The sequence below is a fragment of the Canis aureus genome, chromosome 16 (assembly GCF_053574225.1).
Source record: "Canis aureus isolate CA01 chromosome 16, VMU_Caureus_v.1.0, whole genome shotgun sequence".
Taxonomy (NCBI): Eukaryota; Metazoa; Chordata; class Mammalia; order Carnivora; family Canidae; genus Canis; species Canis aureus.
In genome coordinates this window covers 51,185,060-51,761,775 of record NC_135626.1, presented here as the reverse complement: position 1 = coordinate 51,761,775, position 576,716 = coordinate 51,185,060, and the positions used below count along the sequence as shown (strand labels likewise).

The 576,716-nt window shown below is 44.1% G+C and overlaps 10 protein-coding genes and 2 pseudogenes across 35 annotated transcripts; 5 read left to right on the top strand and 7 right to left on the bottom strand.

Moving 5' to 3' along the window:
- The first annotated feature begins 17,943 nt into the window (after window positions 1–17,943).
- LOC144286242 (uncharacterized) lies at window positions 17,944–174,349 on the top strand. Its single transcript, XM_077852448.1, has 10 exons — window positions 17,944–18,064; window positions 21,602–22,143; window positions 23,654–23,764; window positions 41,258–41,473; window positions 118,574–119,297; window positions 127,973–128,086; window positions 133,405–133,491; window positions 154,010–154,127; window positions 156,205–156,309; window positions 163,841–174,349. Exons 1-4 carry the CDS (start codon window positions 17,944–17,946, stop codon window positions 41,309–41,311), a joined length of 828 nt encoding a protein of 275 aa, XP_077708574.1. The 3' UTR covers window positions 41,312–41,473; window positions 118,574–119,297; window positions 127,973–128,086; window positions 133,405–133,491; window positions 154,010–154,127; window positions 156,205–156,309; window positions 163,841–174,349.
- Window positions 63,656–65,566, top strand: LOC144286904 (zinc finger C3HC-type protein 1 pseudogene; annotated as a pseudogene).
- Window positions 82,112–171,901, bottom strand: LOC144286911 (uncharacterized). 16 transcript variants are annotated; one of them, XM_077854043.1, is made up of 14 exons: window positions 165,765–171,898; window positions 162,925–162,996; window positions 159,464–159,535; window positions 154,786–154,857; window positions 154,008–154,088; window positions 146,971–147,042; window positions 146,309–146,383; window positions 138,523–138,641; window positions 134,545–136,340; window positions 134,041–134,145; window positions 130,904–130,953; window positions 129,382–129,436; window positions 129,161–129,300; window positions 128,909–129,058 (listed from the first exon to the last, which is right to left on the bottom strand). In XM_077854043.1, exons 1-14 carry the CDS (start codon window positions 171,320–171,322, stop codon window positions 128,950–128,952), a joined length of 8,376 nt encoding a protein of 2,791 aa, XP_077710169.1. In that variant the 5' UTR covers window positions 171,323–171,898; the 3' UTR covers window positions 128,909–128,949. The 16 variants fall into 16 exon arrangements, with proteins under 16 accessions (XP_077710179.1, XP_077710175.1, XP_077710184.1 ...); XM_077854045.1 differs by lacking the exon at window positions 134,041–134,145 and having other exon boundaries at window positions 165,765–171,899; XM_077854044.1 differs by lacking the exon at window positions 154,786–154,857.
- Window positions 115,965–121,487, bottom strand: LOC144286912 (uncharacterized). Its single transcript, XM_077854060.1, has 2 exons — window positions 117,990–121,487; window positions 115,965–117,392 (listed from the first exon to the last, which is right to left on the bottom strand). The coding sequence occupies exon 2, from the start codon at window positions 116,994–116,996 to the stop codon at window positions 116,166–116,168; it is 831 nt and encodes a 276-aa protein (XP_077710186.1). The 5' UTR covers window positions 116,997–117,392; window positions 117,990–121,487; the 3' UTR covers window positions 115,965–116,165.
- Window positions 173,266–176,761, bottom strand: LOC144286913 (GTP:AMP phosphotransferase AK3, mitochondrial pseudogene; annotated as a pseudogene).
- Window positions 176,762–183,491: 6,730 nt separating this feature from the next.
- LOC144286915 (lysozyme-like protein 6) lies at window positions 183,492–191,723 on the bottom strand. The gene is made up of 5 exons (XM_077854061.1): window positions 191,564–191,723; window positions 187,631–187,857; window positions 186,493–186,651; window positions 185,519–185,597; window positions 183,492–183,842 (listed from the first exon to the last, which is right to left on the bottom strand). Exons 2-5 carry the CDS (start codon window positions 187,767–187,769, stop codon window positions 183,773–183,775), a joined length of 447 nt encoding a protein of 148 aa, XP_077710187.1. The 5' UTR covers window positions 187,770–187,857; window positions 191,564–191,723; the 3' UTR covers window positions 183,492–183,772.
- Window positions 191,724–209,666: 17,943 nt separating this feature from the next.
- Window positions 209,667–210,703, top strand: RPRML (reprimo like). Its single transcript, XM_077854041.1, has one exon. It carries the CDS (start codon window positions 209,920–209,922, stop codon window positions 210,283–210,285), a length of 366 nt encoding a protein of 121 aa, XP_077710167.1. The 5' UTR covers window positions 209,667–209,919; the 3' UTR covers window positions 210,286–210,703.
- A 26,621-nt stretch (window positions 210,704–237,324) lies between these two features.
- On the bottom strand, window positions 237,325–257,800 carry GOSR2 (golgi SNAP receptor complex member 2). Of its 7 annotated transcripts, none has more exons than XM_077854035.1 (6): window positions 257,348–257,772; window positions 250,517–250,581; window positions 248,915–249,020; window positions 247,962–248,094; window positions 245,090–245,230; window positions 237,325–241,890 (listed from the first exon to the last, which is right to left on the bottom strand). In XM_077854035.1, exons 1-6 carry the CDS (start codon window positions 257,374–257,376, stop codon window positions 241,729–241,731), a joined length of 636 nt encoding a protein of 211 aa, XP_077710161.1. In that variant the 5' UTR covers window positions 257,377–257,772; the 3' UTR covers window positions 237,325–241,728. The 7 variants fall into 7 exon arrangements, with proteins under 7 accessions (XP_077710161.1, XP_077710160.1, XP_077710163.1 ...); XM_077854034.1 differs by having other exon boundaries at window positions 248,915–249,023; window positions 257,348–257,503; XM_077854037.1 differs by lacking the exon at window positions 257,348–257,772 and adding an exon at window positions 256,948–257,150 and having other exon boundaries at window positions 248,915–249,023.
- A 28,912-nt stretch (window positions 257,801–286,712) lies between these two features.
- Window positions 286,713–293,882, bottom strand: WNT9B (Wnt family member 9B). The gene is made up of 3 exons (XM_077854032.1): window positions 293,438–293,882; window positions 291,752–292,017; window positions 286,713–290,944 (listed from the first exon to the last, which is right to left on the bottom strand). Exons 1-3 carry the CDS (start codon window positions 293,799–293,801, stop codon window positions 290,471–290,473), a joined length of 1,104 nt encoding a protein of 367 aa, XP_077710158.1. The 5' UTR covers window positions 293,802–293,882; the 3' UTR covers window positions 286,713–290,470.
- A 41,033-nt stretch (window positions 293,883–334,915) lies between these two features.
- Window positions 334,916–386,173, top strand: WNT3 (Wnt family member 3). 3 transcript variants are annotated; one of them, XR_013354853.1, is made up of 6 exons: window positions 334,916–335,149; window positions 372,596–372,837; window positions 376,133–376,398; window positions 377,064–377,551; window positions 382,230–385,260; window positions 385,892–386,173. XR_013354853.1 is itself a non-coding variant. In XM_077854031.1 (5 exons), exons 1-4 carry the CDS (start codon window positions 335,070–335,072, stop codon window positions 377,541–377,543), a joined length of 1,068 nt encoding a protein of 355 aa, XP_077710157.1. In that variant the 5' UTR covers window positions 334,916–335,069; the 3' UTR covers window positions 377,544–377,551; window positions 385,892–386,173. The 3 variants fall into 3 exon arrangements, 1 of the variants encoding a protein (XP_077710157.1); XR_013354852.1 differs by having other exon boundaries at window positions 334,917–335,149; window positions 381,318–385,260; XM_077854031.1 differs by lacking the exon at window positions 382,230–385,260.
- A 364-nt stretch (window positions 386,174–386,537) lies between these two features.
- On the bottom strand, window positions 386,538–531,217 carry NSF (N-ethylmaleimide sensitive factor, vesicle fusing ATPase). The gene is made up of 21 exons (XM_077854029.1): window positions 531,098–531,217; window positions 510,675–510,760; window positions 508,323–508,422; window positions 505,162–505,201; window positions 496,315–496,481; window positions 493,292–493,399; window positions 492,768–492,843; window positions 490,291–490,446; window positions 459,899–460,098; window positions 446,381–446,546; window positions 445,513–445,587; window positions 444,960–445,147; window positions 435,695–435,790; window positions 433,029–433,185; window positions 430,927–431,060; window positions 418,135–418,201; window positions 415,992–416,071; window positions 393,416–393,550; window positions 391,918–392,031; window positions 388,561–388,616; window positions 386,538–388,111 (listed from the first exon to the last, which is right to left on the bottom strand). The coding sequence occupies exons 1-21, from the start codon at window positions 531,107–531,109 to the stop codon at window positions 388,066–388,068; spliced, it is 2,259 nt and encodes a 752-aa protein (XP_077710155.1). The 5' UTR covers window positions 531,110–531,217; the 3' UTR covers window positions 386,538–388,065.
- A 9,450-nt stretch (window positions 531,218–540,667) lies between these two features.
- Window positions 540,668–561,415, top strand: LOC144286897 (ADP-ribosylation factor 2). 3 transcript variants are annotated; one of them, XM_077854027.1, is made up of 6 exons: window positions 540,762–540,822; window positions 541,658–541,784; window positions 543,703–543,869; window positions 550,539–550,649; window positions 557,008–557,132; window positions 559,569–561,415. In XM_077854027.1, the coding sequence occupies exons 3-6, from the start codon at window positions 543,722–543,724 to the stop codon at window positions 559,728–559,730; spliced, it is 546 nt and encodes a 181-aa protein (XP_077710153.1). In that variant the 5' UTR covers window positions 540,762–540,822; window positions 541,658–541,784; window positions 543,703–543,721; the 3' UTR covers window positions 559,731–561,415. The 3 variants fall into 3 exon arrangements, with proteins under 3 accessions (XP_077710152.1, XP_077710153.1, XP_077710154.1); XM_077854026.1 differs by lacking the exon at window positions 541,658–541,784 and having other exon boundaries at window positions 540,668–540,822; XM_077854028.1 differs by lacking the exons at window positions 540,762–540,822; window positions 541,658–541,784 and adding an exon at window positions 541,903–542,030.
- The last annotated feature ends 15,301 nt before the right edge of the window (window positions 561,416–576,716 follow it).

Here is a 576,716-nt window from a genome sequence, read left to right as displayed (position 1 = left end):
GGGTCAAAACGTAGGAGGATCTCAACAGCAAGGGCTGGAGGTTTGCAGAACCAGGAGGGCTTTTGAGCTGGAGATTGACCTAACCTGCCCCCTGGCAGCAGGATGAGGGGAGGGATGATCGTTGAGCAAAGAGCTGTCCACTGGACTGTGGAACTAGGCACAGAGCGTCAGCAGCGGTGGAGAAAGGAGGCCATGGAGCAGGCGACCTTGGCGATGGGTGGTATCGACAACGTGGGGACTGAAGGGTTGTGGGGGAGACAGGGATGCATCCAAGACGATGTCAAAAATATAAGCCCAACCCTAATCTAATGGGTTTATTTCCCAAGTTATTGAATTTGCATTTATTGGGTGTCTCCCGTGTGCTCAGATCTGGGTGTAACAAGGAAGCCGAGATAGAGAACACAGGAGGGGTTACAATGAGTTTCTGGAACTGCCTGCATGTTGTACGTGGGAAGGTGTCTACTTGGCCAGTGGAGATGGGAATTCAGAGTTAGGAAGAGAGGCCCTAGGTAGCACTTTATTTATTTAAACATTTGCTGGGTTCCTTCTCTGTATCAGATAATGGCAGGAATAAATGCACGTGTGGAGTGTCATTACTTTTGGAGCCTAGCAAATGACCCATGGCAGCAGCTAAGCGCATGGACAGAGAAATTTTGAAGGGAGTAGAGCAGAGGGTGCAGTGGGGCCCAGGTATACTGGGGAGACTGGTGGCACGCATCTCCGCCCAGGAAAGATGTTGTCTGGGGCAGGCCCATGGTGGGAGCACAGGGAGATGATTGAGAGGACAGGTGAGGGTGGGATCCTGGAGGACCTGCTGGCCATAGAGGTGGATGGAGGCTGGGGACACAGGAGAAAGCCAAGAGCGTGCAGGGTGGCCGAGGAAGAACAGGGCTTCCTAGTCGGGATGAGGACCGGTAATAATAACACATACTTGCAATCCTTGGTGGTGTGTGAACTCTGGGCCACCTGCGCTTCCAAATGCATTACGTGCATTTAGTTCATGAAACCACTCAGGGCCCCGTTTCTACCCCATTTTACAGATTGAGGCCTAAAGAGCAAGTAGAAGTAGCCAACGCCCGAGATGACCGTTGCTTGTATTTTGGGTGCTCATAGCCCTGAGAGTCACTTTCGGATCTGAGCAGGGGCCCTCAGTGCTCCCCGAAAAAGAGCTAACCCCAGCTGATGCCTCTTCTTGAACTCAGCTGCACCTCGCCCGTTCCCACCTGGCCTGCCCTGACCTTGCCACACAAAAGCTAACGTGCCAGCGGAGGCCTGGGGGGGGTGGTGGGGAGTGCTCTGTTAAAAATGTCCCGTCTGTTTGGCCAGAGGACTCTGGCTGTTCAAACAAGCCCTCTCAGCCCTGGTGTTTCTCTCCACGGGGAAAGGGGACTTAGTGTCACCGCGTCGGGCCTGGGCGGGACGAGGCAGGGAGGTAGGACCCGCAGGTGTGGTTGCTGGCCCGGGGTTTGGTATGTTTCCCTGCACAGTTCACGGCTAATGACAGGGCACCGGCAGGTAGGAACATGATTGAGCCCTTCGGCTTGCACATGTGTGGTTGGGCAAAAGACAATCGCAGATGTTCCTGGAATTCCCAAACCGGATACAAAATTGCTAGCAGGATGCAGAGAAAGAGGAAGGAGCCAAGCGTTTTACATAATGAGCCGCCTGCCTCCCGCCCCGCTGGCCTGTTGGAGCGCCCGGGCGGGTCGGGCCTCCTTTCTCCCGGAGTCCCGGGGATTAGCGAACCCGCGCGCGTGTCTACAGGGCCGAGCTCTGCTCCAGCAGCCCGCTGGTCTCTGGCTTTGGGTCGGTTTCTATGCAGGATCCGCGGCTTCCCACCGGGTGTGGTGGGATCGCAGGCAGCCAGGGAGGGAGTGTGCTCTTGCACCCAGATGTGCCTCTGTGCCTGGGGTTGGAGAAGTCGGGCAATGGCCCTGAGAGGACCCGAGAGCCGCCACCCAGCTCTCTTCCCTGCTCCCACCCCCTTTGGAAGGGAACTCTGGGTGGCAGCAGGGGGGAGGCTCAGCGCGGAGGCTGTGCTGCAGCCAGTTTAGAAGGTGGAGGCTGGCACGAACAGGGAATGCTTGGGAGCCCGGAGTGTGTGCAAGGCGGAGGCCTCTTGTGGGGAATTGCGTGTGGGCAAAGCCTACTTCTGGGGATCCCGGGGTAGGAGCGCAGGAGCCAGTGAGCCAGTGCAGCCCGCGGAGCTGAACGTGATGAGCTGAGATCGGCTCCTGTCCTTGCAGTTTGCCCTTCACTGTACTCCTTTCTATGGCCCAGCGGACAAGGGGGCACTAAGTTCGTAAAATGCACCACCCATATCCCTCGCCTTGGTGCTGGCTGATTCTCAGAGTCCCTTCCAGCTCTGTTTCCCTTGGGAGAATGTTTGAGAGGGAACTGGTGCAGGAAGGAGATGGTTGTCTCCCCCCACCAGTGGTGGCTTTGATGGGAGGCTTTTCTGAACTAGCCCTACAAAGCCCCAGGCAGCTGGCATCTCACCACGTCCTCCTTAATATATTCTGTCGTTTAAGGACACCGAACGAGCACCTCCTCATCTCTGTCTGGAGTCAGATTTCATAGGTGAACATCCTTGCTACATGAACTTGGCCTGCTCCTTGTCTTCTTGTAAGACTTAGGTTCCCAATCCACCCAACCCTACCTACTTGGGGTGCTAATACCAGCCAGAATAAAAAGCACCTTTCTTTGTTGGGTCCTTCTGTTTAATCAGCACTTAATAAATGTTCACAGTTACTATCATTATTATTATATTTGTTTTCCAAAGAAAGAATTCACGGAGGGTTTCCTCTTGCATGGGCCCAGACCAACCTGCCACCTGTTTATGTGCACGTCATGAGCTAAGACTCAAACACGTAAAAATGACACAAATATAAATCTCAGTGTGGAGAGCATATAGCCCACAATGGGAAATATTTACTGTCTGTCCCTTTGCAGAAAATTTGCCAACCCTTGTTCTAGATTCCTGATTATTTAAACAGGGCGGGTAGGTGTAGGCACTCAGAGCAACAATTAGAGGGCTGCATGCACTTTGGAGGAAAGCCCACTAATAATCAGAAAAGTTGATAAATGCTTTGCTACGTTATACTTAAGGGAAGAGGAAACGGGGTTGGTGTTTTGGAAATCCTACAGTGATGTTTAGGACATAGTTTCAGAAATAACCTCTGAGTTGCAGGATCGTGGGCTGCCAGTGTTTGCAGAGCCATGTGTTCTAAAGTCCCCTTAAAGGTAGAAAATCCCAGGTTGTTGAGTGGGACGGTTCCAGTGGGGGAGGGATGGGACAGAGAGCACCACCCTTTCTTACAAGTGGGGTCCACTTGTGAAAACAGAACGTGGCTTGGGGGAGCTCGTTTTATTCTACGTGTCGTGCATATCTGTGTGTTTATCGTCTGCTTCCTCCTACCTTGTTCCTGAGAGGATTTATGGCAGCTGGGACCCTCCAATGTACAAAATGACAAATCCCAGAAGAGGCAAAGCTTAGAGTCTGTGGTTGAAAAGAGTAAGCTGAGTAGAGTGTCATTGGTGATTTTAAAAAGGTGACCTTGCAGCTGAGCTTCGAATTTTTCAACTGAGGGAGCGTTGTTTTCATGCCTTTCTCTCTGTGTCCACCGTGACCCCTATCCCCACTCCTCACAGGACCAGTTATGTGTGCTTGGGTCTTGTCGGCCGAGAAAAAGAGGCAGAACTGAAATAAAACAGAAGCACTTATTTGGGTTCTTAGAATTGCAGTTTAGAGGGTACAGATTCAGGAGGGAACCCAACCCTTGAGGAGGACACAAGGGGCCAAGGGTCTTTATGGGCACATTGGGAGAAGCATCAGGAAACTCACACAAGTTGTTTCTAAACATTATGATTAAAATATACAATTACATCTTACATTTCATTGGTTTTCTGAGTGCATTATGAGAGTCCTTAGAAGAATATATTTTGCAGTTTTTATCAAGAAACCAGGTGCAAAAGCATCTGGGTGGCTCAGTGGTTCAGCATCTGCCTTTGACTCAGGTCATGGTCCCAGGTTTCTGAAATAGAGTCCCTCATAGGGCTCCCTGCGGAGAGCCTGCTTCTCCCTCTGCCTGTGTCTCTGCCTCTCTCTCTGTGTCTCTCATGAATGGATAAATAAAATCTTTTTTAAAAAAAGAAGAATGCAGGTACAGCAGCCCTCTGTTCAGTCTTACTCCTTGCCCCAATTTAATAGCTAAGCGTGGTGACTGTTAAAAAAAAAAAAAAAAAAAAAAAAAGCCAAGATCAAGTTGTAATTCCCAAATACCAAATAGTCTGTGGTGTGGAGGAGAAGTTGCACACAGGTTCCCTGGGGGATCCCAGTCTGATAGAGGAGAGAAGGCAGGGATGGAGCAGAGGCTGCCCCAGGCGGATGGATGCCCCCCCACCCCCGCCCGGCACCATGGTTGGGCAGGAGCAGCCCCTGGCAGCCGTGACCCCGGCCACGGGGATGGGCTCCAGGGGAAGCTGAGTAATGGAAGCTGCAGATCCATGAGCGGGTGAGCGGGCTGAGAGCTCAGCTTATGAATCACCCCAGCGGTGGCTCTCTGCTCGCCTATTCCCAAGGGAGCCAGTGTCTGGGAGACGTGATGTCGTCACTGGGAGGGCAGTTTCAGCCACGTGTGGCCTCAGAGAACTTGTTCCCATGAGTAACACCCAGATCCTCAGCCTGAAGACTCCCAGGCCAAAGAGATGGGGCTCTGCACTGCCTTGTGTATGTGTGTGTGCGTGTGTGTGCGTGTTTTAAAGGACAAGTCTTGTCCGTTCTGGGACCTCGTTATTAGCTTTCAACTCTGTGGCCGTCGAGGGTGGTGAGAACCCTCATCTGCGCAATCACGGGGGAGGTGGCTCTGATGGATAGCCCGCCCGCCTGTAGCCATCCCAGCATTTTTCTCCTAGACTTTCCCTCCCCCAAACCATGCTCGAGACCCATGATTTGCACGAAACATTCCCTGTTCGACCATGATGTCTCCTCATTTGGCATGCACACTCCACTCGTGTGGTTAGAGGGATTGGCCACCTTTAATTGATTTCAGAAAGGCAAGGCCAGCCCTGTGCAGGCTGCTTATTTTCTCCCAGCCTGAGAGCTCCGCAATTTTTTCCATAGGAATTGGCTCATCAGGCCTCCTTACTGCGCTGATGGTTGATAGAGAAGGAATAGAGCTCACAGCAGCCTCACACCACTGTACTTTGTCTTGCGAACCTGATACGCACCCGGAGCAAACCAAACTATGCGATGCCATATATATAGCCTGTCCCTTTGCACTGTGACCCATCCTTGCTTATATATAAAACCATTCTTTTATATTTTTTAAAGATTTTATTTATTTATTTGAGAGACAGACAGAGGTAGAGAGAGAGAGCACAGGCAGGGAGGAGAGGGAGAAGCAGACTGCCCGCTGAGTGGGGATCCCGATGGGGGACCCGATCCCAGGACCCCAGGATCATGACCCGAGCCAAAGGCAGGTGCTTAACCACCTGAGCCACCCAGGTGCTCCCATTCTTTTATATTTTTGCAGAACCTTCATTCTCCTCACCTACGATGCTCTACTGAAAAGCCCTTGGCTTATTCCTGCCTTCTTGGGTAGCAAAAACATAAAAACCTTTAAAATAGAGGGTCTCATAGATAACAGAGCCATGAAGAGGACAAGTCTAGTGTATGCCTTCTTAACAAATAAATGAAAAACCAGAGGGCGTTGAGATGGGGTTCCGATGACGGTCGCTGGCGTGGCGTGTGAATCGGGGATGTGATTTGCCCGGGGAAGCCCACCGGTCCCCATACTGCATGCCGTGTAGCTGGTCTGCAGCACACCCTAGCATAGGATTCTTACTGGAAACAAAACAAAATTCCCTTAAAAATAATAAGCAGCAGTTTCCAGTCCATATTTATGGGCTCATTATTTCACGACTCTGTGTGCTGGCCCCTGCGGGTACCTATGGGGGTGCATCCTAGCACAGACAGTGACAGGTTCTAGTGAATTCCTAACTTCCTGGTGTTCTTGGTGAGTGGGTGTCGCTTGAGTGGCTTCCCAGTTCTTCAGAAGCAGAGAGGACGTTTGTGGATGCAAAGCTAATACCCAGGAACCGGGTTGGGGTTTGTTCGCCCCACCCACTGCCGGTAGGGGTGCAGATAGAATGGCCACGCCATGGGCACAGCAAATATAGACGCGACCGGCGCTGTGTGCACCTGCGGCCCACGGGCCGTGGCTCTCCTTGCATCCTGGAGCGTTGTTATCTGAATCATATTTGAAAACCACTTTCCCTTTCCTCTAATCATAGACTTTGCTTTCTCTTTCCTTCCTGCACATGACACCGTGTGTCAGGCAAACCTGGCGACGAGGTGATTTGCAGAGCCTCTGGGGATGCCGGACGGGACAGCGCTTCCTTCGTGGAGGGCTGCCTGTCGGCCCCCGCTCAGCTGTTCCCTAGTTCATTCTGTCTTGTGACAGGTACGAAACACCGGTCAGTTTTGTCATTTCCTGAGGCTGGTTGCTTCCTGACACTCGGTGCGATTAGAGTTGAACAGGTGGGTTTCTTCCCCCCTCCTGTCGCTGTCATTGTCACCTGGACATTACCATGGCGATAATCCTCCTTAAAACAAAAATAAGGGACCGAACCGGTTGGACAGAAAGTATGACCGCAGACTCTTCCCCTGAGACCCAGCAGGGAGGGACCTGGAGGCTGCCCGAGGCTCCCCCAGGTCACGTCCAGGGGACAGGGAGGTAGGAAAACGAGGGGGCCCGGTGCCCGGGGAAGCGCCATGGGCTGAAGTTCCATCAGACTACACTGCAGGCGAAAGCTTCATCTGGGTTCGTCCGTGGATTAGGTGGGATAGTTTTCCTCCTGCCACCGCAGGCCTGTCTGGTCTCCCTCTGCCCTTGGGAGAAACAGAACAGTAGATCCATAATCTGTCAGTGGAGATTAGCTGGGCCATGAGTCACAAGGCGGGGAGGGAGGCCGGGGATTATAATCTGCTCTGCAGAGTCTTCCAGGCTGTGCGATGGTGGAGGTTTTGGCTTCCTGAGAAGCCTCGAGGTTTTAGGAAGGCAGGTTTCACTATGTCAGCACCGAGAAACCGGTTTGGGGTTTAGGAAGTGAGGACCCACGGTAGGTGGGTGAAGAGAGGTGGATTTTATTCTCGGCTGAAACAAATGTATTTGCTCTGTCTCCGGAAGAGCCGTGAGGCTGGCTTCTGGTGGCTGCAAGGATGAGCCATCCCAAATTGCTTTCTTTGCCCTGCTCGCTCTTAGAGCCCTCTGTGGAATGTTCTGAAGGGTTTGGCAGGTTCTAAGAGAAAATGCTGTTGGCTTACGGGATCTTCTCAGCGGTGGCACAGAGCAGTGACCTGGGATTGCTACCAACCAGCATTTCACTGTCTGGTTTCTCTGGAAATTCTTGAAAGAGCGGAAAAAAAAAAAAAAAACAGAGATCTGTGCAAGGTGGTTTAGCATGCAGCCTCCCTCGGGGCAGGGAGGTGGTCTGGTAACCTGGCTGACCTCTGAGTCGTCCCCGATCCTAAAGTATGAGACACATGCAGTGTTGGGTGACCTGGGCTGACGGATGGGGCAGCTGCTCTTTCATTCATCCAACAGATAGTCACTGAGCGCCTACTATGTGCCAGGCGCCAGGCACAAAAAAAAAAAAAAAAAAGAAAAGAAAAGAAAAAAATCTTGGCATCATTGGAGGGAAAACAGGATTACTAACAGATCAGCCAATGGACCCAGAAGTGATAAATGTTATGAAAAAAAGTAAGAGAGGGATAAAGGGATAGAGCGATGGTGGGTATTGGCGAGTGTGGCCAGGAAAGCCTTAGGAGATAACCTTTGAACAGAGACCAGGCAGGTATCTGGGGGGCGGAGAATGTTATAGGCCAGTGGTCAGCAGATGATGGCCCTCAGGCCAAAACTCACAGCCACTTGTTTTTGTAAATAGGGTTTTATTGGGACTCAGCCACTCTCATGTGTTTATGTATTATCTGTGGCTGCTTCCTCCGCTGCAGCAGGGTTAAGTAGTTGTGGCAGAGATGGCCTGGCGGGCGTCTGGCCTTTGACAGTTTGCCAACTCCTGATCTAGGCAGGGGCAAAGTGCAAGGTGCAGGCACCACTCTGTGTGTCTACTCTTAGGTGATGGGCGCCTAAGCTGTCCCCAACTCTTCGGCACAAGACCCAGCTCTTCAATAAGCCTCCTTCCCATGTCACTGGGTTTACCTGCATGAGATTCCAGGGATGGAGATGCTTTTCTTTCTTTCTTTTTTTTTCTATTAGGATGAACAAGGGAACATAAAACTGTGGACAGGAGATTTTAATCATGTTATAAAACCTGCCTCATCCTGCCATACGTCCTGCCACCAGGGCTGTTGATTCTCTTGGGGGCAAATGTGGCTTCTTTGGGCTTTATCTGGGGAGATAATAAACCGCTGGTTCATTCGGAGGGATTTGTGGACATTATCAAAAGGGACCGTGTGCGTGCAAACACTTGGGAGAGCCAGGAAGGGCTAATGCATGTTGGGGGTGGGAGACAGTGATCTTCTTAACCTCAGACCTATGACTTATCCATGGTACAGGCTTTAAAAATCTCTTTATTTCTCACCTTCCCTCCACATCTCCCTCCCAATCCGGACCGAAAGCTTCCTGAGAGTGGGATCCATTCTTTCTATCCCCAGGGCCTTGCAAAGCACTGGCACTTAGTGGGGGCACAAGAGGTGCTTTTTGAATGAAGATATGACATTTCCTCTTACCCTCTTCTAAGCAAAGTAGAAATGCAGCGCTTAAAAAAAAATCATTTAAATCATTTACATTCTAAAGCTGAAGAGAAACGAGTTCAGGTACCATTTTTTTTTTCTTTTCTTCTTGGAGAGGATGTATCGTGCTTAAGAGACCACGGAGAGCTTTCTGGATGCAGCTGATGGCGTCAAGCTGAGCAGCTTCATGGCGCGGTTGCAGAAAACACGGACAAAGGCCCAGAATTACGTGTTCTTACCTAGTGGCCTTTGCCGACGCCCGTCCTCCTGCCAGCAATGCTTGGCCTCGGTCCTCTCTGCAGGTCTGTGCTTTGCTTACCATTCCAGACCCAGTTCTTCCTCGGTCCCCAGAGACTCTCCTCTTGACTTCACTGCATTTAGTGACCGTGCCGTTCCTTTGGCAACAGATCCCACATCGCCCTGTGGCACCCCAGTAAGTGGATGCTGCGATGCAAGCGTCTCAGGGATCAGACCAGGCCTGTGTGTCCAGCTGGTCCTTGGAGCGCTGGCTCCTGGCTCTCAGGCTGCATGAATATTGATTTATGGATCGATAGGCTAGCCCATTGACAGTATGACCATTGCAAGTTGCCACATTAATATCTGTCACTGGCCTCCATTGATTTGGTTCTCTGAATCACCAAGTAGATAATGTGGATGCGTGGCCTTCGGGTTCCTCCCCTGAACAACGGGAAGAAGAAAAGCTGCTTCTCCAGGCTGGCCTCGGGAATGCACAGAGCATAGTCCCCAAGGGGCTCCTTCCAGTAGGCTGCAGGTGAAGCCCGGCGAGACCAGGCTCACGTGCTGGGAGAGCCTGCTGTCCACGTTTCCCTCGGGTCCTTTCCGCCGATGGTTCACAGAAGCTCCTTTTGTGAGCTGTGACTTTGTTTTCGGTGCCTGGTGCTGACAACCTCTGAGACAGAGAAGTATTTCGGGAGAGCTGAGACCAGATTTTCGCCATTAGATTGTTTTTTTTTTTTTTTTTTTCCTGCTCTCTGTGCAACTGACAGCCTTAACTTTGCATGAACCAGGAAGTTTGGCCATTTAACTTCTTGTGATCTCGGGAGAAGGAGGTGAGGAATGCAAATGCCACAGAGGAGAGAGAGACATGGAAGGAAAACGTCCCGGGGAAAGCCAGGAGATGGCCACGCCAGGGAACCCAGTGGGTGCCGGGGCCATGGGTGGTGAGGCCAGCAGCTTTCCTCGTGCCTGTTGGGTGGCCGCCTGGGCAGGGTTTTTAATTATTTTATTTATATAAGCTTCACTGCTGCTGATCTTTTTCAACATTGAAAGCAGCCCATTTATTTATAAGCCCTTTGCCTCATATCGTGAGTATGAGGGCGGTGATGTTTTCTTTCGCCCTGCGTATCGCCGTGCACGGTGCGGTGCTGGGGAGAGTGAACAGTGCAGGACGCCTTGCACCTAGGCCTGTGTCATTACTCACTGAATCTGTCCTGGGACACCTCGCAGAGCCTTTCGTCCCAGGTTGCAGCTTCTCCATTGAAAGAAAGCACGAGGGGATCTCCTAAGGCCCTTCTGGGGCCTCCGAGCCTCCTGGATGGGCTCCACCCATGTTTCCCAATGACTGCCCCGATCCTGTCCTTTCTCTGGCTTCTAGGCGGTTAGGCCAGTCACGACAGGCAGGTGTCCACTGAGTTCTGGAGATCTGATAACCGGGACATGACCCCTCGGAAAGTCCTGGAATGAAGATGGTTTCTAAACATTCCTGTTTGTGACTTCCAGAAGCGGTTGAAACTCCTGCCCATCAGTCAGCTGCTTCTCTGTGACAGGGTTTCCTACACTGTGGCAACGTTAGCTCAGTCTTTGACTAATTAAATCTGTTGGGTTTGTTTTATTCTTTTATTTTTTTCAGTGAATCGAACTAAAAACTGTGATTCTCAATGGGGTGGAGTGGGCGGCGGGGGCACATTGGATAATGTCTGGGGATAGTTTTGGTCGCCCGCTCTGGGGCAGAGCGATGCTACTGGCGTCTAGTGGGTAGACGAGGCCGGGAGTGCTGGTAAGCGTCCTGTGATGTGCACAGCAGCCCCCACGGCAAAGAATTATCCAGCCCGACGTTGCCAGTGGCCGAGGTTGACAAACTCTGGGTTAAAGAAACACTATTTTAAGATGAAATGTAGTGAACCCACGATGACTTCCTGTACGGAGTAAATATAAAAATAACGAGCACCGTGAAATCAAAACCCGGTGTATAAATTCCAGGGGGGTGGCCTTGTCCACCACGCGTCTGGCCTTGAGGTTATCTTTCTCTTTAGGATGAAGGGACGTGAGCACGTGGAGAGATGTCACAGACCTGGCTGCCTGGAACTGACCCTGTCTCCTTAAGTGCCAGCAGCAGGATTCAAAGAGAAAGTAAAGGGAGTTGCTTCCTTCCTCTGCAGTCGGGTGCTGGGTTGTGCTGTCTGCCCGACACCCCCCATGGTGTTCCCCATCCCAGACTTTGGGAACTGCTGCCTCGGTGCCCCAGACCTGAGTATAAGCTGCCCAGAGTACTTGCCCACAAGGATCTGCTCCCTGCATTTCTGGCTCCATGGGTACTAGGAGCTGATCATTAGACCTAGATTCCCATTCTTTTTTCCACAGGGAGTTATAATAATAATAGCCCCCTTTAGGCACGGGCTTTTTCATCTTCAAAGCGCTTTATAAACATGAGCTAATCTCCCTGTTCCCCAGTGAGGTCAGGAGCCCCACGTTTTTACTGGATGCTGCCACCAGGGCAGGAGAGATGAAGTGAGTCACCGGCTGTCCGGGCTGGGAGTTAGGCGAGGTTAGAGCTGGGATTCAAGTTCACGGTTGCTGGCCTCCTGGACATGTCCTTCAGCGAGCCACACCTCTCTCTTGGACAGGACCCGTCCTCATGTAGGAGCCAAACCTCAAATTCAGGCGGGTCTGGAGAGAGAGAGAGAGAGAGAGAGAGAGAGAGATTTCTTTTCCCGACTCTCAGTAAGCTGCTCTTACAGGGGCAGCTAAATGTTTTTCTTTAATAATAATAATAATAATAATAATAATAATAATAATAATAAAATAACTCCCCTATGGCAGGTAAACCCCCTCCAAAACCAGGGAGTTACTTTAAGAAAATATTTTCCTTGCGGACCCTGTCTCCCAGGATGGTGGTAGGGGTGGAGCCGAAGCAATGCTTCTTTTCAAAGCCTGTGTTTGAAGACGGCTGTGGTCGGCGGGGCCCGAGCCGTAAGGACCGAGGGTGTCTGGCCGCGGGCCGTGACCGCTCCGACAGGGACCACCATGGTGCACGCAGCCTCTGGGTGCCTGTGGGCGCTGGGGTATTTCCTTTGCGCTCATCCCAGACACTCCTGGACCTGGCCAGGAGGGGAGCCAAGGTGAGGTGTCAGGGAGAGGCAGTAAGGCCAGCTTGAGAGGCAGGCTACAGGGCAAGGGCAACCATTTCATATTATTTCCTAAGGGCTAGAAAAAAAAAAAAAAGTAAAAATCTAGAGTATTCAGGAGGTATTTAAGGGCACCTGGGTGGCTCAGTGGTTGAGCATCCATCCGCTTTTGACTCAGGGCATGATCCTGGGGTCCTGGGATCGAGTCCCACATCGGGCTCCCTGCATGGGGCATGCTTCTCCCTCTGCCTGTGTCTCTGCCTCTCTCTCTGTCTTTCATGAAGAAATAAGTAAAATCTTAAAAAAAAAAAAAAAAAAAAAAAGTATTTAATCCTGCCCATGGATCACCAGGGATTTCCGGGTCTCCTGGGGAGATGATCCACTCGGAGGTGCCAGGGTCCCCTGCACAGGGCAAAATAAATCCAGAAAATGTATATGGAGTCAGAGCTGGAGGGTGGGATCGACCTTGTTTATGTTGGACATGCCACCAGCTTCGGGCTGAGTGTACTTTTTGTGGCACAGACGCTCTCGTGTGGCTGGCATCAGGCTTCCGACATGATGGGCTGCGTCACATCGTGTGGGCGGAAGAGTGGATACCCCCCCAGCCCTCGGCTCACAGTTGTGTGTTCGTCTTAAAACCTTTACTTTTTGTCATGGTCAGCTCCAGCTGCTATGACAAAACCTCCATAGACTGGCGGCTTAAACGACACTCATTTCTCAGGGTTCCAGAGGCTGGGCAGTCCAAGATCAGGGCACCGGCGTCGTCAGGTTCTTGGTGAAGGCTCTCTTCATGGCTTATAGGTGGCTGCTTCATTCTCCCATCATGAGGGGGGTTCGGGGTGAAGAAAGCAAGCTCTTTCACGTCTCCTCTCATAAGGGCTCCAATGCCATCATGGGGCCTGCACCCCGTCCTCAAATCCCATGACACTGGGGCTTCGGGTTTCAGCATACGAATATTGGGGGGGGTACAATATTCAATCTGTAGCACCTTGTTCTGTGATTTTGGGGCCTCGAAGCACTGAGTAGAGGTGGGGATAAGGATGCAGAGCAGGGAGCTACTCACTAAGACCCCAGAGCAGCAGCAGACTCTCAACCAGGTTTCTCCTACATCCTTTGATGAAGTGGATCGCTCATGACTTGTAGGATGCGAAGGAGGACCGTGCATGAGAGCAGGGCTGCGGTGACCCTGGGAGCCCGAGAGTGAGCCAGGAAAGGAGTCTCCTAGCCTCAGAGTCCCCAGAGCTGGGCTGTTACTGGGAACCTGGGCTTTGGCTGTGCCTGGTCCACCTGCTGCGATCGGCTTGTCTGTCCCGTAAAGGTCAGATCCGCTGTGGGACAGTCAGCAGCAGCCTGCTTGACATCTCACTCTTTGTTGCTAAAAGGATACAGTTCCCCCAGAAAACAGAAGTATGGCCCCACGAGGCACGATGTCCTCCTAGCATTTCAGTCATTTCTTCATGCTTCCTGTTGCCATGGTTTCTAACTAAACGGGGTAAATGATACACAGGTAGAATGGGAGGAAGACAAGGGAGGGGACTCCCAATGGGATTTAAAAAAAAATACCCCTATCAGGCAGGGCCCATCGCCTGGTCTCCTCATGTCCTCTCCACTATACACAGGCTCTTCCTGCCTCTCTCTCCCCTCCCCACTTCTCTGCTCCTTTCCCCTTGTCCTGCTTAACCCCTTCCTCCCCCAGATTGCAAATACGGACGAGAGAGCTCAGAAGCACTGCTTCTCAGGTGTGTCCAGGCCACCTCCTCACCTTGACCCTTTCCAGCCCATTCATTCTGCCTCCCACCAGCTCCGCCAACATGTCCCCTTTCTGAGCTGAAAGGTGTTCTTGGACATAGCCACTTACTTCTTCCCTCTCCTTTTTCTTTTTTTCTAATATTTTATTTATTCATGAGAGACACAGAGAGGCAGAGACATAGGCAGAGGGAGGAGCAGGCTCCCTGCGGGGAGCCCTATGCGGGACTCCATCCTGGGACCCTGGGATCATGCCCTGAGCCAAAGGCAGACAGACGCTCAACCCCTGAGCCACCCAGGTGCCCCTTTTCTCCCCCGCGGTATGCAGAGAGGTAAAGATGTCTGGGAGGCCCATATGCGATTGCAACACCTCACCCATCCCTTCCTCTTGGAAATCCCACTCCGGCTTTTCCCACTCTTTGGGTGATCCCCTCCAAACCACTTCAGACCCAGTGGCCTTTTTCTCAGTTCTTCCTGTGTGCGCTCTGGCCTGTTCCACGCTGACCACCCACAGGTTCCCCCCATCCCTCCTCTGCTCTCAGGGGTTGAGCGTCAGCCCCAGGTTTCTATTCTAGAGTCCAATCCGCTGCCAGGGTTGTGGTCACACCCCTCAAAAAAAAAAAAAAAAAAAAAAAAAAAAAAAACCACCAGCTCTGAAACTTGCATCTGTAGCCTGGATTTTTCTTCAAATGTCCACTCTGTGTATCTCTTTTTATACCTACCTCCTCAAGTGCGTTACTTTTGATGTCCGAGGTGTCCTTGCCCCCAGGCTGGCCTCTGCCTTGGGTTTCTTTCTCGTTGGGGTAAAATAATTTGTCTGGACCTCCACATTAAGTTTTATTATCTTTTTTGCCTTTTGGCTGGCATTCCGCTGGTCACTACCGTTTTAATATATACCTGCGACGTTGGCTCTGTAAAAACAAGGGTTTATTATGGCTTGTTCCTCTCTGCACTTCCTGGGAGTGCGTTCCACGCTGCCGTCTTTAACAAATGTGTTATAATTAAGCGCAGGGTTATTGTTCCCCAAACTTGTACAGCCCTTTTGATCCACCCTTCCTCTTTCCCCCTGACCCCCCCCACCACCACCCTGCCCCATCCTCCGAGGACCCGCCCTGGATGGGAGCTTGACACCTTATCCCCAGAGCTCCTCACCCTCTCTACTGTGAAGACCCGCATTACTATTAGGTATTTTCAGACTCTTGTTGGCCAAGTAATGAGTCAATATCTTATCTACTAAGTATTCGAAAAACACAGCCTGTTTGTGTGAGGCCTGATGTTGTCAATCTTTTAACAATGCGTCCTGTGCCTTCATCTTGTGGGATGCTGACCTTAATTTTATGGCCATGAGGTGACCACCAACCTCTTTGACTTTGACAGTGGCCCCCACCTGGTTTTCCTGGTGCCCGTCTCTCCAGTCTGTCCTGCTCACCAGTAGGTTATGCACCTTTTTGCATATGCCACCCCCTGCCCCCACCCTACTCTTGATCCTGAAGGTGAGCTCCTTAAGCTGCCATTTGGTCTTCCATTGGCTCACAGTCTTTCCAGCATTAGAGCCCATTTTGGGAAATATTCCTTCCCACCCCAGGCAGACACTTAGGTTCCAGTCGCTAGATCTTGGCGCCTCCTGTTAACCTTTTTCTGGAAAGCCCCACCTTTTGAACTCCGAGAGCTACCTGTCTGTAAGAACCACATTAAACCTTCCCGACTTTGCCAGTTGGTGTTCACTCCTCTGCTCTGCGTGGCTTGTCCCACAGATTTGAGCTTAAAGTATGCTTGCATGCTGTCTTGTTTTTATACGCATACCCATGCACGTGCTTAACATAATTCTAAACTTTGTGGAAAAAATTCAAACATTCTAAAAATAGGATGAGGCACTCCTACGCCCTTTACCCAGACTCACCTGTTTTTAACATTTTACCCTATTTGCTTTATCATTTGCTCTATCTCTCTCTGTATTTTTTTTCCCCCTAAAGCACCTGATGGTAAGTTATATACATCCTGGGCCTTTACTTCTAAATACACGGATGTGCGTTTCCTAAGGAGAGGGATATCCTCGTACATAGCCATGTTTTAGAGACCACCTTCAAAAATGTATACTGTTGTGGTACTTTTGTGTACTCTCCACCCATGTCCTGGTTTTATCAATTGTTCTGATCATAGATAACCATTTCCCTCTGGTGCAGAATGCAGTCTAGAGTCAGTTACTGCATGGAGGTGTCATGTGTCCTCAGCTCCCTTTATTCTGGAACATTCCCACAGCCGTTGTTTTTTATGAGATGGGCATTTTTGAAGAGTACAGCCCCCCCTTCCCCATTTCGTTAATGGAAAATTCATTTTGTACATGAAGTTTCCTTGTGGTTAGACTGAGGTTGTATGTTGTGGGACTACTGGATAGGTAGTATGGTGTCTTTCATAGCGTGACACGTCTAGAGGTACCCAATGTCCATCTGTCTGGGACAGGTGATGTTAATTTTGACCGCCCATGTAAGGTGTCGTCCTGATTTTGCCAGTGTATATCATTACTGTGTTTTTATTCTTCCTTGTAACTAATAAACAGTCTGTTGGGGAGATACTTTAAAGCCCTGCAGAGATCCTCATCTACATTTCCTCCTAAAATTAGCATCCAGTGATGATTCTTGCTTCATCCAGTCTTTACCATGATGGTTGCAAATAATTTTCCACCTCCAATGCTCCCTCAACATTTATCATTTGGTTCTTGGCATTGTACTATTAGCAAGAGTCCACCCCGCTTCCCTACTTATTTATATAATAAACAAATGAGTCTGTTCACTCTCGGCATGGACTCATGAATACCTAGCTCTGCAGTGGGTTTTTTTTTTTCATTTTGTTTTAAAGATTTTATTTATTTATTCATGAGAGACACACACAGAGAGAGGCAGAGACACAGGCAGAGGGAGAAGCAGGCTCCATGCAGGGAGCCTGATGTGGGACTCGATCCTGGGACTCCAGGATCATGCCCTGGGCCGAAGGCAGGCGCCAAACCGCCGAGCCAGCGAGGAATCCCCCTCTTGAGTGGTTTATAATTCTCTACTTCACTTAATTATTTGGTGCTCAAAATGTCCCAGATTTGGCCAGTGGGAGCTCCTTCCCATTGGTTCCTGGGTCCTTATACGAACACATTTATTGTATTGTAGCCCCCTGAAGAGATTGTGCCCCCTTGAAACACATTAATACTGTGATCCACCCATGGCAAATGTCAGGGAGAGAGAGAGACAGGGGTGACTTGTGTCTGTTGGATGCTTTCTTGGGTCCTTTCATGCTGCAGTTAAGTAGCATCTATAATGCACAAAGACACACCTGCTCAAAGCACTTCATGGTTAGAGACCTTGAAGTATCATAGCACTGAAAGTTCTACTGGCTTGCACCAAGAAATCCAAGAGGGCCAGTCATTGATCTTCTCTTATCTTTGATCCCCTTTATACTACACTATGTTATTTCTACGTAGGTAGGAGGGCTGAGTGGATCAAAATCCATCCTTGACAGTGCCATGAAAGAGATCAAGAGAAGTGTCTAGTGGAGATGCTTTTTGACCAGGGATTATAAATTCAAATGCCTACAGGGACCACAGAGGTAACCCAAGTGAGTGAAAAAGGCCGGTGCTTTGGCCTAGTATAGATTACAGTATGCTGGCGGGCACACACCCAGCTGCTTCTCAGGTGGCTACTGTTCCCGTGTAGGAATACACGTATGGGGCTGCGGATCTTCTCATTTTTCGAAACTATCCAGAAATCTGGATTCTTAGGTACAACCTAAAGATCTCCCATCTTTATATCTCAACACGTAGTTCCAAAAGAATGTCAGAGCACACTTCAGGGCTGTACACTGAGCCAACTAGCTTGCTGCATGCATTGTGCCCCCCTCCCACCCCCGACATCGAAGTACAGAGGCAGAGAATTCATGGTTGACCTTTCGTGAATCTTCCTGAGGATGTAATTCAATGATTCTGTGATTTCTTATCCAAGGACTAGATTTTTCAGGTTCGTCTTCAAGAACAAAACAAGATATAAACTCCAGATAGGTACAACCCAAACCACGCAAGTGCCACGCGTGGAGCTAATGACCTCCCCCAGAGCAACCATTCTCGCTGGCTTACTGGATCCAGTTTTCATGCAGATGTTGGTCCGTTACTCGATGTTTGGAGATGAATTATTAGCCTCTTCCCTGGAACTGAACAAAGGTGGATTGTAGTGACCGCTGCCCCCTCGTTAGTCCACATGCCCAGCCTGTCACCTCGCCAAGCCATTTCCAGGGGGAACATCTTCAGTATGTGCAGTTGGTCACGACTTCACAAATATTTCCACTGAATTGTTACCAAGAAAACCTTTGCCTTATGAATTTTTGTTTTATTACTTTGCTAAAACAAATACACTCCAAAAAGACATGCGGTATTCCACTTCAGCCAAATGCTCTGCCTAGCACTCTGTCTCCCCCCCTCCCTTTTTTCTCCTCTAACGAAAAAGCAGAAGAAATGCCAACTTAGAACACATTGCGTTTTTCAGAGGTGCGTGTTACTTTCTCTCTGCTTCTCACTAGGGATGGGTGAGCTGACCTTCTGATTTAAAGGCTCCCTAGCCCCACTACTATTCTTGACTCGCAAACTCAAATAAAACCTATTGGTTCATGGTTGGAATAGACAGACCTATCCGCTTACGCTTGACCCCTTTGCCTCTTTTCTGAACACCTCCGTGTGTCTTCTTTCTGGATAAATGATACCAGCAAAGTAGATCGCATGATAGGGATTTTTAGAATTCTTGCCAATCTGAAGCCTTTCCCCCACCCACCAGGTTTGCGTCCTACTTGGAGTTGGAGAACACAGCTGTGACCACCCGCCCCCCCCCCCCCGCCCCGCCGGCCCCGGGCCAGCGGTGCAGGGGCCGGATTGTGAGTGACTCTGGATAAGGGGCCAAATCCCTGCATTCCAGTCCTTGCCCTCACATTTCCCGATGACCTTGGCATCCCCCTCCTGCCCAGAATAGCATCCCTACCTTTAGGAAAGCTACCTATCTCCTGGTGTCTCGTTGAAAAGGGCACACGAGTCTCTCCAGGCCCCGGTTCTGCAGACTCAGCCTCGCAGGGCACAAACCTGAAATGCAGTTGTTCATGCCCTGTGTTTACTTTTATTTCCAGCCACATCTGGAGGCCAAAATTCATAAACGTATCGCCAAGCCTGACAACAGTTTACTGAGTTCGTACGCTAAGAGCAGGGGGGAATAAAAGATCTCCTGACTTGTCGGGTAGGAGATGGATGGAGAAATCGATGGGCAGACCATAAACCTCAACCGTGTTTATTAGCATCTGCGGGCTGCCTGCAGACGGGGCAGGCGTGAGCGGGCCGTGTTTGTCTTAGGGGTTTAGCCCGCAGAGCTCCACGGGGCACTCCTCGTCTCCATACAGCCAGGCGTCTCTAACCCACCAGAGACCGAGGGAGGGAAACAAGGGCTGTCCAGAGGTGGGGGACCACAGATCCGATAGGGGGGGAGGCAGGCACCGGGCAGCGGGCCCTGTTTACAGTTGGGGCAGTACAGTGGGTGGGCCAATTCTTGTGACGTACTTGAGGCTTTAAAAAATGATCATAAATCTGATGTCTGTCAAACAGGGCTGGCATTTTCGTTTCCTTTCACAACTGGGTTTTGTGTGACCAAAAAAAAAAAAAAAATTTTTTCTTTTTAAAGAAGACATCCACTCAGCTCCCGTGAAGAGTGTCCCTCCATCCCACCGTTAGGGTGGAAACCCCACTTCCCCCACACTCCCTCGCCAGGAGCACATTGGATTTTCTGGTGGGAGGCTCACAGGGGAGAAGGGTGTCACCGTTACTTTTTTAAAAAATTTTATTTATTTATTCATGAGAGACACACAGAGAGAGGCAGAGACACAGGCAGAGGGAGAAGCAGGCTCCATGCAGGGAGTCTGATGAGGGGCTCGACCCCAGGACACTGGGATCACCTGAGCCAAAGGCAGACGCTCAACCCCTGAGCCACCCAGGGGCCCTGTTGCCATTACTTTTTGCATTATATCACCTAGAAAAGCCATGGGATGATCTTTCAGTGTCTCAGATCAGAAATGTTTCTCTCTCTGACATATGTCACTTTGATGATAGAAATCAGTATTGTTCTATCCTTAGAAATGTAGCTTTAACCTGGTTAATACTGAAAGTCACAAAAATAACAATGAAAATAAATAATGGCAACTCTCCTTTAATGAATGCATAAGATGTGCTAGACATATAGCCCATACGTTATTTCTTGTCCCATAACCATGGTATGCTTACTTATCAAAGAATATGCTGAAACTTAGCTTAAGGTACTTAACTAAGGTAATAATTATTTAGTAACAGTGTTAAGATCTGGACCCAGGAACACCCGAACTCATCCTGTCCCCATCACCTTTGCTGGGCTGTTAACCATGTTGAGGACAGCATGACTCCTGACCTCCATAAGGTAAAATCAGTCTTTCAGCTCAGTGTATTTCATTACACTGTGTTCTGTTATATTTGTCCTTCAGTGAATGTGTGGCTGCAGTGTTAGATCGAATGCTTGCAAAGATGATACAGCTTTACATCATCTTAGAAAATCTGTCTTTAAACTGATACTTAAAAATCATATCCCCAGGAAACCTTTCCTTGACATTAACCTCACCTATATTTAGGCATCTTTATCTTGTTAGAGTTGACATCCAGCCCCATAGCTTGAAATACTGTCGATTACCCGTAGCCTTCACTTTCCTCTAATGTCCCAGGGCCATATCTCTAACTGCTGCCCACTGGACTGCCCCTCCTAAGCATTTCTGTAGCATCTTAAATGCAACATTCCTGGGACTCGGGGATCACAACCTGAGCCCAAGGCAGATGCTCAACCCCTGAGCCACCCAGGCATCCCTCAGCCACATTCTTATACCAGCTTGTGCAGAGCACCCGCTCTTCCTGAAATGAACCCTAGTGCAGCTAGCACAAGAGTGAGAGGATTCAGTCCTGCTGCAGGGGGATTTATAGACAGACCATCTGGAACTGTGGAGAAAGTGGAGATGTCTCTGAGAGAACTCTCGGTTCGAGTCCAGACTCCGTTGTTTGCTCTGTGACATTAAGCAAGTTGTCTAACTGTTCCCAGCTTTGCTTTTGTCTCTAACGTGAGGTTAATACTGCTTGTGCTCTCTCTGTCCGGTGGAAGCAAACTCTAATATCCTTTGCTTCAGATGGAAGCAAACTCTAATATCCTTTGCTTCAGATGAAGCAAACTCTAATATCCTTTGCTTCAGATGAAGAATCTGAGGAGCTGCCATGCTCTTGATCAGACTTCAGTTTCTGCAGCCTCGCAGGTCACACGCTTCCTTGAAGGTCACACGGGCGGTTCATGGCAGGCTGGGACTGCAACCTAGCTCGGTTTGTCTGACTCCAGGCTTGTCATCGCGGGAGGCGTTTAGGGGGCTTGAGGTCCCCCACCTTGTGCATCAAGGACCAGCCTAGATCTAACGGAGTTGACAGCGAGGCGGGAATCCCAGCCTTCCCTGCGAAGGGAGGGCGCAAGGGGGCACCGCTGTTGAGGGCGAGCGGCAACCATGCCGACAGCTGTTGTGCATTAGCTGGGATGGGGTGGAGGGAACTACAGTTCCCAGGAAGCAGTGCGGCTCCCTGGCTGCCCCGCTCAGGCCACGCCCAGACCACGCCCCCACCCGCCTCGGCCACGCCCCGGCCACGCCCCCGGGCGGGCTGGTATATAAGGGCCGAATGGCCCGGCGGCGGGCAGAGCGCGGAGGCGGCGCGGGCGCGCGCGGGGCTGCCGGGGCCGGAGGAGGCTGCTGCTCGCCCGCTCGCCCGCTCGCCCGCTCGCCCGCCCGCCGCTCCGCGCTTCTCCCTCCGCCTCCCCGGCCCCGCGCACCTACGAGCTCCGGGCCGCGGGCCGAGCTGCCCCGGGCGCTGTCCGGGCCTGCAGAGGGGATGCCGGCGGGGACCTCGGGCTCGCGCCGGCGTTGCGCAGCAAAGAAAGGCGAGGCGCGGCGTCGGGGCTGCGCGCCCTGGAGCTCCGGGACGCGGCACTTGGGAACCCCCGCGGCGAGCTCCCGCCATCTCCGCGCGGCCGGAGCGCGCAGCCCGGGGCTGGCCTCGGGTGGAAAGTGCGGGGAATGGGGCGAGGGGCTCCGGACCCCCCACCGTGGATTACTTGGTGTGCATCAGCCGGGCTCAGACGACCCCCACCCCCGCGACCTCGTCTGCGTCCTGGGCTTGCTTCCTTCCACCTGGCAGTCGGGGCGCATACCTGGCAGGTAAGTGTTCCCTGCGTTTCGAGGGAGGGGGTTTGGTGCGCTCCTCTCTCCCCGCCTCCCCCCCCCCCCCCCGCGCCGCTTTCTGGAGCTCTTGGGGTTTGCACGGAAATTTCTGCTCTCGCACTGACATCTCCGCAGAGACATCCCCTCGGCCCCCCTCCGGGCGGCCCCCCGCGGGACAGACCCTCCGCCGGGGTGGGGGTGGGGGTGGGGGGCCCGTCGCCCTAACCTCCGCCCTCGTGGCCGCCCCGGGGCCCGTTACCCCGGGAGGGAGCGCTGCCGCCACTGTTGAGTCGGGCGGTTCTGAAAGTGAGCGGCCTCGGGATCCACACCGAGAACTTTGATTACACCTCGTGGTCCTGTGTTAGCTTCTCTCCGGGGCGAACAGGGGGCCCCGAGTGCCTTCGCGTGCAGGAGCTCGGGCGCCCTCGCCGCGTGGTGCCGTGACTGTGCCCGCGCGTGTACTACCCGCGCCCCCCGCGCCCCGCGCGCCGCGCCCCGCCGGGGGTCACCTGACCGCGCCGAGGGCCGCCCCCTCCCGAGCGGGGGAGCCCCGGAGCGAGCGGCCGGCGCCCGCGGCGGGCGGGGTGCGCGGGGCGATGGGCAGGCCCCCGGCGGGGCGGGCGGCGCGGAGGCTGCAGGTGGGGGCTGCGGCGGGCGGGCCGAGCGCCGCGCGCCTCGTCTGCGAGAGGAGGGAAAACAAAAGCGTCCGCGGCGGTTCGGTGGCTGCGCGCGGCTCGACGAGGCAGAGCCCGGGGCGCGTGCGGGGGGCGCGGAGGCCGGGCCGCGGCTGCTCTGCTCGCGCCCGGGGCCGCCGACGGGAGGACGGGGCGCGCCGGCACAGGTGGTCCGCGGCGAGCCGGAGCGAGGAGCATGGCCAGGTGCGGCGGGACGAGCGGGCCCCGGGCCTCGCGGGCGCCCGGCTCCAGGTGAGCGAGCCCCAACTTGCCGCGCCCCCCGCGGGGCCGCCCGCCAGGCTGGGGCTTTTGTTCGGCGCCGCGGGTCGGGTCGGGCCGGGGCCGGGGCCGGGGCCGGGGTCCGGGCGGGGGGCTGCGCGGGGGGCTGCGGCTCGGCCCCGGGGCTGCGGGGCTCGGCCGGGCGCCCGGGACCTGCTGAGCCGGCGCTCCCCGGCCTGCCACGGCGCCCCGAGACCTCGGGCTGCGCCCGCCTTATCTCCATTTTCCACCTAATTGAGACCAAATATGCTAAGTTTGAAATGGCCCCGACCCCCGGGGCGCCCGCCCCAGGCTGCCCGCGGCGCGGCCTCTGCCCCCCGAGCCGGAGCCCGCCCGCCCGCCCGGGGAGGACGCGGGGTCGTCGCCGGCGGATGCCGAGGCCGCTCCGACGATCGGGCGGAGGCGCGCGCAAGACGGGCGCGCGATGCCTCGTCTCGCTGTGCGGGGACCCTGTCTTTTGTTCCAGCCTCTGTATTTTCCTGTGTGTGTGGGGGGGGTTTTTGTTTTGTTTTTTTTTTTTACAAAGAAAGCGTCGCCTGTGCTTTCTGTGACAGGGGACTTGTCTGCCAGTTTGCCATTGTGCACTCAGGAATCTGCTCCATTCTGAAGTGAACTGCCCAGAGGTATTAGTCAAGAAGCTGGAGGAGGCTGGGGAGTGGGGAGAGGTGGGTTTTTCTTTCTCTTCTTCTTTCTTCCTTTTTTTTTTTTTTTTTTTTTAATTATTAGCTCAGAAGTGTCTGATTCACATGATTTTAAGAGGAAATGGGGGAGAGGCATTTAGTTTTGAATTGGATGCAGGTCTGTGCTGTGCTTTTGAAATATATCGAACAGCCGTAAGTCCAAGATCATCCTTCTGACGTGTACCTGATGTACTGGTGCCCTTATTGCCAGTCAAGTGGAGCATTAAATGCTTTATCAGCTGAGTGGAAGATAGGATTGATTCTCTTATAAAAACTGAGGTGCCAGAAGACAGGTGCCTGAACAAAAGGTCATCTACTTTCTGTTCTGAGGAATGTCAAGAATGAGCCTCTAGAGAAAGCATTAGCAGGATTCCCATCAGAAAATGATTTTCATTCAGTTCATGGTAACATGCATAAATGGGCCTTTATTAAAGGATATAGTGTCCAAATTGGTATCATTGTGTGTAGATTTATTATACCTGGTTTCATAGGCCATAAGAAATTTATAGGAAGGTTTACATTTGGTAAAATTCTAGGTAGTCTTTCTCATTTTACTTGTCACTTCCATAACAAGATATCAGCACCTTGCAGCCAAAATCAGCAGGAACATACATATCGTTGAACCAATGTGGGTTCATTGACTCATCACAATGAGGGAAAGCTCACACCTACAGGGAACTGTGTGACATCTCAGTAGGAAGCCTTAGAATTTGGTCTTCCAAGAGATGTTTTTTAAGAGGGTTCAAGGAAGTGAGAGTTCTTTATAGATTAAATACTCTGAAGGGCAGGGATGATTTTCTGACAGGGTTTCTAAGTAATTCTTACCTAGAAGGTGAAAAGATGAAGCAAGGCTAAAGCTGCAATAGGAAAGATACAGCAGAGAGTGGTCTGTTTTTTCTCTTGATATCATCAGTCATAGAGAGACCTTCTCTGAAGTTGGTGTGCTAAGAAATTGTTGATGTTTGGCAGAAGAATACCAAGGTATAGCTGTCAGTTCCAGGCCAGCACTTACCAACAAGACCTAATTGATAGCTCTAGGTTAGCTTTCATCTGTCATCTTTTCTCTCTCACACACAGTCCAGGAACTTTTGTTTACCAGGAGACCCTGTTAAACTGGTCCTTTATAAAGGGAAGCCCACTTTTGTAGTACAAGATGCTAATAAAATATTTTTTAAATTATCAGCAATTATTTACAGAAAACAAGAGGGGAAACCTTTTTCTTGAATTAGTTGATGCTTTAAAAAAAAGTCCATGGATCATAAAGGGGCACATAAATTTTGAAAACCATCATACTCTTTTTGGCAATCTCATCTTACAACTTGGATTAAAAATAAATTATTTCTACCTAACCCAACATAGTCATTCAAATTTTATTTGATAATTAGATAATATCTAAATCAGAGAAGAAAGTAATAGTCCCATTTTCATTACTGATAAAACCGTATCTCCAACACCATATTCAATTCTATTTAACACTACATTTTAAGAATAAAATAATGACAGCAATTTTGAAATATCTAAAGCTGCATCATGCAGAAGAACCTGTAGACTTACTCTATTCTGTTCCAAAAGCCAAAATCAGTATCATTAGCTTTATGTAATAGGGAACAAAGATTTCTGTTCAGCAGTAGGAATAAATGTCTCATAATTAAGAACTACCCAGAAATGGAATGGGTTACGTAATTATATAGTGAAATGTCCAACATTGAAAATGTTAAAAACAGAGGCTGAATGAACACAGAAAAAGCAGACATAACTGGAACATCTGGAATGAGAGTTTGAACTACATGGTTGGTCAAGACCCTCTCTGACTCTGACGGCAAAAGCAATGAGTAAGAGAATGGAGTTAGAAAGTTAGTAAGTTACCATGATCTAGGGCAAGTTAAAGGCCATCATATTTGTCAGGGTTCCAGAGAACCCAATACTGGAGATGAGAGAAAAGATAACCTAAAAGGTTGAGGCAGTCTTGGTTCCCTAGTTTCTAAAATCAAGCCATTGATATGTGTCCTCTACTGAGCATGCAATTAAATTAGTATGACCACTGGGCAGAAACTCTGCTCTTCACCTTTTAATACTTTAGGTGTAGGCAATAAAAATAGCATTTATCAGTTACTTAGTCATGACCATTGCACCATGTGGAATGTTATGCAAATAAAATGTGCAACAACTCATATAATATCCTCATGAGTCTATGGGAAGGGTACTATTATTATCTCTGTATGTTTTATAAATGTTATAGCATGCTCAGGGTTGCGCAGCTACTATGTGACAGAGCCCAGATTTTAACCTTTGTTTGTCTAAGTTGTGGTCTTCATTCTAGGTTATACTGCTTCTAAGTAGAAGGAAAAATGAGGCTCTAATAAAAAGACCATTCTTTTCTATAAAGAGAAAGGATGTAGGGGGCCACAGTTGTTGGCAATATTTGTTGTTGTTGTTGTTGTTGTTGTTGGCAATATCTTAATCATCAAAATCAAATGTTTAATTTTCCATGCTTAGAGAAACGCCAAGATCAGATTAAATGTAATAGAGATACTTTAGCATTAATAGAAAAAAGATGATTATGCCTGTAGACTTAAATATCTTTAAGGTTTTCTTTAATGAGGAGCATTATGTTTTGATGTTACCTGGTGAACTGTGTGGGAGTGGATCTTCTGTATTCAATTATTTTAAAACCCAAGGATCTCAACACAAATATTGTATTATAAGTAGTAGTTGTAGTAGTAGCCATAGTAGTAAAAGAAATGGAAATAGTAATAGTAGAAATAGTAACAGAAATGAGTAGCAAACATCCCTGAAGTACGTATGAGCCAAAAAACTTATTAATGTCCATTTCATTAAATACTCAGAGTAGTTTTATCAAGTTGGTCATAAACCAACAAATGTTGAAATATGGGCTCAGAGAATTTAGGGAACTTGCCCAGCTGACGTATCTAGCTGGCTTGAGAGCCTCTCATGAAAACCTTGGGCACCCAAATATATAAACTTTTTATTTGCATAACTTGAAAAGGTCAATTAAAGGTATATTGGGGAAAATGTGCAATACAGCATTAAATTTTTTTGTTTATTTTTAGAATAGAAGCCCCAGATCCTAGGGAGCAGCTGAACTTCAAGCTAAATGATTTATCAGCCTCATAAAGTTAATGTGTTTTAGATTTTTCCTTTGGGAATAGTGACTATAAACATTCATATAAATAAAATAATAATCCAAATTTTAATATTTCCCAGTTAATCAGTTTCATGTTGACCAAATTTAATGAAATGTATTAAATAGCAACATGTTCCACACAAAGCCATTTTAAAAATTGGTCTGAGTATTTAATTTGGTGGCTGCTAACAAGTTTAGTGGAGTGGACAAAATACCCTTACCATGTATTCAGCCATCAATGTCATTAAATAGTGGTTTAGCAATTTACTGCTGGGTAATGATCCAGGGCATCACGATAGCTCTTCAGATCTCTCAGGTAAACACAGTCTGTTTAAATTAGTGTTGCATGAGAATAGGACTATTTAGCATGACTTAATTTAACGTAAGATAATGAAGACACATAATTTCAAGTTCCATTACTCAACTGATAAAACCTAGATTGGAGTCAAAACGGATGTCTGGTTGGGCCCCTGCTCTCTAGAAGCTTAAAGTCTACTGGGGTTGCCAACATAGTAGGTAAGCAGGCAGTCTTTTTTTTTTAATATTTTATTTATTTATTCATGAGAGACACAGAGAGACAGGTAAAGACACAGGCAGAGGAAGAAGCAGGCTACATGCAGGCAGCCTGATGTGGGACTCGATCCCGGGACTCCAGGACCATGCCCTGAGCCAAAGGCAGGTGCTAAACCACTGAGCCACCCAGGGATCCCCCAAGCAGCCAGTCTTATAAGTGACAACGTAAGTAATATAAACAGCCCAGGATACTAGGTTCTGAAACTAACATACAGAAACAGTATTCAGGTCTTTATTTTTGTCAACATATGTTCATTGAGTACACTTTGTGTTCAGTGAGCAGTTGTACAATGTGCCCTCTAGACACACTGTACTCCTCAGATTTTTATTGTGCCTCTGAATAGCCTGAAGGCCTTGTTAAAATGCAGATTCTGATTCAATGTGTCTGGAGTGGGCACGAAAGTTTGCTATTCTAATAAACGAGGTGATGCTGATGGTGCTGATCTGCAGATCACACTTCGAAAGGCAAGAGTATTAAATTGTCTTAATAAAATCTTTTTTATCATTTCTCATTAAAACCTGCCACATTTTATACATACACGAGGATATTTAGAGAGACTTTATTAGATATAAATATATCTCTACATCTATCAAGCACAAAACTACCAAGTGACAAACATTCTTGCTACTTGCCCAAAAACTTTTGGCTGTTCCCATTTAAAAACACCATTTGAAAAGGCTAGAAGGCAGTGGAATATCTCCTTGCAGTCAGTGTCCTGACTCTTGTCTAAAACTATCCACCTTAGGGCATGAGGTAATCATGAGTTCCTGACATAGAAACCTGTCTTTTAGAAATTACACTGAAACCACCGACTCATTTTGTAGCACTTGCTGAACACCTCTCTATCGATAATAACTTTTAGTCACTACCAGTTTAGGCCAAATTGGAGCCAATGACCTTTAGGTGAAAGTTTCATATTCTATTTCCAGTCCCTGGAGCCATCAAAGACTCCTGTCGGAAGAGTTGTAATTCATGAATTTCAGCATGCTGCCTCTAGCCCAAAGCACAGCAATTGTTTCTTGAAACTAACAGTCACACATAGGCTGTCTGTTGCTCGTGACATAAATCTAAGAGACTGATGGAAAAATTTGGTTTAAGTTGCCTTTTTTTCCCCTAAGCAATGCTTTAATTGATTAATACAAAACTCAAAACTTACATGAGCAGTTATCTACCTCAGTTAGTGACAATGGATTCCTAGTATATCTAAATAAAGATTTATCAACACTTGTTTCTTAAAACTGAACTTTCAAACATGAAGTAGGCTTTCTTTTCTGAGCATAAAAATGTTGTCAGGGAAGAAGACTGGAGACCTGTGTGTGAATCACTGAAGAAGAAGACCTTTCTGTGTTCTCATCTCGTTTCCACTGTAATAGGGACATGGCGTAATGAGGAAAAACTGATAGGCTGGGCCTGTGGTACTGTTTTCATTTAGTATTCATTCCTATGAGGTAATCATCTAAATTAGTGAGGATTTGCCCTTTTATGTGGAGGAGAGAGCCTGATCCAAATGGCCTCATAAAAAAGGAAATTGCTGAATGAAGTCATTACTCTAATTAGCGTTAATGCTCCCAATGTTAACAGTATACCTTTTTTAAAAATGACGTTCAATACCTTCCAACCTACTGCAGTGAGTAGTGGTCGTGGCCTGAGTGCCAGATTTAATTGTCCTTTCAATATCAATTTAGACAGATCTACTAATAGGGTCGTGTTATTAGATAAATGCCTTTGGTAATAGGAAAAAATGTCATTACGGAGCTGGATTGAATAACTGTTCACTGTGATGAGCAGTAAACTATCAAAGCTTACTCATTTATGAGGCCTACCTACCTATTCATTCGGAGTTCTTTCTCTTATCTACGTTCATATAAACAATATCATTGTTTAGCTGATGGAAAATGTTGAATGAAGCTTTCTATCCTCTTCCTAGAATATTTGGTTCTGTATTTAGGTCAAATCTCACTCCATTGACCTCCAAATTACTGCTCAGATTCTCTAGTGTTGAACGTTTTATTAAATTCTACAATTAGGCTTATCAGTTTAGGTTTGTAAAATGATTTTATTTTTGCTATTAGTATTTCAGTTTTAATAAAACCTGATGTGTATTTGTCATTCTGTCTCTCTCTCTCTCTCTCTCTCTCTCTCACACACACACACACACACACACACGCATTCTTCTTCCAGTCTTCCCATCTCTCTTATTCCCCTTCAAATCTATTGCCACATAATAGCAAAAATGAATAGCCATTTAAAACATTTAATAGAATCATGATTCCGCTTTGTGAAACTCTTCCCAAATCCCTTGACTTAGCTGACAAGGCCTTGTAGGATTTGCTTCCTGCTTGTGCTTCTCGTTGAATCCTGCACCTCTCCTCCTCGCCCTTTATGTTTCAGTGATGCTGACTCAATGATAACTCATCACTCCCTACATATGTCAAACCCTTCTGTCCTAGTGATCTTTTTTTTTTTAATTTTATTTGTTTATTTGAGATTGAATGAGTGAGAGAGAGCCAACGAGAGGGAGAAGCCGGCTCTCTACTGAGCAGGGAGCCTGACACAGGGCTCGATCCAGGGAGCCCTCGGCTCATGACCTGAGCTGAAGGCAAATGCTCAACTGACTGAGCCACCCAGGCTCCCCTGTCCTAGTGATCTTTTATTCTTTGGGCCATAACTCTGTTCTCCTGGCTTTTCATACAATGAGTAATTTTCTTTCTTCTGGTCTCAATTTAAACAGTACTTCCTCAGATAGACCTTTGTTACCCTGCTTAAAGTAGGTTTCTCTGTGACTATTTCTTACAGTCCTCTGTCATGTCCTTTACTTATCTCTTCATTTGGTTAATTTTAATATCTTTTCTCCTCTGGACTCTTAAGTTCCCAAAGACAAGTACTTTATTCATATTGCTTATTTACTGGGCACATATTAAATGCTCGATTAATGAGTCTTTTAGTCTATACCTGGAAGATTGTGTCAGTATTTGATTATTACATAGACCATCTGGTGGCAGGCCACATCCTGGGAGCCAAATCCACTCTAATGCCTATTTTTGTACAGCCCACAAAATAATAAGAATGGCTTTTATATTTTAAATAGCATTAAAAAAATCAAAAGCAGCACAGTATTTTGTGTTACCTGAAAATCATAAAATTCAAATTTTAGTCTCTAAAATACTGTTTTTTTTGGAGCCCAGACATGCCCTTCATTTATGGGCTGTGACTGCTTGCATACTACAAGAGCAAAATTGAGTAATTGTGAAGAGACCATATGTCCTGGTAACCCTAAAATATTTACTCTCTGGCTCTCTACAGGAAAGAGTTTGCTGACCGCTCATATAGACAGATTTTTTTTTTTTTTGTAAAGAATTAGAATTTTTTTGTAAAGATCTTATTTTTTTACGTAATCTTTACACCCAACATGGGGCTCAAACTCACAACCCTGAGATCAAGAGTTGCATGCTCAGGATGCCTGGGTGGCTCAGTGGTTGAGCGTCTGCCTTTGGCTCAGAGCGCGATCCCAGAGTCCCTGGATTGAGTCCCACATCAGACTCCACATCAAGGGAGCCTGCTTGTCCCTCTGCCTAGGTCTCTGCCTCTCTCTCTGTGTCTCTCATGAATAAATAAAATTTTTTTTAAAAGAGTTGCATGCTCTACTGACTGAGCAATCCAAGCACCCCAGAATTTCAACACCAAAAACACTTACATTGTCCTGAAGCAAAAAAAGATTATTTGGAAGAAAGAATGGTAAGAGATTCTAAAATAGGCTACTTGAATCCTTCTTATTCTAGCTTGACTTTCAAAATAAACCCCATTTGATTGGTCTACCTGACCTTGAGACAAAAGCAGTGGATTTTGAGGAAAAAAACAGTGGGTTTTCAGACTTCAGTGTGCATCAGAATGAGCTGGAGTGACCCAGGCAGCAGAGATTCTGATTAGATGGTGGAGGACTAGGGCCTGAGAATTTGCATGTCCTGCAAGATCCTACAACAAGAAAGAGCAAGAAGGATTGCATCTTTCTTTACAGAATGTGGGTGTTTTGTCAGTGTGAGAATTCATTTACTCAGTATTGACTAGATGTCAGTATTATTCTAGATGCTGTGAAAACAAAGCTAAATGATAAATAGCTTCTTTTAAGAAGCCAAAATTCAGTGCTATCCAGACATTAAATAAATAATTACCATAAAGATAACAGCTATAACAAGAGGTAGAAACAAATTCTGATGGGGGCACCAATCAGTTCCTGAATATCTATAAAAACTTTTAAGAAGGAAAATTAAGGCTTAGAGGATTCTGTAATGTTTTAAGAAAGAAGTCTATATGTCACTTTGGTTATGCCAATTCACAGCATCTCTTAAATCCTGAGTATTGGGTGCAAATTTAGAAGTTCTGTCCAATATTTCTTTCAAGGAGAAAGAAAGGGAGGTCATCACGGAAAGGCTTACAGTCCTTCAAGCAAGTGGCTAATATTAGTTCCTACCCAAACTTTATTCCATTTGTTTTCCTCCTCTGAAAACTAACCAAATCTTATTGTTGTCCCCATGTTCATCACCTCCCAGTAGCCAATTACAATCAGTGAACCCCTGCAATAAATCCCTCATTGACTTGAAGACTTTCCCTCTTGCCCGTTCTAGTCCATTCTACATGCTGCAGCCTAGCAATCCATTTAAGAAACAAATTCAAATGTCTTTTAAAACCTTCAATGGCTTCCCTTTACTTTTTGAAAATTAACCCAAGACTTTAACAAAGCTTTTTGATCTCTAACTTCAGGGCTCACTCTGTTTTTGGCACCAACCATACTGTTCTCTTTTAGTTCTCCTAAAAACTATTCTTCCTCCAGAGTCAAGGCTTTGGAGATTTATTTCTTCAGCCTGGAATGCTCTTCTGCCTGTACCGCTTGAGATTTTATTGAGTGGAGACATTTACTGAGACATCACTTGAGTGATGCTACTCACCTTTCTCATCTTAGCATAGACATCAGTGCCCTGGCAAAGCTGTCCTCTCACTGACTCCACCCCCTTCCCTGCTGTCAGAAGGAAAGAAGGACTTACCCACACTAGTAATCAGTCTAGAAACGGAGGCCATACTGTTGTGGTACCAATGTGGGAGAAGGTCAGTCATCATGTTAAACCTGCCATCAACTCTATCTTGAATGCATTTAAATCATCAAAAAACAAACTTTAGATCTCATACCACATAGCCTTTGAGTTTGTGGAATATTAAAGTATTTTACAATGTAGATTATGTCTTGAGTTAAATTAGGAAAGCAGGAACTTATCTGGATGACTAGGTAGCAGAAATTTTGAAATTAATTTTTATAAGCAACTTGGTTTGTTTTGGGAGAAAATACACACACACATTAGTCAGCTTGCATATAGTTGAGCCATTTGATTTTCAGAGATGTCCTTGGGACAAGTTTTGGGAATAATAGAGAAATTTTATTTCTTATTGTTAGAAAAGCCACATACATTTCTTTAAAGATCTGTGCTGATTCAGAAATATTTTTGGCTCAGATTGGGGAAGGGGACTGGGTGTTCAATCATAATTCATTTTTTCCCCCTAACTATCCTAATTTGAGCTCTTCTCAGAGTTCTTAAAAATACCACTACTAGATCTTTATAGCTCTTGACAGCTTGTAATTTTGTATTTGTTTGATTATTTTGATTACTATGTCTCTCCAGTATAAGGTATGTTTCAGAGGGGACTTGCTTGTTTTGTTCACCATTGTGCCTTGCGGTAATACATGCCTGACACATAGTGGGTGGCCTCTAAATATTTGCTGAATGAATGATGAACAGTTGGATGTCCTTCTGTCCATTACTCAGCTCTCATTGGCTTGGTTAGCTGATGAAAATCTCACCCTGCAGTGAACCCTTTTCCTGACTGAGCCTCTTGTTCGTCATGTGTCTCTTACTGTCCTGGACCTTTGGATTGATTCTCACCCTCCTCTTCACCCACTCTTATTAGTTATGGATGTCATTATCTGCCATCAGTAATTGACTACTTATTAAGTCTTGCTTTTTTCAGAACTAGGCTAGGAATTGCAGCATTATGCGATCTAAACATTATCATTTTGACATGTAATTAACATAAAAATGATTACGGGGATGCTTTATTTTTTTGCATACTAAGTCTTCAAAATTTAGCATGGATTTTATACTACAGCACATCTCAAAGCAAAACTGGCCACATTTCAACTCCCATCAATGGCTAGATGTAGCAAAAGCCTGCGATATTAGGCAGTGTAACTTCTATGTTATCAGCTATTATGTGATGACGGATGGCCATATATGCATGGCTTTGGCCAGAATGTCATCTCAGGGATTGTTTTAGAACTCTACAGCTTCATGGGAAGATACATCACATGTATCTAGTCCTTGTTGCTCCTTGTTCTAGTCCTCTTCCTCTTCTTCATTTTCTACCTATTCTTCTCTTTATTTTCCTCTTCCTTTTTCTCCTTTTTCTTCATTTCTTTCTACTTCTTTTCTGAACTTTTCTTGACTCATATCCTTCCCTCTTTTTTTTTTCTTTTATTAATGCAACAATTATTCGACAATAAACTTGTATTTCTGCAGGGTGCCTGGGTGGCTCAGTCAGTTAAGCATCTGCCTTCGGCTCAGGTCATGATCCTGGGGTCCTGGGATTGAGCCTCTCATGTCAGGCTCCCTGCTCACTAGAGAGCCTGCTTCTCCCTCTTCCTCTATCTCTCCCCTTGCTCTTGCTCTCTGTCTCTCTCTCAAATAAATGAAAATCTTTAAAAAAGAAAATAAACTTGTATTTCTGGTACTTTCATAATTTACTACAAATAAGGAAGATCCTGTGACAGGCAAAATTATAATGTAAAAATTCGAGGAGTAGGGGAGGTCCACCCCAATAAAACATACATCTTTAAAGAATTGGGGGGGAGACCAAAGTTAAATATTAAAGCTGCTTACAAAATAACTTCAAAAACCAGCTGACAGAAGCATTCTTAAGTGTGACGCTGAGTCTTGTTTTCTTTGGGAATTTTAGGACGTGCATTTTAGGAATTGCACTTTAGGACATGCAATTTTAGAAGAGGAGAATATTGTCTAGATTGCATTTACCAACTTTGTTTTGTATTTACAGAATTTCTAAAACACTAACTCTGTGCCCATATGACTGATTCTTGCCTTGGCTGACAAGAGTTTTGATACTAATTTTAACTCATTGATATCCCTTGTGTAATATATGAAACATCTTAAAATTTGAATCTTTTCATGATCTGTGTTTCTATAATAAAAATCTGAATCGTTGATGTGGATGAAAATGTTTATTTACAATTTGGCAAATTTTCCAACGTAATTAATTAATTATGAGTAGATCTCGAACTCTGAATGTTTTCTTTCTGTCTGATGCCAGAGTCAAATATTGTAGGTGTCATTAAGGAGGCTAAGTATCAAACTACTTGCTCCATTTATAAAACTATATAACACAAATGATGAGATTCCCAACCTCTTAAATTTTGCCATACACTGTTTCCAGCACAAGGACAGATTCTCAAGCTCTAGGGATCCCAGTGATGGGCTGTGTTGTATGCATGCCTTAGAGTCCCTGTAAGCAATCATCTCTCTTCTACTAAACCATTATCTGAAATTGATTCTGGTTACCAAAAAGGGACTAAAAGCACTGAGAATATTGGGGAGAAATGAGGGTCAAGACTTTAATCTGTGAGGTATGTTGAAGACAAGAATATTATCTTTCTAAAATCCAGCTCCACTTGGGTGCAAAATGGAATGAACTATGACCATTTGATGTAAAATCTACACGTTATTATATACCCAAAGGACTGAAACAACAGAGTCAGCATCTGAGTATACTACTTAAAAAGCCAAATGCACTTAAATAACAAATCACATGTTCCCATCATGAAAATTGATCTTATTTAAAGGGAGAACATGTCGGAAATAAGTAAAAGCATTTCAAGATATTCCACTTTGGAGTATTGCATTTCCTCGTACCTAATATTAGTTTTCAGTGTCATTCCTACTTTTTATCATAGTATCAGAACTTACAGGCATAAAGAATACGGTATGCCTCAGAAAATACTATTTTGGTGTCTATTCTCCTTCAATAAAAACCAGCAGTACAGAAAAGAAAAGAGTTTATAATTCATTGAAATAGTCTATTCTTTTTCACCCTTGAATCTGCCATTAAAATCAATGTGGAAAAAACAAACACACACCTGGGAAAGGTCAGAAAATGGATCCAAACATTATTTTGAAAACTTAGATTAAGACTATTTGAAACGGTTATTTAGTCTGATAAGAAGAGAAATAATTCCTGTGGTAGTCTTCAAGTATACCATGCGAAAAGTCATTTAGAAAGCTATTTTCAAAAAAAAAAAAGAAAGAAAGAAAGAAAGAAAGCTATTTTCATCTCTTATGAATGACTTAGGAATGGATCTGCATAAAAGTGGGTAATGGATTAGATTTTCCAGGGACACACTAGGCAAGCTTAGTTCATAACAATGTAATTATGTTGCCTCTCTTCCTTTACAAGAAATTAGTACACTGTCCATTATAAATGGGCATGTATGAATTTTTTATTATAAAACCAATTATTGACTTTAATAGAGTATTATTTTTTCATATTTCTAGAAAGCTTTTCCATGTTTATGGTATCAGAAATAGGTGCATCCACCCTGTTTCACTCTTTAGAACTATAAGTTTATGGGAAAAAAAATCATTCTTTTAAGTGCTCAAAAAGCTGAGGAATAAATCAAGTTCCTCAAATAATTGTCTTTTTTCCCTCAAGCATTGATTAGAAAGAAGAATATGTAATGTATAGATAATCCTAATTATAATAGAAATAAGTGAGCAATTCTATGTATCATTTGATTTTGCCATCATATTCAATAACTAAAATCTTATATTAAATTTACATGAAACTTCTAATGAATACATCATTTTTTACAAATGCAGATGTATTCAGAGAAAAATAGACTAGAAAAGCCTATATCCCACTTCATTTCCGAAAAAAACACACATATGCTTGGACACATGCACACATGTACATTTTTGGAAGGGGGGTGGGGAAAAAAGTCACCAAAAATGTCCCAACTTTATTTTTTGGTAGCAATTATTACCTTTCCCTTTAGAAAGTAATGATTTGTGTTTAATAGTTGTGGCTTTTTTAAAAAGATTTTTATTCTTAAGTAATCTCTAGGGCAGCCTGGTGGCTCAGCGGTTCAGTGCTGCCTTCAGCCCAGGGCCTAATCCTGGAGACCCGGGATCGAGTCCTATGTCGGGCTCCCTGCATGGAGCCTGCTTCTCCCTCTGCCTGTGTCTCTGCCTCTCTCTCTCTCTCTGTCTCATAAATAATGAAATAAAATATATAAAAAAGTAATCTCTACACCCAATGTAGGGTGGAACTTACCACCCCAAGATCAAGAGTCGCATTCTCTAGCAAATGAACCAGCCAGCTCTCCCCCTCCACACCACCCCTCCCCCCCCCCCCCCCCCCCCGCCCCCTCCATTGGTTGTGGCTTTGAATGAAGTTCTCTCCTGTCAGTTCTGGGCAGATTGCAAATTCTATCCCCGCCCCCCTTTTTTTCCCTCTTGGGAGGCAACATAATATTTTGAAGAGATGAGGTTCTTAAGTCATACAGGTTTTTCCACTTGCTTCATTTGTAATATTGGCAAACAGTTTAATTTTTAGAGCCTCCATTTTCTTTTAACTACAGAGACAGAATTATTTCATACATTTTTTGATGAATAAATGTCCAAGGTAGCCATCATATATTGAGACGTGTTCTGAACCAATCGCATTACATGTCCCTTTGTTACCATTAATCCTTATAACAGCACTGAGGGTAAAAGTTATTCTAGCCCCCATTTGATCCAGGAGTGCTTAGGTAAAATGTTTATTACAGTGCCCAGCTCAGTAAATTGTGGTGGTGGTGATGGTAGTAATAATACTAGTCATTGCAGTTGCTGCTTTGTCCCTGATCATCTTACAGCCCCATGTTCCCAGTTTAACCGAAGAAATTTAAGGATATAATGAGGTAGCCAGTTTAGGGGACACGGGATTCAAAGACAGGTTTATTTCAGCATGATCTGTGCCATTAAATGTTATGCCATTTTGTTAGGATATTTTGAGATTTTAGATTTGCTAAATGTTGGCACTGTGCATAAAGGCATCTCATTCTTAATGGGACACTATTTTCAAATTATATTTGAAAGTGTTTTGGTGTTCATTTTCTTTTGAAAACATGCTGATATGTTACCTAAAAGGCACATTTTACCCTTAGCATATGGGTTTCTGTACACTTACATCAGGGAATCACTTCAATGACTTAGCTAACTGACTACCTGGCTAATTCTTCAACTTAGTTTAGGTATTTCTGGTTGCCTGGTTTTATGCATTGCATTTGGTATAATAGCATGTTCTTAGTAAATTATATTCCTCAAGTGTAGTAACTATATGGGTTATTTCTGTGCTTCTTCTAAATTTTTCTTATTATTGCTAATGAAGATAATCTTAACATTTTAACTAATGATTCATACAGTTTTACATCTAGAATTTAATCTGAAGTCTTATTTTCATAAATCAAATAGTAGAAATAGAATATTATTATATAATTTATAATCACATTATTTAGCAATATAAATTCCACAGGATCTGTTACTTCATACTTATTTTTAGCCTGAACTATGAATTTATTTATTTTTTTTAATTTTTATTTATTTATGATAGTCACAGAGAGAGAGAGAGAGAGAGAGAGAGAGAGGGGCAGAGATATAGGCAGAGGGAGAAGCAGGCTCCATACACTGGGAGCCTGATGTGGGATTCGATCCCGGGTCTCCAGGATCGCGCCCTGGGCCAAAGGCAGGCGCCGAACCGCTACGCCACCTAGGGATCCCTGAATTTATTTCTAATTAATAAAAGGTTATGTTTCTACTTCAGGGAGATTTAAACTATAAAAGACAAGTTGGGGGAAAAAAACACTGACATGTGATCCATTTTTCTCAATACTATATACTTAAAGGAATTAAGATTCTCAGAATACTACTAACAAGTATATTATTTATTGGGACATGTTGGTTATTGACTAGTTTTACTTTATGTTTATTAGATAAGCAGTTAAGTATTGAGATTTCATAGAAAGCATAGCAGTACACTGAGAATAGTGCAAGCCCTTAGGGATGCTGAAATATAATAATAATTCATAGACTTCTAAGAAGTAACTAGCAGTTTTTGTTTGCTCAGAATTCAGCAAGTACATTTAAAAAGTCTGATTCATTCGAAATGCTCTAAATTAAATTAGAAAGTAACATTTAGCAAAATGTGTATCATCCACTTTGCAGACTACTGTATAAAAGTTTTACATGTATAAGAACCACTTTACATGATGATATTTTTCTCTTGCATTTCTCTTACAACTGTGAATAGCCATGAAAATGAGCAATAGCATTAGTGTTACAGCTAGCCTTCAGAATATTCACTTAGTGCCAACATGAGGTTTACACTGCCATTAAAACCATTTCAATTTCACAGTTTTATAAAGCACTTCCTCTTACATTCTTCATCTTCATAGTAACCCAAGGAGGAGGACAAGTGTAGTAGGTAGATATTGGTCATTTCTGTGGGCCCAGCGCCCCAAGACCATCCCCTCTTGGGGGAAAGCCCTGTGATGAGGATGGAAGGTACGGCTCTGCCTCCCTCTCCTGAAACCAAAGGAGAGCAGCCATTCTCCAGCTCTAATTCGGCGGCTCACAGGCTCTCCCATGACTGAGACTCAGCCAATGAGACAAACCTGCCCGAGTGTTTTCTTGGAAATGAATGAATCAGCGCTCCTGAGGAGAGATTGGGCCTCACTCCAGCCAAAGGAAAGGCAGGTGAAGCCTTTGCCCATGGCAGTGGAATCAGCTGGGCTTTCAGAGTCCAGGCCAAACAGATGCAACTTGCATGTTTTGATCAGACTCCTTTGTTTCTGCCCATTTCCCCCAAGATTGTTCAGCCTCTTCCCTTAACTAACCATCTCATATTTCTCTCTCATGTTTAACTTAACTATAGTAGATTTTGGAGGGCACCTGGGTGGCTCAGTGGTTGAGTGTCTGCCTTTGGCTCAGGTCATGATCCCAGGGCCTTGGGATCGAGTTCTGCATTGGGGTGCCCATGAGGAGCCTGCTTCTCCCTCTGTCTATGTCTCTGCCTGTCTTTCCCCGTCTCTCATAAATAAATAAATAAATAAATAAATAAATAAATAAATAAATAAATCCTTTAAAAAACCAAAACTATAGTAGGTTTTGGTTATTGCCACCCAGAACATAGGTATAACAAGTCCTGCTATTCCCAATATATAGATGAAGAAATTTACCCTCAGTGAGGTTAAGTAACTCCCTGAGTTGTAATCATGTAGAAAAGCCAAGTCCAGAACCCATGACTTCCAGATCATAGGTTGTTTCTTTCACAACACACTGTTTTCCCAGCAGCCTTCAGTGGCCTCAACAGATAGTGAGACGTGCTTCCTCCTCCACTGCTTCTTGATTGCAGTACTTAGTCCCATTTCCTGTTACAATGCTTATCTGCTTGATGTCAGCAGTGCCTGTCTTCTACACCACGCTGCTAAGCATCTGGAAGACAAGGATTGTTTTACAGTCATCATTTTCCCTCAAACATATATTGGAGTGCCTGGATGCAGAGTCAGTACTAAATAAAGATTGTAATGAATGAGTAGCAAATGAGTGCATAAATTATTCAATTAAATGAAAACACCAATGTGGGCTTGAAGCTGATGCTAAAAGTATAACACTGATTTTACAAAACACCACGATGTTCTTTACCAATCAAAATCTTAAACTATAAATAATTTCCTTAAATATATAAAGATGCTCACTTGGTAAGCATTGATTCCGTGGCTACTATGTGTCAGGCTGTTATTACAGAGAGAAATAAGAATTCATCTCCCCTGTTAAGAGGTCTCACAGACTGATGGGAGGAACAGATATTCCATAGCTCAGATCATGAGAGCTATGATTAGGGCAGTAGGCCCACAGTCAGCAGCCATGAGAACCACTGAACTGGCCTGGTGATACCCCTCTGGGCAGGTCACTGTGGACATCAAGGAAAACAGTCAAAGCCTTTTGAAAGCTACAGAAAAAGCACAATATACTTTGCCTTTCCAGACTGTTGTGAGATATGCTTTAAAAAAAAAAAACTACGAATTGCCTCTGGGAGGCTCAGTCAGTTAAGCATCTGACTCTTGGTTTCAGCTCAGGTCACGATCTTCAGTTCCTGAGATCAAGACTTGCCCATCTGGCTCCATGATCAGTACAGCCTCTGTTTCTCTGCCTCTCCCTCTGCCCTTCCCCCTGCCCATACTCTCTCTCTCTCTTTTTCAAATAATAAATAAATCTTTAAAAAAAAAAAAGTTATCTGCACCCTCAATCAGACATAATTATTTTTAAAAAGGTTATAATCAGGCATATCAAATTTTAAAAATATTTTTGAAATAGCTTTGAACAATATGAGACTAATACATAAGACTATATTTTGGTTTGGCAAAAGGTGAAAATGAAGATAAATCTGTATCTTTATTTAAGCATTAAAGCCCAATATAGTAAAAGCAACAAATAAAGATGCATATAAAAATGTGAAAGGAGACAAAGCCATATATCTGTATGCATGTAAAATACACGTATGTGCAAGAAACAGGATATACATTTATCAATATAATTTCTATTTTTTACAGACTGTACACACAGTAAGAGAAATCTCTAACTCCCTGAAGTTTTGGTATCATTTGCAGACAATTACTACGGCACGCCAAAGCCTCCAGCAGAACCAGCACCATTATTATTAAATGTAACAGACCAGATACTTCCAGGAGCCACTCCAAGTGCTGAAGGAAAACGGAAGAGGAATAAATCAGTGAGCAACATGGAGAAAGCCAGTATAGAGCCTCCCGAGGAAGAAGAGGAAGAGAGGCCTGTGGTCAATGGAAATGGAGTAGTAGTAACACCAGGTTAGTCATTTAACATATGTACATATTTATATGTATGATTGATTATAGTTAACCTCAGAGAGAGAGGATTCTAATATCAAATGGAAAGGACATAATTCTTGTATCCCTTTTATTAGTTTTAATTTCGACATATAAACCAATTAGTTTATGTTCCTCGGTTTTTTGTTTCATATACACAGTATTAATAGAAATCTAATGAACTATTTCTACATTTTAGAAAATATTACAAGTCATGAATATGATTGTATAAAGTTCTGGGATCTTTGCTAATTAAAATTAGGTAAAATCTATCCTTAGAAATCTTACTATACTCACTGTTCTGGAAAAAGAGGTTGTTTCATGTGATTTAGTTAACAACTTCAATGAACACTGTACTCAAAATGACTAGAGCTACACCATGTCTGTATATTTTTCTCTCCACCCTTACTATCTAATCTGGCAATGTGGAGAAAGCATCTTTAGACATTGACTTCGTAAAGGCACCTACCCTTGAACAAGGAAAAGGCTTGTTATCTTTTTTATTTATGATCTATCATATCACATATATAAAGAAGAGCAGGCAGATATAAAGTGTGTTTGCACAAGGGTATGGCTTTGCTATTTTCTTGTGCTTATTACTAACTGAGTGCCAAATTTTATTATAATTATAAAATTAGTTTTTTTTCCTTACATTACTTATGATTAAATGTTAAAGCAAAACTATGGCATTCTTTTTTTATATACTTTTTTAAAAGATTTTATTTATTTATTCATGAGACACACAGAAAGAGAGAGAGAGAGAGAGAGAGAGAGAGAGAGGCAGAGATAGAAACAGGCTCCATGCAAGGAGCCCGACGTGGGACTTGATCCCGGGTCTCCAAGATCACGCCCCGGGCTGAAGGCAGCGCTAAACTGCTGAGCCACCCAGGCTGCCCTAACTATGGCATTCTTATAGCCTCTAAGCTTGGAGTAAATTTCCAAAGTTTTATTAGTTATTTATTTTTTAATAACAGCATACTAGTAGGCATTGAAAATCTAAGAACTGAAAAGCTCTTGAAAAAAATGTTAACACATGAACTTCGCATACATATTATTATTTTTTTAAGATTTTATTTATTTATTCGTAGAGACAGAGAGAGAGAGAGAGAGAGAGAGAGAGGCGGAGAAGCAGGCCCCATTCAGGGAGCCCGATGTGGGACTCGACCCTGGGTCTCCAGGATCACACCCCAGGCTGCAGGTGGAGCTAAACTGCTGCACCACGGGGGCTGCCCCACATAATTCATAATTATGAATAAGGAAGGTTAAGAAATAAGCTTATGAAATGTTGATAAAAATAATAGAGCATGAAAATTAAAATACTACGTCACTATAGAAACTGTACAATGATAATTAAAAATAGAGACATCAAAATAGTTGTAGGAAATATATTATTATTATTTAATATATTATTATTAATCACAAAAATGTTTTTCCTCAAACATAGGGAGACCAAAATCTAATCTATTCCAATCAGTGTGTAAAACCTTAAAAAGTGATTTCATCTTGATTTCTCAGAGGAGGACAGCCTCCTCCATAAATGCAATGGTGAAAAACTTATGCTCTGTTCCTACCAATCACCAATTTCTGTATATAAATGCTAAAGATCACTATTGTACATAATGTAACTTGCTTACTAAAGACCCTGTGCCGGAAAAAAATGTGATGCGGTTCAGAAGGTGAAGAACTAAGTAAATGTATATGAGAGGAAAGCAATTTATAGGTCTATAGGTAATTTTCAAGCAATTAGATACCTTTTCTGTTCTGATTCTGAAATATCTTTGTCAAAATATTTATTTTTCATTATGTAATGGATTTTGAATTAAGTTGGTAGTACATAGTTTTCTTAGCTATCTTTGATATGAGAAGCAAAATGATTCAGCCAAGTGGAAGCAGTAATCACAAAAAAACAAAGTTGGAGATCAAAAAGCAGTTACAGAGTTTGTTACTGATTAATACCTTACAGCTAAAAACATAAAATATTTGCCCTTGGTTGGGCCTGAATCGTTGGTTTCTATTGCATTTCTACTCTGTATAAGGCAAATCAAATGAAGTATTCTTGACATACATTTATTTGTAAATTAGAAATTTATTTAATTGGGCGTCATAGTAAATGTAGAAAGCACCATTCCTTTCAATTCATATATTAGACATAAGGAATTGGGTTTGGTTTGTTTGTGAGTTTGGGCTAGGCAGGAGGGGTCCCAAGGTACATGGATTGGTTTGCACTCTTCTTAAGCAGCCCTAACAGTATGTCTGTCCCTGGACCTCTCAGCCTGAGGACGGTAGAGAACAACTACCCAGGCCAACTCTGGGATGTCTGGATAGTCAATAGATGCCACAAATGCCAACAGATGCTTGCAGTGGCTCTGTAAGCCTGGCTGGACTTCTCTGTCCCTTATGGGAGATGAGACATATGTAAATTAGGCGGCTCTTTGCCCAGTGTTCAAAGATGGAGAAAACAGCCCCAAACCAGAAATTGGTCCTTCATCCTTTATTAGAATATCCAATAGAAACTTTAGGGTTCACATTGCCTCCTTCCCATACATATTCACTCAGATCTTCATCTTTTGAACTTTGTCACGTTTTTTTCTAGCATAGGGTCTTTATCCTGCCTTTTTTCTTCCCATACATGTTTACCAGATGTAAGACACTTTAAACAATATTGAGAAAATTCTTGCTTAAATTTTAGTTACCGCCCTGTATCAACTAAGAGCCTATAATACTAATTAACATCAGATGTCAATTCAGAGCATAAATAGTACAATCGATGAGGTGCATTTAGAAAGTGAGAAAAGCTTACTGAGGTACTTTTATTCCATTACATAAAAATGCTGATAATACCGATAATAAACAATGTAAAAATTAACCTCTTGTGGATGCTAACCATGTTCTAGAAACTCTTTAACTTCATTATGTGTACTAGTTCAGTTATTTCTCCTAACAGATTTTACGGGTTAGGTACTATTTCATAGAATAGGACACTGAGGCACACTACTGTTAAGTAATTTGCCCAGAAACTGGGATTTATTTATAGGAAATATCGATCCAGAAGCATGTTCTTAGCTGCTATGCTATCTGAGTGTAATAGCACCAATAGAAGCATAAATACATTTCTCAGCAACATGTACGTACATGATCATTATTTTACTTGTACCTCTTTAAAAGTGGCATTATTAGTTTCTACCTACTACAAGTTTCTTATTTCTTTCATTTCTGGAAATCATGTACAACTCCACTTATGTGGCTCTGTGGTTATTAAAAAAATCGTATTTTTAAAAAATATTCTGCATGCATTTAAGCATCAAGCCTACCAATCTTGGGCAGCCCTGGTGGCATAGAGGTTTAATGAAGCCCGGGGTGTGATCTTGGAGATCCAGGATTGAGTCCCATGTCAGGCTTCCTGTATGGAGTCTGCTTCTTCCTCTGCCTGTGTCTCTGTCTCTATGAATAAATAAAATCTTAAAAAAAAAAAAAAAGCCTACCAATCTTTAACTCCTTATGTTTTACTGAAATGAATTATTCTCACTAGGTAAATAAAGGTTTTAGAAGAGTCCTCAATTTACTTCTACTACTCGTTTTCTTCATCGCTTCTCCTTTAGACTTAAACTTAGAACTATACATTCCTTTTAGTTTCAGGCCATATTTATGTAAAGTTTGTGTACATGAAGCTCTACTGACCTGTAACATTGTCCACGAATAGTCAAGTATTTTAAGTGAATAATTAATGTTAGGCTCCCTTTTTTGGTTGGAATTACATCAAACAGATGGAGTTAGCCCATATCACCTAGAAAAGCCATGGGATGATCTTTCAGTGTCTCAGATCAGAAATGTTTCTCTCTCTGACATATGTCACTTTGATGATAGAAATCAGTATTGTTCTATCCTTAGAAATGTAGCTTTAACCTGGTTAATACTGAAAGTCACAAAAATAACAATGAAAATAAATAATGGCAACTCTCCTTTAATGAATGCATAAGATGTGCTAGACGTTATTAGCCCATACGTTATTTCTTGTCCCATAACCATGGTATGCTTACTTATCAAAGAATATGCTGAAACTTAGCTTAAGGTACTTAACTAAGGTAATAATTATTTAGTAACAGTGTTAAGATCTGGACCCAGGAACACCCGAACTCATCCTGTCCCCATCACCTTTGCTGGGCTGTTAACCATGTTGAGGACAGCATGACTCCTGACCTCCATAAGGTAAAATCAGTCTTTCAGCTCAGTGTATTTCATTACATTGTATTCTGTTATATTTGTCCTTCAGTGAATGTGTGGCTGCAGTGTTAGATCGAATGCTTGCAAAGATGATACAGCTTTACATCATCTTAGAAAATCTGTCTTTAAACTGATACTTAAAAATCATATCCCCAGGAAACCTTTCCTTGACATTAACCTCACCTATATTTAGGCATCTTTATCTTGTTAGAGTTGACATCCAGCCCCATAGCTTGAAATACTGTCGATTACCCGTAGCCTTCACTTTCCTCTAATGTCCCAGGGCCATATCTCTAACTGCTGCCCACTGGACTGCCCCTCCTAAGCATTTCTGTAGCATCTTAAATGCAACATTCCTGGGACTCGGGGATCACAACCTGAGCCCAAGGCAGATGCTCAACCCCTGAGCCACCCAGGCATCCCTCAGCCACATTCTTATACCAGCTTGTGCAGAGCACCCGCTCTTCCTGAAATGAACCCTAGTGCAGCTAGCACAAGAGTGAGAGGATTCAGTCCTGCTACAGGGGGATTTATAGACAGACCATCTGGAACTGTGGAGAAAGTGGAGATGTCTCTGAGAGAACTCTCGGTTCGAGTCCAGACTCCGTTGTTTGCTCTGTGACATTAAGCAAGTTGTCTAACTGTTCCCAGCTTTGCTTTTGTCTCTAACGTGAGGTTAATACTGCTTGTGCTCTCTCTGTCCGGTGGAAGCAAACTCTAATATCCTTTGCTTCAGATGGAAGCAAACTCTAATATCCTTTGCTTCAGATGAAGCAAACTCTAATATCCTTTGCTTCAGATGAAGAATCTGAGGAGCTGCCATGCTCTTGATCAGACTTCAGTTTCTGCAGCCTCGCAGGTCACACGCTTCCTTGAAGGTCACACGGGCGGCTCATGGCAGGCTGGGACTGCAACCTAGCTCGGTTTGTCGGACTCCAGGCTTGTCATCGCGGGAGGCGTTTAGGGGGCTTGAGGTCCCCCACCTTGTGCATCAAGGACCAGCCTAGATCTAACGGAGTTGACAGCGAGGCGGGAATCCCAGCCTTCCCTGCGAAGGGAGGGCGCAAGGGGGCACCGCTGTTGAGGGCGAGCGGCAACCATGCCGACAGCTGTTGTGCACTAGCTGGGATGGGGTGGAGGGAACTACAGTTCCCAGGAAGCAGTGCGGCTCCCTGGCTGCCCCGCTCAGGCCACGCCCAGACCACGCCCCCACCCGCCTCGGCCACGCCCCGGCCACGCCCCCGGGCCGGCTGGTATATAAGGGCCGAATGGCCCGGCGGCGGGCAGAGCGCGGAGGCGGCGCGGGCGCGCGCGGGGCTGCCGGGGCCGGAGGAGGCTGCTGCTCGCCCGCTCGCCCGCCCGCCGCTCCGCGCTTCTCCCTCCGCCTCCCCGGCCCCGCGCACCTACGAGCTCGGGGCCGCGGGCCGAGCTGCCCCGGGCGCTGTCCGGGCCTGCAGAGGGGATGCCGGCGGGGACCTCGGGCTCGCGCCGGCGTTGCGCAGCAAAGAAAGGCGAGGCGCGGCGTCGGGGCTGCGCGCCCTGGAGCTCCGGGACGCGGCACTTGGGAACCCCCGCGGCGAGCTCCCGCCATCTCCGCGCGGCCGGAGCGCGCAGCCCGGGGCTGGCCTCGGGTGGAAAGTGCGGGGAATGGGGCGAGGGGCTCCGGACCCCCTAACGTGGATTACTTGGTGTGCATCAGCCGGGCTCAGACGACCCCCACCCCCGCGACCTCGTCTGCGTCCTGGGCTTGCTTCCTTCCACCTGGCAGTCGGGGCGCATACCTGGCAGGTAAGTGTTCCCTGCGTTTCGAGGGAGGGGGTTTGGTGCGCTCCTCTTTCCCCGCCTCCCCCCCCCCCCCCCCGCGCCGCTTTCTGGAGCTCTTGGGGTTTGCACGGAAATTTCTGCTCTCGCACTGACATCTCCGCAGAGACATCCCCTCGGCCCCCCTCCGGGCGGCCCCCCGCGGGACAGACCCTCCGCCGGGGTGGGGGTGGGGGTGGGGGGCCCGTCGCCCTAACCTCCGCCCTCGTGGCCGCCCCGGGGCCCGTTACCCCGGGAGGGAGCGCTGCCGCCACTGTTGAGTCGGGCGGTTCTGAAAGTGAGCGGCCTCGGGATCCACACCGAGAACTTTGATTACACCTCGTGGTCCTGTGTTAGCTTCTCTCCGGGGCGAACAGGGGGCCCCGAGTGCCTTCGCGTGCAGGAGCTCGGGCGCCCTCGCCGCGTGGTGCCGTGACTGTGCCCGCGCGTGTACTACCCGCGCCCCCCGCGCCCCGCGCGCCGCGCCCCGCCGGGGGTCACCTGACCGCGCCGAGGGCCGCCCCCTCCCGAGCGGGGGAGCCCCGGAGCGAGCGGCCGGCGCCCGCGGCGGGCGGGGTGCGCGGGGCGATGGGCAGGCCCCCGGCGGGGCGGGCGGCGCGGAGGCTGCAGGTGGGGGCTGCGGCGGGCGGGCCGAGCGCCGCGCGCCTCGTCTGCGAGAGGAGGGAAAACAAAAGCGTCCGCGGCGGTTCGGTGGCTGCGCGCGGCTCGACGAGGCAGAGCCCGGGGCGCGTGCGGGGGGCGCGGAGGCCGGGCCGCGGCTGCTCTGCTCGCGCCCGGGGCCGCCGACGGGAGGACGGGGCGCGCCGGCACAGGTGGTCCGCGGCGAGCCGGAGCGAGGAGCATGGCCAGGTGCGGCGGGACGAGCGGGCCCCGGGCCTCGCGGGCGCCCGGCTCCAGGTGAGCGAGCCCCAACTTGCCGCGCCCCCCGCGGGGCCGCCCGCCAGGCTGGGGCTTTTGTTCGGCGCCGCGGGTCGGGTCGGGCCGGGGCCGGGGCCGGGGCCGGGGTCCGGGCGGGGGGCTGCGCGGGGGGCTGCGGCTCGGCCCCGGGGCTGCGGGGCTCGGCCGGGCGCCCGGGACCTGCTGAGCCGGCGCTCCCCGGCCTGCCACGGCGCCCCGAGACCTCGGGCTGCGCCCGCCTTATCTCCATTTTCCACCTAATTGAGACCAAATATGCTAAGTTTGAAATGGCCCCGACCCCCGGGGCGCCCGCCCCAGGCTGCCCGCGGCGCGGCCTCTGCCCCCCGAGCCGGAGCCCGCCCGCCCGCCCGGGGAGGACGCGGGGTCGTCGCCGGCGGATGCCGAGGCCGCTCCGACGATCGGGCGGAGGCGCGCGCAAGACGGGCGCGCGATGCCTCGTCTCGCTGTGCGGGGACCCTGTCTTTTGTTCCAGCCTCTGTATTTTCCTGTGTGTGGGGGGGGGTTTTTTGTTTTTTTTTTTTTTTTTTTTACAAAGAAAGCGTCGCCTGTGCTTTCTGTGACAGGGGACTTGTCTGCCAGTTTGCCATTGTGCACTCAGGAATCTGCTCCATTCTGAAGTGAACTGCCCAGAGGTATTAGTCAAGAAGCTGGAGGAGGCTGGGGAGTGGGGAGAGGTGGGTTTTTCTTTCTCTTCTTCTTTCTTCCTTTTTTTTTTTTTTTTTTAACTATTAGCTCAGAAGTGTCTGATTCACATGATTTTAAGAGGAAATGGGGGAGAGGCATTTAGTTTTGAATTGGATGCAGGTCTGTGCTGTGCACTTGGCAGAGACTACATCAGGGAGATGCTCAAGGCGGAGGGCGTCAGATCTGTGCTGGGCTCTCTAAGAACAGGTTCCGTGAGGGTGACTGGCCGGGTCCCTCTGGGCCACATTAAGATGCGCTCCGGCGGTGCACTAGCAGCTGTGAGCTGACGTTTGCTTGTGAACCTAGTGAAAAATGGCTCCCTGTCTCTCCTCCCAGTGCTGAGGAGATGGTCCCTTCGGGTTGCCGAGCCCTCCTCCAACCCGAGGTGCTCCCGCGGTGCTCTCCCCGGAGGGGACGGGTAGGCTGCCGGTGGCGTTCAGCTCCCCTGCCTTTTTGGATCTGCGGTTGACTGGGGTGTGGGTGGGGACCGGTTTACTTCAAGTACAAACTACCCAGCAAGGCCAGCCGAAGAGAAGAGATGTTCCTGGCCATCGCGTTTCCATTTTCAAAAGCGCAGATTACATTTCTTTGGACACGATATAAAGCACTTTGGGTTGTTGTCCAGTGGGCTAGTAAACGATTTCTCCGGGGACAGACGCACGCATGTGTGACACTTTGCGTCTGGACTCTCCGCATGGAAAGTGACAGGTGAAAAACATAGGGATGCTTGCCCATCATCCATCTCTGAAAAGATAAAGCTGCCCTCTTCTATCTTACCCTCCCCCCACCCCCTATTTTTGAATTGTGACTCGTTGTACTGGGACAAGGATCGTGTCCCAGAGTTAGAAGGCAGGGAGGTAATGCACTACTGTCCTGTAGGACTCATGTGCTTACTAAGGAATTCCTGTGCTGAGCAGGGAGTGGAGGTGCTACAGCAGCTACACTGCTCCTTTATTTAGGCTTGGGTTTGTGAAAACTCCAACCAGCAGAGGCAGGATGCGCTTTAGCAGAGAGAGCTGAGTGTTTGAGACCCTGGTTAAGAGAATGTGTTGTTTGGGGCGGCGGGTGTGTGTGTGGGGGGGGGGGGGGCGTGGGGGTGAGATTGGCTGTTCTCTATTATACAACATTCTAAGATGATTGTATGAGTGTGGAGTGAGTTCAGGAGGGAGGGGGTGGGCTCTTCATATTTTAGGGAAGAAGTACAGCACTATCCATCCACGAGAGAGGACAACACGAGAATGCAAAATAATACAATAGTGTGCGCTCGGTGCAGAAACAATAACTCTTTAAATTGTATGATAGTTCCCTAACTATAGGAATTTGAAAAAATTTCCAGGCTTCCTGAAAAATGGCATGAAGTCACCTCTATGTTATAACAAGTAAGACTACTCGTACAATGATTTTAACTGCATTATGGAAACAGCTCCAGAAGTGCTTTAGATATTACACCACTTGTACCATTGAAGGTTATCTCTTAAAGGTTTGCATCTTGGACACTTTTACATAGGACAGGAGTTATAACACAGGTTTTCTTGTTGGGGTCTGTTTGGAATTATTTTGATGAAACTAAGAGTTTACAGAGGCAATGGGATTTGCCTCTTTAGTAGGACAACAGAAGTGAAACTTTTAACACCGCATGCAGATCTGATTACTGCTTTTATACGTGTAGACAATTAACTATGGTACGTAGTGTGCTTTAGGGAAAATGATGCAATTGTAATTGAACAATGAATGAAACAATAGATAATACAATGAAAACATGGATCCCAACATTCATGAGAAGACTAGCAGGGTCTCTCTTAAATATTGTTAATGACTACAGGTGAGGACATTTTACCCAGAGAAATTTCAGATGTCTAGAATGGGAGGACCATGTTTATAAAACTAAGGGCATAGCTCACCAGCTGTTTTAGAAGCTGGATGGCACTGATATTTAAACCAGATAATATGTGACACACAAAAGAATAGCATACAAAAAGAATCATGCACCGCAGGAACTTTCCACCAATGGAATTTTGTTTTAAAAGCGGCAAAATAGCTTTAATATAGAAGCAGTTCACAGAGCAGTAGCCATCAAGGGAGAACCAAGAAAATCTAGGACTAATATGAAATTTTTGTAATGAGGTGCATGTGATGCCTGAGTGACCCTCAGGATAGCAGTAAGTTCTTAATGAGAGCTGAAAAAGAAAAATCCACATGTTGAAATAAACTTCAGTATGCCTAAATTCGAATAACTTCAAGTTTGGAAAATAGGAAATTTCCTAGGAGTAAAATTAGTTGTTCATATGGTACCTGTGGCATAGAAAGGAAAAGTTGCGGTAAAACAATTAAGTCTCAGAAAAAAGATATTTTACTCTCACTGAATTATTCTTCAATTGTTTTTGAACACAAAACTTCTAACTTTCTGAAAATATCTTAAGTAGTAATGGCCTCCATTCTGACTCAATTTTCTCATTTTCTCTGTTACTTTTAGAACTCTATTACCCCGAATTCCATTTTCAATTTTTAAAAGTCTTATTAGATGGCAACATGCCACTGAATAAGTACAGACACGGTACGAGCCTCTGAGTTCAAAATGCTTTAATTTTCTGTTCAATTTCAGGTACATTTCTCTTCCAACTCTGTTATATCTTCAACTTTTACTCTAGCTCATACTAGCATGTGGCAGTCTCACTTCTAAGACCTGAATTACATACTCTGAAAAGAGCAGATGTTTCATGAAATTGGAAAAATAAATAAGTAAAAGTGTATTGCTATCTGACTGCTATTTGACTGTATTTGACTATTTTCTGTAGGGTATTAGGTAATACCCTAAAGAGAAAAGTCAGAACATTATTATGATGTGAACTATCAGTCCAAATGATTCACAGATAGCAGAGGTTAAAGCAGATACTGTGTATCTCAAGCATATTAAGGCCTCTAAAATATACTAAATATACTGTATGGAGGTTAGTTCTTTTCCTGGTGCTCATCACAAAGACAACTTTCTGTCAAATAATATCTTTGTCAAATTGTATATTTCCCAGGAACAGTGCATTTTTTCTGTTTCCTCTCATAGATCCCCTGCTGGGTCTCCCAAATTACACAAAGAATATATCTAATCCAATGAAAGTGATAATGATAAAAGAAAAAAACGTCCTAATCAAGGTGTTTGATATTTTAATATTTACTTTGAAACAGCATTGTCAGAATAGCTTTTTTCTCCTTTAAATCTGTAAAGCAAATCAAACTTTAGAGTCTTTAAGGAATCTAACAATGACGTGTATTATGAAATAGGAGGCTCATTTCCAGGCAATCAGCCAATGGAGGAGCAGAAGCAAGCTTAATTGATGACTCTAATTGAAGCATTGCAGGTCAGGAAGTTCCCATATTAATAGGACCCCAGCTGAAATTCCAGAGCCAGCTGTTCAGCTTGCTCACCTTTCTCTTCTCCCTGGGAGCAGGGCCAGGAGAATAATCCATTAAATAAAAAGCAATCACTTTGCTCTAAGATCATCTCTGACATTGACCAATCCTACAAGCAGTTCAGATATTTTTAACATCCTCTCAGCCTGAAATTTCTATGACTTTTCTCTACCTACCACAGATTTCAGGTGACTCTGGATGGAAGACACTCATAGTATCAGGTGTCTTGCCAAGCAGCACCCTCAAAGGCACAAACCCCTTACCCAGTGAGAAAAGCAGAAGAGGTTGGGGGCCTTCTCTCCCGCAACTAACAGCCTATTTGCAGGTCAGCAAGCATTTTCTATAAAGGGTAGGTAGCCTATATTTTAGGCTTTGCAGGTTATCCAGTCTCTTTGTAACTACTCATTATGCAAAAGCAGACAAATCAATATATAATTAAAGGACATGGATGTATTTTGATGGAGCTTTGTTTATGAACAGAGAATTTGAGTTTTGTATACTTTCAGGATTTGAATTTCAAAATACTGTTCTTTTGATTATTTTTTTTTTTTTTTGGCAACCATTTAAAAGTATATAAATTGGTCTTCATTTCTGGACCATACAGAAAATAGAGGCAGGCTGGATTTGGTCCACAGGACAAATCCTGGCCCCGTGTGTTCATGTGGGGCCTTCCTCTTGGCAGATCTTAAATGCCAATATTTTAAAAATGTTTTTTCTTCCTAGTATTGCAAGACTGCCAAAAACCTGTGGTGCATTTCAGGGGTTTTAGCTTAGCTGTTTGCCTCTAGACCTTGCAGCTTCTGAATTGACAGATGTCATCATGGGATAATGGGTTGTCTGTTTAAGATCTCTCAAGTCTATATTTTGTCATTGGCATCAAACATGATATATAGAGAAACAGTCTTGTGGACCTATAAATATTATTGATTTTTGTGTTTAGAGGCATAGCATTCTGCTGGTTATTAAAGAATCGGTGGTATGCAGATCTATACATATGGCTCTCAAGACTCCTCAGCTTTCGGCTGGCTTCCCTAACCTCTAGCAGTGGTCTTCTACCTAGGCAGTCTGGGTTCTTACCACAGCCCAGAATCAACAAAATCAGCTGCAAATTCTTCCCTCACTTCTTCAGGGTTTTCTCCTCTTTGGAATCCTAGGCCTGTTGTTTCAGCAGTGCTGATGCCTTTAAATTGTTTATTTTTTACATTTTGTGTAGATTTTTTTTGTGTTCTCATGGTTTATAAGCTTCTCACTCCATCCTACCTGGAAGCAAAAGTTTTATGCAGTATTTTTTAAATTGAACATTTTAGAGCTTATTGGATTGCATAACTATAAATTCTTTATTATTATCGTAATTAAAATTTTGATCTCTCAAAATGGAATTCCATGATGTTGTATATATGTGCATACTGTCATCAATGTGCATATGTATTGTGTGTGCGTGTGTGGATATGGATCTGTAAATGTTGACATTTTTAGTTCTGTTAACACTGGTACATAAAGTTAATTCCTTGGTCAACTACAAAAGAAGAAGCTGAGTGAAAGAGTGATGGAAGGGAGGTTATCAACTGATTTAAATTATTCTTGGGCTAGAGAAAAAAACTAGCAAATATTTTCTTACTGTTATCAAGGGGGACATGGGAACATAGATGGCTCCATACAAATACATATTAAACAACCATCTGTTGACACCAAAGCAACCATTTTATCTTGAAGCATAATGTACTAAACGTGAACGCATACTTCCTTCTCTCACAATACAGTCGAAAGTACTAAAGTCACTACATTCTGTGCATTTGTCATCGCTCTGCATTTTTAGAGTTTTAGCACCAGTCTACATAGCAGAAAAAAAAAATCTCCACCTACTACTGGATTCTAATATTAGTATTTGGGGGAGTGCCATTTAGCAAGCCAATATAGTCTTTTACAAAACGCCACAGAAATAGTGGTTAACTATTAAACAGTTTGGAGGCAAGATCAGTGAACTGCATATAAAAAACATCAACATATGTGTCTCTGGCCCCCACAATCAGTACCATGGGGTTTCTCCTGAGACATTGCTGATCACATATATCTCAGTGGTGACACATCCCCCAAGATTCACTGAGCTATAGGGTTAACATCAAACATGATTCAAGCCTTGGGGTGCCTGGGTGGCTCGGTCATTTGAGTGTGCAACTCTTGGTTTCAGCTCAGGTCATGATCTCATGAGTCATGAGATGAAGCCCCATGTCCCCATGTCAGGTTCTGCACTCAGTGGGGGAAGTCTGCTTGAGATTCCCGCCCTCTGCCCCTCCCCCCCCACTCTCTTTCTCATAAATAAATAAGTCTTTTTGAAGACACCTCATAGGATCATTCTTTTCTTAAAGTTGAAATGTAATTAAATTATCACATTCAGAAGAAGAAATTGTGTGAAATTTGGAGTCAAGGAAACTTCTAATCCGAACACAAATCTGTGGGCTCTTGGGAAAGGTACTTCTTCACTTCTGAGAACCTAAGGTTTCTTACCTGTAAAAATGGGAAGGATATCTGTTTCCTGTAGATTCAGCTTCACAAATAAAAGGGACAGTGCTTGTGACACTACAGGCTCTCAATAACTGTTCCTTTCTTTTCCTTTTCTGTGTGTTCTGAGCCAACAAATGAGCCTCATAGAAGACAAGAGGAAGAATTCAGAATAGTTGGCCTACCTAAAGAGCTTTGAATTATTCTAGAGTATCCTGGAGAGATGGAAATGAACAAAACCCTTGCAGGCTAAAATTATCTGCCTAGCTAATTCCAGCCTAATATTGATAGATTAAAGATTGTCCCCCTCTATTCTGTTACGATGGCTCTAAATTCTCAGAAAATTGTAATCACAGCTGTACATACTAGGTGGCTTCATTTCCATATTCAATGTGTATGAATTATAAGGCAGTTTTCTCATATTGCTGTAAAAACAATCACATAATCTTAACCTCTTTACCTATGTGAGAACTCCATTTCCATTGACATTTAGTTAAAACTAAAGTTTTGAGTTATTTATCTTTAAAAAAAATGGTGTCCAAAATGCACATAATTGAAGATAGCATAAGCTATGTTTGGAATATATATTAAGTGGATTTTTTTTTCAAGAGGAGGTTGCCTTTTTTTATATATATCAATATAGTGTACTGAGTTTTCCTTTTATTTTGCATTTATTTTTAAATTTTTTTCTTTGAATTCAATTTCCCAACATATAGTATAACACCCAGTGTTCATCCCCTCAAGTGCCCTCCTTAGTGCCTGTCACCCAGTCATCCCATCCTTCGTTTGTTTCCCAGTGTTAGGAGTCTCTCATGGATTGTCTTCCTCTCTAATTCCCCCTCCTCGATTTCCCTCCTTTCCCTTATAGTCCCTTTCACTATTTCTTATATTCCACGTATGAGTGAGACCATGAGAAGGGTGCCTATTCTAAAATAATAGAAAACACTAATCAATTTTAGGTCATTTCTTTTTTCTTTCTTTTCCAAATTTTTAAGTTCCAATTAGCTAACATACAGTGTAATATTAGTTTCAGGTGTAGAATTTAGTGATTCATCACTTATATTCAGCCCCCAGTGCTCATCACAAGTACCCTTCTTAATGCCTATTTAGCCCATCCCCCTGCCCCCCTCCCCTCGAGCAGCCCTCAGTTCTCCATAGTTAGTCTGTTTTCTGGTGTTTCTCTCTCTTCCCACCCCCCATGTTCATCTGTTTTATTTCTTAAATTACACATATGAGTGAAATCACACAGTATTTGTCTTTCTCTGACTTATTTCACTTAGCATAATACTCTCTAGCTCCATCTATGTCATCACAAATGGTAAGATTTCATTCTTTTTTTATGGCTGAGGAATATTCAATTGTATATGTGTGTACCACATCCTCTTTATCCATTCATCAATCTATGGATTGATGTCGGATTGTTTCCATAATTAGCAATTGTGGATAATGCTGCTATAAATATCAGGATACATGCATCCCTTTGATTTAGTACTTTTGTATTCTTTGGGTGAATACCTAGTAGTGCAATTGCTGGATCACAGGGTAGTTCTACTTTTAACTTTTTGAGGAACCTTCATACTCTTTTCCAGAGTGGCTGCACCAGTCTGCATTCCCACCAACAGTATAAGAGGGTTCCCCTTTCTCTGCATCCTCATCAACATCTGTTGTATCCTGTGTTGTTAATTTTAGCCATTCTGACAGGTGTGAGGTGATGTCTCATTGTAGTTTTGATTTGTGTTTCCCTGATGATGAATGATGTTGAGCATCTTTTCATGTGTCTGTTAGCCATCTGTACGTAGTTGTAGGTCATTTCTTAAGTGAATTTCTTAACTGTCACACAGATTAGGAAACACATAATTTTATTTTTGTAGTTCACATTCTGTTCCTAGAATGCATAGTTTATTTCTTTTTCAAATAGGGGCTTTGGCCTGTTGTCTCATTAAATTTGTATTGATAATTAATGACCCTAATTTCTCAACAATAAATATGAGCAAATTAATTTCACCTTTGAATATTTGTTTTCCTGATCTAATAAACCTAAGATTATGTTTGTAAAGTACCTTGATAGCTTTCCCCTAGGAATAATTCAGTAAAACAGGCTCTGGGGCACCTGGGAGGCTTATTGGTTAAATATCTGCTTTTGGCTCTGGTCATGATCTAGGAGTCCTGGGATTGAGCCCATGTTGGTCTTCCTGATCAGTGGGGCATCTGCTTCTCCCTCTCCCTCTGCCCCTCTCTCCTCACTCATCCACTTGCTCTCTCTCTCAAATGAATGAGTAAAAGATTAGAAAAAAACAGACTCTAAAGATACCCCTCAAGTACTGAAACTTTAGAATTGAAAAATCATTGATATTTTGAACTCCTATCTTTAAATATTATGAACTAATTTGAATGTTACTTTGTTTTTATAATGATATTTAGGATGTTTTATTAAAAATTTGAGGAAATTTAAAATATCATCTTAATAGAAACTGTTCTTATTTTGCTAACTGGTACTTATTCATATTAGTCATGATTTTTTTATAGCAGCATTTTGAGGTATGCTTCATCCAATAATATAGTACCTTTTCCAGTGTTTTCAGCTTAGGGGTACTACAAAATACCAACACTTTAGGAATATAAATCTTTTGTGGAGGAAATAATAAAATAAAATCAAAATAAATCATATAGGATAGATTTTTCCACTGCTTTGCATAGATACCAATTCTTCTGTTTATGGCTGACGTCTGTAATAATTGGCCCCCATCTACTCTGAGTGATTAGTGTCCAGACCATAAAAGTTGTTAAATATTTTAAATATCATTTTTGCACTAATCATTTATGTATTTCTCTTTTCTACCTCCAATCTTTATCATGGCTATAAAATAGTACCTGTGTAAGGATTATAAAATTGCATCCTTTTATTCTTGATTGCTCAAGTTTCTTTTATATTTAGGAATGAGTTATGTCTTGTCTTTACTGCTTAATGCATGCAGGTTTGAAAATAATATTGACAGCATCAAATCTGCTTGTTTTGTGCAATAGCAAAATAATTTCAAGATATTTCAAATATGGCTTTTCAAAGTTTTTTATTTTGAAATATTTATAAATTCACAGGAAATTCTAGGGAGGGCCCAAACACCCCTAACAAAGATCCCCAATGTTAACACCTTACATGAATATAATACCGGATCAAAATCAGGAAACTGACACTGGTACAATCCACAGATTGATTTCACTAGCTATCCAAATACTGGTGTATGTATGTGTATGTGTGTATTTTCATGCAGTTATATCACATATGTAGTTACATGTGACCATGACCACGGTCAAGATTCATAACTCTTCCATCCCATAAGACTCTCTTATGCTACCACTTTATATCCATATCCATCCCCTCTCACTGCACAACCCCTAACCCTTAACAACCACTAATCTGTTCTCCATGTCAATTTCTTTGGTATTTCAAAAATGTTCTAAAAATGGAATCATGCAGTGAATAAACTTTTGAGATGGACTTTTTTTCACTCAACTTAATTTCGTTGAAACCCATTCAAGTATGTGTATCAATAGTTTGCTACTTTTTATGTACCACTGTTTGTTTAAGCATTTACCTGTTGAAGGACATCTAGGTTGATTCCAGCTTCTAGTTAATATGAAAAAAGCTGCCACAAACATTTGTATATAGGATTTTTCATGAACATAGATCTTTTACCTGGGATAAAAGCTCAAGACAGTAATTGCTAGGTTTTTTGGAAAATACATTTTTAGCTTTAGAATAAACAGCTGTACTATTTTCCAGAATGGCTATATTCTTTTACTTCCCACCAGCAATGAACCAATTTTCTCTACATCCTTTCCAGCATTTGGTGTTATGACTTTTTAAATTTTAGTTATTCTGAGAGGTGTGTAATATTACATTATGGTTTTAATTTGTATTTCCCTAATGGCTAATGATATTGAACATCTGTTTTGAAAAATATTATTTATTTATATGAGAGAGAGAGATTGTGAGAGAGAGCACAGTGTGGGGGGGAGGGAGAGGGAGTCTCTCCACTGAGCAGGGGGCTCCTTTCCAGGACCTTGGGATCATGACCTGAGCCAAAGGCAGGCAGACGCTTAGCCAACTGAGCCACCCAGGTGGTTCTTGAACATCTTTTCATGTAATTATTTCTCATCTGTGTATCCTGCTTGGTAACATGTCTGATGATGCCTTTTGCCCAAATCTTAATTAGATTATTTTTTTAAATTTGGTTTTGAGAATTATTTACATATTCTATATATAATAAATCCCTTTATCAGATATGTTGTTTATAAACATTGCCTCCCAAACTATGATTTTTATTTTATCCTCTTAACGGGGTCTTTTGCAGAGAAAATATTTTTAATTTTGATGAAGTCAAATTTATCAATTTTTAGCAATTTATCAAATTTATCAATTTTTCCTTTTCTGAAACATGCTTTCAGTATCAAATATAAAAACTCTCTAACCAGCCCTAGACGCCAAAGAGTTTCTCATTTTTCCCCTAAATTGTGTACTTCAATATTTGACCTGTAAGTCTGTGACCTACTTTGAAATAATTTTCGTATAAGGTGTAAGATCTAGGTTGAGATTTTTAAATTATTATTATTACTATTATTATTATTGCTGTAGCCTATGGATGTCCACTTGCTTTAGCACTGTTAGGTGAAAAGGCTATCCTTCCTCCAGTAAACTGTGTGTACAACTTTGCCATAAATCATTTGGGTTCCATTGATCTATGGGTCTTTCTCTGCACCAGAACCATCCTGTCTAGATTACTGTAGCCATATTCTAATCCCTAATATTGGGTACACTGATATTCCCTAACTTAGTTTTTTAAATGTATAAATAGATAGAAGGTTTAATTAATCAGGAAGATTTAAAAAATTCTAAATGCATATGCATCTGATAACATACCTTCAAGTTTTATATAAAGGAAAAAATTACAAATCTGAAAAGAGGATTTGAAAAATTTATGGAGTATATTACCTCATGTACCTCTCCTTTCTCAATATTTTAAACAAAAAGAAAGATTTGAATAACAGAAATAGTAATCTTGATTTAAAAGCCACATATAGACACTGCACTTAGATGGAAAGTACGTTCTCAAGCACACAGAGTACTTTACAAACAATGAGTACATGGTAGTCTGTGGAGCCAAGTCTCAAGAAATTTCAAAGTTGACAGTCCTGTGTTACAGAAAACCTTAATTATGTATCAATAGAAAGATAACTAAAATACTGCCCATGCTTTGAAATATAAAAACGATTTTAACATGTGTTTTTTCCAAATTTATTGAGATATAATTGATATATTGTATAGTTAACGATATACAACATTATCATTTGATACACATATATATTGTGAAATGAATGACACAATAATAAGTTTATTGTGTTAATACATCCAACAACTCATATAATTACTTTATGTGGGGGGTTGGGATGAGAACATTTAAGATTTACTCTCTTAGCAACCTTCAAGTATAATACATAGTACTATGAACTGTAATCAGCATGCTGTACATTATATCTCCAGAGCTAATTCATCTCATAACTGGAAGTTTGTATCTTTTGACCAACATCCCCCCATTTCCTCCATTTCTTAGCCTTCCATTCTGCTCTGTTTCTATGAGTTTGCAGGAGAGGGAGTTCTAGATTTCATATATGATATCCTACAGTATTTCTCTCTATCTAACTTATGCATAATACCCCAATCCATCCATATTGTAACAAATGACAGAATTTCTTCCTATAGCTGAAAAATATGCCATTGTAGACGTACATTACATTTTCTTTATCCATTCATCCATTGATGGACACATAGATTGTTTTCATTTGCTGGCTATTTTGAATAAAGCTGAAAGGAACATAGGAGTGCAGATACCTCTTCCAGTAGTGATTCAGTTTACTTCAGATACATAGCCAAAAGTAGAATTTCTGGATCATATGGTAGTTCTATTTTTAATTTTTTGAGAAGCCTCCATATGTTTTCCATAGTGGCTCTACCAATTTATATCCCTAGCAACAGTGCCCAAAGGTTCCATTTCTTTCTACATCATTGCCATCTTTATATTTTTGATAATAAATATTCTAACAGGTATGAGATGATATATCCTTGTGCTTCAGACATATTTCCTTATGATTAGTGATATAGAGCACATTTTCATATACCTGTTAGCCATTTGTGTGTCATCTTTGGAAAAAAGTCTATTCAGATCCTTTGCCCATTTTTTAACTGATTTTTTTTTCTTTTTTTACTCTTAAGTTGTATGAGTTCCTTATACATTTTGGATTTTAACTCCTTTTAGATAAATGATTTGAAATATTTTCTACCATTCTATAGATTGTCTTTAAACTTTTTTTTATTGTTTCTTTTGCTATTTAGAAGCTTTTCAGTTTGGTGTAGTCCCACTTGTTTATATTCTATTTTATTGCTTGTGTTTTGGCGTCAAATCCAAAAAACTAATTGCTGAGATCAATGTGAAGAAGCTTTTTCCTATGTTTTCTTCTGGTAATTTTTGGTTTCAGATCCTATATTTAAGTCTTTAATCCATTTCAAGTGATATAGGGGTCCTATTTCATTTTTCTGCATATGAATATACAGTTATCTCAATATCACTTATTGAAGAAACTATATGTCTCCCATTAAGTACTCTTCGCTCTCTTATTAAATGTTAGTTGACTATAAGTGCATGGGTTTATTTCTGGATTCTTGATTGTATCCCACCTGACTATGTGTCTCTTTTTATGCCAGTACCACACCATTTTGATTATTTTAGCTTTATGATCTAGTTTGAAATCAGTAAACATGATGCCTTGATTTTTGTTTGTTTGTTCTTTCTCTCTGGATTGCTTTTGCTATTCAGGGTCAGTATGATTTCATATGAGTTTTAGGATTTTTTTTATTCTGTGAAAAATGCCATTGGAATTTTGATAGCAATTTCATTGAGTCTATAGACAGCTTATAGATAGCTTTGGGCAGCATGGACATTTTAGCAATATTAGTTCTTCCAATACATAAATTCAGGATATGTTCCCATTTATATATGTCTTCTTCAGTTTTTTTTCATCAAAATCTTGTATTTTTAGTATATAGAACTTTGATCTCCTTAGAATTTCTTTATTTTTTATTCTATTGCAAATGGGATTATTTTCTTTATTTCTTTATCAGATAATTCATTCATTTCTGTATCCTAAAACTTTATATAATTGTTGATTACTTCTGACAACTTTTTGGTATAGTTTTTAGGGTTTTCTATACGTAAGATTATACTTATTTGCAAACAGAGATAATTTTACTTCTTTTCTGATTTGAATACCTTTCATTAATTTTCTTTGCTAATTTGCTACTTTCTTTGGCTAGGACTTCTATTACTATGTTAAAGGAACTGATGGGAATGGGCTCCCTTGTCTTATTCCTTATCTTAAAGGAAAGATTTCAACCTTTCATTATTGACTAGCTGTGAGCTTAACTTATTATTTATTATTATGCTTTTATTATATTGAGATACATTTCTTCTCTGCTCAAATTGTTGAGACTTTCTATCATGAATGAATGTTGAAATTTTTAAATTGGCTTTTGTGTTTCTATTGAGATGATCATACAATTTTATCTTTCATTTCATTAAAATAGTATGTCATATTACTGGTTTACGTATGTTGTACCATCTTTTGCATCCCAGTGGTAAATTCCACTTGGTCAGAGTATAGGATTCTTTAATGAACTATTGAGTTCACTTTGCTAATATTTGGTTGAGAAGTTTTACATCTATATTTTTAAAATATTTTATTTATTTATTCATGAGAGACACCAAGAGACAGAGACATAGGTGGCGGGAGAAGTGAGCTCCCTGCAGGGAGCCTGATGTGGGACTCAATCTCAGGACCCCGAGATCACAACCTGAGCCAAAGGCAAAGGCTCAACCAATGAGCCACCCAGGGACGCCTTACATCTGTATTTATCAGGGCTGTTATTAATTTCCTTTTCTTGTAATTTTTTTTTTTTTGTCTGCTTTGGTATTAGGAGAATCCTGGCATCACAAAATGACTTTGGGAGTATTCCCTCCTCTTCAGTTTTTTGGAAGGGTTGCAGAGGGATTGGCATTGCTTTTTCATTTTATGTTTGGTAGAATTCACCAATGAAGCCATCTGGTCCTGGGCTTTTCTTTGTTGAAAAGTCATTTTTATGATTATAGTATTTTAATGAAAATTATAGTCTTTTTTATAATTATTTGTTGAATTACTTCCAGGACATCCAGAGGGGAGGGACAGAGAAAAGTGAGTCCATACCATCTTCTCTGGGACCAGATGTCTAAATGCTACTTTTGATATTAAATGATAACAATAAAGTTTACTTTATCATACACTCTTTCTTTTCCATCTACCAACACCCTGTGAGGGTAGGCAGATTTTTTAACCCCTACTTTTTTAGTTAATAATGCATTAACTGAAATAAAGCATTCCCAAGATTTTAAGGGCCTTGTCCAATAAACATAAATTTAAAAATAAGGCTAAATCCAAACCACCCAAGTTTAAGGTAGATCTCAATGTTATATCCATCATACAACATCACAGTATGTTTTAGCTGGAGACACTAAGCTCTTAAAAATATGTTAAACTGGTTTAAAATATTTTTACTTGGGACCAAGATGGCGGCGCCCAGTGAGGGGCAAGCGTTTGCCTCGGGGGTTGAAAAGACTTGGGGTGCGGTTGTTCGCTCCCCAGAAGGGACCCCTCAAAAGGTCCGGCAGCTGATAGATGAGGGGATTGCCCCGGAAGAGGGAGGCGCCGAAGCGAAGGACACATCTGCCACATTCCAGTCAGTTAATGGGTCACCCCAAGCAGAACAGCCGCCATTGGAATCTACAAGTAAAGAAGCCTTCTTTAGCAGAGTGGAAACATTTTCTTCTCTGAAATGGGCAGGTAAGCCCGCCGAGCTGTCTCCACTTGTCTGTGCAAAATATGGCTGGGTCACAGTTGAATGTGATATGCTCAAGTGCTCCAGTTGTCAGGCTTTTCTCTGTGCCAGTTTGCAACCAGCTTTTGATTTTGACCGATATAAGGACCGATGTGCCGAGCTGAAGAAGGCCTTGTGCACTGCCCATGGAAAGTTCTGTTTCTGGCCAGACAGCCCCTCCCCAGATCGATTTGGGATGTTGCCATTGGGTGAGCCTGCTGTTCTTGTTAGCGAATTCCTAGATCGTTTTCAAAGCCTTTGTCACTTGGACCTCCAGCTTCCTTCCCTGAGGCCAGAGGACTTGAAAACTATGTGTTTGACAGAAGACAAGATCAGTCTTCTTCTGCACTTGCTTGAAGATGAACTTGATTGCCGAACTGAAGAGAGAAAAACTACAAGCAAATTAGGCTCAGACATCCAAGTCCATGTCACTGCATGTGTTCTCTCTGTATGTGGCTGGGCCTGTAGTTCTTCTTTGGAACCCATGCAGCTCTCCCTAATAACGTGTTCACAGTGTATGAGGAAGGTGGGGCTCTGGGGCTTCCAGCAGATTGAGTCATCCATGACCGACCTGGATGCATCCTTTGGCCTGACCAGCTCCCCCATCCCAGGCCCTGAGGGACGGCCAGAGCGCTTCCCTCTTGTGCCTGAGTCTCCTCGGAGGATGATGACTCGGAGCCAGGATGCCACATGTTCTCCTGGCTCAGAGCAGGCTGAAAGGAGCCCAGGTCCCATTGTCTCCCGAACTCGGAGCTGGGACTCTTCCAGTCCTGTTGACCGTCCTGAGCCAGAGGCCGCTAGCCCCACCACCAGAAGCCGTCCTGTGACCCGAAGTATGGGAACAGGAGACAGTAGTGGCCTGGAAGTGCCGTCTAGTCCTCTCCGGAGAGCCAAACGAGCTCGCCTCTGCTCTTCTAGCAGCTCAGACACATCTTCCCGAAGCTGCTTTGACCCCACCTCTCAGCATAGAGACTGGTGCCCTTGGGTAAATGTGACACTTGGCAAGGAAACCAGGGAGCATGGTGGAACGGAGACAGATGCCAGTATCTCTACAGAGCCAGGCTGGAAGGCTGTGCTGAACATCCTCTTGGCCCACAAGCAGTCCAACCAGCCAGCTGAAACAGACTCCATGAGTCTCTCTGAGAAATCCAGGAAAGTATTCCGAATATTCCGGCAGTGGGAATCTTTATGCTCATCCTGAAGACATTCTAGCCCTTCCCAGAGAGAAGCAGAATGAATGACTTTGGGAAATGAAGTCTGAATTTCTTTGTGGTCAGCTGATGCCAAGTTTTTTCCATTCTGGTATAACCATCAGAAGCCATCATCCTTGCAAAAGGCAGTGAGTGTCACTCTCTGCATCTGACTGAAGGGAAGCCTGTTTCCATGCGGGGGTGTGGACAGGTGAGGTACAACACATGTGGTCCTATTAAAAGAGTGTGGGGTCACTTCAACCAGACAGAAGACCAAGGCCCTGAGCACGTTTAGTGTCTTTCCGTACTGGGCAGTGTCTCAAGGGCTCTTGTATACTGGGAATATGACAATATGTATTAATAAAATATTTGTGAATATTCTTAAAAAAAAAATAAAAATAAAATATTTTTACTTTATAATTTTGTATTTAAAAACATAAAAGGGAACTTTTTCATATATTCTTAACATTCTCTCTGGTCTATCATTTATAAATAGACCAATCTGTATAATTTTATGATTGAATAATTTACTTGTCATTTGATTTATGTTCTTAAATTAACAGAGTGAATTTAGCTCTTTGAAAGACATTTTTAAGTAACTATTGATTTATATTTTATGTTTCTAAATTTAAAAGAAAAAGAAGAAGCTTTTGTGGGTTTTATGCCTTCACAATTTCTAAAAATGTTCACTACAGTCCACATAATGTTGGAACAATTTCTTTAAGAGTTAAATGCGGGTCTCTGTCAATCATACTATGAGACACAGTCTTATGTGTCCCTCAGTGGTTAGATCTGTTCATCAGTGCAGAAAGCAAAACAGAAAGGTGAAGCTCTGATCTGAATATTATAGACAAGTTCTTTCAGAAGTAGGAAAAACAGATCCAGGCCATCAACCCAAAGCACTGAACATTAACTATGACTTGTAGTTGATAGGGTGGGCAGGGTGGAGGTGGGAGGGATTGGGATAGGAGGCTTAATTTAGGTTGCTGAGGTGACATGATCTGATGTCCCTCTTGGTACATTTAATTTTAAGGTTTCCTAAATACATGACAAAACAGTACTTTCCAAGGAAAAGTGGGTATTTGAAAAGTTTGTTTGTTTGTTTTACTAATTTGGGTGAAATTTGAGCACATATGACATAATCCAATGTATGATTGTGGCCTAAGCATGAAGCATCTCAAAGTGCCTGGTATAATACATGTTCAGTGAGATCACTCACAGCTATAGTTAAGGGCCTATCCATTTTACTATTAAAATCTCGTGTCGGGTAGCCCCAGTGGCTTAGCGGTTTAGTGCTGCCTTCAGCCCAGGGCATGATCCTGGAGACCCAGGATCGAGTCCCACGTCAGGCGCCCTGCATGGAGCCTGCTTCTTCCTCTGCCTGTCTCTCTCTTTGTGTGTCTCTAATAAATAAATACAATCTTAAAAAATAAATAAATAAAAAATAAAAACTCATGTCTTCAAGAAATTACATATCCAAGAGATCAAGATTTTATGTGCTCTTTGTAGAAACAACTTGAATTTAAAAAGTTGCCTTAGACAAAAAGGGGCAAACACAATTTGGATGCTTTGATGCCAAAACTGCATAAAGAACCCAAATATATTTAGAACCATTATTTCCGAGGCACCACTTCAAATCAGTAATACAAAATCAGTAGGAAATTTTATTGACTATATTTGTTCTTGAACTTCTTACCAGTAAGTAATAAATCATGGAAATTATATTATCACTTTTTTGACCATAAAATTAAGCTTGACAATTTCATATTGATTCCCCAATACTTGCTTTGATTTTTTTAGAGTCTTATTTCTCTTCTTCCACATTATCTTTTCAATTTATTCTAACTTATATTTTTTCTCTTCGCCTCATACTTGTTTGCTTAACCCAAATCTTTTCTTTGAGGTTGTTTGATGCACTCCTCCAATGTTTTGAGGTTACCAAAAAATTTACCTTTTCCCTTTGATTCTGGTACTCAATTATCATATATCAAAAGTCATGTTATTACTTTTAATGTGGATTACCTAGTTGCAAACAAAGCAGGCTGACCTATTTGTCCATATGACAAATATTTGTTGGATATCCACTCTGCTTGTAGAATTGAACTATGCCTCATGAAAAATGTAAATAAATGCAACCTGTTCCTCAAAAAGCAATACAATTGACAAGATACTATAGTCAGCATTCCAAATAATGAGGAAAGTTTAATGATGGTGTGAGGAATCACCATCACCCAAGAGGAAAATAAAGGACAACCAACCATGAACAGGAGTGTTCAAAGAAGGCTTTTTTGAAAGACATGGCATTTGAACAGAATTTTATTTTTATTTTTATTTTTTCCAAGATTTTATTTTTAAGTAATCGTTACCCCCAACATTGGAATCTAACTGATCTCCACCCTGAGATAAAAAGAGTCACCTGCTGTACTAACTGAGCCAGCCGGGTGTCCCAAGAATCTTAAAGATGATTTGGATTCACAGTAATTCTTAAAGGTTCAGCTTCTGCTGAATTGTTTCATTAGGTCACCTTCTCTTTCCGGTCCACTCCTTCTCCTTGGGTGTTACTCCCTTTCTCATCATGCTGATGACTCAATTTTTCCTTTCAATCCTGATTAATTCTGCCTGCTATTATTAATATGCACAGGTGCTATGTCCATTTCTGTTTACTCCGTTAGATTTTGTTTCTATTATGTTATTATTGCTTAAGTAATTTTCAGTACCTCAATCCTCCACTCCTATGCCAACCAGCTTTGCATTTGCTATACTATCTTTCCTTTCAAGTTCTTCTTTTAAAAGGCACAAAACTTGTCCTTTCCATCGCTACACTGTTACTCTTACGTGCGTTCTTTCGATCTTTAGTCCATATTTTCATGTATGAAATCCCTTATGCCAGAAGATATTTCTTATATTTTTTGAAATGTATTCTCTTAAAATTACCTCATTCCAAATGGATATCTTCTTTCACTATTCACAATAATGTACTTTCCAGCTATTCTTTCATTCCTTGCTTTTTATATTCAACATAAATTCAGGGTTTGTGTCTTTATATTCAAGATTCTGCATGATTTCTGTCTCACTCCATTTGGTTTCTTTTCTTTGGAATGCTACCAGCTGTTTTTACTGTTTTTTTCTATTCCATTCTGATTACTAATTTTTTTAAATTCATTTAAGCATTTTTGGATCTCCTTAAGACGACAGTTCAGAAAGGTCCACGTACCAACTTGGTATATTGATAGCACATGGATTTGACCTCCCAAATACTAAGGGAGCACCTAATAAAATTATGACACAGGAAAAGGATAAATGAATATATAGTTTGAAATATTATGAGCATTTTGGGCTTCAGTACATTTTATTTTACAACAACAACAAGAAATTCAACTTCCAAAAGTTTGAGTTTTAAAAAGAATATTAAGGTTTTTTCCTTTGAATTGAGCTTCCTATGTCTGTGTGAACACGTTTAAAGTTTAATAAATTTTACATACACGGTATTTTACGAAAAAAAAATCTGTTACATGAAAAAACATTTGGTTTTTCACCTTTAAATGGAGAAATTACCATAAGCTTCTATGGATGGAAGATTTTATGTCTTCATTATTATCTGTATGGGTTGACATTTCCTTGTTTTATTGGTCTACTTGCTATTCCGATTCCGCCAAGATTATTTTGTATAAAATTCTGGCCTCATGAAAATGAAAGCTTGTGCTCAAAACTTATACATCTCACTCTAAATTTTGAATGTGTGTTGCCTCTTTGTCTAGTAATTGGGGCTTGGCAATCCTCAATAACTGTTTATATTTAATTTAATTAGAATCCTAGTGCCTGAAGTTATGTCATATTAGCTCTTTTTCCAGCATAATTTTAAAATTACCTATTGAGTCTGCAACTCAGTTTTCTTGAGAGTGTAACTGAATTATAATCCCATCTCCTAAATAGATGTATTATCATACAATTTTTTATCATCTTCACACAACTCATAACTAACAACTCAACAGATGCCTGATGCCCTAAAGCCAATAGGTGCCTTTACAAAATTTGTCAGGAGAAAACCCAATTTGCAGGTAAATAAATAAGAAACATGTGATAGTTAAATCTTTTCCTCACCTAGGATAGCATTCCTCTTGGTTTATTCTCACATTGATACCAGTGTATGTGATAGTATGTAAGGAAACCTTTCAAAACTGCAAAGCACTAAAGGCTGCAAGTTGATGTTACTATTGTGGTGCTAGGTGCTCTCTAAATTAATATATGCTGGAGATTGTTCCCCGGTGATGAGAAGGCTCAGATGGTAGTGAAAAACCAACGCACTGAGTCTGAGCAGGTTGTAGCTCTTTGATGACTACTTTGCCTTTTACACATATCTGATAAAAGAGCTCATTTAAGATCTCTTCTCACTCATTTCTTCCCTCTCTTCTCTCCTCCTGCTTCTGGACTCTTTCATTTAATGGCTTCTGAATTACAACTTTCTACTTGTGAGTTCATTTGGAGTAAAGAAAGTTGACGAAGTACTGTGTTTAGATCCCCAAAGGGAAACCACTACATTCATGTATGATTGCATAAGAAATAAATATAGTGTGTGTGTGTCCATGTGCCTGTGTCTGCATGTGTTGTACATCATTGGACACAGCAAAAATTATGGCATAATAAATACATCTGCTTAATTAGAGAGGACTTCTTTTACAAAATAGACTTTTGTGTGAAGTTTTTAGAAAGGCTAAAGAAGTACAGCATGACACAGAGGAAAAACAAAAACGTGTTATACATGCGGATTGACTTGAAGATGCGGTTGTGTGGGAGAGAACAATTAGGTTTTCCTGACTAAAGCTGGGATTGGAAGCAAATAAAGTCATATGTAAGTATAAAAGTAGATGAGCATAGTGAGGTAAAAGGCAGAAATGTTATAAAGTGATCTTATACTTCAGCTGCTTTGGTGTATTTATTGTTTACAAAACATATTTATTTTGTAAAGCATTTATGCAGATGTCAGATTTTATCCTAATCAGCATTCCATGAACTATTGAAAATTAATATTCACATTAAGACACCAAGGCCTAAAGAGGACAATGATTTGCCTAAACCAGTTGCTGATTAACTTGCAATTAGATTCTTCCCTCGTGATTCTTCAGTTAGTGACCTTTCCCCATATTATATTGTCACTCCTCATGGGGTGAAGCTCAGGGATAAACAACTATCAAGAGTCCCTGGGATTTAGAATGCTAACTCCTTCTCCTAGAAGATGTCCAGCATTAGTACCATCGTTGCTGTCATAAACAGAAACCGAGATCTAGAACAACAGCATATGTTTAGGATGCTGCTGCTTAGCATTATTGTGCAACTTGGGAATTCATGCTTAGAAGAATGCTTGAGTACTCTCCCAACATTCCATTGGGTTTATGACATCCCATATAAATGGAACGGTGTTGCAGCTAACATTTACTAGTATTATTTGGAGCACATGGTTCCTGCCATCCTTAGAAATGCAGTATTTCCTCAAAGAGTGCTAAAAGCTGTCTTAAACTTTTTAAATCCATAGCTTGCTTCAAGGGCAATATGCAATCCTTCAAAGAAAAGTTTTCTTTTTATTAAAAAAGGTGTTTATTGACTCCTTTACTGCCACAAGGCAGATAGATTTAGAAAATATTATTGGTTGCTCCTTGGTTCCATCATCATTATTGTCTATATTAGTTTTGTCTCAAAATTTGTTGCCTTTTCTTCAAAGATTGTTTTAGGACTGTGTATTGTGTATGTATATAAAATCATAGACATATCTAGCAAATAAATAACTGCTAATTTTTTTAACTAAACGTATAGTAGTCAATTTAAGATATTAATGTAGATTGGGGAACTACACTTTGCCATGAATGCAAATTTATTATTGCAGCAAAATTGGTGATGAAACATTTGAAAGGGTGAAGAAATGATCATTTTTGAACCGAGTTATTGTAATAATTTAATACTATCCCGATAACTCTGAGCCATGGGACTACAGAAAGGGAACATAGGGGTGCCTAGGTGGTTCAGTCAGTTAAGAGGCTGCTCTCAGCTCAGGTCATGATCCCAGGGTTCTAGGATCAAGCCCCACGTGGGGTTCTCTGCTCCACAGGGAGCCAGCTTCTCCCTCCCCCTATTCTGTTCCCCTTGTTCTCTCTGGCACTCACACACACACTCTCTCTCTTTCTGCCAAATAAATAAATAAAATCTTTTTTTAAAAAAGGGGACCATCGGATAGTCAGTAAGAACATGGACTCTCTCTGAAGCTATACTGCTTCAGTTCAGATCCTGGTTCTGCCCCTTACTGGCTGTGTAAACCTGGGCAAGTTACTGAATCTTTGTACCTCAGTGTCCACATTTCTACAGAGGAAAAATTGATCTTTCTCATCATAGTGAAAATTGAATAGATTAGAATATTTAAAGTGCTTAGAAATATGCCTGGCATAGTATAAACACTGTGTAAGTCTTTTTTTTTTAATTTTCTAAAAAACAAACATTTATTGAATGTCTCTCGTGTCAGGTGCTGATATACTGATAAAAATATAAATGTCTCATAAAAATACCAAGTGGTTTTTAAAGTAAATTAAAAATTATCCCAAAGTAGGACAATCGGGGGCTAAGAATTAGCACATTAAACTCGGTTTATAAAAGAGCAACAGATGTCATCATCCTAAATGTGGTCTTCTTACTGAAATAAAATTGATAGGGCAGCCCCGGTGGCAAAGCAGTTTAGTGCCGCCTGCAGCCCAGGGCGTGATCCTGGAGGCCCTGGATCGAATTCCATGTCGGGCTCTCTGTATGATGCCTGCTTCTCTCTCTGCCTCTCTCTCTGTCTCTATGAATAAATAAATAAAATCTTAAAAAAAAAAAAAGAAAGAAAGAAAATTGATAAACGTAATTCACTTCTTATGTAATATAACCAGTACTCCAGCTCATTTTGGGCATGAAATGGTTAAAAAACAAAATAAATTTTCCATTCTTAGATGAGTACAGGCTGTGTATTGCCTTGTGAAACAGTTTGGTTCAGCCACTAAAATTCACTATTACAGAACACAGAGAACCCTAATAATTTGTTAGTACACAAAGGATTATTTAACAAGTGTTAGGGCCCTGACAAAGAAACACTTGGTTGTTTAATTTTACTGAGAATTATTTCACTTTTTCTTTTCTTCTGGTAATAAAGGCTTACCTCAAAAACATATTAACTTATATCTTATGCCTGTTTTGTGTGTTCTAAGCTTGACAGTAAAGCTGACTTTATTGTAAAGCATCTTATCTCAAGGAAGTGACAACTTTGTGTCTTAATCATACACGCTCCTACTTAACAGACCCATTGTGTTCAGCCAATGGACTGGGATTTTCTTTCTATTTAGAAGTTTATTCTTTTTTTTAAAGATTGTATTTATTTATTTGACACAGAGCACAAACAAGGGGAGCAGCAGAGGGAGAAGGAGAAGAGAAGCAGGCTCCCTGCTGAGCAGGGAGCCCAAAGCAGGGGCTCGATCTGAGCAGAAGGCAAACACTTAACCAACTGAGCCACCCAGGAGCCCCTAGAAGTTTATTCTTGTAAACAGGAACAAATTATTATTTCTCTGTGTCTCTCTATCTTCTGTGGAAGCAGTAATTTTAGTGGCTGACTCAAATTGCTCCATAGTTCTGTGCATACTTCATAATATCCTGAAAGAGAAAATTTATATTGTTTTTTGAATCTTCACATGCCCAAAGTGATCTAGAGCTCTGATTATGTTGCATGGCAAGTGAATGATGAAAAGAATGGGTGAATTATGTTGACCAAATTTATTCCATTAAGAAAAAAAAAACAGAGCCTTTTAAATATCTTTCTGTAGTCAGTCATTCATAATTCCTACTTCTAAATAAAGAATAAATAACACATTAATGCCTATTAATATGTTCCAAGCAATTTGTCATTATTAATTCTCAATTTCCTGTTAATTTTAACTTTTTTTTTTCAGTTAACTGGTGCTTGATTAAACATAGTTTCTATTTTTTAATAAGTGTTCTAGATGTAGATGACAAATTCTACAGTGGTTGAGTACAAAAGATAGAAAATATATAATCTTCTTTAAAGAGAGTAATAATCTCTTTTAAGTTCAGTTCCCTTTGGATCAAAAATGATTTTTCCACCTACATTATGTCAGCACAGAGCTAGAGGCTTGGGCTAGAGAGATGAAGAAAAATAGTCCTCAAGGTGGTTTTACATCCTGATAATGAGACAAACATATGTTTGGAGACTTTCAATGCAAAATGGTAGAGGCTGATTTCTACAAGAGCTTAGGGAACACAGAGGAGGAAGATGGAGTGCATCAAAGGCATTTTGTATTTTCTGCATTAATTTTACTGGTTGTTCCTTGGTTTAAAAGCACCATGGTAGGTGATAGGTAGAAGAAATTGCATCTGAAAATCACTTAGAGAGAGGTTACAGGAAGGATGGGAGGGGAAGTGAAATCAGGAATATTTTAGAGTGATCCATTATCATTAAGCAAATTGGAACACTGGGAATCCTATCCCAGGGGTAAAGGCAATATAAAGCTGTTCTTCCCAGATAGGAGCCAAACAGTCTCTAGACTAGCACTATTATTGGAAATAGAAACTCTCTGAAAAAAATAATTGGGAGAAACAGCCAACTGTGTTTTAAAGTGGTGTCTTTATATCAGGGAGGTATGAGAGCCTTTGCATGTGGCACGATCAGATTTTCTTTACTTGGGCTCATTCCAAAGAGAGGAAAGAAATGCCATGCCATTAGGATGGTCTTAGGAGAACTTTTCAGTTGGCAAGTATGTGTACATTTATGTAGCAAGAATTCCTCCAGTCTTCTTCACTAAAGAAACACAATGTAATTGGAGGGGACTTCCCATAGCACAAGGCCAGGGACCCTGCATCATTTCTAGCATGGAAGGTTTAGGAAGGTGTTTGCACAGAATAAGTAATAAAAATAGTGTTGTGAAATGCTTTGTTTCCCATTTGGTCTATGTCTCCGGTGGTTCTGATTCTAGACTGGTTCACAAATATTGATTAGTAACTTTAGTCTATGCAGGTCTTAATTTACTTTTAGAAATTAATTTAGTTATCAAAATTAATGGATGATGTGCCTAGTTTTCAGAGAGTATACATATTTGTGAAAGATATCAAATCCATATATATTATGAACTGTATCTAGACTTCTGCCCAGAGAATATGCAGCTCCCCAGAGAATTGTGAACTAGTGCTAATTTACTTACTGCTCTATTGTTTCTTTAACCTTGACTTATTCAAAACAGCGAGTTTGTTAGGCAACAAGTAATAGTAATGATGGCATCCCTACCCTAAATCATCCCTACCCTAAATCTGAACATGGTACCTGAAATTCTTCTCCTGTAGCCTTTGACCATTATCCCACCCACCTGTGAGTGATTTTGCTATTATTGACCTCCTGACTTGGCTTCACTGTGTCACCTCCGCCTGACTCCTACCTCAATCAGATTTATTAGCTGTAAGCAGCAGCACTCTCTCCATCAAATCTGTCACAGAGAGGAATAGCCAAGGTGTCAGAGGCATCCTTTGCTTTAACCTCCCAGTTATGGTCTGGCAATCAGTTAGCTGTGTATCCTATGGACCTTTTTTTTTTTTTTTTTTTTTTTTTTTCTGTGAGAAACTAAAGCTTAATAATATTAAATAACTCAACTCAGAGAAAGTTACTATTGGAGACCTACTTGAAACGTATTTTAATTTTAACATCAGTGTGATACAGCTGAAATGATTTTTCAGTGGTTTGAAACACATATTGTATTTTCACATAATTTTGTAAAATGCAGATACCCATAGAAAAGCAAAATGAGAATAGCCAGCAGACCTCATATACGTGTTGTACATACATATGTATAATTTATACTTTGATGTACACATGGATAATAATGAGTACCTTTAATTTATCAGTCCCTATCACCACCTAATCTCCTACATTCAACCCATTTCATACATTTCTATTGACTGCATGAATCATTAGCCACTGAGTTTGTGTCCTCTGCAAAAGGGAAGTGATGAAAACAAGATCTAGTATTTTGTCTACTATATATCAGGTTCTGTAGTAGGATGCTTTCATATATTATCTTATTTAAATCTCATAAAACAATGAGAAAGGATCATAATCACCATCTTACAAAAAAGATAATGAGTCTGTGACAATTGAATAAACTAGCCCAAAGTTCACTAAGTACAAGCTCTGGGAGTCAAACTAAGATCTTTTTTTTTGTTTTGTTTTATATTTTTAGTTGAATTGTTTGAATAGGTAATATAGTACATGGCGCAAAGTGTGTAAAGCAATGAAGTTTTCCCCCTACTTGTGTGCCGTCGCTACCAGTGTCCTTACCCAGAAATAAAAAAATTTGTTGATGTCTTATATATTCTTCTAGAGATAGGTTTCTTTCATAAACAAGCAAAATAAAAATGTTTATATAGAGCTTTTTTGGTTTTTATTTTGTTTTAAAAAGAAACAATGTGGAATGCCTGGGTGGCTCAGCAGTTGAGCGTCTGCCTTCGGCTCAGGGCGTGATCCTGGAGTCCCAGGATCGAGTCCCACGTCAGGCTCACTGCATGGAGCCTGCTTCTCCCTCTGCCTGCGTCTCTGCCTCTCTCTCTCTCTCTCTCTCTCTCTCTCTGTGTGTGTGTGTCTCTCATGAATAAATAAATAAAATCTTTAAAAAAAACAACGTGTTTTTAATATGTAGGTATATCAAATCATGACACTATACACCTTAAATATGTACAGTTTTTGTCAGTTATACCTCAATAAAACTGGAAAAAGCGTTTTATATGCAAATAAAAAATGAAACAGCATTTTAAATTAAAGTGTTCATTGTAAGATTATAGCATATTTATCAACTCATTTAGGGTATGCCTAAATTCTGTTGTCAAAAATTTTACTACCTTAAATAATCTAGCATATAAGTCATTTCATACATAGGTGAGGATGCAGTTTTATTTTTTAAATGCTAATCCAGTTGTCTCAGTACTATCTACTGAGCAATCCTTCCCTTCCTTTCTAACATGAGATACTGCACGTAATCTAATATTCAACTGCATTTTGCATTTGCAAATCCAATTCTTTGTGACTTTGCTTTATGTAGTGGCCTCCCTCCCAATAACAATAACCTATAAACATATTGTTGGGACTTTCTTGATATCTATTAATTTCAGGTCTAACAACATTTCTCAGGCCCCACCAATTTAACTCCCAGTACTACCAATAATATTTTGTTTTAATTAAACTCTCTTTTGCTTGGCAAGATGTCTGAAGCATATCAATTAGCCAATTAGTTCTGATCACTGAAGTGTCTCTTTGGCTCTGTTTCCACCAAGACACAGCCTTGCTCACAAAGGACCATCTCTTAGGATTAGAGCCCGAGGCATAGCCGTGTGTCCTAAGGGGCCAGTTCCTTAGGGGTTATTGTGAGGATTAAGTGAGTTAATGTAAAATTCAAGAATGTCAACCAGATTGGAGAAAGCATTTCAAACATGTAACAGAAAAGCAGATATCACAGTGCTAACAGGTGCAGACCCTGGAGCCAGGAGACTGGGTTTGTACCTATCTCGTCACTGTCACCTATCCATCGTGTACCTTTGGCAGATTCCTTAACTTCCTTGTGTCTCCATATCCTTATCTGTAAGATGGGAATAATAATAGCGCCTACCCCCAGGGATGCCACTTGCTTATGCTGTCGCTTTGTGTGAATTTGGAAAAAGACAGTTGCCTATTAACTTTGCAACCTAAAGGCGTCTTTGTGTGAAGAAATCGGAACTCCTTCATTCCCATGCCAAGGCAAGGACAAGATGCGCTGAATGAGGGTGGAATTGTAGCCCCTACGCCCACTCTCTGCCACGTGCCTTTATGCAATCCAGTAGTACAACCCCACACCATGATCAGTCTACACTGTGGGATCACTGTGTATAATAGAGGAGTTACTACTTGTAAAACACTTAGAACCATCCTTAGCACATAGTCCGCCCTCAGTAAGTATAGCTGTTCTCTTACCTAGTGCTTCTCACAGTTTATTTCTGAGCCTGGCTTTGCCAGTACTACTGATGACAGCACCATTTTAAAACCCAAAGACAGGGGATCCCTGGGTGGCTCAGCGGTTTAGCGCTGCCTTCAGCCCAGGTTGTCCCAGGATCGAGTCCCACATCAGGCTCCCTACATGGAACCTGCTTCTCCCTCTGCCTGTGTCTCTGCCCCTCTCTCTGTCTGTGTCTCTCATGAATAAATAAATGAAATCTTAAAAAAATAAATAAAAAAATAAAACCCAAAGACAAGTAGAGAGCTTTTTTTAAATACCTCTCTTTTGGTAATCACCACTTATTTTATTTTTAAAAAAAGCTTTTATTTATTTGAGAGAGAGCATGCGTGAGCGGAGCAGGGTGGGGGAGAGAGGCAGAGAGAGAGGGAGAAGCAGACTCCCTGCCGAACAGAGAGCCCCACGGGGGGATCGATCCTAGGACCCTGGGATCATGACCTGAGCCAAAAGCAGACATTTAACCAACTGAACCACCCAGGTATCCCAGTCACTATTTTAATTATTTGCAAGGCTATTTATATCACATATAATCCAAATAACTTAATTAAATTCTCTAGGTGTGTGTGCCAATGCACACGTGCACACACACACACACACACACACACACACACTTTTTTGTTGGGGAGGGGGGCAAATTTGAATTGGCCTAATCACTGATCTTAAAACATCTGCTGAATTCCCAGTTTGTCTTCACACCTGGGCCTGGGTAAAGCACTTCCAATGCAAAGTTGAATGGGACACAGAATCAGATCTCTTTCAAGAGAAATAAAATCGGTGGTTACAGTTCAGTGCAATGCATGTTAGGCTCAGAGTGGAAAGGGAGCACAGAGTGGGGGCTGATTAGGAAGCACGTCAGGAAAAGATTTCTGTAAGATGTGATCCTGGGTTTGTTCAAAAAAGTTAGGAAAAAAAACAAACAAAGGGAAGTTCAGGCCAGTAAAGGCATAGAGATGATAACCAATTCCATTTCACTGGGCCAGAGGCTTTGGTAGTTTTGAGGGGAGTTTTTTCTTCTTTTATTTGAGAATAGTAGACACACCATGCTACATTTGTTTCAGGTGTACAACATCATGATTCAAATCCTCTATCCATGCTATGCTTACACAAGTGTAGCTGCCATCTGTCACCACACGTGCCCTTACAGTATCACTGACTGATTCCTAGCTGTGCTTTATTCTCCTCACTTCTTCATTCCACAACTGGAAGCCTCTGTCTCCCTTTTACCCATTTTGTTCATCCCCCACTGCCTCCCCTCTGGCAACCTCAGTTTGTTTTCTGTGCTTATAGGTCTGATTCTGCTTTTTTGTTTGTTTATTTGAGTATAGAGGAAGATTATTTGAGAAAGGAAGTTAAAGGAGAGTGATCGAAGCCACATTTGACTGAGTATTGAAGGAAGCCAGAGTAAATACTTAGAAGTTGATCCTAGAAGTAAGAGAGGGTCATTTAAATAATTTTTGCTGAGAATTTATCTATCTAAAACTGCATTTGGGGGTATAATTTTATGGCTGAGTTGCACAGGCTCAGTTGGAGCAGAGAAACGATGGCAATGGGCCACTCAAGATATCAGGAACCTGAAGTGAGAGATATTATGAAGGAGGAAGTGGTGTGGTTTGAAGATTTGACTGGATGGTAATGGGGCTGGCTGACATTTTATCTGTGCAAGTTAAGCAGAGAAATCATAACCAAGGGATGACATACATTTTTCTTTCTTTTTATGCTGTACGTTTAGGGCCTTTCTTATAAGGAGTTCTTTAATTCTCTTTCAGAAAGCAAACTATATTTCCCAGGCTCTGGTGGTCTAGAAGTAAACTCAGATTTTCTAGATTTAGGCAAAATAACGTAAAGGAAATTTTCCCTATGATAACCTGCATCTTTTCATAATTATCTCCTTATCTATGCCATATGGGATACCTATAGATGTTAGAAACATCAACTTCTCCAGAGAACAGCTTAAGGATTTCTCACAATGAAATGCGTCTGCTAACGGATTGATAAACCATATTGTGCAAGGTGAACCTCATGCCCTATGGTTCAGGAACATGGCACAAGTCCCCCATCTATACATATAGTCTATAATGTGCCTATCGCTATCTTGTAAAACAAGTATCTACAAATTAAGATTTATGTACTAGTAAACCTGTTCCAGTTTATGATGACTTTCAATGACCTACCTACAGACACCTGTTCTTGTCAGTACAAATTGGGTTGGTTCACTTGTGCCATATGTGTATGCATTTGAAGCCTAGACTCACTGAATTTCATTGGATTAACACCGAAGATGCTGAAAACATGTTTTGTTACTTGATAAATCTCTTGTATTTTTCCCCAGGTTAACTATAATCTTTTTGATATATTTTATTAGTATTACTTTTGCAATTAGTATTCTAAAATAATAATATGAGGAAAACTGACTATAAAAGCAAAGTTAAAATATGCACTATGCAAGTATTATAGAATTTATAGAATTATTTCTAAGGGTTGATAGTAATGGGATTAAAAACTCAGAATAAGATGCATGTACTTGCCTCTAGCTCATCATCAAGTACTTCTTAAACTTGTGAAGGATAGCATGGGCATTTGAAAAATTCAAGTGCCACCCAGAATGACTGACTATACCTGATTGAGAAAGGTATTTCTTTGATGTATCACTTTTAGAGAAACCAAATTCTTATCATTTCATTTGTGAAAAATATATTTGATGCAGGATGGAAAAATAAGCTATGCCTTCTATGTGGACCATTAACATATGCAGAATAATTTTTTTCTACAATCTGGTCTGCAGACTAATATTGACTATTATGTCATTTTCTCTATTCTCTGGAAAATGAATTAAATTTTAAGAACATGTTTGACTTTTGTTTGTTCTTGAACCTGGAGAATCCCAACCCTCAAGTTGTGAGGCCAGGATAAGCAGCTCAGGAAGGACACTGAGTAATGGCTGAAGGCAAAGGAAGAACAAAAGCCAGAGAGGCAGAGGGCTTCCAAAATTAAGAATTCATCAGTAATGATAAGTGCTGCAGTGAAGTCAGGTAAGAAACTGTTCTCTGGATTTTTCAACAAAGGTGTTATCAGTAAATTTGGCAGGAGTGAATTCTTGGAGTGTCAGGAGTTGGAAGTTAAAGTATGTTGAAATGTGAGAAGGAGGATTATCACTATGTGTTAGTAGGTCATGGCCAAGCAAAGCATTTCTGCCGTAAGGGATAATGGTAGTGATGAGGGTGATGATGACAAGGATGACAATATCTAGCATTTCTGGAGCACTTCCATTACACCAGACACTATAGTAAGCACTTTCCATGTGTTATCTCTTACAACCTTCAATATTCCCATTTTACATAAAAATGAGACATTAATAGGTTAACTCATTCTAGTTTCATCTGTTTCCCCCACTTGCTGACTGCCTTTCTTCCTTCCTGTATTCTTTCCTTTCTTCCTTTTTATCTTCTTTCCTTCCTATTATCTCTAGCAAACATTTGTTTAACTCTTTTTAGTTTCTAGGTATTTTGCTATATGCAAGACCTACAGCAGTGACTAAGACCCTCTTAGCATGCAGAGTAGACATAAGAAGTAATGGCTTCTATTCTTTGCTTCCTGAGCAAAAGCCCTTTCTTGTTTACCTTCAATTTTTCTAACCCTTCATTTTCTCCATATCAAACCACCTCCATTTGCTAGGGGGAGTTTTGCAGAAGCTATTCTTGTTTCTTTGCTCTCCTTGTTACACGCCAGGATTTTGCATAGTAGCATCTACTCCCTCATGTTTAATTTTCTATGATGGTCATACAGTTAATCTGCAAAGCCACTGTGTTTAATGTACAGGGCCTTGGGGGGGTCTCTGATTAGAACACATCCAGGGTGCCTGGCTCAGTCAGTTAAGCTTCTGACTTCAGCTCAGGTCATGATCTTGGGATCCTGGGATTGAGCCCTACATTGGGCTCTTGCTTGTCCCTCTCCCTGTGCCCCTCCTCCCACTCATGCTCAACTCTCTCTCAAAAAAATAAATAAATAAATGAAATCTTAAACACACTCACACACATCCAGATGGAAGTGGTGAAGACAACACTACTATTTCCCTCTGGACTGGTTTTTCTAACATCCCAGCCCAGAAACTTCAAAAACTTCTTTAAACATTACTACCCTTAATTTGTGAAATCTGTCCTTAAGTCTCCTTACTTTTTTCTATGTATTTCTCCCATATTTGTCTTTTCTATCACAAGCAACCCTCACTAGACATCATCATGTTGCAAACGCCTCGTTGCTGTCCACCCTGCTTTCCGCGTGCAGCCTTCCCGTCCATCCTCATGGTGGCTGCCAGCCACCCTGCTCCGTACTTGTCTTGGGACACAGCCCCTCCCTCCCAAAGTAGACCACAGGGGAAGGGCCTCTGGGGAATTTCATGAAGACTAATCTCTCTTTCTTCAAAGGCCCAAGGGGAGCCCCAGATAACTGTTTTAGAAGCTGTTATTTAATTTAGCCATATTTCTCTGAATATTCTACACCCTATTGACTGCATTCCTGACTTTAAATAGAAACCTTAGAAAGTTCTATCCAAGCACCATTTTTTGTGTGTGGAATTATGGTAGAGCATGCCTGTGTTACCTTTGGAACTCGGCCATCAGCGCACTAAAGACCGCGTTTTCAGGAACTACACAGACAGGAGACTTTGTGACTTTGAATACAGCCTTCATGCAGCAGCTTTGCAGTTTTATGCAAATAATCAAGGAAGACTTCAAATTTGCCTGTTTTGGAAAATATTCCTCCATCACTTAATAAGCAAACTGGTAAATATTTTTAATTACATTTTGGTAAAATATTTCTCCTAAAATTATGTCCATTGATTTCCTCCCACTCAATCAGGTACTAAATCAGAGGCATTTTCTTCAGATTTAATAGAATATACAGTGATTTTAATATATCTATTACAGTTCTCTAGATATGGCAATAAAATTTCAATATTAAAATGCCTTAAGGGGGATCCCTGGGTGGCGCAGCGGTTTGGCGCCTGCCTTTGGCCCAGGGCGCGATCCTGGAGACCCGGGATCGAGTCCCACGTCGGGCTCCCGGTGCATGGAGCCTGCTTCTCCCTCTGCCTGTGTCTCTGCCTCTCTCTCTCTCTCTCTCTCTCTCTCTCTGTGTGACTATCATAAATAAAAATTTAAAAAAAAATGCCTTAAGGGGTTTTTTATCATTATTTCTGATATTATATTTTAAAGTCCTATTCCCAGGGTTCCTTAGATGAAGAGAACTTGAAGTTTATCTCAAAATAATGATATATTTTCCATTGTCTCTGTATTTAATGCCTTGATCCTGCTATTTGATTTCAACACTCTATTCATCTTTGGCACTTTCATTCTTGGTTTCTGTAACTTAGCTTTTTACATGCTGGTGTTTGTCAGATAAGAATAGTCTTCTTCCTAGATTTATAGCAAAGAATGAGCAGAGGGTTACAGAGAGAAATTTGTGAGTGAGAAAAGATGATGAATCCATGTAAATCATGTTGACAAAGACCAACAGAATATGGTTCATTCGAGTAAGTTTTTTCTTCAAAAATTGAGTTTTAAACAAAACTATACCATGAATACTCCACCCACACTGTGCTATAAAGTCACATATTTGATTTAAACCAAATGTGTTCACACAAGCACGTCTCTCAGGCAAAATAATTAGACTACTCTGTGAACTTGTGCCAGAGGGATTTCTTTTTTTAAAGAAATAGATCATAGGTGCTTGGGAATCAGATTCAAAACTCACTTTACATTATAATCATTTAATTTTACATTATAATCATTTAAATATTTGTTCTTTTTCATATTATTTTGTTTCAGTGAGATTTTGAAAAGCTTTAAATAAAATTAGGAAAATTCTTTGTTTTAGACTGTACCAACGACATACAATTAATGTACTCTGAACTGGTTAATTCAGAAATTAAAGATACACAAAATATAAAAATGTGAAAGACAGAAACAAAAAAAAAACTGAATAAATCTAATTCTTCTAACCAAGAGGAATAGATGACCCAACATAGAAAAAGTGTCTTAGGATCTAATTATTTTTGTATTTAATGTTTCCTCACTCATGCTGATATTCACCCAAATGTAAACCAAGAGGGAAACGAATCCATTCTTAGGATGATATTTATTTATAAAGCCATTTGAAGAGTTAAAAATATTTCTTTAATTACCCATCACAACAAATGCGCCAAACTCCTAGCAAACAGTAAATGCTGAAATATGTGTTGAATGTAAGAAAGATAAGTAGATAAATGGATAGACATTTAACATGAAAGATGGTGGACAGAAAGATGGGTTAAAAGATGGTAGAAGAGACAGAAAAATTGAATGGGGGCTGGCAAGAAGAAAAGTGGACAGAAAAGTTGTTAGAATGAAGAGAGTCAAAGAAAGCAAGAAAGACAAAGGGGGTAAAGGGTAGGTTGCCACACACGCGCACGCGTGTGTGTGTGTGTGTGTGTGTGCTCTTGCATGCTCCTACACTATGTCATGTGTTGGCAATTTATTTATTTATTTTTTAAAGATTTTATTCACTTATTCATGAGAGACACAGAGAGAGGCAGAGAGAGAGAGGCAGAGACAGGAGAAGCAGGCTCCATGGAAGGTGCCCCATATGGCACTCAGTCCTGGGACTCCGGGATCAGGCCCTGAGCCAAAGGCAGCTGCTCAACCACTGAGCCACCCAAGCGTCCCAATGTGTTGGAATTTAAATTACGATATTTGGAACACCAGTATATATAATTAATGACATAAAAATCTCTTTAAATTAGAATTTTCAAAATAACTAGCCATCAGTTCGAAACAACAGACTTCATGAACCAGTACCTTGTTTTCATCTGGATATAATAAATATGCATTTAGTGGAGAATTCTTTTATTTTATTAAAATATTTATTCCACCTCTTTTTATAATAGTAAAAGACAATAAAAGACCAAATATCTTAGAACTGGATATGCTGTAAGTTTGGTATATCCGGGCAGCCCCGGTGGCTCAATGGTTTAGCACCACCTTTGGCCCAGGGTGTGATCCTGGAGACTTGGGATCAAGTCCCACGTTGGGCTCCTTACATAGAGCCTGCTTCTCCCTCTTCCTGTGTCTCTGCCTCTCTCTCTGTGTGTCTCTCATAAATAAATAAAATCTTAAAAAAAAAAAGTTTGGTATATTCACACAATGGGATAATACGCAGCCTTAAAATGAAGTTGTATATAGATCTGGAATGATACACCAAAATATTAACAACAATATTTCTTGGTAATGGTGACTTTCCAAGAAATTTTAATTTCCTTTCTATTTATGTTTTCTGAAATATTTTTGCTGAACGTGTTATTTATGTAATGAAATAATTTTAAGTTGATTTATACATATTCAAGGTAGAGAGGTAAATCAGAGGAGGATTTTGCAAAGAAATGTTAAAGGGCCAGTGAATGTGTCCCTGCTGTTTTTTCAATCACAAAAAGACATCTGGCATAGAAGCACTGACACAACCAATTCAACAGACACTTTTGTTTTATCCTCCTTTGGATGAATTCCTCCTCCCCAGAACGAGGGGAGTGAAGACGTTTTATGCTTTGAGTTTGGGTTATGGGTCTTACATAGGCCTTTCCTACTCAGACTTGCTGGTTGTCAGGTCTTCCATTCAGCCTTTTGTCCTCTCTGCAGAGCAACTGCTGGGTGAATCCAGACCTCACACTGTTCATACTTCAGTGCTTCAAGCTGGTGCTATTTCCAGGGAGAATTTATGGAAACATGCATTTGGTCCTATGTCTGGGGTTTGCCGTAACCAATTATGCTAGGACTTGCTTGAAACAGCCAAAGTGCCTGGAATCTATAGTCATTTTCTTGGTTGCAGTGAGGTGTCATCTTGCCAATTGCTGGGTCTGAAGGAGAAGGGGGGAAGCTGAAGGGCAGGCTCAGATTCTTTGTATTGTGTGCCAGTAAGCCTCTCTGGACTACCAAAGCTCCAACAACTGTAGGATTTGCTCTGGGAGTTTCTGAATACTTTGAAAGAATGAGTGTAATTACATGATGACATATCAAAGTGAATGGCAGCTGTGTATAGGGATTGGCTGTCAAGTGGATATTTTAAGTCCTCTGAAAACAGCATTTAGGCAAAATTAGGTGCCCTGGGGAGCAACCTAGTGGATGACCATTGGTGAATAGTAATTCAGTGTTTGCAAAATCCAGAGAAGTCATTATTTCTGCATTCACCAAGATAGCTGTGGCTATTCTAAACACTGATTTGACTTAAATGTATGTCTATGTTTATCCTGTCAGCTTAAAGAAATGTAAAACATTCACCTTTTCAGAATCTAAAGGTCACTCCCTAATGCCATAGGGAATTTGAAAGCATTGAATTGTCTTAAATTTTTTGCTTATTCTTTGAAGGATTAGCTTTAAGATAATTGTATACAGCGTGGCTGAAAAACATTTGTGTAAGAGAAAATATATATGTGAAAATAAAGTGTTCAATTAAGTTTTATGGGATTCATTGCACACTTAATTAAAGTAATCTTTATCTCTACTGCTCACAGTGCTCACTTAACAGGAAAATAGAGGAATATTAAATTAGTGGAATATGTCTCATATCAGTATATTTTACAAAATGTTTAAGTCTGAAGTAATTGAAAATACCTTTGCTCTTAAGAGGTTTTAAATATCCGGCCTCTGCATTTATAATTAATTTAAAGACTTCATTTTTAGAACCCTCGTAGATGTGACTAAAAAGGGAAATGAGCCATAACTGTTAATACTACCCATTGCTCAGGACTCTCTGCTCACCAGAGTTTATGCAAAATGCAACTAGGTAACCACTAGAAGACAAGGTTTCTGCATCTAATTGGTTTTTCCCACTCTGCAGGTTATAATGCAACTCCTAATGAAATGGTTTATATTACTCAAGTTCAAAAATTGCCTTGCAAAAAAAAAAATTGCCTTGCCATATCACTAGGATTTTAATTATCAATCTGGTACATATATTTAAAGCCTTACATATTGGTATAAGTGGAAAAGCAGTTTCTTTTTTTACTTATAAAAATACTCTTTTTTATAATTTCATTATGTAAAAAATACATAATTAGCATGCTCTTTTCTCAAACTGGAGATCTCCAATCAATAATTTCAAGTTTAAGAGAGTATTATAACTTTAATTGCTCTTATGTTTGAAATTTACAATTTTTTTCCTCTGAGTACAGAAAACCAGAAAAAAGATTGAATCATTGACCAGAAGTTTCTTTTCTACTTCTCAGAAAAACAAACAGAAAAACACAACACTGACAAATAAACAGATTGTTGCCCAAGAGAGATATAATACATATATATATGTGAATATATACTCTGAACAGATTTACCTTCTACCTTTATTATTATTTAGTTGTTACTCATATGAGATGGAAAATGGAAAAGGAGATATATATACATATATACACACACACACACCTGCACTATATATGCATCTATACACACAAACACATATATGGAAGGCACATATACTTTGGAATAAAAAGGGCATTCATAAAAAAGTGCTTCCCACTCATTTTGACATTAATAGCAATTAGTAACTTTACTTTCTGATAGCCCTTCATGCCTGTTTTGTTGAAAATATTAGTACATCAGGGCATCTGGGTGGCTCAGTTGGTTAAGTGTCTGCCTTTGGCTCAGGTCATGATCTTGGGGTCCTGGAATGAAGCCCCACATTGGGTTTTGTGTTCAGCATGGAGTCTGCTTATCTGTCTCCCTCTCCTTCTGTGCTCTCCCTCTCTTCCTCTCAAATAAATAAATCTTTAAAAAAAATAAAATATTAATACATTAGTGATTTTAAGAAGAACATAAGATGTTCGATTCAATTTTGTTCTTTTTTTTAAATTTTTTATTTAAATTCAATTTGTCAGCACACAGTATAACACCCAGTGCTCATCCCATCAAGTGCCTTCCTCAGTGCCTGTCACCCAGTCACCCCATCCCCCTCCCCACCTCCCTTTCCACTACCCTTTGTTTCCCAGAGTTAGGAGTCTCTCATGGTTTGTCTCCCTCTCTAATTTTTCCCCACTCAGTTTCCTGCCTTTCCCTTGTAGTTCTTTTCACTATTTGTTGTATTCCACATATAACTGAAACCATATAATGATTGTCCTTCTCCAACTGACTTACTTCACTCAGCGTAATACCCTCCAGTTCCATCCACGTCAAAACAAATGGTAAGTATTCATCCTTTCTGATGGCTGAGTAATATCCCATTGTGTGTGTATATATATATATATATATATGTATATATACCACAGCTTCTTTATCCATCTCTTTCAATGGACACTGAGGCTCCTCCCACAGTTTGGCTATTGTGGCCATTGCTGCTATAAACATTGGGGTGCAGGTGTCCCGGCGTTTCACTGCATCTGTATCTTTGGGGTAAATCCCCAGCAGTGCAATCGCTGGGTCGTAGGGCAGGTCTATTTTTAACTCTTTGAGGAACCTCCACAGTTTTCCAGAGTCACTACACCAGTTCACATTCCCACCAGCAGTGCAGAGGGTTCCCCTTTCTCCACATCCTCTCCAACATTTGTGGTTTCCTGTCTTGTTAATTTTCCCCATTCTCACTGGTGTGAGGTGGTATCTCATTGTGGTTTTGATTTGTATTTCCCTGATGGCAAGTGATGTGGAGCATTTTCTCATGTGCTTGTGGGCCATGTCTATGTCTTCTTTAGAGAAATGTCTGCTAGTGTCTTCTGCCCATTTCATCACTGGGTTGTTTGTTTCTTGGGTGTTGAGTTTAATAAGTTCTTTATAGATCTTGGATACCAGCCCTTTATCTGATGTCATTTGCGAATATCTTCTTCTATTCTGTCGGTTGTCCTTTAGTTTTGTTGGTCGTTTCCTTTGCTGTGCAGAAAGAAGCCTTTTATCTTGAGGAAGTCCCAATAGTTTATTTTTGCTTTTGTTTCCCTTGTCTTGCAAGAAGTTGCTGTGGCCAAGTAAAAAAAGTTGTTGCCTGTATTCTCCTTTAGTATTTTGGTGGATTTTTGATTTAGATCTGTCATCCATTCTGAGTTTATCCTTGTGTCTGGTGTAAGAGAATGGTCTAGTTTCATTCTTCTGCACGTGGCTGTCCAATTTTCACAAAACCATTTGTTGAAGAGATTGTCTTTTTTCCAATGGACAGTCTTTCCTGCTTTGTTGAATATTAGTTGACCATAGAGTTGAGGGCCTATTTCTGGGTTCTCTATTCTGTTCCATTGATCTATGTGTCTGTTTTTGTGCCAGTACCACATTGTCTTGATGAACACAGCTTTGTAGTACAACTTGAAATCTGGCATTGTGATGCCCCCGGCTCTGGTTTTCTTTTTCAACATTCCTCTGGCTATTTGAGGTCTTGTCTGGTTCCATACAGATCTTAAGATTATTTGTTCCAACTCTGTGAAGAAAGTCCATGGTATTTTGATAGAGATTGCACTGAATGTGTAAATTGCCCTGTGTAGCATTGACATTTTCACAATATTTATTCTTCCAATCCATGAGCATGGAATAGTTTTCTATCTCTTTATGTCTTCCTCGATTTCTTTCATAAGTGTTCTGTAGTTTTTGGAGTATACTTCCTTAACCTCTTTGATTAGGTTTATTCCTAGGTATCTTATGGTTTGGGGTACATCAATTTTGTTCTTTTAAAACTGTATGTAAACTATAAATTTAACATTGCTGAATATGAAAGTATTTGAAATTATTTGGCTATACTATTCACGGCTTTGGGGATTAATAGATATACTTGTGCAAATCATTATTTTTCAAAGTATGATGTATTGAAAAGAATATTTAGGCTTTAGAGATACAGAAGAGGATTTGAATACCAGCTCTTAATACATTGTTGTGAACCACATTTTTAGTTTACTTTAAGAAAGCGATTATTTTTTCCCTTAGGGTTGTTGGGGGGATTAAATGAGATGGAATATAAAACATCGAGCATAATATCTGATACCTCTGCAGAGTCTGTACAGTGTTGGTCTTTTTTTTCTCTCTCTCCCATTTTTATTATTATTCTTATTAAAAGAACATGTACTATCATGTTTTAAAGGTATCTCATAGTCCAGAAGGCTGCTAAATATTTTCAACGCATATATATCACATAATCCTCGCAACCCAAAAAGTATACATTATGATTGTAATTTTGCAGATAATGAAAGAGACTTAAGAGGTGAAATATCTTGCTCAAAGTTCAATCAGCTACTAAATAGCAGAATCTGTATTTTAACCTAGGAGAATCTGACTTTTAAAAAAAAATTTATTTGTTTTCTTTTTTCATGAGAGACACAGAGAGGCAGAGACACAGGCAGAGGGAGGGGCAGGCTCCTTGCAGGGAAGCCTATGTGGGACTCGATCCCAGGACCCCAGGATCATGACCTGAGCCAAAGGCAGATGCTCAACCACTGAGCCACCCAGGTGTCCCTGACTTTTTAATCTGATTCTGGAAACTAGAAAGTTTGATTCCTAAGGCATTCTCTGCGCACCATGCAAGTGAGTAAGTTTAGAGGATCTAAGACAGTTTGGGAGGGAAGATTGTGTTAGATACCGTGAGAGCCAACCAATTGCCAGTTGCTTTTAGGAACTGACTAATTGTTTAAACCTATAGAGGGGTAGGGCTACTAGGTTGAAAGGAATTCACTACATCTGAATTCCGCAGATACAGTAAAATGAGACGAAAGAGATGATGCCCACTGCTGTTCATAGGGAGTTCTGGGAGCTTCTCAGAAAGACAATAAGCTTATAATTCTAGAAATGTAATCTCCAAGAAAACTTTTGCATTAACTTGTAGATTATTTCTAAATTTGTATCTCTTGCAAATGTGTTCATGCTCATATTGGTTGATATCTGCTGTAGGACATGGTAAACCATCTCCCTTTTTCAGAGCACTGCAAAAAGGTCATTCAGAAAGCAAATAGCCCATCTTAATGTTTTAAGCATTTGTCTGCATCATCCCCTCTGCCAGACGCCCTGTCCATTTCTTTGTATCTGTGAACTTCTCATCTTTAAAATCCAGTCTGAATATATCATCTTTCTGGAAGATTTCTTTGGCTTGTTTACATCTCTAACCCCATCATATGCTCTGAGACCTCTATAGTTTGTATACCTTTCTTTTGTATTCCTTTCCACAAGTCTTTTTTGTGCTAGCATATAATAGATGTTCAGTAAATGTTTGCTGAATGTTGATTATACAGTGAAATCCCTGAAAATAGCAATACCAGGCATTGTGCTTGGCTCAGACTATATGCTTAGGAATTGCGTGTAAATAAACAAATGAATGCTGATTGTGATAGGCCCTGGAAAATACCACTCTCTCCAGTTTATTGTAGATTGAAGGCTTTGTAAACAGAATTAGAGTTGCCATTTTAAAAGGTTATTTAAGGGGGATAGGGAATAGAATGGCAGTGACCAGAGGGCAAATGGGGAGATGCTGGTGAGGGGTACAAGTTTCAGTTATCCAAGATAAAGAAGTTCTGGAGCTCACATGTACTAGTTAAGAATATTGCATTGTATAGTTGAAATTTGCTAAGAGGATAGATTTTAAGTGTTAACATCATAAAAAAAAAAGATGAAAGAAAAAAATGATAACTATGTGGGGTGAGGAATATGTTAATTAGCTTCATTCTAGTGGATATTTATGTATATTTTGTATATACAAAATCATCAAATTATAAACCTTAAATATATATAATTTTTAATTGTCAGTTGTGCCCCAATAAAACTGAAAAACAATCTTTGAAAGAGATGAAAAGTGCAATATGTCCCAGGATTAATAAAGCAGCACAAACTTGTAAAAAGCTCCAAGTTGGGTATAAGCTGAGCTGACAACAAATGTCATATCATCAGAAACAATAACAAAGTATCTCTTTATATTATGTATAGGAGGAGACCCAGCACCACTCTGGTAAGGGGTTAAATGGAAAGCAAAAATCTGTGATCCTTGGATTACTGCATCTTTCACTTTAAGAATTGTCTTCCAAGGGGAAATATAGGAAAAAGTATATCATGTAGAAGGAATTGAAACTCAAGTTGTCCAAGTGAGCTTGTCAGTCTCAGGTTTGCAAAGATGGCCTGATAACTTTACTAATATATCCAGTGGGTCTCTTTAAAGGAGTTCAAACTTCCAGACCCATATGCTAGAAGTAATTAAAATAGAGGAAAACATGAGTATATTGCTATTTCCTAAGAGAACAAAATGGGCAGGTTTTATAGATGGCAAGTCTGTAGACTTACTATCAAATTTTAAAGGGATAAAAAAAAAACAAGAAGAAAATTTTAAATAGATTATTTTTAAACACTTAGCAAAGAATATGGGGATGCTTAAGAGTCAGAATGACGTCACTAAAAATAAGGAATATCAAACTAACAATTATTTTTTGGTGGGACCACTAGATTATGGTAAGAGAATATTAATAATATGACTTTTATTAAGTTAACAGCTATATGCCAGACACTGTGCTCAGCATAATACCTTTTGATTTTCATTAAGGCAGTGACATAATCGTGTAGGATACCTTTGTGTGAGATAGAGAAACAGGGATTAAATTATAGGCAGATTTAAAACTAGTTGAAAAAATTGATCTAAAGAAACTTTATAGTCTGGAGTGAAATGTTCTTTTGCTATTCCCATTGTCATGTTGCATCAGTGTTAGAAGTAAGGTACACAGAGCAGGGAATCATAACTAATGGGAAAAATGAAAGAATATTTCCTAGCTATTCAGCGTGAAACTAGTAAGAAATCAGTACTTATACAGATCGGTATAAAAAAGCTCTGAAGAGTTTAAAAAAGTTATCTGTTTAATTAATAGACTTTGATTTGGGGAAGAGTTTCAAGTTTGTGGAAAAATTATCAGAATGTGCAGAGAGTTCTATGTACCCACCTCACTGCCCCCGCCAATCCACCCAATTTCTGCTTTTAATAACATCTTGCATTAGTGTGGTACATTTGTTACAATTGATGAACTGATATTGTTACATTATTATTAACAAAATCCCTGGTTTACATTAGGGCTGACTCTTTATGTTGTATAGTTCTGTGGGTTTTGATAAATGCATAATGTCATGTATCCACCATTACAGTATCATACAGATTTATTTCACTGCTCTAAAAAACACCTTGCTCCCTTCTCCCTAGCAACCACTGATCTCTTCACTGTCTCTATAGTTTTGCCTTTTCTAGAATGTCATTATAGCTGGGAGTCATACACTATGTAGCCTTTCCAGGCTGGCTTCTTTCATTTATTGGTATGCATTTACAGTTTCTTTATGTCTTTTTGTGGCTTGATAATTTATTTCTTTTTATTTTTGAATAATGTTCAATTCTAGTTTTTGGCAATTACAAATGCAGCTGCTATAAACACTCGTGTGCAGGTTTTTGTGTAGACATAAGTTTTCAACTCATTTGGATAAATACTTAGGAGAATGATTGCTGGATTGAATAATAGCACTATGTTTAGCTTTGTATGTCACTGTTTTCCGAAGTGTCTGTACAATTTTGCAGCTCTACCAGCCATGAATGAGTTGCTGCTACTCCACATCCTTACCAGCAGTAGATGTTGTCATTATTCTGATTTTGACCATTGTAATAGGTGTATAGTAGCACTGAGGTCAGGTTTTTTAAATTAGTTTCACTTGTGGAGAAAGGAGGTGACTTGCTTAAGAAATTATTCAAATAGAATATATATATGTATGTATGTATATACATATATATATATGTATGCAGATTCTGTGGATCCTAAAGTGAATATGTAGGGAGAGCTTTATTCACATGCTAAGAACAAATGAAAACAAATACCTTGAGATATGTTAATTGTGCCAGTTGCCTGTTGATGTGAAATAATAGTCACATTATGCCCCATTGGTCAGGGCACATATGGGATGTGGTGAACAGGTCACTTGGAGGTACATGGTACATTAACAGCTTGGACATGTTCATCCAGGATGCAGTATGTTGCCAGTCAAAAATTGGTGAAAAAGAAGAGTAGAAGAAGCAAAAAAGGATTGCATTTTTGTGAATTTCCAGATTAAAAAAAAAAAAAAAAAGCCTCCCTATTCTCAAATACAAAATGGGGATAATTTTACTAGTCCCCAAAGATTTTTTTTTTGGCAGATAATGTAGGACAGTGTCTATAAGGGGCTTAGCATATTGCCTGACACATGATAAGTGTTAATCGCTGCATTGGATACCCAATGCAGATCCAGAGGTCAGGAGAGAGATCTTGGCTGGGAAGCATGTGAGCGACGCTTGAAGAGAAGTAGTATTTGGGTCAGTTGACTAGCTCACCAGGGACACATACAGAGCAAAAGAGAAGAGGACCAAGACAGTGTCTGAAAAGAACAGGAGGAAGAGTAACAAGCCAAGGGCATTATTGCAAGAAAGAAATGAACAGATACAGAGCTTTTGTGGTTCTTGGCTTCAGGTATATATCTGAAGCCAAGAGCCCAGGCAAACAGTGATTTCTTTGTACAGATTGGCTTCAAAAGCTTTTTCTCCTTTTATTGCTGAAGAAAGAGTCCTCCATTAAAAATAATCGATCATTAGTAATATTGTAAGGCATTAGTGCAGTCTTTCAGCTTCTCCATCTGTGTATTTGCATTGCTCCTGGCACTCCAGTACCTGAGAGCTTATCTGCTGGGCTTGTAAGAACAGGTTTACATGTGTTCATTATGCAAAGAAGATCTCGCAAATTTAGGTCTAGATGTGGCAGGTCAGGAGAACTGTGACATTGTAAGGTTACCCATTCAAACCTAAAGTAACACCTTAGAGAATATCAAGAACAGAGGAAAGAGGTTATAAGCCAGCTTACAGTAAGCATGACATTTTTATTTTATAAGAACAAATAATAATTTTCAAAATTATTTATTTAGTTTTCATATTAAAAACAAATGATTTTTTGAAAGAAACCCAGATATTGATATGCAGTGGATTGAAATGACCTTATTTTCAAAAATTTAAAAATATGCTAATAAACAGCAAACTTTTTGTTTGAATGTTCACATTGGTTTTATATTATTTGAGGGTAAATCTTCAGTAATTTTAGTATTGATTAATAAATCACTTTCAAATTACTAGGCACTTTATACTGTTTTTCTGGTACCTAGTACTCTGACACATGTGTTTAACTAAATTTTTCTCCATGTTTCTTAAAGGGATGGTTGCTTTCCTTGTTCTGCATACAGCTTAAGTCTTCAATGAAAGATTAGATCTCCCTTATCAAAATTAATCAGACACTACTGATTTGGTAGTTCCCCCCCCCCAAAAAAATGCATTTTTGTAGTTTGACACTGTGGGTTTCATAGTTTCTACTTATTTTAAGGAATATTCAAAATTAGTACACAGGTACTGTACTGCTTTAATCCCAGAGATAAACAAAAAAATTTATAAGCATAATTTTAATACTACTAATGATATCTATATTCATACTGTGTTCTACAGTGTTCAAAACTCTAAAATGTGTGCGACTCTTACTATACAAGTCAGGGCTATTATCCTCAAAATCAGAGAGACAGTGCCACTTCCTGGTTTCAGATGTGGGCATTGGAATCATAGAACTGGATTTACATTATGATTCTTCAACTTAGTTTGTGAGCAACGGGCTTGTGTTGTGTTGAGCATTATCCGTCTAAGTCTCAGTTGCTTCTCATAGAGCTGCTGTTAAGGAGTAAAAAAGACCCTGTGCATTATTCTGCAATCAGCACAGTGCTTGGCACAGACTGATACTAAACAATATTGGTTTTCATGATCGTCCTCAACAACATCAACAGGTTACACAGATACTGTTACATCAGTAACCCTAAATATTAGACCAGATCTAGAACCTTAGAAATGAAGCAAAACTCTTAAGATCCTGTGATAGATGTAACTCTGCATTAATTATGCAAAATATATTTTAAATATTTTTTGAAGTAATCTCTGTGTTCAAAATGGTGCTCAAACTCATGATCCCGAGATCAAGAGTTGCATGTTCTACCACCTAAGCTAGGCAGGCACTCCCAAAATATTTTTAAACTCCCAGATTTTCCAACCACATATCCTAAGGATATATTCATTGGTCTAATAACAGTGCTCTCCAGCAAAAGGCCAAATAATGTGGGGAAATTCTGCAACACATCCCCCTCTTGATGTTTCACAATGTGCATTCGTGTATCAGAAGCCCTGATTCAGGAAAGAAACTTTACCATCAGCATCACCAAAAGTACTCCACTCACACAGCACATATTCTATGCCAGATTGTTCTGAACTTTTTCCACAGAAATTCATGTAATCCTCACAACAAGCCTATAAGGCCAGATACGATTTTCATCCCCATTTTACTGAAGATTAGAATCCATAGAGTCAGGATAGGAGCTGCTATCCTAACACTCCACATATTACCTCTGTCATCCTCACATGACTCTTTGGGATTAAGAAGTTCCATGTCCAAGGTCCACGTTTGGAAACTGCTAACTCCTTTGGAAATTGACACTGCATTCCTTTAATACACTTTAATACACTTGTTTGAGTCAGCTCTAAAACGATTCTCTTTTTATTTTTCCTTTGCATTCTAAACATTAAAAGGAACCCTTCATTCTGATGCAATATTAGAAATGTATGTTCTTTAGGCCAGTAAACTCCTTAGATTTCTGAAGACTATGACCAGTGCATGTAGATTCTTGTATAAATGACCTTGGTGTCAACACTTTGCTACTACTACTCACCACCGAAATAATTACTCTCTGTCTTTTGCTTACTTGTCATACTCTGTCACTATGTGAAAATCCTATTACTATTAATCAAAGTACAACAATCAGAGCATGAAGCTCCTGGCCCCTACTCATCTCACTGTTGCCTATGCCAGACCAGGTGGTGAATGGATGAATGAATGAATGAATGAATGAATGAATGAATGAGTGGATGGATGGATGAATGACCACTCAGGGCAGAAAACACAGTAGATGACCTTAGTTCTAGTCCCAGCTGCATCACTAATCACTTTGCCACCTCATGGAAATTACTCCCCTTTCAACTCTACTTGCCATCTGTGCCAGCAAAAGTGATCAAAAGTGCAAGAAAAAAAAAGGAAGCAGAGAAAATGAGAAATGTTCCTGTCACCTTTAAGTTAATAAAGACCTGTTTTAATCACACAGATACAATCTCTCTAAGAACTTTTCTTTTTAGAGTCATAGAGGCCTCAGCATCCTGTCTGAAAAACACTTTCATCACAATAAAGCATGTGCTTTTTGCATGCTGTATCCAACTTAGTCATCTCATTAATGAAAGGAAAATTAGAGAACATTTATTTGAGTTGGTTAAATTATCTCTAAATGGGGCAACTTCAAGATATGATTAACATTCCATCTTTGAAATTTCTAACTAGACATTCCTTTCCCCCTTATTCTGCCCTGAGGGTACGTAAAGGTTATAAATAAAATAGTATTTCCTAAAATGTTTTGCATTTTAATGAATTCCCAAAATTGAATTACCAAAATGACTTTAGTATTGTTTAAATCATACGAATATTATGCATCTGTATTTTGTATTATTCATGAAAATGCAGTCCTCCTACTAGTACAATCTGGTAACACTGGAGAAGCAAATGATAAGATAGTGTGATATTATGAAGAAAGTCATGAAAAAGTTGAAATTAGGGAATAATGTCACATTCTTACAAAAGAAAAATCTCTGCTAACTTCTATAAAGAATACATTTCCGAATGAATTAGATATGTTCATAATTATTCAAGAAAGGTATGAAATTAATTTTGTGGCAACTACTATAAACATAATTCTCTGATTCAGTATTAGTATGAAAGATAGATTTTAAGTGTGAAGCAAATGTGGTTTTAGATTAAATAAAATCACAAGTGAAAAAGTTACTTTTAATTCTCTTCTGATTATCTGGTTATGCCAGATTTCAAGTTTGAAAATTTTAGCTTGGTGATAATATGCCTATATCATCTTTTAAATACATACAAATGGCTGTTTTTAGCAAATGGATCCCTTCATTTAAATGTACTGTTAGGAATATAAATTACTTAGGCGAAAAAGCTCCCTGAAAGATTTCTGAAGGATGTATATTTGGATACGAAGAGCACGAAGGTCACAAAAAATAGATACTTATTAAATCAATATTTAACACTTGGAACTTTCCCAAGGCACAAGCGAAAAGTAACTAATACAGTGAGGTGCCACTCAGAACTTTCTGAAGACAGTGGGATCTTTTCAAAATTGAATGAAATTGATTGATCTCCATTCTATTTATATTTATTGTTGTTTTCTGTTCACATCGGGGTGTGCTGTTTTTCTTTATATGCAGTGCTGCAATGTTTCTAGTTTATATTTTATAAGCTTCATTGTGCATCAATTCAAGGAAAATCTTAAGTAAGTACAAGCACTGATGGCACACAGAGCCAAAAATCCTGGCAGTGGTGTATTAATGATCACAGTTTGGGAACTGTTCTTTCAAGTTCAAACATGCAGTCTCTTTCCTAACTCCCTGCATATGTCTCCATAGTTTCTTGTCAGCATCACCATTAGCCATGAAGCAGCTTGCCAATGATAGTGCAAAGGTAGTGGGAAGAAGTGCCAGGGTAGAGAATGAAATCACAGAATTGTGAAAAGGGTTAAAAGAGAATTTGTGTCTAATATCTTCCGTTCTCACAGAGTCAAAGGACAGTTTTAAGATTGTATCAGTTTAACCTATAACAGCTGACCCTTGAACAACACAGGATTACAGATGCTGACCCACGCCCTACCCCACACAGTCAAAAATCCATGTATAACTTTAACTCCCCAGAAACTTAACTACTAAGAGTATGCTGTGACCAGAAGCCTCGCCAATAACATAAATAGTCAATTAGCATATTTGTTGTAAATTATTATATGCTGTAGTCTCACAATAAAGTAAGCTAGAGAAAAGAAAATGTTATCAAGAAAATCATAAGGAAGAGAAAATATATTTATAGTATCATCCTATATTTATCAGAAAAGATCCATGTATAGTTCAAACTCGTGTTGTTCAAGGGTCCACTATATATTTGCCTACTGAACCACTCACACTGTTAAATGACATGGTAAAAGATTTTATTATACAAGAAACTGTGTGCTATTTCTTAAAGCACTGACTCTTTGATAAAGGTTGTCTTTAGTTATCTTGTCCTAACTTCTCATATGTTTAATCTTAGCATTTATGTGGTTAGCAATTTGTTAATAAGCAAAGGGAAGTGTGCACATTTGTATTTTATTATGCACAGATAAACGTATACAAAATTATATACAAAAAAAAAAAAACAAAATTATATACATACACATACACACATTTAAATTATTGTTTAAAATATGCAGCATGGGGCTAACATAGCATAGTATCTCATTTCAAGGACCAGATTTATGCTAAGACAGAGAAGTTTTTGAAATGTCACGTTGTTTTGGAAAGCTACATCAGACTCTCTCATGACCTATTTGAATGTGGGCCTGCATGATAAGAGTGTTAGCCATGGAATTTAGACTGTTTTATTAAGTTTAGACTTGTTACATCCTTTTTTTTATTATTTTTTTATTTTTTTAGAGAGTGACAGTAGAGGCAGAGAGAGAGAGAGAGAGACAGAGAATCTAAGTAGGTTCCTCCCCTAGTGCAGAGCCCTGAGGTAGGGCTCAGTCTCACAACCCTGAGATCATGACCTGAGCCAAAATCAAGAGTCAGATGCTCAACTGATTGAGCCACTCAGGCGCCCCAAGAGTTGGTACATTTTTCCTCAGAATGGCTCATTTTCCAGATGCCTATTAGTAAATCAGATTTTTTTAACTGCATTCCTTCTCTAACATGTATCAGTGTTATTAACACCAAATACCGTCCTATGTTTAAGTATGTAGATAATGGCTCTCTCTTTCCAGAATCCTTCTGATGACAAATCTGTTGTAACTGATGAACTGTCATCCACACAGGAAAATCAAAATGACAAAATTCTTCTGAGAGCCTGCCAACCATGCTTCCTGTAAAAGGGTCACAGTTAATTGGTTTGACCTGAAGTTAGGTAGAATAGTCACAACTTAGATAGGTTTTGTAACTCTTCTGCTGATAAGTTTATAGTTGCAGCCTGGTTGTTTCATACTTATGAGCATAATTGGGACACCTAAAATAAGATGAAATTGCTGAAGCTATATTTCAAGTGTGAACTCTGGGAAAACTAAAAACTGAGCATTTCTAGTTCATGTGTGAGTATATAATGAGCCTTGCTAAAGTGACATTTCATAAAGAGTGCTGCTTTGGTTGCCCACTTTAAGCATCAGAACTTTACTGCAGGACCCATCTGGCACAGGTCTTAATTGGTAACAAAATCTGGAAGCCTTCTTTCCTTGGTACTTTATGAAAACAACAAAAAGATGAACTGATGAGGTATCTATTTTGCTTTGAGATAACTCATAATTATTTACATCAATAAATTGCTGGTGTGTGGGTCCTGTTCCTTTTCTTGAGAAACTAGTAAAACTCTTAGCTCAGACTCCTGTGTTCAGTTCAGATTCTCATTTTTATATGTTCATCTAGGATTTGTTGATTCCTTTTGAGAATCCCACATCATATTTATCCCAAATGAAATTAGTCAATTCCCTCATAGAAAATTTTAAACATTTAAAAAATTCAGTGTCAAAAGCATCTGCTTAAGTATGCTTGAGTAAAAATATTTTTACTCCACTCTTCTCCCCAAAAGTCCCTTAAAAATCACCATAAATCAGGGTGCCTGGCTGGCTCAATTGGTAGAGCATGCGACTCTTGATCTTGGGATCATGAGTTCAAGCCCCATGTTGGGTATAGAGATTATACGTAAATAAACTTTAAAAAAAATCACCATACACACACACACACGCACACACACACACACACACAAAGAAAAAAGTATCATTATCTGAAATAGATATAGAAATTTTCAATTTTGAAAATTGAGAAAAACATGATTTTTTATTTTTTTGATTTAATTCTTATAGGAAAATAAAATTCTTCTTTTTTATTAAAGATTTATTTATTTATTCATGAGAGACACAGAGAGAGAGACAGAGACATAGGCAGAGGGAGAAGCAGGCTCTCTACAGGGAACCTAATACAGTACTCCATCCCAGGACCTGGGATCACGACCTGAGCCAAAGACAGACACTCAACCACTGAACCACCTACGCATGATATTTTTCAACCCACTACTGAATGTGAGGGCGATCTGTCTGCAACATCTGTTACCCTATTAATCACCAGGGTTGATTAGGCTGATGTGGCTGGCTAGGCAGGTGTCCTGTTCCTCCCTCACTGCTCCATATGCGTCTCTCCAAAGTTCTATCTCCTGGATAGAAGAGAACCATTCTTTGGGCTAAGTGTATACAAGTGGGCTCCCCTGCTAGAACCACCAAACAAGCTCTCAAGGTCCATTTGTAGGAGAAGGCAAAGTAGTCAAGCTTCTAAGACTTCAGACACATCCAAATGAGGTGCTATATGTAGCAGTGTTTCTTTCTTAAAAAAAAAAAAAAAAAAAACCTACTACTAACTCAAACTTTTATTCCATACTTATTACATATGATAGCTGGAATGTTTAGTTTTAAATGCATCTCTCTATTTTTGCTTATCTTTACTTCAGTTCTGATTCTTATACTGTCCTTTAAAAATGGGTAGAGATTATTTGCATTCTGAACTTTGCTTTTAGTTGGGACAAAAACATGATTAAAAAAAATCTTTAAAAATACATATTAGAGTTCAAAGAAAAATCAAAAGACCAAGAAAAAAGAAAAAAAGATCATAAACATGATTTTTAAAAATCAAGAAAACAGAGAAGAAATATTTAGAAAGACTATACAGATGATACATATGAGAGAAACAGATAAACCTCACATTTACATAACCTATTTCTAAAGAGGAAAATGCATTAATGAATAAAATAGTAGAAAACTTTTCCGAAATTATCAAGTTTGAGTTTATAAGTGGATCTGGATCTCAGAAAATATGGGATCTTTAGAAAAACTGATGTAAAATAATTAATGTCAAGATAAACCCTGGTAAATTACTGTAATTTTCAAAAATATACAATCATATATACATCTAAGTTTTTTTAAAACATCAAATTATGTATGAAGAATAGATTCAAGGTGGACCTTATACTTTTTGATAGCAACACCCAGTATCAGAACTTAGATTAGATAATGTCTACTAAATTTTGAGGAAAAGTGAGTTCAATCCAAGAATTTCACGGTCGGTCTAAAGTATTTTGCAAGTATGTGTGAAAAATCTAAGCCAACCAATAGACATTTTCTAGCAAGGAGGTATGTTCCTTCTTTAAAAATCTTACTGGATTTCACAATTCAACCAAGCAAAAGATGAATCCAAACCAAAGGAAGAACTCAGAGTGGAAAACCCATGATTTCATCAATGATAAATGTTGCCTTTATGTGAATTATAGTGAATAAACAGCATATAAACATAATTCTTGATAATTTAAAAATCAAAATTCTGAGTAGAGGAGGGCGGGTGGTCTGATGTGTGATTTCAAGAGGTTCACCAGGGCTTAAACAGTGAATGAATGTGAATAAGGTAGAAACTAGAGACATAAGCAAAGTCAGGACATTCTGGTCTTGAAGCCACAGTAGGACTCCAAATTGGGTTTCTGTATTTTCTGAGAAAACAGAGGCAAGGTCCTGGGCTGAGAATGATGAGGGAAATGATGAGGTCAGAGGTAGGAGAAAAAAGAGGCTTGGAGTACTTGTATGAAGAATAATCAAGAAAGCTTACTAAAGAAAATGAAGAGATGTAGGGCTCATCCAGGTCCTTTCTGGGCTGGTGCTTCTGCATATTGGCGGCCAGTGGCTTCCACCCTCCCCCTCTGGGCACTGAGAATGGCTTCACCTAGAAGAGTAAGCCTTGGCTCTCCTAGGCCCCCCCACACCCCCTGATTGGGGCGCAGCAGCCCACATCTATGACTGACTGGCCTGCCCCAGAGCTTCCATGGAACCTGCAAAAGCCACTTTCCACTTAGAATTAAAACTTTGCTTTTTTCCCCTCCTGCCCCATCCTGCTTTTCTTACGCTCATTTTCCTGTGAGCACTCTCTCAATAAATCCCTGTGCAAGAATTCCTGTCATGGGTGCTTCAAAGAAACCCAATCCATGGCAGAGTTTTCAGGGCAGTTTTGAGAACCAAGTTAATGTTAGATACCAAAAGTTTATAGTGCTCTTGATCTGTACAACCGTGATTTCTCACTGGTGTTAGGGATAGGTCACCAGGGGTAGATCTAAAGACTAGACATTTAGGTTGATCTGTGGTTGTGAATTTTGCCACCTGAGTGAGGTGGAAGGAGCATGGGGTAAAAGCATATTTATGAAAGAGGAGTTTAAGTTATGGGCTTTGAAAGCTAGGCTGGAAAGGAAAGAATGTGCATCCAGGATGGCAATGAAAGCAGGAGGGAAGGTGAAGGAGAGAATGACTGTGGTATCAATAATTTATTAAAGTATATATCTATATACAAATATACATACACTATGTAGTATGCTTTATATACACACTGATGTGTGTGTGTGTGTGTGAACTGAGGGAGAGCCAGGAGAATAGAATAGTAGAAAGATAAAAGTTAAAATTCTAAGAGATAGACACTTTATATAAAGTAAGCTGCTTAAGGAATATTTATGGAACAATTCTCAATTTCTTATTTGGCAGGTTTCATTTGGGATATCAGTAGTCCCTAATACAATATTGCTAATAGATTTATTTTATGAATCTGAATCATTAGGCCAATAAAACATTTATCCTTAAGGAGAAATACACTTAAGTAAGAAGTGTTACTTCCTCTTTATCTGCTGAGCCAGAGCACCAGGAAAAGATTGCTGGATACGAGTTTGGATATCTTTCTTCTTTAGAGCAGGAATTCTCAAAATTGTCCAATGGCCCTTCGGTGAATGTGAGGGGGTTCTATCCTGATGGACCAAAGAGGCATCCAGAATTGGAACTCTTTCTTTTTCCTTTAGTTTTCACTTGTGATTTAAGGCTCTGTGTAGAGAGCCAACTAAATGAATTCTTATAATTACTAAGTTCCTAAGCTAACATTCGCACATTCTTCCAGTTTACTGATGATTTTAATTGAGCGTTCTGACTGCAGCTCAACCCTGGAACAGAAAGGTGTAATTTGAAGTTCCCTAGGAAAACAAAAACTGGGATAGTAAGTAAGCCGCGTTTTTTAAATCCCACTTAAATGGCCTTAGTCGAAAACACTCAGAGGCTCCATTCAAAGTAGACCTCAAGTAAATAGCATTCCATTTTATCTCAAAATAAAAAGAAAATCTCCCTGAAGAATCTTTTCCTCCCACCACTACTCCTTCTACGTGCATCACCTCCTAAACAAAGGAAGAGAGGAACAGCATGTCACACTCCCCACCTGGTCAAACTGAAGGGCAGGACTCTAACTTGGAGATATCCTTGATGTCTCTATTCCAAAGGTGATTCAAATTCACTCAAATAAATTTCTGACAGTATAGCCCCCGTATGCAGATTACTTAAAGACATAGATAGAAGTATCTATGTAATATCTAAAATACTGGGTATTTTAGAAATTCCTATATGGTTATTATGACCGATGAATCAAGATCAGAAGATATCAGGTGATTTTCACCTAGAAAAGAGGAATAAGGACTGAAATGGCTTTAAAAATACAGAATTAGTTATAACAGAAGAATAATCAAAGAATAATAGTGGAATGAGTCTGCTAGATTTCATGCATTCAGCAAATATATATGGGGGGCTTCTTATATTCCAGCACTATTCCAGAGACTAGGGATACAAGAATGAACAACAACAACAAAAAATCAGACTGTGTTCTTAAAGGTGAGAAGAAAGACCAGGTGTGGCAATGTGGAAGCAGGATCTTGGGCTTCAAGTACTGCTTACTACTACTGTTCCAGGCTCGGGATAGAGCCCCACACCTCCAGGACAACCTCCAACCTTTTATTGTCAAATGTAAATCATACCACTACCTTCTGATCTTCATTCATCTGTCATAATAAGCCCACAGAGATTTCTGAAATATTCTCAAAAATGTTCTTGCCAAACACATTTTACAGAGCTCAAGTGACTAATGTATAAAATATATTTTCATTAACATAACTCTGCTTCGTACTTTTCTGAAGCTGAGGAAAGGAAGAATTTATCATGAAGAAGGGAGATACAGGACCACACAAGCACTGCGCAGTAACTGCAAATAGGATGCAAACAGTGTATTGTCCTTAAATGTCAAGTTAAGTGACAGCTAGGCCATATAGTATCCATTTGCCTGGTTTAAAATGTGCTTTCAAGTAAAAGAAGCAAAACAAATTGTATTTCAACTAACTCACTTTTCCCTGGATGAAAAATAACCCTGCCCTTTTTAATCTCCTATTGTAGACAAGAACAAATAGGTTTGCATCAATAACTTCTGTGTGTTTATTGTGTATATTCAAAAACAGTGAGTACCAAATCAAACAGTTTAATGCTCAATTATGTTAAATAGCCCCCATCTGGATTTTTTTTCTAAAATAAATTTAAGTAAATATTGATAAACAACACAAAGCATATCAATAATTTGTTGTCTGAGCTTGTTATTTAGGGGATTAAAATCACAGCTGAGAGAGCAAATAAATATTACAAGTTACACTGCATCATATTTGCTAAACTTCCTAAATTATTAGCAAATCCACTGGGTAAATGCAGCGGCAAAGCACAATCTGTTTCCCGTGCAAATCTGAAATCCACTTACGAAGCATAACAGGGTGTAGATGGGATTTCAAATATATAATTACAGGAGAGTTATTGATTCACCATTTTCATTTCCAAACAGGTCATTCTAAGGATCACCTTGTAGGTTACCCAAAATGAAATAAGAGAAGAGTATATCAGGGTTTGGTCTTTTTTTAATTCATTATTTCCATGTGTACAGATTTGGAGGTCAATCTAACCAGTCTGTACCAAGATGATTAGTGTGAGCCACATAGAACCTATCCTCGAATGAAGTGCAAATAGGAAGTATATGAAGCAAGTTCAGGAAACTGTCCACCTAGAGAAGTAAAGGTGCTTGTAGCAGTATGAGAGCTGGGGGCTTTGGGGGAGAAGCCGTTTCTATGGGGAAGGGGAACTGGCGATCTGCTTCCTTGAATTGAATTGGGGCTTGAATTGGTTAGGAACTTAAGAAGAACCAGAGGAGAAGCAAAGACTTAGAAAGAAGAGTTTGTGTAACCAAGGATCGCAGGTACATTTGTCTTCCATGGAAGGGGAGGATCCCTTTCCTTTAGCTGAGGATCTTGAGCAGAGGTACTCAGAGGGGCCCCTAAAATTGCAGTGGGGTGGAGGATAGAGGGATTTGCTTAAGGAAATGGGAGGTCAGAGGTTTGCTGCTGAAAAGATGAGAGGAGAGGAGAGAAAGGGAAAGGTTGCAAAAGAAGACTAAAGCTAAGGGGAGGGGCTTTCTGTGATGGGCCAGTCTAATATGCAGTGTTAATTATTTCATTCTTTTGGTTGTCTGTCTTCCCATCTCTTGGGATTCTGTATTTCATTTCTTGTAACAAATGTCTTATGTGGGTGGGGTTTTTTTTTTTTTCCATTGTGGTATTTTTGTTTTGGTTTAGTTTTGCTTTGCTATTAAGTTTTTTTGTTTGTTTGTTTGTTTGTTTGTTTGTTTGGTTTTATTTGGTTTGGTTTTGCTTTGCTACTAGGTTTTTTTTATTTTTTTGGTTTTGGTTTTGTTTTGTTTTGTTTTGTTATGTTTGGATGGGGTTGTTTGTTTGTTTCCTTGAAATTAAGGAAGAGGGCTGACTTCCATGACTGATTAACTCATATAAAAAAGAACACACACACACACAAAAAAGAGAGAACACAATAGCAGGAAGGTTAAGTAGAGCTATAAACTAATCACAGATCCTCCCTAGTGACAAACCACTCAGGTCACAAAAAACTCTAATTGTGCATAAATCCAAAGTGATTCCACACTAACAATTGCTATTACCATCTGTTAATGGCCAGCAGAGCTGTGTCTATGGCAATTGAAACTTTTTAATACTTGAAGTGATTCTGTTAATGTAACCTCCTTCTTTATTCCCACTACACCACAAATTCCTATAAATCTTAGGGAAAGAGACGCCTGGGTACCTTAGTGGTTGAGCATCTGCCTTTAGCTCAGGGTGTGATCTCGGGGTTCTGGGATCGAGTCCCACATTGGGCTCCCCACGGGGAGCTTGTTTCTCCCTCTACCTATGTCTCTGCCTCTCTCCGTGTCCGTATTTTATTTTTAAGTAAAATCTTTAAAATAATAAGTCTTAGGGAAAGCATTAGATTCCACATTTTGTGTTGTTGATGGCTCAGTTCCCTTTAAATCTCCTTCTTCAAGTGTGTAGAGAGTGCAACTAGTGTCAAGGTTATACACATAAATTAGTTTGGCTGGAGCAAAGCGTATGTTACACAGAGAAGGAGAGAGCTTACCAAAAAGGTTGGGACCCAATTGTGCAGAATCTTGAATGAATGTTTAAGTCAGGAACGATGTTTCATTCAACTATGAAGCTCCCTTGTAATTCAAAAGGCAAAAGCCATTGGGGGATAGTGGGGAGAGGATGAGGGGGCAAATGAATAAGAATTGATATATCCAACCTAAATATCTCCCTTGGGGCCCATATCTGTCTATCTGTTTATCTATCTATCCATCTCTGCCTACTAGACATTTCCACTTGGATTTCTTACAATTTGACTGTTGAATTCATCATTTTCACTTATATGTAATTCTCCTACATGTCTCCTATTTTGTTTGGTGATACCATCTTCCTAGCCAGGAATCTGGGAGTCAACTCTGTCTCTATTCCCTTAAGCCATACAGCAAACTGGTCACTGTGGTGTGTTCATATGGCCTTTGTGATATCACCTCAGTTCATTCTTTCTTTTCCAATCCACCACCTCGCATTTGGTTCTGACCCTCATAGTTTCTTCCCTGGATTACTAGAGTAAAACATGCTAGATGAGTCAGACTGCCTGAGTTTAAACCCCGCACCGCACCTCACACCTCTCCGTCTGCTTCAGTTTCCTCATTCATAAAGTGGGGAAATGAAAGCACCTATCGTGAATGAATGAATGAATTATAGAAGGAACAAAAAATAAATTATGTATGTCTTAATTTTATCTGGTTATGAATACGGGGAGTCAAAGTGCAGGGCAGTGCTAATAGGAATATAATGGGAACAATACCTATATATTCTAGATAAACAGGTTAAATTAATGTAGTAATAATATGTATTTAATTCAACATATCCAAAATGTTATCTCTTTAGCTTATGGCACTAGCCATAGATCAAGTGCTCAATAGCTGGACACAACTAGTGGTTCGCATTACAGGGTAGAGCAGTTCTAGAGATTATTACATTGGACAACAGTAATGTCAAACTAGCAAGAAGAAACCTTAAGAAGTTGCCATGGAAGGCCGCCCATAAAATTATGATTACACAATTAGGCACTTTAAGTACCATATGCACTGACTTTATCTTTCTAGATGAACTATAAGCTTCTTGATGGCAGGGAAAGTCCCTGCTTCCACAGTCGTCAGGATTGAGGGCTCTGCTCAACAGAGCATTCTTGAAACAAGGACTGACTCAGGCAACGCTCAAGCTTTAGCTCCTAAAATGACCAGGACACACCTAAGGAATGAAAAATTCAAGAACATTGTTTTTTTTTTACCCAGTGCTAATGGTCAAATTGCGTCCAGTTGCATGTAGGAGTTAGGAATGGCAGGCTCAGAAATCATTTTGACATAAATCGAGGAACCAGGAATGTATAATTTCTGCCTGAAGCTATTCTCCGGGTTCACCAAGAACGGAGGGTTCAAGGTGGTTATGTTATAAATCTTAAATTCCTCAATGCACTTTTCAGTTAATTCATCTTCAAAGGAAGATGTTTTCATCACTGAGTCGTGAACAGGAAGAGATTAATTTTAAAGGCAAACAAAAGAGAAGAGCCTCAACAGTCCGCTAATGATGCCATTTTCTCATTTCCTGCTTTTGATGTGTTGTGTCCCCGTGAATGATGGGGTAAACTCCAGCTCTAGAAATTCATGTTTCATGGAGAAAATCCATTTCTGTGCCTTGCAAAGCAGAACTACAGGTGCAGCAAGCGAGTAAACAGTACCAGCTGCTCCTTGGCTCTGGTTTCTTAAAGAGAAATTAAAGACCAACCCCAGGTTTGGAGGTAGTACAAAATCCCGGAGAGGACAGTTGAGGATCTTTCTGACTCTGGCCCCAATTCCAGCACCTTCTCCATAGAACAGCGTACCCACAGAGGGCATGCAGCACACCGAGGCTGGACGTCAGAGCTAATTTCTGTCCATATTCTGGTGAGGTTATTTAGTGATAATGTCCCAGCAGGCATTGGTACTTAACCAGGAAACTCATTCTGGGTTCACATATTAAACCTTTATTGTCTGATTTGGGATATGATGTACAGTGTGTTAAAGTATGAACTCGTAAAAAAAAAAAAAAAGTATGAACTCGTCATTTAAAAAAGTGAATTCATATTATAGATTCTAAAACAAAGGAGCCATATTCCTACATTATTTGTGTGTGTGACTAGTTTATTCTTTTAGAAAAGGACCCGTGTATGGTCTATCAGAATGAAGAAATATTAAGTTTTAGATACCAGAGTAACAAGCTTCTTTTTACAAAATGTGGATTTGCTTTTTCACGATGAGTTTATGCTTTTAGAAAAGGATCCCAAGGCATAATCTCACAGAATAAAAAGAAAGAAAGATATGTATATGTCAGATGGTCTCGAACAGTGTCACGTGGCCATCTGTGTGGATTATTCTCACCGATTGATTACCTTGTAGTATCTATTGTATGTCTAGTGCCACCAAGAATCAAGGAAACCAAGTGCCATTGCAAGTGACATAAACAGCAGCCAATAACAAAACTGTTGGTTTTTATATTGCTCCTGAATCATTTCTGACATTTTATTACTTCATTTTGACGTTCTGAAGCTTTTCATGAATTATGAAAAGGAATTTTCATGAGATGGAATTTTCATTAGGTTAGTTATGGTGGAAGCTGAAATGGCCATCTCTAAAATTTTTATTCGCAGACATTCTTCTACCAATTATCAAATTATAAACCTTCACAACTGCTCCTTTTTTAATGTCATAGAAAATGCTGTGGCCCATGATGGGTCACTTGGGAATGGAAAGCAAATGCTAAGAGAACACTCAGTGGGCCTGCCATGCCATTATCTGCTTAAAATGCAGTATGCTCTAGTGACCACTCGTACTAGAGTTTATCCCGATGCATTACCCCAGCTCAGGCCCCTTGTGCTGGTATTGTCACATCACATGCCCATCACCCCCACCTGCTGTCAGGATATGGGTGCGGAGGCTTCATGAAAAGGTGAAGGAGATATCAGGGCACATTTCCTGCCTGTGAGTGGAAGCCAACCTTTATTTTCAAGCTGTGTGTTTTCAGGTAAACAGCCTCTGCCCTGCTTTGTACTGTCGTTTTCTCTTTAGCCTTTGTGATGCCTGGGGAAAAGAAACCGTAGTGAAATACAAGTTCCTTTTGCATGATTTCTTCCCCAAATTCAAGAATGCTTTTATAGGCCAGTTTGTGGGAAATGGAAAGGGCGCGACCCTACATTTTGAAAGGAGTGTGTTGTGCATTCCAAGGAGCACCTGCTCACCTGAAATCGGCCTCGCCTCTGATGGAGGCATTGTGGCAACAGACAGCCAAGAAGCTACTGACAGGCAACCATGACGCTTCCTGGCTTGCTCCACACACTGTGAGCATCTGAATGTTCTCATGGACTCAGAGCAGTAACATTCCTCTCACCACCAGGAGCAGGTTACATTGTTTTCCAGTATTGTAGGAAGTTTTTCTGTGTTCTCCGAGCTCCTGCTCAATCAGACACCTTTGCTGAGTAATCCTGTTGTCTCACTCTGATTCTGCTGTGCCTGTGGTGGAGATCGGCCCTGGAGAGAGCTTCTGGGATCTTCTTTGTATGCCCCTGCCACAGCAATATCATAGCAGACTACAGACAGCTGTTTCCATCCCCTGGCTATGAGCCAGTCCAAATGTGTAGGTCCCATGCATGTCTCAAGTACTTGGTTTGGGGTGTCAAAGGGCATCTGGGTAGCCTCTGAGGACCGGCCAGCTGAGGGCCGTGGCGGGGAGTTGGGAGGTGTGGTGCCTCAGGGGAACCTGGAGGGCTTCTATAGCAGTGTTGCATGTAGACAGGGTCTGTGCGCAGAGAAGTATGAGGTACAGTCCAAACTGTGCTGCCAGACGGGCTCAACAGAAAAATTAAATGGTGAAAGCTAACGATGACAACATATAAAGTGAGATGAGCAGGAAACTTTTTCGGGTTTTGTTGTTTGTTCTGCAGTTTTTGTGTGTTCGGCTGTACTCATGAAAGCTTGGTTTGGGCTGAGGGAGTCTTAAACTCTTCAAATTTCATAAACCTCTCAGACCAACTTGCCTAGTGATGATTCCAGGTGGAATTGAGAGTTGAAGACCAAGGTCTGTTGCAAGGACTTTTTCCTCATTAAAATGTCCCCTCTTCAGGTTCTCTGTGACTGATTTGGCAGCCTCATCCAGGAACGATCCAAGTGGCTTTCACCTCATTGGTTTTCACTTCATTGCTCTTGGCTTTCTCGGGAATTGTTTAATTGGGTTACTATTGTCTCACTGGCAGAGACCTACAAGGGGGACTCTTTTCTAAAGCAGGGTCTTCCTCTCCAACTCTGAGTGGCCCTAGTAAGGAAATGCAGCCCCTTGACCAGTCCAACCCTTTGTATAAACATACACATGATTCTGGGCCAGTTCCTTTACCTGTATAATTTTTAAAAATAGGAAACCTCTTGGATTAAAAAGACTGATGAGCTTGCCCCAGGATCTCTTCCTGAAAAAATTATCGGGAGACCTACTTACATGAAGGACTTGTTCAAAATGGCATTTCTCTGCTTCCCGTGTCACCTGGCCCTCTGCTTTGAGAATGTGCAAAACTCCTGCGGGAAGTATTATTTACATTCATTCATAGGACTTATCAACTTGGATGTGGTTCCAGACAAGAGAGAAGTAAATGCTATCTTAATAGCAAGAGATCCAGGAAAAAGTCCCCTTTCCAATAGGAACTTTGTATATTTTGCCTTTAGCAAGGAGCTCTTTGTTTTCTGAGCTCCGGATGTTCAATCTGCTGATTGAAGCAAATGCAGCTGAGTCTCCAATGGTGTGTGCAAGTGCTGGATGCTTTATGGCTGAAACAGAAATGTTTCTTGGGGTTCTCTGACCTCGGGCACAGCTTTAAAACAAGGTGGTGTTTGCAGCTTCAGTGCCTGCAGGCATGTGGATTCCTGGAGCTTCTGCTTGTGGTTCTCAGCTTGTGAACCCACTTGTGTGTGTTTTGTTTTCTTGGCTTGTAGGGTTTTAAAAGTAGCACAGAATGTACCAGGATAGACTCAGCTGGAGGTGACTAAAAGGAAATCTTGAGGAAACTGGCAGAGAGCTATCCGCTGGTGGGAGATGGGGGCACAACTGAATTGCCTTTCGTCTTCAGTGTAGGAAAGCAGTGTCCTTCCAAGAAGTTAAAAGTGACGTTAACAACTTGAATTTCAGACCAATAGCTCTACTAATAATAACTCAAGGTATGGGGGAATAACTTTCCTTCAACTGTATCTCTGAAAGGAAGAACATAATATGAGCATGCATTTATTAGGCATGTATTATAAGCCAGAAACTGTGCTGCGCTTTCCTACCACAGTATCTCATTTGAATTCTCGCAACAGTGCCTAGGTGCCAGAGGCTTTGATTACCCCATTTTTAAGATCAAGAAACAAGCATAGAGAGGTTAAATAAATTATCCAAAATAACACAAAAAGCAAAGTGGCAGAGCTTGAATGAAAACTCAAGACAGATCCCAAAATTCAAGCTCCAAAGCTTTTGATGCACTTAGTGATTGAGTTTAGGTCTTAGGCAAGTCCAAGTTGGGGGATAGGTGGCACAGGAGCACTAGGGAATTGGTTATTCCAGGTCTTGCTACCAGTTGCTGCCTACAAACAGAATTTCTGACCACAATACTCATGAAGAGATAAGAATATTAACAACATATTTGGGGCACCTGGGCGGTTCAGTGAGTTAAGCATCTGCCTTTGGCTTGGGTCATGATCTTAGCATCCTGGGATAGAGCCTGGTATCAGGCTCCTTGCTCAATAGGGAGTCTGCTTCTCCCTTTCCTTGTCCTTTTGCCCTCCCTCCCACCCCTGTGCTTGTGCTAGAGCACTAACTCTCTCAAATAAATAAATAAATAAATAAATAAATAAATAAATAAATAAATAATCTTAAAAAATAGAATATTAACATATTTAATCAAAGGTATGCACTTTTCAATCTAAAATACTCAATGCAGGTTAGCTTGGAGAGAATAACATTTTTATACACACACAGACACACAAACACATACATACAAACACTGCAAAAACCTACTGTGACTTCTATTGGGACCTCCTTAGAGTCTGTCATTTATGTCAATATAATTAAATCTTCAAATCATGGGGGAATGGTGTTATGGTGTTATTATGGTGGGCACTGACTGTGTAAAGCTAAGCTTCTTTAAGTTACAGAATAGCAAAAAACAAGTAATCCACAATAGGACAATGTCTCATTCTGGTCTGACAAAGTGGTTTCTCTTGGAAAATAGTGGGGACAAAAAAAAATCTAATTCCAACATGGACCATAATAGTTTAGATGTATTGTTCTACAGAAAAGCAATACTAATTAGATAAATTAACACAATGATTTCATGTGAGTCTCTCTATATTTTCATTTGTGTTTCTGGAATGGGGATGGCTCCATTTGATATTTTTGTTGTTGGGCATGGGGAATTAGCTTTTTTTTCTCATGGCTCTTTTATAGTCCTGGGGAGGAAGACATTTCATTTCCCTAACCTTACTAGTATAAAATCATACTTTAGGGTGTACTCTTCTGACTTCAGAGCCTGAAGTGCTGTCCCAGAAAGCAATCGGTTCTCCTCTCTGTCTCTCATTCTCTTTCTCTCTTTCTCTCCTTCCTTTTCTCCCTCTTTTTCAAAACTAGTTTGGACCAAATGCACATGACAATTAGAGTCTCCATAGTATCTGGATGTTCAACCAAATGCCTTTCATGGCTCTTGCTATAACCCCTGAGCCCATTGTGCTCTGCCTTTATTTATCTCATCCCTCTCTTATACATTTCCTTATTCTGATATGGATAATTCCTGCCACCAGGCTCATTTTCACCTCACCTATCCAACCCACTGTAATTCATCTTCTGACCAATGAATCACACACGTTAGAGTCCCCATTCCATCAATCACCATGGACCTGCATTTTCAAGCTCTCAGAGAAAGAGTTCTCCACCTTTCTGGAACCAAAGTAAGCCAAAGCCTGGCAGGATGGCTTCCCGGTTAGGCTCATCTTCTTTCAGGCCCGGGAAGCACTCTGGCAAATGTCCTAGTCCTCATACCTGCTTCAGTATTTCTTCAGGTCATTATATCTGTAATTATCCCTCTCTCCCATCCTCCATAAACCATTGTTCCTTTCTTCAAGGCAGCTCTACTCACATCTCACTTGAGATCTTGCTCTTTGTTCACTAACTTCTTTAGCTTCCTGCTGAAGAGGTACCCACACAATGAATTGCATCTGGGCCCCTTCTTCTCTATCTTGGAAGGACTGGATTCCCTTCGACAAACCAGACACTTTTGTGTTCCATCCTATTTCTTTCTGGGTTCAAGAAGACCTCAGGGACCTGGTTCCATTACTAAAGTGTCCTATTCCCGATATCTCCTCTTCTGTGGTCCTTTTGTTTCTATTAGCTCGAATAAACAATGGAACAAACCAAACCAAACCAACAACAATAAAACACATGAGGGAAAAACTTCTTTAACTTTTCAGTCTCCAATTATTTGAACCAGAAATCAAGGATTTTCACTGTTTCCTCTGCCTGTGTATGCACGCCATCAGTTCATTTCCCATTTCTATGAACCAGTACTTCTCAACGTTTAAAGCACTCCTGGGGATTCGGATTTGGCAGGTCTGAGGTGTGGCCACAGTGTCTGCATTTTTAAGAAGCTCCTGCTACTCTGCTGCTCCCTAGATCACTCATGGTATGGAAGACTAAAGATGCTTCCAACACACTTGGTAAGATTTCAGGAACAAATTTTGAAAGAATACACACAATTATTTTCCATAATTTTTATCCAATTGCTTGGAGAGAACATTCTAATCTTAACACTGGTAATGCAATCACCATCATTTCACTGATCTAGGTGCTATATTAGGTTTATTTACCTACATTACATCATTGGTCTTTATAATACTCAAAGTAAAGATGAGGAAATTGGAGTTTAGTGATGCTTGGGTGGCTCAGTGGTTGAGAATCTGCCTTTGACTCAGGGTGTGATCCCGGGGTCCTGGGTTCAAGTTCCACATCAGGGTCCTCACAGGGAGCCTACTTCTCCCTCTGCTTATATAGCTGCCTCTGTGTGTGTGTGTGTCTCTCATGAATAAATAAATAGATTAATTAATTTTTAAAAAAGGAAACCGGAATTTAAAGAGGTTGAATGACTTGCTTGTGTGCCAAACTGACAAGAAAGAAAGAAATGATTCAAATCACCATTGTTAGAATAGTTAGCGTCCATGCCTCTTAAAATGAATTTATACTCCATTTTCCCTTTTATTTATTTCCTTATATCTTATCCTATTTTTAAAAAAGATTTATTTATTTACTTTAGGAGTAAATAGGGTCAGAGGGAGGGAGAGAGAAAGAAGCCCAAGCAGACTCTGAGAGTCTGAGTGTAGAGCCCAAACCTACAACCTTGAGATTGTGACCAGAGCCAAAAGCTTAACCAACTGAGCCACCCAGATGCCCCCTTTCTTATCCTATTTTGTCCCTCTTCACTAATGACTGGGTGTTAGAAAGTAATTTTTGTCTTTAGAGAAAAGTATTACCTATTTCTCTACAGAATAGAAACACAAGGGATAGAACATTTAACTTGGCAATCCACTTATAAAGAACAGTAAAATGTGGTTCTGAAATCAGACTGATTATGTTTAAAACAAGGCTTTGCCTCCTCATTTGTGACCAAATTATGTAACTTCTCTGTACCTCAATTTTCTTGAAAAGACAGGGAAAGAATAAAATTTTTCTCATAGGTTGTGAGAAAGATGAAATGAAATGAAGCCTCTTATAAAATAAGCTAGCACCTGGCAAATGACTAATGCATGTCAGGAGTTACTCTTCCTATTACCATTACAGTTATTATTTACTATTCTTATTATTGTGGATTTTAAAAAAAAATCTATTCCTGAGATGATGATGGTGATTACCCTACTGAGACTGAAGGAGGTAATTCAGCCAAATGATCTATCATTTTGGTCTGCTAGTTCTGTCCACAGACTGAGTCTGCAGAACTCCCCTGGTGCTTGAAATTCTGCAGACCAATTGCTCCTCCATCTCTTAATCCTCTCCAAGAAGATAGAGCAGTTAATGAATTAGCTTGATCTATCTCCTTAAGCTTTACTGTCATCAGCAAATTACCCTAAAGAATATTATAAATGAACTTTACAAATTAGAAACCATGACCTTAAATTACTTCCTTCCTCCCTCTATTCCCTCTTTTCAAAAACTTGCAAATCTACTACCCATCAACTTAGTTCTGTCGGACAAAATTTAATCAGGCATTTCTTATACAGAATTGTATGCAAAAACTCTTTAATAGGATTTGTAGTTTTGTTTGCTGGGATTACCCAATGACTTCAACTGTAACAATTATTTAAAGAAAAAAATAAACCTTGATCAGAGAATTATTATAGGATTAGAGTCACTGATATCTTGAATCTCTGTGATTCTTGTTGATTTCATTTCGTAAATTGCCTGAATTGATATAATTGATGGACTAATCTTTATTATGAGGCAGAGATGAGCTCCACTGCTGGCTTGGAGAAAGTTCAGTTTCCTCAGGAAGATCTCCAGTCTGCGTTGGGACTCCCTGCTGGACTGGAGAAGGTTCAACATTTTCAGCAGGGGCTGGAAGTTGTTCTGGAAACTCTTGCTGGATTGCAGAAGGTTTCAAGTGTTCCTGGGACACAGCAGACTGAGCTGAGGCCTCTTGTTGGGGTAGAGAAGTTTCAACTTCATTAGTGGACTCTGGAGTTATAAGTGCCAGATCCACAGGTTTAACAGTGACTCTGGGGGAGAGTAAAAGCTCAGCTTGACTCTGACCTAGAGGAGAAACTGTTACCACATGATGCTCTGGAGAGTGAGCTGGACCCTCCTGCTGGGTTGGGGATGGTTCAACCTCACCAGAAGGTTCTGGATGCTGAGCTGTGGCTTCTTGCTGAGTGGCAGAAGGGTTAACTTCCTCATAGGTGTTTAGATGCTGACTTGGGGCTTTCTGATGGGTTGCAGAAGGTTTAACCTCCCCTAGGGGATTTGGATGTTGAACTGTGGCCTCTGACTGGGCCGGAACGGGTTCAATGCCCTCAAGGGACTCTGGATACGGAGCTGGGGTCTCTGTTTGGTTTGGAGAAGGCTCACCCTCCTCTGGGGTCTGAGGGTGCTGAGTTGGGGACTCCTCCTGGATTAGAGGAGGTTTGATCCTCTTGGAGGCCTGTGGGTGCTGAGCTGGGGCTTCCTGTTGGATTGGAGAAGGTGCAACCTCCTCGGAGGTCTGTGGATGCTGACCCTGGCTTTCCTCCTGAGTTAAAGATTCACTCTTCTCAGGCATCTGTGGAAATTGAGTGGAAGCCTCTTCCTGAGCTGGAGATGGTTCTCCCTCCTCGGAGGCCTGTGGATACTGGGTTGGGGCCTCCTGCTGGGTTGAAGAAGGTTTAGCTTTCTCAGGAGTCTGTGCATGATGACCCTGGCTCTCCTCCTGTATTGAGGAAGGTTCACCCTCCTCAGGGATTTGTGGAAGCTCAGCAGGGGCCTCCTGCTGGGGTGGAGAAGGTTCCTTCTCTTCCTGAGTCCCTGGAAGTTGAGCCAGGGCCTCCTTCTGGGTTGAAGGTGATTCACCCTCCTCAGGGGCCTGTGAATCCTGAGCCAGGGTGTCCTGCTGGGTTGTGGAAGGTTTAACCTCTCCAGCGGTCTGAACAGGGGTCTCCTGCTGTGTTGGAGGTTTCTCCTGTGTGGGAGATTGGGATAGGGCAGAGATCAGAGCTATCAAGAAGGGGGTGAGCTCAACAGGGCATCCGCTTGGATGGCAGGCATTGAATAAGGGTGGGTGGAGGTGGGTGTTAGGGCTGAGCAGACCTTCCGGGACTGGGATAAGAAAGCTGGGTCAGAAAAGGGGAAAGCCATAGCGGTGGGGCTCAGGGGAGGTTGGCGTGGAGCACCGGGATTGCCACAGGGGTTGAGGGGTGAGGATGTGATGCCTCAGAGGGCGGAGGAGGGATGTGTCTGCGCTCGGGGTTGGAACTGGACTCCCAGGGGGTCAAGAGTGTGGCTGCATTTACGCGACGCCAGGGGCGAGGGGGTGGGGGTACGTGCTGGGCTCGGGTCCCCGTCGGGAGAAGATGGAGGGGGCGGTCAGCAGGGGCTGTGCCGGCTGAAGGCTCGGCTCCGAGGGGGTAGGGCGCGGGCTTACAACGGGGAAGGCAAAGGGTTCTGAAGCAGGACAGCGCAAAGGCGACCAGGGGTCGGGACCACGGAACGCGCCCGCCGCCCGTTCGCATCTCGACCCCGCCCCCCTCCCCCCTCCTCCCCCTGACCCCGGACTCACCAGAGCGAGCGGGGAGGGGGCGGGGTCGCTCCTGGCCGCTGCAGCCTCTCAGCCTCCGACCCGACGCTCCGGCCTCTCCGCCACCGACGCCCGGAAACTGCGCTCGAGGCGCCTGACGCCAACCCGGCGGTTGGGCGCTCGGCCCCGCCCCCGGCCCGCGGAGCCAATGGCGGGGCGGGAGGAGCCGCGGGGCGGGGCCAACGTTCCCGAAGCCGAGTTCCCCAACGGCCAGCGGGTGAGCGGTCTGGGAGGCTTGGACTCCACTAAGGGGAGAGGGAGATCCGCCTGCAGAGGTGAGGCCACTAAGCGAGGTCACCGACCTAAGAGGAGCTTGGCCCAAGGCCCGCCTCTAGCAGTGTCTGCGTCAGACTAGATCCCGGCTTCTGGGTCCGTGATCTCGCCTGGCCGCAGCGCCATGCGTGTAACGTTGGCCTCCTGAGGGGTAGGTTCCCACTGGTAAAATCAGACCAGTGACGTCTACGCTATTTTTGCCTCCCTGAGGGCATGGGCGCTGGTGGTGCTTGCAGCCCGGGGGCTCTGAGGGAAAAAAGTATACGTGTTTTGACCCTATCTTGTACCAACAGGGCGTCTTTAGCTCACCGCTCCCTCCTCCTCGGGACTTTCTCAGGTACCTGCCCATCAGCCCCTGAGGCACAAACCTGGAGGATCTGGTTCTTCTCATCTAGCCAGGTACTTGTGTGTCTGCTTTCCTCGGTAGAGTTGACATTTCTTTTGCAGGTGGACTCAGAACAAAAGGTCCAAAGTGTGTGAGAGGGGGGATGTCTGCTTTGGTCACTTCTCACCTGCAGGCTTTGGTCCAGCGGGGAGCGTAGGCCTGAGTGTGGGGACAGTGCCCAGAGGCAGAGGTACTACTAACTGCATGTCCAGGGGGACTTTGGGAGTATTTATAGGGCTGGCCTGGGAACAGGGCACCTCTTGGAAGCAAGCTCCACTGACCTGGGCCAGGGGTTCTGTGACCGTTTCTGGGAAGGTTCGGGTTCAGTGCCCGTTGCCGTTTATAAAAAAAAATGGCTGGTGGAGATGTGGCACCTGAGTGTGTGGGGGCTGCTTCTCTGGTAATAATCTCTCCGGGAGTGAGAACCACTTCTCGGTTTCAGACTAGATGAGGCTGAGTGCATTCAGTATGGGTAATAGTTGAGGACGGGGAGCCTCGGTGTCCATCGGAAGATGAATGGAAAGAAGAGGTGGTTCATGTATACAACGGAATATTCCTCAGCCATTAGAAACGACAAATACCCACCATTTGCTTCGACGTGGATGGAACTGGAGGGTATTATGCTGAGTGAAGTAAGTCAATCAGAGAAGGAAAGGGAGGTGGGCGGGGGGTGGGGGTGACTGGGTGACGGGCACTGAGGGGGGCACTTGATGGGAGGAGCACTGGGTGTTATTCTGTATGTTGGCAAATTGAACTCCAATAAAAAAATTTAAAAAAAATAAAATAAAATAAAAAAATAGTTGACGTGTGGGTAGCCCGGTTGGCTCAGCGGTTTAGCGCCGCCTTCAGCCCAGGGCCAGATCCTGGAGACCCGTGAATGAGTCCCCATCAGGCTCCCTGCATGGAGCTTGTTTCTCCCTCTGCCCGTGTCTCTCATGAATAAATAAATAAAATATTTTAAAAAATAGTTGAGGAGGAAGTTAGGAATAAAGAGATAGAGGCAAAGTATTTTCTGGGTGTTGAACAAGGTGGAAAGTAAGGGATTTACTAGGGAAATCCCATTTCCTAGGCAAAAGGATAGTGTTTCTGGTAATAATTAGCACATCAATACCATCAGTGTCTTGACTCAAGCATGCCCTCCCCCAAATGGAGCAAGCAAGCAATATTCCTCAGTTCTTCCAGTTTTAGTATGTGTGCTGCCGAAGTGAGCACTATTCCTCAGTTCTTCCAATGAATTTTTGCACAGCCACTGTCTGCAAAAGCTGTGGGAACCCCACATAGTAATCTTTTGTCTGGTTTTTCAGGAGCCCAGCCCTTGTCTCTTGGTCTTCTCTTACTTCTCAGGCCTCTCAGCCCCGCTGCTTGTCTTCCTCTCTTCATCTTGCTCTGGTGCACATTTTTACCATTCATGGGCCATGAGTCCACGAGGTAGTTTCCAGCCAGAAAAAAAAATTCACACTGCTCTATCATTTGAACAGTAATAAAGTCACATGCAAAGAGAAGAGAGCTTGAAGGTTATCCTGGAAGAGGCAGCTTTTATCTGAGTCTTGCAGGTGGATAGAGGAAGGGGCATTGCAGGTGAAGAGACTGGCAGAGAAGTGGCTGGTGGGTAGGAGTGCAGGCTGAGCTCAGGGGAGGTCCCCAAGAGTGGAGAGGAAGTTGGACTTAAGAACAGAGTAAGGGGATGGGGCTAGGATGGGAGGGGAGATAAAGACAGATTGGATGAGGGGGGAAAGGAAGGATGCAGACACAGCTGGAGGCCTGTGCAGGAAGGGCTCAAACACTAGCAAACTCAGCTCACAGGCCACTGGTCTGTCAGCTTAGATTTCAAGAACTCCACAGACTTATTTAAAAAGCCAGGTAGGAGAACTGCAGGTATCTGAATTCCCTGCAGACAGGTCCAAGGTGTAGATTCCTGAACCCCATCCCTTCCCTGGAGAGTCACTCTGGGATGGGGTCCAAGAATTTAGGCCTAACCACCTCTGCTGTCCTCTGCCCTCAGCACCAGCGGATCCAAAGCATAAGAAAACATAAGAACCTTTGTCTTATTTTAGGAGCTGAGGGGTAAGGGATTATTAACATTTGGGCAAAAGAGAAGCTTCTATTGTTTGCTAGATAGGAATTGTGATTGGTCCTTGTCAACCACTGGGAAGGTAGGTTGCCATTGTTATCTTCAATAGCACAGATAAGAAAACAGGCTTCAGAGAGAGGCTAAGTAACTTGGGGTCCCAGGGCCTCAGAACTAATAAATAAATGGTAGAGGGAGGACTCTCACCCAACTCTAATTCTAATTAGAGAGTTAACATAGTTCAGTGGCAGAGCAAGTGGGCTTGGTAGGCGGTAATGCTTAGGTTTGAACACCAGCTCTACCCCATACTGTTTACAGGACCTTCCCTACACTAGTGTGGGCGTTCAGGACAACCAAGCAATGTGAAGCTATGGTTTTCACGGGCCCCTTGAGATATAGCCCTGAAGATTGGCAATTAGAAAACAGAAGTAAAGGCACAACACACTATGGCCTCCTAGCCTCAGGCAGAGGGGCCAGAGGGTGTGACTTCAGGTAAGTTCCCAAAACTATCTGAGCCTCAGTTCCTCATCTGTAAATTGGGGAAAATATCAGTTGACCTGAGGATTAAGATAATATCCTTAGGAGAGTTTCTGGCCTGCTGGAAGCACTTGAAGATGACTAGCTATAGGGCACCTGGGTGGCTCAGTTGGTTAAGCCTCTGCCTTGGGCTCATGTCATGATCCCAGGGTTCTGGGGTCCAGCCCACAACAGGCTCCCTACTGAGTGGGGAGTCTGTTGCCCCTCCCCTGTGCCCCCACCCTCGCTCATGCCCTCACTTGCTCTCTCAAATGGATAAATATTTTTTTTTAATGATTTTGTTTGTTCATGAGAGACACACACACACACACACACACACACACAGATGCAGAGAGACACAGGTAGAGGGAGAAGCAGTCTCCATGCAGGGAGCCTGATTTGGGACTCGATCCCGGGACTCCAGGATCACGCCCTGGGCTGAAGGCGGCGCTAAATCGCTGAGCCAACTGGGCAGTCCTGGATGAATAAAATCTTAAATAAAAAAAGAAAGACTAGCTATATTATTATTATAGTTTGGGCTAATTCTCACCTTCCCAATCCAGTCAGATCTGTTTTTAACTGCTTTCTGAACACTGGAGTGGGAGCTTTTTTTTTTCTTCCATTTTTTGAGAGCCTTTCTTATTTGAACCCCAGATATATCCTTACTTGGCAGCTGACTAAAGTCATCAAACAAGGACTAATGCAACCATTTCTCTCAAAAGTGGAATAGCTAATGTTCCCCCTGGATTCTGTTGTAGGAAGTTGGTTCTTCCCACTCTTTTAAAATATGGCAATTAGAATTAGGTGCCCTATAGCTAGTCATCTTCACTGCCCTAAAATATATTTTCCACCCACATGCCCATGTCTGGAATTCAGCGGTGATGGTGGCATTCTTTAGGATTTATCCTGGCTCTCTTTTTAATTATTAATTTGTCAATTATACCTCAATAAAGCTGGACAAAAATAATGAATTTTTAAAATTCCCCAATAGTTATTATTATTATATATAGTTTACAGTTCAAATAGTATGACATCAAATGGTGAGGAAACATAATGACCCACAGCAGTTTCTTCCCCTTGACCATCCCCACCTTCCCTCCTGAGCCAGCTCTCTGGGCATGCTTACTTCTAGCTGAATCTTCTGGTGCTTATCTCCCCACCTATCTTGGTAATTCTAGCTTTGGATTTATCCATTTTAGACACTGTCTGTGGACTTCCTATTATCACAGGCAAGGAGTTAGTTCTTTAACACCCCTGTCCGTTCTTGGGGTTTAGTTATGCCACTCTTTCCTGATAATTGATAGTGTTTACAGAATTGTGATTATGTAACTATTGTTCGCCTCCAAGATACAGCTCCAAGCAACCCAAAAAGATGACTTTTGAGGATGGGCTTTCTCTACTTTGGTGTAGAGTTAGAATGATGAATGACCATGTTTGCAGTCTTGGAGTCTGCGTCCTTCAGAGCCTGAAGCCAAAGGAAAGCACAGTTGAGGGATAGATGGGGAGAAGATGACTTGTTTGAACCCTAGATGCAGGCAGCTTTAAGTACTTAGGCTTCCTGGTTATATAAGCTAATTCACTGTATGACATTTTTGGTTCAAACATATTTTAGTTGGATTTCTTTCACTTGGAGCGTACAGAGCAGTGACTGATACATATGGTCTTCATAAATTTGGGTAAGTTATACAAAACGTATATGTATGTATATATTTACGTATGTATATGTGTATATGTATATGTATATGTATGTGTATGTGTATGTGTATATGTATATGTATATGTATATGTATATGTATATGTATCCTGACCAGCACAGCTCACGACACTAGGTTCCCTCTCCCTCTGCTTTTATCAGCCAGAGCCTGAGGTAGCTTGACATTGAATAGTACCATTTAGGGACTGGAGGAAGCAACTTACCATGAGTCACTGCCCTAAAATATATTTTCCACCCACATGCCCATGTCTGGAATTCAGTGGTGATGGTGGCATTCTTTAGGATTTATCCTGGCTCTCTTCAAGTGGTTCTCCTTTGCAGTGAGAAGTCTGCAGGGAAAGGCAGCATTAAGGTAGAGCATCTTGGGCCAGGTCTGCTTTTGCCCTGAGATCTAGCAAAACAGATGATGAGGGGGCCAGGGACCTTGTGGAGCCATGGGAGCTCTGATGGTCAATTTCACTGTTCTTCAAATTGTCCCAAGTCCACGCAGATCCCCCACTAGAGTCGTGCCTTTTGACAGCCTCCCTCTGAAGATATTTCAGGCAATCAGAATCTTTCCAGTTTCAAAAGACCTATAGAGAAAGAAATTTCACTACCCTGTTGTTTAAGATCCATTCATTCATTTATTTATTTATGTATTTTGAGAGAGAATGTCAGGGGAGGGGTAGAGGGACAGAGAAAATCCTCAAGGAAACTCCCCACTCAGTGCAGAGCTCCACACAGGCTGATCCCAGGCCCTGAGATCATGACCTAAGGTAAGATCGCTCAACCAACTGAGCCACCCAGGCTCCCCTCACTACCCTGTTTTGATGTTTAACTTGTAGAAGCCCTTACTTCTGGAGGTCCCTGTAGGAGGCAGTGGATACAGTTTTTGGTGTAGACAGGATCTAGGTACAAATTCCTGCTCCTAATGGCACAGTCCCTATGCAGGCTATGGGGCAAACTCATAGTACTATGTGTTGACCTTTAGGAGGTCAGTCTGTATTTCATAAGGAAATCATATGTGGAGAATGAAGAAATGGTCTAAAATTCATCCAGTAAGATCCCTGAGGCATCACGTGGGCAGGGTCCGCTACTAGGCATTGGGGAGAGGAAGATGGGATTCTTGCCTCGTCAGGGTTCCTGACCTAACAGATAACTGCGGTGGGGCCTTCACATTGATGGGTGCTATCTTTCACTCTGTTGCATTTACAGGGACACCTAGAAGAGCGGGGCCTTGGTGTGTAGTCTCTAAACCAGGACTCAGTCACATCCTGGGTAGACAGGATTATTGGCCCTCCCTGCACCCACACTCTTGCTGTGTCTCTCTGTGGGCAGAGTGTACTTTCCTGTCCCCTGGCTCGGGGATTGGCCATGTGACTTACTTGGACCCATGGACTAGGCAGAAATGAAAGTATGACAGTTCTGTGTCTAGGCTTGGAGAGGCCCAATGAAGTTTCTGGTTGGCCTCATATGCTTCCCTCGGGTTGCCGCTGCCTCTTCAGCCTGGGCCCCAGAGCCCACCCAGGTGGAAAAGAGCTAGCTAGCCCTGCTGATCTGCAGACTAGCACGGAGAAGCAGTGCTGACCCAGCCAGCAGAGCATTCAAGTACAGCTGGACCAGCCATCCTGTGAGAACCGGTATTCCAGTTCACTGAGTTTGGGGATGGTTTATTAGTTAGCATTGTTGTGGCGAAAGATAACCAATACACGTTATTGGTTATAACGTTATTGGTTAACCTTTATTAGGCTATAGGTTCAGCCACTGTAGTAGAGACCCAACACAGCAGTGGGTTAAATAAAAAAGAAGCTTACTGATCTCTCATATAATGATCTGGTTAAGTACTGTAATCCAGGGCTAGTTTGGTGGTTCATGTGTCAGGGAGCCAGGCTCCTCCTATTTTACTGCTCCACCATTGTAGGGTGTAGCCCTCTCTACATGAAGCCTTTGTATTGTTCACCGGCTGAAGTCTTCATTTCCCTTGGCCCTGTAAGCTGAAACACTCCACAGTGTGGCGCCAGACCCCTCTCCAGTGCTACACTGGAACACATTAAGGCTCACCTTGAAGCACCATTCCTGCTTCTGCTTCAGACCTCAGGACCTTTCCTCTTCTTGAATGGGTGTGCCTCCTCCCACACCCCCAGGGGGTGCCCCACCACTGTCGCCCAGGTCTCAACAACATCTCACCCTGACTAGGACCTCAGGGGCCAGAGCTGGTCATGCCTGGCGCTTCCCAGGACTGAGAGGCCCTGATTTCCATAGTGGCAGCAGCCAGCCAGTGTGACTCTTTGAGACGCCAAGGGTGAGAATCTCAGTCGTGCCTTTTGGTCATCTTCAGTCTGTCTTGCCCGCCTCTCACACCCTCAAATCCCTGCTGACCTCTGGTCCTGAAGAAGCCAGGGAACCTCTGCTCCACCTCCTGGTTCTCTTTGCACTAACTACGCCAGTAGTTTGGTGAGCATAAACAGTCTTGTTAGAATGGTCCCTCTGTTTTGAAGATCAGCTCAGGAGGGGTGGGCATCTGAATGGTAACAGATTCTTTCTCTAAACTCTAGCCAGGCTCCTCTGAGCCCTCTTCTTGATTCAACCTTATTTGGCTTGTGAAGACTTGAACAAACACTAACGTAGTTTTCAGCAGCTCATGACCACTGCCCTAGTAAGACCCCAGTCTCCCTTAAAGTGCCTGCCCGTGAAACTCAAGGCTGTCTAAAGAATTTGTTGCTTATTCCAGCCACCACCTGAAGATAAGGCCCCTGTTTCCCAGTTTCTGTGAGAGAGTAGGAGTCTAGCTTTGGTAAGTGCCAGTTAGCAAATCCAGATGGTTTCATATGGGCTAACCCCCTTCCTGCCTTTTGTAATCTTTGGCTTCTGACTATGGAGCCCCTACTCATTCCCTTCCCTAGTCCCTCAATCTCCCTGTGCAATACTCAGTCACCTCTGTACTTATCCCAGTTGAGTTCTGTTCATGATGAACTCTTTTCCCTGTGCCACTGCAATATTCTATTACTTTGGAAATCTGTCTGGACCACTTTAAGTATGCCTGGTTTGGTTTGTTTTTGACAGGGGAGATGTTCAGGATCAGCTTTTAAAATCAATTTGCTTATTTTTCAGGATCAGCCTTTTATTATTTTTTTTTAAATTTTTATTTATTTATGATAGTCATACACACACACAGAGAGAGAGAGGCAGAGACACAGGCAGAGGGAGAAGCAGGCTCCATGCACCGGGAGCCCGACGTGGGATTCTATCCCAGGTCTCCAGGATCGCGCCCTGGGCCAAAGTCAGGCGCTAAACCGCTGCACCACCCAGGGATCCGAAGATCAGTCTTTTAAATAAGCATCCCAAGGATGTTTGAGTTTAGAGGTCCAAAGGCCATATTTTTTTTTAAAAAGATTTTATTTATTTATTCATGTGTGAGAGAGAGAGAGAGGCAGAGCACAGGCAGAGGGAGAAGCAGGCTTCATGCAGGAAGCCCGATGTGGGACTCGATCCCAGGACTCCAGGATCACGCCCTGGGCCGAAGGCAGGCGCTCAACCACTGAGCCACCCAGGGATCCCCACAAAACCACATTTTTAGAAACTCTATTTCCCTATGGACACCGTTTCCTCTGGCAGCCCTTTTGAATGGGGGCTATGTTTTCTCAGATACCTCACTGCCATTAGTCCATCCAGCTTTCATTCCAGTGAGAACATTCTGGAGGCCAAACTAAGAATCAACTCCAAGTGCTTCTCCAGTCACCTCTGGGGATGACTGCATGTGATTGGTATCCAATATCTGGTACCTTAAGCTGCTGCCCAGCTAAAATGACACCTTTTGTGTTTCTGACTTAGCTAGCTCTCCACCATGTTACTACTCCATGTAGACAACACCTTCCTTTTAGAAAGACTTTAACACCCACCCATTTGTTAGATAGTATTGGTTGGCTCTAGCTACCCACTTCTATCCCTTTCTTTGCAGGTGCTAGAAGCCCACAAACCACATTTCACAGATTCCCTTGACAGCAGAGTTCTGCCATAAAATCTAGGGGGTGAAAAGGAGGTGGAAACCATTCTTTCCTCCTCTGCAGTAGCAGATGCGCAGGCTACATGTTGGGACTCCATGTTGCCAGTCACAGGCTTGGGACCATGGAGTGCTGCAGTGACTTCAGCAGTGGGTTCCCAAAATGTACTGACTTTTGAGTGGCAGCAGCAGCTTTGAATGTATGGAAAGCAGCTGTGGTAAAGTAACCTGAAAAAAAAAATAAAAATAAATAAAAAATAAAGTAACCTGACATTCACCACTGCTAGCCCCACAGTGGTGAGCATCCATTCCTTGTAAGACATTATGACTGGAGCTGATACCAAGGGATGGATGCTTAACCATCTGAGCCACCCTGGCATCCCAGAAGTGGAGGGAGTTGTGCTTCTTCCACAGATTGTGCTTCATTATCCCTGTGCTTCATTATCTGTGTTGGTTGAGGAAGGCAGTAGTAGGTTTGGTGGTGGGCGGCATTGGGAGAGAGCATGGTAGCACACATCTGACCCTCAATGGAGTCAGGAGAGGCTAGTAGGGTGGTCCATGAGAATGGGTAAGTGGCACCACCAATATATTTTCTGAAATAAAGGAGTGAGGAGGGCAGTCTTGGGTAATTACCACCCTCACACATTTTTCTTTACCCTAGCCCTCCAGCCCCTCCCTGCTAGCTATCCAAGGGTTGGGATTATTATTTTTTTTTAAAGAAAAGGAACAAAATACCCCAATGTGAATTATCTATAGCTTGTAACAATGAAGAACCCCCTATGCCAAGACAGGGCATATATTTTGTGTATGAGTTTGAGTGCTTGGGAAGAAAAAGAGGCCTTAGCCCTACTGTGGAGCTAGGCTCAGTGATCCAAATATTCTGGTAATGCTAAAAATCTTACAAGAGGGGCCAGAAACAGATGATCTTCTATGGGCAGGTCAAGCATGTTGTGAATAACTTGTATTTGGTGAACCAGGGGGGAGAGCGCCAGAATAAACTGCCAATTGATTTAATAGATATGTTTTCCAGTTTTCAGACACTGGTTTTATTGGGGAAACGAGGGGAAGATACTCCTATTCATCCTTCCTTGCGGGCACTGCCTCTTGTGGAAGTACAGTCTCCCACGAGGGATTCTAGATTCAGGTCTGTTCCTCTCACCAATGTCCCCTGTTACCTGTATATACGTGTTTATTTCCATTTTAATTCCTTACCACATGGCTAGAATTGGTTATTAATTTATACATTTTTAATATGAGAAAAATAAGTATTTTACAAGCAATGCTGAGAAGCCATTATCAGAAAATAAACTTTATGGTGGGAATGTGAACTAGTGCAGCCACTCTGGAAAACTGTGTGGAGGATCCTCAAAGAGTTAAAAATAGATCTGCCCTACGACCCAGCAATTGCACTGCTGGGGATTTACCCCAAAGATACAGATGCAATGAAACGCCAAGACACCTGCACCCCGATGTTTCTAGCAGCAATGTCCACAATAGCCAAAGTGTGGAAGGAGCCTTGGTGTCCATCGAAAGATGAATGGATAAAGAAGATGTGGTCTATGTATACAGTGGAATATTACTCAGCCATTAGAAACGACAAATACCCACCATTTGCTTCGACGTGGATGGAACTGGAGGGTATTATGCTGAGTGAAATAAGTCAATCGGAGAAGGACAAACATTATATGGTCTCATTCATTTGGGGAATACAAAAAATAATGAAAGGGAATAAACGGGAAAGGAGAAAAAAATGAGTAGGAAATATCAGAACATAAAAGTTAGGAGACAGAACATAAAAGACTCCTAACTCTAGGAAACGAACTAGGGGTGGTAGAAGGGGAGCTGGGCGGGGTGTAGGGGTGACTGGGTCACAGGCACTGACGGGGGCACTTTATGGGATGAGCACTGGGTGTTATTCTATATGTTGGCAAATTGAACACCAATAAAAAATAAATTTTTTAATAAAAATAAAAATAAACTTTATAGACAGCCTGAGGCAGGACAAAGTCACTTGAGGACGATGACGGTGCGGAGTTCACTGTCGCTCTCCTCACCCAGGTCTTCAGCAGCTGAATCTGCAGCCCGAGGCTTCTCTACTGGGGCACCACCTTTCTCTCTGCAAAAAAGAAGAATGCCTTTAACTCTGTAAAGGAACAATTAAACTTTTCATAATTAACTCATTTTAGAAAAGAAGTATAAATTGTCCCCAATCAGGTACCCTGGTTCCTTGTTGAAAATCTCATCCTCATCAGAAGAATCCCTGTCGTGTAGCTTCTGTGCCATGTTTTTCTTCCGTGTGGCATTGAGAGGTCTGTACATGTCCCGAAGCCAAAGTGGCCGCCTTCTCCAGAAAAAGCCCTAGAAAACAGAAAGGACATTGTTAATTCTGCATTTCCCCTGCTCTCTCCAGCCATGGGACTTTATCTTCCTCAGATTTACCTGATTCTCCCGTTGGATTGAACATCTCTTATGCAGCAGAGAATTAAAGAAGAGCCTTGGAGGAAACACATATGCAGACAATTAGTGATTCACGCCATTTCCCATGCCTCTCACAATGTGTATCTCTGGTCCTATTAGGACATCTCAGTCCATAATCACAGGAAGCAAAATCACTACAGACCTCGGATCCTGAAAATAATCCCACGTATGCTACACTTCCAGAATTTTCCCATGTCTGTCCATAATGGCCCCACAATTTCTCTGGGGAGGCCTTTGTATGTGGCTTGGCATTGAGTATAAGCAAGATTTTCATCCTGCTCACCTGGGCCTATGGCCAAGTGCCCTCGTGCAGTGAACAGACTGTGCAACTATAACACAGAAGCACCTTACTCTCTCCAGAACCAGTTTACTTTGGTCCCCTTTGGACTTTGTCTCATAGGCATCATTTGCTGGGGAGGAGGAGAGAGAGGTGTTTCTATTTTCCTAGCTGCTTTATCCTACAAGTTGATTCACACCAAATAAATGCACGAGTCCAACCAACAAAGTTACCTAACTCACTGACTTTCTCATTGCAGGCAGTGGCTAATGAGTGAGTGAGGAAGGTCACAGCCAGCACTAAAACACAAAATATTATTTTTGAATATAAACAATATAGAAAGAATCAGAATGTATAGTAAGTTTGTCTTAGAAACTGCTTATGTTGGCTCGCCCAGGTGGCTCAGCAGTTTAGTAATGCCTTTGGCTCAGGGCGTGTGTGGTCCTGGTCTGGGGATGGACTCCACATTAGGCTCCATGAGAGGAGCCTGCTTATCCCTCTATCTCTCTGCTTCTCTCTCTGCGTCTCTCATGAATAAATTAAAAAATATTTTTAAAAACCTGCTTAGGTCTTGACAGTATGTATGTACGGAGTTGTGACATAAAATGTAGCTCACAGCCCAAGAACAGTATAATCAGAGGAGAAGTGCCCCTCTGGAAAGGAACCATCTTCTGACACTCAGTAGCAGTATGCCCATGGGGCAATTTACCTTCCCTTTCTTCTCCATTTCCTTATTATAAAAGGAAGAGACAAACTATTACCTAAGGCCTCTCCCAGTTAACAGTCTATGGAGTCTGGACAAAGGGAATGGAGAGTGGTGGATCAAAAACTAGGAGGAGGAGGGAAGTTTTCCTGCCACTTTACAGGAAGGAGTCCTATTTTTCTGCCTTCCATCAGCCTTGAAGACTAGGCCTCTTAGCCCAAGACTCTGTAGCCAGGCCTGATGGTCAGTACCAGCAGGGACAGGTGCACCCAACCCCTCTCCACCCTTTTTCTTTAAAGGAGTAGTGACAGTAGATGCTCTGTGTCAGTTCCATTCTAACTCAGATTTGTCTGGGAAGCTAATTTTGCTGGATCCAGGCAAAGCATTAGACCAAATCAATATTCTTTCTGCCTTTGGTAGTTTCCTGGGTGTAAAACAAGGGGAGTGAAATAGGAGTTCTAAAATCTAGTTCTGAAATTCTGCTTTAATAATTGCCAATTTACCTTGAGCCTCCTTCTTCATCTTCCACTGGTGCTGCTCTATGAGAATAAATCTGTTTTGGAAGAAAACATATCACAGGTACCCATCTCAATAACCATGCCTCCAAATCTGTATTCATTCCTTTGTATTTTAAGTCTTATTCAGCCTTTTTGGAGAGCAGGAATTCTATTTTTTAGTAGTCCTTTGACTCTTCCATAGTCCCAACTTGGGAACTTGTGTGCAGCTGGCAATACATTTTATTGACTGTTTTAGATGACATCCAACAGGTAATTCCTAATAAAAATTCTTAGAAGTAAGAAAAGAAAAGTATCTACCAGAAACCTAAATAGCAACATTGTTTTAAAGTCAAGGACAAGAGTTCAATGCCTATTATTCCTGTTACTATTCATCACGTTGAAGAGGTCCTAATCAATGCAATAGGAAAACACTTCTTTTAAAGATTCCAGGCATCTCAATGCAATAGGAAAAATTAAGTATTGGAAAGTAAGAAACAAAACATATTGGCATATGAAATTATGGACAACCTAAAAGGCCCAAGAGAGTCAACTTAAATTTTACTGTAGTGGGATGCCTGGGTATCTCAGCAGTTGAGCGCCTGCCTCTGGCTAAGTGCATGATCCCAGGGTCCTGGGATCAAGTCCCACATCAGGGTCCCTGAATGGACCCTGCTTCTCCCTCTGCCTGTGTCTCTGCTTCTCTCTCTGTGTCTCTCATGAATAAATAAAATCTTTAAAAATATAGAAAAATAAATTTTACTGGAAGTGCTCTGAGAATTCAGTAAGATGGCTAAATACAAAATCAAGAGCTCAACATGCAAAATGCAATAGCTTTTTTATGTTCCACAAATAACTAATTAACAAATGGAAGAATGGTCCATTTATAATATCAATAAAAGGAAGGATACCTCGGTGGCTCTATGGTTTAGTGCCTGCCTTCCGCCTAGGGTGTGATCCTGGAGTCCCGGGATCGACTCCCACATCAGGCTCCCTGCATGGAGTCTGCTTCTCCCTCTGCCTGTGTCCCTGCCTCTCTCTGTGCGTGTCTCATGAATAAATAAATAAAATCTTAAAAAAAGATTAAAAAATATCAATAAAAGACATAAAGTACCTAGGAATAAACTTACAGCAAAGAATGGGGAAGACCTTTGAGATGAAAACATTAAAACTCTTCTGAAGGACTTTAAGAAATGAATACATGATGATACCATGTTCCTAGAATATTGCAAAGATGTCAATTCTCCTCAAACTCAATGCAATCCTATTCAAATCCCAAGATAGTTTTTCTTTTTTTTAAATAAAAACTGGCCAGCTGACATTTGGTAAAGGGATATGCAAGTCTAGCTATGAAATGTATGAAAAAGGAGATCAAAGAGCATGAGCGTAACTCTACCAGACATCAAAATAGGTTATTATAAAGCAATTGGAATTAAGTATATAGTGTGATATGGGAAAGGAAACTGGACTGATAAGAATCCAGATAAGAAAAGTATTTTAGAGACGCCTGGGTGGCTGAGTGGTAGAGCATCTGCCTTTGACTCATAGGGTGAACCCGGGTCTGGGGATCAAGTCTCACATTGGGCTCCCTGAGACGAGCCTGCTTTTCTCTCTGCCTATGTCTCTGTCTCTGTGTGTGTGTGTCTCATGAATAAATAAAATCTTACAAAAAAACAGTATTTTAGATCTGTTAAGAAAGAATGAACCATTCAATAAAAGATTTTAAAGTAACTGGGTATTTCTTTAGGGGGAAAATGTTAGATCCCCTACCTCAACCATACCTAAAAACAAAACAGATCTATACAGGTTGAAAAATATAAATTATAACAAATATAAGTATAGACGAAGACAGTATAAAGGCAACAAAGGCCTCGCTAACAAGACCCACATCCCATAGGCCACAAGGAAAGAACTCGCATATATGGTGACAGACTCAAAACATCTCCCATTTCTTGTAGTCTCGCCCCCTTCACCCTTGGATTGTTGGTCATCTTCTGGTGACTGATAAAACTCTTTTCATATTAAATATATTAATCCTTTCAGTGGCTTCCACTGAATTTCAGTGTTTCAAATGCTGGCCAGTGTTTTCATCTTTAAGGAGACAGAACAGTGGAATAAGAGCACAGGATTTGCAGTTAAGTAAAACTGGGTTCTGCTTTGGGTTTTGCCACTGGAGCCTTAAGCTGATCCCCTTTTATGTATGAAAGAGGGATGGTAATATTGTCCTCCCAGGGTTGTGGGCATGAAATTGGATATGGAAAATTCTTCTTCCTATGCTTGGCATAAACCAGTGCCAAGTCATTATGGAACTGAAGAAAAGGTAAACAGGCAACCTCCAGCACAGGTGACTATAAACATGACATGCTTTGGAGTAGCCTGATGCAGGATTTTAGCTACAGTATTTTAACCAAAACTATTCACATAATTCAGTGTGTGGAAAAAGCTGCTGAGTAAATCTAATTAATCAACAAGATGATATTTTTATCTTTAAGCCATGTCCTTTTTTCCAGGATGACTGATATAGCTCCATGAGGGTGGATACTATCTCTCATCATTTCAACCAAGGAAAGAAATCAGTGGTAGTCTGAAAGTGGCTGGTGAGTACATCTAACCACAGAATTTTGAGTTGAGGAAATGTTACTATCATGTTAACTTGGCCTTCTTAAACCTAACGTCCCAAAACAGTCTAATGGCTTGTTGCCTTGTTTATAATCCATAAATCACCTGGCAATGGAAAGTTCCTTTAAAAATCCCCAGAATAGGGCAGCCCCAGTGGCGTAGCGGTTTAGCACTGCCTGTAGCCCATTGTGTGATCCTGGGGACCCAGGATCAAGTCCCACATCAGGCTCCTTGCATGGAGCCTGCTTCTCCCTCTGCCTGTGTCTCAGCCTCTCTGTGTCTCTCGTGAATAAATAAAATCTTAAAAAAAAAAAAGAATTGCTTCTCTTTAAAAAAATAAAATAAAATAAAAATCCCCAGAATATACTTGGCAATAAAAGAATGAAGTACATGTCAGTCTGTCAGACAGAAGAGAAATACCAAGTATCAGTAAGTGAGAAAGTGGCTTTGATTTTAAGTTTGTAAATTCTGAATCTATTATAAAGACAAAAGATTTTCTGGAAATCTGAATTAATGGTTGTTCTTACCTCAATGAGACAGAAAACTATAATCAAAATCATTACTACTACAGTCACAGATATTGCCAAGATGAGTTTGTTGTTATAGCCATAACCTGGAACTTCTTTTGTTGGCTAAAAAAACAAAAAACAAAAAACAAAGAACAATTTTTTAGAAATCAAAGAAAAGGATGAAAGCTAACTATTCTTAAGCTACTCTAAAACCTCATTCTTTCAGTGGAGTGGCGTATAGGTTCTTAAGAAATATACCAAATCTAATGTGTTATATAATTTTATCATTAGCCCTTTCTTCAATAATATATTTATCTTGTATGTTAAGTCCTCTTCTCATCTACCTGGGAAGAGTGGCACCATTCTCTAAATGAGCAAAGTGGCAGATCACTGTCTCAGCCAACATTAATGGCTAAGACAAGACCCAGACTGGGAGGCCCTGGTCCTTGTGCATGGGTGCTTTAATTGCATGTCCTAAACTGACTAAAAGTTCAGACCCCATCTTTCAGGAGTTATCCTCACCTCACTTGACTTCTGCTCTTTCTGTTCACTCTGGGCTTCTGTGCTCTCATTGATATAGTTCTCAGTCTTCCATTGGTCTGTATCCCACTCTGCCTTGGACACCTTTACTTCCTGCTGCTCGCTGAGAAGCTTCATCAGGAGGCCTGTTCTGGAGATAAGCTTGGCACAGGCCAGTTGCACATTGGTCTCAGAGCAGTCCATTTTCAAAGTCCGGATAACATGAGAAATGAGCCTTCTCACGTCATTATTCGGGATGAGGGACCGTAGCTGCTGGTTTAGCTGAATTTCAAATAGATCACCTGCGGATGAGAGCTTTGCAACACTGAAGCCTGTGGGCTTTGGGGGCAAGTCAGTGACCAAGTTGTGGTATTCCCATTGTGTTTCATTGGTTTGTTTAACAGTCGGCACAAAGTTGTCTCTGGTGGTAGTAGAATATGTATTGGAAAGATTCCTACGGTTTGTGAATTCAGGGGGAGTTTGTTCTGATACAGTAGTGCTTCCTGGAGAAATAATTTCTTCAGAAGCATTCTGTGCAGTAGTGTTTTCTACAGTAGTGTTTTCTTTAGAAGGTTCTGAAAGAGTAAATAATTCTGGAAAAGGATTTTCCTGAATTCGTTTTTCTGAAGATGAAATAGCCTCCTGTGAAGGGGAATCGATGAGGCTCCTGACGGCAGGCAATGGAGGCCTCTGTGCAGGCATCAATCTATTCGAGAGTGAGTTTTTCTTTCTGAACTTTTTACTTTTTTTGGTCTTGGGTGTTCTTTGGACTATACGTGAGCGAATTTTATGGAAAATATACTTTTTTCCAGAATGCGAGACTGGTCTGGAAGCCTCCATTTCCCTAACTCTAGCATTCGCATCTTCTAAAACAACAATGGGGTAGGTTGAGTCTTCTGATTTGGTTTTCACCTTAGGTAGGGATTTTGGAGCAGTGGAGGCAGAAGGCTTGCCCATTATGTTTTGCTTCGGGAAAGAAGAGGCTGCTGCCTTGTGCTCCTTTATGAATGAAGACTCTGTGTGGACGGAGTTTCCCACTAATTTCCTGGGCCTCTGGGCCATGTGAAGCTCCTCCAGCTCCCTTGGGGATGGTCCACTGAGCCTTCTTTCTTTGGCCATGTTCTTCACAAATGACTGGGCACTCTGTTTCCCTTGGGTGCTCTGAACGTCCACTTCCTTGTAGTGCCTTTTCTGTGGGTCCTTGGGGCCCTTGAGAACACTGTTTTTTCTAAACCACCTCTTCCGTAAATTCTTAGACTTGGGAAGGGTCTTTTCCTGTCCTTGGGCAGTTTCCAATTTCTTAAATTTGGGACCTAAAATCCCGGGAGGTATAAGCATGGCAGTTTTTTCTTTCTTTTTTACCTCATCAATTTTTTCTTGAATTTCTGCATCTAACAAATTTTCCAGGAAAGAGAGTTTCCTCAGTTTATTTTTGTAAGTTGAATTGTTGGGTCCAGGTTCAAGAGAAGGGCTCTTTGTGTTGTTTTTCAAGTAACCCACAGGCTTGTCTCCATCTTGAACATTTGAAAACAGAGTTTTAATGAATGGTAGTAATGTTGATTCTACATCTTCTACATTTCCCTCTGAGAAATAAGGTAATATGTAATTCAGCGCACTGATAACATCACTTTCATCATTAAAGTCTAACTGCTCATTCATAAAGGCTGACAGACCGATGCCATTTTTGTCTGAGGATGCCTTCTCTGGCTCAATTGTCAGCTCAGTACTGGTACTCTTCTTCCGGGCTTTTAATACCTTCATGAATGATCCTTCTACATTCATTATAGATGCTTTTTCATCTGTCAGAAAAAGAAGAGACTAGTTTTGATAATGAAAGGCTGATAGCACAGTTTTTGTCAGTCCGCAGTCATACATCCCAGTCATAAAAATTAAGAACCAGCAAATATCTGAGTACCATTATCAAGGACACAAACTCAAACTTGAACCTATATTGGCAACAACAAAAGGAGAAAAGGGTATTTTTTTAAATGGCTATTTCTTCAGAACCTTTCACAACGTGAATGACTACATTTAGGATTATTCCATAATCCTTGGTCTCCAAGGGCCAATTATCTAGTACTTAAGAAAAGCCAAGTCTGGAAGACACTCAGCTAAACTGTCTGCAAATCTACTGTGACTCCTGGTATTCATATACCCTGTCCTGTACTGCTTCAGATGCAGTGGGAGCAGGGGGTTTCCTCCTTCTATCTCTTCAGTGTGCTTGTTTTCTTGCTACTACCACAGATGCCCATGAAAACACCCACTGCTAGTAGGGCCTCATCTGGACATGCCCTCTCCATCTACCCATCAATTACTATGCTTGGTCCCTGCTCCCATATATTGCAGCTCACACAAAACATAAGCTCTAGACAGAAAAAAAGCACTAAGTCCACCCTGGCTCTTTGCTTAAATTGGGCAGGGAACGAGTGTAGGCTAAGAGATTTTCCAGGTATGAGAGATATGCCAATGTGGAATGTTCGATAAATCAATGGAATAATACTTGAGGTTTTAAAATGCAGAAGGGATAAAGAAATTTTTTGTCAGAATGTGAAGAAATATACTTCACTTTCATTTCTAATATTTCTAGCTTTAGTTATTAGGGTACCATCCAGAGCTTCCCACTACATGAAAGTCAGCATATGGCTTGTGTACATGCACAGTATCATCCAACCGAGTTTCATTTCCAGAAGAATTAGAAGTATTTTCAGCGGTGTTGATGAGAGTCAGAGGAGGAGGTAATAAAGGTCACAAGAAAGGAGGAGCAACGGGCTTGTAGAGAGCCCTAAACGGGACACTTGAGTGCTAGGCAACAGTACTTAACACCTCTGATCTAATTTTTCCTCACCTGTAAAAGGAGGCTAAACATGCCTATTCTGCCCACCTCTAAGAGATAAGGGAGTAATTAGTAAAAAATTGTTTTGAAAAATAAGCAACATTGTATTTACAGAGGTAGCAAAGTGTTATTTATGATGTACCCTAGATCATTGATAGGGAACCATATTCAAGCTATCTGGGTGCAGAAGCACATTTTGGAAGTCATGAAGTTAGTGCCAATAAAACATAGTATACAGAAAAATACTTAAAAGTATCTGAGTGTTTTTGGATAGAAAAGCTGAGGATTCAGAAAAAGTTCAGAGTTGGACAGTCCAAGAATAGAAGAGTGCTCTGTATCCATAAGAAGGCAGCAGCTTCTGGTTAGGGAACAGGAACTCTCAGGCTCTGAATAAACTTTATCTATAAATCAGCATCACTTTTACTCTTGATAACTTGTAAAAACAAACAATAAACAAAAATATATCTCCACCTGTCATATAAGACAAGGGGGACCTGAGTTCTGATACATATGAAATTAGTTTACAAATTATGATGCATATGTTTTCATTTGGGAGTAATTAATTTAATAATGTAACTGAGAATCTGACTTATAACAAAGGAATAGTTCTTATAAATTTAGGGATTTTAAGGGTGCCTGTGTGGCTCAGTGGGTTAAGCATATAACTCTTGGTTTCAGCTCAGGTCATGATTTCAAGGTCATGGGATTGAGCCCTGCAATGGGCTCCACACTCAGTGGGGAATCTGTTTGAGATTCTCTCCCTCTGCCCCTCCTTCGACTCACATCTCTCTCTCTCTCAAATAAATCTTTGAAAAAAAAAAGAAATTTAGGGGTTTGAACTGTAAGTGAATAAAAATAATGCAGTGACATCATTAGTTAAAAATTGATCATTGTTGATTAAAAATAAAAATTAAAACATAAATAAAATTTAAAATATATCATGAGGTGATTCCTGGTTGGCTCAGCGGTTTAGCACCTGCCTTCAGCCTAGGGCGTGATCCTGGAGTCCTGGGATCAAGTCCCACATCAGGCTCCCTATATGGATCCTGCTTCTCCCTCTGCCTCTCTCTCTCTCTCTCTCTCTCTCTCATAAATAAAATCTTTAAATACAAATATTATATATATATGACGAGGCAATTCAAACTCACCACAACGTGTGGCATTTGTCAAACATTCACCGTCACAATGCAGCTTGACTGTCTTGCAAACAACCTCAATATTATTTTTGAGTTGGCAGAGACAACAGGACATACGGCTAGGTAATATCCTATAAATGGAAACACAGAGCATTATATTAGTGGTAAAGGGGTTACTTGAGTAGAAGATTCAGGCCAAGGTCTTCACAGGGCTCTGCATAAAGGAATTCTTGTGGCATATGATGGTTGGGTAGGGTTGAGTAGGGACCAGTTGGCCAATTGTTGCTCATGAATATTATAAATAAAGAGAAGGACAGAGGTGCTCAACCAATAGGTAAGGATGGTAGGGGGTATGATATACCTAGAATAAGACAGAGATAAGAACTGGGTGACATTGATCAGTAGTTCAGTTCAGAAGTATCTCCTTCTGACCCAAAAGTCTCACTTTGGGTTAAGAGCATACAGGAAGAGGGTAGACTTCTAAGAAGAGTCTGAGTAAGTCTAAAATATGGCCCACATCAAGGATAGAAAGCAATCAATCAAAACTAACCCAAAATCTACACAGGTGTTACAACTAGCAGACAAGGATGTTTAAAAAGTTACTATAACTGGGGTGCCTGGGTGCCACTGTTGGTTAAGCATCTGACTTTTGGTTTCAACTCAGGTCATGATCTCAGGCTCATAAGATCAAGCCCCTCACTGGGCTCCTAGATCACTGTAAGTCTGCTTGAGATTCCTCTGCCCCACCCACGTGTGCTCTCTTCTTTCTCTTAAATAAATTATAAAATCTTTATAAAAAAGTTATAACAATATTTCTTATGTTAAAGAAAACCAGACTGATGAGGCACCAGGGTGGCTCAATCAGTTAAATGTCTGCCTTCGGCTCAGGTCATGATCCCCGGGTCCCAAGATCGAGCTCCACATCAGTTTTGCTCCTCAGCAGAGAGCCTACTTCTCCCTCTCCTCTGCTCCCCCTGCTTGTGCTCTCACTCTCTGTCAAATAAATAAAATCTTAAAAAAAAAAAATCCCAGACTAAGAAACCCATGTCTCTACTTAGTGAGTTATACAACAACTTCAAGTGGCCTAATATATGCATACATAGAGTCTACAAGGGAGAAGAAATATAATTTGAAAAATAATAGCCCCGAAATTGTCCAAACAGGTAACCCTAATAAACCCACAAATCCAAGAAGGTCAATGAACTCTAAACACAAGAAATATGGACAAAACTATGCCAAAGCACATCATAATCAAACTTCTCAAGCCATCAATAAAGAGAAAATGTTAAAAATAAGCCAAAGGAAAAACCTCCACACAACATATAGGGAAATAGAGATAACAATGGTAACATATTTCTTGTTGGAATTAATGGAACTCAGTAGAGCAACATCTTTAAAGCAGTGAAGCGGAGAGGGGACCAACAACTATCAAACTAGAATTCTATATCCAGATCTTTCAAAAATAAAAGCAAAACAAAAGACTGAGACCTACAAAAGCTGAAAGAAGTCATCATTAGTAGATTTACACTGTAGAAAAGCTAAAGAAAGTATTTTCAAGCAGAAGGAAAATGATTGCGATAGAAATGTGGATCCACACAAAAGGAAGAAGAACATTAGAACTGGTAACTCCAAAGGTAAATACATAAGGTTTTTCTTACTATTTAAATATCTGAATACAATATGATTTCACTTATATGTAGAATCTTAAACAAATGAAAACTGACAACAAAAAGAAGAGAGAAACAGATTCATGAATATGGAGAACAAACTGGTGGTTATTAAAGTAGAGGGCGGGGATATGGTCAAAATGAGTGAAAAGACGTAAGAAGTACAAACTTCTAGTTATAAAGTAAGTCTCCAGATGAAAAGTACAATGTAGGGAATATAGTTAATAATACCGTAATACACTTATTGTGGTATTAATTCTTCAATCACTATGTTGTACATCTGAAACTAATTTAATATACATCAACTATACTTCCTAAAGGAGTTAACTTATTGTTTAAACAAAAAAATAATATAGTGTGCTGTTTAGAAGTAAAGCAAAATGTATGAAGACATTAGCACAAAGGCCAGTAAGGGAGAAATGAAGTACACTATATATTGTAAGGTTCTTATGCCAATCATGAAATCATATATTATTTGAAGATAGACTGTGAAAAGTTAAAGATGAACACTACAAGCCATTAAACTACTGCTAAACTAACAAAACCTGAGTTGTAATTAACTAGCCAACAAATAAAATTTAATTTAATTTAATTTAATTTAATTTAATTTAATTTAATTTAAAAGTGTACTCAGTCATCCAAAAGTAGGAAGAAAAAGAAAAAAAATAGCAAAACAAAGAACAGATGGGACACATAGAGAGTTTAGTAGCTTTAAATGTAGTCATGTTAATAATTACATTAGGTGTAATGGTATAATCACCCTAATTAAAATATAAAAAAGCAAAAGCCAACTGTATGCTGTCTATAAGAATCATCTGCAATAGAAATATACAAGTAGGTTAAAAGTATAGAAAAAATTGTGCTATGCTAACAGTAATCAAAAGAAACCTTGGGTGGCTACATTACTGTAAGACAAAGTGCATTTCAAAGTAAAAAAATATTACCAAGGATAAAGGAGGTTATTCCATCATTATAGGAATATCAACTAATAAAAAAGACATAACCTAAAAATTTATGCATCTGATAACAGAACTTCAAAATATATGAAGGAGAATGGCAAAGAGAGACAAATAAATACACAATTATAGTTGGAAATTTCAATATTGCTTTCTAAATAATTGACAGAAAAATATATAGAAAATCAGTAAAGATATAGCAGACTTGAATAACACTATCTACATACTTGACCTAACTGACATTATAGAATGCTCCACCCAAAATCAGAGTACTCATTTTTTTCAAGTAGATACATAATAGTTACCAAAATAGATCATAGGCTCATCTAATACCAGAATTCATGGGTATAACACAAGCCTCAATAAGTTTAAAAGGATTTAAGTCATTCAACATATGTTCTGTGACTACAATGGAATTAAATTAGAAATGAACAGATTTGAAAAATCTCCAAATTATTTAGAAACTAAACAACATACTTCTAAGTAACCCTGCCAGTCAAAGAAATCAAAAGAGAAATTAAGAGCTATTTCGTACTAAAACTGAAACCATGTCAACATATGGGATGTTGCTAATGCGGTGTTCAGCTTCCCCAGTATCCACTTTTAAGAAATTAAAAAAAGAAAAGAAAATTAATCATTGAATAAGGAGAAGAAATAGCATAATAGAGATCAAGGCACAAATAAAGAAAACGGAAAACAAAAATAGAGAGGCCAGTGAAATGAAAAGACAGTTTTTATTTATTTATTTTTAAAAATTGTAATTATTTATTCATGAGAGATACAGAGAGAGGGGCAGAGACATAGGCAGAGGGAGAAGCAGGCTCCCTGTGGGGAGCTTGAAAAGGGACTCGATTCTAGGACTCCAGGATCACGACCTGAGCCAAAAACAGATGCTCAACCACTGAGCCACACAGGTGCCCCAAAAGACAGTTTTTGGAGAAGATAAATAAAACTGATAAACCTCTAGGCAGACTGATTAAGACAAGACAAGAGAAGACATAAATTATCAGTATCAGAAATGAGAGGGGTCAGGGATCCCTGGGTGGCTCAGCAGTTTAGCGCCTGCCATCGGCCCAAAGCCTGATCCTGGAGTCCCGGGATCAAGTCCCACATCAGGCTCCCAGCATGGAGACTGCTTCTCCCTCTGCCTGTGTCTCTGCCTCTGTCTCCCCCCTCTCTCTCTCTGTGTCTCTCATGAATAAATAAAATCTTAAAAAAAAAACGGGGTGACATGTCCCTTGTTTCTTTTCTTTTTTTTTTTTTAAGATTTTATTTTTATTTATTCATGAGAGACACAGAGAGAGGCAGAGGCAGAGGCAGAGGGAGAAGCAGGCTCCCTGCAGGGAGCCTCATGTGGGATTCAATCCCAGAATCCCGAGGTCATGAGCTGAGCCAAAGGGAGATGCTCAACCACTGAGCCACCCAGGCATCCCTACAGATATTAAAAGGATAAGAAGGGAATATTATAAAATAATTTGTCAATCAATTCAAGGTGAAATGAACAGATCATAAAAGATGTAAACTACTCAAAAATAAATATGTAACTTAAATATCACTATTAAAGAAATAGAGTGTATAATTTGCAACTTTCTCACAAAGAAAGCTTCAAATACACAGGGCTTCATGAGTGATTCTACCAAACATTTAAGGAAGAAATAATGCCAATTCTACACAAACTCTACCAGAAAGTTGAAGAGAAAAGAATATTTCCCCACTCATTTTTAAGGCCAGCTTTTCCCTTATCATAAGTAGGCAAAGACAGTACAAGAAAAGAAAACAATAGACCGGGATCCCTGGGTGGCGCAGCGGTTTGGCGCCTGCCTTTAGCCCAAGGCCCGGTGCATGGAGCCTGCTTCTCCCTCTGCCTGTGTCTCTGCCTCTCTCTCTCTCTCTCTCTCTCTCTCTCTCTGGGTGACTATCATAAATAAATAAATAAATAAATAAATAAATAAATAAATAAATAAATAAATAAACAATAGACCAATATCTCTCATGAACACAGATGCAAAATTCTAAACAATGTTTCACCATATCAAACAATATATGAAGTTTCTGTATAGTAAAGGAAACAACCAAAAAAAAATAATAAAGACTACCTATCAAATAGGAGAAGATATTTGCAAGTGACATATTCAATATAGGTTTAGTATCCAAAATATATAAAGAATGTCTACAGATCAACACCAAAAACCCCCAAATAATCCACTTAAAAACTGGAAGACACAGACATTTCTCCAAAGAAGATGCACAGGGGTGCCTGGGTGGCTCAGTTGGTTAAATGTCTGCCTTCAGCTTAGGTCATGATCTCAGGGTCTTGGGATCGAGCCCTGAGTAAGGCTAGGTACTCAGAGGGGAATCTGCTTGGGATTCTCTCTCTCTCCCTCTTCCTCTGCCCCTCCTCCTGCTCATGTTCTTTCTCTCTCTCTCAAATAAATAAATAAAATCTTAAAAAAAAAGAAGACATGCATATGGCCAACAGACACATGAAAAAATGCTCAGTATCATCAGGGAAGTGCAAATAAAAACCACAATGAGATATCACTTCACACCTGTCAGAATGGCTAAAATAAAAAACACAAGAAACAACAAATTTTAGTGAGGATATGGAGACATAATAACTTATGCTCTGCTGGCGGGAATGCAAACTGGTACAGCCACTGAGGAAAATGGTATGGAGGCTCCTCAAAAAATTAAAAATAAAACTACGGTATGATCCAGTAATTGCACTTCTGGGTATTTAACCAAAAATTACAAAAACACTAATTCAAAGGGATACATGCACGTCTATGTAGCATTATTTACCATAGCCAAGTTATGGAAAGCAGCCTACCAGTCCATTGATAGGTGGATGGATAAAAAATAGGTGGTATATATAAACAATGGGATATTATTCAGCCATAAAAAAGAACGAAATCCTGCCACCTGCAACAACATTAGAGTACAATGCTAAGCAAAGTAAGTCAGTCAGTGAAAGACAAATACCAGGTGATTTCACTTATATGTGGAATTTAAGAAACAAACAAAAAAAATGAGCAAAGGGGAGAGAGAGAGTCAAGAAACAGACATTTATTATAGGGAACAAACTATAGTTGTCCCCAGAGGGGACAAGGGGTGGAATGATGGGTGAAATGGGTGAGTTCATCAAAATTTAAAAATTAAAAATTCTGGTCTTCAGAGATAGAACAGAATGAAGACAAGCCACAGCCTGGGAGAAATTTGCTAAACACCTGAGAGAAAAGACTTTTTCCAGAATATATAATATACTCTTAAAACTCAATAGTATGTATCCAACTGAATGATGGATTTGGAGGCACCAGGGTGGCTCAGTTGGCTGCGTGTCTGACTCTTGATTTTGGCTCAGGTTATGGTCTCAGGGTTGTGGGATTGAGCCCCAAATCAGGCTCCAAGCTTGGTGAGGAATCTTGAGATTCTCTCTCTCCCTCTCTGACTGCCTATACCCCCCACCCCCCACCACATTTGGTCTCTCTCTCTCTCTGTCTGAGATAAATAAATCTTTAAGAAAAAAATAAAAGGAAAAGAGATTTCAATAGACACATCATTTAAAAAGATATTGGTACATGAATAGACAACATCATGAGCTATTAGAGAAATGCAAATTAAAGATACAAAGTCTAGGGATCCCTGGGTGGCGCAGCGGTTTAGCGCCTGCCTTTGGCCCAGGGCGCGATCCTGGAGACCCGGGATCGAATCCCACGTCGGGCTCCCGGTGCATGGAGCCTGCTTCTCCCTCTGCCTATGTCTCTGCCTCTCTCTCTCTCTCTCTCTGTGACTATCATAAATAAAATTAAAAAAAAAAAGATACAAAGTTTGAAAAAATTTTTTAACTGAAATATAAAGATGTCATACACTGCCGCTTGGAATGCAAAATGGTACATCCACTTTATTTTTTTTAAAGCTTTTATTCATTTATTATGAGAGACACTGAGGGAGGGAGAGAGAGGCAGAGAAACAGGTAGAGGGAGAAGCTGGCTCCATGCAGGGAACCCGACATGGGACTAGATCCTGGGTCTCCAGGATCACGCCCTGGTCGGAAGGTGGCGCTAAACTGCTGAGCCACGGGGGCTGCCCTACATTCACTTTAGAAAAGAGGTAAGCAGGTTTTTTGTTTTTGTTTTTGTTTTTTTTTTTGAGAGAGAGACAGCAAGCACATGTGTATGAGTGGGGTGGGGAGGAGGGGCAGAGAGAAAGGGAGAGAAAGAATCTTAAGCATGCTCCACGTTCAGCATGGAGCCCCACTGGGGGCTTGATCTCACAACCCTGAGATTATGACCTAAGCCAAAATCAACAATCAACAGTTGGACACTTAACTGACTAACCCCCCAGGCACCCCTAGGAAGCATTTTCTTAAAAAGTTAAATATACACTTAGCACATGATGTAGTAATCCTACCATTAAGTATTTCACCTCCCCCAGAATGAAAGCATATGCTCACACAAAGGCCTGCACGTGACTGCTTTTAGCAGCTTTATTCATCATAGCCAAAAGGAAAATCAGAACAACTCAAATATCCATTAAGTGATGAATGCATAAACAAACTGATATATCCACACAACTGTAACACTACTCAGTAATAAAAAGGAGTGAATTACGGGTTGATGCAATCACATGGATGAATCTCAAAAGGATTATGCTGAGTCAAAGGAGCCAATCACACAAGACTGCATACTGTATGATTTCATTCATAAGACACGGTAGAGGGGCGCCTGGGTGGCTCAGCAGTTGAGCGTCTGCCTTTGACTCAGGGAGTGATCCCGGAGTCCCGTGATCAAGTCCCAGCTCAGAATCCTTGTATGGAGCCTGTTTCTCCCTCTGACCTCTCACTCTCTCTCTCTTTGTCTCTCATGAATAAATAAATAAAATCTTAAAAAAAAAAAAAAAAGACATGGTGGAAAAAATACTATAGGGACAAAAATGAGGTTGATGGCTGTCAGGGGCTGATAGTGGCAACAGGGGATTAACTACAAACAGAAATGTTCTGTATCTCAAACGTGGTGGTGGTTACACAACTATATATTTACCAAAGCTCATTAAAAACTGCATACTTAAAAAGAGTACATATTAACTGAAAATTATGCCTCAATAAAGCTGACTTATAAATAAAACAAACCTAAATACACAACGAAGTGATAATAAACATAAGAAAAATCAACTTACAGTTTTTCCAATTCAAGGGTCATCATGAGAATGCTCTCAATTGTTGAAAGTGACACCTGTGTTGTTCCCATGTCTCTGAAAGAGAACGCCCAAACATGCATGATACCAAAGACTAAAATTTCACACCAAGTACAAAAAGGTACTTAATAGTATGTGATTATTTAAATTCTGGCTTCTCTGTCAAGCTAGCTCAAGAGTTTACTTGCTATGGAAGATAATTTCAGAGCATTCTTATTGAAGAAATTAAAATTTATGTGCATCACGAACATAATCACCTTGGTGCTAAACAGTACAATCTCCTTTTACCCTTTTTCTACTCATTCTCAGTTGCATCCACCTTTCTTGATTAGTCTTTTGTTTTAAATAAGGTATACCTTATTCCAGTTTGCTTTTTGAGATAAATGATATTTCTACATATGTGGTAAATATTTCGCTATACACCTGCATGTTCCATATCTCTATGTGTTCTTCAATACTGCTCTCTTCTACTACAGGCTGTCTTGTCCATATACATTCTTTCTTTGCCAATAATTCTTATTGCAATAACCCAGCTAAAATTTAAATTATGACTTTTTATTCAAAATGCAAAAGATTTAATCTTTGACAAAAGTAAAAAAGAGCAGAAATCATCTCATGAGCCATGAGATTGTTGTAATACTTACAAATATTTTAATGCTGGCAATTTAAAAAGATATGAATCTTCAACAGTTGTCAGAGGGTTATGACTGAGAATTCTGAAAAATGCAATGGAATTAAAATTATCTGCATTTTAAGTAACTAGATGAAAATTTATGTTCTTTTTTTTGGTATGGAACTTGAAGTTTAAAAGCAATCATTTTCTGCCTTTGCCTATAAAATCACCCTTAGAATCTGTAAAACATTCTTCCTTTGGGCACTACCCAGGTCTCTGAATGATAAAGCAGGAAGAGAAAGAGAAAAAAAATTTTTTAAGTGGATGGCAAAGAAAAAATATGCCAAAGAACATTTCAGGTTGAAAACCTCAGAAGTGACTATACCAGTAGGAAGTAATTTCTGTAGGAAATACTATTTCTAGTGTCCTCCATAATTCAAAGTGCTTTTCTTTTATCTCTAGAAAGTTTAAAAATCCTACAGTTTAAACCACCCAGTTAAAGACAAAATGGTAACCAATTCTTCAGTTTTGGAGCCAAACAAGAAGGGCTAAATCTATGAGCAGCCGGTGAAAGCTATATTCCCACCACATAGCCTGTGTGTATTCTTGCATTACAGCCTTTGTCATGGCATGTATCACCTGTTTCCTTATCAATCTCCTGGATTCTCGGCTCCTGGAGGGCAGGGACCATACTTTATTGTCATGTTGTCCCTGTGCCTGACATAGTATAGTGCTTGTTATTGACTATTTAATGTTTGTTGAATAAAGGACATCTTGTCATCTTTTTGACACAAGCTTTTATTCCAAAATGCTGAACAGACCTTCTTCCCAACTCTTTAAAATGAAAAAAGGTAAAAGAAATAGGAAGAAAAGAAAAGACAATCTGCCTTGAGGTTGACTCTACTCAAGAATCATTAACTATACTTTTACCAAGTATTAGATAGATAATCTTCATAACCAATACTATTATTGGGCTGTAAGGCATCTGTGATCAGCATTTCACATTTAATCCTTATAATAACCTTATGTGATAGATACTATCATCACCTCATTTTACAAATGAGGAAACTGAGGTACAGAGAGGTTACATAATTTGTCCGAGTTTGTCAAGCCAGTCAGAAGCAGAGCTGGAATTTGAACTGAGTTCTGACTCCAAAGCCTGTGTGTAACTCACATGAAGAAAAGGGGGTTTATAAAACAGCTGTTACCATAAACTTTGAGAGCGCTAAATATAGAAACTGTATTCATGTTGAACTTCATCTCTCCACCTGGGAGAGCTCCTCTGAGAATTACATTTTCTATTTTTATTCCTTTTCTCTAATCGACTCCCATGATGAAGTATTTAATTAGCTGATGGTCATTGAGACTTTAGGTATTTTAAACCATGTTATAGGCGAATCAGTGAAAACGGGAAAGTGAGGACATTTGAAACTTCATCCCTCCATAAAAGCAACGACAATGACAAACACTGGCAAACATAGAATCAATGTTTTAATCATTTTGGAAAATTTAACCAATGGGTCTACAGCAACCCAGAGAGCATTTATTAAGGGAAAATGTATTAATTTCTATAAGAACAGTGAGATCTGTTGTTTTAACTAGTTCTAGACCTCTGCTCTGTATCCTGATGGTAGCCTTGAAAAATAGCCCACATCCCAGGGGAGCAAAATGGAGCTGGAGTTCCTTAAAGCCTCCTTCCCAAAGAACTGTCATTGTTTTACCTGTCTAGTGAGTTTCCTGGAAGACCTCAATTGAGAACCTTGTCCTTGACCTCACTGAGAACTGCACAATGCTAGAAGCCTCTTCTTCTCAAGGGGCATTTTAAAAATATCATTATTTATTTATTTATTCATGAGAAAGACACACAGACAGAGAGAGAGAGGCAGAGACACAGGCAAAGGGAGACAGAGAGAGGCAGAGACATAGGCAGAGGGAGAAGTGGGCTCCCTATGGGGAGCTGGATGTGAGACTGGATCCCAGAACTCCAGGATCATGCCTAGAGAGGAAGGCAGACACCCAACCGCTTAGTCACCTAGATATCCCCAGGAGCATTTTTAAAAACACTTACAGGTAAATGTTTTAAACTGGCAGCTGTGTAAGGCAATGGATAACAGTTGGGACAAAAAAAACAAAAAAAACAAAAAACAACAACAACAACAACAAAAACCCTAATCTAAAAGTTTAAAAGAAAAAGCTGAGAAATGAGATATCCACAGAGAGTTTGAAATGCTCCAACATATTCCTGAGAAACTAGAAGACCACAAGACATATTCCTAGGAATGTAGAAAAAAACCTTAGCACTAACAAATGGGTTCAGCAAGGTTGCAGGAAACAAGATCAATATATAAAAGTTAGATGTATTTCTATGTATTAGCAATGAGTAATCCAAAATGATATTAAGAAAAAATTTCCATGTATAACAATATTAAAAAGAATAAAATACTTAGGAAAAAATGTAACCAAAAAGTGTAAGATCCATACACTGAAAGCTACAAAACATTGTTGAAATTAAAGAAGATTGAAATAAATGGAAAAAATGCCATGGTCATGGACCAGAAGAAAATATTGTTAAAATGGCACTATGCCCCAAATTGAACTATGGCTTCAGCACAACCCTTATCAAGATCACAGCTGACTTGTTTCCAGGCTAATTCTAAAATTCTTATATCAATTCAAGGGACCCAGAATAGCCAAGAAAAATCTAGATAAAGAACAAAAAAGTGGGAAGATTCACATGCTCTGCTTTCAAAACCCAATTCAAAGCTACAGTAATCGTAGTGTGGCACTGGCATAAAGATAGACATATATAATCAGAGAAGGACAAACATTATATGGTGTCATTCATTTGGGGAATATAAATAATAGTGAAAGGGAATAGAAGGGAAGGGAGAAGAAATGGGTAGGAAATATCAGAAAGGGAGACAGAACATGAAGACTCCTAACTCTGGGAAACAAACTAGGGGTGGTGGAAGGGGAGGAGGGCGGGGGGTGGGGGTGAATGGGTGATGGGCACTGAGTGGAGCACTTGACGGGATGAGCACTGGGTGTTATTCTGTATGTTGGCAAATTGAACACCAATAAAAAGTAAATTTATTATTTAAAAAAATAAAAATAAAAATGCTAACACTGGAAAACAATGTAAATCTCTGATGTTCTGTAAATTAAAAGTGAATAAACTGAGGCTGAAGATTTTAAAAAAAAGGATAGACATATAAACCAATGGAACAGAACTGACAGTCCAGGAATAAATCCTCACATTTATAGTTGGCTGATTTTCAACAAGAGTGCCAAAGCAATTCAAAGTGGGAAGACTAGTCTTTTCGAATGGAGCTGGGACAACTATATATTCATATACAAAATAAGGATTCCTACACTTCATTCTATATATAAAAATTAACTCAAAATGGATTAACCTAAATGGAAGTGCTCAAGCTATAAAAACTCTTAGAAATCTTTATGACCTTGGATTAGGCAAGAGTTTCTTAGACATGCCACCAAAAGCACAAATAATAAAAGGAAAAATAGACAAATTGGACTTTATAAAAAATTAAACAGATTTTTGTGCTTCAAAGGACATTATCAAGAAAGTAAAAGACCACTCACAGAATGGGAGAAAATATTTGCAAATCATATGTCTGATAAAAGTCTAGTATCCAGAATATCCAGAACACATAAAGAACTCTTACAACTCAATAAAAAGACTAATAATTGAACTTTTAAATGGGCAAAGGATTCAGAGAGACATTTCTCCAAAGAAAATACACAAATGGCCAATAAGCACATGAAAAGATGTTCAATGTCTTAAGTCATTAGGGAAATACAAATCAAAGCTATAATAAGATACTACTTTATACTCACTAAGATGGCTATAATCAGATGGAGAATGATAAGCGGTAGCAAGATTATGGGGAAAGTGGAATCTTCATACATTGGTGAGAACATAAAATGGCATAGTTACGTGTGGAACACAGTTTGGCAGTTCCTCAAAAGGGTTAGACATAGAGTTACTACGTGACTCAGCAATTCCACTCCTAGGTATGTACCCAAGAGAATTAAAAACATATGTCCACACAAAACCACGTATGTGAATACTCATAGCAGCATTATTAATAATAGTCAGAAGTGGAAACAACTGAAAAGTCCAATAACTGAGGAACAGATGAACAAAAGGTGATGTGTCTATGTAAGGGAATATTATACAGCCTTCAAAAAGAATGAAGTGCTGGTATATATGCTACAACATGGAAAAACTTTGAAGCTAACAGTTATGTGAAAGAAGCTAGACACTCATTTGTATGAAATGTCCAGAAGAGGCAAATCTAGGATACAGAAGGGGAATTAGTTGTTGCCTGGGAGGAGGGAAGAAGGGGGTGGTCACAGCTGATGGGTACGGTATTTATTTTGGAGGGTGATGAAACTGTCCTGGAATTAGGGTGGCTGTGGTCTATCGAAGTATACCACTGGACTGTATACTTTACAATGTTGCATAGTCTATTATGTGGATTATATCTCAATTAAAAATAAAGAACTGGGGATCCCTGGGTGGAGCAGCGGTTTAGTGCCTGCCTTTGGCCCAGGGCGTGATCATGGAGATCCGGGATCGAATCCCACATCGGGCTCCCGGTGCATGGAGCCTGCTTCTCCCTTCTCCTTATTAAAGCCAAAGAAAACAAAAACCTCCAAAGGTGGTACCTCATTAATAAGCTCTTGGCATGTCTTTGAGGTGGATTTCAGATTCAAAATAGACTTTACCACACTGCTAACTTGTTCAGTCAGTATTTATCAATAACTTAGAGGCTTCATTCAAGAAGCTTACTGAGTTATAATTACCTGAAACCCAGGGTCAATCAAGGTCTTGTGGGGCCTGAACCTCATCTACTTTGGGAAATCCTGTCTAATAAAAACATGCAACATTATGAATATAAAAATTGCTAGGACTCCTCTCAAGACCTTTGAAGGGGCCTATGGAAGTGAGGAGCCCTGAAGTTAAAGCTTTGGTCAGTTCAAAATAAATCCACCTCAGCTAGGGCCTATACATTTTACAGACTTCTTTAATGCCAGAGAAAATATTGTTTCAACTTATAAACACCTTGGTAACATGTCACACAGGTAACATGACTAATTCAAAGGGTGGCATCTTCCCTTGGCAACTTGCCTTTGGAAAGAAATGCAATGAAGTTTATATTTCACTATGGCAGAGATTTCCTAAAGCAGACTAGCTTTGTCTATTAGAAAAATTTGACCTCAAACAAAAAAGGAGCCTAACCCCCAGTACACACTTACTGTATCGTGATAATCTTTCAGAAGGAACTGTGAATTAGTTTTCGAAGCTGTATTCAAGTCCCATGACATGAGTATTAATTTATTATCAATACTGGCTAGCTCTGGTTCTTTAATTACCTTTTTCTGTTATTTAAGATGCACACAGAAACTCAACACAAACAAGCTGTTGCTTCATCCATTAAGAGTCTTTTCTATCCCACAACCTGTTTGTTCCCTACTTTGTCAACCCCCTACCTTGTTACCCTGCTGCATGGATGCCCGCACGGCTCCCGTGTGTTTTCCTGTCAACATCTTTCTCCTTCCAGTATGAAAGTTTCTTGGGGACAGTCCCTGTCTTATTCTTTGTACCCCCAGTACTTAGTACAGTGTTGACATGTATTGGACATGGCACTCAGTGAATGTTTTTCAATGAATTCATTGATTTTTATCAACTGATTCCCCCATATTCTTTCTTGTGTTGCCCATATAACTATAATGAAAGTCAGATTCTTTCCTTTCCTTTCTTTCTTTCTTTCTTTCTTTCTTTTCTTTTTTTCTTTCTTTCTTTCTTTCTTTCTTTCTTTCTTTCTTTCTTTCTTTTCTTTCTTTTTTGGAAATTCAGATTCTTCTAAGAGACTCTTGGTGTGATAACATGCTTAGAAATAAAGATGGTGAGTTTAAGACAGTATATTGATGCACCAAAACCTCCTGGTGCAGAAACCCAATGAGCCTTTTCTCCGGGGTGTTCGCAAGCAAAAAACTGACCCTCTGTAGTCTTTTTCCAAGTTAGGCATCAGCAAATTAATGGGAGGAGAGAGGAGCCTTCAACAGATAGGCATCTGCAGGAACTGTCCCTCTAGCTCCAGACACACCCTCAACACCTTCATCTATCCTAAAATAAACTGTGTGAAATAATATTTCTGAACTACAAGACAGGTAAGATAATCTTTTCCAAAGTCACGTTTAGAGGAAGATCTTCACCTTGAGTCTAAAATCCCCCTCAGGCCATTGAACATCCCCCACTATGATTTGTTTATATCACCAGGAAATCACAGAATTTTCCAGCCGAAAGGGAATAACACACTTCTTATTGAAGAAGAGTCAGGAAATAGCCACATGGAATTATGCTACAGCAATGTATTTCATGAACATTTTTCACACAACTTAACACAAACAATATCTTTTACCATACCTCAAAGGTTCTTATGGCCCCCAGATGATTTACTCAGAGGTATACATTTTTTGAAAAATAATGTTCTGGGTAACTGGTGAGAGAAGTGCCCTGTGGCAGGTTCTCAGCAGTTCTTTCTGCTTTACCATTTAAAAGAAGCTGATGGCTGAGGAAGCACCCACACTTTTGCTCCCTGGAGAATTCCCCTACACTTAGTTCTTTGAAGCTTTATTTTGCATGCATTGAAGCAGTTAGGAACTTTGCCCATTAGCAGGAATCAAAGTTAAATTCAGAGGTGGAATTTGAAGGACCATGCCCCTATTGGAGAAGCATCATTGTCATGGATTCCCAGGATAGTGTTGACTTGGGTGTTATTTGCTTGGGGCCTTTTATTGCCCATACCAAAGCTGAGTACAGGGAAAGCTGAGAGTGCCATTTATGAGATAGACAAGCCTCTTGGCCTCTTTGTACCTTAGTTTCCTCATTTGAAAAAAAAAAAAAAAGAATGGATTTTAAGACATACTTTTCAGAGTTCATACTGGGCTTAACATCCACTGAACCAATAAATGTATGATGTTTTTACATATTGTTTGTCTGTTTATTTTTTACATGTGTTTATTTTCTATTTCACTTACAGCTTATGTAAAAACTGCATTCCATGCCAGGCCTGAAATGTTCCAAAGCTCACTTCTGTCAGTACATTGCAACTAACATTTCTACAAAAAAAGACACAAGCAAAAGAAGAAGGAAAAAAGGTATTCTTTCAGAACATTTATCCTTTGGCAGTGATTCCAATTTATATAGGATGAAACATAATCTCAATACCCTCTCCATATCCTGAAACTATCTCGCTATGGAAGATATGCCTTTTAAAATTTTTTTAGAAATTTAAATTTAAAAAATTTGCATGAAAGATTTATATTTTCATGTTTCTACATGTGTTGCATTAGATACAAATCTGTAAATGCTCAATAAATACTTGTGTTAGGTAATCTTTATTTCTCTAGAAAAATATTTCACATCAGCACTATTGACATTTATGGTTGGATCCTCTTTTTTAAGAGGGGCTGTCCTGTGCATTATAGGGTGTTTAGCGCCATCTCTGGCCTCTGCCCACTAGATGCCAGTAGCATATCTACAGTCTGACAACCAAAAATGTCTCCAGACACTTCAAATGTCACCTGGGTGCAAAATCACCCTAGTTGAGAACCACTTCTCTAGAATGATTCAGTCTGATCTGTATAATAATTCTTACACTAATCTTTGCTACAGACAAAAAAGATTCGCTACATAATTTTAGTAGCTTTCTACTAATAAAATTACAATCATATTTCAAAATGATTGTAGCAAAGAGGTTTACAATTAAGTTTAACAAAAATCCCAAATATAATGAAATTTGTATTTGTAACTTACATAAACTTCAAAAAAGGTAGTGGTTCAAATGTCCGTCTTTCAATAGATTGTATCTTATTGCAGGATAAATCTCTAGGAAAAGTAAAAGGAAAATATTGCCTCAATTAGCTATTAGATACCTAACTAGTAGGCTGATAGTATTGAATAAGCAGCTTTTGCCTAAACTCTGAACTTAAGGACTTGTTATTTGAACCTTCCAGAGCCCCTAACTCTCCTCATCTCTCTTAAAAGAGTCTCACTTTCATAAATGAAAGAAGTAACTACAGCTCTTGATAGATTCTGGAAGTAATCTTTCCTGAGAGCAGAAGAATTAATTAGAGGACATTTGAGGCCTCATCAATTTCTAGATTATGAGCTCAAAGTTTTGACCTCCACATAGAATTTCTTTCTTTATTTTGTAAAAGATTTTATTTATTTATTCATATAGACACACAGAGAGAATGAAAGGCAGAGACACAGGCAGAGGGAGAAGCAGGCTCCATACAGGGAGCCTGACATGGGACTGGATCCAAGGTCTCCAGGATCACACCCTGGGCAGAAGGTGGCGCTTAACCGGTGAGCCACTCGGGCTGCCCCTATAATTTCTTTTTAAAAAATATTTATTTATTAGAGAGTGTGTGTGCATGCACATGCACAAGTGGGAGGAGCAGAGGAAGAGGGAGAGAGAATCCCAAGCAGACTCCTCACTGAGTGCAGAGCCCAACAGGGGGCTCCATTTCAGGATCCAGAGATTGTGACCTGAGCCAAAACCAAGAGTCCGATGCTCAGCCAACTGCACCAACCGGGCACCCCTATAATTATAATTTCTAATATTAAAAGGGATATTCTCATTTTGGAACACCTTTTTGGTTTAGTTCTATTTTTCTAGGCCAATTCAATACCAGAAAAAATAAAAGATATCCTTTCATTTAAATTGAAAGGAAGTTACCCCTCTAATCAATACATAAATTTGAACTAACTCAGAATCATATCATCATGTTAATAGAAATTCATTTTTGGTTGTACATTTGCCTTAATATTCCATGAATTTATTAACTGCTTCAGTTGCAAGTGGTGAGACAACAAAAAACACCACATAGTACTGGATTTTTATTTGAAAACACCCATTCTTGATAATAGTTGACCCTCAGACTTCCATTGATTCCAGCTTAGTCCCTTATTTTCCACCTACTCTTCAGACTGGCATTGCCATCTCTAGTCTCTCCCTTTCTAATCCATCCTGCACACAGTCACCAGAGTAATTCTCCACAAGTGGTTCTCGAATGCCAGCATCACTTGGGCACTTACTCAAGATGCAAATTCTCAGCCTTACTCTATAGACTGAAGGAATCAGTAACTGTGGAGGTGGAGCTTATTTTCTGACAAGCCCTCCAAGTGACTCTGTTGCAGATTATTTATTTATTTATTTTTCTATTGCAGTTTAAAGCTTGTCCTGGAGCACTGCTGTGATAATCCAGTAGCGTGGCATGTTAATCCACGGCCTTCAAAATCCTAGAAGACTAGCTCTAATCTCCTACTCTACAGGTACTCAAGATATTTTTCCTGTATTTTGCCTTTCTCCCAGTCTCCTTTGTAAGCTTATTCGCCCTACAATGTCTTTCTGATGATACCCAATAGCTCTTCAAGGTCCTGTTGAAACAGCATTGCTCTAATAGCTTCCCTGATCCAATGTGAAGTCTTTTCTTCCTCATCTGTATTCCAAAACCAATTTATACCTCTCATTGCCCATATCCATTTCTTCTTCTTCTTTTGAAAAAAACATTTAAAGTAGGCTTCACACCCAACCAGGGGCTTGAAATCATGACCCTGAGATCAAGAGCCACATGCTCTACCAACTCAGCCAGCCAGGCATTCCAATTTATTTTTAATATAGTTATTTTTGCATCCTTTTTCCTCTGAGCATAAAATGCTTGAAAGTATGGACTAGTTGTGTTCATCTGCATTGTCTACCATGTTTAAAACTGACACATGTTTCTTTCGTGTTGAGTTTAATAAGTTCTTTATAGATCCTGGAAAACTAGCCCTTTATCTGATACGTCATTTGCACCAAAGAAACAAACAATCCAATCATGAAATGGGCAAAAGACATGAACAGAAATCTCACAGAGGAAGACATAGACATGGCCAACACGCACATGAGAAAATGCCCTGCATCACTTGCCATCAGGGAAATACAAATCAAAACCACAATGAGATACCACCTCACACCAGGGAGGATGGGGAAAAGTAACAAGGCAGGAATCCACAAATGTTGGAGAGGATGCAGAGAAAAGGGAACTCTCTTACACTGTTGGTGGGAATGTGAAATGGTGTAGCCACTCTGGAAAACTGTGTGGAGGTTCCTCAAATAGTTAAAAATAAACCTGCCCTACAACCCAGCAATTGCACTGTTGGGGATTTACCCCAATGATACAGATGCAATGAAAGGCCGGGACACCTGCACCCCGATGTTTCTAGCAGCAATGTCCACAATAGCCAAACTGTGGAAGGAGCCTCGGTGTCCATCGAAAGATGAATGGATAAAGACGATGTGGTTTATGTATACAATGGAATATTACTCAGCCATTAGAAATGACAAATACCCACCATTTGCTTCAACGTGGATGGAACTGGAGGGTATTATGCTGAGTGAAATAAGCCAATCGGAGAAAGACAAACATTATATGTTCTCATTCATTTGGGGAATATAAATAATAGTGAAAGGGAAGAGAAGGGAAGGGAGAAGAAATGGGTAGGAAATATCAGAAAGGGAGACAGAACATAAAGACTCCTAACTATGGGAAACGAATTAGGGGTGGTGCAAGGGGAGGAGGGCGGGGGTTGGGGGTCAATGGGTGACAGGCACTGAGGGGGGCACTTGATGGGATGAGCACTGGGTGTTATTCTGTATGTTGGCAAATCGATCACCAATAAGAAATAAATTTATTATTAAAAAAATAAAATTGACACATGGACATAAAACAAACTCAAATATTTAAAAAATAAATATAAAGAGCTGGGTAGTGAATAGCAGAAACAAAATGACTGTGTAAAAAGAAATGTAGTTTTATGACTTTATGGCTCCCTCTTCTGCACCTCTTCAGCACTTTGTCATCCACTTAGTGCTTAGTGCATTATGGTTTGAGCTTCTGTCTATTTTCCTTGTGAGATCATGAGTTCCTATAGGGGTAGGAAGCCTGTCTTAATCATCTGAGTGCCTATGATACTGGGCATAGTGCCTGTCATATTAGCTTTTGATTGACCTTTTTTTTTTTTTTTTAAATGAATGAGAACACTTCAGCTAACATAAAATAATTGGCTTACAAAGTATTTCATAGTAGTAGTAATGAAGTGCCTAATCCTTTGAGCAGTTTATCTCATTTGATTTTCTACAAACGGTGTTTGTAAAGTTTAGAGTCCAGATCACAGAAGTAGCCAAGAAAACCAATACAAGAGTGGCTGTCCCCTAAGACTTGGAAGGTTTGATAACTTAAAGGACTATTCTTAGTGTTTAATCATGCTCTTGCTCTTTTTTACCCACTATCCTTAAACCTTCTACATTTGCAAGAAGACTCTATTTGCTCAAGAGCATCATTAATAGGGATTAATGACTTACACAGCTCTGGATGCCACAGACAAAGATAAAAATTGAACCTTTATAGCAAAGAACATGGTATCTCTGTATGTATACCTAGAAATACTAAAGAAGCATTTCCTCCTTGACAATGAGGCTGGAGAGATTTTATTTTATAATTAGTTAAATTAGGGGCATTTCTGATATGTTTGCTTAATGTAAACATTTCTAACCATAATACTTAACCATCATTTTATTTTACTTTAAAGATTTTATTTCCTTAAGTAATCTCTATACCCAATGTGGGTTTCACACCCACAACCTCAAGATCCGAAGTCACTTGCTCTATCAACTGAGCCAGCCAGGTACCCCTTAACCATCATTTTAAACATCTATTTTTAATACTGGTGCTAGAATTCCCACTGAAATCCTTAATCTGCTCTCTTGGTAACTTAATAGGTACTTGATAATACTGCTTACATAATTAACCTGCTTAAATATTTAATATTTAAATGTTTAATTTAGATTAAATATTAAAAACATTCTGGGTTAATGGCATTCAAAATAATGTAAGTGTTCTATATTTTCTTGTCCTGTAGGTGACAATTTGAGGTTAATTTTAATTCCTCTCATTTTACTAAACCAACTTTTTCAAACCTTTTCTGTAAAGGCCAGATAGTAAACATTTTGGGCTTTGCAGGCCATATATGGTCTCTGTCATATATTCTTCTCTTTCTCTTCTTTTCTCTTTTACAGCCCTTTAAGAACGTAAAAATCATTCTTAACTCAGGCTGTATAAAGACAGACCTGAGCATGATTTGATCCATGAGCCATAAATTAAGTATAAATGTAAGCACACGGTATATGAACACTTACAAGACAGGTTCATATGTGCATCCATAATTGCTCAGACCTAATTACCCCTTTTGCTCTATAACTGAAGGGTCTTTTTCTATCTTTATCTTGTCTATAGAATTAAAAAACTGAAAATGCATATGAGATATTTAATGCTAGAGATGGAAATTTATTGTTAGAAGAAATTATAGTGATTATCTAATTTGAACCCCATATTTATTTTACAGATAATATAACTAAAAACTCATAATAAGTGATTAATTAACTTACAAATACTGTAGGGATAGCAGGCCTTCAAATGAGTCCTTATGTAATTCAGTCAAATAATTTTCACTGAGAATTCTGAAAAATGAAAAGGTTATTTCTGCATCAAAATGCAAAACAACTACAACTATTCACTACACAGGACTAACTCCCATTTGGGAGGGAAACCTGTGTAATGGTGCCACCTAAATATACTAATTCTTCTTTAATTTAGGAGTACTGAGCTCTGCGCTGTTTCCACTCAAATCCTTTTTTTTTTCTTTATTCCTCTCTCTCTCTCTCTCTCTCTCTCTCTCACACACACACACACACACACACACACACACACACACAGCCATCCACTATTTGAACCAAAATGCATATTAATGTCTACTCTCTGGATCACAAAGTCTCTGCTAGAACCCTGGTTTAGATGACAACAATACTGGCAGAACTGACACTTCCTCCTCTCTTTTTCTAAATTCTATGTTGGAAGCCCCATACAGCACTATAGGTAAAGTCATTTGTTTTTTCCCCAACCAAAAAAAAAAATTTTTTTTGAGAACTAAAAAAATGCACATCAAGTGTACATAACATAAATATTCAGTTTAATAATTATAAAGCAAATACCCATGAAACACCACTTGTATCAAGAAAAACCCCTGCCAGCATCCCAGAAGGCTTCAGTGTGCCCCTTCCAATCACAACCCTCTCTCTGATTCCCCAGAAGTAACCATTATCCTGACTTTAATAATTTCTTTGCCTTTTTTAATTTTTTAAAAAGATTAATTGCTGGGAGAGGGGCAGAGGGAGAGAAAGAATCTCCAGCAGACTCCTGGCTGAGTGTGGAGCCCTATCCCATGACCCTGAGATCATGACCTGAGCCCAGTCAAGAGTTGGACACTTAACTGACTGAACCACCCAGGGACCTCAAATTTCCTTGCTTTTTTAAATGTAGTTTTACCTATCATATGTCAGCCATAAACAACATAATTTAGTTTTGTCGCTTCTTGAACTTTATATAAATGGAATCACAGGTATTATTTTCTATGTTGCTTCTTTCACTCAATATTATCTTATAAATTCATTATATTGTTGCATGTAGCTGAGGTTGGTTCATTTCAATACCTAGTATTTATTGCATGTCTAGCTACATGTGGCTACTGAATACTTGGGAGTGGCTAGTGTGACTGAGGAGCTGAAGTTTTTATTTAATTAATTTTTTTTACTTTAAAATACAAATGAAAAAACTGATACTCAACAGTTATTAGAAAATGTTTAAATATGTTTGCAACAATGTAGGTATGTGATATTACTTTTTCAACTGTAATTTTTATGAAATCTAAATACAGAACAAGTATTCTTGATAAAAGACTAGCAATCAAATTGAGATTTCAAAGAGTTACTATGGAAAAAAGAACATAAAAAGAACACAAACTCTCAATAATTTTTATACTGATTACATGATAGAAATGATATTGGATATTTTGAAGACAGTATAAAACATAGACTATCTTACTAATAATGGGTATAATAATTATATGTCGAAATAATATTTTGGCTATAAGAGCTAAACAAAATATATTAACATTTATGTCATCTCTCTCTTTTTACTTTTAATTTTTAAGTGGCTATCAGAAAATTTGAGATTACTTATGTGGCTTTATGGTTCAAACAAATAGTGTTCCATTTTATGACTATTCCACACTTTATTCATTCTACTGTTGGCAGATATCATCCAATAGATATATAGAAAAACAGGTTAAAATCCTGCCCCAGGAGAGCAGTGATCCATAGTTAGGAACCTCTGCTTACAAGGTATAACCTTCAAGCTGAACCAGACATCTGCAGGACTTACCACATTCGTGTTCTAGTATATAAATTCCCAAACACATGCTTTTTAAAAATTAATTTTTTAATTTCAATTCATTTTTTAAAAATATGTAATATATTCACATGGCCCAAAATTCCAAAGGTATATAGTACACAACGCAAAGTTTTTCTACTACCCTTGTCCACAGCCCACCCATCCCCCTCCATTCCCTAAAGAAAATTAACGTTATTTATTTCTGCGACAATTATTTTCAGTTTTCTTATAAGTTTGGGAAATAAAATATCCCAGTCAGACACTATCATGGAGAAATATAAACTACACATAGTATTTAAGAAATTCACAAAATAAAAAACAAATGCCTAGTTCTAGCATTTCTCCCTTACCAATAAGATATCAGACTAAGGGGCGAAATCTACTTTAGAGGGATCATAATCCCTATTTTTAGATTGCTATGATTACTGTCTTTTATTGTTAATTCAGGAGTCATTTATGACTTCTCTGCTCAAGTTGCACTAATGATATGACACCAAACTCTCATAAAAACACCAGTTGATTGCTTTGATTGTAATATTTTTTTTTTCTAAAAACACTTGTGTCTACATTGACTTTTTTCTACAGATCAATTTTTATAAAAGATAACAGAAAATTGGCAAAGGACAGAAAATTCACTCAAGAAATACAAATGTTCAGTAAACATAGGTATTTAAATTTACAAGTAATCAGAAAACTTCAAATTCACATGGGACCCCTTTTATTCACGCATCAGACCAGCCAAGAAATGGAGAATATCCAGTAGTGGGTGGTATGAGGATGTGAATGCTGTCATGGTCTATGGGTTGGAGTATAAGTTGGCACAACTTTTTTGAGGGCCATTAAAATTTTACATCTACATAGTCTTTATTCAAACAATTCCATTTCTAGATATCTATTCTACAGAAATACCTGCCCACATACACAAAGATGCATGGTTGAGGCAGTTCACTACAGCAGCGCATGTGACAAGAAAATGGGACACAGTCTAAACATTCATCAATATGAGAATTACTATATACATTCATACTTTGGAATATATTACACAGGCATATACATGAATGGGGTAACCCCCTATCTATACACTAAAAGAAAAGAAATCTAAGACATAAGATAAAAGAATCAAAAGATTCATTTATAAGCATAAGCATAAGCAAAAGAATCAAGTTGTAGGAAGTTATCATTTATATAAAAACAAAAACAAAAACAAGGTAAGAAAATCCCACAACAAACCTATTTTGTTGTCTATAAATATGTATGTAGACAAATGCATGGAAAAAGATCTGGAAGGATATATACTAAATCCAGATAGTGGCTATCTCAGTGGTAGGGGATCAGAACACAAAGAAGATGTTCACTTTATCTATTCTTTCATTTTTATATATTGAGGATATAATCATGTATTCCTATATAATGGAAAATAAGTTTAGATTGACTCTAAATTTTAAAGAGAGCCTGTCAAATTCAATTTTCAAGATAAACATAGAATTGCCATCAATAGAGGTTGATTTGGGATATGGAGGGGGAAATACCTTTCCTCCAAGATACTGACTTCAAAATTTTTGACTAAGAAGGATCTCAGGATGCAGTGTTTTGTATTCGTATTCGGAGAAAATATACTCACAATTTCTCAGTCCAACGGTATGGCTTCCATGTATTCTCCTCAATGTAAGAAATAGCGTTTCCTTGGAAATTTCTGTGAAGAAACACAGTTCAGATCCTTGACTAGTTAGGAAAAGAATGAACAGAATAAGTAAAGAATCATAGGCAACCTTGGGGGAATATGCAAATGCAGAAAATACCAGCTTCTTAATATCCATAGCTATCAGCATCCCAGTTTGCACAATTAATAAAGAAATGTGGGGCCATTGGTGTAAACAAGCCATCTCCTTAGAACCGGAACTTCCTATTTGTCTAATTTCTTGGATAGATAATGCCAGTTAATTACTTTATGAATATGGTATTTTTCTCCAAATCACCTCTATGTGTCTAAAATGGTTCTTTCTGTAAATCAATGAGAAAATAATTGAACCGAAAAATGGCAAAAAAAAAGTATCAAACAAAGGTAAAGAAAACAAAGGTAAAGAAATCCTATGCCAGGAAACAAAGGTAAAGAAATCCTATGCCAGGAACACCAAAGCTTTGGCCCAGTGACTTCTTTTGAAATCTGTCCAGCTGTTAGGAGAAGTTAGAAATGAGAGGAACTAATATGGAGAGATTTCTTAGACATGTTACATAGGGAAAAGCAACAAATTACTGAGCAAGGAACAAAAAGTATTACCTGATTAGGGGAAAATTGCAAAGGAAAGTGATGGGAAGGACAGACACCAAAATGGTAACAGGAGTTATCTTATGGGTGGTAGGGGGGGTTGGGTGGGATTTTCACATTTTATCCTATATGCTTGTGACATTAAAAAAAAATGAGAATGTATCCATGAATTGCAAGTATTTCAAAAAAGCTATGAAATGCCTGAGTTCAGTTTTAATCACTAATTCTGTATATGACTGAATCTTACCTTTAACTTATCTTCTTCCCTCAGCAACAACTTACCTATTCATTTGTTAAGGTGTTATTTATTCATGAGAGACCAGAGAGAGAGAGAGAGAGAGAGAGAGGAAGCGGCAGAGACACAGGCAGAGGGAGAAGCAGGCTCCACGCAGGGAGCCCGACGCAGGACTCGATCTCTGGACTCCAGGATCACGCCCCGGGACGAAGGCAGGCACCAAACCGCTGAGCCACCCAGGAATCCCCCCCCTATTCCGTTTATATACACATTTTTTTCAGGGGAGTCAGAAATAAGGCAAAACAGATAGCCATCTGCCCATCATCTGCCTAGTGGCCATTTCCAGTCAACCAAAATGCCTTCTGGTTGCTTTATGTTCCCTGATAAAAGATGCCTAAACCTGAATTTATCTCCCTCCAACTGGCTGTCCTTCCCAACTGCTGTATTTCCACCTGCTCATCCGGGACAGAAATTTCTGAGAGTTATAGTTGATTTTTCTCTTTTCTGGATGCACCCTGCCCACTACTCCCCTCAGCAGTTACGCAGTCTTGTTGCTTCTTCCTCTGTGATGCTTTCAGGATTTTCTTTCTACTCCTATCACAGCCATTCTGTTCTGGCCCCTTGTCACTTTACTCCCAGCTTTTGCTAGACCATTCTTTCTGGTTTCCCTGGATCAAGCTTTCCTCTTTAGATCTCTCTACATAGGGAATAGAAAACAATCCTCTTGTTTTAGTGATACATATGTCTTTCTGGAAAACTTTCAATGGCTCTCTATATCTCAGCATAACTTTCAAACCCTTCTAGCTGATAGTCAAGGGTATTCATAACCGTATCTTTCACTGCTTCCTAAGCTAATGCTTTTTTTTTCCAGATTTTATTTATTTATTCATGACAGACACACAGAGAGAAAGGCAGAGACACAGGCAGAGGGAGAAGCAGGCTCCATGGAGGGAGCCGATGTGGGACTTAATCCCGAGTCTCCAGGATCACGCCTTGGGCTGAACGCAGCGTTAAATAAATCGCTGAGCCACTGGGGCTGCCCTCCTAAGCTAATTCTTTTTTTTTTCTAAGCTAATTCTTAATTCCTGATCATTCTCGCAGCTGTGCCTTTGCTTAGACTATACTCCCTATTCTTGCTGTATTTAACAAATCATAGCCACTCTAAATCTCAGCTGAAGTTTTAGCTTATCCATGCAGCTTTCTCTGACCCCTACACTCCATTGATTACAGATTCTGGTGACTTACAGAACCTATAGTCTGTACTTAATTATAGGTCACCTGTCTTTCTATGCCTATTTCCTTTCTTCCCACCTATTATTTCATATTCTAAAGACAATGCCATACTTGCATGGCTGCCACAGTACTGAGTCCTGGGCGGGGCATAAAATGGGTGCTGTATATAGAAAACCAAGGGACAAAGATGAGTTCTAAACATAGCTGAGGAATCAAATAATAGCTAACACTCACATATATGTGAGGCACTGAAAACGTGTTTTATATGTATTAACTCACCAAATCTCACAATAATCCCACAAGGTAGTAACTATTACCCCATTTTATAGATAAGGAAATTGAATCAAAAGCTAATAAGTGACAGAACTCAATTCAAACCCAGGCAGTCTAATTCCGGAATCTCTACTCTTAACCACTTTTTTGTATATCACCAAGGAGATGGAAAGAGGGACATGTTGCTATAAAGATGGGAGAGTAGAGGTTAAGCGATTAAATCATGGGGCTAAAAAAACTGGATAAAGAATAAGGACAATTACAAGTAAACGAGTGCAGACGTGGGAACCACAGCAAACAGGAAAATGAAGATAAGGACAGTTGTCAAAGAAAAGGTAAAAAGAGAGAGTCAGTCAACATGGTTGGGGAGATGACGAAGGCCCAGGAAGACCTCAAAGAAAGGCTGCTGTGTCAAGCAGGAGGCAGGGAACAAATGAGAAAAGGCAATTCTTACAAGATGGTGAAGGTGTTGTTGTCCGTGTTGGGCTCTGGCACAGGCACTCTGCGGAGCCTCTGCTTTGGGCTGAAACCAGTACACGATAGCGTCTCATCTTTGCAGGTACAGAGCTCACATATGTTGACATTTGTGGTAACACTCTGTTCTGGCTGCTCAGTGAAAGTTGTATATGCCTTTTCTGGGAAGTATTTTGCAAAATGCACCACTGAGGGCTGAGTCGTTGGGGGGAGAACCGACTCAGATGACTCTGGTTGGTGACTTACAGTAATTTCCAAGTCCATAGGTGGAACAGTGACTTTAGTCAGGTTTGGCTGTTGACTCTGAACACGCTCTCGATGTGCAAGTGTCACCTCAAGGTCCGCTGGAGAAGGAGCTGTAGTCTTCTTCGTGGTTGCAGAATGTTTAGCCTCTGTAATAGGTTCTGGAGTAATGGTAAGCCCCAAGCCCCCATTATGAAATGTGATGCTGGGTGATTCTGGATGCTGGACTTCACCCTTACTTGGAGTTGGACTCATCACTTCCTGATGAAATGGATATTGAACTTTAACCTCCTTAGGTGGCTCTGGAGGCTGAGTTGGGGTCTCTTGCCTGGCTGGAGAAGGTTCAACTTCCATATTGGATCCTGCAGTTACAGTAATTTCCAGGTCCATAGGTGGAACAGTGACTTCAGTCAGGTTTGGATGTTGCCTCTGAATCTGCTCGAGATGCGCAAGCGTCATCTCAAGGTCCTTTGGAGGGGGAGTTGTAGTCTTGGTGGTTGTAGAACCTTCAACCTGGGTAGTAGGTTCTGAAGTCATGGTAAGTCCCATGTCCACAGGATGAACTGTGACACTGGGTAAAGTTGGATACGGAGCTTGATCCTGACCTAGGGTTGGAACTGTCCCCTCCTGATGGAATGGATATTGAACTACAACCTCCTTAGGTGGCTCTGGAGGCTGAGTTGGGGTCTCTTGCATGGTTGGAGAAGGTTTGGTCTCTGTAGTAGGTTCTGGAGTTATGGTAAGCCCCAAGTCCAAAGGTTTAACTTTGACTTTATTTAAGGTTGAATGCTGAACCTGAACCTGCTCTGATGGTGGAAATGTCACCTCAAGGTCCTTTGGAGGAGCTGTAGTCTGATGCAGAGTTGTAGACTGTTCAACCTCTGTAGTGGGTTTTGGACTTATGGTAAGCTCTAGGGCCAAAGGTTGTGTTGTCACATTTGGTGACCACAGGTGCTGAGCTTGATCCTGAGCTGACGTTGGAACTGCTGCCTCTTGATATATGGAAGGTTGAGCTACAAGTTCCTTAGGCAGCTCTAGAGGCATGGTTGGAGAAGGTTCAATCTCTGTAGTGGATGCTGGAGTTATGGTAAGTTCCAGGTCCAAAGGTTGAACTGTGACCTTAGTCAAGTTTGGACGGCGAGACAGAACCTGCTCGAGATGTGCAAATGTCACCTCCACGTCTTTTGGAGGAGCTATAGTCTTTTTCAGGGCTGTAGAATGTTCAACTTCTGTAGTGGGTTCTGGACTTACAGTAAGCTCCAGGTCCAAAGGTTGAACTGTTACACTGGGTGATGATGGATGCTGAATTTGATCCCAACCTGGTGTTGGAATGGTCTCCTCCTGATATACTGGAGATTGAGCTACAGTAACCTCCTTAGGTGGCTCTGGAAGCTGGATTGGAGTCTCCTGCATAGGTTGAGGAAGTTCAATCTCCTTAGTGAATTCTGAAGTTATGGTAAGCCCCAGGTCCAAAGGCTGAACTGTGACTTCAGTCAAGATTGGATGCTGAGCTTGAACCTGCTCTTGATGTGCAAATGTCACTTCCATGTCCTTTGGAGGAACAGTAGTTTTACTCACGGTTGTAGAATGTTCAACTTTTGTGGTGGGTTCTGGAGTTAGGGTAAGCTCCAAGTCCAAAGGCTGAACCGTTACATTGGGTAACAATAGATGCCGAGCTTGATCCTGACCTGGAGTTGGAACTGTCACCTCCCGATACATGGGAGGCTGCATTACAGACTCGTCAGGTGGCTCTAAAGGAGGACCTGGAGTCTCTTGCATGGTTGAAGTTTCAACCTCTGTAATGGGTTCTGGTGTTATGGTAAGCTCCAGATCTAAAGGTTGAACTGTGACTTCAGACAAATTTGGACTCTGAGCCTCAACATGTTCTGGATGTGGAAGTGTCACCTCTGGATCCTCTGGAGGAGCTAGAGTCTGCTGCAGGGTTGTAGAAGGCTCTGGAGGTACAGTAAACTCCAAGTCAACAGGTTTAGCAGTGACACTGGGCAAGCTTGAACGCTGAGCTTGATCTTGTCCTTGAGGTGGAACTGTCATCTCGTTATGGACTGGAAGTTGTGGTTCAACCTCCTTAGATGGCTCTGGAGGCTGAGCTGGAGAAGGTTCTGACTCTTGATGGGGCTCTGGAGACTGAGTTGAAGCCTGCTGCAGAATTGGAAATGACTCTAGCTTCTCAGGGAGCTCTGAAGGCTGAGTCTGTGCCACCTGTTGGGCTGGAGAAAGTTCTACCTCCTTAAGGGGCTCTAGAGGTAGAGATGGAGCTTCTTGCAGGACTGGAGAGGATTCCACCTTCTCAGGAAACTGTAGAAGCTGAGAAGGGGTCTTTTGAGAGACTGGAAGAGGTTCCACTTTGTCAGCAAGTTCTAAAGACTGGGCTGGGGATTCCTGTTGTGTGGCAGAAGGCTCTACCTCCTGTCGGGGCTCAGGAGATATAGCTGGGACCTGCTGGGGAACAGGAGGCTGAGCTGGAACCTCTGGTTGGGTTGGAGGCTTGACGTCTTCAGTGGGCCCTGGAGAATGAGCTGAGACTGTGTACTCATTTGAAGATGGTTCAATCTCCTTATGGGGCTCTGATGGCTCAGCTGGGGCCTCCTGTTGGGCTGAAGTAGGTTCCATCTCCTTAGGAGGGTCTGGAGTCTTTACTATGAGTTCTTGTTGGCCTGGAGGAAATTCATCTTCAAGGGTCTCTGGAGACTGGAAAAGAAGCTCGGACTGGGCTGGAGAAAATTCAACCTGCTCAGGGGGAACTGGAGCTTGAGCAGAGGCCTCCTGCTGCCCTGGAGCATGTTCAAACTTAGTGGGCACTGGAGTTATGAAAACCTCCAGATCTACAGGTTTTGCTGTGATATTGGGCAACATTGGATGCTGAGCTTCACCAGGACCTAGACGTGAGGATGTCACCTCATGATGTACTGGAGGCTGAGCTACAATATCTGTAGAGGACTCTGGAGGCTGAGCCTGGTGCTCAGGCTGGACTGGAGAAGGTTCTACACCTACGACAGGCATCTGAGGCAGAGATGAGCTCCACTGCTGGCTTGGAGAAAGTTCAGTTTCTTCAGGAAGATCTCCAGTCTGTGTTGGTACTCCCTGCTGATCTGGATAAGGTTCAACATTTTCAGCAGGGGCTGGATGTTGTTCTGGAAACCCACTCTTCACAAGAATTTGTGGAAATTGAGTGGGAGCCTCTTCCTGAGCTGGAGATGGTTCTCCCTCCTCAGAGGCCTGTGGATACTGGGTTGGGGCCTCCTGCTGGGTTGAAGAAGGTTTAGCTTTCTCAGGAGTCTGTGCATGATGATCCTGGCTCTCCTCCTGTATTGAGGAAGGTTCACCCTCCTCAGGGATTTGTGGAAGCTCAGCAGGGGCCTCCTGCTGGGGTGGAGAAGGTTCCTTCTCTTCCTGAGTCCCTGGAAGTTGAGCCAGGGCCTCCTCCTGGGTTGAAGGTGATTCACCCTCCTCAGGAGCCTGTGAATCCTGAGCCAGGGTGTCCTGCTGGGTTGTGGAAGGTTTAACCTCTCCAGGGGTCTGAACAGGGGTCTCCTGCTGTGTTGGAGGTTTCTCCTGTGTGGGAGATTCTGGGGACTCAGTTGGAGTCTCCTGTTGAAATGACAAATGTTCATTCTCCTCAGGGGACTGTGGAGGCAGAGTTGGGGCTTCATGCTGGGTTGCAAAAGGTTCCACATTAAGGGGCACAGAGGGCTGAGTGACAGACTCACGTTGAACTGGCAAAGGTCCCACCTCTGTAGTGGGTTCTGGTGTTACAGTAACCTGCACGCCTGCAGGTTTAACAGTGATATTGGGCAGGTTTAACTGTTGAACCTGATGGTGACCTGGAGGTGCAACTTTCACCTCATGATGCTCTAGAGGTTGAGCTGGGTGCTCCTGCTGGGTTGGAATAGGTTCCACCTCCCCCAAAGACAGCTCTGGTGGCTGAGCTGGTTGTTCTTGCAGGATTGCAGGCTCAGCCTTCTTGGGGTGCTGTGGAGGCTGAGTCACAGTTACAGTAAGTGCCAAATCTACAGGTTTAACAGTGACATTGTGTAATTTTGGCCGCTGAGCTTCATTCTGACTCAGAGATGGCACATTTACCTCCTGAGGTGGTACCTTCTCCTCTGGTGGCTGAGCTGGGGCCTCCTGAGGGGTCCAAGGTTCTACTTCCTCAGGTGCCTCTGTAGGTTGAGCTGAGGCTTCCTGTTGGACTTCAGGGGTACTTGAAGGTTCAGCTGGGGCCTCCTGTGGGCTTACAGAATTTCCAGCTTCCTTAAGGATCTCTGGAGGCTGAGATAGAGCGTCCTGAAGAAGTGGAGGTGTTTCTGTCTCTTCAGGGGACTCTGGATGCTTGGCCTGGGCCTCCACTCCAGGCACAAAAGGTTCAGGTTCCTCTACAGTGGACTGGAGAGGTCCTGCAGGGGTCTCCTGCAGGAGTGAAGAAATTTCAAGCTCCTCAGGGAGCTCTGGGGGTTGATCTGGTCCCCCTGGGAAATCCATTGGTCGGTTTTCCTCAGGGTATATGATATCCATACCAGAATCTGAATAATCGTCCTGCAGTTGTTCTAGGAGCTCTTTATTTGCAAATTGGTTTGGAGTTCCAATAACAACTTTGGCAAGCCTTCGATGCTGAACTAGATCTTTGTCCAGGTTTGGGGATGAAACAAAAAACTTTCTTTGGTTTAAACCCTGACTGTCCAGAGGTGGAGCAAGTATTTCCAATGACTGGTGATCTTCTGGCTCATCTCCAGTTTTCATCTTACTTTTGAGTGGAGGAGGTAGAACTATGGCCTGATTCTCATCACCCAACGCTGGAACCACTTGTAAGAGCCTTTCGTGCAGGGTTGGCTTGTCATTCAGATACTGATCTGTCTCTGGGGGCAGCTCACCATTTGAATCCGTGTCCAGGAATGGAACCAAAGTCTCAGTCAACTGCTTAGGCGGGGCCGATATCTGGGCTGGAGCAGAGGACCTCAAGTTATTAAAGCCCCCCCCCGCCTCTGCGGGGTGGGTAAGTGCCTGGAGCGATTCATGCAGGAGTTCAGAAGAGTGCGAAGACCAGGGTTCCGGGGGTTCCGGGGGTTCCGGGGATCTCCGAGGGCCGGAGGTCCGACGGGCCCACGCGGGAAGCGGAGCTGCCTGGCCCAACAACCACGACGGTTGCCAGGTAAAAATAAAAAAAAGGGAGAGGCAAAGCCTGGACATGATACTCTGCGGAGCAGAGACCCAAGCCAGTGGGGCGCTCGGTCTCGCCAGAGAAACCGAAATGTTCAGGGAGCCCGGTGACGCCCCCATTGTTAGCAACTGCGCGCCCCTCCCCCGCCTGCGTCCCACCCTTTATTTACCACCTTTGTGAGCTTGGCACAGCTGGGGTGCGGCTGGGCTCCGAAGCCCCTGGTTCAAGCCTCTTCCCCAGAATCCCCAGGCCAAGCCTCCCTTCCCCTGCAAAGGCCACCACTACCTCCCGCCGAGCTACAGGGAAGGATTTGGGCTGCTGGAGTCTGCAAGGACCCAGACTCCAGCCGCTCTGAGGTGTAGGGTCGGGGTGTGGAGCAGTTTCCCCAGGAAGCAGAAGACCTGGCGTCCCGGGAGATTCAAAATGCTAGTCCACTTCTGGCGGATCGAACTTGTCCTCTTCAAAGCTTAAATCCGAGACACATTCCTCCTCCCCCTGGCTGTACTGCTTCTAAGAAAAGAGGCTGACCTGAAGAATAAGCACAGGGACAGTGGGGAGGGGAGCACACTTCACGGTTACTCTGAATGTTGCCATTTCCTCTAAGTTCTCCCATCCGAGTACTAACCAGGCCCGACCCTGCTTAGCTTCCGAGATCAGACGAGATCGGGCGCGTTCAGGGTGGTATGGCCGTAGACTCCTCTAAGTTCTCAATACGCATGTCTGAGTTTTAATTCACTACTGTGTTAGGAGGAGGCTACCTACCACTGAATCAGCGATGGCTCCAAACTCCTGTGGGAGGGGCTTGGGGGCATGGGGGGAGGGGAGAGGTGAGCAATTCATTCTGGGAGTGAGAGTCTGAAACCAAGGGACTAGCCCTCCGTTTACATTAGGATGGAAAACTTCCGCGTCCCACCTACACTCAACACACCTGTCAATCTAGAACAAGTAACCTTGAGGTCTACCCTGTGTGCACGCATGGAGAAGGCACTTAAAATGTTGAGGTCAGCATGTTAAACTTTCTGGAAATACTGTAACTAGCGCCCCGTTTACTTCCTTCACTGTCCTTTCTATAATCTCTTTCATTTTAGTCCGTGTTTATGGGCTGGCACAAGCTCTGGAGAACGTAGGTTTTTGTTTTGCTTTGCTTTCAAGGATTTATTTATTCAGAGAGACAGAGGCAGAGACACAGGCTGAGGAAGAAGCAGGCTCCATGCAGGGAGCCCGACGCGGAACTCGATCCGGGTCTCCAGGATCACACCCTGGGCTGCAGGCCGCACTAACCCGCTGCGCCGCCAGGGCTGTTGGAGAGAACGGATTTTATCCTATTCCCAGTGTCTAGCACATACTATGGTTTTTAAATGGAACTAATTCCATAACTGGTCTTATTTAGGAATGGATCTGTTGTTAGAGTCAGGTTTCTGAAATCTATAGCATCAATACTGAATCTCTTTCTCTCACATTTCACAGGAAGCTAGACTTCTTAAAGTGTAAACTTGGATAAGTCTGAAATTTCCTTGACTGGCTTGATTTAAATTGAATTAGAAGAATTTTTGCACAGACAAAACTTCAAATGCTTTTTCAGAAAGTAACCATCTTTTCATTCTCTACTCTCTTCCCTTCAAAACAAATGTTGCAACTTCGGAGTTAGTTAAATAATCAGAATTCTAGCCCCAAATTAAGTTCTTAATGACATGAAACACATTCTTTGCTCCTATTATTTATTTTTTTTTAACATTCAATATATAGAACATTGGCATTTTATTTTAGAAATTACTTTGTCAACTTAATCCCTAATTCAGGGTTAGGGTTACAGAAAAGTTCTTCAACAAAATATTTCATACAAGATGTCTATGCGATACTGATATCTGGGTAATATACCTTATTTGAAAGACAATTAAAAAAATATTTTATTTATTCATGAGAGCCACACAGAGCCCTGAGGGGAGCCTGATGTGGGACTCCATCTCAGGACCCTGGGATCAGGCCCCAAACCCAAGGCAGATGCTCAACCACTGAGTCACTCAGGTGTCCCAATGCACATAAAGGTTTTCAAATGCTGTAGCATCATCTCACTTAAGGCCATAGTTACTCTGTTCCCAAGTCCCTGAGATTCTGTTTGAGGGGAGCGCTAAAAGGCTGTGTCCTCTTCTATGTCCACAACTATAGGAGCACTCTGATGCAATTGGCTCTCCAAATTTCAAATAAGGGGTCAGAGCCAAGGGCCAAGACTTCAAGAAAAGCCCCAGAAATTCCCTGCACTCAAAAGCAGTTTCAGAGTTTCACATTTCCCAAAAGATGACAGAGCTAACTATAGTCTTCCAAATCCTGTCAGTTGCTTTAAATTATGGTTATAGTATAGTATAGTATAGCTGTGGAACCCTTGAGCTTTAATAACCAGGTGCTTGAATTAAATCATGTAGCTCCTCTTGGGTTCTGGCATCTGTAATCTCTTCACACTGTCTGTATTCCACAGCTATTTTACCACTTTCTGTAATAAAGTTAACGAGGATCAATTCAGAGTTTTTCTTGTTCTAAAATGTGCTGTACTGGGTGTTATGCTATATGTTGGCAAACTGAACTCCAATAAAAAAAATAAAAATGAGATTGCTGTATACAATAATAGAACCCATCATTAGATATTCTTTTGAAATTTAAAAGCAGAAAATAAAGCATTTTCCTAGAAGTTTTCTCATCTCACACTTCTGTTTTTATCATAACTATTTTTTTAAAGACTTTATTTGAGAGAGAGAGAGAAAGGGAAGGAGAGAGAGAGTGTGAGCACATAAGCAGGGGGAGGGGTAGAGGGAGAGATAAAAGCAGACTCCCCACTGAACAAGGGAGTCTGACTGTGGGGCTTGATCCCAGGACCCTGGGATCATGACCTGAACTAAAGGCAGACACTTAACTCACTGAGCCACCAAGGCACTCCTCTATCTCAGTGTTTTTTTTTAATTTTTATTTATTTATGATAGTCACACAGAGAGAGAGAGAGAGAGAGAGACAGAGACACAGGCAGAGGGAGAAGCAGGCTCCATGCGCCGGGAGCCCGACGTGGGATTCGATCCCAGGTCTCCAGGATCGCGCCCCGGGCCAAAGGCAGGCGCCAAACCGCTGCGCCACCCAGGGATCCCTCTATCTCAGTTTTTTTTTTTTTTTTTTTGTTCTAGAATTTAATTTTATTGTAGTACATTAAGAGTCATGTATGCCAGGAAAGCCAGTAATATTCATAAGCTTAGTAGTTCACCACAGTTTTAGAAAGCACATAATACATTCAAATAAGGCATTACAGAAAGTTTTGTAAAGAATTAAATGTGTCCTGCAATCCTTTTTAAAAAAAGCCTTGGTCCATTCTGAAAGATCAACATTGAATTTTTAAAAATCAAAAGAAAAGTTTTTTCCCACAAAAATACACGAAGAACCACTTGCTGGCATTTATATTTTGAGTGCCTGGGATAACAGGCCGGTGTTCAAAGGCAGTTCATAACAGGTTGTACCAGGACTCGTTGCATCTGATTTAGCACCAAGTAAGAGTAAATATCCCACTGAAGATGTAGCTGATTTTTTCATCCACCTCTCATCGCCCCACTCTTCCTGCCAGGCCACAGGACATAAGCACGCATCCTTGTTGCCCTACGAAGAAATCAAATTCTCTTCGCTTTTAAAGGGCTACTTACTCAGGCTACACACACAGGTGGAGTTCTTGCCCTGCTGACGGTGGCAGGGAAAGCCAGCAGCTGCCCGCTGCTTTCACTAGGAATAAAGTCCTTCAACAAACTCAGTTACCTTCCTGGTCCTTTTTAACCTCTCATGTAAATCCTTTTAATTGCTACTAATTTGATTAGTTTACTAATTGATTGTTTACTAATTATGATTGTTAAGCATGTCAGGGAAATTCTCCCCAGGCATAGCTGATCTATTTCTACTTCCTGAGGACCCAGTATGCTTGCTTTTATGTAGGGCCATGGGTTTGCTTTTCTTCTTGTATTTTGTCACTCATCACAGCAGATTTTACATAGTGATCAAAAAGAGAAACTGGCAAGTAGATCCTAAAGCACATACTTATACTTCTAACCTGAGCAATAATCTGAAAACACAAGACTAATTACATTTTCTGTTGATAATTCAACCTCACTGCTTTTGTAAGAACTTCCAATGTCAATTTCTAATAAATCATTTTTTTCAATACACATGTTCTCAAAACCTGTCACAGGAAAGTAATATTTTCCTATATGCTAATTTAACACAATTTTATAGCAGACTGAAAATTCTGAATAAACTGAAAGTTTGTTTATGACATAATAAATACAGTATATACGGTTAAGTTTTTAAGTTTCTTACTGTAAAGGCAACAGTGAATTTGCATCCTGAAACTAATCTGCATATCTGGTTGCTTGTTTTCTAGAATTTGATAGTGTTTCACAAAACCATGTACCACAGTGCTAACGATGCTGGGTTTTGGCATCAGTCTACAACACATTTCTCTGATGAGCTACTTTACCGAGTGACATGGAAATGTTTTTAGCTTCTCCAAAGAATAAGAAAATTTTTTATCAACCACTTAAGTCTTCTGAACAAAAGTTAATATTACTACCAATTGCTCTTTTAATTAGGACATCTGATGTTTTTAAATTACATACCCATAGAAGATACCCTGGGTAGACAAAAAGATGAATCTTAGTATCGGACTCATTTGGCCCATTCTTAATTTCCAGAATGAAATCAGTAGAAGTGAAACTAATATAATTTTCAAAGAATTCATACATGCCAGTCTCAGAACACGGAGCTTCTAAATGCACAGGTGAGGAGTCTCTGCTCATCTTACTGGTGATGTACACTTTTCCTCATGGAGTAACCGATGCTTTCTGGTTTATTTGTGGAACTTTTGTTTGTAGGAAAGCATACACATGGGGCCAGATCTTGTTGGTTTCTGTTCCAGAGAAGGTTTCCAATACTCCCTTTTTCCGGTAATATTCCAGGACCGGCTGTGTTTGGACTTCATAAGCCTTGAGTCTCTTGACAACCGTCTCTGGCTTGTCATCATCCCGCTGAATGAGAGGCTCCCCTGTCAGGTCATCAATGCCCACGGCTTTGGGAGGGTTGAATTCGATGTTGTAGACTCGGCCGCTGGCCGGATGAATCCAGCGCGCGGTGAGACGCTGCTTAATGACTTCAAAGGGCACGTTCAGATTAATCACTGTGTCTATCTGATAAGCTCCGTCCAGGGCTTCTGCCTGTGGAAGTGTCCTTGGAAAACCATCCAATAGCCAGCTATATTGGGTGAGGTTTTTCAGCTCATGAAGGGCCAGCCGAGTCATGACACCATCCGGGATGAGCTTCCCTTGGTCAATGAAAGTCTTGGCTAACACACCAATTTCTGTGCCCCGAAGCATGTTGTCCCGGAGCAGGTCCCCGCTGGAGAGGTGCTTCAGCGCGAGGTGCTTGGTGATGCGCGACGACACGGTGCCCTTGCCGGAGCCCGGCGCCCCCATGATCACGGCGCGCAGCAGCCGCGCGGACGCCCCCATGGCCGCCGGGAGCCGGGGCGCGGGGGCTCCGGCCTGGCTGCGCGCTCGCGGGGCTGCGCCGTGCGGGGCGGCGGGCGGACAGCGCTGCGCGCAGGGGGCGGGCGCGGCGCCCGGGCGCTCCCGGAAGTCTCTATCTCAGTTTTTAAAAAGATTTGAGAGAGAGAGAGAGAGAATGTATGTGAGGGCACTGGTAGGGGGAGGGGCAGAAGGAGAGGGAGAGAATCCAGAGCAGATTCCCTGCTAGGTGTGGAACCCGCATTCAGGGCTGGATCTAGGACCCTGAGATCATGACCTAAGCCAAAATCAAAGGTCCAATGTTGGACGCATCTAGCCACCCACAAATCCATCTCATTTACTGATAAACCAATCACACTTAAAAAATCATTATGCTGCACAGTATGCTTTAATATCTGATATCTCTATTCTGTCTCATTACCCCCCCCCTTTTTTTTTACTAAAGATTCCTGTATATCCTTAGATTTTTTTTCCAGAATACATTTAAAAGCAGTTTGTCCAGATCCCCTCCCCAAAGCATATCTTCCCCCCCACCAAAACATGTCTCTATTTACCTATAATCTATCTACCTACAAAGATACAGATAGATATGCAGATACAGACATAAATGTACGTATCTTCAAGAGATTTATTTTTAAAAATTTTTTTTATTTATTTATGATAGGCACACAGTGAGAGAGAGAGAGGCAGAGACACAGGCAGAGGGAGAAGCAGGCCCCATGCACCGGGAGCCTGACCCCGGATCCCCAGGATCGCGCCCTGGGCCAAAGGCAGGCGCCAAACCGCTGTGCCACCCAGGGATCCCTTCAAGAGATTTCTAGATGTTACCTAATTCAACACCAATCTTGAGGCTGGATTAAGTATCTTTCTAAATCTGTGACCCTGTCTCTCGTAATAACTATTTTTAAGGGTATAGTTCAGTGGCATTAAGTACATTCACATTGTTGTGCAACCATTTCCAGAACATTTTTCTTTTCATGTGCCCAAACTGAGACTCTGTATCCATTCGACAATAACTCCCCATCCCACCCACAGCCCAGCCCCTGGCAACCACCATTCTTCTATTCTGGAAGCCTTTTGAGATGATCCCTTCCCTGCTGCTTTCAATCCAGCTGGAGTCCAGTTTTCCTCTCCTTGCAGATACAATATACAATACTTTGGGGAGAGGGCGGGCATGCATCTGAACACTTTATTGGCAGAAACAGGCCTATGTACCTTATAGGCAATAAAATTTCCCTTAAGGCAAACTAGAGCTACCAGACTTTTTAGCCGAAGGAGTTTTGAATGTGTATATGGATACCACAGCATATTAGGGCGAGTGTTGGCATATTAGGGCGAGGCCAACAACCCAGACGTTTAGTTTGGTTCTTAAAGGTTGTCAGAGTTGACAGCTAATGGAGATTCCATCTGATGACCACAGAAGTCAATCTACACTGGAAGAGCTGCCCAAGCTGGAAACCTGTGACCAATCCAGGGACAGGGTCAACTCTTACAAACAAACAAAGCTTCTAATACTTAGCTAAGATTTCTTAGGTTTTTTTTTAAAGATTTTATTTATTCACTCATGAGAGATAGAGAGAGAGAGAGAGAGAGAGAGAGGCAGCGACACAGGTAGAGGGAGAAGCAGGCGCCATTCAGGGAGCCCGACCTGGGACTGGATCTCAGGTCTCCAGGATCAGGCTCTGGGCAGAAGGTGGCGCCAAACCGCAAACCACCAGGGCTGCCCGGATTTCTTAGTCTTTAAAAACTAAACTCCAGCAAACCTAGCTAACAGTTGAAGTATCCTATAGCTTCAAAATCAAGTAAGACTTGCAAATGAACTATAGATATAGACAATTGTTTTTTATTCTACACCCTACAAATATTGGTGAAAATTATGGACATCACCACCCAAATCATTGAGAGTATTATTAATTTTAGGTGGCAGGCCAATGTTGAGGTCCTTCCACTTAGAGGACTCACATCTCCCCACTTCCAGTTCTCTCTTCTCTAATGTCCAAGATTTCGATGTTGAAGTGAGTCTGATTAGTCAAAGAAAATCTATAAAGTTTGCCTTGATTATCCTTTTTGACCATCCATTGAAACCAAATAATAATTTGCCAATTCTTGGCATTGGGAGCTATTTAGGGCAAGGGCCTGATGTTGAACCGCTTTATGTTTGGTGCCAAGATGAACCTAAAGACATGAGAGAGAGACCGAAAAATATCACAACCTGCCACACAGGCTAGTTTTGGATACACCCGAGAGTTATCAATACCTATTTCATGAACTGATTGTGAAGATTAAATAGGGAACAACATTGTAAGCAATGAGCTCATAGTAAGCCCTAAATGAATGTTATTTATCATTGTTAAGCTACAGTACTGTTCTGCATCATTTCTAGGGCCTCTGATTAATTGGAAGATTTCCTTCACCTCTAGTGGTGAGAGTGATGATGAAAGCAAGGAAGCCCTCCAGAAGCAAATGACAGGGTTGTAGGTGAGCAAAGGAAGTAAATTGTTTTTGTTGTCCCATCCTGTAGCTCCTGTCTGAGAACACAACCTGAAGAGCAGACAAGATGGACCTAACACGGACAAAGGACCTTAATCTACAACACTCTTCTCCCCAAGTTACTAACCTGTTAGAACAAGGAATATACATACTTCTATAAATTTTATAAGCAACGAAACAATTAGAGGTTATTTGCATTAAATAGCTCCTTTGAGAAGGCCAATGCCTCCAGTGTTAACTCTAAATGACTTACATTCTGTGGTGAATTTCTTACATCCACTAGTTTAGTCTTAAATGCCTATGTCAACTTTAGGCAGGATGTAGTATATTAACATATTCATAAATATTTAAATTTTGCAAATAAAGTCATAGCACTATTGTTCTTTTTTAAATTTTTTAAAGATTTATTTATTCATGAGAGACACACAGAGAAAGGTAGAGACATAAGCAGAGGGAGAAGCAGGCTCCCTTGGGGAGCCAGATGCAGCACTGGATCCCACAACCACAGGATCACGCCCTGAGCACAACCACTGAGCCATCTAGGTGTCCCAGCACTATTAATTCTTATTTTTAAAAAAGATTATTTATTTATTTATTAGAGAAACAGAGAGAGACAGAGACACCAGAGAGAGACAGAGAGAGAAGCAGGCTCCATGCAGGGAGCTTCACGTGGGCGGCGCTAAACCACTAAGCCACCAGGGCTGCCCTATTAATTCTTCACTGTTTGTTCCTCCATCCTTCTCTATCACTAGTTTATAAGCTCCTTTAGTGCTTGAAGGAAACATATCTTATTCTTTTCTCATTCCTAGAACCAAGTACATTCTGTTGTTGATTGAGCGAATGAATGAAAGAATGAGTGATAAGAAAATGAAATTACTTTCTCTAGCTGAAGCTGCCTGCTGGGAAGGAGAAATGAAGACAAACTTTTAAATGTTGGGTGCTGCAGGGGAGGCTAATAGTGAGGCATAGTGGAGCTGTTCTGGACAACAAGGAAGCTTCAGAAGGGCCCTGAGCCTCCGAGTAGGAGAGATAGCTGTCACCTTGGATAAGCTTGCCAACCAATTTTCTTCATGCTACTGAAAAACGTTCTCAGGTGCCTTAGACCTTTCCTTGATTTATTTGGTTTAAGACATTATTTTTTTTTCTGTATTTATAAAAGGCAAAAAACAACAACAAAAAGCCCAACCAGGAACTATGTGTAGTTGCCAAAGTATTAAAGAACACATAAGTAAACTGGCTAACAATTTTGGAAAGCAGGAGTAATAACCCAAGGTTCTGTGTTAAATAAATAAAGAGGGTGCCTGGATGGCTCAGATGGTTGGGCACCTGCCTTCGGCTCAGGTTGTGATCCCAGGTTCTTGGGATCAAGTCCTGCCTGCATCAGGCTCCCTCCTCAGCAGAGAGTCTGCTTCTCCCTCTCATGGTCTCATTCTCTTTCAAATGAATAGGTGAAATTAAAAAAATAAATAAATTCACATAATAGTAAATATAAGCAACACTCTTCTTGTGAAGATTTCCTAAAATAAGAGGCAGCATAAAATGACACGGGATTCATTTTTTTAACGGTTTTATTTCCTTATTCATGAGAGAGAAAGAGAGAAAAACAGAGACACAAGCAGAGGGAGAAGTGGGCTCCATGCAGGGAGCCCGATGTGGGGCTCCAGGATCACGCCCTGGGCTGAAGGCAGGCGCTAAACCGCTGAGCCACCCGGGGATCCCCGACACCGGATTTAACATCAATTGGGGGTTGATCTCTCGCTTCCAGTTTTTGTCATGAACCCTAAGTAAGCCACTTAACTATCCTGAGTTCGAGTTACTTCGTGTAAAAAAAGGAAAAGGAAAACAAGTAAAAGAAAAACACAAAAACGACACAGCCACCCAAGGAAACCAGAGGATCGATGTAGCAATGCACCCGAAAGCATTCTGTAAATCAGGAGAGCTCTATGAATGCTAGTCTGTTGTCACAGAATTCGGCACTTTGTGCCAGCGGAGTTAGGAATTTCCTACTTGACCCACCTTCAGTGGAGAATTCTGAAACAGATGCTTCTCGTGACATGCCCTTTGTGCTCTGTGAGCATCCCTTGCTGAATAAAACTTGATGATGGCACAGAAACCAGGGCGGGCCACTGCCGCGTTTGGGAAGACTCCTACCGAATACAGGAGGCCGAACTGGGAGAATGCTGTGACCAGAGAGCGCTGCGGGCTGGTCCCGCACCAAATACGTACATGAAATTTCACGCCCAGAAACCAAAACTGCCCGTTCCCTTATATTCCCTAAACCCTCTGCACAGGCAACCCAAGCACTTGTCACTTCGCGAACAGGTTTTCCTCTGGAACCCTAAGATTCGAAAAGCATTAGGAGGCAACAGGCGCTGGCTGTGGAGCGCTGCCCCTCAAAAGTCTCTTGGGGCTGAGCGGCCGCCGAGGTCCCCTCTAGAACCAGGGTGCCTCTCAGCGGAGACTACAAAGCGCTGAGGGGTAAGGCCAGTCTCCAGGGCTCCCGGTCACCCGGTCACCGAGGGGGCGGCCTTCTCCCTGCCCCCTCCATCCTGGCTCGGCTCCCGGGCAAGGCCTCGGCCGAGGGTCCGGACTTAGCTCCCACACCAGCAAGGTTTTATCCCTCTCGGTGGGAACCGCAAAAGACACCGACTCCGCCACCCTCGCGTCACTGCTCGCAAGGTGCCCCCGCGCTGCTTCAAGAGAGGCGGGGCCGGGGGCGGGGCCGGCTCGGCGGGAGTGGGGAGAGCCCCGCCCCGCCCCGCCCGCCCTGGCCCCCCACTCTGCGCGGGTCTCTAACTCTACTTCCCCTCCCGCAGCCCCACCGCGCCAGAGTCCTAGAGCTTCCTTCTTCTCTTCGAGTGAATTTTTAGGGTAGAGTCCAAAGGGTGAGCTTCCAGGATCCCAGCGTACGGTCATCTTTATAGCAACTGGCGTCAGCGGCACTGCCAGAGAAGATGTAGAGTCCCAAGCAGTTAGTAGTTACCTACTGACCTTTAAACATGTGCATTTCTCCGGTCGCCTGGCTGGCTCAGTGGTTGGGGGTTTCCTTCCGCGAGGGCTAGGGCGTGATCCCGGGATGCCAGGATCCGTCCCACCTCGGGCTCCCCTGGGGGAGACCCCTTCTCCCTCTGCCTACGTCTCTGCCTCTCTCTGTGTGTTTCTCATGAATCAATAAAATCTTTAAACATTTTTTGAGATTTCTCAACTCCGTGTGGGAAATGATCTCTAAAGATAGAATACTTTGGCTTAATGCTTTCAGGAGGCACACCTGGGTGGCTCAATGGTTGAGCATCTGCCTTCCGCTCAGGGTGTGATCCTGGGGTGCACGATTGAGTCCCACATCAGGCTCCTTGCAGGGAGCCTGTTTCTCCCTCTGCCTGTCTCTCTGCCCTCTCTCTCTCTCTCTCTCTCTCTCTCTCTCTCTCTATATATATATATATATATATATATATATATATATATATATAAAACAAAATCTATCCCATTTTATTATCCTAAAAATATGACCTTCATTTTTCATGCTAAAAAATGTTTTATGAAGAGTTGCTGATAGAGGATAGTTTTAATGAGTGCTTTTACCTGAGCTTTAAAATAAAAAGTTGGAATTTTTTTCCAACTTTGTTGATGTTTTACTGGTCTGTGAAATCCAAGTGAAGGCCCAGAAGTAGGGATATCAGTGGCCCAAGTGGGACAGTTTAATCAAACAGTGTTGTTAGCTATGTGCAGGACATTCCTCCAACTGCCCCTTTTCTGTCTTTGCATTGTCCTTATGCACGTTTTACTCCGCATTAGCACCTTCAGATCCCAAATAGAGATGCCTTTATTTTCTTAAACATCTAGATTTTAGCCCATTCTCTGAAAGCACCCCCAAATCATTGGCACCTGGCACCATCTCTTGACCCCAGCCAGCACTACTTTCTCCACCTCAATATACAAGACCCTTAGCCCCAACCATTATCTTCTTCGGAATCTTCTTTTACTCTGAAAGTAGTTGGCTTTGGAGGAATAACCGGGATCCTGATACTGTTTTAAACCAAAAATTGTAGATTTTATTACCCATCTCATTATCCATTGTATTCATTGTATGTATCCACTCAATTATTATACCCATTGGTTGAGTATGTCTCCGCTTCTCTGGGTAGCTTATAAACACCTCAAGAACAATAGTTGTGGTTTATTTTCCTTCTTCTAGTGCCTGCCACACTCTTAGATTAGGTACTGGAATATATCTACAATTAAAAATGAACAAATCAACACATTCTTTGCACAAGGAATGCTTTAATAATTATCCAAATATAACAACTTCTTCATTGTGGTCCTCTTGGTTTGCAAATGAGAGTCAGAACCAGAGGCCTGGGCCCAGACAGGTACAAGGAGGAAGCCCGAGAAAACCATTTATTCCTGGGGGCTATGGTCAGGTTTATTGGTAAATGGGAAGGAAAGAAAATAACCTGAAGCAGAGGCAAGAGGAAGGAGAAATGAATTCCTGAGTGAGAAGAGGAGCTCTGGAATGACTCTACGGCAGCCCTGTGTCCTGTCTCATCCCGAGAAACATCCTGTCATCCAGTAGGAGAGTGGCCGGCCTGCACAGTGCAACCTCCATGCTACCCTGTGGAAAGAAAACAGATTGGTTCTTGTTTTTACCACTCAGTAAGCTCCTTCTGCAGCTACATGACCCAGATCTTAGAGCAGTGCTCAGAATCCCCTTCATTCCTAGCTCTCTGCTTTGTCCCCCCTGGCCCTCTGATTCTTCCCTTAAATTTCCCCTATCTGTGGTCTTTGTCCTCTACTTCCCCCACCCGATATGCTTCCACATTTTCAAATCCTTCTCTTCCTCTGAAGTAGGAGAGCACCATTGTAGAAGGATGAAAGATACTAAATAAATTAAAAGGTAAATAAATAAATAATCAATCTCAGGTGCAACCATTGACTCTTCCTCCAGAACAGGTCAGCCCTCATAGCCATCAGTGTCCCTTGTGCGTGGTGTTTCTAGAGTAGGCAAGGCACTTAACTCCCTCCATCCTCACAGACGCCTGGAGGCCAGTTGTAGTCAACTGGCCAGTTGTATATACAGCCAGTTGTATTCTGTGTATATCTGGTTTGAAGCTCAGAAAAGTAAAGTAAACATCCCAATGTCCACCATCGTGGACAAATGCTGACAACTTGGGGGTATCTGCCCAGCTGAGGAGCATTTACATTTACAGAAAATGTTGCTGCCAATTAGCGAGAGGGGACCCTGTGGCAACCATGAAGGTATAGCTCAATTGCTCCCAGGCCTCCAGCTGATGGAGCCAAGCAGGGATCTGCATCCAAACTGAACCCATCAGGTTCTTTATCCCAGGCACTTGGACAGGGACTAAGCCTAGGCAGTCTCTGTTGCTGCTCAGGACATTAGCCCATCCACTTGGGGCAGCCAGAGTCTGTGCTGTGGAATGTGGAGCAGAGAATGCTGCTCTCTACCAAGGAAGTAGTGAAGCAAATGCACCAGGAGGCAGAAACTTGCCAGGAAAAGCTGGCTGACACTTTCCAGCTCTGCTTCCACTACCTTCCTGAGGTCTAGCCGCACCTGTGTAAGCTCAGTGAGACACCTTGTGCCCTCAGGAAACAGCTCCCTCAACTCACTTGAGTTACTTTGTTACTGCATTCAAAAGAGTTTTATTTATTTTTTATTTTTTAAAGATCTATTTTTTTAAAGATTTTATTTATTCATGTGAGACACACAGAGAGAGACAGAGACATGGGCAGAGGGAGAAGCAGGCTCCCTGTGGGGAGTTGGTGTGGGATTCGTTCCCAGGCCCTGGGGATCACCACCTGACCTGAAAGCAGATGATCAACCACTGAGCCACCCAGGTGCCCAAATATTTATTTATTTATTTATTTATTTATTTATTTATTTATTTATTTATTTATTTATTTTGAGAGTGAGAGACAGCCGTAACGGGGTGAGGGTCAGAGGGAGAGGGGAAATCCCAAGCACACTCTGTGCTGAGTGTGGAGCCTGACTCGGTGCTTGAATCATGACTGTGAGATCATGACCTGAGTGGAAATCAAGAGTTGGAGGCTCAACTGACTGAGCCACCCAGATGCCCCCTTCTAAAATAATTTTAGTACATCAGAAAAAGACCCAGGTCCTGGGTATTATAAGTCAGAGTTCCAAGCCCTGCCACTCTCCCACATTTTTCTAGGCTATAAAAGGGTCTAGTCCTTGCCTACTGTGCCTTTCTCTGTCACTACAACCTTCCCAGGGCTCTGGCTGCTAACTTAGTCCCACAGTGTCCTCCTCACCAGTTCTTCATACCCCCTGCTCCAGACACAATCCTTTTTGTACAGCTGATGGCTGAGAGAAGATTGGGGCTCAGTATGTCTGGAAGGGAGAGAGAGAGAGCACCTGTGAGAACAGAGGACTAAGACTGAGGCAGACACCTTGCTCCCGCTTGGCTTGTCCCTGCGCTGGCATGCACCCCCCAGGGGCTGAGTTTTTCCAGATTAGGCAAAGCCTCCTTCTCAGAGGCCTATTTAGACATCCCCACAATGGTGATAGGTAGTGGCCGGGGATGGGGCCAGGAGGGACAGGACAACTGTTTACCCCCATACTTCCTAGTCAGGGTAGATGGTAGTTCATGCCACGTTTGAGGGTTTCTAGGGAAAGGAGATGTCAAAACAGGCAGTATAGAGACCAAGGTAAATCTTGCCTGATCAGGGAGGCTCTTCAGATGAAGAGTCTCGGGATATGAATCAGAGTATGAAAGAGGAGAGAAGGTCCAAGTCATGAACCTATGGAGCCTCCTGGAGCGGCTCTGAGGTGGGCAGTTTGCACTTGGCCTTTAATCAGACATTGGCCAAAGTTTTTACTTGATGGTTAGAGTGGAGCCTTCAGGGCCACCAGCCTGGTATTCGGCACTGGTTCTATGAGCCTCAGTTTGCTCATCTGTAAAGTGGGCATCATAATAGTTTCCATCACATGAAATGCTGGGTGAAATGGGCTCTGTAGGTAAAGTGCTTAGTATATGACACACTCTCAAGAAATGTTGGCTGTTGCTGTTGCTCCTGCTCTGCTATTAACTATGCAGAGCTTTTCTAGAACCCGTACACCAAAGAATCTGCTAAGTAGATGCGCACTACAGCCACTTGTCAAGTCCTCTGCTCAGCAAAAACATTCCTGGACTCCATGGGCAGTCCCTCTGGGGACATTCCCAGGCCTTGAATAGGAAGAGAAGTCCTGTGAGTAGAGCTTTCCCACCCTGGGGCCCTGGCCAGACCTTGACAGTCCGCGTGGCAAATGTTTTCTGAGTGACTCCGGTAATCGTTGCACCAGTAATGGCTGTTGATCTGGAAGATGCCATAGTCGAAGCTGCCGTCTGCGTTTTCATTTACCTTTGATATGTTGAATCTGCTTTCCACAAAAGCCAGACATAGCCCTTTGAACAGGGAGAAGAGGGTTTTTAGAAGAGGGTTTTAGGTTTTTAGGTTTTTAGAAGAGGGTTTCTTTTAGGGTTTTTGAGCTGAAGAAGGAGGGAGATGGAAGAAAGAGGGAGATCAGGAAGCAGATGAAAGAAACAAGGCCTAAGAGGCTGGATGGGGCAAGTGGGCTAGAAACATCCATTAGCTTCTCCTCTCACTGTTCGTGACACCCACCCGCCCCTCAGTACAACCAGTCATCACCCATCTGTCCATTGATGCTTCCTGCACTTAATGATCACCTACTGCATCCCAGGAACTGTACAAAGCCCAGTTTAGGGACATGTAGCTAGGTCAAATGTAGATGCTGCCTTCAAGGGGCCTATAGTACAAGAATGAAGATACATACCTTAAAAAGCCCGAAAACAAGATAAAGGGAGAAAGACAGCACAAGACCAGTGTGTACAAAGTCTGGGCAAAAGGCAGCTATCCCTATCATGGAGTAGGATGAAGCCTTAGAACCCTCTGTTCCCTCTGCCTGGAATGCTATTACCCTAGAAATTTGGGTGGCCAGGTCCTTTGCTTATTGAGTGCTGCTTGATGTTGCCTTCTCAGAGAGGCATTCCTCGACTTCCCCTTCTAGGACAATGTTACCAATCACTCCTCCTGCTTTATTCTTCTGCATGACATTCATCACCACCGAAAGTACTTCATCTGTATGTGTATGTTTATCTCTTGCTTGCCTTTCCCTCTAGAATGTGAACGCTGTAAAGGAAGGGGCTTTGCTCATGTCTATATCCCCAGCACTGAAAATGGTTCCTAGCACATAAGTGCTCATTTAATAATTGTGGAATGAATACGGAATGTTGGGAAGGGCCTCTTGGGGAGGGCTGCCTTTTGAACTTGGCTTTGAAAGACGAATGACAGAAAGATGGCCACCACCTATGGCATGAACAGGAGAGGAGGAGAAATGAGGGGGGTGTGAGAAGCAGCACTCACAGTCATTCAAGGAGTAGCCCTCAAACCCATCCAAGTCCTCCTTGCGCAGCACCCTGGCCAAGTCGCAGCGATTGATGAGGCTGGCCTGATTTATGGCAATGAGGAAGCTGACCAAGGACATGAACAGCACCCTTGTCATCTTTGGAGGAGAGGAGGTACAGTCAAGGGCCTGTGTTTCTGAGGATCTCACAGACGGGCCTCTGGTCTTCTCCCAACACCTGAGGAATCTGGAGAGAGCAGCCACATGTCCCAGCTCACTCACAACTCCCCACATGGCTATTTCTCTTCCCTCTCATTTATCATTATATAGTTGTTTATTATAGAAACTTTTAAATATTTACAAAATAAGAATAGTATCATGAATCTCCATGTACCCATTGCCCAATGTCAACAGTGAAAAACTGAGGCTGATCTCCTTTCATCTATAGGTCTTCAGCCCTTTTAGCTATCCTCACTCTTGTAATGGGCACCCAGCTATGGGCTGTATTTGGGCATAGGGTGGGGAGTGAGGGTGGCAAAGGAGATTAATGAGAACTGTACTTCATTGGTATTTGTGTGTGTGTGTATTTGAACATGTGCTGTGGAAGGGCTAGGACACTAGACACTGAACTCTCCACACCCCACACCCCCAGATACAAGACACATGACTTTTCCCAAGGGCATACACTGCCTTGTGTAATTCCTAGGAAGCTGTTTATGGGTCTAACACTTTCATTTCCACTCAAAGGTACAAATCATAAAGCAAATAAAAGTGACCTCGATGTAGAAATAACCTTCACCTTCACACTTTCTGTGTTTAGGGGAAGGAGGGAAGAGCAAGAGCTCTAGAGTCACACTGCCTACTTTCAAAGACAGGGCTGCTCTGTGACCTCCGGCAATACACTTTACCTCTCTGGGCCTCATTTGTAACATGAAGATATACTAATACCTACTTAAAAGGGTTGTCATGATAATTAAAGGAAATTTGATCTTGGTTTTGCATTCCCCCAAAAGGAAGCAGGACTTTTAGGGAAAAAGTTGATTCTTAGGCTGGAGTAGGAAAGGATATGAGCTAAGTCTGGATTATCTTGTGCTGGGAAGTAAAGAAGGGCTAAAAATATGGATTGGAGCATGTCAAATGGACATGAGAGCTCCAAGGGGTACCCACAGGCTAAATCTGGAACACTATTTTTGGTAACAGCTTTATTGAGATAAAATTCACAATATATATTTCACCAAGCCATACAATCACTTCATTTAAAGCATATAATTCAGGGCAGCCGTGGTGGCTCAGCGGTTTAGCACTGCCTGCAGCCCAGGGTGTGATCCTGGAGACCCTGGATCGAGTTCCATGTCAGGCTCTCTGCATGGTGCCTGCTTCTCCCTCTGCCTGTGTCTCTGCCTCTCTCTCTCTCTCTCTCTCTCTCTCTGTGTGTGTGTGTCTCTATGAATAAATAAAGTCTTTATAAAAAAGTATATAATTCAATAGTTCTTTACTGTGTTTGCAGAGCTGTACAACTATCACCACATCAATTTTAAAACATTTTCATCAACCCAAGAAGAAACCCTATGCCCATTAGCAGTCACTCCCTGTTCCATCTCCCTCCTGCCTCTGGCAATCACAAATCTACTTTCTATCTCTACAGATTTGCCTCTTCAGGACAGCTCACATAAATAGAGTCATACACTATGTGGCCTTGGTCCCTGGTTTCTTTCACTTAACAATGCTTTCAAGATTTATTCATGGCATAGCATGTATCAGGATCTCACTATGGCTGAATCATATTCCATTGTATGAATAGACCTCAATTTGTTCTCTATCATTTTATAGACATTTGGGTTGTTTCTACTTTGGGGCTGTTATGAATGATGGTGCTACAAACAAATTTTCGTGTGGACAAATGTTTTCATTTCTTTGGTCATAAACTGAGGAGCGGGATTGGTGAGTCATATGGTAACTTAAAGTTTAAACTTTGGAAGAATTGGGGCGCCTGGATGGCTCAGTCAGTTGAGCATCCGACTCTTGATTTTGGCTTGGGTCATGATCTCAGGGTCATGGAATTGAGCCCAGGGTTGGGCTCCATGCTCACCAGGGAATCTGCTTGAGATTTTCTCTTCCCCCCCTCTCCCTCTGTCCACTTCCCTCATTCTTTCTCTTTCTCTCTCTCAAATAAATCAATAAATCTTAAACTTTGGAGGAACTGACAGACTTCAAAGTGACTGTACCATTTTCTACTGATATCAGCGGTGTCAGTGTATGAAGTTTCAAAAATTTCCACATTTTCACCGACACTTTCCCATCACAGCTATCCTAATTGGTGTGAAGTGGTATCACCTGGTGGTTTTGATTTGCATTTCCCTGGTGGCTAATGAACTTTTCGTGTGCTCCTTAACCATTTGTGGATCTTTGGGAAAATATCTAGTATTCAGATCCTTTTCCCATTTTTTTTAGTTATTTGTCTTCTTATGGAGTTGTAAAAGTTTTTTACTAGATACATGATTTGCAAATATTTTCTCATAGTCTCTGGGTTACCTTTCACTTTCTTGATTTTTTTCTAAGATTTTATTTATTTATTCACAAGAGACACACACAGAGAGAGAGAGAGGCAGAGACACAGGCAGAGGGAGAAGCAGGCTCCATGCAGGAAGCCCAATGCAGGACTCAATCCCAGGACTCCGGGATCACTGCCTGAGTCAAAGGCAGACGCTTAACTCCTGGGCCACTCAGGTGCCCTTTGATGGTGTTCTTTGAAACAAAGGAATTACATTTTGATGAAGACCAGTTTGTCTATTTTTTCTTTTGTTGCTGTGCCTTTAGTGTCATATCTGCAGAACTAATGCACAGTGGTTTCTAAGGGAATCTAGGACAATTTGACCATCAAAATAAACAACGATAGTGATGGATTATTATCTACTGAATGAGATAGGAATCCATGAGTCCTTAATAGTAATAGACACATAATGGGGATGGGGAAGAACTCTTACTGACAATAATATATGATAAATGTGGAGGTAGTCTTGAAGTTGGAAAGCCACCATTCTGCAACCATCAAAGATTGGTCTGAGCAAGAATCATCAATGGGGGCTAAATCTGAGGTGGTGGGAAGCTTGATGAAGAACTGGATATATACATGCTCTTAAAGTATCTCCCCACAGATCATGTATTAGTTGCATGGGAAAAACAGAAACTATGTAGCAAATAAACCAGACAGTATGTGGACCTTGCAATCAAAATGAACACCTCCAATGAAAGACAGAGAAAGATTCTGTGCCTCCAGAAGTGATACCCCAAGAAGGACACATATATCTTATATGGTATTCTGGCCAGAGATACATAACTTGTATCTAATCCTAAGGAAAAATTGGACAAAGTCAAACTGAGGGAAAATCTATAAAATAACTGGCCTATATTCTTCAAAACTGTCAATGTGATGGAAGCAAAGGATGGGGCTATTTCTGTCACTGTGTGTGTGTGTGTGTGTGTGTGTGTGTGTGTGTTTCCCCTTAAACTAAGTATATGTTCCCAAAGGCAAAGGCCTGTGTTCCTCCATCCCCAGGCTTCAGAGTCAGGCAACTTCTGCTTGGCCAAGATGGCTCCCCTGATGGCCCTGTTTCCTCACAGATGTCTTCTAGGACTCACTCCATACCAGCCTGAGCTTGCGAACATTCTCTTGCTTCTCTCTCTCTCACTCTAGAGTTGCTAGATTTAGCAAATAAAATTAGAAGATGCCCAATTACATTAGCATTTCAGACAAACCACAAATAAGTTTTTAGTATGTCTCATGCAACCCTACTCTACTCTGACTTAGTAGATTCCTTGAGAGACAGGTGTTACTGAGCCTTGGCAAGCAGGGAGCTCTGTCTCTGCCCATGAAGTCCCCTCCCCTCTTAGGGTTTCCTTAGGGGAATACAGTACTTGTGGCAGGTGCATTCCCACACCCTTCCAAAGCTTACCTCTCTCCTAGCCTTCTCTGACCCCAGGTCCCAGACAGCCCAGTGTTTTCCTAGAGAGTCATTAGAACAAAGCCTCGTCCACAGGACCTATACTCTAGCCCCACCCAGTTCACAGCTCCCCATGTTCTAGGGAAGGTGGGAGTGCTGGGCCAGCCTGCCTTCTGGAACCCCAGTTCTGTGACATCATCATTCTCCTGGAAATACTCTGGTCTTAACCATGCAAATTGAGGCCCACTCAAGCTTCCAGCAGAAAGTACACATGGGTCTAGGACTGGTGATAACTGTGAAGAAGACCACTGGGTGGGGCAGGGCAGAGTGCTCTGGTTGTTCTATCTGCCCACTACCCTTCCCTTTGGTGAAGGTGAACCTTTGGGGGTAGCTCCTTCCCCCATGGGGTAAAGTAGTGGAAGCTGCCAATCACAGAGCCCTGAGCTCCAGGTGACAGGGGGTGCCTATGGCCCCACTGCTATATTTTGAATTGAAACTAAATTGAGCAACTCAGCTTCTCACCGGAGGCCTTCAGGTAGGAGGCCAGAAGCTGACGGTTTGGAATCATATGGCTATAGCCCATTTGAAAGGATAAACCTTCTTGGAGAGAGAGCAGAGTCCACACAGGATGCCAATCCTAGAGTTCACCCTTCCCATACTTAACCTTATCACAATCCTGTGATTCATGAAATATCCTTTCCTGCAGAAAGGAGTTTAAATTGGGTTTCTGTCACTTGCAGCCAAGGGAGACCCGCCTAGTAGAGAGAACAGGGTTAACTATCCGGGAACTGGGGACCCAACGACCTGTCACCTCCCCATGAAGTTTGCACATCTGAGTGTCATCAGTCACCAAAGAAATGAGAGATACTTCCAACTGTAGCAGAAAGGAAGCAAAGGAAAGTTTTCTGACTGATGGGCACTCTACCCTCTGAAGCAGGGTGGCAGGGCCGACAGAAAGTAGGAAGAGCTTGTGGGTGGGCGGTGCCGCCCTGTTCCTTCCACCTTGAGACTTCCCTTCCCAGCAGGGCAGCAGGACATTGCACTTGGGCTAACAACGTTGGGGTGAATAACAAACATATACCTAGTATACCTACTAGAATTAGTAGCATTATGTTTGAAGTCTAGATACAGGAGCCGTGGCGGCGGGGGGGGGCCTGCGCTGCGCAGGAGCGTGGGCTCTGCGAGCGCATACTGCGCATCCCTGCGCTGCTCCTCCCCTCCCCGGGGCGCTGGTCTCCTCCCGGGCCGGGCGGGGCTCCTCCCAGGGCGGGGCGGCTCCTCCCGGGTCCGTGGCTCCTCCGGGGCCAGCCGGGTTCCTCCCGGGGCTGGGCGGCTTCTCCCGGGCCTGTGGCTCCTCGCGGGCCGGCGGGGCTCCTCCCGGGGTGGGGGGCTCCTCCCGGGTCCGTGGCTCCTCCCGGGGCGCGGGGCTCCTCCCAGCGGCGGCTGCCCTGGAGCTGGCGGGGCGCGTGCGGAGCAAAGGCAGTCCTCGCCGCAGAGGCGGAAAGCATTACTTCTCAAAAGCGTATTTGCAAAGATTTTATTTTCAAAGTCAAAATATGCAAGAGCGGGCAGTATGATGAACCCTCTATACCCATGGTTAGTACACTATTCGGATTTTCTTCGTTTTGAATCAATGTTGGGCCTTTTAATCGTCTAAAAATGCCCCTTTAGGGGGCACCTGGGTGGCTCAGCGGTTGGGCGTCTGCCTTGGGCTTAAGTCATGACCCCGGGGTCCTGGGATCCACTCCCGCATTGGGCTCCCCACAGGGAGCCTGCTTCTCCCTCGGCCTGTCTCTGGGTATTTCATCAATAAATAAAATCTTTTTTTAAAAAATGAAAAAAAAAAGTCTAGATACAGATACAAATTTGAATAATGTGTAATGTGGTTTATGTGATATCGCAAACATTTCCTCAGCTTCCATTTACAACCGAGGCAGATACTAATACAAATTCACGTGTAGCACCAGAATCACAAATAGGAACATGAAATATGAAGAAATTGTACACTCAGAGCCTACTAGAAAATGACACTTCTTTGTGCTCAAATCTATTGCATTCAGGCTGAGAGGAAAGACCTGACAAGTTAATTAATTTGTCTTTTCTCTTACCTAAGTTCTTCTCTGCTCAAGGTCTCTGCTCTCTGAGATAGCACCTGGCAAGGGTTCTGTTAAGCTTTTGTTAAACCTTTCTATGCAGGTGCATGTTTTCTCCCATCTACATAGAGTAAGATGTGAAACATCCACCTGGGGCCTGAATGTTGTTAGTCATGAGCATAGAGCTTTAGGGTTAGATCTTGCTGTGCCAATGCTGATGATCTAAAAGGAAACATGCAGGTCCCCTGGGTGGCTCAGTGGGTGAACATCTTCCTTTGGCTCAGGTCGTGATCTTGGGGTCCTGGGATTGAGTCCCCCATCAGGATCACTGAGGGAAGCCTGCTTCTCCCTTTGCCTATGTCTCTGCCTCTCTCTCTGTGTCTCTCATGATTAAATAAATAAAATCTTAAAAAATAAATAAATAAAGGAAATATGCCTCCCTGATAGTCAGCCCTGTGAGAAAGAAATCTCAGTGAGCTGAAATCTAGCTGTGCCCACCTTCTCTGCTCTCTCTCAGTCCCCAAGCATCAGGCCACACAGCACTGTAAGTAACCCTTGGAGTGGCAGACTGCTGGGCTTTGGAGCCAAACTGAAGCTTCTGGCCAAGTGGGTTTACGTTAACTGTACGTATAGATGAAGTGTCTGACTACATCATCGTATGTTCTATTGTGATCATGCCTGAGCACTTACATGGAATTTACCTGCTATTTTATTACTTTCCTTCAGCTTCTCTTATATTTAGGGCATTATGTTGATTTTTAAAAATTACCATCATTCTGAATGGATAAACAAAGGGTAGTACACTCATATAATGGAATGCTACTCAGCAATAAAAAGGAATGAACCATCAGTACACCCACCAACATGGATACATTTGCAAAATAATGCTGAAAGAAGCCAGAGCAAAAAGAAAGAAGTATATACTGCATGGTTCCATTTATAAGAAACTCCAGAAAATGTAAACTAATCTAGAATGACAGAAAGCAGATTACTAGTTGCTTGGGATTGGGGGAAGCAGGACAGGACAGAGGAATGAGTTATTGAGTGGCATAAGGAAACTTTTGGTAGTGAGGAGATGTTCACTATCTTGATCAGGATGGTGGATTCATGGGTACATACATGTCAATAATTAACAAATCGTACACTATAAACATGTCATTTACCTGGATACCAATTACATGCCAATACCTGAATAAGGTATATTATAGTTACACGCAATATAATTTTATGAAAAGGGAGTTGTGAGTCTGCCATGGTTGAGAACCCCAGCGACAGGCCAATTGGGATGGGGGCGGGGAGGCTCCCATCGTTGTCCTCAGGCCAACTCCCGGTGCAATCTATCCAGTGGCCACTAGAGGCCAGCAGCGACCCACATACAGGATGTGTGGGTTGCTGGTCACCAATATTTTTAATTCCCTCCTCTGTGTTCTGCAGGTGAAGAGGTGGACCTTATCATCTCCACCATATAGTAGAGCTGATATTTGGGCTGTCGTCTCCTTGGGTCCTGATTCCACCTTGTTGGTCCCTCAAGCCAGGACAACTGTGCTACCATATCTTGTGAAAGTGCGTCCAGTCTCCAGTGGGGCAGCTAAGCTAGCCATAGCTCCAGGCCAGTTAGCTGCAGGGCTGACACTGAGTAGCTGGAGATGGCACCAATGTCTTGTAATTCTCAAGATGCCTTTGGAAGACCTCCCGGGCCTGGAGTAGCCTCTGTATGGGCTTTCCACTTTCCCTGGAACCCCACCATTGTAAAACAAGACAAGATGCCATTAGCCAACCAAGCTAAAGAACAAAGCACTGGAAAGATTTTTACAAGGGAAAGTGTAATTGTGTAAAGAAGGTGTAATGGGGGCAGCCCTGGTGGCGCAGCGGTTTAGCGCTGCCTGTGGCCCGGGGTATGATCCTGGAGATCCGGGATCGAGTCCCACATCGGGCTTTCTGCATGGAGCCTGCCTCTCCCTCTGCCTGTGTCTCTGCCTCTCTCTCACTCTCTCTGAATGAATAAATAAATAAATCTTAAAAAAAAAAGAAGGTGAAATGGGGGCGGGGAAGAGATGGTGGAACACCCAGGGAATGCTACAATGGAGGCTTCCCTGTAAGAACTATTGCTAACACATGCCGAGCCCTCCCAGTGTGTGAGGCATGACGTCAACCATTGTATGCATTGTATGCAGTGAGCCATTTTGTCCTCACACCACTCTTGTGAAATTAGTTGCTGAGATGTTAAGTAACTGGCCCAAGATCACAGAACTAGTGGGAGGTAGAGCAAGGATTTGAATCCAGGTTTGATACCAACATAATGGGTTTAGTTGTTACTCTATCCATGCTCATTTTAACACCATGGTCTTTCTTTCTCTTTGGGGCCAGGGTGTTATTTAGTTCCTGTGTTAAACTGGTTGGTGTTGGTAGCAGGTGGTTGTTATTTTAGTTGTACCTCCTGAAGATAAAGCTCTTGATGCTTCAAGAGAATTTTAAGCCTCTCTGAGGGTCCAGGAGGGAAATCTTCCCTCCTTATTTGCTGAGCACTTACACTGTGTAAGATTCCATGTTAAAACTGGTACTTTCACAGTGATGGTACTTGAAGGGCAGGTGGGCAGAGGCCAGCAACAAGGAATCGAGGGGCAGGTGACCTGTAGCCATGCAGTGTTCATTTGTGCCCACAGGAGTGCGTCATAGGCAGCAGTCCCACACCTCAACTGGAGTCCTGAGCAGATAACCAGATCAAGATACAGGTCAAGAGAACTCCCCAGGATGCCCAGTTATGAGAACAAGGCCAAAGCAGCCTGGTGAGCAGATACTCATGCCCATGGTTTTTGGGTAATTGAAGTCTTCCAGAGGTTTCTCTCCTGGAGAAAACACCCCACCTTGGATCATGCAGCTTGATTCTCCAAGCAAGGTGCCTCAAGGAGGTGGTCTCTTCTGTTCTAGGTTCTGCAGGGGTCATCAGCTCTGGGCTTCTGCCCATCCTGCTGCTTCTATGCTTCTATGGCCACACAGTGGGGTGGATACAGGTACCAAGTAAAGGCTACACATGTGAAGACAAAGCAAAAGGAGGCCAAAGCTAAACATTGGGTCCATTTGCTTCATTTCATAGATGGGGAAACTGAGGTCTGGGGAGGTGAAAGGACTCAAGTGAGCTAATGGTCAAGCTGGGGGTAAGACACCCAGCAGTCTTTCCTCCCCCACTCCCCAGCCATATTTTATTTATTTTTTTTAAATTTTTATTCATTTATGATAGTCACAGAGAGAGAGAGAGAGAGAGGCAGAGACACAGGCAGAGGGAGAAGCAGGCTCCATGCACCGGGAGCCCGATGTGGGACTCGATCCCGGGTCTCCAGGATCGCGCCCTGGGCCAAAGGCAGGCGCCAAACTGCTGCGCCACCCAGGGATCCCCAGCCATATTTTATAATAGCTCCCTGCTGCTGGGTGCTTCTCTGCACTTTGTCAATTATTATTCACACATTATCTCTCTATTTCTTAAAACAATAATCCTTTAATATTGTAACATATTCAGTATCCAAATTTCCAAAGATGTCATGTCAAAAAGCATTTTCAACAGTTTGATTTATCAAGATGGAAATAAGAATGCACTCAGTTGTGGTTGGTTGATGTCTCTTCAATCTCTCTTAATCCATAGGTTCTCTTTCATCCTTCTCTCTTTCCTTGTGATGTATCATTGAAGAAGGCATGTCATGTATACCATAGATTGTCCAGAGTCCAGGCTTTGATTATTGCAAATCCATGATGTAGTTAAACATATTGCTCTGTTTTCTGTATTTCCTGTATTTGAGCCTAGAAGTTTGATCAGATTAAGATTGGGGGGGGGGGGTAATACTACTTCATACTAGGTGTTGTGTTCTCCCACAGAAAGGACCTAATGTCTAGTTAGCTTCCTTCTTATGACATTAGCAGCTCTTGATGCTCAATGCCTACAGCCAGTAATTCCCTGGGGGTTAAACATGGTGGCATCCCATCATTTCTTCTTCATTTATTAGCTGGATTACTTCTATAAAGAGAAACTTCCCTCATTTACTCTCAGTTCCCCAAGGGATTATCTCGTAAATTCTGTGAGAATTCTGGGTACATGTGATTATCTCCACTTCCGTGTGAGCAAACTGAGGTCAGTGGAGTTAAGAGAACTGTCACCAGAACTGTCCAGCTGAGCCCCGTGCAACTCACGAAATCATAATAAATAAACAGGAGTTGTTTTATGGCCCCAAGTCAGGCAGAGCCCATGAGTAGCTAGCAAGGTTGAAGAGCTCCCGGGCCCTTTACTCCCTCCATAAGGAGACAGATTTGCAGAGTCATAAACATCACCCAATTCAGCCTTTTCATGCTCAGATGGGGGAGCTGAGGGCTGGAGATGGTAATGACTCATGCAGGCTTGCACAGGTAGCCAAGGTAATGGGCATATTGTTAAAGGAAACCTCTGAAAATTCTTGTGATGAGTTCCAGTGTCTTTGATGGCTGTGTCTGATGCTCTCATTCTACAGCCCACTTGTACCCGCAGCACCAGGCCTGCCTCTCAACCTCATCTTACTGTTGTGTCCCCAGGAAGCATCTGTTGAATGGATAAATGAAGGTACCCTTGTCTTTATATCTCAGGAACTGGTTGCTCCTGAACCTGTCCACAGGGGAAGGTATTATAGGCACTGGCCCTGCTATAGATGCCCAGAGAGCAGCCAGTCAGGCACAGGGCAGGAGCCAAGGGTAAGGGGATGAGAGGGAAGCAGGGCTCACTCCAGGAAAGCAACTGGAGTAATAGGCTGTCTTTCACCTTGGCAAGAGGGAAGTCCAGCAACGCAAAATCCTGTGGGCGGCATGGATGGGGTGCACCAGCAGGTGGCCGGGTGCAACCACGGAGATGAGGTAGGGGGCAGAACTCCAGTCTGTAGGAGGAGCAAGCCAGGACCCTCATCCTCACACTAGGCGGGGACTCGGGCCAAAGGTCAAGTCAGAAGTCCTGAATGGTGTCAGTTAGGATTCAGTTGGGTTGATAGGAATGGAGAACCCCAAATGTCGTTGGCTCAAATAGCGTAGAAGCTCATTTCTCCCTCATGTTAAATGCCCTGAGGGAGTCAGTTCACAGCCAACAGGATGTTCCATGGAGCAAAGATGACAAAGGGCTCACCCATCATGTTGCTCTTTTACCCTAAAGCATGACTTTTGTTCCATAGCACAATCTGGCTTCTGGAACTCATTCTTTTCATGCCTTATCCCAAGCAGCAGGAAAGAACAGTGGGAAAAGAAGAGCACTTTCCTTTTTAGGGCAATTCCCGGAATTGTGCAGACTACTTCACTTACATTCTATAGGCCAAAACTGAGGCACCTGATGACACCTAGATGCAAATGACAATGGGAAATATAGTTGTCATCTCACACCTCCAGGGGCCCAGCAAAAAACTGGAGAGTCTGTGAGTGAAGACCAGAGAAGACGTGTCCAGTGACTTGGATTATGATACAAGGCCAAAGTGAGCAGAGGATGCAGAGCTTAGGCCCAGACGCTGGACCATAGCTGCTCACATTCCTGTTGTCCTAGGTCCTGGGACTGAGGCAGCATGAGGTCGTATGAGTCTAGCTGTGGCGAGTAGGGAGCTATAGAGCCTAGCCATAGGGCCTGACTGTTGATGAGTACTGCCGCTGCAGCAACAGTGGGCATTCTGTAGCTAAGCATGGCACCAGCCCACGAAGAAGCATCAGCAGTAAGAAAGCAGGTGTGCTTGTTGCCAAGGACAGGAGCACCCTCAAAGGCCAACAACTACTTGATGCCATGAAAAGCATCCTCAAGATTGAGGAGTCCAGGGCCACAGACGGCCTTTTCCCAGGGGACAGTGAAGTAGCTGATGACAACTGCTTTTTTTATTTCCTTAATTAAAAATTTTTTACTATAGAGTAACACATAGAAAAGCACACAAATCATAAATGTACAATGCGACAATTTTCACAGAAGTGAACACACCCAAGTATCCAGCACCCAGATCAAAAAGTAGAACATTACCACAACCCCAGAAGGCCTTAAGTATCCCCTTCCAGTCACTATCTTCTCCCCCCTGCTCCTAACTCCACCCTTTCTCCCCCCGCACTGCTAGCATTTAGAAAAACTTTCCAGGCGATTCCATAGTTAATGCTGAGAATCAGTGCTTTTTTTTTTTTTTTTTAAGATTTTATTAGGGGCAGCCTGGGTGGCTCAGCAGTTTAGCGCCGCCTTCAGCCCAGGGCATGATCCTGGAGACCCAGGATCGAGTCCCACATGGGGCTCCCTGCGTGGAGCCTGCTTCTCCCTCTGCCTGTGTCTCTGCCTATGTCTCTCTCTCTCTCTCTCTTTCTCTCTCTCTGTCTCTCATGAATAAATCTTTAAAAAAAAAAAAGATTTTATTGCTTGTGTTCTCTCCCTCTCAAATAAATAAAATCTTTAAAAAAAAATAATGGTTATCAAACTTGGCTGCATATTAGAATCACATAGGAGAATGTCTGCCTTTTGAAGTAGAAGGTGGGACAGAGATAGCTAAGCAGGCAGTATGGTGCAGGGGAGAAACTTGAGAGCCAGAGTGGGCTGCCACTTACCAACTGTGTGACCTTGAATGAGTTCCTTCACCTCTCTGAGCCTCACCTATGAAATGGGAATCCTATCACAGGCCCTGCGGAGTTGAGACTAAGAGAGAGAGAGAGAGAGAGAGAGATAGGCTGTAAGCACAGGCCCAGGTAGGGTCAATATATGGCAGCCACGACTGTCATTTTTAAAGGTGAGCAACCCCAGGAAGACCAAAAGCCCTTCTTTATGCAGATGGGACCCAATCTGGGGATAGTGGACACAGGTTATATTGAGAAGACAGACAGCAGGTAGTGTTGATGAGAAGCCAGGGCCTTTCTGGGGAGCACAGGAAAATTCTAGGGGCAGCAGAGGTTCCAAGCCAGACCTGGGAAGTGGTGGGTGGGCCGGCACAGCTGCAACAGCACCAGGGAGCAGCAGTTGTGGATACCCTGGACAGGCTCAGTTTGGGCAAAGCCGATCCTTTTCCTTCAGCAAGAACAAGGAAGCTGACTGCTGCAGGCTCTGACTCTGTGAGCTGCCTATGCAGAAAGAAGCAAACTTTTTTAAAAAAAGATTTTATTTATTTATTCAACAGAGAAAGAGAGCACACGCAGGGGGAGTGGGAGAGGGAAAAACAGGCTCCCCACAGAACAGGGAGCTTGACACAGGGCTCAATCCCAGGAATCTAGGATCATGACCTGAGCCAAAGGCAGATGCTTAACCAACTGAGCCACCCACCCAGGCACCTGAGAAAGAAGCCGACTTGGTTGAGCACACACCTTGCGCCAGAAATTGTACATTCATGCCTTTGATTCTGTGATGTGGGCACACTCGCCCCATTTAACATTTGAGGGGCTTAACCCCTGCTGCCTAACTCACAGAGCCCTGGTGTCTCCATGAGCCTGGGACCTGCCTCTCTGCCGGGCTGAAATGACAGTACCCTGAGGGTGTGCTGTGTACACACGTGACCCAGGAACACCTCCCTTCATCAGGTGCTCATCTCTGTATTTTTTTTTCCAAAACAAGAAGGATATTTTTAAGCTATCTATTTTCATACTTGTTACAAGGTATAATGTTCATTGTAAAACATACAGAAAATACAGGTAACCAAAAAGAAAAAAAATTAAAGTGCTTCATAGCCACATGGTACAGAGATGAGCCCGGTCAGTGTTTCGGCATCCATTGTTCATATATGTGAGTCTGTGTATGAGTTCCGGTAGAAAGGACCAAAAAGGGATCATATGGTACACTGTTAGGTAATGTGCTCTTTTTCCCTTAACAATATATAGTGGCCATATTTCTACGTCAGAGAATATCCCTCTACAGCAGCAGCTCCGTATTAGAACCCCCTGGGAAAGCTTAACAAATATTAATGTCTGTGCTCCACCCAGACATGGATTCATTTGGTCAGGGATGGGGTTGGACTAGGGAGGGACTTCTAGACTCCCTAGGTGGTTCCAATGTGTAGCCAAGTTTGAGAGCTGCAGCGTCATTTTTCAACAGAGGCTTTGCGTTCTATTTGCTGAAGGGATGCACTATAATTTGACCAATCCCTTTTGCTTAAACATTTAGATTGGTTCCAATTTTTCATCATTAAGAACCAGAGTTAGCAAGTGTTTCCTGTAAAGAGCCAGATAATACATGTTCTGATTTTTGGGGGGCCTGAGGTGTGTGTTGCAATGATTTAATTCTGCCGTTGGAGTGCAAAAGTAGCCATCATGCATAAAGGAATTTATTTGTTTGTTTTAAATAAAACTTTATTACAAAAACAGGTGGTGGCTAAATGTAGCCCAAGGGCCATAGTTGGCTGACTCCTTTATAAATAAAGCTGCAGTGAGTTTCCTTAAAGCTAAACTTTCTAGTATTGAAATGATCATTTTCTCAGGACAGTGATTTTATACTGTTTATTTTTAGAAGTTGGACCCTTTTTCAAATGAAACTTTAAGTAGAACTCATGTTAACAACAGGTCAGAGAAGGATTGTTGTTAGCTAAATATATTTTACAAATGCAAATGTACGTTGCATATTTAGAAAGTCAGTTCGGGATTGTAGATGATGGTAACGATTTTTTTTTTTTTTTTTTCTGATCAGCCTCAGCACCTGTCGCATTCAAATCAAAGTTTTGCAGAACCAACATAACATCTCTACGGAACCCTAGTGTTCCACAACGGACACAATTTGAAAACCACTGCAATAAGATAAATTCCTGGTGTAAGTGACCAAAAGTCAGCTGGAGGAAGCTTAAGTCATAAAAAGGGATTTAATGGCCTATATTACCAAACTGTGGGAGAGCTCAGGGTCCTACTTACTGGGACTTTCTCTTAAACCTGTTAAGCAGTGGTTCCCTCTTCCCCTCTGCCAGCCCCGGGCAACCATCAATCTACATTCTGACTCTATGGACTTATCTATTCCAGATATTTCGTGTAAATGGAATTGCACAATACGTGATCTTTTGTGTCTGGCTTCTTACACTTGGACGTAACATTTTCAAGGTTCATCCATGTTGTAACAGGTACCAGTACTTCATTCCTTTGTTTGAGCAAGATCCCACTGTATGGAGAGATCACACTTGGCTTGCCCATTCATCTGTTGATGGATATTTGGGCTGTTTCCACCTTGTGGCTATTGTGAACGGTGCTGCTATGAACATGTGTGAACATGCATTTGTACCAGTTTTCCATCCTTCTGGGAATATGCCTGTGAGCGGAGTTGCTCATCATTACCATTTGCCTGGTCAGTTGCAGTCCTCCAAACTGGCCTCCACATGGTTGTGAGGGTCATCCTTTTCCTTTTCAAAAGCACTATTTTCCTTCCTATAAATGAACATGCTTCTTTTAAAGCTATACATGTTCATAGTCAAAATTTTGAAAAATACATAAAAGAGTGAGTATGAGTGTGTGTGCGTGTGTGTGTGCGTGTAATACAGGGGATTATAACTGACATCTATGAATTTAATAAAGTCTCTAGCATTCTGGTGCCCACCCAGTCTTTCGCCTCCTCTCCTGACCATCGTCTGTACTACCACCCATCCCTGGGGCTCTGCCACCATGGCCCGGTGTTCCTGTGGGCTTCTGAGCCATAGCAGATGCTGTTTCTCTATGGGTTGCCTTTCCCTGCCTAAATTCTCCGACTCAGATCTCCCTGTCACTGCTCCCCCAGCATGTCATACTTACTTGAAAGGAGCCGAGAACAGTGTGCCCAGAACCGTGAGAAAGGGAGGCTGATCCATGTGGGATGCTGTTGGGTTCTTCTGCTTGACTCTAAAGTGACACTGATCCTTACTTCTCCCCAATCTGCCTCTGAAATATGCCCCACAGCATCTGAGCCTAGCAGGGAACCTCAGACTCCCCCAAGCCTTGTCTTTAGGGGTTGGCATCTTGCTTCGTTCCCCTGTTGTGACAACTGGCAGTGAGGCTGGTGCACAAATGGACAATCCAGAAGGATCTTTCTCTTCCTTTTTCCTTCCTCTGGGCTTGTTCTTTCAACTCGGGAAGCCAGATGCTTTGGAGTTTAATTACATGCTGCAGTTGGAAGCTCAGAATGTCAGAGCTGGAAAGGAAGAACCTTATTATAAATAATAGCTACCAGCATTTATTGAACATTTACTCAGTGCCAGGCCCGTTTCCAGGCATTACCCCATTCAGCCTTCCCGACAATTTCAGCGGCAGGTGCTGTCATCATCCCTGTTTTACAGGGAAGGAAACAGACATTAGGGAGATCACAGGGCATTTCCCAAGCTGTGCTGAGTGGTACGTAGTGCAAAAAAATATTACTTTGTTTTAGTTAAATGCTGCATCCTGCATCCTCCCTGGGAAATTCATAATGCACATCAACATATTAATGGCCCTGAGAAGTCCTGTATTGATCAGACCTCTTTAGGTCAATGTCACCTCTGTTGAGTAGTTTGCAGAATGCAAGTATTAACATGCTTCTTATTTTATGGATGGGGTCATGGAGGCCCAGGCAGGGCTTTCAGTGCAGACCAGGCACAGATCTTGGGCTCCATGTTCTCTGAACCCCACAGGAAATGTAGAGCAGAGGAAGGCAGACTATGGCCCATCTGACCCACACCTGTTTTTGTAAGTATAGTTCTATTGAAGATGATTTGATCCAGGTCCCTTGATTTATAAATGAGCCAACTGAGGACCAGGGAGGATGGCTGACTTGCTCATGGTCACACAATTAGGAGCAGAGGCAGAAATAGACCCAAGATCTCCAGAATCCAGGTATTCTCCAAAATACAAAACAGACAGGTGGTGGGAGGTGAGGGGCAGGAGGCGGGGTGTGAAGCTACACGATCCCTGTGATACCTGTCTCTCTTATCTTCTGCAAGGTACATACACAGGCACGGCTCCCTTTCTACACTACACAGATCCCTCCTAGGGGTCTCCCCCTCCTGCTCTTTGGGTAAAGCTCCCATGGCCTGAACTGCCTGCACCCCCCTCTGCCACGACCACCTGCTCTCTACTTCGTGGGGGTGGGGGGAGGCAAAGGCTGAACTGGGTAATAGCATTTATTTTAATTCTGTGAGAGATGCAGTAAAACAGTATTAACGTCCCCTCTGCCTGTGTGAAACATGAGATCATTTGGACAGGAACCTGGCAGAAGGCAACCTTTGCCCGCTCCGGGGAGAGTTTGCCAAACAAATGAATAATAAATAAATAAATAAATAAATAAATAAATAAATAAATAAAGTCCAAAGGTTCTTCGACTTCCCTGAAGTATGTTATGCAATGGTCATCTATTTACATTTTTCACCTGTGTGTGTGTGTGTGTGTGTGTGTGAGAGAGAGAGAGAGAGAGAGAGAAAGTAGTTTGAAGATGCAGATAAAATCATTCTTATCATTAAAATGGCTCATGCATAGGGCACTTTTTACTCTTGTTTGAAATGTGAATGATTTAAAATATCTGTAGATTTAAATATTTTAGTTCAGAAAGGTCCATCTAGTAAGTGGTACTAATTAAGGAGGTTTTATTAATCCCTGAATCTAGGGGAGGGAGGCATCTAACTGACCCTGGGTGGCCACAGCATGCCAGAAAGCTAGAGGTTCATCTAGAAACAGCTGCTGGAGACAGCAGGGCATAAACAGTGGCCTCAGGGTGGAGGTTCTTCCTGGGACAGCCAGACTGCCCAGATGGCCTTTCCAGAGCTGGGAGATGCAGACTTGTCACTGAGGTGGAGGGTAAAAATAGTCCTGTGTGGGTGGCAGCTGGGCCCAGAGGCACCGGCTTCCTTGTCTCTAGAGTAGGAAGGCAGCCCAGTTGACAGATAACTTCTTAGGCTCCTCAGGCCTTCCCCCAGCTCTGGGGGCTGGGGACGGGGTGTCCTTCCTTAACAATGAAGCTCATCCACAAACCCCTATCCACACGCCAGGTGCTGGAAAGAGCTGGGGTCGGGTTTTAAGGTAGCAAAGGGCTTATATCCCGGCTGTGTCCAGCAGTGTGTCCTCCGGCAAAACCTCTCTCCTTCCTGGGCCTCCATTTTCTCATCTGTCAAATGGGGCTAATGATTTCTCTCTCTGTAAGGTGGCTGTGAAGCTTAAATAACAAAGACAGCGAGCACATTTTACACTGCCACCTCTCTTATATGACCCTCTCCCTCCTACCAGTTGCTCACTATCCAGCACATTCTTTAAGAGTGGCTCTGAGGCAAGCCAGCTGCCATGTCAGCCCCATAGAAAGGTCTACATATACTGGAACTGAGGCCTCGAGACAACAGCCACGTCAGTCATCTTGGCAGCTCGGTAGCCAGTCCTCTACCCCCAGGCAAGCTCCCTGGCCACCACCCTGGCTGCAACCTCATGACATACTCTGAGCTGGAAGGTCCCAGCTAAGCTGCTTCCAGCTTCCTGACCTTCCGAAAGCCGTGTGAAGTCATAAATGTTTGCTACATTTGGGGATAAGCTGTGACGCAGCAGTAATAACTAAGACGCTTACCTTTCAGGGTTGTTACACGAATTAAGAGTTGATGCACATCAAAGAGCAACCAGACTTACTGAGACCAGTGGCTCCAGAAAGGGCAGAAGGGAGTAGCCAGGGAAGGAGCATGAGTTAGGAAGCCTCTGTCCAGGTCCGGAAGGCAGGCGAGGGGTCTGAGAGACCCAATATGCCAACAGACAATGGCCTCGCCGTCTATCAAAATAGAACTCTGATCCACTCCCTGCCACAACAGCCAGCGGGGCGAAGCCCTCTCTGCTGCAGGTAGCCCAGGCAGTCAGCCCAAACACAGCCAAAGCTGGGCCACTAGCTGACAGCCTCCCTAATTTTGCCCCCACATCTGATGTACGACAAACTGGAAAAAGTCCGATAGGCTCCCCTAACCAATCACATAGGGACCCTCCTTCTAGTTAGCCCACCTACAGCTTCCCCATGCTGCGAGCCTCTGATCTAAGCCTGAAGCCTTCCCTTTGTCCCACTATAAAGCTTTCCCATTCTTCTGCCGGCCTTCAATTCTCTGCCGAACTCAAGTGGTGGTGGCTGACTCCCTTGGAGTAGCAGCCTCGGGAAACACAGCCTTTGCATCTTCTCATTTGGGTGGTCTTTATTTCCACAAGCCTATGTTCTTTCTCTGCCTTCCCTACCCCCGGGGTCAAAGACATCTTCGTCTTCCCCCAGGCAGCCACAGAAACCAGCTCAGGGATGACGGATGAAGAATGTAGCTTTAGAACAGGACAGATCCCAGCTCAAATTCTGGCTCTGATGCCTAACTAGCTGTGTGATCTTAAGTGAGCCAATTAACTACTCTGAGCCTCTGTTTTTTCATGTCAAAAGGACAATCCAATGGAACCCAAGGGCTGGGGTAAGAATTCAGTGAGGTGATAACATATTTAATGCCCTGAGCATATAGTAGGTACTTCATAAATGGAAGGCCAGCCATCCTTCTCCTCCCAGCCTCCTGCTGGACAGGCAGGTCTCTGTTCCCCATGGTTCCTCCTCTCACTCCTGCTTTCTGTGCAGCAGGCAGCCTAACCTCAGGTGCATGGAGTCAATCAAGAGCATAGTCTCCACGTCCAGGGTATGTCAAAGCTCAGGGGTTGGTCTTGGGAGAACGATGGACAAAGGACATAACCAAGCATTTCTCTAAAGAAATCCAACTGGTCAAAAGCAGAGGACAAAATATCTGGCCAGAAACCTGTTGTCTCCCTGTTTCATCCTGGCTCTAAGTGCCCTTGTGCCAGACAGCTTTCCCCGAACTGGGGAGGGTGAGCCAGGTCTTCTTCCCCCAATCTCTCCTGTGTGTCTGTGTGTGTCTAGTTTCTTTGTCTCTAAAATGAGAAATGTAATAGCTTCCCAGGAGACACATGCACAAGCACATGCACACACGTGAATCAGTTCTAATGGTGGAGCGGTGGCTTTGAAATGCTCTATGCTGGGGGCATCCAGAGTCCCCTCACTCCCACTTGCCAAGCCCTTTCCATCCCTGGGTCTCTCCCTCCATCACCACCAGCAGAATCCAAGCTCCCAGCAGCATTTTCTGCCTGGATTATGGAAAAAACTCCTAACTGCTTTCGCTCTTTCGTCAGAGCTCAAAGAATGCAAATTACACAAAGATGAGAAACCATCCCACATCCCATAAACTCAGGCAAAGATTTTTAAAATAATGCCAATAAACAGAATCAAGGGCAATGCCTTCCTTCCCCACAGGGCTGGAACGTAAACTGGTATATTTCTAATACATTTTTTAAAAGATTTACATATATATATATGTGTGTGTATATATATATTATTATTATTAATTAATTTATTTATTTATTTTAGAGAGAGAGAGCACACACGTGCATGGGGGTGGGGGCAGAAGGGACAGAGGGAGGGGGAAGAAAATCCTCAAGCAGACTCTGCTGAGTAGGAAGCCCAAAGCAGAGCTGGATCCCAGGACCTTGAGATCATGACCTGAGCCAAAATCAAGAGTCCCATGCTCAACGGACTGAGCCATCCAGGTGCCCTCTAAACTGGCATATTTCTGCAGAGCAATTTGGTAGGATGTAACCTTTTGATTATGCAGGTCCATTTTTTCAAAATGTAAAGAAAAAAATTTGACTATGGAAAAATCTGCACAGACTTCGTTACAAGCTCTTTATGGTAATATTGCTTCCCATGCAAAAAGTGAGGAGACAACGAAAATATCCAAAAATAAACACCTTCCTTAAATATATTGTAGTAGTCTCTATCTTGAAACACCATTCCTTCACTTAAACTGGTATTACAGATGAGTAGTTCTCAAAGCATGACCTGGAGAAGCTGCAGCAAGAGTATCACCTGGGAATTTGTTAGAAATGCACGTCCTGGGGCCCCCATCCCCAATCTGCCGCTTCAGAAACTCTGATCTGGGTCCACCTGGGTTGTTGAGAGCCTGCCTTTGGCTCAGGTCCTGACTCTGAGGCCCTGGGATCGAGTCCCACATCCGGCTTCTCGCAGCAAGCCTCTGCCTATGTCTGCCTCTCTCTGTGTGTCTGTCATGAAAAGATAAAAATCTTTAAAAAAAGAAAAGAAAAAGAAACTCTAAAACTCAGCCATCTGGGTTTTAACAAGTCCTCCAGGATACTCAGAACCACTGTTGTAGATGAATATTTATCACTAAGAAAAGATACATAAATGACAAAAGGTTGCAAAACAACAAGTACAAAGCAGTAGGTATGAACAGTGCATCTCTATTTGAATATACGTATGTATTGAGACACACAAAGAAAAAAGCCTAGATTTTTTTTTAAGGTTTCATTTATTTATTCATGAGAGACACAGAGACTCAATCCCAGAATCACCACCTGAGCCAAAGGCAGATGCTCAACCACTGAGCCACCCAGGCGCCCCAGCCCAGAAGACTTTGTACCAAGGTAGTAAAGTCTACACTCTGGGTGTTACAGGATTATGAGGTTTTAGATTTTGTTCATTTTGCTAATCCATATTTTCTAAGCAGTTTACAATGATGCGTTTTTGTAAAAAGGAATGGGGGGGGGCCGCAATAACTTCTTTTTAAATAAAAAAAAAATCAAGTGGGGTGGGGTGGGGTGGGGGCGAGGTGGGAAGGAGGCAGAGAGCACGCCGGGCCGCCGCAGCCTGCAGCCCCGGGACAGCGGCGAGGCGCGGGCAGGGGCGCGCGGGGCCGCTGGGCACCCAGCGCCACCGCCCGGGTGGACGAGGGAGAGAGGCTAGGGAGGCCGAGGCCGGGGTCACAGCTACTCCTCCGATGTCGAGCAAGATTTACTAGGAGCAGAGAAGCGGAGGAGAGACTCAGGGCCGACTTCAGGAAGAACTTCATCCCAGAACGGGCGCCTCGGGGAGGTCTTCCGCCCGGAACCTCCCGCCGCCGCCCCCGGGGGCGAGACCCGCGCCCGCACCTCCCACCGCTTCCAGCCCCGGCAGTCCGGGGGGCGCTGAGCCTGCCTCCCCCGCGCCGCGCGGCCGGGGTGGGGGCAGGGAGGCGGCGTGGGGAGCGGGGGGCGGGGCCGTTGCTAGGGGAGGGGCGCGGGCGGGCGCGCACGGCGGCGGGCGGCGGAGGAGAGCGCTCGGCTCTCGCGCTGCAGCTCCCGCGCCGCCTGTTGCTCGTTGGTCCGGGCCCCGCTTCCCGCCCGGTGCCCAGGGGCAGGCGGCCCGAGGCGTGCCGGCGCGCGGGCGGCCTCCCGCCGCCCCCTGTCCCCGCGCGCCGCCGGGCCCCGGCGTCTCCGTGAGCGCGGGTGCCGGCCGGCCTCGCCGTGCGCCCCGGGCCGCGCGCGCCGAGGGACCCCGGGCGCCGACGCCGAGCGGCGATGAACGCGACCTTCCTGAACCACAGCGGCCTGGAGGCGGCCGGCGGCCTGGGCGGCGGCGGCGGCGGGGCCGCCCTGGGGAACCGCAGCCACGGGCTGGGCACGTGGCTGGGCTGCTGCCCGGGGGGCGCGCCGCTGGCCGCCAGCGACGGGGTCCCCGCGGGGCTGGCGCCCGACGAGCGCAGCCTGTGGGTGTCGCGCGTGGCGCAGATCGCTGTGCTCTGCGTGCTGTCGCTCACCGTGGTCTTCGGCGTGTTCTTTCTGGGCTGCAACCTGCTCATCAAGTCGGAGAGCATGATCAACTTTCTGGTGCAGGAGCGCCGGCCCTCCAAGGACGTTGGCGCCGCCATCCTGGGGCTGTACTGAGGCCCCCCGCCCCCGGCCGCCGGCAGACGACGAGGGAGACCCGGACCCTCGTGCCCGGCACGGGCTGTGCCGCCGCCGCCGCCGCCGCCGCCGCCGGGCCGGGCCGGCTGCGCCAGGGACTGCGACGGGCCTCGGGGCGCCCAGGACCGGGACAGCGCGGGACTCGAGGCGGCGGCGCGGGAAGGGACTTCCACACCCGGCTCGTCCTGTGCGCGCCTCGGCGGGGGCGGGGCGGGGGCGGGGGCCGAGGTCACGCGCGGGGAGTTCTGCGTGTCTGTAGAGGGCGCGATGCGGGACGAGTTGCGGGCAGAGGAAGTTGAGGACCCCGAGGCGCTGAGCTTGTCGGCCCGATTTTGCTTTTGAGAAGAAACCTCGTAATAAACCTGCAGCCGTCGGACCCCCGGCGGCTTCCCCCGGCGCCTCTGCGGGGTGTGTGTCTGTGTTGGGGTGTGCGTCGGCTGGGGCAGGTGTGGACAGGTGTGGGCGGCCCGTGTGTACCCCCTGGGCCGCGGGGCCGCCTGGCTGCGGAGCCGTGGGGGCCGGTCCGGGGCTCCCGAGACCCCACTCCGAGGAGGCCAAGGAGGCGGCAGCTTCGGAGGGGACGGGGCTGGCCTTGCAGGGTGGCCAAACCGCTGGTGAGATTATTTAAATCTTTGGGAAATTTTAATCTATTACGTGAGATTAAAAAAAAAAAGTCCCAGTGATTTAAGTGCAAAAGGGGAGAACAGTAAAATGAATCTATCGGGACCGTGAACAAAATGTAATGGTGGGGGGAGCTAATTCTAGTTAAATTACAGGGCCAAAAGTCTCATCTAAGGGCTTGTCTGGACCTCACCTTTATATAGAGTGTGGACTAGTAGCAGTAGGGCGCTGAAGATATGCCTTCGGTGCACAGGAAGTGGGGAATGCAAGTTTGGGAGGGGCTTTGTGGTGCAAAGACCCTGGGAATGTTTAAAATGCAGAAAATGGCCTCCAAATGCAGCTGAGTTCAGGGAATTTGGAGCCTCCCATTATGAGATGCCTTCCGCTGCCCAGAACCCCGCCATTTATCGCAGATGCAGAATAAACTTAAAGCAGTGTTAATGCCTAAGAACCAGGCACTACTGGCCCAGGGGAGTGGGTTGGCTCTACTGTCTGGTTTGGGGGCGGGGGGGCTGGAAACCGGGAGGGGGGCAGACAGGAGGAAAGAAAGCTGGGCTTTGTAGTCTATATATAGACCCCATAGTCCTACCCTGCCCCCTCTAGGCACCTTGGTACTTGGAAGATTAGGGGATGGGGAGGGGGCTTTAATGGATTTCTCCCTATCCTCTCTTTGGCCATGAGTGGAACTGAAGGTGAATGATAAGGAAGATGGCTGAAGCCTTTCTTGGCTTTGGGAAGGGAAGCGAAGAGAAGACTATCCCCTGTCTTCAGCACTAGTTCCACACCAGGAGAGGGGACAGTTTCTCAACAAAACCATAGATGATCTCTGACAATGAAGAATCCGGAATCTTCCTGGCTCCTGAGTCCTCCTGGGTGGTCAGAATCCTCATCCTTGGGACATGTTACCTTCCCACCCACCTCCCCATCTCAATCTCAAACCCAGGAGAATTCATCCAGTTTGACGGTCAGGCCAGTAAACTATTTGTGAAGTGTCCATGGGGCAAAATATTCTCTACAATGTGAAGCCCGGCGCCATCTGGGGAGAGCAGCCTTTAACGATTTGGACAGCCTGGGTATCCGGCCTCATGTAGTACAAGTGTCTGAGGCCTAGGCTGACCCAATGCCTTGAGCACAGAGCTCTGACAGCCACAGGGGTTCCCCTAAAACCAAAATGACTGGCAAGTGGAAGTTTTTGGAGGAACAGAGGTTCAGACACTTTCTGGCTGACAGAGACTCAACACTGTGAGAACTTTCCTCTAATGACACAGATCTGGTACTGTGACTGAGGCAAGAGGAGGGCATTCAAGAGTTAAGGTTCCTGAATTTGCTGAAAAAGGAAAGTCGTAATGGGGAAGCCTTATTCTCTCTGTAAGGGGGAAAAAAAAGGCTAGTGAAGACATATCCGTGTGCTAACATGCATATCCGTGCTCTCCATTCCATGTACTCCATTCCATAGTACACTTGCATGTGCAAATACACACGGGTGCATGTGCATGAGTGTATGCTCTCACATGCAGGCCCACTCAAAGACAGGCCCAAGCCTTGAGGACAACAGCAAGCTTGAGCGGGGTCCTGGGAAGGGGTGGAAGGCTAGATCAGTCAGGCTTCCTTCTTTCCAGGCCCTGATGTCCCCCAGTGTTTGCTGAGCTGTCTCATTTAAAGTGTGGGGGTGGGGCAGCCCCGGGGACTCAGCGGTTTAGCACCGCCTTCAGCCCAGGGCCTGATCCAGTCCCACATCGGGCTCCCTGTATTCAAGAGGAGCCTGCTTCTCCCTCTGCTTGTGTCTCTGCCTCTCTCTCTGTGTCTCTCATGAATAAATAAGTAAAATCTTAAAAAAAAAAAAAAAAAGTGTGGGGGTGGGGGAGAAACGCCCAGTTACATAAGAGCGCTGGAGGTCCGGTGCTGTTGGGGTGGGGGGCAGCGGGGAAAGGGCGGGGAAAGGTGAGGCTAGATCAGAATCCTGAGCCTGGATCTTGGAGGATGGAGGAGGGCCCTCCTTCTCCAAAGCCCTTTCCCCACCCCCACTCTTGGACAAGGAGAGCTCCTACAAGCCCTGCCCAGGATGCTGGGCCCAAATCTTCCCCAAATCACAAAAGATGACCTGGGATCCTGGTCTTTGAAATCTTAGCTGCCATGCTTCCTAGCTCTGTGACTCTGGAGAAGTAATTCAACCTCTCTGTGCCTAGGTTTCCTCATTTATAAAACGGGAAGCAACTGACCCGAGAGCTCCCAGGAAATGATGTGTGTAAAGTAGCCAACACAGTGCCTGACATGTAATAGATAATAAAGATGATTGTTGTGATTATTGCTATTTTGGTTTATTGCGTGAACTTTTGCCTCAGCCGGATGTGTTTGGTTCTCTGAAATGGGATCCCTGGACAGAAAAATAGTCATTCATATTTACAAAGCATTTTGTAGTCTCCAAAGCACTTTCATAGGCAGGACAAACATCATGTATCATGTTAATAATGTATTAGACAATGTGCCAAGGACTGAGCTCCCACCCTTGTAAGGAGGGTTTCGTTATTACTCCCATTTTACAGATGAAGAAACTAAGGCTCAAAGAGGTGGCCTGATGTCACAGAGCTAAGAATGGGCAGAGCTAGGATTCAACCCTGCCTGTGTGACCTCAGACTCAACTCTACGTGGGCCCGCTTGCTCTCCACACCAGGTTAGTGAGTAAGGACAGGCATTCTCCCGTGTGCATGCTTGGAGGAGACTTGCCCAGGTTCATTCATTCACGAAGTGTCTATCGCGAATCCGCTGTGGACCGGGTATTGTGCCAGGACTGGTGTGAGCAAGGGGATGGTGGAGCTAGAGTCCGGCTCCACCTGCAGCCCTTGAAGCCCCAGATACTCACATTACTTCTCAGGGGCTGGAGGGCTGGTTGCCCTGATATCAAGGACAAGGGATAGTCCTCCCTCTGCTTCCCTCCCTCTGAGTCAGGGATGCAGTCTCTGGGGTCAGGTGCCCTTACTAGGAAGACAGCCCCTGGAATGGAGGACAGTAGGGAGGGCTTCCAACACAACATCCACCCAATTTCCCACTTGTCCGTTGGAGTCCACTTCACACGGCCATGCTCAGCGGGCCCCTCGCCCTCAACTTCCCCAGACCCCAAGTCAGCCTTGAGCATTAGGGAGGTTTTAGAGGCAAAGAGTGAAGGGTGATGGTTGTGGGTACAAACAAAAATGGCCCACACAGAGCATTCCAGTCCGGGGAAAAGGTGTATGTGTGCATGAGCACAATCACGCATACACACACGCTTTATACAAAGGACTTTAGTAGGATTTCTGAATAGCATCTGTTGAGTGCAGCTCATGATTTTCTCTTGGTAGTCCAGGTCACAAGGGGTGTGTGGGATGTCCAGATCCCTAAGCCCCCGAGGCCAGGTAAGCATCTAGGCCTCTGAGATGGCAGTTGAGGGAGTATCCAGAAGCAGCACCTGCTTCCTCTTGCAGCCATATGCCTTTCCACTCAGGCATCTATAACTCCAGTCCATAGATAAGGAGAGTTTAATCCATGGGGAACACTCTAAAATTTTCAGGAGAAAAAAAAAAGAGGCCAACCAAGTCAGAAAACTAGCTCTTTTAAGATTGTCATCTGGCTTTCTGTGTGTCCTACTGTCTTAGAGGAGCCATCAGTGGGTACTGGCAGCCCTGGGAGGTACCCACACGTAACATGGAGCCATCCACACGTAGGCTGACCCAGGTGGGCAGGCCAGAGGACATCTCCTGACACAGACACACCTTCGGACACAAAAGGACTTGAATCGTTATTTGCATGTTTCCTTGTGCTGTATTCCACAAACCAGATTACAACAGTGCTAGACTATCTTTTTTTATATGGTTGCTCTGCTACTCACTTTAAGGACATTATCTAAATTCATCCCCATAACAATTCTTTTAGGCAAATATCAGCATTATCCCCACTTTACCTTTTACTGATGATGAATCTGAGGCCCAAAGAGGTTAGGTAGTGGGTTCAGGGTCACACTCGCATCTAAACTGTGGCACAGGTGACATGTAAACCTGGGTCTCAGGAGCATGCCAGCTGGTTCCAGTAGGCCCCGAGTGTGTCCTAGATAGCTCTCCTGATGCTGCTGCTGAGGACGTTGCTAAGCTGAGGGCAACTCTGCCTTCAAGATGCCGGTAACTCGATTATGGAACAACCAATCACACGGAGACTCAGTGGGGTCCTCCTCTGTGCCTCCACTATTGGGGGGCAGGTAGCCAGTACCAGCCAGTAGGGTGTGGGGTTCTGGTGGGTGCCTGCAGGCTAGTTGTGAACGTGGGTTTCTCGTGAGGCCTGTCTGCAGCAGAATGCTTGGACAGAAAGCCCAGGACAGGGGACCAGGACGCTGATGATGAAACAGCCAGCAGGGCAGAGGCCAGCCTCCATCACCGATGGTCATGTCACACAGACTGCTGGTTCCCTGCTGAGCTGGGCCTGGCTGACAGGTCTCTGCTCCAAAGGTGAAGGTCAGCAAGGGCTCCAGGGACCCTACCTATGACCCTTACCTTCTTCCTGGGGTTTCTTTCCTATTTCGGGTACTGTTCCCGTAGCAACACTGAGGGTGATTATGGTTAGGCTTCAAATAAAAAGCAGTTACCTGCCTTGAGGGGGCTTCCCTCCTCCCCATGTGAACTCTGCCCCCTGCCCACCACTCTAGGCCCAGGCCTCCCCAGAAGGGTGATTTTTCCTCAAAGCCAGGCCCTGGGCTCTGCCCCTCTCTCTGATTCCCAAAGCTTCATCCTCAGTGTGGGGAGGGAGAGGGAAGGAGGGCTGTACCATCACCCCATCCTGCTGAATCCGGCCAATCTCCCTGCTTTGCTGTGTGTGGGCCTCACAGAGGGGAACATGAGAGTGGTGCTCTGGCTGGGATCAAGGAGGCAAATGGAATCAACTTGGGGTCTTGAGTCCTTTCCAGGAGGGCAGCCAGACTGGCCTCTCATGGGGATGGGGAACTTTGGGCCATAAGAAGCCTCTGGAGACCTGGGAAGGGAGAGGAAGAGGAAAGACTTAGGGCAGGAAGAGGGACCCAGAGCAGTGGAGGCCTGGAGGGAGGCCCAGCCACGGAGGCTTCCACCATGGCCCAGCTCCCTGCTGCAAGAGAGGCGCAGTCCTGAGGTACCGGAGCAGGTCTGGGGTAGCCACACAAGGGCCAGGCATCAGTAGCAATGATTTCAGCGCAAGGCCTCCCCTTGGACCCATGATTTCCAAACTTGGCGGCTCATGAGAATTACCTGGCTGAGCTTTAAAAGTCCTGCCATCCACGTTGCACCCCAGACCAATTACAGCAGAATCTCTGTGGGTGGAAGCAGGCTTCAGAATTAGAAGACCCTTCCCTGTTCAGTACTGTCAGGTGGTGCTGATCACTAGAGAGATGCCTCTGGCATTTCAGGCTTATGTAGTGCCGGCTTGCCACCTGTGTCCTCAAGACCCTTGTGACCATCTGTGTAGGGGCACCGGTGTCTGGGAAGAGGAGAAGGGAATAGAATGAGTTCAGACTTTACAGAAGCAGCTGCGTGTGCAGCAGCAAGTCAATTAAGTGCTCTGAGCCACAGTCTACTCATCTGACGAATGGGGATCATAAAGCCCGATTCCTGTGTTAGTTGAGAAGACTCCATGTGATAATGATGGCTGAGCTTGGCACAGGGCTCTGCCCACAGTAGGTGTTGGATAACTGGTTGTGGTGTCATGATGATGCCAGTTGACCTTGTAGAGTCTGCTTTAAACCTCTGCACCAGCCCCTTTCCCGGCACTTCTCTCTCTGCTCTGATGATCCAGCCCTGCCACGGAGCCAGGATAGTTTAAGGCAACTATACAAAGACTCGGAGTCTCATTGAATTTCAATCTTGGGGGCAGGGGGACTGAGAACACCCAGACTCAGACCCCGGGGCTTTATCTCAACCAGCTTTTATTAAGAGAGCTAGCAGATTAGCTATAGGAATGATTAACTTTGGGAAACAGAGAAAAACATGTTAACTTCAAAGGGTAAAAGAATTGTCCTGCACAATACTTTGCAATCACGCCACATGACGTGTAAGGAGGCCATTAACTCAAGGAGGGGGAGCGGAGGAGCTGTATCTGGAGAACAATGTGGTCGAGAGTCAGTGTGCCGGCTCAGGACCTCACGTATCCCCAGTGTGCTGGGGGTAACACGATTCAGTTCTCAGATAAGCTCGGCAGCTGATTACCCCCACAGCCCCCAAGCTCCACTCTGAAAATACTGCAGAGTTCACACTCCATGCCTTGGCTTCTGCTGCTCTGCTTCCCTCAAATGCTTTTTCTCCTCCTCCTTTGTCTCTTGATAACTACTCATTCTCCAAGGTCAAGCTCAAGTGCAATCTCATCCATGAAACAGAATTGCAATCACTTCTAACCCATAGCTTTGTACTTCTACACAACAACACCTAATGTTTATTAAGCCCTCATATGTGTTAGGCTCTATTCATATATTAACTCTCCTAAGAGGTGGCTTCTACTAACATCCTTATTTTACTCTTGGGGAAACTGAGGTCCAGCCAGGTTAAGAAACTCATCTGAGGTTGTACAGCAAGTAAGTAGAGCTGGGATCCAAACCTAGGTGGACTGGTTTCTGAGCTCACACTCTGAACTATCAGGCACACTGCCAAGGTGCATGGCACGTGCCTTGCTCTGCCTCAAGTTATGGTTCCTGTCGTTGGTGTCTCTCTCCTTCACTGTGTTTGTCCCTGAGGACCAGAACTATCTTCCCTGTGTGTGTACTTTCTACAGCACCCAGCCCGATGCTTTATTCAGCTTAGAAATATCACAAACCTTTGTTAAGGACACAACCCCTTTTTCAAAGGGGCCCTACTCATCATAGGGACCAAAAATATGTAATCAAATCAAACATGAGGAGGAGGGTATTCACTTCAGTAAGATGCAAATAAGATTTCGTGGGAATGAGTCCCTCTTTAGGTGCTAATAAGCATACTTGCCATTTAGAGAAGATCTTGCACAAGCCAGGAATGGTGTGAAGCATTTTTCCTATTTTATCTCATAATCCTTTCTGATTTTTCTATAACTCATCTCTAATCATCCCTGCAAGGCAAATATTGTTGTCATCTTTGCTCAAGAAGGCAAGGCTCAAATTGCTTAGGTCACTCATCTAAGATCACAGCAAATCACTGGTAGAATCAGAGTTCAAATTCAAGTCTATCTGAATTCAAAAGATATTTGGAGGGTAAATACCTGGTACATTTCATAATTTTAATTGAGATTTTGAAATGAAACCATGCCTTGATTTTTTTTTTCTGTTTCATTGTTTGGGATGTGGGAGGAATATTTTTGTGAGCATTTCTCACTTTTCTCTGTTGCAGATGTGACAGTGACTCCTCCATCATGAAATGTACTACTACTGGTGGTGAAGATGCGGAGGGTGAGAGAAACAACCTGGCACCATCACTAGACAGACTATGAGGTGACAGAGAAAGAGAGGGTTAGGTTAGGATGGTAGAAAAAATACTCCAGCCAGCTGTGCATCAGTGTAAAACATCAGGACTGATGGTAAAGAAGGTCCATGGCATTGCTGGGAAATAGGAAGGGTGCCCTCAGTAGACTAGAAGTGATGAAGATTTCCTACAAAATAGATGGCAGTTAGGTCGTGCCGAAAAGGGTGCCCACCGCCCACAGGTCAGGCATACAAAGTCACAGAAAGTAGGAACAGTGCCAAGGGTGCCCCCAACTCGGGTGCAAGGAAGCAGAAGACGGCATTCAGGCATTCTGCAGAGAGTTGAGGTCAGAAGGATCAGCCTCCTCCCAGTCCCACCACTCCTTGCCATCAGGGGCAACTCCAAGGTTTTGTCATGGAAGGGACATTGGAGGGGGTGGGGGCTATGGAAGAAGAGAAATTATTTATGCCCCGTGGTGAGCGGAGGATGCACTGATCTATAAAGATCAGGAAAGCCTTGCCGTGGCAGTAAGAAGGCCAAACGGCCCCAAAGACTGCTCTGGGTCCTTGATGCCATGGACCCTGTCCACCCTGGAACCTGCCCTGTTTTGTTTTGTTTTTTTAAGATTTTATTTATTTATTCATGAGAGACACACAGAGAGAGAGGCAGAGACATAGCAGAGGGAGAAGCAGGCTCCCTGCAGGGAGCCAGTGTGGCACTCCATCCTGGGACTCTGGGATCAGGCCCTGAGCCAAAGGCAGACGCTCAGCTGCTGAGCCACCCAGGAGTCCCAAGGAACCTACATTGTTATGTTCTCAACTGCAGACTTGGATAATGAGATACTCTGCTTCTAAAAATGTGATTGTATATTAATTTTGCTGCAATATACATATGTGCAGCCGCATGTGTACTTATCAGGCGGGTGAAAAACCCCAATGAATTGCCATGGAGATGACACCTGGGATGAGGTTGCCATGGTAACTAAATTATTTCTAAAAGGCCAAACCACTTTGGAGAAGTAGGAAGCTCCTGTCAAGAACTTAAAGTTAGGGGGCAAATCACAGACCTTCCCATCAGGGCCGGGTGCTCTTTCAGTTTCTTTTTCTCCTCTCTTTCCCCCCCCCCCTTTTCTTTCTTTGCCATCACCAAAGGCAAGAGATTTAGATTTTGGAGACCTTGGTTCAAGCACTGGCTGCATCATAAGTCATGGGGACCAGGTATCTGTGGGCTCAGAGGAGGCATGAGGAGATGGACTATTGGGCTTCCTCCCTAGTGCTGAACTCACTTGCCATGTGACCTTAGACCAGTCATTTATCCGTTCCTGGGTTTCCTCCCGTACCAAGTGGGGGTGGTGGTGGCCTGCCTCATCTCTAAAATCATTCCCATATTTTTCCCTTTTTCTCCCCTGACCCTGCCTTGCAGGGCCAAAAGCCTCCTGAGTAATAGGCCCGCTGAGCTGTCTGTGGTGCTGAACATCCGGCTGCTGAGGTCCTGGACCGTGTCCCGTTCCCAAAAAGACCTGGCTGTTCTCAGCACTGTCACACACTTTTAGACTCAGGTCATCCCCATCAGGAGTCTAGGTCCTGCTTGCAGCCGGAGAGGAGACTCCAAAGGGTCTTGGGGTTCAGACAGCACTGGAGAAGGAATCTAGAGAAGTGGTCCTAGCCTGACTCTGACACAGCTCTCAGTATGATTTTGATGAAGCCACACCTCCCCTGTGGACCTTTGTTTTCTCATCTGTGAACCTGAGGCGGGGACTAAGATGATCTCTAACACCTGATGTGTCCCGGAAGCCTGCCTGGGCTATGTGGGAGAGGAGGGCCTGTAAACATGCAGCCACTCCCCACCTGTCCCACAGCTCAGGCTTCTCTACTGGTGACTAAAGGTGAGGAACAAAGCACATTCACTGGTCAGGAACATGTGTTCTTTTGTCTGGAAGAAAAAACAGACCGTGGGCAGATGCAGCATTTACATTTTCTCAAATGACAACTGAACGCTGAGGATGATTAGTGCTTTTTATGAAATGTGTCAAAATCATAATAAAATCTCCAATTTATACCATCCGCCTACTTATTGATCATCTTTCCAGCACCCTCTTCACTCCTCAGTAGTCCAGGATGAAAAAGACAATGAGGGGTAAGCTTAAAAGGAGCTCACCACCCTAGGGGAGATGCAAACACTGTGATTCACTCCCAAATGGCTTGTGTTTTTCAGCCTTCGACTTCCCCACGTGGCCACATAATGCGATGGTTGGGAGTGTGGAGTCCATAGCAAGAAGGGCCCTTGATTCAAGCGCTGCTCATGCTCCTGCTTAGTTGTAAGACATTCCTTCCGAGCCTCCGTTCTCCATTTGTAAAATGGGGGAGGTTAATGGTACATATCTCTAAGTATTTATTGAAAGGGTTAAATAATGTTATTTATGAAAATGTTTAGCAAACAGTGTCTGGCATGCCTCAGTAGTGATTGTTTTGGATATCTATAGCTGTATAACAAACTACCTTCAAAACTTTATGCTTTGAAACTATTTTTTAAAAAGATTTTATGTATTTATTTGAGAGAGAGAGAGAGAGAACAATCTGGGGGGAGGGGCAGAGGGAGAGGGAGGAGCCGGCTCCCCACTGAGCAGGGAGGATCATGACCTGAGCCTAAGGCATACGCCTAACGACAACAGAGCCACCCAGCCACCTTGGAATAGCTTTATTATCTCTCCTGGTCCTGTGGGTTGACTGGGCGACTATAGGCCAGCTGGACAGATCTGTGAGCAGGAACTGCAGCCACCTGGAGGTTGTCTGGTGTCCTGGCAAGGACAGCTGGAAGGCAGTGTTCAGCCGGGGAGGACTGGACCTCTCTTTCCCTCATTTTCAGGGCATCTCCTTCTCTACCTTGTTTCTTTCTTTCTCTCTTTCTCTCTCTCTTTCTTTCTTTTCTTTCTTTCTTTCTTTCTTTCTTTCTTTCTTTCTTTCTTTCTCTCTCTCTCTCTCTCTCTCTCTCTCTCTCTCTTTCTTTCTTTCAAGATTTTATTTATTTATTCATGAGACATAGAGACACAGGAAGAGAGAGAAGCAGGCTCCACGCAGGGAGCCCAATGCAGGACTTGATCCCAGGACCCCAGAATCACGACCTGAACCGAAGGCAGGGGCTCAACCCCTGAGTCACCCAGGCGTCCCATCTACCTGGTTTCTATAGCAGGATAGCTGTACTTACGACACGGCAGGTTTGGTCCCCAGAGTGCAGAGAAGCACAGGTGCCAGGCTTTCCTAAGGCTTTGGCTCAGAATTGGCATATTCTTCTCTCTGCCACATCCTATTTATTAAAATGAGTCATAGAGTCAGTCCAGATGCATTGTGGGAGGAGAGACTACATAAGGCCATGAATACTGGGAGGCATGGTTCATTGGCAGGTGTCTTTGGAAACCAACTGCTACATTGATCAGTACGTGATTTTTATAATTGGAATTCTAAGTATGCTTCCCACCCTTGTCTCTTTTTCAGAAATATGTCTTGCTGGGTTTGCACAGAGTTACTGAAAAGTATTTGTTGACCATATAGAGTAATGTAGAGTCATGTGGACACCACCCAAGCTATAGTTCCCTGGGATGGGTGTCACGTTTGTTTCTCCCATATCGCCCCACAGGCCTAGGACAGGGCTTTGCATACAGCAGGTATTAAATAAAAGCCACACATTTTGTTGGATATTAATATTTCTATACCAGCTTTATTTTGGTTAAGATTTTCCTTGTGTAATTTTTCTTTAACCTTTTCTTTGCAAGTTTTCCCTGTCAATAAATGTTAGGCACATAACACATAACCAGATTTTTAAAATATAATCTTTTTCCTGGTGTGTTTCGTCTATTTTCATTTATTGTGATAACTAATATAGTTGGATTTCCTCTTACCACCTTATTTGATGTTTTGTTTTCACCACTTTTTAAATTGCTTCTTTCAGAAAAAAAAAAAAAAGTAAATAAATAAATAAATTGCTTCTCCCCCCCCTTCCTATCTTCTACTGATTCAGAAGTTATGCATTTTATTTCTGTTCTTCTTAAGTGATTACCTTCAGTTTTTTTTTCTACCTTCAGTTTTTAACAGCTTTCTTGACCAAACAATCTGAAATTAATCAGTATCTCAGCCTTCATTCTTGACAAAGACTTCAATCTACCAAGTTTTGTTTAGGATTTTCTTTCCACCTTAAACAAACAAAAAAGCCTCTCTCCAAAGTAGTCGTTATAAAATGTATTTTTATCTTTAAATGTACATGCAAAACGATTCACTTTTCTTTCTTTTTCTTTCCTCTTTTTTTTTTTTTTTTTTTTTTTTGTATATGGAACTAAAGAATCTTGACAAAGGCTTAGGGTTGTGTAACCACCAACATAATCAAGATACGATTCTACCAAACAAATTCTTCATACTGCCACTTTGGAGTCAAACCCCCCTTCCTTCCCTCAGCCCTTGACAAGCACTGAGTTGTTCTTTGTCCGTATGGTTTTTCTTCTCAAGGATGTCAAATAAATGGAATCATAGGCTATGCAGCCTTTTCAGTCTGGCTTCTTCCACTTAGCCCGATACATCCATGTTGCTACAAGCGTCCATAGTTCATTCATTTTTATTGCTGTGCAGTAGTCCATCATATGGATGCATCATGGGGTTCTTTTTTAAGTCAAATTTTTATTTTTATCTATTTTCAGTTGAGGGACATTCGGGCTGAATCAGTTTTTGGTGATTATGAATAAAGCCAACATAAATATTCATGTACAGTTTTGATGTGTATGTGTGAACAAAGGTTTTCATTTCTCTTCAGAAAATACCTAGGAGGAGCATCGCTGAATCATACAGAGAGTATATGCTTAACTCTCTAAAAACCTGCCAAACTGTTTTCCACAGAGGCTTTTACAGTTTACATTCCCATCAGCAATGTATGAGTGTTCTAGTTGCTCAGCACTTGGTTTTGTCAGTTGTGTGTGTGTGTGTGTGTGTGTCTATTTCATTTGTGTGGTGCCTTTCTATGTGTGTAACAGAATCTTCTTGTGTGTTAAATTTGTGTTTTCTAACGAATGATGATGTTGAACATCTTTTCAGGTGCTTATTTACCATCTGTGCATCTTCTTTGGTGAAGTGTCTTTAGCTCATTTTTAAAGTGGGGTTGCTTTCTCATTGTGGAGTTTTGAGAGTTCATTATTCATTTCTGTTACACTCCTTTGGCAGATTTGAGATTGGCAAATATTTTTTTCCCAATCCACGGTTTGTCTTTCCATTCTCTGAACATGGTTTCTCACAGAGTTCCACACCTCCTCCATCCACTGCCTTTTTTCCTCCTACTACTGTGTCTGCAGTACCTAGCAAGTGTCTGCATAGTAGGTACCCTCAAATGTCTGTTGAATGAATGAAGTAATGAATGAATGGAAGACCGAGCTTTCTGGTCCCTGAGGAGGTGGCTGCATATTGAACCCCTCAAGACTACTACCTCCTTGCTATGGTTTCTGTTCTTCAAGTGACCTTCCAATTTCTATATTGGCTTCCTGGGTCTCCAGACTCCCAGAAATGCATCCCCAGAATAGTGAGCATGAGTAGCCTAGTGACTGAACAGGTAGCCTTCATCCCTCCCATCCTGAGTTTAGTAAGCAGCATTCTAGTGGCTCATCATTTTTTTAAATGCTATTTATTTATTTATTTATTTAACAAAGAGAGACAGCGAGCCAGAAAGCACAAGCAGGGAAAATGGCAAAGGGAGAAACAGACTCCCACTGAGCAGGGAACCAAACACAGGGCTCAATCCCAGGACCAGGATCATGACATGAGCCAAAGGCAGATGCCTAACTGATTGAGCTACCCAGGCATCCCTCTAGTGGCTTATCACTGAATTTGGTTAGTCCTGAGACTAACTTCTTTTGAGTGTCCTGGTCTGGCTGAGCTTCTGGACTTTTCTGAAGCCTGGACCATGGCGATCACTCTGAATTCCAGCCTGGGAGGCCCTGCCTGAGGACACAGCCAACATTTCTCCTATGGCTTCTCTCTTGTATATCTCTTCCCTGCTCAGTTGAGAAGTGAGAAGAATGGCTCTTGAGGACCTCCAGGGATGGGAGAGGACTTTCCATCATTAGGGAGAGTAAAAGAGAAGGGAAAAATTTGGGGGTGGAGAGTAGGATGGCACAGAAGAGAGCCTGGAACAGGAAAAGTGCTCAAGAAATGCTCTAGCTTAATCCCTTCTCCCCGTAACTCAGTGGAAGGGGGCTGCCATCCATGGGAGGTGGTGACAAAGTTTTACTTCCAAATGCCATGAGACCCAACAGAGCCTTTTTCTTTGTTCTAAAGATAGTCAAATTGCCGCTTTTCTTAGTTCCCAAAGGAAAGATAAAAAACATCTCCTTTCTTCAGAGTTTTTAATGCAGCCTGAGCTCCAGAGATTGAAAAATAGCCAAGGTCTGGAGCACTATCCAACAAAGAGAAAGAAAGGTAGAAGGGGGGTGGGGCTGGGGGTGGTGGATTTAGGTTTTTCTAAAAAGAAAGCAGTATACTTTTCCCCTTGATCCAAACATCTGCTTTAAAAAATTAAAATTGGAAAAAAATTGAAACGTTAGAAATTGGAGCTTGCATGCTTTGCTACCTGCCTCTGAGTTCACTTGATCAGTCAGTCTCTCCATCTGTCTGCTGGTAGGAAGCAGCTGATGCTTCTGCTAAGCCTCACTCTACCTTCACCTTCACATTTTCTGGTGCCCCTCTCTGGCTGCACTCTACGTTCCTCCTTGCCTTCTTGACACTGACTCACTTGTCTTAGGACACATCTCTGCCTGAGGAGGGAGCCTTGGGTGTAGTGCATTTTGTCAGGTTACCCTGCATGACCCTATAGACATCTCTTATCTCTGGGCTGGACTTGACTTCAGTGAAGCATTTCCCATCTCCCACTACTCACTCGGCCTTGTAATAGCTCTTCAAGGCAGGCTGTGCATTTCGCTGTGGGGGAAGCCAAGGAGTCAGGGGGCAGAGTGGCTAAAGCTCAGTTCTCCCAACCCATGTCATGTGTGAGATTTTTAAGGATTGGACTCAGGATTCAGGCAAATTCAATCTCCCCCAGAGCCTCTGACTTCCTAGGAAGTTGGGTCCATCCGTCATCTCCATCCCAAGATGTCTGGAGGCAGGGAGAACTTCCTTCCACCAGAAGTTGGTGGGGGGAAGGGCAATGCCCTTATGACCCAGTCCTTACCCCACCAGCTAGCACATCCTTCTGGAGGGTTTCATAGCCAGACCTCAGACTAGCTCAACTTGAAGGCCCCTTCCAGCTTCTACTCCCGATGGTTCTTGGCTTAGTCAGTCTCTGAGACGCCTTGGTTCCTGCCGTCAGCACTTCCTTCAGCTTAAGAATAAAAGGAAGCCATCCTCTGAGTCCCCACGCATGTCTCCCACCCCCAGAGTCTTCTTTGCTAGCTCCTGCTCTTGCAACTGTCAGGAGTGGATTTTTGGGTAATTGTTGCCATGGAGACTCTGCCTTGAGTTATTGTGCAAATGTGTCCCATCTTCCTCCTTATTTGGTGTGTGATATGGAGGCTTGCAAAATGGTGAGGCTGAAGGCTCTTTACCTCTCTCCCTTGCCCTCCAAGTTGGTTCACCTGGGCCAAAGCTTCTTGGCAGCCTGCTTCCCATTTCTCTCTTCCCTGAGGCTTCCTGGCCAGTCACTGCTAATGGAAAGAAAGTCCTGACAGCTGAGGACAAGGAGACCTGCACTCTGTGGGTTGAATGGGGTGGCCCAGATCCAGTGACATTTGGTGGCAACTGATCTCCAAAGCAGCAGCCCAGATTCCTGGGGCCTCTGGTGCCTGGATGGGGAACAGAGCCAGAGCTCCTAGCACCTTCCTCCAAGAGAGAGAGCCTGTCTGTCTACAAGTTGAAGAGTTGCTCACACAGACCTCAACTCCATCCAGTTTCCATAATTGTCACCATGCACACTGATCCGCGGTGCAGAACCCTGGCTTCACGCCTCGCCTCCATTTCCCCTGAGCGTTCATCCTCCCACATGGAGATGATGGGATCATTAGCACTATTTTTAGCATGTCTCTTTCCTATCCAAGATCTGCCCTTGTCTCCCCATTGCTTTTTCTACCAAATACAGACTCCACTTGCATTCAAGGGCTTCTGTCAAATCCCTCCTCTCCCACCAAACCAACCAGTCCTTAATGTCCTCTCTGCCCTACTCCTTCTCATCTTTGCTCTCTGCTCTCCATAGTTCCTTGCAAGTCGGCTTTCCAATGCAGCCTCACTCACGTCACTCACAATTGCCTTTCCTCAGGTTATCTGTCCTTCCAGAATCAGTGACTTTCCCTGACTCTTTTGGGAATGCATCGCCTTTAAGACCCCATCTACGGTAGCATCCTTCCTCTACATCTGCTCATTGTATAGCTTGTAGGGGCACCTGGGTGTTTCAGTCAGCTAAGCATCTGCCTTCTGCTCAGGTCATGATCTCAGGGGCCTGGGATCAAGCCCTGTGTTGGCAGGGGGTGGGGGGCGGTCCCTGCTCATTGGGGAGTCTGCTTCTCCCTCTCCTTCTGCCCCTCCCCTTTGTGCTGTCTCTCACACCCTCAAATAAATAAATAAATAAATACAATCTTTCAAAAAAAGGCTTCAGTGTAGGGATGGGGGCAAGGGGATACAATGACACTGCAACATGTTGAATAGAGCAGGACGGTGGCATCCTGTCTCTCTGGTACTATCGGCTAGGCAGGTTACTCCAAGGCTGCCATCCAACGGGAGCCATGAGACAGTATACACACGCCCCCTCAGTGTCTACTCAGATTTGACAAGCTTCCCAATAAAGGATTCATCATTATACAACAGTAGCGAAACAAGGAAAATAGGAAAGCTTATAATGCAGAATTCTGGCCTTATGTGGGGACAAGATTTCTGTTTATGTTGCTGCACAGGAGGAGACAGGACCCGAATTAGAATATTGTACGAGTTGCTGAATAACATAACTGGTCTGGGACTAATCTTAGGGGCTGTTATCAGTTTTTCCCTGCAGGGTAAGATGGACCCTCGTGCTAACTGCTCTTCCCCCTCCTCCCTCCACTATCCATCTCTACAGGGTTGGAGTCCAGAACGTATTTTCTTGTCTTGCTGATGAGTTTGCAAGGGGCATGAAGATGATCCTTGATTGTGCAGGTCCTGTTCTGATGTGAGGAGAGGTAGCATCTGGCCCCTCAATCTAACAGAGAAGTTAGAGCCTCTGGCCCCAGAATGTGCCTAGTATGATGGTGGAGACACAGCCCCTGTTCTGAAAAGCTCTTCAGTCAGTTGGGAGGAGGTGTGGTGGGAGGGATAACACATGGAAGCTCTGCTGAAATGATACGTCTAACCAAGCACAGCTGGACCAAAGTGTTACTGAAAAGAGGTAATCACAAAGGAAGGAAGGATGATGGAGTTAAGACCTGGCTTGGAAGACTTCCTGGAGGAGGGGAGTGCTGAAGGAATGGTTTGTTGAAGAAAAGGGATTCCACACTAGGCACTCCCACCAAAATGTGTTTGGCTGAGCCGTCCATTAAAAATTGGAAATTCTCTTCCTGATATCGATGAATCTAGTTCAAATATCAAGTTCTTTCAAGCTTTTGACTCTTGTTGAGAAAAGAATTTGGGGGCTCAAAGTCTATTGTGTGCCGGCTTTGCATCTAACATCTTATGATGTGGGTAGCTTGAGCATGGAGAGCAGACAGATACATGGTCTTGGTCTTATGGGGAGTTTTTCTTGGGGCTCCTTCACTGAAAGAGAAACTCAATGTAAACCCGCTTAAGTAGAAACGAGATTATTGGTTCCTCAAATTAGGAAATTCTGAGGCTTCAGGCATGGTTCAATCCAGGGTTTAAGAGATACTATCTTCTTCTTTCCCTCCACCCCACCTCCCCTCCCATCTCTTAGAGGGCTCCATTCTCAGGCAGCCTCTCCACACAGCAGGAACAAAGGCCTCCAGGTGAAGACAGCTTCATCTCACAGAGGGCAGTAATCACTTAGGATTACTGCTAAAAAGAGTCATGCCAGCTGAGCTGGTTCTTTTTGAAATCTTTTCCCAGAAGCTCCTCCCAGCAATTTCTCCCCATATCTTATTGACCAGAACTGGGTGACATGACCCTCCTAGTGGAAAGAAAGTCTGGAGAGGCAAATATTTTCAACTGGGCTTCCTCTGCTGGATTAACCAAGCTATGCCTTTGTTAGTGAGACCAAGGGGAGAATAGACATTGGTCAGGGAACCAGCAGCATCCACAGCAATACCAGGGAAGACTCTGACTGGCTCTGCATGGTCATGAGGTCATCCTTGAACCAACCACTATGGCCTACTGGTAGAGTGCTCCAATTGACCAGGCCTGTTTCAGATGCTTCCCCGTTGGAGGAGGCAGCCCTAGCTAAATCCCATGGAACAGGTTTTACACAGGAAAGAGAGATTATGTTACGGCAGAAGGGCATATGGGCTTGTAGTGCAGAGATGGGATGCTGAGCAGATAAACACCATACACCCACTACAAGAATCTTCCAGGACAGAAGATATCCCAAAAAATAGCTTTGTAAAGGAAAAAAAAAAGGTTCAGGAATCTCCCCCTCTCCTTGACATAATATATACAAAGTTATGTTGCAGAGACCAAATATAGCCACGCTGAGAGGATGCAGAGAAAAATGGTTTAGAAAGGAAGGCTTCCTGGTGGAAGTGAACGTGTAGCTAGGTCATCAAGGTGGTGACGGTTAGAGGGGGAAGCACCAGGCAGGGGCCAGGAACAGGGCTGGCAGGGAGAATTGGGTGGTAGTGGTAGACAGACCACCCTGAGTGTCCTCTCACCCTGTGGCCATGCAGGCTGGGTTTTCCTGGGCCCCACAGACTGGAGGCCTCCCCTGCCTGCCCACCCCCACCTCACCCCCACCCCTGCCCCAGGGTTAGCAGCTGCAGCTGGCTTTGGAGCAGCCTTGATTGGCATCATCTTGGTCTGGGAGGTTGCGCAGAGGGGAATGGGGAAGATCTCCAATGCTAAGTTCCAAAGGAAAGGAGGGAGGTGGCTCTGACACAGGAGCAAGAGGAGGCCACTGGGAGCAAGTTCCTAACCCAATTAAGAAGTGATTATATGGTCATTTTCAAGGGCTATGCCAGTTACCAGGCACCTCCCAGGAGGCCCTAGCTGGCAGCCTGACGATTCACCGTTAAACCTGGGATCTGGAGCTGCGCCTGGTGTGGCAGCTGGGCAAGGAGCCCAGGCTCAGTCAGCTGGGGTGGGAATCTTTAAGGATGAAATGATGGGTAAGGAGTTTGCTGTTACCATGGAAACTGACTCTGGGTGGATGAGATATAGTCCAATGGGTAATGGGGAGAATGCCACTTATCACCAGGCTTCACTATGGTGGTAAGTGGGGACTTCTGGAACACACCACTCCAGTTTTGGTCACGGGTTCTGTCCACCTCTGTCTGCATCCTCTTAGGGACATCACAATGTGGCAAATGTGCATGCCAGTTCACGGCAATATCTGAGGGCCCTCGGGAGATGCCTCCAAATCAGAAAAGCCTTTGGCATGGCTCCTGCTACCTAAGTTAGCTGTACCTGACAAGAATATAGTACAGTGCCAGGCCACGGGGTTGTAGTTGGGGTGAGGGCCACAGACTGGGACCAGGCCAAGAGGGCATGGTGAGAATGCCCATGGGCAGCAGGATGAGATGGCAGGAGCACTGGATTGGGAGTAGGTGACCTTCACTCTGATTCCAGATCGGGCATGACCAATTGGCTGAATGACCCTTGGCAAGTCACCTCTCCCTGGGGTCAGCCTTGGTGGTCCCAAGACCCCTTCCTGCTCCACTTTTCCTCTCTTCTGCAATTTTTTTAAAGATTTATTTATTTATTCAGAGAGAGAGAGAGAGAGAGGCAGAGACACAGGCAGAGGGAGAAACAGGCTCCATGCCGGAAGCCCGACACGGGACTTGATCCCGGGTCCCCAGGATCACACCCCGGGCTGTAGGCAGCACTAAACCGCTGCGCCACTGGGGCTGCCCTCTTTGGCAATTTTGAACCCGACAGTTTTCATCTCAGCCCCACACGTCAGCCCACTGAACTACCCTGCCCCAGCACAGAGTGCCTCCCCCCACCTTCCACCACCCGCCCTTCCCGAGACAAGTCCAGGTTCTTCTCAGGCTACTGCACAGGACCTGAGACAGGCAAGATGCTGGGGCGGCCTCGGCCCCACGGGCCTTTGCTGCTCGGGGCCATCCTGCCCTGAGCTCAGGGGTATCGGAGCACACGGAGGATGTTCTTGAAGCTCACGACTCACCCTACATGCTCCGGGAGATGGGCTTAATAAGCTGCCTGTTGCAATTACTCTGCCATTTCCAATAGGTGCTATTTTAATTGGGTCTTTCTCTGGGACAAGTGTCAAGGAAAAAGCAATTTGCAGTGTGAGATTTTGGCTCTGGCACTGTATACACTGACCAATTTAATCTTCTCTGCCCTCCTTCCCCTACCCTCCCTCTTGACCCTTTCACCCCCCACCCCCGCCATGTCCATCCCAGGCTCCTCAGCCTGAAGCCTCCTCCCTACCCTAAGAGGGGCAGCAGAGTGTGGGTTGGGGTCCAGCAGGCAGGGGAAGAGGACCCAAGAGTCCTGCCTGGGGCGAGGGCTAAGAAAGAGAAGGGATTCAGGTACTGCTGCCAGCTTCTGTGAACTCTTTCAGAGACACTAAAACATAGAGAAAAGCCAGTCACTAAGAAGGACCCCAAGTTCCTACAATAAAAAAGGTGACTTCTTGCCTGTCTTCAACCCACACAGCTGCATCACCCAGGGTTTCCTCTCTTTGACACACACTGTTCACTCCAACTTCAGACAATATTTATGACATGCCCACTGTGTGCAGAGGGGTAGGGAACGGAGGAGGGCAGAGAGTAATGGGCCTGCTTTCAGGAACCCAAGCCCGAGCCCCACCCCACCCCCTTAGGCCACCCGTTTGCTCACACTGTTCCCTCACAGACCTTCCTCCCAAGCTGTGCCCAATCGAATCTGACTCATCTGGAGATTCGGCTCAAGAGCCTCCCCCACCGTCTCGGGGGGCTAGATGCTACGTGGTACCTATGGCAAGAGTTGGCATGTTTTATTGTCCTGAGCTAGATGTGCGCATTGCTCAAGGAGACTGTGGTGGACTGTACTTTCCAAAGATGGCCATGCCCGTGGGTTTATCCCATCCGACCTGCTCTTCTAAACACTGGGGCCCACACTCTTCCCCCAAGAGCCCACACAGCCCAAGTATTGGGCAGAACTGATGTCATGTGGCTTCTGAGACTTGGCCATAGAAAGGATACAGCTCCCACCTGGCTGTCTCCCTCAGATGGCTCACTCCGGGTGCTGCCGTGCTGTGAGGAAGCCCCGGCCACAGAGAGAAGCCTGGGAGGGCATTCCAGGGGATTGCCCTGGCTGAGGGGCTCAGCGGACATTAAACACCAGACACATGACTGACCTTCAGATGATTCTCCTCCCCAGCCTTGGAATCTTCCTGCTGAGGCGCCAGCATCATGCATGGAGCAGAGGTGAGCCATCCCAGCCAGGCCCCATCCTAATTCCAGATCCTTGGAAACCATGAGGTAGAACTGAGTATTGTTGTTCTAAGCCCATAGGTGCTTGTGGTGACTGGTTACACAAGAACAAATCACTGATGCAGATGGGATCTTGTGAAATCATGTTGGGACTCCAGGCCCAGCCCCGTGACGTAAGTAGCAGGTGCTCAAATACTATTTACTGAGTGAATAGATGAAGGAACTTTGGTGGGCAATGATTCCAGTCTGACCTTTCCACCATAACTCTGGTGTCTCTGACAACTCTTCCCCAGAACTCCACTATCCTTGGGGAACCTCGGCAGTCTCCAGCCTGGCTTTGATGCCTGAGGGCACCAAGCCCCGAATCACCCAACCTTGCAGCCTGCCCCAGCTCCACAACTCTCACTGCTTGGCTATTTGGAGTTGGGGTTGCTGCCTCTTGCAGTCCAGAGGATCCTCAATGGTCCCCACATGCTTAATCATTCTGTCCTCACTACACCTCTGAGGGTGATTATTACCATCCCCATTTCACATGCGAGGACACTGAGGTCGAGGAAGAGATGGGGTGAGCACGCATAAGTAATCAAGTAGGGATCTGGGTTCCAGTCTTCTGGTACCAAACTCAGTTTTCTATCCCCGGAACCTATTCACAAACACGGTCCCCCTGGAGAATGCTGGTGGGACTTTCTGTGGGGATATTAGACCCTTTGATTAACCACCACATCAAGGGGAAGAAGAAGGCACCAGACTCGGGTCTCCCGCAGTGCTGACAACAAGACTTTAGCTACTATCTTTTTATGGCCCAGTCTGTGCAGTAAGCACTTCCTATAGATTGCAGTGTTCACTGGCTCCCAGCTGGCCGGTGAGATGGGCTCTATTCATCCCTAGAAGGTAAAAGAACAGAGGCTTGGGTGATGTGACTCACTCAAGGTCACACAATTAGTAAGGGATAGAGCTGGGGTGCCTGGGTGGCTCGGTCAGTTAGGCATCTGCCTTCAGCTTGGGTCATGATCTGGGATCCTGGGATTGAGCCCCGCGTTGGGCTCCCTGCTCAGCGGGGAGCTGCTTCTCCCTCTCCCTCTGCCACTCCACCTGCTTGTGCTCTGTCAAATAACAAAAAAATCTTTTAAAAAATTAATAAATTTTTAAAAGGGAGAGGGATAGAGCTGGGCTGCAAATGCAGGCCTGCTTGATTCCTATCACTCAAGTTCTTCTGCCTTCTTACAAATCACTGTCACTTCCTGGCAAGATTCCAAGTGTGGCCATTTGAACCACCATTCTATATTATTATTCCCATTACACACAAAGAAACAGGTCAGGGTGATTAGGCCCAAGGCTGCTCTGCTCAGAGTGGAAAAGTCAGGATTGTAAGCCACGTCTGCCATCTGCATCCCAAACAGCACACCACCAGCCCCATCATGCTACATCGCACCTCAAAAGATCGTGTCCACAGTCCTTGGTGGTCAGGTCCTCCCAGCAGAGCTGAGCTTATCCACACCCCGCACCAGACTGACTCCTCCGTTATGTCTCATCAGCATGTCACCATCAAGAAAATGAGCTGTTAGGGTCTCTCAGGGTACACAGCAGTGCCAGTCCCCCACACCCAAGTCCATTTGATGGTTTCACCAGGGCGAGGGAGTCCAGGTTTGTTGGATGCTCCTGAGACTGGCCACCCAGAGCCCCAGCACACCCATTCTCCTGCACACTTACCCAGGCTGCCTTAGGAGCACACACCCCTCTTTACTGAGCAGGAGCTCCTGGGCCCAGAGTCCAGGGCACGAGCAGGGCCCCTTCCTACGTTTCTGGTTTCAGGAGGATACCCAGGGATCCCTATACTGGCATCCACAGCAGCACCTCCTGGCCTTTCTCTGCCACCCCTTTCCTGCTTCCCACCCAATACTTCCCTACCCTTTCAACAGGACACCCCAAACCCAGCCAGCTGAGAACTGGGCTCTCCTCCCTGATGTCCCCATCGGGGAAAACAGTAGTCAGTACCACAGCTCTGGCCGCTGATCCATCCTCTACTCAGCTGAAGTCCTCCCTCTGCCAGGAGGTGCTCTGTCACCACTCCCTCCCCTGTCCGAACTCTGTCCTCTGGACATGGTCTCTGGTGTCCACCCTACTTGCTTGGCACCTACGACCACCCCATGACATTGCTGGTCATGATTTTTTTTTTTTTTTAAGATTTATTTTAGAGAAAGTGAGAGAGAGAGCGGACGGGGAAGGGGCAGAGGGGGAGGGAGAGGGACACATGGACCCCAGCTGTGTATGGAGCCCTATGAGGGGCTTGTTCTCACGACCCTGAGATCATGACCTGCACCAAAACCAAGAGTCAGATGCTCAATTGGCTGAGCCACACAGGTGCCCTCTTGTCACTATTAAAATGACTTTTCATGGTAAGAAGGCACAGAACTAGGATTGAGCTATATTTTTCCTCAAGTGAGTATCTCAGGCCTTCGACATCTTTAATTAAGTGCTGTTGCCCCAAATGGGTGACCTCCGAAGACTTATCCCAACGTGCTTTCTCATCGAAGGAGGTGGCCACGACTTCTATTCTGGAATTCTGCTCTTCTTCCAAGAGGTCCCTGGACTGTGGTAAGAGAGACTGCCCTCTGCCAAAGGAGTAAAGCAGGGGGAAGGAAAAAAAGGTTTATTGACAGAAGCTCTCGTGGACGATGAATTTACCCCATGCCTATAGCACCAAGAAGTTGGACGATCTTCAGGAGAGTTCAGGGTTTTATCTGATATTCACGCCGACCTGGGGAGGTCTGGGGGGCAGCGGTGATTCTTCTTCCCTCCTACAGGGGTCCAACTCCCTGACCCCTCACCTCTGCCCCTGCACATGCCCTGGGCACGAGACACTCTTAGCAGAGTGTGTCTGCTGAGAGGGGCCGGGAGGGGAGTAGGGCCAGAGGGTGGGCTCTGCCCACGCGGTCCCAGGGGGAAGGAGCGGGGAGCCCGACGCCCTGGCCGCCGGCGGGGGGAGCAGGGGGCGGCCCAGCCTCCTGGCTGCACAGGGCACACACGAGTTACTGCCCACCAGCGATCGGCTCCACCAAGGCTTCTGCTCCACCGAGGCTTCTCGGGCCTCTGAGCAGCAGCACTTCCGCCAGGAGCTGTGTGCAAGAAGGGGATGGGGTGTAGGCCCTCCTGGCACCTACCGCCCTCCCCCTCCTCTGGCCTCCGCAGCTCAAGGCTGATCAGAGCTCAGGAACTGCCCCTCACCTGGCTTCTGTCATCCTGCGGCCACCACCTCACTCTCCCAGAAGGCCCCTCCTGGTTAGCCCACAGTGACAACCACTCTAGACTCTTGCCCCTGACCCTGAACACATCTGCAGGTCACTGTCCTCCAGTTGTTCTGTGTGACTTCCTGTCTTTCCAGTTAAGCAAGCATAACTACCAACCACACCTGGGAGGCATTTAGAGCAGTGGTCTCAACCTTGTCAGTACCGGAGACTGTCTTGGAAAATTCGAACAAATATCCTGAGACCCGGGCTGCACCCCAGATTAAGTGACTCCACGGCTCTGGGGGCAAGGCCCCGAACCTGGACTTTGTAAACTCTCCAGGAGGCAGTCGCAGCTGAGAACCACTGCTCCAGGCCTCCGGCGTGTTTGTAGAGCCCCTGCGTCTGCTGTGGGAAGCACCGTGGGACAGGCGTTACCCCCATTCTAAGAGAAAGTGGAGGCACCAGGAGGGGCCTGCCATGTGGTTGCCACCTGCACCCTGGATCCCAGTCTCTCACCGCTGCCCTGTGCCTCCTTCCTGCCAGCTGCAGAGACAGGGCCTGCTTCCCACCCACACTTGTCCTGGAACAGCTACGAGGGTGCCAGGCCCATGCTGGGCTCTGGTGGCCTGGTCCTAAAGAACCAGGGGCACCGGGTGGCCGGCTCAGTCAAGGCCACGTCAACTCTCCAGGAGGTGCCGATGAGCCTCCACTAGCGGAATCTCTAAGTTGGGGGGTCAGCCTCCAAGATCACAGTCCCCCCGCTTCCTGGGTACTTTGCGTTTGTCGGGTTTTTGTTAACCTCTAGTGTAGCTAGAGTGGCCAACCATCCTGATTCACTCTGGCCTGGGGAGGTTGCCAGGAGTTAGGACTTTGAGCTTTAAAACCAGGATGGGGGGAATCCCTGGGTGGCGCAGCGGTTTAGCGCCTGCCTTTGGCCCAGGGCGTGATCCTGGAGACCCGGGATCGAATCCCACGTCGGGCTCCCGGTGCATGGAGCCTGCTTCTCCCTCTGCCTGTGTCTCTGCCTCTCTCTCTCTCTCGCTCTCTGATGACTATCATAAATAAATAAATAAATTTAAAAAAATTAAAAAAAAAAAAAAAAACAAAACCAGGATGAATCGGTCCCCCTACTGGTCTCTCCCCTAACAGTCCCTGATGCATTCTCACTATCGAAGTCCCACACCTCTTCCCCTTTTGCTTCAACCACACACAACACCTGGCTAGCGGCATGTGAATCTTTTGGTTTCCTCCCGGCCTGGCCACAAAAACTTTGCTGAACCACTGTACCCATTGCTCAGAAATGTGTTACCTGCATGGGCTGGGCTCATCAAGTGCCTCCTGCAGGCCAGTGAACCCCAAGAGCTACTGAACACTTACTATGCACAGAGGGTGCACAAAAGTCCCTGTAGTGAAGACACACCTGAATCTCCACTGTTCCCCAGATGTGCAGTGCTATGGGTCTGTCGGGGATCGAGGGCAGGGCTTCTTGGAGAGGACCTGGGATTGTGGTGGCACACCCTGAAGAAAATATCTTGTGAAAAAGGTGCAGATGTGCAAGAGTACGGGAGGTTCCAAGAAGACCAAGCAGTCCAGGGAGGACAAAGAACTGGGGAGAGCTAACAGGTGCACCAGGGTGGCAGGAGTCACTGGCCCGTCACCCTGAGGTGCTTCACTCAGCAGACACAGAGGTAGCAGTCTATGATGGGGGTCCACTGGCCAGGAAGGGTGTGACCCCTTCCCTAACCTGATAGGAGAACCCAGCTTCCACCCTCCCGAAGCCCACCCCAAGTGGTCAGGGCAGTGGCTCCCTGGTGTGGCCACAGGGCAGTTTGTGGGGGACAGCCTCACCTTGTGTCGAATGCTCTAGGGCTAGAGCAGTCTTTCTCACCCTTGTCTACATGTTACAATTGCTTGGACAACCTGTAAAACTTCTCATGCCCAGGATACATGCCAGGCCAATTAATCAGACTAGATCAGGTTAAGACCCACACATGGGTATTTTTAAAAGCTCCAGGAAGAATGCACATGTACAGCCAAGGTGGAGAACCCTGTGCTAGAATGATGTAGGGAAGAGGCGGGGAGGGCATGCTCACAGAGGGGTTCCTTTGGCAGGGAACTTAGCAACTGAACCAGAGGGGCCCAGGACCTCCCAGATTCCCTTACCCCATCCCACCTCCCTCCTCTCCCATGTGTCACAAGAAATGAAAGGACATAAAACGGGGAGTAAGAATGAACACACTTTTGAGAAACATTTTCCGTTCTTGTAGGAAACAGGTCCGTGTGCTAAAGGAAACACCAAGTGGAAAGGGAGTCTGAAAATCAGAACTAATAGGTTTCAGGTCATTTTTGGCCACATCCCAAAGCCCCACAAGACAGCCCAGAGCTGCCACTCAGCAGTGAATTATGTATCTAAAAGGAATGGATAAAGAAGATGTGGTCTATGTATACAATGGAATATTACTCAGCCATTAGAAATGACAAATACCCACCATTTGCTTCGACGTGGATGGAACTGGAGGGTACTATGCTGAGTGAAGTCAGTTAATCAGAGAAGGACAAACAGTGTATGTTCTCATTCATTTGGGGAATATAAATAACAGTGAAAGGGAATAGTGAAAGGGAATAGAAGGGAAGGGAGAAGAAATAGGTAGGAAATATCAGAAAGGGAGACAGAACATAGACTCCTAACCCTGGGAAACGAACTAGGGGTGGTGGAAGGGGACGAGGGCGGGGGGTGGGGGTGAGTGGGTGACGGGCACTGAGGGGGACACTTGACGGGATGAGCACTGGGTGTTATTCTGTATGTTGGTAAATTGAACACCAATAAAAATTATTTTATTTAAAAAAAAAAAAAGGAACCAACCCAAGTGGACACCCGTTTCCTCCTCTTCCAAATACACCAGGCCTCAGGCCCAGACTCAGCACCCGGCAGACCAGCCACAGGTAGGGTTATGTCGCTCCCTAGTGGCGATGCCTGAGTACAGCTCCATTCTCTATTTCCAGAAGCTTCCCCTGACAAATCTCCTCTCCCACTTTCAAGTAGGAAAATACTTCAAGATGGAGAACCTGCCATGTGAAGCACAAATGCCTTATAGCCTGTACTCAACCCTGGCATTCTGCCTATAGTTCCTGCCCCCCATCCTGAGTGTGGGAGGCCCCTCAATGCCATGGTTGGGAGCTTGGGCTATGAGGCCAGACAGATGTACAGCCTAGAGAAAGTCACTACATCTCAGCCACCTACACAATGAAGATAATACAGGACCTGATTCAGAGTGTTTGTAGAGAGCAGAGGGACGGCCCTGGAGAATAACCACACCTGACTTCCAGTAAGGGCCACAGACAAACCAGCAGTATTAAGGGTCTGGGTTTTCCTCTGAATGAAAGACATCCCCAACCCCACTGAGACAACAACAGATAATGCTTCTCTCTGCTTTGGATGCTGGGGCTCAAAACCAAACCCAGAATAGTTCTAGAAGGGCTTCACAACTTGCACTTGCATTACTTTTTCTTAGTAATGACACTAATCTTATTTGTTCTTGGTCCTCATTTCTTCCTGTTGTACTGTTAGTACCTGTAAGTCTCCTCAAATCTTTTCTGGAATAAGATAGGATATAAACAAGTGAGATTTTATTTTGGACATTGATAAAAGTTTTGCTCTTTATACACAGATCCCTATCGAATTCAGCATTTACTTTAAAATGGTATCATCTTTGATTAAGACAAAAGCCTTCTGTCTAAAAAGACAGTGGTTCCAAAATACACACATCAGAATTACCTTAGACTTTAAAAAATATTCTAATTTAGAAGGTTTGGGATAGACCCCAGGAACCTACAATTTTAAAAACGTTTCCCAGCTGCTTCTAAGGTAGCCAGCCTAACCCTGGCCATGGAGCTGTGTGTGAGAATCTCAGGCCTGAAACTTTAAAAAAGAGTAGTGACAAAATATAATTTTCTAAATAAAATGTAAACCTCAACTTTAACTGATGTTTCAAAAACAAGGGGTATAAATCCAAATCTGCAAATCAGACCCATCTAAATTCATTAAGGGCAAAAGATTTTGGGAAAAACCCAGCAGTGAGGCCTCCTATGAAATCAAGACGCTCCTACTTACTTTTGGGTCCTTGAGTTTGGTTTTTCTTAAGGTAGTTGCACCTGGAGCAAACTCCCCTGGAATGAAGCTATTTCCCGGTTCCTTGACAACCAACCCATCTGTCTTCAACAGGCACACTCAAATCTTGTATGAGGTCGCAGATGCCACCAACAGACCTGCCTGTTTTAAGATTTCACCCCAGCTCCACTAGAGGGTGCTCCTTCCCTGGCCTGGAACCCTTCCCTACACGGGGGGTTAGGGTAGGGGGTGTTGGTGGTTGATGGAAACAGTAGCACCCAGATAGGCCAAGGTGTGTTTCACACAGGACACTGAAAGTCAACTTGTGCCTTCCCCATCTCTCTGGGCCTCCAGACACCATGTGGCTGCCATTCCCTAGCCCCAGGCGGCAAAGACCCACAAACTGCCTCTATGATTTTTATTACCAAGTGGGGAGGATGGCTCTGAAAGTACAGCAGGACGGAAAGTCTTACTTCTGGTACATCAAGGCCAGCACTCACTGTGAAGTGTGCGAACACACTGGTGTACACTATGAACAGACCTATCACAACAGCAAAGCAGGGGGAGAGGTGCTAGGGGGATTTTCTGTGTCCCCAAGTCCAGGTCTGCAGGGCTTAGTTGTTCCTTATACACTTTCCTCTAAAGGATGCTCTTTGGCAGGATCCTCAGATGCCCAGGGAATAGGACAACCGGGTCTGTGCATTAAGAACCTTTTTTATAGACTGCTAAGATCCTTGTGCTGGCAAGGGTGCTGAGGGTGCTGCAAATTTCACCTCCCCAAAGTCAGACCTAGGTCTAAAGATGCCTAGACAGCTATCTACCCTCTGGGCCACCATTCTTACTCTGGTGGGGCCCTCAACCCTTTTATGAAGGGGTCACAGTTCCCTCCCCTTCCTTGGAAATCCAGGGCCCCTGTTTAGCACAGGGAGCTAGGAGCCATGGAGAACCCACCAACTATGAAATCAGCACCTGGGAAACCCATGTTAAAAATCTGTGACAATTATGAAACACTTGCCAAAAAGTATGCTAGAAAAGACAAATATTGCTACAGAAACAGGTGGGAGGTAAATAAAGGAGGTGGAATAGAACACACATAGAGAAGGAAAACAGATGACAGTCCAGGTGACAAAACAAACAAACAAACAAACAAACAAACAAACAAACAAACAAACCCAGGACACACATGGGGCAAGGCAATCACAGGTGGAGTTAATACTGACCAGGGATCCAGTTCTGGGAAATTCTCAGTATTATTTTACATCTTGCTATAAGGTACTGAGCCTGGGGCAGGCAGGGCCTGTGACAGATGAAAACACACGCTAGGTCTTTCTAGTACATGCAGTGCTCAGCTACAACAGAGCAGCTGGCTTTACAAGAAATCGCAAAACACACCAGGTACTGATATAGCCTTAACCTGGGGTTGGTCAGAGAAGGAAAGAGGTCCTGGTCCGACAGCAGAGACACACAGGACACCAGGGCTGTCTCCGGGGTGGTCCCTGCCCATGCTGGCTGGGAAGAATGGGGGACTGGCTGGCAGATGCTAGTAGATTTCGGGGAAGGGAAGAGAGCCAGAGAACCAGGGACGCTGAAACTAGAGAAGACGCTGTGATGGTACATCACTAACCCCCATGCACAGTGGCTTTCGGGGTGGGGGTGGGGGGCGGTGGTGGACAGGAGCAGAGGCCCACCAGTGCCTGGGCATGATGCCAGGTGGCAGTCCTGAAACCACAGCAGCCACCCATTCTATTAACCACTGGGAAAGAATCAGTGATTAGGGGCCTCAGTCCCAAGACTGAACATTCTCAGGGAATAATACTGGCCTTATTTTAGAAAGGAGGAACACCCAACAACCTTAATGTGGAAAATCTTACTTGCTGACTGCAATGGCATCGGTGCCTCTGTTTCCTCTAGGTAGCTGCTTCCAGGGAAGGGTGACAAGTACCAGCAGTTAGTCATCTGCCTGTCACTGAGGGTGGGGGATGCTGGTAGCAAGAGCATGGAAATCCATGTGTTACAAGGACACGGGAAAAGAAGGCCTCCTTCCCTTCCTTCTATTTGCTTCTGCTCTGACCTTTCCACAAGGAGCCAGAAAGGCCAGATGGTGATGAAGCGGACAGTCCTACCTGAAAGGCTCACTATGAAATCTCAGGGTGCGTGTTAGCTAGAAACCAGCGAAGCTGTTCTTTCCCTCCCGCTTCCTTCTTCATCCCTTACCCTTCTGTCACTTCCTCCCCCATGAGGGCAAGAGAGGGAGAGAGAGAGAACAGGTACTCCTTTCATTTCCTAAGTACTGTGCATCTTGGTGGCACTAGCTCCCCCTCCATGGTGTCACAGACAACAGGGCAGGTTTGAAACTCCCACCAGGTTACAGATGACAGTTACTTCCAAGTGGTCTTCACAGTTGAGAAGGGCATACATTTCAGGAGGCAGCCTCTGGGGTCCCCCCATTCTCTCACGCACACACACTCACACAGATTCAAATGCAGTGGGAACAATGTGCAGCCACTGGGCTCAGTCAGCTCATGTCAAGTATTGCACCACGAGGAACATGAGCACACAGGTGAGCAGCATCCCACCGATCATAAAGTACTTGTCCTGGAAAGCCCGCTTCTCAATGAGCCGCATCACTGTGTTGGACAAGCCCAGCATGTTGGCAATGTCAAGGATCTTCTTCTGAGTCCCCTGGGGGCAGACAAGAAGAGAAAGAAAAACAACGATCAGCTCTTTTTGCCAAGGAATGGGACTTTACCAACAGACAGTCTCCTGGTCATGCCTGAAGCATATAAAAAGCAGCATTAATCAGAAACAGATTCACGCTTATGGTCAAATGACTTCTGATCAGGGTACCAGAGCAAAGCAAGGAGGCAAGAAAAGTCTTTTCCACAAATGTGCTGGAACAAGGGACTCTAGGCACATGGGGATCACAGACACACACACACACGTCTCATATATTTTATACCCATGTATGTGTGTGAAAAGATCCTCAATTCATATTATGCCCCCAAATTAATTTGAGATGGATCACAAAATTAAACACAAGCTTCTAAAGGAAAATAGGAGAATGTCCAAATGCTGGAGACCCAGGTGTATACCAAGCACAGAATGAGTAAACGATGTACAGTGAATCTTTGTACTAGAATACTACTTGACAATAAAAAGGACCTAATGACCTACATGGAACAACATCAAAGAGCCTGGAAAACATTCCTGAGAGGAAGAAGTCATACTTCCGAATACATTTATGTGAAGTTCAGTAACAGGCAAAACTACTTAATGGTGAGATAAATAAGAACAATGGTTGCCTGAAAGGAGGGGTAAACTGGCTAGGAAAGCAGGAGGGACTGTACAGGGCCAATGGAAATGGTCTGTCTAGAGAGCAGTGTGAGTTACAAAGGTGTGCACACTTGCCAAAATTCAATGACCTGCACACATTAGATCTGTGCGCCTCTTGTATGTACATTATATCTCAAGAAAAAATTTTTTACAATGTCATACATTTTCTTAAAAAAAAAAGGCAACATCAAAAAACTTTTCCTCTGCTTCTTAACTCCCAAACCCTGGCTATCAGCTTGTTCACCTTGTAGAATAGAAATTTCTGGGATTCTTCGGCGTGTAATGTGTGGGTCAATGTCCATGTTTATCAAAGGGTCTGAAGGGTACAATTACCAGTGCCATGATCCCTTACAAAACACCACCAAAGGCAAAAGGATATTTTACTCCTCAATCAACAGCCCATAGCACCCAGCCTGCCCCTCCTCTTGGCTTTCTAATTTTTGTTTTTAAGCACAATTTCTTATGAAGTAATAAGTTTAAATGACTCCTAGGACAGACCCCATAGCCTACTTCCACACACGTCACCCACTGCATCCTTATGGATGGCATCTAACCTAATGCCCTACGTGCCTTTTTTAAATCAACAATGCATTAACGAGCAAGAGAGAAGAGGAAGAGGTGCAGACAACATGAGGCATCACAGACAGGAATTCAAAACCTAGGTTCAGCCCCGCAATGACAGACAAGCCTTACTGAAAGACATCTCTCAAGTCAAACTTTACTGTTACGAGAAGGCCAGAGACATGTTTTTTCCATAACAGTAATGGTAAAATTTAGGCTCTCGCTAAAGATTCTGTTTAGCTCAGATTATTTTATTACTATATGAAGTATAAGTAGCAAATCACTTGAAAATTAACATAAATTTCAAAAAAATGTATTCCTTTCCAACCCCAAATTTCCCCAAATCATGGCCCAGTTCCTTCATGCTCTCTCCCATGTTCCTTTCAAATGGTTTAGGCAGAAAACCCCAACAGGACTGGGGTGGGAGGAGGGAATCAAAAGACTTTAAAAGACAGGTAGGCAGCAGTAGATGTCCAGAGGAAACTGAATCAGAAACCTCACATTCCAACCCCAACCACCTTGCCAGGCTTCCCGGCACTTCCTTCTGGGGACAGTGTAGGGGCAATGTTGCTTGGACTCCCCAGTAATACGAGACTTTGCGAGGACATGAACATTTGTTTTAACAATAAGCTCTAACTAACCCCACCTCCCAGGTACATGGGTACGACATGGGGAGTTTTGTCCTAAAAGACTTTTACTAGGGCGCCTGGATGGCTCAGACGGTAAGTGTCCAACTCTTGATTTTGGCTCAGGTCATGATCTCAGGGTTGTGAGACTGAGCCCCTGATCAAGACCCAGCATGGGTCTGCTTAAAATTCTTTCTCTCTCCCTCTGCAAGCTCCGCCCCCTCCCCCCCCAATCAAAAATAAATAAATAAAAGGGTTTTACTGTTTTACTGGGTTGTGGGCAGTTTTCTAAGGAAAATGTAGATTAATCATCATGTATCAGTTGAGATTACTGCAGGCGGCCACTCAGAATGGTGGCACCTGTGAAGCTGTCAAGAGAGCATACTTCAGGACCACAAGCACCACCACAGCCAGTGGCAGGTTAATTGTCCCTCGCGGCTTGCCTGACCTTCTCCCTGGTAAAGATGGCAGGGGCTGGTCAGCAATGTACCAAAGGCCTGTGGAGCTGACAGGCTCAACGTGGTCCAAAAAAAACTAAGATAAAGTTCACACTTCCGAGTGACTGTTTCTCACAGCTCAGTGGCCGGGACTGCTTCGTTCACAGGGGACCACACCCTGATAATAGGCGCAGCCCACACCCCATTATCCATCAGGGCTGATACAGGAAAAGGGCTGAGGCTGAAACACCACGATTGACATCAGAATCTGTGTAATGTTTCTGTAAACCACTCCCGGGGAAGGGGTGGGAGTCAGGGGGGAGTTGGAGTCTCAGCCAATGGGGCAGGGCTTCTAGAAAACACCTGTGACTACCAAAAGTACAGAGGTGCTGTAGCTCAGCAGCAGGTGCTCTAGAAGCCATCTGCCACCAGGCAGCTAGGGCAGCCCTAAGCCCCCACCACTCACTACTATCCGCTTCGGTTACAGGTGCACAAAAGATGTGGTGTCCAAGGTGGTCCACCGGAGGGGCTCTCCAAGAAGCCACGGAGGGGGAGGTGCCACATACGGCCGCATCTGCCTTCTTAGAATCATGGATTCTGTAATTTCTGAAATTGTGGAATTTCTTGGATCTTACTGGTTCCTTCTGTAGCGGCCACTGTCACGAAAGGTTCGGGACAGGGAAAAGGACCTAGGTACCAAGAGATGCCAAATCATGCTTCACAGTGAGCACAAGAAATAGCTACTGGTAAAGGGAGCATGGTGACCCGTGGACTCGCAATAATTCAGCTCCGACAGGAAGGACCCCAGGCTCCATCAAAATCTCAAAATGTGAAGATAAAGAGCCGAAAGGTAAATGCGGGTACCAAACTGTTGGAGGAGGCCAAGACAAGGGGCCTGGTCCCTGTCCCCCGGAAGTGCCCCACCTTCAAAGTCAGTCTCTGGGCCCTTAGTCCCTCCAGAATACTGTGCCCTCCTCCAATGAGGTCATCCATGCCGTGGTGAATTTTCTGGAGGGAGGAGTTGAACTGCAGCGAGTCATCCATTGGGATGGTGGTGTCAGAGTCCTGTGAAAGAGACGCAGGCACTGGATTAGCTCTGCTGGCTGCTCGGCTCCTGGGATCCCGCCACATCTGGCCACTCTACCTTTGGGCCAAGGCCAAGCTCGAGGAATAGCCAGAGGGAATGGTGCAAGAATCAAAGGAACCGAATAGAGAGGAAAATGCAAAGCAGAGACCTGGGTGGCCTCTGTTCGCTCAGAGCAAGAGCAACCTTCCTCAGATGTGGCACTCTGCAAACGAATCCATTACATGAGGCCCGTTAACTCCTGCCTCTCTGCCATGACCATGGTCTAGGACAGATGTCGGTCCTTCAAGGCCTTGCTGGGCTCCTCCTAAAGGCTTTCTCTGACCATGAACTCAGCCCATTCCACACGTTCCTCTCCTTTGCTTTCCCTTAACGCAATATTAACTGTTTGCTTTTGGTCTGCAGCTGTTTTACCTACAGCTTATCACTGCAATTAGATTGAGACTAATGGTAGAGGAACCTGTGCTTTCCATCGAAGGCCAAAGCGTGGCCCGGATGGGACAATTCTAAGCAGGCAAGAAAGGTCTGGAAAGAAAGGGAGGAAGGGAAAAACAGATGTTGATCAAGCCCTTTCCACTCTGCGTGCACATTGCCCTAAGCTCCCCGCATCTTCATGCAGACATTACGGCGTAATTACCATAGCATTCCCATTTTAGAGGTGAAGAAACTGAAGCCCAGAGAGGTGGAGCGGCCTGTCTTGACTCATGCAGAGCTAAGTTCAGTGGGGCCTGCATCTCACTACTGAGAGTGAGCCTGCCCTCTTAATCATCCTGTAGAGACCAAATGGAGACTGGCCCTGGAACTCTAAGTTTACACCGAAGTAGACTGTATACAGCAGTCAGGACTGGCTATAATGCTGTTTTTTCCTGCCTCCTGATGATGGCACGTTCTTCAGTCTGCCAAGCAGTGCCATTCCCATCTCTTTTGATCATCATGAAGAAGCTAAACCACCTCATCTTTCCTCCCAAGTTCAGAGCCATTTTTCATGCATCTACCCTCAATCCCCGCAGATGACACGCTTCTCACAGGTAGGAGCCATGGCTTTGTATTTTTCCACAAGCTTTACTCTTGGCACCCTCCATGGTGTTCTGCACACGGCTAATGGTCAGTGGGGCAAAGACTCTAATGTTTGAATGAATCAACGAGCAGCTCTGACAGGCATTTGCAGAATGCCTTTTATATACAAATTTTTCTTAACCTCCCACCCGAAAGAGTATATATAGCTCATGGGGAAAAATGTATTATAGTTGCAGCTCACAGAATGACCAGCAAGTACTTCATTTGGCAAGTCAATTTTCTCTAGGGACACTGTCTACACAGTCCCACACCAAGCTGGTAAGAAACAAAATAATTCTGAGTGATCGTCCCAGGCCTAAAACAGGCCTGAATACCCAGTGCTGTATCAGACGCCCACACACCTTTTAGTGGGTTGGACAGTTCATTGCGCCTTTTGAAGAGCAGCTATGAAAATCTGAAACTTATAATTAATTAATTAAAATTTTTTAAAAATTAAAAAATTTTAAAAATTTAAAAATTTAAAAAAATTAAAAAGAAAAAGAAAATCTGAAACTGCAAGAAAGACAGCTATCCTTACCATTAGACCACCAACATGTCCTCGTTACACTTTTGATTTGTTAATCATTGCTACGTGACTGCTTACCCTAGAGAAGCAAAAACTATGCAGGCACATTCAGGGAAATTTATTGCCAGTGTAGACACAGCAAAGAGACTTAAATATCTGTGAAATGTGGACTGGTCTGAATTCTGATGGCAGACTTTGAAAGCTAAGATCTTGTTAGAAAATGAACCTCTCGGGACACGTGGGTGGCTCAGCGGTTGGGCGCCTGCCTTCGGCTCAGGTTGTGATCCTGGGATCTGGGATGGAGTCCCACATCGGGTTCCCTGCAGGGAGCCTACTTCTCCCTCTGCCTGTGTCTCTGCCTCTCTCTCTCAGTCTGTGTCTCTCATGAATAAATAAATAAATCTTAAAAAAAAAAAAAAAAAAACCTCTCTGTAAAACAAAACAAAACATAACAAAAAGGCCTCCAAGTCCAGCTCACTTGATGAAAATATATTACACAGGACATGAGAAAGGCCAGTGTGCTCTATAGCCATGTGCAGGAAATGAGCCCATGGAGACCCGAGGGCAGGGGCAAGGGTATCCCAAAAATCCAACATGTGAACCAACAGGCCACTTTTGAACAGGCTCAAGTTAAGCAATCTGTCCAAAACAAAGTATCTGTTAACAAATTCCTTCAAATGGCTGCTCAGATTAGGGGCAAAAACATTTTAATGCATCTGACGCTGGAACCACACACAGACACAGCACAATGGTGACCGCCCGAAGGCAGCTTTGAAATGCTGCCCTCTTGACAAATGGTCTCCATTCTAATCATCTGTCTCTATCTGATCAGAAAAACGTTTCTACCACGTGAACTTCCACCTCTCCGTCAAACCAGGTCATTTTTACCTCTGCCCATTCCCTCAATTCAACTGCTTTCTTTTCAGGTTTCTGTATTAGAAAAAAAGAGATTTCCCTTCTAGGTCTAGTGGCTGTGGCAATGCACAAAGTCCACCGTCATTTCCAGTTAGTCTCCTCTTGCTCAGTTGGCTTCAGATACCCCCCAAAAAGGATGAAGCTCCAAGACCCCAGCCGCAGCTCCAGTGAGCCGCCCAGTACCTGCAGATCCCCACCCCAGGAGCCTGGCTTACGTTAGTGGTGAAAGTGCGAGACAGGAGCGCCTCTCGCTGTCTCTCCTGCTGTTCCCTCGCGTATCGCCGATGCTGGAAGTTACTGAGAGCAGTCTGCAGATGCTGGACATCATACTTTAACTGGTCAACACGACTGGAATTAATGGAGAGAGAGATTACATTCCGGAAACTCAGGCAGCACACTTAGAGTAGCCAGGCTTTGCATTCAAGATGTTTCCTTACTTCTCCCTACATCACTGTGTGTTATCCCCGCTAAAATCATCTGATTTTGATCAAGGATATTGAAACTAAAAGCAGCAGCCTGTGGTCAAAGCAAGGTTGTAGCACACAAGATTCCAACAGCTTTACTTAAGCATCTGCTGGTCTCTGATTCTGGATGCATGACAGGGAACAGGTGACAGGAAGCAGGCTCAAAGACCTCTCCCTGACCTTCTATGGATTAGATCGCTTTCCAAGAAGCCCAAGGGCATCTTTTGAGTAAAGCATCAACAAAGTTTCATAAAACTTTAGGGAGCAGGGGCTGGGGTGGAGGTGGTGAGGGGAGTTTCATTTTAATTTTATGGAGGAATATCAAACATTAGATCGGTAATTCATTATAAACTGAAGTGATTAAGGGCAAGATTTCATTTCAACCCAAGAATGCAGCGGGAACCAAAGGGTAGGGCAAATCTCCCTGGCAGCAGCAGGATTCAAGTGAGCAATCTGGTCAGAAAGTACTTGGAGGCAAAATTTTAGAATGACCCAATATAAAGAGATACGAAGCTTCTGAGCCGCCACCTCACAGGCTTTTTATGTTGAGGAAGCATGCCTGAAGTGGAAATTGTGCCCTTTAGGGACTTTGCCAGCTTTATCTTTACAGAGTCTCAGTTTTTCAATGTGTAAATGGATTTTCAGAATATTCGATAGCCTCCCCTGGGCTAGCTCTGATGGGCTGGGGGTGTCAGAGCACTCACAGTTTGGCATTCTGTCTTTTGTTAGGGGGCTCCTTGCTGGACAAAATCTCCAGACGCTCTAGATGGTTGAATATCTGGTCTATGCTTGCTTGGATTTCGTTTTCTACTACTGCACAAAAGAGAAAAAAGAATAATTGCTGGAAAAGAGACAGTGAACTTAAATTAGAATGATACATTAAACATATCTTTTTTCCATATCCAATAAATTCAAAGAAACACATTTGAAAAGGGAGAAAAATGCAAGTACCACTGAATAACAGGAAAAAATTCAAGTTACACTAAGTGACTCTGTAAACGTTGTTCTAAATACATACACACACAACACACACACATATATGTAGCTGTTAAAGCCATAACAATGCCAATTTTTTAAAAAGTTAGATAAATCTGTAGAAATAAATTTCCTGCCTTTAGAAATGAAATATTTTAAGCAAAATGCAGTATCTTCTGAAACAGAACTAGGTCTCTTTTCCTTTGAGATTATTCTCAGATACAAGTTATAAATATCTAGTATAAAGGCTGCCAATTGAATTCCCTACAGTAATGAGGTTAAAAGAAAAAAAAAAAAAGCACAAAGGGGAAGATTAGTGTGTGAAACACAGAGAAACGCTCCCTTAAGGCTTTCCATAAGAATGGGCAAACTGACGTTGCAATCCCCAAAATAGACCAAATATCACTAGGAAAGGCCCAGGAAAGAATCCTCAGAGGTAAAGATATGATAAATACACTCATTTTCCTTATCCCTTTTGATAAACAGTCGAAATGACCTCTTTTCCATTTCTAATCGTGTGACAATGAGAACGCTGGGAAGGCAAACAGAGCCCATGGACACTAACTGTGCACAAAAAAAAGGGCACCCAGACTGCTTCTTGCTGAGTAAAGTCATGACAGCAGACAGTGATGTCACCATCCTGGGCCAACCTACAGCTAACAAACACAGTTTAGATTAGATCAAGGTAGGCACAGAACCCAGAAAAGAGACACCTCTGAAGCTGCAGAAAGAAGGTACTAGTGGACCAAATACGGTGCGCTCACAGCCAGGTAGGGAGGTGAGGGGGTGGCCTCCACAGTGTGTGGGTAACCAGCGGTGCCCCTATGACCAGCTCTGGGACAGGACCTTTCCTTGTAACAGAGAAGAAACTACAAAACAAAAAGCAGTGCTCTTCTCCAAAGAAACCATGGTGTGGGAACTAAACCAATTAATATTGCTATTCGTTTCTGAATAATCCTCCTAAAGAGCCACAGTTCTCAGCTCAGAAGAAATGACCAATTCCAGTTAAATATCCCTGAAGTGGTATGGAGTACATTCCTCTAAGGGCTTGGTAATTAGATTAAGACAGATGGAGGAGAAGAACGTCCATTCCCATAGGGCCATGTCAGGTTGAGTGGAGGGGTAATGGGGGATAAGACTTGTGGGATTCCACAGGGTGCAATCAGGGAAGTCAGGGACTTTGCCAGAGGGTTTTTCTGTCCACCCCAACAACAGAACTCATTCTGCGCTGAATCATTAAGCCCCTGAGGCAGAAATGCGGTCAGGAAACCCAGCCCATTAGCATCGTGTCATCAGAGAAAGGACTCTGGTCTCCATAGTTAATTACTCACAGTGCAGAGACTGCTTGTCTGCCGTCTCCAGGCGTGCCATGTGAGACTGGATCTCATGGACCTGCCTATCAAAGGAAGAGAGAGGAAATGAGTGAGACAGGAGTAATCAACAGTGCTTCGGTCAGGAAAGACACGTTTTCTGATGCCAACATGTAACTGATTTAAATTGACAGCATCACTGAACTGTAAAATTTGTAAGTGGCACTTTAGGCCACATGTTTTGGCATGATTTCTAACATTTTAACATGAACATGAATAATAATACCGACAGGCAGCATTTGTTGAGCCCTTGCCACATATCAGACATCCTGCAAAGTCAATAACCCCATGAGGAAAGTACCATTATCATCTTCGTTTTATAAATAAGACGACTGTAGCGCAGAAAGGTTATGAAGCTTGTTCAAGGTCACACAGCAAGTGATAAACCCCAATCTGGACCCAGCCAATCCCACTCTCTGTTCTTTGACCCAATGTGCCGAGCGCTGGTCTGTACTAGGGAGGGCCAAAGGGCAGGACAGATATAATCCTTGTCCTTGAGAAACAATGTAATTAGGAATGACAGGCCAGAGAGACATGAGAAGTCCCAAGAAGATTTGAGGGAGCACTAATACATATAAGTCTAAACAAAAAGAAAGCTGAGGAACTGTGCCTGGTGGTGCCAAGCAAAGGCAAGCACACAGGAGAGTAAGCTGGAGGGAACAGGTGGGGTGAAGGCAGTTCTGAAGATCATTTTGAAGACATGATCTACTGAGGGAAGAGATGAAGAAAATGGTACCCAAAGAGGCATTGTCAGGTGGATTACGATCAGGCTCGCCGGCCTGGAAGAGATTTGGGGTCAGAGGGGAGAAGGGATGAGGCTATCAGTTGGAGATGATCAGAGAAGGTCCTGAAAGATAGAGATCTCCTGTTTGGTAAACATCTTTCCCCAGCAATACCAGGTGATTGCTATCTCTTTTGGAAATGCAACACTGTACCCTGGACCTCTGGCACAATCCCAGACATCAGGCCCTGGAGCACTCTCCAGAGGCTCCCCTGGGCTTGGCCAAGGTCACCCTCGGAGCCCTTCCTGGCAGGCCTGTGTGATCAGTACTGAATACTGCCTCTGTTGCCCCCAACAACTGCCTCCTAGTGTGTCTGGTCTTTCCATATTAGAGGCACATGGGAGGAGTCTGCTGAGCTCTTCTATCACCTCCAACCCTTGAAAGATTAGCAGCCATCCTCCACCATGAGCACCAACTGTGAACCCAAATTTACTAATGCAAGCCAGGAGTCCAAAGTTGGTTTCAACTTCCTCTCGTCTTTTCCCAGGGCTTTCCTGAAACCTCTAAATATGACCCATGGCACCAGAAGCAAGGCCAGCTCTCTAATGACCCTGAGTGCACCTGGGTGAGACGCATGGCCCTGAGAGGAAACTAGAAATCACTACTAGAGATGGAGAGACCAGACTGCTACTCCAGTCAGGTAAGTCCTGAGAGTTTAGAATGAGGGCACATGAGATTTGGAAGCAGATACAGGAATGCAGCTTGACTTAAGCAACATCTGGATCAGGGTTACCATAGGAACGGCAGTAGAGGACCGCATGGCAACGCTGATGGAAAGGAGAATTAGGATTTCACAGAAGGCCTGAACATAGGCAGTGAGGCAAATTTTCAGTGGTAGCTTCATAGAGCAAATCTGAAAATTAGCAGCGTCACTGACAGGAATGGAACATAATACAAAAAGGGGTGGGGGCAGAGAGTATCCAAGACAACTCTGAATTTCAAAGTATGAGAGAGATGACCTGTCCCACCTGCTATTAACACTTATTACAAAGCTATAATAACAGGGGGATCTGGGTGGCTCAGTAGTTGAGTGTCTGCCTTCTGCTCAGATCGTGATCCCAGGGTCCTGGGATCAAGTCCTGCATCAGGCTCCCCACAAGGAGTCTGCTTCTCCCTCTGCCTATGTCTCTGACAGTCTCTCTGTGTCTCTCATGAATAAATAAATATTAAAAATAAAAACAACCCACCAAAGCCATAATAATAAAAACAATATGGTAGCAGTACAGAGACAGACAGACGAACCCTAACCCCAACCCTGACCAAGAAGCAAAGAATAGAGGCTAGCTAGAAAGAGCTCTCCATGTTTGGGAACTCAATGACATAAATGAGTGGAAAAAAGAAGGTACTAGAGTCAATGCCAAAGGCTCATTTTGTTACCCATATAGCAGACAATATCTCACATAATACACAAAAATAAACTCCAGATGGTTTAAAGCCCAAATGGAAAAAGCAAGGCTTTAAAACTTTCTGAAGAAACTGATGAATCACTGAACTCTACCTCTGAAACTAATAATATACTACATGCTGATTAACTGAATTTAAATTAAAAAAACTTTCTGAAGAAAATATAAAAGTGCATATTATGACCTCAGGTTAAAGAACTTCTTAAGACAAAAAACAAAACTATCCCCAAACCTCACACACCACAAGGCTGGTAAATTTGAGTACGTGAAAACAAAAAATTTTTCTGCAGCAAAGGTGCCATAAAAACAAATAAATAATAAAAGGCAGAGACTGGAAAATACCTGGAACAAGTAAGAAAGGACTCCTGTCTAGAACATATAAGAGGAATGCTACAAGTCAACAGGAAAAGTCAAACAGAGAACTTCTGTAAAATGCGCAAAAGGCAACTGACAGTAAAGAAAACCCAAACAGTCAATATAAAGAGATACTTCCCTTGACCAGCAATCAGGAGAAGGCAAATTCAAAATAATGAGACATCACATCTCATTGGATTGACAAGTATTTTAAGCTTTAAGGATGAGGGCTTCATGGCAGGCTAAATGAGGTACCCAAAGGATCCTAGGGGAGATTTCCAGCATTCTACCACAGGGCTGCCTTTGGCTTTATGTTTTGTCCAATTTTTTTTTAAAGCCAACATATGAAATTTGCACATGATTCTGTGCTATAAAGAGTAGTTAGACTGGGTGGTGGGCACTGAGGTGGGCACTTGATGGGATGAGCATTGGGTGTTATTCTGTATGTTGGCAAATTGAACACCAATAAAAAATAAATTTATTATTAAAAATGAGTAGTTAGGATATTGTACTACAAAATAAATATTAATGTTTTTCATTTAGGCTAAAATAGTAAGATGAAATTTGTCAGGGATGAAAAGTATTTTGACTTTTTAAAAAAGTCACATGTACAATATTGAACGGCACTCCATTCTGGGAGCCATCTGTTCAAGGACCCTGTCTATTAAAGGCTTCCCCTAATGGAAGATGATGAACAAGATGACTGGGAAAGAGTCTAGAAGTCAAATCACAAAGAGGAACTGTCAAAAGAGCTAGTGATAGTAAGCCTCTGAGGAAAGAAAAGGGGAAAAAAAAAAAAAAACCTCTATATTAAAACGGGGAAGTTGGTGCTCTTCAAATATCTAGAGTTGACATACAGGAAAAGGAATGGGCTTGTTCTCCATTGCTGCTCCTTAAGGGAGATCCAGAACCAAAAGGTCCAGATTTCAAGATGACAGATTTCAACTCAGCATACCCCCTACCCCTCAAAAAACCCCGGAGAATAATTATGAACTCTCATTCTTCAAGAAAAGGAACAAGGAAAAGGAGAGTTCCTGCATGTCTGCCTTGGATTTTATAAAGGGTCTTTCTGACCAAAGTGTGTTGGAATGGAAAATCTTGCCAGTCCCTTTCAATTCTTAAATAAATAAATAAATAAATAAATAAATAAATAAATAATTTTTTTTTAGATTTTATTGATTTATTTGAGAGAGAGAGAGAGAGAGAGAGAGAGAGAGAGAGGAGAGCACACAAGCAGGGGGAACTGCAGGCAGAGGGAGGAGAAGCAGGCACCCCACGGAACAGGGATCCCAGGACCCTGGGATCATGACCTGAGCCAAAGGCAGATACTCAACCACTAAGCCACTCAGGCAAAATTTTTTTTTTTTTTAAATTTTGAGATAGAGCACACGTGTCTGCATGTGTGCAAGCTGGTGGGCAGGGAGCAGCAGAGGGAGGAGGAGAAAGAGAATCTTAAGCAGGCTTCATGCCCAAGGCAGACCCCAATCCTGGGCTCAATCAACCCTGAGATCATGACCTGAGCCAAAAACAGGAGTCAGACTCCTAACCAGCTGTGCCACCCAGGTGCCATCCCCCTTCAATTCTTAAATTCTATGAGGACAGAGGGAGAGATGGTTGCAACACCTACCCTTTAAACACCCTTCATTTGGCTTTTACTGGTTTCTAAGCTAAAACAGGTAAACTTTAAGTTGTAGGGAAACATTACTGACTTTTCCCATCTAAGCTCTATTATAGGCTTTGAATGAACTAGAAAAGATACTGCCAAGAAAATGATTCCAATCTCTACATTTCCTACCTGAGAGGAAATAAATGCAAAATAACCAAGCAAGTATTAATTAATGACAGGGTGGGAACTACAGTATGCTAAGCGGGAAATCTGTTTTATTTTTAAGATTTTTAATTTATTTATTCATGAGAGATGCAGAGAGAGGCAGAGACATAGACAGAGGGAAAAGCAGGCACCCTGCAGAGAGCCTGATGCGGGACTTGATCCAGGACCGGGATCACACCCTGAGCTGAAGGCAGATGCTCAATCACTGAGCCACCCAGGCATCCCAGGAAATCTGTTTTGAACTGGGAATTCACAAACACACCTGAAGCCAATACGGAACAGGTGATACACAGGTATGACTTGGGAGTGTGGACACTAGAAACTGTTAAGTCCTAGCCCCATTCAGCACGGGGTCCATGGTGGGCTTGGGTAATAATATAAACAAACAGAGACCCTAATAATAAGTCACTGTTGCTGACTCAAAAAAAAAAAAAAAAAAAGTCTGCAGAAGATCCAGGAAGAATTTTAAAATGAAGTTGTCTTTTTAAAGTCCATGGAACCACCCTAATGCCCCTTCATATACACCCACTTTGTATCCATTATGCCTCTGACCACTGCAAGCAGGAAACAAAGTTTTGGAGTTAAAAGAAACTGGTTTCAAGTTCTGGTTCCACTACATAGCAGCTGAGGGACCATGAACAAGTCATTTAACTCCTTGACGCCTCAGTCTTAGGTAAAATAGGGTATTAACAATCACAATTATTTAAAGGCTCATAGATCCAAATGCAGCATGAAACTGCTGTGTAACCTACATAGCATCACAGAAACCTTAGTGGTTGTTTTTACTTAAAAGTGGTGGGAACCATCTGGCCATTTTCATCTCCCTGACCTTGCTTCTACCACATTTAGCCTCTCACCAGAAGGCAAAATCAAAAAAAGGTAAAACTGACCTTGGGATAAAATAATAGTTTTTACACCCAGCTGCTCATCAAAATCACTTGGGAGAGCTTGTTAAAAATAGAGCTTCTTCTGCTCCAGACCTAATGAATCAGAATCTCTAGAGATAACAAGGTGCAGAGCACTGAATGGTCCTGAATGATATAGAGGACAAGTATGGGCACTGGAATATTGAAAATAGAAGCCTGGCTACTTATTCCTCTATGATGTTCATTCAAATGAAGTTTTATTTAAGTATAAAATGTTTATTCTGATTTTCATCCCTTTTTTTTTCTTTTCACTCGTTCATGTGGTGATTCAGGAGCTTTCAAGACACCTAATTTTAAAATATCAATCTCAAAAAAAAATATCAATCTCAAAATAAATAAGTTAATTAATAAAATAAAATAAAATATCAATCTCCTTCAACATACTTTCAGGGACACCGCACAAGATAACCACCAATTGGGTTCAAAGTCCCAGCAAAATTCATATGCTCGGTTACTGCCGTGTCAATTCAGTTAGACAATTGTTAATTTCTGCCAACTGCAAAAGTTAACTGCTGATGCTCACAGGGTTGCGTGTTCCTCTTTAAGACACTCCATCACCAGTTATTATGAAGCTGAAAGGAGACTCGGAGTTGAACCAGCCTCAGACATTTCACAGATCAGAAAAATAAGGTGAAGAAGTCTAGAACCAGGACTCCCAGATTCAGCACTTGAGAAGAAAAGACTAACTGTAAAAGACCAACCCTTCCTTAGCAACATGAGAAATGCCATTCCTTTTCCAATGGACTCACAGGCTGAATTTTTTTTAATCCCTTCCTGTAATTTTGATGAGCCCAGGGCTCCAGGGTGAGAACCATATTCTGTCATTTTAATACCGTTACAAAGTAGGTTCTGTAGTCTCACTCACCCAAACCAAACACTCCATCACTATGGTCTTTAGTATAAACCAGATCAGAATAAAAGCGGGGGGGGGGGGTCGCAGCAACAAGCTTAGTGTCGATGAGGAGTAGGTGCTGACATCATTTAGGAACTGTGAGCTGCAATGAAGCTTTTTCTGACGACCTTAGCCCAGGGACGGCTCTTTCTAAATTGCTAAAGAAGATTCCGCTCCTTTACCCTCCATCGCATCCTGTCACACCTTAGATCAGTCTCCGGACTGTCCAACAGTAAACTATGTGGAGGGGCCCTGACTTCCCACCAGCTCTATCAATCCAGAGCGCTGAGTTGGCAGGTGCTGGACAAAGCATTATGATCCGTTAAGTGTGACTTTCCCTTCGCCCAGTCTACCCAGCAGGTGGTTGCGGCCTCGAAGATCCCAGGAGCCGTCCGGCCCAACGTCTCCAGGCATCAGGCCGGACCCTCCAACCGCCGCCGACCTGGGCACCCCGCCAGAGACTGAGCGCTTCCGAGCTGCCCCGGGCTGCGCCCCGCCGGAAGGACTCGGCCTCTACACCGGCGGACGCCCGAGGCCCCAGCCAGGGTAGCCGGCCTCGCCCAGCCTGGCTGCGCTCCCGCCCGTGCCCCGACGCGGCCCTCACTTGTGCGTCTGCTGGTATAGCGGCTCCATGTCGCCGGCCGCGCCGGGTCCGGCCCTGGCTTCCTCGGAACACGTCCTCACAGAGCCCTTTCCGGTTTCCGGCTTCCGGCTTCCGGTCGCAGGACCCGCCCCCTCCTGCCAGCCAGGGCTGCCCCCACGCGCGCCCGGCTGGCGGTGGTGGCGAGAGAGGAGGAGGATAACGGGAGAAGAGGCCCGGGCAAGAAGGCCAGGTGTAGTCAGAGGCGCTGCGGCAGATCGGGGACGAGGAAACGTGGGTTTGGGCCGGGGGCGGTCTTCAGCATCAGCTCAGGCGTTGACCAGGGCAGTCGGAGAGGACCGACGTGGGGTCCTCAGAGCCCGGCTGCAGCAGAGCAGGTGGATGGATCCCTGCCCTTCCCTGCGGTTGGCTTCGCCGTCGACTGCTCCGCTCTGGGATTGGATGGAGATTTCGCTCATCGCTGTAGTGTCTGCCCCGAGCTTCTCCTCTGTCAAATCTGTCCGCTTCCTACCCTCCCCGCCCGTCCCCCCCTCCCCATTATCCTTCCAATAAACTCACAATGAATGAGCGGTTAGTTACTATGTGTGCAGTGGGGGAAACCGGGCTCCTCTTGCCCTCCAAAGAGGTCGCGGGCTAGGAAGTAAGATAAGTATACAAAGAAGTCCAGACAGGCTGAGCTGAGCCGGGCTCAGCCCCGTCGAAGAGTCAGGAAAGACTCCTAATGTAGGAGGTGGCATTTGAATTAGGACTCGAAGGATTGGGACGCTTCGGTCTCTCTCTCCACAGAGACCTAACCCGTGTCCACCCTCCCAGGCTTATCTGCAGTTCCTTCCAAGGGAGGAGATGTTCCTCTTCCTTTGACAAGTTGATGCTTTTATTTTCCTGTATCCTGGAGCCCACCCAGTTTTGTGTCCTAAGAGACTGTCCACCCATGTACATTCTTTCCCAAACATTTTCCCATTCTAATTATTAATGAGCACCTACTATTACCAGGCACAGATACTGGGAGCAGGATTACAGGAAAGATAGCCTTCAAATATCTCTTCTCTCGTAGTCTGTTGACAGAGCTAATTATGCCCTCCAGCTACATTATCAAGTAGAAAAGTGCTACAGTTGATACAAAGTACCTTTTTTTTTTTTTTTTTTTCTGGAGAAAAGCAAGAAGAGTTCGTGGATGAAAGAGCCTATGAATGGGGCCTTCAAGAATCAAGTGTTTTGTTTTTTTGTTGAAGAATCAATAGAATTTTAACAGTGTCTTGCACATGCTAACCCCTCTGTAAATGTTTATGTTTAAAAAGATTTATTTTTTTGAGAGAGAGCAGCTCACTCAGAGGGTAGGGGCAGAGGGAGAGGGAAAGAGAGAATCTCAAGCTGACCCCCCACCCAGTGGAGCCCAATGCTGGGCTCTGTCCCAACACCCATGAGATCATGACCTGAGCAGAAACCAACAGTCCCTCAACCAACTGAGCCACCCAGGTGCCCCTGTAAATGTTTATTTTGTTGGCCTAATGGAGATGAAGGGAAGGACGTTTGCAGCTGAGGGGATAGCTTGAGAAAAGGAAAATAATGGGAAAGAACATAGACCTCTTGTGGCTGGGTTTAGGGGGCTTGGGGGCAATAATAGTGTGAGAAGGAAAGTTGGAGCCAGATCATGGGGGATCTTCAATGTCATGTGTACATTTTTATTTATAGATTTAAAAAAAAATTCTGTAAGTAGTTAGAAGCTTTTAGAGGTTGGAAAGAAATTTTAAATTTTCTCAATTTTTATGCCTATGTCTTGCTCTTCTTTGGACCTCACAGCATCCCAGTGAGGTGGGTAAGGCAGATAAGGAAATAGAAGTCCAGAGGACCTCCCCTCTGCTTCTCAGTTTCTTAGGTCTTTATTATGGGCGTAGGGCTTTCTCTAAAGAGAAGAAAACTCCATCTTGCTGTGCTTTTAACTATCTTATTTCTTTTAATGACTAAACCACCTTGACAATTGATCTACACTGCCAACATCTCTGTGGATGGCCTGCCTTCCAATCTCTCCTTTGTTCTCCTAGAGCTGTTTTCTAGCTCCTCAGAGTCTACCTGACTTAGTCCAGTGGTCTCTTTCCATGAATTTTCATACATATATTCATTGAACTCATATACATATTCATTGAACTCAAACTCATATCAGGCACAATGCAAGAATTGGGACACAAAGAAGAGTAAAACATCCATCAGTTTGCCATAGAAGTTCTTTATTTTTTTAAATTTAAAATCAATTAAATAACATGGAGTGTATTATTAGTTTCAGAGGTAGAGTTTAGTGAGTCATCAGTCACATATAACACCCAGTGCTCATTATATCAAGTGCCCTCCTTAATGCCCATCACCCAGTTACCCCATTCCTCTCCCCTCCAGTGACCCTCAGTGTGTTTCCTAGAGTTAAGAATATTTTATGGTTTGTCTCCCTCTCTGATTTCATCTTATTTTACTTTTCCTTTTTTAATATACACATCTACACAGAGGGAAAATATCTACAGAGATCATTAGAATACCACATGGCAAGTGTGGGATAGAGATAATTAGGACCTATGTGATGGCAGAGAAGTGACACTTAGCCTAGTTTGGGGATTCAAGAGGACTTCAAAGAGATGATGATACTTGAACTGAGTCTTGATTTATTTATTTAATGCTAGTTACATTATTACTCATGATGCTACATCATCCTTCACACTTCACATGAATACTGACTTCTGATGACCCAAAGTTTGTTACTGTGCTTCCCTGATGATGACACTAATGGTGAGTTTTCCCTAGAGTATGCAGGAAAATATGAGTAACTATTCACTGTTCAGAATTTTTTAGTATAAATTTATAATAATATACCTTCCAACTATGTCTTCTCTTGAATTCTTTAGGTCTTAATCACTGCATTCCTAGAATATGATCTCTTTCAGTGTTGACTGCACCCCTGCCTTCCACACACTGAAACTAGTTGGCAGAGGAGAAAGGGTAATTAGGCTGGAGGTACATGGATGAAGTGAGAAAAGAAGTCCCCAGAGCAGCCCGGGTGGCTCAGCGGTTTAGCGCCACCTTCAGCCCAGGGCCTGATCCCGGAGACCCGGGATCAAGTCCCACATCAGGCTCCCTGCCTGGATCCTGCCTCTTGCCTATGTCTCTGCTTCTCTCTCTCTCTCTCACTGTGTGTCTCTCATGAATAAATAGATAAAATCTTTAAAAAGAGAGAGAGAAGTCCCACCCATTCTAGATGGAAAGACAGGGTACAGGACTCAACAAAAAGGTAACAATGCCAAAGACAATTGGGTTCTGTCAGAATGTAGGGAAGGAAGAGATCCCTCTGAATGTCAATGATGAAAGAAGGCTTTCCAGAAGAGACGAGATTTCATCTGGATCTTGAAGTGTAAGAGAGTTTAACACATATGGAGAGGCAGGCACAGGGCATTCCTGGCAAGCAGGGAGGTAAATTTGGGACCAGGCCGTCTGTGTGGTCCCTCTGAGCCAGAGCGGAGGGTCTCTACAGTAGAGAAAGATGAAGCTGGAATGCTGACAGGAAAGCTGTCTTGCCTCCATCTTGTAGCCCTGGAGAACGTCTGTAGGCCTTTGAGCCTTGGCTAATGGAGTCAAGTAACATTTCAAGAAAATCAATATGATGTCTTCATGCTCTCTCCTTTTATTTGAGCTTCAAGAGGTGCCCCACAGTTCTATGGTTTCAGGATTTGGCACACCAATCCAGGGTCAGCCTATTTGTTCCTTTTGTGGTGTGATAAACTTGAAACCTCTGAAGAGTATTTTTGACCCATCCAATTTGATAGAACTTGATTCTTGTCTCTGAAACCAAATTAATCTGTTGTGTGTCTCTGGCCACCTCATTCAGACCCCTTCTCCCAAACTGTCGTGCTCCCTCTATTCCCCAGCCCTGGTCTCTGCCTCCTTCCCAGTGCATTTCCTGGTCCTGTTTCCTTCTGAGCCCCATTGCCCCTAATGTCCATCCTACCTATGCTCACACACCACCATGCCAGCTGTGAATACACCTCACTTTCCCTACCAGATTATGAGAGCCCGTCAAGATGCCCCATCATTCCTCGACCACTCCCTCCCCTTTTCAATCATCTTCTTGTAGATGCTCAAGCGATCCTTCTAACACAGAGATTTGCTGTCATACATATGTGGGGACTTTTGATAGCTCCCTGATGCCTACAGAACCCAGTAAAAAATTCTTATCTTGGCAGACAGAGCCCTCCTTATTGACCACATCGATTATGGCTGTTCTCACAAGAGCTTTTGTGTCCTCTCACCTTTGTATGCACTAGTCCTTCTGCACCCTTCCCTCTGCCTCAGGCCTGATGAACTCCCTCCCACTTGTTCAAGTCTCAGCTCTGGTTTCACCTCCCTTGGGGAGCACCCCTGACACCCAGGCTGGGTAGGAACACCTCCCCGTGCTGCTCTGGCACCCAGTGCTCCTTCTTAGCACTTTTCATGGGTGTCTCAGTTCTCTATCCACCAGCCTGAGGGCAGAAGATGTGGCTTTCTCCGCTGCACCTCCCCAGCGTCCAGCTCAGTGACTGGTATAAGGTATGTGTTTGCTGAATATCTGTTGCATTGCAGTGGACTCTGTTTTAGTCAAATCATTTTTTTCGGAAGCCCAGAATTGTTTGAGGGTTGACTTTGAGGCAATTATAAACTGCCTACATCAGAGGAGCCATTCTTGCTGAAAGGCTTGTCACTTGCAATCAGTGCAGAGTGCTAAACAAAATGCCTTTCCCTTAAGTACTTTCTCAACAGGTTCTCATTCTGTGCTTATAACTACCTGGCGGGGGGCGGGGGGTGGCAGGCAGGACCAGCATTGCCACCCTGGTTTTCTAGACAAGCATGCTGAGCTTCAGAGAAATGAACTTGCTTGCCCAAGCTGACAGCGGGAAAGGGGAGCTAGGTCCAGGCTGCAGTCACCCACTGCCCTCCAGGTAGCTGTTGTGTCATCCTGCCTTTTGACCCAAAGAGGGCCTTGCCACAGATAAGACACCTCTGATGGCTTCTGCTTTGGACAGCCTCAAAACCCTAGTCACTCTCCAAAGCCAGAGAAACATAATCTCACTGCCTCTGGGTTTGCTCTCCCACTCCTTCTATTAAAGCTGAGCAGACAGAAAGGATGACATTTCTGAATTCAGAGACTGCAATGAGCTAAGAAAAACAAGCAACTGCGTCTCCTTCCAGGACCCACCAGGTGGAGGGGATGTTGCCCCGGGTGCTGTGGGAGGTGGAGACGGGTGTTCAAGAAAGCTGCCCTCTGTGGACAGTCCATCAGCAAATTGTCTCATGTAGCCATAACAGCCAGGAGCAAGGTGGGGGAAGCAGGGTTTTGTCCAAGGAGAGCCAATGTATTGTAAACAGGATAAAAGGGGTTGGAAAGCCCCACTTATCACTGACTAATGTGTCCCCAGGTCATCAGGGAGCGAGACCCCCACCGACAGCCCTGAGCAAAGCAAAGAGAATTCCCGATTAACCCCATCACCTGTGAGCAAAGCCAGGGCAAAGGTCTGGCTTTTCCTCCTGTTAAGTGATTCCCATGGTCATTAGGCATTCGTGGGGGGGGGGGGGGGATCAGCACGGTTTTTAGGAGGCCTTCTGCCAGACTAGAGAAATGCCTCCCGAGTCCTCGGCTCTTTGGGGCCACATGGAGCAAGGTGTAGGTGCGGGTATCCTTGGGAGGAGAGGAGGTGGGAGGAAGGCAGAGACAGCATGAGGTCGGGAGCAGTTGCTTGGGGAGAGCAGTGGAACATGGAACAATCAATCGGCTTAATTTAGACTTAAGGCACTGACTGAGAAATGGCTCTCTGGACTTGAGTAATCTCATTCGTTCCTTACAAAGCCCCTTGTGTACAGGTAACTTAATTTACAGCTAAGAGAACAGAACCTCAGGGAGGTTAAGTGCCCAGAGTTATGCAGTGGGTGGCCTGTGCTCAGGCGCTTTGCTAGCTAGCAACCAGGGCATGGGCACCAGCTGGAGCAGGTGTCCCGGATCAGTTCTCCAGTGTGGCAGCCTCTGAGGGGTTTGTGGCTCAAGTGAGTTCCGCTTTCCTCTGAACATAGTTCACCCATCCTGAGCACCTTGCTTGGTCATCTCCATCTCCTCCTTTTGGGTTCCCATTTCCTGGACCATGGAGTCATGGGATAGTAGGAAGAGTTCAGGATTTGATAGAGAGAGCCTGAGTTTGGTTTTCCAACTTGATCCTTCAGACAAATGAATTCATTCCTCTGAGCTTCAGCTTCTTTATCTGTTAGACACCATCAGTGTCTCTCTGCTGCTGCTTCCTTGGCCTAGAACTCATCTTTCTTGGTCTGGTCCATCTCCAGCTCCCAAACCCAGAGCCTTTGCTTCCTTGCCTGACCATGGGCTCGAGTCACAGATCCCACTGTGTGTTCTCATACCTGTGGGCCTGTGGCTCCTTAGAGTGATCTATCCCCTCTTCCAAACTGGCTCAGATTGGAACCCCTCCTCCAGCTGACTTCCTGACCACCCATCCTGTAGCAGCCTCTCTACCCTCTTGTCTTTCTCTGTGCCTTAGCATTCACCTCCTGGGAGTATTGGCTTTCCATGGATAATCAGTCTCCAGGTTAGATCATAAGCTTCTTGAGGACAAAGATCTACATGTGTCTTTCAATGAACCTGTTCAACTAATGTGGGCTAGCGAGGCAGTGGGCTTAAGGGGATGTCCTCAGGAATCAATTCATCCACATGTCAGGAGACAGTGCCTTACCCCAATATGTGAGCCTCTTGAGCAGCAGTGCTTTGAGGATCTGGCTTACAGGAGGGCTCAACATACGTCTATGAATTGACTAGAGCTGTGGCAGGCCAGTGTGGTGGCCGGGGGGAAAGGGGGTTGTGTTTAGCAGGTGGTAACTTAGTGGGACCTGGCAAAGGGTGCCAATCTAGAAGTCCTCTATTCTATAGCCCTATAGGCTTGCCCTAAGCATGTAGGAGCCCCTGTGTCATCCCCTTTCCTCTCTGCCATTCAGTGTGAGTCTCTGGGTTTTAGGTGTGGAGTGGGAAAGCGGGAGGCATGGGGAAATTTCCTCTCATGTCCTTCATAACCAGTGAACTGACAACCAATCAAGCTGCTCATTTATCATCAGGGAAACTGAGGCCTACAGATGGGATATGACCTACCCATATCATACAGAGTTCAAAGCCTAGCTGGGGTTAGAACCTGCATGTTTTGATTCCTGCCCAGGGCTTACCTCCCTACCTCACACTGTCTCTTGGGTGACATACACATGACAAGGCCCTGTAGACCCAGAAGTGTGGGTCTGGGAACGAGAGCTCAGGAACCATCCCTGAAGCCAGACTATCTTCAACATGCCAAGAGTGAAGCAGGCCGATCCAGACTGAAAAGTCTCCAAGAAGGAGTCTCTAGGCCCCTCTCCAAGGCTCTCTGCCATTCCTTGGTGCATCCTACCTGCTTGTTTTCTCCCCTTGAAATGAAGATGCTCCCCACAGCCTGAGCTCCATGAGCTGTCTCCAGCCTCTAGCCACATGTGACTGTTGAGCACCTGCAGTGCAGTTAATGCAAATCGATGTGTGCTGTCAGTATAAGATACACACTGGCTTTCATAAACTTAGTAAAAAATACATAAAATATATATAAATATTTTTAACATTGATTCATGTTGAAATAATAATGTTATTAAAATGAATTTTGAAAATCTTTTTTTAAAAAATGGGACTTCTGGGTGGCTCAGTGATCGAGTGTTTGCCTTCAGCCCAGGGCGTGACTCTGGAGCCGAGGGATTGAGTCCCACGTTGGGCTCCCTGCATGGAGCCTGCTCCTCCCTCTGCCTATGTCTTTGCCTCTCTCTCTGTGCTTCTCATAAATAAATAAATAAATAAATAAATAAATAAATAAATAAATAAATAAATATATTTTAAAAAATAAAATGAATTTCACTGGGCATCTGGGTGGCTCAGTGGTTGAGTGTCTGCCTTCAGCTTAAGTAGTGATGCCGGGGTCCTGGGATTAAGTGCTGCATCAGGCTCCCTACAGGGAGCCTGCTTCTGCCTATGTTTCTGCCTCTCTGTCTCTCAGAATAAATAAATAAAATTTTAAAAATAAATATATAAACTGAATTTCACCTATTTCTTTTTCCTTTGTTACCCCGACTTCTAGAAATTTAAAATTGAATCTGTGGCACATTTATAGCTTCTTCTCTGTTTCTATCTGGACAGCCCTGGTCTAGAGTATTTGCCCTCAGCCTCCCTCTGAGACTGCAGGCTCATGAGGGCAGAGAGCTGACTTGAATAGTACTTCTCCACACATGTTGTCCCTCGCAGCCTGGCATCCCTGGACTAGTACATGCTGATGCACGGGTTGGGTTCTCAATTCTCCAGAATGCATAGCCTGGCTATCTGGGCTCCTCTGGGGTCCCTTGGATCCACAGAGTCTCAGAATGGTGTATGAGAGCAATCAAGGCAGACTTTCCATTGGAAATGAATGGGGCTTCAGGTTCAGGTCCAGGATTAGGCAAGCCAGGTACCCAGGACACAAAATTTAAGGAGGCACTCGTTCTTGGGATGGGGCTAGAAGCTTCACTTGCCATTTGCCCTCCTCACAACCCTGTCAACCTCCACTATGGTTCCTTCAGAGGGACCTAGGCGGGAGCCGCACACCTCCGCAGAGGTCCACTGCTGAACTCACTGTGGTCCCAGGGTGATCCTAACAGCCCCCTTCCAGGGCAAAAACCCTACTCAACACCTGCCAAGTCAACCCAGAATAAGCCAGATCTAACCCCAAATCCTCCACAGCTAAGGCCTCTTCACTGTACTTTGAGGCCTCTGGGAGACAAGCTGCATTAATGGTGATAATTTTGCAGCTTTGAAAGCAAGCGCCCAAGACCCTGAGGCATGGGGTTACAGGAGCTCTCTGAGGAGAGGGCCAGACAGCAGGCATCCCTCAGAGGCCTCCGTCCCGCTGCAGGCCATGGGGCCAACGTGTCCCAACACTGACAGGCTTCCTTGCACAAGCCAGACCTCACAGAGTGAGGGGGCGCATGAGGAGGGGGATGAGGGGGCTCAGCAAGAGGGTCGGGGGCCCATCCATCAAGAACCGTCAGACAGTGGGGCCACAGGCCTGCCTGAACATTTGGCTCTTTAAAGGGGGCTTCTCAGCTCCCCCACCCCAAAACTTTAACCTCCCCAAATCAAGCACATTCCATTGGAGAGGGATTAGGGGGTTGGCATCCCAGGCTGGGCTGCCCCCCTCCACTCACCAACAGTGCTGGGACTGAACCTCCCTACGCCACCCCACAACTGGAGCTGTGGTTATGGGGCCCAGGGCAAGGCAGAAATTGGTGGGGCCTTTTTGTCTGTCCTTGCTTTTAAGAAAATCGCACACAATTTGAGAGGCAATATTTACTATCTTTTCTTTCTTTCAATCAGGAGAGCTGGGTTGCAGTGGGGGGCAGGAGGGTCTCCCAAGTCTTGTGGAAGCCAAGAGCTGGGGTTGGAGAGTGGGGAGGCCCCTCAGGGGAGAGCAGAGGACCAGTGTCATCCTCCCCACTGAAGGTAATACCTGCACTTGGTTCACTCTCCTCAAACCCTGGGGATCAGCCGGCCTCAGGTGGCCTGAGTGCTCACAGCCACAGTTAGATAGATCTCTCTCCAGGAGGGACACGAGTATGGACTTCCCATCTCCCAACCCTCCCCCCCCTGCCAAGGGAACCCCAACTGGGGCCCCTCTGGTCCTGAGAACAGCAGAGCCAAGAAGAACCTTACCTTGACAGTTGCTCATCAAGGCATTGGAAAGGCCTATGTTCAAATCCCAGCTCAGCCCCCTGCCACCTGTTGACCTTGGCAGGCTACTTGAATTCTCTGAGCCCCACTTCTTTAATTAGTAAGTGTTCCTGGTATAGCGCTGGTTTAGTTGAAAACTATCTGGTTTTGCAATCATAGAGACCTGGGTGGGGCCAGTGGCTGGCTGTGCACCCTTGAGTAAATTACTTGACTGCTCTGACCTTCATTTTCCTTATGAGGGTTTTACAAGGAATAAATGAAATCACATATTTAAAAGTACCTGGCACAACACATGGCTGCTGCTATCAGATGGAATTCATCCTCTTACCTCCTGCCCTCCCACTTCCCAATATAGCCTCCCTTGGTGCCTTCACAGTATAGCTCCAATTACCCTAATCACCCTAAGTGCGGTATAGCTGTGGCAGGGTTATATGCTGGTCTCTCGGGGGTGGGTTCCAGGCAGGACCCTGTGATAGTGCCCAGCATACACAAGGCGCTCGAGTGGTGCTCTTATTTTTGCACCTTTGGGAGATAGGGTTGCATATGAGTTAAGAGCATCAACTCTGCAGCCTGAGTTCAAAAGCTGGCTCTGCCGCTTACTGGATGGGCAGTCTCCGGCCAGTTGCTTAACTTCTCTGGGCCTCAACTTGCTTGTTTGTAAAACAAGCAGAATGATAGCACCATCCTAATAGGCTTGTTGGGGGTGGGGAGGTAAATAAGGTGATACTTACAAAGGGCACATGCTACATGCTGCAAGAGTGTTTTTTTAAACCAAATTTATTGACCACCTTCCCTGCCCAGAGATGCTCACCATCCATCTGCTGGCTCCAGTCCAGGCCTTTGGCAGGCTCTGTCCTATTAGTTCAGGGAAGTCCTTTCTGACCCTGTGTCTATTTTCTTATGGGAGAGGGGAGGGAGCCAGGCTCCAGAAGAGGCCGGGGGAAGGCCTTGGCTTGGCCTCTGGTCTTTGCCTCCCACCCCCACCCGTAAGCACTGGTCAGAAGCCAGGGCTTGCTGCTCCTTTCCTGGACTGGCTTTCTCCAGGGTGGGGGCTGGGCTGGGCCGAGGGGTCTGCCCCTCATTCTCAGGAAGAGATCCGACAGGCAGGGAATGCATTTGTAACCGCCCAGTGGTCAGCACAAAGGTGGCTGCAGGAGGAGCTTCCTCTCTAGGAGGAAGGGAGAAGGTCAGCGGCCCACATCCGGCCCTGCCTGTTCCTCCCAGATGCTGTGGAAAGATGTCCTAGCCACTTCGTCATTGCTGGGCGGGGTCTTTCCTTCACACTGGGGCAGGTCCCTTGGAGGACCCTAGTCTGCAGGGCTGGGCACACACGCAGAGGCGCACAATCTCTCCACCTTACCCCCACCCCCCAACACATACACACACACACAGTCCAGGGGCTGTGGGATGAAACAATCACATTCCACGGGGCTGTCCCAGGCTCTAAGGCCCAACTGCCTGGATGCACAATGAACTTTTGGGAATGATGGCTTAACTGTCCATATTCATTGCCCAATAAGTCAAGGTCACGGGTAAGTTCTTAGATAGGTCCAGAGATTTCCTTCTTTTCCATAGCCACAGATGCCACCCTGTGCCAGGGGGTCCTCTCACACACATGTCCAACATGTACAACAGGGATCACCTATGACTCAGCAGAAGGATAAGACTGTCTTATTGCTCTGGCCCACTCCGGCTGGGGGGTGGGTTATTCAAAGCATCATCTTCACAGAGGGGCCTCTGGATTCTGTGATGCAGACTAAGAGTATCTCACTAGGGCCACTGTCTAAAATAGAGGCGTTAGGACATGTGGAGACCTGCACCGAGATCCCAGAGCTGGTTTTGTGGTGATGGGAGTGAGTAGCTCCTGCTCTGTTTTGGGAGGTAGAGGTCCAAAAGGGGACCCAGGAGATGGGAGCACCTCCTTTCCAAGGTAGAGGTGGAGTTCTTCAGGAAACGCTGGGAAAGGGGGCTCAGGGTCATGGATTCAATGGCATCATTGAGAATTAGGATCTTTCTCTCTTTCTGTCTGACTACTCCCAAAGTGCTTGCCAGCTCACCTCGTGGTGTCAAAGTGGCTGCCGCACATCCAGGTACTACCGGCCAATATTGTAAATAACTGAAGCATAAGAGGAACAGTTTCTTCTCATCTCCCTTTTTAAGAGAGAGGGAAACTTTCTCACAAACCCAGCAGAACTTGCTTTCAAGTCTCTTTGGTTGGCATTGTGTTACCTGCCCATGTTCAAATTAATATTTGAAAAGGGAAAAGGGATAATCACACCTGGATTTACCCCTCAGCTGGGGGAGTGGCGATCCCTTCCTTGGAGGGGATGGGTATCTCATCAGAAGTGGGGTTCTCTTTACCAAGAAGAAGGGGGGAGCGGGCTACTCATGGTGTCTGTTGGCAATCAGATGAAAGATCCAGGCATTTTGTGTTTCTTCCCCCAACCCTGGCTTTCTCAGCCCCCTGCTCTGTTTGTTTTTCCCTCTAGAAGAACTGCTTGGCCACAAACGACTCCTTGTTTGTTGTTAAAACTTGGCCAAGTGAAAACTTCCTGCCACAATATTCTCTCTCATTCTCTCTCTCTCTCTGTCTGTCTCTCTCTCTCTCCCTCACACACACACACACACACACACACACACACACACACACTAGTGTCCACTGAATTACTCTGAATCCCACATATGCATGAGCAAAATGCCTGTCCCAGTGCATTGTCCAGTCTCCGGCATGGACACTGCCCCCACCTGTCTCTGACAAGGTTTGCACAAGTAGGCATCCATGAGCCTCCATTTCTTCATAAACAATCCACAGCCAAAGACCAGGTTTGACCTAAAGCAAAGGAAAAAATGACACCTAACCTCATGTGCTCCACATGGCCCAACCCGAAGGAAGAGGCTTATGAGGCAGCATTCAGAGAAGAGGCGGCTTATCTAGCTGGATCCATAGCAGGCACCGGAAGGAATCCCAGTGGTAGCAGTCTTACTCCAGCCAGCCCAGAGATGGTGCCTGGCAGATGGAGATTGTGAAGGGAACCAAAAGATTTGTTGCAAATGACCCAACCTCGCTCCATTGCTGTGAGCATAGGGAGACACCCTACAGGATACCATGCCGTGGGATCCTGCTGTTCCCCTCCCGTTCCCCCTCACAAGAAGTCTGGAGAGCCTGCCCATGCAGCCAGCGGCACTAGATACAAAAACCAAGTCCCTAACAGACCTGCTTGCTCTGTGTCACAGGACCTCCTCCCACCGCAGGGTCTCCCCTTGCCACCCTCTCAGCTCCAGCGCCCCTGGCCTTCTTGCTGTTCCTGAAACGTGCCAGACTTGTAATCCCACTTCAGTTCCTTCTCCCTCAAGTGGCCCCATCCCATCTTAGCCCACGAGCCAATTTTTCAAGGAGATTTCCTTGAATACCTGTATAAGATAGTCCCTCCCACCTTTATCTTATTTCTTTCGATTGCATTATAGCTGGTGAGAAAAATGCATTCTTGATAGGTTTACTTCTTTATTATGTACCTCCTCTACCCCACAGAATAGAAGCCCCATGAACCAGACCTTGGACTGGCCTGGTCCCCACTCTATCCTAGAGCACAGAGCTTGGCCTGTAGATGGTGTTCAATAATAAGATGAATTAATGATATCTCCAGACCAGATCACTTTTCTGGGATGAAATGGAAAACAAACAAACCAACATCAATCTGCTGCAAAAGTGTGTGATATTGGGGCACCTGGCTGGTTCCATCGTTGCAGCATGTAACTCTTGATCTCAAGGTCATGAGTTCAAGCCCCATGCTGGGTGTAGAGCTTGCCTTAAAAAAATGCTGTGAGATTAAAAATGCCTGATAGAGATAAGCTACCTTTATGTCTTTCCACCTGCCATGTCCTACAGTGCTTCTCCTTCTTCATCATCCTCATCCTCTAAGAGTGATTGCACTTTAGGGGGCTTGAGAAGGAAAAAAGAATGGGAGGAGGTTGTGTCCTATCTCTAATAGCAATGATGCCTGTGAGCTCCAGGCTGTGCTGTGTGTATAGTGTACAGCACTCGCATCATGGTGCCCATTTTACAGATGAAGACTCTGAGTCTCTCATGAAAGTTGAGGGACCTTCAAGGTTCCTGAACTAGGAGAGGGTGGAGTTGAGGTTATACTCTCACCATTGCACTGGAAGTTCTGTGCTCTAAGAAGCATGTTCCTTACCCCTCATGCAAGGCTCTGTAAGAATAAATGAAGTAACAATCAACTTACCTGACAAAATTTCCTAGTATTTTCTAAATAACCGCTGTATTGGGAGAATTCACATACCATAGAGTTTACCCTTTTTCAAGTATACAAGTCAGTGGTTTTTAGTACATTCACAGAATTGTGCAACCATCGCCATTACCCTTTCAGAGAATTTTCACCACTTTCCCCCCAAAACCCATGCTTATTGGCAACCACTCCTGTCTACCCCCACCCCCACCCCCACCCCAGACCTAGGCAACCACTGCTCTGTTTTATGCCTCTTTGGATTTTTCTCTTCCGGACATTTCTTGTAAATGGAATTATGCAATGTGTGGTCTTTTATGACTGGCTTCTTTTACTCATCTGAATATTGTCAAGGCTCACGCATGCTGGACTGTGCGTCAGTACGTCATTCCTGTTGATGGCTGGATAATATTCCGTCCTGTGGGTAGACCACGTTGTTTATCCATTCACCAGTTGGTGGATTTTGGCTTGTTTCCACCTTCTCACTATTGAGGATAATGCTGCTGCGAGCATTCCTGTGCAAATTTTTGTCCAGACATACTCTCTTGGGTAAATCCCTAGATGTGTTATTGCTGAGCCATATGGTACTAACCCCATGCTTAACATTTGGAGGGCTTGCCAAAGTGTGTTCCAAAGCAGCCACACCGTGTTATGTCCCTACCAGTAGGGTATGAGGCTTATAACACACGAGGGATTCTAGGTACTCCCATTGTTACTGTCGAAATAGACAGTCGTCTGACTCTCTGCTGAGGCTGGCTTCCTTAGGCAAGGATCCCTCCTGAATTTTGAGGTTCCACAAGGCAAGAATCCCCAGCATGAGCTTTATCTCTGTTTTATTGTCTCTCCTCTTCACCTGCCTCCTTCCTTTCCTTCCTGCCATAAGCCCTACCTCTCCCCTGGCTCTGTCACCCCTCCATGTCTCACCTGTGACCCTCGTCACACACAGTGGGGAAGCTGGAGGCCCCCATGGGGCCAGAGATGAGGCCAGGTCTTGTGACAATAGCCATGCACACAGGCTAGGTCCAGACTAGAGCAGAGCAGCCACATAGCTCACTTCCTAGGGGACCTTTGAACTTGGCAGTGGAAACTCTTGAGGCAGCAGGCCAAGGATCCCATGGGAATTACTGAAAATGTATACCTTTGGTGGGGGTGCACTGGAGTGGCTCAGTCAGTTAAATGTTTGCTCAGGTCATGATCTCAAGATTGAGCTCTACGTGGAGCTCCCCACTCAGGGGGAGTCTGCTTTTCCTCATTCTCTCTCTCTCTCTCTCTCTAATAATTAAATAAATCTTTTTAAAGATTTTATTTATTTATTCATGAGAGACACAGAGAGAGAGGCAGACACATAGGCAGAGGGAGAAGCAGGCTCCATGCAGGGAGCCCGATGTGGGACTTGATCCCAGGACTCCAGGATCACGCCCTGAGCTGAAGGCAAGTGGTTTAACTGCCGAGCTACCCAGGTGTCCCTAAATAAAATTTCAAAAAAAGAAAACATATACTTTAAAAAAAAAATCGAAATTACTAAGATTTCCATTGTTAAAAGCTTGGAACATTTTCTGTGTACATTTGTAATATTCTGAAGCTGTGTGTTTGTTGGCTAGGAGAAGTGGGGAAGTAGGAGAGAGAGCAGTCCATTTCCACATCTCCACTGGGGTATCTCAGCAAGGTCACAGTAGGGTCCAAAGCCGAAAATCGTGGAGAAATGTCAGCCCTCGAGTGGCTGAGATGGAGAACATGTGATTGAGGGAGTCCTTGTCCCTGATAATGGTCTGCTCTGTCTCTGGGGAACGAATGCTGCCTCTTCCAGGAAGTCCTTGGATCCTACTCCTCAAAATACTTTCTCGAAAATGAGACTGCATTCAAAGGCTATGCGCTCTCTCTCTTGCTGAACAGGCCCCACTCAGGGATGGATGCTTGGTGTACAGAACTCACCTACATGACACACATTACCTGTTTTCCTCTTTGAAAAGTTTGCAGTGAGAATCCAGGACCCAGATGAGTGAGTGGAAGAAATTCAGGCAGTGGAAGAAGCCGCCCGGGAGACTCCATGATAGCTTATTGCTGCAGAGTCAGTAAAGGAAATATAATCAGAGCCTATACAAGAAAAGCCGTGCACTAAGTGCCAACGTGACCTTACTACAAAGTCCCTCAATCCAGTACAAGTCCAAGGATGGACCAGACATCAGTAACTTTGTGATTCAAACTACATCATGGTAACCTTAGAGATTTGGTTAATGGTAGCCCCGGATACCAGGTGCCTATGTCCTGTGGGTCTAGGTGGTTCTGGGGGGTCAACAGCACCAGAAGAAGGTGGTCCTGGGTTTCTAGGTAAAGATAGCTCTGGGTTTTTAGATGAAAGTGGCCCAGACTAATGCTAACCTCTGATCCCAGGTTTATAAGCCTTGAAGGGTATAGCTCTAGGCTTTAGTAGCCCTGGCTAATTGGGTGCTTCTGATACTGTGGCATTAGTGACAGAGGCCCCATGGTTCTAGATGCTGGCAGTCTCTGGTACTAGGTGACCAACAAGTCTGTGAGCATTGGTCAGAGCTAGTCAGAGAAGAAGGGAAAAGGAGCTAAACTGGAATTGCCCTCCCCCGTCCCGGCTCCTGAGGGACAGCTCCTGAGCCTGCATGGTTAAAAGCCCTGGGCTGCAGCCACCTCTGAGCTAAGCTATCTGGAAGCACTTTGAAAGGGACAGGCACAGCACACAAGTTAGTTATTACAAGTCACTGACGGGGCGGGACTGGGGGGATCCCAGCCAGCAGCCTCCACACTGACCGGTGGCTGAACCCAAGCTGGGCTCCCTGCCCTGGAAGCAGGGCGATGCCTGGGGATGGGTGGCCTCATGTCCTCTCAGCCTGGCCCCATGGGAGCCTAAGGCCACCTCCCCCAGTGGGCTCTGTTGAGGTGTAGGAAGGGGCCACTGCCGAGGACAGTGGGATCCAGCAGGTCTGGGCAGGTCTGCTCTGCCGAGGCCGGGCCCTCTCCTGGGTGGCTGGGGCACCCCAGAGCGGGCAGGCAAGCACGTCCCAAGCACAGGCCCCTGCCCGGGAGGCCCGGCTAATGACCCCGTGCATTCCGGCCTGCATGGGCTGGGGAATTGGCTGAGGGCAGACCCATTAGCTGGAATTCTCCCAATGCTCACACATCAGAGTGGAGGGGGTGGGGGGGGAGAAGTGAAAAGTTGAAAAAGAGCTAATTATCGCTTTTATCAGAGCGGGTGGGTTGATGGGTCCTGCCCGAGGGCAGTTGGGGCTGCATTAAAGATTAAACACCAGGTAGGGGGGAGCAGCGCTTGTCATTCCACAGGAGGGAGGCGGGCAGGCCGCCCTATGGAGACCTGGTGGCAGGCGGCAGCCTTAGATCTGTCAGGCGAGCCCTCTGTCCCAGGGCCCACCATGGCCACATTCCACCAGGGGACCCCCGCAGCGCCCAGCACTTCCGCCCCACCACTGTGGGGAGGGCAGCTGAGGTCCGCATCTCTCCCTCGAGGGATGAGGGGTCGGGGCAAGCCTAATTATCCAATTGGTAGGTTTCCTGGCACCTGTCTTCGGGGGACTTAAATGATCCCTGCACATCACCCAGTGACCTTATGTGTAGAACCTACTTTGGAATTGTAGGAGACCTGGCAAGGATTCAAGGTCAGAGAGTCTGATCTTCCTTGTTACTGCAGAGCAAGAGCCCAAGGCCCAGAGGAGGAAACCATCACATTGCTGGATGGTTAATCCCATGAGGTAAATCCTGGGAGGGTGTGGGCTGCATCTTCAATTCTCCTTTTTTCACCTAAAGGAAATGGAGGGATTAGCTTCAAGTCGTCAAGGCCAGGGTGACTTCCCTAAGCCATTGCAACCCAACAGTGCTTTGGAGACACTGGGTGTTCAGTGAATGTTTGTTTGTTGTGTGGATGATGAAAAGGCCGCACCTAAGAAGCGTGATGGTCATTTGGAGCATTCTCCAAATCTTGGGAGCTAATTCACTGGCCATGAAGGATGAATGTAGGTGACTATTATGGTCTTGAGTTACTAGAACAAACCAAAGCAGGGGTCAGAGGGCGTTGCTGAGTGCCACAGGCAGGCTGACTACAGGCCAATGGCGTCAAGGCAGCCAGCTGTGCTAGTCTTCATTGGTGGTGTCCACTAAGACATCTCCTCCACTGCCACGAAGCCCCTGGAAGCATGGTGTCCACTCTCTGGCCCCTCTAGGGACCCAGAGCCCTGTATGGCCAGCATTTGCCCTTGCCGGGAAAGATAAATTAGGCTCGTTGCTTCTTTCTTTTCTCCCAGCCTCTAAAAATCAGAGCCTTTCTGGTTTGGTATCTTCAGGCTTCGAACCTCAACTCAGAACTTGGTCCTGTTCTCACCCCTCCCCATGGTAAACAATAATTTACTTGTTATTCAGACCTCCTGAAGCTTCTGCCAGTTAGGCAGCCCTCAACCCTTGTGGAATAAATATTTGTTGAAGGAGGGAGAAATGGAAGAAGGAAAGACGAAAGGGAGAAGAGGAAGAACTTTTGCAGGAATGGAGGTGGATAAGAGCCAGGGCTTGCTCCCAAGGAGCTCACAGTCCAGTGGGGGAGAGGGAGAGAGAGACAGAGAGAGAGAGAGAGAGAGAGAGAGAGAGAGAGAGATGGTTGCACAGGTGCCCACAATGCAAGGCAATGAGTGCGAGTGAACGTAAAGGGAAAAACAGATGGATGGTAGGAGCTCCCAGGAAGGCATGATTCACTCGGGACCAGTGGGAAGCTTTCTATAAGCTGAGTCTTTATGGTGGAGCAGGACTGAGTAAGGTGGACACAGGGAGGAAAGGCATTCTGAGCAGGATTGGCATGAGGAGAGACTCCGAGTGGAAACATGTGGCCACATGCAGGGGGAGTGGAAGTGGCTCGGCTGGCTGGGGCATGGGACACCTGCGCGGGGCCTGGAGCTACGGGCTGAGATGATGGGGAAAAGCTGAGGGGCACACCTGGGGCTGACAGCCAAGGTTTCAAGCAGGAGTGTGACAAGTCCAGCCTATAAGAAGTGTAAAGAAGGACTTGGAAACTCTGAAGACTGGCATTCACTTTCACTAGAAACAGAGACCATTCCATTTGGAGCCAAGAAAGTTCTGAGCTGCCTGAGGCCCTGCAGAGAGTGAGCCTTTGGCCATCCTGAGTAGAGCACAAAAAAGGACCAGGACCTAGTGACAGGGTATGACCAGGCCGTAGGTGACGACATGGCAGCCAGAAGGCTTTTGGGCTGGGTGGTATGGGAGGCATTTCATTTTCTCCCTGACACTCTCAACAAACTGACATCCTCTCTACTGAATGGGTGGACTGGGGCCCAGGCGAGATCCCCCTGACTTGGGTACCCTCTCAAGTTTCCTCTTGGAAACTTCTCCACTCTCAGGCAGCACAGAGCAAGGCTGGGACCAGTGCAGAGGATGGGGTAAGCGATGATTCTCCCATTAGAGTCATCTCTGCACCCCGCTCTGCACCCCTGGGCTCTGCAGACCTCACTTTGAGTTCTGGCTCGCCACCTTCCACCTGTAGCCCATGCAAGGAGCTCACCTCTCTGAGCCTTGGTTTCCTTGTCTGCAAAAGGGGATGATTAAGTCTTGGTCTCCCCTGGGAACTCCTAGGGGTGCTCAACAAATGAATAATAGTCACGGAAGACACTTTGTAAATAGGAACGTCCTACACAAAGATTAGATGTGATTTTTACTTGAGTCCACAGAGTAGGGAAGACCCAGATGTGGGATGTCCGGGTTCTGCACCCATAACCTTTGTCAGGGCTGGGACTAGCCAAGGAGAGCCTCTGAGAGCTGCAGGGCCCCGCTCCCCAGCACCCTTCATTAGATGCTCTCCAAGGGAGACAAAACCCTTTTCCCCCTTCCTAACTGTATGACTGGAGAGCCTATCTCAGGGAGCTGTTATGGGAACTAAGGAAGTCAAGGCCTACCGAGGCCATGGTGGGGCCAGGCACCGAAGTGGCCATTTGCTTGTCTTGCTCCCTTGCTGGCATGCGATCCTCTCGCAGCCCCCTGCTCCCACTCTTGTCTCTTCCTGAGGAACCCTGTGGCTGGCAAGACCCCTGGAGGTGAGGGCTGAGCAGGGCTGAGCAGGGCTGAGGACAGAGTGGCCAGGAGCCTCTCAGGGCCAGAATTCCGGGACCCCAGGACTTCTCTTGGACAGAGTGCCCAAGACATAGTCCCCAATGGACCCTGTCTGTCCTGGGACACTGAGCTAAGTGTTCTAGCCCCCGCCCCCTGGGACAAGGAGGCCAAGATTCCAAGCCCCCCAGCTCCCTGGTCTCTGGCTCACAGCCCACAGAGGGGCCACTCCTCCTGGTCCCCACCCCCCACTGCAGCCCCATCTCTGAGACAGGAACCCACCTGGGGAACTCACAGACCCGCATTCCTTCCCCCGAAGCTTCCTCCAGCTGGGCAGCCCTTGCCCCTTGTGGAGCACTTTAGGCAGAGCTGGGAAACCACAAAAATTTTAAGCTGAGATGAAGGAACGTAATGGGCTCTAATCTGAGCTGACAGCAGCATTATTAGCTGGCCAAGGGCCTTAGGAGCAGTGGGTTAATAGGGAAGCACGGGGACACAGTGGGAGGGGGGACGGTGGGGGGGACGGGGACAGAGACACAGGACCCACAGGGGATGAGGCAAGGCTTCGGGGATGGAGGCTCGGGCAGGGCCAAAGCAGTGGTGTGAGGGCGAGCCCAGGAACCTGGGAGGCCAAGTGTTAGAGTCCTAGCGGTGGTAGCAATTATAATAGCAGCTGGGGCTGCTTGAGAGCCGACAGTGTGCAGGGCCTGCTCTAAGCTCCTGTATTAATGAGTGGAATCCTCACGATGCAGGTGTTCGCAGTGTAGGGGTTAGCACATCCCCACGTTTCAGATGCTGTAGAAATTATGGCACAGAGCAGTGTCTCGATAAAGATTGCTCATCCCGTCCGCAAGGCTGGGATCTGTTGCTTCAAGAGATCTTCCTCTGCTCTCTAAAGGTCAAAAGTCAAAGGCCTCCCTGGGCAGTCAATAAGATGCAACTATCACACCGAGGGCTGTGTGGAGCTCCTCCCTCCAGGGTTGGGAAGGAAAGAAAAGACATGTTCTCATACCTAACCACACAGGCAAGGCTGCTGGGGGTCAGGTGAGTGCCAGGGAGGGGGGCGGGCAGGAACACAGAGGTCAGAGGTCTGAATTAAGCTTTAGGAGTCAGAGATCAGAGGTCCATTTAGCCAGCCCAGGGGCTGGAGGTCGTGACCACTGACAGCTGGCTGGACCCCGCCAAGGCCATGATGAAGCTATGTGCTTACAGGACTCCTCCTTTCTTCCAAGAAGCAGAGAAGAGACCATGGTCACCAGCACAGCTTCCTCATGGCTCACTAGCTCACAGCTTGCCTGGGGTCAGGGCTCTTCCCTGCTGGCCCCCAGCCCAGGGTGACATGCTGGACCCCCTCCCGAGGGAGGGAAGCACTTCCTGTCAGGCTGAGGCTGTCACACCCCAGAGGTCCTGATTCCAAAAGGAACACCTCTCAGTGAGCTGTGCACCCCCACCCCATCCTGCATGTAGATGTACTCAACTCCTGACCATCGGCCTCCCTGGAAATCAGATTTTCAAAATTTTATTGTTGTGATCACAGGTTCTAAGTCTAGAACACAGATCAGGTTTTCGTTGTGCTTAGTGGGCTTTACCAAGTGGGAGGAAATGGTTTTCTTCCTGTTGCAGAGAAGGGCTGAGCAGACAAGTAGAGAGAATCTGAGAGCTCCCACGTCTCAGATTCTCTCTGCTTTAGGGCCAGGAAGTGGCCTAGAGGCCACCCGAGGTCAAAGCCTGCCCATGCGACCTCCCGAATGTGACCTCATGAAGGTTACTTAACCTTTGCATGCCTCAGCTTCCTCATCTGTGAAATGGGGGTGGTAATTACAGAACCTCGCTCCTGCTGGGGTGGTCGTGAGGCTGAGAAGCTAGTGCACCATCAGTGCTGACCACACTGGTTTTCATTGCTGCGCTATACATTGTCCTGGGCCTGCAGCCAGGAGGGGATCCTGTCCCTTCCCAGTGTGGGGAGGTTTCTTGGTCTATGATGTGAAATGAAACGACCCAGGCAGCCGTCTTCTGCATCAGAGGTCCAGGGTTGTTCTGGTCCTGTGTTCCAGAGAGAAGAGAGAGGAGCCAAGCACCCCTCCCCCAGAACAAGGCACCCTCCGCTGGGGCCTCCTCTGTCTTCCTGCACCCAGGGCTGGGCCCACATGGACAATAAAACGCCACAGCAGTCCCAAGATCGCCTGTCGCCAAGGGACTCCCAGAGGCCCCGGAACATCTTGGAGGGTGAGCAGCAACACGAGGACCCCCCTCTCCCTTGTCCCTGCTGACGGCAGCAGCAGTAATTGCAGGATTAATAGTAGTTGTGGCTGCTGTACATTAAGCACATCCCATGTGCCAGGCCCTTTTTAGAGCTACCCTCTGAGCCCTCGATGACGCTGCACCCCTCCATACCTCATAACTTTTCCCCTGGCACCTCCCTATCCTCCCCCTCAAGCTGCTAACCTGGCCCGGGCCTCACTAAGCTATAGGCTGAAGCTGGGCCTCCCCTTCTGCGGGAAGCCTTCTCTCTCTTCCCCAGGCCAGATCTACACCCTGCTAACCGCCCTCCAAGTCTTCCCTGAAGCACTCTGTACTCCTCCCTTGTCAACACTCATCGCACTTTATTTTCATTCTTTTTTATTTTGTTTCTTTTCAGTGGTAAGTAATGCATTCACATGGTTCACAATCCAAAAGCAACAGCAAGGAACACAGTGCAAAGCCTCCCTGCTCTCCCACCCCTGTTCCTCAGCCACCGAGTTCAGCTGCCTGGGGCGACCAGGGTTGTCAGTTTCATCACCCTGAATAGTGATGACTTGTTTATCTGTCTTCTGTCCTTTAGGAGCTGGGATGGCTCGGGCCTTGTTAACTGCTTCATCCCCAGGGCCCGGCACAGCGCCTGGCACATGTATATGGATGCAATCTGTCTATCTATGCTTCCATCTCTCTGTCTACCGATCTACTAATCACCTAGGGATACCCATATAGAGCTTTTTGTCCTGTGTGCTTGTTTTAATGAATGAGGTTCAGAGAAGAAAGGTAACATGGCTGCTTGGCTCACCCAGGACTCTGATTTTTTTTTTTTAATTTTATTTATTCATGAGAGACACAGAGAGAGAGGCAGAGACAGAGGCAGAGGGAGAAGCAGGCTCCCTGCAGGGAGCCCAATCCCAGGACCCTGGGATCACACCCTGAGCCTAAGGCAGATGCTCAACCACTGAGCTACCCAGGCGTCCCCGTTTAACAACTTTTAAAGACTACTTATCTTTCCTTCTTGGACATTTAAACATCCTCTGTGAAGTAGATCCTGATGTCATTTTTTTAACACTAATTTGTGATTGGAACATAAGTAGTACCCCTCAAGAAATGATCATAAGAGAAGAGCCATGTGTCAGGAAATAGAACGTCTCCCCACTTCAGAAGTCTTCCTGGTGCCAGCCCAATCCTGACCTCAATGTTGTGTTCAGGATGTTTTTGCTGCTACGCACCTTGGGGCTCAGTTTCCTCATCTGTAAAATGGGAACAGCCCATTAGGTCCGAAATTCTATGGATCTTTGATGTGTTCCCTATTATTACTCCATCCAGCTGGTACTGCTTTATGCCAGCACTAAAATGATATCATTTACATTTTCTGATAGCTATGATAGCTTTTTGACTAAAGCTCGATACCAATGCAAGAAATGCACGAGGTGGGTCAGGACAGTTTTCTGTCTTGGGCCCTACACCAGCCAACCCAACCATGTTCTAGCTCTGGCCCAGGCCAAGGGTCAAGTACACACAGTTGTGGGTGCTCTGAAGCACTGGAGGGAGAAGCAGGGGAGAAGTTCACACTGGGAAGCAGGTGGAGGTGAGGGGTGAGGGCCCCCTTGGGGAGGGCAAGTTGGCCCATGCACTACCTTTATAAGGAGACCAGCAAGCTACTTTCCAGTTGATTGGTTCATTCTCAGTCCCAGGGCTGCAGAAAGCAGCTCTCATGGAAGCTCCAGCCTTGGCTTCTGCGCAGCCTTGTTACTGATGGTTGGGCAGCCAAAGTTCCTGGGAACTGGGAAGGTGAGGCATGAGGGAGTGAGTGGAAAGAAAAGGAGTAGAGAGAAGGCAGAGAGCATGGTCAGTGAGGAGCCAGAGTGTCCAGGAGGGACACGGCGCCTGCTGAAACAGAAAGCTTGCTCTGGTGGGAGGCTGCTAGGGTGAGAACAATATGGAGAGCAAGATTCATAGATTCATTTGTTCATTCATCTTTTCATTCATCCAATCAAGCAAATAATGTCAGTATTAAGGGCTATTTGCTAGTCATGGTATATGCAAAATGCTAAGAAAATGTAAATGAGGAAGCAAACAACTATTTGACGGGTTGCAGGAGTGGGGGAGTTAAGGGAGCAGGCAAATTTCACCGAAGATATTTAGGCCAAGCCATGAAGCAAGCCAAGAAACCAATCCCCAAGTCCTCCTCAAACCCTGTGGCCCATCTCTTCCCAGACCTCCAAATCCCAGTCTGGCTGGTACTCTCACTGGTTCTGAGTCCTAGGTCCACCACGTACTTGCTGTGTGACCTCAGGTAAATGATCTAACCTCTCTGAGCCTCAGTCTTCTCAGTTGTAAGGGAGGGATGGCACAAATTTGGAGGGTAGTCTTGCAATTAAAATAGGACAATGCATGAGAGGCACTCTGCAAGGTGCTTGGCACCTGCATAGAACATGCTCGAAATAATGTCCTGTTGATATTGTCAGTGTCAGTGGCGGCGGCTTCATTTCCCCAACTCTGGGCCTCTGTCTCTGGGCAGGAGAGGAAAGCCGAGGCTGTTCCCAGCATCTCCCATCCCTGGCCCCCGGCCTTTAGGGAAACATGAGAAGCAGAGCTGGAGGATCTAATGTGAGCCCCCCACGCCCCTTAATCCTTCCTGAACTTGGGCGGGGAGGGGGGGGTTAGGTGGGGGCGGCACTGCTGTAACACCTGCACGGCTCTGACATCTCCCGCCTCTGGGCAGAGAAAGCAATTTCAGAAATGACATGTTGCCAACAAGCAGAAATCGGCTTCTGAATTAAACTGTGTTGGCGTCAGGTGACCCCAGGCTTGGAGGGCTGGCTGCATGAAGACAGCTGAGATTAGGGCCTGTCAGCCACTGGAGGGGCTGCGCGGGAAGGGGTGCGGGGACCCGGGGGCTACCATTGGCCGCCCTGGACTTGTCCAGACGGGGGCAGGAATTTGGACTCTGGGTCAGGTTCTCCTGCGACTCTGACCGGCCTCCACCTCTCACCTGTCCACTCTGAACAGTGGGGGCGGGGTGGGGAGAGTCCGGCCCGGCTCCCATGGGCCCGCTCCACCGTAACACATTAATGGGACCGAGAGAGCCAGGGAGGAATGTGGGCCTCACTGCCTCTGGGGACTAGAGGAGGGACTGCAGGAGAAAGGGGGGGGGGCGGAGAGGGGATCAGACACCCCAGAGGCAGTCAGCCTCAGCTCTGCAGGTATGCAGGGAGGAGAGAGAGGGAGAGGGAAGAAGGAAGACCGAGCAAGAGGGAGGGGACACTAGCAACCACACTGAGCCCTTGCAGTTTCCCGATGCCATCGTCTCCCTGGCACCCTGGCCTCTGCACGAGCTGTGTCCTGCACTTGGGACAAGAGGCATCTTGTTTAATGGCCAGCCCTGTCATGTATTATAGGGCTTTGGTCATGGCAGGGAACCTCTCTGAACCTGTTTCCTTATCTGTGCAATGCGGATCATGTTTGTATGTAGCCCTGGGGTTGGCATGGACAGGAGATGACCTGGGAAGGGCACCGGACTTCCAATGCCGTCAGGTGTCTCTCACAGAGCTTAGCACCCAGTGACCTATTTCCTTGCTTGTCTTCTTGTCCACAACCTCCCTGAAGCCTGTGCCTTAGTGTCGTCACCTTGGCACCCCAGCACATGCCTGGCACACAGGTGTGCTGGCTGAACAGTTACAGGAAGGGACACTGGATGAGAGATGGCTCAAAGTAGAGAATGAACGGAAGGGCAGCAGGTAGGTAGAGGACCCCACTCAGCTGCTCTCACTCCTGAATGTCCCCACCCCAATCACTGCTCATCCCTCTGGTCCTTTACAGCCTTTCTCCTGGGGGCAGGGCTTAGGCAGACTATGCTTGCTGGCCAGACAGTGACTATATCTCCCTGATTGGAAATCAGGCAGGTGAGATATTTCCACCTGTCTTTAGAAGTCAGTGGGGCATCGTAATTGACCTTGGGCCCTTCTCCGGAGCTCTAGGACTTGGGGTCACCATGGTCATGCTCCACAGATCCAGGAGTCCAGCGAAGAACAGAATGTGGCCTGTAGGGGTGAGGCTGAAGGGCCTCAGGGAGGCAGCGAAGTGGGAGTTGTCAGCACTGCAGAGCCTCTAAGGTGGGAGGCGGGCCTGGGAGGCCGGAACAAGGCCATCTCATGATTTCCAAGAGAGGAAATCTCTGTTCCCCACCCTCCCTGCCCCACCTCTGCTGCCTTACAGTCTCCCACCTGCTATAGGAACTCCACTGGGCGAGGGCACCACTCCTCATCCCCTGCTTGGAGCTGAGTCATCAGAGAAGACACCCAGAAATCTGGGAAGATTCCGAAGGCAGCGGGTGAGAGCTCAGATGTGAGAAAGGCCTGAGTTTGAATCCTGGCTCTGCCACCCACTCAGCCAATGACTGAAACTCCCCCGAACCTCCATTCCCTCATCTGTAAAATGGAGATAACAATTCTTGGGGCACCTGGATGGCTCCCTCCATTGGTTAAGTGTCTGACCAGCTCAGGGGCCTGGAATCAAGCCCCGGTTTGGCTCCCTGCTCTGCAGGGAGTCTGCTTCTCCCTCTCCCTCTTCTCGTGCTCTGTCCCTCCCTCAAATAAATAGAATCTGTTAAAAAAAAAAGAAAAAGGGTAACAATTCTTACCCTGTAAGGTGGATTGTGAAGATTAAAAGGAATACCATGGAGATAAGGAAGAAGGGAAAGCTCTTCGGTATAGAAGAATGCCAACTAAAAACTAGGCAGGGAATGATGAAATTAGAAAACCATCATTTGTGATCAGTTCAGGCAAGGACATCAGTGGATGCTGGAGGTTTTGGGTAAAATGCTTATTGAGCAACCAGAGAGTCCCATAGTCTCAAAACATCACTCCGCAGACGAATCATGAATCACCAAGTGGAAATGGCCACTTCACGTCAGAAAGATATGGTGGAAACCACCTGAACCAAGTGATGAGATTCTGCATCACTGGCGATGTTGACAAACCAACATCCCATGGCTCTTGATGGCATGCATGGAGCAGGGCGCCTGTCACCCGAAGAGAATTCTGGCCAAAATGTCCAACCAGAATCTAGTCATAAGGAAACAATCAGGAAAAAAAAAAAATCTCAATTGAGAGACATTCTGCAAGACATCTGGCCTGAACTTTAAAATGTCAAAGGCATGGGGCACCTGGGTGGGTCAGTGGATGAGCATCTGCCTTTGGCTCAGATCATGATCCCAGGGTCCTGGGATCAAGTCCTGCATCGGGCCCCACAGGAGCCTGCTTCTCCTTCTGCCTATGTCTCTGCTCTCTGTGTGTGTATTTCTCATGAATAAATAAATAAATAAAATCTTTTTAAAAAATAAAATATCAAAGGCATGAAAACAAAAGCAGGAGACTATCCTAGATCACAGGGGGCTTGGAGAGGCATGACAATACGCAAGACCTGATCCTCAAGTGGATCCTGGATCAGGAAAAAAAAAGTTGGAAAGGACATTTTGAAGGACAACAACAGAAGTTTGAATAGAGTGTTTGTAGATAATATTGTGTCTTGGATGTGATGATGGCCTTGTGGTGCTTTTGGAGAATGCTCTTGTTCTTAGGAGACATGTAATAAAGTATTTAAGCGCCCTGGTGTCTGTAATGTTCTCACAAATGGTTCAACAAGATAAACATGTATGTATAGAAAGGAAAAGAGAAAGAGCACTTGTGGCTAAATGCCTTTAAAAAGGAAGACAGGCTCCTGGGTGGCTCAGATGGTTAAGTGTCTGCCTTCCACCCAGGTCCTGATCCCAAGTTTCTGGGATCAAGCCCCAAAGCAGGCTCCCTGCTCAGTGGAGAGTCTGCTTCTGCTTCTCCCTCTCCGTCTGCCTCTCCCCTTTGCTCATTCTTTCTCTCTCTCTCAAATGAATAAATATTTTTTAAATAAAAAATAAATAAGATAAATAAAAAGGGATATGCCATAGATGAAGTACCCACGCAGTGATTGTGTCAGCAAGCACTGATCCCCAGGAAGAGATCCTCTCACTGAACAGCTGAGGGTAGAGAGGCCCCAGGGCCTGTTAGGGAACAGATTTATGGACAGGAGTAGATGGAGGGAGGCCAAAGGCCATGTAGAGTAGAAAGAATTTGGGGTTTGGAGGCAAAGACCCAGGTTATGCGATATTTGGCCTTCAGTGAGTTTTTTAAACATTTTGTGCCTCAGTTCCCCTATCTGTTAAAAGGGAAGAAAAGTGCCTGCCTTGTGAAGTTCAAGTGAGAGCAGGTAAGAAGTCCCTTGGAACACCGGAGCCCGCTGCGTGGACTCTTCAGTCACTGCTCAGAACCAACTGACCCCCAGGCCTGAGGAACACGTTAGGGCAGGCTTGCCGGTGGAATTACATAGGTGCCCTCACGATTGGACTGGACTACCCTCTGCCTCCCTCTCCGGGGACCTGGGCTGGAGAGCTAGGGCAGGGCAGCTGCCAAGCCCTCTCTGCCGCTCTCTGTTCAATAAGGGGCCTCCTTCCCAATCACACCTCCAGGAGCCATGCTGGTAAAGGGGATGCACTTCCCTAAGCATGCTGGGAAGGCAGTAAGGCCAGAGAAGGAACTCTGGGGCTGACTTGTCAAAGGGCACAAACCATCACAGCAGTGCTTCTCATTTCTCCTATTTGGCCCTAAATCCCTAAAGGCTCCTGCTTTGCATTATCTTGCCTCCACCCCAACCTGCATGCTGGCCACGGGATGAGGATGCTAGAAACACTTATCAACTCGAGGAGCGGACCCAGGCTCCAGCTGGTCTGACTTAGCATGTAACCTCAGATGGGTTACCTCCTTCCCCTAGGCCTCCATTTACCCAGGATCCATTAAAGGCAGTGATCCATTCCTGCCCTGTCTATAGATGAGAGGAAGCAGCAGTCCAGAGAGGGAACTAGCCATACTTTGAAGGCCAGAAGATCTGTGCTCAAATCCTGATGTCTTTGTTTCCTAGCGGCATTCGAGAGCCTTCACTGGTTGTGTCCAACATGCAGGGTTATTGCAACAAATCAAGACAGAGTACAAACAACTGATACAGAATTTATTGGTTTATTGTGTCTCTCCCCCACTAGAGTGTCAGCCCTGTGAGTCAGGGACTTGATTTTGCCCACTGCTGTACCCCAGTACCCAGAGAGGTGCCTGGAGTTCAGCCCGGGCTTCCTAAGTCATCACTGATTGAATGGATGGACATAACAGGTACTTGATATATGATAGCTCCCACTGGAATTCCAAAACGTGCTGAGACAAAAAACACTTGAAGTTCATGGCTGTTGAGAGAGGAAACTCTGGAAATAAGAAATAATCTTCGGGGCTGGCATGGGTCTGTTTGTGGGCCTGTCTGCCAGGTCATGAAGGACACAGGGACACTGGGCTTATCTGGACAGGGGGAGGTACACGATGTGCTCACGAGAGCCAGGCAGGAACATCCAGGAGTGAGGCGGACTGAGGTGGGGGCACTTGACAAACTGGGGACCCTTCACACGGCCTAACAGGGCTCCCTCCCTGTAGCTGACTGTGGCAAGGTGGGAAGACAAGCTCCGTTTGCCAGCATGACTGATTTTAGAAGGCAAGTCAGAAATCCAATGGAAAGCAATTCATTTTTAAGAGAAAAACACAAATGAGAGCAAATGAGATGAAACCCATCTGCAGGCTGGGAGGGGCCGTGTGATGTAGTTGCCCAATCCTCTCCTGCAGCCCCCAAGTGGCTTCCACGAGGTCCTTGTCTCTCCAGGCCTCTCAGGCATTTCCCAGCTCCTGAGACACAGGACTCTGCTTGGAAAAATGCTGACGTGCTATCCAGATCCGAAAGGCCAGGGTCACGCACAGCCAGAGACACAGCCACTTCCCTGGGCTCCATCGGCTCAGGGCAAGTCCGCTCCCATAGCGAGCGGCCCATGCAGAATTTCCATACTCCTTGGATGGACCTCCTCAGTGTGACTTTGGGGACATCCCTCCCTCTCTGGGCCACATCTGTAAACTGGGCATGAGCCCCTCCCCCACAACACGCATGCACGCGACACACACACACACACACACACACACTCTTCTGGGGATAAAGGGAAATCAAACGGGATTCAAGGGACAAGAGTTTCTGAAAACCGAAAGTGCTTTACAAATGCAAAGAGTGGGCATCTTTGTTGTCATTATTATTATGAGCAAGATAGTTTTGCTAGAGCAGAAGAGGGGGCCTGGGACCCAGAAGAACAGAGAATTTACAAAACCTCCACAAGGACAGTCTGGATCAAGCCCAGCAGGCCTCATGCACAGAGGAGAAGTGTTCTCATCAGCGCCAAGAGAGGCTGGTTGCAAGAACCTGTGAGACACCCCAGCCCCCTGGTGAGCAGCTCAGGGGTGACCCCCGGGTCTGGCCAAGCTGTGTCTCCCCAGACAGCTGGCTTCTGACAGAACACACAGCCCCCGCAGGTGCTGCCCATGAAATATAGAAACTATATAAATATTATACATAAATATTTTCTCATATATCTTAGCTATATAAATTATTTTCTTTTGCCCTAAAAATTATATATGTGAGGTAGACCAAAAATATACCCTGTGAGCATTTCCCTTAAAGCTGTAGAGTGAGGGGCCCCAGCAGGGTTGATGTGGACCTTTGGGGGCACCCGGAATAGAAAGAGATGGAGCAAGGAAGGAGAGAAAAGGCTAGGCAGGGAGGACCTCCCCCACAGGCCGAGGCACTCTCAGAGCCCACACCTCGTGTCATTGGCCTAGGTTGTTGGGGTTGGTGGCCCACCATGGCCTCAGTCCCTCAGAGTCTGCCTTTATCCTCTTGCAACCCCAACACTGCCAGGCATGGAGCTGGGGATGCAGATGGCGTGTGGGTGGATCAGGTCCCTTTTTCCTGCCAGGGAGGCCTCTGGTCCCTTATGCCGAGGGCTGGGGCAAGGTAGAGGCAGAGTTGGGGCCTCAGATGGATTGGGCTGGCAAAGAAAAAGTCTCTATGCGGTGGGGGGGCGGGGAGTGGAAGAAACTATAAAACCAGCCCACTCTCCTTTTTTGCTCTTCTTGACAAGATGTGGGCTGGCTACCTGGGTCAGCAGGGTCAGTCCATTGAGGGCATCTCAGGTAAGTTTGGCTTCTCATCAGAACTTCTGTAGCCAGAGATCCTTCCAGCATCTCATGAGCTGCCCTGACCCACCCCAGCCAGGACAGCTCCTCGCCCTTGGAGGTCCCAGGGAGCCCAGGGCTTCTTCCTGGGCTTGCACTGGTTGTTTCTGAGCAGACAGCCAATTCTGAAATTTCTGTTGAGCAGAGGTTCAGCAACTCTGGGTTCAGAGGAAGCTGACAGAGGGCGCGGCAGGGCCGGCAAAGCAGCCGAGGGTTTCCCGAAGGAGGCCACTTCCTCCTGGCTGGCACTGGGCCCTGCTCTGGGGAAACACTCTGCTTCCAGCAGAGTGACCCCTGCAAGGACTTGGTTCTGAACCAGAGAGGGTGTGCTGCTAAAATGTGAACCCTCAACCTGGCAGGTCCAAGGAGCACGTGTGTGTGTGTGTGTGTGTGTGTGTGTGTGTGTGTATACCAGTTACTTCCTCTTTCTCCCACACAGGGCCTTGGTAGGTAGCACTGGAAATGTCCACAGGATCAGAGGAAATTAGCAAAGTCACGTCTATTCCTCAGGTAAGAGCCAAAGTGGGGGCTATTCGTAAGTGAAGGGGGCCCCCAAGGAGCCAGGCTTAGCAAAGACTTTCCCACGCCTGTAACTCCAGGGTAAAACCTTAATTAGATGAGTAGCTATAAGAGGAGAAATGTAACCAGAATCAGACCTCTTCTGTGTCATGAATGTCAGCTGTGTTGGGGCCTCACGGCACAGGTGGACCACCACCACAGGGACCTGACCATACCAGGCCTGCAGGGAAGATGAGAAACTGAGCTCCCGGCGTCCCTGCCTTGAACCAAAGGCTGTCACTCTCTCCTGGGCTGAGAGTAAAGGTTCCACATCCAGAAAACAGGGATGGGTCACTGTCTCTCTGTGCAGCCTCCGTGCACTATCTGCGCCCCACCTGGGGACCGGCTCTCCCTACCACCTCGCATCCACTGGTGCTCTTACGGAGCAGGGCTGGGCGGGTATGGCTAATGCAGCTCTCAAGGAAAGAATGAGGCCTCCGTGAGTATTTTAAACACCAAACCAAGGACACAGGGCTCCAGGGCACGGATCTGACTTGGTTCCACTCAAGCCCAGAATGCTTTCCTTTCTGCAAACAAACAGCTCCTACTACCTAGCCTTTCTCCCTCCCACTAGCACAGCAAAGCCACGGGGGGTGGGGTTGTGCGGCCCCCAGGGCTCACTGTGACCTGAGCAGACAGGGATTGACCCATCCCTGTCAGGCTCAGGCTCCAGCCTTTGCGTCCAGCTGACACTGCCTCCCAGTGCCCTGCTGGCTCATAGGCTCACCTCCCAGCGTCTTACTGGCTCTAGGCCACTAACCCGAAGAATTGAGATAGCAGGATGTCCCTCCCCGCCCACTGCCCCCCAAAAAACCCTCAGTCCTATCCTCCTCTTGGTCTCCCTTATTCCCCCCACATCCTTTCCTACTCTGTTTTCCTGCTCCAACAAGGCTGGGGACTCTCAGTTCTGATCCCTCTGAACCTCTCTCTGCTGAGTGTAGAGGGACGGAAAGGCTGCTGAGGCCTGGTGGAGAGAGGAGTGCGTGCACACTGGCTCGTATGTCGGTGAGTGCGTGCATGCTGTGTGTTCCTGCCTGGAGGGGCCTCAAGGTGGCCGAGCACTGCGGGGTCCTGGCAGTGCCCCCTGGCACACCAGGCAGCAGGCCTAGTGCTTGCAGGTATACACGAGCTCCTCCTGCACGCACTGCTGGCACTCAACGTAGCAACACCACTGCACCTGGCAGTGGCAGGAGAAGGCCACCAGGCGGCTCTGGGTGTCATAGCCCCGCCCGCAGCACAGGCTGCTGCAGCTGGCCTCCCGAGAACACACCCTGCCCGCTGTGCCTGGCGAGTACTTGCTGGGCCGGCAGAAACTGGGCGAGTCTTCCATGTAGACCAGGTCCCCAGGCCGTGGGGCCAGGCCTTTGGCGGGGCTGCCAGGCCGGACAGGTGCCCACAGCTCCAGGCGGCCCAAGGCCTCGTTGGTAGCACTGGACACCTTGACAGCTGAGTCATAGCGCAGCTTTAGTGCCTGGCCTGTCTCTCGGAACGGGGAGAGCTGCTTCCAGCAGGTGCGCACGGCGCAGGAGCCTGAAACACCGTGGCACTTACATGTGGTCCTGAGGCCACTCTTCACTGCCTGCGAGGAGAGAAAATGCAGGTGTGGTCAGGGGCCCATCCCCAGAGCATAGACCATGGCAGGATGTGGTAGCAGGATGGGCAAGAGACACCAGAAGGGGGCAAATAGGACCCAAGCTAACCCATGTGCCACTTTGGTGCAAATTAGCTCAAGGCCATGCTTCCGCTGGGCCAATGCGCACACCTTGGGCCAGATCTCGGCCCCTGCTCCTTCCCTTGGCCCAGAGTGCTTGCAGAGTAGAAAGCTGAGCACAGCAGCCCTGGTTTATACCAACTCAGCAGTGAGGACACAGAAGCCAGTCCTAAAGACTTGCAACCCTGGCCTCTTCCAGCTTCTCATCCCACTAGACCTAGATACCTTTCACCCTCCCGTCCTCCCACTACTGTGTGCCTCCGCTAAGCCCCTTCCCTCCTCTGGGCCTCCTCCGTCTCTCCATCTGTAACATGGAGGAAGTGGAGGTGTTGCACCAGGTCAAAGGTCAATGTAGTTTTCAAACTACATGGGCTTCTCGGACATCAGGAAAGCCAGTCCCTGGAATGGAGACCCTTCTCCAAACACGCTGCTGCCTCATGAGGGCCCAGTCCCCAGCCTGGCTCTCTCCTGCTGCCTAGCCCATGGTGGTGTCCAGGACCCTTCCCTACTTCCTGGCACCTGGTAGTGGCATGCTGGTGGAAGAAATGGGGTTCTTCCTGGGACAGCTGCGTGCGTGTTGGGGGCAGGGCCGATGCTGGCCTCCCATTGACCTTGCTGCCCACTCCTGCACCCTGGCTGGGGCAGGGCTTTGAGGCCTTCAGGCAACACACTCACCTTGATGCCCATGTGGGTATTGTGAGCATCCACCCGTGCCCTCAGGTCTTTGCTTCCTCTCTTGGGCCCCAGGAAGTTGCTCAGGAACTTGGTGCTGTACTTGAGGTTGTCGCCGCACACGCCCCACTGCCAGGCCTGCCGGCTCTCCAGGCCCGGAGAGTCATCACAGGTGCAGCGCTCCATGCGCCCGGCACTGCAGGCCCGGGCCAGCGTGTGGGTGAGGGCGGCCGAGGACACTGCATACAGGAAGGCTGTCTCCTTGAAACCTGGGCCGGGCATGGGGAGGGGGGCAGTTATCCAGGAGGGAGGAGGAGACTGGGCTCAGAGGCTGCCCTTCACCCACTGAGAGCAGAAGAGGATGATGGGGGCGCTGTGATGAGCCAGACAAGGATCATGTGGACCTCAGGACATGGCCCTGGGCAGCCTCCTATCACCTGCCCCTTAGGCTCAGGCTGCAAGCTGCGGTTTAGACGGAACTGTCAAACGCACTATGGAGTTTATGCCCAGGTTCCCAGGGCAGCGGACAGGGGTTACTGCCTTTAGTGGGCAGATGAGGACACTAAGGTGCAAAGACAAGTGACTCGGGCCCCTGGTGAGGAGCAGAGCTGAGGCTAAACCACTGATCTCGACTCCAAGTCAGTGTGCAGGCAAATGGACTGACCCATTTCTGAGGCCCCTGATCCCCTGATCCTCTGTGGGCTTCCTGTGCTTCATAAGTCCTCTTAAATGTCACTCTCTCCTACCTACTTGTGCAGTAGACCTAATGACCTATTGACCTAATGAGTAACTTTGGGTCTCCTGCATGACTTGTTCCAGACGGATCATCCCACCCCCTTCCAGGACCATCGCTACTCTTGTACTCTTGGGGCGTGCTCACCCGACCTATTCTCCGGGGTACCTGGCATAGCATCAGCTCCATCCTAGACCCTCCCCAGCTGTGGAGAGCAGCTGGCCTACAAGGGGGCTGGCTCCTTCTATATGTCATCACTGCCTTTCAGTAAAAGTCCCTTGCTACTTGGTGACAGAGTCACATGCTGACCTGTCTCCCCCGGAGGCTGTATGCTCTCCAGGGGCACACGGGATCTTCTTGTTCAGCCCTGTGCCTCCAGCATCCAGCACCGTGGCTGGCTCGCTGCAAGCCTCACCAGAGGCTTAGTGAATGAGGTGTGGAGGGATACAGGAGGAGGGAAGAAGGTGGAGTGAGAATGGAAGGGAAGGGGGGAATTATGGGCCAATGGTGTGATGAACAAAGTCACAGGGCATGAGTGAACACAAGAATTTGACCCATCTCAGGGTATTTGGCCAACTACTGCCTGCCTTCCATCCTTATACGCTCTTCCACTTTGTTTGGCGTGCATACGTGTGTGCCTGTGTTCCTGTGTGTGCGCTGGAGACTGAGGGAGTGGGACTGGGGGACCACCCATCTCATCTGTGGGCTCCTCCATGATCCAGGAATGGGCTGTGCCTCCTCCTTCTCTGTGTTTCTTTCGCTCTTCTGTACCACCTCCCCCCAAACCAAGGGAGAACCCAAACCCAAGACTCTTCTCACCAGGACCATGCTAGGTTTGCAAAGGCAGCATGGCCTGGGCCCAGAGGCCAGGGGAACAGGAAAGCTGACTCCCTCCAGCCCTCCTACCCCCAGCCCTTCTCTTTCTCCAGCCCTCCTCTCCCAGCCCTCCTCCCTACCTCTCTTGAGCAGGCCTGTCCTCCCCTCCAGGCTGCAGTTCCAACGCTCATGTCGGAACTGGAACTGGCACTCCAGCAGGCTGAGGTGAGCAGCGTCCTGCAGGGTCTCGGCCAGGCCGGGCTCCCTCCGGCAGAGCTGCTTCTGCCGGCGGGACAGCTTCAGCAGGTCACACTGCTTCAGGTGGGCCCCACCCTGTGCTGGGGCCGTGGCGGTGCCCAGCCCTGGGAAGGGGGTCAGGACCTCCCGCCCAGTCAGGCTAGAGAGAGCAAGAGAGTGAGACAGTGACCCTGAGGGTCTGATGGAGGAAGAGGGCAGGTAGGACCTGGGGCAAGCAAGGGGAAGGGGACCATCTGGGAGCTTCATTTATTCCCTGCTGGGAGACGGGCCAGCCCCATGGGGTTATGTGCCCACTTTACAGAGTAGGAAACCAAAGTACTTGTAACAAGGTCTAGTGTCCAAGTTTTCCAGGTGCCAAAGTCTCTACACTTCTCACCTGTTCTATTTCTCAACCTTGCCCAATCATAAAAATCATCTGGGTGCTTATTAAAAATATAGATGCCCAGGATCCACATTTGGCGATTCTGATCTTATTGGTCTGGAGTGCAGCTGGGGATCTGTATTCACCACATACCTTGGGTAGCTCCTATGGTGGGGGAAGTCTGGAAAGTACTGCCTGTAGGTAGTATTGGCTGCTGCCTGGAGCGGAGAGCCACGCTGCTCAGAGGGGGCAGGGAGACAGATGGAGATGTTGGGCAAACACTCAGCAACTTCCCTGACATCCCCCTCTCCCTTCTGTTATACTGCTGCCCAAATAATCCCATTGCCGACCCAATCTGTCTCCATAATTCCCAGCTAGAGCTTCAACCTTCCAGCCACTCAGCGCCTATTACAAAGAGATGCTTAGGGAATACCTGGATGGAGGAAGGAAGGAAGGAAGGAAGGAAGAGTGAATGTACAGATGGATGGATGGATGGATGGATGGATGGATGGATGAACTGACAGATAGGTGGATGAATTTCCAACAAGCCTTCAGCTCCAGACTTCCTGTTCTAGTACATACAAAGTCCATGGATTCTGAAGTCACGCTCCTACTTCCTAGCTGTGTAACCTTGAAGGCTTAGTTTTTTTCTTCTGGGAAGTGCAAAGAGGGATCCTTTCTACCTTCTGGGGCTGCTGGGAGGATTATATGGAAAGTACCATCCACAGTGCCTGGGACATGCTCGTTCACCTTTCTGCTAGCTGGAGTTTCTCAAAATTCTTTCCTCTCGCAAGATGCTTTATTCCTTAACCTGGGCAGATCTTCCCGTTGTCCAGATAAGGAAACAAAGTTTTATGAAGAGGCATTGCCTGGCTTGAGCCATACAGCAGATAAGCAGCACGGCAGGGACTCCTGTAAGAGTTCACCTTGCCTCTCCCCAGAAGTTCTCTGAGATGTTTCTCCTATTTCCTATCCTGTACCCTGGTGGCCCTCAGCATGGCTGGAATATACACTATTCCAGGAGAGGCCCACACCCCATGGAGCCAAGGCCCAGATCTGTTTGGAGCCACCTGACCTGGCCAGGACATCTGGCTGGATGCCACACTGCCCCGGGGAGAGTGTGGGTTCTGGCCAGGCCCCAGGTGCCCCCAGAAAGTGCCCATAGATTCTAAATCCATCAGATGCAGCCAACCCAGTGTGGAGCATATCTCCGAAACCCCTAAGCACAGACAGATGCTATCAGGCTCCTCCTGGCCCAGCCTGGCCCTAGGCTCCCCTGCTAGACAGGGTGAGGGCAGGGACCCGTTAATCATTAATCTGGGGGCAAATGGGTAAATTTCCGGTCCACCAGGTCTACACCCAAACCCCTCCCTGCAGCCTGACAGGAAACCCTTAGAGCTTGACCCTTGGCAGGTCCAGATGTCAGCTCTAGCTGAGGAGGCCCCACCCTGACTGGTTTCCAGTATGAAGGGCGCAAAGGGAGCAGGAGCCAATCAGCCCCTCAAGTGCTCTCCTCACCACAGCAGGTGCTGATGTGAGGGAAGACTTCTGCTCACACTGCTCCTGCATTTCAGAAACTGGAACCTCCCTTGTGAGCAGCTGATTGACAGATGAGAGAACAAGGCAGGGAGTGATGGGGAATTTCGACCAATGGGGCTGCACATCCTTCAGGGCTTGCCTCCAATGCCTTTCCTAGAAATATAGCTATTATTATTATGTCTTCATAGCTACATCATGTCTTATACTCTCTGTTGTGTAAGTTATATCATCTATCACTTTTTGAGTGCTTGTTACTAAGACCTTTAACCTTTAAATTGCAGACATCTGTTGAGTAGGCTACCCATTGGTTCTTCTGGTCTACATGGTTACCATGTGGTTGACCATTTTATTCCACTTGACCCTGCTGCTCTGGCCTATGGATTGGACCAATAAGGATCATATGACTTAGGCTGGACTAATCAGTCCTCTCTCTGGGAATTTGGAATTTGAATTAAGTTGTGCAGACGGTTGCTTTCTCTCTCTTTCTTTCTTTGGGTGGTTGGGCCTGTAACTCAGGAGATACAAAGAAGAAGCCGGCCCACAGAGAGACCAAGAGGATAAACCAAATACATAGGGAGAAGCAGAGTTGAGCGGGTTCGGGGAGCATTTGGGGAGATTTTCAGCCCCAGCCCTAGAGTCTTTCCGTGTGCAGCTGTGCTCTCATCTTAGAGATCTATAGTAGTGTCCTATCTGTAGTACAGTGTCAAGGCTTGGACGTGGCTGTCTAACTAAGGGTGCTGTCACTGATCACCACCTTCCGACAGCTGTGAAGGACCAGCATGCCCTAGCCCTCACTTGTTAGCAGGCTCAGTAAACACTCTCTCTCCCATCCATTGGCCCCTATTCTTTTTTAATTTCGTATAATAGACCCTATGATTGATGGCCCCAGAAGTCCAGTATAAAGTCGGTTAATTTTATTAGCAGTAATGACACTTAGTAGCGATTAATGGTCAGGAAAGGCAGCCAACCGCATCGAGGCCTCAGGCCACACTGGGCCCTGGTCTGCCTAGGGCTGCGCTCAGAGAAGGCTCCCTGGCACCACCTCAGGAGCCCCCTCAGGGCCTAGGAAGACAGCTGGGAGACCTTCCAGGACCCAGTGAGTTTCCCTTTTATTTATTTCCTATGTTGTGGTTGGGATCATATTTCCTTTGAGGAAATAGCTCCATGACATCAAATTTAGAAAACACGTTATTTCCTCACATGGTGTTCATGGGCTATCCTCACATCTACTAGGGAAGGCTTCTTCCTGGACCTCAGAAGGATTCTAGGCATTGCAGTTTCCCATCCCTCTCAGGGTCTATGGGCATGATCCCTTCTCCTTGAAGAAACTACGTTCCCTGGCACCTGGGCCTGAGAACCGCACCCCCAACCTGTCTGCAGAATCTTATTGTCCACATGTGAGTTGGGCCCCTTGGGGATAAGATGTATACCTGTAAAAGATCAAGTGAGCTTCATCAGTCACATGAATCCAGACAAAATTTGGAATTTTAATAAAGACACTGCCCTGTGGTCAGGTCGGATGCTATCAACCAAACGAGTAGCCAGTGTTCTGGACTCAAGAGCAGAGGATGAATACTTTGTGAAGTTGCTAGTTGCTCTTCCAGGGGTTGGGACAAGAGCTCCTTCAGGCTTCTGCTGGACTCCAGTGTTCCTGAGCTGCCTGGGACCACGCCACTCCCCAATTGGCTGTATTTGCTTTGGCCCAGCAGGTCCCTCCCATTTCTGCTTCCAGTTAGACTCCCCCAGGCTGACCTCCAGAAAGGTCACCCACCCCCATGCCACAAGATGTCTCTGGTTTTGACTCCAGGGCATCCCCCCCACCAGCTGTTTCCTGGGTCACCTTGTCTTCTCCCAGGGTAGGAAAAGTCAAGTATGCCCTTCAGGACTTCACCTCAGATACGCTCCTACCCCTGCTCCTGGCCTTCCTGCCCTGGCTTCCTTTTACTCTTTAATGCTCACCCCATCCATGGTTTGGCTAAAGCTCCCCCATTTGGGATGAACCTGAAGAAAGGAAAAGAAGGTTCTCCCAGGATTTGGAGAAAGTGTCCCAGGAGACTGCTTTTGTTTACCTTCAACAGCACCCTAGTCACCACCAAATCCCAGAGAGAGGATGAAAAATTAACCACCACTTGCTTGTGTATGGGACCCAAGGACCTCAGGCCCGCAAAGCCGTTATGGCCTGGATAGTCTGGTCTCAGGTCTGCCCTCACTCATTGGTGATCCTGGGAATGTCCACTCTCCCCCTGAGCTCATTCTGTCTAACAAATACACATTGACTAGAGGGAGAGTGTAACGGGACCAGGCTCCCTGGGTTCAAATCCCACTCCTGCCTCTTGCCAATTGTGCCAATTTGGGCAATGCACTTCACCTCTCTCTCTGGGCCTCATTTATAAAATGCAGATAACCAACCACCATATCTACCTCACAGGGCTATCAGGAGGATTAAACGAGTTAACATTTGTACAGATCTTAGAACAGTGCCTGACACATAGTGAGCTCCAGGTAAGCGTCATTCTTGAGCACTCACTATATGCCAGGCACCATGCTGGCTGCTGGGACGTGCTCCTGCCCTCAAGGAGCTTCTAGACTAGAAGGAACTTGGTTGGATTCGGTAGTACTCCAGACTCTCCCAAGGCCCCAAGAAGCAGAAGAGAGCTTTGAACCAGCCCAACTCCGAGTGGAGCAATCAGGAGCTTCTCAGGGGTCAGATCTCTTAGCTCCATCTGGGTGAGAACCTGACCTTGGCCAGTCCCATCCTGCCTGTAGTAAGAGGCCTGGGGAGTGGGGAGGAGGCAAGAGAACGGTCCCAAGGAGCACTCCTGGCTAGTCAGAGAAGACCTGGCAGGTGCAGCACATTTCCCATCAGTTGGGGGCGCCCCAGGCTCTGTTCTTCCACCCCTACCCCCACCCTTCTTTCTGCTTGAGAGGTTCTGATGATTCCAGAGGAGGCCACCCCCAGGATGTGGGTGAGTGGTGTAGGACAAGGCTGGCGGTTCCCAGGGCACCAGGTAATGCCAGCCTGTCTAGACCCTTAGCTGGAGGGGCCAGGAGCTGTGCCTGGCACCAGGGACCATGCCAACTGTGGGCAGCTACCTGGGAACCAGGAAAGCCTTGCCCTGCCTGGAGCATTGGCCTTGGCCCTGCAAAACCCCATTAGATGCTCCTGATAAGAGGCTTCCGCAGCAGGGCCATTTGCATGGTAAGTGTTCCCTTTGTGATTTCATCTCAAACATCTCAGCGCACCTCACAGCCCTCACTAAATCCCCCTACACACACACACCCACACACATCCACACACCCACCCACATCCACACACACTCCCCACCCCCACACTGTGCTCTCCACCACCAGGTCTTCCCAGTAGGGAGATTGCTGAGGGCAGTGCCTGGCCCAGGAAGAGAGGGCATTTGGCTCTGACTGTCCTGCAGAGAGGGGGTACCCTCAATATCCACTCCAAGCCTCTCTCCCTTCTTTCTGTCATGCTAAGAGGCCCCAAGTTTATGTTGCTGAGCACCACACAATTCCTCCATCCTTCAGACTTCTTTCTCCTCTTCTGGATTTGGGGTCGCCCTCATGCATCCTCCAAGAACATGTCCTTAATGAACAGCCTGGTCAAGTCACCAGTTGCCACATCCTACCTCTACTCCAACAAGCTCCGTAACACTCACCCATTCACTTAAATATAGATATCTAAGTGACTTTATCAAGGGTCAGCTTCATCCCAGGGCTACCCACAGAAGAGTGAAAGACACAAAAGCTCACTCTTTCCCTGTCAGGGTCCCCCTCAACCCCTCCTGGATCCACCCTCCTTTTCCTTCCCAACTCTTATGTCAGGACTCCAGGAACCCAGCTTGAGAACCAAATCTGGTCACCTTCCCACTAGAGCTCATTCCCAGAGCCTCGTCCCCCACCCCAGCACAGCCCTGGCTCGGAGAGAACAGAGCCCGGCCCAGCTGCGGGCTTTGTCTCTCCAAAAACAGCTCCACTTCCTGTTCTGCAGCCGCACACCAGGCTGCCCGCTGAGGATGGCATGGGGGAGATGTGTGCTCACAGCTAAGTGGGCAGCAAGCAGCCCGCATGGCAAGCATGCTTTGCATCTCAACAATCTCGGGTATTTTGAGCTTGGCTTGGCCAGTGCAACATCTGCGGAGGAAATGCTTCCCCCTCCTCCTTCCTGTCTCTCTCCCTCTCCACTCAGGCCCAGCAGAAGCCAAGGAGGGGAAGGCTTCATCCCTGGCATGCATGGATCTGGTGCCACGGTGGCCAAGGAGGATCCCCATGGGCAGAGGGTTCCCTCACCTCTACAGGCCTGAGATTAGGAACAGCTCCCCCAGCTCCCTTGCTGGGCCCACATGCACACCATTTAAATCATATATTTTAAGGCTGGAGAAGCCCTTCAAGATCACCCAGTCTAGAGGTTTTGCCCTGATGGCTCCTGGAAGATATTCCAGAGGCTTCTGGGGGCAGACCGGAAGGCAAGGGATTTGCCAAGTGTTTAGGTCTCTGCTTTGACCTATCGCCTGCCCTGGGAGTTCATGTAATATTTACGTTCCAAGGTGACCCACTGAGTTAATGGCAGGCTTAGGACTGTGCCCTGAGTCTCCTGATTGTTTCTGTCAAGGCTAGAATTTTCTGCTTTTAGCTTCAACATAACACTTCAGGGAAGCAAAATTAGCCACCACCACCCCAAATGTTTAGGATGAAAGGAATACAAGACAGGTAGGTATGAAAGGAAAGCAATCTGGTCAGGACTCCTCTGGGCCCCTGAGCAGCTAAAGGGAGAGAAGTATGCTTTCTTTAAGAGACTACTTTTTCCTGGTCTAAAACTCAGTTTCTTTTTGGCTAAAATCAGAAATAAGGTTTAGAGAAGTGGCTTGCCTATTCATACTAAAGTGTGAGCGTCTGATACAATGCCAGTGCCTGAGAACATACTTTGCTAGAGAGAAGGCAGATCACAGGAGAGGGTCTGGGATAACGAAGAAGAAAGGAGAAGCCTAGGGCAAGGAGAGGGAGGGGTAGAGAAAAGGGAGCCTAAGAGCTTTAAGATAAGCTTCCCCAGCTTCTTGGTTTCACAGGCCCAGCCCCGACCCAGGGGAGGAGCAGTTTAGGAGACATGGGTGGGGACTGTAGGAAAAGGCTAGTAGTAGTCTCTGAGGATGTCTCTTCTCATGGTAGGCAACACGCTCATCCAGTTCTGCCCCAACCTTGAAACCCTGGCTCCTAGGCTGGATAACTTTGACCAAGTTATTGAAGCACAATAAGTTAACCAACTAATCAGCTTGGCAGGCTGCTCAGTGGTCACCCTCTTCCCCACAGATGGGCAGGCAGGCTTAGGCAGAGCTGGGGGCCCTGGAAGAGCCAGGCTCCAGGGAGGATGCCCTGTGTGTGATCCCTGTGTGATGACGGTAGTTTCACCATTGGCGGCTGCTCAGGACAGAGATGTCCCAACCTGCTGGTTCCATTTGTCCTCCTGCAGGGCCCAAAGATGGTCCACACCCCCTCACCTCTTCTCTCGGCTCCAAGGACAGCAGGAACCTCCTAATCTGGTGAAGGAGCCACATCCTGAATGTGCCTAGGGAAAACCTGAGTAGTCAGGACTGCCCTAAGGGAGGTAGTGGTAAGGGGCTCCCCTGGGAATAGAGCAGGGTCCCCAGAGCAGGACCAGAACAACTTCCCACCTTGGACTGTCCTGGACTCAGAGCCAGCCAGGGCTGTAGCAGAGGGTCCTTCCCTCGGGCAGTCTTTTCCTCATCCTCCTGTCAGTCCAGTTCATGGCTCCCCTAGTCCAGTTCATGCCTTCCTTCATGCTATAATCCCTGCCTGGGATGCCTCTCCCAGTCCCAAAGCCCTTGGGGATCCCCTGGACTCTTTTATGGCCACAACCTTTTTCAACATTTGACTTAAAATGCAAAGAATGAGAAAGGTGATTCTGAGGCCCCATCCAGCTCTAATGTGCTCTGATGCTTATCTGCCTCCTCCAGGAAGCCCTACTTGCTTGCCAGTCCCATCTCTCTCTAACCATCCTCTTTCTTTGTGTTCTCTCACTTTTACAGATATAACATCCATAGTTCTACGTGGTTGACACTTTTTTCTTCCTCCTCACAGCTGCACAGACAGACTCTCCAAGTAGCCTGTAAGCCCCTCTGCAGAGGTCCTGGTTTCTCAGACCCTGAGGTCCCCCATTCCCAGCTCAGATCCTCCACCCCAAACAGGTGCTCCTCAGATACCCGCTGGCTGCATAAATCCCTCAGATGTCCAACCCCAGCTGGAGAGTATGTTCCAGGCAGTCCCTCAGTCTCCCCCACCCCCCCGTTCCCACACACCTGGCCTCCCTGCTGTCTCACTTCTAGCTGCAGGGGCCACCCAACACCCCCCCCCCAATCTTCCCGAGCTGGGCCCTGAAGGCTGGAGGGGCGTGGCTCTGGGGAAACCTGCCTTTGGCCACACCCTCCGGGCCCTCAGACTCTGATCCCTGGCCGTGCTCTCCCCAGTACCAGATCAGCCGCCCAGTGACTCCACCGGCCCACGGCTCAGTCCCTGTGGAGACTGGGGAGCCAGATCTGTTCCGTCTGGACCTCAGTTCCTGGGGACAAGCCATGCCAGACACCTGAAGTTTCCCTTGGACACCCAGGGAAGACCAGACAAGCCCTTAGCCCAAAAGCCTGTCTTTAAAACTCAGCTTGCACAACCTCTAGTGGTGACGGGTGCTGAAAGTTTACCACAGGTTCACAAATCTCACCCCAATTCCAACTCTAGGAAGCTCGGACGACTAAAAAAATTTTATGCAGTTAGGATGCATTCATATGACAGCAAGTCCTGACCTGAACCAAAATGAAAATATTTATGATCTGCCTTTATCCCAATATGTAGATCCTTTTTCTGCAAAAATAATAAAGTGTCTGATGATGGGATGCTGCTCTGGATTTAGTATATGCATGAAATTATCTTTCTAAAATTCAAAAATTCTTGAATTCTGGCCTGGCCTGGCCTTAAAACAAATGTAACTATCAAGAAAGCAGGCTTTCTCTGCTCTTGCCCTGAAACCAGTCTCTTTAGAATTTCCAGGACTCTGGGGGCGCCTGGCTGGCTCAGTGGGTCAAGCATGTGACTCACGATCTCTAGGTGGTGAGTTCAAGCCCCATGTTGAGTGTAGAGCTTACTTAACAAACAAAAACAAACAAATAAAAAAGAATTTCCAGTACTCTGAACATGGTGGTTTAAACCTATTCTGGCTCTTTGAGACTCTCCACCTCCCCCGTTCTGTCTTCATCTCTCCAGTGACGGGGTCTGGGCTTGAGGCAGTTGTCCTACCCCAGAATGCATCTCAGCTGCCACCAACATTTCTATGGAAGGCAGCTGTAGCTGACTTCTGGAGTCTGATGGGGGCAAGTCTTTGCTTTCTACTTTACTTCTAATTCCTATCCTGATGGATGCCAGGTCATGACAAAGCAGTGTGTGCTCAAGAGAGTCAAGTGTAAGTAGGAGATGGAAGAGCAAATACAATGGGGCAGAGGAAAATTCTAGGGGAGAGAAAGGGAGAGGGCTGTTCATCCAGACATTCTCTGCGGACCATGAGGCAATGCTAGGGACTATGGGGGACTCAGCCAACAAGTCCCCAAGACCCTTGCCTAAATGAATTGAAGACATAAGCACACTAAAAAAATAGGTAACAAAGCAAAAGTTTAAAACAACCAGTGAGGGCAGCCTGGGTGGCTCAGTGGTTGAGCGTCTGCCTTCAGCCCAGGGTGTGATCCTGGAGTCCTGAGATCGAGTCCCACATTTGGGCTCCCTGTGAGGAGCCTGCTTCTCCCTCTGCCTGTGTCTCTGCTTCTCTCTGTGTGTCTCTCATGAATAAATAAATAAAATCTTTAAAAAAAAATTTGTGAATGGGGCAGCCCTGGTGACTCAGCGGTTTAGCGCCGCCTTCAGCCCAGGGCCTAATCCTAGAGACCTGGGATTGATCAATGGATCCAGTCTCCCATCAGGCTCCCTGCATGGAGCTTCCCTGCTTCTCCCTCTGCTTGTGTCTCTGCCTCTCTCTCTCTCTCTCCCTCATGAATAAATAAATAAAATATTTAAAATAAAAAAAAAATAAAACAACCCGTGAAAAGATGCCTAGGCCATATACCAGGTGAAGGGTGAGGGTGACAGGATGGGCTGCCCACGGGGAGGCAGAGACAGCAGGAGGCAACATGACAAGGTTGGCTCTGGATTCGGACAGGCCAGAATTCAGATTTCAGTGCTGCCAGCCCCTAGCTGTGAGCCTCTGGGCAAGGCACCTGGCCCCTCTGACCTCCTCCCCACTCACCTATATGAATTCCGCCAACACCTACCCCCTGGGCGGTCACAGTGGATAAATAGGATCATGCACATAAAATGCTGAGCACAGAAAGGATTTGAATTATACAATGACGAGGGTAAAGATGAAGAGAGGAAGGAACATGTGATACCAAAGATGCCCCTAACTTGGGAGGCTCTAAGACCACATTGCTAGATTTCTTGAACTCCTTATAGATGGATAGCATCTCAGCACGTTTATTTGCACTTATTTAACTACAACAACTCTATAAGGTGAGGGCTAGCCCATTCTATAGGTGGGAAAACTGAGGTCAGAACAGCCAACTGAGGGGGATCCCTGGGTGGCTCAGTGGTTTAGCACCGCCTTCAGCCCAGGGTGTGATCCTGGAGACCCAGAATCGAGTCCCACATTGGGTTCCCTGCATGGAGCCTGCTTCTCCCTCTGCCTGTGTCTCTGCCTGTGTGTGTGTGTGTGTGTGTGTGTGTGTGTGTGTCTCCCTCTCATCTCTCATGAATAAATAAATAAAATTAAAAAAGAAAAAAAGAACAGTCAACTGACTTGGGGCCCCTGCGCGGCTCAGTCAGTTGAGTGGCTGCCTTCGGCTCAGGTCATGATCTCAGAGTCCTCAGATGGAGCCCTGCATTCTCAGGCTCCCTGCTCAGTGGGGAGTCTGCTCCTCCCTCTCCCTCTGCTACTCCACCTGCTCATGCTCTCACTATCAAATAAATGAATATAAAGTTAAAAAAAAAAAAAAAAAAAAGAACAGTTAACTGACTTGCCCTGAGTCACAATTACTAAGTGGTTGGATGAAAGATTTGAACTCAATCCGTGATTCCAAGTCTGGTGCTCCTCACACTGTAGCAGGGCCTCGGGCTGCTTCTTTCCCTGCTTATGCTGATGCCAAGGTGGGGGGGTCACCCTCTCAGCACCTGGCCCACCTCTTCTTGAGCCCAACTTCTACCCAAGCACACACTCCTAAAGGCACCAGGACCTCTCTTCCTTAGGGGATTCCAGCTCAGGAGTCCTCCTACCTTGTCCACCTTCCTCAGCCTTAGAAAAATCCATCACTATCCATAGGGAGGCTGGCCTGACCCTGAGCCCAACTACAGAGCCCAAATCCTGGGTGGGGGGCGGTGTTACAGCCTAGCCAGGGGCAGGCTGGCCTAAATTCTTTCCCCAAGCACAGTGATTCTTATCAGTGATGTTTGGCTTTCAATCTACCACCCCAAAGCAGTACAATTTCTTTTACCCTTTCTTCCCTCCAACCCTGTTTTTCTCGGGACCCAACCAATTTATAAAAATGTTTTTAAGCAAAACAATACCATTCAAATACAAAAAAAGCCCAAAAAACACTTAGGAATAAGATTTTAAATATTTGCACAATCTGCATCCTGAAAATTACAAAACACTGCTAAAAGAAATTTTAAAAACTTACATAATGAGATATGCCCATTTATAAATCAGTAGATTCAATATTGTTAGAATGTTAATCTTCTATAAATTGACTTAAAGATTCAATGCAATCCCAAACAAAATCCCAGCAGGCTTTCCTATAGATATTGACAAGTTGATTCTAAAATTTATGTGAAAATACAAAGGACCTGGAATAGTAAAAAAAAAAAAAAACCTATTTTTAAAGATTTATTTATTTATTTTAGAGCAAGAGATGGGGTGAGAGACAGAGGCAGAAGGAGAGAGAGAGTCCTTAAGCAGACTCCCTGCTGAGTTTGGAGTCTGATACAGGGCTTGATCTCAGGACCCTGAATCATGATCTGAGCTGAAATCAAGAGTCAGACACTTAACCAACTGAGTCACCTAGGTGCTCCAAAATAATTTTGAAAAAAAAAAAAAAAAAAGAGAGGGGGGAATGTATACTATTTGGTTTTAAGACTTACCATACAAGTACGGCAATCAAGACTACATGGTATTGGCATAAGAATAAACATATAGGTGAATGGAATCAAATAAAGAGTCCAGAAATAGAATCTCATACGTTGAATCAATTAATTTGCAACAAAAATGACAATAGAGAAAGGACCATCTTTTCAGCAAATGGTGCTGGAACAAGCGGATTTCCACATGGAAAACAATACACTTTGACCCTGACCTTACATGATTCACATAAATTAACTCAAAAGGAACAAACAGACCTAAGTGTAAGAACTAAAACTGTAAAATTTCTGGAAGAAAACGTAAGAGGAAATTTTTACAACCTCTGAAGAGACAGAGATTTCTTGAGTAGAACACCAAGAAAGTATAAACCATACAAGAAAGTTGTAAATTGTACTTCATCAAAATTAAAAACTTGTATTCTTCATAAGATTCCAAGATGAAAATTAAAAGGCAAGCCACAGATAGGGATGGAATATTGCCAATTCTTTCTGACAAAGGACCGGGATCCAAAATATACAAAGAACGCTTATAACTCAATAAGAAGACAATCAACACAATGAAAAAAGATGTTCAGATGACTAACATGCACATGCAGAAATGTTCAACACATGGGGCGCCCGGCTGGCGAAGTCAGTTAAGTGAAGCCATTGGGATGACTTAAAGACTGGATTGAGTGACAAGGGCTGTCATGGGCTCCACTTGTCACATAATACAGTGCATGTTCATTTATAAAACACCACACCACTTAATATTTGCAGAATTCCCAAGCCATCCAAGCCAAAACATGAGCTCTTGAGTAATCCTAGACTTCCAGGCCAGGATCAGCCCATTAAAATTCGGGAACCTTAGGACCTCCAGGTGCTAAAGACCTTGGAGGCAAGTGACCTGACCAAGTGATCAAGCAGGGGAGGGCACTACCCTCCACTCCCTTATCCCCTGCAGCTCCCTGTAGCTGCTGCTCCCCTGGATGATCACACAGTCTTTGCTCTGGAGACTGTTTCCCGGAAGGCGAAGAACCCAGACTGGAGGCAGAACCTGGCTTCTATCCCACCTCTCCCATTGACTTGTTGTGTGACCTAGGGTGAATCACTGAACTATTCTAACCCTAAGTTTCCTTTGAGGAACTATTTACACCATCCTATAGACCTCAATGATGGTTCTGGAGTCAGATGAGAGAAAGGCTGTATGAGAAAGTGATTTGTAAACTGCAATACTAGTTATTAGGTCACTGGAATTCAGCTCTGGTTTCGTAAAAGCCCCAGAAGCAGTTGCTGGCTTACCGTGGTTTGGGGACGATGGCTGCTTCATTTGAAAAATGGGACTAACCATTAATGACCTGCTTGAAACAGGGAGTTGGACCAGAGATGCTTCTGCAGTACTTCCAACTCTTAAGTTTATGATCCTGTGATTTCAAAGACCCCAAGGAGATTGGCCTTACCTTCTCTCCTGATGTTTGAATTTTCTTTTATCAAAGGCCCAAACATTTCATCTTATAATCAGAAATGAGACTTCAAATGCAAATGACCTGGAGAAAGGAAGAGCACATAGCTTCCCATTCTCACTATAGTGTGGATGACTGATATCAGATTCCCTCCAGAGAGCAAATTCTGATAGGAAGCTGGAGAGAATCGGGCCTGACTGAGTCACGATAGGGCTTCCTCAGTGAGAATTCAGGCTGAATCCTGTCTATTCTCTGAGACTAAACACATAACGGCACAAGACTCCAGTTTAGCTTATTCTTCAAGTATTTATCCTGTTCTCCAGACTGGGGTGGCGGTGGCTGGAGTCAATTTTGTCAGCTTTGCTTAGCTGGGTTCATGACCTGCAAAAGGTAGCTCTAATACTCACATGATCCCTCTCAGCCATAACCAGGCCTAATTGACCATTCCCCACTCTGATTTTTAAGGCTGCCCCCCTGCTCATAAGTCTCAAATTCTACCCCTGTACACTGCCAAAAACTCCTTTCCCTCCCAACCACACCAGCCAAAGTGGTCCAGACCTCCCAAAGGCCCCTCCTCTCACCCCATCTGGCCCTCACCCCATCCCCAACCCCAAAACCCAAACAAAAAATTGTGGAAATAAGTTGATGTCCAAGAAGACGCAGGTGCATTTGTCTTTCTGCCCTCCACTTCAGCTCAGAAACCCCCTCAGGGCTGGGATACCAAGCTACCATGCCTAATCTCCTCACTAATAATAATTACCGGCATTAGTTGAGCATATACTATGTGCTAGACCCTGTCCTAAGTGCTTTACGTGTACTAACTAACTCCTGTAGTGTTCATATGAAATAGGCACTATTATCCCCATTTTATTATCCCCATTATCCCCGCTTCTCATCTGTAAAAGTGACTTGTAAGTGACTTGGCCAAGAGCACACAGCTAGCAGGCAGCTGGGTTGGGGATTGAACCCAAAATCTGTGCCCTCACCATTACGCCCTGCCTGCTGAGGCAACAGTAGTGCCTTCAAGTCTGAAATCACTGTCAAACAAACATGTTATGCACTGCTCCCAGCATGAAAATAGAGGTTCGGTTCTGTCAAGTTCAGCCCCTCCTTTGTAGAAAAGGATCACTGAAGTCCAGAGACTGGTCTTCCCAGATCACCAGCAAGCTGAGCTGGGAGCTAGGGTCTGGGCTGACCTGCCTATGCTGCCAGCCACCACCCCCCTCCTGATTTTTCAAGAGAGGCCACTGCTCGCAGCCAAGGCACGTTTTTAACCAGGGTCATGACCTGGAAATTAGCCCACAGCCCTTAGTTCAGTCTGGATTTCTCAGATCCTTACTCCCCTCCCTGGCTGGTCACTGGCTTGGTGTGTTTTCTTGCCTTTGCTTTAGTCAAATTGTAAACTTCACCCTCATTTGGAGTGACAAGATGAGAGTAACAGCCTGTACACTTTTGGAGCAAGCTTTGGGTGGAGGTCACGTGAGTGCCTTCGCACCCAAGACCCCACCTCTCACCCAAGTCCCTGGGTCAGAGAAGGAGGGACAACTGCCCTGTAACTCGTGCTGCGTTCACTTCCCGCTCCCGCCGGCTCTCTCCCCAGGTGTCTCCACAACTCTGATCTTCCTTTTGCAATCATGTACCCCTGCTCCCTTCTCACTCTGGGTCACTCTCCCCAGAATTCGTCCCACGCCGGGTGTGAGATTTGGCTGGGCTTCCCCAGCGGAAGGGTCCCTCCTGCACGGCCAGCTGACAGTCCCCAGCGTCCGCAGCTCCGCACCCCCCGGTGCCGCGCGATCCCCGCCCAGCCACCCAGCCCGCAGGGAGGAAGGCGAGGGCGGAGAGGGGGCCCGGGGCGCGCACCGTGCCGGGACGGAGGGCAGGTTACGAGCACACGGCACGGAGCGCGCGTCCAGAGAGGGCATCGGAACGCGGGAGGGACGCCTGGACCGGCGGGGACTGGGCACGCCGTGCCGATGCGGCCGGGGTCCGAGACGTGTGCGGGGTTCGGGAGCCGGGACGGGGGTCGGAGGCCGGGCGGCCGCGGCGGGATGAGGTCTCGGACCGGGTGGGGAGCGGCGCGGCAAAGAGCACCGAGAGTGGGACGCCAGACGGGGCGCCCGGGCCGGAGCCGGGGCCGGGGCAGCCGAGGCCGAGCTCGGGCGCGAACCCCCACAGCGCGCCGGGACTGCGCCCGCCGGCGGCTAAGGTCTGAGTTCGAGGTCCCGCCGCGGCCGGGGCCGGCGGGAGGGAAATGCTGGCCCTGCTCTAGCCGGAGGAGGGGAGGCAGGCAGGCCGGGGACGCCGGCCGGGGGCGCGGCGGGCACTGACCCGAAGTAGGCGGCGGCGGCGGCGGCGGGCAGCGCCAGCAGGCAGAGCGCGGCCAGGGCCAGCGCGGGCGGGGGGCGCATGGTGCCGGCGGCGCGGCGCCCTGTCGCATGTCCTCGCGCCGCTCCGCGCTCGCAGCGCCGCCACCAGCCGCCCGCGGGGCTTTAAAGCCGGGCGGGGCGGAGCGGGCCGGGGGAGGGAGCGGCGCCGGCGGCACCCCCCCGGGCGGCGAGCCCCCCGCCCCATTGGCCCCGCGCGCCTCGCCCCGCCCCGTCGCGGGTGGGGCCGCCGGCCGGGGCCCGCCCCCGCCCCGCCCCCCGCCCCCCGTCTCCGCGTCCCCCCCGCCCCAGGTGAGAGCTCACCTGACGCGGCGCCCGCCGGGGGACGCGCGGGCGGACCGTGGAGGCCCTCGGGCTTGGGGAGGCGGGCACCAGGAGTGTCCGCACCTCCCGGCGGGGTTGGAGCCACGCTCTAGGCGCTCTCCCCCGGGGTTCGCGGGTGGGGGTCTCAGAAGCAGGGACTGGTGTCTGCCGAGAAGCGTGGGGTCCGCTCTGCTGTGCGCCTGCCGCGGTCTCCTGCCCAGCGCCCGGACTCCGACTCAGAGCCGCTCTCCCGGACCGGGAGCTCCGCTTCTAAAGCCTGGGGGGGGGGGGGGGGGAACCCTGCTGTCCAGCAAAAGGAATCCTGGAGGGGTATCCCTTAGAGCAGAGGAGGGCAGAAGATCCCTCCTTCTAAACGGGAGACTGTCAAGGGCAAGGTGCACGGCGCGGGCCTCGGTGGGCGGTTGACAAAGCGCTGCTCATGTTCACTGGACAAAAATCCGGATTCTCTGGTCCGTGGGGCAGGAGGAGCGGGCTCGGGAATGGGAGGGCCAGGGAGGAACCTGCTTTGCAAAGTATATGGATGCCGGCACCTCTGTCGGACAAGATGAGAATCTCCAGTGTTGGGCCACAAAGCTCTGTCTTGCTTATTCTTTTAAAAAGTTTAAGCCCCCCAATTCCTGCAGCGAAAGTGGAGTGATGGAGGCGGTAGGTGACTGCGGTCTGTGAGAGAGACGTACAACGAATGACCCAAGCAGGATTTATTTAAATGTTTTTGAGAGTCTTGAGCACTGGATCAAATCAAGCAAAACAAAACATAACTTGCACTGAACGTCAAGATCTGCATACAAAGTTTCCAAAATCTCAGTCACGCCTGTAGAGCATCAGGTGACAGTGACCTCGGCTTTGCAGTGGGCACCAATGTGAGGAGGGGGGTGTTGCTGGGAGGCTGGTGGGGAGATGGTGGCTTCCACTTTAGGCAGGATTAGCAGAGGAAACTGCTGCCACTCTGACCCTCTCTGAGCTCAGTTTCCTTGCTGAGTGGAGTGAGTGGATGCTCAATGACCTTTAACAACTCAGCTAGCCCTGGTCAGCTCTCATGGTTCTGTTTATTGAGGTGCTCGGCCCAGTGTGGCGAGCCGAAACCCTGAGTAATCGTGAACCCTGCATATGAAACGGGGATGATGACGAGTATCTCACAGGATTTCTGTGCAGAGTGATGCCAAATGCCTAGCAGGTGCTAGTGAGTTATTACAACAGCAGTCAGGACCAGTGGTGTGCTGGTGTTTTATATGCTTTCTGGGGGTAGATGGGTGTCTGATTTATATCGTTTGCCGATTTCTGCGCTGGAAGATATTCCCACCATGGTTTATCTCAAGATGCCAATGTGGCATCACCTCCGATCTCCTGAGTTAAGAAGAGATTTGCTTAGTTTGTTCTGCAGGTCAATCAGAGCTGACTCCAGCGTACTACTTTTAAGACCTTGAACCAGGCTCAGTGAGGCTGGGAGGGTGGGGGACAAGCTAACCCAGTCAGGGAAAAGGAAGAGCCCCCACCAGGCCCCAGCACACCCAATGGGCACCGGAGTGTGGGTAGGTGAAGAACAAGCAGATCCAGCAGCCCCTCTGATCCTCATGCCCGTGGCACATGCCATTATGCACCAGCATGCACAAGGGACACGTACCTGGAGAAGATGGGGGATGAGGGAGGAGTATATTCTCCCAAAGTGACACATTCTCGACATTTCATAATAGTTGCATGTGGACAGCTGTTAGTTAAGGCTGTGATGCTGAAGTTAGACCAAAAGAACCAAGATGAGATGGGGAGGTCAGCAGCTAGACGTTGAGATACGCATAGAGACTATCCAGATGAGTGTCCTTGAGCCCTCACCAGCCAAGGGCATAGACTCTACCCTTGGCTCCTTCTTCTTGATGTTAGAACTATGTGGGTTCCCTGGGGTGACTCCTGGCTTGCCCACAAAGGCATCAGAGTTCTGCTTCTGCTTCCCACCCTAACTGGGGCTTCAAAGAATTCCCCAGGTGGCAAGTCCCACTGTGGATCATAATTGCAGCAGCTGCTCCCATGTACCATGCGTGTCTATGTGCCTGTGTACCAGGGCTGGCACGTCGTCTCCCTGAAACCTCCCACCCCCTGCGAGGTCAGGACAATCAGGATCCCCATTGCTGATGAGGAAACTGGAGGCTCAGAGAGGTGAAGTAGCTGGTGTGGGTGATCCAGCTGTAAGTAGTGGACATGGGAGTGGAGCTCAGCCCCAGCAGAACTGCCACACTGGTTGTGGCTCATGGTTAGCCGTGGCTGGCTGAGGACGGCCCAGACACCGCCTGATTCACACTGGCCTTTGCATAATTCATCCTTACAGAGCATCATGCACTTCCTAAGGGGTCCTGCCTGGAGTGGGAAATGGTGGTGAAAATACATCATCTTCACAGTTGCGGTGCTGCGGAATCCCCAAGGAAGGACACGAGAGGCAGCCCTCAGGACTTAGAGCCTTGTGCCATAGGGGTCCGTTGTTCGCACACCCTGTGAGCCTGAGTGGACTTCTCTCCGCATGTCCAGAGCCTGGCACGGGACCCAGCACATAGTGGGTGCTCAGCAAATATGCATTGTTGACCGCTTACAACGGGTCTGCAGTCTTTGTGGGGCCACAGAGATAGTGACATACTGACAAAGTGCATGCTCACCGCATCCCCTCCCAAGCTCAGACACATGCCCCATCACAAACACACACGCACACACATACACACAGATATAAACACACACAAACAACTCTAGCACTCTACAACACAAGTCCAGGCATTCAGTGACACAGACTCCCCCGCACCTCCCCCACGGATGTCTAAATTCCTAGGCAGACCCACAGCTGCTCCTGGACCCACAGGTTCGCACAGGTATGCAGGAGAAGCATTCTTAGACAGCCACATGCAGCTACCTGTCTCCATTAACCAGCTCAAGGCAGCCACGCTCAGGGATGAGGTCCTCCCCTCCCCCTGCACACACACACACACACACACACACACACACACACACACACACACACAGAATTTGGAAGGCGCAAGCATGTGCCTGAATGGTTTGCAAAGGCTGGATCAAATCCAGCTCCAGGGTCTCTCCAGACCTCCCTGTCCCCCCGAACCCTGTCCTCAGACCAGGCTGCCCTGCCCAAGTCTAACCCTCAGGAAACATGCATCTTCCTCTGGCCACAGGTACCCCCAGGACTCCAAGCTCCAGCTCAGCCCAGGCCCCAGGCAGAGCCCGGCAATCACAATCCCCCAATCCTCCGATCCCCCAAGTTTACCACCAAGCCATGAACAAGTGGAAATGAGGAATTCCAGGCTGGCTATCTCCCTCTGATCATACTCACAGCTGCACAGGAAATGGACTCTACCTGACAGGAAGTGGGACAGGCGATGCCCCAGCAGCTGGGAGGCAAGGCACCAGTGTCCAGGCTGGTCCAAGGCACGGCTGCTCAGGAGAGCTGGTCTGGGGAGCCTCCCCGTCCCTCTGCCTGTCCTCCCCACCTCCTTGTGACCCAGCCTTCTTTGCTGGGGCCTCATTATGACTACTTCTGTTCTGACCACTCCTACCATCATCCATCCTACCTCTGCACATTGAACCCGACTCAACTCTTGCTTGCATTATTTGACCCTGAGATGCTATGAGGTAGCATGCTGGACATCACTGTCCTCACTATGCAGATACAAGGCTAAAGGCCAGAAAGGTGATTAACTTCTTCAATGTCATGGAACTCACTGGCACCTGATGGGGATGGCTGGGGATTTGATGTTTCCAGACCATCAGACTGATAGAGGACTGAAACTAAGAGGGGAAAATGGGCTACCAAATCTGGGCCCAGGAGACTCAGGACTGTCTGTGAAAACAACAACAAAAAAGATGGTGAAGAGAGACACCAAAATATTAAAAAAAAAAGGGGGGGGGGATGCCTCGGAGATTGTAAGTCTGGATAGAAAATATGTTTATCCCCTTTGTATTCTCTAAGTTTTCTGTTACAAGCATGCTTAACATTTATAATGAAAATTCTTTAAAAGGGGGGCAGGACAAATACCCAAGAATAATATGTAATGATGGGATTTTAAACATTGTCAGGAAAGATATTTGAGAAGAGGAGAGAGACGTATTTCTGGGTATCCTCCTACAGCACCCTCTGTAGGAAGGTGCCCCGTTCTCTCTTGGGGAGCTCCCTCCGAGTGCTCCCACCCATGCCTGTTCCAATTCAAAGCCTTCTTGCCTCAATTCCTCTCTCCCTTCCTCGCCTTCATCATTCCAGAACAACAACCTGAGTAAAGGTTGCATTGTATGGAGGAAGGTCTGACCTTCCCTTGTACTCTGCCTGCAGAGCCACTCTTCTCCAGCCCCTGATACAGCGGCATCTTTGAGCTTAGCCATGGAAGACTGAGTGCAGAGGGGTGCCCTTTAGCACCCCTCCACCCAGCCGTGCTTCCCTTGCCAAGGCCAGCAGGTTTCCTGCTGTGGGGTACCATCCCTTCTGGAAGCTTTGCCTGCCCTGCCTGACCACTCCGGGCTCTGCTCACTCACCACTTTGGACCTCGAGACTTTATTGGCACAACTTTCTTTTATGCTAGTGATTATGTTGATACATACACTGTCCTTGAGTTTGGGGGATGTTAGGTACCCCTGTTATGTGTAGATTGCAGACTTCTCAAGGACCAGGACCTTGACCACTGCTTTTTTATATATACTGAGCTTCAGCCAGTATATCATTAAATCATTAAATTTTTGAATTAATGAATAAGTAAACACTGGACCATGGATAGGCCAAACCTAACTTACTGATGGCTACGAACTCTGTCCTTGATTTTATAAACTTCATGAGAGACTAGGTGTTCAACCCTCCATACTAGCATGGGTCAAACTGGAGGGAGTGTTCTGATCAGTCCAGTTCTGTCTAGGGATCATAGATAGGTTTATAGGTAGATGAGTAGGTAGATAATAACCTGATGGACAATCCCAATTTGAATAGCCTGCTCCATCATTTCCATAAGTAACTCCTAAATGTTGGGTGACATATATGTCTGCACTCTGCCTGGGCACCAGGCTCACCATCGATATACCCACCCCTGGGTCCTCACTTCCAGGAACACTAGAGTACAGCAAGATAACTGGCCATGCAGCGGTGGGCAGCATCCATTCTGTCTTTGACTACTGTGAATCCTCTCTACAGGGCTTTCCCATGGCAAAGCACTAATGAGAGACTCTAATTTGGGATGTCTTAGCAAAAAAGGTGTTCCAGGCAAGGCACAGCTACTAATGCAGCTCAAAGAAAGAAAAATGAAGGAAGGAAGAAGGGAAGGAGGAAGGCAAAAACAAACAAGCAAACAAACAAAACCCACAAAGAACCTACCTGACTTTCTTAGCAGATAGAAATGAAAAATAATCCAAAATTTACTATCAATAACATTCTAAAGACTTGACTCTGAACGGAGGCATTCTCACCATCTTCTCTTTAGTTGGTTTTCATCTGAGTACATTCTTGCTCGCTGGAAGGGAAGGGGTGAGGGGAAAGGAGCCCCATCTTGAATGAAGTTCAGAATGCTATGCCCTGCAGTGCTGGGAAAAACCATCAGAGACTGCTTACTCCAGGCCACAATTTCACAACTGCAGATACAAGTAAGCTTGCAGGGAGCGCTTGTTAATGAAGTCTGCACTAGTGGACAGTTGGACCACAGCATGTCTACCCGAATTCAGTGTGGGACTCCGTTGTCCCAGCCTGAGGTCTTTCTTTAAACTGGGAGAGACTCAAACCTTGACTTACATCTGAGAAACTGAGCTCAGACTTAACTCCTCACAAAGAAAAAGATGACTAGCTCATTTTATTGCAAAATTTGCATTTTATATAAAGTGTGGTTATATAATATTCAATGTAACGAAATTTGGTTGAACCTCTGGTGTTAAGCCCTAGGAGTAAGAGATGATTACTTGTCCTTAAGGAGCAAGTAGTCTGTTTTTTTTTTTACTATTTTATTTATTCATGAGAGACAGAGAGAGAGAGAGGCAGAGACACAGGCAGAGGGAGAAGCAGGCTCCATGCAGGGAGCCCGATGTGGGACTCGATCCCAGGTCTCCAGGATCACATCCTGGGCTGAAGGCGGTGCTAAACCATTGAGCCACCCGGGCTGCCCTGGAGCAGGTAGTTTGTTGAGAAAGGCATATAAATAAATACATACAGCATTTTAACATTTCTGTGTAAGTGTAAGCTAATTATTTGGTACTCAGTATGTGCCAAGCATAGTTCTAAGTCCTATAGGAATATTCACACATGTCATCCTCATGACATTTTACAGATGAAGAAACTGAGGCACAGGCATGTTAAGTAGCTGGCCAACTATTAGGCTTGGGTCTGGGATTAGAACCCAGGGGGCTGGCACCAGAGGCTATGTTTCATCAGGGTGCTGCAGTAAACAGTAGAAAGTCCCAAATGAGAGAAGAACTAGCAAGAGGACATCCATTCATCGTATGGTGGGGTGATGGTGTCTGGGACACTACCAGGGTACAGTAATATTTGAGCTGGATCTTGCAAGGTGGCTTTTTCAGCCCATCTTTCTGTACTTTACCAAACAGGCATAGTCCATCCTAATTTGCCACATCCTAATTTGCCACATAAATGTTTGGTAAAAAAAGTCAAGTTTTACCAATGGTTGTCCTTATGATTCTAAGGGATGACCCTCCAGAACATTCTTTTGCTATATTGAGTCCACCTTTGGAATCAGAAGTAGATTGAAAGGGTCCTGGGGACTTTAGAATAGGAAACATCGTTGAGACTTGCTGAACCTTGCCACCCTGTGTTACTGACCCTGGAATCTCATTTTCACACCAGACCTCCCCAGCTCCAAAGTCAAGGTCCACCCTAGTCTCTCTCTCTGGGCTTAGCACCCAGGATGTGCCTATGGGTCTCCTCATGGCCCTCCGGGCATTCAGTGTCCACTCTGAGCTGGCTGTAATACCACATGTCTTCAATAAGGGGCACTAATAATGGGATGGGACACCTGTAGTTGAACGGCGAGAACTGTGGGTCCTAACTTAACCTTCCTCTCTGACCTCATTTCCTCGTCTATAAAATGGATATAACACTCGCTGTGTTCCTCACAGAACAGTGGTGAGAAATGTGAGGATGAATGTGGACACCTTCCAGTGTGATTCAGAAGAGGCAGCTCCTGTTCAGATGATTTCAAAAAAACCAGTCATTCCATAACTACCTTTTGAGCCTCACTCATCTTGCCAGGTGCCATATGGAATCCAGAAATTATTTCTATCTTTATAATAAAAGGACTTTGAATAGAAGTTTTAAAGCAGACTCAAACACTGATTGGGGGGCAGGGAAGAGTTCTAGCTCTCCCCAGAGAGCAATAAAAACAGCATCCTCTGCCCTGGGAAAATGATGAGGTGTCAAGTGGTAGGACATTTACCTCAGCCTGTGGCTGGAAGTCTTTCCTACCCAATAACTCCTCTCTTCCTCCTAACCTAGTTTGCACATGGAGAAACTGAGGCACGGGAAGCCAAGTGGCTGGCCCAAGAAAGAACCTGGATTCCAAGAACCTCCCAGACAGCTAATTCCAGAACATGGGGTTGGAGGAGGGCACTACGGGAAGGCAAGTGATCTGAGCAGGGCGGGCAGGACGAGAAGGGGAAGACCTTTCTGCTGCACACCCCGGCCAGGCCGCAGGAGCAGACGGCGGCCAGCCTTCAGCAGGAGCGCCCCCTGCCGGTCACCGGGGCCGCTGCTCCAGGAGGTCGCGGGTGGAGGAGGATGCTCAGCGCTGGAGGGGCCGTTCTCTAGAGGACCGGAGACCACCCCCTCTCCCCAAGTTCGAGCAGGAGGCGCCCGGGATGGGGGGGCGAGGGCATCCCGACCTCTTCACTTCGCACAAGGCAGACGCGAAGCTCAGAAGAGAAGTGACTTGTACAAGGGCTCTCAGCAAGCCAGCGGGATGCGGGTATCCCAGTCGTCCTGCCCACAGCGCAGGGCCCTCCATCCCCCCCCACCCCGCACTCCTGAGCCCGGAGGGCCCCTAGCTCCCCGGCCTGGGCCCAGCCAGCCCTCATTCGTCCCCTCCTCTCCAGTCCCGCCCCGCCGCCCAAGCTCATCCCCTCCGGAAGCTTCCCGCCCTGCAGCCCCAGAGGACCCCAGCTCCGCGAAGCCCTGCTGCCTCCGGGCCGAGTTTAAGTGGCTTTCGGTTCCCGGACGTGGTTTTGTCAGCCTGTTGGGACGATCTCGGGGACAGAGATGAGGCCTCTAACCTTTTGGATTCTCCTCTCACCCACTCAGCCCTTCCCACCCAGAGGTGCCTGGTACAGGGCCAGACTCGCACGGGGGACCAGTATAGACGCCCGTCTTTTTCTTCTTCCCGATGCAAAGCAGCCCTGCAGTGTCTGTGGCCCTAAGAGCCAGGATGTCTATGTGGGCTTTGGGGCTTTCTTTCCTAGCCTGTGGCCTTGGGCGAGTCCCTCTAAATCTCTCAGAGACCCCATTTCCCAACAGTAAAATAGGAATAAAGCTATTCATTGGGCTGGTTGTGAGGCTTGAATGAGATACTGTGTAAAATGTGCCTGGAACAGGGTGCCTGGGGGGCTCAGTGGTTGAGCGTCTGCCTTTGGCTCGGGTTGTGATCTCGGGGTCCTGGGATGGAGTCCCATACAGGGCTCCCCACGGGAGCCTGCTTCTCCTTCTGCCTATGTCTCTGCCTTTCTCTTTGTGTCTCGCTTTAAAAAAAAAAATGCGCCCGGAACATAGTAGGTGCTCAATAATTGGTAAAGTGGATTAGTCAGATTTCCAAGGAGCCCTCGACTGGTCTCCCTGGCCTTATCCCTCTCCTATTTGGCACCCTCACTCCTGAATGTGAACCTTCTAGATGTAATCCTCCCCACCCCCTGCCTCCTGTTGTAAGCAGCATCAGTGAAGGGGCCACCCAGGGAGTGTGGAAGGGCCCTAGGAAAGGAGGGTGCTGTTAGAAGACAGGAAAGGCTGAACAATGGGGGGTAACCAAGCCACACAGACTGTGACTTCCAGGTGCCTGGATCTGCCTCCCTCACTCCCCTTTCTGCTGGCTTCCTCACACTGCACTCTTTTTCAACATGTCTTGTTGCTTCTGCTCCTGGTTCCTGTTTCCTAGAACTTACAGCCTGCACATGGCCCCTTGCAGCCTCTGTGACATCCTCACAGTGCTGTGGTCATTTAACTTTTGGAGCCTGGTGACATCTGCCATATATCCCGACATATGTCTGAGGAAAACATGGGGACACCGCAGCTGCTTGGACCTGTCAAGGCTATTGGCCAGTGGAGGACTGGCTGCTGAGTGAGGGTCAGGTATCCACACCTGGTCTACTAGGCTGCGGTCATGGGGACAGAGTGTGTGCTGTAAAGCATGGCCACAAATATACTTGCTTGTCTAATAGAACAAGCATCTAATGAACACTGTTATAAATAAGAATTTGAAACTTGCGGGAATTCATTTGAAACTCATTAGTAAAGGAAACAATCCGTTAGGAACGGTTTCATGTGGTGAGTAATCTCCTCTACCTGCATGGACCTCCATGCCAAATTATGTTTTGTAGACTCAGATTTTTATGACCGCATCCACTTGACCCTTGATATACTCACATGCTTGTTACCATAAATACTGCTGCAGGAAACAGTCTTAGGGTCCCCAAACTTGACCGATGGTTTTGGGAGAAAGACTTTCCCCTTTCCCCAAATAATCTATAATGTTATTAAAAATAAAATCTCCAGGGGCGCCTGGGTGGCTCATTCAGTTAAGCATCTGCCTTCAGCTCAGGTTATGATCCTGGGGTCTCAGGATGGAACCCTGAGTCGGGCTTCTTGCTTAGCTGGGAGTCTGCTTCTCCCTCTCCCTTTGCTCCTCCCCCTGCTCATGTTCTCTCTCTCTTTCACTCTCTCTTTCTCAAATAAATAAATGAAATCTTTAAAAAATAAAATTTCTGAGGGGTGCCTGCTTGGCTCAGTTGGTTAAGTGTCTGCCTTCGGCTCAGGTCATGATCCTGGGGTCCTGGGATGGAGCCCCTTGTCTCCTGGCTCAGCAGGGAATGTGCTTCTTCCTCTCCCTCTGCTCCTCTTCCTGCTCCCTGCTCATGCTCTCACTCACTCATTGTCAGACAAATAAATAAAATCTTTTAAAAATAAAATAAAATAAAATCTCTGGACACCTGGGTGGCTCAGTAGGCTAAGCATCCAACTCTTGGTTTTGGTTCAGGTTGTAACCTCATGGGTGGTAGGATCAAGCCCTGCACCCAGCTGTGCGCTCAGTGGGGAGTCTGCTTGAAGATTCTCTCCCTCCACCCCCTCCACCTCTGAAATACATAAATAAGGATGCTTGGTTCAGTGGTTGAGCTTCTGCCTTTCGCTCAGTGCCTGATCCCAGGGTCCTGGGATCAAGTCCCACATCTGGCTCCCCACAGGGAGCCTGCTTCTCCCTCTGCCTATGTCTCTGCCTCTCTCTGTGCATCTCTCATAAATAATAAATAACAATCTTTAAAAAAATAAATGAATAAATAAATAAATAAAATCTGTAATGTGAAAAAAAAAAAAAAGCTAACTCCTGCTCTGTAGCTTTCCTTGTATTTACCCACTTGGCTCCTGACTCTTCTCTCCCTCTTTCCCCCTGCCCTTATAATCCCCAATTATAAGACCCTGCTCCAGTGCTCCAGCAAGGAGAGCAAAAGCCTGAATCTTTAGCAGATAGCTCTGAGAAGAAACAGCATGACTGGTGGCACAGTGAAGGCTTTTGCTCCTTGTCACCTCTCTAATGATTGTTGGGACAGAAAATGCACAAGGTTTCTCCACTCCCAGGCCCCGACAACTGCACACTCCCTGGTGTGGAGGTCTCCAGGAAGATGAGTGTGCATGTAGAAAAGGCTGGTAGGGCACTGCCCACCCACACAACCCCTCTGAGTGATCTAGAAACAGATATGTCCTCCTGTAGGCTCTTTAATTCTGACTGTCAGAAAATGGCCCAAGCAAATATGCCTGTGATGCGAATGGCCCAGTTCTATATGGGAGTTCCCTTTTGTAGTCCCCAACCTGTGCAGCTGTGCATGGGAGCACCGAAGGCATATACCAGGTTGCTCCTCTGTCCCATGAGTGGAAAACTGAGTCTTGCTAGCCCTCCAAACCTTCCCCCATGCACATTCCCAGTGGGGACACCACCACCTTCCTGTGTACCCAGCCTCAACCCTTTGGAAGAGTCACCCCTCCCTCCTGGGCTCCAGAGTTCACATCTCAGGTCCAGAACTTACTTAGGACTGTAACCTCAGCTAGGTCTCACAGCCTCCTTGAGCCACGAGTCCCTTACCTGCGAACCCAGAGCCATGCCAGCTCTGACATGGGACTTCAGTGACGATTAGTTGGGGATATAAATGATGTTCAGCTCAGCCAGAGCATGATGCCACCGAGTTCCCAACATCAGCCCCGCTCCCTATATTCTCCCATTTATACTCCAAACTCTGCCCCAGGAACATCGGCATTTGGCTACTTGAGTAGATTCTCGCTCCAGCCCTGTCACTGCAGGCAGAGTCTGATCACACTTAAGCCCCTCAAGTAAACGACACACAAAACACTTGCAAGAGTCCTGTACTGAGTTCTTCCTGGAGGGAAGGATTATTTTACAAACTGAAATCCTTATCCCTGGATTTCTTTTTATTCACATGCCTGGCTTTTTATCTATTCTAGGGAATTGCTGAGCAGCACACACGTGCACTAGGACACAGGTCAGCTGGTGGCTTCCAACCAAGACCTCACCCTCAGCCCGAGGCAACCGCTCACCAGCCTGGCTCGCCAGGGAGGCTGGTGCCTCTCCCCACCGTGGCTTTCATTTTACCAACTAATTGCCCCCAATATACTGAGCATTTGCTGTGTGTCAGGCACTGTGTTCATTCATTTCATTAGCTTATTTATTTCTTCCAATTTCTTTAGAATTGACGTTACGATGACCACCTGGATTGTTTTTAATCATTGGTATTTGCAGTATCACACATTTTTCTTCCTCTTCTCAGTGCAATAAAACACAGAGATCTACAGAGGAAATATTTGTGCTCGGCCCTTAAAAACTCCATTTCACATACAAATGCAAAGAACAATCTCAGACTTCCTTCTGGGCACATCCCTAGAAACCAGACTTTGCATGAAGTCCAAAGAATACCACCAGTTCTGAGAAGTGCCACTCATGTCCTTGGGGCCCTGGGAGCCCCAGTGGGAATTCCAATGCCCCGGTTCCCTCTACACCTTCTTGTGCTTCTCCCCACGGGGAAAGGAATAAGGGTTTAATATCTGAGGAGAATTTCAAGATCTTTGGTAAGGCATCATTCATTGCCTTTACTGCCCGCACACCCCCCCCAACCCCCATTGTCAACATCTCTACAACTGTTGTTCTTTGAAGCCCCAGCAGGTGTCACTGTGACCCTGACCATCCTCACAGGCCCCTCCTCTGGGCCGGGGCACAAGACACCTTTGAGGCCTGGGGGGCTCCCAGTGGTGGGAACTCACCTCTAAGGAAGAGTCTTGTCCCAAAGAGGAGGTTCCCATCTCTGCTGCGTTCTCTCCCAGGGCTATTTTAGGGAAGGGCTATGGTCTAGTGAAGGTTCAACCTCATGGGCAACAGGCTAGGCAAAGTTGGCAGAGTGGAGAGTGAAGGGGAGGAGAGGGGACCTTGATCCTCCTCCCTTTCCTCCATTAGTCTCTTCTTACATTGAATTAGGAGAGTGTCCTCCCCAGCCCCATTCCCCCTCAACCCATCTGACCACCAGCCTAGAGCTTTGGGAACAAATCTTGATGACTGCAGAGGGCCATCCAGGGTCAGGAATCACTAGACTGATGAGGAACCAGAAGGCACGAAGGGGGCTGTAAGTCAGGGAGGCTTCCCGGAGGAGGTGAGTGTGGACTCCAGAGATGAGCTAATGGCCCTGCCTCACATGATGAATAGGGAGAAGAGGGGCCAGCCTGGGGGCTTGGTACTATCTGGGGGGGGGGGGGATGCTGAGAGGTGAGTTCACCCATGGCTGTTTTGCGGGGTGTTTCTGGAGGCCGGTGGGCTTCCAGGGACTCTCTCCTTGAGAAAGTCAGAGCAGCAGAAACCACAGAATCAGTGTGTGCGTGTGGAGAGGGGGAGAGCCTTGGGAGGAGCTGGCACCGGGATGCAGAGTGGTGAGAGGGGAGAGGGAGCTATTCCTTCCAGGTTAAAGTTGGGCTCAAAAATAAAAATAAAAATAAAATTAGGCTCTCCGGATCGGGGAGGGGTGTGACAGGAGAGGGACGGGCAGGAGCAAGGAGGAAGGGCTAAACCCGAGCCCAGCCTCAGGTACAGACTGAGCCTGCCAGGTGTGTTTGCTTCCTTGAGCCCTTGGCCTTTCTCGGGATGAGATGTCAGTGACAAGCCAGGGAGATGGGCTTTTGCACAAAAGTGTGTTGAACCTCCCATTGTGAAGCCCAACTAGACCTCAGAAGGCCTGATAGAACTCACCAGTTCCCTCCTCTGCATTTCCTCCTGGCCCATCTGTGCCCCCTACCCCTGCCATCTTCCCCCCTGGGGCCCTCAAGCCCTTAGCACCAGTCCCTGTCCCCCCCACCCCTCCTGAGAACTGGCAAACTTGCCCTTTTGGTTATCACCTCATGGAGATCTGGCCCTTCTGGAAGCAAGCCTTGACACCTGGCATGGGGCCTGGCCCAGCCGGGGGACAGGAAAAACTGGAGAACCGGGAAGTCCACACACACTTCAGCAGGGATGATGTGCAAGGGAGGCTGGAGGGAAGGCGAGGGTCTCCAGCAGATGCCCCCGCAGATGACAAGTGTCTAGGGGGCAGCCTCATCTCCTCCTTCCTTCAGGGGTCCTGGCTTCCAGGACGCCACCACGTGTGGAGCACATCTCAATGCACACACATATGCAGGGACAGAAATTTCTTAGAAGATGCAGTAATTTTTCCATTTTGTCCAGAGCTGGCCTCCGTCAAGCTGTCTCTCACACAGCCCGGGCGTGCCGGGGGACAGCCAGGGAGAGCCGGTGCCCGCTGCCCCGAGCAGAAGCACGCCTGCCAGGTGAGCCCCCGGCAGTGCCCCCGGCGTGTGCACGGAAGCCAGACAACCAGGTGGCAAGACGAGGCGGGCTGGCTGGCTGTTCCCAGCGCAGACTCAGATGCCCTGGGACTAGCACCCAGGCCCCAGCGGCATGCCAGAGGATCGGAAGAAACTGGGCTTTCTCTAATTTGACGGCTGCATGAAGCACCAGAGATCACAGCCCGTTTTCGTGGGGCAGAAGAACGCGATGTTGGCGGCGCCCCTGCGCCAGGGAGAGCACACTGAGCTGAATAAAATCCACCCGGGGTCCAGCCCAGCTTCCACCCACAGAGGAGGCCGGAGCCTGGCTGACTGGTGCCCCCCTGTCCTGAGCGCACAGGCTGTGACCCCCGCGCCGGATGTCTCTTGACTGACGGCCAGCGTCTGGGACACTGGGGTCCTTGTGTTGCCAACAGCCCTCACCTCCTATTTACTCTGTGGTTGCGTGGTGGACTTGCAGTAGATACAGGTGCAGCCACCAAGGGGCTGCTCGGGCGCTGTCCCCAAGTGCTAAGGCACACACAGCCGTGGGATCCCTGAAGCCGCATCATGGGGTCTGACACAAGGCCCAGGGGGCCAGGGTGCAGGCCGTTGATTCCCCAGAGCACCCACCTAAGTCCCCGATGGAGGATTCTTAACTATCTAGATGCTCCCCAAGCCCCGATGGCCCACCTAGAGCCAACAAAATACTCTTCCGTAGACATGCCACGTGGGATTCCCCTGGCCTTCCCGACCCTGCCGGCCCCTGCCAGCTTCCTGGCACCCCTGGCTGGTGAGTTTCACCCCAGAGGTGGCTGTGGCCTTTTGGTGGCCAGGGCCACCGCCTTCCCCAAGACCTTTCCTTCCAATTTCGCTCATCCATAACCCCCAGTAGCGGGGGGAGGGCAGGGCTGGGGGCTAAAGGGGCTCTCTCCAGGCAGCGGCAGGGGGCGGGGGCCAGGGGCTCCCCTAACTGCAGAGGCTAGCCTTACACACCCAGCAACACATGTCCCCCTTTATGGCCAGGGCTTTCTCTCGGTGCTTAAAGGCAACTGTGAAAAGAGCAGGGCTGATTCTGGCTGCCTAGCCGTCTCCTGGCAACAGGCCTGGCAGGAGGTCTTTCTTTCTCCCCCCCCCCCCACCTCCCTTCTCTCCTCCACCACCCCCCTTTTTCCTTTCCCCCCTGTGTCTTGTGTTGTGTATCATTAAAACTTCCCTCCCAGCCACTTCGCAGCCAACAACCCGGCCCTTCTGGGCCAGCTCAGCCAGCCGGGCCTGGGGGTGGGGGCTCCGAGGGGTCAAGCCCCCAGAGACGACAAGGCTTTGTGTTCTGGAACCAAGGCTTAAACTCAATTTGGCAACCTTCGGCACGTTCACGAGGGGCAGCCACTAGAACCACCCCTCCCTCGCCCTGCATGCCCCTCTTCCTTGGCTCCCCCTCCTTCATTTCAGCTCCCGGTCTCTTCTGTTAGTGCCCTAAGCCTGCCAATTGTGCCACTGGGCACTGCCCAGCCCTGCTAGGGCCTCACAGGGCTGGACACCAATGAGCCCTCACCTACAGGGACAAGCCTCTGCTGAAGGCTGGGATGGCCCCAGTCAGGGGCCTGCAGCCGGTGCTGGCCCCATGTCCTGGTCTTCCCTGAAAGGGGCAGGAACACAAAGGGTGGTGGGCATGGGGATCACAGGGAGGCCGATCATCCCCTGAGAGTGTCAGGATCAGAACTCATGTGGCCACTGCAATCTAGAGGGACACTGAGACCCACATAGGGTAAGTGCTTTGCCTGGGAACACACAGGTAGGCCGGTGGGGGGGGGGGGAGCAAAGGGAGTGCCTAGAACCCAGGTTTCTGCTCTCCCTCCTCTGTGGCTTTTTATACCCTTTACAGGAAGGGAACAGGGGGCTCTCTGAGACCAGCACACCTTGTGAGCTCTGGTTTGCCTACCTCAAAGCTCTCTGCCGCCTCCATGCAAAAACCTTGTCAGGCCCAGACTGGAGGGGTGACCCAGGGCCTTTATCCCCAGCTTCTTCCTCCATTCCTACCCCCACCCTGAGTGTCTGTGTCACAGAGGCCTGGGGCTGGGCCACCTTGTTGTCATCTAACACATTCATAAGGCTGGATGGGCTTCCCATCTGACACATCAAGGTAGGGAAGATGCTGGGAGTAAATCTCCATTCTTGGTCAGCGTGGCTTCCAGATCCAACTCCGAGGCTTCTCTACTTCTTCCAGCTCCAGCCTGCCTCACCCTCAGGCTCACCTGGCCAACCAGAAGATGCCCTGACCACACAGGCCGGCACTTGCAGGGCACCCTGACCACAAGCACACAGCTCTTCTATGCCCGTGATCCAGTGTCTTCCAGACTCCAGGTGTTTCCAGGCCACATTTACCCCCTAGTACCTGGACTGCTATTTTCTTAACACTTTTCTTTAAATTGATTTGCTTTGAAAAAAAATTGATTTGCTTTGTTCTTAATAACTTCAATTAAAGAGGAAATGTCAGATTACTGTGATTTTCAACAATGTGATTTCCTTCTCACCAGATACCGTGGCCCCTCAAAGGCTCTGAATGTGTGACCTTCTCTATTAGAAAGGAATCTTAGCGTCATCTTAGCACCAAACAGACTTTCTCCTTGACAATACTCAAAAGGAGTGAAAGAGAATGGAATAGGGAATGTGAATAAGTGAGCTTTCTCATTGTGTGACTCCAAGCTATTAGATACTATGCTTCATCTAGAGGGGCACCCATGGTCCTCTCCAGCTCCTCAGGAACATTACCGTTAACAATGGAGATGCTCTCCAAATTCCAACCTGTGGCCAAATATTTCAGACTTTCTTAAACTCTGGCATAGGAAAAAATAATAGTAATAAAATAAAATAAGATTGAATTAAAAATATTTTGGTTACACCACGTTTTCTGACTTGGGGGTTCAGAAAATGAATTTTCATCTTAGCGCCCCATCTTGATGTGCAGAACAAAAGGCAAAGGGAACCTGGGGGGACACCTGGGTGGCTCAGCGGTTTGGCACATGCCTCTGGCCCAGGGCGTGATCCTGGGGTCCCAGGATCGAGTCCCACATCGGGCTTCCTGCGTGGAGCCTGCTTCTCCCTCCACCTATGTCTCTGCCGTCTCTCTCTCTCTCTCTGTGTCGCTCATGAATAAGTAAATTTAAAAAGAAAAAAGATTAAAAAGGGGGGGGGGAACCTGAGGAGGGTCCAGGTAAGGGTCAGTGAGAATGAGGGGGAAGAAAGCCTTTTAGGCCCAACAAAGGAGATCTGGGAGCATCATTACTATCACCACTGGCCCTCAATCATTAGACAGTCTGGTCAAGATTTTGCCATTGAGGAGGGGGGTGGTCACAAGTTTATAGTAAGTCTTAGGACACCAGCATTTACGGTCTCGTGCTTGAGGCTCTCTGGGTAGATTATTCCATTTAACCTGGGGGAGTTGTGGAATTAGCATACCCATTTGACAGATAAAGAAAACAGGCACACAGAGGTCCAAATAACTTGTCCAAAGTCACAGCAAAACAGTGGCAGAACCAGGATTTGAAATGCCTCCTAATCCCAGAGCCCAAGTTTCTCCCCACACCCCCCAGGCTAGCTGGCCAGTAGGGACAGACCTAATTTAGGAGATCCCGGCCCTGTGGATAAAACGGTGAAACTGAGCCCAGAGGCCTGAAAATGGGGGGAGCAGGGAAGAATGTAGCCCCCCTCCTACCCAGGTCCCCAGAGGAGCCTTCCACCAGAGCACACAACCTCCAAGTGGGAAGGGCTGTGTGGATGTGTGGGAGGGGGCTCCTCGGGGAGCCTGAGGAGGCCTGGGAAGGAGGGCTGTGATTACAGGTGGAGCGAGTGTGGGAAGAAGGCAGCTGAGCTCCAGCTTGCTTTCCCTCTTTTTTTAAAGGGGAGATATAATCCACACACCATAGAAGTCACCATCTTGAAGCATACCATTCTGTGGTTTGTAGTATTCAATAGGTCATGCAACCATCACCATGGGCTCATTTTGAAACCTTTTCATCAACCCCAAAATACACTCGTACCCATTAGCAGTCGAGCTGCAGTTTCTTCAGGAAAAAGGACAAGGCAGCAGGGGATGGAAGTATCTTCTGGATTAATTTTAAGCCTCATCTTACCCCTGCACCATTCTCTGTGGTTCTCTTCTCCCTCCCAGTTGTCTCAGAGCAAGTCTCCCAGCTCCAGGAGCACTTGTGACCTCCCCACCCCATCCAGGCTAAACCCCCAAATCAAGAGAAAGAAGCCTAAACTAGCCCATAAATTAGAGCAACTCAACTGTGAGTCAATCGGCAGCACTTGATCTAGCTGCGCCACACTAGATACTCCAGGCAGGAGGGCCCAAATGTCACTGAGGAGGACTGTGGCCTGTTAACAAGGACGATGTATTATCTCACATACCAAGAAAGTCTGAAGCAGGACTGCGCAGGGGTAAGCTAATGTCTCAGCAACAGTGTTGGAGACCCAGCTTCTTTCTCTCTCTTTGCAATGTCCTTCCTCCACTACTCAGCCTCAGCCTCAGGCAGTTTCCCTCACAGTCACAGGATGGCTGCTGCAGCTCCAGGCATCCCACCCAGACACAATGTCCAAAAGCAGGAAAAAGGGATATTTCTTAGTTTCATTTTAAAAGACCCCAAAACCTTTCCCCAGAAGTCCTTTTGCACCCTCCAGCAGACCTCCCCTCAGGGGAGGACTCATTGACCAAAGCTGGGTTACACGCCTAGCTCTAAACCAATCTCCGGTAAGGATCATCAGCTTAGACCAATCAGGATGGATCTCTGAGCCAGGTGAGGGAGGGGTAGATACCCGAAGCGACTGGGAGCCTCTTTCAGCCTGGAGGAAGGGACCACCAGCATAGACTTTACCTTCCAGAGGTCCAAGAAACAGCAGCTGACTGTCATAAAAGGATAGAAGGATCTCTATACTGATCTCTTAACATGTCCCAGGTGCCATTTCAGACACTGCAGACATCATTCCACTGAATAGGCGACAGCCATTGAGGCAGGCATTATACCCATTTTGCAGGTGAGGAAGCAGGCTTAGAGAGGGTAGGTAATGTGCCCAGTGTCATGAAGTAGGAGGCAGAGCTGGCATTCATGGGGTTATGGTGGTGGCAAGAGATGTGGGCTGTAAGACAACCACTCACACAGAGGGTCTTCCCAGCGCACATAGGAAACCCCAGTCAGGCTTTACCCAGGAGCCACCATGAAAGAGCAAAGGAGATGAGCTCTGCCAAGTGTGGGGCAATGCCAGACAGGTGCCCCTGGTCTGCTCAAGGACCTGCCTATACCCATCCCAGCCACAGCCACCTGCTCCCGTGCTCCTCCTGGTGAGGCAGCTCTGACCCCATTGCCAGCCCACTGGGCCTCTAGCCATGTGTTTAGGCTCTCAGGACCCAGAGCCCATCCTGAGATTCCAGAAATAGCCACTGCAGACTGCACTGGTCTGTGGGGGAAGCTAATTAGCAGCCAGGGCTCTGGAGGGTACAAACCAGGATTTGGCCAGAAATTTCTATACCATTTCCAAAAATAATAGCAGGCTTGTTTTGTCCCATCTCCCTAATGTGCCCCACAGGAGTCTTCCCCAAAAGACCCCTGAGATGGAAAGAATCTTAATGGTTTTTATCTTGGTTTTGAAGGAAACTGGGAGCCAGAGTCCATACCAAGAAAAACCATGGCAGCCACACTAAGGTCTGGCTCTACTTCCCTGGGAAGGATCACTTCTCCTGGCAGGCCAGCCCCGTCTGGGTGGGGGCTCCGGGCTGGATTCTGAGGCTGAAGGCACCATAAAGGGGATGGTGGACGGCTTTAGAGGGTAAGAAAGGGAAGGAGAAGGAGGGAAAGAGTGGCAGAGAGGGGGCGCTGGCAGTATGGGGAAGGGCACAGGAGGGCCGCCAAGCCTCAGATGCCAACAGGCTGCCAACTCCTGATCTCACCCCACTTGGGGCAGTGCGAGTGTCCTCTGAGAGGGAAGCAGGAGCCAAAAGACAGAGTGGGGTAAATGGGGAGCTCTGGGGGTCCATGTCTACACACTATGGGGACCCCGAAGGGCCATAAGGAACCGCCGCCCCTCTGAGGCCTCAGTCCCTGCCTCCTCTCACCCTACCTCTCGTAGACACTCATTGACAGTGTTTACATGGGACCTACCACATGCCAGCCTCTGATCTGGGTGTTGGCACTTTGGGTAGTCCCACAGAGTTTTGATTTTAGAGTAGGAACTAGACACTAAGTGAGCAATTTAACAGACATTTTTGACATATAACGTCTGTAACATAAGGTCAGTGTTAAGGGCTGTGCAGAAGAATAAAGTGGAATAGGGGACCAAGAGGGACTGGGTTGGGGAGCAGCTAGCGGTAAGGGGGATCTTCTGGAAGGGCGATTGTGAGGTAGGTCTTAAGTTGGAACATCAGACAAGGTTTCCCTGGATAAACCCTTCTGGAGGAAGCTCTTGGGTACCTGAGGAGGGCTGCTTAGCTGAGGCTTGACTGGGGCAGAAGGAGCAACCCAAGAGAGCCGCTTGTTCCTCAGCCCCTAAGAGAGAAGAAAGAAACCCAATATTTATTATTCCCGGCCGCGGTCTGGCAGGCTGTCAGCACCGTTCTCATTTAACGCTGACAACTCCCTATGAGATATAAAGTATTATCTCCACCTCCCACAGAATAGAGGAGGCTCAGCGATAGGCAGCTGGCCAGTGGTGCCTGCTCCTTTATGTCCTCCCTCCCCTCCCAAAGGATGCTGGCCCCACGTCGCTTTCCAAAACGCCCTTGGGGAACCCGGGAGATGACCAGCGTCAGAGGAATCACTGCCACAGGACAAAGCCCTCACGTCGCCACAGGTGGCACCTGTGATCCCGAGGTGCAGGTGGGCCAGGCTGGCAAGGACTCGGTGACATCACCCTGCCGTCTGCAGCCTCGCATATCTCGACACAAAGCTGAGGCAGCCGCAGGGCTCCCGCCAGGCGGTGCCTACCAGACCTCACACCACCCCGGCCCGCCCGCGTCCTGCGTCCTGCATCTGGGGCCCGCCCGGCCTCCCGAGGGAGCCACCTGGGTGGGGAGGTGAGGGAGCCCCAAGCCACGCACACCTTATCTTCGGCTAAGCTCGGGGATTGCCAAGTAGATTAAGGGCATTCGCTCACGAGAGGACGCCTACTTAACGTGGGTCCCCAAAGACCGGCTGCTCACCCACAAAATCTCAGGCTCCGGGTCCCCCCCCCACTCCCTCCCACCCCCGGGTGCCAGTGCAGGTGCAGGTGGGGGTGCAGAGCCCCCTTCCTCGCCCGCCGACTTCCTGCCTTGCTATCAGCACGGCCGCCAGGGGGCGCGCCAGGGCCGGACGACGGCGGCGCGGGCAGGCTCCGGGCCTCTGTTGTTCCCTTGACGTTTGCGGCTCACCTCTGTGCGTGCGCGATGCCGGCTTCTGGTAGGTTCCAGGACGCTACCTCTATGCTGGGCAGTGCAGAGGAACCTTGCGCAGTGAATTCCGGCGCCCGCCCCCACGCGACGGCCTGCCTCCAGGCTGTGCCCTCGGGTTGTCCGGCCTTCCAGTGGCCTCCGGGAGCTCGCTCAGAGCTCTTAGGAGAAGTTAAAAGCCCCCCTCTCCCCGGTGAGCGACCGCGGAGCCCCCACGCGCCGCCTCTTGCGGCTCCCCGCGTCCTCTTAGGCCTGTGGACCTGGGCACCTGCTGCTTCCCTCCACCCCACCCCACCCCACCCCACCCCTGCAGCATTCCCCTCTCTCTCCATCCTCCCCAGGCTGGTCTGGGCGCCAGCTTTCTGGGCCCCGAGCAGCTTTCGGGCACGTTCCAAGCAAAAAAATGAATAGCACTGCGCTGGATCGGAGATTTCCTCCTCCCTCCCGGCGACAGACGGGTAGCCCCCTGCGGGCGGCGGGGGCCCGGGCGCCTCGGCTTTGTCTAGGCGGCGCTCGGCAGGGGGCACGGCGAGCGGCGCTGAATACACAGCTGCCGGCTGCGCGCTCCGGGAGGGCGCACATCAAAAGGAACCTCGGGCCGGCGAGAGAGGCGGGGGTGGCACAGGGCCGGGCGGGCGCTCGGCAGCACCGAGGGCCCCGACGGGCACACACCCAGCACCCAGTGCTTCCCACGTGCCAGCCCTCGGCCCCCAGGCCCCCGGCCCTCCCCGCCGTCTTTGCCCTCTTTCTAGAGGCCACCCTCCACCGCACCGACGCCGCCAACCTCTCCCACCCCGGCTGGCTTTGGAGTGAATTTAACCCTTTCCCCATCGACTGCAACCCACCCTGCGGTTCGGGGTGCCTATTAGACGGAGGGTGTTTCCGTTCGGGACACGTGGCGCGGGGGCGCCCTCCCCCTCCCGGGTAGGGACCGTGTCTGTGTTCCACCGGCAGCGCTGGGCGGGCGGGAGGAAGGAAATTAAGCCTGTGTTGAAGGAAGGACACCTGGCAGGGGAGGGGAAAGGGCTCAGGAATCCCCTCCTCCGGGGAGCTTTCAAGTGGGGGGAAATCCCCACGAGCTTCCATCCTCCAGGGCCCTTGCAGGGCCACTAGCCGGTTCCCACACCTCCTGCCAGTCCCTCCTTTACTTCTCCAGGCTGTGCGGCCAGGCCAGCAAGAGTCCGGAGTCTCCCCTCCACCCACTGCTTTCCCTGCCTCTCTTCCCTTCCCTGCCTCAAGCTCCTGACCTGGGTCTCCTCCGGGTGTTCCCAGGCTCTCTGGAGAAGGCATTAGGAGAAGTTCCCTTCAGAGAATGACCAGTCTTGCCTAAGCTGCCCAGGGTGACTGGCTGGGCATGTCTCAGCCAACCGTCAGCCCACCTACAGCCTCGGGGATCTTTGGCCCCCACCTCCCAGGGCTGGCCCCTATGGACTCTTAGGGCCCAGAAATGACCCCAAGAGGTCATCTAGTCCAGCTCCTGCCTCACTGAATCCACAATGGTGTCTTGGTGGCCAGGGCAGGTAGCCCTGCTCAGCTCTCAGAATGACAGGTACGGGCTCTGGAGCTTCCCAAACTACCAGGCAGAGTGGAGAACTGGCGGGCACCTCTGATCAGAAAACCAGTGGAGACTCCCCGTTGGCCGGACGGAACACGGGAGGGCCAAGCAGGCCACGAAGGGGATGTGGAGGGCTCTCTATCCCTAGCGCTGGGACCCTGGGGCCCCACGGGCAGTGATAATGGCAAACCCCCTGTGACCCTCTTTCCAGGTGAATCAGAAACAAGACATCCCAGAATTAGCCCAGCACAGGGGCACCTCTAAAGGATCCCCATCCCTGCAGCCGTCATCCCAGTCGCTGTTCTGGGGCAGGTTGGGGCTTTCTCTCCATCTTGCCCCTCCTGCCCCTCTCAGCCTCCCTCCTTCTTCCTCTTCCCTCCTCCAGCTCCCCCTGCTCAACTCCCGCCCTGCCCTCTACTCTCCTCCATACTGGTGTCTCTCAGTTTTTCTCTCTCTCTCCTTTCTGCACTCAGTTTCTCCCTGTTCCCCCATCCCTCCTCTCTTTCATCTCTCCCCCCACCCCACCCCTCCAGCCGAGCACCCGGCTAGGAACGCGGCAGGAGCCACGACAAGCCCAGGCGCCTCTCCCGACCCTTGGCGCCCCGGGGCCAGTTCCCCGAGCTCCCCGCGCCCACAGCAGCCGTGTAGGGAGAGGGCTCTCAGGATGGGCAGGGGCAGCAGGTTCGAGCCGTGGGCACGGGTGGCCCAGATCAAAGGCCGGGAATGTCTGGCCCCTGGCCTGGACTTCCTCCAGCCGTGCCCCCCACCTGGTGGAGAGAGGGCCCACCATTCCAGGCGCTCTACAGGACTCAGGGGCGGCTCTTTTGCTGCCCTTTCTGCCCTTGCCTCCCATCACTGGCCTTGCTTTCTTCATTCCAGGCCCAGGGCTGCCCCAGGGTCCCCAGTGCCTCTGGGGCTGTGGGTGGCCTGGGAGCGGGGTTTGGGAAGCAGGTCGCCCAGGTGACAGGGGCAAGTCCCGCAAGAGTGGCCTCCGTCTCAGCACCTCCATCTCACTCAGGGCTGAGACCTAATTGTTGGACTCTGGAGACGGAGAGGACAGAAAGACCCCAGGGGGCCGTGGTGGGACTTGTTCCTCCGGTGGGGGGTGGGGGTGTTGGATACATTTGGCTTCCACACAGGGAAAGGGCCCGTTATCACCGAACACCAGGTGGGAGCTCAGGCAGAGAGTTGGGGAGAGGGTGTCCTGGAGGGCAGCAGGGTCTTCCAGGACCCCAGCTGCTGCCTGCTAGGGCTGCTGCGTTTCACTGGCCCCAAACGGTTCATCCAGAAGATCCAAACGGGGCTGTGGGCAGTGCTTGTGACCCGCGCCGGACGCCGGGCCTGAACCCCTCGAGGAGGAGAAAGTGACCTGGCACCGCGAGCAGGAAATGCAACTGGCCGCCGGTGTCAGTTGCAGGAAATGCAAAGGCAGCAGGAGGTCCCGATACCGATCTGATCCCTGACAAAAGACTCAAATGACACTCAGCTCCGTCCCCCGGCGCCGCCCGCAGCCAGACCTTCGAGCCTCCGCGGACCCTTCTGCGCGCCTCCCGGACACCCGGGAAGCGACCTCCTGCGGCCGGGGTCGAGTGGCCGGCGGGCTCGCGGGCTCCGGAGGCTGGAGGCTGGGAGGGGTTGTATTTCCCAGCCCCCTCCGAGCCCCTCGGATCCTGTCCTGCCCCAGCGAGGCTTCTGGAAACATCCGTGTGCTTTCCACTCTCGATTCCTCACGCGCCCAAGTCCAAAGGGGTCACGGCCCCCCGAGGGAACAGGAGCCACCCATCCATGCCCACGCCAAGCCGGCACCACGTGAACGCCCCCGTCCAAGCCCCGGCGTCTTGAACCTGGCGGGGGCGGGGGCGGGGGTCGCCGCGGCGGTCCCGGGCCAGCGGAGGGTCCGACGTGCCGCCCCTCCCCCCCAAGTTCCCACTGGGGCCGGGGCGCGGGCTTTGCCCAAGTTTGCTGGGCGATGCCCTTCCGCGAGCCCGACTCGTGGGCCGGGCGGGAGGGGCGCGTGATTGACAGGCTGAACTACAGACTCATCTCTTACCTTAGGCCGCGGGCGCTGATTGGCTGCTCGCTGACATCCTCAAACCCGGCTGCTCCGCGCTGGGCGCGGGAGGGGGGCGGCTGCGGGTGGAGGTGCGCTTCTGACAAGCCCGAAAGTCATTTCCAATCTCAAGTGGACTTTGTTCCAACTATTGGGGGCGTCGCTCCCCCTCTTCATGGTCGCGGGCAAACTTCCTCCTCGGCGCCGCTTCTAATGGAGCCCCACCTGCTCGGGCTGCTCCTCGGCCTCCTGCTCTGTGGCACCAGGGTCCTCGCCGGCTACCCAATTTGGTGGTAAGACTCGCCTCTTGTCCGCCCGCGGCCCGATTTCTCCGCCGGGTCCCGGGGAGGTGGGGGGCGCCGGCCGCGGGTGGGCCGCGGCTCCTTTCTCCTTGCCTCCCTCCAGCCCCCCACTCGCCCACCCCTCCTGGATTTTCTGCTGGTGTCGCCTTCAGAATCCAACTCCTGGCTTTTCTGATAATCACCATTTTCCCTGCTACTCGCTGCAGAGGCTGGAGGACTTTCCCCGGCGCAGAAGGTCTCTGATTCTTAAAATCCTAACCCTCCACCCGTCCCAATCTGGGGGCCCCGAAGACCCTCCATTTGCCTGCAGTTGGGTTTCTGGAAATCCAGCGCTGTCCCTGGGGCCCAGCCACTCCTCTTCTCCATTTTGGGGTCTTCATGGGCAAAATCATCCTGTTCCTTCATTGCCACCCCCATCTCCGCCGGCGCCTCCACCAAGAGATTTCCCCACAATAACCCCCTTTTGCCTTCATATTTCAGACCCCGATGGGTCTTCAGGGATCCCTGGGGCAGGGGAGCGGGCGGGGGATGGATTTCATCAGATTTTCCCCACTCTGCTCTAGATTAATCTTGAGCCTCAGAAGTGAATATGGTATTTGCTGATCCGAGATGCCATTGAATTCGGATTTTATTCATTTCTTGTTTGTCCATCCTGGCAAAAGGGGGGTTCTCTGAAAATGTAGTTGTTTGGGAGGGGGGTGGGTCTGTTCTTTGACCAAAAACCCAATTCTCCATGTCAAATTCGTTCCTTTTCGAAAACCGAGGACGGAGGAGAAAGGGAGAGAGGGAAGAGGAGAATTCCGTCCCCGAGAAATGCGGATACAAAAGACATTTTTAGTAAATAAGGCTGGGAAACCAGGCGCGGTGTGTGTGGGGGGGTGTGCGTGTATGGGGGGACCGACCAACGAATAAACAGCCCTTCGGGAGCCCCAGCTCCACGGAGTCCCCTTGTTTTCCGAGCAGCCCCACCGCCCCCCGGCAGGTCCCAGAGGCCAGAGGGGAAAGACACTGAAACCAGTTCTCTAAATTATACCCCGCCTGCCCTCCGTCTCCAGCCCCCTGCATTCCGGAAAACTTTAATTAAAGAATCTTACCCTCCTGGACGTAGGAGAGCCTCGGCCTGGGGGGTGGGAGGTGAGGAGGAAGAATTTGGGATCCATGAGTGAGAAGAGGGCCTGTGGCCCCTGAGGTGAAAGTCAGAAAGGAATGCCACCAGGGAGCAGTGCCACCTGCGTGTCCCCCTTTCCTTGAGCTGCCACCCCCTCCCCAGCCCAGGGTAGGGGGAGCCGAGCCAGCATGATTCCGGGGCCACACCCTGAGTCTGCCTCCAGTTGTTTGGGGGTAGCAGCATTTGGGGGCCGGGATGAGGGTAGGAACCGGGCATGGCCAAGGGTCTGTGCGTAGGGGGTGCTGAGAGTTGCTACCAGGACATACACCCAAGGGAAAGTCTTTCTTCTGCCCAGCCCATCCTTCCCGCGGCTTTGGGCTGGCCCTGGGGCCTCCGGTACATAAAGCAGTCCAAAGGGTGGCTGGGGCAGCCGGGGATTCCAGGTTGGGGACTGTGCCTGTTGGGGGAAAGACCGCTGCCTAAACCAATCCTGCCATCCCTGCCCTTAATGACCTTCTTTCCGTCCCTGGGCCAAGGCCATGCTGTTCTTTGCCTTCCTGGGGACCGGTAGGGGGAGGGTATGGAGAGAAGGCTTGGAGCCCCACTGGCTGCAGGGTTGAGGAAGAGGCCAGGTGCCCTACCCTATTAACTGGAGGAGGGCACTTCCTGGGGCAGGGTTGTGTGGGGGGGACTATCTAGATAGGAAGATGCTGGAAAAACCTGGAAAGCCAGGACATCTCCTCTAACGTAATGCTGGACACATGGCTTGTTTGGGGGCTGGCGGGGGTTGGAGGGAGACAGGGATGCTGCTTTGTCTGAGCAGAGAGAGGGCTGTGTGTGTGTGTGTATGTGTGTGTGTGTGTCTAGGGTGTTCTAGGTCTATGATCATAAGAAGTGTCAACTGTATACCAGTACGTCTCCGAGTATGGAAGAGTCTGTGCCTGTACCTGGGCCACCGTGGATGTGAACTCAGGTGAGCTGGGGGATCCATGGCTGTGACCGGGTGTGCTGTGTCTCTATACACAAGTGTCAGCAAGTGACTGATTCTAGGATGTGTGTGTATGTGTGTGTTGAGACAGAAAGTCTAGAAGTGTCTATGCCCACGTACAGGTCAGCCCCTGTGTCTGCTTGTGACACTATGCATGACTATGTTCATGACTGGGCATGTGAGTGTTGTGTGTGCGTGTGCGTGTGTGCGTGCGTGTGTGCGCATGCCTTCATGACAGTGTAAGGGGAAAGCCCCACAGCTGTCTTTGTGCATGTGTATCACTGCTCATGGCCATGACCTGATTGTGCTTGTTAAGTATGAGTGCGAGGCTGTGTCTGGGTCCGCCTGTGACCCCGTCCTCAACAGCCAGTGACTGGCTGGGCCCAGGATTATGGATAGGTTTGCAGACCTACGACTTACCGGTGTGGGTGACATCCCAAGCTTGGGTGCGTGGTGGGTGTCCGTGGTCCTGGAGGGGCAGTCCAGCAGGAGACAGAGGTCTAATAGGGAAGCTGCAGAGGGCACGGCTGACCTCGGGTCCCAGGCTGGGCAGTGTCGGGGCAGGGTACAGAGCCTTTCTTGGCACGAGCTCATCCTGTCTGCCAAAGGACTGCAGTTAGCAGCCCTCCCCTCTTCAGCCATTTGTCTTTGGTCTTGGAACTGGGGTGGAGGGTAAGTCCCCTTCCTAGAGCTGGGGCTGGGCCTGGGACAGGGACCGTAGAGTGGATGGGTCTCAGATTCCTGTTCCCACTCTGCCTCCAGGGCAGTCAGTCGGAATCCAGTTCTTTCAGCGTCTGAGTCCAGCACAGCCTGCCCTCCTCAGCCCACCCAGCTCACACATTCCCCAGGAGGGATTTACAGGGGAAATCCTTTAGCTGAGATTTCTGTCCACGCTACCCCTCAAGAAAGGCACCTCGAACCCCCAGTAGCCTGTGCTCCTCAGGCCCCAGTCCTGAGAAAAGGCAGATCAGAAGGTAGAGCCATAAGGGCCTCAGACAGAGACTCATGGAAGGAAGAGATGTGCTCCAGGGCTTCCTAGCCAGGTAGTGGTGGAGCTGGGACAGGAAGCTGTGACAGCAGCACTGATTTCTATAATTCTTCTTGTCAGCCCCAGTTAGCGCCTGCTGGAGGAACTTGTCTTTCTTCTCCTTCTTGGGGGAAAAATGAACTCCCCTATGAGGGCCCATCCTAGGGCCTGCTACATTCCAGAGACAGAGGCCCCGATGGAAGGGGCCTATGCTGGGGGTCGGGAGCCCACCTGCCTCTGGGTGACCCACCCACCTGGGGCTCTGTTTCCTCTTATGCTCAAGCTCCACCAGGCAGTCCTGCCTCACAGCTTGGGTGAAAGTGTTCTGCAGAAGTCAAGGGCAGTGAGCTGGAAAATAAGACACCTGAGTTCTCTTTCCACCATCCTGGGACCCGTTCCCTCACTCGAGCGGCTGCCCCAAGCCCTGCCTCAGTTTCCCTATCTGTCAGTTGCGTGCTGCCTCCCCCACCCGCTCCCACCTCCACCCGCCTTTCAGAGGCTTGTGAACATGTTCAGTCAAACCCCGTGGGGGTCAGTGGGCCGGGCCCAAGGAGGCACCTGGAGACTGCGGGGGAGGAAGGCCCCAGGCCAGGTGTTAACACTTGTAACAGGCAGGAATTACAGCTGGCTGGGGCTGGGGCTGGGGCTGGCAAGAAGCTGAGCTGGCTGGAGGCTGTTGATCCCACAGACAGACAGACAGACAGATGGGCAGATCGGATGGCCAGGCTTGAACCGGGTGGTCTCCCTTCCAGGGCAGGTCTTTCCCTGGGGGGATGTGGTGGGGGAAATTAATCCAGGTCTCTTGGAAGTGAGTTAACAAGCCTTCTGCCCACCCCACCTCCCACCCACTGTGGGTGAGGCTTGCTGTCCCAGGGGAGCGAAATTGGTGGCGGGTCTATTGGTATTCTTATTGATGAGACCACATTTTGTTTAAAACAAAAACAGGTCAAATGTTATCATAATACCAGGAGCCTGGAGCTGAGTTCTGTTCTTGGAAGAATCTACTTTAGCACAGGGGAAGGGGCACGGGGGAAGACGCAGCAGTCAGGGAAAGTTCTCCCAGAATCTCAGTGCATTTTTCAACAGCTCCGGGGCCAAGAGGTGAGCGATGGGTGGAGTCTGGGCTCTGAGCCTCACTCCCACCCCAGGGATCTTGAGGACCCTGGGTTGAGACAGCTGCCTGGTAAGGAGACCTTTTGGGGGGGAGGTGAGGGTGAGGTTGAAAGAGTCAGGAGCTGGACTCGGCGCCAAGTTCTTTGGTGGACACACTCCCTCCTCCAGCTTTCCTGTGACAAACCCAACCAACCCCACCAGCCCCCACACTCTGGCATCTGGGTGCATGCTCCATGACTGATAAGGTGGAGAAACATGACATAAGGTGGAGGCAGACAGAGGGGGGGGGTGCCTAGGTGGAAATCTCCAAAGAGTAGACAGCCAAGCAAGCGCCTCTAATCCACCTCACTACAGAACTTCATGTCAAAAAGACCTGAATGGGACTTGGACAGACGAAGGATTGAGAGAAGACAGTAGAGACAGTTGAGAAGGTGATATGGACATGAGATAGGGGCAGGGTGCTACGACCTTAGGGTTTTCTCTAGACTTCCAATGGGGTCTGGGCAGGAGACAAGGAGCTTGGGGTCAGGGTAGGAGAGGTGACTTTTCTCAGAGGAGGATGGAGCTAACAGACGCTTCCAGGGAGAGTGGGGAAAAAGGAAGATCTTCCTGGCCTAAGAATGTGGCGAGCCCAGGAGCAGAGGAGGACCTGGTCTTCTAGCCTTTTCCATGCACCTTGCTGTGCACCTCAGGATCTTTCTAAAGCCACCAGGGAGGGAAGACATTCTCTACCTCTGTCCCAGGTGGGGAGGCAGGTAATGCCTAGCCCCTCCAGCAAAGGTGACGGCCATCCTGGTGTTCTGTGTTGTGTTTCCTTGGGTGCCAAGAAGTGGTTAGAGCTGAGGGGGGAGACTCGGGTCTGAGTTCATGGTGCACTGGCTGTGGGACCTAGAATGGGCTCCTTTTCCTCTCTATGCTTCAAGTCCCCGCCTCCCGCCTGGCCTCATTTTCCTTGACTCCCCTGAGGGATCCCTTCTGCCCCTCGGAGTTCCCAAGGCAGTGACAGGGACAGACACATCGCTGCTGGGAAGGGCAGCCCCAGTGTCCTCTTCCCCTGCCCTCCCCGGCCCCCACTCCTGCAGGGCCCATTCAGACTTTCAGAGCTGGCCCTAGGCAGCTTAGCCTGACTTCCGAAGCCCCGCCTGACCTCAGTCCCAAAGCTGGCTGCTCCACTCCTGCCGGGCCAGCCTGCCTGCACCTCCTGGCCACACTTCCCTCAAACCTGGCAGCCAGGCTCACGCTCACGTGTGGCTTTTTCACGTGCTACGTAGGTAACCTAGGGCAGGTTAACCTCTCTGAGCCTCAGTCTCCCCATTTATAAGATGAGAACAGTGACTGCTTCTGCCTCAGGGGTTGTAGAGAAGATTCAGTGAGTGAACGCACATAAAGCTCTTAGAGCAATGCCTGGCCTACGGAAAGTACTGGGTAAATGTTACTCGCACCCGCCGTCTGCAAGCTGTTTTGACCCATTGAAGTCCTCCATCCAAACTCGCCTCTTCCAAGAAGCCTCTCGGGGTCTGGCCTGTTTTCCTATCTTCAGAGGTCAACTTGCCTCATTATCCTTGGTATCCATGGTACTGGTGACCATGAGCCTGTTGCTTTATTCTTTTTTTTTTTTAAGTTTATTTATTCTTTTAGTAATTACTACACCCAACACAGGGCTCGAACTCACAAGATCAAGAGCCCAACTCTCACTCTTCCTCCTGAGCCAGCCAGATGCCCCAACTACAGGTTTATTCTTAACTTGATGGAGTTAGGTCAGGCAAACCTAACCTCAGCTCTCTGCTTGCCCAGGAAGGGTAGGGTGAGAGGGCACTGGAGCCTCCTCTAGCCCTCCTCCCACCCCACAGTTTGTGGGGCTCTTGCGGCCACTGCCATTTCCAGCTGGGACCTGGAGCCACCTGGGGCTGGGCCCAGGATGGGGGGGTGGTCAGGCAGGCGCACAGTGGGACTGGGGCCGCCTGGACCAGCCCGAGCACAGAAGTTGCTCCTCCAGGAGCCGAGAGATGATTCAGAAGGTGATTTATAGACGGAAGGCAGAAAGCTTGGCTCCTGGCAGAGGCCTGCTGCTTAATTACATTCTTTGGTGGGGGGGGGGGTTATGAGTGGTGCGGCAGCGGGGGGGATCGACTCTTACCCCCCTCCCCCTCCAGGCCAGTCCCCATAGCTGCCCACACTCCAGGCACAGTCCCCCTTTCTCCCTGCTGCCAGAGAAGGAATTCCCTATTATCAAGGAGAGATGAGGCCAGGAGAGCAGAAGGAGCTTCTGAGACTGGAGGAGGTGGAGAAAAAGAGAGGCCAGAGTTCCATCCCCGGGGACTCCTCCAGGGGAGTCTGGCATCCAGGGGGGCTGGGAAACAGGACCACCTAGGGAGGAGGAGCACCGTTTCCCCTCTTCCCTGCTTCTGGGCAGGTGAATAGCTGACCCACTCTGGCTTTCTAGAATCCTCCTGAAGGTCCACACTTTCCCACCAGGGCCCTATCCCACTGCCGCTTCTGGATCCTTCCTTCAAGTGCGTTCCTTTTACGTTTGGTTCTCAGCAGGCCGCGGGCTGGGTACTTAGGGACCAGGTTCTGTGCTCAGAGGTTGAAACCGAGTTCTTTAGTGCCAGACAACCTGTGTTATGTGGGCACGATTGCTGCCTTAGATCCAGAGAGTTCTCCAGGCAGGGTCAGGCTTGTATCAGAGGGAGAGGAACTTTGCTATCCTCACGTTAAACCAACATCTCAGAGGGTCCCCGCAATTCAACTGCTAAAGCTACAAAATCACTTCTGCACTGTTGACAGGCAGCCCCCATTCTGTTCAGTCACTTGCTGTGGTGACATCTGGATTCCCTCTATGAACGCTGACCCATGTGGCAACCTGACATCTTTCTATTGCTGTTTGGTTCCCATGTAGTCTCACCGCGGCTTTGAAACCCAAAACCCACCACTAGTTCTGGAGGCTAGAAAGGTGTGTTGGGGGGCAGGGGGGAGGAGGGTAGCCTAGGCCAATAGAGTCTATTTATCTGTTTGCAGCTTGGCGTGTACAGCCGGGAGGAGTTGGCAGGGGTCAGGATGGGGACACTAGACAGATCTCTGGTTCCCCCTGAGGCGGGCCTTCTCAAAATGGCCTCATTATGTGTGTGGAGTGAATTCCAGAAATGTCAGGCACACCCATACATCTAGGGGAAGGATGGAGACGCACAAGTGTGCTGGGAGACAAGAGGGGGCAGTGTGGGGTGGGGTGACAGGAGGTTTCTAGCCAGTGAGTTAGGGGTCCTGAGACCTAGCTCTGCCACTAGTTGTGGCATGACATTGGGCAAGTCCCTTCACTATTCTCGACCTCAGTAAATAGGGGGCTTGGGCAAGCTGCTTGCCCTGGACTTCCAGCTCCAGGATTCCAATCCCGGATTCTGGTCACCCAGTGATTTGGACCAGCTGCCTGGTAGAAGGAGGCGGTCACTGAGGACTGACCTCAGGGCGGGGTGGGAGTGCTGAGCACAAAGCTTTGTACAGCTGTGAGGTCATGGATGAGTCTCACCACTTCCCAGGCCTTGGTTTTCCCATCTGCAAAGTGGGTGATGATACTAACGCTGTCACGTGCCCCGCCTACCTGCAGGGCTGTCCAGAGCTTCAGAAGCAATCATCTTCAGGAAGCCCTTTGAGAAGCATCACATTCTTTCCAGAGAAGTTAGCATCATTGCTGATCCTATCAGAAAAGAAGAGTAAGAGTTCGCCGCTGGTCAGAGGGTGCTAAGCATGGACCCAGCAGGACTCTCTGAGCCTCTGAGCTTGAGGAGTTGGTATTTTCAGTGGAGGAGGAAGGAGTGGGCTGGACAGGGGCATCATGAAGCTCAGAAGAGGCAGAAGTCCAAGTGGCCACCAGACATGCCAAGGTTCATAGCTGAGAGCACATGACATGGGTGTCCTCCCAACCTAATGCAGAGACCAGAGGCCTGACCTGGGCTCAGCCATGCACAGAGCAGGATCTCTTTTCTTTTCTTTTTTTAAAGATTTTATTTATTTATTAGAGATAGAGCACAGGCAGGGGAAGAGTCAGGGGAAGGGGCACAGGGAGGAGGAGAAGCAGGCTCCCCATTGAGCAGGGAGCCCAATGCAGGACTTGATCCCAGGACTCCAGGACCATGACCCGAGCCTAACTGACTGAGCCACCCAGGTGGCCCAGAGAGCAGGATTCCTAAGGAGGGACAAATGAAAATGGGAGATGTGGGTGGAGGTGAGGCAGAGTAAGGGGAAAGAGGCATGTGGCCATCAGAAAATGCTAATTGCCTCCAAAAGGCCTTGCAAACTGGCAGACCATTCACTCAAGCCAGGTTGGAAAAATAGGGAGGACTGAGTGTGTGTGTGCACGTGTTGGGGGTGGTAAGGGGGGTGGGAGCAATAGGACTAAGCACCCAGGCTGTTGGGAGGGTCCTTGTGTGGAACCTGCCCCTGGGCACAGAGTCCCACTTATCTGCCGGAGCCAGCTGGGTCAGCAAGAAAAACCAATCTCTCCTCACAGGGCCGTTAGGAATGCAAATAGGGGCTGTGGCAGTGCGTGTGAACAAGCATCCTGCCTCCTGTCCAGATCCTCACCACTTACTTCCTAACTGGGATTTCTGAGGGCCTCCCCCCTGCTTTTAAACCTCCCGTGGCTCCCCACTTCTTGTCTGGCACCAAGGCTCCCTGGGATTTGGCCTCTACCCACCTGTTCAATAGTACTTTCATAAGCCCCCAAGAACCCCCCAATTCCTCTGTGTCTGTTCATGGAAATACCTCCCATCTCCTTTCTCCCTTCCCCACACTCAACTGCTGAAATTCCACTTTGCCGTGGACCCAGATCAAAACCCTCTTCCTTTGGGAAGCCCTCCTAGATTTCCAAACCAGTGCCCTCTAAGCAGGAAACATGTCATCACTCCCTCTTCTTCTCCCCCACAGGCAGACATGCCATTTATTCCCCCTGCCTTCTACCGTGAGCTCTGGGTGTCTTATTTTCCTCCTCCAGGTGCCCCGCTACAGGGAGAAGCAGTTTTAGTTCCTTGGAACCGCCACCCGCCCTGGCCAGTGCCCAGCATAGAGTCGGGGTCGGTAAACAAAAACAGCTCTGTGCCGTATGTAATGCACTCTGTGAAGACGCAGGAACAAAAGATGTTTCTAAGAGCGCCAGTTGCACACGTGCATCACTATGACGTCATGAGCAGACTGAATGGGCAGAGTGGGCCCATCCCACCCCTGGGGTACCCTGAGGCTCAGAGCACATTGCTTCTGCTGACTTTGAAAGGCAGCCGGACCTGGTCGCCCTTGACCAGCAGTCAGCCTGCCCTGCTCGGCTCAGGTGCGCTTGGCTCCGGCCACGTGGCTGGCAGCCCTGGACTGTTGGAAGGCGCTTAGGAGGATGGCAGCCCAGACCTGAGCAGGCCGCTGTCTGAGCCTTGTCCTTAGAGTCTCAGTTCCTTTGGGATTAGATTTTCCCTCCCAGCTCCATTTGCAAATATTCTATTTACCCCGCCACCTGCCACTCTCACCCCCTCCACCATGCTCACCAGCTCACTCTATACTTGGGGGCCCAATTCTTTAGTTTTAAATTCCCATTTGGTGAGACTTGTTTCTCATCCAGGATTGGGTGAGTGTGTTTGTTGGTGGTCTCTATGTACTGGTCCCTATACACACGTCATGGTCTTCTAAAACCAACCTCGCCCCATTCTGCAGATGAGTTCTTGGGCCACCTACCCTCTACTCCGAATCTACATCCTGTTGGGCCCAAAGCTTTTTCTTTCTACCACCATTCAGGCTCAGAAGCGGATTTCTTATTTGGGGCAAGAATTGACTTATTCATGTTCTACCTTCTTCCCCCAAGGACAGCTTTGAGGCAAGATGACATTTGACCTTCAACTTGCAAGCTGCTGCTTTGGGTTTATTGATACTATTTCTGAAACTCTAGGAGGTCCCTTATTCAGAGATACATGCAAGTCTCTGGTGAACTTTCCACGTGTCCTCAAGCTGGGCTAGTTGGATGCTGGCACTAGAGGCACGTGACCATTTTATTGCCCCTTGGAGGGGTGCAGGGTGCTTGGGCAAATCGCTGCTTCCCGAGCCTATGTTTTCTCGCCTGTGAAATAGGAAGGAGGTGGAGTAAGTGGCCTCTTGCATTAATTACTTCCAGCTATGAGTTTTATCTTTCTATTTAGTCCCTCGTGCTCCTTCATACCCGATCTCTATCCTACACATCCCAGAAAAAAATCAGAGTCTTTCTTGCCCAAACCAATTCTTGAGTTAGTGCATCTGAGATAGCTGATTTTTTTTTTACCCAATCTTTACAATTCAAAATTCAACTTTATTCCTCCCTGAGGACAAGCATCTCTCCTTTTCAGATAAAGTATGTTTCCCTTTATGTTCTGGCTATCAAGAAACCCAGAGTCAAACTTGAAATTCAATCTTATCACCTCTGTTGACCGTGACATGGCATATTTGTCTTCTCCTTGACCTTGAACGTGATTTTCTGTTTTCATGCTATTATTTAATCCCATGTGTTTTGTATTACAAGCTCCTTGAGGGCAGGCGCAGTCTTGCACACCGCTGTATTCTCTGTGCCTGCCAAGCACAGAGCCCATACTCAATAGATATTTGTTGTCTTTGGAATAAATGGTTGTGGTCAAATCTTTGCTGGAAAGAGGTGAGCCACACACAAATTTTTAAAAAAATCTTGCTCTATCAGGGCGTTGCGTTGCAAGAATTCCACTCAGTTTCTATTTCTTTATCATCAGCTCTCTCTCCACCCCGAGTCTACTAAAGCTTTGTCTTTGGCTAAGCCACCGTCTTTTCTTTTGTCCATGATCTGCTTCATTCGAAACCTGAAGTCGGTACGTAATCTTCCTCTTGGGAAGCTCTCTTGTTTCCTAGCCAGTGATCAGACTTTTCCTTTTCCCCGGCTCCCTTCATATCTGGTTCCTCCCTCCTTCCCTGGTGCTGGAAGGCAGCCAGTGCTATTGCTGCCATTCTGCAGGTGACCGAATACTCCGGTAGCCTCCCCCTGGTCTCTCCCAGTCCCCAGCAGCCATCGTGGGAGCTGCTGTCACTATAAGGCGCAGTGGGAAGGTAGAACAAGGCCACGGTCATTCGGGAAGAGCACCAGGGTCCCTTGCTACCAGCCACGCGTTTCCCATTGGCAACACCCAAGGGGAGCACCGGGTTGGCCTGGAAGGTGCCAAGTCCCCACCCACCAGTAGATCTCCAAGGAGGGACACAGAAGGGCACCCAGCAATGGAGGCCAGGCACCTTCATCGCTACTTTGTCCATGAGAAAATTGAGGCTGCCAGAGCCTAAGGAAGGAGCTAGGAAGCGAGTGCTGGAGGCAGCTCACAGCCAGCCGATGATTCGTTGTGTATGGTGTGTGCCTGGGAGGCGCAGCACGCACTTTAGCTCGTACCCTCAAATGACCTCAGGAGGCAGATACTCCTGCTATCCCCATTCTACAGGTGAGGAAACTGAGGCCCCAAGAGAGCCACTCCATTGCCCAAGGCCCCACAGCTGGCCAGCCCGGGAGCAGCAACCACAACACAAAGCGCCTGCAGCCAGGCCCACAGGCCTCCAGTGACACCACACCCATCCTTCCAGGCAGGAAGTTCCTCCTTAGGTCTGCCTGCGGTCTTTCCTGACTCAGTTCAAGCCCAGACTCTCTAGTTTGTCGTCTCGGGGACATGAGCTTCACTGTGGATTTCTAGTTCCCCTCCAGTATAGGAGTGCATTTCTCCCTGGGTCATCCCTTCTCCAGAACCATCCTTCCCCAATGACCCAATCTCCTGCACACCTTTAACCCCCTTGCTCTCCCTCTTCTTCTTCTTCTTCTTTTTTTTTAAGATTATTTATTTATTTATTCATCAGAGAGAGAGAGAGAGAGAGAGGCAGAGACACAGGCAGAGGGAGAAGCAGGCTCCATACAGGGAGCCCAATGTGGGACTCGATCCTGGGTCTCAAGGATCACGCCCTGAAAAAAAAAAAAAAAAAAAAAAAAAAAAGGATCACGCCCTGGGCTGAGGGCGGCGCTAAACCACTGAGCCACCCGGGCTGCCCTGCTCTCCATCTTCTGATCTCTCTCCAGCTTCTCCACCTCCTTTTGCAAATGCTGTAACCCACAGGACTGCCTTGAGGCCAAGGTGAAGGGATCTCACCAGACCCTTAAATTTAGAGGGCTCTATTTTGCAGTCTTAAGGCCGTGCCCCTCCCCACAGGGCATGGGGTCTGGGGTCCAAGAGGTTGTACCCACCCAGAACTCACACTCCCCACCCCCCAACCTCTGCTCTGGGTCCGTCCCTGGAGGTCCTTGTCCAAATGGCCATGAACTTGCTTCTGGGCTGTGCAGATCTCTGTCTGGGTTTGATCCTGATAGACTGGCCATACTGCTGGTGTGAGTGCCCCTGCACCCAAGAGGTAGTCAGGGGAGGCCGTTTGCAGGGGCTGTGGATGGAGCTCGGAGGTTCCATTGGGGTGTCCAGTGTGAGATGGAACAGGGATGGGCAGGCAGCAGGCTGGATCTCCCCATGTCACTTTTCTTTTTTTATCTCCAAATATTTTATTTCTTTATTTGAGAGAGAGAGTGCATGAGCAGAGGGGAGAAGTAGCAGGAGAGGGAGAAGCAGGCTCCTAGCCCGAGCAGGGAACCCGATGTGGGGCTCGATCCCAGGACCCTAGGATGACGACCTAAGCTGAAGGCAGATGCTTAACCGACTGAGCTGCTCAGGTGCCTCTCTTTTTAAAAATTATTTATTTGGGATCCCTGGGTGGCTCAGCAGTTTGGTGCCTGCCTTTGGCCCAGGGCGTGATCCTGGAGTCCCGGGATGGAGTCCCACTTCAGGCCCCTGCATGTAGCCTGCTTCTCCCTCTGCCTGTGTCTCTGCCTCTCTCTCTCTCTCTCTCTCTGTCTGTCTCTCATGAATAAATAAATAAATAAAATCTTTAAAAAATTATTTAAGTAATCTGTACACCCAATGTGGGGCTCGAACTCACAACCCAAGATCAAGAGTTGTACACTCTTCCCACAGAGCCAGGCAGGTGCCCCACCCTGATATCCCTTTTCTAGCATCAAACTCTGGAGAACCCAGCCTCTCAGGTGGTGAACAAGGATGAGAGGATGAATTTTTAATTTATTATTGAAGAATACATATAAGAGAGTAGCTAAGTTCAAGTGCATAGCTCACTGAGTTGAATGGGACATATGGGATTTAACAGTTTGTTGACCTGACAGGAGGCTTCACGTGCTGGGCAGTGGTAGATGAGCCTCTACTTGCCCTCTCGGCCAGGCCCCGTAAATGCTCCAGCCGGGGCTGGGCTCGTAGGCAGGAAACAGGGCTTCCACAGAATCTGGAAGAAGCTTGCTTTCTCCAACGTCGCCGCGTCTTAGATTTCTACCTCAGCAGGTTGCCTGCCTTCTGCACGGGTGACACTTCCAGCTCCTCCACAGGCTGGGGTCACCTCACACCTTCAAGTCCCTCCTTGCCGAGCTGGAACGCTGTCTTACCCATCCTTAGCCTCGAAGGAACTGCCTTCCAGTTTGGTGGGATCTGTCATTTTCTAATGGCCCGATCGGAAGAGCGTGCAGCGGCAGCTCCGTGGCTCCCCAGTCCCTGGCGTGGCCTGCGATGCCCTGCGCGGTCCAGCTGCCCCCTAACTCGGGGCCCACTCCCACCTCCTCTCCGTGACCTACTTTCCCTCGCATGGGTAAGAGCGTGGGCTTAGGGAACAGCAGGCCTGGGCTCTGGATGGTTCTCCCTTTAGTATGTGGATGACCCCAAACTCTCTGAGCTTCTGTTGTCTCTGTGAAGATAAGAGCTACTCTAAAGGGTAAAGGATGCGATAGGTGTGAGACTTAGTATGGAGGTGCCGGTGTCCACACATGTCGCTGTCCTTAATCTTGTTTTATTGTCTGTACTGTTCTACTACTTCTATCTCCCAACCTCTGTGCTTGCCCTTGCCTTCCCTTGGAATGACCTCTAGGAACTTGCCTGTATTCTTCAGAGCCCAGTTTGGACAACATTTTTCTCTGTGTAGCCTTCCCTTGGCACAGGCCCCTGCTCAGCCCCTTCCAGCAGGAGCACGTCCATGAACTAGACTGGGAGCCCCCTGCGGGCAGAACCAGCTCTTGGTCATCTCTGGACCCACATCACCAAGCGTAGCAGGTGTGCACAACAGGCCCTCTAAGACGAGTCGTAGGAGGAAGGGACACTGCTGAGATTGCCCCAGTCATAGGCTCAGTCTTCCAGCCCTGGCCAGAGACGCTCATAGCTTCCGTGAGGTCCTCCCGGGAAGACCTGCTGGCACTTGTCACATATCTTCTTGGGTTCTTAGTTATCTCTTCATGTGCATCTGTCTGGCCTTCCCAACTAGTGAGCTAGCCCTGAGAGCAGGTTCCCCTTGTATGCCCTCACATCTCCAGTGAGCCTTACACAGCGCCCTGCATAATGCAGGAGCACAGCTGGGAATTCTGTTGATCGAGCTGATGAACTAGGCTCCTGCCCAAGCGACCTCACACTCAGGTTCAGCTGGCTCCCACCCTCTGGGACAGCGTTTTCCCTCACTGTGTGAGGCCTCAGAGGGTCCAGCTCTGAGCTTCTAAGTCTCCATGCTGAAAGGCAGCCCAGCATTCCAGAAAGAGGGGTCAAATTTGCCATAATGTGAATCTCAGATGTGCCACTTAATAGCTCTGGAACTGTGGGTACATTCTTAAAAATCCCTGAATCTCAGTTTGTTCATCTGTAAAATGGGAGTAAAAACTCTGATCTCAGGGCAGTATTTTTTTTAAGATTTTATTTATTTTTTTGAGAAAGAGAGCATGAGTTGGGGGGGATAGAGGAAGAGGGAGAAGCAAATATCCCGCTGAGCAGGGAGCTCCATGTGGCGCTCAATCCCAGGACATGAGCAGACGCTTAACTGACTGAGCCACCTGGTGCCCCTTAAGGATGAAATGAAACAATACACAAGAACTGAGCTAAAGGTGAATACTGAATAATAAGTCAATGATGTTCTAAAGGTCATTCCAGTGTAGCAAGGGGTATAAAAATATCCCAGGCCAGAATTTGTAGAACAAAAAGATCTGAATTCCTTCCAAAACAGAACAGGCCACACTCAGGGAAAACCATATGCTTTACGTTGTTTTGTCTCAACTGATTAACCTGTTTGAAGAAAGAAGTGGGTGATGGGCATGTGACTCAATGCAATGTGGACTCTGGCCTGACCTTCTGTCCTGGTGTCCTGTACAACCAAAGTACTCACCAAGGCCTCCAGCTCTTGGGAAGGGAAGGATAAATCAAATGTGGAAGTTGTTGTTCTTACTGGAGTTCCAAGGACTGGTCTGTGTGGGTTTAATATGGCCCCAGTTAATGGCTTAGACACTGGTCCTTTCAGTGTGTGTGTCTCTCTCTCAAACAAATAAATCTAAAAAAATAAAATAAAATAATAGTTTTCCCAGCTAAGAATGCCTAGACAATACATATTTCATTTTGCTTATTTTTAGCCATTATAAAAATGGTGTTATGCTGAATGCTGTCTTTTCTCCCTCTACATTATGTTTCTAAATTTCAAACAATGTTGTTGGATATTACTGGAGCTCTTTTATTTTCGCAGCTGTGTAATAGCCCATCATCTGAATGCACCACACTTGCTAGCTCCAGCTCCTGCCAATGGACGAGTGTCTCAGGGTGCACATGAAGGACGGTAGCTCATGGGGGTGCCTATCGCAGGATCTGCAAATGTTTCCCTTCACAAGTTGACACAAAGCTTTTCAAAGTCAGGTTGTGCCCATTTCCACTCTCATTTTGCTCTACATTTTCACTGATTTCACAAATGGGATCTGTGGTCTTCATTTGTAGAGATGGGACTGTTTTTAAGGTCCCAGGGCTGGGTGAAGCAGAGGCAGGGCGGGGACGCATGTGTTCATTTCGACACCTAAGACATGCATTTGGAAGAACACATGGCCCGTGGCTGGTGTGTCTGGTGGAAATCCCCACCTTTGGCTTTCACTCCCTCACGCTCCTCACATTCTCTTCTCTAAAGTCCAGAGGGCATCACTGGCATTTGGTGACAGGGGCAAATTGGCTAATGGAGGCTTCTCTTCTCTGCCTCACCTCTCCATCTGCACCACTCTCCTTTCTGCTCCTTAAGTGCACCCTCGTGGGCTGTGAGCACCCTGCCTGCTTTCCAGAAACAATGCCACTCCTTCCAGCAAGTCCATCCCAGGAACCCCACCAGACCAAGGGTACGTGTCCCCCTGGTCCTCTCCTGCCTGAATAACGGTAGTAGTATCTCCCAGGTGCCACTTCAGGGAAGACCAGAAGACGAATCTTTCTCCTAAATCTTTATCTAAATGCTGGGTTTCCTTCCATCTGAAAGAAGAGTTGTGAGCTCCTCAGCACACCTTGGAAACCAGGTGTGGCTGCTAGGTCCTGCTTGAATCTCTGTCCTCGTGAGCTCGGCCTTGCCAATCCTCTCTTCCCTCACGCTGGCAACACCCCACTTCCTTTTTTAAAATTTTTATTTATTTATTCACAGAGATGCAGAGAGAGAGAGAGAGAGAGAGAGAGAGGCAGAGGGAGAAGCAGGCTCTATGCAGAGAGCCTGACGTGGGACTCAATCCAGGGTCTCCAGGATCATGCCCTGGGCTGCAGGCGGCACTAAACCACTGCGCCACCAGGGCTGCCCCTTCAGGCCTTTCCTACAAAGATAAAGGGGTCTTAGGATCCCTATCCCAACTGGAAAACTCTTTCTCATCACTCCCTCACCTGACCATAACCTTCCCAGGAGTTTGCAAAATCCAGCAAACTCAGAGCTGTCATCTTCTTGGACACCTTCTCAACCTAACTGCCACCTCGCAACCTGCTCTTCTGCGTGCGTTTGGGCCAGGGCAGGACTTTGTGCGCTTGTGGATGCCCTTCTTATAGCAGTTCCAAATAACCCTGCTGAGTAGGGCTTCTGGGGTCAATTAAGTTTGGGACATGCCACCTGCTACTTCTAGCTTCTTGATGTTTATGGTGCTCATTAGCATATTAGCATTCATTAGCATATTAGCAACACAGGCCCCACAGCGATGACCCTTGTTTTCATTTGTTTAGTCTGTATTCCAAAATTATTTAACTTGGTAGTCCTTTCTCCCCAAATAACAACTCTAATCTATTTGGAAAATGTGATCTAGAAGATTCTCCTGCTCCTTTCATATGTCAATTTGTCCTTGTGGTCTTATTCTTCTCAGCAATCAGGCTGTGATTCCTCTTTTTTATTTTATTTTTAAGTTATTTATTTATTTATTTATTTATTTATTTTAGTAATCTCTATACCAGCATGGAGCTCGAACTCATGACCCTAAGATTCAGAGCCACACGCTCTTCCGACTAAGCCAGACTGGTGCCCCCTCTTCTGATTTTAAAAAAATTATCCTTTGTGAACTAGTTCAGTCCTGAGTACCCCTTCCAGAGGGGCTTGAATTGAGTGAATGCACACTTTAATAAATGAATGAATGAAGCAATCAGTCAATCGGTCATCCAGCTAGATCCCCTCTCCTGGGAAGCAGTCAAAACTGGCTGGCCATCGCACCCTGGGGGTGGGTCACACCCTCTCCACAGTGGAATGAATCACTGTCCTGCATTAGGCTCCAGTCATTTTCTTCTGAGGCATCTGGTCTCCCTGAGACTGGGAGCCCCTGTAGGCAGGGACCACATCGCACTCACCTCCCTGTATTCCCATAAGTGGGTACACGACCTGTGACTGCTGAATGGCATCTCTCCTCTGACTCCTTCCGGAGGGATCTAGCACCCTATGGTTAAGCCCAGGTAACCTCAGGCAAATCACTTCATCTCTGCACTTCAGTCTCCCAATCCAAATGGGGGTGATGGTAACAGTACCTTCCTTACAGGGTTGTTGGGGGGCTAGATGAGTTAGTATGTGTGACGTGTATGAAACATGCCTGGCATAATAGCCACCACCATTCGTTGTACAGGGGCCGTCATGAGAGCTTTACCTATATGTCGACGACTCCTCCTTCCATCTCTTAGACGGAGGTGACATTTATATTTTTCTAATCAGGAAGTAGAGTCCTCCCAAATGGACACGGAAAGGAGTGGTAGCAACGGGGCCAGGACTCCGGGCAGCCGTATGGGCCAGTGGTTTGCAGCGCTGCTTCCCACTCGGGGACTGGGCAGCTCCTCCCCCTCCTCGCCCACAGTCACCCCACTGAGAACCTGATCCGCTTTTTTAGTCTCTCTCGTTCCCCAAAAGATGGAAACCATGGCACTATATGGGTGGATTGTAAATGCGCTGTGTATACATAAGACAGAGCATAAGTGAGTGAGAATGGGTCCTTGGGAGGCCGGGCAGTTGCCATCACCTTCGTGGTAGATCCGGGGAAACAAAGATATTGAGGTGGGGCTTTGAGGCCACAACAGGAGGAAAGTCACCTGTGAATCAGCAATGCTGCAGAACTGGCAGAGAGATCCTGGAAGTCGGCTTGGCCACCACCCACGGCACTTTGCCGGGGGCCCTGCGTGTGCCCAGGAAATGTTTGCAGGCAGGACATCTGTGGCCGCTTTGATCCAGGCAGGTTATCCAGGTGAAAGACAGATGGTTGTAAGGGGGAATCAGGATGGGGGGCGGCAGCCCTGACTTCTGAGGTGAACATGCTAGAATCCTTCCCCGTGCGCCAGCTGGCCTTCTCTGACCCTGTAGGCCGACTCCCTTCTTCAGGAGTCAGGAGGAGGAGGAGGACCCCGGGAGTCATGGGGTTGACTGTCCTCTTTTCTCCATCGTGGCCAGGGCTTTATTCTGGCTCTGTCCCTGGTCCAGCCATACAACAGAAGTGAGATGTGGGGGTCTTGGGGGAAGGGCTAATTCTGTGATGTGACTGTAGGAGGTTTAAGATGCATATGCCACAGGCTGTTTTTCTTGGAGCAGAGAAGGTTGGGGGGCTGCATTCCAGGCAGGGGAGCAGCTACTCCATCAGCACCTGAGGAGAGGCCACGAGGGCCAAAATGGCGGCTCAGAGACATGGGGGTGGTGGGGGTAAATAGACGAGCTTTCCCATCAAATGTCATGAGGCAAAGGCACCCAGGAGTGGAAGCAGCCTGTGAGGCTGACAGAGGAACTGAGAGAAGTGGGGCTGAGAACTTTCCAGACTGGAAAGACGATGGAATTCCCAGTCCCATGTGGACTGATTGGTCTCTCAAAAGCTTGACTAGTATGAGAATCTGATAAGGTGTTGAGTTTAGCTTTTTCTCCTCCCCATGGTGGTACAATGTGTTCTGTGAACAAAGGAGAACCAGAATTCTGTGAAGACAAGGAAGAGCCCCTTATCACGGTTGGCTGAGCTCTCTTTGGCTTTTCAGCCCATGAGGCCCAACTGAACCCCCAAACTGGGGCTACAGAGCCAGGGGGTGTGAATGCCGGGTCCTACTGCCTCCTCTCGGCCTTCTTTTGTGCCAGATGATCCCCCAGTGTTCTTCCCAGCTCTGACAGGCTTCTCTCAGGGGAAATGGCCGTGGCCCCCACTTCACTGCCTACGAGATCGAAACTCATCAGCTGGGACCTCAGGCCCTGCCTCCTTCCCTCTTTGCTCCTTGGGTTTTGGTGTCTTTGAGTTACATGAATGTCCCGAAAGTTCCCTTCCTCTTCCTTCTCTTGCAGGGCATAAAAATCCACCTGAGAGCACATCCCTCTGAAGTAGATTATCTGTCCGCCCATTCCACTCCATGTCCTCTCCTTCACCTGGTCCCCCATCTCCCCCAGAATGATTTGTAAGCTGGTTGGTCTTCATGCTCATGCCCTCTCTTCTTGTGCACATGGCCTACCCATGAGATTATACCCTCCTCCAGGTCAAGGGCTGGGATGGTGTCTTGTGCCCAGCTGAGTGCAGAGTACACAGTGGGTGCTGAATAAATGCATTCCTCTCCAATCAGCCGGTCGTCACCAGAGGGTGGGATCTAGACAAGAGAAGAATAGCAACAGCACAGCATTTGGTCAAATCCCACCTTCACTTGCTGGTCCCCTACATGAGGCTCAGCTTCCTTATTTGGAAAGTGGAGGCCATGTCTATCTCTCAGGACTGTCGAGAGAATTAATTCAGATGCTGTGTGGGAAATGCTTTGCAAACTTGGAAGGTGCTGGAACATGAGTCATCTACGTTTAGGCATCTTGAATGCCTTCTGGGAGAGGTCCTGAATTCACGAGTCCTGCCCCCAGCCCTCAGGTAGAGGTCTCCTCCCCACCGGGGGATGCTTTGAGTGAGTGTCTAGCTCTCTCTGGGATACAGACAAATAGATCTCGAGTATGGAAGAGCCATGACAACATTCAAAGGAAAAAAGATCAATGGGCCCCGGCGTTTGAGTTTACAGCCCTATAAATCCAGAAAGCAGCCTGAGTGGCAGGATCTACTTGAGTATTTCCTTCCCCTCCTCTTCCAGCTCCTAACCAACATGCCCCATACAGACTCTGTCCTAAGAAATGTCTCCCCTACTGCTTTATTAGGCAGCTTGGTGCCTCCATTTCCTAGCTGTGTGACCCCAGACATGTGTGCTTAGCCTCTCTGAACCCATGTAGTCACTTGTCAAAGGGGGATAATTATAACCTCCAGAGGGTTCTTTGGCAAATGAAAAGATATATTCTATGTAACGTGCTTTCCGTGGCTCCTGGCACTAGTCAGGCTCAGTAAAAGGTAGCTGTTATTATTCATAATAATAATCATGCTCAGCACCCCCACCAATCAATCCCCTCACTACCCTACTTACAGAACTCTAAATTATTTTCTCGTGACCTTATTAGGTACTCTCTACCCCAATAAATACACCCTACATTCTCATTGGGTATGCACCTAGATAAGGCATTGCCTCTTATTTCACCGTTGTGTCCCCAGTAGCTCATTTTCCCTGGGCTTTGCACCTCCTCCTGCCTGTGGTGACTTGGGCCTTCTCAGGCCACAGTGATTCCTGAGGGACCTTAACTGGACCAAATATGCTTTGACATTTTGCCCCTCATGCTGAACACACATGACACAGACACATCCTATTTGTAAAGAGACTTTTTTCTACCTGACACGTTTGCTATTCATACATGTATGAATGTGTGTGAGCATGGTGTGTCATTTTTATCTTTTCTGTCTTAAATGTGTTTCCTCCTGGAAGAAATTCCTACTTTTGTCATGAATATGGACGGAACACTGGACTAAAAGTACAGAAATTTTCTATAGCGCCGGCACTTGTGTGGGGATGCGCCTGGTCTGGTGGGGTGGCAGGACTTAGGCAGTGAGCGGAGGTGAGGCGGCAGGAAGTAAGGACAGACCCAGAGGAGGTGAGTGCGAGCTCTACGCATGGACTTGGGGAGAAAAAGCATCTCCAGTGAGATATGCATGGAGATCTGGAAGTCCTAGACCAAAAAAAAAAAAGTAGCTGTGGCTAAGAATGATGCAAGACGTGGACCCCCACTGGGAGAGGGCGCCTGGGGACTTTGAGCCCCAAGAGTGTTGGTGTGCTCACTTGCTCACACCACTGCAAGGCTAACGAAAGTAAGTTGAGAATCAGGATAAAGGTGTGTGGGGGGGCGGGGTCATCAGATAAAGCATTAGGCTGTAAGAGGAAGCTAACACTCTTGAAATAGACTTTTCATCTTCTCTTTACCCAGTGTATGCTAGCGTGTGTTTTGTGATGCGCATACCGTACGAGCATTTCATTTTCTGGCCAGTGGTTTAGACCCAGGGTATCAATGGAGGGGCACGCCCAAGCACTTTTTACTGACGTGCTGCTGCTGCTGGGTCAGAAAAGTTGTGCCTCCCTCACTGTGAAGAGGAGATTTGTGGAGAGCCCAGGAGAGGGAGGTTGAGGGAGGGCTCCTTTCATGAGAGGAAGGTAGACAACACCAGTGGCTGGTGGAAAAGGATGGACTCATTCTGGGAGCCATACAGGTGGGGCCCCTGAGGATGGATAGCAGGGAGTGAGGGCCCCCCCTCCTACCACCTCCCTGGGCGGGCTCTGAGCCTCGTCTGTGACCCAGGACGGTCTCCACCCTGCCTCCTCCCCGTAGCATGGAATAGCACAGAAAAGAGGGGGCACCCAGACCTGTTCCATCTGTTTCTCTGGGGGTGGAGCCCAGGCATCAGCAGCTGTCAGCTCCCCCGGGGCCATCTGACACCGAGCCAGGGTTGAGAAGCAGCGATCCACCCCTCTGAGCTCTGGAACATTTAACGAGGTCCTGCAGAGGTCTGCGGTGGACCTGGAACACAGCTCTTAACAGGTGCTGAGTAGATGTTTGCAAAACCCAAGCAGGCGCCTTTGGCAATGAGCCCCTTGAGAAGAAAGGACAGAGGGAGCGAACGCAAGGACTCTGCAGAGGAATTGGCGGCAGCACTCGGGACTGGCGAATTTAGGGGGGCACAGAGGAAGATGTTGAGGCTCGCTCTGGCTGCTTCTCCTGCAGATGGGGAATGGGGCGAGAGGGAGGGGCAGCCACGGCTTTGAACTTGAGTGGAGCCTCCCTAGACAGAGAGGGAAAGTCCAGGTGCCGCGCCGGGCTGTTTCACCTGCACATCCTCGGGGCCATGGGGGGAGTACCCACCTTGAAAGCCAGGGAGCAAGCAGCACCCTGAGAGCCCCCGGCCCCACAGCCCCTGCCCCTGTGCACCTGCCACGCAGTGCTCAGCCCCCCGCCCCCACCCACCCCGTCCAGAGTTTCGGGTTGGAGCCCTGCATGGTTGCGGCCAGAAGTCCTGAGTTGGTGAGAGTTTTTATTGTTATTGCTCCTTGAAGTTGTATTCTGAAAATTGTTCATCTGAAAAACAGGCAAAATAGTAGTACAAGGAGCAGACGTATGCATCCTTCCTCGTTTGGCTGGTTGCCCTACCCCACACCCCCAAACTACCTCCGCTCCCAGTTTGGCTTGTTTTTGCTGAACCATTTCAAACTAAGTATAGTCATCATGACTCTTTTTCACCCTCGTATTTCCAAAATATAAGGATGACCCTATGACCATATACCATTGTTACACTTAGCAAGATTGATAATGATTCCTAAAGATTAAGATTTTCCCAGTTATCCTCAAAATGCCTTCATGGCTAGGATTTTCAAAATGGGTTCCAATCATTTGATTGCTATGCATCTTAAGCTTATTTTAAACTAAAGCATCCCTCACCACCCCCCAACATTTTTTTAAAGATTTTGTTTATTTATTCATGAGAGACACAAAAAGAGAGGCAGAGACATAGGCAGAGGGAGGAGAAGCAGGCTCTATGCAAGGGGCCCGGTGTGGGACTCGATCCTGGAAATCCGGGATCAGGCCCTGAGCCAAAGGCAGACGCTCAACTGCTGAGCCATGCAGGCGTCCCGCACACATATACTTTTTAAAAATGACAGGAACTTTTGGGAAGTTAAGTCCAGTAGCCCTGTGCACCACCCCACATTCTTAATTTGTCTGGTTACTTCCCTATTGTATCATTTGGTTTGTTCCTCTATCCTTCGGGTTTCCTGACAGCTGACAGTTATTTCTCAAAGCCTGGGGAGATTCAGGTTAAACATCTTTAACCGGAGAACTTCCTACAGGATGCCAGGTATTTCACATTGCATCATTTCATACCATGCTACTGTCACACTCTGGGGGAGGTTTTTATGATCCAGTTTTCTGGACTCCTCCCCAGAAAGTCTGATTCAGCAGGGCTGGCTTTGAATCCCAGGTGTCTGTATTTTTCAAAACCACCCCCCTAATAAATGCTTGTCCCCTGTCCTCTGAAAAGTGGCATAGGGGAGTCTAGCTGGGATGATTGAGGTAGGTGACATCCTTGAGCCTTCCCCAGTGTGATCTCACTGGGTGTGAGGCAGGGTGGGTGGGCATCTGGGCCCCAGCAGGAGAGGAATGTGGGGTAACTGGGGGCAGCTCCCAGGCTCAACTGGGAGTTCTTGCAAGACAAGGGGTGCCCCCACCCACTTCTCTGTGCTCCCAGCACCCAGCGCAGGGCTGGGCCCAGCATACATGTTTGTTGAGTGAAGATATATACCCACCCCATGGCTGCAGAGGAGCCAGGGGGGCTGCTGTGAGGATGAATTCCCAGGCAAGTGGCTCTCCTTTCCATGGTCCCTCCTAGGCTTCTTCCTAAGATTCAAAGGGTTTCTGGATGGTAAAGCCAGCAGCTGTGTGATAGGGCCTGGAGAACCAGTAGTGCCACCCCATGCCCCCAGCTTGTCCTGATGGTGGCCTGCGGGACCTGAGGAGGTGAGGAAAGTCTGGGCCAGTCAGGTGTGGCAGGAGAAGCAGGAGGAATGCTGGGCCTGGGGTCAACCAGACACTCTGCCCTTCACATACAAATGAGTGAAGTAAGTCGTCCTCTCAAAAAACTGGGTTTTAGGGAGTCAACGGACAACTCGGTGGGATGTGTTTAAGGTTCCTCTCAGGCATGTATAAGAACTGGGAAATATCCAGAGGGACCAGTTCAAACTGGACCACGAAGAGGAGGTTTTAAAAATCAAACCTTGGTGGATGAATAGGAGTCCAAAGTGAACAAGAGGGCCAGGCAGGCACTGTCTTGTCTTTCACCGGAACTGGCCTGAAGGGTAAAGTAGTGTGTGAACTACTACAGAAAAATCCTGGCCTGGGGACCTGCAGACTTGGCTTCTCAGAACAAGCTGCCTAACCCCGTAGAGCCCTCATTTCCCCATCTGGACAATGGAAGACTGACCTCCGCTTTATGTGACTTGGGGGCTAGAGGGGCCGGGGAAGGGGAGATGGGTTCCCAGGCTGAAATAAGCTCAGAATTCTGGTTGGTGAGAGGGAAGGTGGAAGAAACGAATGGCCAAGATCCGGGGGTCACAGGTGTCTAAGCTGACCTGGTTTGCAAGGCCCAGCTCAAAGGTGACTCCTTTGAGGACGAATTCCTGGCTTTGGGCCCCCTGTCTCTCAGTGTTCCCACCCCTGTGGTTTGCACCCTCACACTCTGCCATCACTGCGGTCCACCCGCGGGGATGTCTGTCCTGCACCAGGGTGGGGGCCTCCGAGGCGGGTGGAGGCTCCGTCTCACATACACACCAGGCACGGGATGGACGTGTAATGAATGAAGCCCCAGCGCTCGGACCCCAGGCTTCAAGGGAGAGAGAGGTCTGGCTGGGGTCGCGAGGCCTGGGCTGACCCCTGCCCCGCCTCCAACCCGTGGAGGAACCCTGAGCAGGTTGCACTGCTTCTCTGAGGGAGTGGATGAAGGAATTAGCCCAAGACCCCACCCAACTTCGACATTCTATGGCCTGGTACCGTGCAAGAATAATGAGCCGTGGGGCTGTTTACAGACTGCTTCCACAGCCTTCCTCGGGCATCTTCTTTTTTTTTTTTTTTTAATTTTTTTTTTATAATATTTTTTTTAATTTATCTATGACAGTCACACACAGAGAGAGAGAGAGAGGGGCAGAGACACAGGCAGAGGGAGAAGCAGGCTCCATGCACCGGGAGCCTGACATGGGATTTGATCCCAGGTCTCCAGGATTGCGCCCTGGGCCAAAGGCAGGCGCCAAACCGCTGCGCCACCTCGGGCATCTTCTACCCCTCCCTGCCTCCTCCAACTAGCAAGAGACCAGCAGGAGAATCTCCTCAGGTAGACACTTTTATTCAGCAGGTCTTTCCTAAGCCCCGACCTTGTACCAGTGAGCGCCCTAGAGACACCGGGTCCCACCATGGTCTCTCTTTTTTTTAAAGAGTTTATTTATTTATTCATGAGAGAGAGAGAGAGAGAAAGAGAGAGAGAGATAGGCAGAGGGAAAAGCAGGCTCTATGCGGGAGCCTGATGTGGGACTTGATCCCAGGACCCCAGGATCACACCCTGGGCTGAAGGCGGTGCTAAACTGCTGAGTCACCCAGGCTGTCACCCCCACCCCTTGGTTTCTAGAACCCTTTGCATCTCTTGGGCAGGAAAGATGGGACCCACTGAGGGAACTTTCAGAGGGTCGCCCAAAACTGGTGGGCAGGAGCGCTGTGACCCTAGGCTCGTCATTTAGTGTCTTTGGGCCTCCGTTGCATGACAACCCTTTGTGGGTCTGAGAGGAGAGGCTGGGCTTCGGCTTCCAACCGCAAAAGAGCAGGGCTCCATTGAACAGGTAAGAGGTCTTTGGGCTCAGTCATGAGACCTGAACCATTTGGCAAAGCAAGTGGACCAGGGAGCAGTTTCCGCCTCTGTGGTCACCTGTGAGCAATTGTCTGCCATCATCTTGGTGCCTCTCGGGAGACCCTCAGGGAGTCTGAGGGCCCAGGCCCTAGGCCTGGACCCCTTTCACTTCTCCCTGGACACCCACGTGGGCTCAGGCACTTCTGTGTCCCACAGTGAGTCTTCCTAGGGCGATACCTGCCCGAAGGAGCTCACGGTGTCCTCTCGGGGTGCTGAGGGAGGACAGGCCAGCACCGTACCAACTTCCTCCCTCCACTCTCACCTTCTCACCCCCCCGCCCCCCAGCTGCTGCCAGGCCCTTCCCCCCTGCTTCGTCTTCCCACTTCTCAGCCTCCTTTCTTCCTCCCCGAGTCTGACCATCCTGCCCTGAGCCCTGCTTCCCAATCTGGCTGAAGGGGACGATCCTCTCCCCCACCGTCCTCCCCTTCTCTACTCTGATCATCTCCACTTTCCTATGAAATTGAGAAAAAATAAATAAATAAAACCCTCATGCTCACAACACAACAAAAAACAGGTTTAAACATTTTACAGGTTTCAACATTTTTCAGGCCGCCTTGTCACATCTTATCAGATCAGCCGGGAGCCGCAGGCCAGCCGCTCTGGGAGCTGCTTTGGAGAACAGAAGCCGTAACATTCCAGCTGAGGCTGGCCTGCCTTCCCCTCCCTCCCTCTCCTCCCCAAAGAAACATCCCACAGCGCTCTGGACTGGATGGTGGATGGAGCTCAGGGCCTGCACCTCTGCCCCCTCCCTCTGATGGGGACTCAGTCTTTGATCAAATCCCTGGTTTTGAGTGTCCACCACCCACCTCATCACCTCCTCCCAGGGTTATCCAGAGCTGTGGCCCCTCTGGGCCCTCTGGCAGTCTTAGCACACCTCCTCAGAGGGCGCCACTTGGCCCTACAAGGAGACCTCTAGAAGGCAGAAGGCAGAGGAAGGTTGTCAAGGTCGCTCACCGAAGGTAGAAGTGACCACTTGGCCATAGCGCCCAGCTTGTTGCGTTGGAGAGTTTAGGGAGAGACAGGAAGGCAGGAAGACCCTTCTAGGGCTCCCATGGTGAGTCATCAGTGCTGCCCAATGGGAGGAAATGGTTTTTACTTTGCTTCATGTTTGGGGGATGTGTGGGTTTACCATCCATGGTGGTGTGGACAGTTGGCCTGGAATACCCCTTTTCTCTCACGTTCACCCACAGCCTCCCATCCTCCTGTCCCTGCCACACACATGGTGACCTGGGGCACACGCTACAGGGTGATAGGTCCAGAAAAGGCTGAGACCAAAGTCCAAAGGCCCAGATTTCAGCCGAGCCAACCTGAGGGAAAGGCCCAGGACCTGTGTCTCAGGGTGAGAGGGAAGGGCTCCCTTTGTGGCTTCCAGTCAGGAGCAGGAGGGTCAGGCTAGGAGATGCCACTCATGTGCACAGAGAGGGGCCCTACAGGAGGACGAGGCTGTGAGTTGATGGGTGAGTGTGCATTCAGGGCTCTCGCCCAGGGAGGAGGGTGGAGACAAAAGTTGAAGAGGGAAAGACCAGAGCAAAAGAAGGGTGTGGTGACTCACTCTGTCCAAGTATGTTGGCCGCGCCTCCATGGGGACCTCATCAGAAATACCGGGAAACAGAAGCCAGACGTGGGCGCTTGGTGCTAATGTTGGCTGACTGAGGCCCAACCAACCTGCCTCCTGCAGGGTTTTGGGAGAGCCTTCCCCATGCCTCGGCCTAATATGTGAGGGCCATCTGACATGAGGTCCTGGCCCCCATGTTGGTGCCCTTCCTCCCAGGAGTGCCCTGCATTTCTCGAGGCACCAAAGGGGTTCCTCCCTGGGCACCTACACTGTGAGGGTCCCTGGTGTCTCATCCTTTACCGTGTGCCGTGGGGAGGGACAAGGCCTCAAGCATCATTCAGCTATTAGCTCCAGCACAGATTCCCAAATCTGAATTCCCAGGCTCTGTCTTTTTCCAGCATGCCTGGACATGGGTGTCTGGGGGGGGGGGTCTCATTGGCCCCACAAATTATCTTTGTCTTTCTTCCCAAATCTGCTTCACCTTTTAAGTTCCCTTTCTTTTGACATCCTATCCATCCTCCTGGTCATCCTGGCTTAAAACCTTGGTCATGCTTTGTCCTTCCTATTTCCCATGTACTCCCTCCTCTCTGCTCCTAATGCTCCTCCTGCCTCCCGCCCCGCTCATGCATATGGGTCACCCCAAACCAGTGAAAACATGTCCCCCAGGGGTTGTAACATACAACCAAGCCTGGGACTCTCCTTAGCATAATGCCCCCTGGGGCCCATTTCACAGATAGATTTGTCTAATAGATTAATATTCCAAAGGCCAGTTTGGGAGCCTCCAATGGCTGCCCGGGTTGCCTGCATAAAGCTTGGCACTCAGGGCTCCTTTCCCCATCTTGCTCCTTTGTAGAGTTTCTGGTCTCCAGCTGGAGTGGAGCAGCTGTGGTTCCCACTCCCACCTCGTACCTGGGGCTTCCCTGCCACCCCAGTGCCTCCCGAGGGAGACCCAGCCATGCCTTCGTCATCACCACTGGCTGGGACCCTCTTGCCTCTGCCTCCTGAATGTCTCGGCTCTGACAGTGCACCCTCTGGCATGGTGGTTGCAAGGGTTATAGGTCACAAGAGCCTTGGGAGTCACTTGTTCATGGCACCCCTGGCACCCAGACTTGGTAGGTGCTGGAGAAATGCTGTGGCTCCATAATTGGCAGATGCCTCCTGGTCTGGGTGCTCTGTGGGTGTGGCTTACTGCCGCTCCATGTCCCTAGAACCTGGCGCTCTGCCCAATTCCAAATCATCACTCAAATGTGTGTTGAGTGAACAGGCGGGGAATGAATTTGTTTACCAAAGGAAGGCTTTAACCTCCTCTCCCAAGGGCGGGCACCTGCATCCACTCCACACATTTGTTGCCCTCCTGCCCTGGGCTGGCTGGCTGGGACTAAATCAAGATGGGAAGCCCAGCAGGAGGGTTGGGCCTTCCTGGGTTCAGAAGTTCTTATAGGTCCAGAGCTATCTCCCCACTTCTTTGATGAAAGACATCCGTTGAGGTGTCTCTAGGCTTGCCCCGTAGATCACGGGAACAGGAGCCCCCTTGGACTCAGAAGCGACTCCCTAGCCTTGGCCTGCACTGAGATGGGTGCGGGGTTGAGTTAGTGCTCCACATCCATGGGGCCCACACCTGCTCCAGAGAGGATCAGTGGTGGGGCAAGAAGAGCTGCAGCTTGGGAATCATGAGTTAGGTCTGTCTGCCTTTATCACAAGTTCCCTGCCGAGGGACGGGGGGTGAGTGTCCTAACCCGGGCCTCCCATGTCAGGGGCAGGTGCCATTTTGGGTCATAGCTCCTGGTGTCCCAGGAATTAGGTGCATCAGGGCCCACCGGGCCCTGCCTCTGGCCTGCCCCACTCAGGATGTGCTGCTGAACTTGTCAGGTTCCCTTCATGCCATCAGCCAGCCCCAAAGGACCTCTTGACTTCAATGGAAAGGTAATAGCCTTGTGTTTCCAAATCAACACATGGCTCTTCCTGTCCATTTCCAAGCCTTGCCTTCTCCTTCTGGAAGTTTTCGTCTTGTCCCAGGCCAGGGTGGGGCCCCATTGGGCCGGGGAACAGGGAGGGCACCTGCCCAGTACTGCCCAGTACTGCCCAGGAGCCAGCAGGTGGAGCACCAAGCACTGGCTTATTGTGCGGCTTCCAGAAACATGGTGGTCACTCTGGAGGAGAGAGACAGAAGACCACAGAGGAAGTGGTTTCCGACTCCTTCCCCTTTCTGTCTCCTTTGCCCCTCTCAGCACCCATGGCAGGTGCTTTTGTCCTTCCTATTCCCTGGGGGAAGGTGAGGACCTTTCCGACTCCAAGAAAGGCACAGCTGGGGGAGGTTTGGCCATGGAGCTCACCCGAGACTGGAAGAAGGGGAAGGGGAGACTCTCCCTGGGCTGTGTCCCTGCCCGTCTCCCCCGGGCCTGCCCGTATGTGACGGTGTGACTTGGGACCCTCTCTGGGCCTCAGTCGCTCTTCCCAACTAGAGGAGGAAAGGCTCAGATTAGAGGTGTGGTCGTCAGGGTTCATCCCGAGGAGGGGCCGTCAGTGGGGGCAGAAGCTGTACTCACGAAGCAGTAACTGCCCTCCTAGTGCCCAGCCTCTGGTAGCGTCTATTCCTGTCATAGGAATTGGCCTATTCTAGGTGCCTCGCGTAGGTGGAATCATACAATATTTGTCCTTTTATGGACTGGTTTTTTTCATTCAGCATGATGTCGTCAAGGTTCATCCGTGTCAGAGCAAGGAACTTCATTCCTTTCTGCAGCTGAGTAATATTCCGCTGTAGGGCTATGCCACATTTCGTTGTCTGTCCCTCTGATGGACGCTTGGGGTGCCCACCTGTTGGCTGCTGTGAAGAGCGCTGCCGTCAAACTGACATGCACGTGTCCATTTGCATTCCTGCTTTCGATTCTCTTGGGCCCATAGCTAGGAGTGGAATTTCTCCATCAACTGGTAATTGTACGTTTAGCTTTATTTTTAAATTTTACATTTTTAAAAGAGATTTTATTTATTTATTTGACAGAGAAAGAGAGAGCACAAGCAGGGGGGAGCAGCAGGCAGAGGGAAGAATAGAAGCAGGCTCCCCACTGAGCAGGGAGCCCGATGCGGGGCTCGATCCCAGGACCCTGATCATGACCTGAGCCCAAGGCAGATGCTCAACCGACTGAGTCACCCAAATCGCCCCGTACATTTAGCTTTAAAAGAGGAACGGTCCCCTCTTTTTATATGTTTTATGTCTAGAGGGCTGGGGGGAGGTTGTGTATGATTCCATCTGGAAAAAAAATAGCTAACAAATACAAAACACCCTGAACTAGAGGCCTCCCGAGGCCCCTCCATCTCTAAAACCCTATTACGCTAGGGAGTAGGGAGGCCCAAGGTAAAGAACAGAAACAAGTCTGGGTACAAGGGAGGCCACTGGTTGGGGTGCAGCGCTCCGACCCTGAGAGATCGTTAAGGAAGGCAGGGTAGGGACGGTGCAGCATGCAGCCCTGGCAGCCCGAAGCCAGGCAGGCCGCTGCTGGGCGATGGCAGGACCTGTGTGTCAACAGTGCCAGCGTCACCGGACGGATACCCGGCACAGGACACTTGTGTCTCACCGTGTGATAGCTGTGTAAGTCAGGCTGGCGTCCAGGCAGACCGCGGTCTGTGGCTAGAAGTTTTCTCTCTGCCCTGGCTCACCGCATAGCCCACGTTCAGCCCTCTGGAGACAGAGGTGGTGTCGGGGGGCGGGGGTGTGGAGAACCGGGGAGCAGCCGGAGTCCCACAGGGCAGTGTACTTATTGAAGTCCAGCCTGCTTGGAGAGGGACTTTCACTGAGAGGTCAGCGTCGCGGGCTCCACGAGCAGCCTGTTGCTCGCTGGCACCTGCTGCCCATCTGCCCGGCTGCCTGTGTCTATCCTCAGCCCAGCTGGGCGGTGGGTGGTTGGGGCGGAGGATGAGCTGTCCTCAGGGGAGGGTGGCAGGGCCTAGGGCAGGGTCAGGCCAGGAGCTGGGTATAAATAGCCCGTGCCCGGCTGGGAAGGCCTGGCAGTGTCCTCCGCCCTCCCCCTCACCAGCTGCCGGTGCCAGGCGGGTCCCCACCTCCCCTGGGAGCCTGGCTGTCGTCTGAGGTCCTAACCATAGGGACTTCCTCTGCGGAACCGAGGAGTCTTGTCCTGTGTGGAGGCGAAACCTCCGGATGCCTGGATTCCTGGGGAGTGAGGCTAAGGAGCTGCAAGACAGGGGCCATCAGACTGGCCTTTTGGGGAAGGAGTGGTTCCTTCATTCCTTCCCTTGAGAATTAGCGAGAACCTATTGCGTGCCTTTCTGTAGACCAAGTGTGCCCACGTGTGTGTGTGTATGTGCATGTGTGTGCACAAGTGTACATGGTACGGGGTGAGGCGTTGGAGAAACAGAAGAGACACAACCTCTCTCCTTGGGGAGCTCAGACTCCCACAGCCAGACTGAACTGGAAACACAAGAGCCCCGCACTTTGCGATAAGAAGGTTTGAATAGGGTACAGGAAAGACACAGAGGCAGGACTGTCTGGGGGCCCATGAAAGTCTTTAGAAAGGAGGGGGCCCACGAGTCACGTCCTGAAGGATGGGTAAGCTGCTTGTCAGGAGCTGGTGGTGAGCAGACAGGTGCTCCAGGCGGAGGGGGCTCAGCTGGCGCGGCCGTGGGGACAGCAGGGATGGGGAGACGGCGGCGTCTGGGCAGAGCCCCCAGAGCCACTTGCATTCCGGCGGGAAGAATTAAGGCGAATGAGGCTCACTGTATGACGTCCCCCAGCCCACCCTGGCCAGGGGAACGTGGACTTCATAATGGAGACAAGGAGCTGTGAGCTAAACTGATGTATCTGTGGTGGTGGGGTTTCAGACCTGAGTCCCGTGTGGGGAGGAGTGCAAGGCCAGGGGTGCCAGGCCATGTTTGGGGGAGAGCAGCTCTCCTACCGAAATCAATCCCATGGCAGAGGCCTCTTTAGCCCCATTGCCAGCCCGACGCCCCCATTCCCAGAGGGCCTTGTTCATGACCAGCAGAATGTCCAGGTCTGAGCTGAAACCCTCGAATGGAACATTCTGGAAATGTCTCCTTTTGGCTTACCTTTAACACTCAGCCAGGTCACAGATGTCTGTCCAGCCACCCCAGTTAGGACTGAGCTGCTGGGGAAGGGGCCGACTTTGCTCTGCTCCAAGGCGTCCTTCCCAGTGATGGATGGGAAGGGGCTCTGGAAATTCTCAAGTGTTCTATCAAGTCAGGAATGACAGGGCAGGAGGCAGAAGGTTGCTGACAGGGCAGGGGACAAAGTGCTGGGGACAACCCTTCAACACATGGTAACCACAACGACTGAAGCTTATGAAAGGCTTCCCATGTGCCCAGCTCTTGATATCATTTCTTCCTCTTATTACGTCTATTTTACAGGTGAGGAAACTGAGGCAGGGACAGGTTGTGTGCACTGTTAGAGATCAGTAGTTAGGAAAGAGCAGAGCCGGGTTTGCACTGGGCAGCCTGGCCGTGGGGCACACGGTGGCTGGCCCGGGCATCAGGGGGAAGCCTGGGGATGGCAGGAGAGGAAGGAACTCACCAACTCTGAGGTCTGGAGCTGTCTTCAGAGGGTGAGCGGCATCATACTCGGAGTCAGACAAACCCAGGGCTCAATTGAGACTCGGCCACTTCCCTGTGTGCCTGGTTGCTCTCTGCCTCAGTCTTCCCCTCTGTAAAATGGGGGCGGCAGGGCCCACCTCCTGGAGCTGTTGTGAGGAAGCATCCGTGAGGTGCCAGGCCGGGTGTGCAAGAGGAACGGCTGTCGCTCTGACGGCTGGCCTTGCACGTGGCCGCGGGGGGCGAGAGGGAATCTGCGTGGGTCGGAGGAGACTACAGACTCAGGGTCTCAGTGTCCTTCAGAGAAGGGGCAAAGAACGAGGCATCTCCCTGCTGGGGGAGGTTTGGGGAGCAACTCTGGCCTTGGCAGCCAGCCAGTGCCCGGGGCTGGGGGCTTCTGCTGGGTGGGGAGGCCCACCTGCAGGGGGCTGATGAGACCAGGGAGTGGGCACCCCTTTGGAGTGCTGGGACAGAAGTGGCCTCACCGAGTGGAAACAAAGAGGCAGTGGGGGGGTCCCCACCCCTCGGCCTCCCTCTCCACGGTGGCCAGCAGCCCCACCTGACTCCGGGGTTCGGGCTGTGCAGCCGGGGGCAAGCCGCCTCTCCCTGTGGGCTCCACGCTCTCTCAGGGCTCCTCCCATAGGCTCTGATTCTGGCCCAGGGCTCAGCTTCGCTTGAGGGCGCCCAGGCCCACCGAGGGGTGAGGGGAGAGCTAGGAAGGAGGAGGAAGGAAAGTGATGGAGGGGAAGGGGTAGAGGAAGGGTCCTGGAGGTCCCCTGGGGCCCCACTTTCAACTCTGGGTGAAGAGAGGCTGGAGCCTTGGGGCACTAGGGGCCTTGGCTGGTGGGCAGATCAATAATGGGGGGTGACATGGGATACAGCCCCTGGTGCCAGAAGTGATTGAGGGACAGACCGGCCCACATTAGAGTGTGTAGAGGGGGCAGGAGGCCACGCTGATGGCAAGCGTGGCCACCACAAGGGAGGTCCACACCTCCCGACACATGCAAGGACAGAGATGCCTGTGGTAGGGACACTGGGGAGACTGGCCTGGCCAAAGGGGAGGAACACTGAGGCTGGGAAGTGGGTACCAGGTCTTCCCCTGCTGCTCTGGGCCAGGCAGGAGCCAGGCCAGGGCACGGGGAGGGGGCCAGGAGCCACCACCACATTCAGGACCAAACCAAGGAGGGGCCATGCAGGTAGCAGAGTCCCCTATCGGGTCTCAGCCCCCCTCTCTGACTGTCCTCCTCATAGGCTCCTAAATGCCAGAGGAGGGAGTGGGAAAGGCCTGCGCTTCTTCCCAGGGGAGCCCTGCTCCCCAGCCGCGCTCTCAGGATGGCGCTGTGCTGACCATCCAGCCCGAACCCTGGGCTCAGTTCCCGCTCCAGGGATTGCAGAGCTGCTGGGGCAGCCGGTTAAGAGCAGGTGGGGAGGCAGCCTGAACGGGGAGGGAGGCTCAACACTGACTCGTTGCAGTCCTGCAGACTGGGGTAGGATACTTAGCTTCCTGGTCTCAGTTTCCTCATCTAGGAAATGGGATAATAATGTGATGACAAGGACTTGCTTCGAGGATTACATAGGGTAAGGGACAGGAGCGCTTAGAAGAGGCCCAGCATGTAATCAGTGATAGACGTTTGAATATCATTCTTATCAGGATACCCTGTTTATAACTGTAAACAGGGTGGGGGCAGGAGAGAACAGGCTGCAGGGCCCCATCAGGGGCTGTGTGCCATGCGCCCATCAGTGGGCTCTGGGTGGACCTGCTCTCTCCCACTCAGGCATGGGATCCGTGGTGAGGCTCAGGGCACAGATGGGCCAGGCCTGCAGCCACCGCCGCCCCCCCAGCTCAGGCCCCAAGCAGGCATTGCCCAGACGGCAAGTGGCACACTCCTCGGCTCTGGAGTCCGATGGCCTGGGGTCCAACGAGCAAATTCTTAGCAGCTCTGTGCGCTGGGCTGGTTACTCAGGACGCAAGACTACGCCACCCAAAAACAGGGCTGCTGTAACGCCCCCTTCTGTGTCATACAGTTGTCATAGGATTCAATGAAGCAAACCCAAGAAAAAGGCTCAGCCCGGCGAGTGTGCTGTGCTCTGCCCCAGACCTGGCATCAAAAAGCCTTGAGCAAGCTGTCTTACTTCCCAAATTTGGGCTTCCTCGTCTTGGGGGGGACGGGTAGTAATATTCTCTGCCTTGGAGAAGTGATGGGAAATGCTACATGTAAAGCACCCGGCGCATAATAAGAGCTGATAAATGGCAAATGTTTAATTCAGCCCTGTGTGCCTATGTTTCCTGATCTGAGGTCCCTCTTCCCAAGGCTTCTGTCATCGCTTTGGGTGGGGGACTCGACCGAGGTCACTGTCAGACTAGAGCCTTGGGTCAGTGCTGGATGTAAAGGGGGAGGAGATGGGCCCCAGTGCAAGCCTTCTTCTTGCTCACACTGCTCCTGATTCACAGGGTTGATTGCAACTGGCCTTCAAGTCCACTGAGACCCACGGATCAGTTTCTCACACAAAATGTCATTCCTGCTGTTCCTGTGCTGGGGGAGAGAGTGGAAGAGCCGCACGTTGGCTCTCTAGTATTTTAAACTCTTGTTCCTCCTCCGCCGCCTCCCCACAAGATCTTTCCTTCTGTTGGCTCTTTATAAAAGCTGAGGTTGACAGGCTATGCATTGAGAAATGAGGGTTAGAAGGGTAAGGTGACTTGATTGGGGTCATAAGTGTTGGCTGGGAGAGCATGATCTGAGATCCTCCCCCTCTGGACACTGAGCTAAACTTGTCTTGAAACAAAGCCAATCAGCGGTTTAGCGCCTGCCTTCCACCCAGGGTGTGATCCTGGAGTCCCGAGATCGAGTCCCACATCGGGCTGCTTCTCCCTCCGCCTATGTCTCTGCCTCTCCCTCTCTGTGCCTCTCATGAATAAATAAATGAAATCTGAAAGAAAGAAAGAAAGAAAGAAAGAAAGAAAGAAAGAAAGAAAGAAAGAAAGAAAGAAAGAGAGAGAGAAAGAGAGAAAGGAAGAAAGGAAGGAAGGAAGGAAGGAAGGAAGGAAGGAAGGAAGGAAGGAAGGAAGGCAGGCAAGCTCCAGTTTCTGGTGAGGGGAAAGATGGCACTCTAGAAACTTCTAGGAAGCTGTCAAGATGGTTATGGAGGCCCCCTGTGGACAAAGCACAGAGGACCTAGTAGAAGCCATCAATTCCCTGGGGAGACACCGAGGGGCTTTGAGCTGGGCAGGCAGCATCCTGGGGAGGAGGCTCAGGGGCACTGCCACGGGCAGCATGCATGGGTCCATGCGTGCATGCAAACCTTAGGCACACATGCATGTACAAGTTCCCTGCTGAGGAACGGAGGCTTCTCAGCTTCTCTGCTTCATCTGAGATGGGACTGGGGTCAAGCCAGCTCCTGGCACCTACCTTGCTTTAGGTTTGGGTTATCTCCCATGGGTCGCCAGAGCCTCCATGTGGCCCCAGAAACTTAGACTCCCTAGCAGATTGTCCAGCCCAACCGCTTCAGTGCCTGTCGGGGCAACTGGCCCAGAGCCTAGGACTTAACCTGGGACTTAACCTCCCATTTCCATCTCTCCAATCCAGGATTCTTCATTTTTTTTTTAATTTATTTTTATTCTTTTCAATCCAGGATTCTTTTCATGCGATATTGCGTTGCCCCCTGAGTGCCCCTGAGGGAGGTTTCTGAGGGTCCCCACACTCATGTCAGATATGCCCACATCAGGGGGCGACTTTGCCTGGACCTGAGCCCTGCCCTTCAAGGGGCCAGTGTACTCGTGCGGTCAGGGCAGCACATTCAGGGACCAGGTCACTCAAGGCTCTGGGTTGGGGCTGGCCTGCGGGCCCTCCGTGGCTCCACCTACCCCCCAGGGCTCCCTGGGAAGAACAAGGGCCAGTGATGGGCCATGTGCTTTGTGCTGGCAGTGCCACCGCTCTCTGTCTGCCTGCAGGTCCCTGGCCCTGGGCCAGCAGTACACATCCCTGGGCTCACAGCCCCTGCTCTGCGGCTCCATCCCAGGCCTGGTCCCCAAGCAGCTGCGCTTCTGCCGGAATTACATTGAAATCATGCCCAGCGTGGCTGAGGGAGTGAAGTTGGGCATCCAGGAGTGCCAGCACCAGTTCCGGGGCCGCCGCTGGAACTGCACCACCATAGATGACAGCCTGGCCATCTTCGGTCCTGTCCTGGACAAAGGTACTGTCTCTGGGCCGGGTAGCAGGTGGGGGAGGGACCGGATAGGGGAGGGCAGCAGGTCATGGTGACTCTTCCACGTCAGGGTGCCTCAGCTTTGGGCTCAGGGGTCCCCAGGGGATGGCCATGAAGCTGGTCAGGACCTGCAGGTGCCTCTAAAGTGGGTTGGCCCCCTCTGGACTGACCCAGACTGTCACCATGGCAGCCACACCTTCCCAGGTGCTGCTGTAGGGCAAGCAGCCTTGGGATGCTCTGTGTCCTGAGATCCTAGGGCAGGACAGGGGGCCGTGGCCTCTGTCCTCACCCCCTCACAGTGAGGTAGGGAGGCTTTGATGTGGACATTTGTGACATCTTCCCAACAGTGTGTTGAGCGCCATGCAAATCCAGCTTTTGGGTGAGGTGGGGAGCATCACCACCTCTGGGTCCCTCCCATATAGAAAATTCTGGAGCTGAGGAAACTGCCCGGTGCTTGTGGCACTGCGTTGCCCCCAAGCATTTCTGTGAGAAGATTCTGCTGGTCCCCCTGCCCCTGCACTCTGGATATGCAGTGGAGGGCTAGAGGGTGTGCTGGCCTCGGGGTACCTTCCTCACCCTCCTGCAACCTGGGAGGCGAATCACCTGGTGCCTGAAATGATTGGCATTCACACAACTTGACTTCAAGCAAGACTAGGGGAGAGGGATGAGGGCGAAGGAGACTTTGGGGTGGTGAGTTCTGGGCTGAAGATGGGCAACTCTGAGGAATGGCAGTGTCCTGGAATTTAATGACCCCAGCTGGCCCCCTGGAGCTGCCGCTCCTTTTCTGCAGCAACTTGAACCCTCCGGACCACCACCAAGGCTTTGCCACCCAAACTCGGGAGCCTGGCCCTCCCTTCTTTTACAAGAACTATATTTATAGCCAGAAGGAACAGGGATCTGAGAGCCAGGTGGATTTGGAGGTGGGGTGGAGGATGAGGAGCACTGACCCTCTACATTTTAGCACGCGGGGGTGGGGGGGATGGGGGGGGTGGGGGGTGGGGAGCCCTTCACCTGGGCCTCAGCTGTGCTGGGTCCGTCTGACCTACGGGCCATTGTCAAGGGACAGGGGAGCAATTAGCGAATCAATGGATGATGATTCTGTTTACGCTTCTATTACCAAAGCTAATTATTCCTTGTTTACATAAAAGGTTTGGCCTCTAATTGGGGCCAAGTGGCGGCGGTTTGCATTTCAAACCCGATCTTGCCTGGTGTGTCCGTCTCACCGCCTTCCGGGGCCCCCCACCTCGGGCCAGGTAGCTCTTAATCAAACAGCCTGGCGTCTAGACGCGCTCCCCGAAAGCAAGACTCGCCTTCTGGTTGCTGCTGCCCTCTTGGGACATCTGGCGATGAAAGTCGGGCCTCTGGGCTTACGCCCATCCACGTCTGTGCTAAACGCTGTCGGTCACACTGTAGGTCTCGTACCTGCCTTCCTCTCTAACTTCAAGAGGGCACTCGTGGGGGCGGGGGGGGGGGGATAGGTCGGAGACTCCAGAACCGGACGAGGCGGAGCAAGGCCCGGGAAGAAGGCTCCACGCCGGCCCGCGGGTGCGCCCAGGCCCCGCGTGGAGAGCCGGGGGGGACCCGCTCCCCGCGCCCGGCCGGCCCCGAGGCGGAGGCGGGGCGGAGGCGGGGCCGCGGCCCGCGGGGGGCTCGCGCGGCAGCCGCGGGGCGGGGGTCGGCGGCCGGAAGGCGACGGGCCGCGACGGCGGGGCGCGGGCGGGCGCGGGCGGGCGCGGGCGGCCCCGAGGGCTTAGGCGGCTTGAAAGGGGCCCGAGCGCCGCCCCCCACCGCGCGGCCCGGCCCCGCGCCCGCTGCGGCCGCCGCGCCATTCACACGCCCTCTGGCCATTCGGCGCGGCGCGGGGCGGGGCGGGGCGGGGGCGGGGGGCGCCGCTTCAATGGGGATTTCGCGGGCCGGCGCCGGGGCCGGGGGCGCGGCCCGGCCGCGGGAGCCGCCCGTTGCTACGCGGTGGCGGCCGGCCCGGCGGCCCGGGCCCGGCGGCCGCATTATGCGGGTAATGCGGTGTGACACCGCGCGAACAAAGGCGGATTGAGCGGCCCAGCGGGCCCCGCCGGACGGGGACCGGCACAGCGGGGCTGTCAGCGCCGCTCCCAGGCTAATCCCCGCCCCGCCCCCGCCGCCCCCGCCGCCCCCGCCGCCCCGGGGCTGGGAACCGAGCGCGGCCCGGGGTCCGGGCGCCGCCGCCGCCGCCGCCGCCGCCGCCGCCGCCGCCGCCGCCGCCGCCGCCGCCGCGAGAGGCCGCGGGCCCGGCCGGAAGCGAGGCGCGGGCTCCCGGCGCCGCCGCCCCCCGCTCGCCCCGGGCGCCCCGCGGAGGGCGGGAGCCGCACCGGGGGCGAGGACAGCGGCGGGGGGCGGGGGGGGGGCGGCCGGGCCTCGGGCCTTGCCCCCGCCCCCACCGCGGCCTCAGTCCGCCCGGCTTCGCGGGCTCGTGCGCCGGCGGGGCCGTCGGTGGAGGCGGGCCGGGCGGCCCCTCCGAGGTGGCCCCGCGGCTACCGGGCGCTGTCCCCGGTGTGCGCAGCCGGGCCGCGACCCTCTAGGTCACCTCCTGCTCGGGAGGGAGGGAGAGGGTTGGACGGCAGGTCTCCCAGGCCTTGGCCCTCTGATCCTCAATGTCTGCATCTGTAAAATGGGCCTATACTAAGACCTTCTGCAGCCTTGGCGGAGGACTAAATGGGATAAAGCCCATGAAGGGCAGACTCTGGCGCATACTGAGCGCTCCAAGGTGGCCATCAGTATCCTGAGGTCGGGGGACAGCCCTGAAGCCCTGGGATCCTGTCCTGTGCTCTGTCCTCCCGGTGGTGGCAGGGGGAGGCTCGGGAGCTTCAGCGGCAGAGGGAAGTTACGGCCGTTACAGAGAGTAACTGCGGCTCTCAGGAAAGGAAGGGTCTGCCCAAGCGCCTCTGGGGGGGTGGGGGGGGGTGGCCTCACCCCCGCAGGCCTCGGGCTCTCGGGAGTGGGAGGGTTGGGGCAGATGGAGGGCAGGAGGCCCCATCCCTTCAGCAACCTGCCAGAGCTGTACTTTCTGTGGCTGCTTTTACCAGGGTCAGCTCTGTGCTGGACCAGGCGTTGAGGCCCTGGGTTAATCCATTGGCTGCCCGGGCCTCAGTCTGCTCATCTGTAAAGCGGGGGATACCTCAGAGGCTGGGCCAGCCCAAGGGGGTCAGAAGGGCGCCTCGGTTCCTCCCTCTTTCCTCGCGGCTGGGGAGGTCGAGGCAGGGCGGCTGCGCCCCCACGCCCCGCCTGAGCAATGCCCTCCCCGCAGCCACCCGCGAGTCGGCCTTCGTGCACGCCATCGCCTCTGCCGGCGTGGCCTTCGCCGTCACGCGCTCCTGCGCCGAGGGCACCTCCACCATCTGCGGCTGCGACTCGCATCACAAGGGGCCGCCCGGCGAGGGCTGGAAGTGGGGCGGCTGCAGCGAGGACGCCGACTTCGGGGTGCTCGTGTCCCGGGAGTTCGCGGATGCGCGCGAGAACAGGCCGGACGCACGCTCGGCCATGAACAAGCACAACAACGAGGCGGGCCGCACGGTGAGCCGCGACCGCCCTCGCCGGACACCACCCCCCTCCACCTACCCTTCGGACCCTGGCCCTGGCCCTCCCGGCTGGCCTCGCCCCGCCCTGCCCTTCTGGTGGCCCTCGTGCTGCCCGGACCCCTGCTCTCCTCCTTCCCCTGGCCTGTGCTTGGCCCCCACCCACACCCCACAATCACCCCTTCCGTTCCCCTTTCTCCCTGGGCTGTTCCCCGTCTGCGCCTGCCCAGGGGTGCGTCAGCTCTGGCGCAGGTACCCGCCGGCCGATCGGTGCTCTTGGGCTGCCTGGGCAGGGCTCTGGACACCGCTGGGCCTGGCTTTGAACTCAGCCTCCACCGCTTCCTCTGCTTGTTTGACGTAGGGCGAGTCACTTAAGCTCCCAGCCTCAGTTTCTCCATCTGTTAAACTAGGATCACAGTCCCTAATACCTATAGCTTTGAGAAATGGCTGCGATTTCTGCCAATGCTTGGGGCTGTGAGGAGGCAGGAAACCACGGCCATCATCCTTTAGGTCCGTACCTTCGCCCCCAATCCATTCTCTTCTAACACCCGCTAGGAATAGAGAAGGCTCCAGGAATCGGGTGGGCAGGGGCAGAGAGGGAGGGCCTAGGTGGTGCTCCCGGGGGGGTCGAGCCAGGGGCCACCCGCTACTCCTCTTCCCCAGACCATCCTGGACCACATGCACCTTAAATGCAAGTGCCACGGGCTGTCGGGCAGCTGCGAGGTCAAGACCTGCTGGTGGGCCCAACCCGACTTCCGCGCTATCGGCGACTTCCTCAAGGACAAGTACGACAGTGCCTCGGAGATGGTGGTGGAGAAGCACCGTGAATCCCGTGGCTGGGTGGAGACCCTCCGCGCCAAGTATGCGCTGTTCAAGCCGCCCACCGAGAGAGACCTGGTCTACTATGAGAACTCCCCCAACTTCTGCGAGCCCAATCCCGAGACGGGCTCCTTTGGCACCAGGGACCGGACTTGCAATGTCACCTCTCACGGCATCGATGGCTGCGACCTGCTGTGCTGTGGCCGTGGCCACAACACGAGGACGGAGAAGCGGAAGGAGAAATGCCACTGCATCTTCCACTGGTGCTGCTACGTGAGCTGCCAGGAGTGCATCCGCATCTACGACGTGCACACCTGCAAGTAGGGAGCCAGGTAGGGTGGCGCGTTGGGGTGGGAGGGCTGGGGGGCCTCAGGACAGGGAACTGGGTTTGCCCACCTCTTCTTGACCACCCCACTTCTGTTTCTGAGCTGTCCAAGACACTCAGGTTTCCCTGGCCAAGATAGGAAGCCAGGATTTCCTCAGCTCCAGTGGGGATGGTCCCTGTGCCGCTTTTGGTGGCTTACACAAAGCACAGATCCCAGCTAAGTGTGTGTGTACACGAGACTGCAAGCAATTGATTCACATGTACAAGTTAGTACACGGTGAGCCAGGCCAAATTTTTGCGTGGCCACTGGCTGTCACTACTGAGCATCTGTGGAGGCAGAGTAGGGACACCTGACTTCTGGTCCCGACTTTGCCCTGTTCCACGAAGTCCCTAATTTCCCGTTCTTTCACTTCCATGGGCCTCAGTTTTCTTACTGTAACCCGAGGGGTTAAAATTGTTGAAATAGTTGGCCAGAGATTTTCTTTTTACCCCAGGGGCAGACCCCTTTTGCACCCACCTTGAACTTTCATGCCACTTTTTGCACAAGCATAAATCCTCCTGACCTCAAGGAGGTGGGTGGGGGAAGCGGTGTATAAGCCCATATCCTGACAGATCTGAAGCTTGGGTGGAGCAGGGGCCACTCTTACCGAGTTTATGGAAGGGGATGGGGAGGAGGAGGGATTCAAGTTCAGAGTGCTGTCGGTGAGTAATCAAGGGATCAAAGGCAGGTGGATTATGTTCCCAAGCTTCCCAGAGGTGGCCTGCGTGGGAGACATGGGGCCTGGCCCTTGGATCCCTAGGTCCCCAGCATAGGGGAGGACTGACATAGGGTGGTCCTAGAGTCTTGGAGGTGGAAGGTCTGAGGCTGCTATGCCCTCTCTCCCTTTTCTCTACCCTGAGAAGGAGACTAGTCTATAGAGCATGAGCCCTGGTCCAAGCTGCCACCACTTGCCAGCCAGATGAGACCCTGATGAGAGGGTTTTTATAGATCTGCCTCCTTATCTATCATCCTCCTCAGAGGGGCTGTGGGGATGGTGCTTGGTTCATTGCAGAGAACCTACCTGCCTGGATCATCCCCCACTGCTGCCCCGGGACAGTGCAGGGGAGAGCACCCCACTGGGTGATGCAGTTCCACAGGGGCCATCTCAGGGCTGGTGGCACCTGACTACACTGTGTGGGGCTGGGGGAGGGGCCGGGCCTCTCTGAGGTGCGGAGGAACCCACATCGTGGGGAGAGCTCTGAGTGAGTTCATCTGGGAGGCCCCTCGGTGTAGCTCAAGTTGTGACCTGGCGGGGACGGGGTCCAGAGAGGCAGCAGGAGGTACCACTTTCTTGGTGTCTGAATGGGCACAGTGTGGCCGCTGGAGAGAGGACACAGCTCCACCACATACCAGCCGTGGAAGCCCCAAGTCCAGTTTCCTCATCCGTACAGGGATGGTAAGAGCCTAACAGAAGTTTTATGAGGCTCAAGTGAGTTACCAGAGGTGAATGCCTCTCTGAATCTAAAACTAATAGAGTGATAAATGCCATCAGAGAGATGTGACATGAGGGTGTCATTGTTCAGTGGGATGATGACACCATCTCACTTGCCCAATAAAACTTGGGCAAGGTTTATTTCCTGCTCCTCACAACAACTGAAAGGTCAGCGAGTATGAAAGAGCTCACCGGCTCGTTGTTAGCATGCCCACTGTGGCCAGAGGCAACATGGTGTCCCCAAGTAGGACATAGCTCTGGTCACTCTAGAGGGACTGTGCACTGGACATTTGTCTGGCTTACCTGTTACTAGGGTGAGGACACAGAGCTCGGGTCTCTGCCTCCAGAAAGCTTCACATGTGGGTCCTGCAGAGGCTACAGCAGCAGTAGCCCAGGCCCTATTGGTGGCTCTAGGTGGCTCTAGGGTCACTGAGTCAGACCCGGCAGCTTGTTCCAGCATCTTCCCTCTCCAGGTCGGTAGCCAAGATAAGCCATCTGCCAAGCAGGGAAGGAGGTGCTGGTTTGACCCTCAGTGTCCAGAAAAGTCCCCTCCCCGTCACCCCTGTAATTAGTACTGATTCTAAGATGAATTAACACATCTTCGGCCATCTCTTCTCCCATTTCTGAAGTAGAATGGTATTTTCTCCAATCGTACAGAAAGTGCCACACAGACATGGTATCAAAATGCCATATCCAGACAGACCGGGGAGAGGGGGGCTCCCCGGAGGCCCCTCCTTTCTGGTCACTGGAGCTCTTGCTCTGGGATAGCTGGAGGATTCTCTTCCAATGTGGTGCCCTTTTAACAAATTTATAACTTGTTGAGTGAGTCGGGGCAAGCTGTGGAGCTTCTCTGCACCTTGGTTCCCTCATTCGTGAACTGGGGGCGTTGTGTGCGCCAGAGGACCACGTGCTGGGCCTGGCACGTGGTCCAAGGAGGCAGCAGAGATTCCCAGGCCTAGCAGGGTTGACCTCCAAGAGCGATTTTTTCCAGGCACGCTGCCTGGTGTCAAGGCCCAGGCCCAAGATTGGCTGAGACCTGGTTACCTCTCTCCTCCTTCCAGCCACACTGACACTGCAGGCAAGATGGGAACTTTCGAGACAGGCTGATAGGAACGAGTGCCCTTCACACACTCGGTGGGGAGCCCCAGTCATAATGGCTTTGTTCCACGGGAAGGCCAGAGATTCTCGGTCCTTCCCTGGTAGGGACATCATCTCTTCCATTGCCTGTAGCTCCTGTCCAGTGTCTCAAGCTAATGACTGATGTCATACTTTGCAAGTACCAGGTTCATTCCTTGTTACTGAGATGTTACGAGCACAGTGAACTGGAAAGGGCTCTCTCTCGACAGGACTGGGAGCCTGGCTGGCCTCATGTGCTGGATCTGTCACTAACTTGCTGCAAAACCTTGGCCATGTCCCTTTAATCTTGCTGAGCCTCAGTTTCTGCCCCTGTAAAATGGTCTTCCACTGGCCCGGCCAGCCCCCGAGGAGTGGAAGGATGATTGGGAAAGCCCATGAAAGCGCTTTGGGCCTCGAATCCTTTGTGAGATGTGAATACACAAAGCAGTGAGAGGTACACATTGGTGCTGCCTGAGAAGGAATTATTCATCATTAATTACTTTAAAAAAAAGATTTTATTTCTTTGAGAGAGACAGAGAAAGTGAGCATGAGAGAGAGAACAGAAGCACTGGGGATGGGCAGAGGGAGAAACAGACTTCCCGCCTAGCAGGGAACCCCCCCCCCCCCCCCAGCCCCGGGGCCCAATCCCAGGATCCTGGGTCCATGACCTGAGCTGAAGGCAGATGCTTAACCGACTGAGGCATCCAGGCGCCCTTTTTAAAAATACTTTTTAAAAAAGATTTTATTTGTTTATGAAGGCTATGTTTATTTTTTTTAATTATTTTTTTTAAAGGTTTCTCTTTATTTGAGATAGAGAGAAGGCAGGAGCGGGGCACAGTTAATTACATAGCTGGGCTCCGGTGTGGACTCACTATCAAGCACTGGTGTGACAGAAACGCCCGGCGCAGGGTCCACTGGAGCTGGGAGCGGGCCTGGCCGGCGGGGTCCTCAGGGTCGCCTGCCCGCCGCCGCCCCCACTCCTGCTGCCGGGGGGCTTGGGATCCGAGTCCTGGCTGCTAGAGCCCTCCTGTTCCCCGGGATCAGAGCCCGAGCGGAGGAGGGGGTACGGGGCAGCCAGCGCGCTCCGTCACCCCAGGGACGCGGCCTGGCCTGGGTCTCGGCGTCCCGGGGGGGGCCTCCCCGAGAAAGCAGCCCCGGCTCTCATTCTTGCCCTTGGCTTTGCAGGGGGCACTGGGAACGGGTGAAGCGAGCGGCTGGGCAGATGCGCCGGAGCCGGCTCGGCCGCCCCTCAGCACGACGGCCCGACGGACTGTGGCCGACCCCGCCCGGTCAGCGCCTGGACCGCCCGCCCGCGGAGGCCTCCCCGCCCTCTCTCCTTTCTCGCCCCGCTCTGGATGGTGTGTGGTTCTCGAAGAAGGGGCTTTCTTTTTAGTTCTCCAGGGTCTGATAGGAACAGACCCCAGGCTTATCTTTGCACATGTTAAAGAAATAAAAATGGAAAAAAAAATTCTCCTCCGACACAACAGGCCGGGCCACCGCCGCCAGGGACACGCCAGCGGCCGCGATGGGACTTCGCGCAGGCGGGAGCCCGGCTGCCGTCCCCCGCGCTCCTGCTGCCGTCTCCTCCACACCGCCCCGCGCGGGCAGGAGCCGGGCCGTGACGTGAGCGCCCGTGGGCCCGGGCCCGTCGAGCGGCGGCCGCGGCCCTCCCAGTCCCGCGTGCTCCGCACCGAGGCTCCCGCCACGCACCCGGGCGCCCGTCCGTAGCCAGTCCGGGGGTCTGCCAGGAACGCGGTGCAGGGCTTGTGTTTTGTTTTGTTTTGTTCTTTTTGTTTTGATTTTTAAGAGTCGGACCCCATGTAAATAGGTTACGTTGCGGGCGGGCGGCGAGCCTCCGGCAGCTCCGTTGGCTTCCTGGGGAAAGCCGCGGGGTCTCGGGGGCCAGGGTCGGTCCGGCCGGGCCGCTCGGCGCAGGCCGTCCACGGAAACAGCTCCAGGGCCAGCGGCTGCCAGGCCAGTCCCCCGGGAGAGGCCCGACCTGGGGCCGCCGAGGGGTGGCGGCCTCCCCCTGCAGCTCCGATCTGGTGACGTGTAGAGCGGGAGGCCAAACGTGATTCCTTCTTTCCGCTCCCATAGAGACACGTCTTCCGGCCTCCTCCTCCTCCTCCTCTGGACTGTGCGGGTGAGGGACATGCAGAGTGTTGAACACGCACCTTCCGGCCCCACCGTGTGCAGACGGAGCGCCCGTGCACGCAGTCCCCAAGGATCGGGAGGAGGCGTTGGGGAGATGCCGAGCAAGCTGTCACTTGCTCCCTCAGGTAGAGCCTCCTGCGGCTGAGCTCCCCTGGCTGCACGCTGGTCCCCGCGGGCGTCCTGCATGGAGGCCAGCGGGTGTGACAGGACGGATCGACGCAACAGCTCTGTCTTAGGGAGAGCCAGGAAGAAGAGAGGCAGCGTGGTAGAGACTAGAACAAAGTTGTTCCTTCCTTTTGCCCCTCCTCTCTCTGGTCTGCCTAACACTGACCTACGGTACCAGGTCAAGTGACCTTGCTGCTTGCTCCGGCAGGCCTGGCAAGACCATCTAGAAGCCATGCCTGCCCTCTTGAACCTGCTGGCAGCGAGCCCTGCTAAAGATACACATCCCATCCCCTCTCCGGGAGTCGGAAATGCCCCTCCCCATCTCACCTTAGACTAAAGAGTTTTAAATCATGTCAACCGGATAATGCTTGCTTTATGTGAGAATTATTTCAGCAGAATGGATACAAATTTTCAGAACCGTCTTTTCATATCTATGTATTCTATATTAAAAGTGATAAAGTCATGTTTCTGGGGCGTATTCAAGTAGCTGACAAGTAATTATTTAATAATAGTACACTGAGCACATTGTAATTATTCTCGCCGTAGTCAGGTAATAGTATCCAACAGAAATTTCCTACCGACCTGCTGTATCCAAAGTTTTGTAAAAAGTTGTAGAAGTTGTTGATCTTTTTGATTTTATATTCAAAAAGTCTCTTTTTATAAATATTATTTATTATACAATGTATATACCTTTGAGTTAACTAAGATTATATATTATATAAATATATATATATTTGGAGAAAATATATTTCATCATGCAGTTTTTTTCTGTTAAGTCATTAAAGAGAAGGTAAACAAACTTAAAATGGATACATTGTACAATGTGTGGAGTTTCCAGGTTAATGCTCAGGAGGTCACGAATATCCAAATCTGGATGTGGAGGCCTCAACTCACACCCTTACGTTAGTGGCCCAAAGTAAAGCCGTTCCCTCTGTTCTCCGAGCAGGATCATCTCTGACGTCATGGACAGTGGGCCTCATCTCCTGTAGGGCTTTCTTACAGGCTTACTTTGTTCTAAGTCAGTATCTAACAATTCCCAGTGCTGGGAGTGAGTGGTTGGGGCAGTAGCTCCTTTTCCTAGACTCTAGCACTTCCACTGCACACATGAATGTCACAGACACTCAAAGATGTGGCTCAAGGCCAACAGACCATGGGGTTGGTTAATCCTTTCCTCACCCATGTTTTCAACTCCATTTATTGGGAAAATAGGATTTGCTCTATTGAAAATGAAAGCCGACTGGAAGTGGCTCATCCATCCCCTGCTAGCTAAGCTGTAGAAGGGATAGGTTGGTCAGGAAGAAGAAATGGTATGCCCTGGTCTCTGGGTGGCCTGGGACAGGTGTCCTTTGAAATTGGAGGTTGGGCAGAAAAGACTCAGCAGTGGCACGCTCTGGGAAGGGCATCCTCTCCTTGGACCGCTGCTTCAAAAGGACTCACCCGAAGCTCACAAGCAATGCCCTCTCAACAATGAGGGGCAATAACTCGGCTTTATGATGATACACAATCCTTTGGTCTTCAGATCTACCCATATAATGTCACCTTTAGTTTATGTAGCACAGCTAAAATGTTTTTTCTTTCTCCTGATTTCCCTTTATTAGAAGCAAATCTTCTCTCACTGCATAGAAAAAAATAAATAAATAAAGCTGTCTGCCTTGTGCGCTGGCGATGGGCTGTCTTGGGCTCCATTCAGACCTCCAACCTTAGATTAGGAATGGCTACTAGAAGTTCATGAACTTTACTGTGCCTTTCATGTGTTTTTATTTCATCCCTGGAAAGGTTAAAACACAAAAATGGTGGTACCGGCTGTGCAAGGAATTATATGAGGAACGTAGACAGAAATCTCCCTATCTATAGCCCTGCTCATCTTGTACTTCACTTTGACATAAAACTAATACTCATCTACCCTAGCATCCTGGGTACTTTTTTTTTTTCAACCTATAAGATTGCCAAACATTTAAATGGTCCCTATTCATACTTAGCAAGGCCATTTGTAATCCTATGATTAATTATATTCTATGATTAAAGAGAACAGTTTATTGCAGTGCTTGAACATTCAGTTTCTCCCAAAGTATAAAATACTAATAAACATCTAAAAACAAGAGGAAGTTAAAAAAAAAATCCAAAAGAAAGAAAAGAGACAATATAATGGGAAAATCTCTTTCAAAGCAGTATTTTATGAAAAAAAGCAGGGAAGAGAGTGCATGAGTTCAAGGCTGGGGAAGGAGGTACAAATAAATAAAGGCAAAGGAAAGGCAGAGAAAAGTAGGGGAAGAGATGACGGGGAAATGATTCTAGGTGGATCTAGTGACGGATCCAGTGATCTAGTGGTCCCTCCATGCCGGCCTTGGGTGTATGGATGGACACATTAGCTGTGGCTGATCAACACACACTTGGAGTTAATGCAGCAAAATGATGGTAGCTACACTTAGCTTGACAGAGAACTCTCGAGGAAGCAGAGAATTACCCTACCATTAATCTTATACTCCCAAGAGAGTGTGACAAAGTCAGTTGTGTGGAGACTGTATGCTGGGGAAATTTCAAATATGAGTCCTCCTTGCATATCCTGTCTTCGTGGTTTAGGATTCTTGCCCATCACAGGCACTCTGTAGAGCATCATAATGCCCTGGTGTCTGCACAGCACACGCCCTCTGTGGGCTCGGCTCCAGGGCTCAGTCTCAGCACTGCTTGCCAATGGAGAAGAAACTTTAGATCATTTTGCAATAACTTCTGAAATGTACATGCTTTTTTGAACTTTCATCCACACCTTCCCAGTGTCTTCTTTGAAGAGGCTTATGAATCAAGCGGCCAGGTGAAGAACAGGAAATCTTGCTTTTACCTTCTGTGCTTGGCTGGCTTGGTTGTTTATCGCTGACTCAGTGCTTCAAGTCTATTTACCAGGATTTGATTATTACACACGAATCTACTCCATAACTTGCTAAAACTTAAAAAAGAGGCTGTTCACTGTAATTTTTAGCACATGAAAAGACAGCTTTAAAGCAACCGTCTCAGATTTTAGCCACCATTATAGTTTTTGTCATATATATATATATATATATATATATATATATATATATATATATATATAAAGATTCTATTTGTTAGAGAGAGAAAGAGAGAGCAGGAGCAGGGGGAGAAGGAGAGGGAGAACCAGGCTTCCTGCTAAGCCGGGAGCCTGACGTGGACCTCAATCCCAGGACCCTGTGATCATGACCCCGAGCCAAAGGCAGACACTCAACTGACTGAGCCACCCAGGCACCCCTCTGTTATGTATTTTTAAAGGTATTTCAGTGAGGACGTACAAATACAGAAAGGATGAGATAATTTCCTTTTTTGAGGTTTTAATTACGGCTTCTGACAAAAACTAGACTGTTCATAGTGCATCTATATATGAAGAAATCTAAGGCAGCAGCTGGCTGGAGTCTCCTTTGCTTTGTCACTAGGCCTGTGATGTCATACGCTCTCTCGCTCTCTGTACAGCACGGCTTTGAAGAGCACTGGAATAGCTTCAAGACTCCAGCTTCCCAAGGCTTCGGGGTCCCCCTAGGAGATGTGGACAATTCCTGGGGAGCTGACCTCTTCACACTGAGTCTTGCTGATTCTCTGAGCTGCCTTTCGTCCTAACCTGATCCAACTCTAAGGATCGAGCTTTTAGGCTAAGATCTGACAGCTCAGAAAAATGCAAAAAGGATTCCAAAATAAAACATGTGAAGAAATGCCACTGAGAGTGTCTGAATCCTTTGGTTTGTACATTTCAAAGGAATAATTCTAACCAAGAAACAATTTTCCTTTCTGGATTATTATTAACCCATTTATGGCTTTGGTAGGCTTCAGTTTAATAAGGTGGAAATAAGGAAAATAAGTCATGAAGGTTCTTATTGTGCATTAACTCTTGAAAATACGTTATTGATGTATTTTTCTTTTCAAAGGATTATACTTACTATATAATGAAAACCAGATTCTTAAATAAAAATCCTCCATCTCCTCAGGCTAGTTAAAACAAAGAGAGGCTTTTCTGAGCCCTGTCTTCTTCACACATTCCTATCAGTTATGTGTGTTGTTTTGTAAAAAACACTGGTCCACAGAATATTTTCAAGTGTAGATACTCTTTATTGCATTCCTTCATTTGCATGAAACAATATATTTATATTTTCCAATATAGTTTTGGACAAAACACAAAGACATGAACCTCATTTAATGAGAGCCATAAGTTAATACAGTGTGTGTTGCTTTCTGGGAGGAGAAAAGAGGCAAGTTGCATGGCAGGTCAGGGGACCCGGGGTACTGGCCATCAGGGATCAAAGAATTACACAATACAAAAAAATCAACTTTTTAAAAAGCCACAAAATAAGCTAGGGATGAAAGCCCAAAACGAAGTAGAGATGACATGGAAGTCAACCAAAAATATACAGATGGCAGGATCTGGAGGTAATCTGCCGTCTACCATATAGGACAAATGACAGAGCTACACCCAAGTGCCACTGTGGCCACAAACCTCACGAATGACGTGAAGCACCATCAGGTGGTTGCTGACTGCTTGTCCCTGCACCTGAAGCTGGAGTCAGGAGAGAGTGGTGTGCTCCGTAAGTCTCATCACAGATATGATGACCTGATTCGTTCTTCCTGACTCAGATAGAAAACAAACACCACTGGTTCTCCTTCCCTTTGGAAGAAAGGTGTAGAGGGGAAAGGAAGTGTGTTAAATGTACTGGAATGGATTTTAAAAGACTCAGGGTGAGGGTCAAAAAGCTGTTTCTTCTGGAGAATAGTGTTTTATTTTGGTGCTAGATAGCACAGAGGGTTTGAAATAAAGGAAGAATAAATTCTAAGTCATTAAGCTGAGGAAGAAGGAAAATGGTGAAACTAATAATAAGCTTTTATTATAAAGTTATTTCCCATTTAGAATTAGACACTAAGTGCTGTTAGGTTTATAAATGACTTTACTTAATGACTTCTTTCTGTTTAGGGGTGTATGCTTTCTCCATATAGGTCTTTCCCAAATCATAAGCAACAGCCAACACAGTAATGATCAGACTTCCTATTAAGAAAGACCTCCTGACTGCAACTTGGAAACCTCTCTGAAAATGAGAACAGGGTCTTGGAAATTCAGAGTCCTGTTTCTTCAGGCAAAGATAACAACCAGTTTTTTGGGAAAACCTTTAACAAAATACCCAAGCACATTTAGTGTTCACACAGGCGAGTTGTAAGACGAATCCATACCTCTAGTCACTGTTCCATTTATATCTAGAAAGTCTTACTTCTAACAGGCCGAATATTGTCTTGCAATATCATTACAATTTATTGGTAGTTTTTGGGTGGTGATGGTGGTAGGGAGCTTAAAATGTGTAGTGTTCACTAGTGCAGCATATCTCCCACACTTAAAGACTGAGAAAGAAGGAATTAGATTGCACAGAGAGGTAAGCATAGCATTCTAGAGCAAATTTGTACCTTCCACAAAACAGCAGAATATCTGAGTAAGCACAAGGAAGGGAGTTTTATTGCACTAATCATGCAGAATGAGCACATGTTGAAGGTAAGGAACATTTCACTTTGTCCAGGATCTTGAGTAAGCTGAGTGAAGATCCCAGGCCATCTTCACCTTGGTCACTTCCCTTGGTCACTGTGTGTGTGCAAAGAGTCCATTTTCAAAGTCCAGGGGGCTACTGAAAAAAGAAATATCCAAAACAAGAAAACAAATGAGGGTCAACAAAAAAACATTTATCACAAAATCACTAAAAGCTTCTTAATGGTTTTTCTACATTTACTATGCATTTGCTATTAGATAAGCATTTCACAAAAAGAAAATGATCATAGCCCCATGCATTTAAAAGCAGGTTCCAATAAATATGTACCATCGAGTTTTTTCCTGCATTGTGACAAGGAAGTTTTGCGAAGCAGGACAAGGAGAGCAAACCAACAGTACAACCAGTTTCCTTGCTTGGTCTCTCAGACCTACAACACAGTGAAGAACGCTAATAAATGGAAACAAAGTTGTCCAAGAAAGGTTGAGAATTCAAATGTATATGTACTGCATAGCAAGGCTTAGAATAGGTGCTGGGATTTAACAGAGTAGTAAGTCTGGTTGACAGTCTTAGGTGTTGTGTGTACTTACGCTCCTTCTTCTCTTAAGAGGGCCAAGAATTTTCTTACACGGTATTCAGGATCCATCTAAATACATCAGAAGAAATAAAGAAGACGGGTTAATGGCACCTTCTAATAACTATCTACTTCATGCCAAGGAAATGCTCGGTTTCATACTTCCTCCACCAGTACTTTGCTGAGTCATAGAAATATGTCACCTGCTCCCTGACCAGTATTCTGATAGACAGTGAAGCAGATTACATCATTCAAGAGGAGTGAACAGGAGAATCGCTGTGCATGAGGTTCCAAAGGACCCAGCTGGTCATTCCCAGGCACCTCAGCTGAGTGCCCTCCTTAGCTAGTGCTGTGTGAGGAGGCAGTATGTCTGAAAGGATACATGTGAGACCAGACAGTGGCTGTTCATGTGGGTTCAAGGGACATCCAAGTCATAGGACTCATCTGGTGTATAAAAGTGAGACCAATTTAAACCAATTGAGGTTAATTAAATGACTTTTAGTAGCTTATTAACAATTCATGACTTTAGTAGCTTATTAACTCTTCATGACTGACACGTTAGCTTTTCTTAGCCTTAGTCTCCCATGCATAGTTTCTTCTTTGCAATTAATGAAAAAGAAAACACAACAACAAAACGGTGTTAAAAGTAAAAAAAAAAAAGAAGAGTGGGGCTGAATCCCCTAACATGGCCCCTAGATAAGCTGGGTTTCCCATGACAGAAAAGCATCATGTTAGTGGAGCCTGGCTGGCTCAGTCCATGGAGCATGTGACTCTTGATCTTGGGGTTGTCGGTTTGAGCCCCATGTTGGGTATAGAGGTTACTTAAAAATAGAATCATAAAAAAAAAAAAAGGCATCACAAGTCTAGGAGAAGATGGGGAATTTTGGTTCAGGGGCCAAGTTTAGGATATTACTAATTTTCTCTTTATTTTCCTTTTATATTCATATGTATACTAATTTGTTAAATTATATTTTGTTCTTATTGGTATACCAGAGATTTAAAGTTATCTAAAAAATGATCATTAAAAACATCTTTAATTCTTTAAGATGAATTTTTATTGTCAGAAACATACCTAACTTTTAAAAAATGTTCCAGGGCAGGAGTCTGTTTCCCAAGAGGGAACTCCCTGCCCTCCAGGAATAGCTTTCAAATGTCGGTGCAGCTGTGGGTAAATGTGCAATTGGATTCCCCCAAAAAAAAACCACGTTTTTTTTTTTTTTTTTTTTTTAAGATTTCTTCTCTTCTATCCCAGAAAAACTGAACAGAAGTTTCAAATGTATCAAAGTTAAGAGGTCAGACTACAAAGGACCAAGAAAAAGTGTGAATAGCTAACAAAAGAAACATTTTCCCTCTTTGGGAATAGAATTACATATGAATCAATTGTCAAGTTCCTTAAAAAAAATGGAACTAGCTGGAGCTCAGTTGTAGTCAGTACTTGCAGGTCTTTGCCCATTAAATATATTTAATATGTGTGAGCAACGACTTACTGACTTGCCTGTAGCTATGGAATTAAAAGTCAAGAGAAAGGGAGGAAAAAAGTAATCTAGATAAATGACTTTATTCCCTCAGGTGACATCCAGTCAGAGCAGATCCCCGGCACTGTGCAAGTTTTAACAGAATCGTGTAGAGTGAACAGAGAGGCAACATGACTTATATTCTGCTAAACTACATGCCTCTCCACTTAGGCGCAGTCTCTCTCAGGCAGATCTAAAGAAAATTCACTCAGCTGCACGAAATCCATTTGACAAGAAGGGGTTCAAACTCAGAGGCCTATGAAGTGTCAGTCGCTGAAGATTAGGCCCGAGTGCGTACCCTACTCTCACTTTCTACCCCACATGCACGAATGGCATGAGGTTGATCACTGACCTGCACGCTTCAAAGGAGGGAGCGGTAGGGACTGGGGTGAAAAGCCCAGAGTTTCTTCTGTGCAACTATTAAAAAAAAAATTATGCTGAAACCAAAAAAATGAAGAGTAGAGCTGACGATCTTGACAGATTTATCTTTTCCCAAGGAAAGAGTTAATGCATCTGTATATGCACCTTTACCAAGGATAATCCTAAGCAAAGTAATTAGTCTATGACTTCAATTTACCATTCATCATGGAAAATATATAAATTTCAGTCTGACTAAAAGTTCAATACATTCAACTTTAGGTTTCTGAAAGCCACAATTTTGTTTTAAAATGAATGTACAGCAAAGACTAAAAAGCATTCACTTTGTGTTCTCAATTTGTTACTGGTTCAAGAGCCTATTTCAGATGTAACCATGGAAGTCAAACTTCACCTCTGCCACCCACTGCTCACAGGGCCCAGATGGAGGACTGAACAGAGACACATAATGCCACGGCAGGCCAGTCTGCCCACCAATGACCCGGGATAGGCCCATCTGACTACAGTTCACTGAGCACCCTACTGTGTGTCCAGCTCTTTTCCTGGGACTGTGGATTCAAACAGTGACAGTCAAGGTCCCCGAACTCATAGAACTTGGTAGGAATATGTTTATTAACTAACCAGTCAGATAAGGGTAGAAAGACATAAGATGGACATGTGGAAGGGTGGAGTTCTCAAAAGAGGAAAGGTAAGTTGCCAGGAGACATGAGAAAGTCCCAAAGAACTTTCATCTATCTTTGCCTAGGTACTAGCCTAGGGCTCAGTCTTCTATGTGATCCTGGATGCTTTCTCTCTATAGTAGTTTGCATGAAATTTCTAGGAGCCAGCCAGGGGAAAATATAGAGAGCATAAGACTACCCTGTACAATTCAATTAACTTGTCCCTTAAAGTGGTCTCCCAGGCCCCTCTTGGTGTAATGCACAGTAGCTTCTGGACCTCTGATGAACAACGCCATCTTCCTTCCATCAATAATTGGCTATGTTGTGATCTTGGATAACCCACTGCCAATCTGTGGGACACTCAGCACCCTCATCTCTAAAATGGGTGAGGGGACGACAGCAGAGCAATTGTTTCTTTGAAAGCCTTTTCTGGTTCTAAGAGCTAATGACTCCCTAAATTAAAATTGAAAGTAAGTTTACAATCTTTTCTTCTATTTCTGAATTTCAGGAAGTGAGAAGGATAAGTACCAATAAGTTAGTGTTTGGTCTCAGAAGCAGGCTACTAATAGCAACTTGAGTTAAGAAATAAGAGAACTGTAACAAACAAATTACAACTTTAGCAAAGGAGGGGTGCCTGGCTGGCCCAGTCAGTGGAGCATGCGACTCTTCATCTAGGGGCTGTGGGTTTGAGCCCCACGTTGTGTGTAGAGATTACTTAAAATAAAATTTTTAAAACAAAACAAAATCTTAGCAAAGCAAATATAAAACTTCTTGGTACATCATGAAGCTCTGGTGTCTGAATCATTGGAGAATGCAGCATCTTACCTGTAGTGACATCTCAATTAGCATTAGTAACTTCTTAATTCCTATCCAGACCTTCTTTCCTTTGACTTGCTGTGAAATTGTGGTACGTTCCTTATCTTTGAAGTTGCCCAAAAGCTACAAAAACAATAAAAATAACAAAAGCATTTTTATAGTAAGTGCATCAACATTAGTTAATGCTCACATTTATCCTTAAATGAACAATAGTAAAGGGGTGCCTGCGTGGCTCAGTTGGTTAAGCATCTGCCTTCAGCTCAGATCATGACCTTGGGGTCCTGGGTTGAGCCCTGTGTGGGGCTCCCTGCTCAGCAGGGAGTCTGCTTCTCCCTCTACCTCTGATCCTCCTCTCTGCTTGTGTTCTCTCTTTCTCTCAAATAAATAGGTTTTATTTATTTATAAATAAATATAATAAATATTTATTTAATAAATAACAATAATAAATAAATAAATAAATAAATAAATAAATAAATAAATAAATTCTAAAAAAAAAAAGAACAGTAGTAAGAACTACCTGACTGGTTCAGGTTGACAGGATTTTCTCTTATTTTAAAATCCAACCTGACTTTCCTAAACCCATTAGGTACAATTATGAAAGTGAAAATTGGTATCCTAAATCCTGTTTTCTAAGAGACCTTTATTATAATTTAGAGATATGATTGCTAGGGGTGGAGGGAAAAAAAAGCTTCAATCCATAATAAATATCAGTTAAAAATTTTAACATGTGTCAAAACAGAGACTAAATTTAACTGTTACCCAACCTTGGCACAAGAGCTGCTCACGTAGGTAACCTGGAGACATTTATCATATGGATAATTTCTATTTTGTTGGGAGTAAGCCCCCACTGCATAGATATTGAGAATTTTAAGAAGCTTTTACCACTGCTGAACAGATCACTACCTAACATTTTTTCCCTCAAATCTCAACAAGTGATTGTGTACACTGATTTTAATCAAAAGTTTAGTGAAGGTTATAGTTTTTAAAAATGTAAACTTTGTCATCTTCAAAAACTTTAAGAAACATTTCTATATTATGAACTTGTTGATAAAGCAGTTCCTTTTACTTCTGTAGCTTTTCTAAAGTCTCTAAGTCTCTAACCACTGTTCCAATTTATTAAATGCAAGTAAATGAGCAGAAAGGTATTTCGAATGACCGAATTTTCTACATATTGATTACTCTTCCTTTGCCACCCACTGCTCCCCTTCACCCATTCCAGGTTTCTGGCCCATGTAATCTTTATGTATCACTCATGGTGGACACAGAATAATTCATTGCTGGCAGGCTGGGTGCTGCCTACACCAAGGAAGGGGAGGTTCATTTACTTTCACTGACGTTCATCTCTTCATCGAATTCCTGAAACAACTGAAGGTATATCCCAGTTGCCCTATTCTAGGTTAGACAGAAACCAGGCACCAGATGCAATGTCCATGACATCCCCTCAGCATTATCTCCAGCCCCAACTCCTTTCTCATAGACAGTTTGCAATCCACTGACTCATTTTTACCTCCAGAGCCTCCAACAGCTGCTCTCCTGTGGCAATGTTGGGCACATGGATGGTGGTGCTGAAGGCGTTCAGCATCTCCATCTCCTGAAGGACATCTTTACGGCTAGTGGTCCCAATGATAAGAAGCTTTCGGCCCTGATCATAGGGAGAAAATGTGTTAAAATGCAGGATAAGACTGGTTAGGAAACTTGGAGTAAGCCTGAACAATATCATTTAATTGCAGAAATGCAAATGGTTAGGCAAAAGAAAATAAATTCATAGTTTTCCCCATGAAAATCAAAAGAAAAGTATCAAGAGCATGATTAAGAGGGATGCTTGGGTGGCTCAGCAGTTGAGCGTCTGCCTTTGGCTCAGGGCACCATCCCAGGTCCTGGAATCTAGTCTCGCATCAGGCTCCCACAGGGAGCCTGCTTCTCCCTCTGCCTGTGTCTATGCCTCTCTCTATGTGTCTCTCATGAATAAATAAATAAAATCTTAAAAAAAAAAAAGAACATGATTAAGAAAGGCAAAAATTCCTTCTTGTCATTCACATCAATAATATAATGGATGAGTAAGTCAAGGAGACATATAAACCAAATAAAAAGATACTGAAGTATATGTTGTAATTCATTTTTCATGGCCAACATGGTATACAAATGGTGGGAATTGGAGGAAAGGAAATGAATGAACAGAAAGTCTGTATCACTCACTTACTAAAGATTTATAATGCTTTTCAGAAGGAGCAGGGTTGGGTGCCTGGGTGACAGAGTCCATTAAGCACTGACTCTTGGTTTCAGCTAAGGTGGTGATCTCAGGGTCCTGGCACTGAACCCCACATTGAGCCCCACATCAGATTCCACACTCAGCATGGAGTCTGCTGGAGATTCTCTCTCCCTCTGCTCCTCCCGCTTGTACTCGTTCTCTCTCTAAAATAAGTAAATCTTTTTTTTTTTTTTTTTTTTTTTAGGAATAGGGTAACAATAATTGTTTACATTTCTGCAACATTTAGCTGTGAAAGGCACGGTGCCAAATGCTTTACATAACTGTGTCACTTAATGTTTTTAAATTTCATATTTAAAAATATTTAGTATATATTTAACTCAAAAATATATAAATTTAGTGTATATTTAACTAAAAAATATAGAAAAAAACGTTTAAAAACTAAAGCAGGCCTATGCCACCATTCCTGATTCCCTCTCTCCAAAGGCAATCATTTTAGATTCTTAGCTTTTCTCCTTGTATTTGCCTCCTTTTCTTTAAATCAAGGTTACACCACTATTTTTAGATTTTTTTTGAAAGATTTTATCTATTTATTCATGAGAGTGACACAGAGAGAGAGAGGCAGAGACACAGGCCAACGGAGAAGCAGGCTCCATGCAGGGAGCCCAATGTGGGACTCAATTCCAGGACCCCAGGATCACACCCTGAGCCAAAAGCAGACTCTCAACCACTGAGCCACCCAGGTGTCTCTATTTTTAGATTTTTGTTTTCAGTTTTAAATATTATTTATTGACCACTTATTATGGAAGATGGGGATTTAATACTTGCCCTTTTTTTGTCTTTCCAATGTGGTTATTTCATAGTCTTTTAATAAAAGCTAATATCCAGTATTTATCATGATTATATAAATATGATTGACAGCTAAGCCATGTAGTATACCACTATATTTCCTTTCTTAGGAAATATTTTAAATTTATCAGAGTTAATAACTGCCATTTTCACCCAGGTACCTATTAAAAACACACACAACCATGAATATCTTTTCAATACATGCAAACATGTCGGGGAATTTTATTTATTTATTTTTAAAGATTTTATTTATTTATTCATAGAGACACAGAGAGAGAATGAGAGGCAGAGGGAGAAGCAAGCTCCATGCAGAGAGCCTGACACGGGACTCGATCCAAGGTCTCCAGGATCACGCCCTGGGCTGTAGGCAGCGCTAAACCGCTGCGCCACCGGGGCTGCCCATGTCGGGGAATTTTAAAGTTTGTTTAAGAAATCCCCCTCCTGGAGTCCTGTATTCTCAAAGCTCAATCTGAACAGATTGCTATAGTTCTAGAACTTTCTTCTCTCTTGTTAGATCTCCTACATCCTGGTCTTCCGTTTACTTCATTTATTCCCTCTTTTCCATGGTGTACCATAACTTTTTGAGAGAGGGTGCACAGAAGGTAAAAATGTAAAGACTTTGAATGTCTGGAAATGCTTTTATTCCACCACTAATATTGTCCACTCTATATTTAATAGTTCAGTGAGGTACAGAGAATAAGACTAAAAATAATTTTCCCTCCAGAATTTTGAAGGCATTACTCTATTGTCTTTTAATTCTCAGTGTTGCTGGCTAGAAGACTAACGCTATTCTGATTTTGACTCTTTGCTTCTACTTTTTTTTTTTTTTGCTTCTACTTTTTATTTTTAATTTTTAAAGGACCTTTTCCTTACCCTTAGTTCTGTAATTTTAAAATCACATACTTTGAGCTAAGTCTTTCTTTACTCATTCTGCTGGTGCTAGATGGGTCCTTTCTTTCTTTTTTTTTTTTTTTTTTTTAAGATTTTATTTACTTATTCATAAGAGACAGAGAGAGAGAGAGAGAGAGAGGAGAGAGACAGACAGAGAGACAGACACAGAGAGAGAAGCAGAGACACAGGCAGAGGGAGAAGCAGGCTCCATGCAGGGAGCCCAGTGTGGGACTCGATCCCGGGACTTCGGGATCACGCCCTGGGGGGAAGGCAGGCACTAAACCGCTGAGCCACCCAGGGAATCCTAGATGGGTCCTTTCTAAACTGAAAAATCTAGGGGTGCCTGGGTGGCTTAGTTGGTTAAATGTCTGCTATTAGCTCATGTCATAATCCCACAGTCCTGGGATCAGGCTCCCTACTCTGCGGACAGCCTGCTTCTCCCTCTCCTTCTGCCTGCTTGTGCTCTGTCAGATAAATAAATAAAATCTTTAAAAATAAATAAATCAACTGAAAACTCTAATGATTCAGTTTTATTAAGTATCTTGGATTATTTCTTTGATATTTCTTTTTCATTCATTTTCTGTGTTTTTCTGTTTTGTTTTTGTTTTTTTGGTTCCCCCCCAAGAACCTCCATGAGTTGCATACTGGTCTACTAAGACTGATCTTCTATTTTTCTTTTCTTTTTTTTTTGCTCCTGGTTTTCATCTCTTTCCAACACATTACCAAATAGTTTTTGGGTTAGTATCAACATTATCTCCCAACCTTTATATTAAGTTTTTTCTATAATATATTTTCATTTCTAAGAGCTCTGTCTTGTTTCTTGAATACTTTTTTTTTTATTAAACTACATCCTATTGTATTTAATGGATACGATACCTTATTTTAGATCTGTGTGAATATTACAGGTTTTATAATGTTTTCTTCTGTTCTCTTTGTCCTATCTTCCTGGAGCTCCTTTTTTCCCATTTGTTCACTGGAGGTTTCCCTCAAGTATCTGGTGATTGCTGGATGACTATTCAGATTTAAGAGTTAAACTAATGACTGGAAGCTCTGAGTCTGAAGGCTTCAGTACAGGATAATCAGATAAGACTTGGCTGATTATTGGGGGTCCTCCAAAGGTCAGATCTTCCAATCTCCTTCCTGAGGGCTATGAAGCCTAGTTTCCAGCATACTGGGAGTAGATGGGGGAAGGGGTCTGAGGATCTCATCATTCAATATGGAGACTCCCATTTACTTCTATTTGCAAATGACATCTCTTGAGATCAAGTCTCATTTCATGTTCATATAATCCTGAGAATTATGTACTCGTATTATCTCTACTTTATTGATAAAGCTATTGAATCCCACAGATACAAGTAATTTGTTGAAGGTCAAGTAACTAATATATGATGGATCCAGGGATGGAAGCCAGATCCAAAATCTAAAACCAGATACTGCTTTTCTTCATGAAGAAAAACACATTAAAAAAATGTTTATTTGTAAAATGTTAGAAGAATGCATTTTAAACTATGTCACTAGATTTATGGTACACACTCCACAGATAAGCCTTTTAATACAATCATTAAACCTATCCATGGATCTTAGAAACTCGGGATGTTAAAATAAATGAGAAAATAAATTATGTGAAAATTAAAATAAACACAGGAAAAGATACTAAGGAATTGAAGATCAGATGCCAAAACAATTTTAGTTTGGGGTTTGTAAACATCATACCACTACTACCAATAAGGCATACCAACCATTCTCATTCTTAGTCACAGTTTTTGTCAATCTACGGTGCCAATAATGGAAAAAGCACCAATATAAACAAAGGCATATCAAAGAAGCAAAGTCAAGACCTTCTGGCACAATTAGTGATTGGCACACATATGATTATGCAAAGACTATGGGACAGAAGTATACCTGTGAAGTACACAGATCGAAGGATAATCATTATTATCATTCAAGAAATCAACTAGCTAAAAATCAAACACATTATCAACAGACCTTTATCAAGCTCCTAGATGAATGTGGAATAGACTCTGTATGTGTGTGTGTGTGTGTATATATATATATATATATATATATATATATATAGAGAGAGAGAGAGAGAGAGAGAGAGATCTACAAAAGAGATAATGATGATACATTATGGACAGGTGGGAGGTGTTATGTATGCACAGGATGTTACGGTAGAGGGAGGGTACATGTGGCAGAGAAACATCTGCTCTTTCTCTGGAACTGAGTTTTAAGGAATGAGTAGGTTGATTAGAAGATGAAGGGGAAAGATATTCCAAGCCAGAAGGAGCAGAAATATGTAGGTCTGAAGGCAATGTAATAAAAACAAAAACTGGGGAACTGGGGTAATTACAAACACACACATTACAAACGTATACATTTCTACTATCACAGAAGACTGGTGCCTTATTGTTCAACATCAAATTCCATCTGTAAACTTAAGAGCATATCCCTGAAAGCTAACAGATGCTAATGGCCACATTGGCTGATACATCTTCAATACAATGAAAGGCAACTGTTCATTCTCCTTTTCCTTAATTTTTGAATGTTCTGTATACCCCATAATTCACACTCCCCCATCTTGTGTTTTCTCAAGGAGGGTGATGCACTGGCCCTAGAAGAATGGCACTGGGGAAGAAGCTTGTTACTCCAGAAAGCTGGAATTGCCATTTTCCTAGTGAAACTTTGTCTTATGTCAACAGTGACTATGCTCTTCTGAGTGTTGAAAGACTGGGAAGTGTAGAGCAACTTATAATGGAAACACTAATTTATGTTTTGCTTTACTTCTTGTTTAACAAGACTGGAAACACTGCAGAGAGGTCATGACCCAGGCAAGTTCAGGCCTCGACTTGTAAAGCATCATCTTTAAGAAAACACCAAAAATCATTACCAAATAATTAAATTGTGCTGGGTCATTTTGTCTATTAATTAGTGGTAATGTTCATGAGGAAGTTTTATCATGAAAAAAACAACTGAGTGTATTAATGTAATAAATCATATTGGAGAACATTTTGGATGAAAAGCTGCCAACAGCATGTAATAGGAAAGCCAGCTTTAAAAATAAAAGTAGAGCTCAACCCAAGAGGGGAAATCCAACTCGTTAATGTGTGGCTACTAGTCTTAAGTCTACAGCACGGAAACATACTCCTTGATGGAAAGAAAAAAAGTAGAATGATAATTTATTTGAAGGAAAAAAAAAACTGTTCCCAGTATACTCTTTATTGAGATTTGCTAGTTCCTGATACAATAAAGAAACAGGCCTAAATAAAATGACTATCTGCCAATCGGATTATGATAAACATTGTTCCAAGGTTAAGTAAGTATTAGTTAACTAATTCTTGGTACCATAAGAAGCAACTCAGGTGAAAACATTACCATGAAAAAGGCAGGGCTCAGTCAGGTGTTGATCCTTCAAAAAAACACTTCTTTACATGATGAAGAATGAACAAAGTACTAAGCAGTATCTAAGCCTTTTGCCACACAAAGGACTAACCAGATAATCCACACTCTTTCATAGGTCCTGCCCATTGATTGGCCCCAATAAACTGATTTGTAACAAAAGTTCATGTGGAAGAAAGCTTTTTTTCTTAAATAAAAATGCCACCGATATAATACTGCAGTGAAATGGAAGGGCTGATTTTAACCTGTGAACAAAAGTAAAGTCAGTTATGCAGTAAAGAAAGGCCATTCTTTCCATATCATTCAATGCTGAGCAAGTGTAATACACCCTCAGTAAGAAGAATTAACTGTGAACAATTGGGAACCCTGAAATGGATTAAGAAGTGAGTTTAAAAGTGCAACTCAAACCTGCTGTGTGCCGGGGCCTTAAACTTTATTTTCTGTTAGAATCTGAAGTTTTTCTGAGAGTGAAAATTTTCAGAATGTTAAGAGTTTATAAACCCAGTAAGTAAAAGCCTAGTCCATCAGACCATTAACAAGCATTTATTCTTTTCAGGTATTTATGGAATTAGGAGATTTGGTTTGTGCTTTCAAAGTGATTATAATTTGGCTGGGAAGAGCAAATACAAATGCAGGGACCAGTACCAAGTAATACATGAGCCAACACAAACTAATAATGACTGAGGGGACAGAGCATAAGGGGACTGTTTCATTGGAGCAGGGTCATCAGGATGATTTCTGTAGTACTGCAGAGACACTGACAAAGATGAGGCCCTGAAGGAGAAGGGATGGGTCTCTAATGCTACTAAATCCTATGTGGGTGGTGGAGGCAGCTGAGCCAGAGCACTCAGGGCTGAAAATGTAGTCTTTTTAGAGAGAGGGGAGTGGGCAGCCACTGAAAGGAAGACTCAGAATGCTTAACTAAGGAAGGAGATTTGATATAAAAAGCAACAGGAAACTAAAGAAGTTTCTTGAGGAGGCAGAAGAGTGAAGACGAGAAAGAGGATCCTGGCGGTTCCAGGCAGGATGGTCTAGGGGTCTGTGGAAAGCTGTGGCACTAATGATGTGCGGGCTGAACACGTCAGCATGTCCAGGAAGGATGTGCACCTTCACCTCAATATCTCACACACACACGACATCCTTTTTAAGCCAAGCCCAGGGCTGGCAGACAGCAAGGGAGGAGAGGCAAGTCCCCTGATGGACAGGTGGCTTGGTGCAGTAGCAAAAGGACCGGCTCTGTCATTCAGAGCTATGTGATTTGGGGTAGATTAAACTTCTGAGTACCCGTCTCCTCCTGAATCATAAAATTGGGATAAAAATCCTACATATATAGAGTGCTGGGGGGGGGGGCGGCAAGGGGAATGGGGGAGAAGATTGGGAAAGTGGCATCTTTTGGAAGAGGCAAGAATGAAAGGAGGTACGAGCCTGAATGAATGGTCGTGAGGGGAACCTGAAAAAGCATCCTCTGTGTAGGATGTCAGGACTCCATAACAGTATGGTTAAATCAGGGTTAGGTTGGGTTGGCGAGTGTGGGATGCCTGCAAATCCTTCTCCTCCTAACATAGGGCACTGACAGTAAATGATGCACAGAGAGCGAATTCTCCCAAGATTCACTCTGAGGGGAAAATGAGAGCTTGACTAGGGTTCCAACGAGGCCAAGATGAAGCCTGAACTAAAGATCAAACATCCCCTCCAGGAGTTGTGGCAGAGGGTGAGAGCGAGTGGCCGCAGCAAGAGGCTTCTGAGGGAGAGGTCAGTTCAAGGCAGGGCTGTGAAGAAGCGTTCCCAGTAAGCCATGCGTTAGTCCACCACTTACCCTAGCTTCATTCATGAAATGGGAAGAATTTCACATATTTTTACTTAGTTTGTATTATTCAACACAGACTTTTTAAAAAACATTCTACCTACCATAGTTTTTTTTTAAGATTTATTTATTTATTCATTAGAGAGAGAGAGAGAGAGAGAGAGAGAGAGAGAGATTGAGGCAGAGGCAGAGGCAGAGACACACGGTCAGAGGGAGACGCAGGCTCCATGCCGGAGCTGGATGCGGGACTCGATCCTGTGACTCCAGGATCGCGCCCTGGGCCAAAGGCAGGCGCCAAACCGCTGAGCCACCCAGGGATCCCCTCTACCATAGTTCTTGTACAACTTTATCACTGCATTTATTTGAATTACTGCACAAGTCTGAATCTTGTTCTTAGTCTGTCAACCAACAAAGGGGTAGGAGCCATGTTTTATTCATATCTGTCCTTGTGGTTGTTAACACAACATGTCTGGCACACAGAAGATACTCCTATGCTCCCTCCACCTAGATTGCTCTTCCCTTACACATCCACATGATTTCTCACATCAAGGCATTACTTGAATGTCACCTCTTCACAGGGCCCCCACAACCCCCTGTGCTGTGCCATTTAAAACCACAGACTCCTCCTTCTTCAGTTCCCTTTATCCTGCTCTCTTCCTTATGGTATGGATTACCTTTTAACATAAATGCTTATTTATTACGTTTATTGCTGGTCTTCCTTCAGGAGGACAGGATTTTTGTCTGTTTGGGTCTACTGATATATCTGGAGCTAGTGTTGTGCCTTGTAGATACTGGGAATTAATAAATTTGTGTTGAGTGAATGAATGGTGATCTCACTGTAGGCTTTGAGGGTGCAGATCACTCCTTCCTTGTTATATTCTCTCTTCTGGCCCTGGAAAAATGCATGTTATACCAAATGTTGAATAGGAAAACAACTATCTACTAGAGTCTATACCTTGGAGCCCCAAATGGGGAATGCTTTAACAAGTTTTCAAGAAAATAAGCTAGAATGAATGACATGTATGCTTCATTTACAACCTAAGTAGATACCATAAGGCTATCATCTTTCTTTTAGTTAATCAACAGATCAATGAATAGTTAAGCTATTGACTGGATAATACAGACTTCTCTAACAGGGAAAAGATGAGATTCATTAATGAAGCCATTAATTCAAGCTAGTGAAACAAGTATTATTAACCATCTCCTACAACTCTTGATTTCCCCAAAAGAGGGAGAAGACTGATTACCATTAAAACACAACCAGGAGTAAGGACAAAAAAGGAGAGGTTGGGTCCTTTGGATATTCTGCATGCATTTCTGATTTCTCATGCTCAAATGTCTGCAACTTTTTTTTGTGGTTAAATGTTTAAGTTGAATACCAAAGGAAGGATGTTTCAAATAAATCATGCTACAACTAGGCAGACAACTACACTTAAACTCTCCATTAGATTTTACCCTGAAGCAAATTCTTAGTCTACTGTCTTTGTAACCATCCTCATGGTGCTGTTAGCAGGGCAAAGGACAATAAGGAGGGGAATTCATGATGCAGATTAGATATGAAATGAGAAACTTCACCTCAAATAATTTAAAATAATTACTATAGGCAAGAACAGACCACTTTATGGTATTACAGAATATTTTAGTATCCATTTGTGAAAAAGACACTGAATCATCAGATTTTTCACTTGAGTAGCTCTTGAAGGTTACCTCATTTAAAGATTACCTAGTCCTCCCCTGGTTATTTTGTAAATGACAAACCTGGGATGAGAGGTGAAGTGACCTATCCATAGCTTTTATATCCAGGCAGGGAGCTGAAGCTAGAGTTCAGGCCTCTTAGATATTTCCATTATGCTTTGTGGTCCATTGTTCTCATCTGTGCAATTTTTAACTCATATCAGCAATGGCTGATCTCTTCTTAATGAGTCAGGGAGACACATCACATAGAAATTATGATCTCTGAGCTCTCAGGAGAAAAGTTTAAATTAAGAAAATAAAACTGTACTGACCATGCCACAGTATTCTTAGTGCCAAAAGGAATAATTTTATAGATACACTCTCTCATCTGAAACTGAGCTAAGAGAACCATGGATTCATTAGCAGATCCAAAATCCTCAGGTCTGTACCTACAATAAGTTTCCCTCTCTCTCTTGACTTTTAGTTTGATGTGCCCCACAATGACCTCCGTGCTCCAATCAGGTCAATTTTCTTCTTCCTTCTCATTTAATTTCTACCTCTGTGACCTTTACCCATAGCCTTCTTCTTTATTAAAATGCTTTCCAGAGTTTGCCACCAGTTTGCAATGATCTCTTGTGTCCAAGATATTTCAAAACTTCCCTTCTTTCTACATGCTGCCTTCACTTAACCTGACATAATTCCATGTCCTCCTGTAGGTCCCAGCCTTTCAGAACATGGATCAACAAGCCCTTACTTAACCGGACGCCAATTTGCTGAACTATTTCAGCTACCCAAAACACAAAACCAAGAAATAAGCAAAAATCCTCTAACTTACAGGACCAAAACAAAGTGATATTCAAGTGACTTTACTCACTGCAAGTGCCACTTTATCTTTAGGCACAGTGGGCACAGTGTCCAGGACCCATAAAGCTTTGAAGGGCCTACAAATAGATAGATAGATAGATAGATAGATAGATAGATAGATAGATAGATAGACAGACAGACTCCATGTCCAGCATGGCCCAAAGTGGGGCTTGAACTTACAAACATGAGATCAAGACCTGAACCAAGATGAAGAGTTGGACGCTCAACTGAGTCACACAGGTGCTCCTTCTATTTTCTTTTAAAATCAGAAGAAAACAGAACTTTCAGGTCAAAGAAAATGTTCTGTTATTGTTGTTTTTAAAGATTTGATTTGTTTTTTTATTTATTTTTTTAGATAGAGGAGGGGCAGAGGGAGAAGAAGAGAGCATCTTAAGCAGGTTCCATGTCCAGACATGGGGCTTGATCTCATGATTCTGAGATCATGACCTGAGGTGAAGCTAAGTCGGACATTCAACCAACTGAACCATCCAGGTGCCCCTAAAGATTTTATTTTTATATAAACTCTATACCCAACATGGGGCTCAAACTTACAACCCTAAGATCAAGAGTCACATGCTCCACTCACTGAACCAGCCAGGTACCCCAAGAAAGCGTTTTAAATACCAAGAGTGGGAAAATAATTTTTTTTTTTTTAATGGAGGAAGGGGCCCATGTAAGTCATAATGTGGTCCTGTTCACAGGAAAGCTCCTCCAGCACTTGTGTTTATTCTTACTTTACAAATAACTTATGTGTCCCAGTGGTTGCCTTTTTTAGTTCACAGCTGACTAGAAGCAGCAAATTGGAAAAGTGGGAACCATCAGAGGCGGGAAGGCTAACACAACTCAATGGGATTTTGCAAGAAACAGCTAACAGCAAAACCATTAAGAACAAGAAAAGGTACAAAAAACTAAAAACAAAATAGGGTACATTGGACCTATTTCATGACTACCTGGGCAAAATTGTATACATTCCAATAGTTTCTGCTGTTATCCATGATATTACTGACCTATGTGATTATGATTTGTAATGATCCTTATTCTTTTTCTTTTAAAGAGATCTGTAGCCTAATTATCTTTTTTTTTTTTTTAAGATTTTATTTATTTATTCATGAGAGACACACAGAGAGAGGCAGAGACACAGGCAGAGGGAGAAGCAGGCTCCATGCAGAGAGCCCGACGTGGGACTTGATCCTGGGTCTCCAAGATCACGCCCTAGGCCGAAGGTGGCGTTAAACCACTGAGCCACCCAGGCTTCCCTTTATCCTTATTCTTAAAATAGTGTTTATTATACTTTAGTTCAGACCAAAAATGTATGAGCAACTTTTTCCTCTTAAAAAAGGCTAAAGTTAAAAAAATAAATAAATAAAAATAAAAATAAAAAAGGCTAAAATATAACCATAATAGATATTTAAAGAGGTTAAACTTCCATCATTTGAAAAAAATAAAGCTTTTAATTTCTTACAAATTTCTATTCTTATCTCCAGTGAAACTGAATGTGCCATATGAAGCCTGAGATAAGTAACTATACACAAAACATATGCTTCAATATCCAATCAGTTAGGGTATAATAAATAATAAATAAATAAATAATAAAAATTTGCTGATTCTGGCATAGATACATCCTTCATTATCTCTCCCCATTGCTTCAGAGCTGGAATTACTTAGCGTGGCACAACAGCCCTGCTAAACCTCCATTCTACTCATCTTTCAAGACCAAGACCAATAACTATTTGTGGAACATTTGCAGATTTTCTCCGTAAAACGGAGCTTTCCTTTACAGTCCACCAGAACCCACACAACTTACAAAACTTAACGAGATGCATCATGTTTACACATCTTTCTCCCTCACCGGATTATGACAGGGGTACTCAGTTAAGTAAAAAACAAAAAACAAAACCCTTAGAAGGTAGATGAACTAGCAAGAAGCATGCAGCTATCCTTGCCCCATCCTCTAAAGCCCCAGCACCTTGTATGAGTAACTCTCAGGGCTAAGATTGCCAGATAAAGCCTTAAATAAAAGTATGCCCCCAAACACTGCATCAGATATACCAAAAAATTATTTGACAATCTTTCTGGAATTCAAATTTAACTAGGTGTCTTTTTTTGGTATCTACATATCCAGCAACCCCACTCAGAGCAGATGTAGCCTCATCTGCACACATAGGTGGATGGCTTGGTGAGCAGGATATGAGCTGAATGTTAACTCTCAATTGTCACTTGACCTTGGACACACTTTATACACAAACTGCACAACTGAACAGATGGTTCTGGATTATAAGCTCTTTGAGGGCACATACAAGTGTCAGATTCATTCTTTATTTCTACAGTGTGGAAGAAATGCTTATTAAGTGTACATCCTAGTAAAAGTACAACTCTAAAAAGTAATATTTCAAACTTGCATATCAAAAGAAATATTTTTGGATGGGGAAAAAACGTTCCCACTGCCTTTCTATAGAATGTAATAGAACTGTCACCATCTATCTTAGTCAACCTTGGTCACACTGGCATTCCAGCATCATGAGTTCCACTGGAAGAGCACAACACTGAGCTAAATGCCAGGTGGGTCTCCAAGGACAACTGTGAGAGGCATGAGACACTTTCACACTTTTCCTCTCAGGACCACAGGGTGTCTTACAGACCAGACCTTAAATTAAATCAGCCTTAAAAGAAAAAACAATGTTAAAAAAAAATTACACATAGACAAGCTTAGAGACAAAGCTACATTTAATTCTATTAGGCAAACAGCAAATCAGTTGGAAGGACTGGAATTAAAGAATTTTGACAGTTCTTTACTGCTAGTTAAAGGTGAAAACAGTATACACTTTAAATTTTTCTTTTTTCCTGATTACAAAGTTATAAATGCTTACTGTCAAAAAGTTTATAAAATATAGGAAATAAGGTGGAAAAAATCACCTATAATACTACCATCTGGGGTATAGTAGGTGCCTTTAAGATGGAGAAATAATAGAACTTTCTTTTATTTTTATTTTTGACTGCATTCTTTAAAAAATTATCCTTTTTCTATATGTTTTAAAATGAACATCATCTTATAGAACAAGAGATGTATTAAAATGTTGGAAAGACAAGCTCAAATGGTTTTTGTTTTGTTTTTTACTGGCGGGGGTATGCATTCAGAAAGTTGGGGGACTGTTGATATAAAGGCAATTACAAGAAATAATTTTAGTATTACCCTCTCACAGCCCCAGTCCTTTTTTCTTTGACTGATAGCATACTCAGAGAGCAACTCAAGATTAAGTGAAAGGTGACTTGACAGTTATGCAGGCAGTTTCTGACACAGTCACTAGCTGAGTGGCCAGAGTTTTCCATCTGACTGCTGTCACCTGGTTATTTCTCTCTGTCCTCCCTTCCCATTATTGTCCCTCTTATTCTGGAAACTGGCCCCCTTCTTCCACTTGCCCCAGGGCTGTCCAAGGCAGGTAGGGGCTGCAGGAGCAAGATGGATGTCAGAGAAAGCTGCTATGCTCTTTCTTCAGCATTTCTGGGTCTGGTTTCTCCAGCAGCAGCCACATGGAGCCGAGCTCCTTTGATATGGGCTGGTTGCTCTGTTGGTTTTATATATTTTGTGTGTGAGGAAAGACAGAGTTAGAGTTTTCTTTGAAGTGAATAATAAACTAATAACTGAGTTGTGCTTTGCAGTTTACAGAGAACTATGATACACATTTATCTTATTTAATTCTCACATTCTCAACTTCAATATCACTATTGTTCCTATTCTAGAAAGTGAAAATTGAGGCTCAGAAGTGACTGGGTTCAAATTTAAGTCTTTTAATTCTAACTCCTGTGCTCTTATTCACACTGCCAATGCCAGTTCTATGTGTAGTTAAGACCTACCATCTTCAAAATACCCATTCGTAGTAAATATTATCATCCACATAGCCTAAATGATTTAAAAAAAGAAAAAAAGGAAAGAAAAGGCAGAGCCACACAGATTGTCTGGAGTCTGCCTTGTGGAAGTACTATTTCCATTCCCCAATATGAAGTAAGGAAGGTTGTCAAGATGAAGATGTAGCTATAGATCAAGTAGTGACTTAAAAAGATCAATACCTCATTCCACCTGTATCCCAATAACTATCAGGAATATTGATGGATTGTTCTGGACATTTTGTAAGATTCCTCTTATTGGCTCTTCTTACCCAACAGTTGTTACACCATGCAGTATAAAGCCCTAGGAAATGTCCAAAGATCTGTGTATTTGTTTCAGGGGCAAGAGCAGCAAAGAAGCTGTGCTACACTACTCTGTTCTACCTTGGGTTACAAGAAAAGAGGAGCTTTAGTCATAATCAACAGATGGCTGCAGGGAAAAAGCAAATAGGTAGGGAGTCCTTGGAGGCTGAAGATAAACATAATAGGTAGTGTCCTCAGGGATCTGACAACGGCTAAAAGCCCTGTTCCTTCCTCTACTCCTTACCCTGTTGAGTCCTGAAATTCCTGTCTCTATTTCATTCTTCATTTATAAGAGGGATCTCCAATTCTCAGACCAAAGTACTTAGGAAGCTTTTAAATTCCAGCACATGGGGTATAGGGAAGCAAGACATACTTATTTTTTTCCCCAGTATTGTGAATGAGGGAAGCTGTGCTTGGGCATAGGCTGTGCCTGTCACTTTCTATGACATCTGCCACATATAGCAGTTGCAGTCTTTAGTTTTCCTATCTTACAAGCTAAAAAGATTCTGTGGACTATCTAAATGCACTTCTTTTCTTTAAACAAACTGGAAAATACATGTCTAGTTCCATACAATAGTCTTAATGAAACAGTAGACCCTCTAAGAACTTTGAAACAGTCACAAAACAGGAACAAACAGAATCAGAGATGGTCAACCCTTGAGCCCCAAGCAATGGGAATATTCAAATCAAGAGAACACCCATTATCTTTTTGAAGATGTTAGGATACGACTCTATAAATCACTCCTTTACAAATGGCATCTCTGTGGACAATGGCAGATTCCTACTGTTCAGTAACTCTATGCTTTTCATAATAAAGTACCAATACCTTCTATCTGTGTAGTCCACAGGTTTATAGAGGACTTCACTATACATTATTTTATTTGGCCCTCAATGGATAGGTAAGGCAGGGAGAATTATCCTCATTTTACAGGTGAAGAAATACACAAAGATATTAAGGGACTAGTTCAAAGTGGACTGAACTAAGACTCAAACTCAGGTTTTCTGACTCCAGTACAGAGTCAGTTCTGCAGACAGGGTCCTCACAACTAGACTCATGGCACTGTGGAATACTATGGTACTAAAGTCAATGTGTTTCTAACACTGTCATGTTACAATAATATATTTAAGGCAATGGGGCTTGGTGAAGACATTCTGGCAGTGAGAAAACATTGTGTCTCAGCACCATTAGCAGTTCCCTGATGATTAAACTTAGATATTTAATTCTGAGTTAGCTGAAAGTGGTATATACATGCCATAACTTTTTGTATTCATTAATACCTATTATAGATGGGCTCTACCACACAAAATATGTTTTGAAAACATGTTTTTTAAAATGTGTGTATTTATTTATTTACTTGATTTATTTTTTAAGTAGGTTCCACACCCAACATGGGGCTTGTCAACTCATGACCCTAAGATCAAGACTTGCATGCTCTACCAACTGAACTAGCCAGGTACCCCTGAAAACATGGTTTTATCCAGTGGGTATCCATAGCAAGGTTTTATAAAAGGACTCACCAAATTTCTTTCACTAGTTTTTAAGTATCTAAAATCATTCTACTTATATATGTAATACATATATTCAATTTACTGAGACAACCTACTATATGCTAAGCAATGCATAAAGAATTTTATAGGGCACCCTGGGTGGCTCAGCGGTTTAGCACCGCCTTCAGCCCAGGGCCTGATCCTGGGGATCCGGGATCGAGTCTCACGTCGGGCTCCCTGCATGGAGCCTGCTTCTCCCTCTGCCTGTGGCTCTGCCAGTCTCTCTATGTCTCTCATGAACAAATAAATAAAATCTTAAAAAAAAAAAGAATTTTATAAAATACAGTAGCCATCTAATGTCACTGACTTAATTAAATGGAAAAACTGGGCCACTAAATTGTCAACTGGCATACAGCTTTTCCTCACCAAAGCAGTCCAATACACAAGTCACCACACCAGTGATTACAATTAATGTGTCTGGCAAAATGACTACACCTCTTTCCTAAAGTGGTTATACATCATATTGAGTCATATTGTAGTCATTAGCCAGAGTTAATTTTGAACAGATAGATGGAGAGATACTCGTGTTTAGGCCTGCACAATTTGGAGTCTCTTCCATTATCTGCTTATTTCGCTGAAGCAACCCAAAGGCTGAAGAGTTACTTAATATTATCAAGACTTCCTAATAACATCTCTGAAGTAAGACTGTACTCAGATGTTGTGTCAGAATTACATAAAAAGCAATACTGTCTAGAGACTGGTAATGTTAAAATGAAATCCATGGGACAAACAAATCCACCTGCTAAGTTCCCACTAGCAGCTCACTATATTTTTTATTGGTATGTGATGCCAGTCCCCGCTCTAAATCCTACTTCTTTCTTATTAGGTAATATTCCTATGTGCCAGAGCAGTGAGGAAGTTATTTTTTCAGCAACTTTTACTTTAATTGAAACTCTAACAATTGTTAAGTCTAAATTCTACTTCACTAATATTACTATGAATTCAGAGTGATCTTCTCTTGTAAGAGTTTACAGTTTCCAAAGAATTTTCTAACTGGTACGCTGTAAAGGAGCTACAGGTGGACTAAGACATCAGTTCTTATCAACCCTGGGGAAGGCTGGGTGGTGCTGTGTGGCACTGGGTGGGGGCACTGCACTTCTGGCCAGCTGAGAGTAGAGGTAGCCATTTACCCAAGTACCTCAAGAGATGCTACCATTTTCTATATACTACTAAAATGAACTCAAAGAAGAATGGGTTCTCCATAAATTACAAGGCCATTCTGGTAGCTACAGATGCTGTCTTCCAATCTGATTCCCCAACGTATCAAGTAAACCTAGCACCGAAGCAGTCAGGTTAATGGGCTTAACTACTCCTGCACTTGTTGAGGAAACTGGGAAGTCATGTCATTTAAGATCTTGAGAAGTTCCTTTTCGGGCACTTTGTCTCCCAAAAAGAAAAATAAGGTGTCAGAAGAGCTCTATGGGGAAAATCATAAAGCCATCGGTGCTGCAGGTTGTGGGAAGATTTACCTGGCCTTATGGCTCCTACTGCTTCTTCCTTGACATTAAGACTAAGGCTTTCATCCTCCTCATGTTGAAAAGCACATTCCCCTCAACTTCCATAAATCTGCAAAACCTGAAAAGAGCCCAGTGTCACTGAGTAAAAGAGCCAGCTTTAGGAATCTCACTGGAAGGAGGGGTGTCTTCAAGCCTCTCACTGCTAAGCCGGACATTTCCTAACACTGGACAAATTGTACATCCAGCTCGGGGAGGGTGAACTGCAGTGGTCTTTTACCCTCCGAGCCAATTGTTAGCTTTTCACAGGAATCAGCAGGGAAGCACATGTGAAACCTCTGTGGTGCCGGTGAGCACCCCCATGCCTTGTGTGACTCTGCATGTAGATGAAGCAGGCCGGGGGCTTTCTCAGAGCAGCCCTTTTCTCCGGCGCGGCTCCCTGCTGGGACAGCCCTTTTCAGTGCTCTACCCCCCCTCGATCTCTTCTCCTGCACAACACAGGGCAACTTGATTGAAATAAAGACCTAGGGAACATGTTTTATTTTCTCCTGTTCAATCCATTTTAGAAAAGCTTTTAATTGGTTTTAAAAAGATGCTAAACAAAATGTGATGATGTTTTTCAGTCCTCATGAACTACAGATACCACTTTTTATACTTTCAAAGGGCTAATAAATCAATCATGAAATTAACTCTCCAGCTAAATTTAAAGCAAACCCACTGAATACTGGGTTCATTAAAAATCTATGCATTTACTTCAAAAAATTTAAAATTCAAAGAAAATTATCCTAGTAACTGAAATCTGACTTGAATTCTTAGTCCTACACTGAAAATCCAGGACCAAAGCAATCACAAAGGGAAAAAAAGAAGGCTTGTGAGCCAGTTTTAATAAGCCAATTTACAATGAGGGAGGGGCGTGGGGGAGGGGAGGAGGAGAAAAGAGAATATCTAGATACATAACAACATAGTGCCCCTGAAGGGATTCTTTTATTTGAGCATGTGCACACATGCACACATAATTTTTCTGTGTGAAAGCTGGAATTACAACAAATGGAATATTAAGGATTCTGTGACTGATATGATTATTGTATACACATACAGTTCCTCTTTTTAAAGAAAAATGCCTTCAACTTCTGTTTTCTTGATGGTGATTAAAAACAATAGTTTTCTACCACCTAGGTAGCTCCACAACACTCAGATTCATACACTTTTAATATTTAATTGAAAACATCTGAAAAACCTACATGGATAATGGTTTGATGAAGTGAATGCTTCCACTTCAGAAAGACAAATATCCTCAACACTGGATCAGCCTGAAAAATTTCCCTTATTCTCCTGAGAGAATACATACTAATTTAAAAAGCAAGGTGGGACAGAGAAAGCACATTTTTATTTTGTTAAATATATGTCAACTAGGAATATCTGAAACATTAACTTCTCCTGCTACTGACATACTTATTTATACAGCAGGGCATCATCCAGCAGTCCAGGCCAGAGTCACCACATTCTGATTAATGACAGGCTGGTAATCCTTAAAAGAGAATCTCTGCCATTTCCAATCACTTAGTGATTTCCACTCACTAAGGTAACCAGATCTATCTTTGGATTTTAACATATTCCAATGCCCTTCCTTTCCAGTCCTTAGAGAAATTCATTCCATATCCCTTTTGAATGATCCAATCCCTGTTGCTAGGACTTCTCCCAAACTGGGCCATGTACCTAGCAAGGAGATGCTCACTCCTTGCTTCCAGCTTTCCCTATAATCCTCCTTTCAACAATTATATAGCTTTTCAATCACTCTCTTTTTTAAAGCATCTGTTTTACTGAGATATAAGTCACAGAACACACGATTCACTGATTTAAAGTGTGTTAGTCAATGGTTTTTAGTATATTTACAGCAGGTACAACTATCATCATGATCAATTTCTGAACATGTGAAACACCCCAAAAAGAAACCCCGCACCCATTAGCAGTCACCTCTCATTCTCACTATCCACCCCTCCTGGTCCTAGGCAACCATGAATCTACTAGGTTCTGTCTCTACAGATTTGCCAGTTCTGGACACTTCATACAAATGGAATCAAACAATCTGTGGTCTTTTTCATTGGCTCCTTTTGTTTAAAACCTTGTTTTCAAGGTTCATCCATGTTGTAGCACGTATCAGGATTTGTTTTCTTTTTATTGCTGAATGATATTCCATTGTATGGATATACCATAGTTTATTTGTGAATATCTAGGTTGTGTCCATTTCTTGGCTATTATGAATAATGCTGTTTTGAACATATCTATAAGCTTCTGTGAGGACATATATTTTCATTTCTATGGGGTACGTATCTAAATTGTTGGGTCATATTATAGCTTTGTCTCTAATCTTTTGAGGAACTGCTATTTTCCAAAGGGTGCACAATTTTTATATTCCCACCAACAGTGTATAAGGGTTCCAGTTTCTATATGTACAGCAACACTTATTATCTGACTTTTTGGTTATGGCCATTCTGGTGGGTATGAAGTGGTATCTCACTGTGGCTTTGATTTGCACTTCCCTGATGGCTAACGATGTTGAGTATCTTTTTATGTTCTTATTGGCCATTTGAAATTTATTTATTTTTGAATCATACCTTACCAAATATAAATTATAACAACACAAAATACTTAAGCCCACCAAAATAAGCGGACACTAAAGAAACATCTTAAGAAGCAAGTTATCTATATTTTTTTGTTGAATAAGTTATTCATGAAGTACATCTGTATGAACCTGTGCCAGAAGACACTGTAAGTAAGATTTTAAAACATTAGAAAATGTTCGTTTCCTCAAGAATTTCACAATTATTTTTACAAACTGGAAAGTTATTCCCAAGTCTTTATTTTTTTAAAAAGATTTATTTATTTATTCATGAGAGACACAAACAGAGAGAGAGAGAGAGAGAGAGAGAGAGAGAGAGGCAGAGATGCAGGCAGAGGGAGAAGCAGGCTCCTCACAGGGAGCCTGATGCGGGACTGGATCCCAGATCCCAGGATCATGACCTGAGCTAAAGGCAAGTGCCCAACCACTGAGCCACCCAGGCATCCCTATTCCCAACTCTTTTTTTTTTTTTAATTTATGATAGGCACACAGTGAGAGAGAGAGAGAGGCAGAGACATAGGCAGAGGGAGAAGCGGGCTCCATGCACCGGGAACCCGACGTGGGATTCGATCCTGGGTCTCCAGGATCGCACCCTGGGCCAAAGGCAGGCGCTAAACCGCTGCGCCACCCAGGGATCCCCTTCCCAACTCTTTAACAAAATGTTGCAAGTCTTTTTTTAATATGCTGTATTTATTTCTATTCATATCTATTTTGGATTTACAAATAATTCTCAACTAGAGGATGTCTTCCTGTTTAAATAAATATATTTAACAATGTAAAGGACAAGCAGTTTAAAAAATATAATTGAAAAATTATTCTTTCTTCTCCCAACAGCTTTTAGCATAGGTTCTTTTTAGTTAAAGACTGAATAAGATATAAATTTAAATGCCTGGAGAAAGTCCCCCAATCTAATAATTAAAAAAAGATTTGTTTTAAATATTTTATTTATTTGAGAGACAGAGAGAGACAGAGATAGTGAGAGAGAGCATGAGTGGGGAGGAAAGGGAGAAGCAGGGGGCCCGATGCAGGGCTCAATCCCAGCTTCAGGATCACAACGCAAGCTGAAGGCAGATGCTCAACCAACTGAGCCATCCAGGTGCCCCTCTAATAATTTTTAAAATGCTATATCATAGGAAAGGACTCATTTTGTGATATATATGGATGTTGAGGTTATTTACTTTTTTCCAACAACTTTATTTAAAGTTTTATTTATCTATTTGAGAGAGACAGAGACAGAGAGAGCGTGTGTGTATGTGTGTGTGTGTGTGTGTGTGAGCAGAGGGAGGGGCAGAGGGAGAGGAAGGCAAGCAGACTCCCCACTGAATGGGGCGCCTAGAGCAGGGCTCGATCTCAGGACTCTCAGATCATAACCTGAGCCAAAATCAAGAGTCAGATGTTTAACTGACTAAGCCACCTGGGCGCTCCTTTTCCAGCAACTTTAGATTTATCTATTTACCTACTTATTGAAGGTATCAGAGAAGGGAAAAATATATTCACTTTTCTAATTTCAGCTTTAGGATGAACTAATAAAACTCTGATTACTGGGAATGATAGTTTATGGAAAAATGATTACAAAATCCTTACAATGCATATATGCAGTAAACTTTCAAGACTGTCACACTTTATGTTTCTTTTCACTATTCTAGAAATACAAAAACAAAAAACAAAAAAATTCTTGAAAATCAAGACAAGTGCATCACTTTTAGTTCTGACACACACAAGCACACACATACAATTTTAACAGTTAAATTAAAAAGCAGATTCACCCACTTAACGTGAAATATTCTCTATACAGCCTAGTTAATATCTCTAACTTCAAATACAAGATTGCCATCTATACATTAAGATATTTTTCAAGTTAGTGCTTAACCCTTTTGTATCTGTCTTTGGCATTTCTCAAAGGTTACAGTACACAAAATCAATCAATAGAATTTGTGTCTTGTATCATAGCCAAACATGCTCTGGCAGCCTCTACATAATTAACATATTTAACCAACCCTCATAGATTACTTTTAAATTAGTTATCAAAATCACCAATCTCCAGTAGCCACATCAGTGAAAATGCAACCACATGAACAAAGATCCTGACTATGAACTCCCTCCTCAAAAGTGCCACACAATACAAGAGAAATAATTCAAGCTTAGTGTTTAACTAAGCTTTTTCTTTTTAAAAAGGAAAGAAAAAGAAAAAATTGCCTACAGAAAATGAATAACCCCAAATACAAATTCTTAGGAAACTATCTATGAAATGAAAAACAAAACAAATGGGAATGTATATTCAATCCCTACTACAGGAATATCATAAACTCTCATGGAAGATGGAGGCAGCTAGGGATGTGTAATATGCTGGGGAATTCACAGAGCTACAAAAACAAAACTAATTATAACTAGGATTTTGGGATCTTTAGAAAGGAAATTTCCCTGTTAAGAAATCATTTACCTTAAAACAGAAGGTGAGACTAGATGACTTTTCCATGACCACAACATAATTTGAAATGTGTATGATAGCTTGCTTATTTAGCAGCTTATTTGCACCATTACATGCAATATATTGGACAAATTCTGTGAAAATGTTTTTTATATTATTTTTACCTGAGGAGGTGCCTTTTTGAGTAACACGAGAAGAGCCTGTAATACCAGATTAGAAAATCGAGGGCCAATAGGTACATAATCTAGAAGAAAAACATTGTTATGTTTTAGGGATTTGATACACATATGCACATAGTCCAAATATTCAGGTTTTTCTGCATCAAAAGTAAACACAGTCCTAAATAACTTTCATGCAACTATGATAATTAGAAAAATAATATATCCAATAACTTAAATGTTTAAAACATTATATAACAACTCTCATCTATAAATTTTTTTAAAAGCTTCTAAATACCTATTTTGAGTTCAGATAGACATCTTTGTCCAATAGTCAGAGACAGTTGTTTTTTGTTTTTTTTTTTTAAGGAAGAAAAAGCCCCCAGGTGATTTACCAACTGTTTCCAAGAAATTACTGCAAATCATGGTCATACAGTAAGCTCACAGGCAACAAAGCATACTAGAAAATGAATAGAGGGAGAGATGGCAAGTAATCATCTAAGCAAGGTACTTCAATATAACTGAAATGATAGGAGGGTCACCAAGACTGGTCCTCAGACAGTGAAGAACAGAGAACTTTCTAAAACTTTCTGTCAAACTTCAAGATTCAGCATAAATCCCCCTTCCTTGGATTCCTCTGCATACTGCATATGTATGCACCCTTGCCTTGTGCTTAGAACTATCTTCAGACAACAGCCCTCTGAAGTCAAAAGTGATCTTTCTTTTTTCTGAATATCCAGAACACATGATATATTCTACTTTATGATAATATTCACCAATATTATGTTATAACGACAGCATGTTACGCATTTTTTCTGACCCTAATAATTCTAACACAGTAGTAAGGGCTCAGCTTACTTGTCGAATAAATTAACAAACAAGTACAGATAATAACTATTCATACAAGTGAAAATATACTCAGAGGGCACACATTCCTGACATAGTAGTGTTGCTATGACCACACATCTCAATTGTGTTTAGATAAAGGAATTTACACAGAGCTATGAGTTTGTGCTTAAAGGCTTTTAAAGAAATAATCCTATAAACTGGGCTGAAATGTATCAAAAACAGCAGACCAAAACCCTAGGTCACGTCACTAAATAAAACTATCAAATTAAGAAGACCTCAGATACACCTTTATACAGAAAGGTATATCTTTATAACAAACACTGCTTTAAGAAACAAGAAAAATAAATAACAGAGGACCTAAAGCAAGTCTGAAAATCATGAGGCAAATGTGGTAAGAGCAGTTAACTTGAAATCATTACTACACCATTTTGGATAGCTGAAGAAGGGATTACTCAGATTTTAGGTAGTATTTTCAGAAGTTTATGAAGTCACCATGTGGGTTCAATTTCAATACAGTTACACAGCATTCCAAGTCACTATTATAATACATTTATTCCAGATTTATCTAATTTTTGCAATGGAATAAAACGTAAGTAACAACATTTTTCTGACATTTACTGGAAGATTACACCTTATGAGTTGCATTCAGGGACTGTCTTATTTTTCATCTTTGTATCCTGTGCATTTCAATATAAGAGATGGTAAATCTATATTTTTAAAAATTACTGTAGAGCACTTTTAACTTTCAGAATGTTTTTAACATTGTTATCCCATTTTTGTTTGCGTAATTACTCTATGAGATAAGTAAGGAAGGGAACAGCCTTTCTTCTTATAAAACAGGTACATTTTATTTCATTGCAAAAATTAGATAAATATGGAATAAATGCATTATAACAGTGACTCATTCTTATAAAACAGACACTGAGGTACAAGAGAACTTGCAGCTTCTCCCAAGTGGAAACTCTGGGGTACAGGCAGCTCAGAGGTATTAAATAGCAAATATATCCATCAATAGAAATTACTAATCATTTATTATGGGCAGGGAACTCTGTGGAATAAACAAAATAATATGAGGTGTGGGCCCTTACAGGAAAGCAGTTTATAATGGTGTTAACGTCATAAGGCATATTTAACATGAATACCATCATTGACTTCAGATATAACAGATAGCATAATTCCTTATAAGAAAAGTATTTCTATTGCCCTAGAGTTTATAAATACCCGTTATTTTTCTCTTGTAATTTGTGAGACATTAGTATAATAAGGCAAAGATAGTACAATGGGAAAGGTAATTACTTACCAAGCAGTCTCTCAATGTCATCCACAACCACACAACTAAGCTGGGATTTGTACGCATCATCAAAGATCTGGAAGAAAGTAAAACCACTTATTATCTCACTGTTCTCCATAATTATGACAATTTCCAAGAAGATAAAATTTAGTTAATTATTGAGCAATGCCTAACAAAGCACAGTATAGCACCAATATTTCAGACACTACATTAGAACTTAGCAGAAAATAGGATTTTAGAACTAAGAGTTCTTGCTATATACAAATGAGGAAATTGAGGCCCAAAGCAGTTAAATAACTTGCTCAAGATGACACAACTGGATCATGGCTGAGCAAGAAGAGTAATGCTGTTTTCAGCCCCCACAAGGTGGATATGTCATATCTGAACACGCTGAGGAACAGCTAGTTATGAATCAACTGACAAATCCCATCAAGTATATCACAGTGGTCTCTCCCAAGTCAGGATTGTGATTTCAGGTTATGATTCAAGAGCTAGATAGAGCCATGAGGGATGTGTAGAATAAAACTGAATGTCATTTTATTATCTATAAGAATTGTAGCCTTGTTGGGATGCCTGGGTGGCTAAGCAGTTGAGCATCTGCCTTCAGCTCAGGGGATGATCCCGGAATCCCAGGATCAAGTCCCACATCAGGATCCTTGCAGGGAGCCTTCTTGTCTCTCTGCCTATGTCTCTGCCTCTCTCTCTGTGTCTTTCATAAAATCAGAAAGAAAAAAAAAAAGGAAGGAAAGAAGGAAAGGAAAGGAAAGGAAAGGAAAGGAAAGGAAAGGAAAGGAAAGGAGGGAGGAAGGGAGGGAGGGAGGGAGGGAGGGAGGGAGGGAGGGAGGGAGGAGAAAGAAAGAAAAGAAAGAAAAGAAAGAAAGAAAAGAAAGAAAAGAAAGAAAAGAAAGAAAAGAAAGAAAAGAAAGAAAGAAAGAAAGAAAGAAAGAATTGTGGCCCTGGTAAGCAGGAACATTGAGAGAACAGAATCCTGTTCACTCCAATCAGACTGTAATGGTCAAAACATTTACAGAAGAATTAAAGTTGGTTACAAAGGATCAGAGAGATGTATCTTTAGAACCATAAAAAACAGTACACAGTCTTAAGACAGTGAAAGAAATGCAAATTAAAGCAAGCTATATCCTTGTCAGGATATAGCAATTTCAAACCAGACAGAAGATTTAACTTATGTATAAGGTGAATGTGAGTGCCCATAGCTTTGAGTCCAGCCTTTTCATAAATGTGGGGGTTCCTATTCTAGGACTATAACTGGAGTTCAGGGCACCCAATGGATGTCATCTGTAAGAATTAATTCCTGCATTCCAGGCCAGTCTTTCTGGTTGATAAATAACCTCAGTGTACCAAGATGGTAACCACTCCTCCACCCATCTTGCTCGAAGTAGCATAATATTCCTTAGTCATTTTTTTAAAAAGATTTTTTACTTATTTATTTATTCATAGAGACACAGAGAGAGAGAGAAAGAGGCAGAGACACAGGCAGAGAGAGAAGCAGGCTCCACGCAGGGAGCCCGACGCGGGACTCCATCCTGGGTCTCCAGGATCACACCCCGGGCTGCAGGCGGCGCTAAACTGCTGCTGCCCTCCTTAGTCGTTTTTAACCACTGATGATTAAGTATTAGGTACAGAAATAAAGTAAAACAAGCTTTCAGTATTAATATTTTTCATATTAAATTTAAAGACAATTTGTAAATATTTGGTCTCGAAAGTATTTCTAATTAAAAAAATTATCATATTAAGATTAATAGATTAGCCTTGCTGGTTTAATTTAAAATATGCCATTGAATAATTCATTTTGATAAACTTTTATGTTGGAAGGTAAAAGATATCTTTAGTAGCCTTACAAATGGTAAAAATAATCTAAGATTCACCATACTTATATGATAGTTGTATTTTAATTTACTACTAAATAAATATAGTTACTCTGAAACTCAATGTTTTGTTAGGCAAACAACTGAAGTACTTTAAAGAGATAATAAAGGGTGGGTCAGTTGGTTAATTGTCTGCCTTTGGCTCAGATGATCCTGGAGTCCTGCGACTGAGCTGACTGAGCCCTGTATAGGGCTCCCGGCTCAGCATGGAGCCTGCTTCTCCCTCTGTTCCTCACCCTGCTCATGCTCTCTATTTCTCTCATTTTCTGTCTCAAATAAATCAATAAAATATTTTTTAAAAAAAGAGAAAATAAAACATTTGAAATATGTAAATATAGTTTTAAATATTTAAAGAAATTTAAGTGTAAAAGTTCCCTTTTAAGGAACTGCTAAATTTCACTAAACCTACAAATAGAATAAGAAATGTAATGGGACTTTTTAAAAATTTGTTTTCTTTTGTGTTGAAAACTACATTTTAAATTACAAAATTTTAATATGTTGACTTTTCATTTTTTAAACCTTAAATTAGTGATAGTCTTTTTAATGCTCAAAAGTCACCTTCAAAGATGCAAAACAAAAACATGGCAAAACAAATCAAGTTCCTCCTATCACACTATCTGTCCTTTAAGGTAGGAATTGTCTTCTTTAGTATTATGTTTTTAATGTCTGACACCGTGCTGGTGCTTAATAAATGTTTCCTATATGCATGTATGAAAGAAAGCCTCTGTTGCTTTCCTTTGCACCATCATCCCCTTTACCCCTCCCTCACTCTCTCATACTGTGTTAAAATTCCATTTACTCTTTCATCCTTAGCTACCTGTCTCCCCATTGGATTGTGAGGTAGATTCATGTTGATTCATGTGATTCATGTTGTCCCAAGGATCCAGCACAGAACAGTATTTATCCTTGCCCAGTGAATTCAGTGGTTGAAACAACAGAAGTTCTAATTCCATCTTGCCCTAAATCACTGGTCTCTGTTCTGCTCTGGTACAGCATCTTGTATATTGTGTACATATTAAGGATTCATTATATTCTTCTCTGTATTATACTAGAATATAAGCGCTTTGAAGGCAAATACACCTTAATCTCTTTGTATCCTCACATCATTTAATATAATGCCTTAGTAGAAAGTAATCAATAAATATTGACTGTAAGAATAAATATGCATCTTATATTTTAAAAATGTTATTCATTTATTTGAGAGAGTGTGTGCACAAGCAGTGGGGAGAGGCAGAGAAAAAGGGAGCAGCAGACTCCTCAATGAGCAGGAAGCCTGCAGCAGGACTCAATCCCAGGACACAGAGATCATGACCAGAGCCAAAGGCAGACACTTAACCAACTGAGTCACCCAGGTCCCCCATAAATATGCATTTTAAATTCAGGCAGAAATATCAAGTGAGTAGTTGGAGACATATGACTGAAGTCAGGGTATGGAGCTTACCCTCAGGGCAGTGACTGCTGAAACCATGCAAGGGGATGATACCTCAAGGAGAAATGGCAGAGGTAAAAGAATAACGAAGTAAGTACCAAATCTTGGGAGTGTTGCTCTATGCATTCACTCAGCAAATATTTTCGAATTCCTATTATGTGTCAAGTATCAATGAAGATAATGGAGAGAGGAATGAATAAAACTAACATGATCCTACCTCCACAAAGCTTGGAGTGGGGGAAGCAGGTCACAAGTAACAATAATAAAGCATGATGCTACTGTAAGGCTGCAGGAAATATGAGATGAGATGGTAGTACATACAAAAGAGCTGTGGTAGTCACTGTGGATACACACACACATGCTAGTTTTCTTTCTACCATGTGATAGGATTGTAGTTCCCCATCCCTTCTCAAGGTAGGGAGGACTATGGGGCTTGGTTCAGCTAATGAAACATGACTGGATATATATCACTTTCTGAAAGGAGCTTTAGAGCTCCTGCCTGATTCACCATATTCCTTTTATCCTGCTATCCTTGGCTATCATGATCTTACATGTGAGAGGGAGCTTCTATTATGTTTTAGTTTGAGTCTCTGAGAAGCTACAATGAGCAGAGCTCCCCCTCTGAGCCATGATGGACATGCAGTATGAGCAGGAAATAAATTTTGTTAAGTCACTGAGATTTGGGTGTTGCTCATTATTGCAGCATAACTTAGCCTATCATAACTGACACGGAGGATTATGGAGTCAATGATGGTGTCCTAAATTTAGGAAGTAACATTTAAGCTGACATCCGAAGGATAAACAACCAGTGGAAAATGGGGAAGAAAGTGTTCGAAGCAGAATGCACTGAATATTAGGAGGCTCAGAGTGAGAAAATTCAGGAGCACTGCAGAAACTGACATATAGTCAGTAAGAATTAAAATGAAGAGGTGCTGGTGTGGTGGTATCTGTGGGGAATGTTAGGTGAGAAATGAAGCAAAAGAGGTAACCAAAGGGCCTGAACATGGAGAGTCTTACGAATTTCACACCAGTTGAAATTTTATTGTAAAGGCAATAAAAAGCCACTGAAGGATTTTATTTTATTTATTTTTTTCACTGAAGGATTCTAAACTACAGACCACCATGTCAGGTTTATGATTTAGAAATATTTTTCTGGCTGATGTAGAGAAAAGCATCAGAGGAGAGTAATGATTGTTTAATACTGTAGAACACCAGGTGAAAGATAATGGTGGTCTGGAAGTGGGAAGGGGAGTGGGTGTTCTGATAAATGGATGGATTCTAGAGATATTTAGGAAGCAGAACTGAATGGACTTGGCAATGAATGAATGTGGTAATGAGGAGGAAACTAGAGTCAAGGGTTCTTTTTGGTTTGGCTACTGAAATAGGACTGAGGAGAAGCTGGTTTGGAGATGGATTATGAGTATATGTAAAGAGAGGAACCCTTTACCTTTCCCCACACTACCCCCTCCACCACTCCCCCAAAAAGGGGAAGAAAAACAGGACATTTATTTCAGTCTCTTGATACATAATGATCAAATTTTGAGTTGGTGAATCCAAGACAGGAGAAAAGTTCAGGAGCAGTTTCACCATGTTTCTTGGCTATTTTTTCTTTTAAAAAAAGAGTGAACCAAGATAGCAGTCACTGTGGTATCCTATAAACTCTGGTGATATCAAGGAGTCACTGGAAATAATGCTTGCTTTTCAAATCATTTTTCAGAATTCTACTAAAGGCTCTGATGCAAGCATATAATTCTGTCAGGCTGTAATATCATGGATTTGAGCCACAGGGGCCTGGGACTGGCTATTTGCAGGACTACATTTTTCCTTAATCAGCCCTTTTCCCTTCCCAAGAATAGTATAGAGCTTTCACACAGCTACAGGAACCTTATTAAGGACATTGCTGGGGTCAAAACTGATGATAAACTGGTATGCTGTCGCACCAATTTATCTCAGATATCGTGTTCATGAAGCATTACAAATCACTTCATAGCTGACTGCATGATTTACCTATAAGATTTGAGAAGAAAAGTACCTACGGCAGTCATTTAATGTAGGTGGTTTTTTTTTCTTTTTTTACAGACAGCTTTTAATGTACTAATTACTATCATGAGGAGAAGAGCACTCACAGTTCTCTTAACAACCTACTAACCATGACAAAGGCTGTGCAATTCCAGTTGTAACTTGACCAGTTTCAGTTGACAGGTCAACTGAAACTCCTTGGGTAGCAACTCTGCTCTCATTTAAATATACACACCCCTTTCACTTCTTACATACATAATTCTTTACCTTAGCTATTCACTAGTGTAATATAAGGTCACCACTCTTCCTCTAGATCCTCATTTTCAGCCTGGTGTCCTCAACCCCTTCCATTCTTGGCCCCCTGGCCCAGGCCCCAGGATAATCTTCAGTAAGAGGACAGACCTGACTGGCAAGTACATGCGCTTAGCTGTCAGGTGAAAATCTAAGTGAGATATTTACATAGTGAGCTTGGAAGTTCTACCACAACTTTAGGTAGATAAATCCAGAAAAGAGAAGAGGTACCAGAAGAAAGATGCAGAAAAAATAAAATTGTACAAACTGCTCCAGCTAGAGCAGTACAAATCAAGTGTCAAACTTGCCCCTACTAACACACGGCACATGGCAGATACACAGTGCCTGCTCCAGATCAAATGGTGTCAAACAACAGTTAGGCAGATGGGCTGAAGCCAGCACTAGTGGCTGTATCTCAAAGACTCTTTAAAAATTACTTTAAATTCAGATCCTCTCATTTAGTAAGATAAAAAAAGTATGTATGATGCTCAAGCCTTTTCTTGTTGGAAAGGTTATCAGTTTGGGATGAGTAAATAGCTATCATGCAAACCAGGACACCTGAAAAGGGGGCATTGTTAATAATCATGCTGGAATAACAGGTAAAAACAGGATTGCTCAAAGCAAATTGGAATGTCTGGTCATCCTAGTTTTATCAGGACATTTCCTGTAGAGCAGGCAAAATTATCAGTATATATAGTCTTAGCATCTGGTGAGAAGTCTGAAAGAGAAGGCTAAAGAAAAAGAATCTGAAGAACTGAAGAAAGAAAAAGTGTGTGAAAGAGTGGCATCAGTCAACACGGACATAATGAGAGGTCTTTTCTAGAAGATGAATAGTATCTCTAGAAAACACAGAATCCCACAGTCTATTTCTGCTCTCTGGTACCGCCTCTCTTGTGTGCAAAGGTAGGTAGTGTCTCATAAGAGACAAAATAAAATATGAGGAACCTGGGCTGAAGGCAAGAACATGCTGGATGCACTATGCAACCAGAGGAAAGGGAGGCGTGGTGCTTCTGCCACACAGAGGTTGGGACAGGTCTGAATATGGTCCTCAAAGACACTGTGAGCTCTTCTAGGCACACAGCCCACTCCTGGAATCTACAGACAGGCTGGGAGCCACCTGTGTGTAGGGGAGGGGCAGCAGCTGCAGATTCTGGAGTCTACATGAATACAAATGGGAACATGCCAGCATTAGCTCCATGTTAATCCCAGCCTTTCAGAATCATAAACCACAGCAAAGCATGTTCTAAGTGGATTCAGTCCTCCATTTTCTATAACCTCATTAGTGCTCTGAGGTAAGTAAAGCCAAATTCTCTGGTTCTTCTGGGGCTGAAAGAGTTCATCTCAATTCTGAAGTGGTTGGCGTGAAGTACCTAGTTAGTAGGAATCTGATGACAGTAGGAATCTGATGACTTAGAAAATCCCTAATGTAGTAAATCTGTCAGCAATTAATTGAAAGCATACCCTAATCATATTTGGTAGCATATAAAAACGTAAATGAGCAAATTCAAATCGGTGCTATCAGTAATAATCTCTAGTTTCTAAAAATAACTTGGGAGTAGATCAAGCAAACATTAGCTGTCTTCTAATGAAACTGCCTCAGGAAGTGGACCTAAACTTTTGGCAATGCACTAAAGCTTCCTGGAATGACCTTAAAATCCCTCATTTGTTCTCCCTGCTTTTCAGGAAAAATTCTTACATTTTTTTACATAACACAAACCCCAGAGTGGGGTATTCTTAATAATATAAAAAGTCACAGGGTTTCAGAAGTTCTACTAAAGATTGCACCATCCTCCTTTGTGTGCCAGAGGTACAAATGCCAAAAGACAAAGTGTATTAAACAAAACAACATGCACCCACCCCCTAGCTGTACAGGGACCAGTAGTTACTTCCGGAGTGTCCACTTCTCTCAGTTAATACATGCACAAACTTCGACAAATCAGCTACATGATATATTAGGATGTTAACCAAAAACATCCAAATTCTGTTGCTTAGTAACTGCTGTCAAAAGATCCAATTTCCAGCTCTGCTCTTTGTATGGACTAAACCATGAAAAGAGGAGGATTAGGCACCATGATTCTGTTCTGTACAGACTACAATTTGCAGTGGGATTTACAGGAGCATATTCAAAGAAGATTATTTCCTTCTTGCAAAGCTAGTGGAAAGGAAAATTTCTTCCATTAATTTTCAGTCCTTTAAGAACAAGACTATATTATGTTAATAATGGGTATAGTTTTATAAATCACTGATATTCCTACTTAATTTTCTTCAAACAATTCAGTCACATCAGATTGTTCTATTTCATCTCTATACTGATTTTGTACTCAGAAACCATCAAGATTAGGTAATTAATTAAAATCAAACTCTACTGTTGTGTTCTTTTGTTCATTTAATGGCACTAACAGAACTAGTAAAACAGTTTTAAAATATATAGATGCAAATATGGATAAAAGAACTAAAATTTAAAAATAGAATGGAATTGTGAAACAAATATAAAATGGGAGGGGAGAGAAGATCTATAAGCACTTCAAATATCTTAATGGAACATATGGTATCTCCACCCACCCCACCCCCAAATGTGAGGATAATGGCAGTGTTGAGTTTATCTATGGAGAAAGGATTTATTAAGCAAATTAAGAGAAGTATAAGGTAAATTTTAAATTAATTGAAAATAAACTACTTTCCTATATTTTAGCACCATCCACATGTGAACAAGAAGCAATCGCTTAATTATAATTAAATCTAAGATACTCATTAAAGCAAGCCAAATGGCCCTCTCTACTAACAAAAACTCTTAACCTCTTGGTTTAAGTAATAAAATGGTATGTAAAGATATTCTATGAATCAAGTTAGAGCATCTCTCTTTAACAAAAATTAATGTGTTAAATTATATTAAATTGTAATATTTGAATTTCACTAACTATTGCCATTACAAAACATTTTTAAAAATCTTTCAAATTGAGCACTTGGTCATTAAAGTATAGCTGAGGAAATAATTTTAAATGCCAATCTTTTACCTCTCAAATTGGCAAAAAATATTTTAATTAATTAATTTTTTAAAAATTTATTTTTAAGTAATCTCTATACCCAACATGGGGTTGAACCCACAACCCTGAGATCAAGAGTCACACACTCCATTGACTGAGCCAGCAGGCGCCCTGGAAAAAAAAAAATATATTTTTTTTTTTGGAAAAAAATATTTTAATAACATCAAGTGTGGGTGAGAGTCCAAGGAAACGGACGCTCACATGATGGGGCTGCGAATGTAAACTGGTACAACTTATTGAAGAGGTGGACTTTATAAACTAGCAGTAACTTTACATAAGAGTTCTTATATCAATATTTATCAAAAATCTTCAAAATATTAATGTTTGACTTTAGCAATCCCAATTCTGAGAATTTATCCTAAGGAAACAACTGGAAATGTATATACAGTAATAATGATATATAAAAATAACTACTACACTCTATTGAGCACATATGATATCCCAAGGCGCTGCATGATACTTTACATAGATTATCATCTCTCTTAATTCTGAATATTATCTTCATTTCATAGGTGACAAAACAGAGGCTTATAGGTTAAGTGACTATAAGACCTGTTAAGTGTGTTGGAGCTGGGATTCAAATGCAGATCTATTTGAAACCTAAGCCTACGTTCTTAGCGAATAAAATGTGATGCTATTCTAAGAAAAATCTAGTAGGAAAATGGGGAGTAGTGATTTCCCTAGTTCAGTAGTTCTACAAAATATTATTTTTAATTGTGAAAAAACCTCAAAATAAACTAAATGTTCAGCAAAAGAGGACTGTTTAAACGAATATTACACAGCTATTAACGTAATGCTGAGATACATTTGAAAAAAAGGCAATACATTAAGTGAAAGCAGGTTTAAAGCAGTATGTCCATATGATCTCCAATACACAGAGTGTGTGTCTGAGTATAGAAGAAAACTGAAGGACAGATACAGACTCTCTTTTTATTTTCTTCTGTGCTCTTTTCTCTATTTTCTAAATTATTTTTGTGATTTAAAAAGCTGCACCTTTGGGGAGGAGCAGCACCTAAAAAGAAAGGCCCTCTCCAGAACTGATGAAAAATTACAGATTATTTGTTCTCTGAAGAAAGAAAGAAAGGAAAGAAAGGAAAGAAAGGAAAGAAAGGAAGAAAGAAAGAAAGAAAGAAAGAAAGAAAGAAAGAAAGAAAGAAAGAAAGAAAGAAATTATCTTCCTATCCTAACACTAAAAATGAAGAGAGGAGAACAGCAGTGGGAGGTAGACTAGAAATACTGAGGAATGGCATTTATATTTCATTTTCAAAAGCAGCCTGGAAGTCTTAGCACCCTTAGACTGGTTTGAGCCCGCAGGCTTTTGTCAACCTATCATTAGGCAACAATGTGAAAACTATTTGCAGGGAAAGATTTTGCAATATTTCTAATATATTTCTAAGACTCCTATGCTTCATTCTTTTCTCTGTTCCTGTACTTTAGTTATAGGGAATGACATTTTTTTGCCAAGGAAAACCAAAGTCTCATATGAATTTATTATACTGATGACATGAAAATAATTTTTGTAACTTTAAGGGTGCATGGATGATCCAGACAGTGAATCATGAATTGAAACAATTTTGAATAAGCTTGTATAGACACTTACTTTTCTATTCCTTAGCCTTCCACTCATCTAAAACTCTACCTTGAAAGGCTTTAACAATTTAAAGATTAAATCGTAAGTTATTAAGCCATTAATTTAACCATTTAAGCCTCTAAACCCAGCACATATTACCTTCCCCCCTCAAGTCAATTTGCAAGAGATTAAAATAATAAAAATGATAATATCTCACACTTACAAAGCAGCTTTGATCTGTAGGAGCCTAAAGTGCTTTTTTAAAACTTTATAGAAAAACTAGGACCATTCCACCCACATCTCAGAGTACATCTGAGGTAGAAGCTGGCAGCTGGTGAAAAGCAATGGAGTAATTTACCATCTACACAGGAGACTACTACTTTTGAACAAGTATAAGGAATAGATGGAGTTAGGGAAATGCAAACAGAATTAGCTGTTCAATTAAATACTACATTCGATGGCCACAGATACCAATGGCTATTATTTAAAGTTTCACTAGAGGAAGTTGTTTAGGTTCCCTTTAGAGGGGAAAAAAGTAAAAAACAAAGAAAAGCCACCCAACCAACATTAGGCAAGTTACTGGTTCTAGTGATTCTGTCTAGATTTTCCCCAGAAGGACAGATACTACTGGTTTCACTTCAGACACTGAATAAACAGACTATGATTTTTAAGTTCTTTTTGTGTCTGGCAACATTTCTCTCTCTTTCACACTCAAAGACCTTTATATAGAATTTTTTTTTTAAGATTTTATTTATTTTACTTTGAGAAAGCGAGTGTGAGAGAGAGAGAGAGAGAGCACACAAGTGGGGTGGGGGCAGAGGGAGAAGCAGACTCCCCACTGAGCAGGGAGCCCAGCAAGATGCAGGGCTCATGATGCAGACTCGATCCCAGGACGCTGAGATCGTGACCTGAGCTGAAGGCAGACGCTTGACCGACTGAGCCACCCAGGTGCCCCATACAATATTTATCTTGATGCTGCAGTGTACAGGACAGGAATCCTGGTTCAAGCTCTGCCCACTCCATCCATTTGAAGCACGCTATTCGAACAATGTTCTGCCACCTGCACAAACAAGAAGCTAACTTCTCAAACTTTCTCTTTTTTTTTTTTTTGAGTCTGCTTCTTTTAAAACATTAATTTCCTCTTTAGTCTCTTCCCTTAAGAAAACCTAAAGCAATTGTATCCTCTATCTTTATAAAGTGGGGGCCTAGGAGCAAGGTTAAAGAATTTTGGAGCTGTTTTTATTAGGCAGCACCCCAATTCTCAAAGCTCTTTTCTCAGATCCTGATTTTCCCTAACAGTTCATATCTATGAAAGATCAAGCATGAAATATTGGATTTAAGTAAAAGAAATACTTCAACTAGATATAAAAAATAACTTCTTCATTGCCTGTGAGTATACCAAATCAGGAGAATTATCAGTAGGAACACAGGCTACCAAGTGACGTGAAACAGTCATTACATCTTCATCATTGACTTTTCTTTTTAGAGTAGCCACTTACTATCCTAGAAGCCTTATATGGCATTTGCTTGAATGTAAGAGAGATGGACCAGACGGTCTTAGAGTCCTCAGCTCTAGGATTCTATTCTATGTTGCTCTAACTTTCACTGACAGTTCAAAGTAGCTGCATTAAGAAGGTGACAAATGGCACTTAGAGAAAGGAAGAAGGATGAGGACTATGTTAAGTTGCCAAGCAGACTCTGATTGTTACCTAATAGACCACCATCCCTTTGTTGGGGTTTTGAGCATATCTTTCCAATGATATACCTCTGTTCTTTCCCAAACTACATAGTCAATCTAATTGACTCAAACAGTGCGATTCTGTACACTGATAAAAAAATCTGAAATGAATTTGCTCCACTCTATTCAAATACTTTTTTAAGATCTTATTTCTTTGTGAGAGAGACAGAGAGAAAGAAAGAGAGAGGAGGAGCAGAGGGAGAGGGACAAGCAGACTGCGCTGAGCACAGAGTCTGACATGGGGCTTAATCTCACGACTCTGAGATCATGACCTAAGCATAAATTAAGAATGAGACTCTGAAATGACAGCCATCAGGCACCCCTCTACTCAAGTATTTTTACTTTGAATTTTTTCAATCAAGTTAATACAAACTTAAGAAATGAAAATTAACTGTAATATGTATTAAACAAAACATAATTTGGGGGCATCTGGGTGGCTCAGTTAAGCATCTGCCTTTGGCTCAGGTCATGATCTCGGGGTCCTGGGATCAAGCCTTGTGTTGGTTTCCCTGCTCAGCAGAAGTCTGCTTCTCCCTCTCCCTCTGCTCCCCACCCCACTTGTGCTCTCATGCACAAATAAATAAAATCTTTTAGGAACCCCATAATTTGGAAGATTAAGCAATGCTAATAAAAATGCATTACAAAATCTACCTAAAATAGTTATTGTTTTACTCAAATTCTACTGATAATTTAGTTCCACTTGAGAATATAGTTGCTGTTGCTTTTACATATATACATGTACAAAGATAGATATACACATACATGTGTACGTGTACACGTATCTAAGAGATAGGAGATTAAAATGAAAGTAAAAATCTTGATACCTTCTTCATGGCCTGACACTTGGCTGTCTCAGAAAAGCCAATCATCTTATCAGGAGAACAGATCTTGATGAAGGGGAAGTTGGATTCCTCTGCAATCTTTGCTGCTAAAGCAGTCTTCCCACTATGAGGAGGGCCTGTGTAAAGATACGCAAGTCAGGGAAAAAAAGCCAACCTAAGCAAAGGGGAATAAAACAAGTTTAAACCTTTATCCACAATGTACTGAGGTCTCAACTAGTTGCTCATTAACATTTCCTGACACAATTTCATAGCAGACATGTTTTCTCTTATTTATTAGCAACTAAACTTAATGAACTGATTAGCATTTCTCAAAGGTATGATGAAATACATTCCTTCTTTCTTTCTCACAGTCTTAATCTTTCAAACTTCTGGCTAAATATATAAAATGCAAGGTTGTTGTTTTTTTTCCCTAAAAAAAAAAAAAAAAAGGAAAGAATGCATACAAATGCATATCTGTAACTCATGTTATTAGTTCCATCAAATCATATGTCTAACAAAAAATATGATCTTCTTAGAAGATGACATTGGGAGCAGGGAAAAAACTGTCTAATAGAAGCAAATGTGTCCTACAAAGCTAAAATTTTAAAGATTTAGGCCTTCTCATAAAGGCAATTGAATCTGTAAAATCAACTGTATTTAAACATCTCCTCCTCTTCCCTTCTGTGAACTGGAAGATGTGTCCCTCTTCCAACCATAAACCAACCAATTTTTCCTTCCCATCTTCTCAGGAACCTGACACTGACTGTATCTTCTTCCCCATATGTTCCATCTCTTCCTCTTCCCTATCACCCTTCCAACAGCATATCAGCATGCTTTAGCCTACCTAACAATTTAATAAACAGAGCAAAAAACTCTGGACTCACACTTCTCAACACCACTCCTTCTTTTACCTTTAAAATGGAACTTCTCTAAATAATTATCTACGCTGGCCACCTTCAGTTTTCATTTTCCCTCCATCCTCAAACAAACCCTATGGCTTCCACTGCCATTACATGGAACAGGCTTTCATCTGGGTCATCAATGACCTCCATGTCACCAAATCCAACAGATACTTTATCTGTTGGCTTCTCAGAAATATTTGATACAATGAACAACTCCTTTAAAAAAAGCAACATACTTTTCTTGACTTCTGTGATAGCGTCTTCTCTTTCTCCCCCTCTTACCTCTCTGGTTACTCTTGCTTAGTGTCCTTTGTCAACTCTTCCTGCTCTACTTGGTTCTTAAATATTGGCATTTGTCTAGCCAATGTCCCTTTCTGTTTCAATCCCCTTCCCACCCAGGCCTTTTTCACACACTGGTCCCTCCACCTCAAACATCTTCCCCAATTACTTTGCTGGGCCAGCTTCTCCTCATCCTTCAGGTCTTGGCTTAATGTGTTTCAGGGAGCCCTCACTCCCAGACTTTGGAAGGAATGAGATTCTGCTGTCATGTGGACTTAACAAACGTTTCTGTTGCACTAATTATAATTGTAAACAAGTAACTAGTGAATAGAATGTCATTGGCCTTTTTGTCTACTTGGTAAAATCCTAACTAATCCTTCAAAATCTAAATTAAACACCACCTTTAGCTTTCTTTGATCATCCCTAGGCAAAATAACTTGCATTCTCACACATCTTTACACATAAATACTGTACTTAAGAATTTGTTTACATGCCTTTGTTTTCATGACCAGACTGAACTCTGTGAATGTCTTTATATCCTTAGCAACTGGTTCCATGCCTAAAATTACTCAATGAATACTTATTTAATTGAATCGAGTACTATGAGGTATCATATAGTCTATTACATAAGATAGTACTTGGTGAATATGTAATTGACTCAGGTACTCTGTGGTAGCAGAAGTAACAGAAATTTAGATACTCTCCCACAAGAAAACTAGTGCTATCATTTATCAACAACATTCTACTCCAAGAAAACTTTAATTTATGCACAATACAAGTACATAGTCTGGATTACTATTTTTAGATAATGAAGAGATTTAGAATGGAAAATAATCCATTTTTCTGGAATATGCTAAATAAAAAACTTTGTAAAAGTGCTTTTTTTTTTTTTCTCTTACTCCCATCTCTTCATTTTTTTCTCACCTTCCAAAAGGACGCTAACCAGTGGTGTACGGTCACTATTTTTAGTCTGTTGAACCAGCAGCTCCCCATCTTCCAGAACTCGAGTAACTGGATCACCCCATTTGATAATACCATTCATAATGTAACTTGCATAATCCTCTTGGTTTGTGCCAAATGCCTATGGAGGAAAAGGATAATTTAAACCATTTTGGTTGTTAGTATAAAAACTAAAACACTTAAAAGTATAAAAGATGAGTAATAATTCCTACACACTAAAAGTGTTGAGCAATATCCTTATTAATGTAAAAAGTTTGAAAAACAAATAAAAGCAAAAACAAAATACCCATTACTTTATAATTCTTATTTAACCTTTACCCAGTAGTGAGTGGGGTATGGGGTGTGGGGAGTGGTGACTTAGGGTGACTTTGCATGATTTAGGAGAATAAAACAGATTCTTGGGTCAGATTCTACAAGAGCCTAAACCCTTGTAATCCCTGAGAAAGGGTAGTTCCAATGCGCTTGTTTCTGTAAGGAGTACACTAGTTGTGGCCTTCTATTAAGAACAAAGAGAAAAAGAGGTTATAGACTTAGAAATTAGAATCAGTTAGCTCAGCAGACAGAAATACTATCTTCACAATGACTGTAGGTGTCTCAGATTAAAATGGGAAATGAAGTGGTAATGAGAGGATCTTGTCCATATCAGCTTGGTGGTGGGGGACATATGCTAAATGGCACCAAGGTAAGCCTAGTTGTGTAAATATAAGAGTTAGAATGAGGTAGAAAGGAGTAGCTATAGTAAAAGACTATAAAGTATGAGAAAAAGGAAATAAAAGCAATACTATATATAATAATCTTATGTGTGCTCGCTACATATTAGAGCTTAAATCACATCCCTCTTCATTTTCAACTTCTACTTTCACATTGTAACTCCCATCAAGCCAGTTGCCAATAGGAGTCAGTAACATTAGTATTTAGTGACTTAAGTGAATTGTGTTTTCTTAAGGTTGACAAGTGAAGAAATGAGTAGGAACACATAACCCTACTCATTTCATAATCTAGGGATCACATATCTTGAGAATTTCAAATTTTAAAAAACTATCACATCCCTCAAAAAGTCAATTTTTCATCTCCCAACTTATGGAATGATTTTAACATTAGAACTTGTGGCCCAGGGACGCCTGGATGGCTCAGTGGTTGAGCGTCTGCCTTTGGTTCAGATTGTGATCTGTGGTCCTGGGATTGAGTCCTGCATCAGGCTCCTCAAAGGGAACCTGCTTCTCTCTCTGCTTATGTTTCTGCCCCTCTCTCCGACTCTCTCATGAATAAATACATAATTTTTTTAAAAGAACCTGTTGCTCATAGAAATCATTCTAATACTGTCTCTTAATATACAGTGGTCTCATTACTCTGTTATTTTACCACCAAATCATTTTGCAGACCACCTTCTCATCATTGCACACACTAGTCCTTTGATTCCTAAATAAAGAAGAAAGTTATAATTCCCTGGTCTGGATACAGGACACTAGATGGCCCTATAAAAAGTTATAAAAGAGGAGCCTAGGAAGCAATGGTTGAATGGCTACTGTAAGGAAACATGTAGACTGTCTGGCTTTTGTCTTTAATGATTCCAAGTACACCCTCCAAGTCTCAAAGAAACAGCAGGAAGATACCTGAACCAGGAAACAGTGACCCTCCCAGGCTAAACATACGTAGGAGTCTTCCTTACTTATTCTGTCATTTTATTTCCTGCCTTATCCCCTAGACCCATGTAATAAATAAAAGTTGTTAATTACTAGACTAAGTAAGTTATCTTAGTTTCCCCTTCCTGGTAGCCAAATTATTTGTCATTAAAAAAAATCTTGGGGTGGTAGAAGGGGAGGTGGGCGGGGGGTGGGGGTGACTGGGTGACAGGCACTGAGGTGGGCACTGACGGGATGAGCACTGGGTGTTATTCTATATGTTGGCAAATTGAACACAAATAAAAAATAAATTTATAAAAAATCTTGGAATAAATCAGGCTGTGCTCTAATATTTTCAGTAACTATTAAAAAGGACAAGAGCAAAAAATTAAATCATTTCCATTGCTCAATAACTTCTGAAAGTAATTAGTTTATATTTAAAAGTCACAATAATCATAAAAAAAGTAGACAGGGCTAAACCAAATTGATTTTTGTCTTTTAAGGAGATAGTTATAACAAATAATTACTGTCAAGAATATAGAATGAACTTATACAGACCAAATAAAAATAAAGAATAAACAATAAACAATACAACAGAAATATAGGCAAAAGACATGAATAGCATTTCACAGAAGACATTCATCTGACCAATAAACTTACAGAGAAATGCTTAACTTCATAAGTAATCAGTATGCAAATCAAGACTAAACTGAAACTTCATTTTACATCCAACTGAATTGCAAAAATTAAGTCTGACAATACCACGTGTTATGATATGGTGATCTCCCTATCATGAGAAGTAATTTAAATTAAGTACTGATTAATTACCCAGCCACCAGCATTAATGTGCAAATGTTTCTCATCCTGGTCACTTCCAATACTGAGATTTTCTGATTTTTAAAAGTATGTATGGTATAACCATTCAGAATATTGGGTAAAACAGCATTTACTTTTCTCTTGAATTATGGTCATTTTTTGGCTTATCCATCATTCAGTATTCATACTCACTGGTTTGATATCATTCTCCAAAGAAGCAAGGAAGTCTCCTCTTGTCACCTGCAGGCTCTCTGCTTTCTCCATGTCCACTTCCACCTTAGTACTGGCCTAATTAGAAATAAAAACGAAATGTAAGGACTTCCAAGATTTAAGAATATTTTCAGTCTAAGAACATAATACCCAAGGACTTAAAAAAGCGTTATTTTCACAGACAAAAAACATCTCTCAAATTCATATACATAACCTTTGCCTGAACAATTCCACTTCTAGGAATTTATCTCTGAATATATCCACAAATGTATGCAAAGTTACCTATATCAGGATATCCATTAGAATAATTTATAATAGCAGAAGATTAGAAGCAAATTAGAATGTCTAGAGGATATCAGTTCGGGAAATTATGACACATTTGTAACAAAGAACATTGAATAGCTTTTTAAAATATATATATATATATATATATTTATTTATTTATTTCAAAATAAGGCACGAAGAGGAGAAAATACATTCAGGGGGTCTCTCAGAACAGTGGTTCTCATCCTTGGCTGCATACCAGCATAACCTCTAGAGCCTTTAAAGATATACAGAAGCCCAGCCCCACTTCCCTCAGGATTTTGATTTCACAGGTCCAACAGAGGGTCCATACATTTATATTTTTATAAAGTGCCACAGGGGATTCTGATGCTCAACTAGGTTTGCGTGCCATTATTCTAGAAGACTATGGACCTACAACTTTGATTTGTAGTCATACTTTGTGGTTGAGAACCTATGTGCCAGCTCCAATATTCTGCTTACTGCACCTGGAGCTAACACTTAGAATAGACATCTGGAGAAGCATCAAGGCCTTTATCAGCACTTGGAGCTGCCTGGACCTGATGAGTGATTGAGATACCAACACATTTTTAAATGTGACTGGGCTCACTCCCAATAGCACAAGGCAAGTGAGTCAAATTTTTAAATGGCATTACGTTTTTTTAAAAAGGTATCTTTCAAAAAAATATGACTGTAAAACAAAAGTAGGTTAAGCAATATCAACCTTCCATCGATTATTATAAAATATGATTCATATTCTTTTAGAACAGATTGTTGAGACAAATGAAATGACAGACATTTTGTAAAAAGTCAGCCTTATGGGATAAAAGGAACTATGTCTGAAACTGGATCAAGATGGCAAACAGAACACATTTATCTCTCTCCTGACCCAAATCCCATGAAATGACAAAGTTAAAGAGAAAGGTTAAAAATCATGGAAGATACATCCAGAAATTTAACACTGACTGAAGAGGAGTCTCAGAAGGAAGAAGAGAAAGGATGACAGAGAAAAAACAACAGAAGACAGAAGAAAAAATGTTTTCCACAGCTGAATAAAAGGAGTATCTTTGCAGTTTAAAAGATTCAATGAGTGCTGGAGGGATGAGTAAAAAAAAAAAAAAATCCCACACCTGTCGAGACACACTGTTGTAAACTATCACAACACCAAAGGTGAAGAGGAAGTCCTTGAACCTTTTGGGGAGAGAGATTCAAGTTAGCTGCAAAGAAACCAGAATAAAACTGGCATCTCTCACCAGTAATACTAGAAACTAGATGACAATGTGGTCTTCAAAAATATACCCAGCTATCTCCACCAGAAAAAAATCCTCACATGCACTTAGGGAGGTACAGGCAAGCACTTTCACAATAGTATTATGTACTGTTCTAGGTACTAGAGACATATCAGAATATAAAACTGACAGGATTCCTGCCCTCATGGATCTTACATTTTAAATTATGCTATAATATTCTAGAATACTGAACATTTGTCCAAAATAATGAAGACTTATAAATACAGACATGGAAAGCTATCTAAGATACACTGTCAAGTGAAAAATATAAACTGTAGTATAATTCCACTGATTTTTTCTTTAAAAAGCGCACATACAAAAAAAAAAGCGCGCACACACACATGAATGTAAATGTAAGGAAAACAGACTATGAAGATATAACCCAAACACTGGCTATTTCTGGAGAGGGAAAGGGAAGGGGTATTTCAGATAGCCTTTTTCACTTTTCCCTTTATCACTTGGCATCCTTGAGTCTTCTACAAAGAGAATGTACTCATACCTGACTTCTATATTTTTAAAAAGAAAGTAACAAATAACATTTAAGTAGATACAATAGATTCTACTTAAATACAGAGAACAATTACCATTTAAATTATTAATAGGGTTTTCATTGGCACATATTAGGCATTTAATAAATATTAACCACATTCAGGGTACCCGAGTGGCTCAGTTGGTTGAGTCCAATGATTGGTTTAACTCAGGTCATAATCTCAGGATCATGCGATCGAGCCCCACATCAAGCTTCATGCTTGATATGGAGTCTGCCTGAGAGATTCTTTCTCCTGCTCCCTCTCCCTCTGCTCCTCCTCCTATTCATGTTCTCAAACAAACAAAATTAACCACATTTATTTGACATTTCTTTTGTTTGTTTGTTTTTTATTTATTTATTTATTTATTTATTTATTTATTTATTTATTTATTCATGAGAGACACAGAGAGAAAGAGAGAGAAGAGAGAGACAGAGACATAGGCAGAGAGAGAAGCAGGCTCCATGCAGGGAGCTTGATGTAGGACTTGATCCCGGGACTCGATCCCAGGACTCCAGGATCACACCCTGGGCCAAAGGCAGGCGCTAAACAGCTGAGCCACCCAGGTGTCTCTTATTTGACATTTCTAAGTTAAAGAAAGGAAATGGTGTTACAAGAAACAAGAACCTCTATGAAAAAATTATAGTGCTCAGTTCATAATATATAAATCTCTATAGTGTTCTATAGTTTATTTTATTATTATTTATTTATTTATTTTTAAAGATTTTATTTGAGAGCAAGAGAGAGCGTGAGCATGAGAGGGGGTGGGGGGACAGAGGGAGAGGAAGAAGCAGGCTCCCTGTTCAGCAGGTAGCCAGACACAGGTCAATCCCAGGACCTTGGGATCATGACCTGAGCCAAAAGGAGACACTTAACCAACTGACCCGCCCAGGTGCCCTGTGCTTTATAAAGTATGTTCATATACATTATTTCATTTCATCATACCCATTTTTGCTTTTATCCTTATATAAGCCTGGGAGTTTTCTTAAATTAAGGGTAGGGGCAGCCCCAGTGGCCCAGCGGTTTGGCGCCACCTTCGGCCCAGGGTGTGATCCTGGAGACCCGGGATCGAGTCCCATGTCAGGCTCCCTGTGTGGAGCTGCTTCTCTCCCTCTCCCTCTGCCTGTGTCTCTGCCTCTCTGTCATGAATAAATAAAATCTTTAAAAAAAATTAAGGGTAGGATAATTTTTTTAAAAGATTTTATTTATTTATTCATGAGAGCCACACAGAGAGAGAGGCAGAGACAGGCAGAGGGAGAAGCAGGCTCCATGCAGGGAGCGTGACGTGGGACTTGATCCTGAGTCTCCAGGACCACGCCCTGGACTGAAGGTGGCGCTAAACCGCTGAGCCACCCGGGCTGCCCAACTTCTGACACGTCTTAAGGAGTTCTACAAAGTTTTGATTTGTATTTCCCTGATGGCAAGTGATGCAGAGCATTTTCTCATATGCATGTTGGCCATGTCTATGTCTTCCTGGTGCAGCCACTCTGGAAAACTGTGTGGAGGTTCCTCAGAGAGTTAAAAATAGACCTGCCCTACGACCCAGCAATTGCACTGTTGGGGATTTACCCCAAAGATACAGATGCAATGAAACACCGGGACACCTGCACCCCGATGTTTATAGCAGCAATGGCCACAATAGCCAAACTGTGGAAGGAGCCTCAGTGTCCACAGAAAGATGAGTGGATAAAGAAGATGTGGTTTATGTATACAATGGAATATTACTCAGCTATTAGAAATGACAAATACCCACCATTTGCTTCAACGTGGATGGAACTGGAGGGTATTATGCTGAGTGAAGTAAGTCAGTCGGAGAAGGACAAACATTATATGTCCTCATTCATATGGAGAATATAAATAATAGTGAAAGGGAATATAAGGGAAGGGAGAAGAAATGTGTGGGAAATATCAGAAAGGGAGACATAACGTAAAGACTGCTAACTCTGGGAAACGAACTAGGGGTGGTAGAAGGGGAGGAGGGCAGGGGGTGGGAGTGATTGGGTGACGGGCACTGGGGGTTATTCTGTATGTTGGTAAATTGAACACCAATAAAAAAAATAAAATAAATAAATAAAAAATAATAATAATAAAAAAAAAGAATTCTACAAAGTGTAACCTCTCAAGTGAATGTGAAGAAGGAGCTCGGACAGAATCATGTTAAAACCCAATGAAGCCCCCAGCCTCCAGCCTCATTCCAAATGTCCCCTCTCTATATAGCCCTGAGTTTCTACTATGATGTTTTGTGTTTTGATTTCCTCTGCTGGTTAAAGTGAACTCAAATGATAGAAACATACGGCAACATGAAGTGAAAATCTTAACTTTTGACATTTGCAAAAAATATGATTGATTTCAGGACTGAAGCTGTGTGAAACTTATCTTTTTTTACTACTAAAAAAGGACTCACCCAATGAATTAAAAGTGAATTAAGATGGTTAGGGGAGAGTTATTTTACAACAAGTTGTCAGGTATACCAGGAATTTTATAAATTACCTAACTGTAAACAATCAATATTCTAATTACAAATTATTCCTGCCTATTCATTAAGTTTTCTAAGGACTTCTCTTGGCTAACTTTTACTATTTTATCAAAATTAGTAAAATCTAATTTTAAAATATTCTATAATTCTGAATTTTTACTCATTCAGAAAATCTCTTTTCATTTGTTTGAATTACTGTGATTTTTTCCTGCATTTTATTTATAACAGCTAATCAATATAGAAGAGGCAACATCTTTCAGCTTATACCTGCAGAAACTAATAAACTTGTATTTCAACACTAGCAAATATCAAGTGGTCACCCTTAAATTTCATAACCTTTTAAATCTGACCTTTCAAAGTTCTTATCATTCCTCTTAAATTAAGGGTAGAATGACCTTAATCAATCAAAATTCTACAGAAAATAAATAATTTTACTGAAATTCTGCAAACATAAATCAGAGCTTTGATTCAGGTGTAGAGTGTTTGTGTGTTGTGTGTGTGTGTGTGTGCATGTCCTCAATTTACTTCCTTACAACTAATTAGAGCAGAAGAAATTTGGGTTATGAATCTTTTCTACCTGAAGCAGAAATTCCTTTCAAGAAAAAATAACCAAATGTCACATGAATTTCAGTTGACCACAAACATGGGTTCAAGTACAAATGACATGAGTATCAGGTGTTTACAACTGGATTTTTTCCTCGTTTCAGAAAACTTGAAAAAAAGTCCAAAAGGGAAGACTCATTTTGTTGATCCACCTGACTTTATTTAAACCTAATAAATCTTTTGAAAAGGACGCAAAATAAAACCAATTATCGCTTTTAATAATACAAAGACAGGATATTAGAACAGTTGAATGCTGTGGATGTTTTAAAGTTGTATATCAACTTCAGATCATAGATTTCAAATTAAATACTTACTAATCAATCACTATTAGTAAAGCTATGAACATCTACAGCAATGGAAATATTACAACTTTATGCCTTTTGGTTCAGCTGAGGAGTCTTGTTGGGAAAACAGTGTTTAAAGACCTTTGATCACACAGATTTTTTTAAAGACGTAGAAAAGGAAATAAATGGTCACATTATTTCTTTTTGGAGGCTAAGGGTTAGTGTCCTATAAACCTTTCTCTTCCCTGAAGTGCCTAAATAGTCACTTGTATTAGATATTCCATAGATACTGAAAAAAATTAAAAGCTTTTGGTATAAAAGATACTAATCACAAGTCAATATGCATTACCTAAAGTTTAAAAGTAGCCACATGGGAAAAGTGAGAGCAAGAGTATCAACTATTTGCACTACTTCTTACTTGAAAATCTGAAGGATAACACATTCTGTACAACGGTAACTAACATTTACAATGGAACAAATTAAAACTGTAAATAGTCAACAAATTCCAAAACTCAGGCATTGGAAACGATATATATTGGTGTGCTCTCAAATTGGCCAATAACAAAAATGGAAATAATTAACATTTATATAGTTTGTAACACACTTCCATATATGGTAATTGACTTGATTTTCACCGGAGCCTGATGAAGTAGTTATTTCCCCCTGACAGAAATAAAAAAGGGAGAGGCACCTGGGTGGCTCTGTCAGTTAAATGTCCTCCTTCGGCACAGGTCATGATCCCAGGGTCCTGGAATTAAGTCCTGTATTGGGCTCCCTGCTCAGCGGGGAGCCTGCTTCTCCCTCTCCTCCCTGCTTGGGCTCTCTCTCCCTCTTTCTCCCTCTCTCTGTCAAATAAATAAATTTTTTAAATCTTAAAAAAAATAAAAAATAAAAAAGTGAAAGGAGTATAATGCATAGCCATACCTTCTGATTACAAAATCTGTGATCTTTCCACCATCACTTTTTGCTTTGTGTCTATATAAACCCAATATGTACTTGAAGAAAACATGCTCCTTAGTGAAAGAATGGCTTAGAGTGACATTTTGTGGTAGGACTATTGTGGTAAAAATGACAATTGACTAAGAAAAATCTGGTGGCCTGTGCCTATGAAAATTCTGATAATATACCAGACACTTTGAATTATACCAAGATGCACTGATGTGGTCTGAGATGAAAGATCAGTATGGTGGGGAACAATCCTCACATCATTTACACAATTTTTCTTGAAGTCCCCATCACTTCTAAGACATTTCTTATGGCAAGGAGAAAGGGTGAATGGGTGAATGAATAATGGATGGATGGATGGATCCATTCTATAAAGGACCCAATACTGTATTTCCCACACTATCCTGACTTTTGGCATTCTTTTTTTTTTTTTTTTTAAAGATTTTATTTATTTATTCATGAGAGACAGAGAGAGAGAGAGAAAGGCAGAGACACAGGCAGAGGGAGAAGCAAGCTCCATGCAGGGAGCCCGACACGGAACTCGATCCTGGGTCTCCAGGATCAGGCCCTGGACCGAAGGCAGCACTAAACCGCTGAGCCACCCAGGCTGACCAACTTTTGGCATTCTTAAGCTAGAACAAAGTCACTTCTATTATGTAGGGAAATTATGACTTATGGGTAGAGCCTGATTCAGAACAGAGACATACGCTTGTAATCTTAGAAATATTTACCAAACATCTGCTATGTTCTCAGTATTTAGATCTATTTGGGGCACTTGGGAGATTCAGACACGTATAAGATATGGACTTAAGTCTAAAACAGAGATTGACAAACTTTTTCTGTAAAGAATGAGATAGTAACTATTTTAGGCTTTGTGGGCCATGCAGTCCTTGTTGTAAATATTCAACTCTACCATTGAAAGCAGCCACTGACAAGACATAAATAAATGGGCATGTTCTCCAAAAACACTATTTATAAAAGCTGGTGGTGAACTGGATATGGACCATGAGCCACAGTTTGCTGATCTTCTGGTTAGAACCAGTGATAGGATGTTGCCAACTCCACTCTCCATAATACTCCACTCGACTCAGCTGCCAGGGTGAGCTTATGTTTTAGCACTATGTCACTGCTATTCTTAAAACTCTTCAATGGCTTAGCACCACTCACAGGAAAAAAAGTCCATACTTCTTAGCACAATATAAAAGGCTCTTTGTGTTCCACTCCCTGCTTTAGTCTCCTGACTTCTTCACCACAATGTCTCTACCTCCCCTCCCCTACCTTTTATGATGAAGCAATACTGAATTACCCTAACGCACCATGCTATTTTGTGTCTCTGTTCTTTCTACCTACCAAGAGATGCATTCACCCAGAAATTTCTCTGTGAAGCATCCCCTCACCCCACAAGTTGACCACATATGACAACTTTCCACTTCCTTACATCTCCTGTACTTTCTGTTACTGAATGTGGAGATTAAACTGTGGGCTGCTTATCAGTAGATGGTTTAATTCTTTCAGGTATAGCATTAACCGCCAAGCACAGGATCTGGCATAGAGTAGGTGCTGACTGAATCTACTGTGAACCAAAGTCAGTCAAAAACGTACCATAAGTGACACATTACTATTTCAAGAAGGAAGACAATAAATACTTCTTAAGGAGACAATCAGAAAAGATTTGAAGAAAGTGGTGTCATATGAACTAGGTATTAAAAAGACAAGTAAACATAGAGGGTAAAGACTTCTGCAAAAGCAGAGAAGTGAAAAAAATAAGTTAATGCCTGATGACCAATGAGTATTTAAGTTTGGCTAAAGTATGGAGAATAACTGGGAACACATTTGGAAAGGTCAGTTTAGGGTCAGATCTAGAGGACCTTAAAGATCAGGCTAAGAAGTCTACTTCGTCCTGAAAGTTTCTGTAGGGTAGAATAGTATGAAACAGGAAGACTAATCAAACATAAAGTGAGTAGAAACTAAGGACACTGCCAATACAGAAGTGACAAAATTTGGCAAATGACTTGATGTAGGGTGCACCAGAGTGGCAAGAATTAAAGATAATCCTGAAGTTTTACTCCTGGGAGATTATGATAAACAGGAAAATAGGAACAGGTAGAAAAGCAGTTAAAAAAAAAAAAAGGTCGTGAATTTGGTTTTGGAATATTAAATGTGAGGTCTGATAAAATATCCAGGTAGAGGCATTTTATATAAATCTGAAACTGGGAGAAAGAAGCTTTCAAAAGATGAGATGTAAATCTGGGAGTCATCCATCTATCCCTGAAGAGAACAGAGAGTAAAGACTCAAAAGCATTTTATCAACATAAACGTATCCTGGTTATGTCTTCCTACCACAGTATCAATAACGTTATCGTACTAATTTGCAAACATGTCCATTCGCCTGACTCTGAATTCCTTGAGGGGAGAGGCTGTTTTTTATCATCTTTGTGTCTCCAGCTTAATAGTCAGAAAACAGCAGGTATTCACAGCATATGTGCTGAACAAAGCAGCCTCCATAATTCCAGCAGCCACTGTAGAAACCCAACTTCCTATGACATGTTACAATTCAATACGGTACAAAGATTAAAAATTAAATTCTTCATCATCTTCATATTCACATGTCTGTATAAGATGGTGGCAAGCTAAGGCAGATGTGCTAGTGGTCACTGTGGGGCAGATGCCAGCATTACCACTCTGAAGCTTTGGCAGTTGACAATTCCATTTACCATGCCTCTTCTCTGTCAAAAGTCAGCATTACTATAGCCCTTGGCTTGTTTGAAAGGAAAGAGAAAGAACACTGACACAGTATTTAGAGAGCTGCAGATTTCTAATGTGTTAGTTGATTTTCCTGACCTTAATGTGTCGGTTCATAGCAGTGGACTGTGCCGCCCGCACCAGACCTTCCAGTTCAGCACCACTGAAATTCTTGGTCTCTACAGCCAGTTCTTTAATGTCTACGTCAGCAGAGAGTAACTGATGCCCTCTCATCCGTGCTGTGTGGATATGAAGGATCTGTAATCGACCTTTCTCATCTGGTAAGCCTGATAAAATTGAAAATAAAATAGAAATTATTATCCTAATACTTTTCTTAGGTATTTAAGCAGGTAAGCATGTGCTCTTCATGATAGACAACTTCTCTAACCAAAATAAAGTTATGGACCTGAATTCTTTTTTTTTTTTTAATTTTATTTATTTATTCATGAGAGACACACAGAGAGAGGCAGAGACACAGGCAGAGGGAGAAGCAGGCTCCATGCAGGGAGCCCAACGTGGGACTCGATCCAGGGACTCCAGGATCACGCCCTGGGCTGAAGGCAGGCACTAAACCGCTGAGCCACCCAGGGATCCCCTTACTAATGAATTCTAAACACACAACCTCCCCCCAATCAGTGACAGACCTGCTTACCTATCTCCATTTTAACTTCCAGTCTTCCAGGTCGAAGGAGAGCCTCATCTATCAGATCTGGTCTATTGGTCATTCCTGAGCACATATTTCAAAACAAAATAACAACAGTTCAAAAATAAGATAAAATTTCCCTTTAATATATGTAAGAACAGTAATTTCTCAAACAAGCTAAGACATTTTTTATAAACGTCAAATAGAAAACTATTTATTCTCATTTGTTCTTGATCTGTTCTAATGGAAATACCTGAAGACTCTGCTTTGGTATTTCACTATATTATATAGCCAATGGACGATAAATGTAATGAAAACTTCAAATATTTAAAAAGAGAGGGTAAGGTTCAGAGAGGCTAAGAAGCCAGTCAAAGTGAGAGAGGTAATGTGAACATTATCTGTCCAACCCCAAAGTCCCTCTCTTTTTTTGTAGGCCAATGGTTTTCAAACATCATAAATATCAGAAGTTTTGTTTTGTTTTTAAAGTCATCTTCAGAAGAACCTCAGTATATGAAACAGTTAAAAGAAGTTATAATTGGGATACATGATCTGAAGCTCACTCACAGACCCTGAGGCACCTCTGAGGGCCCCTGGAGGCCTATAGGATGCAATTTGAAAACCACTGCATTACACTGTGCTGCCTTTTTCATCTTTAAGCTATGAGCATATACCCATGAGTCACTAAAACTCATCTTTTATTTGTCCTATTAAGGCTAGACATTAAAATACATACTTAAGATTCTTCACTATCACTTGATTCTAATTTGGAAACATGGGCAGTACAGTATTAACTACAATCTACACAGATCTTACTTCAGAATCTATGTGTCTAATGTTTTTGAAATCATAGAACTTTTGTTTTTTAAAGCAAACATACCAATGACTAAGATGTTGTTCAGTTGCTCTACCCCATCAATTTTGGACAGCAACTGGTTGACGACAGTGTCATGAACTCCTGTGCTACCAGCCATGCTCCCTCTCTGCTTGCAGATAGCATCAATTTCATCAAAGATGATTATGTGCAAACCACTGTTAGCACCAAGCTAGTGAGGGAAGAAATTATAGTAAAGGTCATAATTTGAATATATTACTAAACAAACTAATCAAAAAAAGCAAAACAAAGCTGTCACAGATGGATTTTGCTTTACTTTGACTAATAAATATAGCAGGTATAATCATGACTGCTAGCCCCTCATTCATTCATTCATTCATTCATTCAGAGAGACACAGAGAGAGAGAGACAGAGAGACAGAGACACAGGCAGAGGGAGCAGGCTCCATGCAGGGAGCCCGACGTGGGACTCGATCCTGGGTCTCCATGATCAGGCCCCAGACTAAAGGTGGCGCTAAACCACTGAGCCACCGGGGCTGCCCCTGCTAGCCTCTCTTCCTATTGGAAACGCATTCTCAGAATTCTGCAAACTGATAAGGCATTCCAGAATGTCATATTTAATAGCCATAAAACAACAAGACACATTATGTATTGATGAATGTGAAGAGTCCATCAAATAATCTGTTCATTGACACACATTTCTTATCTCACTTTTGAAAGAACTCCTAATTATCAGATGCCTGTGTTAAGTCAATGAATGGCAACTCCCATTTTCCTTGAATGTTGGTGAGAGGACTGTCTCAGTTGCAGATTTAAAGTTTGTCTGTATATTATATAGTTAAGGAGTAACTCTACCCAGAGGTAGACTAGGAATGGGCAGATGATGGAAACAGGTGAACGTGATTCATATTTGGTTATATCACATGAAAACAAAGTACTTCTTCCTAACAGGAAAGTGAGAGACATAGTTTATAGAATAGTCAAGGGGGTGTTGTTTATTCCACACAGTGATTTGTTTGAATTTATTGAATACAGAATCATCATTATAAGAAAATTGTTTATATATGGGAAACTTTTAATAGACACAAATACTTTCAAATGCTAATAATTAATTAGGTTAACACAGACCTAACAATTTATATTCAAGTACTTAAGTCTCTTATTAGGAACCAAAGGAAGCATAGTCCATAAATTTTCTTTTTTTTAAACAAAAAAGTATCAGGATTAACAAAACAGGTAAAAATGAACATAACTTACATATGGATAATATAGATGATGGGCATAATGAGATTCAGGATTAGATATGGTTGGTATTCATTAAACCGCTGGTAAGGAATCTTTTTTTTAATAGAGTTGGGTTTTTCTTTATTCATTATAAAAGCATTAGACGTTAACTGAGCAAAAGTTGTAAAACAAGTTAAAAATAAATTATGTCATATCATACCTATGACATATATAATACCTAAAGATAAATGCTATTAACATGCTGTTAATTTATTTCTACATTTTAAATTTATTTTAATTAAAAAATTGGGAACTCTTTGCATCTTGTATTCTCTTGAACATTAACTATTCTTTGAAAACTAAAATAGTTATTTTTGCTTCTATTTGCAAAATAAATGATCATTACAGAAAATGTGGAAAAATACTAAAAAAATCTAAAGAAATCACAATCATCCAAAATTCAACTAGCTACAAATAATTCATATTATTAATTAGGTGCTGTGTAGGTAGTTTGTATCCCTTTTTTTAGTTCAGATATTATCTTCAGCCCTTTCATATGGCTATAAATATGACTATATAATTTTTAATGGCTCCACAATATTTCATTGTATGACTGGTTACATCTAACTTCCTCTAACATCACATTACTTCCTTCTTATCAGGGACGCCTGGGTGGCTCAGTGGTTGAGTGTCTGCCTTTGGCTCAGGGCATGATCCTGGATTCCTGGGTTTAAGTTCCACCATCGGGCTCCTTACATGGAGCCTGCTTCTCCCTCTGCCTGTGTCTCTGCCTCTCTCTCTCTCTCTGTGTCTCTCATAAATGAATAAATAAAATCTTAAAAAAAATTCCTTATCAGATTTTTAATAATTTCTAAGTTTTTAGTATATGCTGCTATAATAAACATTTTTTAAGATTTTTAAAAAGATTTTATTTTATTTATTTATTTTTTAAGATTTTATTTTTAAGTAATCTCTATAGCCAACACAGGGCTCAAACTCACAACTCTGAGATCCAGAGTTGCATGCTCTCATGACTAAGTCAGCCAGGCATCCCATAATAAACATTTTTGTACTAAACTCCTTGATAATAGATATGATTACCTTCTAAATGCAAGTGGTTACTTTAAAAGACGTGTTGAGTATTTTAAGGCCCTTGAAATAGGTTGTGAAATACTTTTCCAAAAAGATTTTATCATTTTATAATCCTACCAACGTATATATGACAGTGCCTATCCTGGTATATCCTTACAAGTAAAAAATATTAGAAAAATCTAAAAAGAATTCCCAACTTGATAGCTAAACAATAGTGTTTTTCAATTGTTTTTACCTGGTATATTTCTGATCGCTGAAGAGGCTGGCACTTTTTAAAATCATGTTTTTAGGGCAGCCCAGGTGGCTCAGCGGTTTAGCGCCGCCTTCAGCCCAGGGCATGATCCTGGGGACCCAGGATTGAGTCCCACAAGTCCCACGTTGGGTTCCCTGCATGGAGCCTACTTCTCCCTTTGCCTGTGTTTCTGCCTCTCTCTCTCTCTTTCTGTCTCTCATGAATAAATAGTAAAGTCTTTTAAAAAATAAGAAAAAATAAAATCATGTTTTTACCATTTGTAATTTCTTTTATTATTTGTACATATGTTTTGCACATTTTTCTGTTAAGATTTAATAGTATTTTTATTGATTTACAGAAAAATTATTTATATATTAAGGGTATTATTTATTTGTTATAAATATTTTATCCCAGTTTTCCACTTATCTTTTATTTATGGTATATTTTTTAATATAGAAGGACTTTTACATTTTTAAACTATATAAATAGCCAAAATTACTCACTTTTAATTTTAGGATTTTTATCTTTTATTTTTCTTAAGATTTATTTATTAATTTGAGAGAGAGCACATGAGCAAGAGAGAGAGCAGGAGCAGAGGGTGAGGGAGAAGCAGACTCCCTGCTGAACAGGGAGCCCAGGGCAGCCCAGGTGGCTCAGGGGTTTAGCGCCGCCTTCAGCCCAGGGCGTGATCCTGGAGACCTGGGGTCGAGTCCCCCGTCTGACTCCCTGCATGGAGCCTGCTTCTCCCTCTGCCTGTGTCTCTGCCCCTGTGTGTGTGTTTCTCATGAATAAATAAAATCTTAAAAAAAAAAATGAACAGGGAGCCCAACACGGGGGCTTGATCCCAATGCCCTGAGATCATGACCTGAGCTAAAGGCAGATGGCGCCCCTAATTTTATGAGTTTTAAAAATTATTTTTACTCTTAAAATTCTTTCTCATTACATACCCTGATGGTCACTTCTATTTTCTTCTTTTTTAAATTTTTACTTTACATATAATTTTTCAATATACTTGGAGTTTCATTTTTGTATTTGGTACATGTGAAGTAAGAATCCAAGTAATTCTTACTCAAACAACTAACTGATCCAGTACTGTAGACTAAATAATCTTTTCTTCATTGATTGAGATGTCGTTTCTATCAGGGTTTATATTTTTATATTATTACCAGCCTATTCTGCTATAGTAGTAAGGTTAGGCAAGCTTGCTCCCTCCGTAGATTATTTTTTGTCAATGATTTTGACTATTTTCAACCATGTTTATTTCTACATGAACTAATATTATTAGAATCATTCTACCAGAGTAAAAACAATCTCCACCAATTAAAAACAAAAAAGTTAAAAACAAAAGATCCAATTTTTGACTAGAATTAATTTAAAAATATAAATCAGTTTAAAAAGTACTAACATCTTTATAGCATATTTAGTTCTTAATAATGATATATTGGGGTACCTGGCTGGCTCAGTTGGTAGAACATGCGACTCTTGATCTCAGGGTTGTGAGTTTGAGCCCCACACTGAACACAGAGATTATTTTTAAAGAGTGAATAATGATATATTTATCCAATTATTCAATATCCAATTATTAAAGTCTCCTAATAGAGTATTATAGCTTTAGTCATAAAGACTCATACTTAGGTTTTTTGGTTGAAACTATGAATGATATTTTTTCCATTTTATTTAGAAATAGTTTACGTTAAGTTTGTATACTTACTCTATATCTGGCCACTGTACTCATATCTAAGTTTCGTGTCCTCTTTACTAAAAGGTGTACTTGTTTGGGGTCTGAGAAATTATCTCTGAACAAAGACATTTATTTTTTTTAATATTTTACTTATTTATTCATGAGAGAAACAAAGAGACAGAGGCAGAGACACAGGCAGAGAGAGAGGAGCCCAATGCAAGACTTGATCCTGGGTTTCCAAGATCACGCCCTGGGTGTGAAGGCAGGCACTAAACCGCTGAGCCACCCAGGGATCCCATGAACAAAGACATTCAGAAAAAGAGAGATACTAATAGATAACTTAGAAACATATAGGGCCACTTGAGCAAAAGGCTCAGAAGTAGTCAAGTCCCAACAGAAGGGTTATAACATTTATCTAATATTAGAAGTTATTACAGCACAGGGACTGAATACAGAAGCAGACCTTTCTACAGAAACAGAGGTCACTAAAGGATTTGCAAAAGCAAAATGCTCTTATATAAAATGTTTTTAATTGTGACTTTAGGATGAAAAAAAGGAGAAGTATGCGGTTAGGTTGGTGAGAAGCAATAGTACAAAAATGAGGTAAAACGAATCTGTAAGAGAATTTCAGTAATGGAAGTGGTGATGACTAAAAATGCAAAGTCCTAGGTTTGATTACCGACTGTATGTGGAAGGGGAAGTGACAACAAAGATAAAAAATACCTTGTAGTCATAAGATGCAGAAAAAAAAGATACAAGAGAAAAATTTTTTTAAATTTCTTCCATAATAATATTAGTGTCAACAGGACATCTTTTTTTTAAAGATTTATTTATTTATTTGAGAGAGAGAAAGAAAGAGAGAGAGAGAAAGAGAGCGCAAGCGTGAGCAGGGGGAGGGGCAGAGGGAGATAGCAAGAGAGAATCCCAAGCAGACTCCTCACTAAGCACAGAGCCCAATGCAGGGCTCGATCCCACGACCCTGAGATCATGACCTGGGCCAAAACCAAGTCAGATGCTTAACCAACTGAGCTATCCCAGGTACCCCCCCAATAAGGTCATCTAATTAGAAATGTCCTCCAGAAAATAAGGTATACAATCAGACAAAAGAGCACAGAACAATAGGTCTGGAAGTCACCTACAAACAGTAAAGAGTCTAGTAGCAAACTAGATTCTGTAAGAAGATGAATCATACAATTAAGCTGGAGAAACATAAAAGACAGATCCTGGGCTGTGATACCACATGATGTCTCCAGTAAAGGCAAAAAGGAGGGTCAGGAAAACATCACAAAGATGAACTTGTTACATCCAAAGTAGGAAAAAAAGTTTCCAAAACTGATATGAGATTGGATCTAAAATAAATCTGAATATGCAAAGTATTTTTTAAAATCAAAAACAGATAAAACATTATATGATCCAAAATTCCACTCCTGGATATATAGCAGCTCTGCTCATAATTGCCCCAAACTGGAAACTCAAATGCCGTTTAGAGGGTGAATGGATACACAAACTGTAGTACATCCATACAATGGAATATTACTCAGCAATTAAAAGGGATGTTTGATACATCCAGCAACTTGGATGTATCTCAAAGATAATATGCCATGTGAAAGAAACCAGTCTCAAAAGGTCATATGTTAAGACCCCATTTATATGCCATTTTTGAAAAAACAAAACTATAGGGTTGGAGAACAGATCAGTAGGTACCAAGAGTTATTAGCAAAGGGAGACTGACCATGAAGGGACAGCATGAGGGAATTTGTGTGTGTATATGTGTGTGTGTGGGTGGGGGGGGGAGTGATAAATGTTCTGTATCTAGATTTTGATAATGGTTACATGAAACTAAACATGTCTTAAAACTCACAAAACTGCATACCAGGTTAAGTCAGTTTTACTTCATAATAACAAATTTTTAAAAACAGATACAATATCTTATAATACATTCTATTATTCATATTTGGATTATTGTTCACTCTTTAATGCAATTCTCTGCAAGATGATAGTCATATATTCATCAAGATTTCCAAAATTTAACTAGGTTTTCCCTGAACACTACTTACAGATTATTCTCCTTCCACTAATGTTTTAAAAACTAAATTTGAATCTGAAAAAAATTAATTTCCTCAACATAGTATAGTCATATTTATTGAACAGATGTCTGATGATAAATGATAGCTTGTTGCCTAAAAAGAGAAATTCAACACTGAAAGCTATCCTCTTTCCAACTGTAGAAAAGACTGAGCGTAAGGAATTGGGACTATATCCTCAGCTTTGCCAAACACTTCTGTATGATACGGTATTAATTCTTGCCATACGAGGACACTCCTGTTTGTGATGGAAAAACTGAGATTCTACAATATTTTTCATAAGACAACCTTTACTCAAGGTTGTCTGTCAATTTAGCATGAAACAAAAAACTGCTAAAATGTATAAATTTTTTTTAAATGTGTAAATTTTGCTGTCAATATGCCTAATATTGCCACTGGAATCATGACTTCCTTCTCAGTCTGACCTCAAAAATCATCTGGATAGAATACCAGAGACAATAGGAACACTGTAGGACCAAAGAAACACTCTGTCTTAAACATAATTCAGTACCATTCTGACCTTTTCAGAACCTTACTAATCTTGTGACCTGTCATCAGGTGTCTCCCCCAACCTAGTCAGCAAAACCACATCAATTTTTACAGGTGTGTTACTTAAATAAAGGTAAGTTCTTGTAATGAATTAGGAGTAAGGTAAGGAAGATGTCGAGATTAATATCCAGAGATTAATATAGCTGACTCATCAATAAACACTTTACCAAAGAGTTTAAATTTCCACAGTGCAATCCTCTTTAATTCACTGGCCTCTGGCTCCGTTCTTAACATCTGCAAAGTCTTCCTCCACAGAAACAGAGCTGATGCTGTTGAGCCCATGGCAACTGCCTTCGATAATGGCTGTTCTATATTTAACCAGCTTGACCTATATGTAAGTGTTCATCTCTGTCAGCCTGGACTGTCCAGAATCACAGAGGTGATGCTCTTCTTTATTATGTAACCCACATCTACCCTCCATGGGGTCATTAGCTGAGTATACCAAGCCATTCCCAGATGTAAGAGTTGAGAAAAGGCATAACTGAAAAGGCTGACTAGGTTAACATCTACCTAGAAATTCTTTGTGGAAACTATCATAACAGATTTTATAAAATGCTTCTTTAGGGGACATTTTGACTCACCCACACCTAGTGCTCAATCCTCAGTATACAATCAGGGTCCGTTAGACACAATTTCAATTTTTAAGTTTTTGTGTTGAATAGTTTTAACTGTTTATAAATATTGGTATTTCATGACTTTTTTTTATTAGAAGTCTTCCACAGAAGAAAATGGAAAATATTTTTTAAAAAGTAGAACAGAATACAATAAAACTCATTCTATCTTGCAATTACCATATGAGACCTGAACATACGAACAAGAAGTTAATGGGATGGACAGCAGCAGGGGGAAAAATCACCTTGTGTCAGTGAAAAAAGCAGACCTGAAGCATTAAAATAATAAGGCAACGTTTTTACTGTCAAGAAAGAGTGGGAAATTACATTAGTTAGATTACATTTATTAAAGCTTACTAGATTTAAAAAATATTAGAAGTTATTATGTTTCTGAGTATTATTTATATTGAGCCATGTAAATCTATTATGATTCATGTTAATGTCTGTATGATATACCATTTCCTACTGGGGAAGAATCAAGAGGTTTCTACTCTTTCCCCTATTACAAATACTGCGGCAATCAACATGCTGGTATATGTCACTTTGTGCCCAAGTGCAGGAGTGTTTCTCTATTGTTGCTTTTTGTAGTAAAATTTGAGGGTCATGAGGCTTTGCGTCTTCATGATGTTTCCTAATTAATCTGTAAGATTATTATCCACTTGGTACACTCTTCTAATTCATGCCATAATAACGTATATGAGGTCCTGTTTCTTCACAACTTCACCGACTTTGGGTGTAGTCTTTGTAAATTCTGCCAGGTTGCCTATAAAAATAATGTCTATCATGTGTTTTCCTGAGCATCTTTTCATTTGCTTATCTTCAGTTGGGTTCTTCCTCTAAGAACTGTCTGTTCATATCTTTTGTTTTGTTTTGTTTTCTGGCTTTTTTTTTTTTTTTTTTTTAAGAGAGGGGAAGAGAAAGAGGGAGGGAGGGTGCAGAGGGAGAGAGACCATCTTAAGCAGCTCCATGTCCAGTACTGAGCCCAACGTGGGGCTGGATCTCACAACCCTGAGATTATGACCTGAGACGAAACCAAGAGTCAGACACTCAACTGAGCCACTCAGGTGCCCCTGCCAGGTTTTTTTTTTTTTTTAATTGTGGTGTTTGTCTTTTTCTTTATTATAAAGGAGTTACTACAGAGAATTTATTTATAAAACATCAATTCTTTGTGGATTATGTGCATTGTAAATATCCTCTCTAGTTTGAGACCCTCTCTAGTTTGAGACATCTTTTTCTTTTTTTAAATATTTTATTTATTTGTGAGAGACACAGAGAGAGAGGCAGAGACATAGGCAGAGGGAGAAGCAAGCTCCTGCGGGAAGCCAGATGCAGGACTTGATCCCAGGACCCCAGGATCACAACCTGAGCTGAAAGCAGACGCCCAACCACTGAGTCACCCAGGTGCCCCAAGACATCTATATTTAGTGTAATTTGTCAGAGGGAATTTTCTTCATATTATATTAATGTAACCAAATTAATGTTGTGTTTTTTTAAGATTTTATTTATTCATGAGAGACAAAGAGCGAGAGAGGCAGAGACACAGGCAGAGAGAGAAGCAGGCTCCATGCAGGGAGCCCGATGTGGGACTCAATCCTGAAACTCCAGGATCACACCCTGAGCCAAAGGCAACACTTAACCACTGAGCCACCCAGGCGTCCCAGCAGTTTTTTATTTTAAGGATTTGATTTCTGTATCTTAATAAAGAAATTCTTCTTGGGGCGCCTAGATGGCTCAGTAGGTTAAGCTGCCTACTTTTGGTTTCAGCTCAGGTCACAATCTGAGGGTTGTGAGACTGAGCCCCGAGTTGGGCTCTCTCCTCAGCAGAGTCTGGTTGAGAGTCTTTCTCTCTCTGTCCCTCTTCCTTTACCTCTCTCCCCACTTGCGTGTGTGTGCACATACTCTAAATAAAACCTTTTTTTTTTTTTTTAAGAAATTCTTCTCTAGCCTTTATTCTTAAAGCTTTTGGCCTAGATTTCTTCTAAAAACATTTACTCTGGTTAGTTTATTTCTTGCAAATCCATTTTGCAATTCTGTATGATATGATAAGGACTGTATTTTATCTTTACCTAAACAGAAAGCTGATGATCTCATCCTGATTCATGGATTATTCTTTCCCCTTTGATTTGTATTATCACTTTTCATATAGCGAGTTCTTTCTGTGTTCTATTCTGTTTCCTTGGTCTGTTTATGCAAGAAAATATAACCGTCTCGATTACTACAACTTTCAGTAGTAATTGACACAATTACGTATTCCTGATATGTATATCAAGATTATACAATCATGATATATATATATATATATATGTCTTCATAATTTTCCAAAATTTTCAAAGCTCTTCAAGTATCCAAAACAAAACAAAACAAAACAAAACAAAAAAACCCCACCAAGTTGTCAAATTCCAAAATATTCTTGCCAGACTTGACTGGAAAAGCATAAATTTATAAATTAGTATCACTTAATGATATTGTCAGTATTCTTACTTGTAAACATTTTTTATCATTACTAGTTCTTGAAAAAAGAGTCTCAAAAATGTTTATGATTTTTTCCTTTAATTTTCCTGTTAAGATTTAATTCTAGGTACCTTATCTTTTTGGCTTGAAGTAAGTTAAATTTTTTTTAAAGTTACATTTCCAGTATCTTCACATTTTGAGTCTTGCCTTCTAAAGTATTTGGATTTTCTTTATTCTTTTCCCAGCTCCTCCTCATGCTTTGGAAAAGTGTGAAAGTTATGCACAATTTTTACATACACATTTCACTAACAGTTTGATGTTAATTAACAGTACTATCTTTTCCCAAATGGTATGAAGATCTTATAAAGATTTAATTCACTTCCCATGTCTTTTTTCATATTTTAGTTCTATCCTTCACAAAAAAAGTTTTTTTAATAAATTAATTTTTTATTGGTGTTCAACAAAAAAAACTTTATTGATGACTATTATTGCCATCTTATACAGTGATTATTAAGTTTACTTCTTTTAAACATTTTATTGTGAAGTATGGCATACAGAGAGGGAAAGTTCACAAAATATGAATGCATGTTTCAAGGAACTATCACAAAATGAACATCCATATAATGTAACAAGAAATAGAACAGGGTTAGCATTGTGGGAGCATGTCCTTACAACTATTCCCAATTTCTCTCCTCCCATTATTCCCCATAGGTAACCCCAATCTGATTTTTTATGGTAATTACTTCTCTCTCTATTTCTATAGTTTACCACCTAAGCATATATCATCAAACACTTTATTTTCGTCGAACCTTGTATAAATGGAATCATACAATCTGTATTCTTTCTTGTCTGGTTTCTTTTGCTCAACATTTATTTGTGAGATTCACAACTGTGTATAACTATAGTCTGTTTATTTCTTATTACTGTGTAATACTTCATTATATATTTACATGACAATTTATCCATTCACTGGATATAAAGTTCTAAGTGAACAGTTCTCTCTTAGCTTCTGAGAAATAGCATTCAACTGATTTCTGGCTTCCATCATTTGTGTTAGTATTTTCTATCACTTTTCATTGCTTTCATCCTTTGTCTCTCGTTATTTCTGTCTAACATCTTTCAGTGCCCTAATTCTCTCTTCAGATGTGTCTAATCTGCTGTTTTAACCCACCTACTTAATTTCAGTTGCTGAATTTCTCATTCCCAGAATCCCATTTGATTTTTTTTTATAGTTTTCAGTGCTCTGCCAAAATTCTTAACCTTGTTTCCCTTTGAATGTGATAAGTGTAGTTATTTTAAAGGTCTGTATCTGAGAATTCCAATACCTGGAGGTCCAATTTCGATCACCTTTTGTTTCTCTTTCTTCAAGTTCTTTATGTCTTTGTATACCTGACTGTTCTTGATTATAACCAGGCATTTCACCTGCAAACTACAGAAGTAATTTGTGGCCCTGCATGATACTACCTTTCTCCAGGAAGGATCTACAATTCTGCTGGATGCCAAGGGACACTAGTGACTTAGAAACCTTCAACTAATTTTAAAGAAAATTTTATATTTAAAAGAAATGCTATTCAAAGCTGGTCTGCAGCTTCTGTGACAGCATGTCTACTTCCCTGCTTCTATTGTGTAGCCCTCCAGAGTCCCAGCTCAAACTGAGGCATGTTCATCAGGTATCTTCTCTTCATAAGCCACAGATTTTTAAACTCTGCCCCCTTACTCCTGCTGGCCTGTTAAAAGGGCTGCATAGCTGTTTAGCAGCTCCTTCCAGAAATGGCTAATATCTCCAGAGGAATAGTGACCCTACACACTGGGACCTTTTTTTCTGAGCCTCCATTTTCCTCCTCTCCAGAGGTTTGCTTATATCTATCAACCCCATACTATCATTAGTCCAGGATTCATTTTTAAATCAATTTCTCAGCATGGGGACCCCAAACCACATAGCTCAGGGGTGATGGTGGCAGTGGTGATGGCAGTAGTGATATGCATGTGTGTTTTCAAATCCTAAGCATGAGTTAAGAATCCGTAGTTCAGAATTCCCATTAGAGATTCTTTAACTCCCACAGCAGAACTCAGACAGCTAAATGTTTTTATTTCTTCGTGCTGGTGAGCAATTTCTAGTCCATTCTTTTCATTGAAGACACAACCCCTTTGAAGGTTTCAGTTCCTAGTTCACACCTTAAGTAGGTTAAAAGACTTATTTTCTGCCTACTAGTGGATACTAAAACCCAAACTCATACATTACCAAAACCAAAAGCTGCAGCTCATATCTTTACCACTCTAATTTTCAAAGTTTTTTCATTTCTGAAGATGTCCTTTTCTTTTCTGAGAAGTAAATTATGCATTTAATATGATTTTAGTTATATTTTACCCAGCATTTGAAGATGTTTATAGAAGACAAGTTTTCAGGTTACCTAGTCTACTGTGTTGCTAGGAAATCCTATGGCAATGTTTTTAAACATTGTCAATGAAATAAATCTGGCAATGTTTTTAAACATTGTCAATGAAATAAATCTGTTAATATTAGTGTATTAGGGTTTTCTAGAGAAATATAATCATTAGATGGATCTATAGATCCATCCTACTGGTCACCTGAAAATACATACACACACACACACACACACACACACACACACACACACACACAGATCTATATAGATCTAAATAGAGATCTACATCTATCTACAGAAAGAGTAATTATAAGGAATTGGGTGACGCAATTATGGGGGTTGATAAGTCTCCAGATCTGCAGTTGGCAGGCTGGAGACACAAAAGAGTCAAAGGTATAGTTCTAGTCCAAAGACTTGCAAGCTGGAGACTCAGGAAGAGCTGAAGTTTCAGTATCAGTATAAAGGCAGAGAAATGCTGATATCAGTAGATGCTGAAATGCATTATACTGATGGCTCAGATAAAAGCAGTCAGGCAGTAGGAAATTCCCTCTTAGGAGAGGAGCAGCCCTTTTGTTCTAGTCAGGCTTTCAACTGATTGAATGGGGCCCACCCATATTAGGGAGAGCAATTGCTTTACTCAGTCTACCAATACAAATGGTAATCTCACCCAGAAATATCCTCACAAACACACCTAGAATAATGTTTAACCAAATGTGTGGGCACTCTGAGACCCAATCAAACTGACATAAAATTAACCATAACAATTGGTATACTCTGGTTTGACTTTTAATTAATTTTTTCTAAGACCCACATTAAACTTTCCTTTGAAACCTAACAACTCACACTTGTCATTCTACAACTGAGGAGACTCAGTGCTAAATAAACTAGCTTTCTGCACATGAACCTTACATATAGATAATCCTATAAGTCATTTTATGAATTTAATTTCCTCCTTTTCCAAAGGATAAATGAGTTCAAGTCTCTGAAAGTAAAGTGGAATAAAAGTGGCACTTGAAAATAAATTCATGATCTGCTTTTGCAAAACCTTTGGCTTTTACATGTGGGTAATAGCATCTGCTCACATCATGTAAATTCCCCATAATCCCTGGTTCAGTGATATAATACAGTACTAAATAAATTTTACCTGCATGTTTTTCAAAATATGGATCACATAACAAGTGTTCCCCCATAGCTTTGGGTTTCATTCATCATATAAGTGATAACAAACTTTTACTAAATTATATTAACATTACCCTCCTTTGCTCCTCTTCAGCATCAGCAAAGAGTTTACGAATGTTAGCCTCTGATTCTCCCACATATTTGTTAAGGATTTCTGGCCCATTGACCACTTTGGGCTCCCTTGCATTCAACATCTTGCCAATCTGTCGAGCCAAGAGAGTCTTACCACAACCTGGAGGCCCGTACAACAGGATGCCTTTAACATGTTTGCAACCTAAAAAGGAAAAGAAAACAGTCTTATATCAACTAAAATCCAAGTAAGATATCTGAAGGAAAATTTTCTTTCTTCTTAGTATGCATGTTAGGAAAACTACAGTCATTCCATTAACATATAATATCCAACTGCCATGAGCACAACAAGAATGAACAATTAAAGCTCTCCCCCCCCCTTTTTTTTAAAGTAGGCTTCACACCCAACATGGGGCTTGAATTCATGACCTAGAGATCCAGAGTCCCATGCTCTAGTGACTGAGTCAGCCAGGTACCCCTAAAACTCTTTTTTTAAATAGAAAATCCAGAAACAATTCCTACATGAGTACCAATATTTGAGGGTGAAAGCTGCCAATTAAAGGTCTTTGGAAAAGTATATTTGAACTATCATTTAGAACAAATATTTTTAACTCTGAAAAGGTCTCTGACCTAAATATCTAATTAGGAACTATTACTTGTTTTCCATTATCTTTTACTTTAAAGTCAAAGAACAAAAGAGATCTACTTTTAGGCAAATTTAACCCAACACAAAATCTATTATGATACAGGAGGCTATGGAAACTATATCTTAGTCATAGAAATTACAAGTCTACCTGTCAACACAAGCCCTTGAAGAATGGGCAAACATGTTTTGCATTGGCTGGTATAGAGCAATCCATAGGATCCAGATGGATGTTACGACTTGGTGGATAAAGCTGAATGTCCTACTTCATGTGACTAATGCCAAAGGAGGCACATGCTTTTCTCAGCGCCACCCAGATAAAGATGAAGTTTCAAAAGAATAGTATTCAATTCTTTCCTAGGTAAGCATTACTAAATGCCTTAAAAGGTGTCAGTAACAAAAGGGAAAGAATAAGACTGGTGATTTAGACTCCCCAGGATTTTTTTAACCAACTCTTCTTGAGCATTTACTCCATTTCTAAGATTTCAAGGACCTGTGGTTTCAGTTTACTAACTTTAGGAACTCTCACCTTTCTAGCAGTCTCACACTTAGGATGCGTGAATCTTTTGAGTTTTTTCCTTTTACTACACCAAAAAAAACACTTTGTGAAATAACGATTTATTAGTTTTCAGTGTTATGCTCAAAAGTACAGGTGAAAAAGAAAATTTCTAAAAATGAAATATAAACAGTATGTTTCCACAGATAATAGTTTGTCTTTATTTGGGATGAAAGTCTTAAAAATAATTTTAAAAATTATGACAATATATTTAATAACTCACAAAAAAGAAATCACAAGGTACAACCAACTCTACTATATATTTTAGATTCTGAGTAGGAAGACCCTTTGGGTTGCCAGTATGGTCATTGCTTCCATATGTCAAAAAAAGACTCCCTTTTAAATCCTTTAAAGAAATGAGATCTGTGTTTATGGTTAGATTTGTAGAGACAGGGGAAACTTAGTGGAAACCCTTAAAGGCTTAGAGTCTTAACTCTTCTCATCACAGAGTAAATTCCTGGCCTGAGAAACATGGCTCAATAAAATGTCTTTGCCCTTGATCCACCCTTGGAGCACAAGTAGTAGTGAGACAAGGGGTAAGGCCTGAGCTTCCCCTAGAAGCCAATATCATGAGGCACTGCCAGCATCCAAACCATTGGGGCACTTTTAATGAAGACTTTGGAGCCTGGCCACTAATCTTACCCTCCAAGCCAACTGCTATCATCATGATTTGAAATTATTCATATAAACCACAGCAGAGGCAGGTGGTCATGGCAGTGGTAAAACAAGGCACAGGAAAGGGAAGCCAGAAAAGAGAAATGAAGACTTGCTGAGGACCTACAAAGTACCAGGCCTTATCTTCATCCTCTAATTTAACTTTCTCCAAGTTTATCAATTTCCTCCTAACAGTACTTCCTTCCACATTAAGCTATACTTTCAGAACACCTGGGTGGCTCAGCGGTTGAGCATCTGCCTTCGGCTCAGGGCGCGATCTGGGATGGAGTCCCACATGAGGTTCCCTGCAAGGAGCCTGCTTCTCTCTCTACCTCTCTCTCTCTGTGTGTGTCTCTTATGAATAAATACTTAAAAAAAAAAAAAAAAGCTATACTTTCTTTCAGGGGTTTTCAACTCCTTATCCTTCTTACAGTTCTATTCTACTCCTCCCACAGGCCTAAACACAATATGACTTTTACTGCACCTTCATGTTGGTCACAGAGCACAGCCAGAGAAAATCACACCACTGTCCTGACTGGGATTCTCACAGTTTCATGTTATCCAATTTCAGTTCCACACTCACTGTTTCTCAATACCGCATGCCATCCTTTACTGGTTTCTGTTAGTCCACCTCCCAGTCGTCACATTAGTTATCCAGATCTTCACTCTCCTTCTCTTCTCAAGCAATATCTCATGCACTTAATGCATAGAAAAGATCTAGATTCCTACTTCACATATTAAAAAAAAATCAAGTATGAATTCCCTTTAGCTCATTGCTTCTTTATCCACAAATTCATCTGCAGACATCCATTCTCAACTTCACCATGGGTTCTCAAAAGAGTTTCCTTACTCTTCTCCAAAGTTAGTTGCAATTATTTGTTTATATACCTTCTCCAGTAGACCATGAACTATTCAAAGGCAGGTGCTATCTCATCAATCTGGAATCGCAAACATCCACCATAATGCCTAGCACATAATATGTACTCCGTAAATGACTGAATAAGTAAATTGTTGTTGATTCCTTTCCTCAAAGAAAATTAGGGAAAGAAGACCATTTTAAAAAATCATTTGAAGCTCTTAATTTATGAAGTGTTTACTTTCATAACTGAACTAATTTATTCTTATTTTTATTTTTTTATTTTTTAGATTTTATTTATTTATTCATGAGAGACAGATAAGAGAGGCAGAGACACAAGCAGAGGGAGAAGCAGGCTCCATGCAGGGAGCCCGATGTGGGACTCGATCCCCGGTCTCCGGGATCACGCCCTGCACTGAAGTTGGCGCTAAACCACTGAGCCACCTGGGCTGCCCTACTGAACTAATTTTAAATACCTAATAAAATATTTATGGTGACTGGGACCTTGCAAATTTAGCAGAATGAAACTATATTAATATATATATATATTGATCTTCCTCAACTTATGATGAGGTTACCTCCTGATAAACCCATTGTACGCTGAAGACAGCCCTTGAGATAGCATAGCCAACTGGGAACCATGGATGCTGCTGCCCAGAATCGTAAGAGAATATTGTGCTGCCCATCTCTCGCCCAGGAAAAGACCAAAATCCAAAATTTGCAGTATGGTTTCTATTGAATGTATATCACCTCTACACCATCATAAAGTCAAAAAAACCATTAAGTCAAACCATCATAAGTTGGGGACTGTACGTACTAGAGTCTTAACTCCGTAACTCTGTTTTCATATGTGGAAAATGCTCAATTTAATGTGGTTTGAGTTAAATGGACTCAGACTTTATAAACAATTCACAAAATATTACCATGAAGTCTGAAAGAGATAAAATGTATATCCATGGAACTACTGTATATCATACAGATCTCTGAAATGATAGAATCTATTCAACAGGACACCAATAGGAATGTCATAAAGGCTCTAGTCTGCATTAGAACTGTAATTCTTTCAGGATCTCAAGAAAACACATCAAAAATATACAGTGACATGTGAAGATTTTCAAAATCCACTTCCACAAAGGAAGCAGTTACTTGAATAAGCAGTGGAAATGGGACTTTGTTATTACTACTATTATTATAGCCTATTCTGACTTATTAAATAAGCATTGGTCTCTAATTTTAAATGAGTCATAAAAACTCTTCGTAAGTAATTCCATTCAACAAAAGTGTATTAAGCTCCTGTTTGGACTAGGTATGAAACTAGGTGTTAGGGATACAAACATGAAAAAGGCAGTCCCTACCTGCAGGGCATTTCTGGTTTAGTAGGAAAGACAGAAATAAAAATAGGTTATCTACAATATAATATGACATTATCAGAGATATGTATGAAATGTTTTTGGAACCTGGCCAAGAGAGATTGATTCTGCCAGAGTAATGGCAGAAAATTAGGGATGGACACAGGGGAAAACAGCACTTAGTGTAGGACTTGAAGGACAGCAGGAGGTTCATGATTGGGCACAGGAGGGGAAATGGCACCTAACAAGGAAAACTAGCATGATCAAAGGCATAGAGGCATGGACATAGAAGCCATCCTTTCAAAACAGCCAGTAGTAACCTGTTGCAGCTACAGCCTTAGATGGGAAGGGAGGGGACAGAAGGGGGGGAGGGGAGGGGTAGGGAGGGAAGGGGAGGGGAAAGGAGAGGAAGGGACGGGAGGGTCTGAAGATGAGCTGATAGGCTACCAACTATGGAAGGCCTTGACACCATGCCCAGGAGTTTTTCATTTGTTTTATAAAAACCCTGAGGCTTTTAATCAGAGAAGGTGCACAGTGAAATATATGTTTAAAAACTAACTGGTGGTAGAGTGGAGGAAGGACTAAGGAATAAAGATCAGAGGGTAAAAGTGTAGTGGGAGGAATGTTTTTAACCTTTTCCTGGGGACACTGCCTCACTGGCTGGCTCTGGATTTTTGCCAATTAACCTTTCATTTCTGCCCAAACTCTCTGGAAGCATTTAAACAAATGGGTCCAGAGGCCTTAGGAGGCCACCTCCCTACTGATGCCCCAGCTTTCTCCTGAGCTTCTGCAGGACATTAAGATGTGGCTTTGATGCTAGAAAGGCCTCTAATCTGTGGCCACTGGACTGCATTGTCTGTAAGCTGAACTGACTGCTGTCACCTGGTCTTTCTTTATGTCTTCTTAGTGTCTCACTCCTCAGAGATCAGTGCCCTGGCTGGTGAACTACATAGACAAGAGCAGGAAAGAAGAGAACTCAGTGGAACTGGCTCATTTAAATTGTCATATTCTCTCATTCTATCTCTTACTTTCTTTCCTATAGAATAGTCTAATGGGCCTTTCCTGAAAAATGCACATGTACAAAAAATTTGCATGTAATTTTGAGGGTATTCTTAGATCCTCTGAGGTCTATTCATGAAATCCAAATATAAAACCCCTGAATTTATTGAAATAACCCAGACAAGAGACAGGAAATGGAAAGAGGCAACAGTCCTAAAAAATTGTAGCAGGAAAAGAAAGGAAGATTTGGGAGATATTCATCAGAGCTCAGAGACCAAAGAAAACTAAGAGAAAGAGGAGGAATCAAGGTTGACCTTAAGGTAAGTAGCCTGGACACATGGTAAAATGATGATAACCCCAGAACATAACTAATAAGTTAGCAAGAGGAGGTTAGAGGAAATTAGAATTTTGTTTTTGACTATAACATATTTGAGATTCAGGCAGTAATGGTCATTAAAAATACAGGTTGAAAGCTCAGAAAAGATCAGAACTACTGGTTCTATGTTTTTGAACACCTGCTCTGGGCACATGAAAAGCCACAAGAAGTTTTTTTTTTTTTCCCCCACAAGAAGTTTTAAGCAGAGGAGTGTGACAATAGGAACAAATGCTGCAGAGACAGAGGGTGGGAACTGGAAAGAGAATGCTAAATTTAAAAACCAGGAAGTTCATGCTGATCTGGGCCATAAGGTCTTAGGTCGGGGTCAGATCATTTCGGGTTGAGGTAGAGAAGGAAGCTAAATAATATAAGCAAGGACAGGTACCACAATTTGGGGAACCCTGGGGATACAAAGGAGGGATTTCAGTAGATACCTTGCAAGGAAATCTCTTCTCCCAAGATTAGAAATTAGTTAAGTAAAAGGGGGTTGAGGAAGTGAGCTGAGATTATACCTGTTGGGCTCTACTTACTATGTGAAGCAGGAGCTAGGTCATCTACAAAATGAAGAATGAGGAGATGATCCTGGAAAGCATGATAAAGGTTTGTTAAGAACATAGGAAACTGGGAAAATGTGTAGAAACCCATGCCTGAGCAGACAGGTGCCAACAGGTAAGTGAATTCAGGTCAATGAGGGACTCTCCTCTTTGTTGTGATTATCTAAGCTACTCACAGTGTTAGGTAAGGTGCAGACTCTTACTCAACTCTATAAATACAAATTTCATTAAAGCTGGCGTAAGAAACATGACTTTTTTTGGTTTTAACTCCTTTATTTTTTTTTCAAAACTGAATCTTTAAGTTGAGCAACATGAGGCAAATAACAGCATAAATTTAAAGTCAACATATTTATAACTAAATTCTATTACCTAAGTTTCCCAAAGTATGAAGGCAAAACTGTCACATGACTTTTTCTCATCCACAAAGTCTGAAGCTTTATCTTCATTCACATTTTTTCTCCTTCCTCTATCACTTATATAAGTAAGAACTATATGTTTGTGGGCTAACAGCATAATCAAACATAGTTCCAAAGGATTTCTTCTCTTAATTTCCTGTGTTCAATTCCTGAAGTGCTTATTTTACTAACTGCCCCTGTTAATAATCATCTTCTTAAGAATACCCAGTTTTTATGTGGTTAAGGCACAAACATATTAACTCTTGGTTATAGTAATTTAAAGGATGATGGTTGTGAGAAGCATATCTAAAATGGCCAAAAACAGATTTTTTAAAGATTTTATTTATTTATTCATAAGAGACACAGAGAGAGAGAGAGAGAGAGAGAGAGGCAGAGACATAGGCAGAGAGAGAGAAGCAGACTCCCTCCAGGGAGCCCAGTGTGAGACCTGATTGCTGAATTCCAGAATCATGCCCTGAGCTGAAAGCAGAGCTCAACCGCTGAGCCATCCAGGCATCCCCAAAAACAGATTTATAAATGATATTAGAATTTAAGTTGCTAATTATATTTGAATATAGGAGTAAATAAAGTTCTGGGACAGAACTAACTCATGCAACAAATGCTACATTTGGTGGTAGGGATTATGAGGCAGTTTTCTTCAGACTACTTCTATTTTCTCAATGAAATCATGAGGGTATCAGCTCCTGGTAAGGATGGATTGGAAGAGGTGGTGCTAGAGGTCTGAGGAGAATGGAGAAGAGGAACTAGTCACCTTAAAGAGAAGAAGAGTGGGCAGCCTGAGTGGCTCAGCAGTTTGGTGCCCCCTTCAGCCCAGGGCGTAATCCTGGAGACCAGAATCGAGTAACACGTCAGGCTCCCTGCATGGAGCCTGCTTCTCCCTCTGCCTGTGTCTCTGCCTCTCTCTCTCTCTGCATCTCTCTGTGTCTCTCATGAATAAAAAAAAAATTTTTCAATTTAAAAAAAGAGAGAAGGAGAGTTAAGTGGCTAGACTAATACAGAAGAAATAGCAAGAAATACTGATTCCAATAACACTTAGGGCCCATCTGAGATGTGCTTCTTAAATTTAAATTAAGATCAAACACCACAGTTTGTGCTCTTCTTAAGACATATTCAATAGTCTGGGTACTAACACAGAGTAGGCAGGTAGCTAAGACTTTGACATACATAGAAGATGAGGAGCAAGGCCATTAAGGTTGTATTTGAGGACATATATGATAGACCATGAAACTGAAGCTGAGTAAATAGGGAAGAGAGAATAAAAAGGTTGGGAAGTGACAGAGTAAATTAACGGGAGCATCCTGTGGGAACCAAGCTGCTAGAGCTTGGGTGAGGGTAATTCTAGAAACATGGAAGAATGGGAGGCGGCTGGAGAGCAGAATGCTTAATACTGAGATTCCTGAAGTGTTGGTTACTGGAGACAGTGAAGCCTTGGGTATGACCAAAGAGGGGGTTGCTGAGATGGAATGAAGGAAAATTTACTGGAAATGAGGAAGTTAAAGAACTGTGAAGACAAATTATTGAACAAATCACTAGCGAGGACAACAAAGTCCAGAATAACAGAAATAAAACACGCTGAAGATTTCACTCAGCAAGAAAGTCAGCTTCTTATCTGGCTCCCCTGTTCCTTCTTCTCTAGCAGGGCTACTCTTGCTCTCTCATTTTGTTCTCCAAATGTTACTGACAATGAAAAAAGGTTAATGTTTATTAACCCTATCATTATATAATAGCTACCACTAAAGGTATGAACAATATAAAATGCTCAAGAAATAAACATAGCCAATGATAATGCCATTGTTTACTAAGGATTTAAGTTAATGAGACACTGGAACCTCACTGTAAGAATACATTCAGTAAAGCATTTATAGTACAAGGCTTGCTTGTACCTTATTCTAGACTACTTGTCATAAAGAGTTTTTAACAACTTCCTAGAATATGAACCACAAAACTGCATTTTAATTATGTTTCACAATAGGTATTTGTCCAAAGGACGAACATATGATTTGTGGTCAGGTGCCAGACAGATGAGGATTGATTGGATTAAACGCATTAGGAAATAAATTGAGTGAAAAGTCCTAGAGAACATTAAAAATTACTAACAGTCTTACTTTTCCGAGTACTGGTTCTCAGACTTTGATTTTCACAAACTTTTAGGCCTTTTATTTTTTTAAAAGGGGGAGAATTGTTGTCATGGGTTGCTTAGTTTTTATTTTGCAAGGTAAAGATTTCTTTTTTTTTTTTTAATTTTTATTTATTTATGATAGTCACAGAGAGAAAGAGAGAGAGAGGCAGAGACATAGGCAGAGGGAGAAGCAGGCTCCATGCACCGGGAGCCCGACGTGGCATTCGATCCCGGGTCTCCAGGATCGCGCCCTGGGCCAAAGGCAGGCGCTAAACCGCTGCGCCACCCAGGGATCCCCTATTTTGCAAGGTAAAGATTTCTTAAACAGTAACAACAAAATCAAATCTGACACCTCCTAACACCACCATTTCATAAAAAGACATATATTTTCATATCAAAAGGTAGGATGGATGTAATCTCAGAATAAAAGACAATCTTTATATTAAATGAATTGTTTTATATACATTGTTGAGATCGTGGGCTCTGGACTCAGCTTGCCTGGTTTCAAATTCTGGTTTTTCAGTTTTGCTAGCTAGAGATAATAACTGCAACTACCTCAGAAGGTTAGTATGAGGATTAAATATAACACACATAAAGCACTTAGCATATGTGCTGGCATATAGTAAGAGCTCATAAATACTGGCTATTAATTAATAACTAGCTTATACTTTACCATCTTGTTGGAGATGAGCAATGAAATGCAACCAGACTCCCAGCTGTTCTCTGAGAATTATATCATTGCTAGGTGACCTGTAAAGCTTGAAAATAAATGACTATTTTGCTTATGGAATTCTGAGACTGCCAACTGTGGTCCCTTATCTGACACTACTGTCACCTGAACATTGCAAATGATAGTATATATTTTGCTGATGGATTCAAGCTCCAAATGAGCACAGCAGTAAATGAGTTGGATCACAGCAGTTTCACAAAGATTTCACGAGTGTTTCAGTAAGTCAGGATTCTCCATGGCTTCCAGGTGGATTACTATCAGAGTCAATTCTACCTACTTCCCTTATGCCTCAGGCAGAGTCTATTCATACCTATGTCTCAAGTTTTCCAAGCTCATTTAGGATCAACACGTAGCTCATCCACATAAACCAAGCTACCATGATTATCAGTTCCATGTGTATATATCTTTCTATCTCCTCCACTCCTAGTTCTACCATAAGCATATTTCTTCTCCAAAGTCCCCTGTGTTTCTCCAACATAACTACTGTCATAATCCCTAGCTGCCACTTCCCTCTCTCAGGGAGCACACACCCTGCTCTGCTGGCACTCATCTGCAATAATTTGGTGCTACTGGGAGGAACTGAGGCTATTTCTGGGTACTTCATCCAAAAGCAAATTTGCCATCCTAGATGACCATAACCTACCCTTTGCCTCTACATTTGAGGTAGATTAGCATGTTATGCCTTCCCACCTCACTTCTCTCTTTCAGTTGAATTAGCAATTAATTCTTCAGCAATGCATAAAACTTGGAATACTGTTTGAGCCCCAGGTGTTGGTATCCAGTGACTATAATCATACAAATCTTGGTGGGGACAACTTCAAGAGGCTGTAAGGTGTATGCTACAAATAACTTGAAATTATTTCTGATCTGAGAGTCTAAATCAAAGATGACCTTATCCACTATAAGGCTTATCCAGCCCTCTGATGAAAATGATACATGAAAATATAAGATATCTAATAAGCTAATTATAACCTCTCTTCTTAAAATAGCTCTATGAAAAACATATAACCATACCACTGCACTAAAATGAATAAACAGTAATGTTTGCTATTTATAGTCTTATAAAACAACATCCCAAAAAAGTGACAAGCATGTTTGCTAGGCTATTTCATTTTAAAAAGCAGTGAATTTTCTTTGTTTTCCTGAGGTGATATCAGAGGCAAGCTACATTGAGGAAGAACTGTCAGTCTCTTTTAGGTATCTGAAAGAGGAAAAATTATATATAAAAGCAACAACAACACATCGATTTTACACAAGAGTGAACAGAATGATAATATATTAGAAGTGATCTCTGTCAAATTAGCATCATGGTAAGGAGTGTTTAATTCATTTCGTGGACAACATGATCTGTAAAGAGAGAAAGTATAAAGTGGGTTTTGAACGACAGCTGATATTTAAGGGGGAAGTCCAGGTAGCTTCCAGTTCAAATGCCGACAAATCTGCCATGTTTGCTTAAGAGGGAGACTATCAACAGACGAGTGGCAAGTCAGGACATATTCACACGTCTTGCAAGCTTCTCTCTGCAGTTGTGCAAACCAGACTTGAATGCTTATTTTTAAACTTGCAAAAATACAATCAAAAGCTGATGTTAAAAAAAAAAAAGCTGATGTTAATATTTGATCTTTTGTTTTAAAGTTTGCACAATTCAGCTTCTCCTAGAATCATGACTATGTTCTTAGTTCCATCCAACTCATCGTTTTACTAGTATGATGATTACTTAAAGAAATAGTTTTGAATTTCCAGCCATGCAGTGTGGACTTGGAGCATCACTTCCATCAACTCATAATACAGGAGCCCTGTTTTTTTATTTGTTTGTTTCAAAGACTGCCAATCAGCATCTAACACAGGCTATCATCTGCATTTGCTGAGCTGTGCACTTACTAAATATTTGAGGAAATGAAATATTTAAGACTAAAAACTCACTCCTGACCCCATTTGGCCAGTCAGGTCTCTGATCATCCATGGGTATCATTCTGTCTAGCAGCAACTTGCTGTGCCCTGCCAACTTTAAAATACTCTTAAGAACACTTTGAGTTCCGTTACGATAAAGTGAAAAAGGCCTACGCCCTGAGCACCAAGCAGCTGTGTGATGTCTACCACCTGACTGGTCTATATCCAAATTAGTCAACTGAGATTTAATATAGATCTTCTCATTAGATAGCCTAGAACTAAAGATGGGGTATGTGTAGCAACTCTCCAAACTAATCTCTGCTGACACCCCCACCCTTCTACACTCCCTCCTAGGGTGTGGCCTGGTATTTCATGAATTCTTGATGACAAAGATCATGCCTCTACTATGGCAGGTCCTGCCTTGCTGCCATCTGGCAGGATGTATTCTTATTGGTTTCAGAATTTTACAGCTTTCTCTTTCTTCTTCGCTCTCTTCCTTAGCTTTCAACTTTTTTTACTTGCTGCTCTCTCTATAAGGCATCTGCTGCAGACTAGCAAATATCTTTTCTCTAGCAGACAACTTATTCTTTCTTTTCCTATACCTGGAACTTCTACATACTCTATCAAGTTCATGTTCTTCTGTTCCTCAGAAATCACCTCCTTAAGAAATGCCACCTAACCATGTCACATCTGACTATGTCAATGTCACCTCACATCTTACGTTCTATTCTCCAACACTTACAGTTAGTAGTCAAGCTTTAACATGCACCAATGTTCAATGCAGCCTGTTAAAATGCAGATTTTCAGGCACCACTCCTAGAAATTTGAATTCATTAAGCCTGGAGTGGAGCTGAAGAAAGTGACCCTGTCCCCAGGTGAGTCTAATGCAGGCCAGAGAACACTGAGAACCATTCATAGTTAACAACTGATACTATATTAAGTCATTTTTAAGAGTTCTAAGGTTTTTATCTTATTTAGTATATATATTCTATAGCCTTAATTAAATAATAAGCTGAGAACTCAGTACACATTTTTTATTCCTTGACAGGTTGTAGCTGTAGAACACCAAAGAACTATTCTACTTAACAAGTTATCAAGAATAAATGTTAAGATTTCTTTAACTAAGTACAGCTGGGGGAGGTATGGTTTTTGTGAGAGGTGATTTGGGGGTTTTACTCAATAGTAATTCAACATGAGATAGAATCCAAGATAGAATATGGATGTCAAAAATGTTAATGCAATTCCACTGTGCATTAAAAGAAGACTGAAGTTTTGAACAAAGGATGGAGAGTTCTGGTCTATTTTAGAAAAGAGGAGACACTTGGAGGACACCACTGATTTCCAGGTATCATAACTTAAGGAGAATACAAATAAATATTAAAGTTCAGAGAAATGTGAATAGGATGGTAAAGGGCTGAAAATAAATTCTAAAAGGACTGGCTGGAGGAACCAACCAAGCTGGGAGTTTTAGCTTAGCAAAAAGATGAATCTTGCAGGACATTAGTCTGGACAGAACAGCTCTCTTCATATGCCTTAAAGGTATTCATTAGGAAGGAGAAGCATTCTTGTTCTATAGAGTCTTAGGGGAGAGAACTAAAGCTTGTAGAAGCAACAAGGATACACATCTCACTGTAAAGTACAGAAGTCTCACATGCAGTTATCCCAAAAATGGATTGCGACATTCAAAGAGAATGAGTCCCCTGTCACTGCAGGAATCCAAGCTTAGACTAAGGAACTTGACGGAAGCTATTTAGCAAAAATGGAGAGAAAATTCAAACAAAAGTATGTGAACTCAATGATATTTAAGATCCCTTACAATGCTGTTTCTAGAATTCCCTCGAGATTCTCTGACAGAACCAGCTAGTTTTGCAAAGAGAATGAGCTTTGAAATAAATATTCCTGGATGAGAAGGAAAAAAGAGACTGAAGGCTACAAAGACAATAAGGAGGCTACCGCTTATAGTTCAAGTGTGATTTCCTGAAGCTATATAAAAATACAAAAGGAATGTTACAGAAAACAAAGCAGAAGAAATATTAGAGTATTCAATAGTAGATTAAAAAAAGCATGCACACACAAATTATATAGCCCAGTGATCTTTGACAAAAGAGCAAAGGCAATACAACAAAGCAAAGAGTGTCTTTTCAACAAATGGTGCTCGAACAACTGGACATCCACATGCAAAAAAAAAAGAATCCAGACACAGACCTCACATCCTTCACAAAAAACTAATACAAAATGGATCCCAGCCTTACATGTAAAACACAGAACTATAAAACTTCTATAAGACAACATAGGGGAAAAAAACCTAGACGACACTGGGTATGGCAATGGTTTTTTAGATACAACACCAAAAGCATGATCCAAGAAAGAAATAATTGATAAGCTGGACTTTGTTAAAATTAAAAACTGCTCTGTGGGGCAGCCCCGGTGGCTCAGCAATATAGCGCCGCCTTCAGCCCAGGGCCTGATCCTGGAGACCTAGGATCAAGTCCCACATTGGGCTCCCTGCATGGAGCCTGCTTCTCCCTCTGCCTGTGTCTCTGCCCCTCTCTCTCTCTCTCTGTCTCTCATGAATAAATAAAATCTTAAAAAAAAAAAAAACTGCTCTGTGAAAGTGTCAAAAGAATAGGAAGACAAGCCACAGATTGGGAGAAAGTATTTGCAAAAGGCACAAGTGATTATGTACCAAAATATACCAAGAACTCTTAAAACTCAAAAATAAGGAAACAACCCAATTTAAAAATGGGCCAAAGACCTTAATACACACTTCACCAAACAGGATATACAGATGGCAAATAAGCATATGAAAAGATGCCCTACCATCATATGTTATCAGGGAAATGCAAATTAAAGCAACAAGATACCACTACACACCTATTAAAATGGCCCCAGTCCATAAGATTGACAACATCAAATGTTGATGAGGATATGGAACACAGGAACTCTCATTCGTTCGTAGTGAAAATGCAATATGGCACAGCCATTTTGGAAGATAGCTTCCATTTGGAAGACAATACTAAACATACTCTTTCCATAGGATCCAGCAATTGCACTCCAAAAGAGCTGAAAACTTACATCCATGCTAAAAGCTACACACAGATGTTTATAGGAGCTTTATTCATCATTATTCATAACTACCCAAACTTGGAAGCAACCAAGATGCACTTCAGTAGGTGAATGAATAAATAAGCTGTGGTGGTGCATCCAGACAAGGGAACACAATTCGCACTAAAAAGAATTGAACTATCAAGCTTTGACAAGATATGGAAGAACCCTAAATGCATATTGCTAAGTGAAAGAAGTCAATCTGAAAAGGCTACATTGTATGATATTCTGGAAAAGGCAAAACTAAGCAGATAGTAAAAAGATCAGTGATTGCCAGGGATAGGGGGAGAGGGCACAGAGGATTTTTAGAGCAGTGAAAATATTCTGTATGATACCGCAAAATGGATATATGTTATTATACATTTCTCCAAAGCCACAGAATGTATAATACCAAGGGTAAATAGTAATGTAAACTACAGCGTGGGTGATTATGATCTATCAGTGTAGGTTCAGTTATAACAAAGATACCATCTGGTAGATGTTGATGATGGAGGAAGCCATGCTTGTATGGGGACGGGGTATATGGAAAAATCTCTGTATTTTCCCCTCCCTTTTGCCATGGGCCTAAAATTGATGTTAAAAAAAAAAAAGAGTCTTAATTAAAAAAAAAAATTGTATGCAAAGCAAAGGAAAAAGGGGAAAAAAAAAAACCACATGATTCCAAGGACCTAGAAAATAAAGGTAACTGGGAAGAGATAACTATGCGTAGGATGAGAAAACATGTTTAATAAATGTAACAAAATTTTGAAAATTTCAAGAATTCATTTCAGTAAGAAATCTTTTTTTTTTTTTCCTTCTGGGTAGACTCCACACAGCTCGGAGCCCAGCATGGGGCTCAAACTCACAACCCTGAGACCAAGACCTGAGCTGAGATCGAGTCAGATGCTTAACCGACTGAGCCACCCAAGGGCCTCTCAGTAAGAATTCTAATGGGGGATAGTGACAGCTTTTTGAGATACAGTGATATATTATATATAGTAAAGGTAATCTAAGAATTACCACTAAATGCTTGATTTAAAGGAATGAATAAATTCACATGAAATATTACCTTTAGGAAATGGAATTATTAAACCTCCATTCTGAGCATACTAGCTTCTAAGAGTTAGAAAAACATGTTATTTGAAAAAGAAATGAATAAGTAATTAATACATACAGAACCCAAGAAGTGAAAGATTGAGGCTGGAACTGTAGCTACTAGAAGCACTGTCCTAAGCACTTTAGTAGGTTCTCTTCTATATTCATTTAAAAAGCCCTGTCAGCTACATATTACTTTTACCCTTCTTTTGGCAGATAAGGCATTGCCACTTAGAGTAGTAACATGACTTTCCCCGGGAGACACAGTTGGTAAACAAGATAGCCAGAACTTGAACATCAATCTGCCTGATGCCGAGCAAGCACTGTAGGGACAGCTCAGCTACTGGTGGCACTGGGTGTCAGCTCTGCCTGAGACTCACGTTCAGCGGACCTAAGGGAGAACCTGGAAATTCATTTCTGGGTATTTTTTTTTAAACTCCCTGAAATTATTTTTTTTTAAAGATTTTATTTATTTATTTATTTATTCATTCATTCATTCATTCATTCATTCATGATGGGGGGGGGCGGGCAGAGACACAGGTAGAGGGAGAAGCAGGCTCCATGCCAGGAGCCGGACATGGGACTCGATCCAGAACTGCAAGATCACGCCCTGGGCCAAAGGCAGGTGCTGAACTGCTGAGCTACCCAGGGATCCCTGCTGAGCCACCCAGGGATCCCCCTCCCTGAAATTCTGATAGACTCCAAAGACTGAGAACCATTGTGTTACTAAATAGAAGTGGCATCAGAAGGAGAGACACTTTAGAATAACCGCCAAAAGTGAAGAAACATGGTGAGCTCTTCAGAGAGGAAAAAGACAATGCTCAGCTAAGGAGGCTAAGCACTTTGCTTTCATAGGCTGGGGACATGGAGACCTATGTATCACTCTCAACTCCCATAGATATTTACTGAATATCCATTAGATACCCCCAAAATAGGCTAAGCTGAGTTCTTTAACGAGATAAAATGGCCTTTGGCTAAGTAGCTTAATATTAAAAATCAAAGACACAACTATATAGAAACAAAACAGATAAAGGGCTAAGAAAAGCCAAAGAGGAAAACAATTGCTTCTACTGGGAAGATATGTGAGGGATCTTCCAGAGAAGGTAATCAAGCTGAAACTTGAAGGATGAGCTTCCCTGACAGAGTCTATGTGCAGACTTCATATCTCACTAAAATGAGGCATTCATATGTAGTAGTTCCAGAAACATTTCTACATCTAGTCTATTTTCCCCTTTTTACTAGTGAAGGAATGACACTAAAGAATCATACAATTGGTCAATGACAAATCTAAGAGTAGGCTCCAAAACTCTTGACACCTTGTCCATCAGTTTCTCAATAACCCATTATGGTTCTTACATTTCTCTCTCTCTTGCAGAGAACCTATTTAGTGATCAATTTCATCTATAACATCTTGACTTTTTAAGAAGGAAGTCTAAATTTGGCAGTGCATGAAAAAAGGGTTTAACTTGGGAATGCTCCTTAATTCAGCAATTCCAATTCCAGGAATTTGTCCGATTTTTTTTTTAAAGATTTTATTTATTCATCACACACACACACACACACACACACACACACAGGCAGAGACACAGGCAGAGGGAGAAACAGGCTCCACGCAGGGAGCCTGACATGGGACTTGACCCGGGTCTCAAGAATCACGTCCTGGACTGAAGGCGGCGCTAAACCGCTGAGCCACCAGGGCTGCCCAGGAATTTGTTCTAAATAAATATGGACATGCAAAAAATATTCAGCTTCAAGGGTCCTTGTCACAACATAGAGTATAATAGTGAAAAAGTAAATATATTTATATGTCTAATTGTAGTGGACTGATTAAATAAACCATGGCATTATCATTCTATAAAATAAAGAAAATTATAGAATATTTAAGAAAAACTTCATTACTGAGTGGAGGAAAAGAGGTTAAAGAAGAGTAAAACACATTTTTGTCCCCCTCCATAATACATATATACATATATACATATGTGTGTATACATATACAAAGTAAAATTAGTAAAATTATATACTCCAGATATTAATAATAGTTTTCAGGTATTTTCTTTTACACTGAGTAATTACACGTCTTTTTACTTATGTGTATTTTTGAAATGATGTGTTTCTATGTTTCTAATAGATGTGTTTCTATTAAAAGAACTAGTAAAAGTATTTTTATAAACAGATATCTTAGATATGAGAGATCTAAAAGACCCTATAAAAGCCAGGAAGATGATGAGATTTTTTTTTTGAAAAGTACTGTTTCAGGGATCCCTGGGTGGCTCAACAGCAGTTTGGTGCCTGCCTTTGGCCCAGGGCGTGATTCTAGAGTCCCGGGATCGAGTCCCACATCAGGCTCCCTGCATGGAGCCTGCTGGTGTGCCTCTCTCTCTGTGTCTCTCATGAATAAATAAATAAAATCTTTAAAAAAAAATAAAAAGTACTGTCTCTGGAATTTCCAGGCCCACCAGAGAACCTAAAGTGATCTATAGGCAGGAAGGGGCTTTCTGAATCAAATTCAGATTCCAAAACTAATGAAGCTTATTCTAGAGAATAGGAAGTATGGCTTCACATCCGACTTATGAAATTTGGAATAAAAAATCTAGTAATAAATCAAATCATTTTCAGTGGTTGAATCAAGAAGCCTAAAGGGTACCAGCCTGGGAGTAAGGCAATTTGGATTCTAGCCCCTCTTTCTGTGACTTTAGCTTAAATATGCTGCTTACTCTCTGGAGGCCCAATGTCCTCATCTACAAAATAAGAATGACATGAACAAAAGTCAGTGTTTCTCCAACGTGGTATTTCCTTGGAGTATTAATAGTTGTGTCTTTATGTGTATATAACAAGTTTAAGTAAATTTGGAAAATTTTAGACTAGATCATTTCTAAGGTATCCTACTCTAACCTGGTCTAATTCTGATTCAAATATATAGCTACCTTAATGTACTTAAATCTATCATATTTGTAGATATACTGTCTATTGGTCGTTATCTCATAGAGAGGAGTATTAGATAATGCAAAATGGGGAACAATCCTTTTGAGCAAATGTCATCTGCAGACACTATTTTGCCCCTTTTGCTTTCTGTCCTCAGTTGCTGCTGTCAAGGTATGACATTTCTATATACTTGAATCAGATTCAACCCATTCAACTTTTTTTTTTTAATTTTTATTTATTTATGATAGTCACAGAGAGAGAGAGGCAGAGACACAGGCAGAGGGAGAAGCAGGCTCCATGCACCGGGAGCCCAATGTGGGATTCGATCCCGGGTCTCCAGGATCGCGCCCTGGGCCAAAGGCAGGCGCCAAACCGCTGCGCCACCCAGGGATCCCCATTCAACTTTTTAAAAATTCATTTTTAGATAAAATGAAGTAAAGGATTCAATCTTTTGTCTGTGGTAAGAAACTGTCATCTTTCTCTCCTTGTGTGGCCATGGCGTCCCACCTGGAGCCATTACTACTTCTAAAACAAATCTAAGTTTTGAACAATTGAGTTCTATCATTTATTATCACATATGGGCAGCCTTCTCCAGCCAGAGAAAGAGACTACAGAGTCTATAACTCAAGTAAAGTATGTCTTCCCTATCTCTCTTTGTCTAAGCTCATCAGAGCCACAACTGGTTGTCTAAATGAGGAGTTCCAGAAGTCAAATAATCAGGTAGCAGACAGAAAAGCAAGAGGAATCAATCAAGAGAAGTTTTGTAGAAAAAGTCCAATAATACAGGAAAAGCATCAGGCAAAAATGCAATTGTGGATCAGCACAGAAATGTCCCTGGAATGTGCTAATAGTCAGCAGTCTGGATAATTCTCCTACGTATATCTGAGATTTGACGGAATATATCTAATGTGTGGCTTGGCAGCATTCTAATTACAGGTTTATCCTGTAGTAACCATTCATTATCAAAAGGCTCTTAAGTCTTGCTAAGTTTTCTCCCTCATGATAGGATTCTAGGTAGATTTTTAAAAATCAAAGCACTTCCAAAAAAATTATGTCATCGTGGATAAATTCTAGTAAATACATGTATAAATAGCATAGAAGTTCAAGCTACAGATATGTATATCTTTATGTATTAGTTTCTAGTCACTCTGGAACAGGAACAGAACTCAAACTATCTCCTCCCCAAAGAAAAGATACCATGTGGGAGCCTAATGTGTTAATAAAGAACTCAAAGCCACAAATATAGGGAATCTTTGAGTACTGAATACATTATCTACAGTAACTTTCAATGTCAAATGTTACAGTATTAGGAAAATGGTATATGGAAGGGATTTACTACTAACTTCTTCAAAAAACTTGAAAGAATATCATGTTATTTAAAAAGAATAAAGCAAAACCCAAGTTTCTTGCAGGTTTTTTAAATTTATGAACATATTATCAAAGGTATATTGCTCCACGTAGCAGTCATATGGAATTCTAAGAAAAGTCTCTTTAGAATCATGGTAGAAGTACTCTCCTAAATAATTCTTGTATTAAGTGCCGGGCAGCTTTTTGCTAACCATTATTGCTAATTCTTTCTTCCATCTCTTTTCTTCCAACATTCTATATCAAGATAGTCGTTTTTCTAAATCAGTATTCACATATAAGAAACTGACAAGATTTATAGAAGTGGTATTTATCAACTCCTCTCTGATGGAATGTGATAAAAAGTAAATATAAATCAGCCAAAGTATGAATTCACAAATAAGGAAAAAATATTTCGAAGTGTCCCCTTGACTACCTTATCAACAAACACTGTTCAAAATGGATAATTACCAAACACTCTAAGAGGATAATCTAAGGCGTTAACTATTTTCAACAGCCAACAAAAGTTTAAGATAAGGAAATAGATCTATAAACATTTGGTTAAAGGCAATGGATTAAAGATTTTTGCCTCTCACAGAGCTATAAGAGCACCTTAGGCAACAGAATCATACCAACCAACCACCTCTATAGAGTGTTTGATAGTGAGGATGAGCAGAAACAGAATAAAAAGATTGTGAACTGTCCCTGGGGTCCACAGGTAAGAGACAGTAGCATGACCCTCAAAGGAACTGAAATAGAACAGGCTGGGTGGAACCCAGAGCATGGAGGAGGGGCAGAGGCTGCAGGAAGAGGGGAAGTTTGGCAGGGGCCAGAACACATAGGGTTTGCAAACCATGGAGGGAGTTAAGGAGAGCTACTGGGGAGTTTTAACCAGTGGAGTGACAGGATCAGACTTGCCTTTTTATAAAAATCATTCCAGTTAGTGTGGAGAATGGACTACAAAAGGGCAAGGCTGAAGGCCCAGAGGCAATGCAGGTAATGGTGCCCTAAGGAAGGCAGAAGTTGGGGGAGATGGAAACACTGGGTGGACCTGAGACAGCAAGAGACTGCAGTGCTGATGGTCTGTTCTATGACTAGAAGTAGAGGAGCGGGAGAGAGGACAGTTAGAGAGAAAGTGCCCAGCTCTAGCTCAGCTAGAGCACTGCCTAAGATAGAAAACAGAAGTAGGAGCATGTTTACAGAAGATGGAGGGGCCAGCTGAATAAGTTTAATTTTGAGCTGAATGAGTTTAACTTTGAACTTATCTGTGTGATCATAAGATAGACAACAGGTTATGCTGATAAAAGTCCAGAGTTTTAAACTGAGACTGAGATAAAGTATGCATATTTGAGAGTTGATGGCATAAAGATAACTGCAGCGATAGAAGTGGATGTGATCAATTTTAGGGAGAATGATCTCAGACTGAGGAATAGAAGAGATCTAAGACTCCTGAAGAACTCCAGCATTTTAAAGGAGACACACACAAAAAAACCAAAAAGGACAGCCAGAGGTAGAAGGAAAATCAGAAGCCCTTCGAGTGAGAGAAACCAAGTAAAAAGGATATTTCAAGAAAGAGTGGTCAAGAGGGCTTCTCAAACATAATGAAGATCGAAGGTAGCCTTCACTAAATACAAATAGCAGTAATTCTTCCTATCATCCCCAATGCAGGTTCTAGTTTTTCTTCATGGTAATGAAAATATGTGCAGTGATATTCTCCACCCCCAAACAGGTCCTCCTGGTCTTCTCATTTCTAACATTTTCTCAGTGAGACCTGACATCTCACTTCCAACTCCATCACCCACAATAAGTAATCACAAATTCTACCAATTTCATCTCTGTGATCTTTATCGTGTCTTTTCTTCCCTTTTCATCCCCACTGCCACCACCCTCATCCAGGTTCTAAGGACCACACAACTGGGTAGTCTGCTGGTATCCCAGGTTATGCAGCCTTTCATCTCTTCTCTAGAGCAATCCTTTCACGCAGAATAACCATATTAACTATCCTAAAACATTCACTTTGTCTTATTCCACTGCTAAAAATTCTCCAATGACTCCTCACTATAATCATTTGTTCAGAAATTTCATTCATTTAGGGGCGCCTGGCTGGCTCAGTCAGTGGAGCATGTGATTTTTGACCTTGGGGTTGTGAGTTCGAGCTTACAACTTGGGGTTGTAAATATTTGAGTTAGCAAATATTTACATAAAGCAATACTTCTCAAATTGTCTATGCTAAGGTCCAGGTTTTTTCCTTAAAAGTTTCTAAACAATATTTTGTAAAATACAATTAAAAAAACATTATGCCAATGTTAAATTGCTAAGAAAGTTTCTAAATTTTTACTCTCAGTTTCAATATTTATCTCAACATGGACTGATAACAATGGTTCATGGTTCAGCAATGATCTATAGACCACATTCCATAACAGCCTTGATGTTGATAACACATGGATTAAAATACACTATAATTATGCCTTCAAAGGTCTTAGAGCCATGGTGCTCAATGCAGGGCAATTCTGCCATTCAGGGGAAACATTTTTGATCACTACACAGGGGAAGGGGACAGGGAACTACTGGCATTGAGTGGATAGACGCCAGAGATGCTGCTAAAAAGCCTGCAACAAACAGGACCAGGCCTTTCTCCCAACAAAGAATTAGCCACCCTAAAATGTCAAAAATGCTTAGGTTGAGAAATTCTCCCTTATGAATGTAATGCAAATGAATAATTATAGTATATTAAGAAGAGAGCTACATTAAGTATCCACAAGGTACTAGGAAAGCATAGAAGAAGAAGCACCTGAATCTGTCTTAAAGGTCAAACAGGTTTAGTATTTACCAAAAAAAAAAAAAAAAAAAAAGAAGTCTTCATCTCCTGATTCCCAGCTTTCTATATACAACCCCAACCTAACTTCTAAATCTAATTCTCTGCTTTTTAACAACAGCTCTGCTAGACTGGTCTAAGCTCTGACTTCTATACCTTGCTGAGTCTGTCACTCTACCCAGGGCATAGGCAACCATTCTTTCTCCTCCTATCCAAAATGATTCAGCATTTAAGGACTCATTCAAGCTCCACCTCCTCCATGAAGTCTTCAGTGACTGGCTCTCTTTAAACTGCTATAGGACTTTTCATCTGTGCCACTCATTTGGCACTTTATCAGATACTGACTTCTGATATCACTTGCTAGGTTATAGTGCTTAACTTTTAAATGATTATTTAACATTTATGCTCCACCTCTAAGTTGACAGTTAACTTAAGACAAAGCTGCTGACACACTCAAAGCAATCACTTCCTTCCTGTATTAATGCTACAACAGGTACCAAAAAACACATGAAGAAAGCGGACTAGACTTCTTAAGTATCAGACATTCAGTCCTACAACCAATGCTTCATGTCTTTGAGCTCACAACAATTTGGATATATGCGGTTACTAGAAAGGTAATTTATAAAAAACCTTAGTGTTATAGAGAGTTCATCTACTCTCATATATTGAGCACTTATACTTCTCCAGGCCAAGAGAAGTCCACTGATTCTTGTCAGATTTAAATTACAGAAAATCTGCCAGAAATAAGAAAATTAAGAAATCTCAATTGGGACAGTTTCTCAAAATTTAAAAACTTAAACAGATAAAGAGATTTTTGTATTTCCAGGCAATACCCTCCCACCATGACAAAAAATCTGAGACTTTTGGAAAATGCTGCTAATCTTGAAAAGAAAGAGGGGGAAGAAGAAAGGTGGTGGGGGAGGAGAAGGAAGAGAAGCAAGAGGAGCAGGGAGGAAGAAAAGGATGACAAAGAGGAAGATGAAGGAGAAGGTGGTTTAACTCATTAGCAGAGACAGAGAGGTTAGAAAAACTTAAACAGTTTAGAAAGTTGTCCTAATACCTAAATGCAGAAGTCCGATTTCTGCAGTCTATTTTCTGAACACTTATATCTGCATATAGGCAATGGTGGGGGGTGAGGCCAGACCTGCAGACCTTCAGGGTTTCATTCAGTAATAATTCCTCTCTTCCTTTCCACCCTCCTAACCTACATTTGTCTAAGTTCTCAGAACCTTTCTATATGGAAAACTTTATAAATTTCTTTGAGAATTAATTAAGGAAGAAAGGCAAAAATGCCACTTATTTACTCATCATAAAATATCCTTTGATCTAGGGGTGCCTGGGTGGCTCAGTTAATTAAGTAAGCATCTGTCTTTGGCTCAGATCATGATTTTGGGGTCCTGGGAAAGAGCCCCACATCAGGCTCCCTGCTCAGCGGGGGGGGCGGGGGGGGGCACAGGGCGGGTAAGAGGGGGTCCTGCTTCTTCCTCTGCTCCTCCCCCCTGCTTGTGTGTACATATTCTCTCTCAAATAAATAAATAAATCTTTGGGGGAAAAATTCTTTGACCTAAACTTCAAGGCTTCCTTGACTCCTTGATTCTTGGCTCCATCTCTCTAGTATCTGGAGAGGCAGCAGAGAAATCAGACTCTGGAACCACATATCCTACTTCCAGCCTGAGCTTGGCTACTTACTAGCTAGACAAACTTAGTAAGTCACTTCCTTCTCCTCCTTCAACAGTTCCTGAATCAGGAGTACCAAATTCTAGTCCTAGTTCTGTCTGTGACCAGGGGGTTGTGCTAGATCACCAAGGGTGATTTTGTCCCCCAGAGACGGTTTTGGCAATGTCTGGAAATATTTTTGGTTCTCACCTCCAGGGGTAGGTGGGGAGTGCCACACGCATCCAGTAAGTAGAGGCCAGAGATGCTGCTAAACACCCTACAATGCACAGGACAACCAGTGCCAAACAATAAATAATTATCCAGCCCAAAAATGTCTAATGATGCCACAGTTGAAAAACTCTTGGCTCTAGCTCCCTCAAAGACTACCTCAGAGGACCCAAGAAGTAGGACTGAGAAGGCCCATTTTAGTGGTTTTATAGTATATAGGATTTCATGAGAGAAGATAAGTGTTAATGGTTTGGACTTTGAGGCCGGACTGCCTGGATTGAAATCTGACTCCACTACTTAGCTTAGACTACTTACTTAACCTTTCAGAGACTCAGTTTCCTTCTCCATAATATGGGGATGATATAATATCTACCTGACAAGGCTGTTATTGTGAGAACTGAGTGAGTTAATATATGTTAAGAATTGAGAACAGTGTCTGGCACTATGTGAGTATTAGCTACTATTGTCATCAACATCATCACCACCAATCTAAGTAAAGGGGGGAGAAACATCCACCACTTCACGTCAGGAGTCAAGGGAGCTGGATTCCTCATTTGGAAAGGGTGTGAAGACTGAGCAAATTCAAGCACAGTTCCTCACATGTCAGAAACTCTGCTCTCCCTCAAGTCCCTGTATCCCACTCTCCCCTCTCATGCTTCCACAGTTGCGTAAAGGCCTGGATGTAAATGTTCTCATGATTTGCAGGGCATACAAACAACTTATATTCATTACTATAATGCAAAAAAGTTAATAGGAGGAAGTAGTTTGTTACATATCAGGAAACTGGTTTTATCTTTTCAGTGGAAAAGGACAGGTACTTCTAACTCCCCACTGTCACAGGCTGCTATCAAAGCCCCGGGGTCCCATTACCCCCCCCCACCGCCCACCCCCACCCCCGCACTCTTCTCCTCCATAGAAACCTCATGAAGAAAAAAGAAAAGAAAAAAATGAAACTTCATGAAGGATGTGGGACACACCTGTTCTCAGGCTACTTTCCTGTGTGGACAGTGAAGCTACCACAAGAGAGAAAGAGCCACGTATTTCTACACAAGTAGAAAAATAAGATCACAGTAAAACATTCAGATGCAGAAGTATAGAGAGTAAAAGAATAAAAATCTCCCTATATTTCCATTCCTAACTTCCCTTTCACATAAGTAAACAATGTTTTTTCAATGTAATGTGTGTTCATAGAGACCTCTATGCATTTAACTTTCAGTTTTATGCATGTATTTTTTATTATAACATGTCTGTATATTTGGAGCTATATCATTTTAAGACTTGCTTCACTGGATTCCTTCCATAATGAGGGAAAAAGCATGTAGCATAGTTTATTTATTTCCTTACTGCTGGACATTCAGGTTCAAACTTAGACTAGTGATCCAGTTATTGATCTGTAACTCACCTGTAGTTGCCAGCAAATTTAATCCATTAGCTTAGACTCTAGACAGCTCTGCCTCCTTAAAAGATTTATTTCTAAAAATCGATTAATAAAAAATGCTGACTTTATATATGGTTGGACTGAGATACCAGCATAACTATATTATTCCTATCCAAATATAAGTAAATTTTACTTAAAAAATTAAAACCAATGCAAGAGTTAATTCATGATTAAAAATTTCAACTTATAAAAAGTATTTTTTACAGTATTTTTTAGGGTATTTAGCTCTAGTGCTTTAACTCTAAACGCTGTTTTAGAGATTTTTGAAAATCACATGGTTATAAGCCATCTCTTCTTCTAATTAAAAAGAAAAACTACTTTACAAACTTCTCAACACGAAGTCAGAATTAGTAAATTATTACTTCTTCATATCCAAGCATCATCTATAAGTACTTGGTGGAAAAGCAGAAGGGGGAAGTTTTACATCTCTAACTAGTGAGCAACTGCTTTCTTTTCCTTTCGTAATAAATTACAGGCAGACTTGAACAGATGTCAGGTTGGCATTCAAAACCTAAAATATAGCTGAAAAGCAAGTTATGACTAATACAAGGAAAAAAGATGAATGTCAGAAAGCTTCATTTTTTTTTCTTTTTTTCAAATTTCAGATAAGCTCTTTAGCCTTAGGGTTCCTTTTACAGAGCCCTGGAGTTCGGCTAGATGTCTTAACCCCCATTTAAATTGCAATCTCTCCTCATGAGTGGGGGTGTGAAAATGCATCTTAAGAGTGTCAGTGTTTATGTTAATCTGAGCAAGAACTCCCTCTCTCCCAAATATGGTGAGTACAAAACCTCAGCACCCTTTCTTCCACCGTATTTTATTTGTACCATTCTTAGCATGTGAAAGATGTCTGCATGTGATTGAGAGGCTCCTTATCTTCCCTGCGCTGTACTCCACAGAGTAAATGCAGTTTCACTTACAGTATCAGAAAAGAGTTGCTTTCCTCTAGAATTTCAAAAGAAATCTTAAAAATACAGATTGAAAATGGGCTTAAAGAGGGAGGCATGAAGGGGACCAAAAAGAACAGTTTCAAAGAAGGGGGGCTCAAGACCATCACAGAGGCTCGCCTCTCCACGAGGTGGCCTGGATTCCTGCGAGGTACAGAACCACCAAAAGGCAGCATGAGGCTGGAGGCCTTCAGTCTGTACACCTTTTTGCTTTCAGCTCTAAAACAGGTAATTTCTGCCAAGGTCCCTTTCCTTATATACATGTAAACCTAGTCCTAAAACTACATTAAAAGATGCTAATTCTTTAATAATTATTCCACTGTTCTTTGAAGAGGTTTGTAGGTTTTTGTTTGTTTGCTTGCTCCACCATTTACAACTTAGGGGTAATTGCCAGGGATGCTGAAAAATGAAATTTCTTTATAGAATCTCTATCTTTGTCAACAAAAGAGCCAAAACTGAGAATTGAGGGAATCAATCAATTAATTATCCTAACACTCTCTACAAAACTGCATGCAAGGGAGTAAATGTGGTAAATGTCCGAACAGAGGTATACTTTCAGCTAACACTTTACTGTGCTCAAGGATGGCAATCAGATGCTGAGTTTATTCGCTGAGACTTTCAGACACCAGTATATAATGCCCACACTTCTACTCTGGGACTCAGAAAGTGCTCCAGGACATTTACTGCATGTGTGTGACCTCATCTGACCTTGAATGTTCTTACATCACTGTGTGATGCTGTTTGGCCCTTTAGTCTTCATCTATCTCACCAGCAACATTCTGCATGTTTCTAAACTACATCCTTAATTCTGGAAAGTAACATGAAGTTTGGCAAGACAAAGGAAAGAACTGTATTACCTAGAAGCAGAATTATCACTCATAAACACAATGAGAGAAGAGAATTCTAAATTGATCACTCTGAACTTACAACTTTAATACATAGGCAAAAAAAGATCCATTTGTTAAGATTCCTACTTGCAAAGTAGACATAACCCTAGACTCAGTGATAAACACAATGATTTGGTCTCAGGCCAAAAGTTCTCTGCTTTAACCAAAACAGCCTCATAACCTACATAAATTATTCTTCTCTAATCACTATTTTTTTTCCATTTTAATTGATTTAAATAATCACACCCAGTGTTAGATCCCCAGTTGAACTTAGCTACTTAGTTAACAAACAGTGAGGAAAAAATCAGCTAATTTTGTTCCCACCTGGCAGGGTAAAAGAACACAAGGTATATATACAAAAAGAACTTGTGTGTGTAGAGGGGTATTTTATATTCTATCCAAATGTAAGCAATCTATTATATACTTTTATCAAAGCTAATGAAAATTTTATAACCCCACTGTTCTTGGACTGCAATGAGGTATTCTACTCTGTAATTCCCCCAAATTCAAAGGAAAAAAGACAACTCTAATGTAAAATAGGGAATGACACATGCATAGCAAGAAAATTATTTCCCAGCCATTTACCATAAAAATGTAGCTTTATGACACTGACAATCTTCATTCAGAATAAAGTAATGTCTTTCAATTTATCTCAAAAGCAAATACAATTTTATACTTTTTGTTTTTTAAATCAAATTGACAATACATGCATCCTTTTTTTTTTTAATTCTTTTTTTTTTTTAATTTTTATTTATTTATGATAGTCACAGAGAGAGAGAGAGGCAGAGACATAAGCAGAGGGAGAAGCAGGCTCCATGCACCGGGAGCCCGATGTGGGACTCGATCCCGGGTCTCCAGGATCGCGCCCTGGGCCAAAGGCAGGCGCTAAACTGCTGCGCCACCCAGGGTTCCCAATACATGCATCCTAATGGTGAAAAGCCATAAAGAGAAAAAAAATGTTTAAAGAATAAAACTCATTTTTGTCCAATTAGTGTAAAAATATCAGAAAAATAAATCCACAAAAAAGGTTCTAAATAGTAGCAGTCTCAAACAAAATTCAAATTCATGGTTCTTAGTCAAAAAACATGTTGACATAACAAAACACAAAGTATTATAATTTAATTTCAATATGGGTTGTAGAAACACAGATTAAATTCACTCAAAAATTCCAAATCTGTTTTGACTTAATTCCAAGCTTTTCAACAGCCAGAAAAGTCACAAATCGACCAATATGAGCATTGCTCCTTTACATATTATTTACCCAACTGCAGAAAGAGGCTCTAATGAGCAGGGTTTGGATAATGCACAAACAGGAAATGCATATCTGAATAACTGAATAACTTGATAGCTTCCAAACTGTGAGAAAATATTTACAATATAATTAAAAGATATGGCTTAGTACAGAGGCCATTTTTTTCTACTCGTTGGCTGGATAATATAAATGTTCAAAGAAACAGAATCATTAGACTCTGCACAGAGCTCAGTCTTGAAAACCAGTAAAAATATACCACAAGAATAACTTAGAATATTTAAAATTATCCTTTTTATCTCTCCTGATACCCAAAATACATGCAAACAACATTTCTATGTCTTGATCAAAAAACTTTATGGACTTACTGTGCTTCAAAACACACATTACCAAGATAGTGAATTACCACATTTTTTAATACTATGTTCCAAATTAAAATTGTTTTTTATGGACTTGGCCTTTGTTATCTCTCAGGTAGAAAAGTATGTTATTGCCATCTCAAGGTGTATAAAACTCAGGTGATGAGGGTCTCTGTCATTTTCTCTTAATCCAACTCCAAACTCGACCTTTACCCAGAGAACAGGTGTGTGCTGTGTCTGTAATTTATCAGAGTGAACAGCCAGGCAGAGAAGCTACCAACAATAGGAAGCTAATAAAACCAAGCACTTAGTGCCTAGAAAGCAGTTCTTTTCCCCACCATATTTTTATCTCCCAGTAGCATGTAAAGATAAAGAATGATGGAGGCGAGGGGAGTAATATATTCATGTTCCTTCAGGTTTTTTGAAGACTCTGACTTTATACTAATAGTCTGCCAGAAGCTGTTATGTTATAAATTCCTTTCTCAGATATTCCATTGCTCACATTCCAATTCGACCTATGATATGGATATGAAACAGTCATGACAGCATTTCCACTAGAGCAAATAAAGCCACTTCAGTCTACAGATAAATTAAATAAACCTTCAAAAAGAAAATGATAAATGAATAACACATTTCTTTATATGCAATATGGAAACTCCCATGTATATCCTGCATTTGTCTTTTTGGATCAAACTTACCTAATTTAAAAACATGCCAAGAATCCATTTACTAGTTGTGAAGACATACTAATTGGGTAATGCAACAGCACAATAAAAAGAAGTAGCAGCTAATGTAAAATAATGCCCACGGTTAATAGATAATGATGATTCAGCAGGGTAAATCTGATCCACAGTGACGTTTAGAGTCAGGTGAAATTTCGAAATATGCCCTAGAGAAGACCTTTCATAAATAAGTAAATAAAATGAAATTCCTAAATATGTCCACACACAAATATACTTAAATAAATAAGTCAATAAGATAAAGCAACCACAAATAATTTTATTTTCCCTATAAAACTAAAATGTAATTTAAAAAATTCTAATACTTCAAAACTTGTTTAGAAAACTTTTTTTTTTTTTTTAAGAAATAAAAAGTTAAAACACAAAAACACTGGCAGGCCTGAAAAAATAATTTCAAAACATTATTGGGGGAAAAAAAAAAGATTTCATTGCATTCTTAAAAAAAAAAAAAAAAACAATACAAGATTTTACCAAATTTTCCTTTTTAAACTCACCCATCTGCTCCACAATCTCTGGAGGAAATACTCGAGAAGCAAATGCTCGTCGAAAAATATCTGAAAATTCTTTGTCCAGACCTCCTATTCCCATTTTTTCAAAGTTCCAGTCAGGATTGATGATAGACTGGCGATTTTCCTTGGTTTTAGCTTTGCCTATGTCAAACAAAGATAATCAATGTGAAACAAGAACTTCATTACTAGGTGAAAAAAGAAATTGCTGGGCATCCTTAATGAATAAAGAGAAGGTACCCTACACAAAGATGAACATGCTCTTAGCTGATTTTCAAATAAGAATACGTTTTGCTATGTTAACTACTTTGTCTGGACCCATTCAGGGCCAGTAAATCACTTCCAAAATGTCTAAACTCATGCAGTAGTCCATTTGTGATCAATCCATGAAGCCAGTCTTATTAACCTCTAATCCTAATCAAGTTAACTAACTTGGCTGATTAAACACTATGTGTACATCTGATGAAGACAACACTAGTTGCTAGAAATGCAACTGAAATCTAGCAATCCCTCACAGCTCCTGAAGCAAGTACATTTAAAAATACATATATTTATCTAGATTAAGTTTATAAACTGTGTATAACCCCTTAACCTGGGAAGATGCACTAAATCTGATGTCTTATTTTTTCTCCACTTGCACACAAAAGTCTGAAATCATCCTTAAGTCTTAATGATTTCAAAATGCATGTTTTCAAATTTCCACAGATAAAAATTATCTAACTTAAAGGTCATAGTGCCACCTAAAGTAACTCGGGAGAACCACATTAGCCATCTCAAAAACAATAAACGCACTTTAGAGCACTCTACTATAAACAAAAAAGAAAGTGATATAGTTTCTTTAAAACTAGAGAAGAAAAAGTCACATTAGGCAAAGTTTATCCTAGATGGTGATTTTATGGTTAGTTTTGTAGACTCAACATTTCTTTATAATGTGATCAAAAATATATTTCTTACACTCTACTGCCCTCCTATGGCCAAATTTACAGCATGCTAAATTAGTACACCATTTTATCAATGGAAAAAAGCCTATCAATCACATCTTTGCATGAATTACTTAGAAATACCAACATTGTATGAAAGTCATGCAACTCCCTTAAGATACCTTAACAAAAGGTGTATTAAAGGTGTATAAAATACAAAGAACTCACTTCAGAAATGTATTGAATCAAAAAAAAAAAAAAGAAATGTATTGAATCAATAATAGGAGATTCTGATAAATCCTATTCCCATAAAACAACATACATAGTCATTAAAAATTATATTGTTGAGGCATATTAAGAAGCTTAAGCAATAAAGCAAATTATAATATATGAAAATAGAATCAAATTTTAAAATTTTAGAGTGTGTGAGTTGTTTTTCAGTGAATGTCTATTTTATGAAACCAGTATTTTATTGTAAAATTAAGAAAAAACCGGTAAGAAAGGAATGATAATTTATGGATCAAGAAAAAAGATCACATATTTGAAGGTAAATAACCTTGGAGATAATGGTGTGCAATCAATGAAAATCCTCTACTTTCTACTGGGGAAGAAGACATCAGCATAGTGAAAATCACCCTAAATCAGAATTACTATAGAGTTAATGGTATCATCATTCTGGTGAGTTACTTTTCTTAGAGTCCAATCTGCACTATTTTAATATAATAAAAGCAAGGCTAACATACAAGAGTAGGACAGAGCTATGAATCTATTGGGAAGACTGTCTTTACCTGTACATTCACCATTTAACTCAATCACTAACAGAAGTGATGCCAGTATCACATCTAACACACCACCAAGTGAAGGGTAGTCTGCAAATAACTGACCAGTTCTCAAGGTACATACAGAAACCTTATGCACCAAGGTGTGTAAAGACAGTGGAAGCCTGACGAACTGTCAGAAAAGACTATGGAAACTAAACTAAACACAACGTGAAATCCTCAATCAGATCCTATAACCGAAAGGACATAATGCAAAAAAACTAGTGAAACCCAAATAAAACCTGCAGTTTCGATGGTAGCAGTGTAACTGTGTTAACTTAGTTTGAATAATTGTGCTATGATTATTTGAGATGTAATACCAAGGATGCTGGTGAAGTATAGAGAACCTCCCTAAACTATTTTTGCAAATCTTCTGTAAGCCTGAACTTATCTCAAAACTAATAGATTAACATTAATTTTATTCTGTATTTTTTTCCTGGTTTTTAGTGTGATTGCTAGGAAGTTAAAAATTACACATAAGGCTCACATTCCATTTTTATTGGACAACGAGGATCTGGTGAACATTTTGAACTTTTTTTCTCAACTTTTTTTCTGTGTATCAGCACGGCTGACAGTGATGAAATACTTCGTGGATTTGTGGTAAGTCTTCTCAATGAAGGTGCCCTTATTCTCCTCCCAGACTTAAAAATCAGGGTTGGTTGAGCCACATATGATAACAGAGATAGTCCCACTTCATTCAGAGTTTTCAAAAAATTGCAAATCTTACCAATAAGATTGAGTGATGAATTTTCTGCTTTTTCAAATGCAACCTGACTGTTCCCAACAACCAGTCCTACTTCAATCTGTATAAAAAGACAATAATTAGTAGTCTAATAGTGAACTTCTAGACTTTCCAAAGCAAGGCCAAAAATGACAGAGAAATAAGGTCTCTTTGAGCAAAGCAAATCTTCCAAACTATTATCTAAGTTACATTTATTTTTGTTTCCATTGAATTTCAGTGCATATATCTTTTGAAAATGCCGGTCTTACTGTTATTATTGTATACAATAAATATCATCTGCATTCAACTAGGATTACAAGTACACTTACAAATTTCAATTACTATTAAGTCTGCAAGTAAGGGTATTTTATGCTATATTTAAAAAATAGCGTTAGCTATAAAAGCAATGTTTTCTCCCTATTACCTTAAAACAAAGAGTACATAATAAGAAAGAAATCAAGAGAATGGCTACAAATGTTATATTAACCTGCACAAGTCACATCACAATGATTATTAGAAATAAAACATACCTTCTGTCTTTTACCTGTCGCAGGCTCTCCCTTCAGGATGCTAGGATCCATGGCTTCGATGTCCTTTACCAGCAAGCCAAAAAGTTTTTCATTGAAGCTAAACACAAGCTACATTGAAAAGAGATAAAGGGAGAAAAACCACTTTATAATGGCTGGATTCTTACATCATCACCAGTGTTTTGCAAATGCAGGGAAGGCAGTTTTCTCCTGTATCCCTCTCAAATTTGTTCGACAGGCAAACTACTCACACAGGCAATGAGAGGAAAAGGGAACTAACATTTATTGAGTATCTTCATGTGCCAAACACTACAAGAAGTCCTATACTTAATACTCACGAACTCTCCTAGAAATAGACAGTCTTCCTCAGTTTTACTAGTAAGGGAGCTGAGATCAAGAGAGGGCCTAAGCAATGGAAGTCAGAGTCATAGTACATGACAGCGCCAGGATTCAAGGTTGGGTCCATGACTCGAAGATTCATGCCTTTCTACCACCCACAAATTTACAGACAACTTTTGAATGCTTTTCATTCACCAAGTATTTACGAGCGCCTTCTACAATCTAGGATCTCTTCTACTTGCTGGAGTATAACACTAACTATAGCAGACAAAGCTGATGGCCAACCCTGCCACTAATGACCACTACAAATGGGAATCAATGCTAAGAACAGTGATTTGGGGTAAGATATTTATTTCTTCTCTGTATCACAGTAGATTTTTCTCTCTTGGGTTTATAAACATCTGCATGTTACTGGGTTTTAAATGATTACAAATACCAAAGCATTTTCTATTAAAGCAGTAATGCTAAAGGAAAAGGTAAAAACAGTGAAGTCTAGGTAAGCAATTTGAGCATAATTATTCACCAAAAAGTGTAGGGACCCAGAAGCAATACAGTACAGCTCAAAAAGCAATGGACAGGTGGTCAACAAATGAACAGAGGACCATTGTGTTGGGGAGCCTCTTGGACTATCTAATCTGGAAGAGGACCAGACTGGATCTCTAGCCCCTCACCTCATTCTACTTACATCAAAGTACTTAACAGTACCTGGCATTTCTTGCTTTTTTTCTGTCTTCCCCAATTAGAAAGGAAGCTCTGAAAGAATAGGAATTGTGTGTATTTTGCTCACTGCTGATCTGCTAGGCTTAAAACAGTAGCTGAAACAAACATACTAGGTTATCTAGTAAATATTTAATTAACTAACTGTTCAATTAACTAATGGGTTCTTGTCTCAGCTATAGCCCTGGCTGTATAGCCATAGGCATGTCATTTATGTTTTCTGAATTTAAAAATTATTCATTTGCAAAATGAGGAGGTTACTCAAGATGACCTCTGAGGCTCATTCTAATACCAGTACTCTTAAAAATAATAATAAATGCACTATATCCCTTTCCTATCTATCAGTCATTCAGTTTCCACTTATGGAAGTTTGATATCATAATGTATGGATTCTCCAGATTTCTGGTCTTGTTCTTCCAGATTTATGCCATTTGACTTAGATGAGAGGATCCAAAGAAGTGACACTCCTTTCATCCAACAGCTATTTCTTTCTACCACTTCTCTCTCATTGTCTGTTCCACATACTTTCCCAGATGAGACCCTACAAGGACAATCTACGTAAGTCACTAGAGATCAGAATGCCATAAGCAGTGATTCATAAACTTTTTGGTTTCAGGATCCCTTTAAATGACTAAAAATTTATGAGAATCCTCAAAGATTTTGTTTAAATGGATTATATCCACTGGCATTCACTCTCATAGAAATTAGAACAAGAAACTTAAAATGTATTTATTAATATAAAAATGACAATAAGTTCATTTTATGTGAACATAAATGATATTTTTAATTTTGAAAAAAGCTCGCCAATTTCCAAAATAAAAAATCTAAGTAAAACAGTGACACTGTCACATTTTTGCAAATCTTTTAATGTCTTCCTTAAAGGAAAACAGCTGGATCCTCACATCTGCTTTAATAGTCGATATACTCATGAGCTAGCACACATCACATAGTCTACAAAACACCACAGTATGTTTGTAAGAGAATAAGAGAAAAAAGAGACATAACATCTTGGTATTAATTAGGAAGATACTTTGATTTCATAAACCCCTTGAAAGGGCCTCAGGAACCCTCTGAAGTCTCTGGACACATTTTGAGAACTTTTGCTATGGAGCTATGTATGACAGGAGGAAGGAGTTAGGAATAATTAATAAAAGTCACAAAGATAGAAACAAATCAAATGAGTAATGATTATGTGTACAATTAAGCAGCAATTTATGAACTCACACAGCTTTTTTAAGTAAAATTTAAAAGAATTTCTTCCTAGGAGATTAACAATGTATTAACTGAAGTCGAAAAAAAGGGCAACAAGATCAGTAATATCACTTTTAAGGACAGAAAATCTGGGCTTCTGATATTCCATGAAAAACCTGAAAATAGGGATCCCTGGGTGGCGCAGCGGTTTGGCGCCTGTCTTTGGCCCAGGGCACGATCCTGGAGACCCGGGATCGAATCCCACGTCGGGCTCCTGGTGCATGGAGCCTGCTTCTCCCTCTGCCTATGTCTCTGCCTCTGTGTGTGTGTGTGACTATCATAAATAAATAAAGATTTAAAAAAAAAAGAAAAAGAAAAACCTGAAAATATACACACATACTTTTCTTAAGTTTCTCTAGTTCATAACCAAAAATGTTAAGAATTACTTTTCTACAGAAATATATCAGTGAAAGAGAAAACCATACAAAGACAAAACAAATGTCCCACAAAAAGAAAAGTTAGAAATCTGAGACACATAAGTTTGCAGTGTTCCCAAATTTTCAGAGCAAAGAGCTGCTGTAATCGAAAAGCTACTTAAGAATTTTTCTGATCAGACTCAGAGGTTCAGGAAATGCATTTCCCTCGCTTTTTATCACTCAACTGAATATATCTGTCCATATGTGAAGCTCCTCGCAGTTTCTAAAAAGTAGAATTAATTCTGAACTGCAGAGATTGGAATGCCTGTCAAGAGGGAGGAACGAAAAAAAATTCAAAACCACCTGCTGTCCCACTGAGAATGCCTGGTTGTTGAACTGCTGAATGAATTCTGCTGCCATCTTGTCAGTATCGTAAGGGTTGGAGTCAATGCTTTTTTTCTGCAGGAAATCAATCTCGATGGTCATTGTGCCAATGCATTGTTTGGCCTTGTCAAATGTATACAAGGATACTAGGGAAAAAAGAAGAAGCATTTTTAAATCACAAGGACACTGAACACTTGCTGTATTTTGAGAAACTCAAAGTTTCACATGAATGAAGCATAACAGAACTCGACCAAAAGGGGGCTTTCCATGGCAGAGGGACACACAGGTACAGATTAAAGAAAATAATACAACCACTGGAGATTTTGCTCCCCTCTGAATTAGGACAAATCCCTAATAATGCGCACTATCCCTCTACCTTTACCCTTCATCCAACTCTTATAGGAAATCACAGCCCTCCCCACACTATCTCTACATCCTCCTCCTTCTCATTTAACAGAGGACAAAATGACAGTATGGAAAGCGCCAGTGGAGTTGGTATAGCATGTTGCTTTCAAACAAGATTTTTGTTTGACACAAGCAAGAACTAAGGTGAGAAGTGTGGGGACCCTTTTGCCCTAGCAAGTTAGTTTGCAGGACAAAAACAAACAACAACAAAAAACTTGAAAAACAATATTTACTAGATGGGTTTGCTCCAGAACAACTTAGAGTTTGACATTCTTTTTTAATACTATAAAAATATTCACTAAGCACCCACCATAACCAGGGAACTACAGTAACTACTACAGGTATGACATATAAAAGAAAGCAAGGACCATATTTTTAACTCATCTTTGTACAAACAGCATCTAACAACAAAAAACCTAATTTCCATGCTAATAAAAGGAGGCAAGACAAAGGGATGTTGGAGTCTATGTTTCAATAGATTCTGTTGAGTGTAAAAATCTAAGTAAATTATCTAGCTTTCTGTGCCTTGATTTGTTATATCTGTAAAACAAGGAAGATGGAACTACATACATAGACCTTTGCTTCTTCTATACCCCAAATTCTGTTCTAAACTTATTTCTTATAGTCTAGTCAGTTGAATTATATATAAGAATTTTTTGTAAATCGTCTGAATGAAATTGCTTATATAATCATATTTTTATATTTTGGTTTGCCATTGTAAAGGCAGGCACGTAAAGATAAACATTTTTGAAAGCAAAATAATTAAGAAAGCCAGGGTAAGGAATAGAAAGTTCACTGAAGATCAAAGAGTAAGTACAAGTCTCAGCTGAAAGTTTTAGAATACTTTCCTGCCTCCACTTCTGGGTGTTTTATTCTTAAACATTTCCTAGAACATACAGATTTCCTAGAACTTAACAGGTTACATGTTAAGTAATTTTCATAAGCAACAGAACCTAATTGTTTCCTCATATAGTGAAGATCAGTATAGAATAAAATATTAATGTAAAATAAGTAAGTTGATTCAGAAATTCCATATCCAGGTGTCTGTACCAAAAAGACTACTGAACATTTATCTAAAAAGAGATCTATACCGAGGTTCCTTGCAGCATTATTTGTAATAGTCAAATGTTGAAAAAACACTGATAAGGAGCAGAATGATGAATAAGATGTAGCATATATATATAATGTGGAATACTATACAGCAATTAAAATAAAAAATTGATGTATATTTAATAAAGATGGATGAGCTATGAATATATAATTTTTTTAAAGATTTTATTTACTTATTCATGAGAGACACACAGAGAGAAACAGAGACACAGGCAGAGGGAGAAGTAGGCTCCATGCAGGGAGTCCGATGTGGGACTCAATCCCAGGTCTCCAGGATCACGCCTTGGGTTGAAGGCAGCACTAAACCGCTGAGCCACCAGGGCTGCCCTTAATATATAATATTCAGTAAAAAACTGTACTGCAAAGGGAATCCCTGGGTGGCTCAGTGGTTTAGCGCCTGCCTTTGGCCCAGGGCGTGATCCTGGAGTCCCAGGATCAAGTCCCACATCGGGCTCCCTGCATGGAGCCTGCTCCTCCCTCTGCCTGTGTCTCTGCCTCTCTTTCTGTGTGTCTTTCATGAATAAATAAATAAATAAAATCTTTAAAAAAAAAAAACCTGTACTGCAAAAAGAGTCATACAGTATGATACCTCTGTGCATTAAAGGCTCAAAAAATGATTCTACAATGTCATGTGTATTTATATATGTGTGTATTCACACCTATATATATACATCTATGTGCATATATACCTGTGTGTACCACCTATATATCAAGAAACTTGAGTAAGTGTATTAAAATATCATTATTACTATCATTTTCAAATATGCTTTAAAACAAGGTCAGTGTTCCTAAATAGAAAAGACCAAGCTGTTTCAATTTCAAATGCTGCAGGCAGTACCACGGACAGTACCACAGGCAGCACCATGGTCAGCACCACTGGCAGCCCCAAAGGGACAGGTGCCCTGAAGGTTTCATCCAGGAGCAAAGAAGTGTTAAAAGGTTGAGAATGTTTTCTCATTTTATGATTAATAGCAATTCAATGCCAAAGACTAATAAAAATTATTTTTATAAGCAAAGAATATTAGAGGCAGTGCTTTGAATAAACAGACATTACAAATGAAAAGGTCAAATGGTCAAAAAATGTGTTAATTGGACATCAGTCTGTAATACTTAAAATATGTAAATGATTCTTCTAGAAGATTCCTTCACACTAGAATCACTGACTTGACTAAAAAAAATTCTCACCTTACAGACAGAATGCCTGTTCCAGATTCTTTGAATTAGCATCCCCCTTCATACCACACGCGCTATCCTATCTGTACCCACATTGCTACTTACACTGAACCAGCTTTCTACCTTTATGGCCACATCATCCACATCACCAGGCCTCTAATCTCTGCCTTGCCTCAAACTGATTCTACCCTAGTCCCACCTGATCACTTAGTTTTATAATTTTGTTCATTAAAGCTGTTTGATCCACTTTATTAAAAAAATATTTTATTTTTTAAGTAATCTCTATACGCTCAACATGGGGCTCAAACCCACAACACCAACCAGGTGCCCTGTTTAATTCACCTATTAAAGAAGTGACTTTACAATCAAGACAACCACTTCTGGTAGCAGAAAAATGCTTTAAACATAATTTAAGTCACAAAACACATTTCTCAACTCATCAAGATTTATAACCTTGAATTTTCACACCGTAATTAATCTATATTAAAGGTTAAGTTTAGGCACTCTCTTAACTATATTCAGAAAAGTTTGAAGAAGTAAGAAACCTATGCTACATACACACCCATTTTCTCACTAGATTTAATAAGCATGCGTTTTTTTTTTTTTTTTTTTTTTAACTTCTTCCAATGTCTGTAAATAAGGAATGCTGGTTTCATGCATGACCTACTTCATGCTGGTGCTGAACTCCTTCACTGTCTCAGCTTCTCACTATGCTTCAGGTGAAGGGGTTAGAGTTAAGGGAATCACTTATGTCACTGTTTCTTAAAATGTGGCTGAGGAACCACTTAACAGTGAGTGTTAAAAACACAGATTCATGAATCAGACTTCTCAAGGAAAGGGCCCTGAGAATATTAAAAAAAAAAAAAAAAAAAAAAAACACACCTCTACAGGTGTTTCTCCCAGGTATGTTTGGAAAGCACTAATTATGCAACTTCCCACAAGCTACCCATATCTAAAGTAATTTCCTTTATTTTCACCCCAATTAAAATTTTATCCCTTATCCTATTTCCACAAAGGAAGAAAAAAAGCCACCTAAAAATAACCCCAATATTTAAGTTCCCTCTAACTAAAAAAATTTTTTTTAATAAATTTTTAAAAAGTTCCCATGAAAATTTGAAAAAAATAACTCCACAGATTTACTATCAAAACAAAACATATAACAAAATACTGTAGTGTTTCAGCTGAAGTGTCTTTCACTCAAAATACCAACCACGAACTATAAATATGTATATAACATTTTAAACTGAATAAAATACCCTCAAACAAGTACATAGAAATATAATAAAACATCTACAATCAGAAGATTAAGACGTAAGAACACAAATAGACAAAATAAATGCAATAAGTTTTGAAACTCAGGAAAGAGACTGAAGGAAAAGATAAAACTATTTCAGAGTGAATCATAAATTACAAACTGCCCATTGGAGAGTAGATTCAAATTAATGTTCAGTAAGAGGCAGTGAAAGAGGAGGAAAACAACCAAATAATAAAAATAAGAGAAAAAAAATTTTAAGAACAAAGAGGAGGCACCTGGGTGTCTTAGTCAGTTAAGCATCCAACTCTTGATTTCTGCTCAAGTCATGATCTCAGGGTTGTGCAATCAAGCCCAGAGTGAGGTTCTGTGCTCAGTGTGGAATCTGCTTCTCTCCTTCTCCCTCGCCCTCTGCACCTCCCCTTGCCTCATCCCCCACATACTCCTCCTAACTCTCTCTAAAATAAATAAATAAATCTTTAAAGAAAGGGCAGGGGCGCCTGGGTGGCTCAGCTGGTTAAGCATCCAACTCTTTTTTTTTTTTAAAGGTTTTATTTATTTATTCATGAAAGACACACACAGAGAGAAGCAGAGACACAGGCAGAGGGAGAAGCAGGCTCTATGCAGGGAGCCCGACATGGGACTCAATCCGGGTCTCCAGGATCACACCCTGGGCCATAGGCCCAAACCGCTGAGCCACCCAGGGATTTCCAGCATCTAACTCTTGATTTCAGCTCAGATCATGATCTCAGGGTTGTGAGATTGATCCCCATATACAGCTCTGTACTCCAGGAGGAGCCTGCTTGAGATTCTCTCTCCCTCTGCCCCTCTCCCTGGCTTATACTCTCTCTCTTTCTCTCTCTCTCCCTATATATATATATATATATATATATATATATATAAAATAAACAGTAAGGATATTAGACTTTAAATACAGAAAAATCCTCAGGGCTCCCAGGCAGAAAAACTGAAGTACTTATAAGGGTAAGAAAATCAGACTGGAAAAAAAAATCAGACGGGTATCAGACCTCTCAAGAGCATCATACAATGCACGGCAATTGTGATGCAGTATTTTCAAGAAATTCAAGAGAGGAAAACAAGCCCAGAATTTTATACCCAGCCAAGCTGCTCTTGAAATAGCAAAGATCTAAAGCAAATAGTCTGAATATGCAAGAGCTTAATGAATACTATACACATATATACTTCCTGGAGGAATCTACTAGAGCATAGGTTTTATTCAACCAAGTAGAAACTGGCAAAAGGACTGATCATAATCATTTAAGGACTTCATTGTAGAGTTAAGACTAAAACAAGTATGGGTCATGTGCGGAAGAACAGCATGTAAATACCATGCTCTGACAAAGTAGAAAGAAAGCAACTAATATGTACAGCATGGTGACCATAATTAATAATATTAAATTGCATATTTGAAAGTCTCTACGAGAATAGATCTTAAAAGTTCCCATCACAAGAAAAAACTATTTTTGTAACTATGTAAGGTGATGGATATTAACTAGACTCGTGGTGATCATTAGCAACATATACAGATACTAATCACTATGTTTTATACCTGAGACTAATACGTCAGTTATACCTCAATTTTTGAAAATTTGCTTTTCCCACTCAAAAAAAATATTTAAAATTTGAAAAAAAAAAAGCAAGTAACAAAATGGGAGGAGAAAGGGAAAGGTAGAAAATGAGCATTAACTGTTGTACAGACAACAGATGACAGTCAAAGAATATCACTTAGAACTGACAGAATTTTTGAAAAGGTCAAGTAAGAAGTAAAAGGAGGGGACTAAGGGTATTATGAGAGGTATAAATGCAAAATTAATCATTAAAAAAGAAATATAAACACTCCTAAATACCAAAATAAAAATTTTAAAATAGCAAAGATGACATACCAAATAGGGAAACACAAATGAAATGTAAAATAACAGAATTGAGACAAAATACATCAGTCATATCAATAACTCTAAATGGGCTTACTGGAAGAAGATTTCAAATTAGCTCATAAAGCAAAACCCAACTCTAAAAATTAAAAACAGTAAGAAAGCAAGGTTTGTGATCCTGACATCAAAGTATATTTTGCAAAAAATAAAAAATAAAAATAAAAAAGCAAAGTGTATTTTGCAACACGTTAAACAAGACAAAGGATAGTTTTTGATGCTAGTAGCCACAATTCAGATTAAAAATATAACAGTTTTGAATATTTACATACCAAATAACACAGAAACTACTATGTAAAGTAGAAACTACATGAGACACAAGGAAAATAGAAAAATACTGAGAAGATTTTAACACACCACTCTTGGTGCACAACAGGGCAAGTGATCACCAAGAAGTAAGACTATAGAAGATCTAAATAGCATAATCAGTAAAGCAGAGATTCTGGACATGCAGCGAACACTACACCCTAATAACAGAATATACCTCCTTCTCAGTACACATGAAACATTTTCTTTCTTTGCATGTGTGGGCAAGTAAGCACAAGTGAGATGAATATGCTTGAGATGTACCCTCTTTGCAAAGTTTAAGTACACGATGCAGTATTGTTAACAACAGTCACCATGCTGTACATCCAATACTTACTCATATAACTGAAGCTTTGCAAGCTTTGACCAAAGAAATCCCCATCTTACAAATGTATTTTTCAAAAACATCACCATAATGAAAGCAAAACAAAAATACCTGAAGATTAGAGAAATGACAGCTAAATACAATACACGGAACTGAACTAGATCCTACACTGAAGGGGGAAACGCTGTAAAGGAAATAACTGGAACAATTATCAAAATTAAATTATGGACTACAGATTAAAGTTTCAATGTTTAATTATATTAACTTTTACTTCCTGAATTCAATTACTATCAGAGCTAATCTTCTTTCTCAGGAAATACACACAAAAGTATTAGATGTAAACAAGTTTCAGATTTCTGAAACTTAATCTCAAATGGTTCAGGAAACAAATGTGAACATGAGTGTACAGAGACAGAAAATGAATTTTTAAAATATGAAAATTGGGATCCCTGGGTGGCTCAGCGGTTTGGCGCCTGCCTTAAGCCCAGGGTGTGATCCTGGAGACCCGGGATTGAGTCCCACGTCGGGCTCCCTGCAGGGAGCCTGCTTCTCTCTCTCTACCTATGTCTCTCCTTCTCTCTCTGTATCTCTCATGAATAAATAAATAAAATCTTTAAAAAATAATAAAAATATGAAAATTGGTGAATCTAGGTAAAAGTAGTATATAGGAATTCTGATCAGCCCTGTATCAGGCTCCCTGCTCAGCAGGGAGTCTGCCTCTCCCTCTCTATCTACTCCTCCCTCGCACTCATGCTATATGTTCTCTTTCAAATAAATAAATAAAATCTTTAAAAAAAAAGAAAACATATCTCAGTAAAACAGAATCACTAAGTAACTAATTCTCTTTAGCATAACTTAGATTTTTTTAAAGATTTATTTATTTGAGAGACACACAGCATGACCAGGACAGGCAGAGGGAGAGAGAATCTCAAGCAAACTCCATGCTGAGCACAGAGCCCAAGGTGGGGCTCAATCTCATGACTCAGAGATCATTGACCAGAGCCAAAACCAAGAGTTGGACACTTAACCAATTGTGCCACCAAGGCACCCCCAACAGGACTTAGACTTCTAAAAACTTTTTTCCAGGCAGCCCAGGTGGCTCAGTGGTTTAGCACCGCCTTCAGCCCAGGGCATGATCCTGGAGACCTGGGATCGAGTCCCACGTCGGGTTCTCTGCATGGAGCCTGCTTCTCCCTCTGCCTGTGTCTCTGCCTCTCTCTCTCTCTCTCTCTCTCTCTCTTTCTGTCTCTCATGAATATAAAATAAAATCTTAAAAAAATTTAAAAATAAAATAAAATAAAATAAAAATAAACTTTTTTCCATAGCCATAATTTCACAACGTAATTCTAGGCAGGTCAAATAACCTCCATGTTATTGTCCTTGACTCCTGAATTCTCCCCTTTCCTCACTATACTCCACATGGACATCAGAATCTTTTCTAAAGTTAAGATGATGGGCTTGTTCAAAAATCCTCAGTGGGGGATGCCTGGGTGGCTCAGCGGTTGAGCATCTGCCTTTGGCTCAGGGCATGATCCTGGAGTCCTGGGATCGAGTCCCACATCAGGCTCCCTGCAAGGAGCCTGCTTCTCCCTCTGCCTATGTCTCTGCCTCTCTCTCTGTGTCTCTCATGAATAAATAAAATAAAAATCTTTAAAAAAAAAATTCTCAGGGGCTCTCAATTGTCCTTGAATAAAATCCAAAATTTTCATATATACTTTAAGGCCCTCCACTAACTGCATATTCCCATCACTTAATAGACCTCATTCAGGTAAATCCTTTCAATCAGGCAAACATACTTCCTGAGCCCTGCCTATGATTTGCTTGCTCCCATATGAATGACTTTTACTGATATTATTTCTCATGTTAAGAGCCTTTCTTCTTTATCTCTATTATGTAATGCTTTCCCCCTACTTCATAATCATGCTCAAAACTCCCGTGCCTAAAAATATTTCTCTGGCTGATTTTCCAGTCTCTAATCAATTCATCCATTCCTGTCTATCTGACTACTTTCACATAGAGCTCCCAATGGTAATATTTGAGCACTTATTTACCCTGTACCCATTCTGTGACCTACAAGTTAGTGGATATTCTTCCCTCCATTAGATTGCAATTTTCAGGCAGAATAGCAAGTCAAAAGGTAAGTACCATACTATTTAACTTTTCAATTCTCATATATCTAACCAGTAACACAAACAGGATCAATGTTTAATGGCCTGACAACCAGTAATAGAAAATTTTACACATATCCACAACCGTAAGAAAATTATTAAAAAAATCTATATCAGGTAGCTAAAAAACATACCTACCTTCTATTTCTTGCCCAATAGAAAGTCCAGCCCATTTTCGCTGTAAAATAAAATTTAAAAAAGACACTTAAAACTGAATCAGTCAAAGTTAGAGAAAAGAAAATAGGAATTTCCATGAATTTTAGTAATAGGAACACATTCAAGGATTAAAATGTGGTTTAGTATTGTATGTTGAACTGTGTTCCACAAAAAGATACGCTGAAATCTTAGCCTCGGGCACATATGAATACCAACACATCTGGAAATAGGGTCTTTGCAGAAGCAATCAAGTTAAGATGAGGTCATATCAAATTAGGGTAGGCCATAAGCCAATATGACATGGTATCCTTACAGAAAGAGACGAGACAGACACGTGGGGAGAAAGTCATGTGATGATGTTGGCAGAGATTGAAGTGATATATCTACCAGTCAAGGAATATCAAGGATTGTTGGTAACACCAGAAGCTAAGCATGGAACAGATTTTTCTCTAAGGCCTTTGCACAGAGCATGGTCTTGCTGACACCTTGACTTCAGACTTCTAGACTCCCAAACTGCAAGAGAATCAATTTAAGCCACCCATTCTGTGGTACTTTGTTATAGTGGCTCTAGGAAACATATTTACATGCTATAGTTTATATCTGAACATCTACCTAAAAACATACAAAGCTTGCCTTTGTACAATAAAATGGGAATCACCAAGGAAGATGCTCCTTTGCACATTAAACTGCTCCTGAAGGCCTTCATAGTATCAGATAATATTTCAGTATTCTAAATATACTATGGTTACTTTTATTATTTGTGTAATATCTCAGAGAGAAAGACATTCAGTTCATGAAAAGTAAATTACAGCTGGTCAGCTAATCTAGCCTGAAACCCAAGCAGGATTCCAATCATTAAATGGTCCTGATTACTCTTTGTACTAGCCAAAGGATTTTCAGGCATTTGCAACTAGACTTTAGCATCTCCCAGGTCCAGACTGGTTATACAGCAAGAATGTACGGAGGCAGGCCAGATTGTGTTTAGGCAGGAATTCAGGACTGGCTTGGTATGGATTCAAAATTAGTCACTACTGATAACACTTCAAAGAACAGTGAGAAAAATAATTTTTGGCTGAAAATCCACATTCTGTCTACTCATCAAGCAACGCAGATTTGGGGGTGGATTGTGAAGATGCTACATTGTGAATATGCGCAACACCTGCTTTCCCCTCTAGCTCCCTCATCACAGGCACCTCCTCTCCCACCTCTCTGCCCTTCATGCCCATCTCACTTCCAGCCAATGAGAGACTTAGCAGCATGCTGGGTAAGTCCAGACTTTGGATCACAAAGCGGCCACAATTAGGTTCTGTACTTCAATCCCAAAGACAGACTCAAAGGATGACAATAATAGTATCTATCATATGGAGCTGTTTTTGGTATTAAATGAGCTAATATGGGATCCCTGGGTGGCGCAGCGGTTTGGCGCCTGCCTTTGGCCCAGGGCGCGATCCTGGAGACCCGGGATCGAATCCCACATCGGGCTCCCGGTGCATGGAGCCTGCTTCTCCCTCTGCCTATGTCTCTGCCTCTCTCTCTCTCTCTGTGTGACTACCATAAATAAATTTAAAAAATTTTAAAAAATAAATAAATAAATAAATAAATGAGCTAATATATGCAAGAGTACTTAGAACAGTACTTTGCCTACAGTAAATATTAGGGAACGTTTTTTAAAAAGCAGAGAGACAAGAAAAAAACAACTAGAAATTCCTTTTCTGACCACCACAATCCCAGCTCCGCAAAATCTGGCAAACTCTAAAATATCTCAAACATTTGATGTATAGGAACAAATGTGAAAAGTAGTCCTGATATAAAGAGGCATCCAAACAGAGAAAAGGGGAATAGTGAGTAAAGATCTTCTATAATTTTTGAGGGCTTCAAGAGATTTTTTTTTTAAGATTTCATTTATTTATTCATGAGAGAGAGAGAGAGAGAGAGAGAGAGAGGCAGAGACACAGGCAGAGGGAGAAGCAGGCTCCATGCAGGTAGCCCGACGCGGGACTAGATCCCAGGTCTCCAGGAACACGTCCTGGGCTGGAGGTGGCGCTAAACCGCTGAGCCACCCAGGCTGCCCCACTTCAAGAGATCTTTAATCGATCCCTAAAGAGTGTTTGATCTCTTTCCTTCAACCTCCAGGGGAATAAATCAATGCTTATTAGCATACTAGAAGGTAGAGGTTGCATTACATTGATGAAGACTGGGATCAGCAGCACCAGTAAGACAACAAGGAAGAAAAGGATACAGACTAGTACTTGCAATGCTTCTCAATTTTGTATTAGGTGCCTGCAACAGTGCTGGGCAGTTTTCTTGCCATAGAATCCAGCAACGGTTATAAAAATGTAATCATAATCCTTCTACTTGTTAGGAAGCCCAGGAAGTAACATTGTAATTTGAGATAGCAACTACTCACATCATATTCATCACTACATTTTTTTAAATAATTTTTTTCAAGATTTATTTATTTGGGGGGACAAGAGCAGGGGGAGGGGCAGAGGGAGAAGCAGACTCCCCTCCCTGCCCCCAAACCAGGAACCTGACGTGGAACTTGATCCCAGGACCCTGGGATCATGACCCAATCCAAAGACAGACACTCAACCAACTGAGCTACCCAGGCACCCCACCTCATTGCATTTTAAAAATCTTTATCATTAGATGTCAATTTTACAAGTAAATGTTATTTGTATATATTTTCTGTTACCTTGTGAGTTAACATTAAAATAACTTGAGACTATCTAATAGCTAACTGATATTACCACAGAATTTTTAAAAATTAGGAAAAAAATCAAGGCAATAAAAGGCAAACAGTAAAACTGGCAATTAAGAATGTATCTTTAAGGGTGCCTGGGTGGCTCAGTTAGTTAAGTATCCAACTCTTGATTTCAGCTCAGGTTATGATCTCAGGGTTGTGAGATCAAGTCTCTCATTGGGCTCAGCATTGGGCATGGAGCCTGCTTTAAGATTCTCTCTCCCAATCTCTCTGCTCCTATCCCCTTCCAAAAAAGAATGTTCTTTAAATTCCTTATATAAATACTTAGACGTTTTTTCTTCAATACAAATCAATAGTTACAGGATGACGCCTACTTTAAATGAATTGATTTTTCCAGGACTTCTGCAAATGAAAGAAAATAAATTAGCATCTGAGTTACCTGAGGTAAGCTGAATGCAATGCTCCCTGGAACCACCGATGGATGGGTCCTCAATGTAAATGTGTACCTGTGGTTGGGAGAGGTCCTTACAATCACATGCCTAAAAGACAGAAACACAGTTAATACTCCATGTCAAAAGAAAATAAAAAACATCAATTTCACTATTAGTTTCCAACATGATGCTTGAGGAGTACCAAGTGGAAACACGGCAGAGTGTTTGAGAGTGCGAAAGGAACAGAACCACAAATTTCATTTCTAAAAACTGTCAGCAATTCAAAATGTTTTCCAGGCATAACCTTAGGTCAAGCACACATCAAGCAGAATCAGGATCAAGTTTAAGAGAGTACATACTATTCAAAATATCAAAATCATTGTATCACCAGTTTACATAAAACTAAAGGCAATGATTTAGAGTCCTTGATATGAGTAAAAATTAGGTGAATTTCCTCTACTGAAAATTATGTCACATGCTAAATAGAATAAAAGGATGATAACCAAAAATACAAGAACCAGGATATACCAGTCCAAAAAAGTTAGTTTTAGGACTACTCATTAAATCTCTGCAGGCTCTCATAATAGTTGAAATAGTAACAACCTATAAAATTAAAAAGATGATAAAAATTAAAACTAGTCACAAAATATATCAGCTTTCATGTAGATATCAACATTTACTATTTCAAAGCATTTTGTGCTAATTCACTCTGGTCAGAAGTTACCCATAAACAGATAAAATATAGTTATTCATGATAGCTTACAAGAAATTGCCAAGGACCATGTGTGTGATAAAATCAAACCCTATCTTGAAACAGCACTATCTGTTTTAAAATCATCTTTTAGGGCAGCCCAGGTGGCTCAGCGGTTTAGCGCCGCCTTCAGCCCAGGGTGTGATCCTGGAGACCCGGGATCAAGTCCCGCATCAGGCTTCCTGCATGGAGCCTGTTTCTCCCTCTGCCTATGTGTCTGCCTCTCTCTGTGTGTCTTTCATGGATAAATAAAATCTTAAAAAATCATCTTTGGGATGCCTGGGTGGCTCAGTTAAGTGTCATCCTTTGGCTCAAGTCATGGTCCCAGTATCCTGGGAGCAAGCCCCACATTGGGTTCCCTGCTCAGTGGAGAGTCTGCTTCTCCCTCTCCCTCTGTCTCTCTCCCTGCTTGTGTGTGCACTCTCTCTTAAATGAACAAATAAAATTGTAAAAAAAAAACAAAACAGAAAAAACCATCTTTTACAATGCTATGACTTTTTAAATATTAATACTTGACATTTCTATACATATCATTTTGCCACTAGAACACAAGTTCTTTTATCTGCTATATTTCAAGTAACTCTACCACAAGTACGGTGAACATTTGACAAATGTAAGAGATTTCCATAAACAAATTCTCACACCGATTATCTATACTCTAGTTTATACATAGAAAGTTACGTGTTAAACTTAGTATCATAGAATTTTTAGGACACGAAACAATATTACTGCAATCATATAGTGCAGGCCCTTGAATCTGAAGCTGAAAACTACAGATAATTGAAAATTCTAACTTTGTAAAATTCCTATATTTCAAAGATAGCTTTAAAAAAAAAAGGCTCAGTTAAAAATACGCCCTTGTTGTTCCTTATTTCCCTAGCTGCTTTCTGGTGGGGCTCTTTTATCTCCTTACCTTTACCAGCCTCAGAAGTATATGGGTGGCACTGAACTTGGTAGCAGCATTTTTAGAAATTCTGGCAGGGGTGATGTCAGTCAATTAAAATAAATGACAACAACAACAACAAAAAATTTATAAATAAATACTTAGAAATACTTTTTGTGCATCTTCCAATTTTTATGTCTATTAATTATCAAAATAGCTGATATTTATTGAGGGCTTATTAATGTGCTAGGCACTGTCTTAAATGTTTTATTTATATAAGTCAATCTGTACAAATATCCTGAAGAAGATACTACCATCATCCCCATTTCACAGATTAGGACACAGAGGCACAGAGATGGTAGATAAAAATTATCCATGGTCACCTAGTTTGTAACTGGCAGAGTCAGAATTTAAACTCAATCTGACTGCAGAGCCAAAAACCTAATGACTATGCTATATATGATTCATATAGCCAGTACGTTTAGTACTGCTAAGAAAGTTGATAAAAATAAAAGTTATATATAAAGAGCTATGTATGATTTTAAAAATGTATCAACCAAAGTTTAACACAGTAAAAACTAAAATACATAACTCTCATCTTTTCCATTTTCCAACTCAGAAAGAAGAATGAAAAAATTATTCTCAAGTTTTCTAAAAAATAAGGCTCTCTAGAAGTTTCTAAAATACCACTTGGCGGGTTAGGAGAAAACAAAGTTAGATACTTACTGGCCAGGCTGGAAATCCTTTTCATTCACAACTGCACAGTTGGTTAAAGATAATTCATCTGTAGGACATCTTGCAGCTTGCATAGTCTATAAAAATCAATGATTAGGAAAATAAAATTAGGTCATCTTTCATAACCTTAAAGAATAAGTTTATGTGTCCTGTCCTCTGTTCCTCATCACCTGCCATAAATACCTATTGTTTTTGACTCCCTGCATTCCTTCTTCTGTGGTAACAGCAAACCCTTCCTTTGGGAAACTGTTCCCTCCCCATTCCATACGCTTTTGCGGGCCTGCCAATCCCAGTACACAGGCAATCACAGAGTTCTATTTCATCAGTGGATTTTATACAGACATGTGCCAGAAGGACACTTTCCCTTGCCTCACTACTGCATACAGGAGGACTTTCTGCTCTATAAGAGAGTGAAACTATTACAAGAAAGCAAAGGTAACAGAGATACAAACAGACACTTTGAAACACAGACCTGACAACCAAGTTAAAGCCCTTGAGACAAATACTGAAGATTGGTATGAACCAATAAATTTTTTTCACTCAAACTTATTTCGTTTGTTTTCCATCTTTTCTAGAGAAAAAAAAATTCTGACTGATTGAAATACAATGAAGTAAATTCGCTAACTTTAATAAAGTGTATCATGAAAAAATATCTTTTGAGAAGATCCCAAATGGTATGAGCCACAGCTCCTAAGGATGAAGAAAAGTCATCTTACAAATACCTCCCAACAAAGATAATTAGTGGGTATATTTTTTTCAAACAAGAGCTTCCAGCAAAACATTCCTTCATATAACCTACTTAACTGATAACCCTTCCACCATTCTCTAGGGTTTCCAAGTTAGTGAAATACGACCTTTGTAGTCATGACATGCAGTTTTTGACTAAAGTACTCAATTCTTTAAACCTCAAGCCAAAGCTGATTCTTCTTAAATTTGCCTCCCAAATACAAATGTACAGAGCAAAAATTACCTTTTGCTTTGATTTTAACTAAAAGACTAGTTTCAATATAGTTATCCCAGTTAGAGCAGTGATTCCTAAAGTGGGCTGTGTGCAACAGAAGGATTTGCAAATAATTGGGGATCCCTGGGTGGCTCAGCGGTTTAGCGCCTGCCTTTGGCCCAGGGCGCAATCCTGGAGTCCCGGGATCGAGTCCCACGTCGGGCTCCCGGCATGAAGCCTGCTTCTCCCTCCTCCTGTGTCTCTGCCTCTCTCTCTCTCTTTCTCTCTCTCTCTATGATAAATAAATAAATAAATAAATCTTAAAAAAAAAAAAAAAAAAGGATTTGCAAATAATCCAAGCATCAAAATTACCTACATTTAGAAAACAGACCTCAAAATTGTTATCTCACAAAATATTAAGACAAGATTATAAAAAATAGTGAAACAGAATTTTGATTTTTATATTTTTAATAAAATAAAAAGAATATTTTTCATCTTTAGTTCATCCTTTTAATCTCATTTTGTATATGTTTTACTATGCATATAAACTATTAGTATGTCACTTACAAATAAATATGTAGATATTTTGGAGATACATGACCAAAAACATGTTTTACTTATGGGATTCATAAAATGCTTGGAAATCACTTATTTAGAACATGAAGTAAATAAAGTCTGAATCATAAGTCTGCACTATAAATGAGATAGTATGGTTAGTTTGAATACCATCTGACAAAAGTGTACCAAACTTAAATTTCCCACCCATCCTGGGGTCTCTCTCACCTATAAGCTTCTTCTTTGTATATTCTTCTCTCTCCCCGAATGCTGAGCCTCTTGCCTAGCTAACTCCTAATCATTTAAACAATTCTCAGCTCAAGACATTACTTTTTCTAGAAGACCTTCCTAGACACATTTCCCTCTCCAGTAAACTGATACAATAAACCTCAAATGAAAGCTCCTGACTGTATTTTTATTGTCTGTTTACATGTTTGCATGGCATAAAACACCTTAAGCTTTTCAAGGACTAAGACTATATCTTACTTATATCTGGGGTTCCCCAGGACTAGTATAGGGCTTGGTACACAGCGAGTGTTCATCAAATATCTGCTGAATAAATGAACTTATGGATCAATACAAACCTAACTGCAGAATAAATAGTTCAAAGGACATGTGCATAAAGCACATTTCAAGGTTACTTGGGAGGTGATATGAAATAAATTATCTAACAGTTCAAAATTACACAGAACTGATATAGCCAAAGTAATATAAAAAAAAGCTTACAAAATGGTAAGTTAAGCTTTTCATTTGTAAACTTGTTGTCCTTCAAAAGAAGGTGAAAAACTCTGTAGAAGTCTTCTGACTAGCCAACTAAAACAGATGCTGTAAAAGGCCTCCCTACTGGAATCTAAAAGCATCTGTGTTTTTATTATAAGCCAAGCAGGGTATCTCATCTTCTCATCAAAATATCAATTCCTATAAATAGTAGCTGTTTATTTACCACAGTAATGGCAAGGGAAAATTCCACAATTTTTCTAAAACTGACCTTGCCTCTAGGAAACAATAATAAAAACTCAGCTTCTACAACCATGCAGCTATTATGAAATGAAAATACTACACTGGTAAGCAATATTATATAAGTTCAGTTATCTGGGTTCCTAGAACATTTAACCATCTAAAGGCTATAAAATGTTTTCACTAACAATTTGAAATGTAAGAAATTAACAATTCATCGCTACCTCAAAAGAACAGAAATCTCGATAAATCTTTAATGGAAACTTTAGCAGAAGTAATTATATCATTACTTGAAAGCTGTTAAAAATGCAGAAAGAATTTGCTCCTCTTCATCAAAAAAAAAATTGGAAGGATTGAACCAGAATTTCTCTGGGCAATGTTATATGGTTTTCAAATTTAAATAGCATACTTCTGTCCAAAGGTCTACTTTAAGAACTAGAGTATTAAAATATATGTTATATTGTTTACCAAACAATTTAATAGGGCAAAAGAAAAAGAAAAAAAAAAAAAAGAGTGTAATACCTAACTAGAAGAGCTCATCACCAAATAACTGCCCCTACCCTAATTGCAACACTCATGAATCCATGGGTTCTTCCTCTGAAGTGCTTGAGACCTTGGTTACAACTCTCTAGAGACACACAAATCCCCCACAGGAAAGGGAAGTAGGACGGAGAACATGAACTTGCCCAGAGCCAGCTTCACTGACAAGTCTCATTGAATTATTTCTTGTCAGATGATCTTTGCTGGAAAATAACATTTTAGAACTGCACTGGTCTAGATCAAATCTAGAGTAACCACTAGACAGATATGGCTATTAAAATGAAAATTAGACACAATTAAAAATTTCATCCGTTAGTTTCACTAGCCACCTTTCAAGTGCCACATGCAGTTAGTAGCTATCACTGTGGAAAGTTTCATTGGACAGGGCTCATCTAGAATAATGTGAGAAAGTCCATCAGTAATACCTGTCTTCAGTCCTATGGAATCACTCTGTGCTATAAACTCCTCTAATAATTTCTATTAAAATTCTGAAGTCACATGAGCCTACACAGGATGGGATAGAAATAAATTAAACTTGTATGTCCTAAAATTATCTCTCAAAGAGCCTGTAGGGATACTTTCACCTTATCCATTTCAGACCAATAACTATTCACATAAATGAATCTCCTGACATCCCTAAGGGCCTTAAAATTCCTTTACAGATTTACATTGAAAAAGAAAAAAGCAAGTTCCCATTTTGGTTTTTTGTGGGGGAACCCCAGAGAAAAATGTAAAAGGCTGATAATATTTAAATGCTGGCAAAAACATAATATAGTTTCTTATAAAGTTAACGTGATCCAGGAAGTCTATACTTAGCTTTTTATTCAGATGAAAGCATATAGCTACATTCGTACACAGATGCTCACAGAAGCTTTATTCATAATAGACAAAAAGTAGAAAGCAACACAAGTGCCTACCAACACATGAACGGATAAACAAATTGTAGTACAGCCATACAATGGAATACTAACCAGAAATTAAAAAGAAACTATAGACATAAACTTCAAAAACATAATAATGACGGGATCCCTGGGTGGCGCAGCGGTTTGGTGCCTGCCTTTGGCCCAGGGTGCGATCCTGGAGACCCAGGATCGAATCCCACATCGGGCTCCCAGTGCATGGAGCCTGCTTCTCCCTCTGCCTGGGTCTCTGCCTCTCTCTCTCTCTCTGTGTGTGTGGCTATCATAAATAAATAAATTAAAAATTTTAAAAAAACATAATAATGAGGAAAAGAAACCAAATGCAACATAAGAGTTCACTGGATATTATATAAAAAGTATAGCAAATCAACTTAATGGAAATGCACCAAAATATAAAAAACAACTATGGGGGGATCCCTGGGTGGTGCAGCGGTTTGGCGCCTGCCTTTGGCCCAGGGCGCGATCCTGGAGACCCGGGATCGAATCCCACATCGGGCTCCCGGTGCATGGAGCCTGCTTCTCCCTCTGCCTGTGTCTCTGCCTCTCTCTCTCTCTCTGTGACTATCATGAATAAATAAATAAAATCTTTAAAAAAAAAAAAAAAACAACTATGACTGGATAACGGAACTATGAGTGATTTCATTTCATCTTTTTTTCCTGCATTTTCCAATTTTACCAAATTAAAATTTTTGTTTTAAAGTTCATTGATGGAGTAGCCCCAGTGGCTGAGCGGTTTAGCACCGCCTTCAGCCTAGGGCCTGATCCTGGAGACCCAGGATTGAGTCCCACGTCAGGTTCCCTGCATGGAGCCTGCTTCTCCCTCTGCCTGTGTCTCTGCCTCTCTCTCTCTGTGTCTGTCATGAATAAATAAATAAAATTTTTTTAAAAAAATAAATAAAGTTCATTGATGGTGAGGTGCCTGGGTGGCTCAGTCAGTTAAGCGTCCAACTCTTGATTCTGGCTTAAGTCATAGTCTCAGGGCCATGAGATCCAGCCCTGCATTAGACTCCACACTCAGCAAAGAGTCTACTTGAGATTCTCTCTCTCTCTCTCTCTTCCCCCCTCTGTGCCTCCCCCTGCTCGTGCTCACTCTCACTTAGGCTCTTCCTCTCTCAAATAAATAAATAAATCTTTAAAGTTAACTGATGGCATTTCATTTTAAACCTCTGTCTGCTTCTGTATAGACAGTTATGAACATGCACATTAGGAAAATAACTCAAAGAACATGCTTAATAAAGGTCGTTGTCATTATGCATGACATGTAAGACACTGTCTCATCCTTTGTGTTTTCTTCATAATAAAATAATGTTGGTTAAATCTAATTTTCTTTGATAACAGTGTGACAAGGATTTCTGTAAATAAGAGCACTTCTAGCAAACTCAGTAAGAAGCTGTAAAATATGGTTTGAAACAGAACCATTTGATAAATATAAAGTTAAAGATTTATTTATATTGGGCAGGTTAACCAATGACAGTATCTAAATGAGCACTAAATCATAGTCAGTTAACTGAGTCTTTGGCACTGTGAATAAATAATTTCCTCTCCAAGACTGCATTACTTTGGGAAAGTTCGTCAATGTCTTAAAAATTACTTAAGAATTTGGAGAAGTACCTGTAACGATATCTAGCACATGACAGAGACTCAATAAATATTTGTTGAATTTTAAAACTTTTGGAGATATATCTACAGAGTTGAAGAAAATTAATGCCTTTCTAAGCAGATAAATACATACAACCAAAAAGTGCTATAAATAGGAAATAGACAACAAGGTTCCAAGTACAACAGAAACAAAAACTGTTTGGGACACCTGGGTGGGCACACAGTGGTTGAGTGGTCTGCCTTTGGCTCAGGTCACGATCCCGGGGTCCTAGGATTGGAGCCCTGCATCTGCCTCTGCTTATATCTCTGCCTTTCTCTCTGTGTCTCTCATGAATAAATTAATAAAATTTTTAAAAAATCTTTAAAGTACCAGAAAAGTTTAGCAAAAATGCATAAGACCCTCATGAAGAAAACCAATGCAAATACATAAAAGAATACCCAAATAAATGTAAAGAAATATGATGTTATTGTATGCAATGACTCAATATTGTAAGGATATCATCAACTCCAAATTAACCTATAAATGTAATGTAATTATAAGCAGAATCCCAATGGGTCATTCATATATTCAATCTAAACTGTAACTGCCAAGTAAAATATAGTAGAGGAAATGGGAGGGAATGTTTTAATTTATTAAACTAGCCAAGAAAACTTTTAGGAAGAATAAGGGGAAATGGCCCTACTAGATATCAAAACATGCTATGCACAGTAATTAAAACAAGATGGTATTGCGCAAAAACAAACAGTTCAATGGAGTAAAACCACCAACCCAGAAATAAGAACAGATACACAAGGACGCCTGGGTGGCTCAGCGGTTGGGCATCTGCCTTTGGCTCAGGGCGTGATCCCAGGATCTGGGATCAAGTCCCACATTGGGCTTCCTGCGAGGAGCCTGCTTCTCCCTCTGCCTATGTCTCTGCCTCCCTGTCTCACGTGAATAAATAAATAAATCTTAAAAAAAAAAAAAAGAACAGATATACAGAAGAACTTAATATACAAGACTGGGAATCAGTGGAGGAAATTATTCAGTAATGGTGTTGAGACAACTAACTATCCATCTGGTGGTGGTGAGGGAGGAGTGTTAATAACAATAGATAGTATGTTTTGGGAGATTTATTAAGTGCTAGGCACTATTTAAGAGCTTTACATTCCTGTAAGCATTCCAGCTCACAATTCTTTATTATCAAAATCCAGTATTACAGTTGACCCCTTGAACTACATGGATTTGAACTCCACTTCTATGCAGCTTTTTTTTGATAAATATATTACAGTATAATAAATATATTTTCCAAAAAAAATAAATGTATTTTCCATATATATATATACATATATATATACACACACACACACACACACATATTTGTTTTAATCAAATAAACTCTTTGCCCAACATGAGGCTCAAATTCACAACCTCTAGAGTCACATGCTACCAACTGAGCCAGCTAGGTGCCGCCCTTATGATTCTCTTCACATTTTTTCTCCAGCTTAATTCATTGTTAAAAATATAGTATATAATACATACAGCACACAAAGTAAGTGTTATTCAACCATTTATCAATAAGGCTTCTGGTAGCTGTAGAATATTAGTAGTTAAGATTTTGGGGAGTCAAAAAATTTTTTAAGATTTTATTTATTTATTCATGAGAGAAGCAGAGACATAGGCAGAGGGAGAAGCAGACTCCCTGTGGGGAGCCCAATGCAGAACTCAATCCCAGAACCCTGGGATCACATCCTAAGCCAAAGGCAGATGCTCAACCACTAAGCCACCCAGGCATCCTCTCTAAGTGGAATTTCAACTGCACAGGGAGTCAATGTCCCTAACCCCCTTGTCCTTTAAAGGTCAACTGTAACTACCTCACTCTAGCTACTGCTTTAGTTTCTCACAATGCAAGAAAATTACTTCTCGCTAAATAATTTTTTAACGTGATTCATTCTGAATACTGCATACTTAAAAGAGAAAAAAATTCTAATTTTAAGGTGAATAAGCTGAAGATTGCATATTTTCATTCCTATAGGTACCTTCAATATAATTCAAGCACATAATACAGTTTCATTTCATCACCTTCAAGGATCACAATATTCCATTGTTTAACTTCAACCATGTTGACAACCCAATCTTGGACTTCTAGCCTTCACAACTGTGAGAAATAAATTTCTGTTGTTTAAAGTTACCCAGTGGGATCCCTGGCTGGCGCAGCGGTTTAGCGCCTGTCTTTGGCCCAGGGTGCGATCCTGGAGAACCGGGATCAAATCCCACGTCGGGCTCCCGGTGCATGGAGCCTGCTTCTCCCTCTGCCTATGTCTCTGCCTCTCTCTCTCTGACTGTGTGCCTATCATAAATAAATAAAATAAAATAAAAATAAAAATAAATAAAAATAAAAAAATAAAGTTACCCAGTCTCTGGTATTTTATTGTAGCAGCCCAAATAGACTAAGAGAATTTCATATAACATACAATTCATTTTTAAAGTGTGCACTTCAGTGGTTTGTACTATATTCAGTATGTTGTGCAATCATCACCATTAACTCCATATAATTTCCAGAAAACTCCAAAAAGAAATTAAGTACAATTAATAGTCCTAATTCTCCCCACTCTTTACCTTCTGATAACCACTAGTTTAACAGTCTCTATGGATTTTCCTATTCTGGACATTTCATATAACAATAAAATCTGTCAACTTTGTGTGACTGTCTTCTTTCACTAGGCATAATGTCATCAAGATTTTCTATATCGTAGCATGTGACTAGATCATTCATTCACACTGTATGAACAGACCACATTTATTTATCTATTCAGCAGCTGATAGACACTGGGTTATTTCTACTTTTTGGCAATTATAAATAATGCTATGAACATCCATGTAACAAGTTTATATATATAAGTATATACTTTCAACTCACTTGGTTATATACCTAGGAGTAAAATTACTGAGTCATTGTTTAACTTTTTTTTTTAAGATTTTATTTATTTATTCATGAGAAACACAGAGAGAGAGAAAGGCAGAGACACAGACAGAGGGAGAAGCAGGCTTCATGCAGGGAGCTTGACATGGGACTCGATCCCGGGTCTCCAGGATGACGCCCTGGGCTGAAGGCGGTGTTAAACCGCTGAGCCACCAGGGCTGCCCTCTGTTTAACTTTTTGAAGAATGGCCAAACTGGGTCTGAAGTGGTACCTCATTGTTGGTTGTTGTTGTTTTTTTTTTAAGATTTTATTTATTTATTCATGAGAGGTGCAGAGAGAGAGAGAGGCAGAGACATAGGCAGAGGGAGAAGCAGGCTCCATTGCAGGGAGCCCAACGTGGGACTCGATCCCAGGTCTCCAGGATCATGCCCTGGGCTGAAGGCAACACTAAACCGCTGAGCCACCAGGGCTGCCCTTCATTGTGGTTTTTAAAAAACATTTTTTAAACACTGGGCATGAAGCTGGTCTGCAGATTCCACTTGGAAAATCACTGTATTAAGTAAAGAGAAATAAATTTCATAAAACAGAAATACCAATACGTTCCTTTCTTTCTACAACAGAAATATGAAAAAGAGGCTTCAATGATGCTCCAAGGCCATTTCATCATTTAACCTGATAAACACAATTGAGTTTATTTTGATGCTTGATAAGTAGTAAAGTGATTGGGAGGCTTTATATACAAAAAACAGTAATCAGACTCAATATCCGCATATGGAGAAAAAAGACTAACATGAAATCCAGCAGCTATTTAAATTTAGATCTATGCCACATTATTAATGATCTGAATAACAGAATAAACAGCGGTACAGTATTCAATAGGCTGGCAAAGAATGTAACATTAAAATTCAAACTACATTGTCCAAAATGATAATTTATTAAGGTATTTAGAAATAAACATTCATCCATTCACTTAACATTCACTAAGTAATACCTCCACACCGGGCCTGTTTTAAACAGTGAGAATCACATCTTCTATCATCTCACAAAATGTCAATATTATTCTCTAGGAGAAAAGTAACTAGGACAACTAAATATTTTTAATTCCCCCACAATGATGTTCTTTGGAAGATCCAGAATCAGTGATAATTGCTATTTTTGTTACTTGTCAACCAAGTAAGAAAATGTCTGTTCATATGCATATAACACAAAAAACACTTTGCAATACTTAAAAATCTACCAGCAAAACCCTAAGACACTCTTTATTATTTAGGTATTTTAAAAATAAGTGAATTATTGGGTTTCAAAAATGACAACTTATTTCTTACTTTAACAATTTTCACGTTTTCTCCATTACCAAAGATCTATATGGCTAGTGCAAAACACGTAAAAACTTTAGCACTTCACTCTGAATTTAGCAAAGGACCAAAATACCCTGCATTACTCATAAACAGCTGGTGCTAATTCATTTGATTTCAGATCTATAGAGCACAAAGTTGTGATAAATTATTAGTACTATTTGGCCTAATGTCAAAAAAAAAAAAGGAAAAGAAAATCAGCTTTTTAGAGTAATTCAGCTAAATTTTATTGAAATTATCTTTTATCTGCCCTTGTAAAGCATGAGGAAAAAATGTAGGTTAAATCAATAGCAATAAAGATAATTTTTTTCCTAAAGATTTTTTATTTTTAGGTAATCTCTACACCTAACATGAGGCTTGAATTCATGACCCAGAGATTGAGTCTCATGCTTTACTGACTAAGCCAGTTAGGCACCCCAATAAAGATAAATTTAAATTTAAAGATAAAGATATCTTTTAAAAGAAGAGATTACTTTCATATGGAAAAGGGCCAAGAAATTCCAAATTAAAAAAAAATGAGGGAGCAAGAATAATTTCAGAATACAGCAAGAATAATTTTAAAGCTATCATATAATATATATAACATAAATAATACAATTACTACAAAACATATAATGTTTAATATTAAAGCTTTTTTTTCAAAGATTTTATTTATTTGAGAGAGAGACAGAGAGACAGAGCACAGGGGAGAGAGAGAGTAAGAAGCAGACTCTCTGCTAAGTGGGGAGCCTGACATGGGGCTTGATCCCAGGACCCTGAGATCATGATCTGAGTGTAAGGCAGACACTTAATTGCACCACCCAGGCACCCCTACATCTCTTAATTAAGACAGGGGTATTGGTACATATATAGACAAACAAAAGATGAACCACAGAAGAGTCCAGACTTGGGTGGTTATAAAACAGAGATAGCATTAAAAATCAGTGGGGAAAAAGGATGGACTCAATAAATGATATTGGGACAACTGGCTATACATATGGAAAAAACAAAATTAGCTTCCGAATTCACACCAAACACAAAAATAAATTCCAGATGAATTAAATACCAAAATGTAAAAACCAAAATTTTAAACCTTTTAGAAGAAAATCCTTTTGAAGACAGGTAAAGATTTCTTTTGCAGCATCTACATGGCTCAGACCATTGGACAGCCCATTCTTGGTGTCGGCTCAGGTCATGATCTTAGGGTACTGGGACTGAGCCCGTCAGGCTCCAAGATCAGTGGGAAGTCGGCTTCAGGATTCTCTCTTTTTCTTTCCCTCTGCCCTTCCCCTGCTCTCTCTCTAAAATAAATTTTAAAATCTTAAAAAAAAGATTTCTTTTAAAATACCCAAACACAATAATCATAAAGGTAAAGTGAGTAATTATAGCTATAATAAAATTTAAATCTAAAACTCTGTAAACATGAAAAGATCACCACTGTCTGGGAGAGGCTATTTACAACTAAATAAGAACCAGATTCCAAAGCATACCTTACTCCCCTCAAAAGGAAAACCATACAAATCAATTTTTTAAAAAAATGCTAACAGCCAAAAGGTAACAGCAGGCAAAGGATATACAAAGGTGAGTCACAGAAGAGGAAATCCCAATGACCAATAAAAAAAATTGCTCAATCTCACTAGTAATTAGGGAAAAAATGCAAACTTAAACAATAAGATTATATCATATTGTAAAAACTAAAATGTCTGTATGTTAAGTGCTGGAAAAGACGTGTAACGGGCACTCATACACTGCTGGCAAGAGTACAAACTGGTATAACTAGGTGAAGACAAAGGTAACTCATCACCCACCAATTCTATGTAGCAACAGGATACATATTTTAGACATATATCCTAAAGAAACTCTTACATATATACGTAAAGAGACATATAGAGGAATGTGTACTCCAGAAAAAATAAAATTAGAAGCCACTTAAATTATCCTCAGATAAGGAAACAGAGAATTGTGGTATATTCACAAAATAGGATACTACCTAGTAATCAAACAGAATTAACTAGCTCTCTATATATCAACATGGCTAAATTTCAAATGCCATTTTAAATTTTTAAAATGCAGTTTGCAAAAGGAAATATACAGTATGACACCAGTATATATATTTTTAAAAAACACAAAACAGTATATTACCTATGAGCGCAAAGATACATAAACGTGAAAAAAAGGATCTATACTAACTTTAGAATAGTGGTTATTTCTGGGAAAGGTTAGTGGAATCAAAAGGAGATACAGGGATCCCTGGGTGGCGCAGCGGTTTGGCGCCTGCCTTTGGCCTAGGGCGCGATCCTGGAGAACCAGGATCGATTCCCACGTCGGGCTCCCGGTGCATGGAGCCTGCTTCTCTCTGCCTGTGTCTCTGCCTCTCTTTCTCTCTCTGTGACTATCATAAATAAATAAAAATTAAAAAAAATATATTTAAAAGGAGATACAAAAGAGATTCAATTGAATCTGTAATGTTTTATTTCTAAAAATTAAAGTTCTGAAACAAATACCACAATATGTTAACACTTAAATCTGGGTGCTAAGCATATGGATATATGTTATGCTATTTGCTGTACTTGCTTGAAATTTTTTTTTTAAGATTTCTTTTTTTTTTTAAGATTTTATTTATTTATTCATGAGAGACAGAGAGAGACACACACACACACACAAGGCAGAGGGAGAAGCAGGCTCCATGCAGGGAGCTGGACTTGGGATGCCTGACGTGGGACTCTATCTCCGGTCTTCAGGCTCATGTCCTGGGCTGAAGGCGGCGCTAAACCGCTGAGCCACCAGGGCTGGGCTTTTTTTCTTTTTTTTTTCTTTTTAAGTAATCTCTATACCCAACTCAACTCATAATCCCAAGATCAAGAGTTGCATGCTCTTCTGAGTGAGCCAACTAGGCACCCCATGCTTAAAATCTCTTAGAGTATATATAAATTATACTTGTTTTAATGCATAGAGCTTCTAGAAATAATTATAGTCAAGTAAGGAATAGTTTCCATCATAAAAAATAAGTTGGAGGGGTGCCTGGGTGGTTCAGTCGGTCGAACATCTGCCTTTAGCTCAGGTCATGATCCTGAAGTGCCAAGATCCAGACCCAGGTCAAGTCCCTGCTGGGTGGGGAATCTGCTTCTTTCTCTGCCCCTAACGCTCCTCATTCTCTTTTTTTTTTTTTTCTCTCTCTCTCACTTTCTCTCTCAAGTAAATAAGTGAAATATTAAAAAAAAAAAAAAATAGATTGGAAATTATGACATTAAATCACTAGGAAACTGAAGACAGCATAATGTAGGCCTCAGAGCCCATTCAAGAGTATTAATACTGAAGTGTAAGCAAGGATCACATTAAAAGATTTTTACCTAAGATACCATACCTAGAGTATGGACCCTTAAGAATTGCAGTATAGCACCTGTCTAGTATATTGCCAATGCAAGTGTTTTCAAAGGTTCACACTGTTCTGCCAATTCAAGAATTTTCAACAGTACAATAGTATAGTTTCACCTTATACTGTTGCACCTTGTTTTAAATACTTGAAAAAAGAACACATCCATTTTAAGCATAAATTCCTTTTGTTTCAAAAAGAAGCTATTTAACGGTGTTACAAAGAGTTCAATTTTACTTTCTAAAACGTATTTGCATTTGAAGATACTTTTTAATATCTCCACTAAAGAGGTGCTTGGGTGGCTCAGTTGGTTAAGTGTCTGCCTTCAGCTCAGGTCATGATCCCAGCCAGGATTCTAGGATCAAGCTCCAGCAAGCCCAAGGCTCTGCTCAGCGGGGAGTCTGCTTCTCCCTCTCCCTCTGCCACTCCTGTTTGTGTGTGCTCTCTCTGTCTCAAATATTTTTTAAAAAGCAAATAAAATTTACAGTAAAGTAACATACAAAAACAATAACTACTGCATATAAGATTGCAGAAAGTTGATATGCTTTGGACAGCAGACCTCTGATTTTAGGAAACAAGACTACAAAACATTCTGTATTATCTGTTTGGACTAGTGGTATTACACATAAACTATCCCCAATTCACAACCTGTGCCCCAAACTACCTGAAGGTTGATTATTTGGTAAAGATGTCATTTACGCACAAAAATCTTATAAATGGCTAAGTTTATTGGGGTGCATGGATGGCTTAGTTGTTTGAGCATCATGACTCTTGGTTTCCACTCAGGTCATGATCTCATGATCTCACACAGTAGTAGAATAGAGCCGGGCCTCCAGCTCCTAAGAATCTGCTTCAGATTCTTTCTCCCTCTCCTTCACTCTCCCTTTCTGCCCTTCCCCACTCTTGTTCATGCAGGCACGTGCTTGCTCTCTCTCAAATAAAATCTTTCAAATTAAATAAATAAATGGCTAGGTTTCTAGATTAGGTTACAAAAGTTTCATCAGGGATCCCTGGGTGGCGCAGTGGTTTGGCGCCTGCCTTTGGCCCAGGGTGCGATCTTGGAGACCTGGGATTGAATCCCACGTCGGGCTCCCGGTGCATGGAGCCTGCTTCTCCCTCTGCCTGTGTCTCTGCCTGTGTCTCTGCCTCTCTCTCTCTCTCTCTCTGTATGACTATCATAAAAAAAAAAAAAAGTTTCATCAATATACTGATACTAAATATACTGGCCTGCCCTTATCAAAATGTGAGATTAGGTAAATTTGACCTCTAACATCTTTGTACATCTCATTCAACTCCTAAGAGAGTTCTCTCCCTTAGATTCCTATTTAATATCATCTTATTCCTATTTCTTCACAACAAATTACCTCAGCTAGGTATAAGAATTTATGAAGAAACTAATCCATTGTCTTTATTTGCATGACTGTATGTATATTTTCGAAAAGGACTGCTGAATCTCCAGTAATTGAGATTTCTGGTAATTTTAAATGATAGAGTACAAAAAAGTTCATACAACATGGAAAGCCTTTCTTCTTTTCTTTTTGATAACCAGATGGTGCTGGTGGTTTAGGGGCCCAAAAAGCAACACCAAAGAGAGCAACTTTATTAAAGAGTTTCTCCATACTTAGAGTCAGCTCTCCTAAACTATTAAGGCTGTATTTCAGATTCTTTCTTTCCTCTACTTCTGATTCTAGGATTCCAGAGAAGCTGTTAGCATAAAAGTTCTGATAGATAGATAGATAGATAGATAGATAGATAGATAGATAGATAGATAGATAGTGTTGAAGCCTGGGGCAGTGGTAGCCAACTGTATGTGGAGTTTTTTCTAAATAAGAGTCTGTATTCAATGTAAGCATAAGAATTAGAACTATAGAATCTATTTTATTGCCAGCAAAAATTTAAGACAGCCAAGAATACTTATTACCTAATTCAATCTTTTTGAAAGGCCAAAGGTAATCAAGTAAGTTTAAATAAATTTATCATTTATTATAAAATGTATCCAACTTACAATTCCATTTTCTTATACAATAAATACACTAAAGAAGAGAATGACAAAAATTATTTTCTTTCAGGTTCTCTGCTTTTTAGATTAGAACCTTAAAGATATTTTAGGAATTAATCAAATTCTCATGATGTAGATGTTATTTACTGAATAATATCACACATTTTTTTTATTCAGCCAATTTCCCAGATGAACTAAACACGATGATCTATTTTGCCCAGAAAAAGCAAAGGACAAGATATACAGGTTACAAATGCTACCAATGATACATGTGATATAATGACACAATGAAAAAGTCTCCTTCAATTACACAATATAAATACCATATACAAGACATTAGAATGCCAAAATTAAACTAACCAAAAGCAATAATTCAAAATAGCTTTTCTCCCACAAAAAAGGGATTCAGAACTCATTGGAAAAGCATTACAACAAGGCTAACTCTATTTGTTAAACTTTAGTGAGTAGTTACTAGGAAATTATAGTTATCGGGAAAAATAGGACAATCAGGGACGGGCCAAAGGTGTTCAGATTTTCCAAAAAACAGAAGGTAGTTTTTGAAAATTAAACTTTGGCAGCAACCTCTAAAAGTTCTAGGTAAGGTAAATCTTCTCTTCTCTATACCCTTGTAACTAAGTTGGTGAAGCAGGTAATAGTATCAAAATGAGCTGGAATTCATATCCTGACACTGCTAGTTAGTTGTGAACCTAGCAAATTAACAAGCTCTTATCTCTGAATAAAACAATATTAATACTACCTAGCTTGCAGGGTGGTTTTGTCAAGATTAAATGAGATATGTTTGTATTTAAGTAATGGTACCCAAAGTATACTGATGTGTATCAGTCTAGAGGAAGGTCCCCATTAGCATGATCAAGGGCTATTTCTGATCCATTTTATCTCCTTTTGATCAATAACTTGAATGTAGACACAGAAGTCATAATTTTAAACCTACAGGAGAAAACAAAACCAGCAGACAGCACTACCAGGTTGTATAACATGAAAGAATTGAGAATTAAGAAGACCTTGAACAAGTAGCAGATAGGCCCTGACCTTAAAAAAAAAAAAAAAAATTGTAAAGGAGATAAATATAGGGTTTTACACTTAGATTTAACTTTAAAAATGCACAATACAGGGATCCCTGGGTGGCTCAGCGGTTTAGCACCTGCCTTTGGCCCAGGGCGCGATCCTGGAGACCCGGGATCGAATCCCACATCGGGCTCCCGGTGCATGGAGCCTGCTTCTCCCTCTGCCTGTGTCTCTGCCTCTCTCTTTCTCTCTCTGTGACTATCACAAATAAATAAATAAAATAATAATAATAAAAAAATAAATAAAAAATAAATAAATAAATAAAAATGCACAATACATAGAATGGGGTGGGGGAGCCAATTTTAAAAGAATACAAGAGTTTTAATTGACTATAAGCTCATTATGAGCCAAGAATGTGATTTACTGCAGGAAAAAAAGAGAATACAACTTTACCCTGTATTAATAATGGTAATGTCTAGCTCAAGAGAACAAGTGTTCAGCATATCCTTCACTAATCACGGTGTTCCACTGGGGACACATTTTAGAAGAAATATTGGCAAACAGCTTTTCCAAAATAAGGTAACCTAAATGATAAAGGGTTTGGAATACAGAATGTTAGACAAATTGGGAATGTTTAAATTGCAAAAGAGAAAATCTGAGAGAATATGTAACCTGTCTTCAAATATATGAGGACCTATCATACAGAAAAGGAACTGTGTCTAGTTCAATACAGCTCTAAACAGGGCAGCCCGGGTGGCTCAACGGTTTAGCGCCGCCTGCAGCCCAGGGCGTGATCCTGGAGACCCGGGATGGAGTCCCACATCGGGCTCCCTGCATGGAGCCTGCTTTTCCCTCTGCCTGTGTCTCTGCCTCTCTCTTTCTCTCCTCTCTGTGTCTCTCATGAATAAATAAATAAAATCTTTAAAAAATATATATAGCTCTAAACAGCTAAAAATTACATGGTACTCCACATAAAAAAGACCTTTCTAATATGACACTAAATTGGGCTAGCTTTAATAGTGATGCACCTTCTACTGCTACAGTATTCAGAGATTAAATTAGCTTCATTTTAAACAAAAATGTACTGGGTACTTAGATCCTAGGCAATATGCAAAGCACCAGTGATGATAATGAGGAAATGAACATGGTCTCTTCTTTCATGGAAGATAAATGATCAAGGCAAATAACCACACGGATAAATTTAAAATAACAAATAAATCTCTAAGGAAAGGAATACAGCTCTTCAAGAACATTTAACAAAGGATTATGACTTATGTGGGATCAGAACAGGCTTCCCTTCAATAGATGAGTGATCTATGAGTAGGAGGTAAATGGTTAGGAACAGAACATCACAAAGAAGGGAAACAGCACATGCAAAGACCTTGTGGTAAGAGAAACTACTAAAGTTCAAGGAACTGAATGGCTTATATAACCTGAGCACAGAGAGTAGGGCAGTGAGTACAGAGTAGCAGAAGTAGAACCACAAAAGGCCTTAAAGGCCCAGTTTGGATTTCATCTTCTCCCCAAATTAACCCGATACTATTGAGGTAGGGGTTTAAGCAGCCAACAGGCATGGGAAGAAACAATCAATGTGGAAAATGCTGTAAAGAGACCTCTAGTGAGCTTCCTGAAGTAGTCCAAACCACAAATTATGGTAGTTTGAGAAAATGTGGTGGAAATGAAGATACAGAGAGGTGGACAGATTGAAGATACTTTTTAGGATATTAAAATGACAGGAACTCCTGGGCGGCTCAGTGGTTGAGCATCTGCCTTCAGCTCAGGGGGTGATCCAGGGATCCAGGATCGAGTACCGCATCAGGCTCCCTGCAAGAAGCCTGCTTCTCCCTCTGCCTATGTCTCTGCCTCATTCATTCTCTCTCTCTCTCTCTCTGTATGTGTATGTCTCATAAATAAATAATAAGAATCTTTAAAAAAAAAAAAGAGGATATTAAAATGACAGAACCCACATGACCAGTTCAGTGGATTATTTGGTTATAGCTTAAAGCAGCAATGCCCTCCCCCCCCCACCGCCAAAAAAAAGCAGCAATGCCCAAGCCAGATTCTTCAGCCCTAATAATACCCTTTTTGCAAAGGGGTGGAGTTGGGTGGAACAGAACTCAGTGATGAATTTTACTGGAGGGACAGAGGATGTGGTAAAAAAGAAGAAAGGATGACCATGACCACCACCACAACCACCTTTCCAACCCACACTGGTTTTCAGACTATATAAGTGGATGCACGGTGATGCCATTCACTGAAATAGAAAACAGGAAAAGTACTAATTAGGTGGGCTAAGATCATGGGTTTAGATGTGAACAGTAGAGTTTGAGGTGCCTTGATTTTACATAGGAAGTCTGACATTGATCTGGAACTTAAAGGATAGGTGTGGACTGGGAGTAAAATATTGAGAACCATTGGCATATGGATGGTAATTGAAGCTACAGGCTTAGAAGCGATTGCCTGAAGAGAAAACAGAGAAGAGAGCCTTGAGGAATATCTGCACTGAATAACAGGGTAGAGGAGGGTGAGTCTGCAAAAGAGAGGTAGGAGTGAAAACAAGCAAGGCTGCACAGAAGCCATGGGAAGAGCGTTTTCATGAAATGGTCAATGTCAAATGCTGTGGAGACATCAACTCAAAGAATGAAAAATGTCAATTAAGGGTGCTTGAGTGGCTCAGCTGGTTGAGTGTCTGCCTTCTGCTGGGGTCAGGATCTCAGGGTCCTGGGATCGGGTCCCAGGTCAGGCTCCCTGCTCAGGGAGGAGCCTGCTTCTCCCTCTCCCTCTGCCTTCCTCTCCTTCTACCCCTTCTCTCCGTCTGCGCCCCCCCCCCCCCCCCGTGTGCTCGGGCTCTCTCTCTCAAAAAGAAAAAAAAAAGAAAGAAAGAAAATAAAGAAATAAAAGAAAAGAAATCTTAAAAGAAAAAAAAAGAAAAATGTCAATTAAGTTTAGGAACTCGTTTCAGTGGACTGATACGGCCAGCAATCAGACCTCAGTGGGCTGAATAGGTGGTAAGCAAATGGAAGACAGTAAATGTACACAACTCCATCAAAATTTCTAGCTGAAAAAATGGGAAGAGAAAAGGAGACAGCTGTGAAGGTGGAGGGAGGGTTTCTCTTAAAATGGAAGAAGATTAAGTATGTTAAGAGGGAAAAGGTGAATACATAGGAGTGGGGTTCCTTGGGTGGGGGAAAAAAGAGACTCTGAAACATGAGTAGAGAGAGAGTAGCCATAGATTAAAGGAGAGGCTATGGGGAAGAGGAAGAGGTCAAATTAAATGACCTTTAAGGTGTCTTCTCACTCCATAATTTCACGACTTTCAATGCCATTTAGATAGGACATCCACATGCACGCATAAATTTATGCAAACTTGTTCAAGTCTTCCAGTATAAATAAATCGGCCAAGCACATCCTTATCCCCTAGTGACGCAGTTAATGTCCCTACGTTTATGACCAGTGTAATCTCTGGGCAAGATCCATCCCTCAGAGAGAGCTTTTAGCTCAACGCACACTGCAGCACCGCACCGAACCAGCCCTCGCCAAACCCATACTACACCGCGATTTTAAGAAGCTAAAGGAGGAAGTGAAATTTAAAATCCTGAAACTACAATATACCCTACTACATTCAAAGCGACTGTCATTCACAAAAACAAAACGCGACACCCCAAACGCATCCCCACTCCAAGCTGAGGACACTCCTGCCTGTTCCGACGGTGACAGGTCCCCCAGCCAGGCTCAGGTCTAACGCCACAAGTCATTTGCACCTCCTCCTTCCTTTCCCAAGACCTTTCACACTCTAAAGCAGCAGAAATGGGTTCCTAAGGGTCCTTCCACAGCCCTCGCCCCCACGCAGCCGACGGATCCCCCGCAGTTATCCCCGCGGCTGCACCTAATAAGCTCTGGCTAGGGGGGTGCGACGCCCCCAGAGCCCGTCCGACGGGGCTGGGACCGCCGCAACCCTGCGGCTGGCTTGGGGGACGCGGATAACAAGCCCCGGGGGACAGAACGCGAGCAGCAGAGGAGACCCAGGAGACCCAGGGTGGTGAGGGGCGCAGCTCCCCTCGAGCTTCCTCGGGCGGATGGAGTTTCTGAGGCTAATCCCCTGCCACCGCTCCCCCTTCTCACCCTCAAGCCCTCCTCTGGCTGGCCGCCCCCCCGGACCCCCCATCTGCTCGGACTCACTCCCCCTCCCCCTCGGGCCGTCGGGACCTCCGAGCGCCCGCGAGCCCGGCGCCCTCGCCTCGAGCCGCAGCTCCGGGGCCGCCACTCACCCGGCCCGCCATCTTCGCGGACACGTCCGGCTTGGCGGCTACAGCTGGGCGCTCAGGAGAGCCCGCCCCCGCCGCGCGCGCGCGCGCCCGTCGCCCGCCCTCGCGCAGGCGCGCAGCCGCCGCGAAGCCGCGCGCGCACGCGCGCGCGCCCCCGGCCGCGTCCCCCGGCGCCCCCTCCCCGCAGAGCATGCGCCGGCTCCGCGGCTGCGGACACGAGGGCGGGGCGGCGGCGCCATCTTGAGCGCGGGCTGCGGGTCTCGCGAGGGTGTACCTCGGGGTGTACCTCGACCGAGTGCGGAGCCGCGGGCGGTTTACTCAGGGGCTTGTTGTGCACGTCTTGTCACAGCTGACCTTTTGCCTCGGACTTTGTAGCAAGGCCTTTGATGTTTTAATCCCTTAGCCCTGCTTCTCTTTGCCAGCTGCTGCTTGCCCAGTTAGGGCCTTTTAGCCTTTTCACCCTTCTGCTTCTGGACCCGCTGAAATGTGGGGAAGGTGCCTGAGAGCATCTGGCGCGGGGGCTGGGCTGTCCCCAAGCTGGTTCTGGATTCAAGTTCTGCGAGAATTCAAGCTTTTTCTCTGTAGGCGAGCTTGTTTATCTAGCTCCTGGAAATTATCAGCATGGGCATTTATGTTTGGTTTATATGTAGCCTGGAAAACTCAGTATTTTCTTCAAATTTAAAAGCGAGTGGGACGCCTGGGTGGCTCAGCGGTTGAGCAACTGCCTGGGGCCCAGGGCGTGATCCCGGGGTCCTGGGATCGAGTCCCACGTCGTGCTCCCTGCGTGGAGCCTGCTTCTCCCTCTGCCTCTCTATCTCTCGTGAATAAAATCTTTAAAAAATAATAATAAATTTAAAAGTGAACTGTGATTGTTGCTATTCTTTCATTTTCTACATTTTTTATTTCATTAAGTATTTATAAAGGTAGTGTTTTTAACGATCTTTATCATCCCCCCGTGTTGTTTCATTTGAGACCATATGGCTGAATTTGAATGAAATACCCCTGAAATTCGTTCTTTTTTTTACTTCGATGTCTCAACTACTGCATTTCCTCACTGAAATCCCAGAACAGAGGATAATAATCCTTAGAATAAATAATAAAAACCACATCAGCAGCGGCCCCTTACAAGAAGAGAGAATCCGCCTAGAGGATTCCCTGATGCTTTTTTTTGCCCCTGCCCCTGCTGGCTTAGATTTCTCTCCATATTTATACGAGGCAAGGAGAAATAACAGGATTTGTTCTCTTTCATTTCTTACAGTTGATTAGGAAAAATAATAGTTTTTCCAACATGAGCGAAGGAAAAAATAGAAGAGCTGGGCATGCTTAGTGGTTTAAAATTGAGAATAGAAATCAGTAAGTCACCTGAAGGTGGGCCAGAGACAGAAGAAATAAAAAAGTCAGGCCAGTTGTTTTTGTTTTTTTAAGATGCTATTTATTTATTTGAGAGAGAGCATGGTGGGGGGGAGGGGTGCAGAGGGAGAGGGAGAAGCAGACTCCCAGCTGAGCAGGGAGCCTGAAGTTTGGTTCCCAGGAGAGCTGAAGGCAGATGCTTCACAGACTGAGCCACCGAGGCACCCCAAATCAGGCCAGTTCTATAAACTCTCACACTGTACCTGAGAACCACATTGCTTTATTGGACAAATCAGATGTTAATTAAATCAGTGCATCCAAGTTTATTAGGAAAAAGAATTAGTTGAATTCTGATCTATTAACTTGCAAAAGCTACAAAAACAATTAGAATGAGTTGGGGAGCCTGGAGGTGTAGGTTCTGGTCCCTTTTCTCTGTCAACTCACTTGCCAGGTCCCTTGACCTCTCTGAGCCCCAGTTTCCTTACTTGCAAAGTGAAAGGTATAATTAGATGCACTTAATTTTTGTGTGTTACATTTTTTGGTACTTTGAATTTGAATCTATAAATCAAAGAGATTGACCAAAAAGATTCAGAAGATTATATTGGTTCTCAGTCCAGTGACCTGACATTATTTTCAAGGCCAGAGAATAATGCAGATATACTTACACCCCTGGTTTGTTACTAGGTAAAATAGATGGTAAGAGAAAATGTCTTTAATCTCTCCAATAAGGATGAATACATAGGTTTGGTGGAGAGGTTCCAATGTATCTGTCTAGAGCAAGAAAAGCAACGATGAGTGGCCCTTTGTAGCACAAGTGGTATAAATTCAGTAGCATCATGTGCACCGTCCTGCAGGTCCAGCTACCAAAGAAATTATAGGTAGATGTAAGCTCTAGCCCTTAGGGTGCTTAGTATCCAGCTGGAGCAGCAGGATTCTGAGACATTGCTCTAGGCTGTCACAGTGTCTGTGCTTCCCGTCTGTGCCTTGCTCTGATATTCAAGGTTACCTTAGAAATAGTGGAGCTGATGCTGCATCACCTTTGAGCAATTCTTACGGTAATATTGACAGACAATAAATATTTTGCTGCCCCAAATCCAAGCTCCCTTTTCTGGCCACAGTTCCTCCAGCTCATGCAGTTTGGAAACTGTCAGACAAGGTGCCCTGCCATCCCCTGGCCCAGGAGGAAGCACAGAACCCAAGTTCTATCAATCAGATGCTTTTCTCCCGCTTGGAGACTGCAACCTTGACTATCCTAAGGAAAATGGAAAACAGTGAGAGTCAGTTTATGTAATGGAGACACCTTGGAAAGACCATTCATGAATTATTTTGATCCCTGGAGTTTATCTGGTTTCTGTATTCTGCAGAATCTGGTTGCCCCTCTTTGTCTTCATTCTTCTTTCTTTCTTTCTTTCTTTCTTTCTTTCTTTCTTTCTTTCTTTGAGATTTTATTTATTTATTTGAGAGAGAGAGGACAAGCAGGGGGAAGGGCAGAGGAAGAGGGAGAAGCAGACACCCTGCTGAGCAGGGAGCACAGCTCAGAGCTCAATCCTAGGACCCCGGGACCATGACCCCAGCTGAAGGCAGACACCTAACCATCTTAGTCACCCAGATGCCCTTGTTAGTCACTTTCTTTTTTCTTTCCTTTCCTCAAAAAAATACCTCCCTCAGCTCTTCATTGATCCTGAAATCCTTTTAATATGCTTTCCTTTTACAATGAGAAAGTAGGTAAGACAGCTAACCATGATTTAGATTTATCCTATTTTTTAAAGTAATCTTGATGCCCAACGTGGGGTTCAAACTCACAACCCCAAGATCAAGAGTCACATGCCCTAACTGAATGAACCAGCCAGGCGCCTCTAAATTTGTCCTGAAGTATAAATGACTAACATCATTTTCTAAGGGCTAAAGGGCTTCTTTAGGGGGGGCAGGACGTACATCCATAAAACTAGGGAGTCAGAGAGGAAAGGTGTATTAGGTACCTTGAATGAAAGGACAAAAGATAATGACGGAATGAGGAATTAGAGCAGTATCTAAGATAAATAACAGGAATAGAGGTAAGGGTTTGATCAAGATCAGTTCTTTTTTTTTTTTTTTAAGATTTTATTTATTTATTCATGAGAGACACAGAAAGAGAGAGGCAGAGACATAGGCAGAGGGAGAAGCAGGCTCCCTGCTGGATGTGGGACTCGAACCTGGAACTCCAGTATCATGCCCTGAGCCGAAGATAGACGCTCAACCGCTGAGCCACCGAGGTGTCCCAATCAAGATCTGTTCTTGTTGAACATGGCCACTGTGTGACCCAGTGTGTTGGTTAATTTTATTTATCAACTTAGCTGGGTCACAGTGCCCAGATCCTTGGTCAAACATGATGCTGGATGTTTCCATGAGGATATTTTTAGATGAGTTTTAAATTTAAATCCATGGATTTTGAGTACAGTAGATTGCTCTCCATAATGTGGGTGGGGCCTCATCTAATTAGTTGAATTGAATAAAAGGCTGATCTCTTGGGAACAACAGGAAATTTTCCACTGTCTTCTGACTTCAACTGCAACATCACATTTTCCTGGTTTCCCAGTACACTTGAACTACAACTCTTTCCTGAATCTCTGGCTTGCCAGCCTCCCTCATCAAATTTTTGGACTCCCCAAGCCAATTGCGTAAGCCAATTTCTTAAATCTTTTTATTTTATGCAGATATATATGCTCCATATTAATTGTTTCTCTGGAGAACCCTGGCTAATACATTCAATATCCTGTCAGAGACAATGAAGTGATTCCAGGCACTACAAAGTGAAACTTAGTATCACCTGTTCCTCCCTGATGGCTAACCAACATTTGTAGGTGGAGGCCTGATTTAAAGACTTGAAGACTGCATGGATATAATTCTCTATTCAAATTATGGCCCATTAAACATCACTTAGTAAAAGCTCCATTGGAAAGGGGCTGAGTAACTTTCTGGTTACATAGGCATTTTGGTTCTAACAGTTGCAGTAATAGAGGCAGGTGGGTAGCAGGACTCCCTTTGGCTCAGGTCTTTAACCCCCAGGTCCTGGGATCAAGTCCCACATCAAGCTCCTTGAGGGGAGCCTGCTTCTCCCTCTGCCTATGTCTCTGCCTCTCTCTTTCTGTGTCTCTCATGAATAAATAAATAAAATCTTAAAAAAAAAAAAAAACCCAGTTGTGGTAACAATTTAACTGGCATTAAAATTTCTACTGTGTTTTGAAGAATGAGGGCAATAATAAACTAAGTAAAAGTAAACTGATTCAGTGTTGTCTAGTTTATTTAACAAAACAATGAAGCTTTTTTGGTGCTTGCCATGTTACCTAGAGGGAAACTACCTTTTGTCTCTAGAACCTCTAGGGTTAAACAAATGGTGCTGGGAATAGAGAGGCATTTTAGTCACTTTAAGGTATGGGTTTCAAACATCTTCCAGAAAGACTGCATGCAGGTGTTTCAGGGAACACTGCTATGCAGCAATTCACCACTGCATTGTAAATGTCCGAGAGCATCCTCCAGTGGCTCTGTGTATGCTGTGTATGTGATCAACAAGGACCCGCACCGCCCCTCTTGTAGAAGATGTCACTGTGAACAGATAAAAGTGGTCTCTAGAGCCCCTTTTACACCCTTCCTTCTACACCGCCTTCTCTCTTTCCCAAGTTCTTTGAGCAATAGTAACCTCATATATTACTGTTCCCAGAGGTATATGCAATTTAACAGAATATTGCTGGGGAGAGCAATGCTAATTGCTACCGGTGGAATTTCAGAGATTGTGACATCTCTCTGGGGAGCTTTATGTGGATAATGATCCTTATTCTTGCTGCTCCCATCATAACCCACTGGTCAGCCACCCATGGCTGACCTAAGCCCAGGCTTAAGGGAGCCTCAACAAAAACTTCATTTTACATCCCTGTCATAGCCAATTTTAGGAAAATGGAGCTGTCATCTGTTTGTTTTCTGTTGGAGAGACCTATTTCCCAAAACGATGGATAAGCCTAGGGAAGGGAGCAAAATGGAGAAAGGATATGGAATTTTTAAAGAAAGGAAGATGATCTGATGCGATGCAGCATTTTAGCTGTAGTCAGGTTTTTTATTGTTGGTATTTTTGAGTGTGTTTCTTGTTTTTTATTTTGATGAATATGTCTTTTCTCTTTGGAGGATCAAGGGCAAACACCTATAGTCACAAAAATCAATTCATTCTGGAAAGTCTGAGTGGGCAGGAGAGATGATAGAATCCTCCGTGGAAAGGAATGAATGTTGCTATGGAAACCAGATGATCCTTTAGTGAGAGCCCTAAAGCACTTGCCAGGCTGCCTAACCCTGCATATTAACAATGTGGGTCCAGAGAGCTGCTTGCAATTCTTTGGAAAGGGATCATTCAGATATTGGTCTAATAAGCATTTATGCATTTGAGAAAAGGAAGTCAGAGTCTCCTGGGAAGGGCTGAGTTGCCTGAAATCTTAAGACAAGCCCACAAACCACAGCTCACTGGTCATGACAATACTGGCTATCTGTGATGGTTCCTTAGGAGGGCTTCTGAGAAAAAGTGAAGGTGTGTCTTACAGTTTCTCCTAAGGGTTAGTTTACTGGAGGGCTGTTTCTAGGGCAAGGAACATGTAAAGTAGGGCTTTCTAAAAGAAGACATCTCTTGAGCAGAAGTGTGACCAGAACAGACAGATAACTGGGTACCTGGTGCCCCAAGAGATGTTTTCTATTAAGGAAAAAACGTCACTTAATCAACATCACAATAATCAATTTATTTGTTGAATTGAATCACCAAAATTGAGCTTAATAAACTTTTCCTGAATAGTTACTATGATTTCAATTAAACTTTCTTCCTAATTGTGGGTTTGTATTAAAAAAAAAACAAAGTTGAGTTTTGCATTATGAAATTAGTATTTTCTCTCAATCACTTAAAGAAAAAAGTCACACCCCTGTCTCCTGAATACAACAATCACCAGTAAATTAGACCTTTTTCTTCTAGCCCCTCTCCCATACATTTTCCATGCATATTATTATAAAAAATATATGATGGGCACCTATCTGGCTCAGTTGGAAGAGCATGTGGCTCTTGGTCCCTGGGTGGAAAATTTGAGCCCCATGTTGGTTTGTAGAGATTACTTAAAAAATTAAACCTTAAAAAATATGAAATGTGTTTGTGTAAAACATACATATAAACATAAAACATAAATGTGTGTATATATATACATATAAAAGATGTCTCTGTGTTAATGTGTATCTATATATGGTTGTAATCCTTTAAGAATTGAGTGCCATGTGGACAGGGACTTTATTTTATTCATAGGCATGCTGCAGATCTTGGGAAAATAACACATATCCTCAGGTCATTGAGGTGGAGGGATAAAGCCTCATTATTATAAGCTCCAATATTCCTTCTGTAGGTACAAACAGTGGCAGATAAAAATCTTTTCTTTGCTATTTGATCCTTTTTTCAGGTTATGATGAGTCCATGAATCCATTTAAGCAACCTTCATAATTGCTGGCAAAACAGTTTTGCATCTTTGACTTGAAAGTCAGCAGAAGGACATGAATAGATCATTTGTAGTAGATGAAATAAAAATACTAGTAAACATTTGGGGAAAAATGAGTAATCAAAGAAATGAAAATGAAATCAACACGAGATATTTTGGGGTTTTTTGGTTATCAAATTAGCAAACAAAACACATAAAAAAGAGCTTACCGAATGATGAAGTAAACATTGCTTTCACTTGGCTGGTGGGAATGTATAGTCTACTCATTTGTGTAGTCGATTCAGAAAACAATTTGATGGTGTAATGTGTTATCAAGAGCTTTAAACATCTTCATGTTTTGACCCAGTGATTCCACTTTTGGGTTTTTCCTGAAAAAAAAAAGAAAAAAAAAAAAAAGCAAGGAATGCTGGGGGAGAAAAGTTCAGTGAACATTATTCATATAGAAAAACTTAAAAACAATCTGAATGTTGAACTCCATGAAAATGATTAAATAAATCAGGGTATATCCATATGATGGAATATCACACAGCTTTCAGAAATGTTTAAGTGTTAAGTAATGTGGAAAATGCTCAAATTAAAATGTTAACTGGAAAAAACCCCAAATTTTATGTAATTATAATCTGAACTATGTAAAAATTGCATAGAAAAATGATTGGAGGGTGCCTGAGTGGCTCAGTTGTTAAGTGTTTGCCTTCAGCTCAGGTCATGATCCCAGGGTCCTGGGATGGAGCCTCACATTGGGTTCCCTGCTCAGCAAGGAGTCTGCTTCTCCCTCTTTTTCTACTCCTTCCCCCGACTCATACTTGTTGGGCCAGGCGGGAAGGGAAACTCCTCAAGATGGCGGATACGCCAAAATGGCTGAGGTTCCTGTCACCACCTCCACTTGGGACGACAGCTTGAGCAGACCCTTACACCTCTCCTTTGGACTTCCTCAACCGAACCCAATGCCCTTCAAACCCCAGAGGAGGAAGTCACCTTTGGTCGAATTGCAATCCTTCCTTTGCATAGTGAGGGTCACTCTGACTGGTTGGATTGCAATCCTTCCTTTGCATATGAGCCAACCAATAGGAAACCGTTCTGCCTTACAACGTTATGGAAACCCCCTACCACCTTGTCTCGGCGCGACTTCCTCGACTCACTCTCTTTCCTCCGTGAGTCGTGGAACCTCGCCCGAGGGTGCCTGCAATAAAATCTGTTCTTGGACCCTCGCTTGCCTTGGCGGTCTCATTTCCGTCTAGTTACTAAAAAACTTAACAATACTTGCTCTCTCTCTCTCAAATAAATAAAATCTTAAAAAAAAAAAAGAAGATAGAAAAGTGACTGGAAAGAAATAATCCAAAATGTAACAGTGATTGCCTCTAGATGATAGAATGGTGTGATTTTCCCCCCCCACTTCCGCTCCTCCTTATTGTCCTCACTCTGATGAGGAATGCCATTTTTTTCATGTATTTTTAAAAAGTGACTTTGTAGGGGATCCCTGGGTGGCTCAGCGGTTTAGCGCCTGCCTTTGGCCCAGGGTGTGATCCTGGAGTCCTGGGGTCAAGTCCCACCTCAGGTTCCCAGCATGGAGCCTGCTTCTCCCTCTGCCTCTGTCTCTGTGCTTCTCATGAATAAATAAATAAAATCTTAAAAAAAAAGAAAAGTGACCTTGTATAATCTTTTATAGTAAAAAATTTTTAAGGAGTCACGTTGAAAAACCTCTTATATATTTACTATCAAATATACAATCACTGTGACCAGGAAGGAAAGTATTTGGTAAAGAGATTAAGAGCTAAGCTTTTATCTCTGTTTGGTTACTTAATTTTCCTCTTTTAAAAGAGGAAATGATAGTTTCTAACTCACAGGTCGTTATGGTCACACAGGTAAAGTCCTTGATATAGATGGCACATGGTATGTGCTCAATAGAGGTTCACATTTCTGATGATCTCAGGTACCATTTACAGGAGTTGGTTACCTATTTAACAGCTAACCAAGTTGGCTTTTTTTTTTTTTTTTTTTTTTTACAGATTTTATTTATTTATTCATGAGAGACCCACAGAAAAAGGCAGAGACACAGGCAGAGGGAGAAGCAGGCTCCGTGCGGGCAGCCTGATGCGGGACTGGATCCCAGGACCACGACCTGAGCCAAGGCTGACGCTCAACCGAGCCACCAGGTGCCCCACCAAGTAAGTTGGCCTTTAAAGGGGGCTGAGTTCCCGACAGGAGGTGAGGGCTGTGGAAGTGCGGCATCCGAACGGTGCAGGTGGCTAGTATTTTACCCAAACTGTTGAAAATCGGTTTAGAGGCAGGGCTGCAGCCTAGCTTCAAACTGAGTAGGAAACTTTCCGTAAGCCTTAACTTCTGTGTCAAAGTCTGGGTATTTCCCACACGAGACATCGCCCCAACTAGTTTCTACTTTTAGCTCAACCTCGGCAAATTTCCTTAAATATCACTGGGAACTTGGCCCCGCCCGCATGCCCCCACCCGGTTGGTTCGAACGCTCCCGGGGTTAGTTCAATCCCAGGGATTTTTCCGAGTTGATTGGCCGAGCAAATCGGAAATCCTTTTACTCTTCTGATTGGTCGCGCGCGGCATTGGGGCGGGGCGTGTGGGAGGGTCCCGCCGGGCCGCGGGGGGCTGTCATTGGAAGATGAACCCGGCATTTGCAGAGCTTCGTGCCGTCGCCTAGGTCGCCGGGGGCGGGCCTTCCCCGGACCAGGCTCTTATTGTCCTTCGCATTGGCCAGATGTGTCGTCACTCACGGAACTTCGAGCTCATTGGTACGAAAGCTCCGAGAGGCGGCGGGTGATTGGTTGGTTGCCGTTCCCGCCCCCGCGCCGGTCGCCATTTTGCAGAGGGAGCCGAAATCTGAAAGGCTGTAGTGGGTAACGGTGGTCAGCGCGGCGGCAGGTGAGTCGCGGGCGGGCGGGCGGGCTGGCGGGGAAGGGGCGGCGGCTCTCCAGGCCTGGCTGGATTGCCGCACCGTCAGCGGGCGGGAAATCAGAGCGCGGCGGTTAGCCTGCGGGAAGGGGTCGGGCGGGTGCTGCGGGGACCCGAGGGAAGCTTGGCGCGTCCACCCGTGGTCCTCCGCCTTCCCGAGGGCCGGCAGCTCCCGAGGGAGCGGCCTGGCCGGCGGGCAGGAGAGGCGTTTGGGGACCCCCCCGGGAAGCCGGCGCTCGGCCCGCCCGCCGCGCACGCCCCCTTGGCCACCTGGTCCTGTTGGTGCCCTGGGGGTGTCGTCGCCGCTCCTGCCTGAAGGGGAGTTGGTGCTGGAGGCAGGGAAGGGTGGGCGGGCCGAAGGGGCGCCGGAGTCTCGGACGTTTTTCCCCAGAGCGGCTCCAGAGGCTTAGCGGGATGTGGGCGTCTCTGACGGAGGAGGGAAAGAGAAGCAGGAGGGGAAACCGAGGTGGTGTACTCGTGTGGTGGGAGGGGGATCGAGCGGAGCACTTGCCTCAAAGGACCTCTAAGGGGGAAGCACCTCCCCTCCCCACCCCTGGCTCGTTCCCTACCGTTTTCCTCATCTCTGCGCTTTGTCTTCTTTCGGAAACAAAAGACAAGGCGTCTCTGGTTTTGTCGCCCAGCTAGAGATTTTTGACTGCTGAAATGTTCTGGACGTTTGTGTAGTTTCCATACAGACCTCCTATGGATGATGAAAGCACCTGTCACTCTTTGGTTGTGGCAGTTCACCTTTAACTTCATTTATGCACGGGATACGTGCTCTGCTGCTGCTTTTCTCTCGTCGTAGAATGGAATGGAGTGTGTACTTGGGACATCATCCATGTGAAGCTACTGTGGGAAACTGTTGGATTTCAGACGTGGGCCCTCTGGAATTCGGTGACCTCTGAGGTCACTAGGGTCCAGATGAATGAGAGGTTGGCAGTCCTTGTTGCATTTTTCCTCTGCCCTGCCAGGGAGTAAAGTTTTTCTTTGGTTAGCAGTTTTATTTTTTTCAATTTATTTATTTATTTATTTATTTATTTATTCATTTATTGACAGAGGGAGGGGCAGAGGGAGAGAGAGGATCTTAAGCAGGCTCCATCTCACCATCCCGACATCATGACCTGAGCCAAAATCCAGAGTCTCGTGCTTAACCAACTGAGCCAGCCCAGGCACCCCTGGTTAGCAGTTTTTTTTTTTCGTTATTCTTTTTTTTTTTTTTTTTTAAAGATTTTTATTTATTTACTCATGATACATGTACAGAGAGAGAGGGGGGCAGAGACACAGGCAGAGGGAGAAGCAGGCTCCATGCAGGGAGCCCGACGTGGGATTCGATCCCAGGTCTCCAGGATCGCGCCCTGGGCCAAAGGCAGGCACTAAACCGCTGAGCCACCCAGGGATCCCTGGTTAGCAGTTTAAAAGGAAAATCATATTCTTTGGAACAAAGATTTATTTTTTACTTTTCATTTTTGAAGGATCTTTTTAGGGGCGCCTGGCTGACTCCGTTGGTTAAGTGTCTGCTGTCTGCTCTGGTCATGATCCTGGAGCACCCGGATGGAGTACCACATCTGGCTCCCTGCTTGGTGGGGGAGTCTGCTTCTCTCTCTGCCCCTCCTCCACCCCTTTCTGTTTCACAAATGAATCTTTCTTTCTTTTTTAAACATTTTATTTATTTATTCATAGACACACACACAGAGGCAGAGAGAGAAGCAGGCTCCATGCAGGGAGCCCGATGTGGGACATGACCCCGGGTCTCCGGGATCACCCCTGGGCTGGAGGCGGCGCTAAACCCTCTGAGCCACCAGGGCTGCCTAACAAATGAATCTTTCTACAGAGAATCTTTGTAGATGTTCAGGGGCTCGGTTTGAGGTGCGTCGGATGGACTACTTTGAAGTCTTTAAAATGTCAAGCTCACTCTTCAAATAGACTGATGTGTTAAAAGGCTGTAGAATAAATTTCTACAAAGCTAGTCTGCCTTTACTGTTGCCTTTATAGAATCTATCATATAGTCTTCTAAAAAATAAAATATTGAACACTTATGTTGTTAGAAGTCGATAGTCATACCTTTTGGGAGGTAATGACTGGAATGGGGGCAAGGAGATCTGGGTCACTAGTAATCATCATATTTTGATGGGTTTATGACATTTCATTGAACTGTTTGGTTATCATGTGTTTTCTCTATGTATAATACATTTCAATAAAAAGTGAAAAATTGGTTGAGAGTCAGGGGATGGTCAACACTGGTTGCTATGGATCTCCCCAGCTCTAGTCAGTTTCTCTGTTAGCTGAATGGGGTTGCAAATGCTGTATTTCCTCCCCTCTAAAATTTTTTAAGTTTTTTTTCTGGATGTTGATACTGTTTGCTAGCCAAAGGCAACTACTACATTTTTAAGAGATACTGACATTTAACCTACCTTAAAGACTTCACATCCTGTAAAATAAACCCATTCTTTGCTTCATTAGTTCTCATTTCGAGAGGGTTTAGATGTATTTGTTTTGACATTGCTTCTGTACTTAGGCTGACCAAAGCCCAGGCTGACCAAAACCCGCTGCCATAGTGGTAGCATTGAGACTGTGTTTCCACTTATCCCACTTGGATGCTGCAGTGGAAAAGAGAATTTTCTGGCAAGGTATCAAAAGGCTGAGTTGAATTTCCCTTTAAAAACAAGACATGCAAAAAAACAAAACAAAAACAAAAAAACAAGACATGCTACTATTTATTGGCCAAATTATACTTAAAATTGTTTTCATTTTTTACTAAGTGCCTCCTCTAATAGAGAGTTGTATTTTATGTATGGTGTTTCTATATCTCTGCAAAGAACAATTACTTGACTTGCCTTTCTTTTCATTCAGGTAACAGAAATCAGTCACAATGGGGAACGTTTTTGAAAAACTGTTTAAAAGTCTATTTGGGAAAAAAGAGATGCGGATTCTTATGGTGGGTTTGGATGCAGCTGGAAAAACCACGATCTTGTATAAATTGAAACTGGGAGAGATTGTGACTACTATCCCTACAATAGGTATGTTCACAACCTGTGACAAGACCAGTTTACAAGTTACTATGTTATACTTTTACTTGCCTTTTATATTATTGATACTTTTTTTTTTTTTTTTTAAATCTTGTCTAAGAGTGTAAGCTTTTTGAGGCCCATACTGAGTAATACAGAATTTCCTGATTGCTCCCTGGCATCTCTAGGACCATTGCTAGGTGTATGAGGCAATCAAATGAACACATTTAGGATAAGCACAATTAACCTTATCTGCTTGGTGAAAATGAAAAAGGTAATGATTAAAACGGGGAGGGCAGCAGTGCCTGGCTGGTTCAGTCAGTAAAGCTTGCGACTTTTTTTTTTTTTTTTTTTAAGATTTATTTGTTAAGAGAGAGAGCGTGCTCTAGGGAGGAAGCTTGCAGGGGAGGTGTGGAAGGAAAGGGAGAGAGAAACCCAAGCTGACTCCACACTAAGCTCGGAGCCCAATTTGGGGCTATATCTTAGGACCCTGAGATCACAACCTGAGCTGAAACCAAGATTCCTATGCTCAACTGACTAAGCCACCCAGGCGCCCCAGAGCTTACGACTCCTGATCTTGGGGTTGTGAGTTCGAGCCCCATGTTGGGTGTGGAGATTACTTGAAATTTTAAACAGACAAACCGAGAGGGCGGTTTTATGCCCTCTATTCCACTTAATTAGTCTGTGTCCCAACCTAAGCCTGAGTTGGGAGCTGGGAACCTGCTCTTGCCTCCTCATTCAGTCGTCTTCCAGCTGGCCTAAGTGGAACCATGTCCACAAGAAGTATGTTACTAGGGTTTAAAGATGCAGTGTGATTTTCTTCACTCTGGCTCAAGCCAGTTACTTTGAGTTGGTGTCCACCTGAAAGAATCCGATTTGTTCCAGTGCTGGAGGAGAACCTGGCAGTGTAGTTATTCCTGCGAAACGGTGCTGTATTTTGTAAGCCATTTAAGGATTTTGCAAAAGCAAGTTTGATAGGATTTCATCTTTGCCTTATGAACTGCCTTTAGATCCAAACATCCCGGATCCTCACAGGATGACCTGTGAAGTCATAGTGTTCTGAATGTTAGGTTAGTCACAGGAACCAAATGATCAACTTCCAACTTGGGCAGTGGTTTCAGAGATTGCAACATTTGGAGAAGGAGGAAGCCAGATGGAGAAAGCATTCACATCCACAATTTAAAAAATGTTATTAGTCTAAAATGAAAATAGCATAATTGCTTGGTTTTCTCCAATTATTAAAATAATTCATGCATCCATAGTGTTAGACATACAGCAAAACATAAATAAGTGTTAACAAAACACTATTGTTAAGATTTGGTGAATATCTTTGTAAAATCATATGCATACTGTTTTTGAACTTACTTTTCATTAAATAGTATGTTTAGATCTTTTTCTATATGATTTCTTCCCTTTGGAATACTTTCCTGCCTTTTTCCTTAGCCCCCTCCCCCTTTATGTAGCTAATGCCAGCTCATTCTTATGGTCTTAGTTTAAACATTATTTTTCAGGGACACCTTTTCTGATGGCCTGGACTGGTTTTCCCCTGTTAAAAGTTTCCTTAGTAACCAAAACTTCTTAGTAATTCTCAACACATTTGTCGTCGCTTGCCCACTTCTCTTCCAGCAGTAAGTAGATAAGGGCAGGAACCATGTCTGTCTTTTTCACCATTGTTCCCAAGCCCCTGGCAAAATGCCTGGCACATAGTAGCTGTCCAGTAAATATTTGGTGATGAATGGAATACCAGTCTTGTAGATTGTGAAACTAATGGCCTGGAGTGAATCATCCCCCTCCGTATCCACTTCACCTGCAGTCCTGTTCTACAGTGATGCTAAGCTTGGCCAAGCAGCTTGCTTTGGCCAAGGGAATATTAGCAAATTAAGTCAAAGATTGAATAAGTGCTTGTGCCTTAAGACTTGCACTTTGGGAACACTGCCACCACCATAAGAGGAAGCTCAATGTTTCTTGAGAATGAAAAGACCACCTGGAGAGAGACGGGCCCAGTCCAGTCTTCAAGGCACTCCGTAGCTGAATGTAACTACAAGGGGAAACCCAGGCAACCCACAGAATTGTTGGAGGAGGAGAGGAATCATTATTCTAAGTCACTAAATTTTGGGGCTTAAATAACAACTGATACAGAGTAACATCAAATTTGAGTAACTGGATAGTATTCCATTATGTGGCTCTATTTTTAATGAATTTTCATTGATGGGTTGATTCACTTATTTGCCGTGTTCTTTGTAAACGATGCTGAAGTAAGCATCTTTAACATTTTTGCAAACATGTACTTTAGTCCTTGCAGTAATTTCTGGAGGAAGAATTGCTATGTTAAAGCTAATGTATGTCTAGGGGCACCTGACTGGCTCAGTCCATAAGAGCATGTGACTCTTGATTTCAGGATTGTGGGTTTGAGCCCCATGTTGAACACAGAGTTTACTTAAAAAAAACAAAAAAAACAATCAAACAAAAAAAACAACCAAACCCTATGTACATTTAAAATGTGGGTATGCATTACCAAGCTTCTCCCCAAAAAGGTTGTGTTACCAGCTATTAAAAATGTTCATTTCTCCAGGGAATTTGCCTATACGATGGAGAAAAAAAACACCGATTTTTATTGGGATTTCTTTTACTGTAAGTGAATATATTCAAACATCCGTTGGCCATTTGTATTTATTCTATGGCTCAATTTTACTTACTTAGTTTTTAAGATTTTATTTATTTATTTATTTGAGAGACAGTGCATGTGAGTACCCGGGAAGGGATAAAGGGAAGAGGAGAGAGAATCACAAGCAGACTCCACACTAAGCACAGAGCCTGATGCAAGCCTAGATTCCACAACTCTGAGATCATCCCTGGAGCTGAAATCGAGTCAGTTGCTTAACCAACTGACTAGGTGCAACCAAGCCGTCTAGGTGCACCTTATTTATTTTTTAAGTAGTTTCCATGCCCAATGTGGGGCTTGAACTTATGACCTTGAGATTGAGTTGTGTGCTCTACCAGCCAGGCACTCCAATCTATGACTTGATTTAATTTGGTTCTACCAGTTTTTTTGTTTGTTTTTTTTTTCTTTTTGTTGGCATGTTTATATGTCTCTTAATGATTTGAAGAAGGACATCTTGGGTCAGGAACAATGTGTCATGTGTTAGTTTTCTAGTCCATTGTCTTTTTTTTTTTTTTAAGATTTTATTTATTTATTCATGAGAGAGAGGGAGGGGGGCAGAGAGAGAAGCAGGCTCTATGCAGGGAGCCCGACATGGGACTTGATCCCAGGACTCCAAGATCACACCCTGGGCTGAAGGCAGGCGCCAAACCACTGAGCTACTCGGAGATCCCTAGTCCATTGTCTTTCAACCTCATTTTTTCTAAGTTTTGCCATATAGAATTTTAGGTAGTCTTATTTACCAATTTTTTAAAAAATATATTTTTTGAGAGACAGAGAGTATATGAGGAGGGGGAGAAGGGGTAGAGGGACAAGCAATCTACCGGATGAGTGTGGAGCCTGATGTAGGGCTCAGTCCCATGACCCTGGGATCATGACCTGAGCCAAAATCAGATGTTTAACCTATTGAGCCATCCAGGTGCCCTGCCAAGTTTTTTTTTTTTTTTTTCCTGCCAAGTTTTCTGTTTGTTTGTTTGTTTGTTTGTTTTTAGCTTCAGTGTCATTTTTAGAAAGTCTTCCTAACTCCAGGGTCATATAAGTATTCATCAGTATTTTCTACTGCTAGTTTTCTGTTATTTTTATTTCATTTTAAAAGACATTGAAATATTTTACTTATTTGAGGTTTATTTTTCTGTTACGAGTAAGGTAGGAATTTAGTTATATTTTTCAAATATATAGGCCAATGCTGTCCAATAAAACATTCTTCAATGATGGATATATTCTGGGTCCATACTGTCCAGGGTAGAAGCCATAGCTATAAGTGGCTATTGAATACTTGAAAGGTGGCTAGTAAGATTGAGGAGCTGCCTTTTTTTTTTCTTAAAGATTTTATTTATTTTTTCATGAGAGACACAGAGATATAGGCAGAGACACAGGCAGAGGGAGAAGCAGGCCCCCCGTGGGGAGCCCGATGTGGGACTCGATCCCAGGACCCTGGGATCATGCCCTGAGCCGAAAGCAGATGCTCAACCACTGAGCCACCCAGGCGCCCCTGGAGCTGACTTTTTAATTGGACTTAATTTAATTTTTAATTTTTTAAAAGTTTTTTATTTATTTAATTTTTACACTAGTGTGGGGCTCAAATCTAAATGAAGAGTCGCATGCTCTTCTGGCTGAACCATCCAGGTTCTCCTAATCAATTAAATCCAAATAGCCGTATATATATTGGACATGTGCAGAGATAGACAGTTGTCCACACTCATTTATTGGATAGTTTTTTTATGCTGATTTTAAATGCCTTCTTTTTATATACTAAATTTTCATGGATATATATGTCTTTTTCTGGACAACTCCCTGTTGTAGTAATTTGAACTTAATTATTTCATGTGTTACTCAAGGTTTGATAATATCTTTAAAAATAGTTTGTTATCTGTTTTCAGAGAGTTCCTGGTTACATTTACTTGGTTATTTTTCCAGATAACACTTAAGATCATTTTGCTAAGTTTCCTGCCCCACCCCCCTTCCCTAATCACTTTAGGATTAGAATGTCATTGAATTTATACATTTATTTAGCAAGAATTGAGATTGCTGTGATGACGTGAGTGCCCTTCGCTAAAACAAGCTAAAACATGACTCAAAGTGAGATTTGGAAAGTGAGCAGGCCCAGGCTGTGATGGACCTCAAAGGTCATGTTTAGGATTTGGGTGTGGGAAGCCAAAGAGAGATTATTTTTTCCCCTTTATTTTAAATATTTCAGTCAAGCATAAATATATAGGGAAGTGATATGACCACATTATAGATTTTGAGAGTTTTGATTGGAAAATGGTGAATGGACGGAGAGAGGAAGAGTGGCTGCAGGTAGCTTAATTAGGTTACTTCAATAATTGAGGCTAGAAATGACAGTCTCTTGGGTTAGGGTGACTATTAGATATTTAGGAGGTTGAATTGATAAGATTTGATAATGAGATCTTTAGGGGTGAGAGAGTGGGAAGTATCAGGGATGCCTCTCAGATTTCTGGCTTGTGGGATGAAGTCAGTACAGGGGTAACTAGTAGAGGAGGAATATAGAGGGGTGGGGATCTTTTTTTCTTTTTTTAATTAAATATTTTTTCTTATTTGAGAGAGAGAAAACAAGCAGGGAGGAGGGGCAGAGGGAGAGAGAGAGAAGCTGACTCGGTTCTCTCCCAGGACCTGGAGATCATGACATGAGCCGAAGGCAGATGCTTAACCAACTGAGCTACCCAGGCACCCTCCCTTTTTTTAAAGTAGGCTCCGTACCCAGCATGGATTGAAATGTGGGGCTCTAACCCATGACCCTGAGATCAAGACCTGAGCTGAGATCAAAGAATCAACCAACTGAGCCACCCAGGCACCCCTAGAGGTGTGGGGATCTTATGTTCAGTGTTGACATCTTGCCTTATTGGAGCCTTTGAGACATCAAAGATTTTGGATTGAAGGTTGGATTATGAGCCTGAAACTCAGGAGATCTGGGATGGGAAAATGTAAATTTGAGAGTTGTTAGTGCAAAGGTGGTAATGAAGCCCTATGAGTGAACGAAATTACCTTTTGCCACTGTGGGAAGAGGAGAATGGATGGGGCAGGACAGAATCATATTGATCATTTCAGGATCAATTAAGTGTGGTTGAGCTCACTAAGTAGTCCAAGAAGGTTCAGCCATAGAAATACAAAGAAAATAGGAAACCAGGGAAGAGTTTCAAGAAGAGAGTGAGCAGTAGTATGAAATATAAAATCAAACTTGTAAGAACTGAAAAGCTTCTGTTGGGTTTATTGACATGGTGATTATTGCTCATCTTGGCAAGACCAGCTGTGTAACATGTTGAAGCAGGAGGAGCTCTTGGGTGAAAGGCAACACAGTAGGGGCAGTGAATGTAACTAAGGTTCTTAGAGAAATTTGATTTTGATCCGGAAAATAGAGGGTGGTAGCAGGTGAATATGTGGAGTCAAAGAAGGGCTTTTTGGGAAGTGTAAAGACTTAAGCCTACTGAGAAGAGGAGGTTGGAGATTTTGGAGTGGTCCAGATTATATGGATAGATGGAATTGGCATTGGATAGTTGCCCCTTTCTCTGCTCTAAGAGGGAGAGAAAAAGAATGGTTACAGATGTAGGTAGGTTTCTACATTGTGTGGTGGGAGGTAGAAGTCAGTCTCATTAATGGCTTCTGTTTGCTCTGAAGTCATGTAAGATCTGCTGAGAGAAAGTGAGGTCATTTGAAGTTGCAGAGTAGAGAAGATTTGAGACACCTGTCATGATGAATGGACGAGCAAAGCTAGCATTCTGTTTTGTAAGCTAAATAGGTTTTTTTTTGTTGTTTCTTTTTTTTTTTTTTTTTTTTTTTTTTAAGTAAACTCTAGGCTCAATGTGGGGCTTGAACTCACGACCCTGAGATCAAGAGTTGCATGCTCCACCATCTGAGTCAGCCAGGTGATCCTGTAAGCTAAAGATCTTTGACTAGCAAGTTGCTTTGTGAATTAAAAGTCCTGTCCAAATATTAGCCAAAATTTATTTGAATTGTTTACCCAATGAAAGTCTTCATTAAAAATTTTCTTCATCTTGCCAATTTAGGTTTCAATGTGGAAACAGTAGAATATAAAAATATCAGCTTCACGGTCTGGGATGTTGGTGGCCAGGACAAAATCAGACCTTTGTGGAGACATTATTTCCAGAATACCCAAGGTAAAGATTATCCAGTCTATGACCTTGAAACTATTTGTGTTAAACGCGTCTAAAGATGGATGCTTGAAGCGAAACCTTGTACTCTGCTTTGTTTGGACTGTCCATCATTCCTTCTCTTCTGAGGATCCACTTAACACTTCCTTTTTGGAAAATGGTCCCTGCCTTCCTAGAAAAAGTACTTGGGCATTAATGTCCTACATAGAAAACTACTCTTAATCCAGATGAGTTAAAAAATGGCTATCATAATGAATTTTATCTTTTGGTTAATTGAGAGCTATATGTGCCTTAGACGAAGTACCAGGTTTTAGAGAGTTTGAGTTCAGTGAACTCTTTTAAACTGGATGAGAATATCTAAAAATCATGCCCCTGCAGAGAAAGAGATGAACAGACATGGCTGGAACCCCAGATGCCAGCATCTTGTTTGGCCACAGTCTCTCCCAGCTGCCCTGCTATTCTAGAAGTGTGTGAATTGACACACACATATCCCAGATCATTACCTTATTTCCTTATCACTGCTTTCCTAAAAGTTGGGGTTTTAATGGGTCCACTCCTCCATCAATCTACTTGAGGTTTTTTTTTTTTTTCATGGATTTTGTGTTGGATCAGTGCTACCTTATAGAGTATTGCCTGTCAAAATAGCCATAAACTGTTCACCTAGTTTTTACACCTGATTCTCATGTAGAATCCTAACCAGAAGGCATCTCCACGCTCATTTTAGAACTTAATTGGAGTCTTAATTTTGAAATTTCTATAACAAGTGGTTTTTGTATCACATGCATTTCATAGTAAAGACTTGTGTTTGTTGGTCTCATTAGACCTATTGCCCACACTGGCTGGCCCTTTAGATTTTAGATCATTGTTGTAGCACTTTGCTCGGTTTGCAGTTCTTATCTCTGAATTTGATTTTTTTTCTCAAAATAGTGCATTTATCTTTTTTTTTTTAACTTTTGTTAGTAGAGCTTTTTTTTTTTTTAATTAAAGATTTTATTTATTTATTCATGAGAGACACAGAGAGAGAGAGAGAGAGAGGCAGAGACACAGGCAGAGGGGGGAGCAGGCTCCATGCAGGGAGCCCGATGCGGGACTCGATCCCGGGTCGCCGTGGACTGAAGGTGGCACCAAACTGCTGAGCCACCGGGGCTGCTGGTGCCTGTTAGTAGAACATTCATAACAAATACAAGGAGAAAGGATGCATGATGAACCCCCTTGTGTTCATTGCTCAGCTTCCATGGTTACCAGCGTTTTGCCCAGAGTATGTTCTAGCATATCTCAGACGTGATACATGAGACCTTTTGCTCATATATCCTTCAGTTTTCTTTTTTTTCATGACAGATAACAGAGACAGATAACAGAGAGAGGGGGGCAGAGACATAGGGAGAGGGAGAAGCAGGCTCCCATTAGGGAGCCTGGTGTGAGACTTGATCCCTGAACTCCAGGATCACGCCCTGAGCGGAAAGCAGAGCTTAACCGCTGAGCCATCCAGGTGTCCCCATCCTTCAGTTTTCTTTTTTTTTTTTTTAATTTATGATAGGCATACAGTGAGAGAGAGAGAGGCAGAGACATAGGCAGAGGGAGAAGCAGGCTCCATGCACCGGGAGCCCGACGTGAGATTCGATCCCGGTTCTCCAGGATCACGCCCTGGGCCAAAGGCAGGCGCTAAACCGCTGCGCCACCCAGGGATTCCCAGTTTTCATTTCAAACTGATAAAGCCTTTTTTTCTGAACATAATCTCCATGCCATTATCACACCCCCAAAATTAATATGAATTCTTTTTTTTTTTTAAATAAATTTGTTTATTTATTATGAGAGACAGAGAGAGAGAGGCAGAGACATTGGCAATGGAAGAAGCAGGCTCCATGCAGAGAGCCTGATGTGGGACTGGATCCAGGGTCTCCAGGATCAGGCCCTGAGCCGAAGGTGTGGCGCTAAACCACTGAGCCACCTGGGCTGCCCTTAATATGAATTCTTTCATGACAGTGCCTAGTCCTTAATTTAGTTTCTCCGGTTGTATCAAATATGTCTTTTCCACATTGGATTTGTCTGCATCAGGAACCAAAGTTCACACATTGCATTTCATTGTTATATCCCTTTAGTCTCTTATTCTACAATAGATCCTCTCTCCCTACTTTGTTTCTGTGCCGTTTTTTGGTTAGATGTTTATTTCATATTCTAAATTAGGCTGATTGTTGTATTACTTGTTTGTCATTGGATAGCTTGTAAAATGGTGGTTCTAGAGCCTTGATTAGGTTCTGTTTCATTTTGGCAGCAAGAATATGTTACAGGTAGTGCCAGGTATTCCTTTTCTATCACATCTTAACACAGAAGTTTGGCCATCACACTTTTAGGGTTGCTAAGTGGGTTTAGACAATATAAGTCTAATTCTCCCAAAATAAAGTTCCCTGTCACCTACTGCTTTTAGCATTCATGGAAGACTATTACTAGATCTGTTATTTCCCTAGAGTTACAGAATGGTGATTTTTCTAGATATTGTTATTTCATCTGTATTTGTTAACTGAAATCCTTCTAAATGAGAATTCCTTCACTCTGCTCTGAAACCTTGGGAAAGTTCATCTTTTCTGTTTTAGTTTCCTTATCTATAAAATGGAGGTAGTACCTGCCATGTTGGATCATTTGGCTTAAAGGAGATTAATTTTATAACATGCTTCTGTGGTTGGAAGATAGTAGTCACTCAGATAGGAGCCTATATTAGTCTGGGTTCTCCAGAGGAAGCAGAACCAATGGGATGTATACACACATACATACATATCAGACTTATTATAAGAAATTGGCTCACATGGTTACAGAGGCTGAGCAGTCCCAGGATCTATCTACATTTGGCAAGCAGGGGAACCAGGAGAGCCAAAGGTGGAAGTTCCAATCCAAGGGTGGTCTTCCACCAGCTCCAGGATGGTTAGGCAGAGACTTCTCTCTCACTCCTCTTGTGTTCTCTTCAGGCCTTCAGAGGATTAGAGAGGCCTACCCATGCAGGGAAGGGCAGTCTGCTTTACTCCCTCTACTGGTTCAAATGTTATTAACCTTAGCCAGAAACATCTTTGCAGACACACCCAAAATAATGTTTGACCAAATGTCTGGGCATCCCATGGCCCAGTCAAGTTGACACATAAAATGAACCACTGCAGAGCCCAAATTGTGAGAAGTTTTACTTCCTCATTCTCTGGCAGGAGTCCTTTCGCCTGTTCAATGTAGTGTCACATTCAGTCACCAAGTTGAAATGCCATTTTGTTTTCAGTCTTCTATTCATAACAAGCCTGATTTAATGGAACTTCAGTAACTTGCTTTGGTGGTGGGTACCTGGCTATGTTCTAGGACCTCGGTATGGGTCAGTTGGACTCTTCGTGAAACTAGCAAATGAAGACTGAAGAATAGACTTGCTGTCTGTGGTGGGTCCAGATCTCTCAGCCAGCAGTAGCCTTGGATGCTGCCCCTATTTTTCTTGCCAGCTTCTAAAGGTCAAGCTGTCTTTTTTTTTTTTTTTAAGATTTTATTTATTTATTCATGAGAGAGAGAGAGAGGCAGAGACACAGGCAGAAGGAGAAGCAGGCTTCATGCAGGGACCCTGATGTGGGACTCGATCCCAGGTCCCCAGGATCACGCCCTGGGCTGAAGGCAGTGCTAAACCGCTGAGCCACCCGGGCTGCCCTTGTCTTTTTTAATTAAAATTTTTTTCATCAGTATGTTGAATATGACAGACTTAATGATAGCTTTTAACTCTCCATTAAAACACTTAACCATGTACTCACTTAGGCTTTACTTGTACAGATTGAAATTTGAACTGTTTATGTGATTTCTTGGTTGATAATATTATATAGAGTGCATAAAATGGTCCATTAGTTCTCGTGTGGAAAGGTTTTTCTCCTTGATTGTAAGTTCAGTTATTTTGTTAAATGGCAATACATTTATGTGGCTCAAAATTCCAAAAGATAGAAAAGCATATAAAGAAAAGTCATTGTCTCTTTCCTTTACTCTAACCACCCAGTTCCTTCCCATAGACAAGCACTTTTATTTCTTGTGTATTGGTCCAAAGATATTTTATGCATGTGCATGCAGTGGTAAATACATATCCCCCTCCCTTTTAAAACAAATTGTTGTATACTATCCATGTGTAAATTTACCTTTTCTGGGTTCTCCTAGTTCAAAAGTGGAGCTAGTCTGATGCTAGGTTCTTTTGTTTCTCAGATAAGGATTTACATAAAAGCAATACAGGATGGGCCCTAACAATTATAAACCTTAATTTTTATTAGGAATGGCAAAGGCATTAACTGTTTCTACCCTGTCACTTTTGCAAGGATCTCCTCAAATTTCTGGATAGCCTTAGTTATGCTTAGTTATGATCAGAGTCCTTCCTTTTTTTTTTTTTTTTTTAAGTATTTTATTTATTTATTCATGAGAGACACACACACACACACACAGAGGCAGAGACACAGGCAGAGGGAGAAGCAGGCTCCATGCAGGGAGCCCCATATGGGACTCGATCCTGGGTCTCCAGGATCACATCCCGGGCTGACAGCGGTGCTAAACCGCTAAGCCACCAGGGCTGCCTAGAGTCCTACTTTAAAAAAATTTTTTTTAAATTTAAATTCAATTTGCCAACATACAGTATTAACACCCAGTGCTCATCGCATCAAGTGCCCTCCTTCGTGCCCATTAACCAGTTACCCCATCCCCTCACCCACCTCCCCCTTCAGAGTCCTACTTATATTGCTGGTAGCATATCACATCTTTGGGGGAAGTTTTGAGTGTTCTGCCTTTTAAAAAAAAAATCTGATGTAATATAACAGACATGACTTTGTCTTGCATGCAGTCCCCACACACTCAGGAGCCGGGGAGTGGCTTCTGCCAGAGTGGGCTACTTCAGAGCTAGTCAGGCAGCTTGGTGGGTGGGCCTAAGAGACAGGAGGGAAGGAGAAGAGGGGAGGAGGGCCAGCACTAGTTTTCCCTCCTGGTCATAGCCGCGAAATCTCAGTGGTCATCTTGTCACTCTATGCTTTTCCTACCAGGAAGGTCCCTTCAGCAGTGTCCCTACAAGGTGTGGCTGAAGCTGGCACAGATATCTCTAATGACAGGGGTACCTCCTAAGGGACAGCCCATTACATCTTCAGTTTTGTTGACTCTCTGTCCGTCGACTTCTTGTAGTTTGTATGCATTGATCTTCAGTGTACTTACAGAGCTGTATAAAAGACATTGCACCTCTCTTTATGGCATGGGTCTTTAGATATGTTGTGAAGACAGCTATCCGTCTCTCTCAGTAAAACATCCCCCATATATTGTTTCTTTTTCATCTGACGTGGTATCTCATTCCTTTGCCATCCTACTTATTCTTTGAATCCTTCCAGTTTCCCTGTGTTTTAGGGTATGGGGTCCAGCAGCGACCACATGATACTCACAGGGTGTTCTGACTGCCATACCATAGAGAAGGCTTTTTTTCACCCATATCCTACAAACTGAGCTGTCATCACTACTCTTGATACAGCCTTGGGGCACTTTCATTTTGGCAGCCGCTTCTCATTTTCATTGCACAGAGGGCTTATGGTTGGCTAACTACCAAGTTCTTACGATCATTATTGACGCAGGGACTACTGCTGAGAGAGGGCCTTCCCCATTCTGTTTTTGAGTGTATGTTGGAGTCCCTGCTGGGGAAATCCTCTGGAGATCGTCTTTGCGCACTGCTTCCTCTAGCCAGTGTAACAGCAACCAGGTCTGTGCAGGTGTCAACCACCTTGGCTTAGATAAAGTGTGGTGGTATCTTTCTTTGACCCGTCTCTTGCTTCCTGGTGCTTATCTGATGTGGTCTAGTATGGGATCCTCCAAAGATTTCCCAACACCAGCTTCCTGGAGTTAGGCCAGACTTCACAGGTTAGGAGCACAAGACTCCCTCCCTTCAGACACCAATTGTAATTGTAGGGGTCTCCAGAACATTGTCCTTTCTGTGTGGCATCAGGACGCCACCACCTCTGGCATGCTGATGGATGATGTCTGCAATACTGCCAACCAAGGATGCATATCTGAACTTTGATGTCCATGTCTGAACTTTGATGTCCTTGGTTTTTCTTGGGACTTCGTTATGCAGATATGATGTAAAAGTGAAGTGATTAAGCATGAACGTAACCTTTTCTCTATAATTTTGTTTCTTTCAATCTGGGGAGGGCCTGTATGCTTCTGAAAAGATAGGCTAGTTGATTGCGTGTGGCAGGCTCCCTAATTCTGGAGAGTAAACGTCCTTCCTTAACTGATTATTTTCTGTGAAACCATAGGTGTAAGTAGGGAGAAACTGTAAGGACATATAAATGGTTGCCCTTTCCAGGTTCAGATTACCAATGTGCTTGTGATTTCTTTCCAGGTCTGATTTTTGTGGTTGACAGTAATGACAGAGAGCGAGTCAATGAGGCCCGAGAAGAACTAACCAGAATGCTAGCAGAAGATGAACTCAGAGATGCAGTCTTACTGGTATTTGTAAATAAACAGGTATATTGTTGGCTTTCTGAATACTGGGACCAAAATTGCTGCCAGATGTTCACTTAAAAATGTAATTATTTATTTGAGGAGAGAGCAAGCACATGAGCAGGGTGAGGGGCAGAGGGAGAAGCAGACTCCCCACTGAGCAGGGAGCTTAACGGGGCTCAATCCCGGGACTCCGGGACCATGACCTGAGCTGAAGGCAGATGCTCAACTGACTGAGCCACCCAGGAGCCTCAAGAATATAGATATATAGATATTTAAATTAGATGTGTTTCTCCCTCTCTCTAGTCCGTACCATAACCTTTCCCTCAACCTCCTTTTTTTAACATTTTTTTTCTTTTTCTTTTTTAAGTAAGCTCTAGGCTCAATGTAGGACTTATACCAGGACCCCAAGATTGAGTCTTATGTTCTACCGACTAAGCCAGCTGAGCTCTTCCCCACCTCCATTTTAGCATATGTCTTCCATTCACTCAATAAATATTAATTGAGCATCTATTAAGATTTAGGCATTGTTTTAGGTATTGGTGATGTAGCAGTGAGCGGCAAGACAGACAAAAATCCTGGTGTCCATGAAGTTTACATCCTAGTGGGAGTAGAGTCAGTCAGTAAAGGATATGTAATGTGTCTGCTGGAAGTGTTGTAGAGGAAGGTAGAGCGGAGGAAGAGGGCAGGCTGGATGTGGGGAAGGGCCAGAATGCTTCCATGATAAGATGACATCTGAGCACAGGACCCTCATGCGGCTAGGAATAGCATGGCAGCCAGTGCAGCTGGAACAGAGGGGCGGTGGCAGTGAGGGAGGAGATGGTTGCATCATTTGGGGTTTATTGTCCAAGGAGGAGAAGGGGCTTCTACATAAATGTAGTGGAAAGCAGTGAAGGAAGAGTGGGAGGAAGGCCAAGTGTAGAGCCATCTCGCCTTGGGATTCAAAGTGGAAGGAAGCTTGGAAATGAAGGTAGCATAGTGGAATGAAGTAGAATCATGGAATGCATCAGCCTGAGATGACCTCAGTCAGGAAGCATGATGTGTTTCCTTCCACTTTCTCCTTCATGAATACATTCATTATGTGATTGAGCTTATGCTCTTTTGACAGGGCTGCATCCTGTTTTGTCACTTCAGATTTATTGAAAGCATTTTCTCTCGCCTTCCAGCTCTTTGTAAACATTTTATTTTATTATTATTATTTTCTAAAGATTTTATTTATTTATTCATGAGAGACACAGAGATAGAGGCAGAGACACAGGCAGAGGGAGAAGCAGGCTCCATGCAGGGAGCCTGATATGGGACTCCATTCTGGAACTCTAGGATCACGCCCTGAGCCGAAGGCAGTTGCTCAACCACTGAGCCACCCAGGTGTCCCAGTAAACATTTTATTTTATTTTACATTTATTTATTCATTTAAGATTTTATTTATTTATTTGACAGAGCAAACACAAGCAGGAGGAGCAGCAGGAGGAGAGGGAGAAGCAGGCTCCCCGATGAGCTGGGGAGTCCGATGCAGGGCTTGATCTCAGGACCCTGAGATCACGACCTAAGCCAAAGGCAGATACTTAACCAACTGAACCACCCAGATGTCCCCACAGAGCATATATATATATATATTTTTTTAATTCATGAGAGACACAGAGAGAGAGAGCAAGAGGCAGAGACACAGGCAGAGGGAGAAGCAGGCTCCATGCAGGGAGCCTGACATGGGACTCAATCCCGGGTCTCCAGGATCACGCCCTGGGCTAAAGACGGCGCTAAACTGCTGAGCCACCCAGGCTGCCCGACAGAGCGTATTTTTGATGTCACTCCACATCAGTATAACTAGATTGACTTTACTATGTGCCAGGCACAGTTCTAGGAACTAGGAATATTTCAAAGGACAAGATAGAAATTCCTGCCATTGTAATCCTTGCATTCTAGTTAGTTAGAGGAAACAGGTAATAAGTAATCAATATACCAAATAAGTAAATCTTACAGTTACATGTGTTGAGTGCTGTATTTGAAAAGATGAAGCAAGACAATTAAGGAGTGGTCCTGGGGGCTCAGGTCATGAGGCCTTGCAAAACACCATAAGGTCTCTGACTCTTCCCCTGAGAGAGATGGATCTGTTGCAGGGTTTTGAAAAAATGACTTGCTCTGACTTTCACTGTCCACTGGGTTGAGAATAGACTTTGAGGGAAACAAGCACAGAAGCAAGGAGACCAGTTAGGAAGTTATTTCAGTACCTCGACTTAGAAGTGGTGGTGGTGGGATCAAGTGGGTAGCTGTGATATGATGAGAAGTGGTCAGATTCTGCATCTGTTTTAATGGTAAAGTGAATGGGGTTTCCCAATGTGGAGTTGAGAGGTCAGAGAGAGAGAGAAAATCCGCCAAGCTAGGACTGTGACTAAGGTTTTGGGAGAAGAGCATAATATTTCATTATATAAATAAATCATTTTTTGAATTTTTTTCTTGAAGGATCTTCCCAATGCTATGAATGCAGCAGAAATAACAGACAAGCTCGGCCTACATTCTCTCCGCCAGAGAAACTGGTACATTCAGGCCACTTGTGCCACCAGCGGAGATGGGCTTTATGAAGGCCTGGACTGGCTCTCCAACCAGCTCAAAACCCAGAAGTGATTGGAAGCGCTCCATTCCCCATGCATTGTGGCAAAGTCAGCTGGCCTCTTCTGTGTGCTTGTGTGCGTGTGAGGAGCCGAGTATGGGTGTGTGGCTGGGAGTGGGAGCAGCTTTCTCACACCGTGCCTTAGACATGCTATATAAGAAAACCAGTCTTACATTTGAAGAAAAACCAGTGTTACATTTTAAATGCTACCTTCCATTTCAGTAGTTTCGAGGGTCAGCTTAGCTGACAGAGGGATCCTGAGGGCTTCCTGGTGCACAATAGCCAGAGTAGTCTTTGTGGTGGGCAGGAGGAGGAGAGTGGGCGTGGGGATGGAGCTGACTTGTGCAGTTTTGGGTCTGGTGTCTCTGCATATACCTGGAGTCCTCTTATACTTTGGTGGCCTTTTGTAAAAGAGGAAGGACTTGTCATTCTTGCCTGTCACTGCCAGACCTAGCAACTCACGTTTCAGTGCTTTAAAGCAAAAGATCTTCAAGAAAAATAAGCACCTGCTTGCTGCAGGTTTTAAGTTCAGATTTGAACTTTTCCCTTAAGTTATTTTCTTCCTGGTTTAATGTGCTTTATTTAAAGGAACTCAAGATCTTTTTCATTAAGACTCCAGAACACTAGAAGATTATCTAGTCCTCCCCTTGTGCTAGTTCCTTCCCCCATTTCCCTCTTATTTGCCAAATGGAGACCATTTGGGTCAGTAACCCAGCGTGAGGCTGAGGTTCTTCACTGGGGCCACACGGTGGAGTGAAGGGCCGGGTTACGGAAGCAAGGTGAGGGTCAGAAAGGAGGTGAAGGTCGTGTGTCTTTGTATCACCACCTCGGGTTTCAGGCTCCTGAGACTGCTGCTCCCACTGCTCTGCTCTGTGCTGAATGTTCTCTGCTTGAGGCAGGAGGTTCACTCCTGGGATGGAATCGTCACCCAGTTCAGTTGTCTCAGTTCAGCTTGCAGTTTCGGTTAGTTTCTGTTCCCAGAACCACACACCTGTGAGTTCTGAGAGTGAGAGAGGATCGAGAGGTTAATTTTGGAAACGAAATCCCTGGCAACCCCTGTTAACTGCCCCTGAGTTGGTGCTAAATTTTGCCTGAAAAATGTCCAATCTTGACTGCTCTCTGTGGCGCTGACTCCCTCTTCTGGATGGCAATAATGTCTTATGTTGAAACGTGCTTTATGTTGTCCTCAAAATATTAATGGAGATGGCCCAGGGATGAGCTTGGTTTCACATGGTAGTCCAGAGCTTGTTTGCGCAGACAGCTGTTGGCCAAGTGTGTACTTAAGCGCTTTCCCTACTTCACCTTTGAAAGTTCCTTTTTCAAAAAAAAAGGTTTATTCAAATTACAAAGGAGGGGAATGTAAAGTGAATTTTAACAAAAGTAAACCTTGTATGTTAATGATGATGAAGTTGATATTAATAGGAAGAAGTCTCATACCATGATAAATGTGGGGTGTAATGTTTTTCTTTATAACAATGTGACTTGAAAGAATGTTCATTGCAATACTGGCATCCACGTCCAGATTTGATTTTTAACTGGAGTAATTCCTGAGAAATATTTAGGTTGTACATCTCAAATTGGCAGGGACTGTGTCTTACACTTTTGTATTTATGCTTAGTACAGTGTACCCAGTACGGTGCTAGGCCTCATTAAACAATTATTGATTGGTTGGACAATAAAGAACTTGCTTTGGAAGGAGGAGAGGACAGCCACATGCTTCTGAATATCTTGAACGACTTTAAAATCCCTTTCCCCCTCCATCTTAGCAGATTTACTGCTATTGAAAACTCCCAGGGTCCTTGTGCAAAAGACCGCCCCAAGGCTACTGTGACTTTTATGTCTTTAGCAATACTCCTCACTGACCATTTTCCTGGTGCTTTCTTTTTTTTTTTTTTTAAGTTTTATTTATTTTTAATTTATGATAGTCACAGAGAGAGAGAGAGAGAGAGGCAGAGACACAGGCAGAGGGAGAAGCAGGCTCCCTCCATGTAGGCAGGGAGCCCGAAGTGGGATTCCGTCCCGGGTCTCCAGGATCGCGCCCTGGGCCAAAGGTAGGCGCTAAACCGCTGCGCCACCCAGGGATTCCTTCCTGGTGCTTTCAACTGTGGTTTTCTATGGTTTGGAGATGCTGAGTTAGTAAGTAGGGCCACCTCATGCAGTAACTTTGAATGAAGACCTGAATGCCATGGGTCCCTGAATGTCATGTTGACATCCCAGCTATGTAGTAGAGTAGCTGCTGGCTTCAGGCCATTTACTCTTAGCTTCTTTATCTCTGAGCTTCAGTTTGCTTAACTGTTAAATGGGGATAATAATACCTGCCTAATAGGGTTGTGCGGATTCAAGGTCTCTGACCTTTGCACGCCTTGCTCTGAAGGTTTCGCCTGGGAATATCTTGTGACAATAGTGCTGGCCACAAACTGATGAGCATTTTTTATAGGAGAAGGGAAGTGGGATGGTGTGTAGGGGGGTATTTAATTTCTCTTGTCAATTCACTTTTTTTTTTTTTTTAAGATTTTATTTATTTGAAAGGGAGCGTGCACAAGCTTGGGTGGCGGGGGTGCTGCAGAAGGAGAGGGAGAAACAGACTGATGCACCTCTGGATCTGGTCATGACCTGAGCTGAAGGCAGATGCTTAACCATCCGAGGCACCCAGCACCCTGCTGAATGCTTGTCCTTTTCTAACCATGGAGAATGCTAAGGAGACCAGCCGGGATGCTTGTTTAACCAGTACATTGCTGTGTCCTCCCCTCACCTGTTTTTCCTTTTTCTCTTTTCTTTTTTTTCTTTTCTTTTCTTTTCTTTTCTTTTCTTTTCTTTTCTTTTCTTTTCTTTTCTTTTCTTTTCTTTCTTTCTTTTCTTTCCTTTTCCTTTTCCTTTTCTTCTTTCTTTTCTTTTCTTTCTTTCTTTTTCTTTTCTTTTCTTTCATTAAAGTTCTGTGGTTTTTAGTATATGCAACCACAACTATGAATTTTAGACAACTCCAAAAGAAACTCTGGATCCATTAGCATCCTTCCCCATTCTTCCCTTCCCCCAGGCCCCCAGCAACCACTAATCTACTTTCTGTTTCTTTGGATTTGTCTCTTCTGGGCAGGTGAGGGGCCTGGGGAGCTAGTGGGTACTGAGATACCATTGGTTCTGACCACAGCTCCGTCCAGTCTCCAATAAAGAGGAGGCACAGCCCCAGAGAAAGATTGCCCCTTAGGGACCACGGAATTTATTATCTCGAGAGGGAGTGGGATGCTACGAATAATTATGTGGGACACAGGGCAAAAGGTAGTTGCGTGGGCACCCTAAAGAATGGCAAGAGCTCTGAACCTGGAATCAAAGTCTGAAGCTGAAATTAAAGTTGCCCATTCCCTAGCTGACTTCAGTTGGGCTACCAACCTCTCTGACTGTCCATTTCCTGTACTGGAAATAGAGGTTTCCAGGCTGACCTAGGATACAGCCCTGAGTGGATACCAACAAGGGATAATGCGGGGCTTCTGTGAGTCAGTTCTATATACTGTGGGTCATATAGTTAGCTCTATTCTAAATAATGTAACAGAGCTGGGAATATTTCCATTTGAGTTGCTCAGCACAGGACGGTTGAGGTAGGTTTCAAGTGAAGTAAAATAGGACACCTAGAAGTGACCTGAGCCCTTTGTCCACTGGTGTGATGGAAGTTATCAAACAGTACACAGAGAATCTGATGGTGCATGGTGGAGATGAATTTTTTTTCCCTTTGAACATTATGATACCTCACCTTTTTTGATAGCTTTATTGAGAGATAAGTCACATACTGTACAGTTCACCCATTTAAGTGGTTTTTAGTATTTGTAGACCTGTGTGACCCTTACTGTGATTTTTGAACATTTGTTATCCTGAGAAGAAACCTCGTACCTTTTAGCATTCACCTCACCATTTTTTCAGATCACCCAGTCCTAGGCAACCACTAATCACTGGTCTGGTCTGTCTCTAGACTTGGTAGAGATGCTTTTTAGACTGCATTATCCCACCCTGTGGTCTCTAGGAGCACCATGCAAAGAACTTCTATTTTGGTTTTTATCTTTTTCATCTTTTTATTCTAACACATGGTGTGGGAAGGAGGGTGCTGTGCACACACAAGTCTCACACAGGAGCATTGGATGGCGGACCATTGAATTTCTAGGCTCCACAGTCAGACCAGCTACGGATTTGACCGATAAATAACTTGCTGCTGCTCATCACCACTAGGTGGTGCTGCTGGTTCATCCCACTGACCTATACTCAGCCTTGGCAGGGGTGGCTCTTGGGGGAGGGTACCAGGATCCATCTTCTTGCCTGGACACTGGGAATAACCCAAAAAATGTACTACAGCCATGGATATTCCTGGAAGAGAAAGGCAAATGGGCACCCAGAGCAGAGGACTCGTGAGTGCCAATAATAATAAAGGTGGCAACAGTATTCTGTAAAACAGTGGTCACTGCCATTACGGACCATACTGGATACCATCATAGGCACTTTACATACATCATCTCTACTCTTCATCCCCAGCAAGGCACATATATTGCATCTAATTTACAAAGGGAGAAACCAAGGTTCCAGAAGATAAAGTGACTTTCTGGAGGCCACATGGCTGCCTCAGGTGCTGTCTGAAGACCACACACTGGCTTCCAGAGCTTGGCACACAGAGAAGGAAGCAAAAGTGCACTATGGAGACCACTGGGGAGGGCCCAGAGCACAGAGACACAGCTGCAGGTGCAGAACCGTGTCAGCTAACAGGAAAGGGAATGAGTGCTGGATGGAGGGGAAGAACCAGGGCATGGGGGTGTGAGATGCGTTACTAGGCCTTTGGAGACTGTAGACGAGGAGACCTGGACCTACTTTCAGCGCTTATGACATTCTTTGGGAAGCAAAAACTACAATCAATGTTCTAAAATTGGACTGTGTTGATGACTGCACAACTGTATACATGTACTAAGAGCCTTCAAATTGCTCTCTCACAATGGGTGAATTGTATGGTGAGTAAATTACACCTCAAGAAAGCTAATGTGAAATTTATAATCATGAAACCAATAGCAATGGGGGTGCCAAGTTAGTGGGTCTCAGAGGTGCTGTAGGCACTTTGCGAAGAGGGTAAGAGTATTATCTTGGAGTAGAAAGCCTGGTTGATGGCTGTCCAGCATCTGCTTGAATGTTTTCAGTATCAGGGAGCTCAGTACCTCACAAAACAGCCCATTCTAGTTTGGGATGACTAATCCTCAGAAAGTTGAGATCTATCACTTGCCCTTATCCTTCAGAGCAGAATAAACCTCTTTGCTTTGTCATGTAATATTCCCTCAAGTCATTTTTATCCCACACCAAACCCTCAGGATTTTTCATATGTAAGATGTCTAGCCTCTCCTATTCTTCTGGTAGCTCTCTGCCATACTTGCTTTGATCTGTCAGCATTCTTAAAATGTGGGGGCCAGTGGTGAGCCTGATAATCTAGATGCCAGCCCAGTGATGTGGCTAACAGTTTGAATCCTAGACTTAAGCTCTCTGAGTTCAAATCTTCACAAAAGGTCAGCTGTGTGACAATGGATAAAAGTGCCAACCTCTCTGAGCCTTATATTTTAAATCTAGCCTTATTCATCTTCCCAGGAATCCTCAAAGATACTGTCAGGTGCTTTGGCAAAAATATACAGTATGCATAGCAGTGTCTCCATATACCAGTCAACATTGGAAATGAGGTTAATTTGACCAGTTATCTTTAGTACTTTGGCCACTAGTAACACCTGCCCATCTTCCCTAAGGGCTCAAAACCTTGCTGACTCCAGATCAACATTAGACCTGCCAGTCTGTACTTTCTGGAGTCCACTTTCAGATATGGGCAACATTTCCCTATCTCCAGTTTCTCCCCACCTCTCATAGCTTCCTGATTTCTCAATATTTACCAGTAGGGGTTCTGCAGTCACACCAGAGAGTTCTTGGATATATTTAGTTGGAATCAGAAGAGCTGAGCCCATGTAAAGGAGCAGGGCTCTCCTTGAGCACTGCGTCATCTATCTTGGGTCCCAATTATCCCCTAATAATGTTTGTTAGCCTTTTCAGCTTGAAGATTATTCTCTTTAACATAGGAAATGGAAATAGGAAGAAAGGATACTAGCTTTTTCCCAGTCTTTTATTAATATCTTTTATTAATATCATGTTATCTGCCTGGAACGTCTCTTCCCTATTATTCTTGCTTGGAAAAAAATTTAACTTTTAAAGGCTGCCTTTGTTATAGTTATATTTTATCACAAGACCTCATCATTCTGGCATTCGATAATAATACCACCTAATATCTCTTGAATACTTGTTCTAGTCGCCATGCTGTCTTCCACGTTATTTGTTTCGGCAGTAGACATTTCCAAAACCATCCTTATATCATTTGTCCTTCAGTTTTTCTCATTCCTGTCCTCTTAAAATCTGAGTTTAGCCTGGGCTCCCAGTGTAGCCACTTGGATTTCTTTAAAAGCCACTTCCCTTCCTCCTGATTGGGTGGATCCTGCCCCTGAGGAGTCCTGCCTTCCAGGACCTGCCAGAAGGGTAGGTTCCCCAGAGCTGGATGGATGGCTGGTACAGGGTCCTTACAAAAGGGAGAAGGTGGAGAGGTGGGCTGACCCTAGGAGTGGAGTGGGAAAGAGCCTGAAGGTTAAAGTCTAGGAAGTTTGGGCATGGCAGGAAGTGGGGAGAAGAAAGTCATTGCAGAGGGAAGCTGTAACAGTGTGAACCCATCTGTGAGGGTTCATTGTATGTGTTGACTTCACTGGGCTAAGGGATGCCCAGATGGCTGGTAAAACAGTATTTCTGGGTGTATCTGTGAGGGTGTTTCCAGAAGAGGTTAGTATGTGACTAAGTAGGCTGAGAAAAGTTCATCCCCACCAGTGTGGGCTGGCATCATGCAATCTCCTGAGGGCCAGAGTAGAACAAAAAAAGTGGAGGAAGAGCAAATTTTCTTTTCATTGTCGGGCTCCAACATTCATCTCTCCTGTCGAGCATTGGAATCAGAGCTACTGGTTCTTAGTCCTTGGACACTGGGACTTTCATAGGGCTGACCTCCTTTGGCCTCAAGATGGAATTATGCCACTAGTTTTCTTGTTCTCCATCTTGCAACAGCATATGGTAGTATATCTCAGCCTCCATGTAAGCCAACCCCCATAACAAATCTCCCCTTATGTATCACTGTATGTTCTATTGGTTCTGTTTCTCTGGAGAACCCCCAACACACACCATCATTTCTCTTTTTCTTAAAGATCTAAACTTCTTTTTTTAGAGAGAGAGCATGAGCAGGGGGAGGAGCAGAGGAAGAGGGACAAGCAGATTCCATGCTGAGTGCGGAGCCTGATGCAGGCCTCGATCCCACGACCCTGAGATCATGACCTGAGCCAAAACCAAGACTTGGACGCTTAACCAACTGAGCCACCCAGGCACCCCCATCATTTCTCTTTTTAACCATGAAGGTCAGAAATGAGTCCAGAGGAGTGGTTGTCTCTCCTACTTCCTCAACCTACTGAGGACGAAGGCCGGCAACAAGCAGATAAGATGTTCCAGGACACTCTAAGTAGAATGAGCCTCTCCTGTTTAGCCAAGAGCCATATTTCCTCACCACTCCTGCATTTCGCCTCTGTTGCATTCTGTGATTTGCATTAAAAAAAAAAAAAAGAAAGATAAAAGAGGGCACCCCAGTGGCTCAGCGGTTTATTAGCGCTGCCTTTGGCCCAGGGCTTAATCCTGGAGTCCCAGGATCGAATCCCATATCAGGCTCCCTGCATGGAATCTGCTTCTCTCTCTAGCTGTGTCTCTGCCTCTCTCCCTCTCTGTGTGTCTCTCATGAATAAATAAATAAAATCTTTAAAAAAAAAAAAAGAACCTTCCCACTGTGCTGTCAATTTTGAAATAAAGAACTGAATTTTTGCAAAATCTTTGTAGGGCCTCGTACTGGGTAGGTGTTCCACAAATATTTGGTGAGTTAATGAATGAAATCAAAGTGTTGTCCTTATGCTCTTCTGGCTGGGTCATGTACAGAAGTATCCCAGAATTCCATCATTTGCATATATTTCTCCTTTAACTGACCCTAGAAATTCACCACGCATCCTATTCTCAGATGTGTGGATTTCCACAAGCCTTTTACACACAATGCTTATAAAAGACCTGTTACTTGTTCATGTGACTAAAGATCCGAAGAGACTAGCATCCCAAAGGAGCAATATCTCTCTTTGAAGGCTTTCCAACCTAAAGCAAACATCTTAGGGATAAGCATGCAGTAGACAGTTAAACACTTGGTTACTGATTAGGGAACATAAATATGCAAAAGTGGTTAATTAAAAAGAGCTGTGTTATAATCAAATAACAAGTTATCTAGAACAGTCAAATCTGCTGTGCTCTGCATATAGGGAGAGGAAGCCTCCAGCAGCTAGAGAGATCTTCCTTCTAATCAGGCTTCCATCAGGATGATGTTGCCAGTAGCTGTGGATACTGTTGCACTTATCTGCTACTCTTGGAACAAACTCGTGGGAGATTGAAGTTGAGCAGCAGAAGAGGACTGTCCCAGGAGTAAACACTTGAGCGAATACCCCACACACGGGTAATGAAACATTCACCACCAGTGTAAACCTGTTAAGGTTGCCGTGTGTTGCACCAAAGATGCTTAGACACAAGCTCAAGAATTTAGAAGGCCAGGAGCACCTCTACTTGCTAGATGGGATGCTACCCAATTCACAAATCATTTAATAAAGCTGATTAGATTTTTTAAAAAGAATTTGGGTGCCCAATTAACAAGACATGGCCCAGGAAACTATAGATTTCAAATTTGAGAAAAATTGGTGAATTTAGACAACTTGAGTATCCTCTCCTCATTAGGGCAGACAGCCTCAGCCTCCAAACCCTGGCTGACAAGGCTTGCTGCTGAGATGGGAACTGAAAGGAGTAAAATATATTCTCCGTTATCGTGCCAGTTATTGAGATGTGTAACAAATCCACAAATCGACAATCTCCTTTAATGAAATAGCTCAATTCTCTGTGTATTAATCTGCTGATGGACTCCAGAGGTTGTGCTGTCTGGGAGTGTCGCTCTCCCTGGCTAAGTTGGTAGGGTTTGGCTGGTAGAGGGTCCTTTCTGAGGGCTTCTGTGACAGAAGCAAATCACAAATCCGGCTTTTCTGACCCCTTCAGCCAGCAGATTTTGCTTTCTCTTTCACCCCTGATGCTGCTTCTCTTCTGAGACAGAAAAGACAGCTGTAGAGCACAAAGATTATTGTCAAAGGGCCTGAGCTGGGATCCTGCCTGGCTCCACTGCCAAGGGGTTAGGTGATTGTAGCTTCCCGAGGCTCAACTTATCCATCTATAAAATAGGTACGATTCTATCCCCCAGAATCATTCAGAAGGTTGCTGGAAGGGGGTGATGCCTACGTGGCTTTACCTTAAGTTTTAAAGACCCGTGTGTATGAGCGCAGATTTTGTCACCCACAGTCATTACTGAAACGCTGATGATCATCAGCTTTTAAGAGCTCTTCGACACAGGGCTGCCCTGCAGATGGCGCTGTGGCCCAGAGAATGCTCAAGAGAGAGCCCTAGCAGGTGGTCCTACACCTGAGAGGGTTGGGCGATGGATGGATCCAGCCGGGCTTCTACTTCTTGTAAGTCCTGGGTGTGTGCCCCAATGACACTGTACCCCAGGGTCACATTTGGCTTCTCAGAGCCAGTTCCCTGCTTAACCAGTGATCCTCTTTCTCCTTTTCTGCCTTCCCTGGTGGATGGAATGTGGGTCTCGCCTGCTCAGTCATGCCCTTTGACTCCTATGAGCCACTGTAGCAAGTGGTATGTCTGAGACCCTTTCGATCCCTTCAGGGCATCTTAACACTCAGAGGACTCCTCGGGGCTCCATCTATCTAGTGATGGTGGCCATCAGCTCTGTTCTTGGAAACAGCCTTGTTCGGACTTTGTTTCCCATCAGCGATGAAGCAAGGGAGGCCATCTGGCAAAGACTTTAAGCCAGTAAAAGAGAGAAGGTGCCAGGACCCCCACGTGGTGAGGGGGGTCAGAAGACAAAGGCCCAGGCCAAAGGGCAGGCTTGGCTCCAGTTGGGTGGGATTCCCATCTCACCACCCAGCGTTTCTGTGACCAGGGGTTCCTTCCCTCCCTGTACAGAAAAGAGGGTGATACCTGCTCTCTAGGACAAAGTAGCAAAGACTAAGTGAGATGAGTCATGCCAAAGGCTTGGCAGAGTGCCTGGCACACGGTAAGATTCAAATGATGGTCATTAGTATTCAGTGAGGAGCAGAGGTTGATGAGGTGGGGGGTATCAGACCAGAGAGGATACCCACAGCTCATGAGGGAGGCCCGACTGTGGGGAGAAAGTGACAGAGGGGAGGAAGGTTTCTTGATGAGCCTGGAAAGCTATGGTAGAGGCCTACCCTCACTCTGCTGGCCCTGGGGCAGCCATGCTGGCAGGAAGCCAGGCACCAGGCAAAGGGAGCCAACCATCTGGCCTGCTGTTTTTGCAAAAAAAACCAAACCAAACAACAACAAAAAAACCCATGGTGGCTTGGACTTGGAGAGCCCAACTCCTTTGACCACAACTGCAATGGAGACCAAAGCCTCTTAGAGACTCTCCACCCTGATCCACAACGTTCAGACCAGCATACTGCAGTGGCCAATGAGTGTAGGATCTAGCCTCCAGGAACTCTACACAGAGGCCTGAGGGCCAGAGTGTGCACTGAGCAAATCACAAATCATGAGAGGACTGATCCCATCCCCCAGGGGCACAGCCTCCTCTGTGTCCCATGAAGATGCCTCCCTACCACCACTGCTATATTTATTACCCTGCGCCGTTAGAAGTGCGGGTTCTGACACCAGACTGCCTGGGTTCACACCCTGCTTCCACACATGTGAACTGTGTGACCTTGGCAAGTTGCTTAGCCCCATTGTGCCTCAGTTTCCTCAACTGCAAATGAGTCAGGAGTGTTCAAGTAATGCATGTAAGGTAGCAGCAGGGCCTGGTGTGTAATGTGTGTCCTGCAGGCGTGAGCTGTATGACTGTGTCTGGCACCCCAGGCACCCCGACACCTCATCCCTTTCTCTCCTTTTACACCCCATCAGTCTCTGTCTCCCCACCTTTCTGTCTCTCTCTTTCTCCCTGCCTTTGCTCTTCCCTCTCTCATCCATTCAGCAAACATGCCAGGCTGAGGGGAGGGCAGGTGTGGGTTACCCAGCGATAGAATACAGAGTGGGCACTGCACGGATCTCCCAGGCCCCACCGCTTGTCAGACCTGCCCACATTGCTGATGTCTTTACGGTCACTACCAGGGAGCCGGGCTCCCAGGCCTCAGAGACTGATCCAGCCCAGCCTCCGCAGAAGATAGGGTTGCTATCTCCCTCAGCCTCCAGGGAGAGCTGGTGACCCTGGGGGAGGTGATCTTCCTTCCTGAGACGCCCGGAAGTGAGTGGGGCTGCTGGGTGACAGCAGAGCTGTCAAATCCAGGAACTCATTTGGGGACAGTGCGCTGCTGCCCTGCTAATGACAGAGCTGTCACTCACAGGATACCATGGCATCGTGTAGGACCAGACACTGCTGTCTCTCCCCAGATAGGTAACAGATGTCATGGGGGTTTGGGGTTTCTGATGGGGAGAGTTGGGATTCCCCCCACCTCCAGTCATGTCACATCTCCCAGAGTCACACAGAAATGTCCTTACACACCTCAAGGCCTTTGCACGGGGCATTCCCTCTGCCCAGCCTGCCCTACTAGGGGGCCTCAGTCACACAGAAATGTCCTTACACACCTCGGTCCTCCTCCATCTGACAATGTCTCACATATCCTTCAAGGCTCGGTTCCTGGGGCACGTGTTCTGGGAAGTCGCCTTCAGTACCCCAGGACAGAAGGAACCCCATCCTTCTCTGCACTGCTCTGATGCCCTGTACATACTTTTCCTACCACAGTGGTCACCGTGAATGACAGTTATTTGTTTAGGGCTTGTTCCCCCTGCCACAGACAGTGAGTTCTTGAGACAAAAGGCCGGGCCTCAGCTTTCTCTGCATCCTGCAGCTGAGGACATAGTTGGCATCTAACGAATGTGTTCTGAGGAGTGGCTTGTCATTGCTGTCACTATCCACCTCTACACAAGTCTCAATACTGAGTGGGAACCAATCCCTGCTTGATGGGCTTTGGGCAGCATCCTGCTTTAGTGAGAGGTTTAGAAAGCTAGCTGGAAAGAAGGATCTAGAATGAGGAGGCCTTTTCCTGTTGAGGACCAAATCTAAGCCTTTCTTTTTCTTCCTTCCTTCCTTCCTTCCTTCCTTCCTTCCTTCCTTCCTTCCTTCCTTCCTTCCTTCCTTCCTTCCTTTCTTTCTTTCTTTCTTTCTTTATTTCTTTCTTTCGATTTTTAAAAAATTTATTCATGAGAGACACACAGAGAGAGGCAGAGACATAGGCAGAGGGAGAACAGGCTCCCAGTGGGGAGCCCGATGTGGAACTTGATCCCAGGACCCCGGGATCACAACCTGAGCCAAAGGCAGATGTTCAACCACTGAGCCATCCAGGCTTCCCTAAGCTCTTTTTTCCTAACGAACTAGGAAACACCAGTTGAGAGTTGTCTTTAAATGTTCATGAGCTGGGATGTCTGACTTTGGCTCAGGTCATGATCATGGGGGTGGGATGGAGCCCTGCATCAGGCTCCCTGCTCAGCACAGAGTCTGCTTGTCCCTCTGCCCCTCCCTCTGTTCATGCTGTCTCTCTCTCTCTCTTAGATAAGTAAATAAAATCTTTAAAAAATAGTAAATGTACATGAGGAGTTTGAGCTCAGACCTAGTCAAGCCTTTTATTCCCATCTGATGTGACCCACAAACAGGGAATGGTACCCACTGGAGGCAGAACTGAGGCAGGGTTGCCTGGGCAGAAATCCAGGGAGATGCTTCAGGGACCAGGGGAAGAAAACAAAAGCAGTTTCGTTTCAATTTTGTAATGCAGAAATATAAAGTGTTCTGCATGTTTACTTTTTAAAACAGAGAATAGAGGGATGCCTCGGTGGCTTAGTCGGTTAAGCATCTGCCTTTGGCTCAGGTCACGATCCCAGTGTCCTGGAATCAAGCCCCACATTGAGCTCCCTGTTTCTCCCTCTCCCTCTGCCTGCCTCTCTGCCTACTTGTGTGCTCTCTCTCCATGATAAATAAATAAATAAATAAATAAATAAATAAATAAATAAATAATCAAAATAAAACAGAGAAGAAAGAAGATAAAATGACTTAAACACGTGAAGGGAGTAATTAGAAAAAAAGTTCCTTCCATCCTGTGTGATAACCAGTTGAGGAAGAGAGACAGCAGGGCAGAGAGAAGAGGAAGGGAAGGAGGGAGGATGTGTAACATGGGAGCGAAGGACTGAGAGAGAGAAAGAGAGAGACAGAGAAAGAGAGGGACAGTGGGTGAGAGAGAGAAATCTTTGAGAAAGCCCAAAGAGATGGAAACATACACACACACTCCTCCAAGACTTGCTTTTTAATTGTTTCTGTTTGTGTTTTGTTACTGCTTTTACCAGTTTAAGGGGGAATTTTGAACACATTTCTCTTGTTTCCTGACTTCTAGAATGAGAAGTTCTTAATGAGATGTCTCATGACATTCTTAGTATTGATCTTTTCTTTTAGTCTGTTTTGTTTTTCCCTCTGAAAACTTAAGATCTTCTTTTATCTTCATGTACACCACCATGAAATTAATGGAGACCTTTATTCATATTCATTGTATTGGGTGCTCAGTAGGCTTTTATTTTTATTTATTTATTTTCAATGGGCTTTTTTTTTTTTTTTCCAGCATGAGCAGTGGGGAGGGCCAGAGGGAGAGAATCTCCAGCAGATTCTCTGTTGAGCTTGGAGCCCAAATCGGGGCTTTATTTCATGACCCTGAGATCATGACCCCAGCCAAAATCAAAGGTTGGTCGCCCAACCAACCGAGCCACCCAGGCACCCCTTAATACTTTTTTAAATTTTAATATTTTATTTGGGGAGGAGGGGCAGCCTGATGTGGGGCTCAGTCTCAAGATCCTGAGATTAAGACCTGAGCTGAAATCAAGAGCCAGCTGCTTAACTGACTGAGCCACCCAGGTCCTCTGCCATGGGTTTTTACAATCTGGAAATGTAGGTCCTTCAGTTCTGGAAAATATTTTTGTATTACTTCTTTGATCATGGACTCTCTTCCATTTTCTTTATTCTGTATTTCTTCTGTTGGGCCTCCTAGGTGGATATTTGTTTGACTTTCCCTATTTTTTCTCTCTCCTCTTTTCCATACCTTTATATTTTGTCTACTTGCAAAGATTTCCTTGGCCCTATCTTTCAAACCCTCCTATTTGCTACTTCATTTCTACTATCATATTTTTTCTTTTTTAATTTTAATTTTGTTTTTTAAAAAATATTTATTTATTCATGAGAGACACATACACACAGAGAGAGAGAGAGAGGCAGAGACACAGGCAGAGGGAGAAGCAGGCTCCATGCAGGGAGCCCAATGCAGGACTGGATCCCGGGACTCCAGGATCACGCCATGAGCTGAAGGCAGACGCTCAACCACTGAGCCACCCAGGCGTTCCTCTTTCTTTTTTTAAAGTAAGATCTATGCCCAACCTGAGGCTTGAACTCAGGACCTTGAGATCAAGAATGGCATGCTCTACTGACTGAGCCAGCCAGGCATTCATCTGTTATTGGATTTTCAATATCCAAGGGTTTTCTCCTTTTTACCCCCTGATCATTCTCTTTTAAAAATAGTTTTTTGGGGTGTACAATTTATGCACCATGAAAGTCATCCATTTGAAGTGTGATTCAATGATTTTTAGTAAATTTACAGAGATTTGCAACCATTACCACAATCCAAGTTGGATTATTCCTTTTTGTATAGTCTTTTATTCTAGTTTCCTAGGTGAAATATCTTCTCTTGTCTCTCTGAAGACATTGATGCCTGTTTCTTTGATGTTTTCAAGTTCCTCCCTCTGTTGATCAGCTGGCTTCACTTTCTGCCTTTCATGTTGGAGAACTTCCTCAAATTCTTGGTTATCCTTTTCAGTCCACTAATATTTAAGAGGAAAACATTAAAAAGCCATCTGGACACTCCATGTGCATGAGTTTCACTTGTCTATTGATGAGCTTCACCATAGGAGTTATATAAGGGCAATTTCTTTGAGGTTCCCCGAATGTCAGTAGCAGTGAGTCTTTTTTAAGGGGCCTTTCAGTTTCTCTAGAAAAGAACCTACCAATCTCTCTGGGGTTGGGGTGGATGAGTCGGGTGGGCTAGTGCTGATCTAGTTGCTAGATGTCCTTGGAGATGCGTAGGTCAAGGGGCTGGGGATACAACCATTTGTAGATTGACTTTCATGCAATCCTTCTGTTTTCCCTCTGGCTTCTCTTTCTTCTGCTGTTCCTGCTGATCAGGGTTTAGACCCTCAGTTTCTCCATGGAATAAACCCCCTGCTGGGGGAGGGGAAAAGTGGTCACTTGGCTGTACTGCATGGGGGTGGGAACTTGCCATGTCTTTCTACCGACCGCTCAGTTTCCAGTTGGGCAGAACCTGCCAAGTTTCCAGTTCTACAACTCATCCTTGTCTTCTGCAGTCCCTGGTGCCTGCAATACCTATGTCTTGCCAAGAATCCGCAGCTTGAATTGGCTCTGTTTTCGTTAGCATCCCCCTGAGTAGGCACATGGTATTCAGATTTCTCAGCTCTGGTAATTCTTCCACCTGCTTTCCATCTTCCAAAAATCTGTTGACATCTTTTGTCTTCTGCTGGGTTTCTTTTTTCCCTCTCATTCTTTTCATTCCTGTGGGCTCATACATTTTTTAAAATTCTTTAACTCACATTTTAGTGGCGTTTCAGAAAGAAACAATGATAAATCCATGTACTCAGTTTGCCAGGCTTTGCCTGAGATGGGGGATGAAAGGCCTTTCAAGCTTTGTTTTTTTTTAGATGTTTTTGCAACTGTAGACATAAGAAGAGACAAGAGGAGGTCTCCTGTATTCTATACATAATATGTTATGGATTCTTTTCTTATTAGAGTGAGCTTCCCACTCTGGGTCACTGGTTCTTTGAAAAAAAGGTGGAAAACTGAAGGAAATCTTGAGAAAGGATGATCAAAGGGATGGATCTTGGATTCAGGGAAAGTTTGAAGATGTTGATGCTGTTTAACTGGGCAAAGAGGCTCAGGGATGGTTTAGTTTTTCTATAGATCAATCCTTAATGTGATTTTTGTCCTTATACAACATGCCGCACTGACCTATTTTGTGTTGATATGAACTTCCATGTTGCTGTAGAAGAGGCATCCTAAAACTTGAAAGAGAGGAGGAGGAGAGGAGAAACTAGGACTGTATTAATTAGGATAGTCTAGGCAATGCTACCATAATGGATAAACGTTGAAGTGCTAGTGTCTTAATTCAGTAAAGGTTCATTCCTTTCTCACATCACCATCTTATTGCTGCTTGGTTGCTCCTCCAAGAGGTGGCCTAGGGACCCCTGCTGCATTCATCTGTTTGCTGTACGTCTGGAACACATGGTCTCTCAAGGTTCTGCAGAAGGGAACAGAGAATTGCAAGATCATGCTTTTAAGGGCCAAGACCAGAAGTGATTTATATCTTCTACCCACACCTATTGGCCAGAACTCTGTCCTGTGATCCCAAATTACCTGTAAGGAAGGATGGGAAATGTGGTCTTCCTGTGTGCTCTCGAAGTAATAGTGTTGCATTGTCTCCGCCATCTGTCTACCAGGTCTTCTGAGGGGGATGCCAATATTCTTAGAGGAGGAGGGGAGATATGGTCTTTGTGTCCATAATGCCTGACCAAGAGGTAATAATGTTCAATTAAAGTAGGAGACAGACGTCAGACATAAAGAGAGATTTCTTGATTTTAAGGGAGTCTAACATTAGAATGGGCAATTGAGAGGTGGCACCTACTCTTACAGATCCTTAGGAAATATGTTCCTGGGAATCGATGGATCTGCCTGCTTAAGAGGTAAACTAGATAATCTTTTGAGATCCCACTTAATTCTAGGATTCTAT

Coding starts and splice junctions, on each gene's coding strand:
- LOC144286242 (XM_077852448.1), top strand. CDS start 17,944: ATGACCTCCCCCAGAGCAACCATTCTCGCTGGCTTACTGGATCCAGTT. Junction 22,144..23,653: donor TCGGGGCGCATACCTGGCAG/GTAAGTGTTCCC, acceptor TTTCTGTGACAG/GGGACTTGTCTGCCAGTTTG. Junction 23,765..41,257: donor AGGCTGGGGAGTGGGGAGAG/GTGGGTTTTTCT, acceptor TATCATTTGCAG/ACAATTACTACGGCACGCCA.
- LOC144286912 (XM_077854060.1), bottom strand. CDS start 116,996: ATGCCTGAGAAGAGTGAATCTTTAACTCAGGAGGAAAGCCAGGGTCAG.
- LOC144286911 (XM_077854043.1), bottom strand. CDS start 171,322: ATGGGGGCGTCACCGGGCTCCCTGAACATTTCGGTTTCTCTGGCGAGA. Junction 136,341..138,522: donor GACAAATGCCACACGTTGTG/GTGAGTTTGAAT, acceptor TTTTTCTGACAG/ATGAAAAAGCATCTATAATG. Junction 129,301..129,381: donor CAATCCAACGGGAGAATCAG/GTAAATCTGAGG, acceptor TCTGTTTTCTAG/GGCTTTTTCTGGAGAAGGCG.
- LOC144286915 (XM_077854061.1), bottom strand. CDS start 187,769: ATGACAAGGGTGCTGTTCATGTCCTTGGTCAGCTTCCTCATTGCCATA. Junction 186,652..187,630: donor GGGCTACTCCTTGAATGACT/GTGAGTGCTGCT, acceptor CCCTGTTCAAAG/GGCTATGTCTGGCTTTTGTG. Junction 185,598..186,492: donor TTGCCACGCGGACTGTCAAG/GTCTGGCCAGGG, acceptor TCTCCCTTCCAG/ACATACTGAGCCCCAATCTT.
- RPRML (XM_077854041.1), top strand. CDS start 209,920: ATGAACGCGACCTTCCTGAACCACAGCGGCCTGGAGGCGGCCGGCGGC.
- GOSR2 (XM_077854033.1), bottom strand. Junction 248,095..248,914: donor AAAAGACAGAATGCCAAACT/GTGAGTGCTCTG, acceptor CATTAATTCCAG/TCGTGTTGACCAGTTAAAGT. Junction 245,231..247,961: donor CTCGCACTTTCACCACTAAC/GTAAGCCAGGCT, acceptor TCTCTTTCACAG/GACTCTGACACCACCATCCC.
- WNT9B (XM_077854032.1), bottom strand. CDS start 293,801: ATGAAGCTCCCAGATGGTCCCCTTCCCCTTGCTTGCCCCAGGTCCTAC. Junction 292,018..293,437: donor GACAGGCCTGCTCAAGAGAG/GTAGGGAGGAGG, acceptor TGCCCGGCCCAG/GTTTCAAGGAGACAGCCTTC. Junction 290,945..291,751: donor ATACCCACATGGGCATCAAG/GTGAGTGTGTTG, acceptor CTCTCCTCGCAG/GCAGTGAAGAGTGGCCTCAG.
- WNT3 (XM_077854031.1), top strand. CDS start 335,070: ATGGAGCCCCACCTGCTCGGGCTGCTCCTCGGCCTCCTGCTCTGTGGC. Junction 372,838..376,132: donor CGGTCCTGTCCTGGACAAAG/GTACTGTCTCTG, acceptor CCCTCCCCGCAG/CCACCCGCGAGTCGGCCTTC. Junction 376,399..377,063: donor ACAACGAGGCGGGCCGCACG/GTGAGCCGCGAC, acceptor CCTCTTCCCCAG/ACCATCCTGGACCACATGCA.
- NSF (XM_077854029.1), bottom strand. Junction 435,791..444,959: donor CTATGAACCGACACATTAAG/GTCAGGAAAATC, acceptor ATTTCTAATTAG/GCCAGTACTAAGGTGGAAGT. Junction 388,617..391,917: donor TAATTGAGATGTCACTACAG/GTAAGATGCTGC, acceptor TGATGTATTTAG/ATGGATCCTGAATACCGTGT.
- LOC144286897 (XM_077854026.1), top strand. CDS start 543,722: ATGGGGAACGTTTTTGAAAAACTGTTTAAAAGTCTATTTGGGAAAAAA. Junction 543,870..550,538: donor GACTACTATCCCTACAATAG/GTATGTTCACAA, acceptor TTGCCAATTTAG/GTTTCAATGTGGAAACAGTA. Junction 557,133..559,568: donor TGGTATTTGTAAATAAACAG/GTATATTGTTGG, acceptor TTTTTCTTGAAG/GATCTTCCCAATGCTATGAA.